Below are 562,760 nucleotides of genomic sequence, written 5' to 3' on the forward strand. Positions count from 1 at the left end.
ATGGTTATTTTAGGGATATAACATTAAAACTTCAATTGTATTGTATGTGTCCCCTATCATTATGAGTAACCTTGAATTATGAAACACTTAGTGGACATTGAATACTGCTAAACGTGTACATTTTAAGCAAATATTGATAATCAGTAGTGCAGTTTCGTGCGAATGTAATTCTCATGTTTCCGATTTTAAGGTTTATCGATGAAAAAATCAATTCTTTCGCGTATTTTTTCCTTTATTTCGATAAAGTAACTCTTAACTGACATATTCGTGGAAAATAACAGGTAAGTTGATTTATGCGTGAATAAGTACAAACGTTTAAAAAATATGTATACTGGTGGGACAAGACGGACAGTCTTGATTAATTCTATTGATTCATCCTTATATGAATCTCTCGCGTGTAGAAACGAAATTCTAGCAGTTAAACGTGTTCTCCATCCAGTTAGCTGAAGTCTCACATGCAGTAGACTGCAGGATGTACGTTAATGTGACCGAGGCTAAGTACCGAATTCCTAGAACCTGGAAATGGTAGACGATTTTGTGCAGGTCCCATACTATTGGAATTGGAACTGATGCTTCTAATTACGCAATTACTATATAACCTTCCAGTTTTGTATAAAGGATTGTGACTGATTATTGGAACTAATTGTATCGCTCTCTTCATGACAACGGCATAAACGATATTATGCTATTTGCTTCCACTCTAAAGCGAACCCCAAAACGTTATTTTTCACCTAGAATTGAACATATATTAAGAAGAGCCACAATCTATGCAAAACATTCGCTAGAAACAGTAAATTTTAATATTTTGTATTGTGATAATCCTTTCTGCAACATGTCCGTTTCACCCGCAGTCTGGAAAAAGTGCATATATTTCTTCGTTTTTAGTTCTTTAAAAAATGATACTTATTGATTTTTGTAACATAATCCCTGTGGGCACTCGAAAGCCAATATATCCTTAATATGTCCGTCTTACCCCCATTTCCCCTACTAGAAATTTGTCTAAATTTAACACTGTAATCACTTTAATGTTTGCTTTTTTCTTAGATTCTTGTATTTCATAATGATCTTGTATTTTCGTGTGGATTTATTTACATTTTTCTACTATTGTCTGACCTTAAAATAAAACTGAATATACTGGGACACTTTAATTGGTGAATGATTAGTCATGGATGAGAGATGAGAAGATGAATCTAAATAAATTTTGACAGGCGCTGTTTTTAGACAATGATAGATAAGTTCCATGTATATAGTAGAGATGGTCAGGTTCGGGTTTTTAGACCCGAAACCCGGACCCGACCCGAACCCGACGGGTTTCGGGTCGGGTTCGGGTTCTATAAATTTAAGCTTTTCGGGTTCGGGTCGGGTTCCGGGCTTTCAAATTTGAAATTCTCGGGCTCGGGTCGGGTCCGGGTTTTTAAAATTTTGAACTTTCGGGCTCGGGTCGGGTTCGGGCTTTTCAAATTAGAAATTGTCGGAGTCGGGTCGGGTTCGGGTTTTGAACAAAACAACCCAACCATTTCTTAACGCTCTCTATACACAAAACCCAGTCTCTTTTTATACTTCGTGATACATATAACCGTACCAAATGGTAGCACCTTTAAATCGCTAGAATTGGTCGTATTTTCTGGTTCTCAAATATAGTATTTTTTCATTCTTGAATAAAATTCTGTCTCTTTAGATTCGCAAACTGACTGAATTATTTTATGTTTTAAAAGAATATTCATGAGAGAGCATTCAACAATACGTGTCTCACATCTAAAATCTCTGCGATTTATTTTTAATGATAATTAGTAATAAATCAAGTCAACAGGAATTTATCGGAAAATATTGGTTCAACTTTCTGTTTTGAAATATCAATTTCTACAGGTACTTTAAAACCGATACGCAGGCCGCGGTCAGAGCAAATACGTAAAACTCAGCTAACGCGTACAGCAAATAGTGTCTAAAACAAAGCGAGTAGAAATCTACGGTAAGTAGGAACAATAAAAACCAATCTATTGATCCGCTCCTGATTGGTCGTTTTGACAGTCGCGAGAAATCGAACAGTGGGTATTGTGAGTGCACTTAATGGTAGTACTTTTTGCTACATATTGAATAATAATTGTCCATTAACCCTACAACGGTTTCGTGACTTTATCTCTAAGTAAACGGTTTTGTGGGATACATTCGTACCCCAGTACTAAAATCGCTCTAATATGCTTAATTTTTATTAAATTTATAATTAAATTGGATAGTTTTATTCTAAAACATACAATTTACACAAGTTTTTCGCTTACTATGTATCGATGTTTTGCTTTAAAAAAAAAGATATAATAATGTCTTCGGAATTATGTAAACATGACAAAACATTAACGTAAACGGTTTTGTGGGGTACATTTGTACCTCAAACAAACTTTAAGCGGGCACTGTTAAGTTGGTCAAATGCAACAAATAGGTTGTACCTGATTTAATGGAAGTTTAATAATAATCAAATTGATTTATGATAAAGATTGCTTGCAGTTAAAATAAACTGTAACCATTGACTAAAAAGGGCGTTGTAGCCCGGGGACGATTTCACAATTCCCATATATTGAAATCACAAATTTGCTGGGACCAGAGTTAAAAATAATCGAAGCTCTTTTTTGACGGCTGAATATGAACCTGATGTGACTCACGGTGAATAGAAAAAATATTCATTCAAATATCCATGTTATTCATTCAGTTGAATATCGTACAATATATTCATTTCATTAATTATCTTGGAAAGTGTTTTCAAATGCCGGTAAAGCATATGAAACAACAATCATCATCGCTTACATTGCGCCAGGGCCTACTTTGATGCATTTGATTCGTTGCCGCATGGTCGCTTCGTGCAATAATCGGAGACGAATGAAAATCTGCATGGATGAATGGGCGGCTTGTTCGTTTGACATTTTCAGCTGCGTCACTGAATATTGAAAGTGAATGCGGCTGAATATGATCAATTTTCATTCAATTCGCTTTTGATACAAAATTAGAAATTTTGGTTAAGTACGACGGGCAAGGTTGTTTGTTTTTTGTTTCCCCATGAGTTAGCGGCCGATTTATTCTACATTCCGGTTAATATATCGACAATTTGTAAGTTTCTCATAACATTACAAATTCGACGTTCAATAATATCAAATAAAAATGCGGATTCTACTCGCCAGTGATTCGTTTTGCCATAGGCAGATATAACTCAACGCGTATGGTGCTACTTCAAATTCGAATGATTCTACTATTCTAAGATGAGCCTAGGGTGCCTTAAATTAAAAATTTTCGAGATTTTTGGTGGATTCTCCATATTAGCAAGTTGGGTTCGAATCGGGTTTATCAAATTAAAAATTTTCGAGTTCGGGTCGGGTTCGGGTTTTCAAATTTTAAAATTCTCGGGGTCGGGTCGGGTTCGGGTTTTACAAAATTTGCCTTTTCGGGTACGGGTCGGGTCCGGGTTTTCTAATTTTAAAATTTTCGGGCTCGGGTCGGGTGCGGGTTTTTCAAATTTTGTAATTTCGGGCTCGGGTCGGGTTCGGGTTTTTCAATTTTCAAGCTCTCGGGTTCGGGTCGGGTTCGGGTTCAAAAAAATTGAAACCCGACCATCTCTAGTATATAGGATCGCGGTAAGCCAGGATGTCTCTAACAGGAGCATGGATTGGTTTTCCTTGGACTTTAACGAATCTACTACTTGTGATCTGGCTTCAGGATATTCAGTGCACGACCAAACAACATGCCCAATGTCGTGGTAACCCTCTCCACAAGCACAATGATTACCCTCTGCGTGCCCAATACGGCGGAGATTCGCATCTAAAGTATAATGATTGGACATGAGCCTAGACATAACAGGGATGAAGTCCCGACTTGCTTCCAATCCTTTGAACCATGCCTTCGTTGATACCTTGGGGATAATTGAGTGTAGTCATCGTGCCAGATCTCCATTGTCCCAAGATGTTTGCCAACTAGCAAGCGTCCTCTGACGAGAAGCGCTATAAAATTCATTGAAAGCGATGGTTCTTTCATATAATTCACCACCTAGTGCACCAATCTTGGCTAAATTAAATTATCAGCTTTCTCATTGCCCGCAATAGAGCAATGCACGGAGATCCACACTAGGGTAAATTGAGAATGAATGCTTTGGTTGGTGAAGGAATTTATATTTCCTCTGCACTCAATATCAAGCATTCGATTCTGCATGAAATTTTAGTCAGTTGGAAAGTTAATGAATGAGGGTGGCGGTGAATCTGAATGTCGGTTTCGGGAAACACAAGCAGAAACTGGTAACTGGTTTTTAAAATTTCGCAGCACTGTTTGCACGTGACCAAATAACCGACCGAGGATTACGTCACATTCGACCTTAGCAAACTAGCCGAGAAGCAGTTCAAAATATCTTATGTTTGTTTGCGGACTAAACACGGAGAGAGACGGCGAAATACGAGCGCGAATATTGCCGAAAATTGAAGAACACTCCTAATAAAAAAAAATATACACGAACTTTAACCCATATAGTCCAACGATTCAACATATTGTTTGGATTATACCCTGAACAGGTCGTTAGGCTCTTGGATCATAAGATGTTTATTAGGGATAACAGCGGCGCTTACACCACAGACTAACAGACATAATACTATGAGGGAATTCCCTCAAAAAACATCAATTTTCCCAGAACACTAGCTCCACCTTTTATTCACAGTCCCAAACACTCATTTACTGCTGGGTTACCCCTCAGGTTTGGGAACAATTCAATATTAATTCGTCAAAAGGGCGAAATTGTTTTTGTAAACAAACTTGATTCGCTCACTAGTCTGCTGCAGAGTGGAATTTCATGTAAAGCGATTTTGACGTTGTCAAACTGACCCCCATCGATCAGTGGAAAAACGATGTTGCCTATTGTCAAACTCTGTATGTAGAGATAGGGAAGTCAGATACCTGGCTTGTTCATATGTCAGTGGCGCCATAATTTCAAATGTGGCCACAGTCCCAACTACAAATATATTTAAAAGCTTTGTTTTTGAGTGTTATGTCTGTTAGTCTGTGGTGTAAGTTCGTCGGTGGTGTAAAGCGGCCCTTACACTTTCAATATTTTTTGTCAATATTGTCTATCTCGAGATAAAATAGCATTTCGTCGAGTTGTTGCTATATGGGAAACACTCGAGTGCGATCGAAACAAAAACAAACGTCAAAAAGATTTCTCACTCGCACTGATGCATATTTGATGGGCGCGTAATTCAACGCACGGCCCGGTTGCGCATGGCTGAAAAGTCGCAATGTGGATTTAAGAAAAGATTCGCAATATCACTGAGCAAAAAGCATCTGAGAATTTCATAAGTCTCGGCATATGAACCAGCCTTCTGACGATGCCATTGAACGCTTTAGAATGTCATAGGCAGGCTTATGAATTCATTTATCTTTATTCGTGCACTCCATAGACGTACAAATAATGTATTTCATAAAACAGTCTTATGACTTCGCTCCAATATATGCCTTTAAGAATTTCATAAGTTTTTCTTATGAAACCCATATGAAATCTGTTATTGATTCTATAAAATTGTATTTTGTTTTTCGTAAACGTCACTTTTGTGAAAAGTTCATAATCGTTTCTTATGAATTCAGTACTGGTCTACACGGCCAACCAGGAGCTAATAGTTTCAGGCCAGCACCTTTTGATTACCGCTGTTTGAAACAAAAGAAGTGAGATTTTTGTCAAATTGCTACAAAATTTTAAATAATTGTTTTTTATGTTATTGAATAAATTACTATGAGCAATAAATCAGTTTACATGGTTATGATTTTTACAGAAGATATCCGATTATTTGAAATGAAATAAGTTGTGCATATAATTAGTGTCTGACGTGTATTTTATGATTATCAAAATCATTTGAGAAGTAACAATCATTATCATTCAGTTGTCTAAGCCCAGTTTCCCACGAAATATTGACGAAGCGTTGCTCATTATGTACAAATTTTACCATCTAATGAGTTTTCTCTTCAATCTTCTGAAGGGATCTACACTTGGCGGTTCATTTGTCCCGAAATTAGTTCAACAAGATGACCACACTAATGAACTCATTATGAATGACGTTCATGTTTTACAATTCTCGGTGGTTTGTTTACTTTGTCAGTTACGTGAGTTCGAGTGCAACGGGTGCCCATCTGTTAATTTCAAACTCACGTACTCCCATGTAAACAAACCACCGAAAATTGTCAAACGAAGTTCATCCGGCTCATTTTGGGGTTATGTCGGTTGGTGTAAAACTTAATATCCTCTAAAGGTTGATTTTTACTGTTGATTTTTTGTCTACTAAAAATGCTCGAGAAATGTCAGCCATGTTCTATTTTTTTATATAAATGAGCAATAATATCCATAAAAAAACTTATGACATTCATTCGAACATTGTAATGAATTTCATAAGACTTCTATGGAAATCATTATTTCTACTATATTTTCTGCTTATAAATACCAGCAATTTTCATAAATGGACACCTATGGCATTCATTCGGACATTTTCATAAATTTCATAAGACTGTCTTATAAAAATAATAAGAGATGGATTTGGAAAATTTCCCCTCCAAATCATCAGACAAACTTATAAAATCCATTTAAAATCCTTATGTCTGAAAGTCATAAGACTTTTTTATGGAAATTCAAAGTAAATTTTGCTCAGTGATACACAGTATTGAGGATATTGCTTCCATACGTCAATCCCATTTGAAATGCACATCGTCGAAACAACTTTTTACAAAAAAAGTCTAAGTTAACTATTATTCTGATACAGATTTATTTTGCCCGACTAACCCTTCGTTTGAAGTTGGCGAAGATGAGTTCACCAAATATTGCTGATTTCTTTCACAAAGCAATGAAAATGAAAAATAAATCAAATTTACTATAGTGATCCATATACCGAAATATTACTTTCCATATACCATATACCGAAATATTACTTTCTTTAATTTGTATACAAATTAAGGAAAGTAATATTTCGGTATATGGATCATTCCACGCGAAGTGATCAAGGCACGTGTAATCGATCTTCACCAGATTTGAACCAAATTATTGTGTCATTTTATTTCGTAAGAGAAAATTTGCAAGGGTTCTACATTTTGTTAATAGGATTCATTCACTTATAAGTGATACACACTTCGCAGCAAAACTTCCTGGCTCAGACTTTGATTTTTCGGGATTCTGATCATCAACGATCTACCGGGGTATACAAATGATCATTGTCTCACTATGATAAAGTTCATCTATGACAAATCAAGAGAACACTAGAAATTAGGTTTGATGAGCTTTTTGCAGATATAGCAAAAGCTTTAATAGAATCCGATAAACAAATACTCCAATTTTTGATTTTTAAAGGGACTAAGAATTAAACATAATAAAAGTATTTTGTGTATTTCAGCTATTACTATAGTGTGCTACTAGTGTAATTGAGGTGTCACAAAGATCTCCAGCGTTTTGTAATGAATCGCAAATAAACGCAACCATCTCAACAGCATGTCGGTTTTACCCCAACAGCGCTTTTTTTTTGAAGCAATTAAAAATATTGAATTTCTCTAACTCGTCTTCAATGCACACAGATGATCATAGAAAAGGCCGATAATAATAGGTACTGAAAAATGTGGTGATTTGAATACCTTTTATTCGGTTAAAACCTTAAAATCTACCAACAAAATCTAACATCCAGACGAGCATGAACGCTGCTGTCGTATGTTTTGTTTATTTTTATGACGTTCGGCGTGCTAACGTAAATCCAATTTGTCTTCAAATACTCTACATAATCATCCTAATAAAGTGTCATTCTGAAATGAATAAAAAACTACAAGGGGCAGCCCTATGGGGTTGCACGAACTGTAGACGTAGGACTATACTGCTTAATGTGAAATATTTATTTTCTTAGTACTTAATGTGTGGGAAAAAACACCCGGACCGGTGAAGAAAAATCAAATTTTAGACAATATAATCACATCTCATGTATAGAACAAGCTTTCTAGTTGCTCTCAAACAGATCCTAAAAGCTCAAACACCCATGGATAACCCCAAGTTTGTAGATGTGTTTCGATGCCGCAGGATTGTAAAATGGTTAATATTACGTCATGAAAACTCAATTCTTCCGTGACAATTTTTTTGCCTGCAAAATGCCCTGTGTGTATGCAAAGCTCATGATTTGTTGGGATATTAGCATTGATCGGAAAATGCTTTCCAACGCTGCGCATTGCATACATACAGGACATTTTGCAGGCCACCAGAAGCTGTTCATTTTACCACCGCCACATGTTCATTTTACCCACTCGCTATAAACATGTCTCATTTTTGGACATGTTTAGAAATCAAGAATCATGTTTGAAAAAATGTGTTTATGGCGAAGTATTTTTACCAGATATGTACAAAACATGTCTAACAAGAAACATAAGGTGATTGTAATATCTCATTCACTTATTAGTTAGAAAATAATGACTTTGCTTAACGTGTTCATTTTACCGCCAGTTCCCCTACCTACCAACACATTCGCCCCAAACATTGAACCCAAGCGTACAATGCAAAATGAGTCAACGCTGATGATGATGGGTAGAGCGAAAGAGACAACTAGTACCACCACGACAATATTAGCGCATTTCACCAAAATTCCACGCGACCTTTCCCGATTGAAAGGAACGGCCGCGCTTAGCCCATCTGTCATAATATCGTGATTTTGCATAGCGAAGGGTTGAATGATAACACATCTTGTTCCAAAAAAACAGCCCTGCGTTATGCAACACTTTGTGCAGGTTGATTATACCAGTTGCAAGTGGGGCCAAATTCACCAAGTTCCGTAAAATCCCTTTTAATTTACAGAATTGATAAAATTGCTTAGATGAGCTAAACTAATTAATCAAATCCTGTTTTAAAAACTGCCCTTGCGCTTAAACCAAAATGGAAAGCCTATTACTACCACTACATTACTTAATTTCGCAAATTGAAAGCGCAAATAGCAAATACATGTTCTAGTTAAACCAAAAATTTTTTGGGTTTATCTATTGGAATCTATTCTTAGAAGTATTTCGGGGCGATTTGTGCAAAAAATTTGAAAATTTATCGTGAGATGGCTGAATTATATGTGTTTAAAATTGGACCACTTTTCGTTACATACCATTTTTGTCGAATTTGCAGAGTGTACCCCCATATCGAAAACAAAGACGTAGTCCTAAGTCAAAATTGATTTCTAGGGAAAGTTGTGGGGTGTCGGTTTTACCCAGTGTCGGTTATTCCCACAATTCCCCTACTACTCAAACCAACGATGAAAAGTTGCGTCGTTCGATATTTAGGAACGCAATCTCTATGTATAAAGAAAACAATGTAACTCACTTATTAATTGTTTCTATTTAATACACACGTAACATCTATTCGTATTTTACCACGCCCGTACTGGAGACTGGGTGGCATCGGTAAGAATCCATGTGTTCCGTTCGTGTTTCTTCATGGACATCTGTTTGTGCCTCGGATGGGTTTTACATATCACATACAAACGCTGCTGTCTAACGACGAAATAACAATCTTTGCAACGGCGTCTAAGCCGTCCTTTAACTTTAAACCCGCTAGCTAAGTTGAGGAGCGGTGTGCTCGCTTGAGATAGGAAACCGGACGGCTTATCAACCAAGAGAGGATGCAACAAAGTTTGATTTGCCAATGGCGAGCAGGTTCGATTATCATTGATCAAAACATGAAAAAAGCTTGCGCTGGTACGGCTCACATTGACCAGTGATCTCAGTAAAGATGCTCGCGCTAGTGAGTAACTTGCGGGAAGTATTGACCACATCTAAAAAAAACGAATCATATATAGTAGAAGACACAGTCCACATCCTAACGTACCTTGGCGAATATCCGCTAATAAATATCGAAGTAAATTAATATAAACAAAGAAATAAGTTACATCACGCGGCGAATTGAAAAAAGAAATATGTCAAAAGAATTTTGACATATTTATAAATATTCTTTTGTTTAAAAAAAATTCTGTCTAACGACAAAATGACTCATAGGGCGGCGCTGCTATTGACATTTCAACTAGCAGTGCACAGTAAAAAATTATCAGCATTTACCCTACAAACAATCATAAAACAATATATATTATAGTTATTACTGTTTCAACATTGTTCGATGCCAAGTTCTCACAGTAGATTTACAATCAAACTTCAAGTAACAATAAATTTCACTGTTCAGCAAAAACCTGATACAGAGTTTTTAATAGTAGAGTTGCGTAAAGAGGATTGGCAACATTGGACCAATCATTGGTCTTTTTTTAAATTTTGGCAACCTTTTATTTTTAGTTAAATTTCAAATGACTTAACCGCTTCAGTTAGAAGTTAACTTTGTGCATTTAAAAATTTAAAATTAAGTGTTTAGTTTTATTTTGTAAAAATCAGTACGATAAATAACATCGTATAAAGAATTTAAGCTTTTTCCGGTTCTCAACTGATCCGCAACTAAGAACGAAATGCATTGATTTTTGCCGCTTGCTGTCTGATTGGGGTGTGACAAAAAACAGTCGAATTTGCAGCGTAAGATAAATTTGAAACAGGTACATATGTATAAATTTGTCAAAATTTTAGCTGCACTTTAACTATGAGAAATACCTTCATATTTCCACTGTTGGTGGAAGAACTGTTCCGGTGTTTAAAATAGTGCCAAATTTGAATATCAATGAACATATATTTTTTAATAATTGTCATTAAGCAAAATATTAACATTATTTAAATGTTAATATTACATCATTGATTTTTTTCTCATAATTATAATCACATAATAACGATACTCCCCACGCATTCGAGCATTGTTATTCTTCGTGTCCGATAGGTAGACGTTTTGAGTGTTCAATAGGTAGATTTGCTTCAGTCTTTGCGCAACTGTTCTTTATAAACTGTGAACTGATACAGTGCATTCACATTAAATTTTACTGTTTTCGTGAAAAAATGTATGGAGAAAAATTGATTTTTTTAATGTTAAGATACATAACCACACTCAAAAAATAAATAACGTAGCTTTTACGTGAAAACTTACATAGATCACATCCACCGCACTTTTCACGTAAATTATATGGAATGGTCCGGTATATGAGAGTCAGGTTCACGCAGAAAAATAATTTTTAATGTCAAATAATATGAGGGTTGAAATAATAAATTTACCAAGTTATTCTGTGTTCAATAAAAAATACATGTATATATAAATAAAACAATTGTTGAAAAAATTCTGAAGAATTTATTGGATCAAACATGGAAAATAGTTGGACCAACAAAAATTTTTATTCATTTTATCATAACGACAATCGAAACAACATACAACTTTGTTGAATCTATGAGCTTATTTTGTTGAATAAAACTAATAAAATATTTGGATCAATGCATGTCAAATGTTCAATACAAAAAACATTTTTGGTAAATCAAATAATATCTTTCATTGTTTTAAACACAACAAATATTTGAATCAATGCATAGCATATATTGAAGCAAAACCAATTTTATTGTATATAAAATATGCCTATTCTTTAATAGGAACCAAAGGCCAACTGTCATGGTGACAAATTTAGAACAAACCATTACTCGCTGACAACAGATAACATCAGTACAAATGAACCTCACAAAGTAAATACTTGCCATTGACTTATTGGCCTTTCTCTAAAAACAGGCTACAAAGGCATTAATTTTACGCAGTCAAATCATTCTGGAACCGCTTCGGAATCTTGAATGGATTCAGTATGGCCCAGTCAAACCCATTCCGGGATCGGTTAGGAATTCTGAATGGATTCATTATGAGTTCCAGCTCAAAGGCAACAACCGATTCCGACTCAATCGTTTGTTGCATTAGAGCGAGAATCCATAAGGGATTCCAAACCTGTTCCGGAGTAGGTTTGCTTTGAATGAAATGAAATTTTATTACATGCAGCGCATACGATTCCAATCACCGTCCCTTTATGTAGTACCTTTGGCCGTGCGCGTGGTTTATTCCAGATATGCGCTATAATGTAGTGCTTCAGAGTCTCGGCTTTTCCAAAAAGATTGCAGAAGGCGCACGAATACGCTGTGTCTTCCTGTTGGACCAGAGATTGTGAAGTACAGGAAACTGCCCTCTCGAACGGGTATTATTTATCTCTGGTGCGGTGACGTGTTTTCAGTTCTGCGATTGTCGTTTTTAAGCCACACAGGGTGTTTTGTTTGAGTTCTGGAATAGAGGAAGGCACCATAAAACGCACCGTGTGCATTCGACTTAATTTATTCACTAACCTTTGTGCGACATGATGATTATTTTCAAGCTGCACTTGCGCCCTTCGAATCCGAAAAATCTGAGCACTATACGAATTCACCGAAAACTGAATTCCCTGAATTAAAAATAGCGCATTTTTCCAGCATTGACGCACGTGGAAAGTTTTCTTCTTCGTAGCAACTTTTATTTTTTATTTGTTTCAATTCAACAAGGACTGTTGATGTAATGCATTCAGTCCTTTTGAATCAATTAGCTGCATGCTTTTGTTAGAATCACTGATTTGTTTGGAACAAACAATAATTTTGTCGATCTTCGAAAAGCACAGATAAAAAAACTTGTAAGATTGATTCAAAAGATATTTTGGTTGATCTACCCAAAAAAAATAAGTTTGGTTTAATAAATTCCTTGGTTCACAATAAAGAATTTTTATCGATTAAAAATGAAGAAATAGTTTATAGAATCAAACATGCACAATTCTTTTGCGTGTTCATTATCTGATGCATCATTTAAACATTATGTGATATTTATACAATTTTCAAATGAAATTCACGTAAAAATAACATGAAGCCAAACGTAACAACTACATGACCGCAAACGTAACATTTACATGAAACCAAATGTATTAAATACATAAGACCGTACATACATTGTATGTGTATTATTTATTATCATTACCACTTTAATTTGGGTATTTCCAATTATTTTGTTCGCATATATATTTTCCTAGTTTTTCCTTTTATTGAAATATTCAAATGAAGTATCATAATTGTAAATACAATAATTTTGTCATAGTATGTGCCTGAAGGTATTTTTTGCTTGCACTTCTGTTATATAATGACAATCGTCCACCGATCGTATCATATTTCTCCTCGACCTTTAGATTTTCGGTCCAGTAAGACAATACCCCTCGCCGGACAGCGTGATGGTTTGATCAAGAACGTCCATCGTCGCTACCTTAGTTTTCTTCCTATTTGGATGCTATAATGCTGTTCCATTTCTAAATAGCAACGAAATAACGTGTAGTTTTGAAAACGGCCGATAAATCAGTTGACAAAATACATTTTTTCTGAAATAAAAGAAAACATTCTTTCAGAACACCATTCAATTATATTACAAGTAACACTTACAACGGAAATTCTAACGAACGAATTTGGGATAACAGCAAACAATTCCCAGCCATTTTGTCCTATACATTTTTTCATATAGGTATTCCACGTAAACTGTATTTTAACGATAAATGTTTCATCACTTAAATATTATGTGTCAAACACATAGCTTCTATCGGGTTACCATATGATGTTCATAGGAATCACATAATGTTTGTAAGAATTTGGAACGTAGGCATTTACAGGATCAATCACATAACATCAAAGTGATTTATTTTTTGAGTGCACCCCCCTTTTTCACTGTAAAAGCACAGACAAACAGACGTAACAGCTCGAAGAAAATTCTAAAAAAATCGTCGCCCACGTTATACTAGCGACATCTGTTGAACACATTGCACAAAATGTGATTCTGGCAACTATGGACAAATATTTTTTTTCAACCGAAGTCCTGGCAACAACGCCCACACCGGTTGTCAACTGCAAGTTAGTAGATGAAAGGTAGGAGCATTGTTGCAGTTGTTAAATTTGAAGAGCGAAATAGAAAAATCGCCTATGTCACGTACTTCAATTTCCATAGCATAATAACTAGACACTTTATACACAGACTAGCGAAATGTCAAAAATTGCAGCCAAACGGACTGTCAAAAAGTGCAGCCAAATGAGCATGAGGGTTTTGAAAGGGGAAGTGCAAGAGGAAGCCCATGCAAAGCTTATGGGAGCTTCCGTGATGTCAGTTTACATCCATGGTTGCTAGTTTTATTGTTTTTCTCTCCGCTAGTATGTTATATAAAGTGTCTGTAATAATAACTACAATTGACAAATTTAAAGAATGTAGAGCTACGTCTGCATTTTTAAAATCCAAAAATTGTTACGGGAAGTCCCTTTCAACGAAATCTTTGATCTTTCTCTTGAGTGCAAACTATGCTCGATGTGTTGGTCTTCTACGGAACTGTATCCTAACGCAACCTAAATATGTATTATCTCACGACTTGATGTTTTATCACTTGTTAGGTTGCGACTGATCATTAACCCTTTCATGCCCAACTTTTTTCTAGTGCATGTAGGGTTTCAAAACTATTTTTTCTTGAGAACGGTGAGGTCAAGAAACTCGAAAATCCTTTTTTCATAAACGTAGGTCCTTCCATGGCAGTGCAAGAAGCGGCACAATTTTTACCTTCCAATGCTCACTACAATTCTCCTAGAATATTTACAATAGTCCAACTGCGTGGAAAACGTAGCCAAAAATAATCTAAATTGATAAGTTTTATCAGATTTACTAATATTGTAACTTAACAAAGTTATATGAAAAATTAATTTCCCTCGTCAACGTAAACTGTCCCTGGCAGCACTGCTCCATCGGAGTTCAATCAAACTAATTGCAATAACTTCAGTTCTAGAACTGATCCTTGTAACTGTTCACACTCAAATGAAAGCCAATAGTCACATTTATTAGCCTTACTGTTTTTGTGAGCAAATCTTGACTCAATCAAAAGTTATAACTGCTTAGAAACGTTGTTGTCCACAAACAACATGGGAATGAATGGGTTAAACATATCTAGATTGGCAAGATCTTAAAATGTGTCTGCTCACCGATCGACATCGTGCAGGAAACTACGAGATGATTTTGAACAATTTTTTGCCTTCGATACTTCGTCAGGAATACATTTCACATTTCTGGACCATTGTTGTCATTTTTCTTCGTTAAACCAAACGAATATGAAGGAGAAAAACAAATAAAGTGGTGGGCTTTTCTGTGGCCACAGGTTTTGATTCGGTTCAGTCATAATTATTTTTATCGGTAGTTTCGAGATAATAAAGTATAACTAAGTGTTCGAATCGGAAGATCCGTGGTGAAGTTCATCCTTTTCTCTCTTTTCAACATGCACAAAAGAATCAGCATGCTTGTTCGGATCTTTAGGTTTATTTATTTTATGGGTCGCGGACGCCATGTTCAATTTGACGTGTATAAAACTACACGCAGAAAAAAGATTTTTAGATGTAGGTTCAATAAAAATATGGATTAAATTCAATAAATTAAATTATTGGTCGGGAGACAATAAATTTATTTATTGAATTCAATAAAATTTATTTATAGTTTCAATAAAAAAGTTTTTTGCTTTGCTTTCTAATAATTTTTTTTATTGAAAATAAAAGAAAATTATTGAAATTAAAAATGTTTTTATTGAAAGCAAAAATACATTGTTTTTCTAATAAAAAAATATTGTGAAATTGATAATTTTGTTGGTTAAAGTGATAAACAATAATTGATTGAATTCAATAACACATATTTTTGGTTTAAATATGCTAAATTTTTCTGCGTGTAATACATTCAAAAGTGACGAATGCTTCCACCTTTTTTCCCCTTCATCTTGGTTTTCGGGTGCTTGCGGTAACGAAGTGACGCATTATGGCTATGTGTCAAAATCGCTTCACGGGGCGCTTGCTCGGTGAGGTGGCGCATTTTTCATAATTCAAATCGACCGTTTTTTCTATGGGCGATGAAAATTCATCTCGTGTTACGTCTGTTTGTCTGTGGTAAAAGTCTATTTTACATTGAAATTTACTGTAAAAACGTTAAATTTTATTGTTTTTGTATTGTAGCATAACACTAAAACTTACTGAAAATTATTATAAAATTACTGTACTGTCACAGTGAAAATCATGGTTTTGTTACTGTACATTTCTATTCGGGTGTGCCTTGCAGGATTATCGCTCGGTTTGCGATTATATGAAAGCTCAATTCAGATAGGCGCGTGACAGTCGCCTTTATGAATTCATAGGAAATTTATTCCACAGATAACAGACATTAAGGCTAGAACAAAATTTCTTAAAAAAACTTGTGTAAGCTTTCAAATTGATAAACGTTGGAAATCCGTTTTATACTATTGCCATCTACGCAACTGCCCAGTGATTTTTTGGCAGAGACCGCTCTGCTAGATTTCCGTAAGTCTTAGTTTGGCAGCCCTGTCAGATTTCTGCGCGTATCCTGTCGGGTTAGTTGAGCTAGGGCGAACTCGGTTTCGCTCGCGTTTTCTGGAAAATTTTGACAGGAACCGAGCAAAACCCTGGCATAACTCGGACATAAACTGTGCAAAGATCCTGGCAATTCCTACCTGGTAGAATTTAGCACGAATCGAGCAAAACATCTGACAAAGATGTTGCAGGAAGGGTGCAGAGATCTTGGCCGTACATTTCTGACTGGATTCTGGATAAAAGTTAGCAGCATCGGTTGGTTTAACCGCTTCTGTCAGAAACGGTGTTGCATTTGAGAATTCTCGCACAAATCGTGCAAAATGCTCGCAGAAACTCTGCCAGCATCAATTCCGCTTTGCTCAACTTTTGCTAACTTTCTGCTTGCCACGCTGACCGGGTGTTTGCTACACGCGTTTTACAACTGCATCCCAACTGCTTTGCTTTGATCACTGCGCAACCTACAAACGTTTGCCAAATGTATTCCAGAATCCGATTTATTCGGAATTTCAGGAACGGGTATTTACACATGTTTCGAATCGAGCCTAAACGTCTGTTATCTGTGGTAGTACTTTCCATAGTGATGTACACACATATACACGCAGAATTTTATTTATGCATGGATCGTCTTTTTTTCTTCTGCTGTGTTTTTTATGCATTTTCATGCATATACTTCTAGTTAGCATTCAATGAATGGATAGACCGAATATGTTCAATGCATAAAATTTACAGCAGAAGAAAAGAGAGGCAGATAAAAAATATGCTATCGATGCATAAATAAATAATTCTGCGTGTACACTTTTATATTGAGCTTCCTACCTTCCTCCAATAGAGGCGATGTAACCCCCGTCGCTCCTCGTTTGTATGGGGAAAGGAAAGAGATATCAGTCTTCTTAATATGTAGTCTTCGCTATAATCTATTTTTTTTTAGAAAATCAAACTTCATCAAACCATACTAAACACCCACGACATGGAAAAACCGTGCCCTTTTTTCTATATCCCAACAAACAATGAAAGCTGTACAAGCTTTTGATTCGCGAGAATGAGCTGAACAATAACTGTTGAAACCAATATCCAGCCAAATTGTTTGTTGGGATGATGGATTCATGATACAAAATACTGTCGACAAGAGCTCAATAGACTTTTCTACGGCTCATGTACGTACACGACACATGACACAAATACTACATCAATGGTGGAAAATAGTAAACAAAGACGGCAAAAGCAGATGGGATTGTTTTCAACCAGGAAACTACATTAGTCTCCGTGAAATCGACCGACAAGAACTCAATGCGACCTCTATGTGTCTTTTCTATATAAAGGTGCTAATCGCGAGTAAATTGACGATTTAAAACCAATAAAATGTGACTTTTTTCCTCACCGTGTAATATGAATGTCAGGGAAACGGTCCGCTAAAAGCAAACAATTTTTGTACAACACGTACCAACAATAATTGCATTGTTTGCATATTTTGTCGCGAAAGAGCATTAAGAGTTGCGATCTTCGGGCTTATTATACTGTAGATTTAAGCGAACGTTTTGCGTCAATGTTAACTAGAAATGGAGTATCGGTAAGTATTTGTATCTTGCACGGATATCAAGAACTAATATCGTGATAATTCCACAGTGAAACAACCCGTTGGTTTCTAAAGAGACTTCATCAAAACGAACATTTAATAGTCAATATTGCCTCGGAAACCGATATCAGTCGATCGTCACGATCGGTTATTCCGCTGAACAGGGTAAGTACGTTTTGATATCGTGAACACTTAACTCGCCCTAAACTTCACTACTAAGAAATTAAAAATTTTAATTTGTTAAACGTACGGTAGCCTGTTACATGTGTTTAATTTAGGTCAAGCGAGGTTTTATTTTTAATTTTTCATGTGGTTCTTAGATTCCTGTATCAATAGGATTGAAATACTACCTCACTATACCCCTTGAATTACATTACATTAAGAATCGACTGCATTGTTTGTTCAACATACCGGGAGAAAGTATATATATACAATAAAATTACTATTTCTAATCCTTTGCATAACTCATTTTTATTTTTCTCGTTGCAACGTACATTATACAATGTGAGCTTACTGTAATCGGTTGTGAACGAAGCGTTGAGTTCAATGTCGTTTGCTTCAAAATACCGTTTAGTAAAAAAAATATATGGTTCAATGCAAGGAGTTTTTATTCTAAGCACCTTGGTTCAATGGTTTGCTCCTAAGATAATGCCGTTTTCGCTTGAAGTGAAACTATATCAGGCTAACCCCAACTGTTGTCAAAATGTATGAATTGATTGCATTTGCGTTTACAACCTGACTCAGTTTCGAGGTCAAGTAACAATGGCATAAGGGATACACAAACACATATAAGTAATGTTGGTTACTGTGTTGGACTCAAATTGCTTTAGGTTCGCTCTAACGTTTACAAAATCCATAAAGAAATGATAGCTTCGAATAAACCTGGAGCCACTCTGTTCCGAAAACGAAATCAACGTATCACTAATAGAGTAATTGATGCAGGCATCCTTCCAACACATTTCTAAAAGGCATTGCACCATATCTTGCGTCGATGGAGTGGCAACATTAACAGATAGAACGGTAAGACTTTTCTCTTCATTTCAGAAGCCAAATACTCATTTTGTTATTTTATTGCAGTCAACTTCCGGTACCTACGTCAACGATCGCAAACTTTGCCGAGAAACGCCGGGCTCGGTTATCCTACAGGAAAATGATTTGGTTGGTATTGGTGCACCGTGCTTTCAAGAGTTGCCATTCTACCAACAGAACTGCCACGTGCTGTTGTATCGGGTTTGCAAAGATCGGAATCGTGTCATCCGGGAAGGCGATGTGGACACAATCTTGTCCAGTGACGAAGAAGCAGACGTTACGGCTCGATGTGTGCCACAGGAACAGTTACCGAATGGGCCCAAACTGGTGGAAGGGACACAGTATCGAATATTGGAGAATATTGAGCTATCATCCGATGAAGAAGAAGTGGTTCTTCTGAATCCGGGGGATAGAGTTACGCAGCTCGAAGAGGGTATTTTGAAGGAGACTGAACGTAAGGCGAAAGAAATCGAGAATCAACAAAAAATTAAAGTAGAACTAGAAGAACTCGAGCGAGAGAAAGAGGTTAGAGATGAAGAAGCGCGGAAAGCAGATGCAAAAAAGAAAATACTGGAGGAGATGGAACAAATCAGTAAGGAGATTGAGAGAAGAGAAGCTGAGCTTAAGCAAAAAGAAGAAAGGGAACGACGACAAAAGGAAGAAAACAAAAAAAGAGATAAGGAAGCATACGATAAAAGAAGGGAGGACGAATGTAAAGAAGCTGAGCGTAAGAAGAAAGCAGAATATGAAAAGAAGAAGGAGGAAGCAGAAAGAAAGCCGTTAGTTGAAAATCATCAGCAGAAATTGCAGGAAGCGCAATCAGAAGCTAAGCAAAGACAAGAACTAGAAGCACAGAAACAAAAAGATGCAGAAAAGCAGCAACCACAAACGGGAAGAATAGAAGTCAAAGACGATTTATTGAGTGCAGACAATGCAAAACTCAATGATGATAAACTAACAAATACAAAAGAATCGGTTATAAACAATAAAAGTAAAAATCATCATAAAAAAGAGAGAAAAAGAGACCGACACAAATCACATGATAAAAAAGAAAAGCATTGTAAACGTAAAGAACATGAGAAACAAGAGCATCATAAGCGCAGGGATCACAAGAGCACACATAGTAGTCGTTCAAGTCGAGGTGATAAACGTAAACATGACTCTCGTGATGATAGAAGTAATTCTAAACATGACAAAGATCAACTAAACCACCATATATCCAAGATGGACGAGGAAGTAATTGAAGTTGATCAAATAGAAGAGTTGTTCAAGGATTCACTTTCGTTTCCATCCTTAGAGCAGTCTGTAATACCAATAATTTCAATTATCGATAGTGAATCCGATGACGAGAATGATTTCAGCGAAAAGAAATACTCACAGAATTACTACCGCCAAATAAAAGAAGAAGCTCTAGAAGTTGATCTGCTGAATGATGAGCCAGAGCTGATAGAAGCGGTATCCAGCAATGCCCCAGTATTAGAAGATTCTCCGCATTCCTTTTTTTCGGAAGCTTCGGATACAATCTATATTTCTGAGGATGACGAAGATGAGCAAACTTTAGAAGATTCGAAACGATGGTTTATGAAGCTTTCCCAGAAAGTTTCTCCTGTACGAACTAAGGTATTGGCTGTTGAAAACAGTGAAACGAAATCAAATTATTCGGATACTACCAGTGTTCTGCTTCAGGCTGCAAAACGATACAATAATAATGCGCCGACTTCTACTAATGCAATAACTCCACTGAGTACTGAGATTAACGAAATTCAGTCGTGCTTTAAACTGCCTTTACCCAAAGATCACGATTCCAAATCTACATCTAAGGACATACCTAGTACGCATGAAAATGAAACTAACTCAGTAAAATCTCTATCTGAAGAAATTCGCATAAGCTCCACGAAAAGAAAGCGGAAACTTCCGGACCAAGTTCCATTATCGACTGCAGAAGAAATTATTGCGCAAAAGGACGACAAAGGTGAAATTAACCTGGATGATTCATTTTTCTCCAGTATTCTGGAATTTGTCGAAAATGAGAGTCATCTCCCGGAACAACAAGCGGATGTTCCTAGTGATGGTTCACATGGAGCCAAGAAGCAGAAAATTTCCGATACTTGTGCGGGAGAGTACCAACATTCTCGGGAACAGCGTAGATCGGTAGATGCTGTGAGTCCAGCCTCGGCTGCGAGCATTGCCAAGGCTGCTGGTTTAAAACCCACTTTGTCGGATGCTGCTCGCTCCGCGATGAATGAAAAAAATTCCAACAGTGCGTCGAATAGCTGGATTAAACGAAAAATACCATTTGTGGAACCGCATCACATCCAGAAACGCAGAATCAGTACACATAATGGTAAGGGTTTACAGTTAGTACAATATTCATTTTGGCACACATTGTTCGTTTCGGTACTTGGTACATCCATGTTTAATTAGTGAAACTTGTCCTTTCTCATTTCTTTTTTAAAATTGTCGGTAGTTGTTGAATGTGCCAATGTGTTGCACAGTGTGAACTCACTTTAATAAACAATCTATAATTTCAGGTTCGTCATCTTCAAAGGTTCCCAGTGTCAAGAAACATTCGCCCAGTCGCAAATCCGATAATGGAAATGAAATTCGAAAGGAAAAGTTAAGAGCTATACAATCTGCCAAACCCCCATCAAGTGAGCGTAGTACCAAATGCTCTAAAACGGTAACCATTCCAAAAGTTAAATTTACTCCATCCAATCGCGGTGCTTTCCTGGTGCAGGATATTGCCAGTTCAAATCAACCAAATAATGAACATGAATCTGCTTCCACAAACGGGGCCAATGAGGACCTCGTTTGTACACAGTCCACTTTGCTAGAAAATCTTCCTGTAGTGGAAAATCTGATCGAAGAAGCTCTTACCAGAGCACCGAAACTAACGTTCACTAGCGTCGCCAGAGTAAGCAGCGTTTCATCGACGGCGCCCGTTTTCAAAATTCCTAAGCACCGTCCCCCGACGGTATCTAAACCACCAACTTCGGCTGGCGATGCTATCCATTCACTCTTGGATAGCATCAAAGAACCGGTAGTAATGCCTACCTCCGTGGGAAACATTGCATCGACGAATAAGTCTTCCGATAGCACTATTAACAGTGAAGGAATCCGGTCCATTTTGATAATGCCTGATAAGCCATCGAAGAAACGATTGAATCGTGTTACCTGGAAGGAAAACCTCAGCGAAACACGAATGTTTGAGATTGACGATGGAAATGATCTGTGTGTGATAACGAAATACTACAAGGAGGACAACGAAGGCAGAAATATGTCTTTAGCGAGCTGTCAGAATGATATAATCTTGGAAATCACCAGCTGGGATGCCATCTGGTTTGACAACCCAGCGAATGCTAAAATTTGCGAGGGCAAACTGTTACCAATGGTGGAACAGTACAACGATTTCGATGATTACAAACGCATTGTGATGCCGATACTGAAGACCGAACTGTTTCACGACATTTTGGCTCAGTACGGAGAGATAAAGAAAACCACTCAGAAGCCCTTACAGATGAAGTTGAACCAGATTCGAGCGCAGAGTAGAACTTTTGTACTTAATATCAGTGGTGAGTATTGCTTTACTTATTGACCAATACCAGGGGGGCTAAGAAATAGCTGAAATTAAGAAAAATCCTCTTCGATTTTGTTGAAATTTTTCGCGTGTCTTCGAAAAAGAGGGAAATTGTAATGACACAATCTGCCTTCAATCTACTATGTATAATCTAGTAACGTGAAATCACTATTCTTAACACGGAACATAGCTTAAAATTAAATTTTGATTAAAAAGTTAATAGCTCATTGAATTCCATAAATATTTTACACAGCAATAGGCCAACCAATATAAAATCCGTGAAAAATATCTGAAAGAAAAGTTCATAAAAATTTCGTGATGTTATGCCAAGTTTTTGCGCAACACTGCCGCATGTTTTTTTCTGGGGCCCTATTCTCACAGTCACGTCACCTAGTGACTAGAACAAAATTTACTCTAGTCACTAGGTGACGTGACTGTGAGAATAGGGCCCATTAGGCAATCCATGAGACGTTTCTGATCAGCTGATTAGTTCTTGTTTACTTATTCTGACGTTGCTCCGAGGGGTACGTATCGTTGATTCGATCCAACATCAAACGAATCGGACTAACGAAAGATGTTTGTCGGACGAGTTTTTCTGTTCGCAGGAGTAGACCTGTTGACAGAACCCACCGCTGAATTGTCAAACACACGTCTAATGGATTGCCTAATGATGTGCTTCATTTGACGCACTTCGAGGGTTCCCTTAATATATTTAACGAAAAATTACTATTTATTTAATATTAAATATAGACATGACAAAAATGGAGGTTATATTAAATCAGATAATTAATTGTAAAGGATCTTCCGGAAGAAATTACACACGCGGTTTCAATAAAACTTATTACGTGCTATCTTTGTAGATGATGACAGGAAGAATTGGTTTGTTCCAGTACACGGAAGCCACTCCGGAGGAAACAGGAGCAAGAATCTTTGCTCCTTTTTACTCCGGTTTGCTACCAAAAGAAGAAAAAAGAAGAAGAGAGTACAGGAACGATTTTCTCCGGAGTACTTCCAGTTTCTCCTGGTACTGGAACAGACCTAATAATCAGGAAGTTGTAAAGTCCATATAGGTATGGTGTGGCGGTTTTCTATGTACACTGAATACAGAACAACCGGAACGGATAAAACGGAACGGAAAAGAATACACTCTAAAATAATATTACTTAAGCTAGCAATATACACAATACAAAATACACTGAACGTAACATATACTGCAGTTATACTACAACTCGGCCATGCCTGACTATAGATCGACTCGATCACAGAAACCCTTGTGTTAGTAAACAATCAATAGATAAAGAAGGACCGATTACCCGCGGTCGACTCGGTTATTAGAGGCACACATGGGAAAATGGAAATTGACATATAATACACAAACACAAAGTATTGCTTTCTCAACCGTTCATAATCAATTTTATACTGAATCAGAACAATGTGCATCTGCCTCTCGCCAATCAGCCCACCGCTTCATACGTGAAGACTCGATTATGCCATCATAGGATAATTGAGAGATTTGGCAATTTTTAATGTCTTACAACGTACCTGTCATTTGGAAGAACTTTATGGATGCGATAGTTGCCTCTAAACTTAGGGACAAACTTCTTATTGGTTCCAATGGTAGTATCAATGTTTCGTATTACAACATAATCACCTTCAGAAAACACGAAGGGATGCCTATGTTTCTTCTCATGAGACTCGGAATTACGATTTTGGGAATGCTCTATACAATCTGCAGCGGAACTTCGTAATGCCTGCAAATTCCGTACGGAATATGAACAATCGAAACTAGTCTTACCATCAAGAAAATCGGAAAGGACGTCGATGTTACGACCACGCTGCGGAACTCCGTATAAAAGCATACTAGGGGTTTGACGGGTGCTCGTATGAACGGAAGTGTTTAGGGCGTATTCAACCTTCCCTAACATCTTGCACAAATCAGAATGCTGAACAGGCTCCGACAGTTTGGCTAACATAGTTTTGAGAATACGATTCACCCGTTCTACTTGTCCGTTTGCCTGAGCGGAAGCAGTGACAATCTTCACGTGTTCGATGTTATTTTTCAACAAATAAGAACTGAAATCCAATGATGTAAAACAGGTCCCACAATCACTGACAATTCTTCTTAGTCGACTGTAATTGTCAAAATATTTATCAAGGCACGCACACACTTCTTTTGTACTGGTCGAGTTCACTGCATACAATTTGACAAACTTCGTAAACGCGTCAACGATCACCAGAATGTGCTTTCTCTTCGAAATAATAGTCGGAAGGGGTCCGAAATGATCAATGTGGATAGTATCGAAAGGTACAGGATTCTTCAGAATACTGTGTAATGCACGACTTTCGGAATTCGGATCGGAATAAACTATGCAGCGTACACAGTTCTTCACATATTTATCCACTTCGGCCTTCATACCAGGAAACCAGTAATGCATCTGAATCTGATCACAGGTTTTCGTAATCCCCATATGGCATAACTTTTCATGCACACTGCGTATCACGCTCGTTCTCATTTCTTTTGGTACGTAACACAATAGTTTACCATCCTTGGTACATTGGAAACACCAACCCATCTTCAAGATCAAAATTCTTAACAGCTCCATTCTCCAATTTCGCTCTCAGTTCACCTATGTCCTTATCACGGCATTGTGTAACTTGAAGCTGAAAATCCAAGTCATCTGAATTAACAACGGAAACCACTTGAACAAATTTGTCAACAGTTGTTACGGCATTTAATTAGCAAGGGACTGGAAGGTGAAGTATATTTTTCAATACACTCAAGTTTTTTTACGCGGTTTTTTTTCGCGCGGTATTTTTTAACGCGGATTTTGAAATTTACGCGGTTTTCATTTACGCGGATTTTGAAATTTACGCGGTTTTCAATTACGCGGTTTTTGAAATTTACGCGGTTTTCATTTACGCGGCCTGTATCCCCCGCGTAAAAAAAACCTGAGTGTATTAAGAGCCATAGTACTCAAGGGAGAGCAAGGAGTTGAAGGGAGAAAGTTTAGAAAAGCGTGGAAGGATCATATATGCAAGCTTAGAGCTCACCGGCGACTTAACTTTTTGTCTGCTACCGTAGGAGTCTAGATCTTTTGGCATTAGAAATGCGAATCACCTGAGTCTACGGCATGTCCGGACAAGCGTAAAGTAACTTGTTACTTCATGCTGACGGAACCGAGTCGGTTCTGTGATAACGCGACTCCGCAGCGGTCGTTCTTTTGGAAACATAACGAAACACTCTGATTTCGCCTAGCTATTTTGCTAAAAGTTAAGCAGCAAAGGTAACAGCGGCCGAGTAATTGACGGAAGAGAAAGTAAACAGAGACTCTCATTTGCACTTACGACCTTTTCACATGTTGGTCTAAAAATATCGGTACACTTACATCGAAATCTAAAATATTCGAACACGTGTAACCTCATATGGTGACCCTGAAAAGAGCATTTAATGAGAGTGAATCATTTTATTTGGCAACAGCAGAAAATTGGATATCCTTGCACCGCTATTTCGCTATTTTCATTGCAAATACCAAAACAACCTACACCCAGCTTTTTTTACGCGGGGGATACGAACCGCGTAAAAAAACCGCGTTAATTGGAAAATCCGCGTAAAAAAAACCGCGGTAATTCGAAAATCCACGTAAAAAAACTCAGTAAAGGAGTTAGAATATTTTTGGCAGTTTTTATTTTGCGTGGATTTCGCAATTAACACGCTTTTTGCAAAAAAATATAGTCCTTTTAAATGCAATGATTTTCGGAAAGATGGAAGAGACGGGCCTTTTTTTACAATGGAGAAGACTGTTTACGTACTAACCCAGTACACGTGCTATTGGTACGTGTCCAAGCTACCACACGGGGTGTACTGGGGGCGAGTCGGGCTCGAATGGTGACGCTGCCATTAATACCGACCAAACTCCATTGGGCTCCGCCATCGTTCCCCCCAGGAACTACCTCTCGGTATTACTTCTGGGGGATGGCTGTACTTGATGTACTCATTCACTCTCGCTCACGCGTTCATACGTCCTGTATGAGGCTTACTCAGGGGTTCCAACAGTACAGCCTTGCGACAGTATTTCAGAGGCTGTCGTCTTCTTTTCGCTTCGACAGTTTGATGACCGAATCAAGCACGACAGCTCTCAGTAAAACTGTTATGCGACTTGCAACGTTGCCGTCTTGTACCGCACACGACAGTTTGCGCATACGTCTACAACTATAGTTGATGTGCGATGACAGCCTCAGTTGGTTTTGCGTAACATTTCGTTCTTGGTGGTAGAACCGACACATCGATGCAATCAAAGAACATTTTTTTCTGTGAAAGTCGTGCTCTGTACATTAGTTAAGCCCAGTACGGTGCGGGATACTGAACGATTTAGAATGAATGCTGCATGCAAGGTTTTCGTTTTTTTTTCATTCATTTTCCATGCGGGATCAAAACCAGCGGCTTTATTTGATTTGATTTTAAACAGTTAGCGAATTTTTAACGTCGTTCGAAATTAAAAACCTGAGCAAATATTTTTAGTTGTGGTAGACTGTTTTGTTGCGGGGAGAATCATTTGAGTGAAGCTGGATAGTAATTGTTCAGTAATGGTGATGTGGGTCGAATTGCCGTATCGGGGCAGAAAGCAATCGTTTAGAAGTCCGTATTGCGGAAAATTGGACGGTTTCAGAAAACGGATTTTTGATATGCCGTGTAGATGAAAATGCAGATTGCACCTAGTCACGAATCACAGCATGAACATAGGTCATGAGTTATGAGGCTTTTTTTATTTCATCGGAAAGTTAAAAAATTGCGTTGCTACAATAGAGAAAAACATAATATAGTTAAATTTAATTTTAAGAGGGGCGCGCCGCCGATTTCAGGCTCCTGAAATATTTTCGTGATTTGTTGGTTATGCTAATTTGTTTGAGGTGATCAACAAGCTGATGATTTTATTTGTTTTATTATGCCACTCAATAGCAAACGTGTTTGTCGTGATTCTCCTAACAACTGTACTTTTCAAGGTACAGGCACACCTCGAAATAAGGGACGTTGGGGAGTTGTGAACCATTGGGAGTTGTGAGCAGCGCTAAGCCATAATTAATTAAAATGTGGTAATTACTAAATATTTCTATTGTCATGACCTCATTTTCTTATTGGCAATTTTACCCGAAAAACAGGATTATACAACAATTTTAAACGTCCCGTGCCGCAACCGCGAATTCAGGAGGTTTAGCGTGAATCAATGGTCACCTATCCATTGCGAATCAGATCACATTTCTAACTAATATTTAGTTTAGAATTATCTTAAAATTTAACTTCTATAGGCCCATTAAAAATAAGAAAAAATGCCTTTAACATTGCTTTGTTTAGCGTACGTACTACAGAATAATAGAAATAAATTTCAATCACTTTTTATGTTTAATATGGAATGTATTATTATTGTTAGTGGTAAACTGCCCTAATACAGTACTTGTTTTTAAAAAAATGATGGCTTTCATCATCAAGAATAGTTGAAAATGGTTTGTAAAAATATTCCCTCGGTCTCGTATTTATAAACTTTTAAATAAAAATATATTTTTCATGTTTTAAATTTTTATATCTTTAAATTTGAAAGTTCCAAAATTATTAAATCTGACTTTCAAAATTTCTTAATCTTCAATATTTTAATTTTTTTCCTTTTACATTTCAAAATATTTAAAATTTCAAATCTTTAATTCTTTAAATCTTTAAATTTCTAAATTTTTGAATTCTTAAATTTTTAAATTCTTAGATTTATCAATTTTTCATTTTCTCGTATATTAATCATATGATTTTTTAATTCCGAAATCGTATTTTTTGAAATTTCAGCTTAAATTCTTTAATTTTCAATTTTGTATGTCATATTTAATGTTCAGTAAATTTTTCATGTCATATTTAATGTTCAGTAATCATTAGGGGTCGGCCAAGGGGTAAGGGTTTATGAGCTATAGAACTACAACCGATTCACAAATAAATATTTTTTCCCGAAAGCCTGATCAATTGCGCACATTTTTTCTGAGGTAACTTTTTCCAATATCGTACAATATTGTGTATTAAGAGTTCTACGCAAAAGTGTTCCTATTTAATTTTCACTAAGTTTCGAATTGTGAATTGACAAGTTCTGTTTGATATAAAAAAAATTGTGGCAAATATTCCATAAAAAGTAAGAGTTGGGCCAAATTACCTAACAATAGGTTATGAGCTATAAACGTAGAAATCTGTGAATCGATTTGCGAAAACTTATCTTTTCCCGAAAGCTCGATCTCTCAAACGGTTTTTCGCGATCGCGTAACATATCGTATATATGGTAAAAGGTCCGAATTGAATCAACCCATATTCACACACAGATTAAACGAAAACAGTTGATAGTCTCGCCTAAAATGAGATATTAAATAAAAGATATTAGACGGCAGGTCCAAAATTACGATAATGCACATAATTTAATTAATTGTTGTTGCCAACAATAATCTTGTTTTCGGTTTACACATTTATCAAAAAAGCGCACGCTCACGAAAACTGAGAACCGCAAAATTTTGTGAGAAAAAACAGAGCTACATTACAGTCATGAAAATTATATACATATGCTTTTCACAGTATTACCATAGCTGAAAAATACCTGGGATCCGAAACTCCCCTCTAATTAAAAAAAAATCGATTTCTTGATTTTTTAAATTTGTAACATTTTAATATGTTAATTTTGCAACTTTGAAGTCTTCAATTTTGCAATTTTTAAATATTTCGATTTTTTAATTTGAATCAATATTTAGATTTTTGAAAGCTTTAATATTTTTGAGGGTTCAGTTTTCGTTTTTACAATATACAGATTGCATACGTCACAGTAATCGGTGAGAACTAAACAAGTGAAATGCTAAAAATACTTAAATTAAGTTAATCCGGGGCAGCGAATTGCACTAGTGTTGCACTTTCTGACAGAAGTGGGAATGAACACGTCTAGTGGCCGGCTCTTTCGCTAGAAACTGTAACTTACTGCTCCGGGGTTGTTCATTAAAAAACGGCATTAGAAAACTATTTATTTAATCAATTCAATCCATCATGCTATAAATCAATTTCCCAAGACAACGTAATGAAAACTGAAAACTGATGTTAAATGACATCCAATGAAAATCGTTCCAGAATTCTGTCCTGGGCAAATTTTTCTACGTTTGAAAACTGCGTTTTATCATGCCCAAATTAATGCGCATGATTAGCATAACAGTATAACTGTTATGCTGAAAAGTACACTTTACACGTTCGTTCGCTTAAACATGCGTTGACCTTAAGCGGACCTTACACGAGACAGAAATATTGTCAATAAATATATTGATAAGACTGCTTCAATCCATCAATCTCATTTAAATTCTACAGAATCAATCTATGATTTATTGTCAATATTTCTGCTCGTGCAGGGTCCGCTTTAGCGCAAATTATTGCCGCTGCGTCGATTCAAACTCCATGCAAATGTTCAATGGTGACATTCATCATATGACAGCCCTAGACGACAGTTTTACCAGTTTGGATGAAGAATGTTATCCCTCTCAGAAGGCTGTCTCCGCGACAGTTTATGCGAAACAGCAGACACAAAAAAATGGTAAACCGACAGCCCATTCGGCTCGCTACGTATAGCGTAAATATTGTCAACAAAACAAGCGCGGTACAGGCTGTCCCCAAACAGCACCTTTTCTCACAAGATTGCACTGTTGCCATTACAGTTCGGCTTGGCGAGCGAACGTGCTGTAGCAAGAGAGCGTCGAGCACACATAGAGACATCCTATTCTGTTGCACAGCGACAGTAGTAAAAAGGCAGTCATATTGGTAAGCCTGGGCTTACTTGGGTGCTCTCTCTATCGCACCTTGATTCACTCTCTAACACTCCACATGAGGCTGACTTTTGTGCTCACCTTTTTCGTTCCTTGCGAGGCTGACTTGTGTGCTCACCTTACTCATTCCTTGCTAGGCTTACTTTTGTGCTCGCCTCACCCATACCATGTGAGGCTGACTTGGGTGCTCACCCTATCACCTAGTTCACTCTCGATCGTGCCACTCTATTATACCTCTGTCACTCCCCCTGGCATCCCATGTGGGAACAGATCATTCACTCTCTTTTTTGCGCTCGGCCTTTTTCGCTCCAACTAACCAATCACTAGTTAGCCGTGCCCGTCGTCTGTTGCTCGGTTCACCAAATTACCTGTAGCCGACAGGCAATCTGGGTGGTAGCAGCCGAGACTGCGTTCCACTTCTCCACCGATTGACACATCCGCTGAATAAGGGTATCAGGGGTTGTGTCCCAGCCACAGACGTCAAGCATTGCTCTTCTTTCGACGTCGAACCGAGGACATACGAACAGTATGTGTTCGGCAGTTTCGTCTACACCTGGCCAGTCCGGGCAGGCTGAGACCTCCGCGTGCCCGAACCTGTGGAGGTACTGTCGGAAACAGCCATGGCCTGTCAGGTGGAAGTGAACTTCCCCATGGGGTCTTCCCACCCAGCACGATATGTTAGGTATCAGCCGGTGGGTCCACCTTTCGAGGAGTTATCCCACTCACGCTGCCATCTGGCAACCGAGGTCACCCTGGTGCACTCGCGGGCTCCTCTATTTCCACGTAGCTCAAAACACTCCTCATCTTCCCGAATGACCAGCCCGACTGGCATCATGCTCGCTATCACGTAGGATGCATCGTGTGATACTGTGCGATAGGCAGATATCACTCTAAGGCACATCACGCGGTAGGTGCTCTCCAGTTTCTGTAGGTAACTGGTTACCCTCAGTGCTCTTGACCATGACGGGCCGCCGTACCTGAGGATAGATACGGCAACGCCTTCCAGTAACCTACATCTACTGGCGCACTCCTTTGAGCTGTTGGACATCATCCTCGATAGAGCCGCAACAGCAGTCGATCCTGTCTTGCATGTATAGTCGATGTGGCTGCCGAAGGTCAGCTTGTCGTCTATCATGACTCCGAGAGACTTCAGGCTTCGCTGTGAGGTGAAGACGACTTCCCCCACAAGGATAACTGCATATTGTGCTGACTTGCGGTTGTTGACGATAACTACCTTCGTCTTATGCTGAGCGAGCTCCAGGCCTCTCGCGCTCATCCATTCCTCCACCGTGTTTATCACGTGTTCTGCCGTTAGTTCAACCTCGGGGATTGACGCCCCATAGACCTCCAACGTTACGTCGTCGGCAAAGCCGACGATCTTGACCCCAGGAGGGAACTTCAGTCTCAGAACCCCGTCATACATGAGGTTCCCTAGCACCAGGCCTAGGATCGAGCCCTGCGGGACTCCGGCGGTGATCGGAACCCTTTTCTGACCGGCAACGGTTTCGTATAGCAGTACGCGGCTCTGGAAGTAGCTTTCCAGGATCCGGTACAGACCCACCGGTAGGCTAAGCCGGTATAACGAGATGCCAGCTTGCGCTGTTGAATGCGTTCTTCACGTCCAGTATCACTAACGCACAGTATCGAATGCCTCGCCTTTTTCGTTGGATCGCTATCTCGGCAGTCTTTATCACTGAGTTGAGAGCGTCCACTGTGGACTTACCCTTCCGAAAGCCAAACTGGTTGCTTGACAGGCCGTCCGTACCTTCTGCGTACGGGGTTAGCCTGTTGAGGGTGATCCTCTCAAGCAGTTTGCCAGTCGTGTCGATCAGACAGATTGGTCTGTACGCCGAGGGGTCGCCTGGCGGCTTCCCGGGCTTCGGCAACAGCACCAATTTCTGACTTTTCCATCTATCGGGGAAACGGCACTCGTCAAGGCATCTCTGCATAGCTAGCCTGAACATGTTCGGGTTCGCTATAATCGCTGCCTTGAGAGCGCTGTTTGGAACTCCATCCGGCCCTGGAGCTTTGTTCATTGCTAGGGATTTAGCCACTGCGAGTAGTTCTTCATTCGTCACCGGAGCCACCGTTTCGGCCGTGCCCGCACTGTCTCGTAGTGCAGGTGGCCAGGAGCTTGTGGCTCGAGACGGGAAGGTACTTCGATAGTCGTTGCCAACCGGTCCGGAGACCATTCTGGGGGTGAAGAGCCCCCTTTGGTCTTGGCCATCACGATTCTGTAGGCGTCACCCCACGGATTTGCGTTGGTACTCTCACACAGGTTGTCGAAACTCTCTTGCTGCTTTTAATGGCCTAGTTAAGGGCCAATTTCGCAGCTCGAAACGCTTCACGGCAGTTCTCTCTTGCATCCTCGGTGCGGGCTCTTTGCATCCTACGTCTAGCTCTGAGGCAGGCTGATCGTAGAGCTGCAATCTCGGCACTCCACCGTATACCGAGTATCTGCCGTTTCTTGGCAGGGTTATAGAACAGCTACCAGCGCATCCCCGCTTAGACTGTCGGTGTTGGCCTCCAGTTCCAGGGCCGCGGTGAAAGCTTCGCTGTTGAAGTGATTGGACTTCCACCCGCGTACCTGACAGGGATCTCCCGCCCTCGGATGCTGCACACCATAGTTGATCCTAAAGCGGATTGCTAAATGATCGCTATGGGTGTAGCCTTCGTCTACCCTCCATTCCATGATTGGAACCAGACTCGGGCTGGCAAATGTTACGTCCACGCCTCCACCCCGTTTCTACGGAATATACTAGCGGAGCCATTGTTAGCTAGCACAGTATCGAGTTTCGCAAGTGCCTCCATTAGCGCTTGGCCCCTGCTATTTGTACAGCGGCTGCCCCACTCCACTGCCCAAGCATTGAAATCTCCCGCTATGACTACCGGTTTCCGGCCCACTAGGTCTGACGAGAGCCTGTCGATCATCTGGTTGAACTGTTTTATGGGCCACCTTGGTGGAGCGTAGCAGCTGCAATAGAACACACCATTGATCTTGAAAATCGCAACACCCTCGGCGGAGGAGTGTATTACCTCTTGAACCGGGAACCATCCCGTTGTACAGATTGCCACCATTCCAGACCCATCCGATACCCAATTGCCGTTGCCGGCAGGGATGTTGTACGGGTCTGATAGGAGGGCGACATCTGTCCTCGACTCCGAGACCGACTGCCACAGCAGCTGTTGGGCTGCTGCACAATGGTTAAGATTTAGCTGTGTAACGTTCACGGCTTCTTCTTATTTGCCTCGCCGAAGGGACACGAAGGTCCGCCCATAGCATGATTACGGGCTTGCTTCTTAGCGGTGCAGATAAGGCATTTATGCGCATTAGTGCTGCCCCGCTCCTTATGCCCCTCCTCGCCGCAGCGACGACATAGTTTGCTCCTGTCTGTGCCCTTACATTCGTAAGATTTATGGCCGGACTCAAGGCATCGATAGCACCTGTCCACTGAAGGCGGCTGGGGTATGCTAATTGGGCATACCGACCAGTCGATCTTCAGTTTACCTTTCACGACAACCTTTTTGGCATCTGCCTTCAGTAGCCTGAGGTAGGCTACTTGGGTGCCGGAGGGCCCCCCTCTCAAGCGCACAGAGGCCCGCTTGATTGTTACGTCGCATTGCTCCTTGACGGCTGCGACGACATCGTCTGCGGTCGCGTACTCGTCCAGATGGTTGCACTGGAGAGTCATTTCCGCCCCTAACGACCTGACCTGGGCGCCTTCACTCAGGACCTCTTGGGCCAGGGCCTTATACACTGCACTGGATTGTGCGCCTCGCTTCAGCACCAAAAGCATTTCGCCTGCATTGGTGCGTCTCACGCTGCGCACGTCTTGCCCGAGGGCCGAGAGGCTTTCAGCCGTCCTCATCGACTTTAGGACGTCGGCATATTTGTCCTTATCGGTTTTTAACCACAAGGCCTCGCCTCTGTCCTTGGTCTTCTTCGCGGGCCGCGGTACATCCGGTGTTGGTGCCGGCTTCTTCTTAGTAACCAGCGTCCAGGAGTTTACGCCCCCCTGCCCCGGTTGCACCTAGTTGCTGGAACCTTCTCTTTGCCCAGCGAGGTCATTCTCGCCCCGGTTTTATATAATGTAGTCTACATTTGATTTACCTCGACCAAACGGCGTTTGGCCGTGACGGTTACACGCCGTGTGGTGTTGGTTTTTTCACCCTCACCTGCGCTTCGCGTTCGACGCCGTTTTGCGCTTGCCCTTGCCTTTGCCCTTCGAGGGGAACTCAGCCGCCGCTTCGAGCGACATGGCTGCTCCATTGAAGGGGAAGGGGAGGGCCCCTGTCTGGGTACCTATGTCGGCCTTCTCTCTTCCCTCCCTCTTGGATGCCACTGTCTGGGTTCCTCTGTCGGACTTCTCTCGACATTCCACCCTCTTGGCGTTAGCCTGTTGTTCCTGTCTTGCGACACGTTTCAGCTCCTTGCTTATATTTTGCTTTGCGCTAGTTAACTCGATTATCGCATCGAGCTGCTCCACCACTTTACGCATCGCGGATAGTGGCCCGTCCAGCGCGTTGGTAGGGCTATTTTCTACCACTGCTGGGGGGTCACTGGTGCCGTCGGATACAGCACTCGTCGCTCCACTACTCTCCCCACGGGGCACAGTGGTCGCAATGGTACCAAAACGTGCGTTTAATTAATGGTGCTCTAGGAGTTGATTTTAGCGATTTGGTGTGTTGGAAACACTTTTTCAGAATGGAATCCCCCTTCTTTTGATGTATACTGAATTGTGATTAATCCACCTGAAAGTGAGATAGAAAATTTATTTCCACTAACTTTTAAGATAGAGGCACGATGTCAATGACAAAGTTATAGTAAATTCTACTGCGAGAAAACTTGTTGAACATGCAAACTCTCCAAAATGTAATGGTGTTGAGATAAAGCACGTTATTTGTGGGAGGCACCCAAAAAATCATTTTTTTATTATAACTTTTTTCTGAGATTTTTGCAATTCTTCAAATGTTCTATGAAGTTGTTGAAATTAAGAAATTGCAGACATTTGTCGAAGGCGTCAACATTTTTTATTTCAAAACTTAAGAGTTATTAAATAAAGTGGGTTAAAAATACCGCCATTTTGAATGACAATTACTAAGAGATGTGGAAATATGTGGAAGACATTTCGATTCCATGAGAAAGACAGTGAAAAGTACTATATGCAAAAATACTACCCACAACGGGCATCCACCGGCCTGTATATAAAAAATACTTTCCGACAATGCATGTTTTTCATTTTGTAACAAAATAATTACGACATTTTAAGCATAACTTTTTATAGCAATTGTTTCTATGTGTTATTTTATTCTACAAATATTCTACAAAATCGTTGGAAATGTCAAAGTACACATATGAATCCAAAACTCTCAGCTCTGTAGTCTCCAACTTACGAATTATTCCTAAACTAGCACAACAACAAAAGTGATCAACTAAAAATGCGCAAAATTTTTTGGCTGTCTTTACAAGAATAAAAACCATTACAAACAGTATTAGGGTTACTGCGCCCTAATTCATCTTAGCTCCTCTATTCATCCCACCCATTGGAACTGTACTGCTTCTTAGGAACGAAGGAAAGATGATGATAGTTACTTAAGCGCAATCCAGTCACTCTAAGTCGAGTTATCAACGAAATATTGTGACATACCGACTAATGAGATAGATAAGAGCTCGTCTACCCTATATGCCGTTTTCATGAAACGATTACTTGGCCGGAATTGTCAATAATTCTTTTGCAAGCACGCATTGAATGATTAAATATTTAAAATTAACCCTCAAAAAGGCAAGCGAAAATTGTGACTTCGCTTGTAAGACCCAATGAAACCAAGAGCCTCTTTTTTGTCGTTTTACCAGTGAGAGAATCGAAAGCCCGAAAACGCTCGATCGTTTGTATTTCGAATTACAAATTCATGAAACTAGGGAACTGTAACTAGCCGAACCTCTGAGACCCCTTGCCTTTTTAAGGGTTAAAATTTGACAGAGATGTAATATATAGGGTGATGAGCCTATTTGCGCCATGTTTCTATTATCACCCTACCCATTTGAAGCCGTTGGTTAGAGCAGTGTCTGCCATCTTTGTTCAACGCATTGAGTCAAATGGTAGCGCAACAATAGGGGCATTCGATTCGAGTTTTCATTGTGCTCAAACACGAGAATTTTACTGTTTTCAACGCAATTGTGTTATTATATTCAATCTTAACAACGAAGCAAAGCGGTTGATGTAAATTTTTACGCATTCCATTGATTGTAAGGCAAGAAATTACCGAATTAGTGAAGCACCTTGCTTAGTATGGTGAAAATAGGCTCATCACCCTAGGTGAAAATATTTTTCTAAAGATTTTCTGGCAAGTCGGATCCTAAGTAGCAACTCTGACTACACAGTCGTTTCGTGAAAATGATATCTAATACTCTTTGCTATGGTTCATACTCATGAAAATACAGTAAACCTTTTTAGACGTCTCTAAAGGCCCTAGTATAAAGGTACGCAAAGAGCGTGCAGAATGTGAAACCGAAAAAAGTCTACCTATCGAACAAAATTAGAATCCAACTTTGCTGCAGAGGTATCAGAGATGGATTCCAATTGTGCTCGTTAGGTAGGCTTTTTTTGACTTCACTCTTTGTGCAACTGTTCTCTATAGACTGTGGACGTCTCTAGTGTTCACTTTCCAAATCCTGTTAATTTATGAATAGTTTCAGATAAATGAAATTCAAAGTTCACGATTTATATGTGTATTTATTACTCTCAATGATTTTTTAGAATATTCGACACATAGAAAAAAAAAATCGCTAAAAAATTTATGCTGAAAAAGTGGTACTTATTTTGTTACAAAATGCAAAACATACATTTCCGGAAAGTATTTTTTGTATACAGGCCGGTGGATGCCCGTTGTGAGTAGTATTTTTTCTTATAGTACTTGTCACTGTCTTTCTCATAGAATCGAAATGTCTTCCACATATTTCCACATCTCTAAGTAATTGTCATTCAAAATGGCGGTATTTTTAACCCACTTTATTTAATAACTCTTAAGATTTGAAATAAAAAAGGTTGACGTCTTTGACAAATGTCTGCAATTTCTTAATTTCAACAACTTCATAGAACATTTGAAGAATCGCAAAAATCTCAGAAAAAAGTTATAATAAAAAAATGATTTTTTGGGTGCCTCCCACAAACAACGTGCTTTATCTCAACACCATTACATTTTGCAGAGTTTGCATGTTCAACTAGTTTTCTCGCAGTAGAATTTACTATAACTTTGTCATCGACATCGTGCCTCTATCTTAAAAGTTAGTGGAAATAAATTTTCTATCTCACTTTCAGGTGGATTAATCACAATTCAGTATACATCAAAAGAAGGGGGATTCCATTCTGAAAAAGTGTTTCTAACACACCAAATCGCTAAAATCAACTCCTAGAGCACCATTAATTAAACGCACATTTTGGTACCATTGCGACCACTGTGCGGGGGGGAGACGTCGCCAAACCACCTCTAGCAAAGGGGTTCGGCACCTCCGTTTGTTTATTGTGTTTATTTTTATTTACTTCACATATTAATCCCACGAGAAGCGCGAGAAAGAAAAGTCCACCACGCCAGAGCTCCGCAGTAACGTGGTAAGGGACGCTTACTGTGGGGGTTGCCTAGGTACCCCACAGGATCCGTTAACGATCGAGCATCTTTTTCACCCCCTCGATCACTCATCCCTCGGCACGGGTCGCTTCACGCCTTGGAATTGGGGTTATGACCTATTTTGCTTTACGTGCTGACCGCGGCCCAGATCATCACCACCATCCTCCTTTACCAGGGCTTTGGACCTGTAGCTCTGGTTCTCAATAGTTCCAGGTACGTATGTTATTACAGACATGCTACTATTGAGATCCGTCATTCGCTAGCGGAGTTAAGAGACGGGTCTGCAAGACTCCTTATGGCCCACACCCCAACAATATGGGTATATTCGGAATGGACTTGAAGAGTAGGTGCCAGAAATCGATTTTTGACGCGATTTTGAAATCCAAGATGGCGACTTTCGGCTTAGAAAGATTCTCTACAACTCAATTGTAGAGAATCTCGCTAAGCCAAAAGTCGCCATTTTGGATTTCAAAATCGCGTCAAAAATCGATTTCTGGCACCTACTCTTCAAGTCCATTCCCTAAATCACCCTAAAATATAAGATCTAATCATAAACCAGCAAAATGCAAAATATGTTTATGTGTTCATCCAGAAGAGTGCGGTGAGAATGGAAGAGAGAGAAGAAAGAGACGTATGTGGTGTGAGTTGGGGGTTTCAATTTATTATTGCTTAAATTTAAGTAAATTCAACTGTTTAATTAAAACTATTCGTACTACAACTTCCAAAAATATCCATATTGATTGAGTTATAGCGAATTTCGCTAAATCGGAAATCGCTATCTTGGACTTGAAAATGGCGTCAAAAATCAATTTCTGGCACCTACTCGTCAAGTCCATTCCAAAAATACCCATACTGATTGGGTTATAGCGAATTTCGATAAACCGGAAGTCGCCATCTTGAATTTCAAAATGGCGTCAAAAATCTTGGATTTCAAAATGGCGTCCGAAAATACCCATATTGATTGGGGTGCGGGCGATAAGGGACCATTCATAAATTACGTAACGCAAAAATTGCCCAAAATTGACTCCCCCCTCCCCCTATGTAACAAATTGTCACAAATTTTTCCATCCCCCCCTCCCCTGTTACGTAACAAATTCCAAGAAAAAATTTTTTTTCTTCGATGGAAACATGTTACGTAACGATCTAGTTAACACCCCCTCCCGCCTATGTCACAACTTGTCACATCTTGTCGTACCCCCCCTCCCCCCTAAAAGCGTTACGTAATTTATGAATGGTCCCTAAGGAGTCTTCCAGACCAGTCTCTTCTACCTTTCCGAAAATCTTCGTCTTTTGCATTTGCATTCAAAAGGAATATTTTTTTGCAAAAGCCAAGTTATTGCGAAATCCGCGCAAAATAAAAACTGTCCAAATTCTTCTTTGCATTTAAAAGAACTTAGGAATTTTTTTCAGAAAATATTCCAAGTCTTTTGCATTCAAAAGGACTTAGAATATTTTTGCAAAAACCGCGTTAATTGGAAAATCCGCGTAAAGAACCGCGTTGATTGGAAAATCCGTGTAAAAAACCGCGCAAAAAAAACGAGTAAAAAACCTAGGTGTAATATTGCACAAACAACCGTAAATAACCACGTGTATCTTTTGGTTTTGCTATTTTCGGGGTTAATAAAACCCAGAACGAACGTTACTACACCATTTCATTTAATGTTTGTGCTAAAAATAATGACATTGTAAATAAAGCAGTATTAAAGACAAGTTGTGCGCCAAGGGGTTGACGCACCAATGATCATCGACAGACACATGTACACTTCTCTATTTCGTCCTGCAGTTCACTCTAACGGGATGAAGTCGGATTTGAATGTTTAGTGTTCCACTCGTCAGTAACTGACACCAACTTGCTGTCCGTTAGATGGTATATCCAGCCAGTTGTTTTAGGCGTTCACACGTGTTGTGTGAACTGTTTGGATTTAATATCTACCTTATTCAAATTTGGTGTTAGTTTGGATATACCATCTAACGGGCAGAAAATTGGTGTCAGTAACTGACGACTGGAACACGAAACATTGAAATGTGACTTCTCTAAGTAAGGTTTTGTGCACCAATTGGTAGATACATTTTTTTCCTTCAAGAAAAAATAAATGGTTGCATATTCACTTTAACGTTTATTCCATAGATTATTCATACCAATTTTTTTCCAGTGGAAAACAGTACACATCAAAGTGTCAACAACAAGGACTATGTGTTGATTATCTTTGACGACAAGGCCACCGGTGATGAGCTCCGTGTACCGGCCGTTGTTACCACTCGGCGACAGTTGATTCAGTATGCGGCCGAAAATGGTCTAAAGTTTTACCACTGCACATTGGAAACAGCTAAAACGCCTCTCTCGCAGCGAATTCGCGACGGATCTGGTGAAAACTTTCGTATCCAGTCGCTGACGCAAATTAATCTGCACATGCGGCAGTTTCAAGTTCTGTTTAATTTGCAAAACTCCCCGCTACTGGAAAACATACTGTCACCAAGGAGTAACTTCTATGGATCCAGTGATTCGATCGACCGGCGGGCCTACAAAGGAAAGGTATGTATGGATTGGCTTCAGCCACATCATCGAGAAAATGATCTAATAACTACGCATATCCGAAAGGAGGCGCTCAACGTTCAACAGGGTGATATTTTGTTAAGCGTCTTCGGACAATGTCTAGACCTCGCACGGCCAAACATCATGCTCATCCATGGTCCACCTGGAACAGGAAAGTCGAGACTCATTAGCAATTTAGTTATGCAGATGCACCGAGGTGCTCCAAGCAATAGGCGCCTGAAGATTCTTGTATGCGCGCAATCGAACACAGCAGTCGATGTTATTGTGTTGAAACTAATCAAGTTGTTCCGATTATTGTGTAAGTACATATAACGAAATAATCGGTTGAAGACTAATTTGAATAATCTTCCAGCTAAAGATGAGCAAAGCAATATACTTCGGACAGGAACAGCCAATAAGATTAACCATGAGTGCAGGATGGTATTTCTAGATGATCTGGCACGGAAGCAGGTGAATGAACAAATAAAACGTAGAAAACTCAGGGACGAGGATCCTGTTTATGAAACGTACTACTTGGAGGTAACTATGTTTATTTCAATAATGAGTCCTTACTTTGATACATTCTTAATCCATAGAGAGAGTGTTTGGATCGCAAAATCAAATACCTTCAAATGCATGCTCAGAACGGCCGGGTACACGATGAAATCAAACAACTGCAGGACAAACTAAATCGAGTAAATCAACTATTACCGGATAATGTGAATGAAATAGATTTACACGATAACAATCGACGGCATATGGAAATTGCGGCCAAAAAGCAGCTCGTTTCGAAAGCTGATATTGTTTGCACAACACTGGGAAGTTGCGGTGGTTTGATGGAATACAATCAATCATTAAAGTTTGATGTGTGTATTATTGACGAAGCGACTCAGTGCACTGAAATCGCTTCCTTCACACCGTTGCAGTACGATGTTCGAAAGTTGATTCTAGTGGGCGATATCAAACAACTGCCACCGTTTGTGTTTGGGAAAGAATCGGCTGAAGCTGGTCTAAAAAATTCGTTGTTTGCAAGGATTCAAAGCTCCTTTATCGGCACACAGTTGGAGGGCGTCAAGATGCTTACCACTCAGTATCGTATGCATCCGGAAATTGTAAAGTGGCCGAATAGCTTCTTCTATGACGGCAAGTTGTCCAGTGATCCGGAAGCGACCAAATGTGATGAATTTCCGTTCAAACCGTATACCGTTTTCAGCTTGGGATACCAGCAAAATCAGACTCAGTCGGAGCATCATATTTACAATAATGAAGAAATTCAGTTCGTTCTCAAACTTCTCACCGAGATCATGAAATTCTGTGAGCGTCACATAACAATCGCAATAATTACCCCGTACACACGACATAAGCGGGAGTGCGAAAAATTTCTGGTGAATAAGAAAATCACTCAGGTTTCGGTGCTATCGATCGATTCCGTTCAGGGCCAGGAGTTCGATGTTGTCATTATATCGTTGGCGCGTTCCATCGGAACGGGTTTTCTGGAGAGTCCTCAGCGTTTGAATGTGGCGCTTACCCGAGCAAGAAAGTGCCTTATCATGTGCGGTAATTTTTCAGAATTGCAGGTATGATCTGTTTTTATCTATTTGCTAAAAGAGTGTGCGTTGCTCATGGTCACTTCAATTCACAGGCTACCGATGTGTGGTCCGCATTGCTGAAGGATGCTGAGGAACGGAAGCTGTTATACCATATCGAGGATGATGATGAGTATGACGATGTTAATTCGTTCGTTGAGAAGGTAATGCTAAATCTGAGGAAGAATACTCCTACACAATGAAAAGATTGATACTAAACATAAGACTGATAAGTGCGTTCACGTATCTAACTCAACTTACTGTAATGTATCGTCAAAATGAGCAAAGCTCTTGCGTTCGAATTTGTAATTATAATCTAACACGCAATTTGTTTTCTGACGGTGCCATTTAAGTTTTTTAAATTCTATGATTATATAGTTATAGGATGTACATGTTCTTGTTATTCATGTACCATAAATTAGTCTAGGAAAAATGAACCAAATATTTTTTGATGATTTAATATTGTATTGTAAAATAACGCATAAAAAGCTTATTACTCGAACTATTATGCTATGGAAATATATTTACATTTATGAAAGAAATAGTTGTCCTGTGACTTTGTTCCAAATCCTCTCGTATAATGGCAGAAATAACTGCGCTTATCATGGGTAGCTGATACAGTTACATCATTTTATGTAATAGTATAACCCGCCTTGCAATCGCCAAAGAGTAGGGAATGTTATGTAAAAGTCTACCTAAGAATATACTGGGAACTAAGGCAATCGTCATTGGTATTACGGATGTCACATTTTGGTTTGGTTTAATTCAAATAGTATTTATCGAAATAGATTTTTCAATGCGCCATTTCAGCAGCAAAAATTCCCGTTGATTACAAGTGTTTAGTCATGTTTCCGGTACACACAAAAGGTGATAAAAGCAACATCGAAAACTACCAGGGAATTATTTCACTGATAGTCGAGTAAAAAAATTTCGAATCGCTTATCAACGAGTTGCTAGTTCTGTTAGTAAATATTACATAAGCACTGGTCAGTACGGAGTCTTCCCTGGTCGTTTGGTTGAGACGAATCTAGTTAGCTTCACAGAGTTTCGCATAAAAAAAGTATTAAAGAAACTCCAGGTGGACACTGTCTACATAGATCTTAAGGCCGCTTTCGACACAGTTAACCACGAGATACTGCTAGCAAAGCTTGATAAACTATGATGTAGCACGAAATTCTGCGACTGGCTTCAATCCTACCTTGTATGTACAACGCAAGATCATTGTGCAAATTGGTGACAACATGTCCTGAATTTCTAATAATTGCGGAGTTCCTCAAGGTAGTTCACTAGGCCCGTTACTATATTCGTTGTTCGTGAATGATGCGGTCTTCGTTCTAATGCGTGGAGGGAAACTGTTTTTCGCCGATGACTTGAAAATATTTCTTGCCATAAGGAATGAAGTCGATTGCCGTGAGTTACAGTGTCTCATTGATACATTTTACATCTGGTGTCAAAGAAACATGTGGATTCTTAGTGTTGCGAAATGTTTTATCAGTTTTCATCGTACAAGAAACATGCTTAATTTCTACTACATACATGGCACGTTTTGCGTGGTTTTTGTCCTTTGTGTCCGTTTTTTATCATTTGTTGTTTGGATCTTGAACGAACAACAGCAACAAAGCTCACATTTTTCGGATGCCATGCCGGTACCATATGCACCCGCTGCATAATTGTGTGCAATGTATATCGGGCGCTCTGCTGTGCGAAGTTAAACTTTGCACACACGAACGAGTAGGGTAATGTTGGGAGGTTGTATATACAAATTCCTTGTGTTCTTTTTTATCAATTCTTGCTTGGGTTGTTGAACGAGCAACACATGGACTAGAACATGCGGAAGGTAAAGAAAAACACTTTCGGTAGTGTTGATATAAGCCTGCACACATTTTTCGGATGCCAATTGCCAGTACCATTTTTACTAGTGGGAAAAGTGTACCGGGCGTCTTCACGCTGTTGTGGGGGAGGGGTCCATTGATTTACGATGTTCATACTCGGTGGATTTGGGTTTGAATGGAACTCAATTGTCAATGTTTGTGAATGGTGTCTGTGCGTGCGCTGCTTGTGATTTTAGCTATCCGTACACGAAGTTGTTACCGCATTAGAATAGCTTGGATGGGCTGATATGCGAATCATCCGATGGCAAATAAAAGAGTTTGGTGGTTTTTAATATCAGACCGAAGCTCGTTCGTCATTGGTTCTCGTTAAATTCATGCATCGAGCCAATGATTTTGGAATCCATCAAAACCAACGCCAACATCAAAGGTTCTTGCCAGATCCACCATAAATACCATAAAAAAAATTTAAAAGTTTTCCATTCAAACGCAATTGCGTTGAATGTCATTAGATTTCAATTAACAGGCTAAAGTATAGTCACGGCACTCCGGTTATGTCACAGACATTCACCCGTATTCTTGTTTACGACGAATGCGAGATTCGTTCGAAAGCGATTCGAACGAATAGTAAGCCCATTTAATTTTGCTGTCGTAAATCGGATTACAAACCACTTTCGAACGAATCTCGCATTCGTCGTAAACAAGAATAGGGATGATTACCCACCCATCTTTTTAATATAGTTGTATTCGATCTAATCAATTCCCCGAATGCAGAATAAGACTAAATGTCATTCGTTCGGTGACTTTCGGACTTCCCAGCTCGTGCAGTGCGACGTTATAAAGAATAGTGCTGATCCGCTTTCAAGGTCTCGACATTTTTCCTCTTGTTGTGTGCACCGTTAACCGTTATTCCGCCAGCAGAGCTGTACCAGTGTTTCGTTTCTCGCGAGCTGTCTGGATACTGTTATACAAGTTGAGTACCGTTATTGTAGTACCGGCCTTATTCTGCGCGGCGTGTGACGTGAGACGACTAAATTCTCGACTCGGTTAAATGGGCGTCTCACGTCACCCGAAGTGACTTCAGATTTGGGTGAGAAAAGTCTATTGTAGATTTTTCGAGTTTTGACAGAACCATATTCGGCCATGACTGATAAATCGAAAATTCGCCCTGGTAAGCTTCGGGTGGTGGTAAATAGCTTGAAGCAGGCAAATTATATTGCTGGCTACGTGCCCTTTACGAAGGAGTACAGAGTATATGTACCAGTGAATCAGTTTGAAATCAATGGGGTCGTCTCCGATTTGAGGTTGAATCACGCGGATCTACTGATACATGGGGTTGGCGATTTTAAAGATACCATGGTACCAGTGAAGATACTGGCCTGAAAACGTTTGCATGCAGCATCAGTCGCAATTGACAGGAAGAGGACATATGTCAACTCGGACTCCGATCGGGTGAACGGGTCTGCCCAACCTAACTACTTCCTCTTGACAAGGTTTGTCTATCTATGCGTTTGTGGGGCGGGTCATGAACTGTACTACCCAAGTAACCATAAGCAGTAAGCCATTGCACTATATTGGCTATACATTTGCACTAATGTTGCATTGAAACTCCATTACATCATTAACAATACAATAAAGCTCTATATTAGCATCAATAATGTATAACTGCACAGCCGACATATAGCATTATCGCTTGCTCTGCGTATATAAAGCTGATATAACGCGTACATGCTTCAAGGATTTTTAATGCATGTAAGCTTTACAAGTGCATTTAGTGCCATTATAGAGCAAATAAAAAGGCAATATAATGCTATTATAATGCTGTGGATTTATTTGTTATGCAACTCTTCTTGAAGATTATTTTCGGCATATTTCATTTCGATCGGGCATATGCAATATAGTCCAGGGAACAAACGCAGCGCTCTTACCGTGAAGGACGAGGCAAGGTACCCCAGTTCGAGACTTACTAAAGGTAATTTTCGTGAAACATTCATTTCATGTGAGAACGAAAACCCATTAAGGATATTCATTACAATGCATTAGAACACGAAGAGAGTCAATTACGGTTTTAATCAGAACATTTTATTTTAAAAATTTTCCTTTTTGCTCATCATACCGAAAGGAAACAAGAAATGGTTTTAAAACCATGGCGGACAATGACAGCCAACTGGAACTTTTTAATAGCCAATATAAGGCTTTCAAATTTGACATTTGTACGCTGGTGCTATATAATAGCATTATTACTGCAGAAACGAGCTGTCAATCTCTGCACAGTACTAGCACTATATTTCGCATTTTCTGGCATAATACCAGCATTATATCAGTATTTAGGGCTTCACGGCTCTATAAGACTGCTTTATATGTGTATCTAAAGCAGATATTAGGCTACGTTATAATGCTTATTGGTTACTTGGGTAAATGCCAACAACTGGAACGCATAGCTTATCATTGTAGCAATAAGATTCGATGTGGGAAATCCGGTGGGGATTATGTAGGCTTCTGTGGAGGGATGTTGAAAAATGTCTCTTCTGTGTGGGGAAACCAACATGATCTCCCGACAGGTGCCAAAAATAACAGCTCGAGGAAGTACTGGGGCATCATCGTTTTGGGATATCCTCAGTTCCATGAACTCATTCATTCTCTCGATGAAATATGAGAAGCACTTCTCGTATTTTTGGGGAAAATATGGGAGCAACAGAGTATCCAGATTAGCTTGGTGTGGGTCCTTCATCATTGCTCCATTTCGGGCATCGAGAGGACGGACATTTTAGCTAAGGGGGCTTTAGGGTGCTTTAGAAGGTGCCATATATGACTGTCTGTGAAGTCTAAGGCTGTCATAACTGTCGGAGATTTCCAACAAACTACAGGCTTGATAATCTTCTTTTCTTTGTCATACATGCTCACCCTTTCTCCCCTGTATCAGATATTGCTGTTACTCTGATGCTGAAATCATCCCCCTCTCCCCTGAAAATGTCTTTTTCAAGCAAGTAGGCCTTTGTAATAAAAAGCGATTTTGCATATTTTTCCCTTTGTTTAAATTACAATTTCTCAAAAACAGAAGCGTAATAATAGTATTTATACTCAATTACTGACGCCCTAGTCTTAATAATTGATCCCTATGTACATTGAACTGTATCCTTAGTTTAATGTAATCTAAAATCTCCCTAGTTTGAAATATAGTTTCTAAAAATCTCATACCGTATTTCTCTAGTTTTAGAAAATTTCAAGCTGTGATGGCACCGTGCCTTTTCAAATAAACAGACTAAATAAGCTTTATTTGCAAGAACGCATGCACGAGGCATTTCACGTGGATTACTCATTCCCGTCTTGTTGTAAGCACCGAAGGCGGTGTAAGTAATATTCCATGCAACAAGAAATATAATACGGATAATACTTAAAAAGCACTAACATTTTAAAGTTAACATAAAGTTCTTAGCGAACTTTCAAGCTGCAATGGAACGTGGAAGCTGCTTAAGCCACTTTAGAACATGAAATGTATCGCAAAATTACTTAAAACGAGAAGCTTGTGATGTCACAGGAAAGGGTATTCAATACCCAACAAAATGGTACATCGGTTTCCTGTGTAACCTTACTTTTATTTCTGTAAATGGTGATTGTGTATTGGGGTAGGTTGGTCGACTTTTGTGCGGGGCTGGTTGGCCGAGTTGCAAATTTAGCATAGCCAATCCAATATGCTTAAATTTAAGGAAATTGTCTCGAGTCTTGAAAATTGTTCGGGAACGGACAATGTTACTAAGCGGGTGCTGGTTGATGAGGAAGACGGTCGTAATTTCAGTTCCAAATGCATCACGAGCAGAGCATCACAGGCCGAACAATATGCTACCGATCTATGATAAAGTTTTAGAGATGGTCGTTAAAGAACAATCGATGGGTTATGTAGATAGTGCCGGTATGCTGTTGTGTGATCAATCATGATTCCGGAAACAACATTCGTATGAAACGGCGCTTAATCTATTATTGCTGAAATGGAAGCAGGCTTTTGAGAATGGAAAAGTTGTCTTGGCTGTTTTTGTTGACTTGAAACGAGCATTTGAAACAATTGATAGCCGTAAACTGATATATGTTTTGGAGAAACATGGTGTAAGTATGGTGCTCTTGAGTGATTTCGCAGTTACTTAGAAAGACGTACGGAAGTTACAAGAAACAACCTACATCATCGGAAGCCGAAATTAACCTTGGTGTACCATAGGGTATTATGCTAAGACCACTTTTGATTATCCTATACATTAACGTCATGGGAAACTTTTTGGATAATGCGGAAATAAACCTGTTTGCCGAGGGTACAGTTTTGTTTATCAGCGGTAATAGTTTCGATGAGTGCATCATGCTAATGAACCTTAAACTGACAAAGTTTAGTGATTGGTTGAAGTGGAAAAAACTCAAGCTGAACATTTTCAAGAGCAAATATATGATTGTAACTGCGCGACAGATGAATGAAAGTACTGCCATAGTTGAAATAGATGGAGAGATAGCTGAACGAGTAGCAACTATCAAATATCATAGGGTCACATTGGATGAAAAACTAAGTTTAATTGAGCACGTGAACAAAGTTGGTTGTTCACATTTGACTCCAAAATAACTGTTTACAAGACCATAATAGCTTCCCATTTTGATTACTTCTATTCTGTTCTTAGCATCCAAGAAACAGCGTAAGCAAATGCAGATCCTTCAAAACAAGATATTTGTGACGCAGAGGCCTTTGGATTTATAAGAGAGAAGGATTGGCATACAATTTTTGCCGAATTGTGAAGTATCGTTTCAAATGAGATAGTAACTGATCCATTAAATAATGGTATTCAAACATCTTAGACCTCTTCTTAATTCAACGGTCTAAACCTGCACTGAAGATATACTCTTCATCTTATACTAAATGATCTAACAAAGGGGCAGGGGAGTACACGCAGTGTGTTTCATTTAATGTTACACATTATGGTGTATGTACGAAGTTTGAACAACGAGCAAATAATAAACGTTTAACCCGCCCTATTCTACCTTTCTTCTTGACGGAGGCACAACTTCATCCTCAAACAGCGCTTTACAACTATGAAGGTAAGATTACACCGTCTGGGGAGAGTAGTTGGTAAGTCAATACAACTGTACGCAGCTCAATTGAGATCGAACTCCCACCACTGCATAAAGTGTGTAAGGCCCTTTGCCACTATCATCTCAATTACTTGAGATATTTAGCCGTCATTAACCAGATCCAGTTGCTGCTCGTCGTAACACCTTCAGAAAATGCGGATCTTTGAATGCTCTTACATGCATCTCCCAACAGCAATGCGATAACGTTGAAAAACAATGCGAACAATAAAGGTCCTAAGTTACTGCCTTGTGGAACATCTAATTTATTCGAGAACTGCGTTGATGTGGTGTCATCCTGCTTAACTTGTAGAATTCTTTCGGATAGATACAAATTCAACCAAAACACCAGTTTGAGTTTGTTTGAGCTCCTCGATTTATTCGCGAACTACTCGTTATAGTCCCCGAAAAATTTAGTTGCGAGAAAAATTGTTTTCTAGATTAATTTTGGGTCGCTGAACACGAAAATCGTACTATATTTCTCTCCCTCAAAGAAGTATTTTCGGGATGACCTAATTTTTTTTAAAAATACTTATTTTGCGTACTATTTTTACTTTTTGGTCTATGTTATTCACATGAATTGTATACCAATTGCTGCACCTTATGGAATATTTCGTCTTGTTCATGCTGTTCCCCACTAAGGCAAAACTTTTAACATGTGTTTGGAAAAACAATTATTTTCAAGGGTTGAAAAACATGTTGATAAACTAAACTATGATACAGATTATACAAACCATCAATTGACGCGCACTTCAAGTTATGTTGTTTCCCAGAAATCCATGTACAATGTCACGAATAGCCGTCAAATAGCCCCTTCTTCAGTATTGTTGAATTGTTTCGAAAATTGTACGAATAACCGGCCTTATTCTGCGCGACGTGTGACGTGAAGTGACTAAACTCACCTCACTTTACGTGGCATTTTTTACTCGATTCTTAGAGTCGACTCGGGTGAGGTGAGATTCTCCATTGCGGTTAAATGGGCGTCTCACGTCACTCAAAGTGATTCTTCAGAATTGGGTGAGAAAAGTCACGTAGAGTGAGGTGAGATTAGTCGCCTCACATCAGACGCCGCGCAGAATAGGGCCGAACATCTGTGATCCAACAAATACCGCTACTTTGATTTTTCCTGTTAAAAATTTCGGTAGTTTTTTTATAAAATATTTCAGCCAATAATTCTCGGCATCTTTTCACATTCAATGATGACATGTTTTGGTCGAAAAAGGTATTTGAAGGTATGGGCCAAATAAACCACAGGTATTATCAGGGATTGTTGAAAACGCCCCTCTAGCAAGGAAAAGAGTCCGAGTCCGCACTGGTAAATTGCGTGCGCAGGATTCAACGAACACGAGTTGAGATTGATTTTTATTTCATATTTTTTACAAATATATTGAAAAGATCAACGACTTTACTAAAAATCGCAGAAAACCTTCAGAAGCTCCAGAAAAATCACGTTTGAGCATCAACGGCTGCTCATTTTGGGATCCATTCACGTGAATACCAGAGGGATAAACTCATGCATCGTGACGTTGTGCATGGCTTTCTAAGAATATTCAATTCGACACATACGAAAACGTTCAAGTGGAAAAGCTTATTTTCGACCAAAAGTGTGGGTGAAAATTACAAAGTTCCTTAGCATCCACATGTTTCATCCAATTGTTGTGATCTTAAGCTTAAAAATAACTTATCTGAAAAACTTATCTGTCACATTAGATTCTGAAAACATGAAATAATTGTAATAAAAAAAAATCAAGAGAAAATGTTTAATTTTCAAAAATGGTCAAAAATTCCGCTTTTTTCCGCAGCATTTTTTTCCTCTGCTCTAGAAGTAAAGTCGCTCGAAAAAACTTCAGCGAAACACCTCACAAAACTCTGATTCTGACGTGGCGACCACATTATCAAAAAAGACATCCTTCCCTACAGCTCAATTATAAGGACTATAAGCTAAGCTCAGTAGTGTCCAGAGGTTCCGAGTGGTCTTAAGATGGCCCTGATCGTGTAATTGATTGCTACTTTGTATAATACCCATTGATTAAGAGAAAGAAGTTTTGTACGAGTACGTCTAAAAGCATATAATGTAGTCCGGTATCCCCTACTAAATGATCCCCATCTAGTTAATGAGTTGTCAGTCTGGTAATATAATGGAATATTCAATACGATGATAATTTCAATCAAGCATGTCTCAGGGAGCTCTCTCGCGAGAATAATCTTGAAATGGAACACAAAACCATTGGAAAGGATTACCCAAGTATTCGTACACTGCGAGGATTACTGTATAAAACGTGTTTCTCTGGTATACAGAGCATAACCCCAAAAACATGATAGGGATACGCGCTAATCTAAGCACCTGCAGCGCTTAGCAGGTTCTCTCTGGCCTCTTCGTTCGGCTGATGATTTAGAACGCTGAAACCACCATGGGAGAGTTGCGGAGAACTGCGGAGAAAGTTAACCACCGTCAACTTCCTCTCAGCGAATTTTCTTTTGCCGTGAAAAACCACCGACTGACTGGCGTGGTGTGGTTCCACTGCATATGAGGAAAATTCATTTTCCTCTGCGCTCGAAACTCTTCAGTCGAGTTTCGGCCGTTCATTTGTGCACACGTTTTCGACCTAGAAGCTGCTTCCTACAGCTAGGCGGAAAATCAGTTCTCCCTGAAAACTTGTACAGGAATGGGGATGGCCCCTGTTCTAGTGATCTAGTGACTGGTTATAGAGTGATGATTACGAAGCAGAAAAAGGACCGATATTCCCGTCGCACCAGACAAGGGGAGGGCAATCTGCTATCAGTGGGCCAGTGAAACGCGTGTGTGTGTATGCAACGGCATTGAAGAAGTTTCCTGAAATACGGAAAAGTTGAGCACAGTTTGCAAAAAAGTGGATTTATTGGCCAACAGTTGCAAGTTGTAGAAAACGATTTTCAACCCGAGCCCAATCGGTGAATTGCTGCATGTGTGAAAAGGTTTTTTTTAAAGTTGACATGCCTGGCTTCTCTAGTCGTCGTCTCCAACCTGAAGCTCGCTGGGATTCGCATGATTCTTCAGGGTAGACGTCAAGTACGTAAACGGAAAATGTAAGCTGTTGTGAGGATTCAAACAAGGCGAAGAAAAAGGTGAATGAAAATCCTGATTTTTTAAGAGGGTGTGTAACGATGAGAAAAGATGGTGTTTCATTCAGATCAAAGGCTCAAAAGATTTACCTCGCCGTATCGAAACTACTAATAGGGCAGCTTGTAGTGATGCTTTTCCTGCACTGAGTTACATTGCTGATTCGGTAATACACAGGCAAATTATGTTTGAAAAACCCATGACTAACAAAGGAATCCTGACCCGAATCAACCCCCGAAAAAGGAAACCTTTCATAGTGTTGTAGAACTGAAAATTGGTGCGAAGTTCAAAATTGCCGCGTGAATGTTGCTGCTGCTTACATTGTTTTAGTTGCTTCAAATATATGAATGGTTATTGTGTGATGAATTACGTTACCCACTAGTAGCTCCGGTAGGTGAAAAAAACGCAAAAGAAAAAAGCAGCTCGTATAATTGTGCTGTCCTAGTGGATAGTGAAAACGTGGTTTATTGTTAAGGTAGCTATTCGAATGAGACAGTTTTTAGACTTTACCAGGCAGAGTCCCATGTGCAGAGTGAGTTCAGAAAATTAATAAACGCACCCATAAGTGGAAAATATCGATTGAAAAAAGTATATTCACTGTTCTTACTCTGGTGCTTCTTTTTCGGATATTTTCATGGTGGTACAATTTTCTTTACTGGGTGAGAGAAAAGACGAGAGAAACTTGCTCGCCAACTGATTACTGTGCTGCGAGTATAGTATAACATTGGCGAGCGAATAACACAGACGAGAGTGAGTCGGCAAACGAATACAATCGGTTCACTTTTTTGTGTTGTGTGATACCATCAATACATGTTCAGTAGGGCTGCTTGAAATCGGATGACAAAATTTTTGGTAGCAAATTCTATAAGAAATCGCCGATAATCTCAAGTCGATTGACAATACAGTTTTGAAGATGTACAATTCCTATACTGTTTTTTAAGATTAAACGCATCACTTTTTGATTAGGATAACATTGCCACCTATCCCATTATCCTGTTCATTAATCTTCCTGTCACTTGTAGCTGTAGGCGGAAAACACAACGTCAGAAAAAATCCCTGCTGTGGCTTAACACAGGACCAACTGCTGTTAGACATGTTTTAGCTAGAGAAGCATACTGACATGGCATCAGCGATGCCAGATTCTCGCGACATTAAATCCGTAGATTTGCTCTGCACTCTACAAAGAAACAAAAGTATTCCAAATTAGGTTTTACACCAACCGGCATAACCCCACAAAATGATGAACTTCGTTTGACAATTCTCGGTGGTTTGTTTACATAGGAGTTACGTGAGTTCGAATGTGACAGATGAGCACCCGTTGCACTCGAACTCACGCAACTGACAAAGTAAACAAACCACCGAGAATTGTCAAACGTGAACTTCATTCAGCAAGAGTTCATTCGTGGCGTCATCTTACAGAACTCAATAGTGTTTTTCACCCCATTTAGGGATTGTGTGCCCAAACTCAATTCCAAGTTAAAGTTATATTCATTAATGAATTGATATTTAGTACTCTATACAAATGCTTCTTACTAGTAGGCAGCATTTTCAATATACAACAACAGTAAAAAGCATTTTAAAATAGCAATCCAACCGACTTATTCAAGAGGCACTGTTAAGGCCTATTTGTAACCTAAAAATTAGCAATGCTGAAAAATTTCTTAAAATTATATTACACAATGGATGAAAAGTATTTTTTTAGTCCACATTGTCCTTGTAAAGCTTTATATGACAATATCTATAGAATTGTTCAGTCTAGTCGAGGGTTCTAACGTCGCTCATGTTGTTCGTTTAGGAACCATTCTTGTTAATTCTACAGTAAGAATACAAGTTTTCAAAATATTTTTTATGCCAGTAATTGTGAGATATCGTGATATTAGTTCCGTTCCTTTGCACAACAAATTCGTATCGCACCTTCGAGCGTTATATAGAACAACAAATTTGAAATCCCATCGCTTGGTTCCAACCGATTTAACGTGAGATATCTCTCTGGTTATTCTTTTTTAACCATCGTTATCTGCCCTTTTCGTTTCGTTTCACTTAATCGTACGCTGCCAGAAAATTCACAATCGGATGGTGAGTAAAGATGGATCGTCTAAAATCGTCTGTTTTGGTATTCACCGTCACCCGATTCAGCCAACGGGCGCAGTCTTTTAAACAGAACAGGGTATTCATAGTCGATATTGAGGACTGTTATGCGATATTGAGGTTCATGCAGTGGATTGCTGCGTCCTGCTTGTCACTCCCGATTTTTAGATGTTCGAACGGGATTCTGTTATTGTCATCTGGCTACTTATTCTTAATACTTATTGGTGATTGTGCTATCCCAAATTTTTGTTATATTGTTCGTTTATATGACGCTATTCAATGCGGAGCCATAGCCTTTTATATATTTACAACAAATAAAGATTTTTTCAATAGGCTAGTAGTATTTCCCTCGCGCGCAATTAACTATTGCGCACGGAGCTTTTTTGTGGGGGGCATTTGTAGCAATGCCTGATGGTAATTCAGTCTGCTTCTTTGGTCGTCACTTCGTCCATGCTAACAACGCAGCAGTTGCCTTGAATTTAACGGCCGGTTGGCTTTGTATGCTTCTTCCATTTGCTGACTACGGTCGTGAAACCTTCCGAAATATCCCACATCAAATTGCACCACGGAAAAAACGCTGTAAAAAATTACCAAGTTTGTCCGATTCTTTTCAAACTTTCAGACAATGCAATATAACCCATTAGTAAGTTTTTGGCATATTTATTTTATTTAACTACAACATCACAACCTTACGCTTGCACATTACGCTCAACTCCCCTCATTAGTTTCTGTACAACATCTAGCTTCAGCTTCTCCTGTACGAAAACCCATTTTTTCTTCATGGCTTCCTCAGATTTAACCTCCTTGGGATGCTTCCGTAGTGCCTGCTGAATTTTTCGATGTGCCTTAGTTCCGGTTCATTTCCTTGGGTACGAAAGTAGCCCCGTTGGCTTCGTACCATTCCAGGACATTTGAATAGTGGCTCGAAGCTAGATCCGGCCAGAAGATCCTATGACCCTCGGGTTATTTCAACAGAGGAAACAGTGGCTTCTGAAGACACTCCTCGAGATAGATCTCCCCGTTTACAGTCTCGGTAGTCAGGAAAGGCTTACTCCGTTTGCCACAAAAGCAAATCGCTTGACAAATCATGTATTTATTGGCAAACTTTGAAAGTTTCTGCTTCCTTACTTCCTCCGGAACATCAAATTTGTGCTGGGTGGTGAAGAATAGTTGCCCCGGAAGCTACAGAATGTCCACCTTGACGCAAGTCTTATTATCCATGATGAGATAATGAGGCTTCGTCAGCATCTGGGTGTACATCAGTTTTCACGTCCATGACTTTTCCACTATATTTTTCCGTTCGTCACGATTTGGAGCCTTCTGCACATTGCACTTTGTTCCTCCCGGCCTTTGGCTCTCTGAACCAAAGACTTGAACAGATTCAACTTTTTAGGCACACCCCTGACAGAAGCATTGGATTACGCTTAAACTCTTTCACTACACGCTTGTGATCCTGACCACTAATAGAACATCCATTCTGCCTGCATTTCTCCTTCCATTCGATGCTCACAGTTTAGTAGTACCTTTTAATCATACGACTCACGGTTGATTGCACGATTCCCAATTGTTTTCCGATGTCCCGATGAGTGTCGCAAAATGAAATTGCGACGTTGCTTTTCGTTCCAATTTTCGAAAAACTGACAGCTAAAGACGCTGAATTACTGAATAAAGCCTCGCCATCTTATCCCAGCTAAATAAAATGGTTTTCTGCAAACTAGCACCACTGTCACAGCGTTAGCTTTAGTTGACTCATATACTACAGTTACCGCAAAGTTGCAACGTCGATAATTTAAAAATATTGGCTTTTTTTCGCTTTCCGGTAAACTACAACCTTCATGCGGAATGGGTTCGGTTCTGTGGTTTACCAGAAAATTACAACATAACGGATAGCTGCAATTGTTAAAGCAGCTTTTAGTAGGCACCGTAATGATAAAAGTTATATGTTTTATCTTGCCTTAGCGATTCGATTCAGAAATTTATTCCAAATACTTTAACTCACTATCACAATAGATTCAAAAATTCATTAATCAGATTGCAACATTTGACATTGCAAGTACTGGATGTAATCGTTGATGGTTCAATATAAGATTCTGGTTTAGCTGTCGTTGCTGGTTGGAGCACTGCTTGCGTTTTAGCTTTCGGCGTTGAAGTCGAGATTTTTTTTTTTGGTTATGGCAAAATTCAATGTATGCCAGCCGCGCTGGAGGAAATATTGCAGTTGTTTGCCTCGTCCTTAGTTCGTTTGAGGCAGCGCGTTCATTCAGTTATTTTCGCTTCAAATTCAACTTCATAGATTACACAATCCACTTTTTCTAGAAAATGAAACAGATGCCACCTTCTGCTTTTAATTCCACAGAGCTCATATATAACATATGAATGTTTTGGTGGGTGAATGCATTAATATTGCCTCCGAGCTGAAGGCTTTAGACTCTGCTTTAAACTTCAGTCAAGATGCAGATTAAAGAATTAATAAGGCGTTGAAACTGAATACTGGTTGCGGTTAATGCAGCAGAAATGGGCAACAAAAGAGAGATTTTATACCACTGTTTTCCATAGTTGTTCGTAGAATTGAAACGTAACAGTTTGTTGGTTATATGGTCGGTGTTAAGTCAGACCGGACTAAGTCGCAAAACATAAAAAAATGAGATAATGATGTCACTGGATAGGAAATTTCGTCAGCTACATTCGCCTTTTGCCAGATTTGGAATATGTAACAATAATCAAGAATTATGACAAAAATTAATTTTCAATTATAATGTAAAGGATGCTACGATTCAAACTTTAAACTCGTTTTTCTCGAAATCAATATTTTGTCACTTAGTCCGGTCTAACTTAACACCGACCATATGTGCCAGTTGGTTACATTTTCCAGGGTCACGAAGAAAGGAATGGAGTGCTCTATCCGCATTCTCACAACTCAGACAGCGTAGGAAATGGGGAACAAATTCCTGAACACGTCTTTATCGGCGACAACTTCGTCGTCTTGCGACATGAATCTACGGATAACGCCATCAGGTTACCAGGAGACAAATCATGTAATCTTCCGTCGATCGCACCGCCCTCCTTGTAGACGGGGACCTTAATCTTAACTTAATCCTGCTCATAAAGATGTGTCATGCTGTTACTGTAGATAAATTGATCTAGTGAGGTACGAACTATGCATACCAGAGCCAAATTTCGAACATGTTGAAGCTGAATGAGATTAATGTTATATCTGGCAATACACATATTCCCTTCTAACGTGACGTTGGTTGCTGGACAGATTTAGATAACTCTAATTGCTTTAGTAATAAAAGTTTTTCCTTCTCGTGTTGTTGATCGCTTTCGCGTGTCATTCATGGCAATGTTTTCCTCATTTTTGTTGTACCCTCATTCGTACGATGTGGACGACCATATCGCTCCTTTTTGACGTATAACCGCTGTAAGCATTCGCCTTCTAGTTTGGTCAAGTACAAATCCTACACACCACCAGAACATGGTCAGAGGCGACGTTCGTTTCTCAGAAGGTCCTGACATCAATGACATCGGAGAAATACCCAGCTGATTTTGGATCGCGTTTTGCCATTCGGGATTTCCAGTTGTGCTTCTTAATAGCATTTTGTCTTAAAAAGTGCTACAGATATTCATATTTACATCGGGCCGCGCCGAGGTTGGTCAACCAATATTTCCAACTATCAAAGACAACTGTCACGATACTCAGTGTCCTTTTCGCTTTTACCTGAACCAGCGCCAAATCAGCTGTCAGGCTACGTGCACAAATCAAATATACGAATTAAAACAGTTATAACAGTTAAAACAGGATCCAAGATATCGATTCATCAACAGAGAGGAGAAAACGTTGCTTGAATTCTATGAAATAAACAATTTATCATTTGCAGATGAGAAAATAAATTAAATTCTATTCAATACGACTTTTACTGGATTTATTGATTTGAACTACATATAATTTCCCCGACTCATTATCGCCGAAATGCGGTATAACTTTTGGAAGGCGTTTTATGAAGCAGGGTCTATATTCTCGAGTTGAATTTTCGATCGCTGGTATTTATTATCGCACAACGTGGTTTTGCGGATTCTCCATTTTGTTAAGATGATTTTCCAATAGAAAAAATAACTGTCAATCATTGGCAACCTTCTTCAAAAGTACACTGAGATAAATCCGTAGATTTCCGTAGAAAAAATTGCATTTCCGTAAATTTTATCTACGGATCCGTAGATCCGTAGAAAACCTCCAAATCCGTAGATCTACGGAGATTTCCGTAGATCTGACATCGCTGCATGGCATTAGAAGTGGCGTGCAATAGAAGAAAACACAGAAAGGCGGTAAAACAGCAAGCACCTTTTTCCACTTGGCTGTGCTTCCTTTCTTTCGAGTCGTTGTGGATGTTGGTACCGTAAAGATAAGATGAACATTTGAGGATGAATGCAATGATGCTGAACTGTAATAATATCAGTGTAGTTCAATTTGAACATAGATATATTCAATATCTGTTCTTGTTGACGAGGCTACGTTCTATAGGTTGCATGACATATTTTCGTCTTAGTCTATTGGAAAATCTTTAGTTATAACTAATGTTTCATCTTTTTTATGAAAACAACCTCCAAATTAGGCCCGCAGAGATTAGTCTAATGCGCTTATAATAGAACTGTATTGAATTCGATTAAACTTTCAAGTTCTTTTCCGAGGCCCGGAGAGCCGACTCTTATGTACCAATCGATTCAGCTCAATGATTTCAGACAATGTCTGTGTGTGTATGTAACGGACAAACTCTCATTCGTGTTTCTCAGCAATGGCTGGACCGATCTTATACAAACCAGGCCCGAAGCCAGGATTTTGTTTCGGGAGGAGCTATAAAATTATTACATAAATCTTTAAACGTATGACAATACACACTAAAATCCTTAAAACATGTTTTTTGTTATAAGAAAGGCTATAGTCGACGGATTATTAATATTGAATTTGATGCAAGGTGTAGAAGACGCTAAATCGAAATGAGTAGAAAAATATTGTTAGAACGTTCGAAGCAAGAGAATGACGAAATTTATTCTGAAGCTTCTGATTTAGCAGGCGATTTGTAGATGCGCAACAACGGTCCAACGTGATCTGGCATTATTACCAGTTTTTTGCATCATGTTAAGGGCCATGCACTAATTACGTAAGGCTTTTCAAGAACTTTTCAACCTCCCCCTCCCCCCTGATAAGAGTTCGTAAGATTTTGATGAACTCCCCCTCACCCCTACGTAAGATCTTATCATGATTTTTGTAATTTAAAAAGCATATAGTTAATTCATTAAATATAAAGATAGCGAAAACGATACTTAAAGAATTATTACAAGAAAATTAATGACAAAATTCAACTGCAATCATCAGCAGTAATTTTATTAGCATCTTAATTTTGCCCAGTAGAAATTTCAGAATAACTGCTGGGAGATATTCAGAAACTCCAATTTGGTCCTTATAGTCTGCTTCGCTATATTGGGAAATAGTACCTTGTGATGTAAAACCTCTTCTGGTGGGAATTAATTCTGAGTTCCAACTGTGATGCTTATCGTACGCGTAGCTCCGAAAAAAATTCGTAGATGGCTATCTACGAATTTTCTTGAAGTCAAATACAGTTCACACTCTGCAAATATTCGGTCTACAAGATCTTTGACAATCGCATGACAGAACATTTTCCGGCTACCTTGCGGGAGCGAAAATTTGAAAAAGGATGTTAACCTAATAAGACGGTATCAACACTTCCTAACTTGTAAGGCATATGGTGACTCCAGTTCCTGAACAGAACAATGTACCATAAAGAGTCAAGAAATTGCTGTAACTGCTCCAACACCATCGACAATTAAGTCGCTCCTCACGCTGCCAACAATCAACAATATTCCATAACTAATTTAGGAATCATATCCAGCCGGAAAATACTTTAATTCGAGGTTCGCCCTTCCTTGACCATGATGTACAATATATACTAGTTTTGTGTAATATACATATTCATGGCAGAAATAAGAAATAGTACCCTTTTCTTATGAAAACAATATTTTCTTTATTGATTTCATTTTTCATTCTTGTTTTATGATATTACGTAAGAAAGGACAAACCCTCCCTCCCCCTTAGATAAGAATTCGTAAGATATTTTGAAACTTCCCCTCCCCCTATATTCCCTTACGTAATTAGTGTATGGCCCCTTAACAGAATTTTTTTATATATTCTATTTAAATTAAATTATTTTCAAGGTCCCTGCAAATCAGAAAGATTATTGGTGATCAATAGGATTAAAATACATGTCAATGAATTAATCAACTAAAGAAAACTACCCAGAGTGGAATCTATTAAAGAAAATTGTCCACAAATCGAATGAAAATCACTTAAAACTGAAAACTACTATCTTCTAATTTACGTAAAATCTGTTAAATGAATCATTGATCACACCATCAAAATAACTACTAACTACAAATATGAATAATCTCGATAATTTCAGCATCTCTTGCTTCCGACACATGGAATGGAATACATCGCACTTACTTCCCCTTTCCGGAAGAGTAAGTAAGGTGTAAGGCAAACTTTCTATGGCGATTTTGGTTACACTTTAAAAGTCAATAAGTTACTTCGTTGAACAAATATATTGGCACTAATCTTCTCAGTAATTGGTTTGATTTTTAAATAAAAGTAATTTGCTCTAATTTTTTTCCACAAGATGTTCGACTACTTGAACAAAGCTGTAGTGTCTGTTTGATTACCGGTTCATTTTATCACAATTTGAGAAAGAGTTTCAATTAATGCTGTTGCACCTAACGCATCAAAGTCCTACGGATAACGAGGACGTAAGGGTCTGTAAATGACAGGATCAGAGCACAATTCTGAAAGCACTTAAGTTGAGTGTTTAGAAAAGATAGAAGAAATGCTCTTGAGTCGATTTCAATTGATTTTCTTTTTTCTCTGTTTTCTCTGTGATTTTTGATATTCTCTCTCATTTTATTCCGGAGCGAACAAAAATAAAACGAAAGATTGTCACATACTGAAAACATGAAATCGAAAAAATAATCTCAACTTATTGACTTATAGATTCAACCAGTTGCAACATTTTAGTTGCTCTCCGTGATAGCCTACTGATGTCTATTCACTACACCGTCAAGTCGTTTTCAAACTTACATAGACATTAATTGAAACCCATCGAAAGCGACTAAAATGCTGCTGCTGGTTGCAAAATTAAGATTATTATGATTGGTTGACTAATACGTCGTTTTGCATTAATTGACATCCAATGGAATGTAAAGATAAAATAACGACAGTCAGTCCTACGCCTACTGTGTGCGTTACTGCATATCTGCGAGTTTAGTAGAATACGAGTGTATATAATTCGTGAGTATGTAAACATCTCAGTAAAACCACTGTACTATCACTTTTGGCTTATTTACTTTTACAGGTTTCCTTGCTTATTGTTCGATTGTTAAAAATATCACGGTTTTTTCGGACTAACAGTGTTTTTAGTGCGGAACGCATTTCCTGTATAAACATGACATTGAGTGTCAATAGAAATCCTATCGCATTAAAATGGCACGAAACAAAAAACTGTCTTCTTGGTTATATTGTTATCTGCAAATTGGAATGATTTTAGTTGAGTGAGATGCCTGGTGTTTATACTAAGCGCACAGTGCACTAACCTGTTACAAACGTTCAATTTGCGTATAATTTAACTAACTTTATTCTGGCCAATATCTAGCATCTGAGTTTTGTTAAACATTGCCAAATTACTAGCAATAGAGTGCACAATTTGAAAGAGTTTTTGTGCCCAATTGTATCTAAAACATTTTATTATAAAATTCATTTATTCGCTTATGTTCCATGAGTTAGCTAAACGGAGCTGTGGGTCTTTTATGTATTTCCATGATGTAAACAATAAAAATGATAAAACGTTAATGCTTGTCCAACAGATCTCGTGCGAGCGACTAGCGATTGTGCGTGCATATCTATTTACTAGACTGGGATATATTTTTTCTAACCACCTGCGTCTTGGTGGTCGATCATTTCTATCTCATACACTTCTCTATCATCATCGTGGTTACTGACATGTTCAGATTCGCGAACATCTGATTTCACCCTTGTGTCATACCATTACGGGTCACGAGTGTAGATTTCCTCAATGATGGTGCTGGCTGTTAATTTTGAGATACTTGACTCAGCTTTTGCCGTCAATATTACCTGAACAGCAGCCACAAATTTGGCAAATGTTTGTGGTTCAGATAATGGTATTGGAGACTGTGGATATGCAAAGATGTGATGTGTGCAGTGATACTATCGCATTATGTTTTGTACGTGCAGGGTCTGGTAGAAGGTTATGCGTCGGTCCAGTTAGATTCTCACCACAAAAACACTATTTGAAATACGGGGAATTACTTCCTAGATTTACAATGAATTCCATTGCTTCCAAATGAGATATGAATCTTTTAATGGTCCCGGTGCAAGTAAGTGATATCAGTATGAGGATCTTAATTATGGTCGCGTCACAGAAACTCCTTCAGCCAGGCCAAAAGCTCAAAAATTTATGTTTGAAAAATTGATATTTTATATTTTTCCTAAATTTGTTATGTATTGAATGATAAATACAAAATTTTATGATCATTGAATAAGAACTGGACTTTTAACAGCAGTTTAAGCAATGTTCAGACTTTTTAATGATTTTCATTTACGAAACCACAATTTCTATGTTCATTTCAAATGCACGTTGCTCTTTTGGTTTAGGTCCGATTTTAACACAACTAGTTTCATTTTATAGGGGAACGAAAGAACTTGGTTTGCGCTTATCATATATTCACTAAGTTTGCTTGAAACTATAACTTTTTCGTTTAATTATGTTTGAGGTGGTCAGATCAAAAATAAGTTTTATCACGAAATTATTCTGTACAATCAGGCGAAACATTTCAGAACGGTCACATATTATACATTCTATAGGAAATTACCTCTACTTTTCGAATAACATAGTCTTGTTCTGCGCCTAGGTGCGCAAACAGGTTTAAGGAGATTTTTTAAGTTTTGTTACTGCTATGGAGACGCATGGTGTTTTGTGCAGGATAATTAGAAAATTTATAGTAAACCAACACGTTATACAATGGATTCAAAGCAGTGTTCTTCATTTTTTCATGATATTGCTGATATTAATGAACAGTAACGAAAAATCTAACATAAAAATGGGATCATAGTCGTAGGTTTAATGACACTGTATGGAAAATTGCATCTAATATTTTAGGACTTTTGACATTAAAAATGAATTGAGCACCTCAAAATTAGCTTAACTTGCGATTTTCAGCCCAATTAGACAACATTTTAGGTTTTGTCCGACTGTTTCGGCAATCGGGATTTTTTCAATAGCCTCTTACACTGATAAAACAAATTTGTTAGTATGACGAAAATTATTATTTATTGCACGAATCCATTTTTTAAACAAAAAATCGATGTTTCACACATCGATTCTTAAAGATCGGATGAAAAAATATACGAAAATTTTGTTCGGTGAACAAAATGAAATCGTGCGAATAATGAAGCATTCGTGATATATACAAACATCTGCTAAAACTAACGAAACATTTCGTTTCAATCAGGAAAAATAGTTTCGTTTTCTACGATGAATTTCGTGCAATGTACACTAAATATTTAAAATTCACCAACATTTTCGTTTCAATCACGAATATTCCGATAAAAAAATCGTTCGGCAAGTCGCCATGTTTTTAATTCACGAAATGATAGCATCTAATCTGTTTTAAGCAGTTTTACGAATGAATTATAGACACTCATAGTAATAGACCAGCGAAGGTACTTTTATCGAGCCAAACAAACTGTCAAAATTCGGAGCCAAACGAGCATGACGTCATACAATGCAAATAAGCAGAACAAGTATTGCGATTTTATATAAAAAAATTATTTTTTTATTCACAGTAGGTTTCACTTTTCATGTTCGTGTTAGTATTTCACAATGTTATTTAGAAAGATATTTATTGTGTTCTATATAACTGAATAAAAAGCATTTTACTTATATTTTTTTCATCAAATTTGTATTTTTTTTAAAGAAATTGGATTTTGTTTGCTTTTCTTAATTTCTTGTTGCTCAGTATCAAACGTATAACTTCTCTTTTGATTCACATATTGAACCACTTGAAAAATTATTTTAATAAAAAAAGGTGATCGAATACAGTCGAGCACGTTCGAGCTTGCACATTTTTGGGTGATGCCAGTTTAACGCGCTTGTTTTTTTAGTTGCCAGTTTTGCGGTTTTTACATCCGCGAGTCTATTACTATGAGTGTTTATAGAATGAATTCGTTCGACGATAAACATTTGGTTTGACCACTATACACCAGATGCCCTCCTTAAGACAGACGTGAAGAAAAATAAATGACACTTTACACCAAATGCCCCCCCCCTTAAGACAGACGTGAAGAAAAATAAAATTTCAATTTTTAAATGCAGCTAATATCGTAAATTCTTGGTTGAGGTATGATCTTTGAAGTACAATTATTTTCAGTAATTGTGAAAAGCATGCAAAAGGATCTGACAACGATGAACGCTTGTTGTCTATAAATTTACGACAGGGCCTAGTAAAGAGAATTAAGAAGAGCAAGAAGCTGTTGTCTTCTCTTCTAATAGCTTTTGACCACAGACACTTTATACACAGATTTGCGGAGACAAAAACAGTAAAACTAGCAACCGTGAATACTTACTGGCATCACGAAAGATCCCATGAGCTTTGCATGGGCTTTACTTTACTCTTTACTTCCCCTCACAATACCTTCATGCTCGTTTGGCTGCAGTTTTTTGGCAGTCCGATTCGCTGCATTTAGGGTTCGTAGTACCGACCCTTTTTGGCGAGAACCGGTACTACGGTACTGAAGCCCTCAGTACCGGTAGTACCGGGAAAATACCGGTACTCGAATATTTTTTAAAAAAATTGAAGAAAGCTTCAAAGTGAAATTGATTGCTCAAACTGATGGCCTTATTCTCAGATGATTGATTTGTGCTGATCAAAAAAACATGTTTATTGTTTTTAATTGCTTCGGAATGGCATAACTCATTTCAGCAGAAAATATTTTTCGCATGCGGCACCTTCTTTTATTTCGAAATCTGGGCCACTTTGAAATCAATAACTGCTAAGCGATGCGACTTTCGTCGACTTCAACAGATGGTAAATGTAAGAAACCCTGTTAACAACGGTAAATCAAAGCGAGAATAGCAGTAAATCCTAGCAGGTTGCTCGCATTTCTTTGCTTGCTTTTCTGTAAATTGGCTTCGACGATTATGTCGTTTGTCTACTATTCTCTGATGCATACCAAGGCTCTTTGCTTTCCTGTAAACTATGGAGTTTTGCTGAATTTTCCGATCACCAATAATTACAAATCGACCCATTAGAAGCAGTTCACCAAGTCTAAAATTGTTAGCTACTAAATCGCTGTTCGTTCTTTTATAGATAAAGGTTTAAGAGCAAACCAAATACAGACATGACTAAAACCATAGTCTTATTACGCGCCACCCAGTGAACAATGGAAACCAATCATAATGTCGCTAATAAAAAAATCATAGTAAATTTTTACGTTTATTACGCTAGATGTGAATATTTTGAAATTTAGTACAAGATCGTTAAAATTTAATTTGGACAAAATAGTGCAGGAATTTAAATATACCGTTCAGTACAACGGGAGCTAGTAATGTTTATCATCTCATTCTCCCACAAAAGTGTTAGCTCAACGATTTATCTAGAAGGTAATTAATGTAATTAAAAGTCATCTTGCAGACCGATATTTTGAAACAGGTCCCCCTAGAGAGTCCATATATTTTCATAAAAAAATGTATGGTACCCAAAATACCGGTACTGAATTTTGTTCAGTACCGGTATTACGGTACTAAAAATGGGTCGGTATTCCCGGGATTTTCGGTGCCGGTATTACCGGTACCACAACCCTAGCTGCATTTTTTGACACTTCGCTAGTCTGTGTACTTTTGACTTGATTCAGCTATGCAATGAAATAAAAATGAGAGTATACCTAACCCAAGATTGAGTATAAAAAATCTTGCAATGAGTTGTGCTTTTACAACTTTAACGTGGTTCGTAAAAAACCTTAACATGGTTCATAAAAAATTACCTTATTGTACCATACCCCGTGTAGAATTTCGAAATGTCTCACATAATCTCTAATTTGAGATATAAAGCATGGTGTGTGTATATTGATGAAATAGTTTGTCTATATCTAAAAGGTTTATATTTTTTTATTATTTAACAATTTACATTCCAATTTTTACATCTAAAGTTTTATTTAAAATTGCACTTAACTTCACCTTTTTAATATTTTTTAAAGAAATTCAAAACTAGATTATATTCTTCATTAGTTATGCAATTCTGAATAAATGAAATATCGGCTAAATCGAGCTTGTTATAATAAAATTACTTTCTGCTAATTTGCCTCATTCAAATAGTGAACCGAAACAGGACGCAACGGCGCTTAGTAAAATAAAGAATTACGAACGGACAAGTATTGCATATCCTGTTACATCGCCTTGAAATATATTAAAAATAACACTGATCATACCTTTATTTTAGATGCAGAATCCATTTATGATTCATTCACTATAAAAGCATTCGTTAAACGCTGGGATAGGCCTAGTTAACACGTGATTCAGCACACATTATCGCCATGTTTTTTTTTGCAAAACAATATTTCTGCACCAGCACACAGGAAAGTATCAGCAGTGCGGCCAAACTAAAACAAACTATATTTTATTGCAACTTCAAATATAAGTGATCAATTATTTTAAGTTATTCAACTGATTGTTGATTGCTGGGATTCTATTTTCATCTACACATAAACTTCGGCTCATGACAATGCAATGTTTGGTATGAAAGTAGTTATTACCAGTTGTTAGCCTTCGCATGGTTATCATTCCTGTGATCGCAAATCTGCGAATTCTAACAGTTGTTGAGGTTCATTCATGTGTGTGATGTTTATGTTTTTTTGTCTTCGATAAAGTTTTAAAAATGTTTGTAATAAATAATTTTGCTGAAGAATTTGAATTTATAGGATGAAAAGTTATCGATTTATAAAGCGTTTTCTATGACAACCACCTTTCATGTAGTTCTATTTAGAACTTGTTCCATTTCCTTTTCGTGTAATCATTGTACAAAACAAATGTGCACTCTACGAATAGGGTAAGCTGACTTTTCATGTTATTAGGCTTCTTGCATAAAAAAATTAGAAGAGAAAAATTCAGATTATTCGCAAATTTATAGTAATTGTTTCACTTCTAAGTGATGATTTCCGATTTTATGAACGTGGGAGTGAAAATGTGGAGTTTTTAATATCGTCCCATACTGATATTTACCAGAGTTTACAATTTTCGCATTCGTGAACAGAATAAGGCGATATTTCACCTACCTCGACCAGCAATAAAAAAGCAAACATACGACGTAACATTGTTTGCTCTCCAACTTTTCTCGACAATACAGCATTGGATCTTATCTTTTCGTGGTATAATATGAGATGATATTTTCGCGCCTAATGTAAAACTGCCGAATAACTAATGGTTTCGCAAAAATTCACAAAAATGAGTAGATACAGATCCTTAGAATGAAAATACTGCAATAATGTGGAGAAATACATCCTATAATGTAATATATTAATGGTTTTCTTGAACTTAATTTATCACGAGGTTTGAAGCTGCGAAATGATCACGCTTACATACTGCATTGTCAGCAAACACTCGCAATTAATTGAAAGGTGAAAAGTTGGGTCCGTGTCTACTAAGGATGAAAAAGCTGTGCGATAAACTGCTTGTCGTGAGAATGAGCGAATATTTTAACCTCTGATATTTACTCAAATACACATGTCATAATGAATTTGAAAAGGAATATCAACTACACCGTGTAGAGCTGTAAAATAGATTGCCTCAATATGGCGCCTGTAGTTTGCGATGTAAAACCAAGTGTCAGTTGTTCACTTGTCTTTCATGCGGATTACAGTATATCATATCACTAACTGTTGTATGGACTACTTGATCGCATAGGATAATCCTATATTAGTTGCTGCTAACGCAATGAGCTATTTATCTGTACATCTTAATCAAGATGGAAAGGTGGCAACATTTTTCAATGTTTGAACGCTTTTGCATTTTTTCGAACGAATATGTTAAAGAAAAAAAAACAAAAGCACTTCATGTCATACTTAGTTTTGATTGGTTAGTGATGTAAATTTACCTTTTTTCTGGCCCGGCTAACATACTTATTTTCAAGCTATAGCTCAAAAGCAAAAAACCAATATATTCCAAAATGACAAATGTTTCAACCTTTCTATATCTACACCGTGCATCTAAATCGTCAATACAGTACTGGGCTGAAGCCATACGACAGCATGAGCTTATTTGCTTCAACGAAACGAGCGAAAACAGGCCAACCGAAACAAGGTAATGCTCGTCGGTCCGGCGGAAAAACGGAGGTGTCGAGCAAAGTGTTTCGTGATGTCTTACAATTCTGTTACATATCCGGGCAAACTTTTTCTTCATTACCTAAACAGCCATGGATGATTAGAGACGGTATACGTATAGTGACGATATACATGTACCTAGATGCAGAACGACTGATTCGAGAATGAAATCCGACACCCAGAAGGCAATAATTATACTGAAGAAGCAAGTTGGCCTACGTTCGTTAATTTGCCCCAACATGGATAACATTGCGACCAGAAGACATCGCCACGGTAGGATAGGGCAATTTCATGCTTTAACAATTACCGTTCTTATGCTAACAGTCGGTGGCAATGAATGGTGGTTTTGTGACAGTAGAAATTTGGTAATACAGTGAGGGCCCGATTTTGTAAGCATGTGGTGCATTTTAAGTTGAAAGTACAAACAAAATCGGAGGAAGATAGAAACGGGCACAATCGAAATCGGGTCTTCATTGCAAATTAAGAAAATGTAATTTATTGGAATTTAAAAAGGACAACAGTAAACGTAACAGATTCAAATTTACTTTTTATCAGAGCGGCCTATTTGATTGACGAAGACATTTTCACGGAGTTTGATTCCAGCGTGGTGGTGGTAGAAATATCCGGTACGGGGCAGGAAGCGTGGACAACGATGACGAAGAAAAGAAGAACATTAAGCTTGCAAAGTTTGTGGCCAACAGAGAATCGACGACGTTAATGACAGACTTGGACTGCTAGGACAGCACTCAGTGGGACGACGGGTGGTCCTCCTCGGACCGGTAGAAAATCCTTCAAAATATGTTAGACTTTCAGGTCGTTTTCGGCATCGATTTCTTCTTTGATGGAAGCATAATAGTGAGAATGAAGACGATCATTTTGTAACTCTGGTGCGAGTTGGTGCAACGATGCTAGTATAGGGTACTTCTTAGAACGTGAAAAAGAGAAAGTATGCTATGTTAGGATAATATCATACGAATGGAATCTTGACCCACATTCATTTCCTTGAACCAAGGTTTCGTCGACACCTTCGGTATAATAGAGCATTAATTATTAGCCAGCGAACAAACTCCCGGTTGCTCCACGAGGTCTGCCAACTTTCGAGTGTCTTCTGTCAAGAAATACAGATTTTTTTCTTAAGTAGATTGGTAGACGCCCTACTTAGCTATTGAATCCGGCTTCTCATTACCCGGAATGGAGAACTGCGATTTTTCAGATAAAGTAGATAAGGACTCCCGTATTTTAGCTAGACATCCGTTTTGCCGGTTTTGTTGAACGGATAGCCTCAATAGAACTAATGCTGTCTAACCCGATGAAGTAATGTTCGGTGGGTAAAGTATAAATGATCCTAAACGTCAGGGATGGAATGAACCTCAGTGCTCTTCCCTTTCACAATAAACCTCTTCACTCCGATGTGTTTTGTTCCCAAGTATGCTTTCTAGTTCATAACTGTACGCCTGAAAGAGAAATAAAGAGGCTCTTTGGTGTGCATATTGGTCCCACGCGCACGAGAGCAGAGAAGGAAACCAAAAAAAAACATTTTAAAAACGTTCTTCCGATCAAACTTTATCTAAATTGAAGTATTGGGGCTGAGATTGTATGTAGAAGAATTGATGTCCTATGCCACGTAGTCGAAGTATAATGACATAAATCGGTTCTAAGAATTAAACTCGTCAAGCCTTTCTAAATTTACAACCACCAGCGGGTCTAAAATATCGCTTCGGATGGGAAATTGATATGAGATCTCAAAGTCGCATTTTCGGCGCAAGAACGCCCGCCAGCTCTTCGAGGTTCATTGTATGGGTCGATTGCATGGGACCTATGGCAATGTGCAAAAAGTGGTACTGACTCTCTCCAGTTTGATGAAATGTGCGTTCGCAGTGGAACGTAAGCAGAAACACTTGTACTGCATCACCGATAATATCGTTGTGTGGTACAGTCCGATCAGGTCCCCTGAGTGGACATTCCACCCTGTCCCGGTTATTGTACAGAGAAATTTGATTCTTTGTTGGCAATTCTGTGCCAGATACCATATGTGGCATCCCCTGGTACCTTTAGAGTCGAATTATACCCAAAGATATTTAAACTTTCAAATCTGAGTGTTGGTTTGACTCATCAGTAGAACTGTAGTTGCGTTGATTCATGCTTCTTTGAAAATATGACTAGCTCATTATTCGGGAAATCGGGTTCTACAATAACGGTTTTCTCATTGTAGCACCCGATTTCTAGCTGAAGAGCCTAAGTGGACAAATTATCCTTGCAATGGTTCTTGTAGATCAACAGTTTTGAGTCCTATAACAGAGACCACTCCGTCATCCGAAAGTTGCTTTCGTTTGCAGGAATTTTAAGAGAACATTTATAAAAACTGAGTCAAAAGCACCCCAAGAACCAATAACGTTGATGCCATCTGCTCTTTGTTAGCATAGGTCATTCGAATTTCTGTTGAGAGCAACGCAAGGCAATCGTTTATCCCTTTGCGATTGCGGAAACCAAATTGTGCATTTGACAGTAAACCATTTGCTTCAACCCAATTGTCGAGATGTAACAGAATCATTTTCTCGAACAACTTCCGAATGCCAGGAAAGCATTGAAGTCGTCAGATACGAATTGGGATGATTTTCCCGTTTTTTGGAATGGCAATCACTCTCAGTTGCCTTCAGTTTTGAGGACGTAACGCGATAGATCTTCTGTGCCACCACAGAGTTCAGGTTGACTTTCTTAGCGAAATCGAATATTCAGCGGTTAGAGTATTCTACATTTTCGGTGGTATTGTTTCGGTTACGCATACGTCAGGTAGTGCCTCAGAGAGTTCTCATTGATGTTTTTCTCATTAACGCGTCGACAATAATAGTGCGGATCTGGAAATACCCTCGACATGCAATCTAAGCGCAGCGATGTCGAGCATAGAGAAAAGTTAAACGCACTTGGACATGCTTGTGGTGTAGGAATCCGTGGCATTTCCCCCGTGTTCAAAATGGTCATATTGAAGTGATGGGGGGTGAAGATCGTGAAGTAAGTGGGGTCGATTATCATCATAGAATCAATCCCATGCCGTACCGTAGGAACTTCGGTGTTGAGAGTAGCTCCACAATATCACGAAATCTTCGCTCGATGAAACAAGGCAAGCACTCCTCGTATTTTTTGGGGAAAATACGGGAGCTACTGAGTGCTTTATCTGACAACTCTTTCCAGATTACCTTGGTATGGGTCCCTTCTCATTGCTCCATTCCGGGCAATGAGAAGGCAGACTCCTTAGCTAAGGTGGGTGCCTTAGAAGGAGACGTTTACGAAAGACCAATTTGCTTCAGCGAATTTTTCAGTATTACTCATCAGAGAACCCTCGAAAGTTGGCAAACTTCGTGGAGCAGCGGAGAGCTGGGAAGGTGGCTATATTCGATAATCCCTAAGGTATCGACGAAACCTTGGTTCAAGGGGATGGATGTGGGTCGTGACTTCATTCGTGTGATGTCCCGACTCATGGCAAACCATTACACGCTGGATGCACATCTCCGGCGTATTGGGCTCGTGGATAGTGGTATCTGCGCTTGTGGCGACGGCTATCACGACATCGAGCACATTGTCTGGGCGTGCACCGAGTACAGTTCCGCTAGGTCTCGGCTAATGGACACCCTGCGGGCCCGAGGAAGACCAACCAACGTCCCGGTTCGAGATGTGCTGGCAAGCCGCGATGTTCTCTATATGTCCCTTATATACACCTTTGTGAAAACCATCAATATACAAGTCTAACTGCCCCTTGTTATCTCCTTGTCATTCTCAGAACGCTCTTCCACCTGTATCAAACCATCTGTATCGAATGAGCCAACAAACACGGGACCTTCGGCACGAACATAACACGCTTAAATCGAAAATCGAGCCGTACTACGAAATCGTCTGGAAAAACCCCTGCCATCTTGAGGAGGACCGCCCGGCGTCCCAGTACATGATTCCCCTGATGAAGGCCACCCGAGTTTGTAATCCATCCGTTGATCTCACGATGCCTGAAACTGAAATAATTTTCTCTCCCTGCCATCTTTGTCTACCCTCCCTCCCCTGACTCTTATACCCAGAAGTAACACCCCTAACCCCCCCCCCCCCCCCCCCCAATATCATCACGAAGCATTTAGCTCTTCTTGTCTCTTCTAGTTTTAACTATTATATTATATAATCTCGTTGAAATTGCCCAACTCTACTACCCACAAAAATAACTATAATTACGAATCTTTACAAAATTCAATCATGCCCTCTAGTTATTCCTAGTTTTAAGTTAGTCGTAAAAAATTGTCCCCCTTAATTAAACATTATTCGCTCCGATAATCTCACTGATAAAAATGTCAAACCATATTGCCACAAAAACTAAATGACCCCCCTAATCTTACGAAAACAATATTATCCCCTTGTGTAGATATATAAGATAGCTATAAAATCGCATTAGTTTCATTTTAAAAAAAATCAATATGTAATCCCCTAGTTTTAAGCAATTTAAAATGTAAAACAAAACAAAATTGGCACCTTTAAGCTAACGCAACGTGCCTTATCAAATAAACGATTTGAATAAAAAAAAATATCACGAAATCGTTGGTGGCCAACCGAGGCTTTAGAAGTAAAGTATGTGAAAGCTATGCAGAGATCTTTGCTTTTGATCCTGGCTTGACAAGCGACAACTTCAATGTTTGGAATCGAGCGGAGGTTAATTCAATAGAAGTCATAGCACTTTTTGATCCTCAAAAGCATTCCTCCATAGTGGTAGTCTCTATCCAAGCTTATAATATTAAATTCGTGAAAGCGTGTATTTCTGAAGTAAGCCACGTTTTGCAAAAGGCAAATGCACCACATTTTGAAAAATTTGTTTAAAAAGTTTAAAAGAAGCGTTTTTTGGAATGGTACTTCTGCAATTCCACTGTGAAGTTGTGATCAAATTCGTAGCCGTGGTCGATAAATTAGCCATCGAAAGATACGACCGCTGTATGGAGGGACAATTCAAGGGGATCAGAGACGTTGAAAGATGTAAATATCAAGTCCATGGTGTCTCTTACTAGATTAAGACTTTTGGGGCTTCTGGTGTCCCTGGAAGCGGTGTTAGCTCCTTATTTGATCTCTAATTTCCAAAACCTTGAGCTACCTGTTTTGGTTTGTGGCGGTGCTTCCTCGATCTGTTATATGAAGAGGCCGCTTAGAGTAATCCTTTTGGCCATTACAAAGAATCTTAATATTCTTCCTCCTCTTATAGTTTATAGGTCCAAGAGAAGATGTTCCCTCTTATGGATCGTCAAAGTCACACTCTTTCTGAACTTTAGCCAAGAGAGCAAAGCAGTTTGTCGGCGATGTAGTTTTCTTAAGCGTTATTGTGAAAGAGTGCCTAGAGCGTCCATTAAGCGAACGCTTCAATTTTTTTCTCGCCTATTTGTACGCGGGACATGTCAAGCGCTCATGGGAAGCCTCTTCACTTTTCAGCATTTTCACTGCAGGATTCATCCCACTTGCCTTTTTGCTATAGTCGGTGGCTATGTGAATAAAAACAATTCTTTACATTGATGGCAATTCAAGACTCGCGGTAAAAAAGGCGAACAGGCAACCGAACCTTGCCGAAGAGAACTTAGTTTGGCAAAGCAAACCCGGCGAAAGTAAACCGATACGAGTCTGAATGGACATAGTATGATGAGCCTATTTTCGCCATGTTTCTATTATGATCCTACCCATTTGAAACCATTTCTCGAGTACTTTTTCAAATGGACGTAAGTAACAATGAGAGATTCTCTTTGAGGTCTTTCTCTTCTGTTCATTACTCGGCCATTTCAACATTTACTACTCTACTCTTTGCATAATATTGTAGTAAAAACCGTCGGCTTTCGATATGTACTGGAAAATTAGTACAAAGTGTTGTAATGACGTCGTAATAAACGAAAGAGAAAGTAAACAAAGAGAGGCTCTCAATGTTACTTACGTCCATTTGAAAAAGTACTCGAGATTTGTTAGAGCCGTGTGTGCCATCTTTGTTCATCGCAATGAGTCAAATGGTAGCACAATAATAAGGGCACTCGATTCGAGTTTTCGATGCGCTCAAACACGAGAATTTAACAGCTTTCAACGCATTTGTGCTATTATTTTGATTCAAAGCAAAGCTGTTGATGTCAATTTGTACACATTCCATTGATTGTAGGCTGAGTAACTGTTGAATTGGAAGGGCACCCTGCTTAGTATGGTGAAAATAGGCACTTTACCCTAGGTCTTTCCCGTCCTGTGTGACCGATCGTGAATGAAATCGCTTGCAACCTAAAATCTTTACTGACTGCTGCAGGGGGTCTTTGAAACAGCCGACTCCGTGCTGCATTAGATCAAAACAGGTCAAACTGAAATCGGTTACGACGCCCTTTATTTCTATTTAATGGGAGGGCAGGTAAACACCGAGCTCCGTTATAAGAGTCTTGTCTCCTGCAATGTCATTTGCTTGCTTTAGATTGGAAAAAACAATTCTGAGCTTGTCTGGGCTGACTTTTGAAATTTTGACTTTTGATGATTATCTTTCCGTCAGGTTTTTAGAAATCTTTAGTAAATTTAGCGTATTGTAAATCTGGGCCAGTGAATGATCACATACTGTCCAGCAGCGTTCAATGTGTAGAACTTTTAAAGGGGGATCGCGGTATTTGATGACGGATCATGCACGAGATCCATAACACCAGCCGGTGGATCTTTCTCAACAGAAGCCATTTATGCTCTGGCCAAGAGCACAGCAAAAAGCAAGATTGTAGAGAAGATTGGAGAGACAAGAAATAAGCGAGATATAAGGAAATATCTGTGCTACAAATCAGGTAATAGTAAGATAAAAATGTGAGTTCTTATATTTAATTGGTGGATGGCTGGATGTTGATATCAATAAACTTGCCGGCGACTGAGCACTAAATCATCTAGCACAAAAAATCTTGAAAGCAACACTTCACCATAGTTTTTTTTTATTTCGCACGCCCAACCTTGAGCAGCAAAAATTAACACGACTTCGATACACTCGCACAAAAGAATGCGCAACAATCTTGATGAGGCACACACGCACAGCATCATCTCTTTTGTTTCACCCGGGCAAATGGCACTTTACTCGATACGCGTCCGAACGATCCGAGTGACACAATACGAATGAACATTTGGTGACGTTATAAGTATTATAAGTATAGGCGAAATAATTTTATAATATATTGGCATATATTTGAACAGATATCAGTTTAGTTACAGTTTAAATACGCGGTACGCCATACCAGCCTATCCCAACTAGAAACATAACAATAGAGACATCTCTATGTGATCAGCTGGCAATTCAATCACACTCACCTACTAAACGAAGTATCGACAGTAGCGCACCTGGATCTCAAGTCCCTATCTTTTCAAGCAAGTTAAAAACTCGAAATGCGCCACTCTTCTGTGTGATTTGGTCATTCAACCACGTTCCAGTCAGCACAATAATATAATTATCGACATTTGAAACAGGGACGAGTACCTCGTCAATTTTCTTGCGCAAATCTTTCACGTTCTGGTAGTAGATTCTAAGTTGTCCTTGAAAATGACGAACCTGGTTATGGAATTTGCGGTTCGACTTCGCGTCATCAGAATCCGACACTAACTTTAAGTCAGGACTATGCAAAAACACAACTCGTGTTCCTAAGCATCGCCCTTGACTAGGAGTTTGCTCAGGCACACAAATTATGTCCCCATTTTGGAGCTAGAGTCAATCTGGCTCTAGCTTAGTCCTGGCACTAAGTTAGTGTTGGATTCTGATGAGATGAAGTCGAAACGCAAATTCCATAACTAATTTAGTTATCGGTATGTTTGTCATTCAAGCACAAAAATTGTTATACCAAATTTATTCCTTAGGTGAGTGAAATATGTTTTCTCTTTTTTTCCTTTTACGGGAGAAATATAGCGTAGAATCTCCTGATGGCAGTAGTGCCTGCCTGGAATAAAGAGGTGAAATATTTGTTTATTTGTGGTATCAACACCAACAGGCCTCTTGATCCCAATGGTGGTTCTTAGCCTAGTTACATTTAAGGATAGACAAAAACTAATTTTTAATCGTATTTAAAGTCCAGTGGAAATCGAATCCTGCGTAACTCTATTAAAAACTCGCTGAAGTCCGGTAATAGCGTTGTGGTGACTGTGATTCATGTGTTCTAGTATTGTAAAGCAATCCACTCTGGTAGAGAGTACGTCTGAGACGAATAGGGCTCGAGAGCCGTTCCCCTCGGATGCTGAGTATATCGAGGAATCTGTTTCACCATGGGAGATGTCGAAGCGTATGAACCGACTTTGGACAGCCTCGATTCTGTCAATCCCGTTCTGGTAATCCGGATTTCAAAAAGCAGGACAATATTCTAACGTTGAGCGGACCAACGAGCAATAAAGTGTTTTATGATAGTATACGTCCCAAAAGTTTTTCGCTATTCGGAAGATGAACCCAAGCTGTCTTGATGCCTTATCCACGATGTATGAAGTATGTGGTTTGAACGTTAGTGTTGGTGACTCCTAGACGTGAGAATGAGACTCGAATCGAAGAAATTTTCTTGGCCTGATATAAGGAAAATACGCTAACAGGATATCATCACAAATAAATACACAAATACAAAGACAAAGAAATATTAAAGTGAGTCGGATGGCGTTTCCGCGTGAATGTAAGTATTGAGCATTTACTCGGGCTTAAAATCATTTTGTTTAGATCACACCACGTAAGCTCTCCAGTTCATTCTGAAGAAACTCGGTATTGGTTTTATTCTGTATTTGTCGAAAAAAATTTATGTCATCGGCGAAAGAAAGGTAAAGAGGTCTTTGTAATTTGATGTTGACGTCATTAAAGTAGAGCAGGAATATCACTGGACCGAGATGGCTTTCTTGTAGGATGCCGGATGTAGCGAAGAATGGTGTAGATACAGTCCTTAATGCTAATTTGGAGTTGTCTTCCATCGAGGTGCTTCAACCGTTCTGAAGTGATTGGGTAAAATCCATTAAATCTACAGTTATAATTACTTTACTGTTTTATTACTGTTTTATTTTCAGCTTCAATGACCAGCTTAAAGTTCAATTGATCAGTTAAATACTACGAACGAAATAACTGTTCGATTTTGCAGAACATATTTGTACGGTTCGCGTTTCTACGGCGTTAAAAGTCATGAACTACGATGAACTAGGTTTTGGTTTGGTAAACTTTCTATTTTCTCGATAAAATATGCCTGCCACGCCATATAACTATATAATGCTATATTTCTCTTTAAGGGGAAAAGTTTGGGTGGAAACCATTTTTTCTCCATTAAGAAGAAAATTGGCTACAACCACTTTTGCACGTGAAGGGCGCAAAACATATAACTGAATTAGTTTTAGAAATTGCCGACGTTTCGACTTCGTTTTATCAGAATCCGGCACTAACTTAGTGACAGGACTAAGCTAGCGCTAGATTGACGCTAGCACCAAGACAGAAACATGTCCGATGTCCAGTGAAATTGAAATTTGGTTTGGCTTAGTAAGTCAATGTATTATGCACTATGATCTGTTTTTTTGAGCTCATGTCAACCCGGCGATAGCTCGTCACTGTTGTGCTATCTAACGAAAAGTGCTATTTAGCACTTTTCGAGGAAAACGATTTGTAATGTTTGAGATTAAATTTCTTGAAAATTATAAATGATAGAAACAATTCAGAGAAGAAAATTTATGTTTCTATCTATTCTGCATTAATCTCACAAATATTACGAAGATTGATTGACTATATTGAGATTTTTTGCTAAAAATTTAAACAAAAGTGTCATAAGTGTGTACCGCTGACACAATTTGTATGACATGTAATAATTGTGCATGGAAAATTTTCTATACAAATAAAGTAACCATTTTTTATTCCTAACTTTGGCTTCATTTGGTCTAGAGAGAATCGGTAAGATGCATTTTAAAGGATCTTAGTCAAGAAATCTACAAAAATATCAATCTTTGTTTGCAGTGTTACCAAACATGCAATTATTCAATTTCCATTTTCTTTTCAAAATGATTACACGCTTATCCTCAGCTACTCATTGCCACAGAGAACAGACATATAAGCTAGAACAAACTTTCCCGGAAAACCTGTGTAAACATTTAAATAAAAATACGTTGAAAATCACCATCGCATACATATTCGCATGCGTGAGTCACCATGGCATCCAAGTTTGCATACAAGTCCCGTATAGCGATTGCTGGCCGATCGAAGCGCCGACCAGTGGCAAGTTGCTACTTGCTCTTGTCATTTCAAAGCGACAGTTTAATTTCTTACACAAGTTGAAAACTTTACTTGTATGTCAGTTCTCAGTGTCATTGCAACTAAAACGCATTTACTCAAAAATGAGTAAAATTTGTTTGAAAGTTCAATATAATGTCTGATCAGGTCATCTCCATCTGACATCGGTACTACATCATTCCGACTACTCTCACCTACTTTTACTCATTTTTGACAAGGTACGGTTTTTTTAACAAATGAGTAGATTTGACGCGTTTCTGACAAAAACCGTACCTTGTCAAAAATGAGTAAAAGTAGGTGAGAGTAGTCGGAATGATGTAGTACTGATGTCGGATGGAGATGACCTACTTCGATTAGACATTATATTGAACTATCAAACAAATTTTACTCATTTTTGAGTAAAAGCGTTTTAGTTGTAATGAGTAGCTGAGGATAAGCGTGTATGCCAGTATGTTTCTCACACTTGTTTACACTGAAAAACATCTGAAACTTCAACATGACTTGATGCGATCTCAAGATACATTGAAATGAAGCAAAAAACTCACAATTTCTCATCACGTTTCTCGCTATATCTCAGTAACCAAACAGAATTCTAAAAACGCAACTTTGTAGAGATTTTTCAGACAAGTAATGTGACATATCTATCTCAGTTTATTCCAAAATGGCGTTTGTCATAAGACAGCATAACAGCGACCATCTCAGTCCTGTCACTAAGTAAGTGTCGGATTCTGATGAGACGAGGCTGAAACACAAATTCCATAACTAATTTATTTAACTAAGTTCATTGCAATGGATTTTCCGTGTCAAATCAAAATGTTTCACTCTCTTTATATGTAGGGGAGCCCGGGGCTAGTTGGCGGTTGGGGTAAGTTGGCGGAAGCCCTTTTTCTCTGTTTCTATTAGACATAATGCGTTGCCTCTCGTTGTGTACCTCAAGTAGTGTGAAACACATTCTCCGATGGGTTTTTGTTGCAAAACATTTTGTTTTGTTGAAATTGTGGGCGATATTGTGTTTTCGAGCATACCAAGTAAATTTTCTGAATCCGTATAGATATTACATCCATCTACAAACAAAAGTTATTTTTTAAATAGTTTTACATTTCTTACAAAAGAAATGTATAGGATTCGCTCAAACTTTGACAACTTTTTCCGAGGCCCGGAGGGCCGAGTCTCATATACCAATCGACTCAGCTCGACAAATTGAGACAATGTCTGTATGTGTGTGTGTGTGTGTGTGTGTATGTGTGTATGTATGTATGTACAAAATGTCATGTAATTATCTCAGCAATGGCTGAACCGATCTTAATGAAATTAGTTTCAAATGAAAGGCCTAACATGGCCATTTGACACTATTATTTTTGATTTTCGATATGTTGTTTACTTTCTGAGATATGGGTGATTTTGTCAAAACACAGCAGGTTTTTTGCAAATAACTTTCAAACAATACAATTTTGTCCCACAAACTGCACATAAATAGAAAGCTTGTAAAAATACCTTTCTAACAAGCTATAGATTGTTTAAATCCGTGCACGAGCGGCGGAGATATTAGACATTTTGTATTTTTAGTCCTCGCTTACCAATTTCCACTAATTAAAAATGAGATTGTTTCATACAGAGTATTGCTTTACTGGTGTTTTAGGGGCAAAACTAAACCGATTTTGAATATCGGGGTATGAAAACACATCTACGTGATTCAAGGAATTCGATGTTGAGAACATTTTGTGAATTACCTTTATAATAAAAGAACTATTTCTCAAAAATCAATATAAAAGTTCACTTCAAAGACAAAATAATGCGTTGATAAAGAAACAGTGAGTTCTAGTATTTATTCCTTGGATTAGGCATTGCGTTCAATCATGAGATAAATGTTGGATGGTATATCAATACACAGAACAACAAGTAATTCACCTAACAGTGAGATAAAAGATTTCTAATATAATTATACTTGTGGCGTCACCGAAAGCAACTGTATGTTTGAAGCCCAAAAATCTAGCGAAAATTTAGCTCTTTTGCAAGATTTAGGTTATACTGGTTATGGAGCAAAAATACTACTTACATTATTTATGATAAGAATGTAAGAATCAATATATCATAATAATATACCTATAAAAATAATGTCACTGCATTAACCATCATTTGCCATTCCTCACACGCCGCCCCCCCCCCACCCATCTCTATCTCACTCTCTCTCTCTCTCTCTCTCTCTCTCTCTCTCTCTCTCTCTCTTTCTTTCTCTCTCTGTCTCTCTTCTATCGCATCTATCTAGCTATTTCTGTATGCATTTTTAAGTTGTGTGATAAGATCTTCTGCCAATCTGAAATATTTGTTAATTGTAATTGCGAAGGTTTGAGAAAACAAAACTATTTTTTGTCTGCTGCTACATCAACTCAACTTTAATTCAATTGTATTCAAAGCCTGTTTCTACACTAAAATTAAGGAAATTCATGGCTATATCAGAAAAATATTTGGCTTAATTGGGTAATATGAAAGATTGATGATGGAAATTTTCAAAAGAAAAATCAACGTTTCGAAGACAAAATACATGAGAGGAAGAGGTTCTAGAGACGACAATGTGAACCTCCCACCCGAGTTCGGATTGACGGTGACGAAATCGAGATGGTCGACGAATTCATGTATTTGGGCTCACTGGTAACCGACGACAATGATAATAGCAGAGAAATTCAGAGACGGATCTTAGCGGGAAATCGTGCCTACGTTGGACTTCAGAGGACACTCTGGTCGAACAAAATTCGCCACCGCACGAAGTTGATTATCTTCAAGACGCTGATTAGATCGGTGGTCCTCTACGGCCACGAGACCTGGACTATGCTCGTGGAGGACCAACGCCTTGGAGTTTTCGAACGAAAGGTGTTGCGTACCATCTATGGTGGCGTGCAGATGGAAGACGGAACGTTGCGCAGGCGAATGAACCATAAGTTGTATCAGCTGCACATTCGTTGTATTGGTACGAACTTTCATGAAAAATAACGGATCAAAGACCAAAAATATCCACAAATTAGATCCAGGAAAAGAAGTCCCCAAAGTACCCACTCTCGATGGGGGATATACTGAGTAGTTTGAACCATTTCTTTTTCACAATATTGGTCTGTATAGGACTTATTTATCCATATTTCCTGCACGAGAATTCCGAACGAAACAATACAAACACGCTTTTATGCAATCGACATAGCCTAGACATTTCACACTATTTACTTCAATGCAAATAAAAACTTTGAAATATCTACCTGTCTCATTCACGAATCGCATTCTCCCTCTGTCGTTCTCTGTTCAAGGGGCTTGAAAGCACATGTGACCTTGTCTCACTTTACTATATTCAATTGCGCGTTAAAATACTGGACCAGTAAATTCTGTTCTGCACATAAATCTTTTTTCGGGAATATGTGACCAAAAAGTAAACTTTGAATTCGTCAAGTAAAGCAGTATGAAAACAAAAAGAATAAGACCAAAAAAGATGGAAGCCGTATAAAGTCCATTGCATATTTATTAGCCTTTTCTCAGAAGATGGGATTTTCAAAAACATTTCAAAACTTTCTGATGCAATGGTTCTCAAATTCGTACAATCCGGTTTATTCATTTTCTTTATTCAAAAATGTGTTTGGCTTCAAATATATGACCATTTAATTTTAATTAATTATTTCATTCCGCATCTTTTTATTCGTTTTGTTCATCTGAGTTCATTTTACTTATTTTATTCGTTTCATTCTTTGGTTTCACTCTGATCAGTTTATTCTTTTTGTGCATTTTACTCATATCATTCATTGTTTTCATTGTATGTATTTTATAAATTTTTTCCAGTTTATTCATTTTGTTCAGTTTCTTCATTTTAATAATCTGACTACTTTTTCAGTTTTAATCATTTCATCCAAATAATTTATTTGATTCAATTTATTTCTTTATATTAATTTATAACCTTTTACTGTTGTTCAATTTTTCATTTTAATCAATACATTTAATTCTGCTCATTTTCTCTTTTTTATTCATTTTATCACTTCAGCTCATTTTGTTTATTTGATTCGTTTGTTTTATTTATGCATTTCATTTATTTTTTACTTTATTCGTTTTGTTCATCCATTCTTTTTATTCATTTGATCCATTTCATTAATTTGATTCATTGTATTCACTGGATGAATTAAATCAATTTGATTCATTTAATTCATTTGATTCATGTGATTCATTTGATTCATACGATCCATTTGATTTATTTGATTCATTTGATTCATTTGATTCATTTGATTCATTTAATTCATTTGATTCATTTGATTCGTTTGATTCATTTGATTCATTTGATTCATTTGATTCATTTGATTCATTTGATTCATTTGATTCATTTGATTCATTTGATTCATTTGATTCATTTGATTCATTTGATTCATTTGATTCATTTGATTCATTTGATTCATTTGATTCATTTGATTCATTTGATTCATTTGAATCATTTGAATCATTTGAATCATTTGAATCATTTGATTCATTTGAATCATTTGAATCATTTGATTCATTTGAATCATTTGAATCATTTGAATCATTTGATTCATTTGATTCATTTGATTCATTTGATTTATTTGATTTATTTGATTGATTTAATTCATTTGATTCATTTGATTCATTTGATTGATTTAATTCATTTGATTCATTTGATTCATTTGATTTATTTGATTGATTTAATTCATTTGATTCATTTGATTCATTTGATTCATTTGATTCATTTGATTTATCTGATTTATCCGATTCATTTTATTCATATCTTTAATTTTATGCATTTCATGTTCAGTCATTCGTTTTATTTCATTCAATTTATTAGTATGAGCCAATTTATTCTATTAATCTTATAACTATTTCTAAATATAATCTTAATTTTTATGTAATAACCTAATCTTATTTGATTCGTGTATTTGGATCAAAATTATAATGATTTCCATTACTTTTTCTACTCATTTTATGAATTTAAAAACCTATTGTTTCATTTTTTGCTTTACTTTTTTATTTCGGTCGTTTAGTTGTTTTGTATAATTTATTCAGTTTATTCGACATTTTATTCGTGCAAGACTAGAAACTGTTTTCATCCCACCTCTAATTGGGTGCCTACTTCTCGTGAGTTCTGCAAACTAATCCAATAGTGAAATGTGTAAGAAATGTCTCATCTCACTGCTAGGTGGATTAAATCGGTTTTTAATAAAATATGCGGTTGGGGTAAGTTGGCGGTGCTGCATGCGGGGCCGGGGTAAGTTGGCGGGTTTTTCGTGTCACATATTTTTGTCTCTAAAAATGGAGACAATGCATCAAACACATTGAAAAAAAATCAGAGATGTCGCCAACAGTCTGCTCTTTCATGCCGCGTGTTCTATTTTGCAAGATCTACCTACATCAGAGCGGTGAAAATTGAAAACTGAAAACACCGGCAGCTAGCCCCGGTCTCCCCTACATCAGATTTTGTACAATTTTGCTAAATACAGGAATCGAACGAACCGTATTGGTAACATGTTTTATATAAGTGATATTTGTACATATGCCAAGATCCAACATTAACAAATAATAAACAATGAAATCGTTACTAGATACTATAAACTGTGCACATATCAGCTAAATAGAAGACATGAAACGAAAAAAAAAATATTTTTGTCATTCAGAATAAATGCCTCTATACACTTATCATGAATTAAGGAGTAGTAATTTGCTATAGAAGGGTTAAAAGATTATTGTACCAACCAAGTCAAGGCTCACCGAACAGCTAGCCAATTGCGGTAGAATCACACATACATATCAATTTACTGTGGAAATTGTTCCAAACGGCCTGTAATAAGCGAAGCGGCCTGTTAGGCTTATCGTTCAAATCCAATTTCGTCAGTCGCACATACGTATAACAATCACTGAATTGGAATCTATTTGCCCATTATTGTCTTGTTTGTTCGGACTTTTCCTATTTTCGGTTGGCTCGACTTGTCTTACCAGTAAATTCGATGTAAGTATTCTATATTATATACAGACATAGACACATGTTCGGATAGTTTTACCGCCTTCTTTCTCAAGCCTCCTCTATCGAACACACCCCAGAAAAACTATGTATAATGGGCATACATTATTAATTCATTGGAAAACGGAACGTCTCACCCCGGTTGGAGAAAATGTGAGTAGATTGATTCCATCGTAAAGTACCCCAGAGGGTGGTCGACCCGTTATTGTTAATGGTGTTGTCTGTGTATTGCGTAGACTCCATGTATAACTACTGTAATACGTAGCAGTTGACTTGCTGAAATTAATATAGACCAGTTCACTCTGCTGTTATTCTAAGCTTTGTTCCGCACTTTATGTCAGTACAAACAAACAACGTACAAATCTCGACAAACATATGATTACGGCTTAAAAGCCAACTGTCAAAAATCACTTTGAAAGGAAATACCAGACAAACCGTTACACGCCAATCACAGATATTGGTAGTAAACAATAGAGAAAAGTTTTCTCTATCATTAACTGCTATGAACTGTGTTCGACCAATTACGGTTTGTCCGGAATTTCCATTCGAAGAGAATTTTGACAGTTGGCTTTTAAGCCGTAATCATATGTTTGTCGAGAAATGCTACGGTGGAAATCAGTTTAGCATCAGTAGGTAGGATTAGTTCTCCGGTGAACTGGTCTATACTTTTCCATTGTTCGCTTTTCTACTGATTGAAAAGAAATCTTTATGCTTGTGTGAGGAAACTAGTATGTACAAATTTAGAAGTTTATTGCTTCGTTCAGCACAATCTACTGGCACTAACTGTTTACCATATTCTGAGTGGTGCCTTGTTGTAAAACATTCGTGATGATCGAATCTCATTGTTGCTTATTCGTGGAATCGGAACAAGTACCACTTAGGGCAAGAGGGTATAATACGTTCCACTGGGCAAAACGCCAGACTTCTATTCCACGGATCACAAAATTATCTGAAGCGTAAAAAAGGCAGTACTAAGTCAGTCGTGTGCTACAACACAACAGTATAAACAAAAGATTTACAAAAAAATATTTCGATGTTAGTTTCCATCGTTATTACACTCTTTTACCCTAGTTCGGTGGGTAGTCGTGATAAGGATGGTGAGGGTAAGTGATTCTGCAAGCTTGACTAAAATGATTGAAGGTCACGACTAATGGAACATATTGCTTTAGATCCTTCTGAAGGGTGATCGGGCTGCAGTGTACATACTACTTGGTTCTCGGGTCGGTTCACGAGAAAAACAACGAACGAACAATGAACCAATGGACAAACATTCGCTAAGGAACAGTCGTTCTCTCATTTCGGTTGTCACGTCCTATGAATCATTGTCTTTTGGCGTGTTCAATATGCTACGTCAGAATAAAAATTGTCGACTAATACTATATGTGGTACAATTCAATTATCTCATTGGTTTTAATGGCCAGATCCGTAGTCAGGATTTCGGGAGGGGCTGAAATACTGGCCATATAAGTATTCATTGAAAGCTTAATGGAATTCTTCAATTTAACCATTTAATAAGTTTTCATTATTTTCCAAAATTAAGCTTCAACTTTGGAATTATTATAAATCGTTTTTTTTGGTTCAGTGTATTTTCACCCATTAGTTCTTTGTATTGATAGCTCCAGTTATTATTTCATATCTGACGTTATTTGTGCCGTTTAATCGTTGGTTCAAAATTTTATTTTCGCTCTTGATATTGTGAAGTTTAAAACTGTTTCCTGTTTGTTTTTGTGTCGTGGAAAATCCAGTGAAAAATCGACCGATAAAAAATTCATGCGCTCACTTCGCCATCTGCGTGCGGGTAGCGGGAAGTATTTCCCACATTACAACTTGGCACAAAGTGAGAAGAAAACGAAAAGCCGAACCCAGGGCGGATATAAAATTGGCATTATGGCAAGTGTATGCGATTACTGCGCGAAAATCGGACTGACGACATATGCATGGGATTTTGCAAAAAAATGAGGTGCATATGCTGTACGTTAAGCAACTTAACAATCCGTTTTTGAAAAAAATTGCGGAAAACCCTAATTTATTTTGGATATGCTATGAATGTGTTAAGCTAATGAAGTTTGCTCGTTTTCGCGATACAAAAAATAGCCAGCAAATTCCGCGACTCGCCTGAAAAGTTTCAACAGCTACTCCAGTCCAGCCAAATTTCGGTACCTCTCGATCACCTCAGAAACGTCGTCGGGAGGATGGCCCTGATCCGAGCAGTATTCTTGTTGGTGGTCGAAGGCTAGACGATAATAGCAACATTCTCACGGTTCCTGCCCCCCCTCCACGCCGTTGCTCTGGTTGTATCTTACCCGCTTTCATCCCAGCGTTAGCAAGAAGCGACTGTCCAAAGAAGGACTAAATTGCGACGTGGAGTTATACTTTATTCCACTTGTTAAAAAAGGCATAGACGTCAGTACTTTGATCTTCATATCCTTCAAAGTTGGAGTACGCCTAAAGTACCGTGATGCATCTATTAACCCTGACACATGGCCGCAAGGCATACTGTTCAGGGAATTTGAGGATACTTTGCTACGCGGCCCATCAACGGCCCTGCAGAGGACTCCGTAACGTTTGGCAATGCTACTGTACCAAGCTACACCGCCATTGTAAAGGAGATGGGTGACAAGGTTTTCCAACTCGCCAGAAATGGCAAGTATACATCTGATCCGAACACTTCAAGCGTTCGTGTATTCTTCGCTTCCAGTATACTGTCTTTTGTTCCGACATCTTGTGACAAGATGTCAAGCAATTATCTCGCCGACAACGATAGTCGTATTCTAGGGCGCGACGCAGTTGATTCGGGATACCTCGAATCCCCACCACAGTCGACCAAGCAACGAAGACGGTATTGACGAAAGGATCTATTGATCTACACGCTCAAAACGGCAACATGGCTTCGCTCTCTGCAGAACCTGATCCGTCCTCCAACAACATCGATATTTACTATTAGAATATTGGTGGCTTAAATTCATCAACAGACAGCTATTTGCTCGTGACCATGGGCTACTGTTATGAGCGAGACATGGCTCGATAACCGTGCTCTGTCTCGTCATGTGTTTGGTTCAACATTCGATGTCTATCGATGTGACCGCAACGCCCTTAACAGCCACAAAACATCAGGTGGTGGTGTGCTTATCGCCATTCGCAATGGTATAAAAACCCGAGTGATCAACGATGACCGGTGGATGAGCTCCGAGCACGGGTGGATGTTAATGAAACTTGCCGATCGCAATCTGTTCCTGTGTGTCGTGTATTTTCCACCTGACAGAATTCTAGATTTCAGCCAGATTGATATACATCTTTCATCCGTTTTTTTCATCACCTCGATTGCCGCCCCATCTGATGATATTGTTATACTGGGCGACTTCAACTTACCTGGCTTAACGTGGTGCTAGGTAAGTAATGGAATTATACGATTAGGTATCAAAAATCTGCGCTTATCGACAATTCCAGTTGTATTCTGCAACGCTACAGCAGCGCAACTCTTCGGTAAATCAATAATGTCATCAACGAGAATGGACCTTTGCTTTGTAAGTGCCCGAAACTACGCTCCGTACTCCTGCACTGCTACGACTCCTTTAGTCCAGCATGTGCGTCATCATCCCCCACTACATCTTGTTCTCCCTAGTAACCTAGGAGTGAATTTTGAAGGCGTCTCAAGCTCTATCACATACAATCTAAAAAACGCTGAGTTCGACAGCCTTAACTACCGAATCGACCGTCATGTGCCAAAACGAACAATTAGTACCAATCAACACTCTCCCTGGCAATCAACCGTTCTTAGACGATTAGAAACTGCCCAACGAGCTGTATTTAAAAATTTCTCGAAACATAAGTCACTTGCACTACGAAACTACTACTTTCAACTTAACCACGAATACAAACAGCAAAGCGTTTTTAGACACCAGCGAAACGTCGAGCGTCTTCAACTGAAATCTAAGCCCAAACCGTTTTGGAAGTATGTGAACGAGCAGCGAAAAGAGTCCGGGTTGTCATATCGTATTTTAATGTCATTTAATGGAATTTTTGGCACTGACACTAAGGAAATCTGCCAATTGCTCTCCAACAAATTTTCAAGGGTTTTTTTTTCGGCGAGAGACTTCCACCACAACAAGCCTCTAGGACGAACCATCAACCGAACTTGCGTCAATAATGCTTCCGTTTTTGCAGCAATTTCCAAGCTGAAAACATCTAGTTTCCCGGGCCTAGATGTCGTCCCCTTGATGTTGGTCAAAAAGTGCATCAGCGGGCTTCTTGAACCACTTTGGCTAGTCTTCGTGCTATCACTCACTACTGAAACTTTCCCTTCCTGGTGAAAAGCAAATGTTTCCAATTCATGAAAAAGCAAACAAATCAAACATTGATAATTATCAGGGAATCTCGTGTTGAAGTGCCGTATCAAAACTATTCGAGCTGGTTGTTTTAGACCCTATTTTCTTTCACTGTAAACACTACATTGCAGACGACCAGCACGGTTTTATGCCCAAACGATCCACAACGACCAACCTGCTCTCGTTCACAACATATGTACTTGATGAATAGGCTGACGGATTGCAAATCGATGTATCGAAGCTAGACAAACTCGGTATTCCCGAACAACTCCTGCGCTGGTTTGGTTTCTACCTCGATGGAAGGCAACTTCAAATCATCATTAAGGACTGTCTATCTATATCATTCTTCGCCACATCCGGCATTCCATAAGGAAGCCATCTCGGTCCAGTAACATTCCTCCTCTACTTCAATGACGTCAATATCGCCTTTCTTTCCCCGACGATGCCAAATTTCTTCAGAGTGAACTGGAGAACTGTAGTACGTGGTGTAATCTAAACAGAATTGTTTTCAACCCGAGTAAATGCACAATCGTAACGTTCACGCGGAAACGCCATCCAACTGATTCGAAGCCGTCCAATGCCGGTTCATACGCTTTGCACTCCGACATTTTCCTTGGCAAAACAGATTTCAGCTGCCGAGCTTCGAAAACTGTTGTCAGTTAACACAACAGGCATCTGAACCTGGAGGACTGCTATCGAGCCCTGTTCGTCTCGGACTTACTGTCCACAAGGGTGATTTGCCCTACAATCCTCGGACGCCAGAACCAACTATAGTCGCCAGAGCGCTGTTCTGGACATCAGCGTATTTCAACAATGTAACGACGGCTTTTGACTTCAACCTGACGAGGAATTCGATAAAACCTAAAATATTTACCACCATTCGAGCCAAGGAGTTTGTTGGTGAAGATACAAGAAATAAACAAATAAAACCTCTAGGCATACCTACCTGTGCCATCAAACTAGAAGTTTCAACTTGGGCAAAAGACTAACTATTAAACGATTACGGGTTTATTTTCAGGACATTGTCCTGTCAAGTATTACCTGAAAAAATTGGCAAAAGTCAAGAAGACATTTGTCGATTCTGTAACTATGAGCTCGAGAGCTCGGAACATATTCTCTGCAATTGTGCAACATTATTTCTTCGAAAAAAGTGATACGTCGGAATTAATCATATGATGCTTCGCAGGGAATTGCATACCTGTCCCAAATGAATCCTCAGCTACATTAATAATGTAGTACCCGGTTGGGACGACGTACACTGTATCAAAAAATTGCCCGTACAGCATTTACTCCAATAATAAATCATTAGAAACATGTATTAAGGGGACTCTCCTCAATTGATAGTTTAGGCCATTTGGTGCAGATTGCAGTCCGTTTTGTAGTTCAAATGTCAAATTATGCTGAAAACCAATAACTTTGTTATAATATTTGCGAGCTTCAAAAAAGCAACGAAACCGACGTCAAAAAATTGCCCGTACACTTACGACCGTTTCAAAACTTTGTGAAGTAAACAAGTATGTGTCAAACAGGTAGAAACAAGCACTCGCGTCGTGTCCTGTAGAATAAGTTTCTGGTGATTTTTACAGCATATTCGATAAAATATTTTTTTTTTTTAGTTTTTTCGTGCAATTTAAAGGTGTTAGATAATTTTGTCCGCATAATGGCTGATTCTCACACTAAAATTCCGCTGGCCATCCGAAAATTGATCGTTGATTTGAAGGAAGATGGTAAAAGCCTGTCTGAAATTGCAGGAACTGTGAATCGCCCACGATCATCGGTGCAGTATGTACTTCTGAGCTTCAAGAAAACAAAATCTCTTGAGACTGCTCCCGGAAGAGGTCGCAAACCGAAGCTTACAGATCGTCACGTTCGCATACTTTTACGTGAAATCAAGGAACGTCCTAAACAGAGTGCTCCTAAGCTTGCAGATAGCCTGTTGCGGTACGACAACATTAAAGTTAACCCATAAACAATACGCAATGCCCTCCACGATAAAGGATATCGAGGATGCGTAGCGCGTAAAAAACCGTTCATTTCTGCTAAAAACATCAAAAAGCGGTTGGAATACGCTCAAAAATATGTAGTAGAACCAGAGGATTTTTGGAACAACGTTCTATTCACGGATGAGAGCAAATTTAATATTTTCGGGACTGACGGATTGGTTAGAGTGTGGCGCAAACCGAATACTGAGTTAAATCCGAAAAATCTGCGGCCGACAGTAAAGCACGGCGGTGGTCATGTTATGGTGAGGGGTGCCTTCAGTGCAAGTGGTCCAGGAAACTTGACATTTATCGAATCTACCATGGATAGATTCATGTATCTTGACATTTTAAAGAACAATTTAAAAGCAAGCGCGCGGAAATTGGGCCATGGAGAAAATTTTTGCTTTGTTCAGGATAATGACCCCAAGCATTCCTCGAAGATTGTCAAGGAATGGTTGCTCTACAATATAAAATCGACGCTCCCACATCCTCCCCAATCACCGGACCTAAATCCCATAGAAAATTTGTGAGATCATCTTGAACGAAAAATCCGGGAACATCCGATTCAAAATAAGAACCAGCTGAAGAAGGTTCTAGTTGAAGAATGACAGAAAATTTCACCTGAAACAACCCAAAAACTGGCTTCCTCGATGAAAAGACGTTTGCAGAGGGTAATTGCAGCAAATGGTGGTCATACAAAGTATTAATTTTGTATTTTAAGTCAGTTCAATAACATTTCTTGTCGTGTACGGACAATTCTTTGACATTGATTTTGGAAGAGATGTTTATTTTATTCATTTTTTTTACAGTTGAATGAATTTTTCTTATATTTATGTCTTGATAGAATTAAGGAGTTATTTTAGTTCATAAATAAACAAATTTAAGGTTTTTATTCTTTAACTTAATGTGTTTAATGTACATCTGCGCATGCGAGCAATCCCTGTACGGACAATTTTTTGATACACTGTATGTGAACAAATAAACAGATAATGGTGGTCGCAGTGGCAAAGCTTGACATTTGACTTGCTGCGAGTTATTTTAGAGGATTGATCTTATTGAATGTTTCGATTGGTTATTGAGTTAAGGCACTCTTTTCTAATAACTGAACGTTTAAATTGACGATGAGTTCCTTGTCATGTTTACAGTACATTTAACATTTCTCTCATTACATGCCAACAGTTTCCTGTACATATGTCAATTGTTATATTACGAATCTTACGAAGTTTTGCGCTTTTCCAGTGCCTTACTTCTGTTGCACTAGGCACCCTTTGTTCATGGCGTGTTCTCAAACAAACCGGTACAATTAAAAAAGAATGACTATCCCATGTTTTTGATGCCTGCTTTGGAGTATGCGCATCGTAACAATCAACGACCGGGGGATGCTACGCTGGGTGTGTGCGTACTGTTCCTAGTACATATATCCAATGCTATGAGTCGAGAAAAGGCTGTGGAAAACAAATGGAAACGTACACAATGGAACCACACAGCCGCCCACCGACTGGAAGCGGTTGGTTTGAACGAAGGCAGAATGAATAATCGTTTGTTTTATGCTTTTGCTGTTTAAGTCCTATCGCACCCGAGGCTACTCTTCTTTTTTGGTATAGTTGTGTATCTGTCTTTCTGTCGTTTTTATCCTCCGTGCTAGCTAGTATCAGCAATTAGGCTTGTTTCATATTCATGTTATCATTGCTTTCATTCGCGATTTCATCAAGCAATAGAAAATGTAATAGGGGAGAGGAACACATTTTTCATAATTTATTGTTGTCGCATTAATGTATTTTGTATGGTTTAGCCATATGTGATACAAAATTCCACCGAAGAACAATAACGATTCACTTTAATTGCTGATCATTCCATTGGGGCCCGTATGGTATATTTCAGAAAATAGTTAAGTTAAACAAAGATATAGCTAGTGAGCACACTATCAATATTCAGTGTACTTAGCAATATTTTGATCATAATAGGATATAATAGGTGCTAGAATTATAGTGTAGCATCGCGAATAGCATAGGGTGGATGTACCAATAGTCGCATGCTTAAGGAAAACTTTTGATAAAAATTCGATTAATAGACCTATGGGCAATGTTAATACATTAAACAAAAGCTTTCAGTCCCTACTTCATAGGAAAAATATAAAGATGGCTTAATAACCAATTTATGTATTCAAAACCGCATGTACCACTATAGGAACACATGTACCAATAGTGGTGCGATCGCTAATTTCGGTTCCTATTGTTGCAAATCCCATTGCTTTCTTATGGGACATGCAACTATAGGTACGCTACATCAACTATAGGTGCAAGGGAGCTCAAAATTCTAAGAAAATCGTTTTTTTTTCAATAGTTATTTGAGCAAATTTCAAGGATAACAGTTTTATTGTCGCATAATTTTAGTGCGATGAATCGATAAAAAATATTTGTTGATGGTTGGTACCTTAGTTAGGCGTATAACCCACTACTGCAACTATTGGTACACCTCAACTATAGGAGCACCCACCCTATAACACCACAATGTTCATGCATAAATAATTATATTTTTTTTATTTATTTCACTGTTCCTATTACTCCTCAGATACACCATCTCTCCTAATTTATGTGCGTGTGCGATCCTAGGCTATTGCATAGGACAAATACATTTGCCATGGATTTCTTTAGTACTTAATTTACCGACACAAGTAGCCTACATTTATTTCTACTACTGGAGATTACAGGAGGCATCAAGCTATTTATGTAAAAGCAATAAAACTAAGAGTGAAGGTTCGTTTTATTATTAGGCAGAATCATCCAACTACAGCCTGTTACATATGTACTTCATTGATAGGCGCCAGCGTTTTATTGTGTGGAGCATGCTGCCCATCACCATTCTTTATTAATGTTTTCAAGCATCAACCACTCAACCGCTATAACAGATAAAACCGAAATAAATATTTGATTCGTTTGATGTTGTTACAAAAACCACATACATTGAGAATTGATCAATTGAAAATGCAATTTCACACAATTCAAAACGTGAAAAAATGCAAAAAGATGATGGTATACGACGGGAAACAATAGAGGGAGTGGGGAAATAACAATTAATATTTTATATCGTTTGGATATCAAAGAGAAAGTTGTTTGATATTTTATGAATATTTCGGGAAACAAACGTGTCCACCGGAAAACAGAGAAGGAATGACCGGAACTGTGAGAATGAAGAAACGGTGAAAATTCACCTTTTTTATTGGATACACTGAGAAAAGATATGTCCTCAAGCAGGAATCGAACCTGCGATTTCCCAGTCTCTAGTTGGGTGCGTTAACCATCCGCCAGTTCCTCGATGGTGAATACATTTCTCAAAAAATACGGGATAGGGGGGGTACCGGGTCATGTTGTCCTCAAAACCACTATTTCAGAAAAAAAATTTGAATAAAGTCACTAGTTGAGTTGGAAGCCATAGTTCGGCAGTTCATTTTTAGTGAAATAAATCTTAGAGGTGCAGAAACGGGTTTTTTTCATTTCTGGAAGACAGCGGTTAAAGGTTTAATAACACATATAAGACCCTATAACCCCAACTTCTCCTATTCGCATAAAAATCGCAAAGGTTCCGATCGATTTCTGAGATTTTTTCACATTAAACAAACTGCAATATATGTATGATTTGTATCACGGAACATTTTTTTTTTCTAAAATTGGGGTATTGAGGACAAATTGACCAAGTACCCCACTTTCCTGTATTTTTCAAGAAATGGAAATATTTCCATTCACATACTAAGATTTTTTTCTTTATGGGGGGAGTTGGTAAAGGTTTCAGCGTGAAAAAAAAACATTTTTTACGGATTTTTTTAGAACTTTGCGCGAAGAAAATTTATCAAAACTTTTGTACATTATAGTGTATCATTTCAGAAACACGCTGTAATTTTTCTTTGCAAAAATATCAACAAACGACTCGTGACGAAGCTTTTTGTAGAACGTCTCTGGCAAAAACATGATTTGCGGTGTTACCTGTCACTCATAAACCACTTAACCGATTTCTTTTAAACTTAGCATACATATTTTATGTTAAAAATACCTAACCCCTACGTTGAGTTTTTGGCATATTTTTTTCATTTAAGGGGATGTTTACTCATAAAAACGCGGAATTTTTCGTGAAAAATAGAAATTTTCATTTAAAATGAGTAAAAAACCCCTAATTAAAAATTTATCTCAAAAACTCAACGTAGAGGTTAGGTATTTTTACATAGAATATATATGCAAAATTTAAAAGAAATCGGTTAAGTAGTTTTGGAATGGCAGGTAACACCACAAATCATGTTTTTCCAGAGACGTTCTACTAAAAGCTTGGTCACCGAGTCGTTTGTCGATATTTTTGCATAGAAAAAATACAGCATGTTATTGAAATGATATACTATAATGTGCAAGTTTTAATCAATTTGCGCAAAGTTCTAAAGAAATCATGTGCAAAAAAGTGTGTTTTTCCACGCTGAAATCAATGTCAATGTCACTTAGGACCTTTTGAATAAGTACTCTTGATATGTAACACCATGAGGTGATCTGGTGGTGAGTGTCAAGTAGGTGGGAATAGGTTTTGTCGGACGTATTCTCACCACACGAACGCCGTTGCGAAGTCCTGAACTCCTCTTTTTTTCAATAGCACTTTAATTCACAAATCTATCGTTGTAGCGATTAGTAATGTATGTGATTTTTGTAATATTTAAGGCCATCGTACAATTAATAAATTACAACTATAATTGAAATTTATTTGTGTTCAAATTGGACACGGAAACTTTCTGCCAAAGTACTTTCGGAAAGCTGGGTAATGTGTAAAAGTTTCTATTGAACGGACGTAAGCATTTAGCAAGCAGCAATCTTATAGTTCCTCATATTTGTTGTATCACACCGCGCGCCGTCAAACGAGTTATGGTGCCTCCGTTACACGGTGACAGTATTGGCAAAAGTTTTAACATGGAAAACAGCAGGATGCATTCAAAACACTATACCATTCCAGGATAGGATACCTTCCATGGGCACTAGCACAGCCTAAACGTGTCCTTGCTATTTCACCGGATTCTGTACCCTTTCGTTGATAGGGGTTTCGACCGTAATGGAAATGTCTGGTGGTATATCGTCCTGACATGCACAAACGCAGCGTACCTACTGCAAACAGTAGGGCAAACATCTACATCAGTAGCTTTGCTGGAGACACCGGCAAAAAATGGGTGCGGTGCCAAAAAGTGGAAAATTAAAAAAATGGAGCTGTGGGAAAACGGGAAATTAAATCGGGCAGATAGATTTCAGTGGGTTTCCAGCAGCGTTGCTGCAAGCTGTCGAGTCGAGTTTGTGCTTTATGACCCGTTTCACAAAACGGCCGGCCAGTTACAGCAGTGTGCATGCTTTGGCCGTATAGTGATGCTGGGGCTCATGAAAGGAAGGAAAACGATAATTTACATATCTTCGCACTCCAGCATTTTATGATGCCTCTATGATGTGGCAAAATATTTTGCTTCTCCTTTTTCGAACCTAAATCAGAAACGGAAGCAAGAGAGTGCCAGAGTGTGCCCAAGAAAATGGTTTTGCGAACAATCGAAGAAAATAGGTTCTACTGAAAGCTGCTTTCAATGAGCAAATATGGGGAAACTGGATAGAAGTGGAATGTCGCCAGATCTGAAGGAGAGTGGCTGGTTGAACTATAAAAAACTGTACACTGCAGATGCGTAATGCAGATATTCCGGGATCAGGGCAAATTGAAGCCCTGGAAGACCGACACAGTGCACTCAAGGATGAAACCAGGAAACATGACGGTTATGTTTTGCATGACGTAAAACCCAATAGTCGTGTGGTTGGAATATACAGATTCAAAAGAAGCAATACCAAAAAAGGAGGAGTTGTATATGAGTTACACCATGTAAAACGTTCGCAGCATGGCGATATTTTATCATTGCACTGGAAATTTTATGCTCCAGTGTGCTTGAAAGCTAGAATAGTGCGCCAGAAAGCATTTGTAACTTGTACACAGAGTATGAGGTAGGACAATTCGATGCAGAGCTTGACCTTCAGTTTTAAGGCTAGGTATAACGATCTTTTTGTCATTAATAACACGGTTCTGCAGCGTTTTTCAATTTTTCAAGTGAACTGGAATAGATTGTAGGTCTCATCAATTGCAACACAAACAATGGTTTTTTTGCGATTTTCATGGAAAATTTGCAAATGGTTCAACATTTTTCCAGAGGCTCGTGCTAGTTCTAAATAATTCGAAACAGCATTAAATTCCGCGTCCAACGACATTTTGATCAAAGCAGTTTGTCGAGAAATGATGAAGTTACTACTTTTTCCCAAATTAGGAATAATTTGTTGCAGCTCAGATATCAATTTGAGAGGCAACGAATCGATGAAATACTATACTAACTATTGCAAATCTGCTTATACTTAATGTAGGAAATCGCCCAACATTTGCACTAGCTGTCAAAGAAGAAGTGTTAGATGTAACTCGCTGCTCTGATGGTATTACGCATGGGTTGGCAAACTGGCTCGTACCCAACGAACTCGAACCGTTGATATCTGATCGTAAGTACATCATTTAGAATATACTCGCCTTTGAGAAGAGCATCTTTCCTTGGTACCACCAGCGTAGGTACATCACTTCATGCCTTTTTCCTATGGCTCTTATGCACAGTTGTCCTCAGTCGCAAATAGCAAAAATTCTAAAGAGGAATTCCACAAAAGATCCGCCCGAAAATCTCCAAAATCGTGACCTTATATTCCGATAAAACTTTGCAGGTTTCACAGGCATCGAAGACTAAACATTTTCCACAGCCAATAGGATTATTTTGACTCAAGTGCAATTTTTTAAAATGCGTAGACGTTTCTACATGCATTAAATTCAAATTTCGCGTTTCTCCATCAGCAATAATAGGTTTTTCGAAAGGGCCAGAACATTTCCTGTAACTTTCTCTTTGACATCTAGGTGATATTATACGCAAATGTCACACTGAACCTTATTGCTACAATGGCCCAGATACTTATATTTAATCCATTGCTGCAATTCATAACGCCCAGGAAAATCAGCCGAACAGGCAGAAGATCCTTGTCGAATAGGACGTTGGTTTCGCCAAAGGTCATCCGTTACACACACGACAAATTTGAATCGATGACCACACCGTCGATTTCTACTTTGTGCGCAAGCATGTAGACGCGGTAGTTTTCAATGAAGGATTTGTCGCCAGTAAAGTCATTTGTTTACTTTCTAACTGGCGGGGTCGTTACTACCAGCACTTATGAGACGCTCTCTACACTTCTCAGAGAAGGCTTTCGATCGCAAACTATTGCCAAGAAATTCCTTGTTTGACCTTCAAGTAAAACCCACATTATTCCGGATATCGATGTCACTTATATTCTATTGGTTGCACTTTTCCACCCACTTTTTACGCTACTCCAACCTCAAGTGTCGATGGCGGCACTACCGCTGCTATTGGTTCGGGGCCCCTTCTGCTACTGCGTCTCGTCGTCGTACCCGTTGGTATTTACGTTTTCCTCGTAGCTCGTAACTTTGCCTTATTATTTCCCAAATGATGTTCAAACTTCAAATTGAAAATGAAAGCCGGTAAAAACCAAAGGGAGGCAAAAATAGGATTCTGCAAAGGGCGCCATAAGACCACTCTACGTCCCTGTGTATAACTCCTACAATCAAAAGAAGTGAATAAAAGAAAAAACGATTTTCTTAGTCGGACAGTTGAATCATGGCGTAGCTTCAGCGTATTCGCGATAAGTCCCGCGCGCAAATGTCGCAAAAAGACATGCCAATCACAGTAGATGCGTCCCTGTGTACCGTAAGGCGATGTTCCTCAAGAAAGCCACAAAGGACGACTCGTATCTATTTTATTCATCGATGATATTGATTAAATAAGTTACAATTTACTAAATGAATACCTTAACACTTAATAATGATTTACAAAAAATCTGATTCTGATTAAATAGGGGTGGGACCACGTGCCCCTCGTGCCTACCGCTGGAATCGGCAATGCACAGTGCTTTAAACGCAAAAAAACTTGATCGTTTTGAATAACTTCGAAATGGTTAGTCAAAGCAATGTACTACCTTTGGAAGAATTTTTAGCAATGAGAGGCCCCATCTTCATCCCCATTTTGATGATTAATCCTCCTATAAGTGAGATTCAAAATTTATTTCTCGTATAATTAGAGATAGTGAGTTGGTGTATTTTGAAATGTTGTAGTAAATACAACTGTCCGAACGGTTAGGGAACGCACTGCTAGAAACGAACCGAATGTCAGCAAACAGGCAGGAATTCCATTCTGGATTAATCAAAGTTCACACACTCATCGAATGCATTCGTTGATTCGTTCAGTGGGTTCCTTGCATGTAATTACAATATAAAGCATGAGGCGCTGTATATATTGTTTACGTAGAGCTGTAGGAATTAGATGTTTCTTCTTCTTGTGCGGCTCGAAACCCTTTTTGGTGATTATAAGCCGGTGAATTACATGAAAATATAACAGAGTTTAAATACTGCTTCTGTCACATATGACTTATATAATAATCGTTGCTTCACAGGCGAGGACCCGACTTTTAGGAATGATTTGAGATAGTAGCGTTGCATTCGGAAAGCGATAGAAATTGTTAAATTTACAATTAATTCTTAAAAGGGCTAAAGCGATGTTCATAAACAAATTCATTATACCGCTACAGAGCGTAATATCCTCACCCTTCGTAGTAGCAATCGCACAAGTGTTTATTATAGTAAATTAAGAGTAAATAAAGTTTTTTTTGCAGCTATTGTTAAAATTATATTGATTTGTATACAGAGCTTTACTAAATAATTTTAAGTGTTAGCACAGTGCAATTTGGACTGCCGGCCGAATCGAACTGTTTCTCAGTCATGGTAATTACGCGAAACGAGCCATCAAAGCTGTCAGAAATTTGACGTTTCCTTGTTCTGCTTTAGGGGCCGTACATTAATTACGTAAGGCTTTTTTAGAGCTTTTTAACCTCCCCCTCCCCAAAGATAAGAGTTCGTAAGATTTTGGTGAACTCCCCCTCTCCCTACATAAGATCTTATCATGATTATCGTAATTAAAAAATCGAATTGTTAATTCATCAAATAATAAGATAGCGAAAACGATATTATTACAAGAAAACTCATGACAAAATTTAGCTGTAATCATCTGCAGAATTTTAATTGCATGCCAATCTCGCCCAGTAGAAAGAATAACTGTTGTCAGATATTCAGTAACTCCAATTTGATCCACATGATCTGCTTTGCTATATTCCAGTTTTTTTGTTGGAGACGAATCACTGCGACCAGTATTTAGATCGATGTGCTATATTCCTCTTCCTTTGAATGTATTTTCTTGTGATGTAGAATTCAAAAGAGTTTATAGCCTCTTCTGGCATGAATTTATTCTGAGTTCCAGCTGTGACGCTTATCGTATTCATAGCTCCGAGTTAACCATCTTCGAATTTTCTTGAATTAAAATACAGTTCACGCTCTGGAAATATTCGACATTCAAGATCTTTGACAATCGCATGTTAGAGCATTTTCCAGATATCTTGCGGGTTTGAATCGAACGTTTGAAAAGGAGAAAGTCGGTCCAACAACACGAAGGGTACCAACACTTCTTAACTTGCAAGGCATATTGTGACTCCAGTTCCCGAACACACCAATGTACTACCAAGAACCAAAAAATTACTCATATTGTTTGATATACAAGGATTATATGGTACAAATGAAAATAGTTCCTTTTTCTTATTAAAAAGAATATTTTCCTTATGGATTTAATTTTTTAAACCTTTTTTATGATATTGTGTAAGAAAGGACACACCCTCCCTCCCCCTCAGATAAGAATTTGTAAGATATTTTGAAACTCCCCCTCCTCCCATATGCCCTTACGTAATTAGTGCATGGCCCCTTGTCGGAAATGCCTAATCTGGTAAATAGCTAGTTTTTTGTTTCCGGCAACAAGTCATAGAAGCAAGTGCATCATCATGTTGAGATTCTGCTAGATAGTATTATATACTGTAAATTTAAAAATATGGAAGAAAAACTTTTCATTTCACAATCCACAATTGAATATTCAGTTACGATTTTTTGGAACGGAAAAATATAATTCCCTACTCAATATAGTAATAAATCGAAAACATTCGAATCGCAAGTTTTTTGTCATATTAGATCGTATAAAGTCATATCAGATACGGAAGAAGATGGTTTCATTCCAGTAAAGCCCATCCAGAATTTAAGCTGGTTTGAGGTTTCTGTCGGAATTTCGGATCAAATAAAACAACCGATCGCGACTCATTATCGGTTGTTTCATTTAAAATTTATTGTGCTGGTTTGACTAGGATTAAATAGTACTTACAAGTTTTGTTCCGTTGCGATGATTTTAAATGTTTTGATACCATTAATTTTTTTGAAACTTACGCTTTGGTCGTTATAACGTCTCGTACACTATTTTTGAATACTATAACCTTGAATTTCATGTGCGTCATGATATCCAGAGCCATTGTTTAATATTCGGTTTGCAGTTGAAAACTAAAAAATCCAACCACCGACAATCGTATTAGCGCATTTCCTCAAAATTCCACGCGGCCTTTCCTTTTCGAAAGGAACGGCCGCGCTTCAATTTTAAATAACGAAGGGCTGAATGAGTAAATAAGTTTTTCCAAAAATCAGCCCTGCGTTATGCAACTTTTTGTGCAGGTTGAGCATACCAGATGCAAGTGGTGCCAAATTCATCACGTTCAGTAACATTTAAAAATCCTTTTGAGATTACAGAATTGATAAAATTGGTTTAATGAGCTATACTTATCAATCTAATTCTGTTTTTAAAATTGTCCTTGCGTTTAAAGCAAAGTGGGAGACTTATTACTAACGCAAATAGCAAAAACAAGTTCCAGTTACACGAAAAACTAGCTGGCAACCTTAGAGATGCGTTTAGTACGCGGTTGGTGCGGCGTGTACGTTTCGGTGAATGTATCAATATTTTCTCTGGTTCTGAACAATGGAATCACGCACGACTTCGTGAATTAGCACTGAACAAGAAAAAAACGATTGTCGTTGTTTGGATTTTCATGTTTTCCTGTAACGATAATATTTGACGAGGTATAAAGTTGGTGTCTTCGACAAAGTTTTAGAAATGCTCATAGTGAAGAATTTTGTTGAAGAACTTGACTAAAGGTTATCGATTTATAAGGCGTTTTCTATGGCAATTTCTATATTTTTAATATAACTTTTTTCATTGTGACTTTTCGTGCAAACTTTATTCAAGAAAAATGTGTAGATATCAAAACTACATAATATTATCGAAAACTGTATGTAAAAATACTCATTTGTTTCAGAGTTATTAAAGATTTTTTCATTTTTTACACCAACTTCAACTACGTATAAGAAAGAAAGGTGCAAACCAAAATGCACGAACAGGCACTTTTTTCACCGTCCTAACTACGCACAATAAAGCTAAGATGGTTTGGTGCGTGGCACTACACTTTATACCTCGTCAGTAAAAAAAGTTTTTTTTTTAGTTCAATCATAGTACGCTATGCCTAATTTCAATTGTTATCAGATTGTGGGGAATATTCATACGAACAATTCCTCCAAAGACATCCTGTGAATATATTTGATGCTTTGGTCTCTAGTGAATTAAGTTCACATTTTTGCCGTTTCTGACCACTGTGCAATGGCACCTCCTCCTGATTTCGGACGAGTTCAGCTGAAATGTAAAAAATACATTTAAAAGTTTTCAATTCACTGCTTTCTATTAAACCATTTCACTCAGAATATAACAGGAGCTGCTTTCTAGCATGATAATTTCAGTGGTACATTAGTTATATTTCAATTTGCTATGAGCTTTAAATCGAAAACAGTACAAATCATCATCAAGTGGTCCAAAATATGGTATATATATATATATATATATATATATATATATATATATATATATATATATATATATATATATATATATATATATATATATATATATGTATATATATATATATATATATATATATATATATATATATATATATATATATATATATATATATATATATATATATATATATATATATATATATATATATATATATATGTATATATATATATATATATATATATATATATATATATATATATATATATATATATATATATATATATATATATATATATATATATATATATATATATATATATATATATATATATATATATAACGTACAGATTACACTTAATGCTATTGCTACACCCAAAACAAAAATTTCTTGCAAAAATTGCAAGCGACAATCACTTGCAAATAATGTTAGCATCGCTTGCAATTTTGCAGTTAAAGCCGCTTGCAATTGTTGCAAGCATATAAAATCACTTCATCTCTCGCTATACGTACATACGTTTCTGCAACACAACTGTCAAAGGATTACCACCACATTCACGTGCCTATGCTGGTTGGTATAGCAACGCACGGCGAGTTATTATTTTCCGTCTACTTTTTATTCATTCCTCACCAACATCATCAAACGCATTGTGGTTTATTCATTGCACACGAGACGGCATCAAATTGCGGATGTGACGATTGTACGAGTTTTAACGTCTTGTTTTTATATGTAAGGGCAGATCAGTACTTGTAGTTAGCGCTATGATGCGCAAGGGCCTGAGTTCAAATCTGGCAGCGTGTTTTACTTTTTTCATTAATCGTGAAATCATCCAAGTGTTTATATATGACTTTTATCCACTTATTACTATCTGGTAGTATGGTTGGGTGGATAAAGAATTGCTTAGCGTTCTGTTTGTGCGGGGTTCATTTTTCAATTCCAACAGTCTTTTTTTCTAACGCATATTGGTCACCAATACACATACATCGCTAATACATAGGCCAAATTCGTTTTTTTCGGTTTCTTGCATTACATGCAAGGAAACTTCTTGCAATTTTCGCACATTACCAGAACGCTTGCAATTTTCGCTCGTATTTATTGCATTAATGTAAGCGATTCTTACCGGGTACGTTTTGGGTGTAGTGTCAATGTTAAAAATTCTAATTGCTAACTTATAATTAGATTTAGTGGTATGGAAGTCATAAACTAAAACAGTTTCGTTGAATCTGCTACAACATCTGTCTAACGGATTGTTCTTTCCATATGCTGTGCGGTGCCTGGGAATCCACAGAAGCGAACGATTCCTTATATCACGAGGGGGAACAAATAAATGAAGCCTTGAGAGAATATCGGGACAGTCAATATTGTTCGACAACATATCGAAAATGAACATTCTTTGCAAGAACGTGCGGCAAGACTCCAGCGTTGGCAAATCTAGCAACATGCATCTATTATTATACGGCGGAAGACGGATAGGGTCGTTCCAAGGCAATTTTCTGAGAGCAAATCGTACAAAACTTCTCTGAACGCGCTCCAGTCGGCTACTTTGAACGGCGTTGTATGGCGCCCATAGGGATCATCCATAAATGACATAGTATTATATGGGGGAGGGGGGAGTTTTGTATTTTGTGATGATGTGTGACGACAGGGGGTAGGGGGTCATGTCATGCTACGTAGCTTTTTTGAAGGGGAATAACTAACAGTTTTTTATTTTTTTTAATTTTAAGGGGACAAGGGAAGGGGGAAGAATTACCGTCAAGCTACGTAATTACCAGGGGGTATTTTGAGGTTTGTGACGAAATGCTACGAAGGGGGAGGGGGTGTTAAAAATCACTCAAAAAATGCTACGTCATTTATGGATCGTCCCATACTTGTACAGCATACTCCAAAGTGCTCCGGACCAGTGCGCAGTATAAAGATTTCACTGCGTAGAAATCCACAAAATCGACAGCGTTCCGTTTTAGAAAACCCAATGTTGCAAAAGCCTTCGCCGTTGTTGCAGTGATGTGGTCGGCGAAACAAAGTTTTCTGTCGAATAACACTCCCAGGTCACGGATAGAATCCACCCGCTCGAAAACACAGGCTTGAAGAGTATATTCGCAACGCCTTATATTTGCCGAGCGTCCGAAACTTATCATCTTACATTTATCAATGTTGATCTGCATACCGTTCAGCAAACACCATTCCTCTATATTGGCTATATCGTCTTGGAGCACAGCAGAATCGAGTGCTGAAGCAATTGAACGAAAGATTTTCAGATCATCAGCATAGAGCAGTTTTTCAGAGTTGATGCGGGTGCAGAGGTCGTTGATGAATAAGAGAAAGATCAGTGGCCTTAGGTGACTTCCTTGAGGCACACCGGTTGGCGTTACGAATGCGCTTGAGCATGTAGTGCCAATTCTAACGAAGGCAGATCGTTGTGGGAGGTAAGAATGCAGCCATCTGGTAACCCACTCAGGAAAGCCTAGTCGCTCCTGCTTCAAAACAGCAATGTTGTGGGGAACCTTGTCGAATGCTTTTGCGAAATCAAAATATGTAGCGTCCACTTGTTGACACTTCTCTACAGCTGGAACTAGAACGTGTACGTCATCAAATTCGAAGTGGCGGAGAGTTTTTTCATAAATCCGTGTTGTCGTTCGTCGATTATGTTGGAAGAAGCAGCGTACATCGCATTGTACACAAACTTTTCCAGAACTTTAGCTAGACAGTTCAGCAGCGAGATTCCTCTGTAGTTTTCAACATTGTGTTACGTGAAAATATCGCTCGACCGGAAATCGTCATCTTAATTTTCAAAATGGCGTCAAACATCCATTTCCATCATTTTCTCGTCAAAACCGTTCCAAAAATATCCACATTGTTAGGGATATCGAAAATATTGTTCAATCGGAAGTCGCCATCCGTGAATTTAAAAACCGTTTCCATCATCTACTAGTCAAGCCCGTATCAAAACTACCTATATTGTTAGGGCTACCGGGAATATTGCTCAACCGGAAGTCCTGGATTTTAAAACGATTTCAAATATCTATTTTCATCATCTACTTGTCAAGCTCGTGCCAACAATACCCACAATTTTTTTTTTCTTTTTTATTAACGACTTATAGTGAGTCAATCTTTTTCCTTTTTTATATTGTAACGACATATAATTAGCAAGGGACTGGAAGGTGAAGTATTTTTCAAATATTAAGAGCCATAGTACTCAAGGGAGAGCAAGGATTTGAAGTAAGAAAGTTTAGAAAAGCGTGGAGTAGGGTCAATGAACAAGCTTAGAGTTTCCCGGTTACTTAGCTTTTTGTCTTCTGCAGCGCAGTAGTCAGGATCTTTTGGCATTAAATGCGAATCACCTGAGTCTGCGGCATGTCCGGACAAGCGTAAAGTCAATTTAATGACCTATGCTGTCGGAGCCGACGCTTGTTCATTGACCCTACTCCACGCTTTTCTAAACTTTCTTACTTCAAATCCTTGCTCTCCCTTGAGTACTATGGCTCTTAATATTTGAAAAATACTTCACCTTCCAGTCCCTTGCTAATTATATGTCGTTACAATATAAAAAATATAAAATACCCACAATGTTAGGGTATTGCTCTACCCGAAGTCGCCATCTTGGATTTGAAAATGGTTCCAAATATCCATTTTCATCATCTACCTGTCAAGCCCGTTCCAAAAATAACCATATTGTTGCGTTATATTCATTATATTTTGACAAAGCGAATTAAAATACGAATGTGAAGCGAGTTTTTGTTACGAACTAAATCCCAAATAATGAACACTTTTTTCGAATTAACTCAATTTACCAACCCCCGGTTTGGTTCGTATATCGAGGTTCAAGTGTATAAGCATTTTGATTTGAGATGGCGTTAGAAACATATTTAATAAGAGAACAGAATTTTCGATTGGAAATAGTATGAATTATAAAAATATGTATTTGGTTGTTGTTTTCACACATTTGAATAATTTTTTTTTAAACTTGATTGTAAAATAAGTAATTCAAATATGTTGTTGTCGAAAGATTACTATTTCAGGAGCTTCCAAAACCAATACATAGTATGAAAGGTCCAAAAATGTCCCTAATTTGCATAGTTTTCAAAAGTCTGTAAGCACATCTTTTCTCCTTGAAGTACAACCAACCAACAATTAGCAGTAAAACGTACACGACTTTATTTATGCGCATAATTTACAAATTAAATTGATCTCTTCAACAGGGTCACTGGTGATGACAGCCCATCATCCCATTACCAACCAGGTGCGGCAGCATCGAGCTCGCAACCAAAGGAGATGCTAGTTGTGACACTAACGTGAACGCCCATTTGGTTCGCGCTGTCAGTATAACCTGGAAAAAGATCACGAAGAAGATAGAGGTGGCACAGTCTACTCCTGCTTGCTATAGATGCAACTAAATGGGATATAAAAAAACTGTGAATACCAATCGCTTGGGAACAGCGGAACTATACTTGATACTCGGAACAAGTAGTACAGTAAACGTTGTAGTTCTTGGAAGAAGATAAGCATGAAAACTTAGACGTCCATCCAAATGAAATGTCAGAGTGTATGAAGGCATATTTTTAATTACTTTCGTAATTGAAATCGGATCATCAGATTGTCGGGAAGTGAACTAAACTGAGCTACGCTGTTAAAGTTAAAAAAACGCCTATGCTTTGTAGTGATACTCAATTATCTGACGTAGTAAATGAATAATCCAGTATTTCTCCATTCGCTTAGTTCGACTAATAGACAAACAACTTATGATCACCGATGTAACCAAATAATTCTGAAATAATTTGTGAAAAAATAATTCTAACCTGAATAAAAAACTTCAGAAAATTCGTTTTCTAAAGTAAAGAAGCAGTGATTATACCGATGTAAAATAGCAGATTGATTCTAGAAGAAGCAAGGCCATTCCGGATGCCAGAAGGTGTTTATAATTTCATTCATCGGGCCAACATCGTTCGTTAATAATAAATCGAGTGTAGAAGAAAGTGTCTGTGGTGGATTTTCGTGGTACCATTTTTATTACCCTGCCTAATAATAAATAGCATATCCAGATATCACATACACTAATACACAACAGGTTGGTTATACTGACGGCTCTGCGAAAAGTTCCCCCGCACGATGTCGAAGGATATATCGTGGATTCTAGCAGTGGAAGATTACGTGAAAGGTGTTGGCAATTGGGAGGGAAACACAAGGGCGAACAAAAAGGATCCTGTGTATCTCCCATAAAGGTGCGCCCGCGCACAGACACACGTTTACGAGCAGACATTCGCTGTGGTAGCGTGGTGCAATAAAAAAGTAAGTAAATAAAAAATAGTATTGCGTCTAAACAGGTGGATAATGATCGAAATTACCCCATCGGAATGCTTTATTTAATCTGCGAACCCTCCTGGGAATTAACAGCTTGGTGACGAACCGAGTGTGGCTTTGTGGTATTGTATCGATTTGACGTTAAAATGTATTTTACGAGGCCATGTTGGGCATGGAACGTGGCTTGTGGGCGATGGGAAATGCACAAAAAAAATTTATGTTGGTATAGTTTTGCTGGACACTATACTCAAGATATATTGTTCGCTTGATTTGGAACCATTGTGTTGATTGAATCTTACGTTGAAAGTTAAGTTAAATTTTTGCGAGAACAAACTGAAAACTACACTTGTTAGCAAATTATTTCAGTGCGCCAAATGTCATTGTTAGCGTTAGCGCAGTTAGCGTAAAATACTCCTAAAAAAAAATTCTCCAAGATTTAAGAATTTTCATTTGGCTTCAGTTTTTTCAATTGTCGTTCGATTTGAACCAAACAACCTGCAAATTATAGGGAAATTTGGGGTGCGATGTTTTTTGCTGCTCGGAGTTTTCATCCACAAATAGCAGCGAATGCAGTTGCTTCTGGAGGCAAGTCATCCGCTCCGTCTTGTCTTGCTTGTAACGAAAGTAATTATCTGTTCCAGTGGCCGGCCTTTGCCAATAAGACCACCTACTAACGTCGTGATTTAATATAGAACTATGTTGGAACAGCGTCCGCACCGGTCATAAGTCTAGAAGTTGCGGATCAAAATTCACATGCCGCATCTGTTTCGTTCGCCATCATACGTTGTTATATGGTTTCAACTTGTCATCCAAAAGCTTTGTTACTCCAACAATTTTTCCCAAGTGTGGCAACCGGTCCAACCATATTCCAGTATAGTTTTGTTGGAAACGGCTGCACTCCATATCGTCGATATTCAACGAAAAGCCCATAATGCCCCCATGATCATGGTCCAAATTCACCCCCACTGCATGGTGTTTTGATAGTGTTTGGAATGGGTTCAACCCATGAAAACATAATCACCATGATTCTATTTAAAAACCATATTCAGGTGTATTTATTGGGTTTTCTCAGAACACTCACAAAAGAAACTTCAAACTGGGGCGCCACTAATCCGTGAATGTAGTCAAATCTGAAGCGACCGGTATCACTTATTTTAAAATTGTAAAATGAGTCAAAAAAATTTAAAACTTCCATCGTACGATTTACGTCTTTATTATTTATCTTTGTTATAACTCCGTTGATTAAAAAAAAATCTTAAGTACTTTATAATACTCACACAAGAACTTTCTAGTATTCAAACCCTTATTATTAAAAGTTTGTTTAATGGGTTTCACCTCTGTAGAATTTAAAAAAATCGGTCAAAATCTAGTACCGCAATCTAATAAGCTCGAAAGCTTGGTCGAATGCGATACGTAATGCTGCAGTTTAGTCGAAACGACTTCAAAACATTTCGAATCGAGATGCGAAATGCCACCCCTGCTATAGTAGATCGAGGAAATCGAGTTTTTTGCTTAAATCAATAGATAAATCGGAAAAAATATCACAACAATCTTTATATATTTTTTAGCATATGGTAAAATTACGAGCCGCACTTTTTCCGCCAATTAGGTATTACAGTAACGAAATAGTCTCGCCATTTTGTGAAGTCTTTTTAGGAACATTTTTATTTTAGCATTTCAAATGTGTGTACAAATATACAAAAAATTTCAGATAGACTTTTCATTCCCAAAATCACGAAACAAGCTTCTTTTTTGTATCCTAAGCAGTCAACCCCATTAAGTGTACCAATTAATTTAGGATACTTTTTAACGTAAATAGGGTTGCCACCTCTTGAGATGCTTTGACCCGGAGGTTTTCACTGAGCGGGGGGGGGGGGTGATGGATGTTGAGTGGAGCTAAGCAGAAATTGGATCAAAGCGATTGCTCGGCAGTTTATGCATTTTAGAGCACTTTAATCGCTTTTTTATTACTACTTTAAAATAAAGCTGTAAATTTTTCAGACCAAGTGCCAAGAATGCAAAAGCACCAGCTCTCTCGCTCCACAAATAACAGGAAAAGGAGGCAGGGCAGCGGCATCACATGGGAAGCACTATGTGGCGTCGGTTATTAATCACCAGAGGTCGCAACAAAGGGGTAAAACTCACCTCCCTATTCATCAGTTAAGGGTCGCTACAGTAGTAACAACAACACTGGAAGAACTCGTTTTCTGTTGACCTAGCCAGTTAGATTAGAACAAATCTACCATATGGTGATAAGCACCACTAACAGTGAAGTGATTTAGTAAAATTGCAGCAAAATGACTTTTTTCCAATATTTTGAGCAGCTTAGTGGGATTGAACATTTCAATTGTAGCATATAGGAAAATATTCCATAGCTCTTTCACTGCCAACTGTCTGGTGGCGAATGAGTTAGGAAATGGGGAAACAGTGATAATAAATATCTCAAGCCTTGAGCACAGCCCACTGGACCTAAAAATAGATACACCCAAAACTCGGCTGTAATACCTTTACGGTAATAAGAAAAAAATGCTCTAATAGCAAGACATTTCATGCTGAAACGGTCACAACAAAAAGTTCCTCAAACGGCAATACCAACACATTTAAATCTTCTCTGCGTCGCACTCATGTTTCATCAATTCTTATTCAATAAATATTATCGCGTCGGATTGTCTGGAAGTGTGTAGCACTTCGCTTGTCATTGTATTGCGCATCAAATGAAGTGAACACTATGTGGACAAAGACGATTTTCTCTACACGATCTATTCCGTATTTGAAGATCGGCTCACACTCGGTTAGCTTCAAAGCACAGTCAAAAAAAAACGACTCGGAATAGTGGTGGGGTATTTCGGCTGCTGTTAAATTGAAATTTCTTTTCTATCACGGACGTTAACAGCAAGGTAGCGACTGCACAAAACATGAACAGTCCTTCCCGTCATGTACGGGAAGCAAGACCTATGGTTTGGATCCACGTATCCGAACCGAGGGTCCGGATCCAGACACTTGTCTGGATCTAAGCACCAGGTCTGGTTCAGGTCCGGACTTGGTAGGGGGAAAAGGGGATGGGCTAGATTCGGGTACTGGTCCGGATCCGGGAGGTCCGGATTTGGGGACTGGTCCGGATCTGGCAGCTAGGCCGGATCCGGAAACCGCCTAAACTTTTTATTCCTCTATCCAACCTACCCAGTAAAAAATCCATAATTCTGGCTGGTTTCTGCCAATGTTGGGGCAGAATCCAGCCTGAATTCGGTCAGAGATCCGCCAGGATTACGGTTGGTTTGACTCGGTACTAATACTATCATAGAAATCGACCGAATTAACCTACATCCGAACAGAGCCGAGGTTGACACATACTGAAAAAGTGTTTGATTGTGTGATGCGCATACATGAACAGCAACCGAAATTCTCCATTCCACCGTTTACTACCTTTGCGGGAATATGAGTTTAATACCGCAATGCGCAATTGCGTGGTCTGTTACCGAAAAGACAATAGAATCTTACCCAAAAGTAATAGAAACATACCCGTCGGATTTTGGGTGTAACGAGAGAGCTTTGGCCCGATCGGTGAGAGGGAGATGAGGATCTGCTTATAGGAGACATTGGGGGTCGATGGGTCAATTAAGAGGTATTGGAGGCTGCAGCGGTGATCAGAAAAACTGTTGGGAACATGTGATGGCATCATCACAGTTTCTCAATGGCGGAGTGGTTAACGCACCCAACTAGAGACTGGGAGATCGCAGGTTCGATTCCTGCTTGAGGACATATCTTTTCTCAGTGTTTCCAATAAAGGTGAGTTTTCACCGTTTCTTCATTCTCGCCGTTCCGGTCATTCTTTCTCTGTCTGTTTTCCAGTGGACACGTTCATAAAAAATCCTTAAGGAAGGATAAAACAAAGACACACGTCCAAACAAGGAATATATAGGGAAATATTATTTTCCTAAACTTGTAGTAAAGTTGATTGGTTTTTCATTTTCATTGCTTTGTGAAATAAATCAGCAATATTTGGTGAATTCATCTTCGCCACCTTGAAACGAAGGGCAAAATAAATCTGAACCAGAGTAATAGCGCAGAGAACAGACATATAAGCTAGAACAAACTATCCCGAAAAACCTGTGTAAAAATTTAAATGAAAACTCGTTGAAAATCACCATCGCTTAACTTAGACTTTTTAAATATTATGTGAAAAATCAATTAATTTCAAAAAAAATGAAATTATACTTCTTCCCACCAACCCCGGAGAAATTGATGTAAATCCGAACAAATGAACGAATGGGAGAATGTTCGGCAAATCCTGGAAGAAACCGTTAAATTAATCCTTTAAGAAACTACCACAAATTTGGTGTAGTTCGTCACAATAGAAAAAAAGATATCCTAAAAAATTATCCTCAAGTAGACGGTATTCGAAGAAGTTTCTTGTGGACTAGTATATAAAGAGTTTGTTTCTAGTTAGTTGGAGTCATTTCTTATGCTTTTTGTTTTCCGAGATAAGATCCAGGTCGATCCGAGGATCTTAAAAGAGAAAATTAGCTTAGGTTAGGTTCTGGCTAATGAAAGTCAAATATGTGATTATGGGCAGAAAAGCTTGTTCGAAAGGTATTCGTATAAACTATCTGAAGATATACAAAGCGTTTATCTATGTTGTCAATTTTGACAGTTTATTTAAAAACACTGCAAAAACACCTTTTTTGCACATACAAACACCCATATATTGGAAACTAAACATCAGAATTAAAAACAAATTAATAGCGTTCTATCTGAGTGGTAGGCTTTTCATTTGAAATTGGTTTGGATAAGATCGGCTAAGCCGTTGCTGAGTAACACGAATGAGAGTTTGTCCGTTACATGCACACACAGATACATACACAGACATTGTCCCAAACAGTGCCGCGAAATTTCAATATCAGCTACCTATTTCTGCTTGTATTTACTGAAACCAACATCCAGATTCACAGCCTCCATTATTCATTAACTTTCCAACTGACTGCAGAATCGAATGCTTGAGTGGAGAGGAAATATAAATTCCTTCACCAACCAAAGCATTCATTTGTTATTATGTGGACAGTTTGAAGGCAAAAGTTAGCATTTTCTACATTTGCGAGCATAAGTGAACTGCGTAATCTATATCTGGTGCACTTTTTCTCATTAATCCCTCGCAGGGCTAGCGAAGAAACAAAATTCAATTTGCATCTGAAACCGAACAAATCCGAACCTGAATGTGCTGTGTCAGGCGAATGAATAACGGGGGAAACGAACCAAACATTTCATTCATCGCGGCGGGCATGAATTGAATTTTGTTTATCTTTCAATTCACGCAGGGATGTCAATTTTTTTAAGCTTTGGTCCCAAATCGACGAGGTAAGTCGATTGGTATATAAGACTCGACTCTCCGGGTCTCGGAAAAAAATCTTGATAGTTTGAGCGAATTATACACATTTCTTTTAAATGGAATGTAAAAAAATAACTCTCATATTCACCAGACAACACGTCCATGGTGACATGATCAGAAACTCTAGTAACATAGGATAACTCACTCCCTGTCAGAATCTGAATCGTACACCGAAAACTAAATATCAGAATGACGGTCCGCACGATCATCCAAGAACACACGCGAATATGTGAATGACTACACGGTTACAAAATCGAATGTATACACGCGAAGTCACACACACGCGACAAACATAACTTACGAACGCTTAAGACTCTCACAATACATTATCGCACAAACTCCGTGTTCGTGCGACAATGTATCGGTAACGTTCGGAAATATGGACCAACCAAAAAATAACGTTCATATGCATGGCGACAACTCTAGTGATATGGAAGAACTCACTTTCTTCTAGTATCTGAACCGTACACCGAAAAATAAGTATTAGATTCACGGTCCGCGCGCGATCATCCAAGAACACCCGCGAATATATGGAAAGTCACACGGTCATAAAATAGAACTTATATACGCGAAGATTCCTACACGTTAGAATAAGCGACATACAAACGCATACGCGATTAAACACATTAACGTACAAACGTTCGAGCCTTTCGCGATGAAACACGCGCTCGCGAAATTCCTACGCTCGAACATATCTGAACCGTACAATGAATGTCACATCACGGCCCGCTGCAATTGGCCTTAAGCAGCTTTTAGTAAGTTACTTAGCCGTCTTGTCTGCAATTGTAGTGGGTGATTCTGACATTAGCCCTTTCTAGAATCTAGCCCTACAGCTCCAGTAGGACAACTCTCGGAAAAAATGTTTTTAACCTTCAAGCCTACATTTGTTTATATTTTATAAAGGCGTGGGGGAGGGGAACAAGGGTTTCAGCTTGAAAAAACCTCTTTGTGGACCATCATAATTTTCTATCTATCGTCGTTTTAGAGATATATGAGTTTTTCTTAACTTTGCCCCTTTACATGTGGTTCACATACATGAGCTAAGCGGTGTACGCCCTTAGCGAATGCTAAACAGCAGTTGGTTGGATTGTATTGCAGTATTCGACAAACATGTTCGGCATATCTTTAAGAGCCCAACTCCTACCTAGGTCCGTGCTCGGATGGTTGCAGCGATCTCTAGCGGTAATTTTGTAAACTGCGAGTCTTTTCCTAAGCATTTTGTTTTTTTTTTGTGTTTTAATCCCATACAAACTTTAAGTTATTTGGGGAGGGGGTTAGGGTTACCCGATTTCGCCTAAATTTGAACAGTGTCATTTTTCATGATTTAGACCGGCGCGCCGCTAGGGGGTATAAATTAGTGATTTCAAAAATGAGCTTGCGCGACCCCCCTGGCTGCCACTCCGTTACCGATCTGGACAAGCTGAAATTGCACATGGAATAAGTAGATAATTATGCTTGGGAGCAGCTAAACATCTGGAATAGATATCGATCCATCAACTCATGGACCCGGGACCAACGGCTTTACTTCCCTTCCGAAGGAAGACTTGACTACAGATTTTTTCACCTCAGAAAAATCTCAACGACCTCGGCTGGAATTGAACCCAGGCCAACTGGAATGAGTGGCGGTCACGCTTACCACTAAGCCAAAGGTGCTGTCGAGATAAGTGATTTCAAAAATGGTCGTTTTATTATCATCCTAATCTTTATAGCTTTCATGCATGTGTGGTTTATATATCCCGGTACAATGATTTTTTATATTGAAAAAAAAATGTATCTCTGAAAAGTCGAAGCGAGCAAGTCTAATGTACAATTAAATGATCATTCAACTAAACATATATAGTATGGCGTTTTCACGACCCTCGCAGTGAATATCAAGAAAAACCAATTATTACGTATTTTTGCCATATAGAATTTTCTCATATAGAAAGGTTGTGCAATCGCTCTAAAAATCGTTAACCTAATCCCACCCCGGAAAGCCGAGTGTCATATGCCATTTCTTCTCAGTTCGTCGAGATCGGAAAATGTTTGTGCGTGTATGTAAAAAGGGGTTGCTACTTTAAAATTAAAACTAGTTTAAAATTTCTTAACAAGTTGAAAATTTTCGGCAGGATCCGAACCCCCCGGATCTTCCTCCTTGAACCGCCGCTGGTATCAAGCGATGTTTTATTGTCCACACATAGTATCTCAATATCTTGGCTGTCGATCCATTGTATGTATGTGCAAATCGTACTGAATATGTAATATACATTTTCATAGTTGTATTGAACATAACCAGCCATGGAATCGTAGTTTGTACAAATGAGAAAGGCGCAATTGCACCATTAGGTGGATTAAAACAGGTTTTTCCATAAAATATTAAATATTTTGCCATTTTTGCCCTTCTCATATAGAAAGGTTATGCAATCACTCTGAAAAACGTCAACCTAATCCCGGAGGGCCGAGTGTCATATCCCATTCGACTCAGTTCATCGAGATCGGAAAAAGTCTGTATGTATGTATGTGTGTGTATGTATGTGCGTATGTGTTAAAAAATGTCACTCATTTTTCTCAGAGATGGCTGCACCGGTTTGTCCAAACTTAGTCTCAAAGAGTTAAAAATAATCGAAGCTCTTTTTTGACGATTGAAAATGAACCTGATGCGACTCTCGGTGAATAGAAAAAATATTCATTCAAATATCCATGTTATTCATTCAGTTGAATATCGTACAATAATATTCATTTCACTAATTATCTACGAAAATGTTTCCAAATGCCGGTAAAGCATATGAAACAACAATTATCATCGCTTACATTGTGCCATGGCCTACTTTGATGCGTTTGATTCGTTGCTGCACGGTCGCTTCGTGTAATAATCAGAGACGAATGAAAATCTGCATTGATGAATGGGCGGTTTGTTCGTTTGACGTTTTCAGCTGCGTCGCTGAATATTGAAAATGAATGTGGCTGAATATGATCAATTTTCATTCAATGAATTTGAATATTTTTAACTCTGGTCTCAAATGAAAGGTGCAACCTTCCCATCGGCTGCTATTTTGCTATTTTGTATCGATCAGAGTTCTGGTTCCGGAATTACGGGTTTAAGAGTGCGGCCACACAGAAATTTCCCATATAAATTATAGGAAAAATTAAAAATAGAATTTTTATTTTTGATGCCAAATGTCTTTGAGGTGCATGAAACGTCGAGATTTGATGCAAACTCGAAAAAAAAATTTGACGAAAATTCACTTTTTTTGGATTTCGGCACATTTTTGCCTTTCTCATATAGAAAGGTTATGCAATCACTCTGAAAAACGTCAACCTTTTTTTTGACTGGCATAAGGTTTCTGGATTTTAACAGATGCGTAGTTGACGGTATACGGAGCCCTCATACTCCCTCCCCTCTCAACCCCATCATCTTTAAACCACCACTATATCACAAAGCATACCAAATTAAGCTGGAGCGTCGTTCGTTCGTGGGATTTTCGCCCTCCTCACACGCCCACCCTGCATGACAAAATGAGTTAGCGAGCAGATAACATTGAACTAATGCTGATTAGGCTAATTAAGTATGATATTTTTTGTTTCAAGTGTTTCACCGTCGACACGTAGCTCATCAAGTTCGATGCTAACTGCCAAATAAGTCACAACGTTGACCGCCTGCCTGCCAAAATTTGTGCGTTTTGGCGCAAAGGAACAGATTCCACTATTCAGAGACTCATTGATGTTTTGGGTGAGAGCTCCTAAGCATCTTTCGAATAAATCATTAGATGATAGACTTTCGTAGATCTTGACATGCTCGAAAGTTTCGAAAGTTCCTTTTACTTCCGTCTGACGCCACCTGCACGAACTGTCCTCGCCGGGTGAACACTTTGAGTGTTGGGGATTTTCGTTCGATGACGAGCAGTATTCGAAGGAAGCCCACATTGCATTTCGCATATGTTCTAAAGAATTTGAGTTTCTCTGAATCGCCAGCCCATAAAATTTTTGATTTGTCCCTCAACTTTCCTTTTTCTTTCCCACAGATACCTTTGTTTTCTTTCTTCAGTTTTCTTAATCTCGTTCCCATACGCTCCTCAACATGTCCAACGCATTCTTTCTTCCGTACGATAATATCGTCAAAAAAGCAAGAAACCATTCACAGACGCTCACATATACATAAACCGTAACGAATGGACCGGTGAATTCTTTAAACAATTGTTTTTCCATAGACAAGCGCCATCGTGGTGCCGCCACGCTTAGTATCTCAGAAACGGCTGGAGGTGGGTACCTTTCGGTTCCCAGCAACATGCCAAGGAATATGATTTTCACCTAATCCCTTCTGTGACGTATTCTTAGATACATATAGATTGAAAATAAACAAAGAAAAAAAAATCGATTTTTTGAAACCGTGAGAGAAGACCCCCTTAATTCCTAAACACCAATCTGGATTCAACAGCAGCAATGCATGCACCCGAGCAACGAGGAACACTCAATTCTATATATAATGTGCAAAACAAAGCGATTCGGAGCGCCCCCCTTCTCGTTTACTTCAATCCTCCACTGTAACGCACAAGTCGGCTTCCGATTCTCGTGTTCTAATAAAAGGCCACTCTGCCACTATACTTCTTTCCTTCCGATCCAATGACGAAGGTTAGTACATTTGCAGTGATTATACACACACTTGAGTTTGTTGAGCAAATGCTAAAAATAGGTCTAAAATATGGCATTCTTCGGCATCGCATGGATAAGAAAAACCGATTTGTGTTAGGTCCTGCCTGAAAATAGACATCCCGTCGTGACAACCAACGAGTCATTCACAAGAATATAGTGCTAGAATGTAAATCTACCAGAAAAGATGCAAATTAGCTCCATTCGCGCGATATCGGGCATCGTTTGGCTTGGCTTATGATAGATAAAAAATGTTAGGTTCTTTGGGGTTTTTCAAACCACTGCCTGGTTGAAGAAAATTAATAATACTATGGCCCTGGAAAGCACCGCGTCAATCGCCAGGGGGGACTTCTATTTAAGCTAGTCTTTCTGTCTGGGGTTACCCGAACGATTTGTTTCCAGTTGGCTGACAGCAAAGGATCTTGCTATTTTTCTGCCAATGCGAAAATATTTATTTTATTTTCTTCTTGAATGTCAAACGTATCTGAAGTGAAGCAAAAACATCGAAACTAGTGCATGATGCCAGGCAAGCAGTGTGTATGCCTGTCTTGAAATACTGGGTCAGTTTTTTCGCCGTTCTTGTGTTCTGCCGCCAAAAAACGAGCTCGCTTCATATACCATCATGCATATAATGCGAATGGAATATTAATCACGAAGTCACATCCTTTCACTGGTAGTCCCTTGAAGATGGAATAAATATTTGCCTGGTTCCGTGTAGGATGGATTGAGAACGCTAGAAACCTTGAAGCTGAAATCTGATCTGATGTTTTGCCCATAGCTGCTGAAGAAACTCTATTTATGAGGACGAGCATATGTGGCCATCTCTGGTTGCTACTCCATTATTGATTGGGATCAGCTGAAATTGCATAGAGAATCAATAGATGATGATGCTGGAAAGTAGAAAATAATACGTCAACGCACAACGTGCTGGAGGTCTGAGGAGCCTACGTGCCATGAAAGGTTGGTTATGGACCGAGTTAACTGGAAACGACTTCTTGGGTAATATCACTCCCAAGTGGTGTGGGCTAGAATTTTTGGTTCTATTAAATATATCTTTTGTCACATTCGTTAAATATTCAGCATGATTTTCCTGTTTTTCATTACTGGGAAAGAATGACATTAATTATAAGCCATATAACCGTTGCATTTGCGAATTAATTTCTATCAATCTTAGAATTGTCTCAGAGAAACAGTATAAATAATAGCAACTACTGGTGTTGGAAATGCAAAATATGCTTAAACAAATTGAAAACTCGAGTCGAGTATCCCAATTTTATCCACTAAATATATTCCAAAGCAGTGGTTCTCAACCTTCATAGTACCACGGACCCCTTACAAATCACCCCGGGTTGTTGTGGACCCCCACGGGTAATCGTCGAGATGGTCTGCTATCAATATACCATTTTCAGTCTGTTATGAAACAAACTTGTTAGTTGACTTGAAATTTTAATATCCACTCGGAAAAAAAAAATATTATTCTTCGTGGACCCCCAGCAACGACTTCGCGGCCCCCTAGGGGTCCGCGGACCCCAGGTTGAGAATCACTGTTCCAAAGTAAGGAACCGAACAGAGATAGCAAGCGTTGCTCTATCCAACGAAATTAAATGGAAAAGGTTGTAAAATAAATATTCAAGTTTTTTTTTCATTTTATTCTTTCAGTTTAGGTTTCCACGAACAGTGGTTTCCCGATCAGAAGTACATAGGAAAAAGTTTTCAAAACTATAACTCGCGTTGTTACTTGTTACAATTTCCTCTTATTTTAACTATCAACGAAACTTAATTTATAATACAATATGTTACGAAAATTGCATGTCGTTATAATCTTGTTGTTTCTCGACAAACATGTCAAATGGTCCTAAGTGCAAATGTGAGCCTCTCCTTATTTACTTTCTCTTTCGATTATTACGGCGTCATCTTAAAACTTTTCAATATCGTTCAGGATATATCGAAAAACTCTGATTTTGACTAGCTTACCCGATCAGAATGAAATAACAAGATTATAACAGAATGCAATTTTCGTAACATATCGTGTTATAAATTTGGTCTCGTTAGTAGTTAAAATAACAGAAAATTATAACAAGTAACAACGGGAGATATAGTTTTGAAATATTCTTGTTATGTGTTTCTGATCGCGTATTCTGCTAAGAGTTTAGTAACAAAGTATAAACTGCCGAGTTATCAGCGAAAGAGAAAGTAAACAAGGAGAAACTGTCATTTGCACTTAGGACCATTTGACATGTTTGGCTAGATTTCATTCTGATCGGGTTACGTTTAGAGAGTGTGCAGTTTATGGTTCTACATATTTCATCGAATCTCAACCGTGCCGTTGCAGAATTATTGTACGTCTTCTGTAATTGACTTGTTTGTCTTTGAACGCATTTAACTCAAAAAGAATTGTATTTAAATCTTTCAGTTCCATTGGAGGGGTGAAACATTTTTACATTTCTTACAAAAGAAATGTATAGGATTCGCTCAAACTTTGAAAACTTCTTCCGAGGCCCGGAGGGCCGAGTTTCATATACCAATCGACTCAGCTCGACAAATTGAGACAATGTCTGTATGTGTGTGTGTGTGTGTGTATGTGTGTATGTATGTATGTACAAAATGTCATGTAATTATCTCAGCAACGGCTGAACCGATCTTAATGAAACTAGTTTCAAATGAAAGGCCTAACGCTCCCATTTGACACTATTATTTTTGTTTTTCGATATGTTGTTTACTTTCTGAGATATGGGCAATTTTGTCAAAACAGGGCTGGTTTGAAGCGAATAACTTTCGAACAAGGCAATTATATCGCGCGAACTAAACAGAAACGAAAAGCTCATGAAAATACCTTTCCAACAAGCTATAGATTGTCAAAATCCGTTCACAAGCGGCGGAGATATTAAATATTTTGTGTTTTTATTCCTCGCTTACCAATTTTCACCGACTAAAAACGAGATCGTTACGTACAGAGTATTGCTTTACTGGTGTTTTAGGGGCAAAACTAAACCGATTTTGAATATCAGAGTATGAAAACACGTCTACGTGATTCAAGGATTTCGATTTTGAAAACATTTTGTGAATTACCTCTATAATAACTGAACTATTTCTCAAAAATCAATATGTAAGTTGACTTCAAAAACAAAATAATGTGTTCAAAGTGAAATATTTTCTAGAGTTCATGTATTTATCCCTTGGATTAGGCGTTGCGTTCAATCGTGAAGTAAATGTTGGATGATATATTAATAAACAGATTATCAAGTAATTCACCTAGTAGTGAGATAAATGATTTCTTATATAATTATACTCGTGGCATCGCCGAAAGAAACTGTATTTTTGAATCCCAAAACCCTAGTGAAAATTTAGCTCTTTGTAAGATTTAGGTTATATTGGTTATGGCGCAAAAACAACTACTTAAATTATTTATAATAAGGATGTAAGGACTCAATATATCGCATAATATACCTATAAAAATAAGGTCTCGGCATGAACCATCATTTGCCATTCCTCACATACCCTTCCCCCATCTTTATCTCACTCTCATTCTCTCTCTCTCTCTCTCTCTCTCTCTCTCTCTTTCTCTCTCTCTCATTTCGTGTTGATGGCAACTATCACGACTCACATCTATCTTGCTATTTCGCAATCCATTTCTAAGTTGTGTGATAAGATCCTCTGCTAATCTTTATTAATATTCAAGCTGATTTCAAGTATGCGATGTAATTGTGAAGGTTTGAGAAAACAAAACTATTTTTTGTCTTCTATCACCCTATTATTTTCTTTGCATTTTAGTATAGAAGAGACTCGCGCAAACAAGTTTAATAATACATCCTACATGGCAAATAAAATATTTGTAGTCCTGAGAAAATTTGCAAAATATTTGCATTATGGGAAAACTATAACTATTTTCAAGGTGAAATAGGTATCCCTTCGAAACTTTATTAACTATGGGTGGACAGGTGACCATCGAAAACTACATTCCGTTCTATTCAAAGCTTGTATATACGCTTTAATTAAGGAAATTCATGTCTTTCTCAGAAAATTATATGGATGTTTGACGATGAAAATTTTCAAAAAAGAAATTCCACGTGCGATATTTGAACTCTTCGTATCTCTATTGAATTTTGAATGAAACATATGCTCAAATATGTCATGTGAAAATTAAAAAAAAACTTTTTTCGTGATGATATTATTGAAAATGCACATACGTTGTATTGGTATGAACTTTCATGAAAAATAACGGATCAAAGCCCAAAAATATCTACGAATTAGATCCGGGAAAAGAAGTTTCCTAAAGTCCCCACTCTGGGGGATGCAAGTGCAATGTGTCCTCTAACTAGTACTAGATAAGTACACTTCAATTGATGTTTCAATGGCAGTCACAATTAGTAGTAATGCATTGGATAATTCAGCACACGTTTCGTTCGAATTTTTCATATTGTACAAGTCAATTAGCAAGGATTACAATCAGAGTTTATGCATTGGACAGTAGTTGATCTGACTAAATATTTGCCATCCTGATAGTTTGATAGGACTTATTTTACCATATTTCCTGAACGAGAATTCCGAACGAAACAATATGCAAACTATAAGGATGACTGGAAAGAGACTGCATTGTAATAAATTGAATGCACGCCTTTTATGCTATCGACATAGCCTAGACAATTCACACTATTTATTTTAATGCAAATGAAAATTTTGAAATATCTACTTGTCTCTTTTACGTATCGCATTCTTCCTCTTTCGTTCTCTGTTCAAGGGGCTTGAAAGCACATGTGACCTGGTCTCACTTTACTATATTCAATTGTACATTAAATTACTGGACCAGCAAATTCTATTCAGCACAATTTTTTTTTCGGGAATTTGCGACCAAAAAGTAAACTTTGAACTCCAAAGCAAATTGAACATTCCAGGTTCATGATAACTAATTAAAGTCCATCAATAATGTAGAAACACCAGATAATCTTAAAACGACGCCGTCAAGTAAAGAAGCGTGAAAACGAAAAGACTAAAACAAAAAAGGGGTGGAAGCCCTAGAAAGCCCTCTTGTATATTAATTAGCCTTTTCTCAGAAGATAAGATTTTCAAAAACATTTCATAACTTTCCGATGCAATAGTTCTCAAATTCAAGATTGTATTATCTATTCTCAAAAATGTTTTTTTAACTTTAACTTTAAATGATCATTGCATTTTAATTAATTATTTCATTCAGCATTTTTTCATTCATTTTGTACATCTGCGTTCATTTTATCTACTTTACTCTTTTCATCATTTGGATTCACTCTGATCAATTTATTCTTTTCGTGCATTTTACTCATATCATTCATTTAAATTATTTTATTCCCTGTTTTCATCCAATGCATTCTATTCAATTTTTCCAGTTCATACATTTTTTCTTCATTTTATTAATCTGAGTATTTTTTTCAGTTTTCATTTCATCCAAATAATTTATTTGGCACAATTTATTTTTTTCTATTAATTTATAACCTTTCAACATCCTTTAATTTTTCATTTCAATCAATGCATTTTATTCTGCTCATTTTCTTCTTTTTTTATTCATTTTATCAATTCCGCTAATTTTTTTTATTTGATTCGTGTGTTTTATTTATTCATTTAATTTTTTTATACATTTTATTTTTTTTGTTCATTCCATTCTTTTTATTCATTTGATCCATTACATTCATTTGATCTCCATTGTATTCACTGCATTCATTACACTAAATTGATTCATTTATTTCATTTGATTTATTTGATTCATTTTAATCGTTTGATTCATTTCAATCATTTGATTCATTTAATTCATTTTTTCATATCTTTAATTTTATTCATTTCATGTTCAGTCATTCATTTTATTTATTGCGTTCAATTTGTTAGTTTAAGTCAATTTATTCTATTAATCTTATAACTGTTTCTAAATATAGTCTAAATTTTCATCAATTAAGCTAATATAATTTGATTCGTGTGTATTATAATTTTGATTTACATTAATCATTCTACTCATTTTATGATGAACACCTTTTATTCCATTTTTTGCTTCATTTTTTTATTTCGTTCGTTTTAATGATTTTCTACCATTTATTTAGTTTATTCGAGATTTTATTCGTGCAGGACTAGAAACTAGAGTTCTGCAAACTAATGAATGATCCAACAGTGATATGTGTAAGAAATGTCCCATCTCACTGCTAGGTGGATTAAATCGGGTTTTTATTGCATGGTGGCTTCATATCTTTTAGTTGATGAGTTTAAGTAACTCTTTAGAAGCAAAGTATTTAAAAGTTAGCGTTTTGTCGAGTTTTCGTTGATTTCTCGAAAACCTAAATGGTTAACATCATCAACTTGATGATTTAGATTGTTCGTCAGTTAAAGCTGCATGTTTCAAAACTGTGCGAAGTTACTCCACGGCTTATAATTTTGTAATCGAGGTGAACGCCGATACACATGTTGCATTGGTGAAATTGGGGTGGAACAATATTAGTTGGGAACGATGCAGAGTGCGCTACTTTAAGAGCTGCAACTTCGAATTTTCCCGGGTGTCCCTAACGTTGCTATTGTGGTGAGAATATTTCCGTACAAACCAACTTTTCATACGCAACCATTTAATGCGGATCAACCGAAAATGAAACGTTTCATCAGACAATACTGGTTATACAACCACGGTACATTCCTATGCGCGAATTTTACAAAAAGACACTGCACAACGGAAAACTGTGCAAAATCAGCTTAGGAAAACCCACCTACTATAACCGTCAACAGCACACCGTTATCTTATGCCAAACCACAAACGGCTATAAAATGAATATTTACGGATCAGACAGGAACAAATATTCACTCAGAAACAATCACGCCAAGCCAACAGTCGGCACCATCAGCAAAGAAGCGAACGTAGAAGAGGACGGATGCGTTTGTCCGTGCCCTCGCATTTCTGTTTGACGCTCTCTTCGAAAATACTTTGAATTGGCTTGTCAATATTTTGTAGTGTATTCCGTCGATTCAAGCAATAAAACTCGTTTTATTAACTTGTACACAAAGTAGACAACTCCATTGAGAAAGTTTGTTTTAACAAATGTCAACTATCAAATAAAGCTTTCATTTTTTTACGCTTTCATTATATGACAATTTAATAAGGCGAATGATTACAAAGAAATTACTATTGATATTTTTATTGCTCTTCTATGCCGGACGTGTTCGCCTATCTTCCGGGTAAAAACGCGGGCCCCCAAATACGACCCAGGCCCCAGGGCAATTGCCTTGGCTGCCTCCCCCTCTCATCCGGCCTGGATACAAGTAGTCGCTGGTGAGTAATCGATGAATCTTCGCACTGAATATAGGCCCAGCCAATGAAGTAGGTGGTATGATATTGTTCTCCCAGCACAAAACGAAAAGCACAAGGACAAAAACGTGATAGGCTTTCTTCTTGGTAAAGATTTTCGTCCTTTGGAGTTGGCAGATGAATGGCAAAAATTTATGTACATGGGCGCTGTGTTGAGGCTTTTGTGGTTGTGTAACGCCTGAATAAAACCAAAAGTGCGAAAAATGGGTTATGACGGGAAGTTTTATGTCATAATGATCCTGTTTTATCACCATAGCAATTAAAGTTATTGACGGGAGTTTGGCGAGTTATGCAATTTGCAAAATGTTCATAGCGTACATGGGTGGCAAATGATGGCAAAATGTGTTTTACAACAACAGTTTATATGCAAATAGGGTCCATGAATTCTAAACATGATTGCAAGAGAAGCTTCCACAAACACATTCTCATTTTTCGTACATAATTCCCTTTATCAAAGGGAAATAATATAGTTTGGCTAAATTTTGATCCAGTCATTATTGCTAGTTTTCTTAAAGTGAATGGTACGATATTAACATGGTGAGACATCTGTGTTTTTTCTGGACCATGAAATTTAGTGTTTTTTGCTTTTGTTCCTGGCATAGAGCAGTAATCTAATGCGGTCACCTTGTGAAAAACAATTAAACGTTGGTTCTGGATATAACTTTCGCCTTATCAATTTCTGAGTAGATACCTGCAATTGAGAGTCATTTCTGATGCTTTCATATAGGCACTATTTCCGTATTATCAGATAACTGAAGTGATGCACAGTTATGTGTGTGTGTGTGTGTAAAACCTGTCCTATATCCCACTGTTTGGCAGCGGTTTACAGAAAAAAAGATGTTTATATGCATGCATGCAAATAACTTGATTCCAGGATTTAGGTTGAGAATCGCGCAAAATTAAAGGAAAATTTAGCTACATTTTTTTAAATTTTTCTATTAAAATCAACTAATGACGAAAACAAGAATTGGTTTTGTTATTTTTTTCATCGAATGGCTTTCAGTGCGAAGCCAGTTTTGTTATTTTCGTTGAAAAAAGATTAAGTTGGTATTATTATTGCTAAAAGAATTATGGATCCGAAACAGACTCTCCGGAGCATCTGCAGGCGGCATCTATAGGCATTATACAGAGAAGACACTACTTTAATAATATGCTATAGGTGGGGGTAATTCGGACCCCCTCGATTTCTCAGAAAATCGTAAAACTTTCTGACTATCGTACATATTTGTGGAACCGCTATTCTAAAACTTTAATTTTGGTAGCTGAATCTAGTTAAATTGGTTTTATTAGAAAGGTGATACAACATGTTTCTTTTTTTGCCAACCTCACAACAAAAATCATTATAATGGTAAAACCGTGAATAAAGCTACGAATAAAAGTGAAAAAATAACAGATAGGTATTTTAGAAATTGAGGCTCCTATTTTATTGAATGATTTTTCTTTGAGCGAAAAGACAGATATTTTCAAGGCGCCCACCATTTATGTGTGAAATGAGTGTACGAGGCTATTCGGACCTCTCCATCAAATACCGATCAGCGGCTTGCGTCTGCGCATACGATTGCACATATCACGGTGTGTTTGGTAGAACAATTTTATTCGAAGAAATCGGCATCGCTAAAACTTTAGCATATGATAGAATGGGCTTTTCCCTTTTATTTGAAAGTAAAATTAAAATATTCTATCGGGGGCTCTAGAACAACATTTTATTTTAAATTTTTTATTGTTTGAAACCTTAGGTTTTTCAATGAAACTGGTTCACATTTTTGCTCCTAGGTTGTACTTTAGACATTCAAATATTACCAAAAGTGAGAAACCGATGGACAATTTCATTGTGTACAATTTTGTAGAAAACTACATCGCCATTTAAAATAGCCAGAGAAAACTATTAAATTTTTATCAATGTTTCTAGATTCGCACGGGGCCTATTGGTAAAGAAGCTTTATTCCAAAAATATTTTCATTTGTAAAAAACCGATTTAATCCACCTAGCAGTGAGATGAGACATTTCTTACACATTTCACTATTGGATTAGTTTGCAGAACTCACGAGAAGTAGGCACCCAATTAGAGGTGGGATGAAAACAATTTCTAGTCTTGCACGAATAAAATGTCGAATAAACTGAATAAATTATACAAAACAACTAAACGACCGAAATAAAAAAGTAAAGCAAAAAATGAAACAATAGGTTTTTAAATTCATAAAATGAGTAGAAAAAGTAATGGAAATCATTATAATTTTGATCCAAATACACGAATCAAATAAGATTAGGTTATTACATAAAAATTAAGATTATATTTAGAAATAGTTATAAGATTAATAGAATAAATTGGCTCATACTAATAAATTGAATGAAATAAAACGAATGACTGAACATGAAATGCATAAAATTAAAGATATGAATAAAATGAATCGGATAAATCAGATAAATCAAATGAATCAAATGAATCAAATGAATCAAATGAATCAAATGAATTAAATCAATCAAATAAATCAAATGAATCAAATGAATCAAATGAATTAAATCAATCAAATGAATCAAATGAATCAAATGAATTAAATCAATCAAATAAATCAAATAAATCAAATGAATCAAATGAATCAAATGAATCAAATGATTCAAATGATTCAAATGATTCAAATGAATCAAATGATTCAAATGATTCAAATGAATCAAATGATTCAAATGATTCAAATGATTCAAATGAATCAAATGAATCAAATGAATCAAATGAATCAAATGAATCAAATGAATCAAATGAATCAAATGAATCAAATGAATCAAATGAATCAAATGAATCAAATGAATCAAATGAATCAAATGAATCAAATGAATCAAATGAATCAAATGAATCAAATGAATCAAATGAATCAAATGAATCAAATGAATCAAACGAATCAAATGAATCAAATGAATTAAATGAATCAAATGAATCAAATGAATCAAATAAATCAAATGGATCGTATGAATCAAATGAATCACATGAATCAAATGAATTAAATGAATCAAATTGATTTAATTCATCCAGTGAATACAATGAATCAAATTAATGAAATGGATCAAATGAATAAAAAGAATGGATGAACAAAACGAATAAAGTAAAAAATAAATGAAATGCATAAATAAAACAAACGAATCAAATAAACAAAATGAGCTGAAGTGATAAAATGAATAAAAAAGAGAAAATGAGCAGAATTAAATGTATTGATTAAAATGAAAAATTGAACAACAGTAAAAGGTTATAAATTAATATAAAGAAATAAATTGAATCAAATAAATTATTTGGATGAAATGATTAAAACTGAAAAAGTAGTCAGATTATTAAAATGAAGAAACTGAACAAAATGAATAAACTGGAAAAAATTTATAAAATACATACAATGAAAACAATGAATGATATGAGTAAAATGCACAAAAAGAATAAACTGATCAGAGTGAAACCAAAGAATGAAACGAATAAAATAAGTAAAATGAACTCAGATGAACAAAACGAATAAAAAGATGCGGAATGAAATAATTAATTAAAATTAAATGGTCATATATTTGAAGCCAAACACATTTTTGAATAAAGAAAATGAATAAACCGGATTGTACGAATTTGAGAACCATTGCATCAGAAAGTTTTGAAATGTTTTTGAAAATCCCATCTTCTGAGAAAAGGCTAATAAATATGCAATGGACTTTATACGGCTTCCATCTTTTTTGGTTTTATTTTTTTTGTTTTCATACTGCTTTACTTGACGAATTCAAAGTTTACTTTTTGGTCACATATTCCCGAAAAAAGATTTATGTGCAGAACAGAATTTACTGGTCCAGTATTTTAACGCGCAATTGAATATAGTAAAGTGAGACAAGGTCACATGTGCTTTCAAGCCCCTTGAACAGAGAACGACAGAGGGAGAATGCGATTCGTGAATGAGACAGGTAGATATTTCAAAGTTTTTATTTGCATTGAAGTAAATAGTGTGAAATGTCTAGGCTATGTCGATTGCATAAAAGCGTGTTTGTATTGTTTCGTTCGGAATTCTCGTGCAGGAAATATGGATAAATAAGTCCTATACAGACCAATATTGTGAAAAAGAAATGGTTCAAACTACTCAGTATATCCCCCATCGAGAGTGGGTACTTTGGGGACTTCTTTTCCTGGATCTAATTTGTGGATATTTTTGGTCTTTGATCCGTTATTTTTCATGAAGGTTCGTACCAATACAACGAATGTGCAGCTGATACAACTTATGGTTCATTCGCCTGCGCAACGTTCCGTCTTCCATCTGCACGCCACCATAGATGGTACGCAACACCTTTCGTTCGAAAACTCCAAGGCGTTGGTCCTCCACGAGCATAGTCCAGGTCTCGTGGCCGTAGAGGACCACCGATCTAATCAGCGTCTTGAAGATAATCAACTTCGTGCGGTGGCGAATTTTGTTCGACCAGAGTGTCCTCTGAAGTCCAACGTAGGCACGATTTCCCGCTAAGATCCGTCTCTGAATTTCTCTGCTATTATCATTGTCGTCGGTTACCAGTGAGCCCAAATACATGAATTCGTCGACCATCTCGATTTCGTCACCGTCAATCCGAACTCGGGTGGGAGGTTCACATTGTCGTCTCTAGAACCTCTTCCTCTCATGTATTTTGTCTTCGAAACGTTGATTTTTCTTTTGAAAATTTCCATCATCAATCTTTCATATTACCCAATTAAGCCAAATATTTTTCTGATATAGCCATGAATTTCCTTAATTTTAGTGTAGAAACAGGCTTTGAATACATTTGAATTAAAGTTGAGTTGATGTAGCAGCAGACAAAAAATAGTTTTGTTTTCTCAAACCTTCGCAATTACAATTAACAAATATTTCAGATTGGCAGAAGATCTTATCACACAACTTAAAAATGCATACAGAAATAGCTAGATAGATGCGATAGAAGAGAGACAGAGAGAGAAAGAGAGAGAGAGAGAGAGAGAGAGAGAGAGAGAGAGAGTGAGATAGAGATGGGTGGGGGGGGCGGCGTGTGAGGAATGGCAAATGATGGTTAATGCAGTGACATTATTTTTATAGGTATATTATTATGATATATTGATTCTTACATTCTTATCATAAATAATGTAAGTAGTATTTTTGCTCCATAACCAGTATAACCTAAATCTTGCAAAAGAGCTAAATTTTCGCTAGATTTTTGGGCTTCAAACATACAGTTGCTTTCGGTGACGCCACAAGTATAATTATATTAGAAATCTTTTATCTCACTGTTAGGTGAATTACTTGTTGTTCTGTGTATTGATATACCATCCAACATTTATCTCATGATTGAACGCAATGCCTAATCCAAGGAATAAATACTAGAACTCACTGTTTCTTTATCAACGCATTATTTTGTCTTTGAAGTGAACTTTTATATTGATTTTTGAGAAATAGTTCTTTTATTATAAAGGTAATTCACAAAATGTTCTCAACATCGAATTCCTTGAATCACGTAGATGTGTTTTCATACCCCGATATTCAAAATCGGTTTAGTTTTGCCCCTAAAACACCAGTAAAGCAATACTCTGTATGAAACAATCTCATTTTTAATTAGTGGAAATTGGTAAGCGAGGACTAAAAATACAAAATGTCTAATATCTCCGCCGCTCGTGCACGGATTTAAACAATCTATAGCTTGTTAGAAAGGTATTTTTACAAGCTTTCTATTTATGTGCAGTTTGTGGGACAAAATTGTATTGTTTGAAAGTTATTTGCAAAAAACCTGCTGTGTTTTGACAAAATCACCCATATCTCAGAAAGTAAACAACATATCGAAAATCAAAAATAATAGTGTCAAATGGCCATGTTAGGCCTTTCATTTGAAACTAATTTCATTAAGATCGGTTCAGCCATTGCTGAGATAATTACATGACATTTTGTACATACATACATACACACATACACACACACACATACAGACATTGTCTCAATTTGTCGAGCTGAGTCGATTGGTATATGAGACTCGGCCCTCCGGGCCTCGGAAAAAGTTGTCAAAGTTTGAGCGAATCCTATACATTTCTTTTGTAAGAAATGTAAAAATGGATTGGCTTATTTTAACATTGTGCTCAGAAGAACTTGAATGCTAGCAAAGTCCCACCTTTAAGCGGAAAAACCTGTTTTAATCCACCTAGAGGTGCAATTGTGTCTTTCTCATTTCTCCAAACTATGATTTAATCGCTGGTTCGTACAATATAACATTATGGAAATGTCTTTAATTCTTATTACACTTGGTAAGTAGGGTGATGAGCCCATTATCGCTATGTTTCTATTATCACGCTACCCATTTGAAGCCGTTGGTTAGAGCAGTGTCTGCCATCTTTGTTTAACGCATTGAGTCAAATGGTAGCGCAACAATAGGGGCGCTCGATTCGTGTTTTCGTTGCGCTCAAACACGAGAATTTCACTGTTTCCAGCGAATGTATGTTATTATCTTGGTACTTAACAACGAAGCAAAGATATTGATGCCAATTTGTACGCATTCCATTGTTTGTAGGCCGAGTAATTAATGAATCAGTGAGGCGCCCTCCTTAGTATGGTGAAAATAGGCACTTCACCCTATATATAAGAGCACCTTTTTGCATTCATCGCGGTATCGCTTTGAATCGGAGTTATCTATGTGATCGCACTCCACAACCCGTAACTCCGGAGCCGGAAGTCGGATGGAGATGGAATTTAATACCAGTTTCCGGGGACGCAACACCTTTCATTTGAGACTAAGTTGATCAAATCATTTTAGCCATTTTCGAGAAACCAATATAACCGTTATTCTGAATTTGGATGCTTCCGGATCCGTCGATGGTGGCCAGTGTGGCCAAAGAGACTTTGAATGACTGTTGGTGACCTAGATCTACAAATTCAACAGTTGTGTTTACATTTTGGAAAAAATTTCACATTTTTACATTCATCGCAGAATTCGTTAGAATCGAGATTTGCTGCGTGATCGTACGTATCACCCTGTAATTCAGGAACCAGAAAATTCCGAGAAACCGATGAGGACAAATCAACAAATTTTGTTTTGTAACCATACTCTTCAACTCGTAATCCGGAACAAGATGTCAGTTGAAAATGAAATTCAATAGCAACCTATGGGAATATTATACCTTTCATTTGAATCTTAGTTTGTAAAAATCGGTTCAGCCATCTCCGAGAAACCGATGTGGACATTTTGTTAACAAATTCGCACATACACACATACATACATACATACACACATACACACATACATACACACATACATACACACAGATGTTTTGCGATCTCGGCGAACTGAGTCGAATGTTATATGAGACTTGGCCCTCCGGGCCTCGGTTAGAAAGTCGGTTTTTGGAGCAATTGCATAACCTTTCTATATGAGAAAAGCAAAAGAATAATATTTAATTAGCTTAATCAGCATGAGTTCGATGTTATCTTCAAGTGATTATATTTTGAAATGTTGGTGGAATGGGTTTGAAAGTGGAGGGAATGGGGGGTTAGTAGAGTGGGAGTGGAGTATGCGTCAGAAATCCTTCATCTTATTTCGGTATACGGGGTGGATGAAGGAAATGCGGGCGTGAGGGTGGTCCAAGGGAAGGAGAGTGATGAAGGAGGGCGGTGTAAGGGCAAGGCGGGGCGCCGACGCAATACTCAACTGCATATTTTGCCTTCCATTTGAGACTTGGTTTGAGAAAATCGGTTCAGTCATCACCGAAGAACCGATGTGACTTTAATTGTGGAATATGCCCGGAATTCCGGACTTCCGGAATGGTCGATAGTGGACAATAAATTCAAAGAATATTTGATTGTCAATCAGTGATCTAGATCTGCGATTAGAAGTAATTTGGTGACCATTTCAATAGTTTTTAGCCTCTGAGGTATTACGATTGTACCGATTTATATGGGAAATTCCAGTGTATCCTTACTAACACCCCTGTAACTCCGGAAGCAAGAGTCAGAACCGAATGAAATTCAGCAGCAGTCAATGGTATTACTGTATCTTTCATTTGAAATCAAGTTTGTAAAAATCGGTAGAGAATTCGTTGGGGAATGGGTGTGATATTAGCTTAGGAACTTGGCGGGTTCCCCGGGGCGTCATGAACCGTCATAGGTGGCCAATGTGGTCAAAGCTGCTTTGATTGATCATTAAAGATTCAGACCCGCAAACTAGAGTAATGTTACATCTATTTTAATATGTTTTACATCATTTGAACATCATGGTGGTACCAGTTTATATGGGAATTTGCTGTGTGACCGCACTCTTCAACCCGTAACTCCGGAACCGGAAGTCATATCAACTAAAAATTCAATAGCAGCCTATGGGAGCGTTATACCTCTCAGATGAAACTAAGTTTACGAAAATCGGTTCAGCCATCTCTGAGAAAATTGTGTGAGTTTAAATGACACACACACATACACACACATACATACACATACATACACACACATACATACACACACAGACATTTGCCGATCTCGACGAACTGAATCGAATGGTGTATGACACTCGGTCCTCCGGGCCTCGGTTAAAAAGTCGATTTTTACAGTGATTGCATAGCCTTTCTTTATATGAGAAAGGCACAAACAGAATTCCAAATTCCACCGTTTTATGCGCACCAATGATATTTTATGAGCAAGGATATATAGAGAAGAGTAGATAAAATTTGAACGAAATTAAGACTCCTTTGAGAGATGCTGGGTAATGCAGCAAAATGAAACAGTAGTATGCTGAAGTATGCTTGATGTAATCTTGAATCAACCTTTTTGCTCGTTAGCATCTTGTGGGATATATTTGACCCAAATTTTAACTTTATATTTGATCAAACTCGATTAGATATTCAGTCAGTTGATTTGATTTCGATTGAGAATCCTAATTGACAGTTTCATAAAGGATAGAAAAATAATTCGATGAGATTTATGTTCAAGTTTGTTAACTTTTGGGAATCGCTGCACATTGAGCAGAAATCGCAATAGTAAATAAGAAATAAAGGTTTTGTCTATTCCTATTGTACGATCTCAATATAAAAGTACATTCTGAACTGAACTGGCAACTCTGTCTTGTAGCTCCATCAGGCTCTGCTGATTCATTTTATGGTCCTTAGTAATTGTGCAAATTTTGGTACCGATCGGATGTGTCTACGGACCCTCCAAAAAATTCAATGTTTATATGGAAATTAGTATGGAAAATTGGATAAAATTGAAAATAAATTCTTAAAATATCACCTCATCAATCAATTCATGAGAAAACTATATATTTATAAAGGTATTCTTCTACTGAACGCATTCGCGGAACATTGTAAGTTTGTGAAAATTCGCTGAGAAAAGTTATTAACTAAAAAGCAGCATGACTTCAAAACAAGTGGGTTTTATTATTAATCATAGCAACCCTGCTTGAAGATTCTAAGATTATGTGAAGTGTGTTCGATTTGTTAATAAAATTTGAGGACAAGCAAAAATCTGCATCTATAAATTCATATGAAATGAATCTACCCCAAAAGATAACAAACATGGATCCAAAACTCAAAGAGCTGTTTTCTCTTTCTATCTTTCTTTTAATGTTGATAAGAACAAACAGGATCCCAAGCCAAAATTGCAATAAAATCCGTCGCTTATTACTATGATTCGAACTGTCTACTTTAGTTCATTCAAATATAAAGCTTTGAATTTAAGCCAATTGTATTTTACCAGGCAGGATAGGATCAGGAAGAAGGGTCATTCTAGTTTACAATAGCTATCTCCTAGAGCGAGAAAAGAAATGAAAAAGGCATGATAAAATCCTTACAATAATCAACATCTTGAAAAGGTATGAGAATATCGAATAAATTTGGTTAACACCTTTCCACACCTCCTTGTTCATAAAGTGTCATTTTCGCCCAAGACCCGGAGGATATATTGTTTCTGCTGAGAATGGGACTTTGCATACATTGAAATTTATCTGAATTTACGGTTTATTTAAACCCAACTTTTTTTGTAAGTCCTTGTTAATCGACTTCTTAATCCACTTAAAAATTGATAAAATTTTAATAATTTTCTCGAGTGATTTTACATCAATTTATAGCATTCTACGTAGTTGTAGACAATAAGATTATTCATCAGATTCTCACTTTTAGTATTTCTTGAATGTCTTTAGTACAAATTAGTAGCAAAAATGCGAATTAATTTCATTTAAAAACTTAAGTTTTGAATTGAAAAACTTTAAAATAAAATGTTGTTCTAGACCCTCCGACAGAATATTTTAATTTTACTTTCAAATGAAAGGGAAAAGTTCATTCTTTCATATCCCGAAGTTGTACAGATGCCGAATTTTTTTGAATAAAGTTTTTCGACAAAGACACCGTGCATACCACAACAAATAAATGACACGATGCGCCAATCGACAGCTCTAGCTAACCAGATTAAGTTTTTGTAATGTAATTCATTTTTTTATTCTTAAGGAGTTTCACTAATAAATATGTCATAGGTAAACATACTTCCATTGTAAAAAAGTAAAATTAAAATGACGGTCGGAATTGTCCCGCAGGGAGGTCCGAGTTACTCCCACATTGTAAATGGATAGGAAAACGTAGAGTATTGCAATTGTTGCTTAGCGCTGCTATGGAGTGGTGCAAATGAACTTTTATGATACAAAAATGTAGCTGAGGTTTCAATCTAACAATTAGAACTTTCGATCGATAATTTTTTCACATCTATCCACTTAAAAGGGCGATTTGTTTTGGTAGGTCCGAATACCACCGGGTTCCCCTACTTATGGTCAGCTTTTACCAACTCAGGACTTATGTGCGTCATTTCGGTAAGTTCGTCTCACATATAAGCTTAAATGCACCATACTTGTACTGTATTTCACAGATGTAATTTTAGTTTCGCTTCATAGCAGATACATAGGCTTTAATGTTGTTTTTCTTTACTAACACAGACAATTCCATTTATTGAGATATATACGGATGACATGGGAACAACCTTCGGGATATATAAAAGCCCTTTCGTCGCCAGTCAGGAACAATGATGTAACTCGAATAGAAACTCCATCCAGTTTCTTATATTCGTATACTATACACATATGCTGATCAAACGTTTTACTGACGAGGTTGCTTTAAAATAAACACATAATATGCACTGGAATAATCATTAACTATTTTTGCCCTTACCGTTTCTTTCAACGTGTTTTGAGATTCATTTATACATATTCAAAACATACTATGTATAGCTTCTATAACTTTCCTGCCATGCCTATTAATAGACCCCGGCGTATGTCCAATAACAGGTTACTTGTCTGAGGTCAAAAACAAAACTTTTCTTTCTGGGTGTAATGCTAACATACAAAACAAGCACAATCTCGATGATTGGATCTCCGACAGTTCTGTGTGTGCACCCGATGCATTTCCTTCCGAATAGTTATATATTTTAACTCGTTGGCAAGCAGCCATTACACAACCTTATAACATACATTGAGACGTTTGCCGGAAGCGCAACTGGGAACTCGTGGCTGTTTTCCTCGCACCAGAGCGAACATGCAAGTCGCAGTTCTGCCACGCTAAAGTTTTCATTAGTATGTACGTTTGCCTTAGAAGAGCTTTCCCCAGGCAGGCACCAGCTACATATATATCCCAACCAGCAACCACCAACGAGTTCAGAATAAAATCAATAAAAATTAATGTTTTCTTGTTCCGGTAGCACTCCGCGCCCCATACATGATGGTATTTAGCCACATAAAAAAAGAACCGCATAACGGTTATTTTTCTGGTCAACCGTTGCATTAGCTGGAAAATAAAATGGAATACACTTTTCCGGCTATTGCGAGCTTGTACTCTGCTGTGTTAGCTGGTTGCACACGAAGATAACTGGCATATATTTTCTATTTGAACAGAAAAAATGGGACCAGACGGATGACTGCAGAAGTGACCAGGTGTGCATTGATGCAATCGTAAGTGTAACTGTGATTTTAATTGTCAATTACTCGGTGTTATGGATAAGGACATATCAACATACCAAAAAGACTTCAAAAGGTATTCTCGAATAAATATAATTAAGTTATTCTGGTGGATAAGTGAGAATATTGCTGATAGTCACCCAAACTCCCAGCGACCTTCATTGCTTTGGCGTTAATAATTATAATTGATTGCATGTTTTAGGTCTTATTTCTAGCTATGGGAAAATTATGAAAATCTAACGTCCAAACTTATTGTTAACCCTAGAACGTTGCACTTGCGTTTTCCACCCTAGAACGTTGCTCTGGGGTTCAAATGTACCCCACGCGTTTGATCGCAATTTTCGCAGGTAAAAACGCAAGCAAAAGAAATGTATAATACACTCAGGTTTTTTTACGCGGGGGATACAGATCGCGTAAATGAAAACCGCGTAAATGAAAACCGCGTAAATTTCAAAATCCGCGTAAATGAAAACCGCGTAAATTTCAAAATCCGCGTAAATGAAAACCGCGTAAATTTCAAAATCCGCGTAAATGAAAACCGCGTAAATTTCAAAATCCGCGTTAATGAAAACCGCGTGAATTTCAAAATCCGCGTAAATGAAGACCACTTAAATTTAAGAATCCGCGATAAAGGGAACCTCATTGATGGATACCGCGTAAATTTCAAAATCCGCGTAAATGAAAACCGCGTAAATTTCAAAATCCGCGTAAATGAAAACCGCGTAAATTTCAAAATCCGCGTGAAAAAACCGCGTAAAAATACCGCGCAAAAAAAAACCGCGTAAAAAAACTTGAGTGTACATCGTTTTCTTCGTTTTTTAATTGCGAAAACAGTTGTGTAAGTGAAAGTATGGCATTTATTGAATCAATGATACATAAATTGGCTTGAACAAAATATTAAGTGAAAAAATCGAGGTTTTGACTTTTTTCACAAAAATTACTATAATTTTGCGAATTTTCAACCGAATTGAAAAAAATCAAATGATTCTAAAAGTTAAAAGAATGATCTAGAAACGGTATAAGATAGAATCTCGAAATTTTCAAAAAAGGGTAATTATTTGGAAGAGAAAAAGTTTAAAAATCCGGTTTTGCAAAATGCCACTAAATGGGGTGGAAATTGAAATGAAAAAAATATTTCTGATCAGTAATACATTTGTAACACGCAATGTTACTGTTACAGCAGATACTGTGCGAATTATACTTGCGAGTCATTATTTTGAAAAACTATTAAAAATAAACAATACAACAATAAAAATCAGCAAAAATAGGAACTTTTTTTCTACTCCAAAAATTAATTGAATAAATGATTAAAAACGAATATATAATACTAATTGTTGCTTTCGTAGTAAAACAACCAGTATTTAAACTGGTATTGTCACGAATCACATTTCCACTGACAGCACGAAACCTGACGAAACACTAACGGCATCCGTACACTGGGGTACAAATGTACCCCACGCCAACTTTGACACCTCGTCGCTGTTGTGCTATCTTATGACAAACGCCATTTTGGGGTAAACTGAGTTAGATATGCAACATTACTAAACTGAAAATTCTCTACAAAATGGCGTTTTCAGAATTTTGAAATTTTGCTTGGTTACTGAGGTATAGCGAAAAAAATGATGAGAAATTGTCAGTTTTTTGCTTTAAATCATCGTATCTTGGGATTCGCTTAAGTAATATAGAAGTTATAGATGTTTTTATATGTAAAAATGTCTGAGGAACACAATGGCATAATAATTTTTAAAATAAAAATACATGTATTGCGAGAAATATGCAGTTTTACTTTTAAATTGGCAATATTTCATGTTTGGCAACACTGTAATAAAAATTACTATTTTTCTAGATTGCTTGCTCAATTTCCTTCAAAATGCATCTCATCGATTGTTTCTAGGCCGAATAAAGCCGAAGATATTAATAAAAGTTAATAATTGATGCTTTTTTTCTATGGAAAATTTTCCATGTACAATTATGACACGCCATACAAATTTTGTCATCAATACACGCCTACGACACGTGTGAGTGCGACTTTTGTTTACATTTATAGTGAAAACTCGCAACATAGTCAACCGAACTTCGTGATATTTGAGAGTTTAATACAGAATAGATTGAAGCATTAATTGTCTTCTTTGAATTGTTTTTACCATTTATAAGTTTCAAGATATTCAATCTCAAACTTTAAAAATCGTTTTTCTCGAAATGTGCTAAATGGCGCTTGTCATAAGATAGCACAACAGCGACGACCTGCTTTCACGAAGGCTATAAGCAAACTGGCTATACCACCTTTTCCTACTCTTACTAGGAACTCTACATTGAATTATGGTTAGGGTCCCTGGTCAGGAAATGCCTAATTCTCGTCTTCACATGGCTTCAAACATGGCTTTTTACCCCAGTGCAACGTTCTAGGGTTAAATACCTCTATTGAAGATAGTTCGATTTTAACAATATATAGCTCGTTGTAAAAGTATTCGTATAAGCTTTCTGGGTGTGCAAAACTTTTTTTATAAAAGAGGTTTTAACCTTAGGGTCATTCGTCTCTTTTCGGGTTAGAGAAATCTCTTTTGGAAAAATCTCTAACCCTATGTGTGGGGATGGGAATCGAACCCAGGTGAGCTGCATACAAGGTAATCGATTTACCAGCTACGCTATGCCTGTCCCCGCTGCAAAACTTTGTTCTATGTTGTCAATTTTGGTAGTTAAACTACAGAAACTACCAACAGTACCTAATCTGAGAGTTAGGTCATTAATTTGAAATTGATTTGGAAAACATCGGTTCAGCCTTTGTTGAGAAACACGAATGAGAGTTTGCCACATACATGCACTCGTAGACACACACAGACATTGTATACATTTCTTTTAAAAGAAATGTAAACATTTATTGAAAAATAGATTAACACGTCCATGGGGTTGTTAACAAGTTAAACTACAGATTTCCATCTCTATTTTATAGAAAAAAGATAAAAGGATTGGTTTTAAATTCTTTTTCATACCTATTTCTTTTCTGGTGCTTATTGGGTTCAAAACTACTCTCTTCGAGACTGTTGGGGACCAACACGAAAAACTGGTTTTGTTCAATATGTGTCCCAGTGGTAAGACAGTCTGAACTGACTGGTTTTACTTACTTGATACTTGATATTTGACGGCCTACAGCTGCTCCTCGATGTGCCTACGCCGGATGGAGTATCCTCCTCCACTGGACTCGATCCTAGGCCAATCGCTTCCAGTCGCCCTGAACGTTGAGCGCCCTCAGGGCCTCCTCATCTGCACAAAGCCATCGTGTACGCGGCCTGCCACGAAGTCGATGGCCTCTTCCGGGTTTCCTGTTGAATATTGTTTTTGTTTTACGCTCGTCCGGCATTCGGACCACGTATCTAGTCCACCGCAGTCTGCCGTGTTGTATAATCGAATTTCACCATCCTTCGCAGACTGCGTAACTTAAGCTAGTTACGGAGTCCGTAATAAACCCTATTTGCAGCTGCAGTACGCATTTTCACCTCACGGGTAACATCGTTATTGCACGTCACTAGTGTTCCAAGGTTAACAAATTCATCAACAATATCGCCATCTAGAACCACTACTGGACCCACGTTGTTTACTAACGACCATGTACTTTGTTTTGCCGGTGTTAATTAGAGTCTAATTCTCGCTTGTCCCCGTCCCTGTTAAAAGGCGCAAATGCCTCTTACACGGCACGTCGATCGATCCCGATAATGTTGGTATCGTCCACAAAGCCCAGGAGCATGTGCGATCGTGTGCTGATGGTACCGTTCCTCTGCACACCAGCTCTCATAATCGCCTTGGCTCAATTCATCCAAGGATACGAAGGATGCCGAAATTTCATCCTCAACCCTTATACTTGATTCAGATCCATCCAGCGTTACACGAATCAGCCGTAATTCATTTCGTTTCACTGAATTGTACGCTGCCTTGAAAACTTGTACTCCCGGAATTTATCGAGGATTGGTCTCAGGGTAAACAATTGATTCGTCGTTGATCGAATCTCACGAAAACCGACTTCGTATTCGCCGACGAAGGACTCAGGTCAAGCAGTCTCAATCTGTTAAACAGAATACGGAACATGAAATTAAGAAGGGTTATTCCTCGGTTTCCAGTCTGCGCCGTTTTTTAAAGATGGGGTAAATGAGGCCGTCTAGCCAGCTAGCAGGCACTTCATCTTTCTCCATATTTTCGACCTAATATGATGTAGGACTTCATATGGTTATTCACTGCCGTGTTTAAGAAGTTCAGCCGGCAGCTGGTCGTTCCTTGATAGCTTTTCTAACCTCATCTAGTGTAGGCGGGTCCACAGCTTGTCCGTCATCATTTATGTTTATTCTGTACTCTGATACTCCTTCGCTTCGTTGCATCATAGCCTTTATCCATTCTGTAGTGAGTGAATCACTGACAACGTTTCAGGTTTCTTCTGGTGGTTGTACAATAGTCGTAAAGGATGAATTGTAATTCTACACTAAGTAACAGTATATATTAATATACCGGCTCTTCCACGCCAACGTATAACTTTCAAAGCTTTGGTTTAAAGACCGTATTTAAAAAAAGCAAACTTTCGAGTAGGAAATTTTTTGAATTGACTTAAGATAAAGCTGTCGAATTGGACAAAAAAAATGTGTGGCAACCGATCTGTAGATGTGCCAAAATATGCCAGTTTTTCATTAAATTGTCGTTTGGCATTTAACCCAATTATGGAAACGTGTCTGAACATTTCGCAATGAATTTCTTCAAACTCATTTGGAACATCTTTTACAGTTTTTGTACGCTTGTTTTGTACTGCAAGCTTTGGAAATGAAAATTGAAGTGTTAATAAGAAGAGAAAAAAATTCTCGATGGCCGGCTGTTCAGAGTTCAAATTGCTCGTTCCAAATTCTCGGAAATTGATCGCCAACGATTTTTATACGAATTGTCCATATATTATATTCCACGCGGCTTTATCATTTTTTGTTACGTCCCGCGGAAGAATAATTATTAAAAGGCCTATTCGAACGGCATTCATATTCCTACTGGAGGTCGCACACCTGAAAACTTTGATTTAATGAGTTAATGAAAAGACAAAGCGCGTGGGTACTTACATAGCTGAATCACAATATCTATCAAGATATATCCTGACTCATTTCCCTACCTACTAATACCAATCCTATCCTGCGACACTTATAAATGATGTAGAGAATTCCTCGGCCATACATAGTTACAACTGGTGAACTAACATTCCTTTCCATCCCAAAATAGACCTGCATGGGCGTGGCCATCTACGGTATTGATCATACTATAATCTTAGTCTCTTTCGGCTGCACGTTGAGTATAATGTACTACTCCCAAGTATCATACAATTGGTTCACTATGCAATTTCAACAGGTTTGGTCAATCACAGGAAACTCACGGGCGGTCAACTAAGCTATGCTCGGGTCGATCAGAATGGAATAACAAGATTGTAACAGAACACAATTTTTGTAACATATTGTGTTATAAATTAGGTCTCGTTAGTAGTTAAAATAACAGAATTTTATACCAAGTCACAATACGAGATATAGTTTTGAAATATTTTTGTTGTGTGTTTCTGATGGGGGAATATGTCAAATTAATTTTCAGGACCTTACTTATTTCAAAAACAATCTTTTGTGAAACTAGTTGGCAATTTTTTCAAATTATTTCAAGCTTAACTCCACAATATTATAAAATAATCAATCCTCCAACATTTTAAAATGTATGAAACTCTCTGTTAATTGATAAACCACTGAAATAAAAATAATTTTGCAGTTAAAATATTTTCAGATTCTTCTATTCTAGTTGGACTCAAATTATGCGAATTATATTTATAATTATAATTCTATGGTATACTGAAATGCTTTGTACAATACCAACTAAAACTAAATAGATGTTATTTAACTACTAATTGTTTTTAGAATTAGTTTAAACAAAAAATTGAAAGAAAAACATTGACATCAAGAACTTGATGTAGGTGAACATGAAATGCGCAGCCGGACTTTAAATTGAAATAATTTTCCAAAAATAGTAGTAAACGGATAATCCGAGGTAATCTTGTTCTTTTTTTTCAATTTGTTGATTTGATAAGGCACGTATGCGTTAGCTTAAAGGTGCCCTTTTTTCATTGTTTTACATTTTGAGTTTCTTAAAACTAGGGGGTTACACATTTCAATATTATTTTGTTTTATATAATGAAACTAAAAAAAAAGCTTTACAGCTAACTTATACATATAAAAGAAAGTATAATATAATATTCGTAAGATTTGGGGGACGGGTCATTTTGTGTGTTCTTTTTATAGTAATTCACTTTATGTTTTTTAGAAGGGAAAATTAATTATTAACTAAGCGGAGCATTTTACAAGCTTATTAACTAGAAATAACTAGAGAGAGTGGTTCAAGATTGGGGGGAATTAATTAGGGCTATTTTAAAGTAGTGGTACTGTTGTGCATTTCTTAACGAGATTAAATATTGATCAACTAAAACTAGAAGATAGGGGGGCACATAAGTTTTGGGAAGATATTCAAGGGGAGAAGGGGGTGAAGTCATACATCTGTGTATCAGAGACATGGGAGGGAGGGTGGACAAGGCTGAAGGGGGGGGGGGGGTTGAGATATAAACTTTCAGTTTCCGGCATCAGGAATTAGCGGCCAGGATTACAGATTCGAACGGATTGATCAACTAAAACTAGAAGATAGGGGGGGGGCACATAAGTTTTGGGAAGATATTCAAGGGGAGAAGGTGTGAAGTCATACATCTGTGTATCAGAGACATGGGAGAGATGGTGGATAAGGCTGAACGGGGAGGGGGGGATATAAACTTTCAGTTTCCGGCATCAGGAATCAACGGCCAGGATTACAGATTCGAGCGGATGTATCAAGTATTGGGACGCCGGGCGGTTTTCCTCGAGCCGGCAGGGGTTCCTCCAGACGATTTCGTAGTACGGCTCAGATACGGATCGGGAACACACCGCGCTGTGCGTGTGATGTTGTCCTGTAGATCTCGTGTTGTTGGTTCATTCGCCAGATGTTTTGTCTCGTCTTGGAGTCGTATCAAACCATCGTTGGGGTACGGTAGGCGGAAGAGGGCACTTCTGGGAATGATAAGAGAAAAGATAGGGGCATTTAAATTTGGATATTGATGGTTTTGAGGAATGTGTATATAAGGGACATGTAGAGAATATCGCGGCTTGCTAGTACATCTCGAACCGGGACATTGGGTTCATCTTGTTCTTTATACATGGTTTAAAAATATTAAACTTGGAAAAAAATGTGTTTCGTCTAAAATATGTAATGTTTACTTCGAAAAGTGATCAATGGCACTCCGGTTTACGGCATGAAGTAAAAGGCTTGTATTAAATGTGATATAAAATACCGAAATAATATACATCTGTTAGTAACAACTGAAACCAGTTCGCGATGACTTTAGTTTTATAGAAGCTGTTAAAATGCTTTGATAAGATCAAAAACCATCCGCATCTTGAACGTCCTCTGTTCATTTGGTTCGAAAAATGCCAAAGTTCATTCTATGTCTGGCAGTACTGTAGTGTGAAACAAACAGATTCAAATAGAAAACGAAAGGCCGAAACGACCGACCGGGTAATCTTACGAAAAGACTTTTCCAAAGTTTTATTACTCCCTCTGGCCATCCCGGTCGAATTAGACTTACTATCTTAGCTAACCTTTGTCGTTTCGTTCCTGCGTCGTAAAAATTGACATCCACAGGAAAATTTCTAATCTTTCTCCTCCACCTGAGTCTGCTCGCTAGCGTCTGCGGCAGCAGAACCAACTTTCGACATCATATTTGCTCACAGTCCTTGACGCAGTCTGCTCATTTTAGGTTTTAGATATGGACTTCAGTATTTTACTAGAGCTTCCATTTCCCGACGGTTTTCAGCTTCCCGTGATTCGGGAAATAAATAATAAACTACTAATTCTTCCATAAATTAAAGAAGGGACCAGCATCTTCAATAACTGCGAGCTCACCGGTCAAATTACGACTGATATGAGCGGCTCAGGAACAAAAGCATCAGCATAACTGGTTCCAAGGGAAAATATAGAGTGCCGAAAGCTCAGAGTTATTAAAAAAAAAACAAAAAAACTATGAATATGTAAATAAAAATGTATTTCCAATATAAATAGTATATTCGCAAGAATTCTTGTAGAGATCCACCCAACTATGACAAATAATGATGCTACAAGGGGTGACAGTTTAATCATGAACGACATTGTCTAAAAGATGAAACAGCCAAGTTTTTTCAACATAATGGAAAACTGAACAACATCAACTGAGGCAGAGGGAGGGGTACTTTTTAATTATGAAGGAAGAGTAAGAGGGGATGGATATCTTAAAATTATTTAGTTTAATTTATGGGCGGTAATAAATCGGCTATTTAATCAGTGCGCACTTTTTCCCCGTGCTACACCCAAAACGTACCCGGTAAGTTTCGCTTACATTAATGCAATAAATACGGGCGAAAATTGCAAGCATTCTGGTAATGTGCGAAAATTGCAAGAAGCTTCCTTGCATGCAATGCAAGAAACAGAAAAAAACGAATTTTGCTTATGTATTAGCGATATATTTGTATTGGTGACCAATATGCGTTAGAAAAAAAGACTGTTGGTATTGAAAAATGAACCCTGCACAAACATATCACTAAGCAATACTTTATCCACCCAACCATACTATCAGACAGCTATAAGTAGATAAAAGTCATACATAAACACTTCGATGAATCACGATTAATGAAAAAGTAACACACGCACCCAGATTTGAACTTAGGCCCTTGTGCATCATAACGCTAACTATGAACACTGATCTGTCCTTACACACAAGAACAGGACGTTAAAACTCGTACAGTCATCTCATCCGCAATTTGATGCCGTCTCGTGTGTAATGAATAAGCCACAAAACTGCGTTTGATAATGTTGGTGAGGAATGAATAAAAAGTAGACGGAAAATAAAAACTCGCGCGTTGCTATACCAACCAGCATAGGGATCATCCATAAATGACGTAGCCTTATATGGGGGAGGGGGGAGTTTGGCATTTTGTGATGATGTGTGACGACGGGGGGGTAAGGGATCATGTCAGGCTACGTAGATTTTTTAAAGGGGAATAACTAACATCGTTTTTCATTTTTTTTTAAAAAATTTGCGGGGACAGGGGGGAGAGTTACCGTCAAGCTACGTAATTACCCGGGGGGGGGGGGGGGGTATTTAGTGGTTTGTGACGAAATTCTACGATGGGGGAGGGGGGTGTTAAAAATGACTCAAAAATGCTACGTCATTTATGGATGGTCCCATAGGCACGTGAATGTGGTGGTAATGCTTTGACAGTGTGTTGAAGAAACGTATGTACGTATAGCGAGAGATGAAGTGATTTTATATGCTTGCAGCAATTGCAAGCGGCTTTGACTACAAAATTGCAAGCGATGCTAACATGATTTGCAAGTGATTGTCGCTTGCAATTATTGCAAGAGATTTTTGTTTTAGGTGTATGCGCACTCTTGCCCCGACCATGGGGCAAAAGTGCGCATTTGAGTATTCATACGAAAATAATTATTTCTCGGATTACAAGCAAAACCAAGAGATATCTAGTATTACGTTTTGAAGATGTGTGATAAGAGGATTAATTTGTGATCATGCCGATTTTCTAGTGCTTTTCTACCAATCGTTATTTTACGAAAACTTTTAGGTGCGCACTTTTGCCCCACCTTACTCTAACACATTTTTAAAGAAAATCGATTTTTTGGCTTCAAAAGTGGGGGAAAATGAAAAAGCTCTCATTGATACCTGGGGAATTACTTGTTCTAATAATGGGCAATAATTGCAAATGATTGGTCCAGTAGATTTTGAGTTATGATGAATACCGCGAAACCAGTTTTTTTCGAGAGTCCTCTGGAGATTCACTGTTTCTTGCTCAATTTTCAATATTTTGCATTAAAAATTTAAGATGATATTATTTATTAAATTAAAAAAATGTTTCTTTTTTGCGAATTAACCTTAAAGGAGAGGGGGGGATGGGTACGGGTGTCAGCGTTAAAAAACACTTTTTTTGCGATTTTGTGAATAGAAATTTGGGTAAAGCAAATTGATCCAAGCTTTTGTACATTATAATGTATCATTTCAATAACATTCTATAATTTTTCCATGCAAAAAATTCGACAAGCGACTCGGTGACGAAGCTTTTTGTAAAACGTCTCTGGACAAACACGATATGCGGTGTTAACTGCCATTCAAAACTACTACGATTTCTTTAAAATTTTGTGTACAGATTCTATGTGAAAAAAGACGTTACCCTTCCGTTGTGTTTTTCAGATATTTTGTTCAATTAAGTAGGTTTCTTACGCATTGCAAATAAAAATTGCTATTTTCCTGAAAAATTCTGCCATTTTTTGAGTATAATTTCCTAATTGAAAAATTATCTCGAAAACTCAACGTAGGGGTCAGGATTTTTTTTACATAAAATATGTATACAAAGTTTGAAATAAATCGGCTAAGCAGTTTTTGAACGATAGTTTTTGAATGGCAGTTTTTTTCAGGGACGTTCTACAAAAAGCTTCGTCACCGAGTTGCTTGTCGATATTTTTGCATGGAAAAATTACAGAATGTTATTGAAATGATACATTATACTGTACAAAACTTTTGATCAATTTGCTTCACCCAAATTTCAAAAAAAATCCCGAAAAAATTTATTTTGTTCATGCTGAAACCCTTACCTCCCTTAAAAGAACCACAAGAAAATAAAGATAAATGAATTTGTGCCAAATTGTGACTTAAAGCACTGAGAATTCAAAGTAAGAGATGTATACGTGACATAATTTGTGAATGGTTCCATTTAGCATTTTTCAGTTGATGCAGCTTAGGCAAGACAGAACAATTGCAGTAAATTTATTTTGTGATTTGTAGGCTCTCCGTGAACATGTGTAGGGGAGAGTGGGTACGCTTGATCCCACTTGTGTTTTTACTTATAACTTTTCAATTAAATAAAAAATTTCAATTGCAAAATTCGCCATCTTGTAATTAATTCGAATTGTAAGAGCTGTGAATAATGTGTAAATCGGAAAACTATGTACTGTCAGTAATATAAACAGTTTTGAAAATCATGCCAAATAGAGGTTATTGTAAAATCGTGTGGTAACTTGATCCCCTGCCTACTAGGGCTAAAGAAACAAAACCCACTATGACCTATAGATACGAAAGTTCTGCTAAACACCTATCCAGACAAATTAAATAATAAGACTACCTTTTAAGATGTACGACAAACTTCACCACAGTATAAAGTGGAGACAAGTATTTGCGGTAAATCAATGCTGTTTGACTGGATTTTTCAACCTTCAATAACTTATACCATCATTTGTTCACGAAAAAAACATTTTAGATCAATTAATAGTGTCAGGTACGTTATGAAAATAATGTTTGGCTACTTCTATACATTTCGGAAGTGTTTGAGAGAACTAATGATAGGGATCAAGAATACCCAGTGTTACAGGGATCAAAGATACCTGTTGTATGAGGTAAACCAAATTTAATTTTTTTGCATGTGTAGTGAAACTTTTTATTCGAAATACGTGTTTTTCTAGGCAAAAGCCCTTAGAAAGTAACAGCACTTGAAAATATTCATAAATAATTAGTTCGACGATCTCATACAACCGTTCAAAAAATTGTGAAAAGATCTTCGAGATGGATTTAATCACATATTTTTTAATATATTATGCAACTTTTCCAAACCAAATGTAATACATCAGATTTGTTTTTTAAACATCATAAACGACCAAATACTTCATTTTATTTTTATATTGTGATAACTATGCGTATAGATTAGGAGATATAGCCAAGGAATCAAATATCCCCAAGGATCAAGTGTCCTCACTCTCCCCTACAGTTGTACATTTTGTAGCTGGCAAACTTTGGATTCCAATTCGGTACATAGGGTAATAAGCTAATTTATCTTGACCAATTTTAGAAACGGCACCGTACTATCATAAACATATTATAAACATAGATAGATACAATAGTATGCCAACACTTTAGTATTGGAGATAAAAGTCCTAATCATAATAAAAAGGAATGTGCAAAGGAATGACATAATACGTTTGCCGCTTAATGTTTTCCGGTGGTAAGAAAAACAACATATCTGAGCTTAGTGCCTTTGTAGAAACGACAGGAGTTGTTATTGTTGTTTTTCGATGCACTCATTTACAGTTTTTATGATGCGGTGTGAAACGAGGACAGGAAAATAGAAGTGTTTATGTATAAATTAGAGTTGTGCGGAAAACTGCAGCCATGTGAATTGATTGAATTTGATAAGCTATAGAAGACTGGACCATACAAGAAACTTTGAGTAAATAAATTAACAGGGATAGTAACTCTCGCAATACCGGATTAAAAATGTACATATGACTTTTAATATAGAAAACTGATATATTTTCTCGGTAGCTTTGATTTTTATACAATTTCCATTTCTTAGATTTTCAAATAAATTTAATATAGCACTTGCTGCACTAGTTTAATTATGTTATCAAATGAAAATAGCGTGTCCACTAAAGGAGATCGAAAACAGTAACATCGAAAAATCCAAGGCACTCAAGCTGTTTTGTACTGGACTCACCGATGCTGGGTCATTTTGCCGAAAGACGTTAAGCCGAATTGTCATTAGGCTGAATCGCCGTTACACATGTGTTATTAGGACGAATGACTATTAGGAAGCATCACAAGGCCGAATGAACTAAAGAGATAACCAAATAGAATGGTTGAAACCAGAGCTGCAAATTATCAACATATGTTTTTGAACTTGAAGGAGGAACGAATTTCAAATCATGCCCTACTATGTTCGACATGCAGTTGTTTGTTTGCACCATTCATTCAAACAGCCGAACTGCTCAATCATTTTCCATTCATTTTCAATTTCATTGACTTTGTGAATATCTCTCTACTGTGGTATTGACTAGGTTTTTCAAGCAAAACTACTCTAAGCATACTTCTTACTGTTCATGTAAGCTTGAAAACACAAAACATGAAAACATTTAACCTAAACTGACCTCTACAGAGCAGATTACAGCTTTGGTTGGTGAATGAAAAAGCATCAATTTGAAATGAGGACAAACGGTTTAGTCAGGAAAATCCCGCCAACTTGAAAGTGAATGATTAAGGGAGGCTTTGAATTTGAGTCATGGTTGGTGTGGATTGAACTGAAAGTTGGCATTTGAAAATGAAAATTTGCACCACTGGGTTGAAACAGAACAGACTGATCCGTTTTGAATTTTAGGTTTAAAACAAAATGTTTAGCATATTTACGTTCTTTTTCGCTGCAAATTTCAATTAAATAAAAGTTTGTTTATATTTAATATATATTGATAGTTAGATTTCTCGCAAACAAAAGCGATTTAGTTTATTATTATTCTTTAAGAATTTATGTTACTGATGTAATGGAATAAATAAATAACATTCCAGCATCGCTGCCACTCCGTCGGTCTTATCCAGCTTTTTAGGTTGTATACCATTACCCAGAAAGCCAATCCCCAGAATTCCATCCCCCAGAATGTACCGTTCCCCAGGAAGATATTGCCCAGAATATACCATTCCCTAGAAAGCCTTTATCCAGAATGCTCCATTCCCCAGAATTCCCCCCATTCCCCAGAATTCCCCAGAAAAGTTAATGTTTTTAATGATTTATTTTTTTGTGGTGAAGCCTAAGGTTTGCGAATTACCAAATTCAAGGGACTGATGTGTTGCTGAGGACATGTGGCGACCCCTCGTTATCCACTCGTATAACCGGTTTACTCGATCATAGGGATTGGTTCCTTCTTTCAGTCATGAGCAGTTTTTTGATTTTGTATGCCAAAAAATTCTTGCACGCGTTTTTTGTGATATTTTCCTCTGACCGGCTTATTTAATCATAGGTGTTGATTCCTTCTTTTGAACTTTCCTTGAATCTGTATTTAAATCGAAATGAATGCTCATTTTGACAAATGGTTTGGTGTGTTTTAGAGCATTTCTCGACAAACATACGATTACGGCGTAAAATCCAACTGTCAAAATTCTCTTTGAAAGAAAATTCCTGACAAACCGTTATAGGCCACACACAGTTCACAGCTTTATATAAAAAAGAAAACCTTTCTCTTTTGTTTACTACCAACATCTTTGGTTGGAGAGTAACGGTTTGTCCAGAATTGCCGCTAAAAGTGAATTTTGACAGTTGGCTCTAACGCCGTAATCATATGTTTGTCGAGGTTTATCTTTCTTTTGATTTGGAAAGGTTTCCTATGCAAATCTACGATCTACCCGAAATACAATCGAAAATAAATTCGTACCTTATGCCAAATAGTATTTATACCACAGACTAACAGATATAATACTCGACAACAATTCTTCGCCAATTTTAGCGGTCATTTTGAATATATTTTTAGGTGGGACAGTGATCGCATTTACGATTATAATCCATATATGGCGCCACTGATATATGCGCAAATATACGGTATAGACCACTAGTAAAAAAAAGTTCCGGGGTTTGAGGGTTAACTAATTTGTAAATGAGTGGTTAGAACCGTGTATAGTGTTTGGCGGATCGATATTTTTAAGGAATTAATCATAGTGTTATGTCTGTGCTTATGCTACACGACTGTTAGGTCAAATGGCCAACTACTATATAATGTCTTATGTTAACAATTTTAATTATTGAAACGCTCTCTTGTGAAGCGCCAACTCACTGGCAGAAAGGTCCGGACATATTGTGAAATAGCGGGGGGGGGGGGGGGGGGGTTGGTTCTGATCTTGTAGACGAACCTCGATTTTCATCGACACTAGTTAGATATACGGAGATCATGATTATTTCGTCGTCACACACAAATACGTGGCCATTTTGTTGAACGTTATCAGCACTGAATGCCTGACATATAGCCCTCGATAATGGCGAATTTCGTAAACCTAAGCCTTATTTTCCTCTTCAGTAAATGTTTCAAATCACTAATGATCGGGCTTATGCGAAAAGACCGGAATTCAATATCCGCCGTATTTGGCCGGAACTCCACTTCGTGCTTCTGAATCTCATCTCGACAGATCATTGGCTGTCAGTTGAAGCGATGGTTTAGAAAGTTTTCTATTCGGTTCATCAGTACCTGGTAGAACCGTCCTGGCCATCAGATATACGCTATGGCCCACCATGGAACATGATTCGTATCCACGAGTAAACAACTGGTTATGGATGAAGTTCCGTAAGCACAGATGTTCCGACGGTCATGTTGAGTACTTTCGGATTAAGGGAAGCCTGTTCAAATGCCTTCGAAAGGACCAGGAAGTTAGTAAAAATTCCTGCAAGCTGACTCCGTCAATAGATGCATTCTGAACCACCACAAACCTAATAATTTTAGACTACAGCACCATGATAAGCCATTTTTGTAGAATATGTGACTACCGTTCCAGCCATTAATGATTGATGGTCGGTTTGTGCCTTTCATAATACGAAATATGCTCACACAACCACCAAATCTACTAATTTATCCACAAATCGTGATTGGTACTAAGGCGATTGAATAAAAAAAAAGATTGATGACTTGCAAGAACATGACAGCGAGGAACACCATTTAGCTAGGGGCGAAACACACTTTTCTTCGTCTTTCGATATTTCCGCTACCATTCATAATAATTACTGGAATCCCTCTGTGCTAACACAGTACTAGCCTAGCCTGTTCTATTTTTATAATTTCCTTTCTTCAAATTAACCAATTCGGGTTGGTTTGGTGCGGCTTAGCCTGTACTTTCACTTCGCTGATTGCTGCGAACAACGCTACCACTGTGTTTAATGAGGTAGTTTATCTTTTTTAATCAATGTCCTTCGCAGAAACCAATGAAGTCGGACTTCATGGGAAGCACAGTCAATGGAGCGGAAAGCTCAAAATCCATCATAAAGCTTGAATGTATTAATGACACACTAACTTTTGTTTTCAATATGGCAACATGCAATTAACCCACAGAACATTATAAACTCAACCTAATCACTTAAAGACAACTAAATAAGCCACTTCGTGCTCCCAAATTTTGATATGCAACCAGCTAGAGACACTTGGTATTAGGCGTAATGCTGCATGGGATTGCAAAAATTTTGTCTTCTTTTAATATATCTCGAAAACTAACACAATTTTGAATTTTTTTGTTAAGATATTTTTTTGAGATAGTGGTATTTATAATCATACTCAATAAGAGTGTTTTGGTTTAGACTGCAAATATTATGAATTAAAAAAAATATGTTCAAAGTTGTTGTTAGAACAACTTGATTGTTGAAAGCTTCTCCATGATCCAAATGAACTGAAAAAAGTTTAGGATAGATAGGCACAATTTCACGAACTAATTGGTTTTGTTGGAACGAAACTGAAAATATCTCGACAACTACCAAATTTTGATTTTAAATGACATTGTGGTTCTAGTGATCAGAGTATTCAGCGGGTCTTCCGAACTCCCTTCTGAGGTGAGTATTTTACTTTAAATGATAATCTGATCCCTGAAAACCTCCTAATTCATAGCACACCGTCGCGTACAAGACCTGATGTCCTGACCGTCTACTACCAGAACGTTTGTGGAATGAGAACAAACACTCATCTTGCTTGCCTTCCCGAGCAGAATCTGACAACAAATTGAAAACTAAACTTGATGTTGTGATGTTCGGAAAATGATTACTCAGGTTGTTGTCGTTTTGGTCGTTTTAACGATTAAAAGATCAAAATGGAGAGCAGAAAAATTGTCCTATGATATCAAACAGAAAACTAATTCTGCTATTAGGGAGAGTAAATTGAAAGCTCATTGAGATGTTGAAATTTTTTTGATATCAAAATATGTATTCACTTTGATGTTTCACCAAAGAAATATAAACATAGAAAATTCTTCTAAGAAACAAGGATAGCAAAATGAGATCAAAATTTGATGTCATGTTTAAAAAATCTAAAACTGATAGCAAAATAAGATTTCAGTTTGATGCTATTATCAAAATACGATTTCTCCTTGTTGTAATTTTGATGTTCGACTTTGCTCGGGTTCTCTATCTACGACTAAGGCATTATCGTTCTCGCCGAAACCTGGCCACGTGACGATTTTTTAAACGTCGAGCTATCGACTAACGGCGCGGAGGTGGTGTTCTTATAGCGATAAAGAAACATCTAACTGGGATTGTACTAAAAATGCCTGAATGTGAACGTTTGGATTAAGTTGTCGTACGCGTTCCACTTCCAGGTAGATCGTTATATATTTGCTGCATTTATCTGAGACCGAACAGTGTTCTCATCTCCGATGGATTTTCGATGACGATTATAGGTGCTACGTTTCTGAAAATGAAACATCGGAATAAGAGAATGCCATCACAGAATTGTTGTTCGCTGGTGGCTTGTATCAAATCTGCTCTCATAGCAATGTGAATAGACGGACCCTCGATCTAGTTGAAATTCCCATGTTTTGTCCATAGGTGGAAATTGAAACTTCGTGACATCTTAGAACTTCACTAAGTCAAGTTTTTGGGTTAATAATATTGTTGATACAGTAAGGGGGAGGGAGTGAGGAGGAGCTCCTGAACTTTTTTACTACGTAGCAGGCCGATGTAGGTACCCGGGTACCCATAAAACTGAAATGTCAATAACTAAGGCAATTTCCAACCGATTTCGACACTGTTTTGGATTCAGGAACTCATCCACTTTTAGACTTTATAAAATAAACCGGATTACTTCATTTTGTTTCCGGGAATCCGGATATCCGGAAGCAGGTTGCAGTGCTGGGATACTATTTGTGAACTTCAATGGAGTACTAGCAATATAGGTATCAAAACTCTTGGAATTGTATCAGTAGGCTGTATCTCGTGGTTTTGGAACCATTTGGTGATTTGACCCCGGAACGGATATTCCGGAGCAGGTTCTCGTGGAGCCGTGAATGGCCATTCCATTGCAATACCATTTTTCTAATTGGCTTAGGGTCCCGCAACAATAAATAACATACTTCCGAGAGCTTTGATACTCATATTGCTAGGACATTATTACAATTTACAAATCAGTCCCTAGTACTGGAACCATGTCTCCGGAAAATCCGGATTACCAAGAACTAGATCCATTCATCCGGCTCAATTTTACAGAATCAAAAAGTTCCTGAATCCAAAACATCTAAAAGTGTCCAAATCGGTTAAGGGAGCCATAGTTATGAGCATTTCAATTTGTGGGTACCCGGGTACCCACGTTGGTCTGTTAAAGGTGTTTTTGTTGGACACATAACGGTTAAGGGGTTGCACAAAACGGCCAAAGTGCAAAAGTTTTCACCCGCGAAAAAACACAAAGGACTCTTAGAATATTCAATAATTGATTCAGTTCTTAGGATGCGATGAAACGTCGAGATCTACTGCCTCTCTGAATTTTGTTTAAAGATAACCTCCATGAAACTTCGAAAATTCTGGATTTGAGTTAATACCGGGGTTTGACAAGGCTGCATTTAATTTATTTTCTATGCCAAATGTCGTAGATCTGCATAAAACAACGGATCTTGTTTCATAAAACATTGTTTTTTAAAAAAGTTGCCTCTCTGGTACCATTATTTTTTAACTGAGATTTTCAAATCAAAATACTTGTTTTTTTTCGAATTGACACCAGATTTTAACATTTCGTCGATTTCTAAAACATTTGGCATACAAAAAAAATAAAAATTACATTTCCAAACTCAAGTCCTATCTCAATTCAAAAATATTCCTTATACCATATTACACCTGATCTCGACGCTTTATGACATCGAGCAAGATTTGTCGCCAAAGATCCGAGCTTCCATTTAAAATCAAATATTGAACTTCTTTCGGATCAAAGATAGTCCGCGAAGTATTTTAATATTTCGCAAAATGCGGAAATATTCAGCTGTGCCAGATATCTCGAAAGTTCGCCTAAATAAGCTCAAGATTGTCTAAAGCAAACAAATGACGTTACTGGCGACAAGACTTTCGTGAAGAACTAACGTGTTTACATGCCCGCTCACAACGTTGAGATCGATGGTGTAGTTATCGATTCGAACTTGGCATGCGTGGATCTACTGAAGGACTTGATTGTCTGTTTCAATGACCCTTTGCTCCGCTTGCAAGCGAAGATTTTGAGTGACAATCACACCGGACCTTCAAACTAGTATCGAGTGACCTCTTGGCGAGACTGCTTTGCGTCTTCTTCGACAAGGATCGTCAGCATGATCGGTTGGTTGTGTCGCGCGTCATGCATGCACTATTGCACTAATTACAAGCAAATGAGTCTTCGTAACAATATTTTTTTTCTTCTGAAAGGCCGCTAAATATACCAGCAAGAAAAAGCTCTGCCACAAATCCGAAACACCAGGTCAATTCAGAAGAAACAAACAGTTTCCAATGTGAAACCATGTGACATTACAACTAGAGATTCTTAGTGCAGCATTGGTTAGACCTAAGTTGGGAGCTTGCAACTTTGTGAAACTGGGAAAACGAGCGGAAAAGTTTTGCAATATTTTTCGCTCTTTTTGTTGAAATTTGAAGTCTTTGTCTTATTTGTTGTTTATTCTAGATTAACAGGACGTAGCGTAGTCTTCTGACTCCTTTGGTAGAGTCTCAGTTATGCGCCTTTTTGCTGTCTGCTTTGGCTTTCTTTTTCAGCTAAACTGTCAAACAATAATGTTGTCTGTACCTGGGAATGATATTCCTTTCCTGACTAATTTTATGACTTAACCTCACTTATTTTGAAAAGCAGATCAAGATTTTAGCGGCCCCCTATGATTGGCGCCCTTGGCGGGTGCCAACATGACCAACAGCACGCTACGGCTCTGCATTAGGGCATTGCAAAAAAAAATTTTTTTTTGAATTCTCAAAGGCCCCCCCCCTCCTGTATTGTGACAAATATCAAAGAAAACTCAAATGCCAAATTTCACATCATTTGGACAATTTTAGACCCCCGCCCACTTCGCTTGAATTTTTTTGAAATTGGTAGTATGGGAAAATATGGAGGAAAAATATATTAAATGCTATAACTTTTGAAGTAGCAATCAGAAAATTACAATTTATACCTTTTTTGAAAGAAAATAATCTTAGTATTTGAATGGAGACATCTTTGTTCCTAGGAAAATACGGGAAAGTGGGGTACTGGGTCATTTTGGCCCCAAAATCCCATATCTTTGATGATTTTTCTGCTATGTGATGCAAATCATACATATTTTGAAGTTTTTCTAATGTGAAAAAATCTCAAAAATCGATCGGAGCATTTTTGACCTTTGTCCAAATACGAGAAGTTGGGGTTAAATGGCCTTTTGTCATTCATATTAAACTTCATCATTTTCTCGTGCATATATCTCTATTATTCTTCACTCAATTTTCATAAACTATAGCTTGTTGAACGTAGAAAATCCTTAGGATTATAACAAAAATATATTCGTTACCGGTAAAATTCAGGAACATCAAATTATCTGACATATAGTGTCGATTTCACATTTTTATCATAAAATCGCACATAATAACTCCATTTAACAACAAAATTCTTATTTGATTTACTACTTTTAGTGTAAAATATGATTAGGGATCCCATGAGAAAACTTTCATTCCTGGAAAAATAGGGAAAGTTGAGGTATTAGGACAAATAATGAAAAAAATGAGATTTGTAGAGTAAATATCAAAAAGTTTTATGTTTCTGAATTTTAACTCTAACGTTTTTATTTTTGTTTTATTCCTCAGAATTTTACACGTTCAACAAGTTACATTTTATGAAAATTGATTGAAGAATAATAGAGATATATGTATTAGAAAATGATAAAATTTAATATGAATGACAAAAAGCTATTTAACCCCAACTTCTCGTATTCGGACTAAGGTCAAAAGGATTCCGTTTGATTTCTGAGATTTTTTCACAATAGAAAAACTACAAAATATGTATGATTTGCGTCATGGAGCAGAAAAATCATTAAAAATATGGGATTCTGGGGCCAAAATGACCCAGCACCCCACTTTCCCGTATTTTTCTAGAAACAAAGATATCTTTATTCAAATACTAAGATTATTTCCTTTCAAAAGAGGTATAAATTGTAATTTTCTGATTGCTACTTCAAAAGTTATAGCATTTAATGTATTTTTCCTCCATATTTTCCCATACTACCAATTTCAAAAAAATTCAAGCGAAGTGGGCGGGAGGCTAGAATTGTCCAAATGATGTGAAATTTGGCATCTGAGCTTACTTGGCATTTGTCACAATACAGGAGGGGGGGGGGGGGCTTTGAGAATTCAAAAAAAAAATTTTTTTGCGATGCCCTACTCTGCATGCTATACATAAAACAAAAGGGGGTCAAAAATTCAACCAGGAAATTAAAAAAAATTGTACTCTTGAAAAGTAATGTTTATTTCTGTGAATTTAAATTATGAGCGTTTTAACATAGCGACGGATGTCCGTAACTCGTCACTGTCCTTACTTACAAATAAACAATAAGTGAACGAACAGCGAAAAAAATTCTTGGTGAACCACCGAATTTTCCTTTGAATTTTTCTACTCGCAAATGAGGCTGTATTTTGATTTTGGTCCGCCCTGAAAATATCTATCCACCACTAATCCAAAATTTCTTCTACAGCAAAATCAAACTCTCTTCCTCCGGCCGCAATGCTGCATACCGAAACAGCGCAAATTGTACAGATAGTACTGTAAATTATGGTTTTTGTGGCCGGCACAAGAAACTCTTTGTCTCCATCAGAATCCAACTGTTAAAGGCAGTGTGGGCAGCACGATATACCGGTGGTTCAAGAGCTGAAGTATGATCTCATCATCCTCGAAGAAAGTTTCGTTTAGTAAGGCTGGCAATCCTTCAGCTGCAGCGAGTCATTTAGGCTCATCCTATCACATGTGAATCCATTCGGTAGAATATAAGGCTCGGCTCGGATCTCGTTGATAACGAGAACAAAACGAACTTCAATTTTGTTTATACTATTATTTGACAGATTGCGTTCGAACAGCTAGTACACTTATGGTCGGAATCTAGTACCGCAATCTAAGAAGCTCGAACGTTTTGGTTCAATGCGATACGTAATGCCGCAGTTTAGTTGAAACGACTTCAAAAAGTTTCGTATCGAGACTCTCGAATCGAGCTGCGGAATGCCACCTCGTTACCACTGTAATGGTTCGGTAATATAAACGAATGGATTTTTCAATTGAATTACGTTTTTATTGCATGTTTTGGTGTTTTCTTCGCTTATTTATGGTATAGGTTGAAGTTTGTGAAACATGTCACCGTTTATTTTAAGTGTATTAAATAAAACTGAAACATGCATCAAAGCGAATTGTAGAGAAGATTATGTAGTTCGAGGGTTCACAGAACTTTCCAGAAAGCAACAGCAATCTGGGAGATTTGGTCGGATTTATTACCATTTATGATGCATTTGGGCTTTGTATAACGCAGGCCAGACAGGTTTGGCGTATTTTATTTTTAGTGTTCTCGGTAACAACCCTTAAATTACTTTAGAGTTATCGTGAAGCAAAGCAAAATGTCGGGAAGCAGTCATTACGTAAATTGATAACTACCATAAAAGAAATTCGCAAAATTGAAATAAGAAAAAATAACGCTGTTAAGTTTGTTCCAGTTCAACTTCGTTCGGAAGAGGAAGCAGAGAATAGCAACTAGCAATGTTGCCGAACGAGAGAATGTAAAAAATATACAATGTGGAACCCTCCGATTAGATAGAAAAAAAGTTTGCAACAGCTACAGCGCCATAAATATTTATTTGCTGTGAAGAAGGAAACTGCAATAAAAGTCGATCCCGGAAGTAGGTCACTATCAGCATATTTTGGTGCGGGATAATACAAGCCCTTTGGCGTTGTGTGATATTTATTTATTACACATTGAGGATAACGACAGAAACATGGATCACCATTCGTACATGCACATTTGGAATAAGATGATTTGCTATATACTTATTGAAATGATAGATAATATGTATTTAGACCCGGATAAATATAATTCTATTGTAGAATGCGTTGTGTAATCTGTTCAGAATCAATCGTACACTATTGTTTTCCAGTGAAGTAGAAGCTGATAAAGTTAGTTATTAGGGTATTGATTTTTTTTACCTATTTATGTATACTATAAGCATTTAGTACAGAAAGATTTCTGAATAAGGAAGAGAAAGTACCAATTTAGATATTATGGCACCATCCAAATAGGAACATTAGAAGTCCGATTACGCATAGAATCAGATATTCCGATATTGTGGCGTTTAGCACCATTATGCACTACCACATCGTCTGCATCGTTAAACGCCCAATGATGATGTAGGTAAAAATGGCATAATAATTGCACGGCTAATAAATCTCGACTCTGTGTTTTGACTATTATGGCCACTGATATTATTCCGATTACGTGCACTACATTTAGATCCAACGGGTTTTTTATGCTAATTGCAATTGCTATACTTCTTTTCTCCGGAAAATTTGCAAGCGCTACTAGCATGTACCCATTCTGTAGGAATTGTGCATGGAAAATATAGCTAAAATAAACTTCTCCCTTGTTATAATTTATTTACTGAAAAAGAACTCCCTTCTCATAATTTAGTGTGGCTACCAAAATTGAAAAAAACAGCATTCTTTGGCAAACAACGCACTATTTCGGGAAACACTTCAACAATGCATATAACGATTGCGCTTTGCAATATTGTGAGCGCTCGCAGAGGAAAACTTTTCATTGGATCGTAAATTACATTTATTTATTTTAATATGCCTATGGTGAATTTGAGAACTGCACGGATCAAGAGCAGCGGTCTAATGTGGGATTTCCTCGCATATTAGAACTCGCTTTACCGACAGTCGTCCACCCGCATATAATGGAATTCGGAATCATCTACTATCGGTCACGCATTATTACCGTACAGTCGTAAAACCAACTCAAGCTGCGAATCTTCCCGTAGGTCGCGGACACAAGTCCCGATCGTAGGAGTGGAGCTATAATTCGAAAATTAAATATTTACAGCCTGCTTGCTTAAGTATCGCGGCCTCTGGTGGCGTTTCGTGGAAACAGATTGTTTTAGAATAATTATATACGGTAATAAACGTTGCTGTTAATGTGCTCGCGAGCCAAATTCATCATACATTAAAATAATTTTCACTTGGTCAGATTGATTTCGTTTCCTCATCTAAACAGTTCTTTTCCCTTTATTCAACTCAAGCCTAATTTTGTGTTGGGATCATGCCCGCATATATTGCTGGAAGTGCAGTCACTGATAATTGAGTATACAACAGCTCGTGACTACAGGCTAGACGGGGTAATTACTAGTTCGTGCTGTTAGTATACTACTACAGATTGGTTCAAATTAGTTTGAATTGTATCGATTGTTGAAACGGATCCATAAAGACAATCGTTTCTATACATTGCTGCAAACATCCAATAATTAATTCATGTTTCTAACATACCTTTTTTTCTTTTTCTCTGCTTCTTTCCTTCTAGGTAAGTCGTCTAGAATACTATGAATATACGTGTACAGCAGCTTCTGGCGGGTAAGCTTTAATTAAATCGAGTTTGATACCGATGTTTGTACTATGTATCCTACTTCGATAGAAATTATCCGAATACGACAGACATAATACATTTACAGTGTGTAAAGGAAGAACGTGATCGACGATACTTTTCGTCGTAGATATTTACTACACAATTGAATACGTTTATTTAAAGTCAATTATGGCCTAGCACTTTCAAGACATATTTTCTATGAGATTTTCAGCATACTCCTTACAACTATTTGAATTCACGTACAGTAGCTTCATGTGGAGAATTCAACGAAGATATTCATGAGAATGAAACTGATAGAAAACGAATTATTGCTGACTATCTCCAAAAACAGCTAGCGTTATAATAACTCTTCTAATACTTCAATTATACTAGTTATTCAATAACATATGCAATGGTTTGAAGTAGATTGTTTTACTATAAGACTTATCATACATTAATACTATGTAACATACAAACGCTTGAGCCATTCGCGATTATACACATTATCGCGAAATTCCTACGCCCGCACATATCTGAACCGTAGAATGAATATCACACGACGGCGAGCTCTTACGATAATCTAGCTCTACAGCTCTAGTAGGACAACTCTCGAAAAAATACCAGTCATGTTGTGGTTAGAAATTTTTTGTCAACGTTGATTTTGTTCCAAATTTCGATCAACGTCATGTACAACGTTATTAATTCAGCAGCGCAGCCTTTGTTTTTTTTTGTTTTATTTGGAGTAGGGAAAAGCCCCCTGGCGCTAGGTTTCATTCAAACCCTCTCTCCAGCATTTATTTTTTTTTATATGTACAGCACACACTCCTATCCAACTAAATCTTTCAGTAGGGTTACAGCACCCATCCTCGACACACTACCAGTTTTCGACCATCCACACATCGTGGCAATTTCTGTATGGTAGTAGTGCTCTTCCCCTACGAGGACAATCTGGGCGACAAACTTAAAACTGTCTAATTTATAGATCCCTCCAATTCCCTTGTGCCATTTAGTACCACTTCGTCGTTGAGCTGCCGACTGGTTCGCGAACTTCTCGGTCTAGTCCCCGACGATGGATCTAGCCTACTCCGACAAAGAGTTCCCCGCCGAGAGAAGTTCGAAAGCGAGCCAACCAGCTAAGTTCCGAGGTCAGTTCGGCGATTTCGGTGGAGTAGGACGTCTGGTTTGCTGGAGCCCCGGCGCGACTGGTGGTGTCTCGTCGTGGTCTACTCAGTCTAGTTCCCGGTGGTGAATCTGACTGACCGATACCGATTCTTGTTTGGTTTCAGTACCACAACTTCTTAAGCCCTTTGGCTCCGCTGCCATTTAGCACCGCAACTCCTTTAAGCCTTTTAGCTCTCTTCTTGTGCCATTTACTACTACTGTTTCTTTTGGTTAACCACCTCGGTTCTAGTAACGACTGTTGCTCGGTTGACGTCTGAAAGCGGAAAGAAAGAATATCCAGTTTTCTAAACTAGAGAAGCTCGCAGTAGGAAAAACTCCAAGAAAGGCCTACTAGATCGGCTATAATGTATTTCAACGGTTTGCATGCTGTAGTATAATAGGGTGCCCAACTAAAGAGAAACAATACTTCACATACTCCCCCCACTCATTTGCTCTTCAAAAGGTAAAACACATAATTTACTAATGGACCTCTTGATTTCACCCTTAGAGGAATATAGAGTCGCCACTCGAACAAGACTAGCCGGACCAGGGTGTACCTTGGTAACACGTCCAGTGATCCATGAACACGGAGGAAGGTTGTCGTCTTTGATTAAACAAAGCTGCCCAACAAGTATATTGGGGTAGATTGAAGAGAATTTTTTGTTCCTCTGCTGTAGGTGATTTAAATATTCGCGTTTCCATCTCTTCCAAAACAGTTGTACATTTTTTTGTACTTGTTCCAAACGGGTCAGCTTACTAGACGATGTTTCAGTGATGTTCACATCTGGAAGGGCATTTATAGGGCCTCCAATGAGGAAATGTCCTGGGGTTAATGGAATAGGGTCACGTGGGTCAGCGGATAACGGAGAGATGGGTCTTGAGTTCAAGCAACCTTCGATTTGCTTCAATAGTGTAAGCATTTCCTCGTACGTCGGGATTGAAGAACCTAGGATTTTCTTCATGTGTTTTTTAACACTCTTTATGCCTGCCTCCCATATTCCTCCGAAATTAGGAGAACGAGGTGGAATAAACTTCCACTCCATTTCTTCCATTATGCAGAAATCACGTATTGCTGGTTCCACTTCGTTTTCAAATAAGACGGTTAAGGCCTTGATCTCGTTTCGGGAACCAACAAAGTTTGTGGCATTGTCACAATAAATTACATTACAACGCCCGCGCTGACTAGTGAATCTTCTTAGTGCAGCTATGAATGAAGCACTAGAAAGGCTACTAACGAGTTCCAAATGTACGGCTCGAGTCCGTAAACAGATAAACAGGGCCATGTACGCCTTCAGAGTTTTTTGTGTTCGAACGAAGTTTTCCTTGATGGTGAAAGGGCCACCAAAATCTACCCCACATGTTTGAAATGGTCTCCCAGGAGTTATTCGCACGTCCGGCATCTGTCCCATAATTTGTTTCGCCGTGTTTGGATTGTTCCGGAAGCAAGTCATGCATTTGTGCACAATCTTGCGAACTAAACTTCTATCATGGATCGGCCAATACTTTAATCTTAGTGCGTACAAAAGACCTTGTGGGCCAACGTGAAGATACTGGTGATGATGTTGTACAGCAATCAACCATGTCGCGTTACAATTTCTGGGCAATATGATAGGGTGTTGTTGATTGAATCCTACTCCTGATGACTGTAGCCTTCCTCCAACCCGAAGTAATCCATCGTTATCCAAGAACGGGTTCATACTTATTAGACTACTATTTTTGTTAACAGCTCTCCCGGATGTTAGTTTATTTACTTCCTTTGAAAAATGCTGCAGCTGAATCATCTTTATAATTTGGTTGTGTGCCTGTTTTAACTCATTTAAGGTGAGATGTTCGACGGTTCGATCAGTTTTTTTACTCATACAGTTCCGTTTGAATCGTAGACAGTAAGCAATGATTCTCTGTAACTTTGTGTAACTGGAATATCGATCTATCAATGTATAATCTCGTTCATCTTGTATATCTTGTGGTTGCTGGTCAATCGTGGCAATTAACGTGTTCATTGCTTTCTGTACCCACGGTCGGTCCTGCTCCTGCAGAAATTCCGGACCTTTCCACCAAATTGCAACTTCTGCTAATTTCTTTGCGGAAGCACCCCTAGAAATTAAATCGGCAGGATTTTCTTTAGAGCGAACATGATTCCAGTCGTGACACGATGATATTTCGTTGATTTTTGGCTACTCGATTCCTAATAAAGGTAGGCCAATTTTTGGTAGGTTTAGAGATCCAATCTAAAGTTACCATTGAGTCTGTCCAATAATAAGCGCCTTCGATGTTAACGTTAATGGTTTCCTTCACCCTTGTCATTAATTCCACCAATAATGTGGCAGCCCGGAGCTCCATTCTAGGAATTGTCATATCTTCTTTTTTGTTTTGGTCGGCACTAGGAGCTATACGAGATTTTGCGCAGAGTAGATTGACATGTACTTCATTCTCGACAACTGTTCTAACATATATCACAGCACCATATGCTCGTTTCGACGCGTCTGAAAATCCATGAAGCTCCATTGTACCTCCAGTGGTGGTAATGTACCTTGCGAAACTAATGGTGTCGAGCTCAGATATTTGTTCACAGAACCATTTCCATTCTTCCGTTACCTGATCGGGTAGCGGCTCATCCCAGTCTAGTTTCTTCGTCCATATACTTTGCATAATTAATTTTCCGTGAACAATTATGGGACTCAAAATTCCGAGAGGGTCGTAAATCTTTTGAACTTCGGACAAAATGTTGCGTTTTGTCATTCCTGCTTGTACGTTGACTTCGTTGCTGAAGCTGAACCTGTCCGAATGTGTGTCCCAACGCATTCCTAAGATTTTCACGATTTTCGACTCGTCTTTTTCACCCGCTAAGCTGGGTTCATTTGACTTCCATTTGTGAAGTTCAAACCCTGCACTACTTAGGATAGTGGTAAGTTGATCCTTCACTTCGATCAGTTTATCAAGTCGATCATGGCCCGTTAACGCATCGTCCATGTAAAAATCCATCTGAATGACTCGACTTGCCTCAGGATATATATGCTCGAAATCCATCGCCAGCTGCTTGAGGTAACGAGCCGCAATGAAAGGGGCGGAACATGTACCGTAAGTGACAGTATTAAGTCGAAATGTGCTTACTCGCTCGTCTGGTGAAAACCGCCATAATATCAGTTGTAATTGCCGATCTTCTCCATGAACTTCTATTTGTCGAAACATTTTCTTTATATCGGCTGTTAGCACGTATCTATGACACCGAAATCTCATCAGTATATCGAAAATATCTTGTTGCAATGAAGGTCCTGTCATCATCACATCATTCAATGATATTCCATTGGATGTTGCAGCTGATCCATTAAACACGGTTCTCAATTTGGTGGTGCTACTTTCAGGTCTAAGCACTGCATGATGTGGGAAATAAAATATGGGTTCATGTTGCATTATGTGTTGGGCGTCTCACTTTTCCATATGATTCAGTTTCAGATAGTCAGTCATGAACGCTACGTATTCCTTTTGTAACTGAGGGTCCATCTCAAATCTTTTCTCTAGTCTCAACAGCTTGTCCAGAGCCAAACTTCTGGAATCGCCGAGTTGTGTAACAGTCGATTTTAGTGGTAATCTAACATTGAATCTACCATCCGGAGTTCGTGATGTAGTTTCCACAAAAAGTTGTTCACATAGAACCTCTTCCTCCGTCCAGTCTCTGCACAATAAGTTAGTTGTGTTTTCGTTTATGAATTTGGTCACTGTGTGGTTCGCATTTATCTGTGTTACTGTTCCTCCTATAACCCAACCTAACGCTGTATTCTGCATGAATGGTAAGTGCTCGTCAATTTGTCTATTTCCACTACGAAGGATATCGAACACTACTGAAGTTCCAAGTAACATATCAACTGGTCTGCTCAGGTGAAAATCTGGATCGGCCAGATTCTCATCTATAATATTCCAATCGCCTATGTCCACGTTAGTTGGTGGTAGAAATCCAGTGATATTGTCTATTACTAGTACGGAAATCGTTTTGCGGTAGTTGCTTAGGCGTGACCTAAATGACACCGCGGCTCTTTCGTGTATCGATTGTGACAACTGTCCGAATCCAGCTACTTGGCAATGAATGCGATTTGTTCTATTGCCCATTCGGCGTATAAAAGAGTTGGTAATAAAATTGGACTCTGACCCAGAATCAAGCAACACGCGACTTGCTACTGATGAACCGTTAGTCGCGACGACTAGTATGGAAGCAGTAGGTAGGATTGTCTGGGCTAATATATCACTCACTTCTTCAAGTTCTGTAATATAGTTTATTGTACCAAATGCATTATTATAAAGAATTGATCAATTTCACTTTATACATTTACTCACGGTGTTGATTTCTGTTCCGTTGATTGTATTCAACAGAGCATGTTGGCTGCTTTTCGCGGTGGATAGACGTATGGTGTTTGCGTTCGCATTTTATGCATCCCTTGCTCCAGCATTGCTCGGCATTGTGCCCAGGTCTTAGACAATTGTAGCACAAAGAAGATCTTTTGATGATCTTGACCTTTTCCTCGATAGACTTTGCTCTGTACTGACTGCAACTTCCTATGAAATGGTTGGCTCCACACATGCAACATCTTTGAGAGCCGGTTGTCTTTGTTGTGGTGTATGCTTTAACTTCCGCCCTGAACCTCTTTTGTGTGTTGTTGGAATCAACCGTGGATTTTCGTTTCATAGGTATCGCGTCTAGCACTTGGCACCTATCCGATACGAAATTTTCCAATTGATTGTACAGCGGCGGTGTTGTTCCCGACGCAACCGATTCCCATTCTCTGCGGGTGGTAGGATCCAGTTTATTGGCCATGAGGTGGATTAGCATAGCATCCCAAGATGTCACAGGCTGTTTTAAATTTTCGAGACAGCGAAGATGTTTCTTAGCATTATCAAATAGACTTCTTAATTCCGCAGCTGACTCTACTTCTACCGATCTCAATTCAAACAATTCTCGTGTGTGTTTTTGAACCAGCAGTTTTGGGTTGTTATAACGTTGTTCGATCATATCATAGGCAATTGAGTAGTTGTCAACGGTTGTCGGTAAGGAATCAATCAATCCCAAGGCTGCACCACGGAGGGATAGCTTCAAATACTCAAATTTCTGTATTACAGGAAGTGATTCGCGGTGATGAATCAAAGCATTGAATTTATCGAACCATTCCAACCAGTTTTCGCCATGGCCAGAAAATACTGGAAGATAAATAATAGGAAGTCTCACGGAGTCCTTACTGGCTGCATTACAATCCGTGTGCTCCCGGCCCTTGGATGCGATTGTCCGTTCGAATGTAGTAAGGCCATTGATGTAATGAATTTCCACTTCATCGCGATTCTGGCTTTCCTCGGGGTTCCATTTCTCCAGTGTACTTTGCGCTTGATCGTACGATTTATAGCATTCTTTCAGCATATCACGTCGAGCCTCAAGGGCCATTCGATCATCTTGAAAAGTTGTTATTGTCTTGATGATATTAGTTATTCTGGATACGGAATGATTCCTCTGCGCGGTGATACTATCGTATTCCGATTGCATAACGTAGATCATCGGACTGGTAGGTTCAGACGATTCTTCGATGATACCGTCGAGTTCGTTTTCGTTATCCGACATTTCTGCACCTGTAAAGCAGCAAGTATTATTTACCCTTTTGCGTTAACCTCTTTGTCTTCAATAATTAAATCCCGTAGGAATTTTATACATGTTCATTATACATTTATTACAGTTATACATTATTCATTCATTGTTACTTTCAAACTTCAAATTAAGAGCCATTTTTAGATTTTCTTCTTTTTTTTTAGCGCGTCCTAACTCACTTGCTAGACTGCTTACTAAAGCATCGAAATTACTTTACACAGCGTTCATATTGATATCTTGAACTATGTATCGAAATTTTCGTTGGCTTTTCTCATTCTGGTCAATTTGTTGAATCGACCCTAGCGTCAGAGCTATCTCAGCCGACCCGCGTGTCAGCTGCATTATTAAATCGACACAAGCATCGAAACTTCTCTGCCAACCCACATGTTAGCCATATTGTTTAATAACCACCATAATCTAAAATGGTTGTGTCAACCCACATGTCGACCATTTTGTTATATCAACCCAAGCACCAAAACTTCTCTGTCAACACACATGTTAGCCGTATTGTGCAATGAAAACCATCATCAAATTTTTTTTCTTTTAAACCACATGTCGGCCATTTTTTTTTTGAGTCGGCCCAAGCGTTGAAGTTATCTTAGCCAACCCGCGTGTCAGCTACATTATTGTATCGACCCAAGCATCGATACGGCTTTGCCAACCCACATGTTAGCAATATTGTGCAATCAACCCCATCGTCGAAAATTTTTCTGCTAACCCGCTTTAGCCAACATCAGAAGCTCTTCAGCCAACTCACATGTTAGTTTTTTACTGTGTTAATTCCTATTAGCGATTTCTGTTGCTAACCCATGTAATAGCTCACTGTTAACATAGCTGAATACCTGAAATGCAAATAAATTATTCAACTGAAATTACCTAAGGCCGAGCCCCAATCCGGTTCGAAGGACCAGTGAAAATGTTTCTTTTGGTTAACCACTTCGGTTCTAGTAACGACTGTTGCTCGGTTGACGTCTGAAAGCGGAAAGAAAGAATATCCACTTTTCTAAACTAGAGAAGCTCGCAGTAGGAAAAACTCCAAGAAAGGCCTACTAGATCGGCTATAATGTATTTCAACGGTTTGAATGCTGTAGTATAATAGGGTGCCCAACTAAAGAGAAACAATACTTCACAACTACATTACCACGGGTATGATAAGCCATGCAGCTCCGGCTTGTTCGCGAACTACTCGGTCTAGTCCCCAACGATGGACCTGACCTACTCCGACAGAGAGTTCCCCGGCGAGAGAAGTTCTCCCAAAACCGAGCCAATCACCTAGGTGCCGAGGTCAGTTCGGCGATTCCGGTGAAACAGGGCGTCCGGTTCACTGGTGCCCCGACGACCCGCGACTGGTGGTGTCACGTCGTGATCCACTTAGTCTATTCCCCAACGTTGAATCTAGCATTCGTTGACGGAGAGTTCCCTGGCGAAAAAAGTTCTCCCAATACCAGTTCTTCTTTGGTTTTTGCTATTTTTCTATCGGAACAACCGGTTCCGTGATCGGTCTGGCGATTCCGGATGGAGTGTGACATCCAGTTCGCTGGCGTTTCGACGACTAATACTCGGTGCTCTGTTGCAGCCTGCTTGACTAGTCCTCAGCGGTGGATCTAGCTTATTCCTGCGGAGAATTCCCTGGCGGTGATTGCTCGCCAGAAAGCGTTGCTCGATGTTCATCACGACGTTTCCGCTGTAAGACGGTCATGATCTACATCATTACTCTGTTTACTGCATTCCACGTCTTTACGTCGCTTGTTATTCTGTAGTCTACATTATCCGGGTTGATGTCCGGTCCTCTCCTACTCTTTTAAGTAGCTCTCTGCACGTCACTTCAATCCTCGGACATTCAAAGACCACATGCTCCGGTGTCTCCCCGACGTTCTCACACTCACACAGTAGTGAAGTTGCGTACCCGAACCGATGAAGATACCTTCTGAAGCAGCCGTGGCTCGGTAGGAGCTGTTTTAGGTGGAAGGTAATCTCGCCGTGCTTTCTATTGACCCACGTCGACAGGTTTGCGTGAGCCGGTAGGTCCACTCCTTTCTCCGTATTGTACCATTCCTGCTGCCATGTCACCATCGAATCGATTCTCATCATCTTCCTCACGTTTCTGACGTTTCATTGATTTTAGCACTTGATATCCTCCGCCAGGGTGATGCAGATGGGGATTATCTCGACGATAACGCATACTGCCTCCATACGCAATCGCAACTCGTACGACTACCGCCCGGAACGTCCTGTGCAGCTTTTCGCGGTTCCACTTGGTATTCAGCGCCCCACCTCAGGCAGCAGCCCCATTTCGCAGTATCGATGACGAAACACTAGATAATAGACCAACATTTCGCAGGTGTAATCAACGTAGTTGTTAAATATCAACCAGTCGTCGATTATCACTCCCAATTGCTTCAGTGCACGCTTCGATGCAATCACATGCCCTTCGACGGTGATCTGTATCCGATGTACCGCTTTGCAGTTGCTAACCAACAACACATCCGACTTGTGGTGAGTTATTTGCAGCTTGACCTCGTTCATCCAGCTCTCGAACGCGTCTATTGTCTCCGTCGCCGACAACTTCATTTCTTCAAGTGTCTCATTCATCACCGTTAGTGACACGTAGTCCACGAAACCCACGATTTTCACTTTCCCGGGCAGCCGCAGTGTTAAGACCCCATCGTACATCCCCTTTCAAAGAGTTGAACAGAGAATGGAGCCCTGATCAAGGTCTTCTGCGACTAGTATTGCATTCTGCCGTCTGGTACAGCAGTACTCTACTCTGGAAGTCGCTCTTCAGGATCTGGTGCATTCTTCTGTGCAGCGCTGCGGCATTGGCTGACTGGATGGCCCGGTGACTGCCCTAACTTTGGCAGCAACATCAGCTTCTGTACCTTCCACATGCAGTAGCATCCTGAACATGTCCGGATATTCCAGGATCACAGCTTTCAGCGCCACGGTTTGTATTCCATCCATTCCATTCCATTCTTTAATTTTAGTCACATCGACGCTTCTTTGAGCTCGTCGTTAGTCGCCTGCCACTCGGCTGTGTTAGCTCCTTCTTCTTCGATGTACGGAGTCGGTGACCCTCAACGATTATCTTTAGCTTACCCGGGCATACTTCAGCTGGTGTCCCCAAACCCCCCCACTATCACGCCACTGAAGAAGCATTCAGTTGCATCCTGTTAACATATCGAACTGAGATATCGGTGGAAGTTTTAATTGGGTGGAATACTTTGAAGTCGTCGGCAAATGATAATTTCATACACTTCATCGAGAGATTCAAGTCTTTGAGGTAGAGCAAGAATATGAAAGGTCCAAGATGACTACCCCTAGGAACCCCAGAGCTGGTAGCAAATGGAGGGGTCGTGCAGTCTCCAATTTTTACAACCATTTATCGTGCAGATAGATAGGCGTGAAGCCAATTCAAAAAATGCCGCCGAATCCAAGCCTGTCTAGTTTGAAAACAGTTATCCGCTGGTTGATCTTATCGAAAGCTGTCGAAAAGTCGATGTACGATATTAAGCTAGTAGAAGCTGATCGTTTAGGCATGAAAGCGTGTTGTGACTCGGATATATAATCGGAGCAGTTATAGATGATGAAATTAGATGAGAGCTTCAGGTTAGTGCATACTGAGCTAATTGTAGTAGTCGTAATAACAGGATGACAATCAATGGTAGCGTGTAGAAGAACGTTGGTGGCATTGTGTGTATATGCATTGTTAGTCTTTTGTTTCAAATTCAGCTGTCAGTTTGACGCTGACGCTGAAGTCGTTTTCTGTTTGAGCCTGCGAGACAATACTGCGTAAATCATGGAGCATTCTGTTTGACCCTCAACCCATCAGAAGTCGCGTCAATGGCTTCCAAGCGAGTAGCCGCTGATGTTTAAAGAATATTGCGTTAGAGTCTCGAAATGTGCTGTATTCAGTACAACGACATTGCTGGAAGGTTATGGCGTTGGTCTCATAAGCCAATCGGTAAATGTGCAATCCGCAACCAGGAAGGATACTCAATGTCAGTATGATCATAGCGCTCACCCTGCAATTGTCCTGCACCGAAGTCTGTTAAAATTGAAAACCTAAGTTTCGTAAAAGGATTGTGTGTAGTACTAACGCATTGCTTGCTTTGCTCCAATCACACTTGATCTTCACAATAACAATTAGTTAAACAAAGTTATAAAATAATTCTCAAGATGCTTTTGAACTACTCATAATCATAATTGCAATTATATTTTATCTCACTGCCACGAAACTCGATGAACTGAATAAATGAAAACTCTTTGTATCCTCTCACCAAATTTCATATTTTGAAAATCTACGACACTGCTTTGAACACTATGCGTTCATTCGAATGTAACACGCCCCGCCATCACGCAGTATTTTTATATCAAAATCAACAATCCTTTTGAAGTTGCTTGGCAAGCTTTAAAATATAAGTATTTTTTGCATCTGTTGTTCTCGCTGTTTCTGTTGGACCTGTCTGTATGCCTTGCTATACACTATAAGCTGCTACAGTCTAGTACGCACAGTCAAATCCAACACCAAGGAGGAAAAGATAAAAATAAAATTGAAAATGATCATAAAATATGAAAACATATACAGGTTCGCTCGGTTAATCGGAATATAATTTTGGGCAAACTAGCGATGATGGCGATTATTCGGTTAATACATGAACCGATTGAATCGATTGATATAAGATACTTCCAGCTATCCTTCAAATGAATCTGATAAACAGAAGCAAGGATAAGTTTTGATGGATCTCATGGATAGTAGGGTTTACATGCGTTCCAGCTATCATACTTCCAACAAACGGTTAGTCAATTAATAAAAGCAACACCAATCGAACGACCACTGTATGTAATATTAAAAACAGCGGTGTGGCATCGAAACAAATTACGCTAGACCGTAGAGAGAATCTGTTTTGATCTTTCCCGTATGTACAATCGTATACTGTCTATGCGTATGATGGCTACTCGTAAGTATTATAGACCGAAATAACAGTCGCACTAGCAAGTGGGATAAAAATCCAACCTTTCGCCCGGCATCACAGATTTGTGTTCGCAAAGACTAAAGGGTATACAGCTTACTTCAGATTTACGAACTCTTGAAATTCGTGAACGGTTCTGCCTATCAATAATAAATAAAAGTTAGTAATGACCTTAAGAAGCGAAAAGATTACGACCAGGAAGTTAGGGGTTCACGGTCGGAACTATACAGTAGTCCAACTGACAAGCGGACGGTACATTTCAAAGTCACACGATGAAGTTTTGTTGAGCAGGGAGAACTTTCGTGAATTTGAATTAGAAGCCACAGTCTTCTAAGACAGAATATCAACATCATCAGCAGCGTCGCAATTTCCACCAGTCACTGGCATCGAGCTGATAAGACTGAAACCAATCTCCGGTTCTTTGGTTCAGCTGAAATTTAACTGTGTGCATTTTGAGCGTTGTCATGACGTAATCTACCAATCGACGGACGGATATGCCACGGGCCCGAACTGTCACAAAACACGGTTAACTGTATCATATGTGTATGTTAGAAGTACACTGGCAACGGTAACGACAGAAAGAAAATTGTGTTCATGTACTCACGCAGGCGATGCTGTAAATGTGTGTCATTTTCCCGGGAATTGTATCCAAAACAACAATATGCATTTGTTAGTGGTCTTGGCAACTCTTGAAGGGATGTTCAGTGACGAGTTAGTACATAAATTTCGTCGTCATTAGCACACGTTCAACTAGCACGTACGATTCTCGAGCATAAAACAATTGTTAGAGCTCAACACCCGAAACAGAACCATGACCACCCCTAATTCTCCCCACCAATTGCTGTCTACCTCGTACGATCAGTTACGCGTCGCATATTCAAAACACGCGTCTCACACATTAATTCCTTTGCTATCCACTCTGCCGGTGCGAGACATTCCCCAACATCTCCGCTCCGTGACGTGAGAAAATGAGCGCTCTATTTTTAGCGCAGTTTGTATGTCGTTTTTAGACTTTGTGTCTATAAATATGAAATTCGTAAATTCGAAAATAACATGTCCATCTTGCACATTATGCTAGGAAAGAAAGAGTGACAGAAGTGTATTATGTGTCACAATGGTTACTACCTTCATGCACTGTCCACACTCACTGGGAATTGGGTCGTTAAGCCATATGCTGTTTTCGATTTTTTCGCAGCTAACGTTAAATGTATGTACAGTGGCGGATCCAGGGGGAGGGTCCTGGGGGTCCGGACCCCCTCCGAAATTATTTTACTTGTTGAGAAAATTTGAATTAGTTTCAATTTTATATTAGCTTTAAACTCAAAATTACTCCAAACCAAATTTGATTGACAAAACTGATATTCTTTTAATAAGGTTATTGCGTAATACGAATTGTATAATGTTCAATCTAAAATCGAAATTTCGAACCCCTCCCGAAATTTTTTTCTGGATCTGCCTCTGTGTATGTAATCGCACATTTTGTTCCCTTTTTTGTACGCAAAATAAAAAATAAAAATGATTTTTTTAAATTGAATTATTACGACCACACCTTCCTTTGAACTACCTTGCTCCCTGTTATTTTGCTGGGATAACTGATGGTAACCCGTGTGACAATATTCAATGTCAAGGAAGATCGATAGTGTCAAGCGAGGACGCGTTTACATTTTTTGAGAAAATCAATTGAAAGTCCTTCTGAAGTTTTAAAGATTGATCCTATATATTGTTATATTTAGAATGATGAGCTCTATCGGTTTATGAAATAAATAGAGAGTTTTATTCTTTATTTAATGAACCAATTAGGTTGAGCATGATTAATACGAATTGTAGAAATTACTTAATAAAGTTTAAGATATTTTTCTATAATACTATGACCAAGTTCGTCCCACAGGTGAAGAGTATACTTTTCCAAAATTGAAGAGTGTGCCCTTGCAAATATTGTTGTTTTACGCCATGAGCTCTCAGAATTTTTCATGCTTTATGGGGAGCATTTAAAATGTATGTCGCGCTAAAATGTCCAATCCTCCCATGTTTTGAATTAACCACCCGTCACCCTTTAGTACGCATAAACATTCCGTTCATTTTTTTTCTGTCGTAAAAACATATTACGTCACGTTCTCACTTATCTTGCCTATAAGTCACACAAAAACATAAAATACATTTTATCACCTCCTAGAAGCGACACATAATTTATTAATGATCCCATGAATACACAGAAGACGTTTAATCCACCTAGTAATGAGATAACGACTTTTGAAGCCCATTTTCATAGTAGTCTCAACTCTCAAGGCATCATATTGGATTATTTAAAACTTGAAAATTTTGATTTCAATGGAAACATTTTAATTTTCCTACCTATAACATAAGCACAACCAAACGCATTATTTGCAAAAATGTATGACAGTAGAGTATCAGACAATGAAAGAACGATAATAGTTAGGGGGGCCCGGGGCTAATTCGGACCCCCTCGATTTCTCAGAAAATAGCAAGACTTTCTGATTATCGTTCATATTCGTGGAGCCGCTATCCTGAAACATTAATTTTGAGAGCTGAAGTTGATTCTTTGTTCTTTGTAAAAAGGAGATACAACGTGTTTCGTTGTTTTGCAATTCTCAAAACAAAAATCATTATAATGGAAAAACCGTGATACAAGCAACAAATAAAAATGAAAAAAATAAAAGGTAAGTTCTTTGGAAAGCTTGAGGCTCCTATTTTATGAAATTATTTTTGTTTGAGTGAAAACAGAGATATTTTCGAGACGCTCACCACTTTTGTGCGATATGAGCGTACGGGGCTATTCGGACCCCCTATTCCGTCAACCACAGTTCAGCGGCTTGCAGCTGCACACACCATTGAACACGCCACAGCAAAAAAATACATGGGCCGCCAATCGACAGCTGTGACATACCAGATTAAGTTTTTGCAAAGCAATTTTTTTTGCTTCTTAAGGAGTGTCTCTTGTAACTAATTCATAAGTAAACATAATTACATTGTAAAAAAAATAAAAAAAAATGACGGTCTGAATTGCCCCGTAAGGTCCGAATTACCCTTACATTGTAAAAGGATGGAAAAACGTAGAGGTTTGTAAATCGTCGCCTAGCGCTGCCATTAAGTGCTGTAAATGAACCTTTTATGGCACCAAAATGTAGCTGATGTTTCAAACTAACAATTAGGACTTTTGACCGGTAGTTTTTTCACATCTATCCACCTAAAAGGGCGATTTGTTTAAGTAGGTCCGAATAGCCCCGTGTTCCCCTATACCTTTTCACATACCAACCATCAGCTACCATTGCTCTCTTTCTCGTCGTGGTTATGACAACAGCAACGGCTCATATCTTGCTTGTTCTCTTTCACTTTCTAATTTGTGTATTACGATCCTCTAATAATCAGAAATATTATACTATATTTCATTTAAGTGGAGAAAAATTTGGATGAAAACTAATTTTTCTCCGCAACGGAGAAAATTGTGCGTTAAGGGCACAAAACCTATAACTAAATTAGTTATAGAATTTGCGTTTCGACTTCGTCTCTTCCAAGTCCAACACTAACTTAGTAATAGAACTAAGCTAACGCCGGATTTACGCTAGCTTCAAAAACGGAGACACTAATTGTGTTCCTGACCAAGGTAATCTGGAATGATCCTTCAGATACAGTACTCAGGAGTCTCCGCATTTTCCCCAAAGATGTTTTCCATGTTTCATCCAGCAAATAGCGCCAAGGGAACTAAGTCTATCCGAAACGATGAAGTAATGGCCTGTGGGTAATGTGTCAATGACACCAAGGGTATACTGTAAGGTTGTGGTACCGGTACCGAAAATCCCGGGACTACCGACCCATTGTTGATACCGAAATACCGGTAGTGATTAAATATAAGTATTTTCGGTACTATGTAAAGTTTTTAATGGCGATTATAATATAACTCCCTTTGTACTTAACTGGATATTTCAATTATTTATAATGATTTTGCATTAAATTTGAGTATTTGGAACTAGTATGAATAAAATAATAATTGATTTGTTTTTAGAATCACCTATTAGCGACATTCGAGTTGGTTCCCATTATTCGATTTATGGAGACATAATAAGATTATGGCCCAGGTCACTGGTCTGTTGTTACTCGTCCCTTACGACATGGGGAACAGAAACCCAGTGGGTCAATTCTTTGCTGAAATACTGCGAGAGATTTCAGCCACCACCGGATGCCACACGGCTGTATGTTGCGTTAAGGAGCGCGAGGATTTTTTTTAAGAGAAGTTGAAAAATTGAGTGTAAATTTGACCCGACATTACGGTAATTTTTAAGAGGTTACATACCTTTTTGCGAGAAAAATTTCAATAAAATTTGACTTTACGTAAAAGCATAAAGAAATGATTTAAAGTTATAATATTATGGTAGCACATTTTTCAGTGAAAAAACAAGGATTAGTTTATAGAAATATTTTGATAGTTGGCGGAGTTATGGCTTTATCCCCGAAACCCCTTTTTATTTCAGAGGCTTGCGGTGGTCACGACTGAAGACCAATAGATCAACTAAAACCCCAAAACTAAAAAAAATCCATTAGTATAGGATTATTCCTCGTACCTTAATAATAAGCTTTTTTCCTGCATTCGCGAACGTTTTCCCTAAAAAATCGATATTGTAAGGTCTAAAAATTGTATTCAAAAATTCTTATTCATGAAACAAAAATGTATGCGTAAAAAATGAATCGCTAAAGTACGAGGAAAACTAATTACGAACAATTGAAAGAAATTGAAGAAAACCAGTTGAGTGGTTTTTCGGCTATCGTGGTCACGGAAAAGCCATTTTCGGAAAAACGACATTTCAAGATAATCGAGTTTGAAATTTCTAGTTACCACTGCTCTTGGTCTCGAAGCGCTGTAACTTTCGATCTATTGATCGGATCGCTATGAAAATTTGGGAAAATATTTTTAAGGAGTTGTGCTTTATGATAAAGTAATAAAAAATTTTGATTTTTTTAAATAAAAAGTTATGTTAAGGGGAAAAAATGGAATAAAAAATGATCTTTTGGTTATCAATTTTTTGACGTACCAGTTTCGATGTATAGGAACTAACTAAATAACCTGAACTTCAATAACTCAGTACCGTCTTTATGCATGGGCACACTGGGCCAGGGGCCCCCGGATTTCAGGGGGCCCGTGATAAGGATAGGCCGATAAAATTATACTAGTTATCTGCACTGGTGGTGCCATAAAAACATAAAAAGAAAAGAGTGGCCCAATCTTTATTTGATTAGAAAAATACTTTGATGAGTGACGGCGACAGATACTCGACCAACCAAAGAATCGTTATTCCTTATCCTGCAGCAAGAAACGTGAGGCTCGGAAATGAATCATCTTCATTCTAAAACATCCTGATTCCAAATCATACAAAGGGAATTCGCTAACACAATATTGATTGATTTCAAAGCCTTCTGTTAGCGAAGGGGAATGTTTATTGAGAAAAGAAAATGTGACTTTTCCGAAGCGACATTATGTCTAGATCCATCACATCAGAAACGTAATACTGATCACGATACTGAACGTGATCACTAACAATAACACTTTTGTTGGTTGCAAAATAAAAATCAATTTTTGTGAAATACATTCGTATTTTTCGTATTTTCGTGTTGTGACGTAACCAAGATATATTTTTTATTTTCTTCTGATTTCAATTAGCTCAGACCGAAATTACAAACGCATCAAACTGAGCGGTATTGATGTAGTTTATATTATGTGTACATTTAATATACATTATTTAGCATTAGCTACGTTGAAACCGTGCCCAAAAATTAATTTGGTATCCAAAATATGAAAAAGATTCAGTTTGTGAAATGTAGGGAAGAGGGCTGAGTTATGAACCGGGTTGGGTTGTGAACCATCAAAACTGTTTTTCCTGATTGACCAATATCGGCAGCGATCTGTGTAAGTTTGAATTTTATCATGAGCCAATTTTTGTCCAAACACAGAAGCGTATAGTCGTATTGTGTTGTTTTTGACGTTTACAAAATTGTGTTAAGGCTGGGCCAGAGACGCCAGGTAATATTTCGTGTAATCTGTGCGCAGCCTATGTAAAAATCTGTATTAAAGAAAACGTAAAGAAAACAAGAAGTGGTGATCTTTTTTTGTTTTTGAGCGCGAGATCAAGCATTGAGAAATCTGTGCTAGTCTGTGCATTATAACAGAAAACTGAGGAAATAGTGTGGAATCTTGTGAATTTTTAGAAATATGTGCAGCATATTGAAAATATGTGAAACACAGATTAATCTGTACACCTGGTATCCTTGGGCTGGGTTGTGAACCATCTCGTGGCTGGGTTATGAATAAGCTGACCATAACCATCATAACTCTTACGAAAAAATCCGAAAAAAAAATTCATGCTAGATTTGCACCAAAACTGTCAAATATAATATGCGGTTTTTCTTTCTACGATGACAAATTGGATCAAACCGTGTATGAAAGGCGCACAGGATAGACGAGCCCTTATTCATATCATTAGAAAAGACATCACACGTTTCGTTGATTACTCGGCATATAATGATTGGATAGCGCTTAAATTCCACATTGACTGGCCAGTCAAAAAAGTTTCGACCTCGCAAAATTTTTTCGGCGTACATACAATTTTTATAATTGTATGTTTGTCTTCGTGTTCGTATTTGTCAGATGGTTCACAACCCAGTCACTTTTTTGAAACAGCCAAAAATCACGTCCTGCGAAAACTGACCGTAGAGATTTGCGCTTCGATCTGTCTAGATGAACAAGTTGCGCCTGTTCAACGGTACGTATAGCTTTAATATATTTTGTACTGTGATTTATGTAAATTATATGTTTCAAATGGTGATGATGATGATGGTCCCACCTCATACCCCCACAAAGGTGTGAGCTGAACGATTTATCTAGAAGATAATTAATATTTTAAATCATGACAAGACCAGTTAACAAAAAAAACGGACTGGTTCAATTTACAGACATAGCCTTTCCTTCAAAAGAACGTAACCAGATATATTTCGAATATTCCATCAACAACCAGGGTCCATCAAGAAAATTTCCATTCCGGGAAGATACTTGATAGAATCGGGAATTGAACCCAATAGCTTCCATTTCTGATAATTCTCTGTAAGACTCCTCCCGCCTGACCAAGACATCGGTACTACCACCTGCTAAGGTGAGAAGTGACGAGCCTAGTGGCAGTGCAGAGTCTAATCGAGTTATATCATCCACATCAGGCCCCTTAATTGAAAGTTGCGTACCACTAACCCAAGGCAATCCAGGGATATTCCTTTCCGGGAATACCCTGGATTGATCAGGAATTGAACCCGATATCTTGTTATATCAGAAGAAGTCACCAAGCCCCACACTCAACGAACCAACTCCGTTATTGCCGCTATGGCAGCAATAACCGAGATTAACTCTATTGTCGAGCAAAGCCAGCAAAGCAACTCCATCATCAAATCAGACCCTGATCACAACAAAAGTCTAAAAGCTTCAATTCAACCCGATGAGCTCTTAGTACCGGTCACCATGTTCGATTTCAAGTTAGTCTCTATCTGCTTATCGCGCGCGTGGCTCAGACTTCTGTAGACATCTCATTATTTTTTAAAAACTATAATAAACAATTAACAAAAATCCATCATCATCATAGCGAATATAATAACTTAGTGTGACTAAATGCAAATAATAGAAGAGAAAAAAAATACAATCTTCGTGGTATTACATAGTTATTCAAATAACTCCAAAATATAAAAATTCAAAAAATCTGTCTACAAAGCAGATTTTACGTGTGAAATACATAGTGTTTTGAACTCCGCTAATGTTGCCGCACGTTTAATATGTCTAGGCATCGAATTGAAAAAACTTATTCCTTTGTACAACAAAGAGTTCTGTGATCTACTAAATAAAAAGTTAGGTGTTCTTGCATCAGGCGCGTTTCTAGTGTTGTACCTATGCACATCACTTCCTCTTTCAATTCGATCACACAAATATCGAGGCAGCATTCCATTAATAATTTTAAAAATGAACACCATTGTTAAGTAATAAATTCTTTGCTTCACAGAGAGCCATTGTAATGCGCTTAGCATGAAACTAGAGGAAGTGTATCTGTTACATTTTAAAATTAATCGCATGATTCTATTTTGCAATCGCTGTAACCTCAATATTTGTGTTTGATTGGCAAGAAACAAAATGGACGGGCAGAAGTCAATATGTGGTGAAACAATAGATTTATATAATAAAATTTTACTACTAATTGTTAAATCATTTTTCAGACGACACAATATACCATACTTTTTAGCAATCTTTTTGATGACATTGTCGATGTGAGACTTAAACGTTAACTTATCATCAATGATTATTCCAAGATATTTTAATTCACTAACGCGATCAATAGTCTCACCATTTATTTCAACAAAATAAAACACTGCTAACAGTTAATATTAATAAAACGCTGCTAACAGTTAATATTCGGCCACTTCCGTGAGCGTTGGCATTCCGCTCATTAACCAATAAAGATTTAAGTCTATGTTTCCATAAGACCTGATGGTTGGCCTCAAAATAGTCGAAAGCCTGCTGAATTAGGTGGCTTCTACTATTGTGATGATCCGTTGTCCTGTATCTACATTCCCTGCTACTTCAAAGGACGGAACATGAGCGATTCACAGCCGGAATTCAACTCTATTAAACTTGAACCCGGGCAAACACAGCGTAGGGCGAAGTATCATAGGGATCATTTGGTTATTCTGCGTCGTACGGCTGTGAACATGTGGGGCAGTTTTCTCGTGGATAGCATTAAGAGTGACAAACACAAAAAATCTGATGATCTAAAAGTGTTATACATCAGCGATAGACTTCTAAACTAGTAATGCTCGCTCATCTATCAATGAACATTGGTATATATTGATATATAATGGCATATATAATAGATGTTGTAATATTTACGCAGATATACATTTCCGAGTATATAGTAACGAAAACAGCCTTAAGGTTGGACTGAGAATGGGTAAAAATCGAAAACGAAAAAAGCAGTTTTTTCCACACCGTGTGTTGGATCTTCATAAAAATAAATCAGCTTTTTTTGTTTTCGATTTTTGCCCATTCTCTGTTCAACCTTAGACGCATCATGAAATACAAAGAATTCTTTTCTGGCCTGGACAAGGGAGATCGAGTGGTTACTGTAAATCAACCCTACTCCATTATTCCTCCTTCTTGGTCAAGAAACTCTTCATCTCAAACCATGCAATGTAACTGATGTCAAAATACTATTGTTAATTCTGTCAGTATACTTCTAACTGCGCATTCAATTATACAGATGGGGCCCCTTCGTTCAATAGTGCCCAGGGGCCCCGAGGAATCATAAGACGACCCTGCAATAACTAAGTAAAATTACTGACGACGCCAGTGGTTGAATGGTAAGCGTGACAGCCACTCATCCCAGGGGATCTAGATTTAATTTTAACCGAGGTCGTTGAGATTTTTAGAGGTGAGAAATCTGTCGTCAAAGGAAGTGAATTGTCGATATTTAATGGCAAAAGTGGTTTTTAGTAGTTTTAGCTAATATTCTCACAAACGACATCGCTCGACTCATCATATATTTAATTTGTATAGTTTTCAAGTTATGAATCATTTTAAATGGAAGTCCTTTTGAGGTTTGTTTTTTTTTCCTTCTAACGTAATTCATCATTCTTTTACTTTCTTTGAATATTCTACAAAGTTGTTCACTGTATTAAAATAAATGTTTATGCGGAACAAAGTAACTTCATATGAGTTTTTTTAAGAAGATAATGATAAATAATTTTAAAAAATTATCTAAACCGTAACAGACGAGAATGGCCCTAAGGGTAAAACCTCTATAATCGAAACACAAAAAATCGTTAAGAACCAAAAAGGAGCAAACAACCTCATAAGATATTGAAAGAACTAGCTTTTAACATTCATATAGTGGTGAAATTGTTTGTCTAACCGGAGCTTACCGATTATTATGTTCGAAACATGATGCAGTGATATAAAATAAAACACCAATGCCCACTGTCGTTGCATAGATTCTACTTTTCATTTTACATTTTCCATATAGCACGTGGAAAAGGGATCTTTGATCATATACTACACCAAAGTATCAAACTTTAGTATTAAGAAGTACTGAACAATCGCCAAGAACCACCCCGTAAAGCACTAACAAAATAAAAACAAGTTTCATTCACCCTAGTCTCTGGCGATTGTTACACGCACATATTTCCTCATCTACGGGCGTAGTTTCACTACAAAATGATTTTTTATCAATTCAATTTGATCTTTGATAAATAGAAAATATAGTCAACAGATATGCACGGTGTACCTAAACAGTTTATTCTTTTCTGTCGATAATAAAGATAACATCGTCGTCTACTATAGTGTAGACAGAGGCATATTATATCTCGTGAGAACTTGACTTGTCGCAATTGAAAGTGTCTTGCTTGCGTAGCACGACAGCAAGTCAACAGATTTAAAATGCTTAAATTAACTCACACCTCTCAGTAGGAAGTTCCTTTGCTCCATGCAGATGTAAAGATTATTCACCAGTACGGTTGCCCACGAGGCTCTGTAGGAGATGAGCCTTTGACACCTACCTGTTTTCAACATTTTTTTCCCTCACACCATACTAAACAGGAATTCAATTTGCATTTTGCTCCTGTCTTTTTGTCTGCTACATTTCGTCTTTCCCCTTGGCAATAGTGTGGGAATCCGAGCTTGAATTTAAATTTTTGATTAAAATCTCGTCATAATAGGCTTAAGCAAGGATGCAAAATGCCTACCTTTTCTGCGGCTGTAATTTTTCTGTCTACATTCTCATTTCTCTCTTTATGCTGCTGTCGTCCGCTAGTGCAGGACGTCCAGCGCTGTACGGCTGCCTGTGTGCAAAGCAGTAACATGACAAGAAACTACTGTCCCCAGTACAGCCATCAGACGCGAGCGGTACAGCTTCTCTTTCCTTATTTTACATTTTTTAATATTTTCAATCTTTTCAATATTTTTATTCAAAAATGACTACAATGAATGCGGCTCACTTACGCCACGGCTGGCATTAACGCTTTCGTGTGCGGGCCTCTCCCTTTGACTATGCAGAGAAAAATGTACAAAGCGAGAGAACAACCTTTACTACGCCACACTCTCACCGAGCAGTCGGAGTACAGCAGCAAAACAAAAATGTATTCTACTGCTGTACGGGAAAATGTACTCGGTTAGGTTACCGTTCTGGCAAGAGCTGTAGTGATGCGTCGCTGTAGCGGGCTGTACGGCTTGTGCAAATGTAAATATACCGAAAAAAATGTAGTTTATCGGTACCGTTGGCATCCCTGGGCTTAAGAAGGCTGATGCAAGCAATCTAGCGCCTACTTGGACGATCAGTTTGACACAATTTTCTGTTGATACAAGTGTTCAACGTTTCAGCTTCATATTCCTGAATTTCTCCTTTCAGATTGTACCTAACACACGAGTTGTTGTAATAGTGTACTAGAATATTCACAAGAAAACCAGCTAATCTTTAATCAACTCGCCAATGAAATTTGCAATTTTTTTATAATCCCATTAAAAAAGCAATTCCTGGTAGACGTACAGAAATAAACGACACACCCGAGAAAGGCGACAGGTACATACCAACGCTTGCTGCAACAAAGTGGATTGTAGTACCCAGGATGAGCATTGAACAAGGGAAATAGCTGGAAAGCGTGGAAAAACTGACGCCCTGCAAAACGATATGAGCGAGCCATCTCGGGTGTTCATTCATCTCTCGTCTAGTGCCAGTTAGCTGCCGTTAGATATGTCGCCATAGAAATATGTAGTACTACTAGACAATGTTGCTACGTTAGTTTTTCATAACGTTGTGTACCTGTGCGTCCCGGTTCGTATACAATCTATGGAGATAGTTTAATAGCTCTAAGGCAACACACACGAGATAATGACGCTTCACTCTGTAGGTAAATTGAGACTCCTTCCCTTCAACTGTGTTATCGGGGCATACGGAAAACTGTATACGGCAAAAATGATTGATGGCCTAGAGCTCCGCTGCGATGATAGTATAGGACTAATTCAATTTGCTCGAGTGCGTCCGGCAAACGGAAAAGTTGCTATTAATGGCGGGACGTACGAAGGAGAATGAAACTCGGTGACGGAGAAATTATTAGATATTATTAGATTTTCAAATTGATTTCAAATTAGATGGTCCTAGAAATTCGGGTCGGAGTCGATAGAAAGGTCAATATGATAAAAAAATGTAGAAATAAAGTTTGGTTGACTGAGCAAAAGAATGTAATGAAAGCAACTAAACTTTTGAAAACCCTAAGACCGCACTTAGATGATCCTGTTCTTCGGTCGTCTATGGAAGTTGACATTCTATGTCAGCTTCTTTCTCTGAGCAGCCTAGACAAGCTATGTGGTGACGGTAGTAGTTAGCTAAGAATTACACTACGGACCACCTGTTCCGGTAGTAAAACCCTTCCAAACAGGTAAACCCAATTCCAAAGATTCATGCGACCGGTGCTATGTTGCAATAGTTGAGGGGATTTTAAATAATCTCAATCGCTAAAGGAGCTTGGGAAGAATAGTGGCGAGCTCCCCAGAGTGAAACCCCCTTCCTCCATTACTATAAGTCAATGAAACTTTTTCGCGGAGGTTTAGCAGAATTTTGCCGGGTTTTCGACGGTTGGGGGTTTGCTAAGGTTTTCAGCTGATTGAACTTTGCAGAAGTTTTACTAGATTTCAGTTATCAAATTTCGATGTGTACGGATGAACCAATCGTAATGGTTGTGCTTCACTGGTAGGCTGATAAGTCTATTAACATACTCTGAAAAGCTATCTATAGGCCACGTGGCATCCGGCGGGTTGAAGTATCTTAGTTATGAATGGTACCTGCTCCTAGTTTGTAAGAGGTAACTGAAAACTGTAGTCCATAAGTCCATAAGCCAAGATGTATCTCCGTGTCGATGGCTGAATGGCTGTCGGGGATAAAATATGCCAGCCGCGAAGGAAGTATAATAGATCATTCCCTTGCTGTGTTAGATGAATCTTTGACACAAAGAGCGTTTTATTTACTTTCGCAAGTCGTGGGACTCAAATGATGACCTACAAAACTAAACAAAACATTCAAGCGAAGTTGCATCATGCGGAGCAATTCTTTGTCGCGGGGCATGTTCTTTGAAAAACAATAATCTAGGAATATCAAACGAGTAATATAATATTAGAATATTCTAGGAATACAAACGGGTAATATAATATTTGAAAACACGGTGAATATGCCACGTGCGGCTATTCTAGTAAGTACAAGTGTGTTAACTTTACACCAATAGCAGAATTTATTAAAAGAGTCATTGTGGCAAAGCAGTTGAATATACCAACGATAACAGGGATGACTGATATTATAGTCGCTTCAACTTACCGTCCCAGGGAAATCAGCTGTAGCCGCTCCACAGGAAGTAACTGAGATTATTGGCTACTGTAGGAAAAGAAATAAGCAGTTCATCATTGGATGCGAGGCTTACATCCATCATACGGTATAGCAAAGTACTGATATCAACGAAACGGGTATGTGCCTTATAGAGTATAAATTATCTAACAATATAGATAGATATATGTAACAGAGGCCCCAAACTTACTTATGTAAATGCGATACGTGAGGAAGTGCTGGAACTCACAATGTTAAATGCAAAATCTCAGAACCTCATGAACTGGTATGTGTTTGATGAAATTCTCTATCGGATCACACGTCTTTACTCTTCGATTATAAAGCAGGAAGAACCTTTACAGAAATACCAGAAGCACAAATTGGGATAAATTCTGCTTTCAACAGCTGGGCGTAAAAGCATGTTTTGAAGCCGACATCAAAACAAAGAAGAATTAGAAATCTCGTCAAATATGTATAACATCCAAACTTATGGATGCTTAAAATAGAAGCTGTGCAGCATGGTAAAACAAAACCCTCGAAAAGCTCAGAAAAGTAACCAAAAAATTGTTCAACCGGGACTGGATATTGGGATGAGTAGAAAAAGTGTCTTTCGACATATTACGTAGAAATTAGGAAATCGCAAAAAAAGAGTTGGGGCTGATGTGCGAGCGGGTTGAACAAACTTCTGTCGTTCCAAGATTACAAAAAGCTCGCTCAAAAGATCATACAATCGGGTTAGGTAGTGTGAAGAAGGACGTTAGAGCTTTCACCATTGATTCCCAAGAAACACTTAGTGTCATGATGGAGAAACACTTTCCTGGTTCGTTTCCTATTAATAATATACAAACACAGAATCAAATTGAAACAGGGCCTGACTCATATGACGCAGATACCGAAGATCACGAAATAATCAGTGTTCTATTTACAGACGCAAAGGATGAGTGGGCGATCGACTCCTTTGAACCATTCAAATCGCTAGGGAAGGATGGCATAGTGCCAATAATGCAATAAAAAAGGAAACAGCATACCACTCCATATCTGACGAGAACTTTTAGGGCAAGTCTAACACAAACTATACACGTACAAGCTGGAGACAATCAAGGGTAATATTTATATCAAATGCTGGAAAGCGTGACAAACAACTTCCCATATCTTTTTGGCCAGTTAGCTTAACCTCCATATTTCAGAAAATAATGAAGATAATGATTGACTTACACATTAAAGCAGAACTCTTGAAATTCTGCCCACTGAACAAGTCTCAATTCGCATATGAAAGCAACAAATCAACAATAAATGCAATACATATATTGGGTGGAACACTAGCGAATTCTATTGAAACAAATAAAAATCTCAGTTGCAGCTTTTCTCGACATAGAAGAGCATTGAGCTTTCGCCCATGCATTTCATAGTTTAATGTATGTGAAAACATGAGTTTGACATATACACAATGAACTGGATCAACTGAATGCTGTGAACTAGCTACAACGCTTGGAAACACGACACTGACTATGATAACAAATAAGGAATGCCATCAAGGCGGAGCTCTATCGCCCTTATTGTGGTCATTAATTGTAGAAGATCTGCTGAAATCACTGAAATGGGATATAAAGTGATTGGATTTGCGGATGATGTTGTATTCCTACTTACTTACTTACTTTTATTCCTGCGCACCCCTGGTGGTGCAAAGGGCCGTTGTGAAAGATCGCCATCCTGGGCGATTGTCCGCCATCGCCTTGACCTGCTGCCAGGTCAAACTTTCGTCGATTTATTTTATATCCTTGTCGAGGCTGCGCCGCCATTAGCCTTCGGGTCTGCCTCTGCTGCGATGACCTGTTGGGTTCCAGAGTAACGCTTGCTTGCAGATTTCGTTTCCGCCCCTGCGCAGAGTGTGGCCGACCCACCTCCACTTTCGTTCCCGAATTTCTGTCGCTATCGGCTTCTGATGACGTCGACGATGGAGCTCAGCATTACAGATATAGTTGTGAGGCCACCATGCATGAATTATGTACCGCAGGTATCTACTGATGAAAACCTGCAGCCGTTGCGTGTTCTCCACTGATACGCACCAGGTTTCACTGGCATATAGTAGTACAGATTTCACGTTCGAGTTGAATATTCGGGTTTTGGTGCGTCGATAATCTGATTGGTTTTCCAGATATTTCTTAAACTCGCAAAAGCAGCCCTCGCCTTCTTGATCCGTGCTCCTATGTCAATCTTGGTGCCTCCATCAGACGCCATTTGGCTACCAAGATATTGGAAGTTTTCGACATTCTCCACTGCTTGCCCAGCTGCCGTAAATCTGGATGGATTGACCGTGTTTATATCCAACGATTTTGAGACCTGCCGCTGAGGAGCGATCGGCAAGATCATCAAGCTTACTCTGCATATCAGAGCGCCGTTGTGCTAGGAGAGCAACGTCTTCAGCCAATTCGAAGTCATTCAGATGCTCCATAGTAATAGGTTGCCACAGCAACCCACGATTTGGTTCACGGTCAATCGCTTCTACCAGGATCTCGTCGATTACGATGAGGAACAGTAGTGGTGATAGAATACATCCTTGCCTAACTCCAGCCACGACCCGGATGGGGTCAGACAAGACACCATCGTGCAATATTCTGCACGAAAATACCTCGTACTGTGCTTCAATTAGACCGATGATTTTCTCAGGGACTTCCTTGCGTCTCAGGGCTCCCCACATATTTTCGTGATTGAGACGGTCGAAAGCTTTTTCGTAGTCGATGAACACTAAGTAGAAAAACTCTTGGAATTCATTGACTTGCTCCAGGATGATACGGAGCGTGACAATATGGTCCGCACAGGATCGTCTGGCACGGAATCCTGCCTGCCGTCGGAGAGTTGCGTCAATCTTCTCCTGTATCCGGTTCAGGATCACTTTGCAGAGAACTTTGAGAACTTAACAGTAACATGATGCCCCGCCAATTATCGCATACAGTTAGGTCACCCTTCTTGGGTATCTTCACTAAGACGCCTTGCATCCAGTCGGACGGAAAAGTAGCGGTGTCCCAGATATTGTAGAATAATTGATGCAACAGTTTTGCAGATACTACGGGGTCAGCTTTGAGCATCTCTGCTGATATGCGATCGACCCCTGGGGCTTTGTTCGATTTCATGCTCCGTATGGCTGCTTCTATCTCTTGCAATGATGGAGCTTCGATGTTGATGCGGGTAATACGTCGAACCCTTGGCGGATCATGCCGTGTTGTTGGTAGCGTGGCCGACACTTGAAAAAGGTTTTCAAAGTGTTCAAACCAGCGTTTCAGCTGGTCAGCGCGGTCGGTTATCAACTGTCCAGACGTGTCTTTCACGGGCATCGTAGCATTAATCTTTGTCACACTAAGGCGGCGTGAGATATCATAGAGGAGACGGATGTCACCAGTGTTTGCGGCTTTCTCACCTTCGTCGGCTAGAGAGTCTACCCACGCTCTTTTGTCCCGTCTACATGAGCGTTTCACTTCCTTCTCCAGAGCCGAATAGGCTGCGGCTTTGGCTCCTCGTGTTTTAGCTCGCTCAATCGCGGCTTTAGCGTCCCTACGTTCCTCTATCTTCTTCCAGCTGTCATCTGTGATCCATTGTTTTCTCTGGGTACGTAGCTCACCCAGATTATTCTCGCCGGTGGCGATGAAGGCGTTCTTGATGGCGGTTCATTCTTCTACGCTTCCACCTTCCGGAATATCTGTAGCATGGTTCTCCAACTCCTCGACGAAGGACCTTCTTACCGCAGCATCTTACAGACGACGTGTGTTAAACCGACACCCGATCTTCTCCTCCTGTCGATTAATCCTTGCAATACGCAGCCGGATCTCGCCGATTAGGAGATGATGGTTGGACGCTATATCGGCGCTACGCTTGTTACGCACATCAAGGAGGCTCCTTCTCCATTTTCGGTTGATGCAGATGTGGTCGATTTGATTCTCCGTGAAGCCATCACGGGAAACCCATGTCACTTTGTGTACCGGCCGATGGGGGAAGAGCGAACCCCCGATCACCATGTCATTGTTGCCACTCTGGAAGCAGCTCTCCGTTTTCGCTCATTTCTCCGAGGCCATGACGTCCGAGTTGTCGTAGCCCACATTCCAAGTTCCAATTCGTGTCCGTTGTTTCATGCTAAAAGTCGTTGCCGTTAAATCAGTTTGAAATCTTTCATTTTCGGTTTCTAGAACGGTTTACGAATTTCGGAAACAGTAGGTGTTTAGCCTAAGGTTCCCTATAACACCGTGATGGGGCTGCCATCTTGGATATAGCTCCGGGGAGAGCATTTAATTTTCAGCCGTTGGATACCAGAACAGACGCTGTTTGTGCACAATTTTGCTTAGAGTCCCTCGCTGGTACTCGGACGATGATCAGCCGCCTCTAACACGAGGAACAGACGCTGCTGTGGGCCGCTTCTAGCCTGGAGAACAGACGCTCGTTCAGGTTTGCAGATGCTTACCTATCAGCGTATGACCAGCCGGCTGCGCTAGGAGGTAGGGATAGGGCAGAGACTAAGGACCATTAGAGAGGTCTGTAATCGCGTTACCCGCCATTTACCAGCCATGTTGTACTCCTCGTGAGGGGAAAATGTGGCAATGTTATCTCACATCGAACGCAATCTGCATTAAACTTCAATTCGATGTGGTGTAAAAAATAAGGCCTGTACCTCCAAAATCACCATAATCCTATTAACTCGATAAAGAAAAAAAAATCCTTTTCAACACATTCGCTCAACCGAACAGTAATTGAAACGTCCCCTGAGTTATAATATCTCGGATTGGTACTAGATTCAAAATTAAACTGGAATACACATATTGAGCAGCCCCATAAAAAATTTGACAGTTGATAAATTCCTCAGTCAACCGACGAAATCGGAAGGTCGACCGGTTAATTAACCGACTAAGTTGGGTTTCATAAACCGACTAAGTTGGGATCGGGAAACAATTTTCGTTGACATATTAATCGCCAGATTTAGTCTGTGTAAATCTAGTTCCAGGCTTAAACTACCAACTAATCGACCGATTTAATTGATTTAAATAGACCGATTTCAGCAGACTTCATATTTAATCAGTTGTCGCGTCGGCTGACGCCCATGTTAAACTCCCATAAGAGTCTGTGCAACAATGGACCGATTATTTGGTGGCATAGTCGGCCGATTGTGCCGACGCAAACCGATTTGGTAGGTGCCAATAATTTTTAATCAAATAAATTTTTTAAGCGCAGACAAAATTAAGCTTTGTTAAGAATTTTCTGAAGAAGAATTTTGCGTATAAATTAGAATTTTATTGGTTTTGTGGTAACCCAGGAAAAGTGTTAAGCTTAAGGTGTCGGTTTTAACCATAATATTCCTCTATATATTTGGACAAACTCAATCAGTCTATCTTCTGACGTCGCACAAAGCAGAAGCAAAAAAATCGCTACGCTATAGCAAGCTATAGCTAGCTATTGTTCTATATCAGTGCACATACAAATTGTATCGTTGCCCCCGGCTGCGGAGTGAAATGAGTTTGCCAAATGAAACAAAAGTGCCTGTGCTACGCCATAACACGATTTCGATCAACTTTAATAAAACTCGTGTTAGACCCACAGTTCAGGAAGTGGAACAATTAGTTAAAGTGAAAATGGAGCTTCATCTCGCTGAAGTTACGTACATTCAGCTACATCACGTAAAAAACTGTGTTTTGATCACGTTTAGAAGCTTAGCACAGGCCGAAAACTTCATTGCAAAGAACAACATGCTACACGAGGTCGAATTTAATAACACCAGAATCAAGATCCCCGTACATATGGAAAACGACATGGTGGACGTGCGTATCCATGATTTGGCCCCGCGCGAAAAAAAGTTTTCATCAAACGAATTATGTCGCAATATGGAGAAATAGAATCTATTACGAATGACACCTGGAGAAATTTTTTCACCGGCATTCCCAACGGCGTTCGTATTTTGAGGATGCGAGTGACTAAACCAATACCTTCTTACATGACTATCGAATTCAAATCACCTAAGGATGGCGTGACCTATAAGCAAACAACGCTTATTACATATCCCGGGCAGACCCCAATATGCCAATTCCGTGACCATACAGCCCACTACGGAAAAACATGCGCCGAAGCAACTAGTCAAAACTCATCTACTACAGCCAACAAGCCTAACAAGCAGCCACCGACACCTTCAGATAAACCAAAAACCATAAACCAATTAATCAATAATGCAGGTACAACGACCACGACAACCGCTCCCAAGCCAACAACTAGCATCGCCAATAAAGAAGCAAATACCGATGAAGACGGATATACAACAGCGACCCGTAAGAACAAGAAACAAATAAGAACATCTGATAGTGAACATCAAGAAAGCAGTACCGATGACGACATGGACGGGAACGATAACGAGAGAGAAGACAGACTGAATGACACCCAAGCGGCTTCACCGCCAAGGAAAAAGATCTCTACACGCAGCAGCAAACTGCGTCAACAAGATCTGGCAGACCGACATTCTTAGAATTATTTTTTTTAAATTTTTACTTATTGTAAAAAAAATTAAAAGACCCACGGCTCAGTTGTGCTATCGCATTGAGCCGTTTCAAATAAAACTTTAGATTAAAAAAAAGATAGTTGGTCTCTTCAGAATCCTGATTGACCGTTTCAAAATAATAAATATAAAAATAATGGCTAGAAAAATAATACTATGAGATTTAGGTTCAAGTTTGTTAACTATTTGAAAAAAGGAGGACTTCTGTTCATCAAACGATATTGCTGCAAGGTTTTTCTTATACTCCAATCACACTTTGGTTTCAAAAGAAACAAGTTTCACACAACCCAGGAGAAAGGCGTCAAAGCCTACTGTCATAATTCTCTTTGAAAAGAAATTTCGGAATCGCTATAGGCTGAACTTTTTTTCAATTGTACGAAAATAGGGAGCTCAACATAAAAGTAGATATAGAAAGTACTACCTTTACCCTAATGAGGTATTGCTGTTACTATCTCTAGATTCTGGACAGAGTTGCCAGTCTTCCTGATATGCGGTCTTCGCTCTTATCCTACATTATGCGAGAAATCAATTCAATAAACTGACTTAAATTACAAGGATAATTTACTCAATGTGTGGTTCAGCAGGATGCTTTCTTGTTCGTTTACTGTTGTGATTCGTGTTCTGCGAGAAGCGATTCCGGAATTGTTTCTTAAAGGAAATCATGACATTTGGTATTGATGCCTTTTCCAAAAACTATGAAATGTGTTTCTTTTAAAAATAAAAAATCAAATAGAGTGCAACCGAAATTCAACATTTATAAAGTTATCAAACATGGAACTAAAGCTCAAAATTTTTTCTCTTTCAGTTTTCTTTCTTTTAATGTTGAAAAGAACTAACAGGATTCTCAATCACAAAATTGCAATGAAACCCGTCATTTGTTGTCATTCGCGGATGTAAAATCATCAATCAAAATTTATTCTAAAAACTTGAATAATGAAATTGTTTATAAGATTCTCAATTTTAGTATTATTTCAATGTGTATAGTACCACAATAGTGGCAAAAATGTGAACTAGTTTCATTGTAAAACCTAAGTTTTCAAACAAAATACTTTAAAATGAATAGTTGTTCTAGACCTCCCGACCGATTATTTTGCTGTTGGTTGCAATTAAAGGGAAAATCAATTTTCTCGTCTTCAGAAGTTTCGCGAATGCCGACGTGTTTTGAATAAAGTTGTTCGACAAAGACACTGTGTATAAATTTAAAATATGTCGAGTTTTAACAATATCATCAATTTTTGCGTCATATAGTCATATAGGTCAATGTAAAAATATAATTTCTAAAGATCCACCTCGTAGGTGCGGCATTCAAGTCAATTTCTACAGTTTTTTTACGAAACGAATAATAATTAAACATCACTTAAAAACAAGACAAAAATATCATCTTACATCAAGCTAACGATTGCAAATATTAATCCAATTAGCCAAAACAACAAGGCAGCAATCCATACCATCCCTGTACATAAACAAAACCAACCCAGGGAGTATCGAATTTTCCTCAAACTTCGGACGAAACAGTCAGCAGGTGTTGCTCGCTGGCGCTAAAAATGACCCTGCCTATGTCTTAAATCATCCTTTCTCCACCATGTGAAATGAAGACGACAAGAAGACGGAACATAACCCTACATACACACATGGCTTAGAGATACTAACGCTCATATAACCACACACTGACTGCATAGATGTTTGGGGATAGGCAAAATCGCAAACTAGTAGAACTCTCACCAGATCCTCATCGAGTAACACAAGACGAACGGCGCGGCCGGTCCAGGAGAAACACGCACATGATGACCGTTGACCGTCAAAAATATGTGCATTCATGTTCCACTTATATAGTATAAATCTGCCAGAGCGGACGAGTGCCGACAAGCGAGCGGCGAAACGTTTGGGAAAATATTTTTATGACATATCATGTTGACGTCAGATTTGCCTTCTAAAATATGAAGAAAAAGCGGTGATTGAAGACGTGTGAGCTTAGTGCCTTTCATGACTCGACCAAACTAGGTTGAGGGTCAGTCAGAGGGGAAGCACGATGGGCAGTGAATAGAAATATCAATTTGGGGATGGCATATTCCGACAGCTGTTTCTTTACGGATGCTTGTTATTGCTTGGTAACAAAACGGGAAACAGTGTTTGGGAGGGACAAGTTTTTCCGCGTTAGTGTCACTTCGAGCACGTGCTAGAATTTGGTGCGTGGTGCGTTCGCTCGATGATTCAAATGAGTAATGATAATAACCGGCACGGGTGATCTATCGTTTTGTTATCAGTCTCTACAATTTTGGGTGACTATTTAGTTTAATATAACATCACAAAATACAAGGAGATTCAGCTACCCTTTTTGATTAGGGGAAATTAAGGCTGATTTTCTAGGGGTTCGAGCACGTGGGGTCGCAGGAAACTACGCCAGCAACCATCAGAGGCTGTTGGATTATCCGATGGGATATCACGAATGGGTGCTGGTGTGTCATGCGCATGGCGGATATTCACACATTCTTTGTTAGGAATTGGTGCAGATGTGCCGGTTTACTGGGTCGATCAAAGAATGAATAAATAAACTATTTTTGTTTCTATAAATTTTCAGTGTGCACAGAACTTGCAATTATTTATTTCGAGCATGTTGAAGGGTTCTGCTCAGCAACTTCATGCCAAAAAAGCTTATCGAACTATCCTACGATTTTGTTCACACATCAAACGAAGGGAAAAGACGATCTAGTAGAGGTTTCTTTTTTGTAGGAGACGAATCACTGCGATTAGTATTTAAATCTATTGTCGTGAGAGGTTATGTCCAATAGAACTGGACGGAAACGATTTGCAAGTACTTTTTTCAGAAATCACTTTTTTGACATTGAAAACGTCTTACTGCACTAAAAAGCAGGGCTGGGGCAGGACGTTATTCTAAAATCTAAAATCAAACGATGTCACGTTTTTACGTCACTATTTGGAACGCTAAAAGCATTGTTATTTATTAAAGGATTTCCGTCTGTTTATCACTAAACAGTTTGGAATTAACTGAAATTATGTTTTATTGCTATATTGTTTTTGTATTTCAATTGCACACTACTGAAAAACAAGCAAAAATGAATAGATCTCGGAAAACGTGAAAATTCCCATACATTAGTCAATCTATCCCGGTCAGAGCCGTCAATGGGGAGCACCTAAGCAACTCAATTAGATACGGGAGGCTATTTATAGAGGTATTCGTTTGCGTCAGTCGGTAGTGTGGCCACTTTTGCATGAGGTCAGATTCGTAGATTTTGAGTTTCATCCACCACAAACATTTTTTTTTGGAGAATTATGACAGAATTAATACTTTTCAATTTACATCACGAAATAGTTAATATTATGTCTTTGGAACATTAATCAGTTTTTCCGTTCTCACTAGAATTACCAAATTATGAACCACCATAATGATGGTCAAGATCTTCTCTGGATAAGTTCAATTACGATTCTTTATATTGTCGTGAATAATTGAACAAAATCACGTTTTTATTAGATTTGCACATTATTCTTTACATACAAAAGAACGAACACCGACTCTCTTTTGTACTTGGTTGGCGAGCGGAGAGAATATTAATTTTTATCGCTGCGCGTTTTGTTAACCCACAGTGAATGCGAAAAGAACAGCTTGCTGCATAAACTCGATAGCTGGTATGTGCGATAAATCGAAAATGTTAAGATTCCATCTCTGAGAAGTAATTAACTCTAGAAAGATCCCAGATCCTGAAACTCACATTAGTGGACCCGAGCAAACGAAAAGCCCATAATACACCCACGCTCATGGGGTTTAGTATGGGTGTTTGAAATGGGTTCAACCCATGAAAATACCATCACCATGGTCCGGTAGATCCCATATAAAATACCTTATGTTGGTGTATTTATGGGTTATTGAGACCATTTTATGGTGTCTTGATGGTTGTGAATTTTGGCACGGACCATGTTTAAAGTCTTTTCAAGGGGCTATGTGGTATTTGAACCCATGAGTATTTGCTCGGGGACTTACAATCTTTAAAAAATAATTATCCCACGACATGTATGGCTGATCCCGGTGCTCCCCGTGCTAGAACTCTTAAGAAATCTTCTGACCGGGACCTGGCTCAAAGATATTCTGAACAAGTCCAAATACCGTGCTCGATGTCTTGGTAACCCTTGCCACACACACCCAGTGTTCCTAATATGAATGAGCTGCGCATAGTGTGTATTGGATTGATTGGACATGCGCATGGATATAACGCGATTGAAATCACGAGCTGCTAAGGGATGCCTAAGGGATAGTGCAATGTAACAACCATCCCATCAGCTAATTCTCTGACATAATCGAAACCATGAGCATTCCAATTTTGAACAAAACAGATTCGCCCACACCTATTCCTCAAGTGCGAGATCTGAACCAACGTCGACATTCGCATCTATATCGATATTAGCATGTTTGCGTACACCAACCAGTCGACGATCTTTTTCTTTCAACGACAACGCCGTAGGTCCGTACAGAGCGACAGGGAGTTCCAGCGCAATGTATACAGAAAGTATTGTGCTCATCCGTAGGCTACGCAACTTCAACTGAATACGCAAATCGTAGAAGATCCCATATTTACAGTTGCAAATCGCTTTGTATTTCACGTCTACCTCATTACCACATATCACTAATGTCACTAGTCTGCCAAGGTATACGAGCTCGTCGACAACCTCGTACCGCGTCCATTTCTACCTCGGCGACCTTATTCTCCATCAACTACCATTTACTTTATTTTGTCCGAGTTTTTAGTGAATCCGATCTTGGGAGCCTCTCTTTTAAAAGGTACAAAAGTCTCTTCCATTGCTTTACGATCGACTCCAATGGTGTCTAAACCGTCCGGAAGCCAAGACGCATGTGCCGTTCCTTCACATATCATATCTTGGAATCGCACTTTCAAGCACTCTTGAACAACAAATCAGGAAGTGCATCGCTCTGCTTCAATACATCTAATTTCACAAACGAGTCGGATGACTCTTTGGCTATTCTGGACCCAACCTATTCGGTTTGTCGGGAAGCGAGCGTTTGGTGCACTGAATCGTACACGACCTAGAAATCCACAAACTGATGATGAGTTAGCAAGTAGTATCCGCGACAATTATTGGAGTATGTGACAGAAATTCGATTGTAAAAATCGAATACGTATTATTTTTTTCCAAATTCTACGTACAATTCTAAAGACGTTATGAAAATTCCGTGGATTCCGCCAGTTAATCCGTAGATACGTTGAAAGGACAGAAATTCGTAGATCCATGGGAAAATCCGTAGGGTTGGCCACTCTGGTCGTTGCTCAATTTTCGCACGAGTAGGACCTGGACGATAATGTCTGGACGAGCGATAAGTGGGACATGGCAGTGATGGCATGGCAAACTTTGCATAGACGAACTCATTCGTGTATGTATATTTTCGAATCGCACAGCACGGAGAAGAGCACGCGATACACTTTGCGCAATTGCACACAGTAAAGAAACGGTTGTGATAAGTTCGAGTCGTGTATACACGATGATTTGCAAAGTGGGTGGATAGGGTGACCTTTGGTGAACACTTCAAGGTGCGACGCGTTTGTATGCCGCTTGTGAGTTTGCGTTGGGACTGGGACAAAGGGGAAAAAAATATTTATATGATTGTGTGCGAGTTCGGTTAATAAATGTTTTTGGTGGTTGATATTACGTAGGGTAATGAGCCTATTGGCAAACACGTTTTATATTTCGGATATACGTAATGCGATTTTGGCACTAAGGCATCTGGCTTGTTTCTGTATGTTTAAAGCATGGGCAAACTTAATTGGGTTTGCGTCTACTGAAATGCGGGGGTGTGTTGAAGATGTTGGTGGGTGAGCAGGGTTTATGTTAGGGCAATTTCAGAATTGATTTTTGTTTTGAAATGGTTAAACTAAAGCGGCCTTTGGTAGTCAACCTAAAAGTAAAGCCATCTCACGTAAAGAAAACATCGATTAGTTTTTATCCCAGATTTGCAAGCATTAGTATTTTATGTGGTTCAAATTCCGTAGGGCATATTAAGCAGCGTAGTATTTTATATAGAAGGTTCAAAGCAAAACTGAAACAGAAACAATCACTTTGGGTGTTGTTTTATTATTTCACACAATAAAACTGGTATACGCTGCCGTTTTCTTAGTTGTTTCATTTGAAACATGTTTATAACTTCTGTGATACAATATCACATCAAATTGAATCATAAATGTGTCAGTTTTATAATATAAAACTGAAAATTTCAAATGTAGAACTACTTTCAAAAGTAGAACTACTATTAGGAAGTGAGTTTTTACTACATAACGTGTCAAATAAACCTTTTATGTGAAAACGAATTATGGAAAATCTAATTGGAAAATAATATTTCGTATTTCGTTGAAAAACCAAATATTTAATTTAGAGAGCGTGGGTATATCGATTATATTTCACAAAGTAATTGTAATCGATTAATGCTAAGAAATAATTGATCAATTGAAATAATCGATTAGCTTAAAGCATAGCAGAGAGCATAGTGTTGTACTAGAATTTATAATTTTGCTATTGTCGGAGGGTAAATAATAAATTTTGTTTACGGGAAGGGTTATAACAAATTCTAACATATGGAATCGGGGAGTAAGCTAGCATTTCCCGTAACCTGTTTTTACTGAAGACACGCACGCTCTTAAAATAGTTGCATTTTCAATGTCATTGTGGTTGTGTCCTGCACACAAATTTTAAATTTTTTTTCTTATGTGACTTTTTTAGATCTCTTGCCAAATAAACACTTCTGCGCAAAAGTACATCAAAGGTCCGAATCACCCCAATCCAGGTCCAATTCGGACCACTTATATCTTATCGATTTTTAACGTAGAACTACGTTTTCCTTTTTGATAAAGGATTGCGCATTGCAAAAACAACAAAAATGATGTGTTACGAAAAGACGTTAGGTTTTGAATGTCTATAATTCAGCCATTCCACAATAAATTTTTCGATATTCTTTGCACATATCGCTCTGAAATACTTCTAAAAATAGATTCCAATAGATAAAATTATAGATATGTAATATAACGGCATTAAAAATGCGAATAATTTGAAAGCATAATTAAAATACCATAATTCCACATAGAAAATTGCGCTTCTGCAGTGTGGGTCGATAGATTTTGGAAGCACACTAGGCTTCAATGAATGACGTCATCCTTGTCTACAAATGTCATCATTGCTGGAGCGAGCTCATTCTCTCATGGAACGCCTGGTCAAAAAAACAACAGCAGCACTGCAATGCATGCTGTATCGCACTGTCTACCGCCGCGGACTAGATTAAGTAGATCGGGTCGACGCGGGGAGCTAAGTGGCTCAAAAAACAAGCATTGGTATCGAGGTAAATCCACCATCTAGGAATTCACAGTAGGGTAGATTCTACTACGCTGAGAACTAATTGACTCACGAAACAAACATCAGTACTGAGAGAAATTCTGCCGCCGGAGAACTCTCAGTCGTAGTAGGTTAGTTTCACTGCTGGTTAATATCCGAGTAGATCTCGATTAAGCTGAGAGCTAAATGGTTCAAGAAAGCGGATAGCGGTGTCGGGAGAAATTCTTCCGTCGGGGAAGTCTCAGTCGGAGTTGAGTGAGTTCACCGCCGGGGACTCTCCGAGTAGATCGTGGTAAGACTAGGAATTGAATGACTCACAACAAGAACGCAACACTAACTACCGTCTGTCTGAGTTAAACTCTCGCGCCGGTTACGGCTGGGTGATTACTAATTACGAACTGCCTTCTTAAAACTCCTGACAAAATACTTTTATCAATTCGTCGTGTAGCGCACTTTTCAAAAGAGACTCGGAAAACACAAAAACTTAAAACTAAACATTATATTTTGCTCGCGAGAATAAAAGCTCCCGGTGAATGAATCAGTAGTTCATATATGATTCATAGTCGAAAGTTTTTTTGGTCGCAAATGAACAAAGCTTTTCTCGCGTCCGTTAGCATATGGCTTGTAGAGAGATGAGTGTGTAAAATATTAGCTTAGCTTGAGGCTATAGCTGCTGCTGTAACCCAGAAAATCTAGCCTCCATGGCTTGTTAACGAATAAAATTAACCAGTCTTGTAGAAAACTGTGAGCGCTGCGCACCCGTTCGGTCTAATTGCTTTCGGTCTTACGGTCCATTTAGTCTAATAACCGTTTCAGTCGAATGGTTTTCGGGATACTGGCGTTCGGCCTAACAATATTCGGCCTAATGACCCCTATTCCGTTAGTTGCTCTTTTATGCAAATGACGCCTAAACACCTTTAGAAACATATTTCAAAATATCAATTTTCGTATTTCGTGGTGCTATCGTGTTTTAAAATGTAATTTATTATTTTTAATTGCCAAACGGAAGATCGCTGCCAGGACTCCATGAACCGAAAAGCCAACTGGTCCTTCTTGGACTCCACAAGAAATCCTTTGTAGGATCCATGCTACTGTTAGTATCAAGTTTCCAGTTGTGCAGCATTAAATGTCCTAGAAGTCTCGTAGTAGGGTAAGGGTGTCTGCGTGTAAAAAAAACTTTCTTTTCGAGTATTTATTTTGAAAATAGGGTGAAGCGAATTGATCCAAACTTTAGTAAATTATAATTCATCATTTCAATAACATTCGGTGATTTTCCTATGCATAAAGATCAACAAGCGACTCGGTGACGAAGTATTTTTTGTGGAGAATCGTATCTTAAAAAACACTATTTGCGTTGTTATCTGCCTCAAAAATTACTTAACCGATTTATTTCAAACTTTGCATACACATTCTATGTAAAACATACCTAGCCCCTACGTTGAGCTTTAGATAATTTTTTAATTAAGGGGTTTTTTTCCTGCAGAAATTTTTCGTGAAAAACAGCTATTTTTATTTCAAATTAGTAACTTGATTTTTTTGTAAACAAGCTTTAAAACTAACTCTATGGAAACCTCCTAGTCAACACTTCAAGATCACATTCTAACCAGTGGGCCCAATCTACATAATGTTTTTAAGGCTTGTTTAAGATTACGCAAAAACCTGTCTTAAAACCCTTCATATTTTCTAAAAGGTAAAGCCGATTTAAGAGCAACATTAAATTCTTTTAGAACCAGTGATCCCGTTGTAAATAAGCTTCAAATATTTTCTGATTTATCGCTGCTTTTGAAGGTAGCTCAAATGTAAACGAATAATATAAACGACGTTTTTGTATCTATTAGCGAAAAAGACCCAGAGTGTGCGTGCCAGGTCATTTTGTTAAGCAGGATAGTATAATCTAAAATTGGAAATGTGAATTTTAAGAAATTTCTCAATCATAAAGAACTTGAGGTTCAAATTTTATCGTGAATGTAGTGAAAAAATAACAATCGCATAGCTTCGCTCTCACAATTATGTTTTTTTTATCAAAAAGTATAAACAACCAAAATCAAAATAACTAATTCATCAGAACTTACGCACCAAATAATTTCGCCATGATTGCCATGTTCGCCACTAATCTCATAGTGAATAGACCACAATAATCAGTAGGTACTCATTCAATATTATCTTATTGCGAAAAATTTCTATAATTCCTATTTCACGATGAAAAATACAAATGGCGACTCAATCCCAATCATAATAATGTCCATCTAAATCCAATTGCTCACAACAAACACGCTATAAAACTTCGAATATTTATAACTGCTTTGGGGAAGGCTTGATACTCTTATAATAGTTTTGAAAAAGCTTTTCGTTGATGCTGGGACAATAGGCCGAAGGCCGTTAGGCCGGAGGTCAATTGGCCGAAGGGCATTGGGCCGAATGAACATTAGGCCGAATGGTCATTAGGCCGAATGGCCACTAGGGTGGGACAAAAAATGGAATCCAGCTCCGAGCAACTTTTCAGGTACCACTTGGGTCCTACAACAACTGTGCAAATTCTTAGCTCGATCGTTGAAACTATATTTTTGCGCCCACTGTTTAAAGTTTACATGGGATTTTGTATGGAAAACTAACTTTCACAAAATAATTCCTCCGGAAGTCGCCCATTGCTTCCTAAAATTAAATCGTTATGTGGATTTTATGGGAAATTTAACAAAGAAACAAAGTCTCGAAAACCACGAAACGATCTGACTTTTGGGGGATAAATTGAGGTTTCTTTTGTACATAATAAAAGAAAGTTAAAAATTTTGTATATTATTCGACCGTCAGCAGCAGTGATGCTATGAAAAGTGAAATTTTCATCAATCTTCAGGGCATCAATCGGTTTTTGCTTAATAACTTTTTCCACGAGCATCAGATCGTTTCGTGGTCTTCTAGACTTTATTTCCTTGACAAATTTCCTATAAAAATCAGTGATCTATTTATTTTTAGGAGATAACGGGCGACTCTTGAAAGAATTATTTTGCAAAAGTAGATTTCCCCATACGAAATCCCATGTAAACTTTAAACCATGGGCGCAAAAATATAGTTTCACCGACCGAACTAAAAATTTGCAGAGTTGTTCTGGGAGCTAAATGGGACCCAAAAAGTAACTCGGAGCGAAGTTTTATTTTTTTCATATAACCATGTCCCACTCTAATGGCCACAAGGCCGAATGGTCATTCATCCAAATGAAAAAGGCTGAATGGCCATTAGACCGAATAAACCAAAGAGAGTGACAGATGAACGGTTGGAACGGAAAAGAATGATCGGTTTTCAATAAAGGGCGATTTATTTAGATTTTTTTTAAACTTATAATTATAACGTTTAGCATATTTACATTCCATTTCTCGCTACTGTTTTTTTGACTGCATGGAATAAAAAATAAAAAGGACGCCTAATGTGGCTACGCCACATCGCTTCAATCCGGGTGCTGTCCTTAAACTAATTGATAGCCCATATGTTCGAATAATCCCTCCAAACGAGTGGATCACAGGTTCGCTTGCGAAGGGCCGCCGCTTCCGACGGCGGGTCGGTGGCCACCGATATCCAGACAATGAAAAAAATACGAGATTCGTTCAATCGAGATACGCAAATTTAACTCATACCGAGAAGCCCCGAAAGTCATACGGGATAAGCTTCGGTTCCCTTTCCATCCTCTCTATCAAGCATCCGACCTAAAGTCCATTCGGCCCAATGATCATTCGGCCTAATGATAATTCGGCCCAATGACCATTCGGCCTAATGACCATTCGGCCTAATGACCATTCGGTCTAATGACCTTCGGTCTAACGGCCGGACGTTAGATATATAATTTTTTGTGCGCTTTAAAACTACAATAAATCAATTGATAAGGCTAAAAGGATTTCAAAAGCATTTCATTATTACATTCATCTATATGATTTATTCAGGTTTCAAAGCCAGATTTAAGTTATTACTAAGAGATGACTTATTTGCTAATGTTAATTACTTTTGTTAAACCGATAGGAATGGTGGGGACTACAATAAAATTTTATAAAATTACTTAAATGCTTAAAGCATTCAAATTGTTGCTTAGACATAATACTCGGCGTACAACCAGACCACATTTTCCATACTACGATTTGTTTTCTTGACTTATTATATTCTTCTCCTTTTCTGCCATAAAGTGGTCATGCTATCTTCTGATGTTCCCGACAGATCGCAGAATCATGCTTTAATAAAATTTATCCCAGTATTGACGACACCATATCATCTTTTAAGGGGTTACATCATTGTAGAACACGAAAAAATAGGCCCATTTCAAGAATTGTTGTAGGCGCAATAAAGAGGTGAATCGAGATCTTGTCAAATGAGATTTAAAATACTAATTGTGAAGAACAAAAAATAATTCTGGTGGCTGTGCAGCCTTTCCCCGTCTTTTTGTAAAAAGTCCGCCCTATCCTCCGTAATTTTTAACCTAGAGTTTGAAACTTAAGTTTTCTGATTCCTTATAACAATACCAAGCAATGTACCTACCATTTTTTCGGTATCTTGATTTTCCGCGAAATGGCAATCTTTTTTAAAAAAAAGAAAACGTTGAATATGTCGTCAAAATCGACTCAAAATTGATGATTACAAAATTAACCAAAGCAAAAAAATCCTACGTACGTCGCAGAAGAAATCAATTTTGATTATACTGTAAAAAAACAGTCAAAAATCTTTTTTTCGATTTACGTTTCCGGCCAGCTCAAAAATGTGGTTTTGAAAAAAAACGAGGTTAAAGTTGAAAATGGAATTGAAAAAGAATAATTTGAATTGAATGAAAATTTGAACATTTTGCGATTATCGCCGCCTTTGGTTCTTTGATAACTATTTTCAAGACCCTAAAGCACATTTTAGACCAATAAAAAAATTTGATATTTTGAAGATTCTACAGTGGTGTAAACTTAAACTTAACCTATCGATTTATACTCAGAAAACTCAACAGGTCAGGTTCAGAATCTCTTGTTTAGCTACCAAATATCACGTGTCTCCACAATAATAAATATTATGGAGACGTGCGGTGATTTATATCTTGTATAATCCAAGTCAGAATTGCATGAGTTAAGTTTTTAATTCCCTCCAATACTTTTTCTTGCCACGTTGGGTGTGGCGCCTATTTTCGCCCTGTTTCTATTATCGCCCTACCCATTTGAAGTCGTTAGTTAGAGAAGCGTCTGCTATCTTTGTTCAACGCATTGGCTCAAATGGTAGTGCGACAATAGGAGCATCCGATTCGAGTTTTCGTTACGCTGAAAAAGAAGTACATATTTCATCATTCTCAGGACATTGTTGTTAATATATTGGTTCTTGTAAAAGAATCAAGGATACTGATGCCAATTTATGCGTATTTAATCGATTGTAGGCTGCGTAATTAATAGAATAGTGCGACACCCTCCCTATTGAGGCCAAAATTAGGTCTTTACTCTATTTTTTGTTTTGGCTGAGTATGATGTTTGTTCTTTCTCATGTCGAAAGGATAGGCAAACACTGCAAAAACCGTCAACATTTCTCTGCAGGAATGTACTGCCGTAATACGCATAACAGTCCCACCTGCATAGGAAACCCATAGCAAATGGGACTGTTATGCGGATCACGGCAGTGTATTGGGCATACTTTTTATTTCATTCTGCTGGAACCTGCACTAAACGCAATCTGCTATCAGCACGGAAACAATACAACCAGAACACATCTCACAATACTATCTCCCCAATATCTTGTTGTACAGCCCCGGGGTAAAATACAGTCACATCTAACCAGCTAGATACAAATGATGGTATTAACATATACTGAAACATGATTCCGCATAAAAAAAACCACATAGCTTGGAAAATCACCATGAAAAAGTCACATAAAAATATCGCATAATATCGCTTAACCTCTCGGAAGTCGCGTTAGTGCACTGAGTGCACGCAATTCTGAAAATCTAGCGAAATCGTCTTAGCGCACCAGCGGGTGCTCGTCGAGCAGGCCATTTGCGCGACATTCGGAGGGTTAAAAATATTTTAGTGTATATAGAAACAACGTTTCTGGCATATGTTTTGTTCATTTGTTTTTTTGTTGACTTTTTTTGGTCATTTTCCTTTTAATCTCCTTGGTCCGCCTCGAAATTTTTTTCTGACTACGTGTTGGCCATAACTGGTTCACCTACCCTAAAATATATAAAAATAAAACAATAATATGTAATGGGAGTCCATCGAACCCTGTCACGCAATCCACCACAAAACTACATCCATTGAGTGAGTGCCACAGCAAAAAATTGAGTAGTGCCCTTCACTTTTTTCAACAAGTTTCCCACCAAGCATGACGAATTACAGAGTGCATGCCATCTTTATCAACCGTACAGCTGAAAAGGTACAAAACAGAAGAGGTTAGGTTGGAAAAATTAGGTGGGGCATCATTAGCCCGTTCTCCATTGCACAAGGGAGCTGAATGTAGGAATGTCGGCGGACAAGTTTCGCGAGAAAAGACAATAACACCGTCATTTTGGCACTACAGTTGCCACCCACACAGTCACACATTTTTCGTGAGAAAAGAAAGAATAAGAAACGGACGCCGTCGGTAAGGCTGTCAAGAGAGTTGGCACAAAACAGTCCTGACGAATATCGAATGGAAAACCTTAATTTAATATCGGCATCTGTATGTATACGTAATAAAATATCGGACACTATAACCGGGTTGAAATTTATTTGCAACTCGTGTTTGCAAACTGTTGTTAAAGCCATCTACATGCTGCAGTAGATTTACAGGTGCTATTTGATCATTTTCGTCGTCGTTTAGTCTGAAGCTGAGAGGATTGGGAGACTGACCCCGAATCATTGTGGGTGCTTGCTGTTGCTGGTGTACTGTATGATACCCCGATCAGAATGAAATAACAGGATTATAACAGAACACAATTTTTGTAACCTATTGTGTTATAAATTAGGTCTCGTTAGTAGTTAAAATAACAGAAATTTATAACAAGTAGCAATGCGAGATATAGTTTTAAAATATTTCTGTTATGTGTTTCTGATCGGGACGGGGTTATCCCTTCCGCATTGCATGTGCGTTGGCTGATTTGGAGGGTGGAAACCGGAGAGCTGACAGACACCGATGTGAAATTGTTGGGTACTAACTGTAGCATCGTTCCTTTATATTTGAAGTGTCTTCTGAGAGAATGGCTGAGAATTCTTGAGAAACCGAGTATATCGACTACGACGAGATTGCGAGACATAAGAGCGAAGAGAATAAAGCATCGAGAAAAAATTTTCGGCGGCCCGCAAATTTTCATCCGACAGTGTATTGTGCCGCTGGCTGGCATTTCCACAATACCAAGAATAGCGCACGCGCCGGCAGAATAGACCTAGGTAAGAGAAAAACATTGATGACGTCACAACAGTGACGATTTTGGCAAACGGAATGTCTGGCGACAACGCAGAGGAGTGAGTTACTCGAGAGGAAACACGATATAAGATCAAGGGGGCGGTAGAACAATGACGTCAGTACAGATTTTATGGTTGGGAGAAATGAGAGCAAATCTGTTTGTTGTGGTTGTGTATTTTGCCAACAGTCATGCCGTTTCCCGAATCATTGTACCGTGCAGGACCATCTACCGATCAAGTAGCAAGGAATTAAATTGCGAATTGCATTAGAACAATAAAGTACCTCGTGCGGGGCTTCTTGCGCACATTTTTCAATTTTTCAATCTTGACGAATCATAACTCCTGCACGGAAAACAAAATTGTTCCCAAAAACGTGAATGAAGTACCATGGATTCTGGAACAATCACGTTTTTACGTTACGAAAACAGGACCATGAACAAAAATCATGTGTTTTATAATTATGTTCCGTTTTCAGTCAGGAACGCTTTTATTAGTGAAAATATTTGTTTTTGTTTTGTGAACTTCAGCCACGGTTTCCGCCATATCATTACTAAATCGATTTTCTGTACGTGAGCTAGTTCACAACTTTGTGAACATTATTCATGAAACCAAAGGTTGAATCGTGATTTTATTCATAGCATATTTACTGGTGAACTATTTCACGAAACCCTGAATATTATTCGTGAACCCTTTCAATCATCGTGAACTAGTTCGTGATTCCAAATATAACAGTCACGATTCAATATACGTGCTCGTGAAATAGTTCACAAAATCACAATGTTATTCATGTATACGTGAACTGATTCCTATTTTTTAGCGAATTAGTCACAACTCACCATTCATGATCATGAACTAGTTCACAAAACCAGGAAATAATTTTTATATGTTCATGAACTAGTTCATGAGTAACGACTTACCATTCGAGCTCGTGGAATAATTTAATAAATCGAAAAATATTATTCATGTATACGTGAACTGATTTATGATTCCTAGCGACTGGTCATTCGTGCTCTTGAAATAGTTCACAAAATCATAAAATCTTATTCATAAAAACGTGAACTGATTCATGATTCCCAATATAATAGTCAAACCATGTGTGGCCGTGAAATAGTTCACAAAATCAAAACATGGCGTTCATGTGTTCGTCAACTAGTTCATGATTCCTAGTATAATTTTCACGACTGAACATTCGTGCTCGTGATATAGTTCACAAAATCAAAATATTATTCATGGATTTGTGAATTGATTCATGACATGACGTAGCACATGATTCACGATCTATCCATCTGGAGTGCTTATGTTATTTTGGAGACATCCGTAATCATTTTCTATTTCAAAGGACTCTTCACATGGTCTTGAAATTTTCACTATTTCACAAAATTTGGGATTTGTCATGAAACGTCATATATTTATGTGCAGCCTATAGCGACTAGTAATAGATGCGAGCAGCAGATATAAGAAAACTATTAAAACCTCGAACATCATCATTCATTCGATAAGGTTCAATGTGATGTCTGGATAGAAAACTGCACTGAGCATCAAAAAAATATTATAGAGCCACGAATCTTGTTCTTGATGTAGTTCACAAAACAAGATACCGCGAATCATTTACGGTTTTATGAACTAAATCTTAGTGTCACATGAACAGTAGTCACATGCAAGCATTTTCTTAAAGCTATGTCCAATTTTTATGTTTGTGTTGAACCAGCGAATAATACTATGTTTCACTTTTGTCGAAATATAACGTTAAATTTGAACTAGAAGTTAAAGTATCATTCTTTAATTTTGCTGTAAAGTAGCCCTCGTGGCGTAAATTAATCCCCGATGACGGTATTCTATTCAATTAAAATTTAGTCCAGATTTGCTAATACTCCAGAAAAATCGTACGATTTAAGTCGTGCAATTTAGGTCATGCGATTTAAATCGTACCTAAATCGTAAGAATAATTTTAAATTATATTCATACAATTTAGAATCGCATTTTGAAACGTGCAATCAAAATCGTACGATTTACGTACGACCAAAATCGTACGATTTAATTTCTGCGATTTAAATCGTACGATTTAGGTCGTGCGATTTAAATCGTACGATTTAGGTCGTGTGATTTAAATCGTGCGATTTAAGTTGTGAGATTTAAATCGTACGATTTAAATCGTGTGATGATTCGTACGATCAATATCAGCCGAATCGAATCGTACCCAAATGGCAAGAATAATTTTAAATTGTACAATTTTAATCGTGCGATTTAAATCGTTCGGTATATATCGGTCGAATCGAATCGTATATTTGAATGATTTTAAATCGAATGGGAGATATTTAAATCGCATTTTGAAACGTGCGACCATGATCGTACGATTTAAATCGCACGATTAAAATCGTACGATTTTGGTCGCACGATTTAAATCGTACGATTTTGACCGCACGTTTAAAATGCAATTTTAAATCGCATGAATCTAATTTAAAATTATTCTTGCAATTTGTGTACTATTCGATTCGGCCGATATAAATCGCACGACTTAAATCGTATATGTATTTTTTTGACCTGAAACTATAAATCCAAACATTTTCGAACACTTTTAATGGAGTTTTGCATCTTTTAGATACCATGCTGATTCCGATTTATATGGGAATTTCATGCGTGACCGCACTCTTCAACCTGTAATTCCGGAACCGGAAGTCGGAATTAAATTGAATTCATTAGCAGCCTATGGGAACGTTGAACCTTTCATTTGAGACTAACTTTGAAAAAATCGGTTCAGCCATCTTTGAGTAACCGATGTGAATATTTTTGGTCACACGCACACGCACATACACACCCACACACACACAGAGAAACATTTGCTTAACTCGACGAACTGAGTCGAATGGTATAAAAGACTCAGCCCTCCGGGCCTCGGTTAAAAAGTTGGCTTTCATAGTGACTGCATAGCCTTTCTATAGGAGAAAGGAAAAAAGTTTTACTCTTAGTAGGATGAATGTACCATGGCAGTTATCAATTTACCGCTATGAACATTAACGGTTGCATATATTGTTGTCGTGTTTTGAGATCAACACGGGAAACAAACAAATCAAAATTTAGAAAGAAAACATCTCATGCTGTTCTAATTTCAAAGTAAGTGTTTTTAAATCCTGAAACAAATGATTTGTTGGAAGCTAAGTGTAATGAATTGATATGAATCAAAGGAATGAGTTAATTTTCCCCTGCCTGCCTACAATATGCTAAACCAGGGATAAATTACTTGATGTGCTTATGATAATTCGGCTGCAAAGTAGGATTGATTAGAAATATAATCCTAAATAAATAATGCCTAAGTATGTAAAACGCTGGGAGTTTTTGCAAATTTGCATTTAATTTTGAGGGAGTTAGTTCAACTATTTCTGCTTTTTGGCTCAATGCCAACTAAAATAATGCCAACTAAATGTTTACCTTAGTCTTAAATCAACCTCATGATGTCAGTTTGATTGTACGGAAATAACTATAAAGGATGAAATATTTTGCTAAAGGTAAATGGGAATGGATAGCAGCATCTTTTCTTACACACTAAATTCAACACGACAATTTTTGCACAGCTGTGTAAATAGTCAAAAAGTTTAGAAATTCATGTCACAGTTAAGTAAAAAAAATGAATTTCATCAAAACATCTCAGTTAATTCTTACTGAGATCACATCCAAAAAATTAAACCAGGTCCTCAGTAAGTCCAGACGAAAAATTAGCTGAAATTCCTGCTGCAGACTTATCTATTGCGTCAGATCTCAGCGAAAGATGCAGTAAAAGTCGAGATTCGACAGAAAAAAATTTAGTGTGTACGCATTGCTTTCCTCTTCCAGAAAACACGAAAAGAAAATAAAAATCCATTCAACGTAGTGCAGGTTCTATCATGGATGGAAACACACTCAATAAATTCTACCAGCGCCGCAGCGTCTGTTGCTGAATTTGGCATTTAATTCTGTGTTTATATAAATTCGTTTCTGGTTACTAAGGGTATAGCTTTAGACAGTTGAATGCTCAATGAGACATATATCGATGAGAAATTTTCTTTAATCGATCATAAATAAATAGATAAATGACCCGTTGCCAACAATCTGTCCGTATGTCGTGTAGGTCGTTCTAGCGCCAACTTAAACATACGCACGCGACTCATTCATCAACCTTTCCCGAAGCGTATGCCTGACAACATTCCAGTGTCTGTTTTAACGAGGAGGCGGACGTCTCATCAATTTTCACGGTTTATGAGTTCTTTGGCAGTCGGGCTTCCTCATTTGATTTGTGCTAAATGGCGTTGAAAAGAAGGGTTTTGACCTTCACCATATCAAACTAAAAAAAATTGAATGCTAAGAAAACTGTGGTATGCCGTTGAAGGGGTTTTATATTCTAACTGTTTCTTCAACCTGCGGTACATCACAATCGTCGTTGGGAGAGCGGCGGTACACTATTATGTGTCAAGGGCGATTCCAACTTAGTCGCATACCAAGAGCAGACGACATTTGACTGAATCTCCCCTTCCCGTTTGTAGACGAGTCGAATTTCAAAACAACGTACCGTAGTTTTGAGTGAAACTGATATTGAACAATATTTGCAGGAAGTTGCACAACTTGCCTTATTATAATAACATTCCAACATTGCATACGATTTGCAAGGGAAAGGGAAAGTTTGATTTGATGGCGAATGGATTCTTCTCCATGAAAACATATTTCAGATTTGACTTTCGACCACGTAAATAACCGTTTTGGTAGTTTATATTTTCACTACCAACTACGGTACTAGTCGAGCGTGGGTAGAAGGCTCTCGTTAACCCGTGCATAACCACCAAATCTTAGCCAACGATCATCTCACGCAAAGGCAATGATCTTGCATATTTTACGAGCAAAATCGTTGCTTGAGGGGTGCTCTTAAATTAAATTATATAGTATTATATGGTTTCAATATCTATCAGCGAATGTGTATTCTTTATATTGTTTGATTATAAAAACATAATATTTATGATAATTTAACAAAATGTGCATTTTTAATATTACTCAGAAAATACCATTCAATTGGAGCAATCCTACTGATTCCACATTCAATGTCATCATGTTATAACTCCTACACACTGCACCCGTACAAATCCTCTACCACACCGCATTAGTCGCTGAGATGATGTCACCCGTCATCTAGCGGCAGAAAACGCGTATCTCCGTCAGACTTTCAACTTGAGTGCACTTCCTCTGACAGATCAAAATAGAATGGAAACTAAAATAGAAAGCCGTTTATAGCAGACACTGCTGATGTCGCTACACGACGTAAATTTAATTGGTTCTTCAGATATTGGGGGTATCATGTGTAGATGCGTAAATATTTGGGCCTTTATACTTTAATCCTTGCAATCAGTCTATTGCAGTTATAGCATCCTAAACCCTTTATCTTCTGATTACACGTGTCGAGACGTTCCCGGATTTCAAGGTCTTAACGCGTATGGTAGAAAATCCCAGAAAGCGTACCAGATTTACCAAAACGCTGATTTTTACTCCAAAAATGCACAAAACACTCGTAAAATGTTTAAGACATGCTCCTTAATCTCTGAACTACGTGGGGAATGTGCAAATTGAGGCAATTTATTCGGATTGGCACGGTGCCCTTATCGACTTCTAATATGAGCTAGGTATTGAATCCTTACGAAAAGTTCCGTACAGATTTCATTTCAAAGCAATCCAGATAAATTTAAATTATTCATATAGTTTATCTAAAAATATGAATTCAACAATTAGTAAAATAAATTATCACTTCAATGTTGATTGATTCGAACAATTTTTCTTCCAGAACCCTCTAATACACTTTTCATTAAGTTATACGTTTTTTTGTTAAGCAAAAAACCTTCAAAATAATTTTCTTCAGGTTAGGTGTATTGAATGCTCCTCTGTGCGGCGCTAGCTTAGTTCGTTATCTAAGTTAGTTTCGGATTCTGGTTAGTTATAGGCTTTATGCTAGTCACGCGCAAAGATGGTTTTAAACAATTTCTCATTTAGACGAATTTCGTCGTATTCAGAGTTGGCAGCACCCTCACAGATTTTAATGAAACTTTCTGTACATGAAGACTTTGTCACAAAAAGCCACTTTGCATACTTTGTTTTTCCAAAAATGATCTAGACTGTCTTTTAAAAAGCCATTTTTTTACCATTTTTATTCAAATGGCTATAGTCTAAAAATGACAAATCCTTCAAAAAAATGTTGTAGGAGTGGTTTTCACAAAATTAACCAAATTTTCGAATAAAAATATTGAAAAAATTCTTCATTGACTTCTACACTGAAAAAAAAATTGATTTTAAAAATTTAAAGTCGATTTACAAAAAAACCCATTTTTGATTTGGATGAAATTTTGTTCCAAGATAGATAATTGTGTTCCCTACCTACCGTCAAAAATTCAAGTTGGGCACTTTCAAGGAAAAAAGCTATTTGAAAAAAACTTTTCCTTGTCCAAACTGAATTTTTTTTCAGTGTATTTATATAGAAAACTACACCAATGAAAGTCATAATCATCTCAGAATCCAATAAAACTCAAATTAAGTTTTATTTTTTGTGTTTCGAATTCATCTTGCCAGTAACTAGCACCATCTGGGTGTCTAGTTAGACGATGTATCTAAACTAGTACCCAAATTAGCACTAGTTAGACACAAAAAAATCCAAACAGTTCACACGACACATGTGAACGTTCAAAGCAACTGACTTGTCCCGAGTGATGTCCCGGGAAGCAAGCACAGAAGCTCAGGTTTGCTGACGAGAAAGCGAAAACGAACTCTTGTCTTTTGGCTTAGGAGATGAATTCGAAACACAAAAAATAAAACTTAATTCAAGTTAGGTTTTGTGCCCTTAATGCACAGAGTGGTTCAGTCCAATTTTCCCTTATGGGAATTGAAGATTGCATAATAAAACTCAGTTTGTGAGAAGATATTGTCTAATTTCGCAACTAGGCATATTTTTATTGAGGGGTGAATACTTTTTCATTTTACATAAAATCGAGATTTTTTTATTACTTTATCTGAAAGTACAACTCCTTGAGAATGTTTTCTAAAATTTTTATAGAGATCCGAGAAATAGATCGAAAGTTATAGCGATTCCAAGCGCGCTTCGTCTACCAAGAGCAGTAGTAATTTGAAATTTTAAACTCGATTATCTCGAAATGTCGTCTTATTAAAAATGGCTTTTCCGTGATCATGATTGCCGAAAAACTACTCAATCAATTTTCTTAATTTTTTTTTCAATTGAAGGTAATTAATTTTTCTCGTACTTTAACGATTCCTTTTTTATTCATAAATTTTTGCTTCATGGATAAGAATTTTGTAATACTTAAAACAGAGCTTAAAACAGCGATTTTTTACTAAAAACGTTCTCGAATGCAGGAAAAAATTATTATTTATTCAACTAATCGTTAAGGTACGAGGAATACTCATATCCTAATGGAATTTTTTGAATTTTGGGATTCTAGATGATATATTGGTCTTCAATCGTGATCACCGAAAACCTCTTAAATAAAAACCTGTTTTAATCCACCTAGCGGTGCAATTGTGCCTTTCTCATTTCTCTAAACTATGGCACGGATGCTGTTTATGTTCAACATAATTGTGGAAATGTCCATTACATTCTTAGTACACTTTGCACTTATACACAATGGCTTGCCAGCCACGAACTAGATGAGCTACATGTCGACGGTGAAACACTTGAAACAAAAAAGTATCATACTTCATTAGCCTAATCAGCATTAGATTAATGTTATCTGCTTGCTAACTCATTTTGTCATGCGGGGGTGGGTGTGTGAGGAGGGCGAAAGTCCCATGAACGCACGACTCCCCAGCTTAAATTGGTATGCTTTGTGATATAGTGGTGGTTCAAAGATGATGGGGTTGAAAGGGAGGGGTATGAGGGCTGGATGGGGTGGTGGTCTGAGGGGTGATTTAAGGAGATTTTTAAGGGAGAGGACTGAACAGTAGAGGGGGGAGGGTGTAACCCCTCTCCGTAAACCATCAACTACGCCCCTGTTAAAATCCAGAAACCTTATGCGAGTCAAAAAAAAAATTTGGCCGGGATTAGGTTGACGTTTTTCAGAGTGATTGCATAACCTTTCTATATGAGAAAGGCAAAAAGGGTTTCGGGGAAAAAGCCATAACTTCACCAATTATCAATTTATTTTTATAAACTTATGCTTGTTTATTTCACTGAAAAATGTACTACCAAAATATTATAAGTTTGATGTAATGAAATCATTGCTTTATTCTTTTACTTAAATGCAAACTTTCTTGATATTTCTTTCATTTGAATTTTACATAATTATTTATTTCATTCGTTATCGAGCACTCAGTCGAGATAGAAGTCTTTTGTCATCGGTCCGTACACTCTATAGCGACAAATAGTGTTAATCCGCGTTCAAGGTTATTTGCACACTCTACGCCTAGTTGAGGTTTCAGTATTTTTTTCCCTTCTTTTGTGTTTCTGTTTCTGTACCGTTAGCCGGTCAGTGAAGTGAAGCAGTGTCAGTGTTCTAGTAAGCCGTCTGGATACCGTTACCTACACAAGCTAAGTATTAGTTTTCGTTTCCCCTTCTTGGTTGTCTTAATAACGTGCACTGGGCAATAGGCCCGTGCAAAAATGACTTCCCCTGACGGCGGTTCATCTCAAGGTGAGATGGACGTCGAAATAAAATCGGCTCCCCGGCTCAAGGTATATCCGAGCTCGGCCACCGGGCCATTTGTGATCTTCTTTCGGACCAAAGAAAAAAAGTGTTTGAATCTGTTGCAGATTTCTCGCGTTCTGACAGACCGGTATTCGGCCGTGACAGAAATATCGAAAATTCGCCCTGATAAGCTTCGGGTGGTTGTTAACAGTTCAACTCAGGCAAATGATATTGCTGGCTACGAGCCCTTTACGAGGGTGTACAGGGTGTATATTCCAGCTAGCAGGGTTGAAGTCAGTGGGGTCGTTTCCGATTCGAGTCTGAATTGCGAGGACCTGCTAAAATATGGGACTGGCTGTTTCAAAGACCCCATGCTTAAGCCAGTGAAGATACTGGAATGCAAACGTTTGCATTCAGCATCAGTCGCAGCTGACGGGAAGAAAACATACGTCAACTCAAACTCTTATCGGGTGACTTTCGCCGGCTCTGCCCTGCCCAATTACCTCCTCTTTGACAAGGTTCGTCTACCTGTTCGCCTCTTTGTGCCGCGGGTCATGAACTGTACTAATTGCAAACAATTGGGACACACAGCCTCCCATTGTAGCAATAAAGCCCGCTGTGGGAAATGCGGTGGGAATCATGCGGATGATTCCTGTGGTAGAGATGTCGAAAAGTGTCTCTACTGTGGGGGAAACCCACATGATCTCCCTTCATGTCCCGCGTACAAACAGCGCGAGGAAAATCTTAAGCGTTCCCTTCAGGGACGCTCTAAGCGATCTTTTGCAGAAATGCTTAAGATAGCTACGCCACCGGTCTCTACGAACATCTTTACCAACTTGTCTACTGACGAAGGCGACTGTGATGAACCCCAGGAGGGAACATCTTCTGCTGTGCCTAGAAGTAGTAGAAAAAGGAAGAACATTTCCTCTTCCAAGCTTCGTCGTAAAGGCCAGAAGGTGTCTCTTCATGGTCCCCCTAAAATAACTACTCAAGGAAGTACTGTTGTAAAACCGAAGCAAGTCGCTCCCGGTCTCAGTAACCTGAGCTCAGAAAAGGAGTTCCCAGCACTTCCAGGAACATCAAAAACCCCAAGTGTTCCCATATCTCAGCCAGAGAAAGAAAACAGTGCTGGCTTAATAAATTTCTCTGACATTGTGGACCGTATTCTTACAGCGTTGAACATTTCTGACCCCCTTAAAAGTATCTTGATAAGCTTTCTCCCCGCAGTAAAAACATTCTTGATGCAGTTCACTGCGAAATGGCCCCTCCTTTCAGCGATTGTATCCTTCGATGGCTAATTCATCGAACGAGGTCAAGGATTTAATCACTGTTCTACAGTGGAATTGCAGAAGTATTATCCCGAAAATCGATTCGTTTAAAATCTTACTAAATAATTTGAAATGCGATGCATTTGCCCTATGCGAGACATGGCTCACTTCAGAAATAACCCTACACTTTCACGATTTTAATATTATTCGCTTGGATCGAGAAGACTCTTACGGAGGAGTACTTTTGGGGATCAAAAAGTGCTATTCTTTCAATCGGATCGACCTCCCCTCGACACCAGGCATTGAAGTTGTCGCTTGCCAAACCAGAATTAAAGGCAAAGACCTTTGCATTGCTTCCACCTACATCCCCCCTAGAGCCTCAGTTAGCCACCGACGGCTTTGCGATATTGCGGAACTCCTCCCCGCACCGAGGCTAGTTTTAGATGACTTCAATTCCCACGGCACGGCATGGGGTTGCCTTCATGACGATAATCGATCTACCCTACTCCATAAGCTTTGCGACAACTTCAATATGACCATTTTGAATACGGGTGAAATGACACGGATTCCTGCCCCTCCAGCGCGTCCGAGCGCCTTAGACCTGTCCCTCTGCTCGACATCGCTGCGGTTAGATTGCATGTGGAAGGTAGTCTCTGATCCCCACGGCAGCGACCATCTGCCAATCGTAATTAATATTGCTAACGGTTCAGGGCCATCGAATACAATCAATGTTTCGTATGACCTCACACGAAATATTGATTGGAAGAGCTACGCGTCCGCGATATCCGAAAAAGTAGAATCGACACAAGAGCTTCCTCCGGAGGAAGAGTACGGGTTCCTGGCTGGCTTGATTCTCGATACCGCGATTCAAGCTCAGACTAAACGCGTACCAGACGCTAATTCACGCGGGCGTCCTCCCAATCCATGGTGGAACAAAGAGTGCTCAGACGTGTACGCGGAGAAGGCCGCTGCGTATAAGACCTTCCGCGACGACGGGCTGCCAGCTAGCTACCGACAGTACGCGATGGCGGAAATGCGCATGAAGAGTTTGATAAAAGCCAAAAAACGTAGCTACTAGCGCCGGTTCGTCGACGGACTAACGAGAGAAACATCGATGAGCACTCTTTGGAGTACGGCCCGGCGCTTACGAAACCGAAACAGTACCAATGAGAGCGTGGAATATTCAAACCGTTGGATATTCGATTTTGCCAAGAAGGTTTGTCCGGATTCCGCCCCGGCACAGAAGATCTACCGCGCCGCGTCCCCTCACAATAACGCGAACGAAACACCGTTTTCGATGGTGGAGTTCTCACTTGCTCTCTTATCATGTAACAATAAAGCCCCAGGGCCAGACAGAATCAAATTTAACTTGTTAAAGAATCTGCCAGACTCTGCCAAGAGATGCTTGTTGAATTTATTTAATAAGTTTCTTGAGGGTAATATTGTCCCTCATGAGTGGAGGCAAGTGAAGGTCATCGCCATTCAAAAACCAGGAAAACCAGCCTCCGACCACAACTCGTACTTTAAGCTAACGCATACGTGCCTTATCAAATAAACAAATTGAAAAAAAAAATAATTATTTATTTATAATTTATTTATTTTTATATATAACATTTGTCTTAAAACCATCTTCATGCACGCTATTTTGTATTACTTCCATACAAGGAAAATATTTTTGGTTCATCTTCTGAATTAGAATACCCTGTCGTCTATACTTTGCCCCCAGGAAAAGGCACAATTTATGAAATTTTTGAGTTTCAGATATTGTTTTGGCGTTATTATACAGCTCTTCGAGTTCTTCTGACATTTTATTGTATTTTTCAGTGAATATGTAGCAGAAAATTAATTTTGTGATATTTTTATCAGTTTGTTCAACTGCCGAGTTATATAACTCTCGGGAAGTTGTTATGGTATTTCCATAGTCGCGAGCAGGACTGGCTCTTTTTGCCATTCGCTTGAGAGTGCCACTAATAGCATCACAGGGTCCTTTTCCATGGGATGCTGCAATAAAATGCCATCCTGCACTTAACTCATACTTTGACTGGAATCTACACAAGCTTGCGAAGCTTGCTTATTTTTGTATTGTGCTACTACTCCATCAGACATAAAATAAATTTTAGAAAAGTTTGTCAATTGTTTCATAAAATTTATCAGTTTTGAGAGGAACAAATGAACTGCAGTCTTCAAGTCTTCCAGTCTTCCAGTCTTCCGATCTTCCAATCTTTCAGTCTTCATTCAAGTTCGTTATGAATATATACAAAATTCGTTACTGATATTTGTTGCATGTATTAAGCAACTAGCAGCTGGGAAAATGGATCCTGAGATAATTATGACGTTCATTGGTTTAGTTTTCGATAAAAATACACTGAAAAAAATCAGTTTGGACAAAGAAAAGGTTTTTTCAAATAACTCTTTTTTCCTTGACAGTGCCCAACTTGAATTTTTGACGGTAGGTAGGGAATATAATTACCTATCTTGGAACAAAATTTCATCCAAATCAAAAATGGTTTTTTTTGTAAATCGACTTTAAATTTTTAAAATCGATTTTTTTCAATATTTTTATTCGAAAATTTGACAAATTTTGTGAAAATCACTCCTACAACATTTTTTTGTGGGACTTATCATTTTTAGACTAGAGCCATTTGAATAAAAATGGTAAAAAAGTATGGCGCTTTTCAAAAGACAGGCTAGATCATTTTTGGAAAAACAAAGTATGCAAAGTGGCTTTTTGTGACAAAGTCTTCATGTACAAAAAGTTTCATTAAAATCTGAGAGGATGCTGCCAACATTTTTTTTTCGAGTTGGTGCGAAATTCGTCTTTAGAGAAAAAATAGTTTTTACAAGAATTGTTCTCCACTAAGGATAAATATTGCCTAGTGGTAATGACCTGTTTCACATCAAACGTAGCATTGCCCCGAGCCGAACTTTATATCCCGATGAAAATGAAATCCCTGCAACCAGTAATCAGTTGAATAACTTGAATAATTGATTATTCATACCTGAAACTGCATTACAATATACTTTCAAGTGTTTGTTAATAGTTTGGTCGCGCTGGTGTTTCTTTCCTGTTTGCTTTGATTGTGGCAGTGCACAGTGGTCGCAATGGTACCAAAACGTGCGTTTAATTAATGGTGCTCTAGGAGTTGATTTTAGCGATTTGGTGTGTTAGGAACACTTTTTCAGAATGGAAGCCCCCTTCTTTTGATGTAGAATTTTGATTAATCCACTTAAAAGTGAGATAGAATAATTATTTCTACAAACTTTCGAAATAGAGCCATGATGTCAATGACAAAGTTATAGAAAATTGTACTATAAGAAAACTTGCTAAACATGCCAATTCTCCAAAATGCAATGGTGTTGAGATACTGCGCGTTGTTCGTGGAAGGCACCCAAAAAATCATTTTTTCATTATTACTTTTTTCTGAGATTTTTTCAATTCTTTAAATGTTCTAAGAAGTTGTTGAAATTCAGAAACTACAGGTATTTGTCGAAGACATCAACATTTTTTTATTTCAAAACTTAAGAGTTATTGAATCAAGTAGGTTAAAAATGCCGCCATTTTGAACGTCAATTACTAGAAGATGTGGAAATATGTGGATGACATTTCGATTCTTCGAGAAAGACAGTGGAAAGTACTCCAAGAAAAAATACTAGTCACAGCGGGCATTCACTGGCCGGTATGTAAAAATTACTTTCCAACGTTGCATGTTTTGTATTTTGTAACAAAATAAGTAGGACTTTTTCAACATAACCTTTTATGGTGATCATTGGAAGTGTCAATGTACACATATGAAACCAAAACTCTCAGTTTCTGTTATCTCAAAATTACAATTTATTCATAAATTAACACAATGTCGAATGTGAATATTAAAAGATATGCACAAATTTTGACAGTATTTTCAGAAGTAAGAACCATAACTAAAAGTATTAGATGACGTTTTCACGAAACGATTATGTAATAAAAGTTGCTATTTAGGACTAGACTTGCCAGAAATACTTTAGACAAATATTTTCACGTATATATTACAACTCAGTCAAATTTTAATTTCAAATATTTAATCATTCAATGTGCATTGAACACGCATTTTGAAGTATTTGTAAAACAAAAGAATTAATGGAAATTCTGACCACGTAATCGTTTCATCAAAACGACTTACAACTTTTCGTTATGGTTTTTACCACAGTCACACATTTTTGCGCATCTTTTAATAACGTCGTGATTCGCTGGTGGGTCACTTTGTACCCAGACTTTTTAGTAGGACGTCCGCCAGGTGGACCAATTTCCAACTAAAAAGCTTCTGAACGCCAAAATCTCATGTCAAATTTGCTTTGACAATCTACTTGCCAGTAATTAGAGATGGGAACAGATATATTTACAGTATTTACGTCTCCTTGGGAGAGTTTTTAACATTTGTCATTCGATCCAACTAGCGAATCAAATTCGTTAGTTGGAAAGAGGCTGTGGCCCAGCCATCGAATCACGACTATTTTCACATTTGTAATCGTGTTAATTTATAAATATTTCGTTATTTTGAGATTATAGAAACTGAGAGTTCTGGATTCATATGTCTACATTGATACTTTCAATGACTTTTTGGCACATTTGACGAATAGAAAAAATCACCATAAAAGGTTATGTTGAAAAAGTCCTACTTATTTTGTTAATAAATGCAAAACATGCAATGTTGGAAGGTAATTTTTACATACAGGCCAGTGGATGCCCGTTGTGACTAGTATTTTTTCTTGGAGTACTTTCCACTGTCTTTCTCGTAGAATTTAAATGTCTTCCACATATTTCCACATCTCCTAGTAATTGATGCTCAAAATGGCGGTATTTTTAACCTACTTGATTCAATAACTCTGAAGTTTTGAAATAAAAATATTTCAACAACTTCTTAGAACATTTAAAGAATTGAAAAAATCTCAGAAAAAAGTTATAATGGAAAAAATGATTTTTTGGGTGCCTTCCACGAACAACGCGCAGTATCTCAACACTTCTGCATTTTGGAGAGTTGGCATGTTTAGCAAGTTTTCTTGTAGTAGAATTTTCTATAACTTCGTCATTGACATCATGGGTCTATTTCGAAAGTTAGTAGAAATAAATTTTCTATCTCACTTTTAGGTGGATTAATTACAATTCAGCACACATCAAAAGAAGGGGGCTTCCATTCTGAAAAAGTGTTCCTAACACGCCAAACCGCTAAAATCAACTCCAAGATCACCATTAATTAAACGCACGTTTTGGTACCATTGCGACCACTGTGCAGTGTATCGGAAAAACATGCAATAATTTTTTACGTTTTAACGACATTCAATAAGCTAGAGATTACTGGGTAGGGAAAGTTATGAAACTTAGAGCCATAGTACGCAAGTGAGAGCAAGAATGTGAAGTACTGCCGGTTGTCACGGTAAAGATAGATTCGTCTACCTTTATCAGGACACATGTTAGTGAACTCGAGTGATGCGTAGTTATTCTGCCTAAGCTCGACCCTCATTAACAGAAGGCAAAGATTTTACCGTACGATATTAAGCCTGTTCTAATGACCCTGCCACTTCTAGTTTTCCGATCTGTTTACTTCACATCCTTGCTCTCACTTGAGTACTATGGCTCTAAGTTTCATAACTTTCCCTACCCAGTAATCTCTAGCTAATTGAATGTCGTTAAAACGTAAAAAAGAAAATGTGACTAACATAGTCGAAATAAAAAATAAAAAAATAAGCATGGCAATAATATGTACCGTATTCCCGAGCAAAACCGAACATCAAAATTACAACAAGTAGAAATCATATTTTGATAATAGCATCAATTTGAAATCTTATTTTGCTATCAGTTTTAGATTTTTTAAACATGACATCAAATTTTGATCTCATTTTGCTATCCTTCTTTCTTAGAAGAATTTTCTATGTTTATATTTCTTTGGTGAAACATCAAAGTGAATACATATTTTGTCATCAAAAAAAATTTCATCTCGATGAGCTTTCAATTTACTCTCACTGATAGCAGAATTAGTTTTCTGTTTGATGTCATAGGACAATTTTTCTGCTCTCCATTTTGATCTTTTAACCGTTAAAACGACCAAAACGACAACAACCTGAGTAATCATTTGCCGAACATCACAACATCAAGTTTAGTTTTCAATTTGTTGTCAGACTCTGCTCGGGTTCCTGAACAACCTATTATAGCACTAGACTCATCCTAGCGTTTAATGAGTATTTTTAAAATGGATTAATCATAAATGGATTCTCCAGCGAAAATAAGTGTATGCATCAGTGCAATGTTTAATATAGTTGTGGCGAATAACGAGATATGAGGCAGTAATTGTCAAATCATAGTACATAGTTTTACTAAGCGCCGTTGCGGGTTGTTACGGTTCAGTATGTGAATAAGGCAAATTAACAAATGTTTTAAGAAGTGTATTTTATTTTAATTAAAAGTTGTATAGACAATAGTTTTAAATAAATATGTTCACAACAAATAAATAATATAAATTTACCTTTAGCCTGCTTTAGCCAAATAGATATTGTCATTATCCTGTGTGCTTGGTTAGAAACCAAGAGGTGTCAAATAGGGTCATAATAGGCTCTAGACGCACCACGCTAGTTATCAGGAACCTGAAACGTTAAATTTGTTTTGGAGTTCAAAGATGTCTTTTTGATCACAGATTTTTTAACAAACAGATGCCCTTGGAAATAGTAAACTAAGATAAGGTCACATGTCTCTAAAACAGAGAGCGTGTGAGGAATATTAACCCTCCGGCAATCCCTTGCATGGCTCCCCGAATGAGCAGCCGCTAGTGCTGGAAGAAGATTTCGTTAGAGTTTCGGAAGGTGTTGCACAAAATACAACGGCGCGAGTGCCGGAGGGTTAAATGACGGTGAGTACCGCGACATTATTTTCATAAATTACGTGATATTTTGATTCCTTGCATCCGTATTATAAATAATGCAACTGGTAATTTTTGCATCATTACCAGTATAAGGCTTCATCCATAAATGGCGTTGTTTTGATGGCGGTAGAGGGGGGGGGGGTTGATATGCGACGATAGGGGGGGGGGGGTAGCTTTCTGTGAATTAGAAAAATGTAAATTGAGTTGTACACCTTCATAATAATTAGTTCAGAATAATAGAAAACCACGCATTTATTTAAATTTGTTTATATATAGCTAGTTTTTTGCAATTATTCTGGCACGAAAAAAAAAAACATTGCATTGGCTTTTGATCAATAATCTACAATCCTTGTCATGCAGAGTTAGATCGCTTAGGCATTCCACAAGACGTTTGTTGACAATTCAACGGTATGTTTTGTCTGTTCCTGCAAGCAGGAAACCCGTTAGACGAATATCTTTTAGTGCTCAGATTCGTTTGAAATTGGATCGATTGGACGATTTTGTCGGAAATTGAGAAATAAGAGGGGAGTTGTTATCAACTTCATCATTATCTAGGGGAGGTTTAGTTTGCGACGAAATGCTATGAAGGCGGTGGTTTCAAAATCGCTCAAAAAATGCTACGGCATTTATGAATGAACCCAGAAGTACGGAAAATGACACTGATGTCACTGCACAAGAGGGGCGACAATGGCGCGGCTAAAAAAATCGATTTTAGGAAATTTGTAAATAGAGTGCTCCCCTTAACCCTGTTCATTCGTGGGTTGTTTTTCCATAAAAATTCACCAGCCAATATTTTCTTTCAAACCCTAAGTTTACACCTACCATGCGGACTACAATTATTACATCTAATCAAAGAAATGGTTCATTTGCCAAACTCACGCCATAACACACTTCTGTAAATCTACTCATGCTAAACATTGTCAATACACTTCCTGCCACCGAGGGGGATGCGCCCCCCTGCCACATACCAACATACACACAACGTTGAGCGAGTGTCGATAAGAACCCCACACTTAAAGATTGTTGCTTGTTAATTCCAACAGCCCATCTCACCACGGAAGCAGCGCGAGAAGCCCTCTCCCGGGGAAAGCAATACAAAGAAGTGGGCAATTTACATGAATTACCATACACTTTATAACAATAGTGTCACGTCGTTGAGATTTGCCTCAACAAGCCGGACGTGGAGTGGTGCTTGATGAACGCAATCTTGAAGGGAGAAACATAAACTCATTCACACCACCAGCTGCATAACATGGTGAAGTGTGTGGCTTTGAGGTCGGTATTCTTTTCATTGACAAGAAAAATCCACCATTACATTCTAATTTAGCGAGAAAAAAAACACTCAAAATTGAATATAATTTTATGATTTTCATGAATGAATTAAGCCAGAAATTTTACATTCTTTTTTATTCGATAGAAAGATGAACGACCACTTTGTTTTCAGTAATGAGAGATGGCGTTTGGTCACGGATTTCTTACAATAATATTTTATTGCGTCTATTACCAACGTTTCGAAGGTCTATGCCTTCATCTTCTGGGCAAAACTACAATTTGAACAATAATTTGAACAATAATTACCTACAACATTCAATTTGCAAACACACAGATTACTTACAACACGAACAATATTATCTTAGTCAAGTTGGTTTGAACATTTAGACAGAAAAAACAACGCACTGATCTACACTGTAATGTCAAAATTAAGTTTGAATTTGTTTTAAATTGCAAATTCGTTTTAATTGTGGCAACTTACACAGACGGTCCCCGCACACATCACTAGCAGACTGAGCAATGAAACGTTTCAAAAAGCAAAAGTGTGTGTTGTAAACAGTATCGAGGTATGGAACAGATGGAAGTGGAAACAGCAATAATTTGACGTATAGGAAACGGGCAGAAGAGAGTGAGCGAAGTTTATGCTTAATGAGAGAGAGAGTGTAGCACCCCAGAGTATGCTGCATTCAAATTATTAGTGTCGGTTCTGAAATTAATTGTTGAAACATCACTAAAAATGTGGCACATTTCCAAAATCTGTAAAGCTTGTAATCGGTTGTCATGGTCTAAAATTGTTGTTTTTGATAGATCAAAGCTGTGCTCATTATCAATGGCATGAACCATTAGCGCTGTCTTTTTAAACTCGTCTACATTGCTTGTCTCTCGCTCGCTGCTTGACGATTTGAATTCATTGTACCGTTTTATGAGCGATCGGTGGCCAGACAGGCGTTGTTTGAGTTGTTGTGTAGTTAAACCAATGTAGGAACTGTCACATTCTGTGCAGGGTATACGGTAGATTATATTGCGTTTTAAAAGAAGAGGCGTGGGATCTTTCAGCTTGGAAAACAAAATTGCATTGGTTTTTGTACATTTGAAACCTAACCTTACATTTTTGTGATTCCTCTGAACGATCCTGGCAAGGGCGGGTGTGAGAGCATCTACGTGGTGGAGCGATCGATATACCTTTTGTTCGCTCTCGGGAGGGCGATCATTTACTGTGCTGGGATTTTGGTTGACAAATCGATTGATCAGTCGATTTACCAGGGTGCTGGGATAATTGTTATTGCGCAAGTATTCTCGTACCGTTAGCTTTTTCTGGTTTTCTGTTTTGTACGTTGATAGTCGAAATACCCTTGCAATGAACCCCATGGCTGTATTAAGCTTTTGCGTGAGCGGATGGAGAGAGAGAAAATTTAAAATTCGGCCAGATGCCACCGGCTTTTTGTACCAGTCGGTGAGAATCCTCTGCTCGTCAGTTCTTATCAGAACCATGTCCAAATAAGGCAAACGGTTGTTGCTCTCAATCTCACATGTAAACTGGATATGTGGATTATAGGCATTCAGCGCACTCTTCACATGATCAATTTCATTAGCTGGGAGAGCGGTGATCAAATCATCCACATATTTCTTTAAAAAGGGGATAGGTATATTGATCGTCTTCAACACGTCATCTAGTAATGTTTCCTTTACTAGATCCGCTAAGGCAGGGGATAATGGATTACCCATTGCTGTTCCCGATTTCTGCCTGTAATATGCTCCGCGAAATACGAAATAACTGGAGGAGAGATTGAAATCGATGAGGTCTATGAAAGTTTTTTCATCTTTGATGGTTGTGTTTTTCTCTATCGAACTCCAGTTATTGCGCACCGCTTGGATGACCAGGTCTTTGGGGATGCAAGTAAACAAACTAACGACATCGAACGAAACCAACACATGATTCGGGGGCAGCGTTGTGTTGTTTATGAATGAGCAAAACTCGTAAGAGTTTAGGACATTGTATTTGTTCTGATTTATCGATAGTCTGAGAATACCAGCTAAATACTTTGAGAGATCATATGTTGGGCAATTAATGCACGACAGGATGACCCTCAGCGGACTATTGGGTTTATGTATTTTTGGAAGACCGTAAATTTTAGGGCAAGTCGCGTGATGTGTTATTAATTGATGCCTGGTTTTCTGGTCTATCATTTTCTGATCGTATAGAGCATTTACCATTTGATTATTTTTGGTCTGTACTTTGTTTGTCCAGTCCGTGTCAATGCCTTCATACGTATCGCTGTCGCCAACAAGGGTTTGCATTTTCATTTCGTATTCTTCTTTTTTCATTATTACTGTTTTGTTACCCTTGTCGGCAGCCACAATACATATTTCCGGATTGTCACGGATGAACTTTTGGGTCGTATGGTATGCTTCGATCAAAAAATGATTGACGGGATCAGTGGATGATTTGAAGCAACCGTTTTTTCGTTTGTTCACGTAATTGTGAATTATGTTGGTGAACTGGTTGCGACTTGCCGCTTGCACTGTGTCGTCGGGTTCAAGCTTTAAAATAGATTCTAAGTCTGCGATAATCTTGAAATACGGAATTTCTCGATTATCCTGGAAAGGCAAGGCAAACTTAGGACCATATCCTAGTAATAGCATTGTTTCTTTGGGAACTTCCACATCAGTGGTGTTCTGTATCCACGACTCGTTTACGGTGAAGTTGAGAGGCGACTCAACTTCCACTTTCGCCATTAGGCGTTGAAACTTACTGTCTGTTTTTGCTTTGAGTGCGCGACCTTGTTTGTTAAAGTAACATTCCTGACCAATAAAGAATGAGTTGTATATGTGTGGAGGGGTTGCCTGCGTTATCTGACTTACGAGTGACACTTTAGTTTCTTCTAACTGTTTGATCTTATAGAAACTGTCCTTGATTTCGATGTTGATGATCGTTCGCTTGAAGCGGTCTATTGCTTTTTGCAAACTTCCTCTGTACGGGCTAGCGTCTTCAAGAAGACCATTGATGCAGCGAAAACTATTCTGGATGTGTGTTGGGTTCAATCCATATTTCCTACATCTTCTCAGGAATTCTTTGCGGTTTAGTTGAGCGCACAGTTTTCCGACGGCTTGCGCATAGCTTTTGTACAATCTGCGATGTTGCGGCTGTAAACTATTGTAGAAGGTTGCGGTACTGGAATCTAATCTTGGCGCCATTGTTGTTATTCGATAGAAAGATGAACGACCACTTTGTTTTCAGTAGCGATACGTATGAAGGCATTGACACGGACTGGACAAACAAAGTACAGACCAAAAATAATCAAATGGTAAATGCTCTATACGATCAGAAAATGATAGACCAGAAAACCAGGCATCAATTAATAACACATCACGCGACTTGCCCTAAAATTTACGGTCTTCCAAAAATACATAAACCCAATAGTCCGCTGAGGGTCATCCTGTCGTGCATTAATTGCCCAACATATGATCTCTCAAAGTATTTAGCTGGTATTCTCAGACTATCGATAAATCAGAACAAATACAATGTCCTAAACTCTTACGAGTTTTGCTCATTCATAAACAACACAACGCTGCCCCCGAATCATGTGTTGGTTTCGTTCGATGTCGTTAGTTTGTTTACTTGCATCCCCAAAGACCTGGTCATCCAAGCGGTGCGCAATAACTGGAGTTCGATAGAGAAAAACACAACCATCAAAGATGAAAAAACTTTCATAGACCTCATCGATTTCAATCTCTCCTCCAGTTATTTCGTATTTCGCGGAGCATATTACAGGCAGAAATCGGGAACAGCAATGGGTAATCCATTATCCCCTGCCTTAGCGGATCTAGTAATGGAAACATTACTAGATGACGTGTTGAAGACGATCAATATACCTATCCCCTTTTTAAAGAAATATGTGGATGATTTGATCACCGCTCTCCCAGCTAATGAAATTGATCATGTGAAGAGTGCGCTGAATGCCTATAATCCACATATCCAGTTTACATGTGAGATTGAGAGCAACAACCGTTTGCCTTATTTGGACATGGTTCTGATAAGAACTGACGAGCAGAGGATTCTCACCGACTGGTACAAAAAGCCGGTGGCATCTGGCCGAATTTTAAATTTTCTCTCTCTCCATCCGCTCACGCAAAAGCTTAATACAGCCATGGGGTTCATTGCAAGGGTATTTCGACTATCAACGTACAAAACAGAAAACCAGAAAAAGCTAACGGTACGAGAATACTTGCGCAATAACAATTATCCCAGCACCCTGGTAAATCGACTGATCAATCGATTTGTCAACCAAAATCCCAGCACAGTAAATGATCGCCCTCCCGAGAGCGAACAAAAGGTATATCGATCGCTCCACCACGTAGATGCTCTCACACCCGCCCTTGCCAGGATCGTTCAGAGGAATCACAAAAATGTAAGGTTAGGTTTCAAATGTACAAAAACCAATGCAATTTTGTTTTCCAAGCTGAAAGATCCCACGCCTCTTCTTTTAAAACGCAATATAATCTACCGTATACCCTGCACAGAATGTGACAGTTCCTACATTGGTTTAACTACACAACAACTCAAACAACGCCTGTCTGGCCACCGATCGCTCATAAAACGGTACAATGAATTCAAATCGTCAAGCAGCGAGCGAGAGACAAGCAATGTAGACGAGTTTAAAAAGACAGCGCTAATGGTTCATGCCATTGATAATGAGCACAGCTTTGATCTATCAAAAACAACAATTTTAGACCATGACAACCGATTACAAGCTTTACAGATTTTGGAAATGTGCCACATTTTTAGTGATGTTTCAACAATTAATTTCAGAACCGACACTAATAATTTGAATGCAGCATACTCTGGGGTGCTACACTCTCTCTCTCATTAAGCATAAACTTCGCTCACTCTCTTCTGCCCGTTTCCTATACGTCAAATTATTGCTGTTTCCACTTCCATCTGTTCCATACCTCGATACTGTTTACAACACACACTTTTGCTTTTTGAAACGTTTCATTGCTCAGTCTGCTAGTGATGTGTGCGGGGACCGTCTGTGTAAGTTGCCACAATTAAAACGAATTTGCAATTTAAAACAAATTCAAACTTAATTTTGACATTACAGTGTAGATCAGTGCGTTGTTTTTTCTGTCTAAATGTTCAAACCAACTTGACTAAGATAATATTGTTCGTGTTGTAAGTAATCTGTGTGTTTGCAAATTGAATGTTGTAGGTAATTATTGTTCAAATTATTGTTCAAATTGTAGTTTTGCCCAGAAGATGAAGGCATAGACCTTCGAAACGTTGGTAATAGACGCAATAAAATATTATTGTAAGAAATCCGTGACCAAACGCCATCTCTCATTACATTCTTTTTTATTGTGCCTAAATGGCATACGCCACAGCTCATTGGCAAACAGACCAACCCATCGTTGTGTTTACACAAGAAGTGATGACATGAGATATTATTCGAGCGCTATAACACTGCAATCCCGGTTTAAGATCACGTACACTTCCCTAATCGATTATTGCTGCGCTTCCTCGTCGTTTGGCGCTTGGCTCCCCGCAACAATGTTCCTCGACTCACCCAAAACCACCCATTTTGTAGAGTGATTATGTGTATGGCGGTAACTGAGAGAAGGGATCCGAAGCATCGAGTTGCAATGAACATTGTACGTGATATAATTTACAGTAAATTGTGGATTGAGATGAAAGGAAATTGATTTCTGTGAGTGATCGTGAACGGACAAACCGAAAATGTTCTGGATGAATAATGATGTCGAGGGGTTGTGTGAATACATTGCTGATGCTGGTGTGTTGAAAAGCGACAAAACACTACTTAACATTTGAAACGCATATTATTTAAAAAAAAACTATTTAAAAAATAACTTTTGTTTGTGGATAGGTGTTATATCAATACGAATACTGAAAGCTCTTCTCACGCACTATCGAAAAATATAATCATTCGTGGAATAGATTAAAAATCCCCTTGAATAACACAAAATGTTCAAAATTGAGAAAATTTACTTAGTATGTATGTATGTAGTATATAGTTACGTATTTAATGTATTAGTATTTCCGAAACCAGCGGTCAATTAGTTGCATATTTCATATTTACAAGATTTAAACGACACAACGCATTCACATGAACTAACAGAAACTTTTTCTTTTTCATTACAGGTATGCTATTAATAATTTGAGGAATGTTAGTTGTAAGTAATGACCAAAAATTATGAATAACACATTTCTTGGACAAATTGTTGAATACATTGTCAATGCGGCGCAAAATGCAATAAGATTTCCATTCGAATCCATTTGATATTGCGGTTACCAGGAGTTGTTCAATGAAAGATCATTTGCTAATCCCAAGCATTATCTTCTATTTTAGTATATTTTGTAGATAAAGGAATAACCAACAAAATACTATGTTTTCATTAAAAATTAAAGCATTAAAAGAAATGTTGGTTTGAACACACTTTAAAAGCTTCTGAAATCCCGCGCAAGAGAAAAACTTGTTTTAATCCACCTAGCGGTGCAATTGTACCTTTCTCAATAATGAACACTATGATTTCATCGTTGTTTACATTCATTGTAAACTTTCAAATGTAGGGACGGTGGGGAGTTGAGAAACATGGGGAGTTGTGAACACCGTCAATCCCCGCTAAGCTATAGATGATAGAAATGTGGTAACAACTGTTAAATGTTTCTACTTTCATGACGTCACTTTCTCATTAGCAAATGTTGCATTAACTCATGTTCTTCATGTTCAGGTAACTAGCGACTAAATATACCAAACAAAAAGTTTTTTTACTAAGTTGTATTTGTGCTTTGGGGAATCCCTTTATGTAGCTGATTTCAAAGTAAATTAGTGCAAAACATTCCTTGGGTAATAGGCTTTCATCCACAAAAACATTTGGATGAACCTTTAGTGTGTCGATATAGATACGAATTTTTCGAAGATACGTAAAGTGGGGAGTTGTGAACCACCATTAGTGGGGAGTTGTGAGCCGTACATTTCAGTAGGTTATACTATTGTTTTAAATAGAACAGTATCATAATTCGAAAATCACGGATGAATGATATAAATGATATAAAAATGTTCAATTTTATGCGAAGAATAGGATTCAGCAACAATTTTAATTTCGCCGTGCCACAACCGCGAAGGTGGCTTGGCGCGAATCATGTCACCGATTCATTGCGAATCGGACCACTTTTCCATCTCATCTTTAATTTAGAAATATCTTAAAATTTATCTTCTATAGTCCTAATTAAAATAAATCTCAAAAATATTCCATCTCTTCTACTTTTTGCGATGGTTCACAGCTCCCCACCAAACTAAAAAATGCTGATTCCACACATTTCACGCATTCTGTCATATCAATGACAACAATGTTTTTTTAATTGCTTCAGTCTGTGGATGTATGAAGGTGTCCTTAACAAATACCAGATCTAACATTGAAAATCTACCAATATTTATGGCAGTGGCGTAGCCAGAAATTTGGTTTGGAGGGGGTTTTGATGAAAATCGCAAATTTTTTTAAAAAATGCTAAAATTTAATGAGTTTGATAAATTATTGAAAACTCAAAAACATAAGTAGTCTAACAGATGTCATTCCAGTCTACAAACAAGAAGGATCAACATGGAACAGTTTTCAAACCTCTATAGATTATTTTCTTGTATAATATGTCAATGAAGTCAAAAATTGCGATCTTTTAAAGTGGGATAAATTATCTAAAAAAATTTCAACGTTCAAGATCATCTAATATAATAATTCTTGACTTTGAAGGTTTGACAACTTCGGGAAGTTATCAACATAAAACAGCGCCTGCTTTGATATAGAAATTTTAGTGATTAACTCTCATAGAGGTGATTATGGTGAATTAATTTTTCAAAAATATTAAGAGACATGGTGCCTTCAGCAAAGTTTTTGATAATGTCATTTCAAACAATTTTGTTGAAAATATGAAGGCTACATGAATTCAACATATAGGGATTTAAATGGACTGGTCCTGCTATATTTCTTCTTAGTGAAGAAAAATTTAGGTGAAAACTATTTTTTCTGCGCTACGGATAAAATTGTTTGAAACAATCATTGCGAGTTGAGAACACAAAACCTATAACTAAATTATGGATGGATGGAACTGAAACTTGCGTTTCGACTTCATCTCATCAGAATCCGACACTAACTTGGTGGGCGGACTAAGCTTGCACCGAATTGATGCTAGCTACTGAAAATGAAATCACTCTTTGTGTTTTTGAGTCCTTTTAATATCTGGGAATTATTTGTTTTATATCCAGTTTCCTTATATTTTTTTTTGTAAGCTTGGCACCTTGAACGCAATGTGAATTTATTATTTAAATACCGCAGAAGAGATTTATCAAATACAGTAATTCCAGAATAGCTTGTTGTAAAGGTTTTCTACTACTATATTTCGATACTCTGAATATGTGGGATATTTATGTCTTTGACAAAGTTGTTTGAAATAGCACTTTCGAAAACTTTGCTGGAGACATTAAGTCTCGACCCAAATTTGGTTGAAGAGTAATTCTTGTCTATAATTACTTCTAGGAGGATTAACCGTCAAAATTATTCTATCAGAATGAACAGTTTACGTTTTGAAATTCTTAACATCGAAATTTGGCAGTTTCGAATGAATGTGATCGTGACCGTTAAAAATTTATCAAGCATTAATTTTACTTTTCTTTATTAGTCAACCTCACAACTTACAGTACTAGTACGTAGCACACAAAATTTTAGTACGCCATTCATTGCATCCTGCTAAGAGGCTATTCATATAGTTGATAATACAACAAAAATCCAATGCTCATAAAACCGATCCTGACCTGCTAGAGACAAAATTACATCAGCTTTCAACTAGTTTCTGAAATGTTATTCTTGTTGTTAACCATATTGAATTGTTGTCTAAACTCTACACAATCTAAAAAAATACATTTTCAGCAAATGTTGAAATGTAAGTTTTCGGTAAACAAGCTTATGTTTTATATGCAATCAACCTATTCAAATTTAGATTCCCATTCGAAAAATTGTCTCTAATCCATATTTTGAAGCATCTTTCCAAAAATGAGCTCATAATAATTCAGACAGTTATTTTATTTTACATTGAAGTAATTTGACAACTATGGGATTTTGGCTAAAAGATAAGTTACAAGATCCCCTTCCCATAATTTTCCAAAAGTTCTCATGACGCTTTAAACACAGTTCTCAATGTAGTGATCAGAGAATATTTTTCCAAAAATATTTTGTGGAATATTAAATTAAATTCGTCAGCATCAATTTTTTTTTCAATCCAATTAATTTTGGTTTGGGGGGGGGGTTTAACCCCCAAACCCCCCCCCCCCCTGGCTACGCCACTGATTTATGGTAGTTATGCCCCGAAAACAAAACTATGTTCACAACTCCCCACCGTCCCCTACATTTTTATTATACATGACATGACAACTATATGCAAGAAAAGAAACCAATATTCGAGTTCTAAAATTTTGTAAAAGAAAAAGGGCCAAATCGCAAACTTCAACCATCAGAACCAGTAATCAGCGGATTGAGACTTAGTTTGGTCATCTTCAAAGTCCTTATACAGAAAGGTCCTAGCATGCGTCAAAACGAAAACTGTCTCTTTGCTCGTATGTATGACATTTTCTTCGACGCATGGTAGCGTCTACGTCCTCAATACCCTATTTTATAGGCTGTCTCTGTTCACTACCACTAACAATTTTGACGCATGCTAGGACCATGATGTGTAGGAAGGGTACTTTATGCCCAAATGGTCTAAACTCCAAAAAGTGTTCGCGAAAATTTTTCGAAGCTGTCACGGTACAACATTAAATTGAAAAACCTGTTTTAATCCACCAAGTGGTGCGATTATGCCTTTCTTATTTATTCATACTATGATTCAATAGCTGGTTATGGTCAATATAATTGTGGAAATGAGTATTACATTCTTATTACACTTAACCCGTTTCCCACGACTACCACGAAAGACGACTCTGACACTCTTCAAACAAAAAAGTATTTTGAATTAGTTTAATCAGCATGAGTTCAATGTCATCTTCATGTGCTCATGTTTTGAAATGGTGTGGGAATGGGTTTGGTAGGGGAGGGGGGTAGTGGGTTAGCAGAGTGAGAGGATGTGTCGAAATCCTTTATCTTATTTTGGTATCTGAATGCGGGTGTGAGGGTGGTCCAAGGGAAGGAGCTAATGAAGGAGTGAGGTGTAAGGGCGTGGGAGGGTGTGCAGTTGCATATTATTGTACATTGTAGAATATGTTCGGAACCACGGACTTCCGGAATTGTCAATAGTGGACAATATATTCATAGAATGTTTGATTGTCAATCAGTGATTTAGACCGAAGTAAATTGGTGACTATTTCAATAGATAACCTTTGAAGTATTACGATTGTACCGGCTTATATGGAAAATTCCTTTGTGGCCGCAGTAACCAACTCTATTACTCCGGAACCAAAAGTCGGAATCGAATGAAATAGCAGTTAATGACATTACTACATCTTTCATTCGATCAAGTTTGTAAAAATCGGTCAAGAATTCACTGGGAAATAGGTGTGTTATTAGCTTGGCGAGTTCCTCGGAGGCATCATGAACCATCATAGGTGGTCAATGTTGTCAAAGCCGTTTTGATTGGTCATATGACCTGCAAATCCAAGTAATGTTGCACCCATTTTAATATGTATTACTAGGGTTCGTCGCGGTTGCGGTAATTACCGCAACCGCGCGGTATTTACCGCACCCGCACCGCGAAAATTGCGGTGCGGTGAGACACTTTTTCCCGCGGATGCGGTGCGGGAAATGAGCTTTTACCGCGCGGTATTACCGCAACCGCACTTCAAAAAATAATTGATAAAGTCTGCAGTCTGAATTAAAAAGCGAATTAAAACTATGACTTTAACCATATGAGAAGGACGCAACTATTTATTTTCTGAACGAATGCTTAGCAATGTCAATGTCATCTCTCTGTCAGAACGTTCGAGTTTTATTTATTACCGTGCAATAGAGAAACATGATAAACATTTAATTGCTCTAATTTCCATTGACTTGACAATGATTTGAAAAGAAATCCGAATATAATCTCTATTCGACCTATCGCTATTTGATTTTGTACATTTTGGTCATTCTAATGTGATAAAACATACTGTTACTAAAAAATAAAATCTATGAGCTATATCTATATAATTTGGCACCATTATTTTTACGACATATTTCGAAAACTATTTATTTTATACTTCAAAGAAAAAAATTACAAACGAACCATTTCAAATACATGAAACGCAAAATCCAATCATTGAAAAACTATTAAATTTTACTGTCAAATCCAATTACAAAATGCATCATTTTTTTATTTTTTTTATAATTAATTAATTTATTTAGGCCCAAATGCTACGTTAAATTTTTGGTCTCGTTCAGACGCAGCTTTCTGCTGCGTGTTGAGATCCTTTTTCTAGGGGGCGAAATATTGCCAGTGTTGTCCACTGCAAGTTGAGGTTCATTTCGTTTGTCTTTCGCGTTATCGTTCACGTCCATGTCCTCATCCGTACTACTTTCCTGCTGCTCGCAGTCGGATGTTCCAGTTTGTGTTTTACTCTTAAGGGTCGTTTTAGTATGTTCGTTATCGGCATTCGTTTCATTGTTGTTGTTGCTGGTTGTTGGTGCTTGATCCATAGATGTTGGTTTTGCAGCTGTTAGTGGTTTAGCGTAAGATTGTTGTGTGCTGATTTCAGTTGGATTTGAGTTTTCCTTAACAGTTTCTACGCAAAGTTTTCCGAGGTGCAGCTTCTTCGTGCAGAACTGGCACGTAGGAATTTGCCCTGGGTACGTGACTAGTGATGTTTGATGAATGAGAACATCGTCACTTCCTAACGCTGTGACGGTTATGTATGAGGGAATTGGCTTGGTCACACGCATTCTCACCACACGAACACCGTTAGGGATGCCCGGGAAAAAATTCTTCCAAGTCTCATGTGTAACGGAGTCTACTTCTCCGTATTTTTGCAAGCATTTTTTAATCGCGCCGTCAGGGGTACGCGTAGCCAAATCATGGACACGAACTTCTACAGCGCCGTTCTCGATGTATACGGGAATGCTATATTTAACATTGCCGCATTCGGCGGTGTGCTGCATGTTGTTTCGCGAGGCGAATGACTCAGCTTGGTTAATGTTATTGAACGAAATCAGCACGCAATGTTTGACATGAAAAATGCATCATTTCTCCTGATTCCTCTTGGCCATAGTGGGATAATGAATCGTTTTCAATGACATTTTCTCAACTGTGAATTTTGATTAATTTGGAGAACTTAAAGACGAACTAATGATACTAAGACATAAAAACAATCCAAAAAATGTAATTATCATCATCAAACCAAACGAATTTGGAGGATTTTTTTTTTTCGTGTGCGTCCGTTGTTCGTCCAACTGGGAATATTTTCTACCAAATTAACAAATAATATTTTTGAGTTAGGAGTATTTTGTAACTTTTTGAAAGTAAAGCTTTCGATGTTAGTGTAGGGCATTGCGATTTTTTTTGTGTTTCTCAAAGAGTCTCTCTAGGTCTCCCTTCATATTGTAACAAGTGTCAAAGTTAGCCCAGATGCTAAATTTTGCATAGTTTGAACAGTTTTTGCCTCAATTGAAAGTTTATCTCGAAACTTTAACGTAGGGGTTAAGTATTTTTACATAGAATCTGTATACAAAGAAATAAATCGGTTAAGTAATTTTTGAATGGCAGGTAACACCGAAAATCATGTTTTTCCAGAGACATTACACAAAAAGCTTCGTCACCGAGTCGTTTGTCGATATTTTTGCATGGAACAATTACAGCATGTTATTGAAATGATACACTATAATGTGCAAAAGTTTTGATCAGTTCACTTCACGCAAAGTTTGAAAAAAATCGAGAAAAAGTGTTTTTTTTCACACCAAAACCCTTACCTCTCTTAATAAAACTTGCAAAGTTGAATATTTTCACAAATGTTCCATTCTGAGGAGTCCGTCAATGTTAATTTTCGTGTAAATAAGAATAACATTTTACTATATATGGCTATACAAAACAAATGAACAATTTTTCAGCACAAGTTTTAAAATACATGATATTTACCGCATTACCGCGCGGTGCGGTGCGGTAAATGCAATGCGGTTGCGGTAAGCAGTGCGGTTTTATTATTTTTCTGCGGTTGCGGTGCGGACTATCCATTTACCGCCCACATCCGCACCGCGACGAACCCTATGTATTACATCATTCGGACATCATGATAATACCAGTTTAAATGGGAATTTGCGGTGTGACCACACTCTTCAACCCGCAACACCGGAATCAGAAGCCGGACCAACAAAAAACTCAAGAGCAGCTTATGGGAGCGTTATACCTTTCATTTGAAAATAAGTTTGTATTAGTCGGTTCAACCATCTCTGAGAAAATTGCGTGAGTTTAAATGACTCACACACATATATACACACTGACATTTTTCGATCTCGAGGAACTGAATCCGGTCGCCGTTTAAAAATAAACAATTTCTAGAGTGATTGCATAGGCTATCTTTACAAGAGAAAGGCAAAAAAACAGGGGTGGGCGTAGCGTAGTTGGTAAATCGATTACCTTTTACGCAGCGCACCTGGGTTCGAGTCCCGACTCCACACATGGAGTTTTTCATAAGAGATTTTTCTAACCCGAAGAGGCGAATTTCAGGTTAAAACCTCTATAATCGAAATAAAAAAAAGGCAAAAAATAACAATAATCCGATCAATATATCTGAAGAACATGAATTTAAATAACAGAAGAATTAAGAAAATTCTGTGAATCATCAGAAATTCAAGTGTCGACATACTAGAGAAAAAAATTTCAGTAGAATTTAAAAATACTTGTCCATTAAATTTATTAAAACACCAAAGAAAATTTCAAGACGCACACCAAAAAATAATGAAATTTAAACGACATGTAATTCAATACGAATGTAAACATACAACGATTGAATCAAAAATTTGATTGAAAAATACATTGAAGTGCCTTGGTTTTCCGTTTAAAGAAACTGTAATTTTCAATCCACGTGTAAAATTATAGTAAAATTCGCTGAAGAAAGCACGACAAGTCGTGTGTATTTACGGTAGAACTTAATTTTACATTTATATTCATGCTCCAAATATGTGCATGAAAATAAACTTAAAATTACAAAATATTTTTTGCTGTGTATTTGAAGATGTCAATCTTTTCCCAAATCTACTCGATTTGTAAATGAATGACTATTGTATGGGAATCTTGTATTAAACTTTTCTCTGTCGGTTGATGTATCTCAAATTTTATTTAGAAACGATTTTTTGCTAAACCCCCGTTAGAGAACTTTTTGAGCTGACTTTTCTGACCATGATTACACTGAAGTCCTTGGTTATTCCTATCAACGGGACTCTTTTGTCGTTATTACTAAATTCTCAATCTATCTTTTTGCCGGATAGGTGGGAAGGCATTTGAAATCAATCACTGTTATGTGCATGTTCCACAGTCACGGGCTTTTGTCCTTTCGATCCGCTTATTTCTATCGAAGTACTATTCACTAGCACAATAGAAAGGGCCTATTATTACTGTTTCGAAGATTGAAAATCTGAAGCGAACTAATCCAACATGAATTCCATTCCATTTCCTTCATTAAATTTCAATCGAGTAGGTATCTTGAATGGCCCGTCAAAAGCTTTGTTGATGGTCTAAGCCCAAATACGCAATTATTTCAAGCGGTACCAAAAGGAGCAATTGCTGGAAAACATTCCACTTCGATACTTTTAAAGATTTTGTCGAAAAAAAAATGCTAATGACGTTATCAGTGTAGTCTTAATCTTCAATTTTAAGTTAAATTGTTGATTTTGCTAGAGAAGAATGAGTAACTACATGTAAAAATGCGCCTTACCATACTTATATTTTGCTCTATGGTTACTTTAAGAATGATTCTCGATCCCACAGTTGACAATATTTGTGTTCTGAAATTAAAAACCTGTTCCACGATTTATAAACATTTAGCATGCAATAGCATGGTAATAAAGGGCTACAGTTTTTTAAGTGATTATAGCTTGTCAAGACGAAACAGATGAATTGGGTAGTGAAAGATCGCCATTTTTTTAGTCAAAAAGGGATGACATATTTGTATTGAATCAACGTACAGTCAAATACATTTAATTTGTATTTGATTGTACATTCATTTAAACAGAACATCACACATAAAGTGCAACATTTCGATCGAATAGTCTTAGGAATCGAGTAGAATTATTTCTATCTTGCCAAAAATGCAAAAAAATTGGGAATCTGGGACATTTTTTTTGTCCATTCAGTACTTGTTTGCGATAAGAGTTATCTAATCCTACGTACAGGGGTGGAAATCAATCCCAGGTTGGTTATGTACCAGGTTAGTAACTTGTAAACTTCGCTATATGCCATTCCACAAATTTTCAATTTGATTATATGAATGTTTCAACTACATGTTGAAACAGTATGAGGATCATTAATCACACATCCATCATCTGTATTGTGACGATGAATATATGACTAGTAATAATTCAGGCTCATGTTTCAAAATGTAGTTGAAACAACTTTGCAACGTCCAGTGCCTACAATATTTTCAAGCATGCAAAAGTAGGCTACGGCCTCCTGAAAAGCCATTCAGCAGTAATCCTTGTATCTGCACGAATTGCACTACCCAACTCGTTCCATTGCAAGCAAGGGTGTGAGATTGACTTCGTGTGCTTCGGTATGGTAGCTACGTTCTTACACTAAACTATCCGACAGCAGCTGATGTCTAAATAAAATGCGATTTTAAAAATGCTAGCGTGTCTGGTTCATAAAAACAAAATGAACATATATAACAAAGAGCGACAGGAACAATTCTTGGATGTCGTGTCAGGTCAACTAGGCTTGAATCGCTTCAACAAGTTAAAAAATTTCTCGACATTTTACGATGTTCTGTTACGTGACCATCAGAAACGTGTTGCATTTGGATAGACGTGCAGCGGCAAAACACGGACTGTTTAAAACGAAGCAAAAAGTTCAAAGGAATTGAAACAAAACTGTATGTATTGTAATTTCATATCTGTTTGAGAAAAAGACTCACTCATCTCATCATGACTCGTATTATGATACACCTTATTTATTTATTTATTTATTTATTTATTTATTTATTTATTTATTTATTTATTTATTTATTTATTTATTTATTTATTTATTTATTTATTTATTTATTTATTTATTTATTCATTTATTTATTTATTTATTTATTTATTTATTTATTTATTTATTTATTTATTTATTTATTTATTTATTTATTTATTTATTTATTTATTTATTTATTTATTTATTTGTTCACTTATTTCAGGCTTGAACTACGCGGGTCATTCGCCTCGAGCAAATGATACACCTTTTTTCAGTAATGTCTAAAGTATCATTCAAACACTACCACCTTGTTGTAATTATCAAACATGCAATATTATAAATACCTTCATCAGTCCTGAAAACATGAATAGGGACACAAAAATTTCAGTAAAACGGTAAAAAATGATTCAATGGTAAGAAATAGTACCACAAAAGAACAACAATGACATCATTAAATCATGTTTTTCTACAAAAAGTTTCGTCACCGAGTCGTTTGTCGATATTTTTGCATAGAAAAATTAAAAAAATATTATTGAAATGATAGACTATAATGTACAAAAGTTTCGATCAATTCGCTTCACGCAAAGTTCTAAAAAAATCGCAAAGAAGTGTGAAATCCTTACCAACCCCCCACCCCCCTTAAATGTTTTAACAGGACAAGCGCATTGAAAATCACGTTAGTAACGTTTTTTTTATCGCACATTACAATATACTTTCCATATCATTATTTATGTATGTTGAAAGTAAGCTTGAATATTTCGATACTGTTAATTGAGTATTTAAAATAAAGTGCACTGTTGGAGGAAGATCGACACACTGTTTAGATGGTTGGGATCATATTTGATTCAATACGAACGACTGGGAATGTGCTGCTCAATTACATTATTAGTACATCATGTCAATAATATAAATACAGTGAAACTCTGTTTTCTGCATTTATTTATTCAATCTGTTAATTAGATAAGGCACGGTACCATAACAGCTTAAATGTGCCAATTTTTGAATTTTAAACCATAATTTCATAAAACTAGAAGATTGCATATTTTATTAAAGTTACTTTAAAAAAGTTTGGACTAATTTTTAGACTATCTTAAAGGTAAGGACAATTTTTTTATTATTCAAATCGTTTATTTGATAAGGCACGTTGCGTTAGCTTAAAGGTGCCAATTTTGTTTTGTTTTACATTTTAAATTGCTTAAAACTAGGGGATTACATATTGATTTTTTTAAAATGAAACTAATGCGATTTTATAGCTATCTTATATATCTACACAAGGGGATAATATTATTTTCGTAAGATTAGGGGGGTCATTGAGTTTTTGTGGCAATATGGTTGGACATTTTTAACAGTGAGATTATTGGAGCAAATAATGTTTAATTAAGGGGGTCAATTTTTTACGACTAACTTAAAACTAGGAATAACTAGAGGGCATGATTGAATTTTGTAAAGATTCGTAATTATAGTTATTTTTGTGGGTAGTAGAGTTGGGCAATTTCAACGAGATTATATAATATAATAGTTAAAACTAGAAGAGACAAGAAGAGCTAAATGCTTCGTGATGATATTGGAGGGGGGTAGGGGTGTTACTTCTGGGTATAAGAGTCAGGGGAGGGAGGGTAGACAAAGATGGATTACAAACTCGGGTGGCCTTCATCAGGGGAATCATGTACTGGGACGCCGGGTGGTTCTCCTCAAGATGGCAGGGGTTTTTCCAGACGATTTCGTAGTACGGCTCAGATGTGGATCGGCTAAATTTCGAGTTAAGCGTGTTATGTTCGTGCCGTAGGTCCCGTGTTTGTTGGCTCATTCGATACAGATGCTTTGATACAGGTGGAAGAGCGTTCTGAGAATGATAAGGAAAATAACAAGGGGCAGTTAGACTTGTATATTGATGGTTTTCACAGAGGTGTATATAAGGGACATATAGAGAACATCGCGGCTTGCCAGCACATCTCGAACCGGGACGTTGGTTGGTCTTCCTCGGGCCCGCAGGGTATCCATTAGCCGAGACCTAGCGGAACTGTACTCGGTGCACGCCCAGACAATGTGCTCGATGTCGTGATAGCCGTCGCCACAAGCGCAGATACCACTATCCACGAGCCCAATACGCCGGAGATGTGCATCCAGCGTGTAATGGTTTGCCATGAGTCGGGACATCACACGAATGAAGTCACGACCCACATCCATCCCCTTGAACCAAGGTTTCGTCGATACCTTAGGGATTATCGAATGTAGCCACCTTCCCAGCTCTCCGCTGCTCCACGAAGTTTGCCAACTTTCGAGGGTTCTCTGATGAGTAATACTGAAAAATTCGCTGAAGCAAATTGGTCTTTCGTAAACGTCTCCTTCTAAGGCACCCACCTTAGCTAAGGAGTCTGCCTTCTCATTGCCCGGAATGGAGCAATGAGAAGGGACCCATACCAAGGTAATCTGGAAAGAGTTGTCAGATAAAGCACTCAGTAGCTCCCGTATTTTCCCCAAAAAATACGAGGAGTGCTTAATAAGGACAATTTCTAGGCTATCTTAACTAGGAGTAAAGTTCAATGTACATGGGGAATAATTTACTAAGACTAAAAAGGGGTGGCTGTGGGTAACTAAATATAATACTATAAATACACCTTAGTTTTAATTATTAGGGGAATGAGAACATAATTGAGAATTAATGGAGGGCAATAAGGGGAAACAACGACCTTGACTAAGACATTTTCCTAACGATTTAATTTCAGCATCGTAGTAACAGAAATAACGGGTGTTCAATAAAAAATGAGAATGATTTCAAAACCTTTCTGTAATTAATGTAAATGAGCATATTTTTTTTTCTTTCCAAGAGAATTGCTCTCTGGACTCCCTAGAAATAGGTGTCATGTTTCTTTTCACTCGGGTGCTGTCAGTTCAATCGAAGATGGCATCGAAACAGCAAGCACCTCGCAAGTGTGTTGTACGGTTTTACGAAACGCATGGTCATCGTGTAAAAAACGAAAACGTGTACAGTTTACCGGATCCTGGCACGTGGGAAGTTTAACGAATCCTGGCAGGAAGAAGGAAGCGTTGAAAAAGCTGTTCGGCAATAAGGACGGAACGAGTTTGGGTAACGCCGTCTGGCCATCAATCAACAAAAGTGCCAGGAGGAGTGTCTTGAGAAAATTGTCGTGTCAGGTCTTAAAGGAGCATCATGCGGATGGGAAGTTTGTCCTCTAGCCGTGAAAGGCGTCTTTCCATTACGACAAAAAGAGTATCTGAGCAGAAAAAGATACCGCACGTGCCGAAAAAAAACGATCCGACCATCTTGCCCCAGTGCCTTCCCATTGAGAATTTTTTCGGCTCCCTCAGTGCCCTAGTGTACAAAAATAATTGGCGGGCCAAGGATAGGAAGCAGTTGTCCACCAGAATCCGGAATTGTATCAGTGATATCTAACGCGACTAAGTGGCGTCATACGACTGACCAGGACCCCTTCTCCAATGTTCATTGACGTTTTTTGAAGAATAAACATTATGTTTTTAATAAAAAATACTGAATTCGTGAATTCGCCTGTATGCCAAGACAGCATGCAGCGGGGCATCGGGTTGTCCTCGATGGACCCGTGGGCAATCCTCCAAATTGAGTCAGGTAGTGTAGTGAAGACAATCACGTAGTAGCGCTCTGATGCGAGTCAGCGCCATGAAGCAATACTGGAGACTTCTGAGAACGAGATAAAAAGAGAGGGGCTAAATTCTCGAACCGGGACATCAGGTTGCTTTTCTCGGGTCTTCACTAGCGGAGCGGAACGGAGATGTGCATACAGCGTGTAAGAGTTAGCCATGAGTCACGACTGAAGTCACGACCCGTATCCATCGCCTTGAACCAAAGTTTAGTCGAAATCTTAGGGACTATCGAATGTAGCCACCTTCCTAGTTCTCCATTGCTCCACTGGTTTCACTCGTGAGTAATGCTGAAAAATTCGTTGAAGCAATGGAGCAATGAGAAAGGACCCACGCCAAGGTAATCTGGAAAGAATTGTCAGATAAAGCACTCTGTAGCTCACGTATTTTCCCCAAAAACTATAAAGAGTGCTTTCCATATTTCATCGAGTGAATAGCGTCAATGGACTGAAGTAGGGTCACTGAGTTTGTAACAAGCGGTGACCTTTTGATTGAAAATGTCGACTTCACGGAATTTATTATAAAAAAAAGTTTGCGGGCGTATGTGGTCCGAAATTCCACAAATCTCGTCTTTCATCGATGTGCCGAAGATAGCAGTAGATTCAGAAATATTTAAGAAATAAGCACGGTTGGGATTGTAAGAAGGATAAATATTCTACGCTATGTAGTCAAAGTACTGGGACATGAAACGGGTCTGAGAATTAAGCTCGATAAGCCTGTCGAAATTTTCAATCACCACCGGGTTCAATACATATCAAATGAGCTATCGATATGAGAGTTCCCAAAATCCATTCTTTCGAGTTTGATGAAATATATGTTCGCCGCGAAGCGAAAGCAGAAGCATCCGTAATATATATAACCAACAGTATCGTTGTTTGATACAATATAATTAGGTCTCCTGGGTGGACACCCCACCATATTCCGGTTATTGTACGAATCCTTTGTTGACAATTCTGTTTCAGATACCTACTGTGGCACCCCCAAGTACCTTTCGAGTCGAACCAGACCCCTAAATATTTTACCGTGAAGACCTGAGCGATAGTTTGACCCATTAATAGAAGCTGTAGTTTTGCTGGTTCACGCTTCCTAAAAATACAACTAGCTCAGCTTTCTCCGTGGAGAAATACCCAGCTTAATAGCCCAAGCAGACAAATTGTCCAAGGTACTATGTAATGGTTCTTTTAGATCGACAGCTTTGGGTCCCTTTACAGAAATCACGCCATCGTCTGCAAGTTGCCTGAACGTGCAGGAATTGTCATCAATGTCTTTGACATAAAAATTGTATAACAGCTTATACATGAGCCCTGGGGAAGGCCCATGTAACTAAATCGTGATGTCGATAAGTCACCATGCGAAAAATGCATGTGCTTTTCCGACAACAAGTTTAGTAGAAAGAAGACTATTGATAGAAACTGAATCAAAGGCGCCCTTAATATCTAAGAACACTGATGCCATCTGCTTTTTGCTAGCATAGGCCATTTGAATTTCGGTTGAGAGCACCGCAAGATAATCGGTCGTCCCTTTGCCTTTGCAAAAGCCAAATTGTGTATCTGAAAGTAAGCCGTTTGCTTCGACCCATTGTCGAGACGGGATAGGATCATTTTCTCGAACAACTTCCAGATATAGGACAGCATTGAAATTGGCCGATACGAATTGTGATTGGAGACTCATTTTCCTGGTTTTTGGATGGCGATGACCTTCACTTGTCTCCAGTTGTGTGGGACAATGCTACTCTCAAGAAACTCAAGAATTCTGGCAGATTCTTCAACAAGTTGAATTTAATTCCATCTGGCCTTGGAGCTTTATTGCTACATGATAAGAGAGCGAGTGAGAGCTCCATCAACGAAAACGGTGTTTCGTTCGCGTTATTCTGAGGGGACGCGGCGCGGTAGATCTTCTGCGCCGGGGCGGAATCCGGACAAACCTTCTTGGCGAAATCCAATATCCAACGGTTTGAATATTCCACGCTCTCGTTAGTAGTGTTTCAGTTTCGCATACGCCGGGCCGTTCTCCAAAGAGGGCTTATCGCTGTTTCTCGCGTTTATTCATCAACGAACCGGCGCCAGTAACACCGTTTCTTGGCTTTCATCGAACTCTTCATTCGCATTTCTAACATTGCGTACTGTCGATTGCGATAGCGGGTAGCCCATCATCGCGGCAAGTCGCAGCTTTCTCTGCGTATACGTCTGAACATTCATTGTCCCACCACGGATTGGGAGAACGTTTTATTATATTCGTGCCGGGTCTGGCTTAGTCTGAGCTTGATTCGCCCTGTCAAGAATCAAAGCAGCCAAAAAGCTGTACTCTTCCTCCGGAGGAACTTCTTGAGTAGATTCGATGTTGTCGGATATCGCGGCAGCATAGCTCTTCCATGAAGATCGATCGTGACCTCACACGAAATATGGATGGATTCCAATGGTCTTGAGCTGTTGGTGATCGAGACTACAATCGGCCGATAGTGGCCGTCGTGGGGATCAGGGATTACCTTCCACGCGCAATCTAACTGTAGCGAGGTCGAGCAAAAGGATGCGCTTGGTCGCGCTGGTGGGGGAGGATTCCGTGTCATTTCACCCGTGTTTAGAATTGTCATATTGAAGTTGTCGCAAATATTGTGAATTAAAGAAGAACGGTTATCATCATGAAGGCAGCCCCATTCCGCACCGTGAGAGTTAAAGTCTCCTAAAACTAGTCGCGGTGCAGGTAGCCGGCGGTGCCCAATCGCGGTGTTGGGGGGAATATATATGGAAGCTATGCAAAGGCCTTTGCCTTTTGTTTCAACTTGACAGGCGACAACTTCAATATCAATGTTATCGAGGTACGGTTAATTCTGTAGAAGGAATAGCACTTTTTGATCCCCAAAAGTACTCCTCCATAGGGGGTGTCTCGATCCAGGCGAATAATATTAAAGTCGTGAAAGTTAAGATCAATATCGGGAGTTAACCAAGTTTCACATAATGCAAATGCATCGCAACTCAAACTATTTATTAAAATTTTGAAGGAATCGATTTTCGGGATGATACTTCTGCATTTCCACTATAGAACAGTGATCAAATCCGTGACGTCGTTCGATGAGTTAGCCATCGAAGGATACAATCGCTGAAATGTGGAGCTATTTCGCAGTCAACTGCTTCAAATATGTTTTTACTGTAGGTAGAAGAGCTTACAACAGACCTTTAATAGGATCAGTTATATTGCAAGTTTTTATTATCCAGTCCACAATGTCCGATAGTTTGATAATTCCAGTGCCGCGATTATTCTATAACTGAAACAGAGGAACACTTGGGGTTTTTGATGTTCAGGGAAGTGCTGGGAACTCCTTCTCTGAGTTTAATCCTCTGAGACCAGGAGCTACTCGCTTCGGTTTGATTGCAACACTTCCAAGAGATGTCACTTTCGGAGCCCCGTCAAGGGACACCTTCAGGCCTTTACAAGGAAATTTAGGAGAGAAAATGTTCCTCCTCTTGCTATAGCTTCTAGGCACCCTAGTAGATGTACCCTCTTGTGGGTCATCAGCCTCTCTTTCGTTAGGAGACAAGAGAGCATAGCGGTTAGTTGAGGATGGTGGTGTGGCTTTCTTTAACATTTCTGCGAAAGAACACTCGGAACGTTCCGCAAGGGAACCTTTTATTTAGGTTATCCCCGCGTAGTTTGTACGCGGGACATGCCGAGATATCATGCAGAATCTCTGCACAGTAAGGACACATTTCAGCATTCTTACTGCACGAATCATCCACATGATTCTCACCGCATTTCCCACAGCGGGCCTTTTTGCTACAATGGGTGGCTGTGTGACCCAATTGTTTACACTTAGTGCAATTCATGACCCGCGGTTCAAATAGACGAACAGGCAGACGAACCTTGTGCAAGAGGATGTAGTTCGGCAAAGCGGTGCCAGCGAAGGTCACGCGATAAGAGTTTGATCGGGGGTACGGTTTTGAACCATCCCCCGCAACTACTACTGAGTGCAAATGCTTGCATTCAAGTATTTTCACTGGCCGAAGTAAGCAGGCTCTAAAACGGCCAACCCCGTGCTGCAGCAGATCCTCGCATCTTAAACTCTCATCGGTGACGCCTTTAGACTGTATTTTTGCAGCTGGAATATACATACAATAGTCCTTCGTAAACCGCTCGCAGCAAGCAATATCGTTTGCCTACTTTGTATTAGTCAACACGACCCTGACCCTGTCTGAGAGGACCTTTCTTATTTTGGTCACAGCCGAGAGCCGTTACATCAGGTCTTTCGAAATTTGTAAGAGATTTAGCGATTTTGTTTTGGGCCGAATGAAGACCACAAAGGGACCGGTCGAGAGCTCTGGATATTGTTTGGGTCGGGGAAGCCGATTCGACCTCCATTTTGCCGTCCGGGGAGGGAGCCATCGACACCGTCAGCGTACGGGGTCAGCACCCGCGCAGACGGGAACAAGCCGTAAATGTGTCAAAAAAGGTAGATTTCACTTATCTGTATATTTGTTTCCCACGATGCACCAGTCCAGCTTATATAGCTGGCTATTATTCAATCCTCACTGTGCGAACAAAAGGCTGAGGAATGCGGCCTAACGGTTAACACACGCACACAAGAAGAAAAAAAGTCCAAAACAATGAAGAGGTAGAGAATGCGCAAGATAACCTTGAACGCGGATTAGCACTACTTTTGGTCGTTATACACTTCACGGACTGGAACAAAACACTTTGTCTCGATCGAGCGCTCGAAAACCGAATGGCTTTATGGAGTAATGTTTACCTATGAAAAATTTATTAGTGAAACTCCTTAAGAAGCAAAAAAAATAAATTGCGTTACAAAAACCTAATCTGGTTAGTCACAGCTGTCGATTGGCGCATCATGTATTGTCTTTGCTGTGGCGTGTGCAATGGTGTGCGCAGCCGCAAGCTGCTGAACGGTGGTTAACGGAATAGGGGGTCCGAATAGCCCCGTACGCTCATTTCGCACAAAAGTTGTGACAAAAGTGGTGAGCGTCTTGAAAGTATCTGTGTTTTACCCTAACAAAAATCATTCCATTAAACAGGAGCCTCAAGCTTTCCAAAACACTTATCTTTTTTACATTTATATGTTGCTTTAATCACGGTTTTACCATTATAATGATTTTTGTTTTGAAGATGGCAAAAGCATGAAACACGTTCTCTCTACTTTCTACAAAAAAAAATCAGCTCTCAAAATTAATGTTTTAGAATAGCAGTTCCACGAATATGTACGAAAGTCAGAAAGTCTTGCGACTTTCTGTGAAATCTAGGGAGTCCGAATTACCCCCACTGTCTTAATAGCTCCGAGTTCCCCTATATTAAACGGCGAGATCCGGCAAAGTTGCTGAAATACTATGACATAAAAAAAATTCAGGTATCCGAGAAACTTTTGAACTCTTCCGATCTTGTCCGATCCACAAATTCCAAGCGATTTGAAAATATTGAAAAATATTTCAATTTGAAATAGTAGTAAAAGCTACTTTGAGGTACACCGAAATGCTGTAGGGCTAAATACTATGTTTGGGAAAATGTATCTATATGAATACGTGCACAGTTGTCCCTTCCCCTCTCCCTTTTCCGCTGAGCATATGTTTATGCAACTAGAAAAACAAATGTAGGCACAAAGATGTCCTCGAGATTACCAGTATTCGAAAGGATTTAGACAATTGACCAGGTAGGTTGATAGATGCCGAATTATTCCAAAAACTAGTTATTGTCTATTTTTAGTTCATATTAAGGCATAATAACAACAATAGCAGCAGTAAATAATTTTGGTCTGGATTCGACCCCAGTAACTCCTCTGTGCGTTCCCAAAATGCAGTAAGATAACAAAAATAGACTGAAAGTGATGTTTCAGCGAAGCGAAAACTCAGATCGAATGCCACAGTTTTCACCCAACCATGTGAACCAGATTTTTTAATTTTCAGTGATTGTATAATCAACTTCCCGGTTCATTCAAACTCGAGCGAACGAGCCTCGTTCAGTTTAACTAAAGTGTTCATCCTATCCAACTGAGATTCTGCTATTGCCACCAAAGACACAACATGGGGGAGAAAAGTGAGACAAGAACGAATATGCTTGCTAATGAACGTATCTTTATAACGCTCTCTCTTAAATATATTGCGGTAAATGTGGTTTACAAAACTACACGCTGTTGGCTCATTCACGTTCTGCGTAGAATACTGAATGGGAATATAAAGTATCTTCTTCAGCGGTTTTCACAGTTTTTGCCATGCTAGTTAAAACAAAAAACATATGCGACTTTAGACATCATTTATCAAGCATCACTGATTTATGTCGACATTGATCATATTTTAGTTTGTGGGGAGGTAGTTTGAATGCGCGTTTTGGGTTGTGTAGTAATTTTTGGGGAACTCGTGTGATTATGGGATTAGGGTAAGAACATCAATATCGCCGAGCCGACTGATACAAAATCCAATGATTGAAACTTCAAATAGTCAAAAATTAAAGAATATCCGTAGCGACCAATACAACCATTAATCTGTACACTGAACCAAAAAAGCAATGATACACACCTAGAAAAAATAGTGTAAATTTACGTCTCCTGACCCTGGCATATACGAGCATCAAAAATGACTTAGTTTTACTTTGATTTTAATTTTACATGACGTTTAATTTCGTAAATCATGTAATTTTACTCCACATACAGTGTTTGTTCTGAATGGTAGGAAGTGTAATTTTATGTCATTGCGCATGTAAAGCATATGTATCATGTAAAATTAAACGGAACATGGTAATGTTCCGTCATTTCGTAAAATACGGTTTGTTGAATTGTGTCATGTTTGCAATTACGTAAACGATAAAATTCAGATTTTTTTGGTGTGTAGGTCAGCAGTAAGTCATGCTATCGGAAAGAGTTTTTAAATATTTAACAGCATAATCAGGAATACCACAGAGAAAATCACATTAAGCTTTTTTGAAAGTTTATTCAGCATGACAAGATTCAAATAAAACGGAGTTTAGTCTGGTAAAAGAAAGTTTTATGAGAATAACAAAACAGCGCAGTGCTTATGCTAGTTCCTTTTCACAAATAGACCCGTGAAACTTGAATCTAAAGACTATAATATGCTACTCCTCACCCATTGTGTGCAATAATATTCCAATTTCCCTGACCAGCTGCTAGAGCAATCTGACCCAATTATTTAGATTCAATGTAGCGCTCAGTTGTGATAAAAATCGTGCGTTTACATATAAAATCCAATTATGGAGCAACGTGGTAGTTTGTTCGAGGTCCAGTTTAAACAACCGAATAAAATAAATACCTGAAATATATCAATATAAAAGTTAACAATATTCTTCTATACCCCACCTATACCAATACCAGGCGTAGTTTGTGTAGAGTGCGTAATTAGTTTTAATTGTACAGAAGTTTTGTTCAAATTGGTATTGCCGTCAGATCGGAACAAATGTTCGAGTTTCTTGTCTCTTTTCGATATATCGCGATTCCTCTGGTTCTTCGTCCAGCTATCTAACTATTATATTGCTGTGCCTTTAGTTCACAACAGTACACAATCCTGCCACAGAGTTTAACGCTAACCACAGAACTCATTGAATAGTTTAATTAGTTTCGAATGGCTGAATTATTTTCTTCTGGTGCAATGAATGGTGCTAACGTGGATAAAAGTGATCAAACAGTATGCTCACATTCTAATCCTACTGCACAAGTCGCTATTACATGCTCCAGCCACATTCTAAATGTGCTATCACACAGTTCAAACTATCCTTAGCAAACAAATCGATATAATTGCATAGTTTTCAAGTGGGTCAACAACGCCTTCGCATCAATTTGCTCTCCACTTTCCACTTTGAACGCGGCTGTTTCCGTCTAGAACTGCCACAGGAAAGTTGTTCGGAACAGAACGATCACAGATACTGGGTGTGAAGCGCAAAGACAGGACACAAATAATGGCGACTGCAACCCGGCACTAACAAGCAGATATAAAGTGAGGTAAGTATTTCGCTACAGGTGCAGGCAGAGCCACGAACGGAAAGCGTGCAACGAAGAATTTATCTAATGCTATGCAAATGGCTGATGGTGACAATCAGTCGTGAAGCAGCAGCGTCCTATCTGTTGGTATAATTTGTTTTTCGTCGTTACGTGCGGTAGCATGGTGTACATCACATAAGAGAATTATACAATCTGAAGTAGGTACAGCTAACATTCTTTCCCAACCATTATTCAAATTCATAGAAAAACTCACTGTGTTATACCTTGGACATGTCAGTTTTTTTTATAAAATATTGGTCTTTCAGAAGTATTTTTAGTACGAATAAGTGTAAAGAGAAAGTTGAGTTCCGAAAAGAAATTCATGTTATTTTAAAATTTATTTCATTTTATCATCTGACCTTTCTGGTCTTAATGAAATTATAAGTATTAAGTATTAAGATGGAGAAAAGTCATGAATGTAGATTATAATACTTTTTGCCTTTCTCATATAGAAAGGTTATGCAATCACTCTGAAAAACGTCAACCTAATCCCGGCCCGGAGGGCCGAGTGTCATATCCCATTCGACTCAGTTCGTCGAGATCGGAAAAAGTTTGTAGGTGTGTGTATGTGTGTATGTATGTGTGTGTATGTGTGTGTATGTGTGTATGTATGTGCGTATATGTCAAATAATGTCACTCATTTTTCTCAGAGATGGCTGGACCGATTTGCCCAAACTTAGTCTCAAATGAAAGGTGCAACCTTCCCATCGGCTGCTATTGAATTTTGGATCGATCGGAATTCTGGTTCCGGAATTGCGGGTTTCAGAGTGCGGCCACACAGAAATTTCTCATAAAAACTATAGGAAAAATTAAAAATAGAATTTTTATTTTTGATGCTAAATGTATTCAAGGTGCATAAAACGTCGAGATTTGATGCAAACACGAAAAAAATTTGACGAAGATTCACTTTTTTGGATTTTGCACATTTTTGCATTTCTCATATAGAAAGGTTATGCAATCACTCTGAAAAACGTCAACCTAATCCCTGCCAATTTTTTTTTCGACTCGCATAAGGTTTCTGGATTTTAACAGGGGCGTAGTTGATGGTTTACGGAGAGGGGTTAAACCCCCCCCCCCTCTACTGTTCACTCCCCTCCTTCAAAAATCTCCTTAAATCACCCCTCAGACCATCACCTCATACCCCTCCCTTTCAACCCCATCATCTTTAAACAACCACTATATTACAAAGCATACCAATTTAAGCTGGGGAGTCGTTCGTTCATGGGACTTTCGCCCTCCTCACATACCCACCCCGCATGACAAAATGAGTTAGCAAGCAGATAACATTGATCTAATGCTGATTAGGCTAATGGAGTATGATATTTTTTTGTTTCAAGTGTTTCACCGTCGACACGTAGCTCATCAAGTTCGTGGCTGGCATGCCATTGTGTATAAGTGCAAAGTGTACTAAGAATGTAATGGACATTTCCAAAATTATGTTGAACATAAAAAGCCTCCGTGCCATAGTTTAGAGAAATGAGAAAGGCACAATTGCACCGCTAGGTGGATTAAAACAGGTTTTTTTGTAATACTTTTCAACTTGTAAATACTCTTTTGTAAGTAAAAGAAACTGAAAATCGTTGCAAATCATGAATATATCTTTACTTTAGCTCTCCACCATTGCACAGTGGTTTTTTGCCAAAAACACGCGATTAATTATTTACACAAAAACGGTCAAGTTTAGATCAATATTGTCTTCTAAAAGTTTTATCAGTATTTAAAGACCTTTCTTCTGGTTTAGTACGTTGAGTGATTAATCTCCCTAAAAGTGAGATATTTTTCTTATTTTTTTAAAATGTATAGATAATGAGATCATATGTTCTGCAATGTTGTAGAGCTACTTTTTGCGAACAACTTTGCTTAAGAGTCCAAAACTGTATATTCAATACTTGTGAAGTTATAGTGCCTTGTTTGTGGATAACCTCTTAAAATCATTTTTTTTTATTATAACTTTTTTGGTATCGTACCTATGAATTTAGAATGTTCTACAAAGTTTTTTGCGTCAATTCCACCCGCAACTCTTTAGAAGAACGTTTTGTTCTAGCTCTTCTATCTTCGAAGTTATTTAGCAATTTTAGAAAAAAAAAAAATAGTGCTATTTCCAATAGCAATAACTTTTGAACGGGCAAAAACGGGCAACCAGCTATAGTTATAAACATTAGCACAACAAATGAACTACAAAATCCAATTTATTTCATTTGTCTACTTTTGTCTCCGGTGCTGATATAGACGGTTTAGGAAGTGCTTTCCGCTGCTTAGTATGCATTTTTCATTAAGTGGAATTGTTAATCTGTTCCTCGCTGGATTCTCTTTTTACGTACGCGTGTGCAGGAAAGAAATTGAGAGAGAGAAAGAAAAAGAGAGAGAACAAGAGTGAGAGAGAAAGAAAGAGAGAGAAATAAAGAGAGAGAGAGAAAAAGAGAGATTGGAGAGGACCGCTAAGCGCATAACTTCTACGAAATCGCGCAAAAATCGCCTTTAGGAAAATTCTGTGTACTTGAGTTATGAGCACCCAAAGTTTTATTATAAGTCACCAGAATGAAATATTTTATGCATTTTTTATATTTCTTATAGAAAAATAAAAAATAAGTTAAATACCTTTATTACAGTTTATTTAAACATCTCATCGCTGCTAGTGTCATCGCCATCGTCATCGTCATCACTGCTAGTGTCATCGTCAAATAACATAAGCTGCACAGCTTCATCTGATAATGGAATCTTCTTTTTCCGCGGTCAGGCTCTTATACTTGATATGTATGGATCAGATGACTCTACGAGCCTAAAAACATTAGTTACTGTGCGATTATGCTTGATCCACAGTCTTTTGAAATAAATACAAGACTTCTTGACTATTTGCATTATTCCAGCGGCAACATCGGGCATATTATGTTCGTCAACGTTATAATATTGAAAGACTTGTTGAGCTACAGAACCTATTTTCATACTTTCTGTCGCGGAAACCCAAAGGGAAAACAAGTGACGTTTATCAAGGGAACCTAAATAGTATAATGAGTGTACTTTTCAATAAACAAGAACACTAAGTATATAAAGAAATTATGTTTCAATCAATTACCTTGCATTCCAATTGTACACATTTTGATGAAAATCCCTTTAAATTAGTATCGCTTAAAACGTTTCGTATCATTGAATGTACGAAAAAATGTGTACAGACACTCTCCCGCACACGTGACCGTGTCGAAGTTCAGGAATCTTCTAGTTTTCAGCGTTACCCTTAGTACCAGTCAAGGATTGCTACATCCCGGAGCTGTGTAACATCGATTTTCTTAAAGGCGATTTCGTAGAAGTTATGCGCTTAGCGGTCCTCTCCAATCTCTCTCTCTCTCTTTTTCTCTCTCTTTCTTTCGCTCTCTCTTGTTCTCTCTCTCTCTTTCTCTCTCTCTCTCAATTTCTTTCCTGCACACGCATACGTAAAAAGAGAATCCAGCGAGGAACAGAATAAATTGGATTTTGTAGTTCATTTGTTGTACTAATGTTTATAACTATAGCTGGTTGCCCGTTTTTGCCCGTTCAAAAGTTATTGCTATTGGAAATAGCACTATTTTTTTCAAGAAATGCTAAATAACTTCGAAGAGAGAAGAGCTAGAACAAAACGTTCTTCTAAAGAGTTGCGGGTGGAATTGACGCAAATAACTTTGTAGAACATTCTAAATTCATAGGTACGATACCAAAAAAGTTATATTAAAAATATAATTTTAAGGGGCCATCCACAAATAAGGCAACTTCACAAGTATTGAATATACAGTTTTGGACTCTTAAGCAAAGTTGTTCGCAAAAAGTAGCTCTACAGCATATGATCTAATTATCTATACATTTAAAAAAAATAGGAAAAATATCTCACTTTTAGGGAGATTAATCACTCAATGTACTAAACCAGAAGAAAGGTCTATAAATACTGATAAAACTTTCAGAAGACATTATTGATCTAAACTTGACCGTTTTTGTGTAAATAATTAATCGCGTGTTTTTGGCAAAAAAACCACTGTGCATTGTTGTGGTTTCTTACCATTAAACAGCATATTGAAATTCATTTTCCACCACTAACCTTTCGACGTTTATACTGGTAAGCAAACGTTAGCATAAAGTGCGAGCCAGCGAAGCGTTCCCTTAAACCCCTGAATGTATGAAAAACGACCCCGTGAAAGGGAAGACAAACATCGAAAAATAATTTATCTGCAGCTCATCTTATGTCTACGGATGCCCTTTCGTTTCCATGGCTTCGAATTGTTTGCATTGTACCCTTGGTTGGATTTGGATGATTTGATTCCGTTCATTTACTATATCTTACCGAATATGCCTCTCTAAAACTATTATTGGTTTTCGGGAAAATTATCAAAACATATTTGTAGCATTAAAAGAATTAATTCAACTTAAAGGGCGAACTCAAAAGTATTACTACACCTTAAATGTACTAGCTATAATGGCTAAAGCAGATACTTTGCCGTTTAATCTAATCAGGATAATGTTGATCTTCCCTTGGTGCATCGAACTTTCGGTCGTTTGACAGAGATGGTCGGAGCACCCCTTCGCAATATTTGTGCTCACACAAATTAACCGCGTGCAGTTGGTACCCCAGATCGTGTGGGACATAAAGAAGCACGTGAAAGCTGGAGGGAGACCCTTCGGAAATTGTTCCTACAGTTGCTCAGGGTATCCTTACAGATCGTTTCAGACGCTCAATTGCTGATGGTTCCAAAGAAGATAACACAGTAGGCGCAGGAGTATTTGGAGAACACTATCAACAATCGGTTGGCCTTCTGCCGCAATGCAGTGTCTTCTCCGCCGAGGCTTTTGCTATAAGAATTGCACCACACGTCCAGAGACCTGCTAATAATGTTAGATTCGGCTAGCTCTCTATCACCAATCGAAGCTGGCACATCCCAGCACCCGTGGATCCAGGAGATTGAGAACATGTTTCGAAACCGTCCAAGCTGCGCTGGATTCCGGGTCACACTTGCATCCGCGGTAATGAAAAGGCAGATCGACTCGCTGGAGAAGCCAGGGGCATTGCTCTACTGAATATATCTGTTCCGGGCGAAGACGCCGTCAACCTAATCAAAACAGTCATCCGAAACCAACGGTTGAATAGGTTGTCAGCGTCCACTGAAGTCAAGCTTCGTGAAATCAAATTTGCGGGGTAACCGTTGACGTCCGTCATGTGATCCTCCACTGCGAAAGGTACGACGAAGCTAGAAGCATGCACAACATCGATTCGACGAGTCTGCAAGTGGCTCTAGGCAACGACAGAGAGAACGAAAAGAATATTCTATGCTTTCTCAGGAAAGAGAACTTAAATAAAATGCTGTAGAATTTTTTGATCATGTATTATTTTGAACTGTAATTCTTGCTTACCTCTTCAGTGTAAAATTTCGTTAATAAATAACAAATGCAAATGTAAATGTACATCGAAATCATTTGGATTTTTTCGAGTGAAAATCAAACCTGCTGGGAACTTTGGTACATATATTCAGCCAAGTCTGTATAAATAAAATTAATTATTGGAGGTTGCTCGGTAAACTTCTTGAAACTTTCAAATTTGTATTTTGGTGCCAAATCAATCTTTAAATCTCTTTAAAGATGTTAAGATTTGATGCCATCTCAAATAAAATAAGAAAACGTCTGTATGTATATGGGTGTATGTGTCAAGTTTCGCATTAAATCAGATAAATATTTATATGGCAATCGATTTACCAACTACGCCATGCCAGCCTATATTTCAATTTTATGTAAATATGATTTATTCAAAAAATGCATGTTAGACATTATTATTTTTGTTCAGAAATGAGATAATTTTACGAAAGTTTCAAAAAAGACTAAGAAAACCTATAAAATCCTATGGACAAAAATTTTCATTTAGGCCTTTGCTCCGCAACAGGGGACGTAACAACCAGCATCAAAACAATTCTGGAATTAGAAACTCATAATATTAAATTATCAATAAAAATTATCTGAAAAGTTCACGTGGACATTGTTGGGTGGAAGTTGGGGTACATAAATTTTCCACGCTAGTACACTAAGTGAGACGTGAGAGTCAAAACGAAGGTTTTTTTATTTTTTATATAAACAGTACTGGATTCTAACTTTCAATATCGACAGACTTTACAGTTGATTCTTAAAGCAGATAAAAGCTCACTTCATCGCTCACTAGAAAATCGGTCAAAGTAAAATACACTGGTCGACAGCCATTTTGGTGCAGGGTTGTGATAGTAGTTTTTAGGGTAAATCGGTTGCGCTGAGTTTAAAAATGACCATAATTTTTACCGCCGTGCACCTGTTTTTGAGATTTCTCCATTAATTTGTTTTTTTTCTAGTCAGTGTTAAATTTTTTTTCTCAATTTTTCGAATTTACAAACTGTATCAAATCTATTATTAAAAGGAGCTACAAACACCTGACAAATATGTGGAAATCTGGAAAGGCATATTGAATACTGTCAAATTTGAAACAACCATGCGTAAACAAAAGAAATGCCACTTTTTTACGAAAATTTGACATTTTGCCAAATTCAAAATGCTGCCATTTCAAAAGTTCTGAATGGATTTCGATCAATAATAGCTTTATTGGTAGCTGTAAGCGTCTTCTTTCAGACAAAAAAAAATGTTCAAGCTAAACAGACAAAAATTATCAGAGTTCTGATCAATTAACACAATTGAAGAAAATCTTCAAAGTCAACTCTTTTTGGTATTACTACAGACAGGACAAAAACTTCGGAAAATCTATTGAAAATAAATGTCTTTTTATAGACTATGATGCTCTGGATATAAATTAAAAGTCAAAGTAGTTTTATGATCACATTTTAACATAACCTAAAAATATTTTATTTTGTAATAGTTATACCAGGCCCCTGCTAGGCGGCTATTTTTTCCTAGCCAACATCTGCCTTTGTTAAAATCAAAACAACCCAATGCAATAGCATGGGCGACATGAGCCTAGAAGCAGCTAGGCTCATCATAAGTTGACTACTGTCGAAGTCTGTATATCTACATGGCGGATGACAGGAATGACACCCCCTGAGTTATACATTAAACAAAAACACGTGCTTGAACAGTTAGAAAGAGACAGCAATTTTTGCACCTCACCTCATTACGATCAAAAGCGTTTGGCAGTTCAGCTCTATAGTTTTTGGTGTTTCATTTGTGACACCGTTTGAGTTTGTTGCCTGCATATTTCTTTGGATGTGCAATCAAGAAGTAAATGCGAACAGGTATTTATAAAATGTATTTATTCAGTACTTTATGTCTAACACACCGGAACAGAATAGATTCAATGAGACATATGGCAGCTTCACGTAGACAGTGTAAGAATGATCCAAATCATGAAATACTGGCCGACAGTGTATCAAGCAAAAATATAGGTCATTCTAGAATGCACTTACGTATATCTAAAATGAAAATAATGGTACGCAAATATCTGCATTTTTTTCAGATAGTCAGGCTGCGCTCAGCGCATTAAGGGCTCCTACATGTCGTTCAAAACTAGTACACTCCCATTCTTGCACTCCGACAATTGGCGGAGAAAACCATGTTAATTTATACTGGGTTCCAGGACATAGTGGCGTTGCAGGGAACGAAAAAGCCCATGAGCTAGCAAGAAGAGGGTCTTCCACTATTTTTTTCGGCCCAGAAACATTCTGTGGAGTCTCACCGAGTGCCCTCAAACTGCAACTATAAAGAACAGTTGGAGTACGACAATCAAAGAAATAATATCTAACCCAACGAGAAAAAAAGCCTGGAGTTGCTTAGACTAAACATAAAAGAGCTATGCATCATGACAGGACTATCTAGCGGACACTGTCCTAGTAAATATCATCTTAAAAAATTTGGTAAGCTTACAAACGATACATGCCGCATATGCGGATCTGAAAGTGAAACATCTGCTCTGCGAATGCAGTGCATCGAAGTCTATAAAAACATTTGTTTTTAATAAATTTTCTGAAGTTTTTGTCGTGTTTGTAGTAATACTAAAAAGCGTTGATTTTGAAGATTTTTTTCAATTAGGTAAATTCATCATAACTCTGACAATTTTCGTCTGTTTAGCTTGACCTTTTTTATCTGAAAGAAGGCGCTTAGAGACACATATATGGCTATTGTTGATTGAAATCCAATAAGAACTTTTTAAACGGCAGCATTTTAAATTTTTCAAAATGTCAAATTTTCGTAAAAAGTGGCATTTTTTTTTGTTTACGCATGTTTTTTTCGAATTTGATAGAATTCAATATTCAGTTTTCCAAATATTTGTCAGGTATTTGTAGCACTTTTTAATAATAGATTTGATACAGTTTGTAAATTCGAAAAATTGAGAAAAAAAATTTAACACTGCCTAGTAAAAAAAAACAAATTAATGGAGAAATCTCAAAAACAGGAGCACAGCGGTAAAAACAATGGTCATTTTTGAACTCAGCGCACCCGATTTACCCTAAAAACTACTATCACAACCCTGCATCAATTTTTTTTTTGATTTTGTAGACCAGTGATATCTGCGCTTCAAATTGGCTATAGCTTAAATAGCCTTCCGAATCAGAAACACGTAACAAAATATTTCGAAACCATATCTCGTGTTATTACTTGTTCTAATTTTCTGTTATTTTAACTGCTAACGAGACCCAATTTATAACACAATAAGTTATGAAAATTGCTTTCTTTTAAAATCTTGTTATTCCATTCTGATCGGGTTTGGAATAGTAATTATTCATAGAGGATCACCTTAATGATAGTTTCTACCGGTCGTAGATACATATGCGAGGGCTTGAATGTAGGAATCAGAGTTTGTACATAGATTTACTCCAGCAGTAGTAGTTTGCAATTTAAGTGTTTGTAAACTGAGCAGGACTCAAAATCGTTCCTAAGAATATAGTTCATGCACCTGAGGCAATTCGATTACCACTAATGCTTCCCTGCGCCGAAGATGTACCACCGTTATTAGGCTGTCGAACTAACAGTGAAAAACATCAAGACGATAGCTTAATGTGAAAATCAATATACTTAGAAGCGATGTACGACGAACAGAAAATTCTGAATGAATGACGAAAAATCGATACCTATTAATTGAAAATTTATGAGTTCTTCCATTTTTAAGCTTGTGTTGATCCATTTGCTTCAAAAAGGACCATTAACGCAGATCTGGAATAGAATGTTAATGTAAAACAGTGTAGATTAAATGGGTTCGTGTAATTGTATAGTTTTCGAGTAGAAATGACATGAGATGTTGATCCTCTTTAGGCCCTTCGTGCAAATGTTCGGGTTTTGCAAGTAATATTGTGAAAATAATATTATCATTTTGTGGGACTTTGATGGCATAATGGCTGCTCAAATTGAGCAATAAATGAAAAAGACACATCGTCATATTTATTGTTTTAGCAGCAGATAATTCAAGAAGTTTTATCCCAAAATGTAATTATAAAATTTAAGTCTTTGTTACATGAGACTTATACTACGTTCACACTACGAGTTAAAACGTGATTTAACGCTATCTTGATGACATTTTACTTGTTGCTAATTATTATAACATGTTATAACTCTTTAGTGTGAACATAGTATTAAGCAGAAAACAGTAGATTCTATTTTGATTAAAAAAGTTTTAATATAAAATAAATCGATGTTGTAACCGAGTTCTACGAAAGAAGCCTTTTCGCCAGGTTTCTGAGAGTCCTTGGTTTAACTAGGGTTACTAAATAGGTTGAGAACAAATGAAGGACACTCACGGCGTTCATAACATAGGGTTAAAAACACGATTTTTACTTAAAACTTCTACAAATCCGCTAATGACTTGAACAGAACACACAGTATTTTGCTATCAATTCCTTAACATCGTGGAAATTCATGTATTTTCATGAAGGAAACCAGATCATTCAACAGGGCAGCCCTGGGACAATCTGACAGAAAGCGTTTGTTTCATATATGTAATATTGGATCTAGTGTACCATCACCATATGAGTGAACAGCAAAAAAAAAATCATGTAAGTTTACGTCTTGCCAGATGCACATAAAAGGAGCGTCCCAATTCACATAAATTTACATTTTCTTACATGCAAAAATGTGAGATGTTCGGTTTTTTCTGGGTCATTCAGTCTCAGTTTTACATCAAAAGAGTCACAATATTCAATTTTATATATCATATGCTATGCTAAATTCCTATTATCGGACAGAAAAATACGTCGCTGCGTTGTTTACGTCAAATGTAATTTTCATTTTTTCTAAAAGTGTTTCATAATCAACGATGGTGTATTAACAAGTTGGGTTCGGATATGATCACTAAAATTTTAAATTTTCTGGTTTGGGTTTTCAACTTTTGAAATTCTCGGGTTCGGGTCGGGTTCGGGCTTTACAAAATTTTCAATTTCGGGTTCGGGTCGGGTTCGGGTTTTTAAAATGTTCGGGGTCGTGTCGGGTTCGGGTTTGAAATATTTGGGTTCGGGTCGGGTTCGGGTTTTCAAATTTTATAATTTCGGGCTCGAGTCGGGTTCGGTTTTTTCAATTTTCAAGCTCTCAGGTTCGGGTGGGGTTCGGGTTTTGGAAAAATTGAAACCCGACCAACTCTAGTAACTAAAGTCAAACAGAAAACGCCATTTTTTTAAATTTATTTTCCAGAAAACAATAAGTAGTCTAAGCATATAGACCAAATCGCGGACTGTTACGTTACATTCAGACGGATATTTCGACATGAATTTTCCTGATAATTCATATTTCTGTTATTAATTATTCAACCACCTGAAAGTATGCTCATTTGGTGAGATTTTCTTCTTTTAAATTTGTGATTTTGTTATTTGTGAGTTAAGAACGTCTAAACATGTACTGTTACGTTACACAATTTTGGAAGCAGCTTTTAAAGTTGCTTTACATTTTCGAAAAAGTCTGCTCTCCTAGTGAACTATTTTTAACAAATGTTGCATATTTTCTAAGCTTTGGGATGAAAACTGAAAACAAAATGTCGATAATCCTGAAAAATTTATTTTTGACCTGTGTAAAAGCAAAAGTGTGCGAACTGTTACGTTACACTAAAAGACTGTTACGTTCCTTGTGCGATCTTATGGCGATTTCGCTTGAACCTGAAACTGAGTCAGCTTCTAACACCAACCGCTGTCATTTTATACATTTTGACAGCAGTTCGGGTTAGGAACTGACTCAGTTTCGCCTCAAACAAAAACCACATTAGTTTGCGTCGTAAGTTGGATTATGCATTAAACTGAATTTATTTGTTCTAGTATATAATGGATAAACTTAATTAAGTGTTTTCACGATGAAACAGGCAATAGATTCCAAGAAATCAAAATTAAATTAGGAAAAAACCCAGCTACACCCATTTTTTTAAATCTTATATAAATAAATTAAAACTAGATTTCTAGATGGGTGCCAATACTATATGTCATTTTTTGGTTTATTCCGATGCAGGTGACGTTAATCGTGTGTGGTCAATTGAGAACTAAAATTTATTTTTTGAAATTGGATAAGCAGGACAATACTTTCCTTTCTACCACCTTCCTACTATACTTTCGCTTAGGTTCAAAGACGCTAAGCCCTGTGAGTATAACAATTGTCAAGTAAGCCCGATTGTATCAAATCGATATGTTTACATTGCAGTAGACAATGAATTTTAATTCTTTCTGAAGATTCAAGAGGATAATCCTATGGTTACGTTTATAAAACTGACTTCTTTGAAGAATAAAATTCTTCTTTTATTGTGCAATAAAAGAATTTCATGCTTCATTTTGTTACCCAATTGAAAGAGAATGAGTATAGTGAATTGTATCATTGTTTTAAAGTGTTAGAAGAAGCGAATGCTACATTGTTCACTTGAATTTGATGGGTCGTCGCAATGTCGCGAATACTTTTTATTTTAGTAATAAAGGCAAGCTCAATCAAAATGTATTTTGCATTGATAATATTTTTGTAACTTTCTCCATGTTAATATTCATTTCTCTACTGTTTAATACAGTATCAAAGTCTGGAGGAATGTACGTTCACAAGTAAACATATGCTTCCTTGACATCATTTTGGCATTTGCCCTATGCTATCAATACAGAATTTCCCGGGTGATATCGTGCAATAGTTATATTAAATTTTCATTCCAAATTTCGCTTTTGAAGAGAAAAAAGTAATTGCAGCAATGAACTTATTTGCAAACTACAAGCCTTATTTAACTTATTCTGAACATAAAAAGTATGTAAATCAACACAGTATAAAAAATTAAATAATCTATGAAAAAAGACTGTTACGTTACATATTGTTTTTGGCTCTGCACAATGCCATACCTAAATATACCGCCATTGTTTTTTTAGAAAATAGGTCAAAAATGCTCGAAAAAAGTTTCATGGTTATGGTTTATTGACGTGGTACACTACGCACAAAAATCTTTTTTGGGATTTTGGACTGTTATGTAATACACTAAATAAAGCGACCGAATACTTTATCATACAATAAACTGATGAATGTTTGTTTCTTCGAGTACTCCTTGCAGTTAAGTTAACTTAGCTTTAATCTACCTGGAAAAAATTATAACATAATATAACATATGTTGAATATAACTATTTTTTTAGTTTAGCGTTTACACTTCTGTATTCGGCTTAACTATCTGAAGCGCTTTCTACACTTTTAAAAAATGTCGTTTAACCACACCAATTTTTTCAGAAATACATGCAACCATACCAACCAATTATACTAATGCATTTTTTACCCTTTCTTTTCTACAGATCCACATCACCCGAACAACAACGCATCGCCTTGGAATTCCGTCTCAGTAGTGCAAACTGGAAACAATTCTAACTAGTGCACAAGATACAGGATAGTTCGTAGTCCATATACGGTGTCTGCTTCGAAGGATAACGCAACAGTCGCTTCGATAAAGAGTTTGCGTTGTCGTTACCGCATCACTCAACACGGATCGGCAGAATACTTGGGCCATGTCAATGACCAAGCCTGAGTCACCGACATCACTGTTTGAATTACCACTGTCCAAGTCACCGTCTCCATTGTCGTCCTGGTCGCCACAAGCATCGTATAGCTCGTTATCCACTCTATCATCAGGATCAGCTTCACCGTGCTCATCGGTGTCGTTGTCACTGCTGTTCTTTCGCAGTGGTGTTCTACTCAGGAGAAACAGTCCGACTGCCATCCTGTCGTTAGAGTTAGGCAAACGTTTTATTTATCCCGAGTTTGGTAGATTTTACGTGTTGCTATTATCAATACTCGTACTAGTGACCGATTTCTGTCCCGTAGCGAAAAAGGATGGCAATAGGCAATCCGCTTTTATGAGTTGAATAGAGAAGATGTCTGGATTCATGTAGCGGTGAGTTTCATCACATAGAATTGACTAGACAGTTATTTACTTCTATTCTCAATTTTAAATCTATAACGTTGTTTTGGTGTTGTAGGGCATGCCAGCTGTTCTTCCGTACAATAGTGTGAAGGAACAGTTTGTACTTTTCTTAGTAAACGGAAATGAAGAAAAACAATATAACAATAAAAATGACGATTAGTTTAAACGCAGACTCGCGGCAAAACAAAAGTTCAACTGAGTGATTTGTTTATATCTTTGCGTCCTTCCTCTCTCTATCCGTTGCTTTCGTATATGTGCGTTACCAGTGGCCCTATGGTGGGCGATCGCGACCGAGAGCGTGAAGCGGTGCGCTGGGAACTGGGGGAAACTACGCCACCCCCGTTTAATAATGGTGGACCGGGAACGACGATGTGCAGCGGTTCGGCAGCGCCGGGCGGTAGCTTCGACGATGGAACTACCACCACCACAACGAACATGGGAGGCATGGGTGGAGGAGCAGGAGATGGTACTGGAGGCTTCGGTGGAGTTGGCCTACCGAGTGGTGGCGGAATGGTTGGTGGAGGAGGAGCTGGAGGCGGCGGAACTTCGGGCGGCGGCGGAAGCTCGAAGGAGGTCCGCTACGCTCCGTTTCCTATCCAATCACCGACGCATCCTGCCTCAGCAAGTTTTGCACAAATGTCCCAGGCACCGCTGCAGAGGGCACATTCCAGGTATGACGTTTCGAAAGAGAGCACTCAGACGAATTTTCCATTTTTTTTTTGATCGATATTCACATTGTTTACATATCTGGTTTAGATCTATGTCATCAATACCACCGGAGCCCTTCATGATCATGCGCTCGAAGGCGCTCAACCGACGTGTGCTGATTAACGTGGGTGGCGTGAAACATGAAGTACTGTGGCGAACCCTCGAACGGTTACCCCACACACGACTCGGAAGACTGCGCGAGTGTAACACGCACGAAGCAATATCGGAGCTATGCGATGACTACTCACTGATAGACAACGAATACTTTTTCGATAGACACCCGAAGAGTTTTAGTTCCATCCTTAATTTCTACCGCACCGGAAAGCTACACCTGGTAGATGAAATGTGTGTATTGGCGTTCAGCGATGACCTCGAATATTGGGGCGTCGATGAGCTGTACCTTGAATCCTGCTGCCAACACAAGTACCACCAGCGGAAAGAACACGTCCACGAAGAAATGCGCAAAGAGGCCGAAAGTCTGCGGCAACGAGAAGAGGAGGAATTTGGCGACGGAAAATGCGCACAATATCAAAAGTATCTCTGGGAAACGCTTGAAAAGCCGAACACTAGTTTTGCTGCTAGGGTAAGTGTGATTCGTTCACGGGTTCATCATAGCAGCTGTATTTATCGTTAATGAAAACTATCATCCTTTGAAATGATCAACCGAATGTTTCTTTCAGGTATCAAACATCATTCGATATCGCATTGAGTTCGTGTCCCTCTGGTTACCATCCAAAAGCAGTTTCTTTTTGTTTCATCTCCCCTCGTTCGCTTCTGTTCAATACCTAGTTTTTTTCCTTTCTAAATTACGATGAAATCACGAGAAAACGAACAAACTGTCACACTTTCGAACGACCATTTAATCCCCACGCTACATTTTCGTGCATGCCAGGGGACTTCATTTTAAACCAGCGCAAAAAGCAGATGACTTGCACAAAGGAGCGAGCTACTGCGAAAGCATACGCTGCCGGTTTGGGGATGGAACACGGTTGCTGTCTGTACTCATCTGGCAGCGTGCCATAAGCAATTATTTAGAAAGCTGAGTACCGGTCGGTGATCGGATTGAAAATTTCAATTTCCATGCCCAGGCAGATCGCTTCAGTTGCGGCGCGAGAAAGAGAGACACAGTGAGAGTCACGATGTAAATAATTTGCCTGTCGCAGAGAACGAGTTATAAGGATTATTGAAATTTAATAATTTACCGATATCGATACCTCGTCCGGGCAGTGAATATTGCTGGGGCAGGTACCAGTTAGCTGAAGGAAAATTAATTTTGATAATGTGCTGGAACGCTCAGCCGATTGCGTGGAACACTAATAAGTTGAAACGTTTAATGGATTGGTTGCTGTTTCTAAATCATTGCTGTTGCCTCGTACGTATGAGCAGAGCATCATAAGATGACTGGCGACGAGGTTTGTGCAATTCTTGTAGGCTTTTAGACTTATTAGGAAACAGTCGTTTTTTTGCGTTTACCCAATCGCCTAAAATAATTAGAACTGCTCTATGATTCGATTGTCTACTCTAATGAAGCAAACCATGCTAGTAATCAGCTGATTATTGAGGTCTAACAATGAGCTCTAAATTTATTAGAAAATACTTGGCACAGTTGCTAAGCGATGTATAAGCATACCAAGTTTACAACAGTTCTTAATTCATCTATGGGCTGATACATATTACATTATAGTGCTTGAACTGAATTGATCTACTCAACTCTTTCAATATGATACACTGTAACCTCCATTTCCGAACCAAACCGGGGGTTCGTAAATTGAATTAGTTCGTAAAAAAGTGGCCATTATTTGGAATTTAGGTCGTAAAAAAATTTGATTCACATTCTTTTTAAAATTCGTTGGTTGTGCAATATTCTCGATAACCCTAACAATATGAATTTTTTGGAACTGGCTTGCCAAGTAGGTGATGAAAATGGACGATTCTCGACAAACATATGATTATGGCTTAAATGCCAACTGTCAAAATTCTCTTTGAAAGGAAACTCCGGGCAAACCGTTACTGGCTAAACACAGTTCATAGCAGTTAATGAAAGAGAAAACTTTTCTCTTTTGTTTCTTACCAACATCTGTGATTGGCGAGTAATGGTTTGTTCGGAATCTCCTTTCAAAGAGAATTTTGACAATTGGCTTTTAAGCAGTGTAATCATATGTTTGTCGAGAATTGGAACCTTTTTGAAATTCAAGATGGCGACTTCCGGTTGAGCAATATTCAAAACAATCCTAACAATATTGGTATCTTTGGAACGGGCTTGACGTGTAGATGATAAAAATGGACGGTTGAAACCTTTCTGAAATCCAAGATGGCTACTTCCTGTCAAACAATATTCTCATTAACATGGGTATTTTTGGAACGGGCTTGATAAGTAGGGGACAGAGGGTAACAGTAAAACACATTTTTAGTACATAGTGCCACTCTGTTATTAACTAATACATATATTTTTTACAGCTGGTAAAACTCACGGGAAATAACTTTTTATGGGTAATAAACAGTTGGTGGTAAAATGTACCAGTGTGTCCCATAGGTAGGAACCATGAAACACGACGTCGTCTATAGTTCAATATTCTACTTGAAAATTTTATTCTTTTGTTTTGACGAATAATGATCTTCTTTCTTCGATTCAAAGTTATATTGAGACAAAAACCGTTTGTTTTCAAAAGGAATCACTATATTCTCGTGTAACATCGGACCACCACATATGCAGATTAGTTGCAATCCTGTAAGAAGAGATAATTGCTACAAAACTTGCCCAAATTTTACACTATATGAATAGTATTTACTGTGGAAAATCGGAACCCATACACTTTTTGAGACGGACATGAAAAATAAAAAAAATCACTGTTCCCCATAAATCATCGTTTCACAGTTACCCAATGGATCTATTTATGAAAAATGCCAAAACCATGACAAGTTATCGGCAAATATTAAGCATAAAAATTGCTATAAATAACAATAGACTAAACAAAAAATTTACTCTGCCTATCACAAAACAAACAAATATCCATTAAAAGAGATAGAGTTGCCAGATCTCTACCAAAATATAGGAATACGAGTAAAGAATTAAAAATCTTGAAATATGAGGGAGTAAGACGATTCTGACTATGCATTATGATTTAATTGCGAATGTTTCATAGTTCCTGCTGATCCACTGTTACCCTCTCTCCCCTATATGATGAAAATGGATAATTGGAACCTTTTTGAAATCCAAGATGGCGACTTCCGGGTGAGCAATATTCACGATAACCCTAACAATATGGGATCATCCATAAATGACGTAGCATTATATGGGGGAGGGAAGAGTTTTGTTTTTTGTGATGATGCGTGACGACAAGGGGGGTAGGGGGTCATTTCATACTACGTAGCTTTTTTAAAGGGGAATAACTAACATCGCTTTTAATTTTTTTTAAATTTTGCGGGGTCAAGGCTGGGGGGAGAATTTCCGCCAAGCTACGTAATTACCAGGGAGGTATTTAGAGGTTTGTGACGAAAAGCGACGATGGGGGAGGGGGGTGTTAAAAATCACTCAAAAATGCTACGTCATTTATGGATCGTCCCTATGGGTATATTTGGGACAATATGGAAATGTAGACTAGTCAACCCCGTGCCGAAAATATCCCAATTGTTGAGGTTTTAGAAAATTTATCTAAACCGGAAGTCGCTATCTTGGATTACAAAATGGCTCGACAACGATTTCCGTCTTGATGTCGTCATCTTGGTTTACAGAATGGCTCATGACAACGATTCCTGTCATACACTCGTCAACCCCATTCCGAAAATACCCATATTGTCGAAACCGGAAGTCATCATCATAGATTACAAAATAACTTAAGATACCGATTCGCACCATGCACTCGTCAATCCTATTCCAAAAATACCCATATTGTTAAGGTTATAGAGAATTTATCGAAACCGTAAGTTGCCATCTTGGACTAAAAATGGCTCAAGACATCGATTCCCGTCATGCATTTGTCAACCCTATTCCGAAAATACCCATGCTGTTGAGGTTATAGAGAATATATCTAATCCGGAAATCGCCATTTTGGACTCCAAAATGACTTCAGACATAGATTTACGTCATAAACTCGTTAACCCCCTTCCGAAAATACCCAACTTTTATAAGTAACAGTTAGCTATGGATATAAAAAATTGTATACAACTTGTTACTCTAACTTTTTTACGAGCTTCCTCCTAAAAAAGAGTCCGTTATTTTGAATTTAGTTCGTAATAAAAAAGTTACGTAAATCGAATATTGCGTGAAAAAAGGTTTCGTAAATGGAGGTTTCAGTGTATTCGCCACAAATTTAGTATTTGTTTGATATATTGAACAATATCGCTTATTGGTACGAGTACATTGCGAATTTCTTTTTCACGTATTGTAGACAATCCTACAAATTTAAAAAAGCATAAAACTTGTTCATAACAAGATAAGATTGAGTCAAATTTTACAAAAGTTTCGAACAGAAAACCATTTCGTAATCAATCCGTACTAATTCACTATTGATGCCGAATTCTCCACAAAAAGAACGAAAAGGCTCAAAAAATAATACGGAGGTCACCAATCATTTCGTAAAATTACTGACTGCCTTCAAAAACGAGAACTTCTCCGAATTTTGGAATCCAAGTGATGTTATCTACATACAAAATAACCGATCCATTTTCTTTTAGTTTAGTATTTAGAAAGAATAATAGTTACACGATGCTAGAAAATAAAAAAAAAATTGAATGTACTTTTCAAGTGATATAAAAAAGGTTGTAGGTCAAGTATAACACAAAACCACGTTTGATCAATATGCCCTTAAAATCTTGATCTATGGAAAAAAAACCACTTCTCGAGACATGCGGCACGAAAAAATGAACTACGCTGTCATTTCCAATTTCTAGAAAGAAAAAGAATAGATTTTTATAATGGTAAACAATGTCGAGTTGTTTTATTGAAAATACTATGCGGTTTTGGGATGACCATATTAAAATAACCTATATTTTAGGATTTTCTAATGGATAATATAAAATTTGCTCAACATTTATATAATGAAGCGTCTTTATTTTAATAAAAAATTCAGAGAGAAAATTAATTCCGCATCTAACGACTTGTTTATCATCAAGATCGGTTAAAAAACACAATTTTCTTTCAAATTAGAAACTAGCTTTTTCAAAAAGTCAATCTTTTTCCCTCCGATTACGTAGACCTCCAAAAGGGGACCCTATGAATAAAAGCTACGATGCTTGTAGTATTTACTCAAAAGTAAAGCCCGCAGAGTAAACTACATTGTTGGTATGAATAAAAACAAATTCGAACATGTAGTTTGAGCTTTTGCTATATGCTACACAAGAGATCTATCAAAATAACTGTTTTTCATATTGCGACAACGTGCTGAAACATGCGCAATCAGAAGTAGAAATGTGCGATCATTTTTACGACAACCAGTTGATGGTACATCTTTTTCGTTCTTAGTAAACATTCAAGAAATTACGGAAAAAATGTTGACAATGCAATATGGAAGCGCGATAATTTCGTGGCTGAACCTCGTGATAAATTAAATGCAAGAAAAACACATCCCATTAACCCTCAAACACTGGGACGACTTTGTTGCATCTTTTTGGTTATATCTTTTGATAGAGTGAATCTATTTTCCATGGAAAAACAGTTATATATAGGGGAATAATCACACTATCAAATTAGTATGGAGAAATACGAATGCAAACCGGAGAGATTACCGGAAACGCACTGTACACCTCGTATTTTCTAAAGAAATCAATTTCCGATTTTAATATTTAATAATGAAAACGGGTGAAAACTTAAACTTTTTCTCCTGAAATCATACATACGCTTACTTTACCGGAAACTTCGGTGTCTGGTTCTGGAGGACCGATTCCGATTTATAAGTCATTTCCATCATGCGATGTATCAAATCACACTTCCACGAAGATTGACGAAATAGCAAAGTGGCCATTTTGGATACACATGGCCATTTAAATATTAGTTCCGGAACTCCGGTGATATGCGACAGGTCAAATCACACTTCTCGACAAAATAAGATTGATGGAAGAGCAAAGAGGCTATTTTGTACACACTTGGCCAATCCAACATAATCCGGTGTGCGATTCATAATTATGTTATCAGGCGTGGCTCATGTTTGATTAAATGGGTATGTAAACAAACAAAACTCGATAGACACTTTCTATTGTCGGTTAGCTGCCTCTTTCTTGCCATTTAATGTCTTTGAAATCGTTGTATGGTGCTACGTCAAGTACATCATCTACATCGATAAACAACAAACAACTGATGAGCTAGAGGCCAACATCACGTGCGTTATTGAAGAAATTTCTCCAGTCTTTCTCGAAAAACTGGCCAAAATTAACCAAAATAGTACAGATGAAATGAATTTTGCAAGACGCAATCGCGGTTGACATTTGTTCAAAAATATTTTATAACAATAAATTGCAAACCATACGCTACCAAAATAAATTTTAAAAAAAAATTGTTTTAAACGACTATTTTTCTGTTATACAGTGGAGACCCGATTTTATCAGCACCCGATTTTATCAGCCCCTATATGAAAGCTTCATATATGAAAATTGATAGTTGATAGTTTGATGGGCTCTAGCAGACGAACCAAGTTGAATTCGAGTAAATTCTTTCTTGGGCGTATATTTCTTATCTTAAAGATCGTAAAAATGCAAAAATCAAAATATCAATTTTTTAAAAAAAAAAATGCGCTGTCAGACCCTCTTAAGGGGAACTTAAAGTAAATAATCAGAAAAGGTTGCGAGGCTATATCTAAGAACCAAAGAAGAATATTTAAGAGCTTCGGTTTATTAAATAGACAGAAAAATATATGTCCCGATTTTATCAATGTGGCTGATAAAAACGGGTCTTCACTGTATTCCATGGTGGATAAAATTATTAAAAATACCCTTTACTATCGCCAAATAAAAGTTTTGTGAAGTTTGAAATAATTTATTTCCCCTCAATTGTAAAAACGCAATGCATCATTTCAGTTATTGAAAAACAATTAATGCAGGGCTCACTTTATCGGAAGCGGAACCAATTAGCTGTAGAATGGACGTGGTTAGTGAATATGATTAATTACCTACACGTTCACTCACTAACCGCTAACAAAAAACTACACTTGCGTGTTTCCAATGTGAGTAATGACGGCCCCTCCCAAACCATACGATAACTTCCTGCCACTTGGTGAACTTGTCCCCAGCGCGGTCGTTACTCTCGGGAGAATTATTTTCTCCGTCGGAACGTTAAAACGCCTTTCCGTTCTTTCGGTTTCCAATTGTGCGTCAACTCATTTTCGCGCCGTATGTTTCCCTTAGCAGAAGCATTACAAATGCTAAACATTAATCATTAGCATAAGTCGCCGGTCTCCGCAAACTCTACTCAACACTGGAAACGAAGAAGCCTGAGCAAAAGCTAGCGTCGGCATTCAATCGAATAAAAATGAAAAGTGTCTCGTTTCCATCTAGGTCAAGTAAAAAATGTGGCAATTTCGTCGTTTTCTTGTACTATATTCATTCCCTGCAGTTTGCTCGTCTCCACAGACAAAAAAACATTATTTCCGTTCATATATATTTTCTTTCAGTCGCATATTTTTCTGTTCGAATATCAACCCCGTTGCTCAAAAAGATAAATGAGTAATAAAAAGGCAAACATAAGTCGACACGCACACACGTCTTTACTCTTATTTCCTCCTCCAACAAATCAAGTCTACCCATCAAAGCTCAAAACATATACTTTATTGAACCGCATTCTTGGATACTTTTGAAATCCGGACGCTGTCGACCCAATCAACGCAAATGCGTGCATACACTTTTCGCATGAATAGTTCTTTCACAAAATTGTGCCAGCGTCAGGAATTCGAAACCACCCGAAAATAGGTTCAGTACGGTTCAAAACAAAACGAAACAAATCCTCCCTCCCGGCGACTTTGACGATTCACAAAACAAATAAAAACGACGACTCACTCTCGAAAACCCAATCACCGACTGTACATAAATTGTTAAAAAAAACTTTTTCCACTTTTTCAATTCATATAACCAATCTCGATGTTCCTCAATATACATACACATTTTCGCTTACCATTTTCATTTTCGTTCGACTCGAAAATTTATCAAATCACTGCTCCCGTGCAAACTTCGCAACATCTTCCGGAAACCAGTGAATCCTCGCTTCGCCCTGGTACCGGCAGTTCGATTGTACATACAAATATTTCACTTTATCCTTCACTTTTACTTCCACAAACTATGTAAGAATATATGATACCACCACACCCTTGTTTCCTGTTTTCTTTTTGTTATGTTCATTTTTGTGTTATCTTATCATCGTTCCGCGGCGAAAAATGTGTTCCATAAAAAAGCCTACCTTCCAGCTGCGTACAAGCAGCCTATAGTATGCTTTGCCATGCCAAGTAACTGTTTGTGGAAAATAGAAACTTTTCCAACTAATAAGAACTAGGTATGGCAATTTCAGCACACTTGACATGCCAACCCTTCGCAACAGGATGATTCTCGACTGTCAGACTGTCAGACAAGGCGTTGTTTACGGTCGAAACACTATCAAGTTTATTTATCTGGGAACCTGTTCCCGCTGACTCCGCATCCAGGCATTCCTTCCTCATCCCATTTTTTTCTAGCAAATATTACCACGGAAATTGGAGTGAGATGTTAACAGGGTTTTTTCGTACGTGAATCTCGGCGTAAGGCAACGAATAACTTGAGTGGTGAGAAACGGTTAGTTAAAAATGATGTTCAACTATTTTTTAATTGCTGGAGGTTTTGCTTTTATACAAATTATCCGAAATAAATGAGATTCCCTTTATTTATTATTTATTTCACTGCATTGCACTGCAGTAGCCAGAAAAACCCCTCATTGGCTCGCATTTTACCGCATTTATCAGATTGCTTCTAAATAAAATCACAAGATAATTTTACAGTCCAACAATTTAAACAAAAACTGCCAACCGATCCAACTTCAAGAGGTAAAGTAATTTAACTTTTAACTGAGTTATGTATGAGTGAGTTTGACACGGGACCAAACCAAACACGTGGTGGTGATTAAACAGGCGATTTTCACAAATTTTTGTCGACAGGAATATTTTTAAAAAATTATGTCCCAGCACAATTGTTTTTATTAAATTAACTACAATGGAAATGTATTCCCATTTTGCTTTTGACAAAAAAATACTTTGACCGAAGATATTTTGCTTCAATTGTTCTCGTGGGCGGGGTTGAGCTGTTTGTTTTAGCGAAGCGATTCTTGCAAAACATTACCCAATCAATCAAAAGTTCGTTTCCCGAAAAGGTCAATATCTAGCAGTTTAAGGAGCTTCCATGTTTCATTAAAGCTTAAGCTACTTGAATGTTCGCTACGATCTTTTTGTGGACTTTCAGTTCGTCGAGATCTCAAAATATTTGTGGATGTGTTTTTATTGATTGAAGGGGACTTGGTACGTAGTACTGTCGGATTCATACTGTTCTTTCTCCAGTATGCCAACCGACTAAACCTTTACCTCTTGTATCTCCGTGTTCACGTTCCCCGTTCCTTGAGGCTCTTGGCTCCCTCGCATTCGTTGAGTCATTTAGCTCCCACATCGATCCGTTTCTTTAAGCCATGTAGCTTCTTGCGTTGTCGCGATCTACTCTGGTAGTCCCCTGCAGTCGATCTACCTGCTCCATCTGAGAGTTCTCCAGAACAGGAGCTTCTGTCAATACCGATACACATTTCATTGAGCTATTTAGCTTCCAGATTTGTCACGATCTACTCAGACAGTGCCCGATGGTAAATCTACCGTATTTAAACTGAGAATTCGCTGGCGACGGTATTTCTACTGATACCGATGCCAGTTTCTTTAAGCTATTTGGCTCCCAGCTTTGTGGAGAATGTACAAAGTCGGAAACCTTACCGTACTCAATTCATTGGACTCATCACTGTTCATATTGGTGATTTTACATATTCTAAAATGTTTGTGCGAACATTCAAGCAACTTAAGCTTCAATGGGCTTTGAGCTGGGAAGCTGCTTAAACCGCTAGATATTGACCTATGCGGGAAACGAACGATTGATTGAGTAATGTTTTGAAAGAATCGCTTAGCTAAAACAAACACCTCAACCCCGCCAAATTGCCCACAGAAACGATCGAATAAACATTTGGACGGTCGAAATATTTTTTTTGTAGAAAGCGCCATCTTTGGGCAATATTTTTTTTTAAATTGATCATACTAGGTTGTAGAAAATTTAACCGAAAGAGTTAGCGCATGGCCGTCTTCGACTACGTTGTAGAGGAGAATATTCTTATAAATTTTGTAGACGTTTTTGTTGTCTCTGTCACTCACAGTAATTGAATTATGAGACTTTTTCTGTGATGCACTCCTTAAATTCTTATTTTTACTTATAACTATTTTGTTACTGATTTTTCCCCACAACTTTCGCGAAAAGACCACATGGCTGTGAATAGTTTGTAAAGAGTAATAGAGCTGATTTAGATTTTATTTTTGCCTGTTTTTGAACCCGTATAACTTTACTATGGGTAAATATTGTAATAATGTTATAAATAACTCAGAAAGAACTGGGTTTCTCCTACAAAACGAAAGTAAAACCGTTCGTTTTCATAGTAAGGTTTATAAAGCTTCAAAAGTCGGGTCTGTAGTATACTGTCACTGTGCGAGACTCACGACTCACTATCCTGCCTAACCACTAAACACTCCCTACTCTTTTTTCGGTCTTCTTCCCCATGGAACTACATCAAGGTATTATTTCATGGGAGGTGGTTTCCGCGATTAATTCAGCTTCCAGCCTTATCACGATCTACTCGGTTAGTTCCCGGCGGTGAACTTACCCTACTCCCACTGAGAGTTCTCCGACGGAGTAATTTCTACCGACACCGATACCCGCTTCCTTGAGCCTTTTACCTCCCAGCTTCATCGAGATGTACTCGGATATTATCCGGTGGTGAAACTACCCTAATCCGACTGAGAGTTCCCAGGCAGCGGAATTTCTCTCGATGTCTGTTTCGTGAGTCAATTAGCTCTCATTTTTGTCACGGTATAGTCGGATAGGCGATGAATCTACCGTCCCGTGAACTCCCCGGCGGTAGATTTCTCCAGATACCTCCAGATACCAATATTTATTTCCGTGAGCCATTCAGCTCCCCGCTTCATCCCGATCTACTCGATCTAGTCCCCGTAGGTGGATCTAGCTTACGCAACGGGCTAGCTAAAGGGTGCTGAGGTCTGTCCAGTGATTCCGGGTGGAGCGTAGCTTTCGGTTAACTGGCGCCCCAATGACCCACTGCTAGCTATTCGACGCGATCTACTTACTGTAATTCCCAGCGGTGGATCTAGTCTACACTGGCGGAGAGATCCCCGGCGGCGTAATTTATCCCGAAATCCGATTTGTGGTTCCATTGCGACTTTTCAGCAGACGGCGCTTATTTGTTGGTTCCTTCGCCCCTTTCTCTGTAACTCGGAGAGTCCACTCGTAACTATTCTGTTGAAATCATCCCAGATATGCTCGTCGTGGCACATCTCTTCGACGATATTGTCAACTGTTACAGCAGGAACACCACTTCGAACTTTCTCGAGCCTAGGGCATTCGAATACCACGTTTTCCGGAGTCTCTTGCACGTTCACACACTTCGGACAAAGAAGTGACGAAGCATGGCCCACCGGATGGAAGTACTCCCGGAAGCATCCCTGCCCGGACAAAAACTGCGTCAAATAGAAGTTCACCTTTCCATGCTTCCTATGGACCCAAGCATTTGGGATGAGCCGGTGGGACCACCTGCTTTCTCCGCGTTGTCCGACTCTTGCTGCCAATTAGCCAACGAGTCCGCTCGGACCAGTCTCCTTGCATTACGTGCATTTCTCCGCTAGGAGCATTTCGTGTCCTCAACCAGAGTGATGAAGGATGGGGATCATTCCGGCAATTACTCATACCGCCTTCGACAATATCGTTCTGTATGCACTCGCAACACGAAGAGTAATTAGGCGAAGGTATTTGTCAACTTCGTCCTGTTCCGCTTTGAGTTCAGCGCAGCAGCCCAGGCCGATACGTCATACAAATACTTGTATTGAGCCAGCTGCAACTTAGCGTCAGCCATCCAGGTTTCCCCGATGCCCATTGTCACTGCCGTCAGCATCACCGTATACCCAAGAGTCTTGCTGGTTATCGTCAAGACAATGACATCTGTAAACCCGATGATCTCAACTCCCCGGAGCAGTTCCGGTGTTAACACTCTGTTCTTCATTATATTCCAGAGCGTTGGGCCGAGTACTCAGCAAATCAAGCGAAAGTTTCATTGAATACCAACGCCTACACATTTAGTGAGCCATTCACGCGACTCCAAGAAGGCCAGGAATTAAGCTTTCAACAGTGTATAATCAGTCGACCCCTGAGTCGATTCCTAGTCCCACCAGGAGTACTTACACCAAATTTGAAGCAAATCGGATAAGTCTAGCTATTGGACCAACGTGCGCGAAGTTTATATGGGATTTTTCGACAGTTTACATGTAGAAAACTCACTAGTTCGCATTTTCACCGCTAGGAAAAATTTCTGCAAATTGTCTGTTCTACAACTTTGTAGAATACACCAAATTTCTATCTCTATCCGTTGAAAAGTTTGTGTTGGCACCCTCTATGCGGTAACATGTGGAACTAAAGTGTTCTAACCAAAACATGACTTGTATTATTTACTATAATTCTATGAACATACTATTGAGCTAAACTTAACCATTATTTCACAAACATGTTTAGTTTTTTTTTTTTTTTTTTCCAATTCGTTTATTTGATAAGGCAGGTTTGCGTTAGCTTAAAGGTGCCAATTTTGTTTTGTTTTACAATTTAAATTACTTAAAACTAGGGGATTACATATTGATTAGCTATACATATACACAAGGGGGTAATATAATTTTCGTAAGATTAGGGGGTCATTTAGTTTTTATGGCAATATGGTTTGACATTTTTAGCAATGAGATTATTGGAGCAAATAATGTTTAACTAAGGGGGAAAATTTATACGACTGTCTTAAAAGTAGAAATAATTAGAGGGCGTGATTAAATTTTGTAAAGATTCGGAGACATTAATTAGAGTTATTTTATGTGGTAGTAGAGTTGGGCATTTTCAACGAGATCATATAATATAATAGTTAAAACTAGAAAAGGCAAGAAGAGCTAAATGCTTCATGAAGATATTAGGGGGGGGGGGGTGAAGGGGTGTTACTTCTGTGTATAAGAGTCAGGGGAAGTAGGGTGGACAAACATGGCAGGGGGAGAACATTATTTCAGTTTCAGACTTCGGGAGATCAACGGATGGATTACAGAATCAGGGTGGCCTTCATCAGGAAGAACCGTGTACTGGGACGCCGGGTGGTCGTTCTCAAGATGGCAGAGGTTTCTCCAGACGATTTGGTAGTGCGGCTCAGATGTTGATCGGCTACATTTCGAGTTGTGCATGTGATGTTCGTGCTTTAGGTCCCGTGTTTGTTGACTCATTCGACAGGGATGTTTTGTGTCGCCTTGGAGTCGCATCAAACCATCGTGGGTGTATGGTACAGGTGGAAGAGAGCGCTTCTGAGAATGATAAGGAAAAAGGGGCAGTTAAAGTTGGATATTGATGGTTTTTATGAAGGTGTATATAAGGGACATATAGAGGACATCGCGGCTTGCCAACACATCTCGAACCGGGACGTTGGGTGGTCTTCCTCGGGCCCGGAGGGTGTCCATAAGCCGAGACCTGGCGAAACTGTACTCGGTGCACGCCCAGACTATGTGCTCTATATCGTGATAACCGTCGCCACAAGCGCAGATACCACTCTCCACGAGCCCAATACGTCGGAGATGTGCATCCAGCGTGTAATGGTTCGCCATGAGTCGAGACATCACACGAATGAAGTCACGACCCACATCCATCCCCTTGAACCAAGGTTTCGTCGATACCTTAGGGACTATCGAATGTAGCCACCTTCCTAGCTCCCCATTGCTCCACGAGGTTTGCCAACTTTCGAGGGTTCTCTGATGAGTAATAGTGAAAAATTCGTGGAAGCAAATTGGTCTTTCAAAAACGTCACCTTCAATGGCACCCACCTTAGCTAAGGAGTCCGCCTTCTCATTGCCCGGAATGGAGCAATGAGAAGGGACCCACACCAAGGTAATCTGGAAAGATTTGTCAGATAAAGCACTCAGTAGCTCCCGTATTTTCCCCAAAAAATACGGGGAATGCTTTCCATGTTTCATCGAGCGAATAGCGTCAATAGAACTCAGACTATCCGAGACGATGAAGTAATGGTCTGCGGGTAATGTGTCAATGACTCCAAGGGTATACTGAATAGCAGCTAGTTCTGCGGCGTAAACTGAAGCAGGGTCACTGAGTTTGTAGGAGGCGGTGAACTTTTGATTGAAAATACCGAAGCCAGTGGACCCTTCGAGGTTTGATCCGTCAGTATAAAACATCTTAGAACAGTCGACTTCTCGGAATTTATTATAAAAAATATTTGGAACCACTTGTGGGCGTATGTGGTCCGGAATTCCACTAATCTCATCTTTCATGGATGTGTCGAAGAAAACAGTAGATTCAGAAGTATTTATGAAATGCACACGGTTGGGATTGTAAGAAGAAGGATTAATATTTTGCGCCATGTAGTCAAAGTACAGGGACACAAAACGGGTTTGAGAATTGAGCTCAACAAGCCTTTCGAAATTTTCAATCACCAACGGGTTCAAGATATCGCATCGAATGAGCAATCGATATGAGAGTTCCCAAAACCGATTTTTCAACGGGAGAACGCCCGACAGGACTTCGAGACTCATCGTATGGGTCGACTGCATGCACCCTAAGGCGATACGCAAACAACGATACTGAATTCTTTCGAGTTTGATGAAATGTATGTTCGCGGCGGATCGAAAGCAGAAGCATCCGTATTCCAGTACCGACAGTATCGTTGTTTGATACAACCTAATTAGGTCTCCTGGGTGGGCACCCCACCACGTTCCGGTTATTGTACGAAGAAAGTTGATCCTTTGTTGGCATTTCTGTTTCAGATACCGAATATGACATCCCCAAGTACCTTTCGAGTCGAACCAGACCCCTAGATATTTTACTGTGAAGACCTGAGCTATAGTTTGACCCATTAATAGAAGCTGTAGTTGTGCTGGTTCACGCTTCCTAGAAAATATAACTAGCTCAGTTTTCTCCGTGGAGAATTCGATACCCAGCTTAATAGCCCATGCAGACAAATTGTCCAAGGTATTCTGTAATGGTCCTTGTAGATCGACAGCTTTGGGTCCCGTAACAGACACCACGCCATCGTCTGCAAGTTGTCTTAACGTGCAGGAATTGTCAAGACATTCATCAATGTCGTTGACGTAGAAATTGTATAACAGGGGGCTTAGACATGAGCCCTGGGGAAGGCCCATGTAGCTAAATCGTGATGTCGATAAGTCACCATGCGAAAAATGCATGTGCTTTTCCGACAACAAGTTTAGTAAAAAGTTGTTTAAAGTCGCTGAAAGACCATGCTGGTGCAGCTTCTCTGAAAGAATGTTGATAGAAACTGAATCAAAAGCCCCCTTTATATCTAGGAACACTGATGCCATCTGCTCTTTACTAGCATAGGCCATTTGAATTTCGGTTGAGAGCAACGCAAGACAATCGTTCGTCCCTTTGCCTTTGCGAAAGCCAAACTGTGTATCTGACAGTAAGCCATTTGCTTCGACCCAATTGTCGAGGCGGGATAGGATCATTTTCTCGAACAACTTCCGGATACAAGATAGCATTGCGATCGGTCGATACGAATTGTGGTCGGAGGCTGGTTTTCCTGGTTTTTGGATGGCGATGACCTTCACTTGCCTCCAATCGTGTGGGACAATGTTAGCCTCAAGAAACTTATTAAATAAGTTCAACAAGCGTCTCTTGGCAGAGTCTGGCAGATTCTTCAACAAGTTGAATTTGATTCTGTCTGGCCCTGGAGCTTTATTGTTACACGACAAGAGAGCAAGTGAGAACTCCACCATCGAAAAAGGTGTTTCGTTCGCGTTATCGTGACGGGACGCGGCGCGGTAGATCTTCTGTGCCGGGGCGGAATCCGGACAAACCTTCTTGGCGAAATCGAATATCCAACGGTTTGAATATTCCACGCTCTCATTAGTACTGTTTCGATTTCGCATACGTCGGGCTGTTCCCCAAAGAGTGCTCATCGATGTTTCTCTCGTTAATCCGTCGACGAACCGGCGCCAATAACCGCGTTTTTTGGCTTTCATCAAACTCTTCATTCGCTTGTCTAACGTCGCGTACTGTCGAAAACTAGCGGGTAACCCGTCGTTCCGGAAGGTCTTAAACGCGGCGGCCTTCTCTGCGTACACGTCTGAGCACTCTTTGTCCCACCAGGGATTGGGAGAACGTTTTTGTATGTTCGCGCCGGGTACTGGCTTAGTCTGAGCTTGATTCGCGCTGTCGAGAATCAAGCCAGCCAAAAAGCTGTACTCTTCCTCCGGAGGAAGTTCTTGAGTAGATTCGATGTTGTCGGATATCGCGGCAGCATAGCTCTTCCAATCGATATTTCGTGTGAGGTCATACGAAATATTGATTGTTTCCAATGGCCTTGAGCCGTTATTGATTGAGACTACGATCGGCAGATGGTCGCTACCGTGGGGATCAGGGATTACCTTCCACGCGCATTCTAACTTTAGCGAGGTTGAGCAAAGGGATAAATCTAATGCGCTTGGGCGCGCAGGTGGGGGAGGAATCCGTGTCATTTCACCCGTGTTTAGAATTGTCATGTTGAAGTTGTCGCAAATATTGTGAATTAAAGAGGAACGGATATCATCATAAAGGCAACCCCATTCCGTACCGTGAGAGTTAAAGTCGCCTAAAACTAGTCGCGGTGCAGGCAGGGATTCTATGATGTCATGTAGCCGGCGATGCCCAATCGCGGTGTTGGGGGGAATATATATGGAAGCTATGCAAAGATCTTTGCCTTTGGTTGTTACTTGACAAGCGACAACTTCAATACCTGTTATCGAGGGAAGGTTAATTCTGTAGAAGGAATAGCGCTTTTTGATCCCCAAAAGCACTCCTCCATAGGGGGTGTCTCGATCCAGGCGAATAATATTAAAGTCGTGGAAGTTGAGATCTATGTCGGAAGTTAACCAAGTTTCACATAATGCAAATGCATCGCAACTCAAATTATTTATTAAAATTTTGAAGGAATCGATTTTCGGGATGATACTTCTGCAATTCCACTGTAGAACAGTGATCAAATCCGTGACCTCGTTCGATGAGTTAGCCATCGAGGGATGCAATCGCTGAAAGGAGGGGCCATTTAGCAGTCAACTGCTTCAAAAATGTTCTTACTGTAGGGAGAAAAGCTAACATAAGACTTTTAATAGGATCAGTTATATTGAAAGTTTTTATTATCCAGTCCACAATGTCCGAGAGTTTGATAATTCCAGTGCCGCGATTATTCTCGAACTGAAACAGAGGAACACTTGGGATTTTTGATGTTCCGGGAAGTGCTGGGAACTCCTTCTCTGAGTTTAATCCTCCGAGACCAGGAGCTAATTGCTTCGGTTTGGTTGCAACACTTCCAATAGATGTGACTTTCGGAGTCCCGTCAAGGGATACCTTCTGGCCTTTACAACGAACTTTAGGAGAGGAAATGTTCCTCCTCTTCCTATAACTTCTAGGCGCCCTAGTAGATGTTCCCTCTTGTGGGTCATCAGCCTCGCCCTCGTTAGGAGGCAAGTGAGCATAGATGTTTGTTGAGGTTGGTGGTGTAGCTTTCTTTAGCATTTCTGCGAAAGAACGTTCGGATCGTCCCGCAAGGGAACGTTTTAGTTTATCCCCGCGTAGTTTGTACGCGGGACATGCCGAGATATCATGCAGATTCTCTGCACAGTAAGGACACTTCTCAGCATTCTTACTGCACGAATCATCTAGATGATTCTCCCCGCATTTTCCACAGCGGGCCTTATTGCTACAATGGGTGGCTGTGTGACCCAATTGTTTACACTTTGTGCAATTCATGACCCGCGGCACAAACAGACGCACAGGCAGACGAACCTTGTGCAAGAGGACGTAATTTGGCAAAGCGGTACCAGCGAAGGTCAACCGATAAGAGTTTGATTGGGGGTACGTTTTTGAACCATCCCCCGCAACTACTACTGAGTGCAAACGCTTGCACTCGAGTATTTTCACTGGCTGAAGTATGCGGTCTCTAAAACGGCCAACCCCGTACTGCAGCAGATCCTCGCATGTCAAACTGTCATCGGTGACAACGCCTTCAGACTGTACTTTTACAGCTGGAATATACACGTGATAGTCCTTCGTAAAGTGCTCGCAGCAAGCAATATCGTTTGCCTGCTTTGAGTTAGTCAGCACGACCCTCAGCCTGTCTGAGCGGACCTTTTTTATTTCGGTCACAGCCGAGAACCGTTCCGTCAGGTCTTTTGAAATCTGTAATAGATTCAGCGATTTTGTTTTGGGCCGAAAGAAGACCACAAAGGGACCGGTCGAGAGCTCTGGATATTGTTTGGGTCGGGGGAGAGCCTTAGGAGTCGACTCGATCTCCATTTGGCCATCCGGGGAGGAAGCCATCGACACCGTCAATGCACGGGGTCAGCACCCGCGCAGACGGGAAAAAGCCGTAAATGTATCAAAAAGGTAGATTTCACTTATCTGTATACTCGTTTCCCACGACGCACCAGTCCAGCTTAAATAGCTGGTTATTGTTCAATCCTCGCTTTGCGAACAAAAGGTTGAGGAATGTGGCCTAACGGTTAACACACTAGAGTGACAGAAAAAAAATGACCCCCATCGGCCCACCCCTGAGTCGATTCCTAGCCCCACCAGAAGTGTCTGCTCCAAATTTGAGCCAAATCGAACAAGTCTAGCTACCGGACCAACGTGCTTGAAGTTTGTATGGGATTTTTCGACAATTTACATGGAGAAAACCCTCTTGCTCACATTTTCGCCGCTAGGTGACACTGTATACATCAGATTATCACCAAAAGTGAAACTTAAGAAGATAATTTTATTATTTACAACTTTGTTGAAGACTACAAAGCGATCCGACTCCAATAGGAAAAGTTATTAAACTTTTAACGAAGTGATGTCTGAGTCAGTTTTGCATGGGGCCTAGCAGTGCATGGTAGTGTATCAGTACTAGGTTCTAACAAACTAAACATTTTTATGGAATAATGGTTAGATTTAGCTGAATAGTATGTTCGGAAGAATTGTAGTACATAATACGAGTTATGTTTTGGTTAGAAAATTGTAGTTCCACATCTGACCGCATAGATGGCGCCAACACTAACTTTTCAACGAAGAGAGATAGAAATTAGATGTCTTCTACAAAGTTGTAGAACAAGAATATTGCAGTAATTCTTCCAAACATTTCGATATTCTATCTCTCTCCGTTGAAAAGTTAGTGATGGCGCCATCTATGCGGTCACAGATTGAACTAAAATTTTCTAACCAAAACATAGCTCGTATTATGTACTGCAATTCTTCCGAACATACTATTCAGCTAAATCTAACCATTAATCCACAAAAATGTTTAGTTTGTTAGAACCTAGTACTGATACACTACCATGCACTGCTAGGCCCCATGCAAAACTGACTCAGACATCACTTCGTTAAAAGTTTAATAACTTTTCCTATTGGAGTCGAATCGCTTTGCAGTCTTCAACAAAGTTGTAGACAATAGAATTACCTTCTTAAGTTTCACTTTTGGTGATAATCTGATGTATACAGTGCCACCTAGCGGCGAAAATGAGAGCAAGAGGGTTTTCTCCATGTAAATTGTCGAAAAATCCCATACAAACTTCAAGCACGTTGGTCCGGTAGCTAGACTTGTTCGATTTGCTTCAAATTTGGAGCAAGTACTCCTGGTGGGACTAGGAATCAACTCCGGGGTGGGCCGATTGTGTTTTCAAAAATTCATTATTTTTCTGGGCAGTCTATTAACACACGCACAAAAGAATAAAAGTCCAAACCTCGAAGAGGCAGAGAATGGCAAAATAACCTTGAACGCGGATTACTGCACTGTTCTTTTTCCAACAGACCGAAAACAAAACACTTCTATCTCGATCGAGCGATGCGTAGAGACTGAAAACATGTTTAGTTCGCATGAACTGAGTACTGATACACAACCAGGCACTACTAGGCCCCATGCAAAAGTGACTTAGGCATCACTAGTGAAGTAAAAGTTCAATAACTTCTTTTAGCAAAGCCGGATTGACTACCAGTCTTCGAGTTGTAGTTGTATACAATTAAATTATCTTTTTCAATCCCACTTACAGTGACAATACGATGCATACAGTGCCACCAAGCGGCGAAAATGCGAGTTAGTGTGTTTTCTCCATGAAAATTGTCGAAACAGCCCATACAAAACTTCAGGCACGTTAGTCCAGTAGCTAGACTTGTCCTAATTGCTTCAAATTTGGAGCAAGTACTCCTGACGGGGCTAGGAATCGACTCAGGGGTGGGCCGATAGGGGGCCATTTTTTCTTGTTACTCTAGTGTATAATCTAAACGGGTGCTTACGGACAAACGTTACCTTCGTTTCGTAGGTGAAACCCAGGTCTATCAGAATAATTTACAACAATCACAATTTTTCCCATAGTAACCCTAGTAACAATTGAGGTTTTATGGTAGTTTTATAACCATGGTAGTTTTATAAAATTTAGATTACACTTGTAGTGTGCTATAAAATTTCAATTTTTTACTTGGAAGATTATACGGGTTCAAAAACAGGCTAAAATAAAATCAAAATCACCCATAGCTATTTAAAGTATACACAGTAATTTGATTATTTCAGAAAAGTTTCGTGTTTTGTGATGATAAAAATATCTTCGAACGTTGTTAGTACGGAAAATCAAAAACAAAAATGTTAAAGTAAAAATAAAGCATTTAATGCATGCATCATAGAAATTGTCTCATAACTCGATTACTGTGAATGATATAGACAACATGTCTTCTGCAAAATTTATAAAAATAGTCTCCTCCACAACTTTGTCGAAGACGGCCATGTGCCAATTCTTTCTGTTCAAAAGTTAAATTTTATGTAGCCGACTATGATCAATTCTTTGAAAAAATAATACTGCTTAAACACGGCGCTTTTACAAAATATGTAAAATCGTAAATTTATATCGCATGAACTGTTTTGACTCCAGAATTAAGTACCTCAAAACGCTGTTTTGAACCACTGTAAACTGCATAAATCCAGTGATTAATGTATTAATGTTGAACATCATCCTAGCCTTGCGTTTCTCTTCTCTTCTTAAGTTTTGCTGCAGCAAATTAAATACGATGACTTTTCTAAAAAATAAACAAAATCAGTCATCTTCAGAATATTATTTGAGAGCGGATAGTAAGTTTGTTTGCATTATCATTTCTCATTCAAAATAAGCAGAAATATGTCATCTGTTTACCAGATATAACTCCGTTCTACTCAGTTTATCCCCCCGCATATTGTCCACTTCAAGTAGTCGATACCCAATCTCGTCATCTATCATATCTACAAACATAACCTAATGACATCCAAGATGGACCGACTTGAACTACCCCACCGACCTGACGGAAATCCTTCGGACATTGGGCACACACACAAACATACCTACAAAATAACATTTCCTCCCGGAGACACCCGCTCAAAAGCTACGGCGATAATTATTATGTTTTGATTTTGATGATCCCGACCAATCAGAGCTTTACTCTCTTCCGTTTCAGACGTCCTCCTGAAGCTCTGAGCAGTACGCTTCCCTCCAGAATATTTTTTTTTTCAGTTCGTCCTGCTTGCAAATTCGGAGAGACGTCACATGGTTCTGAGCTTTTGTTTTTTGTTTTCCCACCATTACTCCGCTTCCTCCGCCGGAACGGCCACCCGACAGTACGCGGAAAGGCCATCACACCTCACATTTCCGCCCTCCTAAACTGACACTTGTATATCCAATGCTACATCAAATAACACTCACCGAAGTAACACTAAACCACACCAAACACCTCGAAGATACTGCCCTGCCGCGAGTTTTTAACAGTTATTAATTATCCAAATCGATCCTTTCAACCAACATCTGTAATCTGCTTTATTTCTACGATTTCATTTAACACCCCGGTTCTACCGCCCCATCGCGCCGTCATCTAGTGTTGTTTACGTTTGATCTGAATTAATTTTCCCACTTGTTCATTTCCCGATTCTTCTCCTATTCCCATTGATAATTTAACAAGTTCATTTCCTTCCCGAGCAAAAGTGGCTTAAAAATCGATGTTCTCTTTTACGGTTTTTCTTTTCTGTTCTTTTTTGTACCGATTAACTTTTATGTATGTAAACATTATCGCTAAACAACCGGACGTTCAGTGTTATGGAAAAAAAGTAATGCACAACACACATAGCGCCGAAGACAATCAACAAACAAGTGGATTGAAGCTGGCAAATTTTCCAACCCGACGCGTCGTACGTGCTTCCTAGTGGTTCGTTGAGACTTTTCAATCAGCCTTCCGTTGGAAATTTGACATCTCGCCAAGTAGTTAGTTTATCGTCTTCGGCTGCCCCTCGAACGTCTATATCGATGGTTGATGTCGTCAAAGTGTTGAATATCGTGTCGTAACCATGGAGCGTATACGATAGCGGAAAATGTTGTTGAGCGGTGACTTCTAAACGTGATCAAAATTTATTAAGCGTATACATTCGAGATCCCGCAAGACAGGATTGCGCTCAGTACTACTAATGGGCTGTCCGATAAAAAAAATATGGTTTACAAGTATACCGCTGTGATGTTCAATGTATCGTATTATTTATTCATTTCATCGCTCTCACTCTAACGCCAGCGACTAATATATCATAATCGTGCAACTAATTTCACATCTCGTACCAATAATACAATTGTAAAAAAAAAAACAAATATTTATTTCGGAATGGGCAATTGCGATACAACCAGGCGGCAGGGGTGCTGTAGAATCCTCGATATAAAAAATAACATAACAAATAACCGACCGATGAAATCCGGGGAGAAGCAGCCACAGTTGTGGGCAGGTAGCTTCCTTCCCAAAAGAAAAAAAAAATCAAAGCAGGAAGTTAACTGCCCATCATGCTGCCGGGGTGCTTCTCTCGATCCAACACCTAAAACAACAAAATAACTATCCCACGGAGTCGGATTTCACTGCATTTCCTAGCAGCAAAAGTTTCATTCCTCGAGAATCGTCTACCGTCGAAAGGAGCCAATCCTAATGAACCCACCAACATTTTTGTGCACTGATAACAAAAATTAGTTTTGTCTATTCGAAAATTTATTTTTCCTCCCTCCCGTAACAAACCGTTTCGTCTTCAGTACCTTTCAAAATTATTACCTCCTTAGTGTTTAATCAGCGATCGTTTGTTTGAAATTTTCCTCTCTTCTCAACAGTAGTAACACCTTAGTACAAAATCAATCCGTTCTTATTAGTTGCACCCCCTCTTGATATGTTACTTTGTTTTAGTGTTAAATTGATTCACTAATCACGTGTAATATATTTTTGTTTGTATGATTGGTACCATTTTCACTAAGCAAAAATAGATTTAACTAGTGCAAGATCAAGTAACACTAACTGTGTGTGTGTTCATTGGTAAGTTTTCTTTGTGTTTGATGTGATGTTTCTTAAGAACAACACTCGTAAAAGTTCTGGAAATTTTTCTCTCTCTTCTTCTCATTATTGCTAGTTTTGTTGTTGTTCATGGTTCCAAAGTAGACTGACGAGAAAAATTTCTAGTAGTTTCACTAAGCTGCCATTTGGTAATTTCTGGCTCAGGTTCTTTAGTAGCCTATCTTAGATTTTGCCTACTGGCGCTGCATATCAACATACAACACACATAAAACCCATGAAATGATAAAGAATAATCAAAATACATTCGCAGTAGACGACAGAATTAGCCTCCCCGAATGAATAACGCCACCCCCAGATGTATTTTGCTTTGCAGAACAGCACTTCTCTGGTGTTCGTTTCGTGTAGGTATAACTTAAGGATGAGGCCCCTCTTGCACTTTATTTTCTGAATCAAAGCTGGTTATACAACGAGCTATCCCGAGTTTTATCCCCCCAAACCAGCTTCAGCCAATTTGTCTTGTATTCTATTACAATATCTGCTTGTAAATGCAATTCTACGACTACAGGCCTTCTCTAGGATATTCGCTGCCAATAACTTCATACCATCCCATACAGGATCGCTCGAATCTGAGAAAATGTATATTCATACCAATATCACTACAACCTTAGAATCAGAGACTAAGTTTAAAAATAAACAAAAAACCTTCGAAAAATAATTTTGATTTTCTTTAACCAAACCAAACTCACACAAATTTCATTATCGGTTTGATCGTTCTATTCCCATTTTCGAGCTGTTGCTTTCTGTTCCTTGACTGCTTCTCAGATTGCAATTCCGCTAACCAAGCAAAACAACTAGCTTTCAAACAACAACAAAAAAATAAGCTAACACAGCAGTATATAAACTTGCTTGTTCAACTTCACACAATTTTATACCACACACCACTGTACATAGCCGAATCGTGCAAATTTTCCGCTAGATGTATTCTATATGTTTGTATGTAAATGTATTGCATGGTGAGATGTTTTGTGTGTGCCTTTGTTTTCTCGGTTATTAATATTTTCTTTTCGCATATATTTCATTATGTAATCTAGTTGTTTTGTATGAATAAGACTTGCCAAAAATATACCGCTACAAAAAAAACCCCTTTCCTACCGTTCCGAACCCATGGTGAATAAACATGAATTCTGGGTCAGAAAACGATAAAGAAACGAAACCACGCAAAAATAACAACAAGCAGTCTGTCGCAAATGGACGGCGACGATGGTTTGATGAGTGAAAAGAAAATTAGCACCGACACTTATTGACGGGTCGTTTCCCGACTGCACCCCTTTTTTTGCTCAACCGTTTGTACAATGTAGGATGTATAGTTGCTTGTCAGCCGGGAACACGAAAGAGTGAAGCGTTTTCCGGGTGACGGGTGGAAAGTAAGTGAATTTTTCGTTTTGAATCGATGCACGGAAAGATATTACCTATTCATTTTCTTTTTCTCTTATTCCCGAGACCTTACCTTCAACTGATTTTACCTCTGATTATTTAAACGCGAATGGTGAAGCAAATTAGATAAATGAACAACCACTGTATGCACCAAATATGGATCTAAACTGATTAGCTGGTCTTCATGAAGTTCTTTGGGCAATGCAATACCCATTGATATTTATAGTGACACTATCATCTAATGCGCGTACAAACGACGCTTCTTATACACTGCTGGCCAATAAAATAGGTGTGTGATAGATTATTTTGTTTTTCTCTCAATTACGCATACCAAGATGCAGCAGTCTCAATCACACCTATTGCACACAGAAGCCTTGGGATCTGTCAAGTTAATAGTGGGTTGTTGGCGCTGATTATATTTGCAATCTTTGTCAAGATGCAAAACAAGACTACCGCAGGCTTTTTCGTGTGGTCAATATAATAGGTGTGTGAAATATATTAACGTGCTATTATTTTACATAATTCCATTATAAGTTTTATTTGGTGAAGTTTGAATTCTGCGTGTTAATAAATGTATTTAAATGTTGAATAAGTCAAAGATTTGTTATAGAATGGGTCAAGCATCTCGCTGTACTCAAGTGGAACGAGTTTTGCTAAGAAATTTTGTTCAAGAAGATAAGACGTATAAATAAATCGCGAATACACTGCGGCGTTCCGAAACCTTCGTTACAAATGCCTTAAAACCTTTGAAAAAAGGAAACACGCAAAAAACCCAAGAAAACATTTACAGCAGCTGACCATCGTATTTCAATTTTAGCTAAATCTGATCTATTCGCGTCATCCAAAACCAATTCAGCACAAATTGTAAAAGTGGTAGGTCCGAGAACAGTTCGCTGTAGGCCGTATAATGCCAATCTTCCAGAAAGAATTGCTAAAAAGGTTCCACTATTTCGAAGCCAAAGACTTTGAAGGAAAATGCAATTTGCTTTTCAACAGCGTTAATGGGCCTGGTTCAGAAGGAATAAAAAAATGGCGACATATCCTTCGGAGGGACGAATCAAAGGTAAACCTGTTTTCCTCCGATGCACAACGAAACGTTAAACGTCCAAAGTACAAACAGTTTGATCTGCGACACACGCAAAATATGGTAAAGCACGGAGGCGAGAACAATTAGGTTTGGGGCTTGCTTTTCGTGGAATGGCGCAGGTCCGATTCTTCGCAACACCACTATAATGGCAAGATTCGAATGCAAGGCTAAAGGATGGACATCCTAAAGGATGTCATGCAGTCCTATGCCAAAGATAACGTGCTTTTACATGACAGTTTCAGCAAGATATTGACCAAAAACACACATCGAAGTATGTAAAGGAATGATTTCGGGATAATAAAGTGACTATAATTTCGGACCATGCCAATCTTCTGTCATCAATCCCGTAGAAAATTTACGGAATGTAATTAAAAAGAAGTTATTCGATCGAAATTTCACAAATAAGGATCGTTTGTGGGAAGCAGCTTAAAAGAAATGCTACCCTATACCAACGGAAACTTATCAGCGTTTGAATGACTCAATGCCAAGACAAATGGATAAAATTTGGTTGAATAAGGGAGCTTACACAGGTTACTAGTTGTTAAAAATGTTGAAGTCTTAAAATCATTGGATTTGAAAATTTTTAATGCAATGGATTACAATACACCTATTTCATTGACCAGGTACTTTTATGGATTTCATGGAGAAGAAAGAGTTACGATAAAACATAACATTTAATTTACAAATAAAAGTGTTCTTTTTCATATTTACGACTGTGCCTAACATTAAAATATTTGAATACAAAAATATTTTTAGAGAAAACTCAAAATTTCATGTATTTTTATCTCACACCTATTTTATTGACCAGCAGTGTAAGAATTCATGCAAACAAAATTAATTAAGTTCAAATAACAGAGAATAACAGACTAAAGAATATCATTATCGAATATCGGACGATAATACAAAATGTGCGTTACGTATTAAGCAAGAGTTGCCTAACTCCCTTAACAAATCGAATGAGTTTAATACATTTTTCGTATTTCACTTGGTATAATGTGGTTTTGGGATTATTATTACAAATTTTTATTGTCATTTTTGAGTTTGACCGAAAGAAAATGTGAAGATTCTATTTGTGTATGCTTGCAAAGATTCAATATTTTGAGTAAATTATTAACTAGAAACGAACACAAGATCATTGTTTCCCTATTGTTAACATCAAACCATGTGCGGACATATTCATTAGACAGAAGTTTTCAGTGCCACAGTGTTTTAAAACATCGCTTTCGTATTAAAAATTAATAGCGTCTAAACCGTTAACTATAGGAGTAAAGTTTGTTGGGAGAAGTTATTGCCTTTATTGTTGCGCATCTACAGGAATATATTGTTGATATTGTTCCGTGATTAATTCACCTATAAGTGATATTCGAGATATATTTCCTGAACTAATTAAGAAAGAAACTTTGTGTCACGAGCTTCCATTTCACGGGTGTTTTAAGCTCCCCGGGATTCGAAAAATAAATAAAAAACTAAAGTCCCTAAGAATACCGGGATCCCGGGCATGCAGAATAACAATGAAAAATATATAGCTTTTATTTTAGTCAAAAATATTTTTTTATGTTCTATGTGTGCTTTTGAAAACCAAATGATTTTATTGTATTCTTATTGAAAAAATGGTTTGTGTAATACAAATCATTGAAATAATCCTGCAAGTTGATAACTTATGCTCAGTTCATATATGGCCTTCTTCATTTGGACGGGGTTTCCTGGTTTATTTTAAAAATAGTTTAAAAATAGTGGAAATTACGAGCAGTTGCTCATTGTAGAAAATTGTAATTCCTGGTGAAGCATTTTCGTATTTCTTCATTTCAAATCTTTGATGGAATGATTTAGCTGCTCCCCGGTGTTTCTGGCGAGGTACATTAGGACAGCGAATTGTTTGCAAACAAAGTGTATTGGTAGTATAACTGGATTGACAAATGTTAAGCCTCACAATAAACGTGTGCAAAACCCTCAATAACGCGATTTCTATAACAAAAACCCTACCGCAACAACAATTTTTGTCACAAGATGCAATATAACCAATAACCGTTCTATATATTCCTACTGTAAGGAACGCAAGAATCACGAATTAGTAAACTTTAAGGGAATTTTGGTGCTCAGAAGACTCGATCAAAGTGGAATATTAATTGATAGAAAAAATATGGTGTATTCCGAACTAGGGTGTCGACGGCGTTTAGTTTTATCGCAAAAACAATGTTGTAAAATCTGTTCCCATTATTCAATTTAAGAATAATACTAAACCAACCATTGTATCACATAATGGTGTAAGTCTCATCAACAATAAAATCCAATTTGTTTATATATTTATAGCGACTTACAAATGTGCAGATCCGAATATTACCTGCAGAAATTCTATTGAAGATTATAAATCTTTTGCAAAACAAGAAAACAAGTTTTTCCGGGATTCCCGAGTCCCGACTATTAAAAATAAATTCGCGAGGTCCGGGTATCCCGGGAAAAGTAAAAATCCCGGGATTCCCGGGAAATAAAATCCCTGCTTGGAAGCTCTATTTGTGTCTTCGGCAAAGTTGTAGAAAATATTACTACAGAAGAAATCGCTGAAGACACCATATATCTAAATTCATTAGTTTTCGAGTTATTGAACGGCATACCCTTAAAATTAGTTTCTTCATGGTAACTTTTTATTTATTCTTCTAAGTTCTTAGATTCTTCCACAAAGTTGTTTGCGGCATCGAATCACATATTTTTGCGGAAAAAGTTACTTTTTATCTGTTGTATTCATTCAATTTTGGGATATTTTTGGGGTAACTTCCACCTTAAATAACCCGCACGAGTATACGTTGAAACAAGACCTACCTGCTGAGTTTAAATAAGACAAGTATAAATTCTTTCATTCATTTTGTAACTCGTCTAGGTATCAATTATCAAAATTGACTCACATTCACCGTTTAGTGCTTTGTTTTAGCAAAGCATAATGCACACCACTATTCTTAGCTTTTCTCATTAAGCTGTAAATTTTTCGTTTTGAAGATTTGAAATTGCAATTCCCCGGCTAACGACAAAAATCCAAAAGCACTGACCACTCTCGCTCTGAAGGATAAGCCGGATAAGGATTGCCCTCTGCCACAGCCAGCAGGAGAAGTAGAGTGAAGCAGGCAGGAAAGTGAGAAGTACACTGCGATGTCTTCCAGAATTGTTGCTGGACCGAATTACGGTTATTCATCATTAGAGTCGCTAGGGAGGGTGCAACAAAAGAACGAAGCTTTTCTCTCTGGTCAACAGATAATGGCCGCAGCAGGCGCCGCCAATATTAACGCCAGGAGAACTCGATTGAAACAAATTCAGTTAAAATTATTCATTCATCATCTTACTAGACCCTGAGAAATTGGTGTAAATCCCGGAGGCCCAGAGATCGTCTTCAAAAACCAGAGTCTCCGGTTCAAAACCGAAGGTGTATACACTGTTGTGAACGAACGGTTGTTTCTAATCAAAGCACTCATATATTAGCAGCATCGTAATCGGCCAGAGATTGGCGAAATACTCACCTGTATGAAACGTAATTTTAATTATTTGATTTGACATCATCAGTAAATGCGTCGACTTTAACAAAATCATATTTACATGTATTTGCTTTCATGTTGTTTCTTTTAAATGTTTGATGAATATTAAGCCATTATTTATCTTATACGGCCAAAAATCGGTTTTTATTATTCATCGTACCGTATATTCGGCTTAAATCAAAATCGGCTGGTATTCGGCCCGAATATTCTGTCGACCGAATATTCGGCGCTTTTTCTAATTTTTTCAAGCTTCTCAGTATCCACTGATTAAATAAATTTCATTATGCACGCTTCCCAAACACCCGATTGGCCACGTTCCGTGGATCTTGTATGTGATCCACAATCACTTTTCTTTTTTTGCAAATATTATATCAATTATGATTGTGTTCTATGTAATTAACCATGAGGAAAGGACGCTGCTTTTCGTAGTGCTCTTGAGTGTTTCATTTTATACCCCTGCGATGGCGTTTTGTTTTGAACATAACACTCAGCGAAAATCGAATCGATAAACAATTCAGCCACAATATAAAAGTAAAGAGCTAGTACATTCAGCATCTTATGATGTTGTTTGCTCCTTAACGGCTTATTTTTGGCGGAAGATACCCTAAAAATAGCGCAAAATTTGGAATATCTTTTTAAATACAACGGATAGAAAGTAGGGGAACTGGGGGTAAGACGGACATATTAAGGATATACTTAAATATAACATAGTAAGAGCATGCTTTTGTCACCATGTAATACTGTATGCTATAGCACCATATGTTGGCTTTCGAGTGCCCAGGGGGATTATGTTACAAAAATCATTTTGTATCAGTTTTTAAAGAACTGGAAAACGAAGAAATATCTGCACTTTTTCCAGACTGCGGGTGAAACGGACATATGGTGTGGGTAAGAAGGACATGTTGCAGAAAGGATGATCACAATGCAAAATATTGAAATTTACTGTTTTTAGCGGATGTTTTGAATAGATTGTGGTTCTTCTTAATATATATGTTCAATTCGAGGTGAAAAATGACGTTTTGGGGTTCGATTTAGAACTGAAGCAAATGATGTATTTTCTAATAGCGTTTTTGCCGTTGTCATAAAGAGAGCTACACAATCAGTTCCAAGAATGGATCATTTGATAAGTCACAATCAATTATACAAAACTGGAAGGTTATATATTAAATGCGTAATTGGTAACATCAGTTCATCGATCACACACAGCTAGAGTATGAGACTTGCACAAAATCGTCTACCATTTCCAGGTTCTAGGAATCCCGTATTGAACCTCGGTCACATTAACGTACATCTTGCAGTCTACTGCATGTGAGACTTCAGCTAACTGGATGGTTCTCCACGTTTGACTGTTAGTATTTTGTTTCTACGGGCGAGACATTTAGATAAGGATGAATCAATAGAATTAATCAAGACTGTCCGTCTTGCCCCACCAGTATACATATTTTTTAAACGTTTGTACCTATTCACGCATAAATAAGCTTACCTGTTATTTTCCACGAAGATGTCACTTAAAAGTTACTTTATCGAAACAAAGGCAAAACTCCGCGAAAGAATTGATTTTTTCATCGATGAACCTTAAAATCGGAAACTTGAAAATTACATCCGCACAAAACCGCACTACTGATTATCAATATTTGTTTCAACTGTATACGTTTAGCAGTATTCAAGACTTACTAAGTGTTTCATAATTCAAGGTTACCCATAATGATAGAGTACACATACAATACAATTGAAGCTTTAATGTTATATCCCTAAATTAACCATGTGTCCGTCCTACCCCACCTGTCCGTCTTACCCACAGTTCCCCTAATTTTGTTCTGCAAGAATATGTGATTCAACACTGCAATCAACTTTGAGGAAAATTCCAAGAACGTAGGAGAATGACTAAAAAAGTTGTCACTTTAAAACTTATTTTAAGAGGTCTTTCATATAACATGTTCCGTAACTCGAAAACTATTTAAATTAGATATATGGTGTCTTCAGCAATTTCTTTTGTAGTAATACTTTCTACAACTTTACTGAAGACATGAAGTTTCTGTCTTAATTAGGAAATAAATTTCGTATATCGCTTATAGGTGAATTAATCACTGAACAATATATTCCTGTAGATGCGCAATCATAAAGGCAAGAACTTTTCCGAACAAACTATACTCGGAAAGTTAACGATTCAGACGCTATTAATTTTGAGCACGAAAGCGACGTTTAAAACACTGTGTATCCCAAGCGTGACCATAAACCAGGCAATTAAAGGGCATAAGTGCCTTTAAAAACGCTTGTTGCCTTTCCTCAAGCAACACAATTGTTCCGTTCAGTTTTGGTCGTATTTGGAATCATGCCATTACGGGAAAAATATCATTAGTATGCCACGAACAACGTCCAGGTGGTGCCCAAGGACATGAACTAAATAGCAACGTATTGGGCAATCGTAAAGCAGATCCTCAAGAAAACGCGTAAGACTGTCATATAATATTCAATTTCGATTCAAATATCCTGATACTAATATATTTTGCTCACTTTGACTAAAGAAGTATTTTACAAGCTTTGTTCTAATCGACAAATGAGGGATTCCACGAGAAATCGGCCGACCGCAAAATATGACCATCGTCGATTCGAACGAAACTTTGCGGTTATGTTCGGTTAACGAATCTCCATGAATTCCTCTATCAATTGCAATATTTTGATACAAGAGTATTTTTTCGAAAGGGCGTAGACTTTTCTTCGTGCATTAATTTGCAAAAATATTTGGTCGATTACCCTATTTTATACAGAAAAACTATCCGAGAACGAGTTACACGGAATGAATCCTTCTATACGAAAAAATACACTGAAAAAAGGTTTGTCATTATTCACAAAAACGAAATTTTTTGTTTAAAATTTAAATTGCAAAAGAACCCATTTTTTTAATTTTTTATAATTTGTTAACAAAAACCTAAAGAGAAAAGAAACATTTTGATTGTGACTGCATGATGGAGAACTCATCGGCAAAAAGTTTTTCTAATAACAACTTTATACATGTTTTTAAATTTCATATTAATTGACACACAAAACTGTAATTTTATTACAGAATATAATTTATAATTTATAAGTATCATTTTAAATCAAAACGCATTTAACAAAAATCTTCCAAAATGCGACGGTTTTCGAGATATTTGGAATTTTGCTCCAACAAAATCAATTAATTCGTGTAATTATGCCCTTTTTAAAAATTATTCTGGTTACCCCATCATAAAATGTCAACAATCTAATGTTTATCGTTTTAAAGACGTAAAAATAAACATTTTTAGTGTATTTGGATCATGGAAGCTTCCAATAAAAAAGTTTTCCTAACAATAGCTTTTGAGATTGTTCTAACTCATACTATTTGCTGTCAAAAATGCAATTCTAAACGCAATTTTAAATCAAAATTTTCTGAAATGTAATACTTCTCGAGATATTTTAAATATTGTTTTACCAACACAATTGTTTTGTTTTATTATGACCTTTTCATAAGTTATTCGTGTTTCTCCGTCCACAACAATAGGTTTTTCAAAAGGCCCATAACATTTCCTGTAACTTTTTATTGACTTCAAGGAGATATTGTAAACCACCAACTGTAACGTTCCATCGGAATCTAAGATGGTCGGTCACGATTTTGGAGATTTTCGGACGGATCTTCGTGGAATTCCTCAAATATTGTTGTATATACAACCGACAAAGATTTTTCGTCGTCCCGTAAAACTTCCGAAATGTCAGTGAACTGGTTTAGACCGGAGACCCTTCATTTTGTTTCGAATAGTCTTTAGAACCCATTTGATCAGTATTTAAAGTCAATTAGTAAGAATAATGGATTTCCACCGAAAAGCCAAATTAACTGCAAATAAATCAGTTTTCCGCCAGTATATCTCATTGGTGTTCCGATCATTTCACAATAACACCAGGTGTATATTTTCCAAAATAACATAAACATTTCTCTCAATTGATCACGGATTCCCACCGCGTCCAGATTCGGCTTCGCAACGCTAATTTCAGATAGCGAAATAACAGTTGCAAGCCTGGATACGGTTCTGTGCATCGCGGGACAAAGCCTGCCGATCGCCCTTACCAATCAATACTTTGTTTGTTTGTTTATTCGAACCACTGTGCTGTAGGTATAGGGATCGCTTTGTGCGATCGAATTCTACCGTACCGCGCACAATTAGTGCTCCATTAGTCGAGAAGACGGTCGTTTGCAAGCAGATAAAATAAATAATTATTCGACTCGTTTTCAACACACGCAAACTGGAAATGGACCGTCGGTAATGCGACCCATGCGTTTGTTTACAAATACTCCCAGCTGGAAGTACTTCCATTCAACTGGTGGCAAGGAGGTGGAATGTTTGTGTTGCGCTTAAATACAGGAAGATCAGGATGAGTTGCGTTTAGAGAGTAGAGTGTTTGTTGTTTTCATCGCAAGTGTTAAATTTCAAACCGAGTGATTATGAATGAAGTCATAGCAGGATGCATTGTGATAAATAATTACTGTTTTTATCATCTATCGCCTGCTGGGCAACTATGCGGCAACACTACTATGCAAGCGCCAACTGTACGTGCATACAATGGGGACGTACAGTACTTCATACATTCTGCAAATTTCAAAACAGTCGCTTCGACCTGTTGTGCACGAGAGTGGTAACACAATGGGTACAATATACGGAACCTGATGTTTTGCATAGTTTCCGGTTCGTTAGACGCACATATTTGTGTCACAAAATGCGTCAGCAAGGCAAACTATTTTAACTATTGCACTCCGTATGGATGCAGTTGCAGCGAATCTCATCGAGGGGCGGACAGGGTTCGTTCCCTAAAGTTACGTAATTGAGGTGTAGGCAAGCATGTCTGCGCGAACAACGGCTGTTGCATGTTGCGTCATAAATCACAGTTAGAGTATTCACTCGGTAACTGTAAGTTTTGTTTTTTTTTTCCTCGACAGGATCGTACATTTGAGACCCGTACGGTGAATGGTCGTGCATTACTGCAACGGCGGTATGCCACAGGCATCCCGACGATAACGGGTTGAGTTATAGTCTGAGCTAATTAGACCATCGTACACGGGACCACGTTTCGCTCGTTTTCTTTTTAAATAATAGGTTTAATCCCAATTGATGGTTAATCTTTTAATAGGTTACTTTTGCATTGCTAGCTTCCTCCAAGAGTTATAAAATTGTGAATGTCATTCCACAGCTGCCAATCATATTATGTACGGTGGGAAAATATAACTAACCTAGCAAACTAATTAGTAGAAGCCTTTTAGTTGAACATTTCCGATTTGAAATCGCTTGAGTACACCACTTAGGAATGACGATAATCATCAAGTGCAAAAACACTGCACTTTGCGTGACCATAATAATGAGTGCCGCTTTGGTCGTTCACACGGCATCGACACCGAATATAATTAATACGTGTAATGTATCTGAACCATCGGCTCCCACATGAAGGAGCCTGAACATTGTTGTTCTAGCCAAAAGTTGATGCGTTATATTCAAGAGATTAGAATATGTGTTATAGCTTCATGCAGGACTACATTTTTAGCTGTTTCCACTTATTAATTATCTTTTTTATAATAGTGGTTTACGATCGAATTGTTCAAGTGCATGGTCTATTACCGAGAATATAATAACCAGAAGCTCATCGACATTTTAAACGCGTTGGATCACTGCTCGATATCGCAACATTAGAATTGCATGGGGAAATGACCCCTTGATCACCACGATAACAATCGCGGTTTCGTGATATCAATTATGAATGGTTCAAGATGATCGGAAACAATTAATGTATCCAAAAAACCCCATCCGGAGAGCGGTTCGAATTTTGGCAAGTTTCCGCTGAGATTCTGGCAAAAATGAGTCGGAATCTACCTGAGCTCGTATTATCTCGCCATTGCATGGAAAAGCTACGTGACCGCAATGTCCAAAAAAATCTAATCGACTCAAGAGCTTTCTCTAGAGGAAGGGTACACGCTTTTGGCAGGTTTGATTCTCTACGCCGGGAATCATGCCCAGACCTTGTTCCGGTTCCGTGGTGTGACAAAAATTGTCTAGAACCGTACGCGTGAAAGTCCTTCGCGTATGAAACCTTTCTGAATGCTGGAACAGCCCACAGTTTCAGAACACACACGATGTCAGAAATGACAATGAAGAGCTTGAAAAAAAGCATTCATTGGCGCCGGATCGTAGACGGGTGGACGAGGAAAACATCGATGAGTGCTCTTTGTGGCTCGGCTCGAAGGATCCGTAACAGGAACGGTGCCGACGAAAGCATGGAATATTCAAACTATTGGATATTCACATTCGCAAAAAATGTCTGTTCGGATTCTGGTGCGCCGCATCATGTCTTTATACGACACCGCATAGTGACACGACGCTTGACAAAATCCCAATATTTTTGCAAATATTTATTATATTTCTCGCCGGGTCCGGACAGAATCAAATTCAACTTGTTAAAGAATTTTTTTGAGTCTACGAAAAGGTGGCCGTGGAATTAATTGAACGAGCTCGTTGAGGGTAATTTAGTGATTGAAAGCAAGTGAAGAACGGTATCCTAAAACCAGGGAAATCAGCCTTTGACCACAGCTCGTATCAGTCAATGCTGCCCTGTATGCGAAACATGTTTGGCACATTCAAAAAAATATCACGGCTATTGTGCTCGAAACAAGTTTTAAATAGTCACGTTGTCAATTAAGTATGCCATTTTTCTACTAATTAACCCTCTGTAGACCAGGTGAGATCATATGCTAGCCTACAACAAATCCGATCCGATCCCACCTGGTCTTCAGAGGGTTAAACATATGCAACGTAATCATTCCGTTTCATTTATTTCATTTCAAGTACTATTTAAAGCATGTCCTTTATTGCCTGTATTCATTTTCTTGTCAACTATTACATATATGATATTTTTAAAATATAAGTGAATAAAGTTTTAGCACAATTTTTCAAATTTACCAAAATTCAAATTTGATTTAAATTTTTCATGCGCAGCAGAACTCTATTTTTATTAGCTACTTCGTATTGTCAAAAGAAACGCTCGCATGCCATTAAGTAGACGAGGCACTTTACCATACAACAATTCGTAGGAAAAAAGCTCATTTCCACGAAGACAAGTCAATAGCAATTTGCATTCATAATGATAGCAGTAGTCACGTTCACGTTTTGTCTGCTGTTTTTCTTATTGTAGAACCGTTTGGTATACATATGAGCATTATATCTATACCGTCTTTATCAGTAAAATTTGATTGAATATTTTAAAAAATCGCAGTATAATTTAGCAAAAGGCATCTCGTACAGTTAAATGCTATTGCGAACAATGCATGACGCTAAAACTGCCATTTTATGCATTATATTCTAAACACGAATTGAAAAACGATGAAATTCACTGTATTATACACGAACATACCGAAATTACGAATCACAACTTGGTGAGATCAGATGTGAAGCAAATGTATGACAATTCAGGACCAAGCAGCTAACTGTATGTACACGTCTATATGTTTTAGCGCTTACCGATGTTTTGTTTGATAGTTCTTAAGGGGTTACACCAGCGTAGAATTTTTTTATTGGCCTAAATAGTGTTTTAGGATCATAAAAATGATGTGCCAACAATTGAAGGCGGCCAAATATCTAAATGTTTAAATTTTAAATTCTGCTGCCATGCCTCCTAGGCATACCCGAAGGATACGGTACCCCTGCGATGGCATTTTGATTTGAACATAACATTCGGGGAGAATCGAGTCGACAAACAAGTCAGCCACTTTATGAAAATAAAAAAACTAGTACTTTCAGCATCTTATGATGTTATTTTTGCTCCTTAACGGGTTATTTAAGATGGAAATTTCCCTAAATATATCAGCAAATTTAAATTTTACCTTTTAAATACAATAGATACGAAGTAATCACGAAAATACTAATTTTAAGAGGTCTTCTATATAACATTTTACATAACTCGAAAATTATTAAAGTTAAATATATTGTGTCTTCAGCTATTTCTTTTGTTATAGTAATATTTTCTACAACATTGCTGAAAACATGAAGTGTCTGTCGTGATTAGTTCAAGAAACAATTTTCGTATATCACTTATAGGTGAATTAATCACTGAACAATATATTCCTGTAGATGCGCAATCACAAAGGCAAGAACTTTCCCGAACAAACTATACTCCTAAAGCTAACGGTTTAGACGCTATTAATTTTGAGTACGAAAACAACGTTTTAAAACACTAGTTCGATATAATTGTTGCTTGTCAAGCCACAGAAAAAGATGGCCTGCCACACGAGATATTTATTTTGTGCAAAATTCGATAGCCCAATGAGTTTTGAAATATTCACCACCTTTCCTTTTCCATTCGAAGTACAACCCAAGTAACAATTGAAGTTTTATAGCACGCTACAAGTGCAATCTAAGTTTTATCAGTGGCTATAAAACTGTGATAAAACCACAATTGTTACTAGGGAATATTCCTTTCCAGGAAGCTGTTCAAAGTCAGCCTTGACGTTGGTTTCGTGGTTCCTGTACCGTCCAACCAAATTCGTCAGCATCTGTACGTACAGCTTCCGGTCAATCGGTTTGGCCGATTTGTATACGAAACTCCCAGCTTGCTTGCGACATCTCGGGTGGGAAGGATGGGGTCCGGTTGAAACAGCTAGCCAGTCTTTTTAGCGGCCTCGATTCAGTCTACCTGGCTGTCGACAAACATTTTCCAAACGCTTTCATTGCATTGGTGGTAGTTAAGTTGTCCAACAATTTTACCTACTTGACGTTCGGATTTTCAAGAAGCGCTAGCAAAACTTTGCTCCATTGCTCCTCTAGCATCGATGCCATTTTCACAACTGAAGAGCTAATGTCAAAATCAAAGAGTACGCATGATGCTACACACATAAATGTTTAAAATGAGGCGAGTGGAGGTTTTTTAATGAACGATGAAAAAATCGTCAAGTTGAAGTTTATTAATTTTTATCGTAACACCCACCCAGTGCTCTTTCCTTACGAGGACAATCTGGGGGGCTAACTCCAGATTGTCTAATTTACTGAGCCCTTCGGCTTTCTTATGCCATTCAACACTACGACTCCCTTGCGCCATTCAGCACCATAACGTCTTGATCCATTTGGCCATTTAGTACCGTAACTCTTTTAAGCCCTTTAGCTCCCTTTTTGTGCCATTTAGTACCACTTTCTCGTTGAGCTCTCTACTTGTTCGCGTATTACTAGGTCTAGTCCCCGGCAATGGACCTAGTTTACTCCGACGGAGAATTCCCCGGCGAGAAAAGATCTCCCGAAACCGGTAATTCCGGTGGAGCAAGGCGTTCGGTTCGCTGGTGCCTCGACTGGTGGTGCTGCGATGACCCAAAACTGATAGTGCCTCGTTCCGATCTACACAGTATAGTCCCCGACGGTGAATGATGCGTAGGCCAACGGAGAGTTCCCCAGCGGAAGAAGTTCTCCCGACACCGATTCTTCTTCTGTTTTCGCTATATCTATCTCGGGCCTACCGGTAAGGTGCCGAGGTGGTTGGAGCATGGTGTCCGGTTCGCTGGCGTCCCGACGACCCACACCCGGTACTCGACTAATTTCCAGCGGTAGATTTAGCCTTAGTGTCAGGTGGTAGTTTACCTCTACGCGTTTTCTATTGAACAACGCCAACAGATTTAGGATGAGCCGGTATGTCCATCTTTTTTCCGTATTGCTGCATTCCTGCAGCCACCTTGCCATCAAATCGATTCTCACAACTATCCACGAATTTCTGGTGTTTCTTTCATTGTAGCACTCGATATCCTCCACCAGGGTGATGTAGATGGGGATCATCCCAACGATATCGCATACTGCCTCCGACGATATTGTTCCGTACGCGCTCGCAACTCGAACGGCCATCAGCCGGAACGTCCTGTACAGCTTTTCACGGTTCCACTTGATTTTCAGCGCTGCACCTCATGCCGAAACCTTATATTACAGTATCGATGACGAAACATTAGCTAGAAGACGTCTCGTGCTGCTTCTCGGACCGCCGACATGTGGCATGATTCTCGCTATCCCGTTCATTGCCTTCGCTGACCTTTCGCAGGCGTAGTCGACGTGGTAGTTGAAGCTCAACCCTTCGTCGATTAGTTTTCCGTGTTATCTAAATGTGTCCAGTAGAGATATAGGCCTGTACGACGCGGGATCACCCGGTTACATCAGCTTCTGTAACGTCCACATTTCGAAGAAGCTGCCATTATCTAAAAACTACTGCAGTACCATCCTGGACATGTCCGGATATACCAGGATCACAGCTTTCAGCGCCACGTTTGGTTTTCCATCGGGACCGGCGCTGAACGCCATCTACTGCATGGCTCCAGTCTTCGCGGCTTTGTGGCATCACAAGTCATCAAACTCTTCCACTTTCGCTCGGCGGTCGTTCTTCTCCGCGCTGCAGAAGGCTTCCTTGGTCGATGTGGTCGCGAATCGCCTGGTAGTTGCTATGGGTATACTTCTCTCGCACTCTTCAGTTCATGTTCGCCGAAGGACTACAGAATACTACGTCGATGACAGATTCGCTTCCGTCTCTCCGAAATGCGCTAAGGGAACCTTCATTGCACAATCATACATCTAACTCCACTGGAGCGTCCTGCAGGATAATGTGTTGGTTACTCTACTGCCCACATCACAACTCAGTCATTGAAGTCACCACCAATGACTACTGGCTTTCGTCCAATCACCTGCTCGGTAAACTGTTCCAAAATTGGTCCAAACTGCACCACTATCCGCTTTGCAGATGCCGTTGATTTTGGCGATCACGAAGCCTTTTGCTCACAAGTTTTCTGGAGTTAACTCGGACCCTCGCTAGATCCATTACATGGCTCGACCTTTCATTCATTTAATTCCCGACATTCCTCTTGCTTTCCGCCATTCTCTCCATCTATTACGATATATAGATCCTCTGCGTACTTGAGACATTTAGTTATGAGCTCCACTCGACCCAGCGCTAAGTTACCGCAAGTATTTCTGTGAGCCGTTTAACTCCCACTTTCGTGAGCTATTTAGCTTTCATCTCAGTGATCCATTTACCTCCCGATACCATGAGCCATTTAGCTCCGATTTCCGTGAGCCATTTAGTTCCTAGCTTTGTCGCGATCTAGTTCGATAGTCATCGACGTTTAACTCTCCTTAATCCGCCCCCGGCAGCGGACGTTCTCTCGAAACTGATACCCGTTTCCTTGAGCCATTCAGCTCTTAGGCGGTTGAACTACCCTACTCCGACTAAGAGTTTCCTGATGCCGGAATTTGTCTTGGTACCGATGTCCATTTCGTTAACCAATTAGGTCCTAGTTTTGTCACGATACAAGTGAGCCTTTTAACTCTCCTCTTCGTCGCGATCTACTCGATGTAGTCCTGGGCGGTAGACCTAGCCTCCACAACGAACCAACCGATAGGTGCCAAAGTCTGTCGCCAATTTTCACTACAAGAAAATATTCTCAGAAGATAACTTTTGCAAAAGAAACATAGAGAATTCGATTTAAAATATTAGGCACATTTTTGTCGAACGTGTTCAATTTTTCATATTTACTACACTACACCTTTGTTACTACACCACTGTTTATAGAGAAGTGCAAGAGTTGTATAATGCAGTTAAATTGTAGATTTTAAAATTCATTGAATTGGAATGGAAGACTTGTCCTAAGGCTGAAATAATACATTAATCAATAGTTTAAAAAGTTCCAACACATTGTTCGAATAAATCAGTTATTGCACTTTTCAAAACAATTAAAAAGATACCTAACGAACATTACAAATTTGACCAGGACTAGGATTGGGCCTGTGGGAAGGGGAAGCAATTTAAAGGGTACAAAAAATGATCCATAATTTCGGTGCATACAAGTTAAGTGTTTATGACAGAGTATTTCCTTCTACTTTACAAACCGTTTGCATGATCTTAGATTAGCTAGTAGATACTCTCTTTCAATAACAGACAAAAATTCTTCCTTGAAATTTGAGCTTTTCATCATAAATCGAGAAAACAATTTATTTATTACAAAAAGTTCACCATTTTTAGTTTTCCATATACCACAAAAAAGAGAGAAAAAACTTTCCATTGGAGCTCCACGTACATGCTTAACACTCAATGAAATTACGAAATATTCTCCCGGCAAAAAATCTGTTATGGATTACTTAGGTTTATTAATTGGTTTGGAATGGTTAAAAAATATTTCTTTGGATATAATCGTAAACTTGTTCTACGTTGTTGCAAATTAAGAACAATTTTTCACTTATTTTATAAAATCAATCCGAAATTTTGCATTTAGATGTGTATGATGTACAGTTGAAACTATTTTGCAAAGAACAGTAATTCATCTCAATGCATTCAATCACCTTTAAAAAATGCTTTCACTACTTTCGTGCTAGAGTGTTAAATTAGCATTCTGCTTTTTTGGATAAAAAGAATAGATTGTTTCGTTTCTTTGCGTTACCCATTCACTTCCCATTACTTCCCAAAATTTTAAGTTTTGCACATAAAATTTAAAGAGATTCAACTAATTCCTTTTTTCTCTCTCGTGACGTCCATTGTCTGCAAACATCAGAAATGCAGAACCACCGCAACCCAGTCAAACGTAAAACTCACCTTACCAAGTGAACGTCCTTCGTCTTTGTTCAATGTGTGTTTGTGAAAATCTCGTACCCGTACATGTCGATACAACCACCAATAAGATAATGTTTTCCGCGCTTTCTGTCATCTCCCAAAAATATGGGAGGATGATCTCACAATAAAGCTAACAGCACACAATTGCTACATGAAAAGTAACAACAAAGCAATATATCAGAATAAAATGAGTTTTCCTTTTTCTCAACTATATTAATTCGATAAGCACGACTGCAGACCCTTTCGAAAACAAATTCTTGACGGTTAACAACTATTCACTCCCGAGATGATATAAATGTTCAAATAGTTCAAACCTCATCCCAGTGTTCCTCCTTTGTAAAACCTTCCTCCAGGCAACTCAATGTCCCCATTTGTCCCCTCCATTAACTTCGAACTTTTGATACCAAAAGATCGTCGTTATAGATCTGTGTGAGCAAATAATTTAGATGTCGCTGTACTAACCGGATACCTAAAAAAACTCAGTCAGTGTGCGCCTGCTTTCTTTTGTACCCGCGACCGCCTCCTAGCCTGAACAAACAAAAAAGTGGCGCCTCTCTATCTTTCGACTTGGCCCCTGCTTCTATTGCGCTTAATTCAAGGCCCATTTCACCCCAACCGAATCTCACAATCATCCGAGCAATGCTTCAACACTTTAATACAAATCTATCCCTGCTACTAACATACTAGACCCCTTCACCCGGGACCTTCCAAAGCAACTGGATGATTGAGCGTGGAAAACAAAAAACAAAACAAATCTTTGTCTGTGCTCCCCTATTTATTACTTTTCTCGAACTATTAACTTCTCCTTCCACCTTTCGAAAGACTACAACTTTTCTATCCGCGAGCGCACAAAACAGGAAAAACTTTACTTTCCCTCCGGGCTAAGCCACGCTGAAAGAGAGAGAGAGTGAGGAATAAAAAAGAATACAAAAAGAACAGCTGATGCTGATAATTGGAAATTTAATTTCTTCTTTTACTGGGGCGGGCGCGTGAAAGCTCGTGAGTTTCAATTTTATAAAATTATTTTCCGCAAGTTTTCGGAATTGCTGGCGGGCTCCCTAACAATTATCATCCCGAGCAGGGGTGCGATGTTTCGCTCGGTGTGGTGTAAATAAAATGTGACACACAAAAAACACAGATTTATAATAGACTGGGAGTAGCGCCAGCAATACCGCCTTGCGACGATCCTTGTAGCTAGGGCGGGCACATGCGTATATCCGTATAGCAATAGAGAGCGTTTTAGTTGGACATTTGATTAACAGCGGGTGATTCTTTAGATGACACATCACATCTTCGATTATAAATAAAATAGTTCAAAGATACTCTTTTTGAATGATAGTCGACAATCGAGCATAGGTCAGCATGAATAAAAATTGCTATTGTTAAAAATCTTAAATTTTTTTTTAGAAATATTTTAATACTTGTTTCGACCCCATTAGGTAATTTTAAGTCCTTTCCTCATACAAAATATTCCGTAGTTCATGAATTGTGTTAAGTGATGTAATTTTTTATCAAACTTTGTATGGGCATTAGAGTGGCTCGCGGTTGTATGTAAAAACTTCAAAATGATTTAAACTAGCGGGCACATTACTTTTTGAGTTCCTTTTGTGGTTCCAAATGCCTGTGCAAAATTTGGTAGCGGTTTTGTGCATTGCGTTCAAAGTTTGTATGGGATTTTATATAGAGAGATCAATTATTTTGCATTTGCGTTAATAAAGATCGCTATTCCACTTAATATGAAAACAGTTTTATAAAACTATACTTCAAACCCTGGTTAACAACTTTGTCGAAGACTGTAACTAGCTACGAGTTTTTAAAAATAGTTATAACGATTTTAAAATATATGGTTCAATACAAATGCAGAAAGTTATTATTTTTTCCAACCCTGCCAATGCACCACGGCATTTAAAATTTAAATAAATGAGAATATATTTTTCTCAGAGACTTGATACAATTAATCCCAAAAAGGAAATGCATTTAAAAATTAAAATTCATGAAATACATCCTTGAATATTTTTACTGATACTAAGAACCTCTACAATATGGAGAAAAAAAAGAATACAGCATGTTGTATGCCATTATTTTTTGCACTGATATCTCAAAATTCTCTTGGTCAAGTCGCCCCGCGGTGGAAAGTCTTGACCAGAAAAACGATCAAAGAAAAACTTTTATTACTTGTGAAAAGGTAAACTAGCAATTCTGCAAAAAACCAACATTTACATTTCAACGAGTTTTGAAGGATTGATAACTTTTTTAGAGATTTACGTAGGTTTAACTGAAAACCTAGTCAAGTCTCCTCATTTTCCCCTACTCTTGTTGTTACCGTTTTGATCCACTCCTCTCGATAAGGAATCATAGCATCACGTAGAATGCCCTGTGAGGAAAACGATGAATGAGTGCAATATCACCAAGAATGTAGTATATGTTCGTATTAACTCAATAGATGTATTTGGGTTTGAGGCCCCAAGTTTCCCCAAAAACTCTTCTGTGCTGACTGAAAGCCATGCAAGCTACCTTAACTTTGAACTCAATGTGAGCAGAACAGTTCAGTTTGGAATCCCAAAGAGCCCAAATAATCGTGTCCTTTAAACGGAAATGCTCGACAATGCCCGAAAAGGTACTTTTTCCACTACCGAATTTTGAATAATATTGAAAAAATTGGCACTTTTTGGACCCAACTCAAAAAAGGAAAAAATAAAACAAAAATAGGTCTCCTTTGGTCAAAAGTTGTTAATATTTGTTACGAAAATCACGATTTTGTGCCAGATATTGACTGTGTAAATTTAGTTTTTGGGAAATATGAAAAAATGTGGAATAATGTAATTCAAAGCTAAAAATATGTAAAAAATTCACCATTTACTTATATGCAAAAATTATCCATTGAAAAAGATATTTTTCTAAAATCATTCATAAAAGTATGGTTTGAAAAACGATTTTGTCAAAAGAATGGACAAAAACACAAAAAATCATGTTTTGCTATTTTGGCCAGGATTTGATAGTAGTTGTCTGTGCAGCGCTCGGATTCCCACTCCATGGTTTTGAAATTTCACAATATCACTAATCAATTATTATATTAATTTTATCCCAGAAGAGAACATTTTCACATACACTTGCTTTGTTCCCAGCGGTTTGCAATTGAATTTTGACATATCAAAACAATGGGACCGTTTTTAAATGCCACCCTGTATGTATGAAGAACCGAAAATCCGGATACGCAATTGCATTACTGCATGGCAGTTATATGTTAAATGATATAAGGTTCCGTGGTTGGATTCACAAAGATCACACGAATAATACTCGGGACGCTGAATAGTATCAATGTGATAATTGAGTTTACAATGTCCAGTCAGGCACTAACTGGAATACGTACTACAGTTTTGACTGGAAAAATGCAACAAATTCTTTGACGCTTTTGTACTTACAACTGGTAGGAAAGTTTTTGTTTGAATGCAAGTTTTCAGTTCAATGCAAGAATCTTGTGGTTTTTTCGATTTTCCCCTTACATATTTATACGAAGCAAACCTTGTAAGCGTCATTTGATCGATTCGGTTGTCATAATTCTACACGCAAATGCCCAAGAATTAAAACTACCTGAAAATAAGTCATTTGATATGGCTCTGCGCAGCCTGGAAAATATATGTCAAAACCACAGTTAAATACCGTCAAACGGGGTAACTTGCAACATCGGGGTAACTTGCAACACTTCAACATGTTTCTGTTCAGATAAATTCAGCAACGCTAATAATAATGTTTGCAATTTAGTACTGTCAAATGTTAGCATATGTTAAAAGATAATACATGTACTAGGGTAATCTTCTGTATTTCGAGGTTTTTCAATAGAAAGCTAGAATGACGTGCTTTGCTCCACTTCAATGGTAAGAGCATATGGTTTGTATTTCTTACGTACAGATCGAGTATACAATAGCAAACATTACCGTTTGATGCATGTTTGTTTACCATCTCAAACGAACGCAAGATAACGATTTTTTTTATTTCGATTATAGGTTTTAACCTAAAGGTCATTCGCCTCTTCGGGTTAGAAAAATCTTGTGAAAAATTTCTAACCCTATGTGCGGGAATGGGACTCGAACCCAGGTGCGCTGCGTACAAGGCAATCGATTTACCAACTACGCTACGCCCACCCCCTAGATAACGATTTAACTATGTTAACTACTCATGTGGGGTAACATGCAACAATATTTTGTCTTATTACTATTATGCCATGGCCAGCTGACTGATTGAGCGTTTCAAATAACACCTGTATTGTACTTTAAATCACCTTTTTAAAGCTTTACCCCATTCATGTCCATGTTGTTTGTGGACAACAACGTTTTTAAACAGCTATAACTTTTGATTGAGGCGAGATTTGCTCACAAAAACAAGTAAGGCTCATTAATGTGATTGTTGTGTTTAATTTGAGTATTATCAGTTACAAGGATCAGCTCTACAACTGAAGTTATTGCAATTAGTCTGATTGGATTCCGATGGAGCAGTGCTGCCAGGGACAGTTTACGTTGACGTCCGAAAATGATTTTTTTCATATATCTTCGTTATGGTGCAATATTATTGAAAACTGATAAAACTTATCAATTTAGAGCGTCGTTGGCTACGTTTTCCACGTAATTGGACTATTATAATTATTCTAGGAGAATTGTATTGAGTATTACAAGGTAAAAATTGACCAGTTTCTAGCACTGCCATAGAAGTACCTATCTTTATGAAAATAGGCTTTTCGTGTTTCTTGACCCCAGCGTTTTCAAGGAAAATAGTTTTGAAACCCTACATGCACTAGAAAAACGTTGGGCATGACAGGGTTAACCTACAACTAGAATATGAAAATGCACCTTATATACAGAACAGGACCTGGAATTCGTCTTTACGCGAACTTGCGTCTCTAGCGATACTAGAAAATGCTCAATTTACATCTTTCTATATTTCTCTAGCATTAATAATAGTCCGATTACGTGGAAAAGATAGTCGTTGACAGTGTAAATTAATAGGTTTTATCTGCTTTCAATAATGTTTTAAGACAACAAAGATATAGTATAGTTTAGTTTTCGCTGTTCAGTGAAACTTTTCCTGGCAGCACTGTTCCAGTGGAAACTAATCACGTTAATTGCGATAACCTCAGTTCTATGGATAATACTTGCAACTATTAGTTCTGAAATGAATGACTGAAGCCCCAGTAGTTAGCCTTTTCTACGAATTCCTGGAATAAATCGAATATTACAGGTGTTGAAAAACGTTGTTTGTAAACAACACGGGCATGAATTTTAAATAAAATAGAATGACCTAAATTCAACTAAATTCAACCAAATTATAGTACATTCGGTCAATGTATCAGAGGAAAACAAAGTTATACTACATTAGACTTCAATGAAGTACATATGTTGCAAGTTACTCCATATGCGGGGTTACTTTGATTTGATAAGTACCATTTAGTATTCTCCAAACTCCCATTAGCGCATGTACATGTTGAATATTATTCTGAAGTTTCAGCATTTTTAGTTATACCGCTTTGAAGTTGAAAAGTGTAGCAAGCAACCCCGTTTGATGGTACTTTAAATTCGTCTGAGGAGTGTTTAAGTCTAGCAAGTTCGGACTTCCACCACCTCTAGAAGCACAGCGCAGTTCGAAGAAATCAAGCCTGTTGTATGCTGCTACTATGAGTGAGATTGTTTTATCAATGACCGCGTTCAAGTCTGAAATTCAATAAAGGTTTGTACTACATCCCGACTGATCAAAACTCAGCGGATACATACAATTAGACAGACATTCGCACTTTTCTTGGTTAGTTTTATACAATCTGAAGGTCTCAATTTTAGACAATTATACGAATACTTTATATGTGGTTCTTAGCACCATATGTCCAATATTTTGCACGAAGATATACGTATTCATACAATTACTCAACTAATAGTATAAGCTTGAGTTAAGGTTGCAGAAAGGCTAAATATTCTCAACGAATTGGGGAAGCCAATATGTTCTAAAAGCCCTGTATCGCGCATTTGGTAATTGGCTTATGATCGCCTATATCAAACCCCGAAATGGGTGTTAGGACAAGACCATCATCTAAATCACTCTATTTTCAAATAAACAAACGTCGGCTGTGTCAGATATGCATTTACACAGTAAGGGTAAAATCCGTACGCGACTGACATATTTTAGTGCTGCTAGCCCTTCATTCCTCAGCACGGAGAAAACCCTCGACTTTAGGATTCTTAAATTAAGTGTTGATTTTTTGTTAGGATTCTTGTTTTCAGTTGCTTCTTAGGACGTGGGAGCAGTAACCCAGCGGATCAATTCTTGGCTGAGATACTGCAATCCGCCAAATGCCACACGGCTTCTAGGCTGGATTCGTTCGGAGAAAGATAATAGACTTTTATCAACCTTGTAGTGGACCACAGTCGCATCCATTGTTATTTGCCTCTTACGATATGGAAACAGAAATCCAGTGGGTCTTTTCTAAAATACATCAAGAGATTTCAGCTCACCGAATACCACGTGGTACTGATGATTGGAGCGTAAAATACATCTTTAAAAAAACGATTTTTTAGGAGAAATTCCAGAAAAACTGTTACTCGTCTCTGCAACTTTTTTACCAAAATCCTTACAAATGTATGACAAGAAAAACACTAAAGTATAACTGCAGTGTTTTCCAGGATGCTTTTCAATACTCGCTGTGTAAGGGTTAGAATAAAATAGAATAGAAAATTCTTACAAATGTACGCTGTGGGGGAAGTGTGTTATCACCGCTGTGATCGCTAGTAGTGAATGACCTTCCCTACAGTCAGGCTGCAATGGGTTGTTGGATACAGTCCTGATATTGAGGGGAAGACATGAATCTGTGCTGATTGATCGGATTCCATTAGCCCTGACCTTCACCGAAAATTTATGTTCCATGGAGGGACTCAATGTGAACCCTGCGACAATAATGTTGAATGTTGTTTTTTTTCGATATAAGGAAATCGAAGTTGATTCCACATAACTCTCGGTGGAAGTTCAATTAACTACGCAGTAGAAGCAGGGTCATCACTGAACCACGCTTGCCTTATTCTTCCATTGTAAAGTGGCCTCAAGTTAAATAACAAAAAAGACCAACCAAACTAATTAAAGTACGGAAACTGGCCTGCCTCTTTATCACAGGCGCTATGGAATTAACACCCACGGCAGCTAGGAAAGCAATGCTTCAATGCTGCCTTAACTGCACAAAGATGCTACGAGAGGAGAAGCTTAACTCTATGAGAGTACAAAGGGCAAATAATGATTTAATGATGATTCAAATTAGCTCCTAGGTTTAACAAAGAGACTTGAAATAAGGTCTATTTTGCCATAGTATAGAATAAAAGACTAAGCCGAACTTCGACTTATCATATGAGGTCCACAAAATGAGTTATCAGATATTTGGATGAAGATACTAGACAAACATATTTGTTAGACCAGACAATTCCTAGTCATATCTACCAGTGCACAGTACTCGGAAACGTAAAAAATGTGAGCTTAATCCACTATAGGCCAAATCATCGAATATAATATACTCACACTCGCGCAATTGACAAAGTAAACAAACCACCGAGAATTGTCAAACAGGAACTTCATTCATCGTGAGTTCATTCGTGTCGTCATCTTGTAGAACTCAATCTTACCAAAATTGAATCATGCATGGCTTACTATGATCGAACTAAAACATTATCGACAAAGTTTTAGAAATAATCGCAATAATGAATATTGAGGACCAAGAGAAATTTGAAGTATCAGAACAAAACAAAATGGCATAAAACATGCTGCAATAATTTTTTGTCGCATTTTCAAGGTCCTTTGTGTCAGGAAAAAATATAAAAGGATTGTGTTTCATGAATTTTGATTTTTTTAACTACATTTTCTTTTTGGTATTAACTGTACTGATTACATTGCCTTTTCACACGCGAAACCAGCCATACAACTGCAAACTTTGTGAACTAGTACTATAATAGACTGGTGTTTAAGGTGGGAAATATTAACAGTAGGTACCACAGAATAGTAAACATAAAAAATTATGTGTTTTTCTTCAGCTTACTTGACCAAGCTCCCCATAAAATCTTGGTCAAGTCTCCCCAACATTAGTTCTTATGTTCAAAGTCGTGCTAATTTGATAAAGAACTATTCCAATATTTCGATTAATGTCGAATCATTTCACTACTTCATAAGGATAAACATGCTATGTGAGCTTGGTCCATAGAAAGTTTGATAAAAAATTACATAATTTAACGCAAATTCATGAACTGCGGAATATTTTCTATGCGGAAAGGATTTTGAACTCCAAGCTGTTAAAATTATCTAAGAGGATCGAAACAAGTAAAAAAATATTTTTAAAAAAAAATTATGAACCGAATAGAACAAGTTATTAATAATCGTTGAATCTCGCGCTTGGTCAAGTCTCTCCATGTTCCCCTTATATATCTTAAATCTAAAAGTAAATTTTGTCATATTTTTGTAGAACTTGTCACTTTTTAATAGTATTGATTTTGATAAAACTTCAACGATTCATTGGATTCTAAGAGAGTGTGCTCAATATGCTATAAACAGGTGGACCAGATCGCTTGGTTTACCAATATTGATAACCATGAAGTAATGTCAACTATCCAGAAGCACAAATGGATGACGTCATACCGTTCAAAGAATTCAATGGGAACTGAAACGAACAGCATAACGTCAGCTACCAGATTTTTCCAATATCACTCCCACCACTGATATTAGATTCATCTCCCGAATACTGAAGTGCCACCAAGGACCCACCTGTATATACCACATTGCACAGTAGTCTAGAATGTGAATTTAGCAGGAATTTTAAACTTTTTGCTAAAACTAGATGACTTAGCCTTACAATATGTTCGGTAAAGTTGTGTTACTATGCAATGCCCTTCTTTTTGTTTGAACAGATGCTAGGTCGGTTCTAATTTTAGCAATATTTAAAATCGTTGTAGAGCAACACATTTTAGACAAATTTGCTGTAGGTATGCAAGGTCTAGCTTTCATACTCTTCATTGCACGAGAAATCCAAATGAAAGTTTTAGGGTGTTCCTTTAAAAAACCGTTTTATTTCTATAACTTTTTACAGTTTTTATTTTATACTAAAGTACCCTTTGGACCACTTGAAGATTATTTTAGGGTGCATAATTTGCTTTAAAACACCAACTACTAAACTTTTTTCGTTTCAAAGTTATGAGAACTTTTGTATAAAAAATATAACTTGTTCAAATTGATTAGGGGCACTTAACATTAAATACCGTTACTGTCACATAAAATAGCATGCTTCGTAGTGTAGATATATTTTTATATCTTGCAATATTTACTCAAAAAATAGTTTATTTTTGGAAAAAGTATAAGCTAGAGCTTCGGTATATTAAGACAGATTCATTTCTGGTAAATTTTTTGTGAAATGAAAAGTACACAACATAGAGTTTCAGTTTTTATAAATTCTATTTTCTTCAATTTTTTGGAAGACAGCGAAAATCTATCTCGAACCATTAAAAAGATATTTTTCGGATTTTAAAAATTTAGAACCACCCTACACACTATTTAAAATAATAGAAAAGTATTGAAAAGTGCAATATTTTATCATGAAAATGAAAGTATATTTTTTATATTGTCCATCGTGAAAGTAATTTAAACATTTTACAAAGGGTCAATTTTTTAAGAAACTTTTTCAGTTTTCATTTTTTTTTTCAAGCTATCTTCGGATGTTATACAGAGTTTTTGAAAACGAACGTTTTCATTTAACATATCAAAACTAGCTCTATTATTCAAAATTAATTTCATGAAATTTAAAAAAAATCGTGCTTGCCGTTTTTTGCCAAATATAAATCTAATCATGACCTTATTTATAATTGAAAAAATATCTTTTGCTTGCCCTAATGCGGGATATTGTTATTCCAAAAAATCCCCATTTTTTGGCGAAAAAGTGCTCATAACTGCTCAACAAAAGTAGTAAAACAAACTATTTGCCTCAAAACAATCTTAAAGTTGTCCGAAGACTACTTCGGAATTAAATCAATACCGCAAAAGTTATTTGAATAAAACAGTTTTCCTAATAAACACCCTAATCTTCGATTTTAAATTTTGTTGAAAAATAAAAAGTATGACAGATAGATCTTATTTGTCTTTAGCAAACTTTTCCAAAATTTGTCGTTCTACAACTTTGCTGGAGGTCATTTGGCTCTAGCTAGAATGAACTTTTTGATCTTAGTGAAATTAGAACCACCCGAACTGTTGTTTTGACAAACAGAAGTGGCTCACAAACTACGAAAACTTCTTCAAAAACTTAGTTGATTAGTTTTAGTAATATCTCGAAATTCCTGCAAAATTTGCATTCTGCACCACTGTCCAATGGATGCTGCACCTTTCACATGCCAGAATGTAACCAATGATTGAGTTATCTGAAATAAAATAAAAATTTTGTACTACTCATAGTATCCCTGAGAAAAAGATTTGAGATAATTTACCAAAATATTTCCAATAGATAATTATGGATAGGCCTATAGATTGTCAATAACGGAGTAGCAACTACGGGCGATCTCTTATGCTTATGCTTATGCTTATGCTTATGCTTAGTGAAATTAGAACCACCCGAACTGTTGTTTTGACAAACAGAAGTGGCTCACAAACTACGAAAACTTCTTCAAAAACTTAGTTGATTAGTTTTAGTAATATCTCGAAATTCCTGCAAAATTTGCATTCTGCACCACTGTCCATTGGATGCTGCACCTTTCACATGCCAGAATGTAACCAATGATTGAGTTATCTGAAATAAAATAAAAATTTTGTACTACTCATAGTATCCCTGAGAAAAAGATTTGAGATAATTTACCAAAATATTTCCAATAGATAATTATGGATAGGCCTATAGATTGTCTGTCTTGAGTAAAAATCTCATTCATCCCGGTAATTTTCATTTTAAGAATTCGCAATTTGTTGGTTAATATTTTCGTTTAGTGTATAAAGTTATATGTATAAATAATTACATCTACAAAGTTTTGGTGAAGTCTAAGTGAGTGCTGTCAACCACTGATCTAGCAGCTGAATTGCTTCTTAATAGAAAGAACAATGACGAAGCTCAGTAATAGTCATCCATTGATAGTAGAATTATAGGGAATATTTCTAACATAGAATTAAGTATTTTTTCAATACTCTGAAGAATTTAATTATTGCATTATAAAAAATATTTTCGGCTTAACAGTCATGGAGTAGACCTCCTTTTTACTTTGGTTGCTTAAAATTTTAAAGATTTGTGCTGCAGATAACGTGGTTTTCTGCCATATCAATCAGAAAACGACCTTTGTGAAGGCAGCACCACAAACACAACATCAGCATCCGATGGAAATGTTTCAATACTGAACATTATATAATCATTGCGCATTATAATTAAGCGTGAATAAAAGATTGAGTAATCATGACGTGAAGATAGTACTAATAACGGCATAAACTTATCTCGATTGTCGATTGAACTATACTGATATTTGGTAGATTTCAATGTTACACAATAAATAACGGGAAGGGACAATACACAAATTTCTTTTTTTTGGATCAAAACTATCTTCACTCCATCAATATTTAAGTCAAATGTCCACCTAAAAATCTTACTCGGTGTCTGCGCCTACAAAAATGGTGTTAAAATGTGTACCATAAAACATACGGTTTTAGGTACTTACACTCTAGTGCCATTTGAAAAAGGGATGAAATTTCGTAAATAATTTTATAAAACTAAAACACATTTGAAAGAAGAAAGCGAACCATCCAATTTATGTGTCTACAAAGCACACTGAAAAAAAACAAAAGAACCGCTCTCTCTAGTTTTTCCGTTCTGTTGCCTATCTTTAATTGCAGGTAATTGCCGTGATATCTATTCTCTTCATAGTATTATCTACGATAGCTTTGACACTCAATACATTACCGTCCCTGCAATCCGAACATAACGGCACCTCCCAGGACAATCCCGAGCTAGCGATGGTTGAGGCGGTGTGCATCACCTGGTTCACGCTCGAATACGTCCTGCGATTTAGTGCATCGCCGGACAAGTGGAAATTTTTCAAAGGCGGCCTCAATATAATCGATCTGTTTGCCATTATGCCCTACTTTGTGTCCTTGTTCCTGTTGGAGACCAACAAGAACGCCACGGACCAGTTCCAGGATGTGCGCCGGGTGGTGCAAGTCTTCCGCATCATGCGCATCCTGCGAATCCTTAAGCTGGCCCGACATTCAACGGGCCTGCAGTCGCTAGGCTTCACGCTGAGAAATTCCTACAAGGAGCTGGGTCTGCTAATGTTGTTCCTGGCAATGGGCGTACTCATATTTTCGTCCCTCGCATACTTTGCTGAAAAAGACGAGCCTCAGACCAAGTTCGTATCTATACCCGAAACATTTTGGTGGGCGGGAATCACCATGACAACGGTTGGCTACGGGGACATCTACCCCACTACTCCGCTTGGAAAAGTGATTGGTACCGTGTGTTGCATATGCGGCGTACTGGTAATCGCATTGCCCATTCCTATCATCGTTAACAATTTCGCTGAGTTTTACAAGAATCAGATGCGGCGGGAGAAGGCCCTTAAGCGACGAGAGGCGCTCGATCGTGCCAAGCGCGAAGGAAGCATCGTCAGCTTTCACCATATCAACCTGCGCGATGCTTTCGCCAAGAGCATGGACCTGATAGACGTCATTGTCGACACTGGTGAGTACCATCCGATAATCTTCAAACAATCCAACTAATAGTTTTTTTTCACATAACACCTAGATCGTAAGTGCTTACTACAACAAACCCACAAAATGATAGATCTTCAGTTCGTACTGTAAGGTTTAATGTATCTAGACATTATGTTTACTTTGCCGAAACAAATCCAAAACATTAGTCATCATCTCTAGCACGCATTTAATATGTAGATGTTGTACTGTAGTGGAATTAACTGGATTCTAATTTCTGTTTTACTGTGATACTATCTATGGTTTAAGAGAAATTTCATTTGTTATACGTCTGATCAATCCTTAGTTTCCGTTGCTGGTGTACTTTCATTAGAACGCTAACGTTGTTTACATGTCATATACTTTCAAACTAAATATCTAAAACAATATCAACTACAAATTATATGTGTCCAAATATACATAAAAAATATGTTCAATAGTCATTATACAAATAGCTACAATTGCACAAACTAAGGTTGAAGATCATGAGAAACAGACTATATTGGAGCATCGGAAAAATCTTACACAATTCAACAATTGCAACACTATAACAAGGTTATCTCTACATACAAGTGTAGTAATAATAGTTTAGGCGTATCCATCAAGCAATGTTGAACCAGTAAAGATCTCTGTTTTTTACCAAAATAACAAGAACAGGTACATCAACAACTTAGACTTACAAACTCAGCAACTCATCATCGACAATGTCACTGCCGAATACAACACCCAATATTCCTTGCATCAGAACGAAAATCTTCAACAATTGACAGCAACACCACAGGAAGATATATATGTATGGACAAAGAAACATCGAATTACAACACCCCCGAGTACCTACTTATTGCAGCCGCAAAATATTAAATTAACTAACTGAATTAGCAATCACCTGCACTCAGAAGCAGAGAGAGACACACACGTGCATGGTGCAATGACGCTAAGTTCTAGAGCCCGTATATCCTACATATAATACGAGACACCTTCTTCTACGTGGCATATGACAGCAGGTGTAATATACTACAGAGAGCATTGGCGCAAAAAATGGTATGCAATTGAGATTTATGTCTGACTGCATTTTGCGCTTGAACTTTAGTTTTGTCATATCGTGGATTGTTGAGGATCCTACTAAGATAGCGAAATATATAACGTTTACGGAAAGGAGCAGTCCGCATTGTCATGATGAATTATTGATCTGAAAAATAAAGATGGAGGTATGATACAGAAACTCACCACCAGTGCAAGGACTTGTACTCAATTGGTTGGAGATGCTTTTAATAGTAGAACTTTCAATTTCAGTATCAAACTATTCGACCGATTGCTAACCTCCGCTCATAGGTTTGGATTATTCTATTTCGAGAGAATTACAATTAACCGAAATAGTTGTGAACATTACTGAAATTATTTTGATACAAGAAGAATCTTTTTACAAAATGGAACATTCATATAAAACCGCCTTAATACCTAAATTTTTATTGGGGATTTACAGTTCCATTACAGAGTTCTAGTATTTGTGTTCAATCAGTGATTGTAACAACCAAATTTTACTAAAAACTACAAAGCGTCTTCATCAACCTGAACAATCCCGATTTTAAAAGTTAATACGATAAAGTATTTTTGTGTGATCATAAGAATCTTAAGTGCTATTCTAAAAAAATGGGTAAAATCCAGTAAACACTTTCATCCCGTTGCGATTTTTTAAGAGACACTTGAGCGACCGAAAATAATAGTCGCAAGGACAGAACATGCTTCGTAAGCCCCGTTTCAAATATATCAGAGCCTAAATCCCGGATATAAACATAAAAATTGGACTGGGATTTTCCTTTGTAAGAATCGGATAAAAAACGTTCAGTAAAAAAAATCGGAAAATAATATATCCGATTCTTATAAAGCAGTTTTTATTAGCCGACTTTTAATCTTGAACATCAAAATATACGGATGCTCCTACGACCGATTTATTTATTTTTAATCGATTTTTATACTGGAGGTTCACCCTTGCCGAGTTTTACGGGTGAGAACTTTTTAAGCGATTCTTATACTCAAGGATTTCTGTCCGATTTCTATGCTTGAAGTTTATTCCCGATTTTTATATTCTAATATGTTTTAAACGGGTTTTGCGAAGCATGTTCTATCCTTGCGACTTTTATTTTCGGTCGCTCACTTGAACTTAAAATATCCTCAACTCGATTACACAACGGTGCCCCCAGAAGTATAACACGGTATGCAAAAGAAAATTTATTGAAAATGTGCGAGCCGGTCAACTTTGGTCTCGACTTGAAATTTTCGAATGAAAACCTCCCGCACATCAACACTTTCTGAATGAACTATTGCTATCTGAACGAATCAGCTCTCATCCTACCGTACATGGCACAAGAGCTTCCTGCTCGGTCAAGACCGGCCTAGCTTCCAACAAAGAGTGTTGGTCCGCCTGTTTCCTGTAAGCTTTTCCAACATGCACACTATTTGGCAAAGTTCATTCTACGGAAATTTTGAATCAGCACACAACGTGACGGCTCGCTGTAAAATGTGAGGACATATTTCAGCTGTAAATGCAAATTGCTCGATGAAATTGATATTATGTGGTATGTAGTCTAGGGTTCCCAAATGCTCCAGGCTTAGGCCGAAACGGATGCGAACCGCATTCGGCGCATTCTGTCCTGTGTAGAATGCATGCCCAGCCGAGACTTGTACATGAACAAGAGCGATAATTCAGCCGGGTGACATGCCCTTTCCGATTAGGTGGTCCTAGGAAATAAACCTGCGACACTGCACTGTTTACTGTTTTTTTATGCATAAAATGTGTATAAGCTTATTCATGGGGAAAATATGGGCCAATTTTCATCTGATGGAAACGTGAAAAAAAAATAAACTGTTCTCAGCAACGGAAACCGTGTGTGAATTATGTACAAAGTAATTCTGTACGTGAGCCGATAAATTTTGGCAAATTGATTTTGCAATAAAATTTACTGTTGCCATTCAGTGAAACGATCGATTCCAGACAGATGAACCCAACATTCGTGCAAATATAGCGCAACAGGAAGGAAGTGCAATATCTGTTGGTATAACAGTACCAGTACTAACAGACCATGAGTAGTGGTGTTACCAGGGATTTTGGGAGTTAATCTCTAACCATGCTGATGGCATAGTCCTGATTGAGAATTTGCACTGAATAATCGGATGCAATTTGTCCCGAACTTCACCATGACCTAAGACAAAGAACTGATTTGGGACTCGCACCAGACATACGGTACACTTTGAGCGTACAGTAAGCTTTTCGGGAAAACTTGGCTTTCAAACCTAGGATAGCTTATTTATCCTATACGATCATTGCTAACAAAATCCCTACTACCAAGAATATCTAGCAATTATCTGGTTGCAGCATTTTCTTAAACAAAAAGTACTTACCAGTAAGAAAAAATCAAACAAACATGTACTGATTTCATTCATTTTTCACTTTCTTTGCAATTTTTTAGAAATTTTGGGGGAAGCGAATTTACCAAAACTTTTGTACATTATGATGTATCATTTGAAAAAGATTCTGCAATTTGTCTATTATTTTAAATATCAACAAGCGACTCGATAACGAAGCTTTTTGTAGAACGTCTCTGGAAAAAAAAAAAACAATTTGCGGTGTTAACTACTATTCAAAAACTACCTAACTGATTTATTTCAGACTTTGCATACACACTCTACGTAAAAAATAACTAACCCCTACGTTGAGTTTTTGGAGATAATTTTTCAATTGGGAGTTTTTTACTCATTAAGAATAAAAATTGCAATTTTTCGCGAAAAATTCCACCATTTCGCCCCCTCCCCCCTTAAACATTGAACTTTGATTGGATTGCCGTGACTTCTGCACACTTTACTCTGATCTCGTATGCCAGTATTAGTCTAACAATTATTATGTAGATCCACTGAGTATACTTGTGTTTGAATCCCCAATATTTGCAGAAAATTTATCTACATTGGCCGAAGGCCATGCAAGCCTTCTTGATTCTGCAATAGATGTCAGCTCACCAATTTAGCTTTGAGTCAAATATTACCCCAACTTGATCTGCAATAATAATTTCAGTCAAGTCAAAGAACTTCGTTGCATGAGAAGCATTATTGCTATTTTATTTGGTTTGGCTGATAGTCCAACATGAAGACTCCATTGCTCTACAACACATAAGGCTTGCTGGATCAAGTCAAATAGTGTGTTGATGCAAATACATTGATCATTGTATGATAATCATCGGTGAAACCATATTTCGGAAACCCAAGCTCATTAAGTCTCCCCAACAAACCATCAACTACAAGGTTATTGAAATGCCTTCGTGTCGACCGAATGTAGTGGTCGCTTAAACGTTCTACTGATGATTTGAGAAGGAAGGAGTTAAGCTTGATCGGTATAAAGCTCTTTGCCTCCTCATAAGTGACACGACCACCATTGGGAATAAATTTTACAATTATTATCCACCACGCTAATGGGATGTATTCTGTTGTAAGACTACTAGTAAGCAATTTTATCAAAATATGCTTGAAGAATGATCCCATCTTTTCCCGGGGACTTATTCGGGGCAAAACTTTCAATCGCCCATTTGATCGACTTTACCATACTGGGTTAGGATCAATAGCATATCCTTGAGTTTCAGCTCTCTGTATGGAGAACCAAAGATCCGGATACGCAATTGCATTACTGTAGGGCAGTTGCATATCAAACGATATGAAGTTCCGCAGTCGAATTCACAAAAATCACAAGAATAACACTCAGCGCGCTGTATAGTAGCCATGTGATAGTAATAATTGAGTTTACAATTTGATCGATTCGGTTGTCACACTTCTACGATCAAATGCCCAAGAATCAAAACTACCTAAAAAGAACGGTGATGGCTCTGTACAGCCTGGAAAGTGAGTGCTAAAAGACAGTTGAGTATTACATTTTTTTTATTCAAATCGTTTATTTGATAAGGCACGTTGCGTTAGCTTAAAGGTCCCAATTTTGTTTTGTTTTACATTTTAAATTGCTTAAAACTAGGGGATTACATATTGATTTTTTTTTTAAATGAAACTAATGCGATTTTATAGCTATCTTATATATCTATAATTATAATATTATTTTCGTAAGATTAGGGGGGTCATTTAGTTTTTGTGGCAATATGGTTTGACATTTTTATCAGTGAGATTATTGGAGCAAATAATGTTTAACTAAGGGGGACAATTTTTCACAACTATCTTAAAAGTAGGAATAACTAGAGGGCATGATTGAATTTTGTAAAGATTCGTAATTATAGTTATTTTTGTGGGTAGTAGATTTGGGCATTTTCAACGAGATTATATAATATAATAGTTAAAACTAGAAGAGACAAGAAGAGCTAAATACTTCGTGATGATATTGGGGGGGGGGGGGGGGGTAGTAGGGGTGTTACTTCTGGGTATAAGAGTCAGGGGAGGGAGGCTAGACAAAGATGGCAGGGAGAGAAAATTATTTCAGTTTCAGGCATCGTGAGATCAACGGATGGATTACAAACTCGGGTGGCCTTCATCAGGGGAATCATGTACTGGGACGCCGGGTGGTCCTCCTCAAGATGGCAGGGGTTTTTCCAGACGATTTCGTAGTACGGCTCAGATGTGGATCGGCTACATTTCGATTTAAGCGTGTTATGTTCGTGCCGAAGGTCCCGTGTTTGTTGACTCATTCGATACAGATGCTTTGATACAAGTGGAAGAGGGTTCTGAGAATGATAAGGAAAATAAGAAGGGGCAGTTAGACTTGTATATTGATGGTTTTCACAAAGGTGTATATAAGGGACATATAAAGGACATCGCGGCTTGCCAGCACCTCTCGAACCGGGACGTTGGTTGGTCTTCCTCGGGCCCGCAGGGTATCCATTAGCCGAGACCTGGCGGAACTGTACTCGGTGCACGCCCAGACAATGTGCTCGATGTCGTGATAGCCGTCGCCACAAGCGCAGATACCACTATCCACGAGCCCAATACGCCGGAGATGTGCATCCAGCGTGTAATGGTTTGCCATGAGTCGGGACATCACACGAATGAAGTCACGACCCACATCCATCCCCTTGAACCAAGGTTTCGTCGATACCTTAGGGATTATCGAATGTAGCCACCTTCCCAGCTCCCCACTGCTCCACGAAGTTTGCCAACTTTCGAGGGTTCTCTGATGAGTAATACTGAAAAATTCGCTGAAGCAAATTGGTCTTTCGTAAACGTCTCTTTCTAAGGTACCCACCTTAGCTAAGGAGTCTGCCTTCTCATTGCCCGGAATAGAGCAATGAGAAGGGACCCATACCAAGGTAATCTGGAAAGAGTTGTCAGATAAAGCACTCAGTAGCTCCCGTATTTTCCCCAAAAAATACGAGGAGTGCTTTCCATGTTTCATCGAGCGAATAGCGTCAATGGAACTGATGCTATCCGAAACGATGAAGTAATGGCCTGCGGGTAATGTTTCAATGACTCCAAGGGTATACTGAATGACAGCTAGTTCTGCGGTGTAAACTGAAGCAGGGTCACTGAGTTTGCAGAAGGCGGTGAACATTTGATTGAAAATACTGAAGCCAGTGGACCCTTCGAGGTTTGATCCGTCAGTATAAAACATCTTAGAACAGTCGACTTCTCGGAATTTATTATAAAAAATATTTGGAACCACTTGTGGGCGTATGTGGTCCGGAATTCCACTAATCTCGTCTTTCAAGGATGTGTCGAAGAAAACAGTAGATTCAGAAGTATTTATGAAATGCACACGGTTGAGATTGTAAGAAGAAGGCTTAATATTCTGCGCCATGTAGTCAAAGTACAGGGACATGAAACGGGTCTGAGAATTGAGCTCAACAAGCCTTTCGAAATTTTCAATCACTACCGGGTTCAAGATATCGCATCGAATGAGCAATCGATATGAGAGTTCCCAAAATCGATTTTTCAACGGGAGAACGCCCGACAGCACTTCGAGACTCATCGTATGGGTCGACTGCATGCACCCTCAGGCGATACGCAAACAACGATACTGAATTCTTTCGAGTTTGATGAAGTGTATGGTCGCGGCGGAGCGAAAGCAGAAGCATCCGTATTCCATTACCGACAGTATCGTTGTTTGATACAACCTAATTAGGTCTCCTGGGTGGGCACCCCACCATGTTCCGGTTATTGTACGAAGAAAGTTGATCCTTTGCTGGCATTTCTGTTTCAGATACCGAATATGGCATCCCCAAGTACCTTTCGAGTCGAACCAGACCCCTAGATATTTTACTGCGAAGACCTGAGCGATAGTTTGACCCATTAATAGAAGCTGCAGTTGTGCTGGTTCACGCTTCCTTGAAAATACAACTAGCTCAGTTTTCTCTGTGGAGAATTCGATACCCAGCTTAATAGCCCAAGCAGACAAATTGTCCAAGGTATTCTGTAATGGTCCTTGTAGATGGTCCAGCTTTGGATCCCGTAATAGACACCACGGCATCGTCTGCAAGTTGCCTTAACGTGCAGGAATTGTCAAGACATTCATCAATGTCGTTGACATAGAAATTGTATAACAGGGGGCTTAGACATGAGCCCTGGGGCCATGTAGCTAAATCGTGATGTCGATAAGTCACCATGCGAAAAATGCATGTGCTTTTCCGACAACAAGTTTAATAAAAAGTTGTTTAAAGTTGCGGAAAGACCATGCTGGTGCAGCTTCTCTGAAAGAATGTTGATCGAAACTGAATCAAAAGCCCCCTTAATATCTAAGAACATTGATGCCATCTGCTCTTTGCTAGCATAGGCCATTTGAATTTCTGTTGAGAGCAACGCAAGACAATCGTTCGTCCCTTTGCCTTTGCGAAAGCCAAATTGTGTATCTGACAGTAAGCCATTTGCTTCGACCCAATTGTCGAGGCGGGATAGGATCATTTTCTCGAACAACTTCCGGATACAGGATAGCATTGCGATCGGACGGTACGAATTGTGGTCGGAGGCTGGTTTTCCTGGTTTTTGGATGGCCATGACCTTCACTTGTCTCCAATCGAGTGCACAGTGGCACGACTTAGAACAAAAGGTGGACTAATGTCCAAACTTTGCCGAATCGGTTCAAAAAGGACGATTTTATGTAATTTTGGTACGCTGAATTCGTTTTTGATATTAAAACAATTCAAAAATAAGCGTTTACTATTCATTAGGGTGCCTCAAAAATATTTTTTTTCGAGATCGCTCTTAACATTTGTGTATATTCATTTTCGTGTGCTAAATCGTTTTTGATATTAACACATGTAAACAATTTTTTCATTATACGTTAGGGTGGCTCAAAAAAAATGTATTTGTGAAGGTTCAAACATTAAAGATTTTTTTAAAGAAGTTTTTGTGCGTTGAATTTCCATTTTATTTGTAAAAATAGAAATTAACTTTACTACTTATTAGAGTGGCTCAAAAGTAAGTATTTTGTCTTTTATAATGATTTTTTTCAATAGTAATTTTGGAATTTATTTTCCATATTGAAACGAATTAATTGACATCTCATTATGGGGCTTCAGAAATGACTATTTTGTTTTTACGGATCAACTAAGATGTGTTCGACTAATTTTGAAACATTTAATTCATTAGTGGGTAACATTTTCTATCATTTTCAAAACAAACATTTTGAGCGTCTTAGTGGAATGTTTAATTACATTCACTAATCAACAAGATGGTTAACGATTAGGTAGGTGTGTTTTAAGGTATGTAGATTGCTTATTTGATATCTTTAATGAAAATAAATCCAAAACCCTTTTTTCTTGTATATGGTTCATTAAACAATGGTGTTATTTTATTTGGATAATATCGCATACCCTTAAGCTATATCAGTGCTATGCAAATTCGGATCAAACTAGTCTCATCAAATGACTAGAACTCAACTGTGTTCACTCTATTTGACAGTTATTGCGTAAGTTAGCAAGAAATAGTTCCAGAAACATTTTATAATCTATTTCTGATGGTTGAAAATATTTACTGATTTCCAAACATTATCAATACCTCTGCCATCTAAAAAAACATATTTCCCACTCGGCTCGTTACTCTTGATCACTAGTAAAACCCTTGTAGATCATGCTCTCAATGCTATTTGAAAGCTGTGCATGTATTAGTGTCATTATTCTAGCTATAAAGTGATTATTTAAATTCAATAGCAGTAATAACCATGCGTCTCCATTTACAGATTTTGATTGCCTATCGCAAGTTTACGCAAAACTAGCTTATACTCATTTTAAAGAGAAAATTAAAAGCTTTCGAATGAGTATAGTGTGATCGCGGGCATTCACGGGCGTCGTTGTTGTTATCGCATTAGAAGTTCGAATTCCATAAAAAATTATGACAAACAGTTATCTAAACACTAACTAAACCGACTTTACGATGTAATTTTATCACATTTATGCATAAAATCAACCATTTCTTTGAAAAACGAAAATAACCGGATGTAGTTCCTATAGTCAAATTATGCAAAAAACACTAGAATTATGCCCTTAAAAAAGCTGCCAAAAATTCATTTTACGTTCAAATCACTTGAAATCTCGCAAAAATGTCTCCGAAGGCTCAGCTGATAGGACAAAAATACTAGCAAGATTATCGCATAACATTCAGATATGGACTTAAGTCCGGGCTCGTCCCACTGTGGAGTGGGACAATGTTAGCCTCGAGAAACTTATTAAATAAGTTCAACAAGTGTCTCTTGGCAGAGTCAGGCAGATTCTTGAACAAGTTGAATTTGATTCTGTCTGACCCCGGAGCTTTATTGTTACACGACAAGAGAGCAAGTGAGAACTCCACCATCGAAAAAGGTGTTTCGTTCGCGCTATCGTGAGGAGACGCGGCGCGATAAATCTTCTGTGCCGGGGCGGAATCCGGACAAACCTTCTTGGCGAAATCGAATATCCAACGGTTTGAATATTCTGCACTCTCGTTAGTACTGTTTCGGTTTCGCAAACGCCGGGCCGTGCCCAAAGAGTGCTCATCGATGTTTCTCTCGTTAGTCCGTCAACGAACCGGCGCCAGTATCAACGTTTCTTGGCTTTCATCAAACTCTTCATTCGCGTTTCTAACGTCGCATATTGTCGATAGCTAGCGGGTAAACCGTCGCACAGTGGCGGGTCTTCAAACAAAAGTCGGACAAAACCTCAAATGTTACCCAAATTGGCTGAAAATCACAATTTAAGCTAATTTTGAGGTGCTGAGCTCATTTTTGATGTCAAAAGTCGTAAAATATTGAATGCATTTTTCCATACAGTGTCATTGAACCTTTCTTATAACTATGATTCCGTTTTCATGATAGATTTTCCGTTACTGTTCACCAATGTCAGCAATATCATAAAAAATGAAGAACACTACTTTAAATCCATTGTATAACGTGTTGGTTTACTGTAGATTGTCTAACTATTTTACACAAAACACCATGGGCCTCCATATCAGCAACAAAGCTTCAAAATCTCCTTAAAACTTTTTGCGCACCTAGGCGCAGAACGAGATCATGATATTCGAAAAGTAGAGGTTATTTCCCATAGAATATATACTATGTGACCGTTCCGAAATGTTTCCGAAATTTGTACAGAATACATTAGTCAAAAAAGTATTTTTGATCTGACCACCTCAAACATATTTAAACTAAAAAGTCATAGTTCCAAGCAAATTTACCAAATGTATTTTATTCACTAACCAACTACTTTCGTTTCTCTACACAATGACGCTAGTTGTGCTAAAATCGGACCAAAATCAAAAGAGCAACATGCATATGAAGTGAACAGAGCAATGGTGGTTTCGGAAATGAAAATCATTAAAAAATCCGGACTTTGCTACGTTTAAACTCTTGTTAAAAATCTTGTTCTTATCCAATGACCATAAAATTTTGAATATACATCATTCAATACATGAGAAATTTGGGAAAAATATAAAATATAAATATTCCAAAAATAAATTTTTGAGGTTTTGGCCAGCCTCCAGCCACTGTGCGTCGTCCCAGAAGGTCTTATACGCGGCGGCCTTCTCCGCGTACACGTCTGAGCACTCTTTGTCCCACCACGGATTAGGAGAGCGTTTTTGTATGTTCGCGCCGGATACTGGCTTAGTCTGAGCTTGAATCGCGCTGTCGAGAATCAAGCCAGCCAAAAAGCTGTACTCTTCCTCCGGAGGAAGTTCTTGGGTAGATTCGATGTTGTCGGATATCGCGGCAGCATAGCTCTTCCAATCGATATTTCGTGTGAGGTCATACGAAATATTGATTGATTTCAATGGCCTTGAACCGTTATTGATTGAGACTACAATCGGCAGATGGTCGCTGCCGTGGGGATCAGGAATTACCTTCCACGTGCAATTTAACCGCAGCGATGTTGAGCAAAGGGACAAGTCTAAGGCGCTCGTGCGCGCTGGAGGAGCAGGAATCCGTGTCATTTCACCCGTGTTTAAAATTGTCAAATTGAAGTTATCGCAAAGATCCTGATTTAATGAAGACCGGTTATCAACATAGAGGCAACCCCATGCTGTACCGTGAGAGTTAAAGTCTCCTAAAACTAATCGCGGTGCTGGCAGAGATTCTAAGATGTCATGTGGCCGTCGGTGCCCAACCGCGGTGTTGGGGGGAATATATATGGAAGCTATGCAAAGGCTTTTGCCTTTGGTTGTTACTTGACAATCGACAACTTCAATACCTGTTATCGAGGGAAGGTTAATTCTGTAGAAGGAATAGCACTTTTTGATCCCCAAAAGCACTCCTCCATAGGGGGTGTCTCGATCCAGGCGAATAATATTAAAGTCGTGGAAGTTGAGATCTATGTCGGAAGTTAACCAAGTTTCACATAATGCAAATGCATCGCAACTCAAATTATTTATTAAAATTTTGAAGGAATCGATTTTCGGAATGATACTTCTGCAATTCCATTGCAGAACAGTGATCAAATCCGTGACCTCGTTCGATGAGTTAACCATCGAAGGATACAATCGCTGAGAGGAGGGGCCATTTAGCAGTCAACTGCTTCAAAAATGTTCACACTGTAGGGAGAAAAGCTACCATAGGATCAGTAATATTGAAAGTTTTTATTATCCAGTCCACTATGTCCGAGAGTTTTATAATTCCAGTGCTGTGATTACTCTCGAACTGAAGCAAAGGAACACTTGGGATTTTTGATGTTACTGGAAGTGCTGGGAACTCCTTCTCTGAGCTTAATCCTCCGAGAACAGGAGCTAATTGCTTCGGTTTTGTTGCAACACTTCCAATAGATGTCACTTTCGGAGCCCCGTCAAGGGACACCTTCTGGCCTTTACAAGGAACATTACGAGAGGAAATGTTCCTCCTCTTCCTATAACTTCTAGGCCCCCTAGCAGATGTTCCCTCTTGTGGGTTACCAGCCTCGCTCTCGTCAGGAGGCAAGTGAGTATAGATGTTTGCTGAAGATGGTGGCGTAGCATTCTTTAACATTTCTGCGAAAGAATGTTTCGATCGTGGAATGTACGCGGGACATGCCGAGATATCATGCAGACTCTCCGCACAGTAAGGACACTTTTCGGCTTGCTTACTGCACGAATCATCTAGATGATTCTCCCCGCATTTTCCACAGCGGGACTTATTGCTATAATGGGTGGCTGTGTGACCCAGTTGTTTATACTTTGTGCAATTCATGACCCGCGGCACAAACAGACGCACAGGCAGACGAACCTTGTGCAAGAGGACGAAATTTGGCAAAGCGGTACCAGCGAAGGTCACCCGATAAGAGTTTGATTGGGGGTACGTTTTTGAACCATCCCCCGCAACTACTACTGAGTGCAAACGTTTGCACTAAAGTATTTTCACTGGCTGAAGTAAGCGGTCTCTGAAACGGCCAAGCCCGTACTTCAGCAGATCCTCGCACGTCAAACTCTCATCGGTTACGACGCCTTCGGATTGTACTTTTACAGCTGGAATATACACGTTATAATCCCGCGTAAAGTGCTCACAGCAAACAATATCGTTTGCCTGCTTTGAGTTGGCTAGCAACACCCTTATCTTGTCCGAGCGGACCTTTGAAATTTCGGTCACAGCCGAGAACCGTTCCGTCAAGTCTCTAGAAATCTGAAGAAGATTCAGTGATTTAGTCTTGGGCCAAAAGAAGACCACAAATGGACCAGTTGAGAGTTCTGGATAGCATTTGGGCCGGGGGGAGCCTTAAAAGTTAAACCCGATTCAACTTCCATTTGACCATCCGGAGAGGGAACCATAGAAAACGTCAACGCACGGGATCAGCGCCCGCGCAGACGGAAGAAGGAATAAATGTGGTATAAAAGACAAAAACCACTTAGCTTTAAACTGGAGTCCAACGACGAACCAATCCAGCTTATACAGCTGGCTATTGTTTAATCCTCACACGCGAACAAAAGACTGAGGACCGAACCGAACTGGCAAAATAACCTTGAATGCGGATTAACACTATTCTTTATCGCCACACACAGCACTACGGACTAGAAAAAACAACCTCTGTCTCGATGGAGAGCTCGAAAACGAATGAGTACTACATCTTCGTTAGACCAGTAGTCACCATTAGCAGTTCTAATCGAACTGACATGAGATTCTTTCGATTTTGAAAGTAGCTTATTTAATCTACTAATCTTGTTGAGACTTCAGACATTTGTGCAGAGTTTTTTCCGGAGCATCGAAGGGAAAAATTACGTATACTTTGCGAGCCAACTTAAATACCTTCGACCCGTCCCTGCGTCTGAGATTCCAAGCTCTTCTACATAACTTTGTCAGTCATGCAAGTTCGGTATTCCACCAAGGGGTTTCTCTAGAAGTACGCATGACTAGAACCAAACAAGCCTATTGGCATGCTGCTACTATGAGTGAGATTGGCTTATGTACGATCTCATCCGAGTCACTTGGAGATTTAAGAAAATACCCATGAAACCTAGTCGCCAATCCCTCTTCGTACAGGTCCTAGTTCGTCGATTTAGGATTGCGATATGTGACCATATCTAGTGAGATGTTTAAATGATCAAAGATGGCGTTCTTATGATCAGATAACGAGGTGCGAGCTCGTTGGGTACGAACCAGTTTGCCAACTCATGCGTACCATCGCACTATCAGAGCCGATAGGTAACAGCTCTGCAAATTTGTACTACTTAAGTATTCCATAGGAATATTCGATGCCTCTCAAATTAATATCCGATCTGCCCCAAATTATGGGCGAAAGGCTAAAGAATATATGTTACTCCGAAGCTTACAGCATATGCATAAACCACATTATATTGGATTTCAATAAATACGTTCAATTTTGCTCAAACCAACCACTAGTAATTTTAACAATTTTATCCATAAATGGGTAAAAAATTAAACTATAAACTGTAATAGATGATTTTGTAAAATGGTTTTCCCTTTTAATTTAAATGGTTTCCGTTTTGGTTGCAGTATTTCCTGAAAAGTTCGAAAAAATAAGAGAATCGCACCAAGAATAGACTTACAAGCGTTATAATGAAGTCAATGCTGAGGAAATAAACCTACATTAGCTCCTAAGAGCGTATTGAAATAGTGTAAAAAGGAAAACTCCATATCCTAGAACACATGTTCGCCTTGCTTCAAAAAACTATCCATTTTGATTCCATTTTATAGAGCATACAATGTCAATTAGGTAACATCACATTACGCACTAAATGTCGTACGCGAGAACAAAAACTTCACTCTGCATTATACGCCAGTAGCTAGTGCTCGACGTTGAACGACGACGCAAGTTAAAACATTAATATACTACAACAAACCGGTCGTATATTGCTCGCGTAAGCCTTCACCTAAATTCAGCGGAAGGTTCCTCCTTGCATTGTATCCCACCCACACCACACGAGAAGTCCCAGTGACCAGCTGAATTTTTTCGACACTTATAGTTATAGCAACAGGAAACATAAGCAATTTTACTTCAAGGCCATCTGTTGCAACACCGTCCGCAAAGAACTGACGACCACCGTAAAACTTCTTGTGCCGTCATGAGTGACCTGCTAGTTCTGCCGCCAGGATTGGCACCACCAGCTACTAACTCGGTTAAAATTTGTAGTCCATGCTGCCACGGACAAGAAAAAATGTAAGCATCACATCGGCACGAAAAAATGGCTGGCTGAATAATTTACACCACCCCGACGGTACCGGTACACCGAGTACGAATTGGTATATGACTGCGGCAAGACACTGGTACAGGATACAAGTTATGACCACCCCCAGCAGAATAAGCGTTTGCTGCACATGACTTGGAGATTTCGGCACGACTTTTTAGTTGGACGTTTGCAGGCTTATTTCGGTGAAAGGAATATTGGGACTTCAGTTCCGGTTGGCGTTTCGGTAGAAAATAATGATGAACATGGTTAGACACATTGAACAATTAAACAATATTACACATTCTTGAATATTATAAGCATTATATTGTACAATACACACAATAAAACACCAGCAATATTTTCTAAATAATATTTGATTTAGTTCTGTTGAAATTTAATGGTTTAGTTTTTGATATTAGATCTTCATTCCCTGTAAATGCGATTCCTTGGTAAATATTTAGAAGAGCTTAGTTAGAAAAAAAAAACATTAAATGAACATTTTCTAGTGCCAATTGTAGTGTTACAAAATGTTTTCTCAACAGCATCATCAATATGTATTAATAGCGGCATAAATGTAAGATACTTTTTCGCCTTCAATTAGACCGTTTATATTCATCGCCTTTTTAACATGTCAAAAGCAACATGCACAATCCGAAGACCTCCTCCTGCAACCAGGAACAAAATTTGCTTTACATGCATCCAAAATGATTAGCAATATATTTCCAATATTTAGGAAGTCGCTGCCCTTAGGTTATGTACCGTGATATAAACAATAGTGTAATGCAATTTGTTTTCCGAACAATTGGTAAGTGCTAATAAAAAATGGGGGGAAAATATTGCTGGTCGTTATAGATGGTTAGCTGTTAGACATATACATAATTTTTTGTAATGATTCGATGCAAATGTAGCCTTTATAATCTATCTTGAAATCCTCCCAACGCATCATTCCCCGCGTAATAATGAAATCTGGTTGACTGTAAACACTAATACTCCCTTGCCAGGTGATCAAAGTGACCCGATGGAATCACCGGTGGAATCGGTGATGACTACACCGTTAGCAGCTAGACGAAGGCAACCACCGCTCTCATCAAGACTGGCCGAACTGAACGAAGAACTGCGAGCCGAATCACCGAGTACGATAAACCCTTTTAGTGATTTTATTAGATAGCTAAAGTTTTATGCTAAGCCGGCAAACACGAATGTTAGTATCGTGCTCTGCAACTTGCCGCTCGTTGTTATCTAAAACCAATATAGCGTAAACCCAAGCAAACTATCGAGTCCTTAGAATGCTACTAACTAATTGTACAGTAAATGTGTAAAGTATCCAAACTGCAAGACATCAAATCTACACTTTGTTGTACGCACCCCCATATCAACAAGATCGATTCCGATAACAATAAACACTCGCATATACCCCAAATGCTACTAGAACCAAAGGCTGTAAGATAACAATCCCTAGGGGGTTCATGTACAAACTAAAGTTCAGCTTAGATAGGGCTGTCGAATAAGTACATTCAAGGTCTAAATATGTAAACTATTTATATCAGCACAGAGCAACAATCAACTAGACTTCGATGGAAACAGCTTAGTGTTGGATTATTCGTACATTATTGATAAAACTTCTCAGACTTCAGCTAATCTGCCTCTTAGGTTTGGTATGGCTTACTTTGCGGTATTACTGTATGTACGTCAAATAAAGTGATTCAGTGATCCGTTTACAACATGAAGGAGCTTACTTTAATCCCGCACTTTATCCGCCAATCTAGGAAGATAATTGTGCAGAACAATTAATTGTCCAATTGTTTTCAAGCAAAGAGCTTTCGTTTAAAATTACAGCAAGCTGAGGTAACTGAGCGAGTGAGGTTGGTGGTATTGCAGAATGAATATTGCAATTTCAACATAATGTTAGGTTTAACTTTAATTCATGTTCGCAGATTTGTGTCCAAAGTTTTTTCAACCATTGATCAAACTAACTACAGTTGGGTCAGATTTTTGGAGAAATCCGCATCACGAACTTTTTTGAAGCTGTGAGACCATATTCAGATTGTTATTTTATTTCTGCATAAATTCATAAAAAAAAACTATGATTTCGTAAAGTTTACGTTTACGTTTACGAAAATTCGAACCATTCTTCTGAAATAATCAATAATAAATCTCGCATTCATGAAACTATTTGTGCTTCCACTAAACTAATTCCAGTGAAAAAATGCAAGGCTTAACACTCGAATATTTAGTTGGGTTACTGTGATTAAATTCTGAATATCTTTAGTCTTTTTTATGATTGCGTTGCGTTGCGTTGCGTAAGCACGGTATACTTCGTAGATGGCAGACTGACGACTCTCATTTCCAGCCAGACTACTTAAGGAGCATTGTTTGGGAATAACAATTGATCCAGTCCAAGCGAGAGTTTCGCCTGAGAGCCACCATTGCGGACCACAACCATCTTTACCGTAACTTGGAAAGGAAGTGTTGATGTGGTACTTACTTAACGGAAGGCCCCGACTCAGTGACACTCCCATAAGTACCACGGATTGGGTAGTGGTTGGGTTGTTAGTCAGGATTCGCTTCAAGCAAGCGATGCGACTGAGACTATATTTTCGTGCATGTTTGAATAGTTTATTTACTGTAGGATACGTAAATCTTCTAGGCGTTTTAACTCGTTTGTCGAGATTGTTTCATCGAAAACAACTTGAACTCCGGACAGCCGGCTGTCGGGAGTGTTGTTGACAATGTAAAATGGACCGTAAACAATGAGTTTAAAAGTGGTATGGTGGAACATTAAAAAATTATGTCACGCAAAGATTACCCAATACTAACTAACTCTCTGTCATATTACCACGTTATTTTTCCCCCTGCACTTCTATTCCGCTAATCGCAAAAGTGTTCATGTTCTATGGAATTTTCTATATACATGGCGCAATCGTGCGTAAAACGGCCGATTGCGTCAAAGCACATGACGTGCTCCCCTCCCATTTATGTCACAATTAGTCATATCTCTTCCTCCTAATAGCGTGGCAGAATTTATAAATGGTCCTTATTGGTATAATCACAAGCATATTGAAATCCCGTAACTTGAAATTTTCCACCTCGTTCGAGAAAACGTTCCGATATTACAATGAAGACGCGAAACAGAAAAATATAAATGCTGCGTTCCTAAACGATATTAACATCATGAACGAATCAAACATCCCCCGTCTCCAAATAGTACGTACTTATTCTTAGCTCAGTATAATTGACTGATGACCTGAAATGATTTCCGCAAATTGGTAATTGGATTTGAATTGATCTTGCGAATTGCCAATTCTCCACCCTCATACATAATTCAAAAGTCATTCACTCAGACAAGACCATGCGTATTTCCCACCCGCATTAAAGACCCAGTGGATTCGTTTCCTATTTGGTCAAATAAACACTAAACAAACAAATAAATTAGTTTGTTCAGTCTAAAGAAATGTCAGCTCAATTGGCATCAACCGGCGGATATGTGTTCCCTTATAATGCCATCAAATGAAAGTACATTTAAAATTACATACGACAAAATATGTGCAATTCAGAATATAACGAAATGAAGATTGCTTAATTATTTGCATTTAAAAAAAAGATCGTAAAAAATTAGTTGCATAACCAAGGTAGTTCATTTTCAAAGATAGCACTGCTGATGAATCACTGTATACAAATTGGTGGTAAGGGACGCGGACGAAAATAGCCGACCACCGACAATATCTTTAGTTTTTTATGATTATACACTAATTTGTATTAATTATATCGACTAAAAGAGTCGAGAATTAAAAGATGAGCATGATCTCACGAGTTAGTCACGACTTTCGTAATGTCTATGTACATTATCGTGATACTTTATTAATGAGTCCGCGGATTTTTTAGGCCGAGTTTTGTGATTCATGTCCATATAATTTTACTTTTCGTTATCATGATATTTTATTTATATTTTATTCATAAGTTTTCATTTTTTATTGCAAGTGTGTAATCACGATTTTTGTGATTTCTACGTGCGCTATCGTACTATTTTATTCACAAATTTACTATCGAATTAACAACGCGGAGTCATGATATCAGCAGCTTTAACATGATTTTTATAATCTTTTTTCGCATTATCGTGATATTGTTGCTGCTGTGCTATCTTATGACAATCGCCATTTTTGGGTAAACTGAGTTAGATATGAAACATTACTTGTCTCAAAAAACTCTACAAAGTGGCGTTTTCAGAATTTTGAAATTCTGCATGGTTACTGAGATATAGCGAGAAACGCGATGAGAAATAGTGATTTTTTTGCTTCAAATCACTGTATCTTGGGATTTTCTCAAGTTACTTTGAATAGATGTTTTATTGTGTAAAAATGTCTGAGGAACATAATGACATAATAATTTTTGAAGAAGAAAAATACAAGTAGGGGAGAGTGAGGACTCCTGATCCTTGGGGATATTTAAACATAATCTATAAACAAAACGTTATCACAATATAAAAAGAAAATGAAATATTTAGTCGATTATGATCTTTAAAAGCAAACCTAAAAGCAAAAAAAAAAGCTCGGAAAAGTTGTCTATATTTTTTTTTTCAAAATATGTGTTAAAAACGATCGATTTTTTTAACGGTTGGATAAGATCGTCAAACTAATTATATATGAATTAATGTTTCAAAGGTTTTCTTCCATTTAATTCCACTATGTTTTTATACTTAAATGCACTTGCACTTCACTATTTAACAGATACCGGTATTTCGATTACTACTTGTAATCTTCTTCAATATTTGTGTCAGTCTATATATGAATATTTTCAAGTACGATTACTTTCGAAGTGCTTTTGTCTAGAAAAATACGTTTTTAGAATAAAAAGTTTCACAACATATACAAACTTTCAAAATGTAGGGGAACCCGGGGCTATTCGGACCTACCTAAGCAAATCGCCCTTTAAGGAGGATAGATATGAAAAAAAAAAATACCAATCAAGCATCCTAATTGTTAGTTTAAAACCTCAGCCACCTTTGGGTGCTATAAAAGCTTATTTGTACCACTCCATGGCAGCGCTAGGCGACGATTTGCAAAACTCCATGTATTTCCATCCTTTTACAATGCAGGGGTAATTCGGATCTCCCTACGATGCAATTCAAACCGTCATTTTTTACAATGGAATTATGTTTACCTATGAGATATTTATTAGAAAAACTCCTTAAAAAGCAAAAAAATGCGTTACACGAACTTAAACCGGTTAGACACAGAGGTCAATTGGCGCATCATGTATTTCCTTTGCTGTGGCGTGTGCAATGATATGCACAGCCGCAAGCCGCTGAACGGTGATTGATGGAATGAGGAGTCCGAATAGCCCCGTACGCTCACTTCGCACAAAAGTGGAAAGCGTCTTGAAAATGTCAGTGTTTTCATCCAAACAAAAATCATTCCATTAAATAGGAGCCTCAAGCTTTTTGAAACACTTACTTTTTATTTTCTTCACTTTTATTTGTTGCTTTAATCAAGGATTTAACGTTATATTGATTTTTGTTTTGAGGATAGCAAAAAAATGAAACACGTTGCATCTCCGTGTTAGTAGATAGGGAAATGAATCAGGATATATCTTGGTAGATATTGTGATTTAGCTAAGTACTCACGCGCTTTATCTTTTCATTTTAGATCAAAGTTTTGAGGTGTGCAACCTCTTGTAGAAATATGATTTACGTTCGAATACGCATTTTAATAATTGTTCTTCCGCGGGGCGTTACATAAAAGGATAATGCTGCGTGGAATACAAAAGAGGTTTCTATTCATCTATAGACATCTTGGCAATATGTACGAAAGTCACTCGCGATCAATTTCCGAGAATTTGAAAGCGCAATTTAAACTCCGAACATCCGGCCATCGGGAGTATTGCTTCTTATTAACACTTCAATGATAATTTCCAAAGTTTGCAGTAGGGGAATTGTGGGAAAAACCGATACTATGGGTAAAACCGACACCCCATAACTTAACCTAGTAATCAAATTTTTATTCATTTCATAATGACACTTTATTATTAGTACGTTTATGTAGAGCATTTGAAGCAAAATTGGATTTACGTTAGTGCGCCGAATGTCATAAAAATAAACAAAACATACGACAGCAGTGTTCATACTCGTCTGGATGTTGAATTTTGTTGGCAGATTTTAAGATTTTAACCGAGCAAAAGCTTTTAAAATTACCTAATTTTTCAGTACCTATTATTATCGGCTTTTCCTATGATCAACTAGGTGCATTGAAGACGAGTTTGAGAAATTCAATATTTTTAATTGCTTTTATAAAAAAAATGTGCGCTGTTGAGGTAAAACCAACACCCTATGGTTAGGGTAAAACCGACACACTGTTAAGATGGTTGTGTATACTTGCGATTCATTACAAAAAGCTGGGGATCTTTGTGGCACTTCAATTAGACTCTTAGCACACTATAGTAATAGCAGAAATAAACAGAAATACTTTTATTGTGTTTATTTCTTGTAAGTCTCTTTTAAAATTAAAAATTGGTATTTTTGCTTATCTGATTCTATCGAATCTTTTGCTATTTCTGCAAAAAGCTCATCAAACCGAATTTCTAGTATTCTCTTGGTTTGTCACAGACAAACTTTATCACAATGAGACAATGATCTTATGTGTACCCAATAGATCGTTGATGATCAGAGTCCGAAAAATCAAATCTGAAAAAGATAGTTTTACTAAGAAGTGTGTGTGTGTCACTTATAAGTGAATGAATCCGATTAGCAGAACGTAGAACGCTTGCAAATCTTCTCTTACGAAATAAAACGACACTGAAGGTTGCAATGATGTGCGTGAGGATTAAGATTAAGGATTAAGAATTCTCTGGAGAAGAATTCTGCATAAAAATTATAATTTTTTTGGTTTTGTGGCAACTCAGAAAAAGTGTTAAGCTTAAGGTAATTCCCCTACAAAGCAAGCATACAAAAAGTATGAAAGATATCTCAACTGAATGTGAAGAAATTCACTGCGAAATGTTAATGACAAGTTGGCATCTCAACTGTAAGTCAATATCAAATAAATAACTGTATGAAAACATTCACATAGAAATTGATGAAAAATTGCGTTTTCCGTTGGCCTTTAGTAGGTCAGGATCAGGTTTTATGATCATTTGATTTTCTTTTGTACTAGCAATTATTTGAATAGCCATTAAGTAGGATTGGAAATGAAGAAAATTAAAAAAGTCAAGTTATTGGCTATTTATGATGTACATTTTTAGTACTGAAGTATATGGCGTAATACAATTTCGTATACAAGGATTCGTTCTTAAGTTATGAACATACTTTTCTTCGCTATTAATGTTCATAACAGCGAAGAAAAGTAAAGTAAAAATGCTCGAAAACAGTTTTTACGGTCAATATCACATAACTTAAAAACCGTCAGCTTTGGAAGTTTAGTTTTTTAGACGAATTTTGTAACGTAAAAGATTTTCGGTTAAATTGATTTTAGTGAATAATCCTCCTAGATGGATGCATTAATTCTTCAAAATAATTTAGTCTCGAAAAACTTACTACTTTTTTTGAAGAGTTGATTTTCCATGATTATTTCTAGAAGGATTTATCACTAAAATGATTGTATCAGTTTTATATGTTTTTATGTTGGGAAACTTGTTGCTAAACTTTCACTTAAATGTTTCACTTACCAATCAATCTAAGGCCATGTTGTCCTTTGCTGTATCAAGAAGTCGTCTCCAGTTCACTCTGTCCATGGCTGTTTGTCGCCTCGCAGTGCACGAAGACTCCTCATGTCTCCTTCATATTGGCCGATCTCTCCTCCTTGTAGCTATCGGATTAGTTTCTAGAACCATTTTTACCGATTTGTTCATCATTCTGAAAACATGCCCAGCCCACCAAAGCCGCTCAAAATTCGTTGTGCGAACAATGCGTGGTTCTCCAAGCTACTGTTGTAATTCGTTGTTCATACGCCGTCTCCGCATTTCGTCTTTCATATGCATCCCATCGTAGATCGTTCTCAACACGTTTCATTCGAAAATACTAAGAACGCGTTGATCTCCCGCCAGCATGCTCCAGGTTTCTTGGTTGTAGAGAACAACCGGTCTAATGAGCGATTAGTAGAAGATTAACTTCATGCGGTGTCGTACATTCGTCGATCGAAGGGTTTTTCGAAGCCCAAAGTAACAACATTCACCTGCTAGAATACGTTTCTAAATTTCTCTGTTGGTGTCATTATTGGCGGTCATTAGTAAGCCCAAATACAAGAGCTCACCCAGTAAACGAAATGGCGACTAGGCGGGTTAAAACATGCCGGCAAGCGGAAGGCTATTGAAACATTGTTCAAGGCAGCCCAACGTAACTCGCCAACAATCCGCCTTAATTGTGTGGGCATCAACCTCTTACGCTCATGTACTATGTCTTACGCTTTGCTTCTACCGTCAGTCAGATGTACGTTCCCACCATCGTCTCAAGATTGTGTGCCACAATATTGACGTTACCGGCAAAGCTAGCAGACTTCCGGAAAACCGTGTCAATCCTAGCTCTTATTATCACACCGCCCTTTCCGAGTTTCAAAAGGACTCGAAAGAATTTCTAATACTCATCACCAAGGATGCAAAATGCCTACCTTTTCCACGGCTGTAATTTTTCTGCCTACATTCTCATTTCTCTCTCGATGCTGCTGTCATTCGCTAGCGCAGGACGCCCAGCGCTGTACGGCTGCCTGTGTGTAAAGCAGTAACATGACAGAAAACTACTGTCCCCAGTACAGCCACCAGACGCGAGCGGTACAGCTTCGCTTTCCTTATTTTACATTTTTTAATATTTTCAATCTTTTTAATATTTTTATTCAAAAATGACTACAATGAATGCGGCTCATTTACGCCACGGCCGGCATCAACGCTTTCGTGTGCGGGACTCTCCCTTTGACTATGCAGAGAAAAATGTACAAAGCGAGAGAACAAACTTTACTACGCCACACTCTCACCGAGCAGTCGGAGTACAGCAGCAAAACAAAAATGTATTCTACTGCTGTACGGCAAAATGTACTCGGTTTGACTACTGTTCTGGCAAGAGCTGTAGTGATGCGTCGCTGTAGCGGGCTGTACGGCTTGTGCAAATGTAAATATATCGAAAAAAATGTAGTTTATCGGTACCGTTGGCATCCCTGCTCATCACACATTTTCTCAACGAACTCGCTTGCTAACGGTGATTGGCGGCGACAAAGAACTTGGGAGAACACGTTCAGCAATATGATCGCTGGGTAACTATTTGCAGCAATCCCGCTTAACACCCTTTTATAAATGGGATATACTACTTCCTCTATCCAATTCTCCTGTAAAATCTGTTTCTCCCAGATCTTTAAGACCACCCAGTGGAGTGCTCTAACCAACGCCTCTCTTCCGTGTTTCAGCAGCTCACATGACAGTTGATCATTACCAGCGGTTTTATCAGTCCTCAACCCGCCGATCTCCTCGTGAATCTTCGGTAGATCTTGCGCTGGGAATCTGTCGTCGGCTACGCATGTCCCCAGGCTGATTCTTGCGATACTCTCGTCGTCTACTGCTATTCCGATGTTCTTCATAATACACTGAACGATCATCTCACACTTGATCGTGAGAAGGTCTCCATTAGTATCTCTTCATATGTCAACCTGTGACACATAGTTTTTGCTCGAGCAATTTACCTACTCGTAGAATTTTCATAGCTCTGTACAGATGCTCCATCGCCTCGGTATCCCGATCTTCCTGTAAGCGATTTCGAATCTATATGCGCACTGCGGAAGCTGCGCATATTTAAGATGTCGGAGAAAAATTTTCCGTTCATTAGAACGTGGTCGATTTAGTTCTCAGTTTGTTAATCAGGTGATCTCAGGGGTGGCGTTCATGTAGCTGATGAAGAGCTTCACATTCTGCCGCGGACTCCAAATGCGCGTAAAATGCATCTTTCTCGTTCTCGGGTCACGCTTCGCGAGGGCAGTGCACGTTATCGATGCTGTAGTCATAGAAATGGCCTTTGATCCATACACATCCTTTCGCTGATCGTCTGCTACTTGATTACGCGTTGGCGCTTCTTTCCCAGCACTACAAAGCTGATTCCCAACTTGTTTGTTGTGCCGTCGCTCTAGTAGAATGTAACCGCGAGATGCCCGCTTTTCCACATATTCTGTCCTGCCAAGCAAAGTTCCTACAATGCTACGGCTTTGAAGTTCGTTCTAACCCAGGGAAGCAACAAGACTTATAGTTCGATGTTCCAAGTTTCCAATCGTAGTCCTTTTTTCGTTACGTGAACTTTGATCTGATTCTTCGTAACGTGGTGCTTTCCGGGCGGCTTGTTGGGTTTGACCCAACCTCCTGTCTCTTCGGATAACCGCGCGGGGTTTCTTTGCCATCTCACGTATTCAGTTCTGTCTTCGCATCTGCTCATTTCGCTTCCACTGCACAAGACGGTAGTACCCAGTCGATGCCGGGCTACAGATTAAATGTCATCAATAGACGCACAGGGAAGCATGAGACAGGAGGTTGTGAACACTGGGAAGTATTCACCATTTGACGACCCACCTTCGAAGTTGATGGTTTCGAAATTATGTGATGTTGACCGTAAGATATATTCCATTTTAAAAGTGTATATTCTTTGATTTTATAAATGAAAGTTGTCTATGAAGATATGAAAGGTATTCTTTTTTTTCTTATTTGTAGAATGGAATGATAACTCTTTTGTTTCTGAATTTCCAATATTTTATCAAATTTGCATTATATTGAAGCATTTTCGAAAAATAAACGATTTTCGTTAAATCGAGTGTCTTTCATGAAAAGGCTATTATGCGCAGTAGCGACATTCATAGCGACTTTGGTGGGGTACACTTAGGCAAAAAATATAGCGAATTTGATAGGAATATCGTATATTTTTTAGCCGCGAGTAGCGCTTATGGAAATCAAAAGATTATCTTATGAAACTTTATTTATTTTGCCAAATCTGATTTATCATAAGACAATATTATACATTTCTCTTATGTTTCTGAGAATCATAAGAAACTCGTATGAAATTTAAAAGACTGGCATATGCAACACCTTATAAAATATTAAGATAATCAAAAAAGTCGTATGTTTTTTATATTAATCTTCGGAAAACATAGTTTTGTTACTGTTCTCTGCATCATAAGATAAATCATGAATTTCGCTATACATTTTGCCTGAGTGAAGTATCTTGTAATTATGTGACTTCCCCCTGGTTCGGGCACAATGTTGAAGACTTTCGGCGGGGGGTGAGGTACATGGGATGATGAAAGATTGAAAATAACTATACTAAACGGAATCAGTATGAAAAATTTTGACCATCAATTTCAAACACTGAAATTTCTAAAACTCCATATGAGAATGACAAACTAAGCCACCATTACCACCGCTCTCACCGCACCAGCAATAAGAAATTATTAAACAATTTTGAACTTTCATAGACTGATAAATGTTTGGATTGTGTATGATCTTTTTTCAATCTTCTTTTGTTCGTTAATGTAATTTGATTTCAATTCACTCACGTTTCTGTCTTTCTTTGCAAACGTTATCGGAAATATAACTTGTATCACGGTTGATTTTGCTTCGTCAATAAATTTAGTCGTGTCGCCGTGGAAATAAAGTTTATAATGCGGTGTAAAAGGTTTATACGCTGCTCCTTTTGCTTCATCTGAATTTTGGAAACTTATTTGAATATTATACAAAAACAAAACAGAAGATTACATTTTGCACCCACAAAATAGTACCTTTTCTAACTTTTAAATTTATAACTAGTTGAGGCTCACTAAATTTCGGTTAACTACTTTTTGACCGTAAACCAATTTTCGATCAGGTATGATGATTTTTGTTGTTGTAGAAATGAAAGCTACAAACCCAATATACTTGAACTGTTCATTGTGCACAATAAGATCCAAGTCATATTCGGACTTAACTGGTTCGCATCCTTCTAATCAAATCTACGTAAGAGTTTCTAATGCCGTCCAAAATAAAAGCGATAATTTAAATAAAAACGTACATACGCAAGAAGCATACCATCATAAGCCTAATGCATACAGTTATTACCGATCCGACAATGTAACTGTTTCAGTCAATTTTATACGCACACATTTCTATACGAAACGATTGTACTTTAGGTCAATCCGTATACAGCAACGCTTTTTATGCATCTACAACTTTAATAAACAATTGGAAACACACATTTCTAGTCAGAGGTAGGAAACAAAAAAAAACTCAGAAAAACTATTATCTATACTGTTTTAACTTAGCTACGAAAACTCTAAAATCTAGCTTCAGCAGCAAATGAACCAATCAGATATTTGGGAAAAATGTTTTAATCGTACTTAGTTTTCCATCTACAGAAGGAAAAATAACTCCTACATATATCATTCAAAAAGCCACGAATGGGTCCTGATTAGACCCAACACCAGTAGAAAGAACATTGTCCTGCTATCAAATGTTGTTATGTTTAAATAAAAGAAAAATAGTATGACATAGCTCGTCAATAAATTGTACACATTTTTTGGACAAAAAAACTGTTTCCGTGTTGTTTTAGATTGGTAATTCATATTTCTGTTAGTCCCACTAGCATCGCGTAAGAACGATAAAAGCTCGTATTATCCGCGAAAAAAACAATGTGTCCCTTAGCTTGTTAGAATGTAAACATATTCGTTCCATCTGCGTGCTATCAGTTTGTGTGACCTGATGTGAATCTTTTGTTGGTGCTTGTTATTTCTTAGTTCATCTCATCAACAAAAACTATTGCTCGAATCTGTTTCTTTTTATTTAAATGTTTTTTTTTGTGAATGTGTCTAGCAGTGATTTTCTTCTAATATTGCAAGTGGCTTGTTTACGATGAGAAGCACATGCATACGAACACGTTTGTCAGAACATAAACCTGTTGCTATATATAGAGAAGCCAAATAATAGATTTTATAATTTTAATATAAGAAATTACTAACTTATACTAATACAACCAGTAGTGTGTAACTAATGAACCAATAGTATAGATTTATACGTAAGTGGGCGCTATACTACAACAAATAGATTGATACCAACAATACTGTCCCTCGTACATTGAGCTTTTAAACTGATATGTGTCGTGTGTGCGTGTACTTCAAGAAAACCAGGCCAGCAAGTTGTTCAATTGACAATTATTTTCGATTTGATTATTCGTTTATCCTGACACAGGACACAATCTGTCGATAGCGGATGGCAACAGCACAGAGGAAGGTGATTCGGTGAGTGGTGGTCGGAATCCCGCCATGACGGGTTTTGGTTGTTACAAAAACTACAAACATTCCGCTGGATTGAGGAAAAGAGAAAACTCACAGGTATTCCAAATATATCGACCCTTTCTGTAAACGATAAAAAAATCTAAACTCGAATATAACCAATGACATTCTATTAATTTAACCACGCCCAGTCCGATAGTTATCCCCCGAATTCCTCGGAGCCAATGGATCCCGAAGCTGCCCCACCCTACAGCCCGTCGATGCAACACCATAATATGATGCTCGACATAGATGCAACGGAGGAACAGCAGCTGATCATGCAGGATACTCCCCGGCATGAGCCTCCTGTTATGATGGCGACGAGGGCGGTACGTATCAAAACCATTTCCAATCGTGAATCATCACTTCCATTATGACACACAACACCAACAATCATCCAAATCAAATCGGTGCCGGCATCTAGAAACCCTAGTTTATAAACCATCCCATCGGCGTGCATTCCCAAACTCGATGCTTACCTCTAAAACTCACATCTAACCTTCTGAAGCGAAGAAAATATTCTTATGCACACATTAAATGTTCTAGTCTTGTAAATATAATACTTTCAATTTCCATAACCGACTCTCTATAGTATGACAACAATCAGTGGAGCAACGAGGTATTTTTTCCAACTTCCTACTTTTACATACATAACATACAGCAAAAGCGTAAATTATTATTTACCAAATCCTAAGCAGAAATCTTAACATGGAAAATTTGTTCCCATTTTGCAACAACCACCGCTTTCGAAGCTAACACGTTTGGTTTCTGTGTTTTCTATTTAATAAACCACAAGCAGTGTATGATTTTGACGATCGAAATCATGATTGAAAGACATTTCTGCCTCAAAATTCCACTATCTTCATGTTCGAAATTCGACCCTCGAAAGCTTTCGATCATACTTTAAATGTCCGAAAATCAACACATAATGGACAGTTTCGATTGTTTTTGTTTTCGTTCAATTGCAATAAACACGCCTTTCTTTGAAGCTTGCAAAAACTACGCTTGCATTGCTTCGAGTTCAGTTCAAACAATTAAACCCTTTACACTTTAGTAATGAATTATTATTGGCTACAGAATACCGAGTGGAAGTTATAATGTGTGAAGGGTTTGCTATAGCACTTCCAGCGGCATTGCACAAATTAACCGAAAGGACATTGACAAATAAACGGAAAGACTCTGATTAACGCTCTCTCACCATATATTATTAATAACCAACCGCATGCATCCACTATTTGAACAAGATTCTGTTTTATGTTATCTATTTGATCAAGATTTGTTTTATGTTATAACCCTTAAAAACATAGGGTGTTCCGATAATATCGCCAATTGTTTCTACTAACTGATAAAAGATCCGGCGCAGTAAATCAAACCGTGACTCAGAAGCCCTTTTTTAAAAATAAATTTCTTATTTGATTCATATTAACCTCCCGGCAGTCGCGCTACTGTACTGAGTGCACGCTGCTCTGAAAATCTAGCCAAATTGTCTTAGGGCACCAGTGGGTGCTCGTTCAGTGAGCCATTTGCGCGACTTCCGGAGGGTTAAAATATATTCGTAAAGAAAATATAAACAAACAACAAAACCAAATTGAAAGGTATTTTTCAAGGACCAGAATGCACTGAAATGAACCGTAAAAAGTAAAAGAAATAATTTTGAAAGCGAAATCCGTCCACCCCAAAATCGGTTACCTAGGCACTTTTAGGCACTTCCTTTGGATATTCCGATTCGTTATAATTCTTTGAATATTCCGATTCCTTGTAATTCCAAGAAAAGATTACATATTGCATATGAACAGGGATTGTTTGGATAACCATTTACATACGACGGTTTATAACATAAAATGTTTATTTTTTTTAAATTTATATGAAATATAAGTTACAGGTCCGACTCGATTATCCGGGGATTCGATTATCCGGAGATTCGATTATTCGAAAAAAATGATTCGATTATCCGGTTATTACGAAAAAAATATATTTCCCATAGAATGTAATTATAGTGCTAGTTCGATCATTGCAATCAACAGAACTTTTTTCAGGTAATGGGGGAGCTGGGGTTACTCCTCTTAAATTTTGGCCAACCTCAACAAAAAGCTTGTATATCAGAATATTCCGCGCAGGTGTAAATCTTGAATTCTACCTTTATGAATTGGATCCAATTTTAAAGAAATCATTCATCTAAAGCCAATATTTGATAACCCAATTTGTTGAGTCGATTTGACCACCTTTCGGTTCATGAGAAACTCCTAATCTATATCTATCTATCTAACTATCTTCTAACTATCTTCTATCTATCGATCTATCTATCTATTCGTGCCTAACCACTAAAAACATTCCTTACTTTTGACGCCCTTCTTCCCCACGGAACTACGTCATCGTACTACTTCGTGGGGGCGGGGGGTTCGTTGTGCTTCCGTCGCACCTCTTTCTTCTGCTCTATCTCAGAGCCTCGATTGGTTCATGGAGTGGCTCGACCTATGAGCTTTGATTTAACTCTCCACTCTTCTCTTGCTTGTTGTCTCCATCTATCTACGTCGCCGTTTAACTCTCGTCCCCGTGAGCGGTTTAGGTGCTGATTCATTGAGCCATTTAGCCGTGAGTCATTCAGCTCCGGCCTTATCACGATCAACTTGGATAGTCCCCAACGATAAACTCACACTCCTCCGACCGATAGTTCCCCGACGGAGGAATTTCCCCCGACACCGATACCCGCTTCCTTGAGCCATTTAGCTCCCAGCTTTATCGAAATGAACTCGGATATTATCCTACTCCGACTGAGAGTTCCCCGGCAACGGAATTTCTCTCTGTACCGGTGTTTGTCTCGTGAGCCAATTAGCTCCTCTTTTCGTCACGTCTACGGCGGCGAATCTACCCTACCGTGAATTCCCCGGCGGTAGATTGCTCCCGACCCGATGTACCTTTCTGTGAGCCATTTAGCTCCCCGCTTCGTCGACTCGGTCTTGTCCCCGGCGGTGGAGCTAGCCTGCTCAACGGGCCAGCCAGTAGGTGCTGAGATCCATCCAGCGATTCCGGGTGGAGCGTAGCTTCCGGTTCACGGTGCTATATGGAGTACTACTCAACTGGTCTCCGGTGATGGACCTAGTCTACACCGTCGGAGAGTTCCCCGGCGGCGGAATTTCTCCCGAAACCCGATTTGTGGTTTCCCGGCGGCGTTCTAGCCAGTGGTGCTAATTTGTTGGTCCCTTCGCCACTTCCTCTGCAGCTCGGAGAGTATACTCGTAACCACTCTGTTGACAGCGTGCCAGATACGCTCGTCGCGGCACATCTCTTCGACGATATTGTCCACTGTTACACCAGGCATACCCCTTCGGACTTCCTCGAATCTATGGCATTCGAAGACTACATGTTCCGGCGTCTCTTGCACGTTCACACACTCCGGGCAAAGGGGTGACGAAGCGTGTCCAAACCGATGCAGATACTTCCGGAAGCATCCGTGCCCTGACAAAAACTGTGTCAAATGGAAGTTTACCTCTCCATGTTTTCTATGTATCCAAGCAGACACATTTGGGATGAGTCGATGGGTCCACCTTCCTTTCTCCGCGTTGTCCCACTCTTGCTGCCACTTAGCCAACGAGTCCACTCGGACCAATCTCCTTGCATTACGTTCATTTCTCCGCTGGCATCATTCCACGTCCTCAGCCAGAGTGATGCAGATGGGAATCATCCCGGCAATTACACATACCGCCTCCGACGATATCGTTCTATACGCACTCGCGACACGAACAGCCATTAGGCGAAACGTGCTTGTCAACTTCGTCCGGTTCCGCTTTGAGTTCAGCACAGCAGCCCAGGCCGGTACTCATACCTCAGTATTGAGGATGAGACACCCGCCAGGATAGGTCTCGTGCTGCCTCTTACTCCTCCGTGATTCGGCATGATCCTTGCCAATGCGTTAGTTGTCCTCGCAGCCTTCTCACATACATAGTCGACATGGCTGTTGTAATTTAACCGACCGTCGACCATCACACCCAGGTGCTTCAGCGCCCGCATCGATGGGATGGGCTGTCCCCCGACGCTTTTCTTGACACGCTGGATTTTTTTACAGTTGCTGACCAGCACTACCTCAGTCTTGTGATGAGCCAGCTGCAACTTGACTTCAGCCATCCAGGTTTCCACGATGTCAATTGTCTCTGCCGTCAATATCTCCACCTCCTCTCCGGTTATCGTCAGGACAACATCTGCAAAACCGACGATCTCAACACCTCTGGGCAGTTCCAGTGCTAACACTCCGTTGTACATTATATTCCAGAGCGTTGGGCCAAGTATGGAGCCCTAAGGTACTCCCGCCGTGACCCTAATCGACCTCTTCCCGATGTTCGTTTCGTAGACCAGTACTCGGTTCTGGAAGTAACTTTCCAGAATCTTGCACAGATAGTCCGGAACCCGCACTCTGTGCAGCGCATAGCCGCAGCCCCCCAGCTAGCACTGTTGAACGCGTTCTTCACGTCGATCGTGACCACGGCGCAGTAGCGGTTTCCCCTTCTCTTTTGCTTCGACGCTTTCTCCACGCTCTCGATGACTGTGCGGATGGCGTCCACCGTTGATATCCCTTTCCTGAACCCGAACTGCCTCTGCGATAGACCGTTCTCACTTTCAGCGTAGGTCGTCAGCCTGTTGAGGATGACCCTTTCTAGAAGTTTACCAAGAGTATCCAGCAGGCATATAGGCCGATACTATGCTATATCTCCTGGTGGTTTCCCTGGTTTTGGCAGCAACACCAGCTTCTGGAACTTTCATCTATCCGGGAAGTAGCCATCGTCCAGGCATTTCTGTAGGACTATCCTGAACATGTCCGGAAACGCCAGGATCGCAGTCTTCAGTGCCACGTTGGGGATACCATCCAGTCCGGGAGCTTTCTTCGCTTTCAGCCCTTTTGCCGCAATAAGGAGCTCGTCGTTGGAAACTTGATTGTCACCAGAATTTCCACCGGCTGCATCAACGTACGCTGTAGGCGGCCATACGGTTGGGTCGTGCTTCGGGAAAAGACCCACCACGATAATTTTTAGTTTGTCAGCGCACATTTCGGCTGGCGTCATTCGATCCTTGATCCTGGCCATAACGAAACGATATACATTGCCCCAGGGGTTAGCGTCTACTTCTCTGCACAGCTCCTTGTAGCAGGTGGACTTGCTTAGCACTATCTCGCGTTTAAAATCAGCCCTGGCCGCCCGGAATGTTACTTTACACTCTTCTCTAACCGCCTCTAATCTTGCTCTTTGAACGCATCTTCTGGCTTTTAGACAGGCAGCCTGGAGGATGCTGAGCCTTTAGTTCCACCAGTACGCCGGACGCCGGTAGTTCCTCGGCTCCATTTTCCTCGGCATTGTTACATCGCATGCCCTCGCTACTGTTTCCGACAGCGCTGGAGTGACGCTGTCAGCACGAAGTGCTTCCACAAAAAGGTCCTTGTCGAAGTCCTTTATTTTCCACTTCCGCTCGCCAGTCCTCACTCTCCGCCGACCAATGGTGTAGTGGATAGCCTGGTGGTCGCTATGTGTATACTGCTCACTAACTTGCCAATTCGTGTTATCCATCAGCGACGACGCAGAATCTTACGTCTATGATGGATTCCCGGCCGTCTTTGCGGAATGTGCTAGCGGAACCTTCGTTGCACAGCCTTACGTCCAGCTTTGCCAGTGCTTCCAATAGGCTGTAACCTCTTGTGTTGGTTAGCCTGGTACCCCACTCCACGGCCCAAGCGTTAAAGTCTCCTCCTATAACAATCGGTGTTCGTCCGACTAACGAGTCAGTTAGTGCGTCCAGCATCCGATTGTACTGCTCTGGTGTCCACCTTGGGGGAGCGTAGCAGCTGCAGACGAATACGCCGTTGATCCTGGCGATCACGAAGCCTTCGTGTGTGTTATACACCACCTCTTGAACAGGGAAACCGCCCATCACTTGTATGACAGCCATCCCTGCACTATCCACAACCCAGTTGCCGTTATCATGGGGAACACGATACGGCTCTGCAATAATTGCAACGTCGCACTTCGTTTCTGTTGTCGACTGCCACAACAGTTGCTGTGCAATGCCGCAATGATTGAGATTAAGCTGAGTTGTCTCCATCATCATCGTTGGCCTGCCTTCGCCTTTAAGTACGCAGGGCATTTGAAGCCTCCCGTCATGTGGTCGTTTCCGTCTTCCGGTTTGCAGATCAAGCACCTTGGTTGCTTCGTGAAGTCTCTAGCAACGTGCCCCTTTTCTCCGCATTTTCTGCACAATGCACACCTGTCCTGGTCCTTGCAGTTCCTCGCCAGGTGTCCGAGGTCAAAGCATCTGAAGCATCGCTCCATCTGCTTGGAAACTCGCGGAGTGACTCTCAGCGAACACACCGACCATCCTAATTTTTTCTTGCCGGTCTCCGCCAGCTTGCTGGCAGCGGCCACCGGTAGTCGAATCGCCGCCGTTTGCGTTCCTCCATACGATTTCCGGATCGTCGCTGGTACATCCTGTTCGAATTGCTCATCTAGACCTTTGCACTCGACTACGGCTTCCTGCGATAGGGCTCTCACGTTCGCTTCGTATCCCAAGGATTTAGCAACGAGCTCGCGGTATGTCGAGCTCTTGACGGCAGGATCCTTCTTCAGCTCGAAGATTATCTCGCCCTTCTGTGTGCGCCTCGTTCTAACGACGTTCTCTCCCAACTCCTTCAGCTCTGGGTCCTCTCTCACTTTCTTGAGAAGAGCGGTGTAGGACTTCGTATCGTTCGCTTCGACGATCAGTGCATCTCATTTTGGCGCCTTCTGACGGGCCGAAGGTTTTCCTTCCTTCCTTCTGCTCCCTTTTTTGCTCTTCCTTCTTCCTCTGCCGTTTCCCGTGCTTCTCCTTCCGACCTACAACGGTACTCCAGCTTTCTCCCTGTTGAGTGTCGTCTTTTTCTTCGGCAAAAGCCACAGCATCCTCGAGCGTCTGCTTTTTAGGCCCGCCTGGTCTTCCGTCTCCTGGCGAGGATCTTGTCCTCTTTGGAGTCACGGAAACTCGCGTGTTCTCCACACCAATCTGCATCTCCTTACCCTGCTTCGGAGGGGCTAGGACGATAGTAACCTTAGCCGACGCCAATACTCGCTCGGTTACATCAGCCCTCCGCGTTGCCGTGTCGTACTCATTTACGGCAGACAGTAGCACCTTTCGGATTCTGATGACAATTTCTTGAATGTCGTTATGGACATTGTTTCTTGCATCCACAAACTTGTGGAGTTCCTCCACCAAGTGCTTCGCTGCCACTACTTTTGGCTTCTGTGGGGTGTAGTTCATCCCGCTCTGCCCTGGCTGTTGTTGCGGCTGCTGCTGTTGCTGCTTCTCCACCCTCTGCTCTTGCTGAATGAGTTCAGTTGCCGCTGGTGGTGACCTCGCTAACCCGCCCCTGGCGAACGGATTCGCCGTGGCTGCTCCGTTTATGTTAGTTGCTTGTTTGTTCTCCATTTTATTGTGTTCCAACTCCGGGCCGCTATCTCCACTCGCTGCACATCCCATGATTATCTATACTGCCAAAAGGCAGCAGGGAGGTCATGCAAGGGTTGACACTATCCTTCATGGGGAGTAGTGTTCAGAGCCGGATCGGCGTAAATCGGGAATGCTCCAACCGAACCTAGTACCACCAACCCAATGATGACGAGTTTAGAACGTACTCGGAGACCTGCCAGGGTTTTATTGGGATGGAGGCAGCCATGCTGTTAGCACACTCGCCATTTCAGGTCGGTGTCATAATTGCTTATTCAGCGAGTAGAACAGCACGCCTGTCAGCCCAAAGTCGCCGTCCTATTCGAAATCCGTGTCCTGTCCGTTGTCGTTCGCCATGGCCAGTATGCCATAATCAGGATGTTACTGGCGTCGATCCTGATGTGCCGGTTGGGCTAGGGTGCTTTTATTGCTAAGATCTTCGATTATTGGAATCTTAGGATCTTAGTAGAAGCGGCACAGACTCGCTTCGTCGGAGCTCCTTTCGGTATTATGGCTTTTTTTAGAGATTTAGCAGAGCCCAATCTAAACCTCACATATCCTAGCAAAACTCCGCAACTCGTTAAGCCCCTAGACTAGACTCCTGTCCTTCCTGTCCCTGCTGCCCTCCGATCTATCTATCTTCTATATCTATATATCTATCTATCTATCTATCTATTTATCTAACTATCTACCTATCTATATATATAAAAGTCAAAGTTTGTATGTATATGATTTATAGACTCCCAAACGGCCTAACCGATTGCCGTCAAAATTTGTACATAATAGGCATTTATTATGGAGCGTGTTTGTGTGCTATTGGTTGGGGATTGTCTGCCCGCCAGATGGCGCTTCGGAACAAATAGAGTTTTCCTCCTATTTCGTTAAAAGTCGCAGCAACGCGCAATGGTCAATAGCTAGTTTTAAATAAAAATGGTTAAAAAATTGATAATATATCTGGTACTGTTTGCAAAAGAATCGATACGCGAGATGTTTTCTGAAGGAAATTGTCCAAGGAATCTAAAAAATACTGGTTTTTAGAGGCAGTTGTTGCCAAATATGTAACTTTGTCAGTTTACAATTAAGGGGACCTTCTCCTGGATTCGGTGGAAAATCAATGCAATATTTGATTTTTTTTTGCGGAAAATTTTAAAGACATACGGACTCGGCAAAAACAGGGTTTAATTGATCTGATTTCCTTTATTCAAAAAATGTTTGGAAGTTATATACTTTTTGTATGACTTATACCTAACATCGACATAAAAAATTATTGATTTGTAATTTTTAAACGAGATTACAGTAAGAAAAAAAACCAAATTTCATTTTTTTCTTTAACGTCTGTAATATTTTTTTTCATCTTAATTTATTGAAATTAAGTATGTCATAAGAAAATTTCATCTATTTTTAAAAGAATTAAAATAATTTCTCATTTCGGTTAACTACGAGACGCCCTGCACTTGACGAAGTAGGTCGATGTTTTGCGCGCAGAGGCCGACGAGATACGTCATTTTGAGTTCTCGAAAAAAGACAATTTTTAATCTTCTTTAGGTGTAGGGGTCAATATGACCCAAAATGAACTTTCAGAATGCTATATCTATTTAAGTTTTACATCTAGAAGTTTGAAATTTCTTGACTTTTCCTATTTTATGGACAGCAACGATTTTCAATCAAGTTTAAAATTTTGTGACATTCTTGAAGGGCACTACAAAAAAGTTATGAATTATGTATTAGCAGGTCATATTGACCCCGATTTCGAACCCAATTTTAAGACACATTTTCAGTCAAATCTATATGAACCTGTACCCAAATTGTGTGTTAGAGTTTCAATTTTTTTTGACCAGGTTGGCTAGTGGGAATCGGTGCCGAATGGGGTCATGTTTGGCATGCATAGATGTATGCAGAACCGTAATCATAAATCACAAGTTTATTAACAGAATACTAATAATAAGCACAACCAAAACAATAATAAGAATGTACTTAAAGGGCGGACACGAAATTATTGCGACACCGAAAATGTCATGCCAATTTTCTTATAATGTTTAAAATCAAACCAAAATTTTAGGGTAGTTTTATACATATATTTACTTCAAAAATCAAAAGAAAAGTTAATCGATGGAGCCTTGAGTGTAAAATTGAACGCATTTTCGCTTGATGCCCTCCATCAAAGTCTTTACAGTGTCATCCGGTACCAGTTTCTCAGTTTTTTTTCCATTTTTTTAACATGTCCTACTCGTCTTAGACTGTCTTCTTGCTCTTCCGAAGTTCCCGCTTCATCATTGCCCAGTACTGCTCCACCGGGCGCAGCTCCGGACAGTTTGGCGGATTCATGTCCTTTGGAACAAAATGGACAGAATTGGCCTCACACCACTCCAGGACACTTTTAGAATAGTGGCATGATGCCAAATCGGGCTAAAATAGCGGAGCTTCGTCATGCTGCTGCAAGAACGGCAAAAGGCGCTTCTCGAGGCACTCAGATTTGTAGATCTTGCCATTTACTGTGCTCTTTGTCACGAAAGGCTCACTCCTCAGTCCGCAAGAGCAGATGGCCTGCCAAATGAGATATTTGGAAGCGAACTTCGACATTTTCTTCTGCTTAAATTTGTCGTCCACATATAACTTGTTCTTGCCGGTGAAAAACTCCAACCCCGGAATTTGCTTAAAATCGGCTTTTATATACGTTTCGTCGTCCATCACACAGCAGCCATATTTTGTCAGCATCTTCTCGTAGAGCTTCCGCGCCCGAGTTTTAGCCGTCGATTGTTGCCGCTCATCGCGGTTTGGGAAGTTCTGTACCTTGTATGTATGTAGTCCAGCTCTCTTCTTTGCATTCTGGACGTAGCTCTGCGACATGCCGATCTTTTTAGCCAAATCACGGCTTGAGACGTTGGGATTTGCTTTAATCATCCGCTTCTGCATCACCTTTCCCTCCGTCTTTTTATTCTCCGGTCCCGGTTTTCTTCCAGCTCCTTTGCCGTGGTCCAACGTCAACCGCTCCTGGAACCGCTTCAACACTCTGGAGACGGTTGAATGGTGAATGTTCAACATTTTTCCCAACTGCCGGTGCGACAGGTCAGGAAATTCCAGGTGCTTGGAAAGAATTTGTTCTCTCGACTCGCGTTGGTTCACCTCCATTTGAATCGAAAAACACGACTTCGAGTTTGACAGCATGTAAACAATACACATCAATGAGAAAGTGTGCAAAATTTAGTTGATTTTTACCCAATGGTAAAAAAGTTATGCCCTGTTGAATGTGTCGCAATCATTTCGTGTTCGCCCTTTATCAGTTTTGCACACAATTGGACCGATCTTGGATGTTCCGCATTATGCTTCCGATGCTGAATCCGGCGGTACCATAGTATTTCTCATAATACTGTGACAACTGACAACTGATCCCAAAATTTTGTAATAAGCTTGAAAGCTTACATAAAATCCCATCTAAAATGATATTACTTTGATACAAATACTGGATTCTACGTGAAAATCTACCGGAAAATGATCATCCGAAAAAATCTGTAACATTCGCTGAACTGATCGATTCATAAAACTAGTCATATAACCATGTGTTTTCAGTGTTTCTTGAATTCTCATTTAAACGAGTTCGTACTTATAACCTACACATGTTTTTTTTGACTACATACATGGAAATATATGAAAGATTTTTTTAGAAATATTATTGCGAGGAAATTGTATTTGTGACCGGAACAAAGACCCTACTTGTGAACTGGCCAATTCTACACCAGATCATCCGAAAGGTCAATGGGTCTCTGTCCCAGCCACAGGTACGAATTTTTGCGAATCATATACCATTATATGTTTTCGAAAATATCTCAGAGCTCTAGGACAAGGTTCATTAATTAACTAGCTGCTTAGATGTTCCAGATCTTCCGGAAAGTAATTTTGTGGCCAATTTTCCAGTTATCAATACGAATTTATGCCAATGCAATAAATATTTTCGAAAAAACTTCAGAGCTCGAGATCTAGATTCGTGTCAATTCACGTGGACCATTATGTAGATGTTTCGGATCTTCCGAATGATTTTCACGCAGAACTCAGGGTCAATTGTTGAGTCACAATGTTAATATCATTTTAGACGAGAATTTATATAAACTTTCAAGCTTATTACAAATTTTTGGGATCAGTTTCATTGATTGATTACATTGTCACTTGTTCAATATTGTGAGATATGCAATTATTCCGCCAGAATCGGCATTGGAATTGAAATCCGGAACGTCCAACGTCGGTCGTATAATGTACAAATTTGGTATATACGTTCTTATTTTTGTTTTGTTTGTGTTTATTATTAGTATTAGTATTTATTAAACCAGTTATTTATGATGACTGATCTGCAAACATCTATGTATCATCCATTCGGCACCGATTCCAACTATCCAACCTGGTCAAAAACAGTAATATTTTCCAGAAACAGAAAATTGAAACTTTAACACACAATTTGTGTACAGATTCATGTAGATTTGACTGAAAATGTGCCTAAAAACTGAGTTTATGATCGGGGTCAATATTACCCGCTAATACCTTATTCTGTCAACAGTTTTTTCGGCATTTAATTAGCAAGGGACTGGAAGGTGAAGTATATTTTTCAATATTTAGAGCCATAGTACTCAAGGGAGAGCAAGGTGTTGAAAGGAGAAAGTTTAGAAAAGCGTGGAAGGATCATATATGCAAGCTTAGAGCTCACCGGCGACTTAACCCTTTGTCTGCTACCGTAGCGGTAGCAGACAAAGGGTTAAGTCGCCGGTGAGCTCTAAGCTTGCATATATGATCCTTCCACGCTTTTCTAAACTTTCTCCTTTCAACACCTTGCTCTCCCTTGAGTACTATGGCTCTAAATATTGAAAAATATACTTCACCTTCCAGTCCCTTGCTAATTAAATGCCGAAAAAACTGTTGACAAATTAACTCAATAGGTCGTTAACAAAAATGGTTAACAAAAAAATGGTAAAAATAATACCTTATTCGTTACAAAAATTTAACACCTAAAGAAGGTTAATAACGAACAACTTTGGTGAAAGTTGCATAATGATTGGAGGTTACTGGACAAAGCTATTTAACTTTGAAGATCAAAAGAGTTTCTGAAAATGTCCTATTCTAAGCATGTGCGAGAAAGAGAGACAGCATATAACATTATATTAGAATATCTTTTTACCACAAAGTCGGATCAATTTGTAGTCTTCTTCAGTATTGATCCTTTCATCTTCAGCTATACATTTGAGGATTTTAGGATACATAAGATGATGCTGGCATTTATTACTGAATTTATGGTTTCCATTGGCGATATTTCATATATTATTACATACAAGCTTAAAAATTCTTGTGAGTAAACGAGAAGCATCGAAACAAGTTTGTATTTGTAATGGGGCTTCTGGAGCAAATTACCAGTCAATTGAGTGGTACTCAAAAAAAGTCAATTTTTATGCCGGTCCAATGACCATTCAAGATATCATTATGAAAGCATTTGTGATCAGAGAACTTACAACATTTACAACAGACAATTAAGAGAAAAAAATTCGCCCATCATCTCCAAATACTGTGGAAATATCAGTGTAGTGAACAATCCAAGGCGTACATTGCCGGAACATCGCACAGTTTTGGTTTATACTCTATTAATCATCAACCAAGATTCATTATTAATTGCACGTCAGAAAAGACCATCAATTTCATGCAATTTTCTTCTCTCTATCCAATTTCTTTGTCTTCCATTCCGTCTTACCTATACTTTCCCTAACGAATGGTAAATCCTTTTTACTCCTCTGCACCAAACAACATCGTCATGACACCTAAATGACTCCGCCACCCACATCTCTAAATGTCCCAACGTTTCTCATAATCACCGCCCTTTGGTCTTTCCGGTATACTTTTTTCTCTCTTCCGTTTCGTTTCTTTCAAAATAACTACCCCCACCTCGTTCTAGGAAGTAGAAGAACTACGACGACAGGTTGCTTTAGAAACTTCTTCCAACAGTAAACGGGACAAATCCGATACTGAACTGCCATCCGAGTATGAGTGTTGTTTTTGCACGTCAAAGGTACATTTCATCTTCTCACACTACTTGCCGTATCAACTTGTACTAGTATTTTTTACAAGTCATTTTATCGTCTTATACTTTTCCCTTCTACGAAACATAAGTTAGTGAATATTCTTTTTTTTGTATGTAAATGTAGCTATAGCAAATAATCCCCCGTTTGCTCCTGCTCCGTTGACGGATAAGAAGCTCTCAAGAAACATTACAGCTAATGATAAATGTTCGCGACTTATCATTTCTATCATTTGGTTATGTCATTTTAACGCGCCACACGAAAAGGAAAATTTGTAGCAGATTCCTTCTTAATTTGCCGTTCCGCCCCATTTTTTTTCGTTCATAACAAAACCCCACTAATAAGGCACATTAGCGGGAATGGCTTGAATCACTTCCTTCCCGATTTAATGACACTGCCGACGACTATACTATCCTAAACTGCCCGGTTTTTTTTCAACCAAGACATCCGGCTTCCGAAGAATCCCGTCCACTCATAAACATCGTGCTAGCTGGCATCCGGATGCTAAATGTGTATTTTGCCCCGTGACCTGCAGGACATTTTAACATACAACACACTTCGCTTATAGTTAGTTACCCATTCCCAAGATAACCGCTCCCCGCTGTAACGAATTGCGAGGGCAAGGAAGATAACAATAAATAAGCAAACTCAACCGAATTATCGCGCTATTAACATAAATTGACATTATTTCTCGCTCTGAATAATCGTGGCTTTTAAAACACGCTTCTCCTGGCACATGGTGGCTGGCATTAATTTTGCATCTTTTCGCTTTAGTATTTAGTTTGCTTGAAACAGTATAGACCATTGTTTAGAGTGGCATCTGTCAAGGTATTGGGAAGGCACTATAACTCAAAATCTACTGGACGAATCGTCCCGAAAGTTCACAAAGATCTACAGAAGTATTTCACTAAATATTTAAAAAATTTATTTTAACCATAACATGTCAACCGATTTTTTTTTTTGCAAAAAGCTGGCTTCAAAGTTACAGAACAAGCTAGTAAAAATTCTAAAATCAAATGAAATAACTGTGCAAAATTTCAAATCGTTTGGTCCAGTAGATTCTGAGTACATCGCAAAACAAATTTTCGACGATGCGCCTCCGGAGATGTCACTCACTAATTTTGCAGTGCTTTGCCATAAAAATTTGAGAAAATATTATTGAATTGTGGTATTATTCTATAGGAATTGAATGAATATAGTAACACACTCTGTATCGTCACGAGTTTTTAAAAAAATGTCTTATTTACAGAATTAACCTTGACACCCCCGCCGTTTTTTTTTTCAAATGGTCGTGCGAGAATTGGGGCATTCGATTCGAGTTTTCATTGCTCCCAAAAAGAAATATTTCACTATTCTAAGGCTACTTTGGTTAATTGGTTCTAAGGAGCGAAGCAAAGATGGTGATGACAATTTATATGCAGTTATATGGAATAGAAGGGCACCTACCCTAATACTGCCAAAATGGGCGCTTTACCGTACTAATACCGTTACTGAACTTTTCATACTTTTTCCGTAAACTTCATAGGTATTCTATATTGAAATATAGACTAATTTTAGGCTAAACCGTATTTATAGTTGGCAGCACCCTCTCAGATTTTAAAAAAACTTAAAGACTTTTGAAAAAAAATCAGTATGGTTAAAAAGGTTTTTTTTAAATAACTTTTTATTCTTAAAAGTGCCCAACTTGTATTTTTGACGGTAGGTAGGAAACATATTTACCTATCTTGAAACAAAATTTCATCCAAATCAAAGATGGGGTTTTTTGTGCATCGACTTTAAATTTTTAAAATCGTTTTTTTTTTTCACTGTAGGAGTCGATGATGATTTTGTTCAATATTTTTATTAACAAATTTGACAAATTTTGTGAAAATCACTCCTACAACATTTTTTGTAGGATTTGTCATTTTTAGACTATAGCCATTTGAAAAAAAAAAGGTAAAGAAAAGTTTATTCCTTTTCAAAAGACAGTCTAGATCATTTTTGGAAAAACAAAGTATGCAAAGTGGATTTTGTGACAAAGCTCTCATGTACAGAAAGTTTCATTAAAATCTGACAGGGTGCTGCCAACATTTGTTCGAGTTGGCGCGAAATACGTCTATACTCGAAGCCTTTCAATTTCTGTACTGACTGACAATAGGAAAATGCGTTCGGGAGTGTTGATTTTTTCTTCCGGATGACGTTGATACTCACTTGTCTAAAATCGTGTTGGGCAATGTTACACGCAAGTAATTTATTTAAAAAAATAAAGCGTGCTTTGACCGTCTGGCCGATTCTTCAACAAGTTGAACTGGATTCCGTGCCCTGGAGCTTCATTGGTAAATTATAAGAGAGCAAATAGTAACTCCACCTTCCAAAACTGCCTTGAGGGAACGCGGCGCGGTAGATCTTCTGCTCTGATATAGAATCTGAACAAACAAACTTCTTGGCGATATAAAATATCCAAATATGTATATGAAGCTGGCGCGTCACATCTTAACATAAGCTAGTTTTTGAGTACACTCTAAACAGGAAACATCTATTTGCATTTTTCATGCCGAGCATTGACATTAGTATCACCCATTTTTAATTTTAATCGTTAATCAGCTATTTTGTGGTTTTTGCGCTGGTTCCAGAATCGACAATTGTTACCATGTCGAGCAGCAAAAAGCTCGAACCGAAAAAGAACTCAATTCCGAAGACTTTCTCTTCAAACCATTAAAGCCTTCGAACTTGAAAATAAGTCCCAGGGAGCTGCGACATTATTTTGACTTGTAGGGGAATTATGGTTAAAACCGACACCTTAAGCTCAACACTTTTTCTGGGTTACCACAAAACCAATAAAATTATAATTTCTTCGCAGAATTCTACTTCAGAAACTCCTTAACAAGGCTTAGTTTTGTCAGCGCTAAAAAAAATAATTTTCATTGAAAATTATTTGTTGCAAAACTTGGAGAACAAAGTGGCTTCTTATATGCACTGCGGGTAAAACCGACACCCCATAGGGGTAAGATTTAATTTATTTTCTTTTTAATTTATTAAAATCTTTTTTTATTATTAAAAATGTTATATATGTCTGAGTAATAAAGTGTGAATATGTATGATGCAAATATGTGCTTTTTGTAGCTTCATCGTGTAGTGAGAGAAAGAGAGTTCGAAAGCGTAGTGTTATAAACAAGAGTATTTTATGCTACAGGATTATTTCTTGATAAGGATATTTTCAAATAATCCTTACGTACATCATTGCAACCTTCAGTGTCATTTTATTTCGTAAGAGAAGATTTGCAAGTGTTCTACTTTCTGCTAATAGGATTCATTCACATATAAGTGACACATACTTTTTAGTTCAGAATTTGATTTTTCGGGACTCTGATCATCAATGATCTACCAAGGTATACAAAACTTTGTCTCACTGTGATAAAGTTCATCTATGACAAACCAAGAGAACACTAGAAATTCGGTTTGATGAGCTTTTTGCAGAATTAGAAAAAGCTTCGATAGAATTTGATAAACAAAAATTCCAATTTATGATTTTTAAAGAGACTTATAAACAATAAACACAATAAAAGTATTTCTGTGTATTTCTGCTATTACTATAGTGTGCTAATAGTGTAAGTGAAGTGTCACAAAGATTCCCAACTTTTTGTAATGAATCGCAAATAAATAAATTTCTAGGGAAAGTAGTGGGGTGTCGGTTTTACCCATAATTCCCCTACCAGAAAGATTGCCGATTTGAAGCCGTTAGTGGCAAGGGGGCAAGGGGGGTGGTAGAAAACGCAAATTCAAAATCCCCAAAACGAACGCCAAAAATATCAACCATATCAACGGTAAAAAAGTAATAAAAATAGCCGTCTTTGAAAAGCTAGAAAGGATTTGATTTGCTGGATCAAATGTCACAGTTCGAAAAACAATTCCATCGCCTGTACACCTGAAAGTACTTAGTGCATTTGAAATGTGCAGTATGTAGTTATTTCATACATTTATTCAAATTTCTGCTTATTCAAAGCTCAGAATTTTTATATTGGTTCTTAAGCCGTAAAATTGTATAAGTTTTACTTCATACTTTTGCATTTTTAGAGGAATTTCATAGGAGGCCCAATAACGGGGACAAAAAGTTTGTTCGCAAAGGGCCCTTACAAAGGCAATCTAGAGGAAGAAATATTTCTGCTCTTCCGGGACACTTGAATAACAGGTGGTTCCTCTAGTAGGTCATCAGAATCAAGCTCGTTAGTTTGCAAGCGAGCATAAGTATTTTCTAAAAGAACACGAGGCGGAGCATTTTTCAATATTACTGTAAAAGAACGCTTTAGGCGTTCCTTAAGAAAGCCCTTGTACACGATATTTCCTCATGGTATTGTTAGTATTTGCCACACCGTAGTTTATTGTTATGGTAATCGGTCATATGACCCAGAGCTGTTTGCATTTGAGGCAGTTCATGACTTGCAGTACAAACAAGCGGACAGATTAACGAAATTTTCCCATCGTGGAAGAGCTGATCTAGTGAAGGTTACGCGAAACGAGTTCCACACATCCTAGTCCATTTTGCCATCCTTTGATACGGCACTTACTTGCACCCCTGAAGCAAATAGGTCTTAATGCGACCTACTTCATTCCTCAGCACGTCCTCACAAGTGATACCCGTCTCTGCAACGACGCCATTTATCTCTACGTCACGAACTGAGACATAGACCCAATGATCCGATGTAAAGCGACCATCGCATGTAAACTCACTTGCTTGCTTCAGGCAACTAACCACAATGCGTGACCTACTAGATCGTACCTTACAGATATCTGTTACGGCTGAATAATCTGCCGACAGGTCTCGAGAAATACGAATAATGTCAAGCGTCTTTTCTTCGGGCCGAAAGAACACCATCCATGATTGTAATAGAATGCCTAACATGAATAAATTAAATTTTTAAAGATTTTATATGCACCGCGTCAGATTTACAACCCGAATTTTAATTCCTTCCAAAAAAAATTATTGCATTCTTTAGCTAAAAATAATTGACACGTATTTTATATTAATTTCAAGTTAATAGTTTTTGAACTTTTGAAGATTAAAAAATTGAACATTTTTCAATCACTGATAACTCGGAAATGATTCGATATATTGAAAAAAATTAAATAATAAAGGTTCCGTTGCGTTGTTTTTTTTCTATATATCGAATCGTTTCCGAGTTATCAATGAATGTTCAAAATGTTCAATTTTATAAACTTCGAAAATTCAAAAACTAATAACCTGAAAAAAATATGATATTCAACCAAAACAAAAAATACGTCTCAATTATTTATAGCTAAAGAATGCAAGAAATTATTTTGGAAGGAATTAAAATTTTGGTTGTAAATCTGGCTTAAATGTTCTTAAATGCTATTTACTTTCGGCAGAGTTGTTTAGAATAATGACATAAGCATTTTTTAAAGTATGAGTCCCCAAAGCTTGCAAAGGAAGCATTGTAACCTCAATTTTCTTGGGAAAGTGCGATATACTAGCCAAATTATTAGATAAGAGGATATAGATTACGTGAAATTAACCTGGCAATGTAATGCAATTATTTGTGTTTGTTCTTTTTATCCGTATTTTTGTTTGTTTGGTAATTGGTGACCATATGTCCATTTTATCCAAAATTGGGGCTACTTTAAGCCAAGCTTTACTTAGGTCTATATTGCACAATCTGCAGATTTGATCTAAAATTTACTCTTATTTTAGGATTTGATTATAATTCAAAGCAGATTTTTATTTGCGTACTAGTTTGACTGTTTTGAAAAATAACAGTAATCGATAATTTGCAAGTTGAGTAGTGTAATTGCAATGGCGCAAACATAAAAAAACACTATCGTTTCTAGAAGTATTTAAACTATGTCTATTGAAGCAATTTGTTGTGGAATGACAGAAAAAGCAGCGGAAAATAGTTCTGCAGTGAGGCGAATGATCGTATGGTTAAAACAATGCTAAACGAAAAGGTCCTCACTATATTGGAAATGGGTATCTCATTAAAGATGTATGAACTCACATGACCATTAAAAATAACTGTACTATTCGCGTTTCTGATGCACTCCGGAACACAATCAAAACAACTTTTAGGAAAATACTAAAACAAGGTCTAATTCATAAACTTTTTGGTGTAATGTAGCCCCTGTGATGCCTGTGGGGACGACATACGCCAATTTTTAGTCCTTTATATCTCATATTCAATCTAAAACATCAAACAGTTTCGAATTTGAAGTTGCGTGATCGTAGTTATTGAGTGTAATGTACAAAACGTTCTATTTTGGCGTAAAGTAACCCCCGATGACTGTATATTAAAAAAATGTTTTTATTTTAGTGGATTTGACAAAACTTGTAAATATCTTTTTTTATCTTAATATGCTGCATACATAGAGCTTTTTGTTCTCAACTAAGTTTTTTGTAATAGCATTCCCGACATTTTTGTTGAAGTCAACAAATCTCTAACTAAATTTGTTAAGAGTAAATTTTCCATAATAACTTTGAGGAGATTATTTATCAAAATAATTTTATCAGAAAATATTTTATTTATAAAATTTCAAAATTATGTGATCTTAATCTTAATTAAATTTAAAACTATTATTTATCCAACTTTGTTCCACCGTTCAAAGGGATTAAAAACTATTTTAGCTGTTGGGGTCATTAAACGCGAAAAACCAGTTTTGATCAAGATATGAGGTTCATTTGCAGTGCTACAAGCCTCAATTAATAAATTCCTCCTAGACTATTTACAATACTCCAATTGTATTAAAAAGATAGTCGAAGACAGTCTAAATTGATATGCTTTATCAGTTTTTAAAAACATTGCAAGGCAACGAAGTTATATCAACACTTAATTTTTTTTACCTTTAACCGAAACTTTTCTTGACACTGCTTCAGAGAAAATCAATCAATTGAATTGCAATAATTTCCGATCTACTGATTATACTGACAATTGTGAGTGCTCAAACGAAAGAAAAGAAAAAATCAAGCTCACTTGTTTTTGTAAACAAATCTTGTGAAAACGAAGAGTAACAGCTTTTTAAGAATAAGATGCTCTACGGCACCATAAACGGGAAAAGAGTGAAGTGCATAGCTGTTTTCTTTTATATTTTCCAACCAACTTGGTGGCGATTTATCTTATACGATAATTTAATAAATCTTGAAAAACCCATACAAACCTGTCTTGACCTGCTAAAGGGCACTGGATACGCAATTTTTCACCATTTTCCTCCTACTATCCGAAAATCAAAATGCTGTCTTGGCACACTCAAGTTGTTTTTCTCTTGGCGAAAAGCCATTATTCTACAAGAAATACTCGTTCGACGAAAACATGTTAGCACTTTTCGAAGATTTTTTCTCAATATATTCTACATATCTAGTCATTCGTGTTATATATTTTTGAACTGCAATGATATGGGTCGTATTTGTAACATTTGATTAAAGATTTTATTAAAATCAATACACAGGTCTTAACAAAACATACGATTTTAGACTTATGTTTACATAACGTCATACATTTTTCAACTTTATTGATATGAAAATTAAATTAAATTTTCAATTAATAAAAGGGGAATTTTTAATATTTAGAATAAGCATATCATTTGTTGATAAGAGTCGTATACATTTGTGAAAAGATTGAATATTATATTTATTTCTATGCTCCAAAGAGCATAAACATAAATGTAAAATTAAGCAATAATTTTAACTATGTAAGTCTTTTAACTTTGCTATACATTGTTCTAAACAATTTGAGGAAAATGCAACTGATATCTTAAAATTTCATTGTTTCAAACAAAACAAATCCGTAGCATAGATTTGTAGATTTGTTTCCACCGGCAAATGGAAACTGTGCATTATTATTTCCACGCAATGAAATCATCACGACTGACACTTACACATCTTTCACATTAAATGCTTTACACATACACGTACCGGTGTGTCTATCATTAGATTTCTGTTCTCACTTGTTTATCGCTTACGTTGACACAATTATTTTAATTATTTTAATTATTTTATATTTTCCACACAAAAATCAACTCACCAATCAAAAAACACCTACACCAAATTCAACAACACACATTGTCCTCGTTTGTCCACAGAACAAATTTTCCAGCCCTTTTCGATCGGCAATACACATACAATACTCCAGTGCCTCCCCGAACACGATTTCCACTTTCCAGACTCCACCTCGGCAGGACTCCAACGACGAGTGCATTCCACTGCGCTCCAAAAGCGTATGACACATGCTGAAACGGTTCAAACCAAACGGCGAAAGTGACCGTGGCTACCACCACGGGTCAGGTGGGACAAGTTTTCCCTGCGAGGAGAGCGAATTTATTGATTAGTGAAGGGTATTGCAGCAGTTGTGCAGGAAAGCTGATCGATTAAATACATATCATTAGGATTAAGGCAACCGGCCACCGATAAAATGTTTCGTATGATGAAAAATATACTAAGCCAAGCGATGGCTTTCGAACTATACCCTAGCGCTTTGTTTCTGTCGGCAGATATTTTTCTAATTGCATTTGCGAATAGATGACCGCTTTTCATGAAGTGTCAACAGCGACTTGCTCTATCCAAAGGTGAGTCAAATATGTTCTGAGTTGATTATTCTCGTGACTCTGAAAAATTGGTTGAGCGATCAGACTAATTTTCATCCAGCTATTCGGAATTGGTTCTACACTGTTTCAAAATATTCAAAATTTTCGTGAAAATGTATCTAAAATAATTGCTTTTGTAAATGATACGTCATCCCGTTCCGTGCGTCTCTGCGTGTCTATGTGCTCGTTGTTTAATGCGTCCTTTTCTGTGTGTGTGATTCGTGGTTGACCAACTTTATTGCTTTCATAAAATAGGCCGATCCCAACCTAATTAAAAACTTTCTCTTTTCAATTTAGTAATGTGTGAAACTAATATCCCAACAGATGTATTTACTGCACTGTGTGTACCGCGCGCTTTTCCCTCTCATTGCTTAATCGCTTAGTCTCGAATACACAATTAGCAACATGTCGGTGGATTTTGTGGCTCTTGATTAAACAAACTCGAATAAAAAAGAACCATATTTTTCGCTGTAACAGTACGGAAACATTACAATATATTACAAAAAAAAATCTGTATGCAACAGTGGTCGTGTCACTTTGAAAACATCATTGTGTGCTAGGCATCTTTTACAGTTACTAACATTTAAAAATGATACGCTCTTCTCAACACACCAAAAAAATAATGAAATTTAAACGACATGTAAATCAATACGAATGTAAACATACAAAGCTTGAATCGCAAATTTGACTGAAAATTAAGTTGAATTCGATGCACTCAATGGGAGCATCAAAAAGCATGTGATTTTACACTTTTGTTCGTGTGATATTACATGTCATTTATTTTAGAGCAATATTGGATTAAAAATATATTAAAGTGCATTGGTATCCCGTTTAATGGAGCTGTAAAATTATAGCAAAATTCGTTGAATAAAGCACGACAAGTTGTGTGTATTTGTGGTGGAGCTTAATTTTACATTTATATTCATGCTCCAAATATGTGCATGAAAATAAATTTAAAATTACAAAATATTTTTTCTGTGAACATTAAGATTGAATGTCAATACACAGTAGGTAAAGAAATGCTGAACGATGTGCTAGTGCCAAAATGTATATAAGAAAAAATGCGAGGCCGATATGTAAATTTTATACAACTTAGAGCATTTAGCATCCCCGAAGTTGAGAACATTCAGAACTTTCTACCCTCATTTTCGATCCTAGGTAAGGAGCTAGGTACAAGGCAGTCGACTTGCCAGCTACGCTGTGCTCACCCCTCGTACGCACCTTTGTTATTAATGCGGATAGAGATTAAACTTTTGAATTTTCGGCCACAACTGCACATGGCCTGTCAAATCAAGTATTTTTGGGAAATTTGATCAACCTAATTACCTGGTGTTACTCAGTAGTGGTGTTTTATTGCATTACAGTATAAAAAGTCAGACATAGAAGCTGATAGAAATCTTTGAATGCATGGGTTTCGTAGTCTATTGTTGTATAAGATTTTTATTTTGCAAAACCCTGAAAGAAGAACTTGTGTTTTCAACTAAATTTGTTCACAATATTGCAGCCGGATGGTACAATAGACATTCCAATATTTCAAAAAGTTAGAATCTGTTGGACTTCAGCTTCCATCAGAGCATTTTTGGCTGATCCAGCTCTCATCAAGAGCGCCTTCTGTTCGCGTTCTGCAGCTTTTACGGCCGATTTAATACTCGTTACTAGATGCTTTACCTGGATGTACACATTGTGCTTGACCTTCACGAACTCATAGAGCTCGTCGATCTTTTTCCTCACCTACATCAAGTACGAGTTCCAGACTTGTGTGTCATTCTGATTGGTGCTACTACCTGATCTCGGGATCAACTTACCACTCGCTCTCTGCAGCTTACCGCTCCTTGCAAACGCCATCCCAATCGTGTCTCCATGCTGATGGATCCCAACTCCGAGCCACTAGCTCCACTCGTTGTACCTAGTCGCCTCTTATGATCCTATGGTTGTCTATGTGATTGACACTATCCTTCATGGGGAGTAGTGTTCAGAGCCGGATCGGCGTAAAATCGGGCTTGATCCAACCAAACCTAGTACCACCAGCTAAATGGTGACGAGTTTTAAACGTAGCCTCAGACCTGCCAAGGTTTTGACAGCACGGAGGCAGCCGTGCTGTTAACCCACTCGCCATTTCTAGTCGGTCGCCCTCCAATTCGTGATCCGCGTCATGTCCGTTGATGTTCGCCATGGCCACTATGCCGCAATCAGGATGTTACTGGTGTCGGTCCTGATGTACCGGTTGGCACTTCCGTTGGTCTAGAGTGCTTTTATTGCTAAGATCTTTGATTACTGAAATCTTAGGAGCTTAGCAGAAGCGGCACAGATTCACTTCGTCAGAGCTGCTTTCGGAGTCATGGTTTTTTTTAAGAGGTTTAGTAGAGCCCAATCCAAACCCCACCATATCCTAGCAAGATTCGTCAAGCCCATGAGTTCCTGTCCCTGCTGTCCTCTCGATAAATGGCTGTGTGTACGTGCATATCTGTGTGTGTATGTATGTGACCAACAATTGCACATCGGTCCGATGTGATGGCTGAACCAATTTTTTAACTTAATCCTAAGTGAAAGGTACAACGCACAGTGGGACCAATCCAAAAAAGGTGGGACAGAACCTATTTGAGGCCTTAGATGTCATTTTAGAACCGGCATTTCTTCGTATGATATGTTCAAATCATTATTCTGCAACTTTTTAAATAGAATATTTTGTTGTTGGACTAAAGTAGAGTACCTGAGCAAAAAAAATTTTCAAAAAAATTTTTTAGAGGGTCGATGTCCTCGACAAAGTTGTAGAATATTATGTTTTGAATAACTTCTTCTAAGATACCACAGACATCAGACCTCAAATTTCAGGCAAAATTGTTGTTTTTTGAAAATATGATAAAAAAATCAGTTTTTCGATATTTCCATGTTAAAAACCTTAATTGATTAATTTAATATGTTCTACAAACTTGCAGAAAACACTAAAATACAACTTTTTGTTGAAGGAACTAATAACCTAAAATCAATATTTTGGCTTCTAAAACTATTTTTCATATAAATTTACTCTATTTTCATCAAAGATTTCTGTTTTTAGGTGCACTTTTGTGCAGCCAAACTTTGGCTATTCCGATACCCTATTATTCGTAGAATAAAACTAATACTACATAGAAACAGGATATAGTTGGACGCATTGTTTGGGTGACCATTCATGTACGACGGTTTATAACATAAAATGTGTCTATATTATTTTTAATGTATATACATTATTTGCTATTAACAAAATCTTACATTTTGTACGCACTTACAAGCATATAGAACATATTGAGTTGATCAATTACGGTTACAATATGAAAAAGTGAAAAAAACGATATAAATTTTGAATTTTAACTGCCAAAGAACAACGATTTCGGCTCAAAAAATAAATAAATGGTATTTTCAACAGAATTGTTCCAAATACAATATTTAACAATTTTGCTGAAGACCTCAACCATTTAAACAAAATTTGATTTATTTAATTCGGAATTTCTACTTTAGTTTAACCAATAATATTAGTTCTACAAATTAATAAAAGTAGAATAATATCTATTATTATCCTTAGATATATAGAACCTAAGTGTGTGGAAAAATATTCAGAATATAATTGATTTCTATTTTTCAAGATGGTTGAGGACTTCAGCAAAGTTGTATAATATTCAATTTCGAACATTTTTGTTGAAACTACCTTATACATACTGTAGATTTATTTTTTAATCCGAAATCGTTGTTCTTTGGCAGTTTAAATTTAAATTTTATATTATTTTTTCACATTTCCATATTGAAACCTTAATTGATCAACTCAATATGTTCTACATGCTTATAAGTGCGTACAAAATATAAAACATTGTTAATAGCTAATAATGTATATAAATTAAAAATAATATAAGCACATTTTATGTTATAAACCGTCGTACATGAATGGTCACCCAAACAACGCGTCCAACGATATCCTGTTTCTATGTAGTATTAATTTTATTCTACGAATAATAGAGTATCGGAATAGCCAAAGTTTGGCTGCACAAAAGTGCACCTAAAAACAGAAATCTTTGATGAAAATAGAGTAAATTTATATGAAAAATAGTTTTAGAAGCCAAAATATTGATTTTAGGTTATTAGTTCCTTCAACAAAAAGTTGTATTTTAGTGTTTTCTGCAAGTTTGTAGAACATATTAAATTAATCAATTAAGGTTTTTAACATGGAAATATCGAAAAACTGATTTTTTTATCATATTTTCAAAAAACAACAATTTTGCCTGAAATTTGAGGTCTGATGTCTGTGGTATCTTAGTAGAAGTTATTCAAAACATAATATTCTACAACTTTGTCGAGGACATCGACCCTCTAAAAATTTTTTTTGAAATTTTTTTTTTACTCGGGTACTCTACTTTAGTCCAACAACAAAATATTCTATTTAAAAAGTTGCAGAATAATGATTTGCACATATCATACGAAGAAATGCCGGTTCTAAAATGACATCTAAGACCTCAAATAGGTTTTGTCCCACCTTTTTGCCTTTCTCAATAGAAAGGTATTGCAATTGCTCTGAAAACCGACTTTTTAACGGAGGCCCGGAGGGCCGAGTGACATATACCATTCGATTCAGTTCGTCGAGTTCGGCAAATGTCTGTGTGTGTATGTATGTGTGTATGTATGTATGTGTGTGTGTATGTGTGTGTGTATGTGACCAAAAATGTCACTCATTTTTCTCAGAGATGGCTGAACCGATTTTGACAAACTTAGTCTCAAATGAAAGGTGCAACGTTCCCATAGGCTGCTATTGAATTTCTAATGGATCCGACTTCCGGTTCCGAATTTACAGGGTGATAAGTACGAACACGCAGAAAATGTCGATTTTAATAAATTCTGCAATGAATGTATAAAGGTGAAAATTTTTCCAAAATATGACCACAACTGCTTCGATTTGTAGTATTAGGTCACTAACATCCATTCAAAGTCTATTTGGCCACATTGGCCACCATCCTCGGTTCCGGAAGCCCCGGCGGAAGTATCTAAATTCAGAATAACAGTCACATCGGTTTCTCGGAGATGGCTAGACCGATTCGACTAAACTTGGCCTCAAATGAAAGGTATTGCGTCCCCGTAAATGGCTATTTAATTTCATCCCGATACGACTTCCGGTTCCGGAGTTACAGGTTGTGGCGTGCGATCACATAGCAAATTGTGATTCAAACCGATACTCCGATGAAAGCAAAAAAGGTAAAAATTTCGCTAAAATGTCTCTCAAACAACTTAAATTTGCTGTTCTAGGTCACCGACGGCCAACCAAACTTTCGTTGACTACATTGACCACCATAAACGGTTCCGGAAGTGCCCGGGAAAAGCGGCCATCTTTCAAAATTTACGAACTCACATCAGTTTCCCGGAAATGGTTGGGCCGATTTTCACAAACTTAGTCCCAAATGATAGCTATAATATCCCCATAGATGTCTATAAAATTTCGTACGGATCGCTTATATGGTTCCGGAAATATAGACTAAACCGTCCGGTCACATATGAAATTCCCATATAAGCCGGAACTCAAATTTTTTTTTTCAAAGGGGGGACCTCATGAAATTTCAGAAATCGAATTCGTATTTTTGATGCCAAACATCTTTAAAATGCATGAAACGTCGAGATTTTATGTTATCTCGAAAAAATTTTTTTTATAAAAATCGACTTTTTGGGACTTTGCCGATTTTGCACCTTTTTGCCTTTCTCAATAGAAAGGTATTGCAATTGCTCTGAAAACCGACTTTTTAACGGAGGCCCGGAGGGCCGAGTGACATATACCATTCGATTCAGTTCGTCGAGTTCGGCAAATGTCTGTGTGTGTGTATGTATGTGTGTGTGTATGTGCGTCTGTGTGTGTGTACGCGAACACAATCTCACTCACTTTTCTCAGAGATGGATGAACCGATTTTTACAAACTTAGTCCCAAATGAAAGGTGCAACGTTCCCATAGGCTGCTATTGAATTTCTAATGGATCCGACTTCCGGTTCCGGAATTACAGGGTGATAAGTACGAACACGCAGAAAATGTCGATTTTAATAAATTCTGCAATGAATGTATAAAGGTGAAAAATTTTCCAAAATATGACCACAACTGCTTCGATTTGTAGTATTAGGTCACTAACATCCATTCAAAGTCTATTTGGCCACATTGGCCACCATCCTCGGTTCCGGAAGCCCCGGCGGAAGTATCTAAATTCAGAATAACAGTCACATCGGTTTCTCGGAGATGGCTAGACCGATTCGACTAAACTTGGCCTAAAATGAAAGGTATTGCGTCCCCGTAAATGGCTATTTAATTTCATCCCGATCCGACTTCCGGTTCCGGAGTTGCAGGTTGTGGCGTGCGATCACATAGCAAATTGTGATTCAAACCGATACTCCGATGAAAGCAAAAAAGGTAAAAATTTCGCTAAAATGTCTCTCAAACAACTTAAATTTGCTGTTCTAGGTCACCGACGGCCAACCAAACTTTCGTTGACTACATTAACCACCATAGACGGTTCCGGAAGTGCCCGGGAAAAGCGGCCATCTTTCATAACTAGCAAACTCATATCAGTTTCTCGGAAATGGTTAGGTCGATTTTCACAAACTTAGTCCCAAATGATAGCTATATTATCCCCACAGATGTCTATAAAATTTCGCACGGATCGCTTATATGGTTCCGGAAATATAGACTGAACGGTCCGGTCACACATGAAATTCCCATATAAGCCTGAACTCATATTTTTTTTCAAAGGGGGGACCCCATGAAATTTCAGAAATCGAATTCGTATTTTTGATGCCAAACATCTTTAAAATGCATGAAACGTCGAGATTTTATGTTATCTCGAAAAACATTTTTTTTTATAAAAATCGACTTTTTGGGACTTTGCCGATTTCGCACCTTTTTGCCTTTCTCAATAGAAAGGTATTGCAATTGCTCTGAAAACCGACTTTTTAACGGAGGCCCGGAGGGTCGAGTGACATATACCATTCGATTCAGTTCGTCGAGTTCGACAAATGTCTGTGTGTGTGTATGTATGTGTGTATGTATGTATGTGTGTGTGTATGTGTGTGTGTATGTGACCAAAAATGTCACTCATTTTTCTCAGAGATGGCTGAACCGATTTTGACAAACTTAGTCTCAAATGAAAGGTGCAACGTTCCCATAGGCTGCTATTGAATTTCTAATGGATCCGACTTCCGGTTCCGGATTTACAGGGTGATAAGTACGAACACGCAGAAAATGTCGATTTTAATAAATTCTGCAATGAATGTATAAAGGTGAAAATTTTTCCAAAATACGACCACAACTGCTTCGATTTGTAGTATTAGGTCACTAACATCCATTCAAAGTCTATTTGGCCACATTGGCCACCATCCTCGGTTCCGGAAGCCCCGGCGGAAGTATCTAAATTCAGAATAACAGTCACATCGGTTTCTCGGAGATGGCTAGACCGATTCGACTAAACTTGGCCTCAAATGAAAGGTATTGCGTCCCCGTAAATGGCTATTTAATTTCATCCCGATACGACTTCCGGTTCCGGAGTTACAGGTTGTGGCGTGCGATCACATAGCAAATTGTGATTCAAACCGATACTCCGATGAAAGCAAAAAAGGTAAAAATTTCGCTAAAATGTCTCTCAAACAACTTAAATTTGCTGTTCTAGGTCACCGACGGCCAACCAAACTTTCGTTGACTACATTGACCACCATAAACGGTTCCGGAAGTGCCCGGGAAAAGCGGCCATCTTTCAAAATTTACGAACTCACATCAGTTTCCCGGAAATGGTTGGGCCGATTTTCACAAACTTAGTCCCAAATGATAGCTATAATATCCCCATAGATGTCTATAAAATTTCGTACGGATCGCTTATATGGTTCCGGAAATATAGACTAAACCGTCCGGTCACATATGAAATTCCCATATAAGCCGGAACTCAAATTTTTTTTTTCAAAGGGGGGACCTCATGAAATTTCAGAAATCGAATTCGTATTTTTGATGCCAAACATCTTTAAAATGCATGAAACGTCGAGATTTTATGTTATCTCGAAATTTTTTTTTTATAAAAATCGACTTTTTGGGACTTTGCCGATTTTGCACCTTTTTGCCTTTCTCAATAGAAAGGTATTGCAATTGCTCTGAAAACCGACTTTTTAACGGAGGCCCGGAGGGCCGAGTGACATATACCATTCGATTCAGTTCGTCGAGTTCGGCAAATGTCTGTGTGTGTATGTATGTGTGTGTATGTATGTGTGTGTGTATGTGCGTCTGTGTGTGTACGCGAACACAATCTCACTCACTTTTCTCAGAGATGGATGAACCGATTTTTACAAACTTAGTCCCAAATGAAAGGTGCAACGTTCCCATAGGCTGCTATTGAATTTCTAATGGATCCGACTTCCGGTTCCGGAATTACAGGGTGATAAGTACGAACACGCAGAAAATGTCGATTTTAATAAATTCTGCAATGAATGTATAAAGGTGAAAAATTTTCCAAAATATGACCACAACTGCTTCGATTTGTAGTATTAGGTCACTAACATCCATTCAAAGTCTATTTGGCCACATTGGCCACCATCCTCGGTTCCGGAAGCCCCGGCGGAAGTATCTAAATTCAGAATAACAGTCACATCGGTTTCTCGGAGATGGCTAGACCGATTCGACTAAACTTGGCCTCAAATGAAAGGTATTGCGTCCCCGTAAATGGCTATTTAATTTCATCCCGATCCGACTTCCGGTTCCGGAGTTGCAGGTTGTGGCGTGCGATCACATAGCAAATTGTGATTCAAACCGATACTCCGATGAAAGCAAAAAAGGTAAAAATTTCGCTAAAATGTCTCTCAAACAACTTAAATTTGCTGTTCTAGGTCACCGACGGCCAACCAAACTTTCGTTGACTACATTAACCACCATAGACGGTTCCGGAAGTGCCCGGGAAAAGCGGCCATCTTTCATAACTAGCAAGCTCATATCAGTTTCTCGGAAATGGTTGGGTCGATTTTCACAAACTTAGTCCCAAATGATAGCTATATTATCCCCACAGATGTCTATAGAATTTCGCACGGATCGCTTGTATGGTTCCGGAAATATAGACTGAACGGTCCGGTCACACATGAAATTCCCATATAAGCCTGAACTGATATTTTTTTTCAAAGGGGGGACCCCATGAAATTTCAGAAATCGAATTCGTATTTTTGATGCCAAACATCTTTAAAATGCATGAAACGTCGAGATTTTATGTTATCTCGAAAAACATTTTTTTTATAAAAATCGACTTTTTGGGACTGCCGATTTTGCACCTTTTTGCCTTTCTCAATAGAAAGGTATTGCAATTGCTCTGAAAACCGACTTTTTAACGGAGGCCCGGAGGGCCGAGTGACATATACCATTCGATTCAGTTCGTCGAGTTCGGCAAATGTCTGTGTGTGTGTATGTATGTGTGTATGTATGTGTGTGTGTGTATGTGTGTGTGTATGTGACCAAAAATGTCACTCATTTTTCTCAGAGATGGCTGAACCGATTTTGACAAACTTAGTCTCAAATGAAAGGTGCAACGTTCCCATAGGCTGCTATTGAATTTCTAATGGATCCGACTTCCGGTTCCGGATTTACAGGGTGATAAGTACGAACACGCAGAAAATGTCGATTTTAATAAATTCTGCAATGAATGTATAAAGGTGAAAATTTTACCAAAATTTCGACCACAACTGCTTCGATTTGTAGTATTAGGTCACTAACATCCATTCAAAGTCTATTTGGCCACATTGGCCACCATCCTCGGTTCCGGAAGCCCCGGCGGAAGTATCTAAATTCAGAATAACAGTCACATCGGTTTCTCGGAGATGGCTAGACCGATTCGACTAAACTTGGCCTCAAATGAAAGGTATTGCGTCCCCGTAAATGGCTATTTAATTTCATCCCGATACGACTTCCGGTTCCGGAGTTACAGGTTGTGGCGTGCGATCACATAGCAAATTGTGATTCAAACCGATACTCCGATGAAAGCAAAAAAGGTAAAAATTTCGCTAAAATGTCTCTCAAACAACTTAAATTTGCTGCTCTAGGTCACCGACGACCAACCAAACTTTCGTTGACTACATTGACCACCATAAACGGTTCCGGAAGTGCCCGGGAAAAGCGGCCATCTTTCAAAATTTACGAACTCACATCAGTTTCCCGGAAATGGTTGGGCCGATTTTCACAAACTTAGTCCCAAATGATAGCTATAATATCCCCATAGATGTCTATAAAATTTCGTACGGATCGCTTGTATGGTTCCGGAAATATAGACTAAACCGTCCGGTCACATATGAAATTCCCATATAAGCCGGAACTCAAATTTTTTTTTTCAAAGGGGGGACCTCATGAAATTTCAGAAATCGAATTCGTATTTTTGATGCCAAACATCTTTAAAATGCATGAAACGTCGAGATTTTATGTTATCTCGAAATTTTTTTTTATAAAGATCGACTTTTTGGGACTTTGCCGATTTCGCACCTTTTTGCCTTTCTCAATAGAAAGGTATTGCAATTGCTCTGAAAACCGACTTTTTAACGGAGGCCCGGAGGGCCGAGTGACATATACCATTCGATTCAGTTCGTCGAGTTCGGCAAATGTCTGTGTGTGTATGTATGTATGTGTGTGTGTATGTGTGTGTGTATGTGACCAAAAATGTCACTCATTTTTCTCAGAGATGGCTGAACCGATTTTGACAAACTTAGTCTCAAATGAAAGGTGCAACGTTCCCATAGGCTGCTATTGAATTTCTAATGGATCCGACTTCCGGTTCCGGATTTACAGGGTGATAAGTACGAACACGCAGAAAATGTCGATATTAATAAATTCTGCAATGAATGTATAAAGGTGAAAATTTTTCCAAAATACGACCACAACTGCTTCGATTTGTAGTATTAGGTCACTAACATCCATTCAAAGTCTATTTGGCCACATTGGCCACCATCCTCGGTTCCGGAAGCCCCGGCGGAAGTATCTAAATTCAGAATAACAGTCACATCGGTTTCTCGGAGATGGCTAGACCGATTCGACTAAACTTGGCCTCAAATGAAAGGTATTGCGTCCCCGTAAATGGCTATTTAATTTCATCCCGATACGACTTCCGGTTCCGGAGTTACAGGTTGTGGCGTGCGATCACATAGCAAATTGTGATTCAAACCGATACTCCGATGAAAGCAAAAAAGGTAAAAATTTCGCTAAAATGTCTCTCAAACAACTTAAATTTGCTGTTCTAGGTCACCGACGGCCAACCAAACTTTCGTTGACTACATTGACCACCATAAACGGTTCCGGAAGTGCCCGGGAAAAGCGGCCATCTTTCAAAATTTACGAACTCACATCAGTTTCCCGGAAATGGTTGGGCCGATTTTCACAAACTTAGTCCCAAATGATAGCTATAATATCCCCATAGATGTCTATAAAATTTCGTACGGATCGCTTGTATGGTTCCGGAAATATAGACTAAACCGTCCGGTCACATATGAAATTCCCATATAAGCCGGAACTCAAATTTTTTTTTTCAAAGGGGGGACCTCATGAAATTTCAGAAATCGAATTCGTATTTTTGATGCCAAACATCTTTAAAATGCATGAAACGTCGAGATTTTATGTTATCTCGAAAAATTTTTTTTATAAAGATCGACTTTTTGGGACTTTGCCGATTTTGCACCTTTTTGCCTTTCTCAATAGAAAGGTATTGCAATTGCTCTGAAAACCGACTTTTTAACGGAGGCCCGGAGGGCCGAGTGACATATACCATTCGATTCAGTTCGTCGAGTTCGGCAAATGTCTGTGTGTGTGTATGTATGTGTGTATGTATGTGTGTGTGTGTATGTGTGTGTGTATGTGACCAAAAATGTCACTCATTTTTCTCAGAGATGGCTGAACCGATTTTGACAAACTTAGTCTCAAATGAAAGGTGCAACGTTCCCATAGGCTGCTATTGAATTTCTAATGGATCCGACTTCCGGTTCCGGATTTACAGGGTGATAAGTACGAACACGCAGAAAATGTCGATTTTAATAAATTCTGCAATGAATGTATAAAGGTGAAAATTTTTCCAAAATACGACCACAACTGCTTCGATTTGTAGTATTAGGTCACTAACATCCATTCAAAGTCTATTTGGCCACATTGGCCACCATCCTCGGTTCCGGAAGCCCCGGCGGAAGTATCTAAATTCAGAATAACAGTCACATCGGTTTCTCGGAGATGGCTAGACCGATTCGACTAAACTTGGCCTCAAATGAAAGGTATTGCGTCCCCGTAAATGGCTATTTAATTTCATCCCGATACGACTTCCGGTTCCGGAGTTACAGGTTGTGGCGTGCGATCACATAGCAAATTGTGATTCAAACCGATACTCCGATGAAAGCAAAAAAGGTAAAAATTTCGCTAAAATGTCTCTCAAACAACTTAAATTTGCTGTTCTAGGTCACCGACGGCCAACCATACTTTCGTTGACTACATTGACCACCATAAACGGTTCCGGAAGTGCCCGGGAAAAGCGGCCATCTTTCAAAATTTACGAACTCACATCAGTTTCCCGGAAATGGTTGGGCCGATTTTCACAAACTTAGTCCCAAATGATAGCTATAATATCCCCATAGATGTCTATAAAATTTCGTACGGATCGCTTATATGGTTCCGGAAATATAGACTAAACCGTCCGGTCACATATGAAATTCCCATATAAGCCGGAACTCAAATTTTTTTTTTCAAAGGGGGGACCTCATGAAATTTCAGAAATCGAATTCGTATTTTTGATGCCAAACATCTTTAAAATGCATGAAACGTCGAGATTTTATGTTATCTCGAAATTTTTTTTTATAAAAATCGACTTTTTGGGACTTTGCCGATTTTGCACCTTTTTGCCTTTCTCAATAGAAAGGTATTGCAATTGCTCTGAAAACCGACTTTTTAACGGAGGCCCGGAGGGCCGAGTGACATATACCATTCGATTCAGTTCGTCGAGTTCGGCAAATGTCTGTGTGTGTATGTATGTATGTGTGTGTGTATGTGTGTGTGTATGTGACCAAAAATGTCACTCATTTTTCTCAGAGATGGCTGAACCGATTTTGACAAACTTAGTCTCAAATGAAAGGTGCAACGTTCCCATAGGCTGCTATTGAATTTCTAATGGATCCGACTTCCGGTTCCGGAATTACAGGGTGATAAGTACGAACACGCAGAAAATGTCGATTTTAATAAATTCTGCAATGAATGTATAAAGGTGAAAAATTTTCCAAAATACGACCACAACTGCTTCGATTTGTAGTATTAGGTCACTAACATCCATTCAAAGTCTATTTGGCCACATTGGCCACCATCCTCGGTTCCGGAAGCCCCGGCGGAAGTATCTAAATTCAGAATAACAGTCACATCGGTTTCTCGGAGATGGCTAGACCGATTCGACTAAACTTGGCCTCAAATGAAAGGTATTGCGTCCCCGTAAATGGCTATTTAATTTCATCCCGATACGACTTCCGGTTCCGGAGTTACAGGTTGTGGCGTGCGATCACATAGCAAATTGTGATTCAAACCGATACTCCGATGAAAGCAAAAAAGGTAAAAATTTCGCTAAAATGTCTCTCAAACAACTTAAATTTGCTGTTCTAGGTCACCGACGGCCAACCAAACTTTCGTTGACTACATTGACCACCATAAACGGTTCCGGAAGTGCCCGGGAAAAGCGGCCATCTTTCAAAATTTACGAACTCACATCAGTTTCCCGGAAATGGTTGGGCCGATTTTCACAAACTTAGTCCCAAATGATAGCTATAATATCCCCATAGATGTCTATAAAATTTCGTACGGATCGCTTATATGGTTCCGGAAATATAGACTAAACCGTCCGGTCACATATGAAATTCCCATATAAGCCGGAACTCAAATTTTTTTTTTTCAAAGGGGGGACCTCATGAAATTTCAGAAATCGAATTCGTATTTTTGATGCCAAACATCTTTAAAATGCATGAAACGTCGAGATTTTATGTTATCTCGAAATTTTTTTTTTATAAAAATCGACTTTTTGGGACTTTGCCGATTTTGCACCTTTTTGCCTTTCTCAATAGAAAGGTATTGCAATTGCTCTGAAAACCGACTTTTTAACGGAGGCCCGGAGGGCCGAGTGACATATACCATTCGATTCAGTTCGTCGAGTTCGGCAAATGTCTGTGTGTGTGTATGTATGTGTGTGTGTATGTATGTGTGTGTGTATGTGCGTCTGTGTGTGTGTAGGCGAACACAATCTCACTCACTTTTCTCAGAGATGGATGAACCGATTTTTACAAACTTAGTCCCAAATGAAAGGTGCAACGTTCCCATAGGCTGCTGTTGAATTTCTAATGGATCCGACTTCCGGTTCCGGAATTACAGGGTGATAAGTACGAACACGCAGAAAATGTCGATTTTAATAAATTCTGCAATGAATGTATAAAGGTGAAAAATTTTCCTAAATATGACCACAACTGCTTCGATTTGTAGTATTAGGTCACTAACATCCATTCAAAGTCTATTTGGCCACATTGGCCACCATCCTCGGTTCCGGAAGCCCCGGCGGAAGTATCTAAATTCAGAATAACAGTCACATCGGTTTCTCGGAGATGGCTAGACCGATTCGACTAAACTTGGCCTAAAATGAAAGGTATTGCGTCCCCGTAAATGGCTATTTAATTTCATCCCGATCCGACTTCCGGTTCCGGAGTTGCAGGTTGTGGCGTGCGATCACATAGCAAATTGTGATTCAAACCGATACTCCGATGAAAGCAAAAAAGGTAAAAATTTCGCTAAAATGTCTCTCAAACAACTTAAATTTGCTGTTCTAGGTCACCGACGGCCAACCAAACTTTCGTTGACTACATTAACCACCATAGACGGTTCCGGAAGTGCCCGGGAAAAGCGGCCATCTTTCATAACTAGCAAACTCATATCAGTTTCTCGGAAATGGTTGGGTCGATTTTCACAAACTTAGTCCCAAATGATAGCTATATTATCCCCACAGATGTCTATAAAATTTCGCACGGATCGCTTGTATGGTTCCGGAAATATAGACTGAACGGTCCGGTCACACATGAAATTCCCATATAAGCCTGAACTCATATTTTTTTTCAAAGGGGGGACCCCATGAAATTTCAGAAATCGAATTCGTATTTTTGATGCCAAACATCTTTAAAATGCATGAAACGTCTAGATTTTATGTTATCTCGAAAAACATTTTTTTTTATAAAAATCGACTTTTGGGGACTTTGCCGATTTCGCACCTTTTTTCAGTTCAATATTACCGTGGCTGTTTTTTCTTTTTCAAAATTTTAGAACTCGAATAATGATTTATTTTCCTGTATATAGTTGTCATGTGAGGTATAATAATAAAATGTAATATATGCATTTAAAAGTTTTTAATGAATATAAACAACGCACACATTCTCGTGATTCATGATTGAGAAAGGCACAATTGCACCGCTAGGTGGATTAAAATAGGTTTTTAGATTGGTCCCACTGTGCAGCGTTCCCATAGGCTGCTATTGAGTTTCATTTAATTCCGACTTCCGGTGCCGGAGTTAAGGGTTAAAGAGTGTGATCAGTGACCACCGGTCACGCATGGTATTCCCATATAAATCAGTATCCGCATATTCTCTAAAGATTCAAAATTTCATAAAATGTGCTCTAAATTGCTGTGATTTATAGTTTCAGCTCACTGACGCCCAATCTAACCCACATTGATCACTTTGGACACCTTCGGCAAAACTGGAAGCTTTGACAAAGTAGCGCAGTTCCTGAACTGACATCTGTTTCTTTCTCAAATGAAAGCTTAAGCATCCCTATTGACTGCTAATCAATTCCATTGAAATCGGTGTTCTGGTTCTTGTGTTACGAAGGATCGCATACATGCGACATTCCCATACAAACCGGTATAATCACTATATCTAAATGATGCAAAATAAATTGAAATTAATTTTAAATTGCTTGAAATTTTTGACCACTAATTGCAAATCATAGGCTCTTTGGCCACATTAAGAGCCGCTCAGAATTCCGGAAGATCCGAAGAAATCAGCAAATTCCGAAATTTGATTCACATCTGCTTCTTATACATTGCTGACTCGATTCTCGCAATCTTATGGCGATTTCGCTTGAACCCGAAAGTGAGTCAGGGTCTAACCTCAACCGCTGTCAGTTCATACATTTTGACAGCAGTTGGGGTTAGAAACTGACTCAGCTTCGCTTCAAACGAAAAACACATTAGTCTTAAATGAAGGGTAGGGTGAATGCACTTTATTTCGCCAGCCTAGAAAAGCGTTTGCCCAAAAATCGTTACAACTTTAAAAGATTTTATTTATTTGCAGTGCCTTGATCACTTCGCGCGGAATGACCCATATATAAAAATTGACACAACATTTCGAGTATTAATTCTCTTTTGGATACACATAGTTTGCTGATCAAAGCTACTCTGAAAACAATAATAATAAAAATTTACTACCAAGTTATTTTATTTTGAAATTGACGTTTTTAATCTATGTTTACCAGTACATGTTTTAAAAATGCAAACAGTTCAATTTTCTTGAATTGAAGGAAGTTATTCGAAAAACTTGAAAAATTGATTATTGTTTGCTCGTTTGACGGTACTCTGAAAATTGTCAACCTAACCCAAGCATTTTTTTTGACTTGAAGGCAGGGATACCAAGTATATTTTCCAAATGTCTTCACATTTCATAAAAAATGCCTTCATTTGTCTTCAACGACCAGGATTTGGAAACGGTTATTGATTTTGAGCCAGAATTCTGCCAGAGATCAGTCAGACAACCGAAAGAATTTGTCTTCAAAATGAAAAACACGTCTTCACAACATTTCAAATGTCTTCCAAATGAAGACATGTCTTCACATCTGGCATCAGTGCTTAAAATATATTATGGATTTTATAAGGAGTGTGTGGCGGGGGGGAGGGGAGTTACTTCCCCACTTAATGTACAACCATCACCTCGCATATCAAAATAAGCTGCTGGTGGTGGCTCTAGATTGCGGGTCTTTCTTCCCCTTACACACGCACCTCCGCCAGCCAAAATATGTTTGCAAGAAGGCACCCTTGAACTAATTCTGTTTAAACTAATTAAGTATGATATTTTTTGTTTCGAGTGTTTCAGCGTCGACACGTAGCTCTTCAAGTTCGTGAATGACGAGCCATTGTATATAGGTGTTCAAAGAATGTAATAGACATTTCCACAATTATATTGGATATAACCAACCATAGAATCATAGTTTGGAGAAATGAGAAAGGCACAATTGCACCACTAAGTGGATTAAAACAGGTTTTTGGATATCAAATAGTACATCTGTTTTTGCCCGTTTAGAGTTGACCTTGAAAAATGAGCTATTAAATCACGAATACCATAAATAACTACAAAAATTCAAGCACTAGTAATTAAACTACTTATGCCGAGCTGTCTATTTCAGTAGTTTGCAAAACTTTCTAGAGCATAAAAAACCGTTTAAAGCTTCACAAAAGACCTTTAGTGAAAAAAAACTGTTTCAAGAAATCTATCATAACAATGCCCTATATCTCAAAAACCAAAACAGACACAATATTTATGTGTTCGACATAAATATTTGAAAATTTGTTGTGGTGGGACAGAGGGTTCCGGTATATTCATGAAATTTCCATACCATAGTACCACATTGAATAATGAACAATGCTTCCTTAAAATTTCATCTCTGGAGGCGCCTTTACTGTACCAATCATTTTGAAATATTACACAGTTCTTCTTCCCAACGTTCCCCATGTAACCACAGAAGTTTTTAGTTTATGCTCGATGTTTGATGTTTTTTCTCAGCACATCGAAGCTAAAAGTTCTATGTTTACTAAAAAAAAGTCGGTTATCATGTTATTGACGCATTTCGCGCCAAATCGTATTCAGAGTACCCTCTCAGATTTTAATGAAACTTTCTGTACATGAAGACTTTGTCACAAAAAACCACTTTGCATATTTTGCTTTTTTCAAAAATGAGATAGACTGTCTTTTGAAAAGGTTCAAACTTTTTTTACCATTTTTTTTCAAATGGCTATAGTCTAAAACTGACAAATCCTACAAAAAATGTTGTAGGAGTAATTTTTACAAAATTAGTCAAATTTTTGACTAAAAATATTGAAAAAATTCTTCATTGACTCCTACACTGAAAAAATCGATTTTAAAAATGTAAAGTCGCTTTACAAAAAAACCCATTTTTGATTTGGATGAAATTTTGTTCCAAGATAGGTAATTATGTTCCCTACCTACCGTCAAAAATTCAAGTTGGGCACTTTCAAGGAAAAAAAGTTTTTTGAAAAAAAAACTTTTCCTTGTCCAAACTGAATTTTTTTCTTCAGTGTATTTTTATCGAAAACTAAACCAATGAAAGTCATAGGGTGGATGTACCAATAGTCGCATGGTTAAGGAAATTTTTTGATAAAAAATCGATTAATAGACCTATGGGCAATGTTAATACATTAAACGAAAGCTTTCAGTCCCTACTTCATAGGAAAAATATAAAGATGGCTTAATAACCAATTTATGTATTCAAAACCGTATGTACCACTATAGGAACACATGTACCAATAGTGGTGCAATCGCTAATTTCGGTTCCTATTGTTGCAAATCCCATTGCTTTCTTATGGGACTTGCAACTATAGGTACACTACATCAACTATAGGTGCAAGGGAGCTCAAAATTCTAAGAAAATCATTTTTTTTTTCAATAGTTATTTAAGCAAATTTCAAGGATAACAGTTTTATTGTCGCATAATTTTAGTGCGTTGAATCGATAAAAAAAAATTTGTTGATGGTTGGTACCTTAGTTAGGCGCATAACCCACTACTGCAACTATTGGTACACCTCAACTATAGGAGCACCCACCCTAATCATCTCAGAATCCATTTTCCCAACTGACAGTTTCCTGATACATGTAACAAACTAAAATGAAGACTGGAAGCCTTGAAGACTGCAGTTCATTTGTTCATCTCAAAAATGATAAATTTCATGAAACAATTGACAAACTTTTCTAAAATTTATTTTATGTCTGATGAAATTTTGCAAAAAGCTCCCGCGGCTAGTTGAGCAACTATGCAAATAAGAACTTTCCAAAATTTCAGAACGATTGGTCCAGATTTTGAGTTGTAGTGTACCGTATACACCACATATCTTCGAAGCGCCCCTTGAAGATTTATTGTCACTCCCAATTTTCAATTCTTTGCAATGAAATTTTTTGCAAATATTGTTCAAATGTTGCATTATTGTATGAGGATGACTGAATAGACTAACACTCTCTGTATCGCCATAATTATTTTTTTCAAAACGATATTGTTTCTCGCCAAAAATAACACCCCTTCTCCATTAAACTACACAAATACTAATTATAGAATCTCGCGCTTAGTCAAGTTTCTCTAGGTTCCCCTATCTGTTTTCATAGATTCATGAAACGGACGTTCATTTGAATTTACTTGCTTTTTAAACATTTCACTGGAACCTGAACATTCAAGAAATACGTATAATCTATACATATTGAAGAGTGAAAATTGGATATGTATAGCTTTCATCTTATGCCACCAGATGCCTCATAACTTACAAGTAATTTTGCGACATTTGTTTACTTGCAATCTCTTACAGATAATCCATCTATTTCTATATAAAATATGCATGTGCCTAATTCTGCTAAATAAGCGAGATCTGCATTTCCTTTGTTTCGTCCTAAATGCTACAAGTTTTCCACCGCCTCATATGCACTGTATATTCCATGTGTACTACATCATCGAACATGATATACATAACTACAACAAAATTGCGTAATCCCTTCTTTCGTGTGATGATTATTAAAACATTATTGATATGTTTTTATAATTTAATGGTTTATGCTTTTACGCAGCATGTTCGCGATCTGATGATATTCACTATACCTTATATTATTTATATTTATATAAATATATTCGTTTCAACTTAATAAATTATGTACGAGCACATGCAAAATAGCTAATATAAAAATATCGGCTTATAATAAAAACGTAATTCATTAATATTGGAGGAAATGTTATGACCTATTTAAGGTCAAAAATAAAAATCAAAACCATGGCAACTTACATACAGTACGTAAAAAAATAAATGATATACCTACATATTTGTTTATTCAATATTTCAGTTTTTTATCGCTTTTATGTCAAGGAAACTTGTTCTCTTTTCAAAACAAATTGTTGTCAAAATAAGGAAACAATGATAATAATATAGGTAGTTTTTATCTGGACTAAAATAAAACATACATATATTGAAGTGGCGTTCCAATCTCTTAGTATTCAGCCTGAAGTCATGATATCCTTCGCTGGGATAAGCATTCATTTCAGGCCAAAAATACTTATCAGGTACCCTTTAAATTGATAGATCTACCTTGCTTGCGGTGCAAATCTCCTCCCTGTTCTTTTGGGGCTAGTTTCGTCCCACCAGTTCAATAACGTCGTCGTTGATAAGTTTTCCGAGTTTTCAGAGTGTATCCAGCAGAACTATGGCCTATATGTGAAGGGATCGCCCGGTGATTCCCTGGGTTTAGTAGCATCAGAAGAAAAAGCTGGTACCTTCCACATTTCGAAGAAATCATCTAAACATTTCTCCAGCACCATCCTGAACATGTACGGATACACCAGTATCCCAGCTTTCAGCGTTTGGTATTCCATTCGGACCCGGGGCTGGACGCCGTCTACTACGTGGCTCCAGTTTTCGCGGCATTGTGGCATCATAAGCCGTCACAATCCTTCTTGTTGATGCGCATAAACGTTATCGGTCACGCTGTCCGGCCGAAGTGCCTCCAGAAGAAGTCTTCCATTTTCGCTCACTGGTCGTCCTTCTCCCTGCTTCAGCAGGGTTCCCTGCCCGATGTAGTAGCGAGTTGACTGGTGTTCGCTATGCGTATACTTGTCGCACACTCTCCAGTCCACGTTCGCCGTCAGTGAAGGACTCCAGAATGTAACGTAGATGCAAATAGACTCCTTCCCGTCTTTCCGAAATGTGCTAATGGAACCTTCATTGCACAATCGTACTTCTAACTTCATTGGGCCTCCTGAACGATACATCCTCTTGTGTTGGTTGCTCTACTGCCCAATTCACAGCCCAGGCATTGAAGTCACCACCAATGACTACCGGGTTTCGGCCGATCAACTGCTCGGTTAACTAACATTAGGCTGAACTGTTCCACTGTTCACCTTGTAGGTGCACACCAGATGTATACGAAGTCGCCAATCACGAAGCCTTTTGCTCACGATTTTTTCTGACGTTAGCACGGAGCCTCGCTTGATCAATGAAATCGATTGATCGAAAAGAAACTTAGAGAATTCGAGTTTTTAGACAAACTTTTGTTGAACAAGTTAAATTTTTAAAATTTCAATGAAATATTTTATTTTGCCCCATATTTTTTGTGTATGATTTATTTTATCACGTACTGTAGTCTGACAAACATTGATCCCCATTCGTATATCTGATTAACATGGTGTACCATAGCTTTTTTGCCGTTTTATTGTATGATAGAGCTATTGATAGGTTAGCATTACAACTAAATCAATTTGTAACAACATTTACACTAATCCTGATCTATTTATATCATCTACTACCCTCAATCCCATGGTGTTAATCACTTGGACGCTACAACTACTATCACTACTACCCGTCACCATCCGGCTAGGAGTACAAAGAGTTTATCGATGCTGAAGGTTTAATGCCACTTCCCACTTCCGACTTCCACACGACGGTCTGCCTAGAGATGCGTATGCTAAAGAACAGCATGAACAATAACTGTATAGTCCCACCAGCACAATTTGGTCCAAGTACAATATCATATCCATATCCGTATATGGATACACCAATCAAACATTCTAATAACTGTAATAATAATAATGGTAATAGTAATGTCAACGGTACCAGTAACAACAATTATGCTAGCGTTAGTAATAACAATATTAATAGTAACAACGGTGATTTAGCTAGTGTCGATAGCTCCGATACCTACGCTAGTTGTCAAACGCATCCATTCCTGTCACAAGGTGATCTAACATCCGATATTCTAGATATGTCATTCGACTTAGACGCGCTAGACACGAACAATCTGTACATAAATCCACTGGAGAAAGATACTCAGCAACAACGTTCTATAGGTAGAGCCCAGGTCAAGAAAAGTATATCCGGAGACACTGGCCTGAAGAGTTTGGGCGCCAGCCCGATGGACGACGAGTACAAACATTTCCAATCCCCTTTCGAGGCGGCCGACCGGGGCAGTCGAGTGAGCCTGAACGAAACCCCGGTTCCAAAACATCGAAAGACCCGCTTCCAACAGGGTGCCGCCTCGGCAACTCTTACCGCTGCTACTAAGCCCAAAACCCGCTTCGAAAATCTGAAATCATCCATCGAAAGCCTCGAGGACGCAGGAACGGCGGGTGCCACATCCACCAGTAACAGTACGACCAAAAAAACACGGCGATCTTCCTTCATGCCAGCCAAAAGTATAGCTACTGCGACCAAACTCATCAACCAGCATCTGTTTGGCAACCAAAATCCTTCGCCCAGAGGTAAGCCGATAAACGTTTAACGACGTCAAGTCATCCATTTATCACGAACACGTTATTCTGACCGCTTTACACACATTAACATGTCACATGTAACACATTCGGATCGAGTATTTTGGTTAAAAAACATACAAGCTTTCGTTGTTTAATCAAGACCAGCAGTTATAAAAAATCTCATGCTAATCTTCTGTACCTCAAAGCTTCCAGCTCACTAAAACACACTTCAACTCACACATCCACACATAAATATATGGCGGTGCTACTATCAATATTCACAATGATAACTCATCTTGAAAACGTTTGATTTATTTATGACACTACACACTAATGTCACGTTTGATGTTTTTAATGTTATTTTTTCACGAACACAATTCCAGATTTATTTTAGGATCTAGCATTATTTTACACAAGATCAATGTTTATTGTGTTTAAGTGTGAATACAAAGGTTGTTAGTAAGAAGAAAACAAGATTACAAATATGATTGTTTCGGAAATAATTTGATTAGTTTGAGGACGTGAAATAGTTTCTAGTTTTTAATGAATTTCTGTACAAGTAATAAGATTGCTTCATGTTTCATATAATGGTAATACACATGGATCATTCGCAAACATCAAAGTAGAAAACATTAGCTGCTGCTCCTTTGATAAAACCTCCATAGCAGCTGTGTTGACGCATAACCGGATCCTTCGCTAGCGACGAATAACCGGATCCTCCTTCGCTCTGAGTTCTGCGTGTTTCAGTCTTCTTTTCCTGTTAGCTTATACTCCACAGCGTAAGTGACTGGTGCTCTTGTATTCCTTGTGGTTAGCCGAATAAGCGAAATTCTATACCAAACTAAACCGTTCACTAAAGCATTAACATCTTAATTATGAGCAACGGCGAGATAAAACAACGGGAGATGGTGTTCATGAAGAGACCTACTGAACATGTTCGGAGTGGTCAATATGTGCGATCATAACATCCAACAGGCAAAGTAAAAAGAATAGCGGACAAACTTGTACTTTCAGCACGTTATACAAAATTATTTTGCTATATGGGTTTTCATTTGTAGTTTTCGTTTAGATTGACGAAGAGATTCGAAAGATTTGAACGACAAATCAGCAATAAACTTAGAATGGAAATCTAGATTGCCAGGCAGGAACCCGCCGTTATTATATCTCTTTGGAATCACCAAGTCAATTGAAGACGAATTTCTTCTTAGACAATGTGACTACTTATTTGTCTTTATTATCTCTCACAGTTGTCTTCTCAAAATGGTCTTCCCTGGAAAACTGGTCGTTAATATTCATTCGTGGATCGACGTTATGAGTCCACTTGAAGAGCTATTCGGAACTCGTCCAGGTACGATGTAAACAAAAACATTACTCCACAAGGCAGACCCCTCAGATATCTTCAATTAGCATTACTTCAACAAAATTGTGTACTGTTCCTATAACGACATCAACTGCAACAGATTCGTAGAATTTCAGATCCGTCATTAGGTTAGCTCTCGCCAAAATCCACTAGTCGACATTAGTACAATACTAAATGGTTATGCCGAACTCTGACAATCTCGCAACGGCGCTCGCACGAACTGATTTGGAGCCAATTTTTTTGACTGCTAGATATGACGACAACGGCACCGTGGCATAACGTCTGAGGTCATAAAATCCAAAGGGTGGTGCGTTACAACCTTCGAGACATAACAAAACATCCCAAAATAATACTGCGTCAAAAGCTCCGAAATCATTCAGATGTCACAACATCAAAACAGTGCTGCGTCATGATGTCCGGGATCTTTTGATGCACACTGACATTGGAATATTACGACGCAGAGGTATTGCGTCATAACTTCCGGGATTATAGGGCGCACTCATGATTTTCAGATATTTTGACGAATAGGCACTTCGTCATAGCGTCCTAGGTCATAAGGTCCCAAAAGAGGGCGATTCATAAAGTCTGGGACATTATGACGTACAAGTGGTGCGTCATAGAATCCTAACATGAGTGCGCGTCATAAAGTCTGGAACCATATAATGTACATTCGTTTTCGGATGATATGACGCACTCTTTATGCGTCATAATGTCCCGGTTATAACGCACTGTCGTTTCCGGATTTTATGTCGTAATGGGCATCTTGGAAACAGTGACACATTCATAGTGTCGGATATTAACGTCCCACAACAGTTGAGGAGTGTGTCGTAAGACCCAAAAGAAAGAATGCATCAAAAGATCCGAAGTCATACTTGTGATTCATAATATCCCGGACGTTATGACGCACATAATTCAGAAACTATAAGTGCGCCACAGTGTCCAGGATAACGACTGCAACATAACATTAGGATAACGACCCGAGCAACACCGTTTGTTGACTAACAGTTTCTACAACATAATTCGTTGACAAGAAACGTATGTCAACCATTATTCAACTAATTCAGCAACCAAAAAAGCGCACCAGCAAAACTGAATGGTTATGCAACAAACGGCGGCCATTAAATGTTGCAAGTGTTGCTTGGGGACTGCAAAATAACATCAAAATAATATCCCCGACATTATAACGCACAAGGGGTGCGCCGTGAGATCTAAAATAAATGTCCGGGATATTATGACGCACGACCTTTGGACGTTATGACCTCGGACGTTATGGCACAGCGCCGACGACAACTCGTCGAACATCATGTTCTTGAAAACTCAATGCCGAGAGCACTGATCCAATAATTGGTTACATTTTCTGTGCTTCTGCCGCAGTAAATTGTATGCTTAACTATTCGAGAATCTGTCCTTTACCGTTATCGGCTCGAAAGACTAAAATTTTCGCGAAGGATCAGAATATTTCATTCACTGCATATTCCGCGAATTTTAAAAATGCATGTGATGATCTTCTTCGTGGCTTCTCTTTTGTCGGTTCTCATGGTAAAGAAGGACAGATCTTTCTTTGCCAGGAGACATGTTGGTAGAGTTGAGTGTTTCATAGTTATGCTGTTTAAGCTCGTAGAGCTTAAAGAGTAGCCCGTAAGATTTTAAGCCTGTTGCTAATTACCCTGCCACATCTAGTTTGCCGATCTGTATATTTCACATCCTTGCTCTCACTTGAGTACTTGGACTGTGAACTGCGAACTGTCGACTTTGGATTGTGAACTGTTAACTTAGGACTGTGGATTGTGGACTGTGGACTGTGGATTGTGTACTGTGGACTGTGGACTGTGTACTGTGGACTGTGAACTGTGGACTGTGGACTGTGGACTGTGGACTGTAGACTGTGGATTGTGGACTGTCGACTATGGATTGTCGACTGTGGACTGTGAACTGTTGTTTATTGGAACTGCATGGATCTCCTATTTATTATGTACGGTCTGAAGTCGTACGGTCGAGCTGAATGAGACTGAATCCGAAATACCTTTTCTTTGAGGAAAAACTATCGCACTCCAAGGATTTCGATCGAGACTGTCGAGACAAAATGTCTGCTTCCTCTCCCAACTCGCTCAACCAGTAATAACAAATGAAATTAAAAAAATATGGCATGCCTCTAGCCATTGTCCAAACATAGTTGGAGCTGATGTATAGTTCGCGATTAACCCTTAGATACCATCTATGAAATGTCGATTTTATGTGGAATCATCGTGGAGTAAAGCGTATGAAGCAATGGCATTGACACCAGTCACCACTAAATGGATCAGATTAGAAGATTTACTCTCTATAACCGAGAACTGATCAATTACCTATATTTACATGAAAACCGAAAACTAAAGTTGACAAAAGTTCTTAAGAGAGCCCTACGTTTTTAAAAAAAGAAAAAAGCTAGGTCAATAAAAATCTTAAATTACAACAACCAAAAACCAGCAAGCACTAAATAGAAGGAAAACTAATCCTGCAAGGAATATAAAACTAATAAAACAACACTTCAAATAATGGTGACTATCTACTCTGTATATGTACATATAAATTTTGTTCTAATTTTACTCGTAAATTCTCAAAAAAACACGATATTTGTAACACTACGTACACAGCATACATTCAATCCAATGTGGTAATAAGTAATTCACTCTTCACATAGCAAGAAAACGATCCGAATTATTAGAAACAAATTTATGTTCCTGAACTTCGCAATCATTAATATGTTGTCTCCCTTTTCACTTCTCTCTTTTTCGCATTCCGTCAAAAACCGTCAAAATCATCAACCAAAACAATTGAATTTTGTTTCCAAATCGATCGCTAATATTTTCTTCTGCAACTCATTTACCATCGCCATAAAAAAACACTCCATGTTGAAATCAATCTGCCCAGGTAAAGAGGATACTAAAAAGTTATCGTTGTCCATAGATTCGATAGAAACATCACCTCAGTTAGAAACACATCGGCGGTCAAAATCGATCCTTAAAAATAAATCAGAAGCGTCGAGACTTTTATCCGATCCAGAAAGCGAAAGACTATTGGCTGACAATATGTCTGGATCCGGGGTCTCAGATAACGGTGCTACGATGGTAAATTTGATTTTTGATTGTCGTTTGAATGAGTATAAACTATAGCCCTGTATAGAAAACACACCCTTTTTGAGTTTTGCTACTTTCTGAAAATTTGTGCCATTTCTTAGTTCGAGGTTACGTAATTTCCGTTTTGTGTACATGCTGCGATATTTCCGGTTTATATATTTAGATTTTTCGGCTAACAAAGATATTATTTCTGAGCGTTTCAGTCAACAACCGGTTGGACGTTTGTGTGATTCCAAAAGTATCATAGATTTTTTGCTGTGTTTTTACATTTGTATGATATTCTTAAATGTTATCTCTTTACCATAAGCTTACTCAAAGATCTGTATAATATTTGTGTGTTTAGTCAATTTGTCCCATTTCTTGTTTCATTGCACGGCTATTGATTGTTTAATAATAATTCCCACCGGATGGCTAACACCTTCCTGCCATCTAGAAGGAACTTCTGACCGTAACTAGCTCCGCAATCTTGCTGTTTGTTAAAAAATCACCATAATTAAATGCACCTGGACACGACCAAGCTAATACATTGTTGTTTTCCTCGTACCATCCTTTTCTGCACCAGGGGAGCGACTCAAATACTGACTATTCCGGTTGTACAATGATCGCCACCTCGATCACCCCGACAGCGCAACGGCATCGGCTAGTACACCAGCGTTCGACGCCGGCTTCATTGGGCAGCAAAGCAATGGCCAAGTTCCAGCTGCCTCGCTTCTCGCAGGAGGAAGTCGCACGGCAGAGCAAACCGCAGCTACTCAGGGGCGTAGGCATTGGCACATATGTCGATCATCTCACCGGTGACCGCCGGCTCGAACCGGGCACCAGAGACAGCAGCACAGGTTAGTAAATAAACAAGTTGATCTGTGTGTATCTATATCCTGATAAAGACTTTCTGTCGCATACTATGAAACCAGAATCGGAAACAGCATTTTCAACATATCTTGCAGCTAGTAATAACAATAATAGGGATAAAACTTCGTTCGCTGGGAGTAGCCTGACGTCGAGTGATGAAAGTAAAATCACGACCAGTAGGGGAAACTCGGTAGAAAACCACGGCGGAAGTAGCGGCTACGGAGCATCATCATCGTAGCAGGTAAATCAGATACTTAGTTATCAACCATTGTAGTGTAGATTGCGTAATCGTAGAAGACAACCAATCCAAAGAGCGATCTATAGATGGTTATATTCGTACTTGATTGATAGAAATATGGGGCCCTATTCTCACAGTCACGTCACCTAGTGACTAGAAGGAAATTTTGTTCTAGTCACTAAGTGACGTGACTGTGAGCCCATGATTCAAAGTTAAAATACGATTTCCTTCCAGGAAAAATTTCTAAAGTTCACTTCTGATGTCGTCGGTAGTCATCAGTTAGCCAAATTACACAACCTCTTCGACCAGTATTAATTTTACACCGAAGTAATTTTTAGGAAATGTTTAGATTGTTGATAATTTGTTTCAAGTCACTACATAAGTAGCAAGTAAAGAGTGTTACGATCAAAAATTATTATTTTTTCATCGTGCATTAAAAAAGCCTGCAAACTCCTCCTATAAAAAATGTATGTCATGACATTTGCTCTTCAGTTTTGAGAATAGCATTGAAGCAAAAGAAGTTACAGAAGAAAGGTTATGAGGTGGTATGCAGCGAACAACGTCCCAGAGCTCCGATCAATTGAATACTTTACACTGACGTCACAAATGAACTGAGTGTTCATTTTTGACAGTTCGCTTGTACTGTTTACATGGACTTATAAAAATTCTTTACGATTTTCTTCGAGCGAATCTAGTCGTCCACAAATTTTTCTAAATCCATGTAAACAGTACAAGCGAACTGTCAAGAAAAGTGAGGGTTACTGTGCCAGTAAAGAACCTAATAGAAAAATATTGGGCAATCGTCAAGCGGAACTTCAAGAAGACGCGAAGGACAGTTGTCAGCGAGATGCAGTTCAAGGCAAACTGGCCTTCTGCGGGTGAGGAAAGTGACCAATGAGGCTGTGCAAAACATTATGCAAGGAGTCAACTGAAAGGCCCGGTAATTTGCATTCGCACCCTGCTAGTGAAAGTAAAAAATAGGTGGACTTCGACAAGGACTTTTTTATAGCTGCACTTCGTGCTGACAGCCTTGTTCGAATTCCGAATGCCAATAACCTGTCGAAAAAATTAGTGAGGGCGTCTGGTGTAACAATGGTGAGGAAAATAGAGTGGAGGAACTGCCGATGCCTGACGTATTGGTGTAACGAAAGGCTCAGCATTCTCCGTGCAGCCTGTCTAAAATCAGGGAGATGCGTTAAGAGAGCGAGATCGGAGACAGTCAGAGAAAAGTAAAAGGTGACATTCCAGGCGCCTAGAGCTGCTTTTAAACGCGAGATAGTGCTTAGTAAGTCTACCTGCTATAAGGAGCTGTGAGGAGAAGTACACACTGAACTCTGGGACAAAGCTTACCGTATGATGGCTAAAATCAAGGGTAAAACGACACCAGCTGAAATGTGTGCTGACAAATTGAATATTATCGAGGAGGATTTTTCCTGAAGCACGACCCAATCGCATGGCCACCTATACCGGCATGTTAAGGATAGCTCTACAGAAATGCCCGGACGAAGGCTACTTCCCGGATAGATGGAAGGTCCAGAAGCTGGTGTTGCTGCCAAAATCAGAGAAATCACCAGGAAATCCAGCATCGTATCGTTCTATATGGCTGCTGGATACACTTGGTAAGCTTCTGGAAAGAGTCATACTCACCAGGCTGACGGACTACGCTGAAGGTGAGACTGGACTATCGCATAGGCAGTTCGGATTTTGAAAAGGGATCTCGACAGTGGACGCCATCGCTACTGCGCCATGATTTAGATCGACGTGAAGAACGCGTTCAAGCTGGATAGCTATCGCCGTAGCGCGGTACAGAAAGCGGGTTCCGGACTGTTTGTGCAAGGTTCTGAAAAGTTACTTTCAGAACCGAGTACTGGGCAGAGCCGATAATAGGGTCACGGCGTGTGTACCACAGGGCTCCATACTCCATATGACGTTGTCCTAACGATAACCGGCAAGACCCTCGAGGAAATGGAGAGACAATACGCTTTGTGGAAACCTGGCTGGCTAATGTCAAGTTGCAGCCGGCTTGCCACCACACGAATGCTTTCGGGAGTATCTGCATCGTTTTGGACATGCTTCGTCACCTCCTTGCCCGGAACTCTCCGGCTGAGTAGACAAAATCCAACGCCGGGGACCAGTAGAGTAGTACGCGACGCAGCACCAGGCTCGGGTCACCGGAGCGCCAGCGAACCAAACCCCAGACTGGCCCGGAATCCTCGAACCAACCTCGATTCCCTACCGGGTAGCTCGTGAGTAGGCTAGATCCACCACTGGGGTCTAAATCGAGTAGATCGCATCGAACAGTCAGCAGTGGGTCGCTGGGTGCAAGTGAACCGGAAGCTACGCTCCACCTGGAATCACTGCACACACCTCGGCAGCTACTGGGTATCCCGCTGTGTAGGCCGATCTACTCGATCTAGCTCACTGCCGTGGACTAGATCGAGTAGATCGGGAAAGATTTTAGTACGAAGCGGGGACCTAAAAAGCTCACGAAAACAAGTATCGGGATCGGGATAAATCCACCGCCGAGGAATGAACAGTAGGGTGAATTCTCAATTTTGTCTGAAAAAACAGACAACGGTAACGAGAGAAATTCCGCCACCAGGGAACTCTCAATCGGAATAGGGTAGTTTCACCGCCGGATAATATCCGAGTAGATCTCGGAAAAAAACTAGGAGTTAAATGGCACAAGAAAGCGGGTATCGGTGTAGGGAGAAATTCCTCCGTCGGGGAACTCTCAGTCGGAGTAGTATGAGTTAACCGCCGGAGACTATCCGAGTAGATCGTGATAAGGCTGGGGAGCTGACTCACGGAAACAAGAGCTACATAGCTCATGAAATCAATAGCTGAACAGCTCACTGAGACGGGAAATCAATAGTTGCGTAATAGATGGAGAAAAAAATTAGGTTGGCGAGTTTCAGAGTTATTGCATAACTCTTCCTTTATTCATATGGACAAATTTCTGTGTGGTCGCACTCTTAAACCCATAACTCCGAAACAGGATTTCAGATCGGTACAAAATTCAATAGCATCCAATGGGAGTTCATTTCAAACTAAGCTTGGGCGAATCGGTTCAGCCATTTTGACACATACGCACATATATACGGGCACACACATACAGATTTTTTCCGATCTCGACGAACTGATACGAATGGTATACGACACTCGGCCCTCCGGGCCGGGATTAGGTTTTCGATTTTCAGAGTGATTGCATAACCTTTCTATATGAGAAAAGATGCAAAATCTCTAGCAGGCGACATTTGAAAAAAAATTATTTTGACATTTCTTAAGATCTAATCGTTTTATGCATGTTGGAGATATTTGGCATCGAAAGTACGAATTCGAATTCTAAAATTTCATGTGGTCTCAATAAGAAAAAAAATGTTCCGGCTTATGTGGGAATTTCATATGTGACCGGACGACTCAGCCTATTTTTCTTGATTCATATAACCAATCGGTACGAAATTGTATAAACATCTATGGCGATTATATACCTTTCATTTGAGACTTAGTTCGTGAAAATCTTCCCAACCATCCCCGATCAACTGATGTGAGTTTGTTGATTTCAACTTTTCCGGAGCGCTAAGTTTTCGAAATATTTTATTTTTGTAGAAAGATTTTTTGAGACAGCATAAGGCAAATAAACTCAATTTAACGAAAATCTTACATAAAGTGATAGTTTTCGAGATAATTTGATTTTTTTTCAACAAAAACAATAAATTCGCGAAATTATGCCCTTTTTATAAGTAATTCGCATTTCTCCGTCATGGACTATCAAAAATCAAATGTTTATCATTTTAAACACAAAAACGATTGTTTTTAGTGTATTTGAATCGTGAAGAAAGTATCAATAACAAAGTATTCTTAACAATAACTTTTAACATAATTTTATAATTCATATTATTTGCAATGCCAATACTAGTTTTATCGAATACGAGTTTAAATCAAAATGCTCACGAATACGAATTTCAAATAAAAATGCTCATAACAAAATATTTGTACATTTTGTAGTAGTTTTCGAGATATTTTAAATCCTGTTTCGACAAAGTTTTGTTATGACATTTTCATAAACTATTTTGTAAACCATTTGTAAGCTACATGAAAGTAATAAATATAAGATTCAAAATTACATGAAATGTTAATGCATGTCTTATCACAAGGTGTCACATAATTTTTTTCACTTTCTAATATTTTCTTGTTTTAGGAAGTCATCAAACCCAACCTCAACGAAAAATACTGAAGCTAGCTAATAAAACAAATCTGTAAATACGCCACTCTACTCTACAACGCACTCAAAATTGAAAGCAACAATCCAAAGAAAACTTTCAAAATGCAATCAACAATTAAAGTATGTGCCGACGAAAACAGAAACCAAAAAACGCAGTGTTAATATTTAAGAAATAAAATCATATAGTTGAGACACAACGTAAGTTAAGACCTTTTAAAGACATTCGTACTAGGAAATAAATAATTTCGCCAGGAACCTACTTTAACACAGTAAAAAGCAGTGATTACTGAAAACACACGAAAACGAAGCAAATCGATCATTATATCACATCAGAACTTAAGAACATTAATGTTTACCAGCGTAAGAGAAAAAAAAAAGATATTAGTCGCTACACTCTGAACGTCAAATGCATCGATTATATCCTCAATCGCACTTGAATCTGCGTAGAAAATTAAATAATAAAAGCACACTAACGGAGGTAATCCGCAAATAAAAATCCGATTGCAATCACAGTGGCAACAAGCCCAGGAACAGCGATCCGTACTCTATGTGCTTCAGCGAATTTTCAGTGCTTTCGTATTGTTGTTCAAGCAGTTTCCGAAGAATCGCCATCAGCAGCAGCAGCAGCAGAAGGCAACGACAGTCCCGCCCGGCTTATCTACAACATGTCTGGTCACATGTGGTTGAAATGTGTTTCTAATGCTCTAGCGGTTTTGTAAACATTCGTTTTACTATAAAAATCTAGAAAGAAGCGAATCTTTCTTGTAAGGATTCGATTTACAAAAAAAAACAAACGATGGAAAAAAGACTCGAAGATGATTTTAAGCCATGTTTTTATTACAAGCATAGATTGCTGACTGTGAATGTTAAAGATTTATTTGAGAAAGAAAATATGCGATAAGTGATATTATTTTTTAAAAAGAAAAAAAAATCGATTGTATGTTTCATACTGTAATCCACTAATTGCTAGGAATGGTAATAATATAGCCCATATCGCGATATTTGGGAAGGATGATTGTGTGTCAGCTGATCTGTACAGATTATTAAATTGAACTGCTAAACTGGAATTGTTCTGATACTGGAATTTGTTTTAAATTGCGTATTTTATTTGATGCTACTTCCTGTCTAATAAATAAACTATGTTAAAATTTTGCAAGCATTTTTGGGCTAATCTGAAAATAAAAGTAGTTACATTAACTATTTGTCCACGGTGTACAGTTTGGGACTTGAAGAACGGTATAAATTTTTAGTACTATCCACGGATCCAAATTGCGACATAGATTCTCTAAACCAACTTTTTTTAAAATAGCTGACAGATCGTATAGTCATGCTACGAAATAATTATAGTGCTTGTACACATCTTAGGTTTTTAGGTCTTTTGTAAACAACTTTTTTCCGCTTAGTGAAGTTTACCGAGATTTTTAAACAAAAGCTGTTTCAAAATCTTTGCATGACGAAACTGGGTAAGCATGACTCGCAGTATGGATCAGCATAAAACGTTTGAAGGACATTTTTTTGCGATAAAATGCATTTTTTTGCAAATGAGATATAAATTCGCAGTGTCTGATGAAATGTTCCTGTTTATTACAACCACCAAGAACAAAAATATAAGCTTGAACAATTTTTTCGACAAACTAAACTGTAAACATTTAAATTATAATATATTGAAAATCACCATAGCACACAGGATCGCAAGCCTTAATCACTACTTTATCCAAGTTTGCACACAAGGCTCGCTTAAAGATTGCTGACCGATCGTTGCGTTGGCTAGTGACATGTTGCTACTTACTGATGGCAATTGAAAACGACAGTTTTGTTTCCTGCACACATTGAAAACTTTACTTAGATGCCCACGAAAAGCTACATTCAAAACGGATAATCGGGAGCTTAAATGTATCTGTTTTTTTTCGCTTTCGAACTTCTAACGAAAAACTCCCAAATGATTCGTTGGTGTTCAACCAACCTGCATACCTAGGCAATAAAACATCGAATCCCATCGTTGTTGGCTGCACAACACAGATATAACTTGAATAACACATACCAACGTGTCCATGCTGTCCCATTTGTGATCACTGCTGCAATGAGAAGTTTATATAGCTCGTTCGAAGAGCAAGTAATTATATGTCGTTATGGCCTAGGATGTAAATAGGCGTTTTTAACGAGTAAATGTTTGTCGGTCCTAGTCCTGACGCTACTCGCTACGTCGTCCACAACATAATTTCACAGGTACAGAGGAGTACTACAAGCTAACATCCTAAAAATATTTTTTTATTCTCTACAAATTTCAAAAAGCATGAACATTTTATAACTATGTAATTTAGTTATAAAATGTTTATGCTTTTTAAAATTGCCATACACAAAAAAGTTTTTTTTCTCGCTTTCCTCAAATTTTCAACTTTCAACGTTTAATGTATTCAACAAGTGATTTTAACATGCAAACAATGTATTTGTATGATTAATGGGAATGTTGTGAAGAGGTTTTCATAGTGATGACAACATACAATCGTGTTTTGAATATTCTATGGCGATTATTCCATAACCCGCCAAAAGGCGGGGTTGGGCAGCAGAGGGTTAAATTCAAAAAAATAATTTTGTTACAGTAATTTATCACTCCGCAATAATCTTGAATGAAAACTAAAAGAATTCATTACATTGTTTTAATTCGGAATTTTCGCAAAAATATTTTTGGGTGACGAATTCCTGGAAAATCGTTGCGTTTTCAAGATAATTAAGGGAGCTTTTAATTCATACAATGGCAGTAATTTTCTTGAAAAACAGCAATTCCGCCATTTTATTAGTAAAAAATCCCCTTAATTGAAAAATTATTGCAAAAGCTCAACGTAGGGTTTAGATAACTTTTACATATAAGGTGCATGCAAAGTTTGAAATAAATCGGTTAAGTAGTTCTTGAATGGCCATTAACACCGCAAATCATGTATTTCCAGAGACGTTTCACAAAAAGCTTCGTCACCGAGTCGCTTGTAGATATTTCTGCATGAAAAAATTGCAGAAGGTTACTGAAATGATGTAGTATAATGTCTAAAAGTTTCGATCGATTCGCTTTACCGATCTATCTAAAAAAAATTGACATAAAACTGATTTTTTTACGCTGAAACCCTCCCTCCTTAAAGGCTTGTGGTTGAAATTATGAGCTAATTCAAAATTTCCTAGGTTACATCAGTTTTATGTTATTATGATGAATCTTTAAAACGTAAATATAAAAGGTCATATTGTCGTTCAGAAGGTATTTCCATAGAAATTTCACAAAAAACTAAAGAAGTGTATGATATTCTGTGGTTGAAGTATGAACAATTTTCGTTGTCCTTCTTCACCATAGCAGTATAATACACAATTTTTGAAAATTACCCGTAAAGAAAATTGGAAAGTCCAAGTGGACATCGTAGGGTACAGGAATTGTTCACGCTTGTCCACGGAGGGGGAGGAGTTTTTTTTGTCCACGTGGTATAGGGACCGTTCCCCTAAGAGCATAAATTGATTCATTTTTTTAGTATTTGGTAAAAGTTTTATTGAGATATCTCGTTTCTGAACAAAGTTGCGGCCAACGATAAAAAATGGAACCGCACTATTTCTAGTTAAAGGAAAAAACATTACATTTTAGGTTATGCATATTTTTCTCTAATTCGAAGGGTAATCCAAATGCCAGTCGCCATATGCTCGAACCTCATGTCACGTGACACAATACTACCTCACAAGTTGGCGGAAAATAATCAAAAAGATGGTGGAAGCAAACGGGATTGTTTTCAACCAAGAAACTGAAATAGTGTTGGCGAGACCGGCCGAAAAGAGCTTAAAAGCGGTCGGTAAAATTTTGATAGCTTTTCCACAAACTCTGGCTTTAATTACCAAATATAATGTTGGCATTAAGTTCGTTCCAGTACACGGAAGATACTCCGGAGCAAACTAGAGCTGAAGCAAACCTATTGTTTATGTTTAAAGGTGAAGCCAGATCTACACAAAAAAAGTTTCGGTTGAAATTACTATTTTAGAGGGTTAAATTAATTACATTGTACCTGGAATTTTCAGCTGATAATATTATGATTTCGCTGCAACCACGTAAACAATAATTTCTACCATATTAATATTACTTTGGTTTCTGAAATTTTCACTATGTTTGTAGTATATTCATCTCACCGTATGGTATTCATTTTTACTATGAAAGTATTCAAGTTGAGAACTAATATTCTCCCGTGATGATTTAGGTTCATAGTAAATTTTACCATACACGATATACTTTTTACTGTAAGATTTTGCTATATACCTAAAAAAATATAATGTCACAAATAAGTGCGTCGTTCTGCTAATAGTTATGAATGCATTGAGGGGTCTAGTTTTTTAGAAAATATACTTTATTTGCGAGTACTTACGGATGACTATGATGAAGCTTGAGCTCAAATTCCAGACAGAATTCAACTAGTCTGGTTTATTGTCATCCTAAAAGAATCAATTACATCGACAGTTTGTCATACCACTACTAAAATTTAATTTTAAACTTACCACTAGACTTTCCAGCAATGTTTTCCGGACATGTGATTGTGGATGTTAAAATATATATTTTTGTAGAACAATAAAATAACCAATACAAATAAACTTGTTGCGACGAAACACAAAAACAAGTTAATTGGGTCGAAATGGCGCACGTCAACATTCCCTTGACACATAGAAATACTATGTTTCTAATACATTTAAATGGAAATCATAGTCAGCTGAAATTTGTCGGTACATTACATTTAATTTTACCATAATCATGGTAAAATTTGACATTATAACATGAAAATGACGGGACGATAACAACACGCATAATAAATACTACCGGAAATTAAGTGAATTTTTACACAAAAGTATAGTTGGTTTAAATAATTAAAATAGTCAGCAACACCATAGAATTTCAATTGATGCACAGTCCTTTTTCCTATTAAGTGTTTGTGTTGACTTTATTTTCCATTATTTTTACCATTTGATCCATAGTAAATTTGAACACAGATTTATTGTAATGATTACAAGAATATTATTTTCTGTGTACCTATTCGCCATCTAAAGCTGGATATAGTTGGCAAGATGACACGAAAATGCGATGATGATTTTTTTATTTTCATCTGTTAAAACGCATCAAAAATTAAATTTTGATTTTTATAAACTCAATCAATATTATAATTAAATGTTATTTCTTCTAATAAAAAGTAATGTTTCCTATCTCTGAAAAATATCTAGATGGTAAATTTCTTGTTATATCACTAAGAATTCGTTCTTCCGGTTTCAGTTTATATAAAATGAAATTCATAGATTCAAATCTCGATTAAAAAACCCGATAGTGAGCGAAAATCACTGGATTAAAGAGTGCAAATATTGAGAGTTGAGGTTATCCACTGAATTCAAAATTCAATTTCTGGGAAAACATTTTCCGTATCTAAAACAACCAACCTAACCTCAACAATACAGAAAAAATTCCGGATCTCAAAAATTTGCATTAAAATATCCAGTTAAACTGAATGTTTTGGTGTTAAACAAAAGAACGAGTGTTTTCTAATCACCTGTAATTAAACTTTTTGTGAAACTATATGATGTATATCTTAAAACAATTAAAGTAGAACAACCATCCCATATCCCATGTATTGAAAACAATCCCAATTGCTTTTGCCGTCTTTGTTTATTATTTTCCACCAATTAGTGATGTAGTATTTGTGTAATGCGATGTGTACGTACATAGAGGACTTTACAATCTGTAACTGTATTAGTGTGTTTAACGATTTGTGTTTCTTCCACCTGTAATACGTGTAGGAAAACAAATCTAAAATAGTTTTTTGGTCGAATTATTTTCATTATGGAACCTGACCAACCGGTATTGTGCAGTTCAACATTATTATAAATACTTCCGGCAAGCAATTTCAATTTCAAGTGTGCGTGAAATGATTTTCTTAGAACCACAGACTAACAGACATAACACTATGAAGGAATTCCCACAAAAAAAATCGATCCGGCAATTTTCCCAGAACACTAGCTCCACCTTTTATTCACAGTCCCAAACACTCATTTGCTGATGGGTTACCCCTCAGGTTTGGGAATAATTTTTTCCTAGTAGTTTATCCCCCATCTGCTTGTTCATATGTCAGTGGTGCCATAATTTCAAATGTGACCACAGTCCCAAATATATTATATATATATTTAAAATGACCGTTAAAGCGGACGAAGCATTGTTTTCGAGTGTTATGTCTGTTAGTCTGTGATAGAACTCTATAAGCCGTAGAAAAGTCTGCAAAAAATACTTTCGTCATCATTAGACTGGTACCAATAATGAAATCTAGTTGGCGCCTAGTGCGGATAAGTTTTACGTTTGAGAGCCAATCGAAAATGCAGTGGCTACCTATTATCATGGCAAAATATTTCAATTGACTTCATTTATGTTATTATACTCTTTTGTAGCTACGTACAATAATTTACATGGAAGAGAGTTATGAATAAAGCGATGTAGGCTACGAAACAGTAAGTTTTCAATTTACTCCGTATGAATTTATTGTGTTTCGGTTGAAGTCACTCAAAGTTACAGCCAAAACTGTGGTTACCAGAAACGAAAAGGTAGTCATCATTGTATCCAGTGTTGCGCATACCTCTGTACAGGACATGATACACAGACTCTAATCTAAACCGAAACGGGAAATACTTTGATTCGTTAAATTCGTTGTTGCACGTTCACTGGATTTTCATTCAATCAACTTCCTATATATTGTACCTCTGCTTATGTTTAGCTTATTGAAGGTACAATAAATCTTTTTAGTTTTAAACAAAGTTCGTGGGAATCGTACATTCTTTTCCAAATCTCATATGTGTGATGTTGCAAAGAGAGAAAAAAACACCATCAAATAAATCGTTGACCATAGGACTGAACTGTTGTTACAAATAACAAGCACAAGCTACATTTATATTGTTTGAAATTAGAGACATGATGGATGCGATATTATTGATGAACAATTCCAGTTAGCTCTACTTTCCTATAAATTCTCACACACTTCTATTTCCTGACATCATTCAACCTATAATGTTTCGGACAATCAATCTTTTACAGCAGCGAAACCGGTGTGAAAACAATGTGAAAACATAAAACATTGACGATAGTTGAAATCAACCGAATTTCACTAACAATTTCTGACCCATTTATAGGTAGGATTATCGAATAGCAAAAGTAATCTAAAAAGAACGTAAATCAATAAATCAATCACCCATACGTATTTCGATCTCTCGCTATACAGTGCACACTCCATTTCCGTCTCCTATAAATAAATATTGAAAACGCCGAACAAATCGATAAATCCAGCAAAACAATGGGAAGGAAATACATCAATCGAAAGCAATACAATCTTTAATGTAATTGAAGTCTTGTTTCGAATTTAAAAGAAGGGATGTAGTGAGAAGTGAAAAACAAAAATCATTTTACACATCACTTTCAACCGGCTATTGCTTGTGATACAAATTTCATAAACAAAACTACAACCGTTCTGTCGTTTACTAACGCAGCTGCTTTCATACACAGTAATCTTAGAGAAAGTGTTAGCCCATTTCATTTACGTATAGTTACCAGCTAAGCGTACATACATAAACAAACTAAGGTGAAACTCTAGTCTAGACGAAAAAAATACGGGGTTGTATAATATTAAGTCGATTCGAGGAATTAAGTACGTATCGTTTAGCCGCAGTTACAAAAATATCGTGGTTGCAAGATTTTCTCTGACAGCGAATCAAAACGATATGGATATAATGAAGAGAAAAAATAATGAAAATGATGGCTTATATCTGTGATTTAATTAAACAAAAAATAAAAGTTGAACAATGTTAGCAAAACAGTGTGGATTGAAAAGTAAATTTAAAACTATGTTAACACTGAAATATGACAAAAATGTGCTTTTAAATATTTTCGATATGAAGACATTATATATACAAAGCGCGACAAGGACAAAATCGATACAAATCTACGATGAAGCAGAAATCAACGTCTGGACCGCAACTAACCAGAAAATAAATAAGAACAACAAAAAAAGGGAAAATAATTCTAATTTAATATCTTATATATGTGCAAAACAGCTAAAATTAAGCATAGAAACGCAAAACGATGCATAAAGTACATAAAGTTAAGTAGCTAAAGTAACATCTAATTATTCACAATGCAATCGACTATTTAAATGAAAATCTGTTGACAAAATAGGTTTTTTTTTCTCACTACGTTAGACACGATTGTTTCGAAATAGGTAAGCGGTTCTTTTCGGTGTTAGTAGAAAGGATGTTCCGTTGGCTCGTTTCCTAGAAACTACCATTTGCTGAAAGTCAGCACAGAGACCACAACCGTAGCTTTATGTAATACAGGTATTAAACATTAGGTTCGTTGTTTCGGACATGGATTACAATAGTTACGGACGTTTCGATGTTATTTGAAAAAATCAATAATTTATCAAGACGCTACTGTTATTTTATTTTCAGTTTGATTTCAAATACTTGTCTTCGGTCTGCTACTACCACACTATAATGATATTAGTTTTGAAGGATCTCGATATGCCTGTCGTTGAGTTGTCGTTTTATTTTATTAATTGAATGATTGATAAATTCCATGCGATACGATTGGGGGCCGCTCGAATACCGCGAGTACATAAAACGTGTCATTTTAGACTCAGATAATCACACAAGGAATTTGCAGTGAAATAAATCCAGAAAATCTGCCATACCACTCTTCAGAGTTTTTTTCAAATTTCATTAGTTTTTATTAGTATTTTCATGCAGGTCAAAGTAGACCTATAACACAGCTCATACGTTTCATATAGTTTCTTTCATGACATTTTAAACGCAACCATTATAGTACGAAAAATTAAATCAAAACACGAAACATTTGCTTTCAAAAATTTAACTTCTAACGTAGTTGGTTTTTGGTAGGACCTTAGAGGCTATAGTTGTTGTTCAGAAGTAAATTTTCCCAAACTTTTTTACTTTGCAAAAAACAGTTAAATATTCGGAATAATATTGGCTTATAAGATGAATGATGTCTTATGAAAAAAAACGTTCGCATCAATCGTAGTCTGCGCACGAATGTTTTTTTCTATCTCTGCAAAATTTTCAGTTTTTCCGTGCTTAAGTTGTCGATTTTTAATAGGTAATATGTCGGTAAACATGTGATTGTTTCGATAAGAGGCCCTAATACAATACCAGTATTAAAATTGCCATTACTAAGTAATAACATTTATGGAAATGTATGGGAATTTCGTTATTACTCGCGTAATACGATCATCAAAGCTATACGTACACGAGGCGACAGGACAAGTGCTACAAAAGATACGGGTTTTGTTCTAGGTATTCCAACGCGGAAAGAGCAACACCTCGTGGGTGAACAACTTAAAAGTAACATTCACAAAAATCAACCGAAAAATAAGCTGGAATTCTTACTGCTTCTAGGTTTGGATAATGTTTATTTACTTTGCTCGATTAGTCTGCTCAATGAAATATTTTTGTCTTCATTCGAATTTTTTTACGCCATTCAGTTAAACATTTTTAGCTAAATAAAAAAGTTGGTGGCATTTGACTTCTGAACTACTAACGCTCAGGCCCTGTGCGAAACTAAATCCGACATAACTTATATAGAAGTTTACTAGTCTCCGGACGATTTCAGATCGATTAGCAGCCATCCACAAAGTTGAAGCCAACAACCATTCAGGCGGTGCTTTGTTGTCTAAACTAAAGTCCCATCTAGTATCAAATTGTAAATGTGTGATGACTAGATTAAAAATTTCCATTGATTCGGTTCAAAAACAAAATGCATATGGTGAAGAAAATTTATTGATTAAATCTCGCTCAGGACTCTGTGAAAATGATCATGTTTTGAAAGCCAAATGGGTTTGAAACGAACCCGGATTAAAAACATATTTAGAGGAAGATGGGGTAAAACGCACCTCCGGGGCAAAATGCACCCCTTGCTTATATCTAAAACTTATGAAACTTGCTAGATAAGGGTAACACCAGTCGAAAGTCCGCCATAGTAAACATACTTTGTCAAAGTTTGATAACCGTACATCAATAGCAGCTCGAGAAATAAACAAAAGACAATAACGTGCTCTCCTCATGTAATTATCATGGCTCGTGCAACAAGGATTTTCAGATCTTATAAATGCAATTTTTACTATTATATCAGTGCATTCCAGTTCTATTTATACCGTTGTTCATTATTCTGTTGCACTATATATGAGAAATCAACTAAATAATTCACTTTTTGCTAAATTTATATCTCTGCTCCATCGGGGGCAAAATGCCCTCTTCTTCGATTTTGCTGAATTTTTTTAATCGAAAACAGAAAAAATGTTCTGAAAACCTACTAATTGCATAACCTAAGGCTATTTAATGACACACTTTTTTGTGAAATTCCGTCAGAAAATAACACTGCTTGCTTGTTCACCGAGCATTCTGCCCCGTTATTGTAATGCTTTATGCGCCGATGTTGTGGTGCATTTTGCCCCGGACAGATGCGTTTTGATCCGCTCATTTTTCAAAAGGTTTTTCATGTTTTCGATTATTTTGCAAAGCGTTATGATTGTGATTACAGAGGAAAATGTTGGCTAAACGATATCTTTAGTTAAATTTTCCCAATTGATCTTCTATAGCTGAGTTATTATCATATTTCCTTAAGGGGTGCGTTTTACGCTATCTTCCTCTAAAAATCGACTCAATACTGGGTCGGTGGCGGTGGTTTCGTCATGTCGCTCTAAAGTACATATTTTCCTGTTATAAAAATATCTGGAGTACATCACATATGTCGATTAAACTTCGTTATATTTTTCATAAAGATTTTGTTTTTTTTATAATGAAAAGACTACGAGGAGATATACCATACCTCACTGTCCCTTCCAAAGCCCCTTGGCTGTTGGCTTTTGATTATGTTTTCGATTAAATTATTATCTAGTTGCCTTTGTCCATTTAACCCTAGAACGTTACACTTGCGTTTTCCACCTTAGAACGTTGCACTGGGGTAAAAATATACCCCACGCATTTTAATCGCAATTTTCGCAGGCAAAATTACAAACAAAGGAAATGTATAATACATCATTTTCTTCGTTTTTTAATTGCAAAAACAGCAGTGTAAGTGAAAAAAAGGAATTTATTGAATCAATGATACATAAATTGATTTGAACAAAATAAAAACTGAATAAATCGCGGTTTTGACTTTTTTCATAAACATTACAACTTTGCGAATTTTCAATCGATTTGAAAAAAATCAAATGCTTCTAAAAGTTGAAAGAATGGTCTAGAAACGTAATTAAATGAAATTTTGATATTTTTAAAAAAGTGCAATTATTTGGAAGAATGAAAGTTAAAAAATCGGGTTTTGGAAAATACCACGAAATGGGGTGAAATTGAAATGAAAAAAAATATTTCTGGCCAGTAATACATTGGTAAAACGCAACGTTACTGTTACAGCAGTAAATGTGCGCAAATTATACTTGCGAACCATTGCTTTGAAAAACTATAAAAAATAAACAACACAACAGTAAAAATCAGCAAAAATGAGAACAATTTTTTCTTCCGCTTCAAAATTAAATTAACTGAATAAATTATTAAAAACGATTATATAATGCTAATTGTTACTTACGTAGTAAAGCAACCAATATTTAAACTGGTATTGTCACGAATCACATATCCACCGACAGCACGAAACCTGACGAAACACTAACGGCAACTGTGCACTGGGGTACAAATGTACCCCACGCCAGGCTATAAGCAAACTGGCTATATCACCTTTTCCTACTCTTACTAGGAACTCTAAATTGAGTTTTGGTTAGGGTCCCAGGTCGGAAAATGCTAAATTCTCGTCTTTACATGGCTTCAAAGAAGGCGTGGGGTACATTTTTACCCCAGTGCAACGTTGTAGGGTTAATAATAAAAGTGATTTGACATATTTCTAATATCGTAGAGCTGATGATAATTATCGGTCTGGACTGATACTATAATTTCGCTTCTTCCTGATTGTACACAATTAGAAAAATGCGCACTTATGCGAAGTTCTAATTGAGTTACATTATAAAATTCTTCTCTCCGCTCATTTTTGAGGAGCATGTGCCGATCATACTTCACATTACTTACAAGCACTGTTGAAGATGTGTTTCAGGCCTAATCTTAGTAATATTTCTCATGCTTCTTATTTTCATAAATACTCAAATACTTGAAGTGAATGAGACTGACATGAATTACAATCTCGTCAAATACAAATGTTAAGTACTAGTACTGGCCCTATCTTAAGTACCATACCAAAAGGCCGAAGACACCTATTTTGTGTAACTTATACCAATGGATTTCTAATGTAAATTAAATTTAATATCCAGTTCTCACGCATTATTCTACTGTATTATGTTGTTATAACCAGGTATTTGCGAAAAACCGAAGACAAAGCATATTTCATCAATCAGGCAAGGTCACGTCGAAGGCAGTTTGATATATTTTCGATACTTAGTTTTCACCTAACACACTGACTCGGACAAATGGTGACCAATTAAACAAAGCAGCATATAGGAATCAATGAACACTAACAACATAACGAGCGCGGTTTAATAATGTCCTAATTTTCAAAATAAACAAAAGAAAATCTTAGAAGTTTATCATTGAAAAAAATTCTCGGCAAACAAAAAGATACTCTAGGAAATTTTTGAATCTCACAAAATTCAACAAACTCAAGAGATGTAATAAGGCATGTATAAATAAAACAAAAGTATAAACGTTTAGGCACATGTTATGCATTCCAAATTCTGATCCAAATGTTGTTACAACAAATCGTTCTGTGTTCAGTTTGTATTAAGAATTCCATCTGCAAAAAATAATTGAACCGAATTCATTGTGCTACAATCGACAGGGACTAGAAACATTAACAATTGATAAAACGGAAACATACGTTCACTTATCAATTGTTGACCACTAGTTTAATTTTATTATAGTTTTACGAAGCAAAACTCAACTAATTTTGGAGATCATCCAACAAGGACTTGACTTAAAAGCACCATAGGTCATAAACTTCATGCAGGCGTGTTTGTGATTCGTGTAAATGAATCGTATTGTTTATAAAATAATTGTTATATACTGATGAAAATTGAGAGATGTTATTTTAAAATGAATGAACGAGTTTATCATGTAGAGTGTATATGAAGATTATCTAATTTTACGGCTCGCATTCAAATGTAATGTTAAACAAAACGAATAGTCAAAGATGCAATTTTGCCAGTTTTCAACAACAATAAGCAAATATCAAAGCACCTATCCATCAACCTAATAAAATTATGTTATGTCGTTCGTTAGTCAAAAATAAAAATACAAAATTTAGTCAAAATCCTTTTTTCCCACCCGTATAGCGTAAACCAAGTGACAAAAGTGTTTAGGATTCGCGTTATCATCCCCGCCAAATGTAATATAATAAAAGAAAAAATATCGGTGTCTTTTGATTTGTAGTAGGCAAGTGACAAAATGAAACTATGTATCCAACAACAAGAGCAGAATTTTAACACGTAACGGCTGTCAAAAAATGATCGGTTGAAAAAGAAAACCAACTCACATTATATTTACCGAAACAAAAATCCAACAAATATTAAGCCGCACTTTGTCTTTTTAAATGACAAACTAAAAAAGTCAGAAAAGTGTAACATATTTGCATCAGACTCATAGGTTATCTTTAATTTTTACTGCAATTTTAATCAAGAAACGACAAAAAAGAAATCTGTGAAAAATCTATACAAAATTTAGATGAAAAAAGAACAAAACATTTTTATTGATAAATATTATATGATTTTAAAATCTAAAACTCATCCGAAAGCCTGTAACCGAAACGTACTATTTGAGTCACTGTATAATGATTTTTCTCTCTGTGTACATTTTGAATACTGAGTTCTTGTCGACCGTAGAGTTTGTGGTATTATTGCTTGTGGCACTAAAAACTGGATTCCAACCGCACTGCGCACTTACCATTCTTCTTTTAAATTCTTCTCAGGGGCCATTCATAAACCACGTGGACAAACAAAACCTTCATTTTTGACCCCCTCCTCCCCCTTCGTGGACAAACGCGGACAATTCTTCTACCCCTACCCCCCCCCCCCCCTCCATACGATATCCACGTGGACTTTCCAAAAGAAAGAGATCGGGTAATTTCATAAAAATGGGTTTTCAGAAAATTTTCCAATGAATAAGACTACTATGATGCAGAAGGACTGAAATTCGTTCAAACTTTAACTACAAAATGTCATTCAAATTTCTTTACTCTTTTGTGAAATTTCCACGAAAATATCTCATTTCTAAATGACATTATGATCTTTTATATTTATACGTCATTGGTAACCGAACGCTCTTTCGTTACAGTCGAGTTTGTTGTTGTAACATTACCTTGAGTTAGGCGATATCGGTGAAGGTGTTTATCCCATAGAGTATGGAGCTGGAGTATAAACATTATAAACATTATAAAAATTAAATTGTGTCAGGCAGTGCAGTGTAGTGCGGTGCTAAACAGTTTTCTTACCTAAAAGACGGCTTTGTTTAGACGAGGTATACCAGCTCTCTACTGTGTGAAACACGGATACGAAAAATTACCAAAAATTGAGCTCTTTTGACTCAATCTCGGGGTATCGTGGAATAGGGTAAAATTAGGTAAACCGTGTTGAAGGTAGTTTCCCTTTAACCACGGCAAACATCACAACTCATTGACAGGTTTTTATACTCAACCTTGAGTTAAATATGCTTAAATTTAAGTTGAATCTAGCTAATTTTGAGTATACCTGAAACAACTCAAAAGTACCTTATTGTTTAATTTTTCCGTGAAGGTCAGGGCATGTTCACGAGTTTTTCAGTTTTAGATTCATAATTTTGACAGTTCTATAATATAAAACTGACAATTTTAAAACTGAAACTTTCTGTCCCCAGCAGTTTTAGCGGGTGTTCTATTCAGTTTAAAATTCATGTCACGCCACGCCTTCAGCGTTACTGCATTCAAATTTATTTTTCCCCGGTCTATCGGGTCTAAGTGTCTATGCTGAATACTTTCCATGAATTTAAAGCACAGCTCTAAACGTGATTCAAAATCAGCAACAAATAGAACGGCGTCGTATAACAGTTTTAAATTTTAAAACAAAACTGTTTGAAATTATAAAACAAAACGTTCTGCTGGGGATGTGAATGTTTCAGTTTCAATTCTACTTTGAAACTCCTATACAAAATAAAACGCTCCTAAACATGCCCTCACGCGGGTGACGGATAAAAGAAACGGAGGATCAATTCACCTACCAGCTCGTCAGGAACCAACTGGTGAAGTGTTTCGTTTTTTTTTACTTTTCTTATTTTTTTTTATTTTTTATTCTTTTTAAAGTTTTTGATTTTTTTAAATAAGTTAAATCACTGATACAAATAAAGTTTTCAACTTGTGTAAGAAATAAAACTGTCGCTTTGAAATGACAACAGCAGGTAGCTACTTGCCACTGCACAGTGGGACGAGCCCGGACTTAAGTCCATATATGAAGGTTATGCAATATTCTCACTAGTATTTTTCTCGTAACAGCTAAGCCATCAGAGACATTTTCACGAGATTTTAGGTGATTTGAATGCAAAATGAATTTTTGACAGCTTTTTGAAGGGCATAACTCAAGTGTTTTTTGCATTATTTGACCATAGGAACTACATACGGTTATTCTCGTTTTTCAAAGAAACGGTTGATTATATGAATTGCATTATTTCACCAAAATTATCCGTGTGATAAAATTACATCGTAAAATCGCCAAAAATAAGTCACTAGTTGGTTTAGTTAGTGTTTAGATAACTGTTTGTCATGAATTTTTATAGAATTCGAACTTCTAAAGCGAAAACAACAACGACGCCCGTGAATGCCCGCGATCACACCATGCTCATTCGAAAGCTTTTCATTTTCTCTTTAATATGAACCTATGCTAGTTTTGCGAAAACTTGCGATAAGCAGTCAAAATTTAAAAAAAACTGTGGATGGAGACTCATGGTTATTAATAATATTTAATTTGAATATTCACTTTATAACTAGAATAATGAAACTAATTTATGCACTACTTTCAAATAGCATTTAGAGCATGATCTACAAAGGTTTTACTAGTGATCAAGAGTGAGGAGCCGAGTGGGAAGTATGGTTTTTAAGTGGTAAAGGAATTAAGAATGTTTAACCGTTGTGTGTCCGACGCGGTACCTGGGTATTTTTATATGTTTCAATTAATGAAATTCCTATGTTTATCCATAACTGGAAATTGAAACTTTGTGACATCTTAGAACTTCACTAAGTCAAGCTTTTGGGTTAATAATATTGTTGATATAGTAAGGGTGGGAGTGAGGAGGGGCTCCTGATTTTTTTACTACGTAACAGGCCGACGTGGGTACCCACAAAACTAAAATGCCCATAACTAAGGTAATATCCAACCGATTTCGATACTTTTGGCTGTTTTGGATTCAAGAACTCATCCATATTTGGACTTGGTAAAAATGAGTCGGGTTACTTAATTCGGTTCCCGGGAATCCGGGTTTCCGGAAGCAGGTTCCTGTGCAGGAGTACTATTTGCGAACTTCAATGAAATACTAGCAATATGGGTATCAAAAGTCTTGGAATTGCATCAGTAGGCTGTATCTCGTGCTTTTGGAACCATTTGGTGATATGAACTTGTAACGGACATTCCGGAGCAGGTTCCCGTGGGGCCGTGAATGGCCATTCCATTCCAATTCCATTTTTCAAATTGTCATAGGGTCCCGTAACAATAAAAACAGACTTCCGAGACAATTTGAAGCGTTTTGATACTCATATTACTAGGACATTATTAAAATTTACAAATCATATCCTAGTACTGGAACATTACTCCGGAAAATCCGGATTACCAAAAACCAGGTCCATTATTCCGGTTCTATTGTACAGAATCTAAAATTGGACGAGTTTCTGAATCCAAAACATTTAAAAGTGTCCAAATCGGTTAAAGGAATCCATAGTTATGAGCATTTCAATTTGTGGGTACCCGGGTACCCTCGTTGGCCTGTTAAAGGTGTTTTTTTGTTGGACACATAACTATTAAAAATCAGTAAATATTTTCAACCATTGAAATGTGTCACAAAATGTTTCATGAACTATTTTTGCTAACTTACGCAATAACTGTCAAATTGAGTGAACACAGTTGAGTTCTAGTCATTTGGTGAGACTATTTTATCCGAGTTTGCATAGCACTGATATAGCTTAAGGGTGTGCGATATTATCCAAATAAAATAAGACCATTTTTAAATGAACCATATACGCGAAAAAAGGATTTTGGATTTATTTTTATTTAAGGTATGAAATAAGCAATCTAAGTAACTTAAAACACACCTGCGAAAACAAAATCGTTAACCATCTTGTTGATTAGTGAATGTTAATCAATATTCCACTAAGACGCTCAAAATGTTTGTTTTGAAAATGAAAGAAAATGTAGTTTTCATACCAAGTAACCCACTAATGAATTAAACGTTCCAAAATTAGTCGATCACATCTTATTTGATCCTTAAAATAATATAATCATTTCTGAAGCCCCATAATGAGATGTCAATCAATTCGTTTCAATACGGAAAATAAATTCCAAAATTACAATTGAAAGAAATCATTATTAAAGACAAAATATTTACTTTTGAGCCTCTTTAATAAGTAGTAAAGTTAATTTCTATTTTTATAACCAACATAGGAATTCAGCGCACAAAAATGTCTTTAAAAAATTTTTGAACCTTCACAACAAAATAATTATTTTTGAGCCACCCTAATGTATGATGATTTTTTTTACAAGTGTTAATATCAAAAACGATTTAGCACACGAAAATTAATATACACAAATTTTAAGGACGATTTAGAAAAGAAAATATTTTTGAGACACCCTAATGAACAGTAAATGTTTATTTTTGAGATGTTTTAATATCAAAAACGAATTCAGCGTACCAAAATTACATAAAAACGTCCTATATGAACCGCTACGGAAAAGTTTGGACTTTAGTCCACATTTTGTTCTAAGTCGTGCCACTGTGCACTGGCTGGCGCTTCGATCGGCCAGCAATCGCTATACGGGACTTGTGTGCGAATTTGGATACAATGGTGACTCACGCATACGAACCTGCATGCGATTGTGATTTTCAACGTATTTTTATTTAAATGTTTACACAGGTTTTTCGGGAAATTTTGATCTAGCTTATATGTCTGTTCTCTGTGGTTAAATAGTGCGGTCGAGCGTGTTGCTCCCGCAACAAAATGGAACAAACAGAAGGATCACCCTCCGAAGACGAATCTTATGGGAAAGAGGAACGTGTATCTGATTCGGAGACAGATGATGTTATGGACGATCCACATCTTAGCCGCCATCCAGTCTTGTTCCGTTGGTGCAGCAAATTTTCTTCCGAGAATTGCTGCGCTATTTGCAATATCCGGACGAGCCACAACAGATAGATATAATATGCTTCCAACGACACTTCTGTATTTAGAAACATCTTTCAGTAGTTCACTGTTGTCCTCAGATTTAATGTATTTCGGGTCCATCGGCGACTTGTTCGGTTTGGCTTCACTCATACTTTGATCCTCGAGCAGCTTGTTGATATAGCTCTGAAGACGAATCGTATACGTATCATTGTCACGGCGAACTTCCATGCCAAGGAAGTGGCGCACATCCCCAAGACGCGTCAGCTCAAATTCACGACTCAGACCATTCGTAATTTCTTCCAGCTCGGTGACACATGTCGAAGCGATTAGCATGTCGTCGACGTACACAACTAAAAACACTTGAGTAGATCCGGAACCTCTTATATACAGACAAGCATCAACTGATGATTGCTTAAATTGTAGTTTTGTTAAAACCTCGTGCAATTTTTTATGCCAGCAACGTGCTGACTGACGCAGGCCGTAGATGCTCTTCAGCAGCCTGCACACATAGCTTTCTTTGCCTGGCACTTCGTATCCCGGCGGCTGGCACATGAAGACCTCTTCTTCCAACAAACCGTAAAGATACGCTGTCTTAATGTCCAAATGAGTCACCGTCATATTTCGCTTAGACGCCACAGCCAACAATGTGCGGAAAGTTGCATGTCTCGTCACCGGAGCAAACACATCCTCGTAGTCTTCGCCAAATCTCTGCGAAAATCCTTGGGCTACTACTCTTGCTTTGTATTTTGCTACAGTTCCAGTTTCATCGCGCATTAGTTTGGAGGCCCACTTCGATCCTACAACTTTATGACCTTTTGAGGGCGGCACGAGTTCCCACGTTTGATTTCGCTTGTGGGATCGCATCTCGTCCTCCATTGCTTCCCGCCATTCAGCAATCACCAATGCCTCACGAACATTTAGTGGTTCATCTGTGGCGCACGCCGCGGTTTCCTCCGCGTAATCGAGAATATAATCTTCTAAATTTCGTGGTGTCTTACCCATTGTCTGTCGTTTCGAGCGACGAACATCTTCCGCCTCGGCCTCGAAGAACTCTGCGTCCGAGTCAGGCGTGTCCCCGCCTTCGATCTTAATAGAATCGCTCCCCTCCTGAACGACCACTCTACGCTCTCCGCTTGCTTCACTGTTCAACGGTACATCGATCAAGGAAGAACTATTCCCTAATTCAATAAAGCGCGCATCGCGACTGATAGTAATGGAATCATTATCGCAATCAACGAATCTGTAGGCCTTATGGTCCATTGAGTAACCTAACGATTTTGCAATTACGTTGCGGTGAGAACCACTTCTCCCCAGTAACGCTTCTCCATGCCTGATTCGATCAGAATGCAAGTGGCCATTTCCATGATTGATCGATTTTTACGCTCGGCCACACCATTCTGTTGGGAAGTGCAGGGCGTGGTGTATTGTGGCTTGATTCCTTCTGCACGGTAGAAACCCTTCAGTTCGTTGTTACAAAATTCGCCCCCACCGTCGAAACGAATGACAGTGGGTTTACGTTGAAATAGGTTCTTCGTCCATCGAACATAATCTTTGATTATCTGCGTTGCCTCCGATTTGTGCTTTAATAAATATGTGACCGTAAAGCGACTATAATCGTCAATTAAATGCATGACGTAACGATTAGCGCTTGGTGTTGCGGTTTTCATCAGACCACACAAATCGGTATGTACGATGTCAAGTATTCTTTCTGATTTGCGCTCAACCACATGGGAAAAAGGAAGTCTGGCAGATTTGCCCTCCAAACAACATTCACAAACAATGCGCAAGCCACAATCACCTACCTTTATACCCGTTGCAAGGTTTTCTTTGATGAGCCGTTCAGCAGCTGCCCAGTCACGGTGACCGAAACGCCGGTGCCACTGATGCTGGCAGTTCTCGTGATGCTCACCTGTTGTCGCCTTGCTAGAAGCTTCCTCAATCCGTAGGTAGTATAAACCACCATAACGACATCCAGTTCCTTCTGCATTCGTAATCCGACAGCCTTCGCCATCGAAATTAACTGTGAGATTCTTTTTCGCCAACTTGGCCACTGAGATAAGATTGGTGGATAGCCCCGGGACAAACTTTACACCTTTCACGTCAATTTTTACAATGCTCCCAGAACCGTTCACTCCATTCAGCACTCCACAGCCCTCTCCGAGGATCTGCGTCTTTTGCCAGTCAGGGAGCGTGAACCTCCCGCCGTTGAATTCACTTAATGAATCAAAAAATTCACGACTGTTCGTCATATGGGCACTTGCCCCACTGTCAATCACCCACGCTTCTCAAGTCGCCCTGGGCGGTTTTTGCTTTTGGATTTTCCTTTTCAGTTCCACTTTCTGCCTTCTGCGAGGCTTTAAACTTTCGGCAATCGCATCGCAAATGACCAGAGCGCTTGCAGAAATGACACACGCGAGTTTCCTTTTGCTTGCTGTCCACCGATCGCATCGCCTTTTCGACTTTTGAACCAGCGCCCTCTCGCTCCAAACGACGACGAAATTCATCCATCAGTTTGGCTTTGACGATGTCCAGGGAAATATCATCGTCTTCGCGGCTGTCCAGAGCCGAAACAATGCTATCAAACGAAGGGGGAAGGCTTCTCAAAAGCATGCACACCTTCGTGTCTTTATCTAACTCGGTACCGGCGGCATTCAGACGGTCAAACAGCTCATCGATCTCACGTAAATGATCTTCCAGATTCCCGCGCTCGGGCATGTTCACTGAGCATAACTTTTTCAATAATGAAACTCTTACCGATCGCGTCCTCTTCTGATGGTAAGATTTCAAAGCACTAAACACACTGTGAGCATCAACACAATTTTTTCACTAACGATAATTGGCTGTCTTCCAACAACAGCACCAACGTTGCTTTATGCTGACTTCGGTTTTAGATCAGAGTCGCCCTAGGTTCGCTCTAATATTTACAAAACCCATACAAAAGTAACAGCTCAGAGCTAACCTAGAGCGACTCGATTCTAAAAACGAAATCAGCATTAGCCTTCCGATCGGCATTCCGCCACTCATCGTCCCGATCTTCATCGTCAGGGACGGGTTCGCTCATTACTGTCCACAGATCCTCTCGTTGCAGCAGCAACTTTCCAGGTTTGCTAATTTGTCCCACTCAGCTTGGGAATAGCAAATCTGGCGTCAACCATCTTGGCAAAACAATACCGTTATCGTGCACAAGCAAAACTTTCCAAGAGAAAACTTTTCACAGCTAGCGTGCTTGCTCCTCCATCAACAGCGCACTAATACAAACAAAAACGTTCTCGAACCTTCGCGTTATTGCGTCACTTTCGACCGAACAATTTTCACCGATTCCACAGAATTCCGAACGCTTCCTGGGCCCATAACCTGTCGGCGTAACGAGCAGGTAAAACAGGACAGCGGACACAGCGTAGTGAATTTCGGATTAAGGTTGGTAAATTGAAAAACACGCGAGCTAACTTTACAGCTATTTAATTTATGTTGAGAAAAACTCCGAGGGTCGGGTGATGCACCAAGCATTACTATCCACCGGGGGTGGATGGATGCACAACACAAAGTATAGGGGGTAATTATCGATTTCAACAATATGGAGGGGTACTTTTAGGGATTAAAAAGTGCTACTCCTTCAATCGAATCAATCTCCCTTCGACGCTGGGCATTGAAGTTGTCGCTTTTCAACCAACAATCAAAGGCAATGATCTGGGATATCGAAGACTCTCCAACGTGATTGAACATCTTCCATCGCCCCGCCTGCTTCTTGGAGACTTTAACTCTCACGGTACAGAGTGGGGATGTCTGTACGACGATAATCAAAAATAAACATAATTCTAAGATATTTCTCGTTAGAAACCCGCATGTTTTCTCATTTTTTATCCGAAAGCTCTCATTAAGTTTCTCAATAAACGGGGCCTGCTTTTAATTAATATAACTTTTAAACAATTATATATTTACCATAAGCGTTTTCTGTACGCCTCTTGCTTTAAGTCATTCTCCTGCTGGACTTTCTAATGGGGTTTTCGATTGATTGACACCGGTGTAGTGGAGTGCACTGAAACTGCACCGTTTTTGCACTTTCTAGCAGAAGTGCAGAAAACTGAATATGTTCCATTCACACTTCTGCTAGAAAGTACAAAACCAGTGCAGTTTTTCCAATTTAAAAGTCACCATTTCCAATTTAAAAGTTTGATCATTCATTATCCATCTAATTGAACTATCATTCCACCAATGAAGAAACAAATTTTAGCGCTTCTAGTAAACATATAATATATGCATTGCGTTGACATATTTGGCTCGCTTCCACCCAGTGAGCAAATTTTCTGGAAGAGACCGCACTGCTAGATTTCTGTATGTCTTGGTTTGGCAGCCCTGTCAGATTTCTGCGCGTATCCTATCGGGTTAGTTGAGTTAGGGAGAACTCAGTTTCGCTCGCGTTTTCTGGCAAATTTTACAGGATTCTCTATTTTAATGGAAATAAATGTAAATGCATTTCGCTGATTTGTAAAAATGCATCACAAGTGATCTACCCCTAGGTTTCTCTTCACATGATAATACAAGAAAAGCATAAAATAATTATGACCATAATCACAATACCTTCTCCACATACATCAAAAGAGAACATGTTACGTGACGTCATGCTCGATCTTGCGGTATCGTGGAGTGGAGGAAGGAAAAATTAGGTAAACCGTGTTGAAGGTAGTTTACATTTAACCACGGCAAAAATCACAACTCATTGTTAGGTTTTTTATACTTAACCTTGAATTCAATATACTTAAATTTAAGTTGAATTTACTTAATATAAAATATAATATTACCTAATTTTGAGTAACCCCAAACAACTCAAAAGTACCTTACTCCACTGAAGACCTCGACTGAGCCGAATCTCTCGTTTTATTTTTGACAACACTAATAAGTGCGAAAGCGACGTCGCACAACTCAAAAGTAAGTTAAAAGAATTTATTGTTTGGATCGTTTTTTCCGTGTAGCGCCTTTTATACGTCATTGAATGTTTCCACCTTTCAGCAGGGTGGCCAGACCTACCGATTTATCGGTAGTCCTACCGATTTTGGTCTTTCCTACCGATTCCCAGACGACCAAGGCAAAACTACCGATATTTTGTTATTCCTACCGAAAACTACCGATTTTTATTGATTTTGGACACATCCTACTCAACATTTATTTTTTGGGTTGGATTTGGTCAGAGATCTGTGTTGTCAGTATTTTACAATTCTATGTCAATACTACGTTTTTGGGACAACAACCCGGCCTACCGATAACTACCGATAAACTTTTAGTGACCCTACCGATATTAAGGAATTCTATCTGGCCACCCTGCCTTTCAGTCATACGAACGTGGATTAAAATATACCGTTTAACTGTCACGGAATGAAAATGAAAGGAAAGTGATGAAAGTGATCAACGATGTCAGCTTATTTGTCATTGTGAAGAATGAAATGAAACGTGTTTTTGTTAGAGTTGGGATCTGTTTGTAGATTATTTTTGGTTTTTTTCCCGTATTTACTACACGAAAAGGTAACTTACATTAAATGTTCGTATACATCAAGTAAATATACATTTTTTAGCATGTAGTTAATGAAATTGCCACGATTGCATGGTATTTTGTCTCAACAATCCTTGGGATTGTGTATTCTTAGTCGATTCCGGCACTATTTTCGTAACATGGCCTGTTCAGAATTGAATCCACCAGAAACGGTGCGAGGAATGACTGTGCTTGATAGAGAAGCGTTCACAAAACAAATCGTCGTACCAGTGTTACGAGTACCGGAAACTTTAAATTTCAATATGATTTGCACTGAAGTGAAGAAATACCTCCTTAAAATAGAGCATTATAAACCTGTGCGAAAGGGAGAATGGGTAATAACGTTACATCCCTCTGCCGTCAAAAGCTGGTCGGATATTTGTCTGGAAGACAAAGGTCTCAGGGCAGAAAATCTTGTGTGGGAAACAATTATGCTGAGGTACGAAAACTGGAGATTCGATGAAGTGCTAAAAGCAGTCTTGCCAGAAGACAAAGAGCAACTGTCAGCATTTTCTAAGATCGGACACGTAGTGCACCTTAACTTGAAGGAACACCTGTTCCCTTATAAAGGCCTTATAGGTCAAGTTATTATGGACAAAATTCACGGTTGTAGAACAGTCGTGAACAAACTAAATATAATCGACAACACATATCGAAATTTTCAAATGGAGTTATTGGCAGGTGATGAGGACTTTCAAGTGTTGGTAAAGGAAAATGGTGCTACTTTTGAGTTCGATTTCTCTAAAGTTTATTGGAATCCCAGACTTGCGACTGAACACGAAAAAGTTGTCAAAATGCTGAACAAATGCGATATTCTGCTTGATGTGTATGCAGGAGTGGGTCCATTTAGTATTCCTGCCGCTAGAAAAGGGTGCACCGTTTTGGCAAATGATTTAAATCCTGACTCCTACGAGGCTCTAGTGAAAAATTCTGTAAAGAATAAAGTTGATTCACGCACAACTTGTTTCAACAAAAATGGAATTGATTTCATTCGAGAAGAAGTTCGAGCCGTGATATTAAACAAAAATCAAGATGTTCACTTTAATGGAACCATTCACATCACAATGAATCTACCCGCACTAGCAGTTAATCATTTAGTTAACTATGTTGGTCTTTGCAAAGAGGACACTCTGGAGATAACTAAATTTCCTTTAGTTCATGTATATTGCTTTGCAAAGGGAACTGATGATAAGAAAGTGATTGCGCAAAGTATGGTTGAGCAAAGTATTGGCTTTTCTCTTAATTCTAATTTAAAAGAGATTGCTTTGATAAGAAATGTAGCGCCTAACAAGGATATGATGCGAGTAAGCTTTTACCTTACAGATGAGATCCTATTCTCACATGCTACTAGTTTCAAACGATCTGCAGATGCCAAAGTTGAACAAACTTGTAAACGAAAATGTAATTTTACTAAAAAATAGTAATGAAATTTTTATCGTCTTATATTAAATGTTCAATTCTAGGTACTGATAATGGCCAAGAAGAACGTGAAGAAGCAGATTGCCAAAAAAGCTAAAAATGTATTTGCTGTATCACAAAGCAAAAAGAACAACGTGAAAAAGGCGAAAGAGGTCTCAGCAAAGCTGAAAAAGGTGATAGATTGATTATATTGCTATTGAAAGCACGCACACTAACAATTGTTTGTCCTACGTTTCAGATAAATGTCCAAGCAAAACGAGAGAAAGCTGATAATTCCTTCCAGGATCTACATGCACAGATTGTATCGAAAAAGCAGAACAAGAAATCAGTACCAAAAGTACCTGTACAAAAAAATAAAACCCAAACAAGTACAAAACATGTAGAAGCAGGTTTAGACAAAATGCAAATGTAACATATGTTAATCAAAGTCTCGATGATTATCCTTGTTTAGAGATGACAACCATTTTCTTGATTACCAAAAATATCAAACTTCGTGCTCTGAATCCTGCATGTATTAGTATTAGTATTAGCGTAGCTTTGACTGTTTTTGCTTCGTGTGTATAACGCTTCCACGAACAAGAGAATTTTTGGATGGATGGAACTAAAAACGAGAAGAGATTCAGCCTTGTTCTGCATTACGTCGGGTCGCTTTTTCGAACGAATGCGATTTGCATTCTCAATAACGACAGCAAAAGCAAATGGTAGTCAGATTCGTCCTACCACATTCGTTCGAAAAATCAACCCGTTGTAATGCAGAATAAGGCTGATTGTTAGTGTTATTTATCAGTGTGCAATCGGGCTCAACAACCTATGTACATTAACTGTACACCTACCGTCTCACCGTTGCGCTTGTCAGTGTGTGCTGTGTTTTATGGACACACCTATGACTGCGCACCGGGCTTCCCACAATCGTTATGGCGGCTCAGAAACTGCACTTCCATGTTGTTCTGGGATGCATTGCTTCTAAACACATCCACACGCAGGATACATTCATGCATACGAATTTACATTCCTACATGCATACCTACTAGAGTGACAGTAAAAAATTACCCCTATCGGCCCACCCCTGATTCGATTCCTAGTCCCACAAGGAGTACTTGCACCAAAATTTGTTAGCAAATCGGGCAAGTCTAGCTACCGGACCAACGTGCCAGAAGTTTATATGGGATTTTTCGTCAATTTACATGGAGAAAACCCACTAACTCGCATTTTTGCCGCTAGGTGGCACTGTATGTATTATATTATCACTGTAAGTGAAAATAAGAAAGATAATTTAATTGTCTACAACTTTGCGGAAAACTACTAGTGAATTCGGCTTTGTCAGAAGAAGTTATTCAACTTTTAGTGAAGTCATGTCTGAGTCAGTTTTGCATGGGACCTAGCAGTGCATGGTTGTCTATCAGTACTCGATTCGAGCGAACTAAAAAATTTTGTGAAACAACTGTAAGATTTAGCTCTATGGTATGTTCAGAAGAATTGTAGTAAATAAGCCATGTTTTGGTTGGAACATTTAAGTTCCAGATTTTACCACATAGAGGGCGCCAACACTAACTTTTCAACGGAAAGAGATGGAAATTAGGAAATGGAAAAATCCATAGTTTGTGGGAATCGAGTACTGATACACAACCATGCACTGCTAGGCCCCATGCAAAACTGACTCAGACATGACTTCACTAAAAGTTTAATAACTTCTTTTAACAAAGCTGGATTCACTAGGAGTCTTCAACAAAGTTATAGATAATTTATTTATCTTTCTTATTTTCACTTACAGTGATAATACGATACATACAGTGCCACCCAGCGGCAAAAACGCGAGTTAGTGGGTTTTCTCCATGTAAATTGTCGGAAAATCTCAAAAAAACTTCAGGCTCTTTGGTCCGGTAGCTAGACTTGTCCGATTTGTTTCAAATTTGGAGCAAGTACTCCTAGTGGGACTAGGAATCGAATCAGGGGCGGACCGATTGAGTTTTCAAAAATTCATTATTTTTCTGGGCAGCCTAATACCTACTGTTTGGCAGAGAGTTAGAGTATGTCATGTCATGTCATCTAGTCTGTCCAATTCTTTAGAAAATCATCCTATCATCGCGTCGAAGTCCACTATGACAGTAGGAAATTTCGCATTGAATCCACTTCAGTCTATTGCTGATTTGTTTTTTTGTCTCCTAGGTCCGAAGCGGATCAATCGACTAGATCGACTATGACTGGATACGGTAAACATAAATACTTAGCAGTATTAGTACTTACTCGCGAGTAAAGTAATCCTATAACTGTGCTGTTTCACTATCATCTTATAACAGAATTCGAATAATCATTATGCTGAGTAGCGTTTTAGAGTTTCACAATAAGAATATCTGCCACTAAAGGACATGAAAAATATTTATTCACGATAACCCACAAAGATTATTCGAACCAAATATCCATCTGGTTCGACTCAAACGGACTACACCGACCAAAAAGGGTACTTAGCATTTCTAAAAACGGTGTGCTTTGTCGAGTTAAATAATCATAAAAACAAGTCCTGAATAATTACCTATCTCCTAGGTACCAGTCCGAACTAAACCATACCCATAAGGTCGAAATAGTCGACAACTAACAGGATCCACATGTCTCCCAAACCAAGCGAATGGATATATCCACTTGTAAATAGGAGCACATGTCTACAAACCAGCCATGAAGACGTCCGAGTCAATGAGAATGAACCATGCCAGTCGAAGACCACAGACCCAGTTCAGTCCCGTACAGTTTTTGAACTGTTCGAGCTGGAATTATAATATGTGTTAAGGATCATCCATAAATGACGTAACATTTTTTGAGTGATTTTAACACCCCTCCCGCATCGTAGCATTTCGACACAAACCTCTAAATACCCCCCTCTGGTAATTACGTAGCTTGACGGTAACCCTACCCCCCCCCCCTTATCCCTGTAAAAAAATTCAGAAAAAAATAAAAAACGATGTTAGATGAAACGGGTAAGGTTCAGTCGATTTACAACCACCAAAGACACCGGTCACGGAATTCTGCTGCTGTCTGAGCCAGCGCAAAACGAACCGCAACACAGTACTTTTATCTTGTGTGCATTATCTTACGAACAAAGGAAACCGTTCGATCTACTTTTACATCTGCCAAGTTAGAGTAACAAACGAGCAAAGTGAACGACAGTTAGTGCGTCTAGAACAAAAGAACCATTGTATGTACCCCTGCCATCATAAGTGAATTTGATGAAAAAGCGCTGCTTCGACCCAACACAGCGATTGTTGACTTGAGATTTTGTTCTACACGACCGAGTCTCCGTGAGCTGGAACATTTTCTGAAGGTGAACATGAAGCTTAGGCTTAATGACGTCACCTATCTTCAATATCATCATCTGCGCAGTGCAGTATTGATATCATTCATCACATTAGACCATGAAAAAAAAATCGCTTCACAGAACAACCTGAAACACGTGATTAAAAGTGAGTGTTGAAATGAAGATCCCAGTGTACATAGAAAATGATTTTATAGATGTGAGGCTACATGATTTATCACCGCGTACTCCCCGTGAAGCAATTACAAAATACATGTCGCAATTCGGAGAAGTGGAATCCGCTAGAGACCATCCATAAATGACGTACCATGCTTTGAGTGGTTTTTAACACCCCCATTTCGTCACAAACCTTTAAATACCCTCCCTGGTAATTACGTAGCTTGACGGTAACTCACCCCCCCTCCCTTGTGACCGTAAAATAAAAAAAAGAACCGTTGATAATTTTTTTCCCTCTTTAAAAAAGCTACGTAGCATGACATGACCCCTGTCGTCACACATCATCACAAAATACAAAACTCCCTCTCCCCCATATAATCCTACGTCATTTGTGGATGATCCCTGCAATGAATATATATTTTCAATAATATCATCACAAAAAGGTGTTCTTACTTTTCACATGACATATTTGAGCATGTTTCATTCAAAATTCAATAAAGATACGAAGAGTTTAAATAATGCACGTGGATTATCTCTTCTCAAAATTTCACTGCTAGGTGGATTACTTGATGATCTATAGCGGACCCTACACGAGCAGAAATATTGACAATAAATCATTTATTGATCAATATATTGATGGTGTAAGGCCATCTTAAAAATATTGATTCTGTAGAATTTAAATGGGATTGATGGATTGAAGCAGTCTTGTCAATACATTTATTGAAAATATTTCTGTCTCGTGTAGGGTCCGCTTATGAATTAATATACCCTCCAACATCCACCTTACGGTTGAACGCCATGCCTAATCCAAGGGATAAATATATGAACTCCAGAAAAAAATTTCACTATGAAGTCAACTCACTCATTATTTTGTCTTTGAAGAAAACATACATATTAATTTTTGAGAAATAATTTATATATTATTGATTTAATTTACAAAATAATTTGAGAATCGAATTCCTTGAATCACGTAGATGTGTTTCCATACCTCCATATTCAAAATCAACTTAGTTTAGCCCCTAAAACATCAGTAAAGTAATTCTCTGTATGTAACGGTCTCATTTTTAGTTAGTGGAATTGGTAAGCGAGGAATAAAAATGCAAAATGTTTAATATCTCCGCCGCTCGCCGGATTTTAACAATCTATAGCTATTTAGAAAGGTATTTTCATAAGCTTTCTACCTAGTTTGCGTGATGTGATTGTTTTGTTCGAAAGTTATTCGCTTAAAACACGTTTTGTTTTGACAAGATCACCCGTATCTCAGAGTCAATCTGTCACGTCAGGCCCTTCATTTGAATCTAGTTTCATTCAAATCAGTTCAGCCATTGCTGAGATAATTACATGACATGTACATACATACATACACACATACATACAGACATTATCCCAATTTTTCGAGCTGAGTCGATTGGTATATGAGACTCGGCCCTCCGAGCCTCGGAAAAGGTTTTCAAAATTTATGTGAAACCTATACATTTCTTTTGTAAGAAATGAAAACATGATTTTCACAAAATGGGCTTTAAAGGTTTTAGAAGGAAAACAATTAAATTAAACCAAACTTACAGGCATAAGTTGTTAATCAGTTATACGCTGCAACTTCACAATAATATTCTCTGACAATAATTTTAACGATTGAAGCCAAAAAAATCGATTTTTCGAAGCTGACTGATGAGGAGTCCCCCTTAAGTCAGGGATTGCTCAGAAGCAAAGTCCAGTAATTAGTATTTGGTTATCGTCAGTAACCGAAATTCAATCTCAATAAGCTGTCGCCGGCTGTGAATCTACCCGACTCCGCTGAGAGTTCCCCGGCGGTAGAATTTTTCCCAATGTCGATGTCCGTGTTATGAGCCAATTAGTTCATAGCTTTGTCATGATCTACTGCAACCGTATTTTAATTATTTAATTAATTAATTAATATATTTATTTATTTAATTATTAATTAATTTATTTATTTAATTCTTTATTCATTTATTTATTTGTTCGTTTATTTTTTATGTATTTATTTATTTATTTATTTATTTATTTATTTGTTTATTCATTCAATTATTCATTTATTTATTTATTATATTATTAGGTAGTCATTCGAGTAATTTTATAGCTTATGTAAATAGAAAAAAAACTACCTAACAATATACCACAACAATTTACGAACCCAATTCAAAATATTCCCAAAAATATTGCACAGACCTAGGTCTGCGGTATTAGTTGGGGTTAGAACCTGACTCAGTTCAGGGGTCAAGCAAAAACGCCATTAGTATGAATGAATGAGAATAGCACTATTGTGACATTTAGTTCGTTAGAATAAGTATAGATAATGTTTAAAATAATTGCTTAGGTGAGAGGGGGTAACAGGAACTATGAAACATTCGCAATTCAATCTCTGAAGTCTAAATTATGCTGTTTTCAGTTTTAAAATCATGTCGCCCTAGGTTCGCTCTAATGTTTACAATATCCATGCAAAAGTGACAGTTCCGAGCGAACCTAGAGCAACTATGATGTGAAAACGAAATCAGCATTAGTCTATTGATATTTATAGCAAATTGTATGCTCAAGATAAGTTTTTCGGTAACTATCTTTCCTTCTACAGATCTATTAAAAATCGAAAAAGCTGAAAAATAAAAACCTAGCTAATTTTTGGGGCCGAAGACCTATAAACCTTTTTGCTATAAATCAAGATTCCCAGATCTACAACATCACTTGAAATGTTCGATAAATTTGTTTTTTTAGCAACGTGTTAGTGGTGGCAACCTGGAAAACGCGCCAAATAAATTAATTTATTCTGATTTCGGTCTCTTCTGTATCTTGCGAATAAATAAATGTATTACGTCAAAATCGACAATTTTGGCATTTAAAAAGAAATTTCGCTTTTCACTTTTAACAATTTGTTGGCTTTCTTGTAATGCAGTTCGTTGCATAAAACATATCTCAGGATACTGTGTCACTTAAATCTTATGGTATCCCAGTAGATACCAATTAAGTGGAAGAAGATATTTTCAACTATACCAATTTTTGGTATGCAGTAAAGGTCATACGTGTCGTTGGTAATCATCGTTCATCTTTTATAGGTGGAATATTCACGACTGCCCAGGATGTAGGTGGAGCCGTGTGCTTAATTGAGAGTTAAAGTTTAATGTCTATGATTATTGTATACATTACTCAAAGGCGAATGCATTAAAGCCTAGTGCCAAACAGAAGAAAAATATTTTGCCGCCCTTTTTTGGACTAATTATTATTATATGATACGTTTTAGTTTATGAGGTTCAAAATCATTCGAATTTATTAGGTTTCCTCCTTCATACGTTTCATGCGGGCGCGTTTGTATCAAGGATACCATCTGTTTCTTCGTAATGAGAACGTTTTACCTTTTATTACCAGGCAATAACTCTGCGCAGGCTCATGAGTGCATTTACTTTTAGATAACAGTGATTTTTTTTATTATTTAGCATATATGCCACAACCTGTAGAGTTGTGTAGACATGGATTGGCTAAGATTGATGAGGTATAAATAACATGGGAATGTAGCAGAACATCGCACTGATAATTGTGGAGCGACCACGTGCTGTACATAATATTTTCATCTAAGCAATTTACATATCCATATGGTAATAAAATTTGTTCCCCCACTGAATTAAGCAGTAGTAGAAGTGAAGTGATAAAAATTTCCTGAAGTGACAATCGTTGGAACTGTTTAAAGCTCAAATTAATCGGAAAAAAGCTTAATAGCAATGCTCTCGTCAAACATATGGTGTTTCGTTTGTGTGTTTCTGGCAATGGCAGTGAAGCTCATATTATGCTTACACACAGCCCCGATTAAAAACTATGAAAGTTTTGACGACAATATGGAAGACCAGCCCGAGGACGTGTTGATTGATTTGATAACTAGATATGGACAAACTATCATGCGAGCCAGAGATGACTTGGAAAACTCCAAGAGAACGGTGGATTTTGGACTATCAAGAGGATACTCGGGTGCCCAAGAGGCAAAGCATAGAATGGCAATGGCGGTAGCAAACTTTGCGGGTGGCCCAGGACGAAAACGCAGAGTGGAAAACAGAATCGTGCAAGACTAAACTCATCATGTAAAAATTAAATTGGATCACCATCTCAGTACTCGGTATATTCTTTCCTCAAGCAATGGGTACTTCAGTGAAAGTACCATATGAATGAATATTCCATACACTTGGGAGTTGGGTGTCACTATACAAAACTTTAACATTGCAATAAAATTGTTCCAATGAACCGAATCTTATGGCATTTTGCCATTGTACCTACATTTATTAGTAATTATGACGGCAGCAATAAGGATTGATAGTTACAATCGCAGCAGTAATTTATAGCACTTTTTATGACTAAAACTAAGGCTCAACAGTATTATAGATGATAAGGTGTCTGATAACAAAAATGAATTAAAATGTTCAAAGCTTTTAATTATAACTTTTTTTTAATCCGAAACCATATAATTATTTGGGCGTTTTTTGCAACGATAAATAATCTGTCCCAGAACAAGATTTTCACACTGAAGCAAGTATACTAGGAGCTCGAGAATTTTATGTTAGTTGGTGTTGAGAAAGATATTCGGTTGATCGCTTACGAACTTGAAAATGGCATTAATAATAAATTTCCGCAGAAACTAGCGCCCTCGACAAATTGAATTTGAAATTAGCATACTAACAATAATGTTATTTCTAATTTATCTACGGATAATAAAATGTATCAAGACTAAACAACATTTCTACATTTCATTTATTTTACTTGTTTATCCTTGTTCGAATTTCCGAATGATATAAAATTTTCGGAAATTTTGAACAAGGATGAACAAGTAAAATAAATGAAATGTAGAAATATTCATTAGTGCCCGATCGGTTGTCTGTTTTGTTATGCCAACACAATATTACTTCAATTCCGATTATCCATTGCCCCTTGTACACTATAGTAATACAGATCACTTCCGTACAGTCGCTATCGTGTCCAGAATCAAATGTATTTCCTGAACAAGTATTTCGTAAAGCATTATTCAAGTGAAAGCCTTTTTTATCGCTTTCATATAGTCGACTCTAATTTATATGAATGTTTAGAGTAAGCTAACCAACTCTGACGAAAAAATCCGTACACCATACCCCAACGAAGCGAAATCGTTCACCATGCCCAGGCAAACAGTCCGCACGGTATACGGATTTTTTCGTCAGAGTTCGTCAGCTTAGTTTAGAGTCAAAAAGATATTGCTCATATCATTTTACATCGTCCACGATTTTCAGAAACAAGTAAAAAAAATCTTTTCTGAAGAAAAACCAATGTTTTGAAATTCTGTTCTGAACTCAAATATTAAGCTGTGACTCTTCATTTTTTATATTTTGAGTTATTCAAATTATCAAGCTTTATATATATATATATATATATATATATATATATATATATATATATATATATATATATATATATATATATATATATATATATATATATATATATATATATATATATATATATATATATATATATATATATATATATATATATATATATATATATATATATATATATATATATATATATATATATATATATATATATATATATATATTCGATGCAGAGAGTGTTAGTCTATAGAGTCAATTTCCACATAATAATGCAACATTTTACCAATATATTCCTAAATTTTCATTGCAAAAATGCGCTGTTTACCATAACTAACGATCTCCTGGGTCATTCGTTTTGAAATTTGGTATAGTTTTTCTTCACATCATTGTCCAGGTAACAACGGACACGTTGAACAAAATTATTATTATTATTATTACCACAGAGAACAGACATCCATGATCGAACAAAAATATTTAAAAAAACGTGTGTAAACATTTGAATTAATATACGATAAACACTAGCGCCACCACACCAACCTATCCCAACTATCCGTCAAATCCATTCCGGACTAGTTTGACTGGGTAGAGGAATAACCGCTGTCAATTCTGTCGAACTCAGCCACAAAAAACATGACAACAGTAGCGCACCTGGTTTGGATATCCCAACTACCTTCAAAACCGTTAGAGATTTTACACAAGTTCAATGCTGAAGATGGACGTCTGTTCTCTGTGCTATTACTATTTGCTACGAAAAATTCGAAAATCTGGAAAAAAATAAAAGCTGTATCGTGTTGAAGAACCGTGCAAAATTTCAAAACAATTGGTCCAGTAGATTTTGAGTTACAACAGTTGTTCAGAAGTGTACAAAAGTACACTTCTGAACAAGTTTTCGATGAGGCATCTCCGGAGTATCACCGTCACTCGCTCAATTTTTAGTGTGTTGCACAAGGACGTAGCCAACTACAGGACCCGCCCCCTCCATGAAACCAAATTGAATTTTATTTGTAAGGCAAATAAAAATCAAACAAACTCCCTAAAACCCGTGGTGAAGTCGTTTAAAAAAAATCAAAAGTAGTTTCACGCAGTTTAAAACCGATGTTTATGTGGGCTTGTTTCTTCACAACGGTACAACAGAAATACTAAACCCCTGGTAAGTGTTTGTTGTGTTCTGTTCCGCAGTTTAGTTCATTTGAAAAAATCGATGGTTAAACAAATGTTCAAAGTCCCAAGGATAATTTTATTATCCAAGACTTTCATTTATCACTACCAAGGCATAAAGATTTTTTTAATACTTGCTTTATTGTTTATTGTTTGTTTACATCAACAGGCTGTTGTGAAGCCCCAATGATGTTTCGATGATTAGAATAAATAACGTAGCATTAACATATCAAAGTAATTAAAATAACATTAAAATACATACAAATAACAAGGTCAAGATAATAAACAATATAGACGACATTTCTCTTCAGAGTCACGATGCTGACAGCACACTTGCGAACAAACGACGGAGCGTTTTGTGTGGGAAATGATAGTCAAAAACTGAAGCAACTTTATTGAATGTCCTCTGGATACCATTGATGCCTGTGTTCATCCCGTAGTTTGTCCGACGAAACTGTAACCGCAACAAATTCCTGTTCCTCAGTGCTCTGGGGAGCACATTCATTGAAATTTCCTGCAAAACGGCGGAGCAGTCGATTCTATTCTGTAGAACGTCTACCACGAAGAGCGCTTTCATGAGATCTCGTCGGGTTTGCAGGGTTTCCAGATCGATGAGTAAACATCGGCTTCCGTAATCAGGTAGGTGATACGGATCAAGCCAAGGTAACCTGCGCAATGCAAATCGAATAAGCCGCCGTTGAATGGATTCGATTCTTTCCACACCGTTCATGTAGATAGGACTCCACACTGTAGAGCTGAACTCGATGATTGGGCGTAAAAGTGCGCAGTATAGCGACTTTAGGCAATATACGTCGGTGAAGTCTCTAGCTATACGCATGATGAGGCCCAGTGTTTGTGATGCTTTACCGACGATGAACGAGACGTGTTGCTTGAAAGTGAGTTGGTTATCCAGTATGACTCCAAGATCTTTAACGTGAGTGACACGATGGATTTCAACACTCCCCAAGGTATATTTGAAACGAATCGGTTGCTTTTTCCTTGTGAAGGAAATCACCGAGCATTTACTCGGGTTGACGATCATTCGATTTAAATCGCACCAAGCTGCGAAACTGTCGAGTTGATTATGCAGGAAATGGGCATCAGCAATCGAACGAATCTGCATATACATTTTCAGATCGTCCGCAAATGACAGACGAGGTCCTTTCAAAACATAATTCACATCGTTGAAAAACAGTAGAAAAATTATTGGACCAAGGTGACTCCCCTGTGGGATACCGGAGGTAGCGTTGAAACTATCTGATTGAAAATCGCCTATGGTGACACTCATCGACCGGTCGGTAAGATAGCTGTTGAACCACCTAAGGAGTGAGCCGTGTAGTCTAGTCTCTGCAGCTTTGCAACAGTTATATCGTGATTAATTTTATCGAATGCTGCCGATAGATCAGTGTAAATAACGTCCGTTTGGTTCCTTTCCGCCATGCTCGCAGTGATGTATGATGTAAGACATAGCAAATTCGTATTAGGATCAAGTCTGATCACTCACAATTAAGCGTGTAACTGCCTTACCTGAACTTATATACATTGAGCAAAGAGAATAGGGAAAGAGACGAATAGTGTGAAGCCAAAAATACCTTATTGAGCAGACCAATCGTGCAATGTAAATAAACATTACTCATGCCTGAGTTGGAGGAGATAAGTATTGTACATCTATTAAAAAAGAAATTTCAATTTTCGTCAGAATTTGATTCAATCGTGATTGTGAGGTGCATTCTAGAGTATATGTATGAGTAAAAACAAGCATTAGAAATATTTCATCTCTTTATTTCGAAATGCGCATCGTTTGATAAACAAATCCAACGATCGACATACGGTTTGTTTTCAAAATATAATAGAAGTCATTTAAAGTGCTGCCTGTGGAAGCGGTTGCCAAAATTCTAGTGTTGAAATCATCATAAAGGGAGTGTTGCCGTTTTGACTGATTTTCACTCTTCGTCTCTTTCCCTATTCTCTTTGACATTGAGCTGTATTATTTATATTACTACCACGTTGTACTTTACGGTATACAAATTAAACACTTCCAAACTGTACTTCAAACTGAGCAAACGTGTTTCTCTTATTTGCTCCACTCATATCCCATTCTCAGGTTATGGGCCCAGCGCTACGCCCTAACCTGCATTTTTTTCGACTTTCTAAAACCACATGTGCGTGATCGTCGGAATATAGTTTTTTTTTTGTTCGGTTGAGTGAACGGATTTTTTTTTTCTTTTCTCGGTTGAGCATTTAAAAGTATTTTCCACGATGGAAATGGACAGAACAGTGTACCTCTTTGACGGGAGTAATTTCGCTAACTGGAGCTTCCGGATGGAAATCCACTTGGAAGAGCTAGGGCTCCTTTCGTGTATTGAACAAGCGGTAGATGATGTGCCGGAATATCGTGTTCTTGCCAGTGACAGAGCTGAAATTAAGTTGGAGTCGGAGAAAATGCTGGCGGAAAGAAGAGTAAATGACGTGAAGTGCAAGTCGGTTCTGATCAGGAATATAGCGGATTCGCAGCTAGAGTACGTCAAGCAGAAGCGAACGCCATTGGAAATCTGGAAGGCCCTGCAAAACGCATTTGCTCGGAAAGGAATTTCGGGCCAGTTCTTCTTGTTCAAGAAGCTGTCGGCAATGAAATACGATGAGGGCGGATCGTTGGAAGAGCATCTGCTGATGTTTGACAGAATAGTGCGCGATTTGCAATCGGCGGGTATAAACTTGGATGAGCGTCTGGTCGTTTTCTATCTGCTCCAAACAATGCCGCGGTCTTACGGTCAGCTGGTGACAGTACTCGAGACTCTTTCGGATGATCAGTGTACGCTAGATTTTGTACGAGCTCGGTTGTTGAACGAAAGTGTAAAGCGTGCGAACAGTGATGTTGTGGAGGTGGAAAATGAGTCCACAGCGTTCGCTAGTAAATCCAGCTCGGGGACAACTTGACAGCTCCCATATATTGAACTCATAAGCAAATTTTGTGGTGATTTGGTGATGTCATGGCGGCTCGAATGGAGCAAAATTTGAAAAAGGCGCATCCCATTTACTATTTTCCATATCTAAAAAATAATCAATTTAAGCATTTCTTTCATCAAATTTATTTCGCTGTTCACATTAGAAACTGCCCTCATTCCCCCATACTTAAACAGAAACATAGATTCCATTTGGAATTTAAAAAATCCGAAAGAAAATAAATCGATTTTCGGAAATACAAGAAGATGACTTTCAAAATCAAGCCACTACCACTTATATTGGAATTTCCGAAAATCTTCCGAAACTAATCAACATCTCCTAAGGCATGAAATCCTCCGGTAGAGCCGAGGAAAATGCCAGAATAATTCTGAAGGGATCCATACCAAAACCATCGCAACATCTTCCGGACAGAATTTTTGCAAACGAACAAAACTCTGGCCGAAGTCGAACAAAATTGTACATTCCTGGCAGCATTCTTGCTGAAACCGAGCACTACTGGTTTGATGCCAGAATTCTGATAAAAGCACACAAATTTTATTCAAAACCAATTTTGCTAAATGTGTAGAAAATCCTACATATATTGTTTATTCTCCCAATCAAAATGCTAGAATTCTTGACGTTCTTAATGAACTTGAAACAAGATGTCGCAGGTTCACGAATTGTTAAGCTTGGTGATTTACTTTCATTGGCCAAAAAGTTTTTCATTTATATTTCATTTATAACACCAATGATTTACCGATTACAAACTTCACACAACAAGAAAACCAAAACATTTTTAGGAAGGAAGAGAGCCGGTTGCTAAAAACAACACCTTCCAGCTAAATCTATAATAAGATTTATGTAACTTTGCTGACGGTTTCCAATCAGGGATAAATTTATTCTCTAATAATATTTTTCTTTATCCACATTTTGGAATACGCTTTTTCTAAATGTTGTTCTAGCCGCATTGACGGCGTTCATAACACACGTAACGAAACACGCTTTTCTCTTGAAACTTTTTCGTGTCGTTGTTCGTGGTAGTCGTACAGAAAAGACATCTAGCGCCACCATCAAATCGGTGGTACATATATGAAACAAGCACTATCTGTCAAGTTGTCCCCGGGCTGAGTAAATCTTTCGGAAAAAGTGGCAATCGAGACAAGAGCAAGCTGAAATGTTTTTATTGCGGGAAGCTCGGGCATGTATGATCAGAGTGTCCATATCGAAAAGAGCAAGTGTTCGAAAAAGAAACCACGAAAAATGTGCATAAGGGAAAAGCTCATGTCAGCGAAAAAGAAGTGGCCTTCATTAGCAGTCTGTTTAGTGGTGGTATGGGTGGCAGTGCAAACGACTCACTGAACAGTGCCGTATCTTGGATTCTGGACTCAGGGGCGTCCGATCATATGGTGGGAACAACGGAATGGTTGCGTAATATTAAGCATCTGGAAGAGCCAGTGATTATAAAAGTTGCGTCCGGTCAAGTGCTTGAATGTAAATACACGGACAGTGGATATGATGGCAAACGTGGGTAAGAAGCAGAAAAAGTGCGTTGTGAATGATGTACTGTATGTTCCAGGACTGCAGTACAACTTATTTTCGATAAGACGTGTGGGTCTGCAAGGAATGAAAGTTGAGTTCGGGAAGCACAATGCAATTATTAAACGAGATGTCGAGGTGGTTTGCATAGCCAAACGGAAGGATTGTTTATACGAACTGGACGTGAACGTGTGGAAAGTGAAGGGGCAGACCACCCTATTAAGTAAAAAGACGATAAGTGACGAAGAACTATGGCACAGACGATATGGTCACATAGGAAATAGTGGACTGATGAAGTTAGTGAATGGAAATATGGTGAAAGGTTTAGTGATGAAGACAAGTAGAGGTACAGAAAGCAAATTGTGCGGAGCTTGCTTGAAAGCTAAGCAGACCCGGCGACCGTTCATTGAGATGCCCTAGCCTAGGAGTTCTTGCCCGTTGGAGCTGATTCACAGCGACGTGTGTGGAGGTATGAAGCCTATTGCGTGGAATGGTAAGCGATATTATGTTTCTTTCACCGATGATTGTACTCATTTCTCGGCCGTGTATATACTGTACACCAAAGATGAGGTTCATGATGCTTTTGTAACATTTGCGGCTATGGCAGAATCGCACTTTGACAGCAACATATCGCGCCTCAGATGCGATAATGGGGGCGAATACGTAGGAGATAAATTTCGCAATTTCTGTCGTTTGAAGGGTATACAGTTAGAGTATACCGTTCCATATACACCACAGCAGAATGGTGTAAGCGAGCGGCTTAACCGGACCGTTATGGACAAGGCAAGGGCAATGATAGAAGATGCAGGGATGGATAAGAATATGTGGTGCGAGGCGGTATTGACTGCTGTATTCATCATCAACAGGAGCCCGACAGCTGCATTACCAAGCGGAAAGACGCCCTATGAGAAGTGGTACGGCCACAAACCTGATGTTTCCAAGTTACGGATTTTCGGTAGTAGAGCCCATAGTTTTATACCGAAAGAAAAGCGGAATAAGTTAGAGTCGCGCAGTAAGACTTGCTTCCTCGTCGGATATGGATATCGTATATCGTTTGTGGGATGGCCGAAAGATATTTATTGCCCGTGACGTTGCTGTGGATGAGTCCGCTAAACTGCTGAATGAAGGAGGAGATGCTTCCGTTGCCTTACCTGAACTTATATACATTGAGCTGTATTATTTATATTACTACCACGTTGTACTTTACGGTATACAAATTAAACACTTCCAAACTGTACGTCAAACTGAGCAAACGTGTTTCTCTTATTTGCTCCACTCATATCCCATTCTCAATTCGTAGTGGTCGACCGTCCGGGCATGAAACCGTGTTGGTCATTGCTGAGGTATTGCTGAGTGAAAAGAGGCTCCATGACAACAAGTTCAAACAGTTTTGAAACAGCGCATAGTGATGTGATGCCGCGGTAGTTTTCGATGTCATTCCTTTTCCCTTTTTTATATACCGGAAACATATGCGCATATTTCCAGCACGAAGGGAAAACCCCCTTGGATGAGGACAGTTGGAAAAGGTGACGGAGTGGAGACAGCAAGTAGTCGATATGATACTTCAAAAGAACGGACGGTATTCCATCTGGTCCTGGTTTGTGAGTTGACTTCAGTTGGCGGGCTGCTCTCGTAATCATCGTATCATCCACGTCCATTTGACCAAAAGTCTGTGTTTGCGAAGGGATATTTCTGGCGGTGGCGAAAACATGCTCGGGAGTTAATACTTCTGCTTTAAAATCACTGGCAAACTTAATGGAAGAGACGACATTTTTTATTGCTATCGGTAGCCATTTCACCATTTAGAGTCATCGACGACGGAAGGCCAGACTCTTTGCGTTGCTCGTTGATATACCTCCAAAAGGATTTTGGGTGCGATTTGAGTTTGCGTTCAATATTGTGCTTGTGACGTGAGTGACAACGTTTGCTCACCTTTTTGTACTCGAAATTGAGCCTCTTATAGTGGTTCCGGAGTGACAGAGTTCGGTATTTCGTGAATTTTCTCAAGGCGGCTCGTTTTGCTGTTTTAAGTTGCCGTAACTCGACGGATTGCCATGGCAATTTTCTGTCATTCCGGTTTACTTTCTTCGGGACGAATCTATCGATGGCATACGACATGATATGAGTGAACGTCTGTGGTGCTTGATCAACATCATTACTATCGAGTAAGTGATCCTAGTCAAGCTCAGATAGAAAAACAGCGATGCTGCGGTGGTCTGCATTACGATAGTCGTAGAAAACCGGATCAGGGACATTTTCGACTACACGAGGCCGTTCTTGGTTCAGCGAGACAACAAGAGGTTTGTGATGAGGTACAGTTTTCGCCAATGGAGCTGGTGCGATAGAGATAGTTGGAGCAGCGTCCTGGGCACTAACAAACCAAAGATCCAAACTGCGGCCGTTTTCGTTAACCACGTCGTTGATTTGAAAAAGTGTGGCTGCGCTGTAGCTGTCGATGAGGTTGATGCAGCTTGCGTGAAACACGGAGTTATCAGGGTCGGGATACAGGAACCCACTGTGAGATGGCTGTGATGGTAGGTTGAAGTCGCCTAATATAACGATCTCGTCAACTGGAGTCATACTTACCATTACATGCGAAATCGACTGGATGTGAGCATCGATCAACGTATTGTCCCGAATGCGATCCGGAGGGAAATAAACTGCACACAGGAAAATGGTTCGATCACCAAGCTCAATAGCAACCCAGATTTGTTCAACACATTTCCATGCATCGTCCTCGACAACTCTAGCTTTCAGTTGTTTGTCCACAGCGACAGCGACGCCTCCGCCGGATAGTTTTTTACTGTTCCATGGGTTGCGGTCGCAGCAAAAAACCTCATATTCCGAGCCAAATATCTGAGAGGATAATGTGCGGCAGTAAAGCCATGTCTCGACCAGCGTGATCACATCGTAGCAGCGATCTGTAACAGCTTACTTGTAGTCATCAAGGGAAGAGTTCATTCCGCCGACGTTCTGGTAATAGAGCATTAGACTATCAGGTAGACATTTTGCTCCGGAACCCGGAGCGATTTGCTGTCCGGTAGCTGAGTTCGAAAAGCGATGACGGGGGCCGAAGGTTGATGGTCGGCTGGAAGCATCAGATTGCATTTTGGTTTTGACATCAGATCAAGACCTCCTTGAGATTATTTGGAATCAAAATGAATTTTTTCATTTCCGGAAAAGTCCTTGGAACGATATTTATTTTTTATTCGACATTTATTGTTTTAAATAAATTGTTGAAAAAAGTGTTTCAAGTCAAAAAAGTTGAAAAAATATGATATTTAATAATAGTAGGTGTGTTTACAGATACAAAAGAAGATTTTGATAAATTATGATATTAAATCTAATAGTTTTATGAGAAAATAACATTTATATGTGATTTACTTTATACAACACAAGATTTGCTTTGTGTTTTTCATTACGATAGATTCGAAATATGTTTAAACACATTGCTTGGCTACTAAAACTTTCTGTTGGAAAACAGTATAATAGGACATATCTTAAATTGTACAAGTATCCCGGCCCACATAAAAATGTTATATGGTTGATCCAAAATTATCAACAATGTATTTTGTAAAGTATAGTTTTAGTGGAATGTACTTCGACCATTTTTTTGAAACAAGCAAGAAAAGCTAACATAAGGTCAATGAATGATGAACATGACATGACGTAGTTTATTTTGTTGGAGACGAACCACTGCGAACAGTATTTAGATCTATTGTGGTAGCATGACGTAGTTCGGTGAATAGATAATGGATTTGGTACATGGGTGCGTTTCGACTTCGTCTCATCAGAAACCGACACTAACTTGTTGTCGGAATAGATTAGCGCCGGCGTGACGCAAATCCCTAAAACTAAAACACACTTTGTGTTTCAATCGAACGACTGATCAAACGTGATGTCCCGTCCGAGCAGAGGTTCTGTTTATGCCGATAAGACACAGTGAAGCCGAAACTTGTCTTGGCTTAGCAGGCCTATGCGAAAGCACTATGCTATATTTCACCCTAAGGAGAAAAATTGGGTAAACACCAAAATTTCTCACTAGGACGAAATTTTTCGGTAAAACCAATCTGAACTTGACGGGCACAAATCCTTACTTATTACATGAGTGCGTTTCAACTTTGTCTTATCTAACCTTCATCTAACCGAACAAAGTTGAATGGATTGGCAGTAAAGGAGACAAACGTATGCTAAGAGTCCAACACAGGTAGGATTCCAAAATAGGTTGGTTACCCTATAGTTTCAAAATTTATTCATCTCGGGTTCATCCACTAAGAAAAAATGTATGGTAACATTTACCATATGAGGAGGTAAAGTCGACTTTGAGAGTATAGTGATTTTCAGCCGACTACAGCATAAAGTGAGATTAACTATACGCATGTTCAAGATTACTATACAGGAGATTTGTACCTTAATAGTAATATTAAACACTCTACTGTAAACATGACCATCGTAAGCGAAATTCCCTGCGTAACTATATACATAGTTATCTTCAGCTGGAACTGTTTGTAATAATTTAACCAGAAGGGTTATACTATGATAGTAAAAATGAACATTCTGTAGTACGAATAACAATGTAAAAGAAGTACTTGACATAAAAGCGTGGTCAAATTGACCTGGAATGGTTTGTTGTAACAAATACATTGAGATGGTTGTTTTGAAATGGAATACCTGTTTGTTTTGAAAATCGTGCAGGTCAGTATAACCAGATAGTTAAGCTCGAATTTCAGCAAATTCTGAAAATTTAATTTTTCGACTTTTTATTGTTTTATTACATTGGTTTACTTTTCTACCCCAATAGGACAATATTTGGATTATTTTTCTGAATGTGTATTGGAGAGCCATCAAATTCTTCCGCATCTGGAACTGTAGGGTCGAGAACATTATAATTCATTTTGAATGAAGCAAAATTGTGGGAAGCGGCGGTTTGACGGACTGGACTTATTCCTGGTATGCTGTTCTCTATAGTGTTTAAGCAACACCTAGTTGTGAATAATGCAATTTCCAGCAAACCAACTTTGTCGGAGAACGTGCTTATATGCCGTCCTTTTTGCAACCGAAAATATATCCGCCAAAGTGCTTTTAGTTTATCTTGACGCCGTGCTCTATCGGAAGGAAAAACACGTTTAGCAAACAATCAAAAATTTACAAAATTATATGTGCAGCATACGCTCTACTTACGGATCCAATTGGAATAAATTTCTGGACAAAGCGTAAATTCGTTGGTCATAACGTTTTTGAATCATAAATCTTTATCTCACTCTGAAATGCATTATGCATTACACGGATGAATTACAAATATTTCGTTTGCATAAGGTCTAAAAAATTAGCGATCAGTGTTTAGGATCTGCGAGATGATTGACCCAACTTCTTTTTATTTTTTCCGCCATTACGCTAAATGCAGAAAACAGAAAAAAAAAATTATTTTAAAATCTCGAAATTCGCCTATTAAAAGTTTCTTAAGTCTTAAGCCGCCTGATGAAAAACCTATCCAGGAAAAAATCAAAATCTAGAGTCTACGCACGTGTGTCACCTATAAAACTTTTCACTATAATGGCGGCGTCATGTAGAAACATAAAATGGGAACTCAAAAATTGACAAGATGCATATAGTCAGTAGTAATGCAAAGCATGGTCAGCTGAAAAACACTATATGCCAATGGTGCTTTCAACAACGGTCACGATCACTTAAACAGTTTAGTTCGTAATTTCAATATTCGCATTCTTGTAACAACTACCTATATACGTTGTTTTCATAACTATTTTATTTTGAAGAGAACAATCAAACGAAAACTAGTGATGACATTGACATTGGTTTCCATTTTTACTATTACATTGTCACTTCAACAATATTTATCATCTCAAAACTGACAATTGAATAGTCTGAATTACCATTAAGGGTAACGCATACTATTTCTTTGTCAGTGTTCGGTACAAGTAGGTGGAAAAACGCCCCTCGTAGACAACCATGAATCTGAGCCAAAACTCAAACGTTGACATTCGGTTGACACCGTCACAGTGAGCTGTCAGATAACGTGGCACAACCCATCACTTTGACAAATTCATTGAAACTAATAGGAAGCAGGAGATTAAAAGTAAAATTAAAATTGAATTTATATTGTGCTTATATTCATTTACAATCTAAAATTTATTTGTAGCCTAAATTAAAATTAAATACTATTTTCGGAAGCAATTTCTGTTCAATTAAAATAAATCGGAGACTAGATTGTAAGTAAGAGCTAAGATTAAAATGTATCGTTCTCTAAAAATAAAATTTATTCACAGCTTTAGCTGAATACTCTAAAACCGGGTGTTCTGCTGCGAGAATTCCGAAATCATCACGAACAGAAAACTAAAGAATCTATCGGAGAAGATGGACATGCATCGGCGGTCGATTGTGCGGCAAACGCGCTCTGTTACTAAAGCCATGGCAAAGGCTGCAAAACATAACCTCGCCAACAGAAAACTGTCCCACGAGGGAAGTATTCTTTATGATGCATCCTTTAAAGCGACGGTGATTGATACTGAGCATGGCAACGAGCATGACTGCGCTAGTTGCGACCGTTCGAACAACGCTGAGTGGTATATGGTCCAGTGCAAAGACTGTGATCGATGGTATCATTTCACTTGTGCTAAGGTGGATACTGCTACCGTTCAAACGACTACCTTCTCGTGTATACTGTGTGTGCCTCGGATTGCTATCCCAGCGCTCAGCTCTGTTATGGGTCAGTCGAGTAGATCTAGTGCGAGAAAGGCACGAATCGATCGGGAACTCGAGCGACTCGAGGAGGAAAAGAGGTTGCTAGACGAGATGGAAAAGGAGCGTTTTGAGCAAGCACAGGCATTGCTCGAAAGGACCACACAAGAGAAACTGGAGCGCACCAAGCAGTATATTGCCAAAAAGTACGATTTACGCAGCCAGCAGGACGAAGAAGAGGTTTCCAGCGAGCGCAGCTGCCGTACTCACCAATCGAACAATCGAGTTGGAGATTGGATCGAGACACAGATGAAAAGAACCGAAGGAACCAGTTCGGATCCCGTCGATATACGTAGTGTCAAGCTCACATCGACACCACTCGTAAAAGGTCTGCAGGGAAAAACGAATTCGATTCAACCACCAGTGACACACGCAAAAACAGTTTTGGATGTGAGTTCCCTTGTACCTACGACGGGAAGTATCACAATCGACGACAAGTTGGAAGATGATTCGGTTGTCGTTGTTGAGGACAAATCATCATACCATTTGATTTCTCCTACACTGCCACCTGTGAACATTCAGCCCTTGTTATCGTTATTGGAGGAAGCAAAGACAGCACCAACTGGAGCGGTCGGTCAGAAGTTGGCCAATGAAATGTCGTACGGCCAGTGGCGCCACTGTACTGCTGCTTTACGGAAGCAGGAGTTGCAACACCAGAAGGAGAATGATCTTCGTCGAAAACGCGAACTGACACTGGTAGAACAACTAAAAGCTCTGGATAGTCAGAGAGCGAATGATTTGAGCGAACAACAACGAAGGGAAGCAGATCTCAAATCGCAATGGCATATTCTGCGACAAGAAAAGGCGAAGCTTGAAATGCAGCAGCAGTTGCTGGTAGACAAAGATATCGAGCTACAGCGGTTACGTGAATCTGAGCAAGAGCACCTTCGACAATTGGACCATTCGCGTCGACGAGAAGAACAACTTGCCCAGAGGTGTATTGGCGGGGATGTCGGGCAGAGTTTTATTAAGGAACGTCAAAATTTCGGGAATCATCCAAAGTCAGAAGTGCGTTCATTTACGGCATTGAAAAGGACGGCGTCTGAGCAACGATCGCATGTGCGGTCCGAATCGGTGTCTTCGGGACTCAGTGATGAGTGGTACAACGTCGAAATGGAAAAGTTACAACGAGCAAGAGAAGAGAACGTCAAAGCCCTACAGGCGGATAAAACCGCTATACCAAGTAACAATCTCAACTATGCGGCTCCTTCGGTAAGTGTTGTGCCTTCCAATGCTCCCCTCATGTCGTTGATAAATAAAAGCAGCCCCTCATATACTCAAAATCAATCGATTAAACCCTCTATTATCGCGTCCCCAATGGGACAACGTACTGATTATTCTTGTTCCATGCCGACTCCACACTTTTCCCCCCATGTGCCTCAAATTAGTGCATCAAATATACCTCAGATGCAGTCGCAATGGTTCCCTCCTTCGATTGCACCAATCAATAATATGCAACTAGTTCCAGTCGGACCCACACCGCAGCAGCTTGCGGCAAGGCATGTCATCTCTAAGGAGTTACCCGTGTTCGCGGGAGATCCTGTCGATTGGCCACTTTTTATAAGTAGCTATCAGCATTCAACGGAGGCATGTGGATTTTCGGATTCGGAGAACCTGTTGAGACTGCAACGGTGTCTCAAGGGTAGTGCAAAGGAAGCAGTAAGCAGTTTTCTGCTGCACCCTTCGACTGTCTATCAGGTTATATCTACTCTTCAATTATTGTATGGGCGCCCAGAACAGATCGTACAGAACATGATTATGAAGGTGCGAGCAACCCCAGCCCCGAAGGCCGATCGATGGGATTCACTGATGAGTTTTGGGTTAGTGGTGCAAAATCTCTGCGGACATCTTAAAGCTGTTGGACTAGAGAAGCATTTATCAAATCCCATGCTGTTACAGGAGTTGGTTGAAAAACTTCCTGCTACGGTGAAATTTAACTGGGCGTTATACCAACAAGAAGTTTCGACGGTTGATTTGAGCACCTTTAGCGAATATATGGCCAAGGTGGCATCTGCTACTAGTAGCGTAGTGTTCGTTGCTGGTAACACTCAAAGGTTTCCACGAGAAGAACGCAAGCCCAGGGAGAAGGCATACGTCAATACACATTCTGCAGAACAGATGCATCGAAGAGATCGAGAAGAAAACGATCGTGTACAGTGGGAACGAACGAAAAGGCAAGTTAGTGCAGCACTGAAAAAAACGGAACCAACGGCATCGTGTCCTGCTTGCGGTGGCGGAAACCATCAAGCTGCTAGTTGCGCAACTTTCAAAAAATTAGCCATTGATGAAAGATGGAGCATCGTCAAGGATCGTAAGCTTTGCCGGCGTTGTCTTACACCACACACACGTTGGCCGTGCAAGGGTGAGATTTGCGGTGTCAACGGCTGTCAGAAACGTCATCATCGCCTTCTACATTACGACCAACCGACCGTTGAATTCAAACCAAGTGTATCGATAGCGAATGGTACTGTAACTATCCACCGTCAAACCACCTCATCAACGCTGTTCCGTGTGCTACCCGTAACACTATTTGGACGCAAAGGTCAAGTAAATACGTATGCATTTTTGGATGATGGCTCATCGGTGACGTTGGTAGAAAAGACGATCGTAGATGCATTAGGAGTGGAAGGGAAGACGGAGTCACTTTGCATCCAGTGGACGGGTGGAATCAATAAGAGATATTCCGATACTCAGCGTGTGAAGCTAGATATTGCGGGCATAGGATGCAGTAAACGTTTTAGCGCGTCGGATGTGTATACGGTAGATCACCTTGGTTTACCAGAACAAACGCTGGATTACAACGAGATGGCGAAACAGTACAATCATCTAAGAGGATTGCCGATGATCAGTTTCAAATCTGCAGTACCAGGAATACTTATTGGTTTGAGCAATGCTCATTTGCTGGCCACGCTAAAACTGCGAGAAGGACGACCGCAAGAGCCGATCGCTGCAAAGACCCGCATTGGGTGGGCTGTGTACGGAAGTCAACGAGGGGGAGAAGAAAAGCTTACCCATCGTCAAATGCACATATGTGCTCAAACTCCGGACAACGATCTCCATGAACTGGTACGTGAATTCTTCTCTATCGACAGTCTTGGAGTAGTGGTGGCTCCCAATGTAGAGGGCCTAGAAGAGCAAAGAGCCCGGGAGATATTGGAGAAAACGACGGTACGTACCAAAAATGGAAGGTTTTCTACCGGACTTCTCTGGAAATATGATTACATCGAATTTCCCGATAGTCGTCCAATGGCTGAAAAACGATTGAGGTGTCTGGAAAAACGGTTAACGAAGAACCCACAATTGTATGATAACGTTCGTGGTCAGATAGCCGAGTTTCAACAGAAGGGGTATGCGCATAAAGCAACAGCGGAGGAGCTGGCCAGGTTTGATCCATTCCGTACCTGGTACTTACCGATTGGGGTAGTACTGAGTCCAAGAAAACCAGGAAAGGTTAGGTTGATTTGGGACGCAGCAGCCAAAGTGAATAGCATTTCCTTGAATTCAAAGCTTCTGAAAGGTCCGGATCTGCTCACACCACTACTGTCCGTATTGTTTCAGTATCGAGAGCGGCAGGTGGTCATCTGTGCTGATATCAAGGAAATGTTCCACCAAATTGTCATACGAGAAGAAGACCGTAGTGCACAAATCTTTCTGTGGCGCGACAACAATGCTAGTCCGATTGAGACGATGGTTATTGACGTAGCGATTTTTGGAGCGACATGTTCACCGGCACAGTCGCAATATGTGAAGAATTTAAACGCCACAGAGAATGCTGTCGAACATCCACGAGCAGCGGATGCGATTAAGAAAAGGCATTATGTGGATGACTATCTACAAAGTGTAGATACTGTGGAGGAGGCCGTAGAAATGGCTGTGGAAGTGACAAAAGTACATGCCAAAGCTGGGTTCCAGATTCGAAACTGGGTTTCCAATGAACGTGGTGTACTGGAAAGGATTGGAGAAGTTAGCTCGACGACAGTTAAACGATTTGTTGGCGACAAGGAAACCGAATCCGAAAGGTTGCTGGGATTGATTTGGCTACCGGCAGAGGATGTTTTATCGTTCTCCTTAGACTTTCGCGAGGGCATCCAGCGGTTGGTAGAATGGGAAGCAGTTCCTACTAAGAGAGAGTTGCTTCGAGTGGTCATGAGCCTGTACGATCCACTTGGGCTAGTGGCGGCATTCGTTATACACGGGAAAGTCATAGTGCAAGATGTTTGGAGGGCTCGTATTGGATGGGACGACAAAATTCCGGAAGAGTTGTTTCCCCGCTGGAGACAATGGTTGACATTGTTAAAAACAATGGAAAATATTAAAATCCCTCGTTGCTATTTCCCTGGCTACAATGATAGCAGTTTTGATTCTTTGGAACTGCATGTTTTTGTAGACGCTAGCGAACAGGCATTTGCTGCTGTAGCTTATCTAAGAATAGAAGAGCGTGGGCAAGTACGATGTGTTTTAGTTGCTTCAAAAACCAAAGTGGCACCTTTGCAAGCATTATCAATTCCCAAATTAGAACTACAAGCTGCTGTTCTGGGTGCCCGTTTGAGGAAAACTATTGAGGAGAAACACACATTGCAGATAAAGCGTACCTGTTTCTGGACGGATTCCACCACTGTTATTTCGTGGATCAAGTCAGATTTACGTCGCTATCGCCCATACGTTGCATTTCGAGTTAATGAAATCCTGAGTTTGTCTCACATTGAAGAATGGAGGTGGATACCTACGAGATTGAACATAGCAGATGAAGCAACAAAGTGGGGAAAAGGTCCGTCGTTCGATCCAGATAGCCGGTGGTATAGAGGACCAGAATTTCTCTATGATGCTGAAGCAGAGTGGCCGAAAGATTGTCGAGTATCCAATGAAACAACGGCGGAACTTCGTCCTGCTTTCGTTTTTACGCACTACCTTTTGAGTCCGGCTATTGCATTGGAGCGATTCTCGAAGTGGGAACGTCTGTTACGATGTGTTGCGTATGTCCATCGTTACCTTGATAACTGTCGGCGATCATTTCTGAAGATGCCGCGGGAAACAGACGGATTAACCAGCGAAAATCTGAAAAGGGCAGAACGGAGTTTGTGGCGTTTGGCACAATCGGAGGAGTTTCCGGACGAAGTCGCGATACTCACTCGGAACCTGCGAAAGGAACCAAAAGAACGAAAGCCGATAGAAGCAAGCAGCACGATCGCGACAGCAGCTCCGGCAATTGATGAATTTGGGGTAATGCGAGTAGATGGTCGAATAGAGAAGGCGGACTGTATTTCCTATGATGCAAAATATCCCATCATCTTGCCGAAGAATCACCGAATAACTAAGCTACTGCTGGACTGGTATCATCGGAAGCTTCGTCATGCAAACCAAGAAACCGTTGTGAATGAAGTCAAGCAAAGATTTTATATCCCGAAGTTGCGAGTTCAAGTACAGCTCGCCAGGAAGGAGTGCATGTTGTGTCGAGTACAAAAAACGGTCCCCACTGTACCAAAAATGGGGCCACTACCTCGAGTTCGACTGACTCCGTTTCTGCGACCATTTACTTTTGTCGGCATCGATTATTTTGGACCATACCTAATTAAAATCGGAAGATGTGCTGTAAAACGTTGGGTAGCGCTTTTCACCTGCCTAACGGTCAGAGCAATTCATCTGGAGGTGGCAAGCAGTTTGTCGACGGATTCGTGCAAAAAAGCAATCCGCCGCTTCATCGCTCGCAGGGGTTCTCCACAAGAGATATATACCGACAACGGAACCAACTTCGTCGGGGCGAGTAGAGAATTACAACTGGAGTTGAAGAAGATGAATGGAGAGTTGGCCAGTACATTTACAGATGCGTGTACACAGTGGCGCTTCAATCCGCCCGCCACACCACACATGGGGGGCTGTTGGGAGAGAATGGTGCGGTCTGTGAAAGTTGCATTGGGTTCTCTTCCAAGCTCACGAAAACTTGACGTAGAGTCTTTTGTCACGTTGCTAACGGAAGCAGAGCACATGGTAAACTCTCGCCCACTGACCTTCGTACCGTTGAGCACAATCACTGATGAAGCACTTAGTCCTAACCACTTTTTGATGCTCAGCTCGAGTGGGGTGCAACAGTCGATAAGGAGTCCGGTTGATGAGGGGGCTTCAATTAAGGGGAGTTGGAGCATGATTCAATACACTTTAGACAAGTTCTGGCGAAGATGGATCCTTGAGTATCTACCCACTATAACGCGAAGGACTAAGTGGTTCGACTGTGTACGAGCGATTAAGGAAGGGGAATTAGTGTGGATTGTAGATGAGAACGTGAGGAATAAGTGGCTTAGGGGTCGCGTAATACGGACGTTTCCTGGCAGAGATGGAACGGCACGTCGGGCAGATGTTCAGACATCATGTGGAATATTGCAGCGACCTATTGCCAAACTTGCTCTGATTGATATTGGTGTGAGTGACGCCGAAACTAACATTCAGGCGACACGCGGGGGAGGATGTTCGGTACAAGTAGGTGGAAAAACGCCCCTCGTAGACAACCATGAATCTGAGCCAAAACTCAAACGTTGACATTCGGTTGACACCGTCACAGTGAGCTGTCAGATAACGTGGCACAACCCATCACTTTGACAAATTCATTGAAACTAATAGGAAGCAGGAGATTAAAAGTAAAATTAAAATTGAATTTATATTGTGCTTATATTCATTTACAATCTAAAATTTATTTGTAGCCTAAATTAAAATTAAATACTATTTTCGGAAGCAATTTCTGTTCAATTAAAATAAATCGGAGACTAGATTGTAAGTAAGAGCTAAGATTAAAATGTATCGTTCTCTAAAAATAAAATTTATTCACAGCTTTAGCTGAATACTCTAAAACCGGGTGTTCTGCTGCGAGAATTCCGAAATCATCACGAACAGTCAGTTTAGAAACGGTAAATGTTGTTGGAGTGACCATGTTCGAATCGTTATAAATACCAAGAGCATAGTTAGGTGGTAATCAAGTTTTATAGTATCTTTACGATACAGAAGTTTAGTATTACTGATCACTTGGTCATTACTACTGTTTTGACGAATAGTTAAGACAACCAGAAAAGTCCGGTCATTACAGTCGTGATTCGCTAGTTGGGCCACAGGCTCTGTCCAACTAACGAATTTGATTCGCTAGTTGGACCGATTGACAAATGTCAAAAACTCTCCAAAAAGATGTTAGTAGTGCAAAAGATTGTTCAATAGATTGTCAAAGTAAATTTGACGTGAGATTTTGACATACAGATGCTTTTTAGGTGGACAATGGTCCCACTAAAAACGGACCAGTTAAAGAGTGTCCAACCAGCGAATCACGACTGTACAGACACTTTATACACAGACTAGCGAAGTGTCAAAAATTGCAGCCAAACGGGCTGTCAAAAAGTGCAGCCAAACGAGCATGATGGTTTTGAGAGGGGAAGCGCAAGAGGAAGCCCATGCAAAGCTTATGGGAGCTTCCGTTATGCCAGTTTACATTCATGATTGCTAGTTTTACTGTTTTTCTCTCCGCTAGTCTGTTATATAAAGTTTCTGTAATGGATACTATATTTCTTTTCTCAGTGTATGCTGAACTAGGGGCAGATCACTATAAGAATGTATAACAAATTTGCATCAAATTATAAAAAATGCACTTAATTTCCATTCTTGCACCAACTTTGCACTCCCTCGCAGCAAAGATTGTTTAACAATCGTCCTACGCTGATCCACTTTGTTCGATGTTTTGTTGAATGTAAGGCTGGTTTTTTTTGTAGGATTTTGACGTCTTACTCGCAACGCAAAATACATTTCACGCAACGCAAAATGCATTACGAATTTCTATTTTGATGGAAGAAATGCATTTAATTTCGTTGAATTTAAAAATTCATCACAAGTGATCTGCCCCTAGATGCTGAACTTGTAATTCGTAGAAGCTTTTATCTCGGTGTAGATTATTTTTGAGGCATCATCCCACACTGATAAAATTAAGTACCCATTAATGCGTAGAAAACTACGCATTTTCAATAAAAGTGGAATAACCCATTAAATGGGTAAAGCGTTTGTACCCATAAATGAGTACAGACCTTGTACGTCAACCTGGGTATTAGGGTGGGACAAAAAATAGATTCCAACTCCGAGCAACTTTTTGGGTACCATTTGGGTCCTAGAACATCTGTGCAAATTCTTAGCTCGATCCTTGAAACTATATTTTTGCGCCCACTGTTTAAAGTTTACATGGGATTTTATATGGGAAAACTAACTCACAAAATAATTCCTCCAGGAGTCGCCCATTGCTTCCTAAAAATAAACCGTTATGTGGCTTTTGTAGGAAATTTAACAAGGAATCAAAGTCTCGAAAACTACGAAACGATCTGATGCTTGAGAAAAAAGTTATTAAACTGAAACCACTTGATGCTCTGACGATTGATAATATATTCATTTTTTCTAGCACCACTGCTGTTTATTGTCCAATTATATGCAATTTTGTTTTGATCTTCTCTAAATGTGTCTAAATCATTTATATATACTGTTTGGCCACTTCGCAAGAGTTTTGAGGGATAAATTGAGTCTTATTTTGTACATAATAAGAGGAAGTTAAAGATGTTGTATATAATTCGACCGTCAGCATCAGTGATGCTATGAAAAGTAAAATTTTCATTGATCTTCAGGGCATCAATCGGATTTTGCTTAATAACTTTTTCCACAAGCATCAGATCGTTTCGTGGTCTTCTAGACTTTGTTTCCTTGGCAAATTTCCTGTAAAAATCAGACATCTATTTATTTTTAGAAGGTAACGAGCGACTCTTGGAAGAATTAATTGGTAAAAGACGTTTTCCCCATACAAAATCCCACGTAAACTTTAAACCGTGGGCGCAAAAATATAGTTTCACCGATCGAACTAAAAATTTGCAGAATTGTTCTGGGAGCCAAATGGGACCCAAAAAGTTACTCGGAGCGAAATTTTATTTTTTTTCATATAACCATGTCCCACTCTACTGGGTATGTTTCACCCATTATTTTTCGCAGAACTGCTACAACAAAATGCGTAAAAAATACCCATTCATGAAATTCGCGCCAAAATGAAAAATACTGTCAATAGAATTATTTCTGAATTTAAAAAAAACATAAAATAACATTCGTTTTACATTATTGTTTCCTTATAAAAGTATAGGAATCTAGATAGAAATCCTATTCTAAAACTACTTAACAAAATAAAACCGCCAGCTGGATATATTTTTGATGGCTGGATCTTTTGGTTGCTCTAAAAATGCCGAACTGGCGCATATTTTTAACATCCTCAGTAGTCTAAACAGACGTTGTTTTCGAAGCATTGCCGAAATGTTCCATTTCCGCCACGGACTCCGATGCAGGGCGATAATCTGCAGGTTCCACTACGATCCTTAGTTTGCAGGTTAACTTGCTTGAAATAATGCTTAAGGATTTTTCACCCATTATCAAGATCAATATACCCATTGACATTACCTCATCGAATAGTTGTGAAATGGATAAAAAGTACTCATTGTTAGAAACAAAAAAATACCCATTTTTTGACAGCTCGAATAACTTCCGAAAATGGGCAATTTGAATACATAAAATGGGTAAAGTTTTTTTTTACCGTGCAGCACTTACGTGTGCCATCTATTAGTCAAATCCAATACAGAGATGCCAGATTTGCAGACAAGTCTGCAAATTCGCAGACTTTTAATTTAAGCTGCAGATTTTTTGGATGACGCAGATATTTGCAGATTTTCTAGTTTGGTTGCAGATATTTGCAGATTTTTATGTTTTGTTGCAGATATTTGCAGATTTTTGAATATAAAGGCTTTTGGTTACACTAGCTTTCCTGACATTTTTTGTTCTTCCCAGACTTAAAATTATTATTGCAGACTTTTGAAAAAAGTACCTGGCATCTCTGCGTGGACAAACAAACACACATGCATCGCAAAAGTTGGCTAACCTTTAATCATTGAAGCATCTTGTTTCTTCATACTTGTCAACAAAGTGTCGCATTTTCTTCGTTACAGCGTTAAAACTGTTTCTAATTGTAATTTTAAGCATTAATATTGTGCAGTTAATATTAACACAAATCCGATCTGCAAGGATATCGTTTATCCAATAGGTTTGTAAATATACATTTTATTAACCGAGAATCACAATATCTAACAACGTCCGTAGCTTTCTTTCAACCTGGAATCCAAAATGGCGCTTCCATCTAACTACAAACATTCACCGGTGTCGACACCCACCACGCAACGGCTACGCCCGTCCGGGTCTAGCTCGGAAAATCGTAAACCTGACACTTCAAGTCCGTTTATGCATAGCCCTCAGGGCAATCCTGCTTTTACGCCACAAAAATTGGGTAAAACGACAACGACTGCAGAAGCGAAAATTATAAAACCTCCGAAGGCACCAGAGAAACCACTGACACCTTACATGCGCTACTCGCGGAAGGTTTGGGACTCGATCAAGGCGTCCAATTCTGATCTCAAGCTTTGGGAAGTCGGGAAGATTATAGGACAACAGTGGCGTGATTTGCCGGAAAAGGACAAGGAAGAATACATAACCGAATACGAGGCGGAAAAATTGGAATATGAGAAGAATCTCAAGGCTTACCACAGCTCGCCTGCATATCTGGCCTATTTGACTGCGAAGAATAAAGCTAAGCCTGGCGGCGACGGTGATGGTCATGAGCCTACTCGGTCCAGTTCTAAGAGCGGCCAACAGGATCGTAGAATTGATATACAGCCAGCCGAAGACGAGGAGGATCAGGATGATGGATATTCTTTCAAGCATGTTGCATATGCAAGATTTTCTCGCAATCATCGTTTGATAAATGAGATTTTTTCCGATGCGGTTGTTCCAGACGTTCGTTCGGTTGTTACAACACAACGAATGCATGTTCTTAAAAGACAGGTGCAGTCACTAGCAATGCATCAAATGAAATTACAGCATGAATTGCAGTTGATTGAGGAAAAGTTTGAAACACGGAAACGTAAATTTGTCGAATCAAGCGAACAGTTTCAAGACGAACTGAAAAAGCATTGCAAACCAGCTGTTGACGACGAAACGTTCCAGAAAATGGTCGACCGTCAGTACGAGATGTTAAAACGAGAGCGTTTACGAACTAGCGAGGATCAGCAGAAACCTTCGGTAGCAGCTCCTACAGCTATTAAACAGGACGATCATGCAGGAGAAGGTACCGTTATTCCGATGGAAGAATCTCGTTCTGAATCAGACGCTGAAGCAAGGCCACCGCTAGAGTCCGGTCCAGTGACAAAGAAAGATGACAGAGAGGAACTACTGGGAGCGGAAGATGAGACTAAGCTGATTACATCCGAGCACAATGCTCAGGAAGAAATGGCCAAGGAATCTCAAGTGGATCATAAGGCACCAATGATGGAACAAACACCGCAGAGTGCTCCTTCTGTTGCAGCCATCGTTCCTCCTCCGGGTGAGTACATGCTTTTTTATGCGTTCACTTACAAAAAATCTATCACATCGAGTAACATTTCCGAGAAGACGAATTTGTTCGTGTGTATATATATAGAAACATGAAGTCATGATAGACAGCCAACGAAATTATAAACATGACTAGGGCGTTAAAATGAACTATGAAAATACATTTTGAGCTGAATTTCCAGATAATTTGTTAGACATTGGGTACATGTAGTACAATCTGTCAACGATGCTTGATGAGGAACGGTTCGTAGTTATTCTCATCCAAACGTATGTTGACAGCTGCACGGTGTTTCTAAAACCGTTATTAACAGAAAAATGACCATAAATTTGGCACGGCATTCGAAAGATACAGAATCAGTCAACAAACCATAGAGATATGGCCTTTTGAAGTAAACATTCCAACTTTTATCTTTTTCTAATTTACACATTATATTTAATGTTTGGTAGACAACGCTATTTTCATATTTTTTCAGTGCACCATATAAATAACACCTTTTGTACATTATATCTATGTAATTAAATGGTAAGGTTTTCCATTAAAAATCGCGACACGTACAAACGATCTAAATAGTCAATGGACAAACATGGATTCACGCTTGAAGTCTGGTATAAAACCCATCTATGACCGCATACCACATCCAAACCGTTATAAATTGCGATTCCGTTGATGAAATATTTTCAAACATGCAGGAGATATACTTGATTACTATATCTTTCGAATTCCGTGTGCTAAAAAAGTAGACAAATATTTTTTTGTTTATGGAGATTGGACCAAACCCGTGGGTGTTTGATGGTAGCCTTATAAAACGTATCAGAAAACTTCAAATCGCCATATCTCTCGAATCTCTCGATGGATCATTTTGAAATTCACTGAGAAGATGCTTGGATACTGTATCTTTCGAATGCCGCAAGCCAAATTTATGGTCATTTTTTTGTTAACGGTTTTAGGACACCGTGGCTGGTTTTAGGATCGTACCATGTGTTAATGCGAAGATTACATATCAAGGTATGTAGTCTTCGTTTAAGTCGAACTGAGCAAAAGCGCAGTCAGACAGATCACGAAAAAAGGGATTTGGCAAAACTCAAAAACTAGGCGCGGAAAAAATATATATATAATGTTTTTGCAATATTTATGCCACTAATCATTATTTAATCCACAGAACATTACCGTGGACCAGCAAGTCATCCTCCGGTTCTACCGGAACCAAAACCTGAAATTCCGCCAGTTGCTGCTACACCTCCGCCTCCAGTTTCAGCTCCTCCACCACCTCATCACCACGCTGCTGCAGCTCCAACATCTGCTCCTTCATCGCCATATCCATCACACAGCGCTGAATCCCACGTTCCTCCACCGAACGTTACCGTCCCCCATCATCAAGGTCCTCCGCCTCCACCGCCTAGTCATCACATGCCACCACACATGCAACCACACCCAGGAATGCCATCCCACTCGGGATATCCTGGATATCCCCACGCAGGTCCTCCTCGCCCATACTATCTTCCTAGTGGATATGGTACCCATCCACAATCCTACGCCCAGTACGGTCACTACCCCTATCATCAGCAGTATGCGCCACCGCCACCCGGTCAGTATATGCCGTGTCCGCCTCGTCCTGGTCACGGTGGACCTATGGGCCACTATGGAGCTGATCCACATCATGGACCTGCAGGTGATGGTCATCATCAGCACTCGCCGTACGGTCCAGGGCCGGCACCGGGTGGACCCCCGCCGGCCACCGCTGGTAGTACAGGTGGACCAATTCCAGGAGGTCCCCCACAAACACCGCCTGTTGGTCCAGCTGGTGGGCATTCTGCAGAAAGCGAAGCTCCTGAAAAGCCTGAAAAACCGGAGAAAACACCTTCCAAGAAGAAGAAATCTAGCAAGAAAGACGCCGAAAAGAAAGCAACCCATGACGACTAAAGTTGGCGTTAGGAATTGTCCACATATTAAAATTAAATGAAACTAAATATGCATCTTTTACTACTTCAAATAAATAATATTAAATGACACCAACAATCATTACAACTATGTCGAGGCAATTGACGAAAATAAAACATTTTGGATTAATTATTGTATTTAATTTTAATATTTCTGATGTTCGACATGCCCTCCCCTAGGTAGTTTGAAGGTTTTGACGATATTGCAATCATCAAGCATATTACATGCAGTTTGGATACACTTAACGATACAGGTCGGACTCGATTATCCAGGGATTTCAAAAAAATCTCACCCCGGATAACCGAATCACCCAAATAATCGAGTCTTTTTTCTCTTATTTTATGAATTTAAGCTTCGTTCGCGAAGAAATTGTAAATATAATGATCAGGGTGAATTTTCCTATTATACATAGTGATGTCTTTTTTTACTCGATTAACGCATATCTCGACAAACATATGATTACGGCCTAAAAGCCAACTGTCAAAATCCACTTTGAATGGAAATTCCGGATAAACCGTTACTAGCCGAACACAGTTCACAACAGTTTATGAAAGAGAAAACTTTTCTCGTTCGTTTACTATCAACATCTGTGATTGGCGTGTAACGGTTTGTCCGGAATTTCTATTCAAAGTGGATTTTGACAGTTGGCTTTTAGGCCGTAATCATATGTTTGTCGAGATATAATCGATTAATTTCTAAAATAATCGAAAAATCAATAATCGATTACAAGCTTTCGGTATAATCGAGCAAATCGAGTAGCTGATATCGATTAATCGAGAGCATAATTAATGAAGGGTGGCATTGAAAACGAAAGTCGCAGAGCAAAAAAATATGACCAGACTTCTCCAAATTTTTCAAAATGTGTCGAGCGACCTTCTTTTTTTTGGTTGACAAACTAGGATTTACTAAGTAATCGATTATTGATTTTAATCGATTATTTTTATCGATTAATCGAATGAATAATTCAATCTCTCAAATATTATTCGATTAATGGATAACCGATTATTTGCAAAAATCAAACATCACTAATTATACAGCGTAAATTCGTTAGTTGGGGGTTCGCTAGTTGGGGTGTTCGTTGGTTGGGTGTTCGCTAGTTGGGGCATGCCCCAACTGACACTCTTATGTCAAAACTAAAAGTCAAAAACTGATTGACATTTGAAAGTCATCGATTTCAAGAGGCTCATTAGTTGATTTTTGTGAGGATCTGGAAAAAACATACTTTGAAATCCAATGGAATTTTATTTTTTGAATTCATATTCCGAAATGTTTTTTATGAAATAAATGTGTGCTTCTTCCATTTAGCATCAATTAGTTTGTGTCGCAGAGATGTTGCTTGCAAACTTTTTGGAGGTTATCACTGATGTATTCAATAACACTATCAAATGACTTTTTAGCTAGTGGCAACTTAGTATGCTTGCGCTTCACCGTTTTTTCAGCGGAGTATCCATTTCTTGTTTAATGTGAAAAAATTTATCAAAAATGTAATTAATGGCAAAAAGAACACTAATTACATTTATTGTCACCAAATTCATCATTAAGCTGGGAGGAAACAGGCAACTTTCGAGAACCGCCAAATATTTCTGTTTGTTTTTTTATCGAAAGAAAACAAACAATCAGCGTTTCCCTCGGGTAATTATTGCCAGCTGTCAGTTACCCCAATTAACGGATACGATTCGCTAGTTGGGGCGCAGTCGTGACCCAACTAACGAATTTGCGCTGTATTTTCAAAATTTACTTACACAATCAATATATTGATCAATAATTGGTTTATTGTCAATATTTCCGCTCGTGTAGGGTTCGCTTGTGAGTCAATCACGCCATGATTCGCCAATTCGTTGTTAAACTACAAAATGACACATAGAGCTGCGCTGCAGTCAAAATGATCATGTTTGTTAATGGAGCTGTCAAAATACAAGCAAAATAAAATTTTCGTTATAAAAATCGTTAATTTCACTTTAAAAGTATCATTTGCGAACCAAATTCAATCGTTAAAGGGTTAGAAAACTGTTTTTGTATCGAATGAAACTTTTTAAATATAATTTAAAGATATTTGATAAAAGTTATTTATTTACAAAAAATAAAACTGGAATTTAAAGAAAATCAACTTTCTTCTCCGTGCCTTCAGCTTTTGTTAAGAAATATTACGTTTTTACTGCATATCTATTGATTTTGTTCGTGAGTTGTATCAGTTGTCGTTGGTTGTATGGTGCATGCCAAAATCAAAATCATTTTTTTGGTTCATGCTATGAGAGACAGGCGGCGCATGGCTCTTTATACTTTTGCGTTAGACAGCCTATTGAGTTCTTGTCGGCCAGTCTCACGAACACCAGGGCAGCTTACTGGTTGAAAACAATCCCATTTACTTTTGCCGTCTTTGTTTACTATTTTCCACCAGCTAGTGAAGTAGTATTTGTGCTATGTGACGTGTACGTACATAAGCCGTAGAAAAGTCTATTGGCTTCAGCATTTTGACATATTCAATTATGCACGGAAACAAAAAACTACCTAAAATTGAGTTCCTTTGACTCAATCTCGTGGTATCGTGGGGGAACTTAAAATTAGGTAAACCGTGTTGAAGGTAGTTTCCATTTAACCACGGCAAAAATTACAACTCATTGATAGGTTTTTTATACTCAAATTTAAGTTGAATTTACCTAATTTTGAGTTCACCCCAAACAACTCAAAAGTAACTTCCCCCACGGAAGATCTCGACTGAGTCGAACCTCTCGTTTTGTTTTTGACAACACTAATAAGTGCGAAAGCGACGCACAACTCAAAAGTAAGTTAAAAGAACTTTTCTGCAGGTTGTTTTATTTAACCGTGTGTGTCTCCGTCTAACTGTGATTATAGGAACTATAAAGATAACAGTTTCGTTGTTGGCGCAATCTGCAATCGATCTAATCGGTCGTTGCCCATTTTCCTTATCCGACTACTGTCAAAGAGAAAAAAACAAAGAGCACAAAAGCGGAGAAAAGGTTGAAAACACAAACATCGCATCGCAAAAAAGGACAGGCATTCGTTTTTCTTATCGTCGCAAAAAGTTCTCGGTTCGGAAACGCATTAAATTTCGCCTAAAATTGGTGAAAACTTTATTGAGAACAACTTTAAATAGTGAAGTTTTAGTTGCAGTGCCTGGTTTATTTAAATTTATGTGATTGCAAAGCATTACAAGTGACTCCAAAAAGAGTCCATTTTGGGAAAAAGAACTTTTGTTTCATCAGCTGTTTATCTACAAAAGTGCTACACTATTTCACATCTGCAGTGGAAAATAACTGGTTTAGAGTTCACGATTTTATGGTCCAGGATATTGTGTATTTCTTGAGCAAGGTTTGTATCGGTAAAGTAAACGTAAATTAAGTCGAATCTTAAATTTGCAAAATAACGCGAAGTTCTGCTTACAATAATAACTGATGAGAAGACATAATAATTTCTGATTGTGCTCCAACACAATTGCAGAGCAGACCCAGCTCCACGTTCGCCTAGTTCATGGCCTTCAAAAGCTAGGCATGGCGAAAGGGAAGCAAAACACAAAATTTTACCAGAAAATCGCAATGTTGGCTCAAGCGACAAAGGTGAACAAATTTTGCAATCAGTACGAATTGTTACCGTGTCACCTAAAAGTACTGCGGACGTGATCTGACAGTTCGGAGGGCACGTTTCAAATCTCATAGTGGTATGTTTGAGGCAATGTCCAGGCTTCTATGCAGAAATATACCTAGCGAAAATTTAAACCCAGTAGGAAGACAAATGCCAGCAATTTTGAAGGAAAATATCAAATAATTTGAGTGGCAAAACAGTGATGTTCATGTTCTGTATGTTTTGCACGTGTTATTTTTTTAGTACAAAGTTCCTTTTAGAAAGATTATCGTGAAATAAGATTGACATGCTAGAATGTTCGAATTGGCCACACTTCTTGGTATTCCAGGAACCATGTTCCTTCGCTAAAGAGGACACTTCGATCGGTTATAAAACTCGTCTTGGGGCACGTCAAACTTCATGCTTTTTCAAAGCACGTGCCCTAGAGGTTTTAAGGTAATCAACAATCTTGTTAATCCTTACCAATTTTTTTTCGATTGTTTCTGCCATCATGGTCTTAATGATGTTCAAACGGATTTTCAAATAAGCCTAGCATAGCATATCATACGATTGCACAAATCGTGGGTGGCTGTACAATGATCAACTAATAGTTACTAATGGCGTTTTCGTTTTTTCTTTGTGCTACACCGGTGTAGTGCAATGAAAGAGATAGACTGATTACACCCAAGTTTGAATGAGTGTAGCGCCGACTACACCGGTGTAGTGCACTGTCAAAAACGAATATGCCATAAGATATCCGCCATATTGTGTCGTAAGAAAAAAAAACATTTGGGATTAACGCTTTTTCTTCATAGTGGAACAAGCATCACAGTGTACACCTGGCCACGTCCTTACAATCGTCGAGTAAGGGAAGGAATGTTAGTTCAACATCCACGTGCGAAAGTGCTGGGAACCCATACTACTTTCATAGATGTTTCAGGAATAGGAGTTTATGTTAGTAGGGCAGATTATTTACGAGGAATTTATTCAGCAACATTTCAGTGCAAAATGGATCTAACCTACCTCGTTTAACCAGTATTTACAATAAGAAAATTATTTGCATAAAATATATAAACATTGAAAAAATAATATTAAACAATTTCAGCTGCTCTCAATTAGGGTGCAAGAATTCTTCTCTATCATCAGTGAAATCGTTGCATCAACTAGTCATTTATAGATGGTGCTACGCTGAACGAGCGGGTGTATTTTTGGCGGCTAGATTCACGCGCATGCGTTGCATCCATCAAACGGATTTTTAAATAAGGCTGACAAAATCGGAGTCTGATAAAATCGGGACTTCTCTATTCATATAAGCCATATCGGAAATAAATATGACAAAATGGAGTTGCCGCATTTTCATATTTTTAGATTGTGTGCCGAATTTGCTATTGAGCGTTGTTGACTGGAACCATGGTGTAGTAGATACCGACGGAAGGATACTGAAACAGAATCTCCTATTCCATTCGGTCTGCCATTTTTCTATCGCTTGCCGACGACTTGAAAACGAAATATCGATCCCTGTAAAGGGAGAGTCATCGTGGGATCCATGGCACGCATGTTTAGCTTCACGGTCGGCAACTTCATTCAACGGTATACCTTTGGGAGATGGTACCCACATGAATTCTATCACCGAACCTCTGTTTTTCACAGATATAACTTACTGTTTGATCTCGTACCAAGCCATATGGCTATCTAGATTAACCTTACCCGTCTGTAGACTTATTAGATTGCTTAAGCTGTCCGTCATGATGAGATACTTTCCTACTGGTAGCTGTTGAATAATTATGACGGCTTTCTGAAGAGTTAATAATTCTGCCAAGTAGATTGAGGTAGATGGGGGCAGTTTAATTCTAACAGTGGGCCAACCAAAGTTGTTGATGACAGCATATTCCGCACTCAACGCATCTCTCGATCCGTCTGTAGCCAGAACTCCCTGTATTTGCCTTGTATTTCACTATCCACAACCTCAGCTGCCGTAGTTGATGGTGAAAGTGAACGTTGTTTAATCGACAAATTGATAGGAATCTGTTTATGTTGTACCGTTGGGTCAAATAATGGTAAATTGGATAAAGTTGCATCCGATGTTTAGTACTCGTCATAGGCGAAGATCGCGCGTTCGGAGAATTGGTTCGGCAAACTGTGTATGCCAGAGAGACAGTCCAGAACGCCTATGAACAAAGCGCATAGTCGATTCTCCCTTCTTTTGCTAGACAGCAGCAGACCGGTCATGAGAGATCCTGTATGTGTAGTTTTGGTTGATCCTAAGCAATCTGATAGAAAGTGCTTGTTTCATATACCACTGATTTGATAGTGGTATATGAAACTAGTATACCATTACCATTTGAGTGCCACCGTTGATAGATTGTCTCTACTATATTAGACGCGAAACACTTATTGTTGAATGCTCTTTCATGAGTACTCGTTTAAAAAATAAAATAATTAGGGCAGTTTGCGAATCTGAAGAGAAGAAATCTTATACATAAATAAAACGTACAATATTTGAACATCAGAAAACACGACGCATTCTAGCGATTCAAAGGTGGTAGAATTTAGTACCGTTATATGTGTCATCCATTCGTATCACGAAGTAAAGTTTAATACTACAAAACGAAACTGCGTGTTGTGTATATACGCAAACAGCGTCAAGAAATGGTTGGGTGTGATCTGTTCAAAACCCGAATTCCAAATTCTAAATACCCGAACCCGAAAGTTTAAAATTTCAGAAACCCGGACCCGACCCGAACTCGAGAAATTTAAACTTGAAAACCCGGAACCCGATCCACATTCGAGACGTTTAAATTTATAAAACTCGAACCCGGCCCGAAACCCGTCGGGTTCGGGTCGGGTCCGGGTTTCGGGTCCTAGGGTAAAATACTTATTTCCACCATATTAACACTCTTGTTCCCAACACCGCGTCTAGGCGGTATCAATAAAAATCTAAATAAAACTACTGAAACATGATTGTATGTTGTCACCCGCGCTAGCATTTCTTCACAACGCTCACACTCTTTCATAAACACACAATGGTTGAATATTCGTAGCTTTCTGTCAAAGGCAATTGAAGTTCAAAGTTGAAAAATCGAGGAACACGTGGAAAAAAACTATTTTGTGTTTAGTGGCAATGTTAAATAAATTTTAACTATTTTTGGAAATTTCAAAAACTAAAAAAATATTTTTGCGTATCCTACTACTAGCATTTCACTATAGATGTGAATTGGTTTAGTGGAATTGATTAGAAGTTTAGCTTTTTTGGTAGAATGCTTAGCCCGCCGCGTTGAGTACCTGAGCGAAAAAATATTCAGTTTTTAGTGATTAGGGTAGCCAACCAATTTTGGACCCCTAGAGGAAGTGAAACTACGTGAACGTCAAAAAATATTTGCTTGCCTATGTTTTTTATGCAATACATGCACGACTCTGCTCAAAAATTAGTGATCTTAAAAGAAAACTGTCAATGGATGTTTTATACATTGACATAAACTTAAAAATGACATTTCTTCACAGCATGAACTTTTAACATTTCGGACCCTTCCACACTAAACTGACGTACTGACTTGTTTTCTTTGCAGTATATTTAATGCATGAAAGAAGAACATAAGCAAATCAGTGACTGCCAATCAAAAATGATACATTAATCTTTATATGGAAGGCTGACTGCATGAAGTATTTTTTTTAGTTCTAACATATTGAGAAATAGAAAAACTTTCGGTACAATTAGGTTACTGCAGACTTAACAAAGCAGCATTAAATGTTATGCAATAGAACAGAGTTATTTTTGATGAATATCATAAAATGTCAAAAGGTTTTTTAACAAAAACTTAAATAACTCATACCCCATTGGCCGTAGCTATACACTTTTTTCAGCAAAATCACGCCCCTGTATTCGGCTCAATTATATAAAGTGTTTTCTTTACTTTTAAAATTTTGTAGATACCCAGTTTTGAAGAAAAACTACTGAAAAACAACAAAAATTTCACTTTTTACTAAGTTTTAATGGCTCTGCCGCTCTTATAATTCAAAATTTGTACAAACTAACTAACCAAACTTCTCCATTAGGACATTCAGAAAATAAAAAAATATGCTGAAAAAATCTAAGGAGCACTTCAAGAGGCACGCAATTGAAATTTTACCCAAAATCGGCCCATTTTTCAAAAAATCAAAATTCGTCACCAGTAGGGAGCATTTTAGCAAATTCACTCCGAAGAAGAAGGTGCTCCTAATACCCTAACCTTTCATTTAAGAAGTGAGCCCGATGACTTTATTAACATGATGTTATTTTGGGACACCCTAATAGACAACCCAAGGAATGTAATTGCTGCATCAAACCAAACAAATTTGGAGAAACTTGGCAGTGTAGGAGGCAAATACATTAACAGGGTCCAAAATATGTAGCGGTCCAAATTAGGATGGTTACCCTACTTATCGTATTATCGTAACGAAAGTAGCATTATGTGCAATTTTAGCTGAAAACAGGTATATTTTAAAAACTGTGGATGAATGCTGCTGTTAGAATATGAATGTCCTTATCATTTAATAATATTTAAGGGAGTCTGGGGCTAGTTGGCGGAATCTGTTTTTCTCCTTTTGTTTTAGACATAAGGCGTTGTCTCTAATTCTGCTTTTCAAGTATTGTGTAATTCATTCTCCAATGTGTTTATGTTGCGTTACATTCTGTTTCGTAAACGTTGAAAACGATAGTGAGTTAGAGCATATAGGGCGCTTGCAGAGCGCATATGTATTGGTGAGCCGTTGGGCAGGCAAAAATGACAGCTGCATGTAATGTATACGGAGAGGCGAGATTATTTTTTTTATTCTTATATTTATATTTATAATGAATTCATAATATTTAGAGCAAATATGAAAAAATGCAATGCATTTGCAATCACAAATAAACATTCATTACATAACATAATCTTTTCCAACGTTTGAATCAGAAACGCGGACAAAATAAGCAAAATATTGCCAAAGTTATGCTTCATACCCATGGAAACAACAAATATTCCAAAAGATTTTTGTCCAAAAAAATGTTCCTTTTTTCAGATTTGTGAAATATATTGTACGTCGAGAGTTTGTGCATACAAGAAAACGTCATGATCTTGAAAGGTTTAATACCTTTACAACTTAATCCAAGGTTTTAATAAAGTTGAATTTAGCTTTCTTATCACAGATAATCGGTCAAATTTTTGTACTATTTCAATACGTATTTATAAAATCTAATTTGTTAAAAATTAGATTTTTAATTTTATAGGTGAACAAACATTATATCTGAAGCCTGAGTATCGGTAGATTCCACAGGAGTAAAGCCAACTGTTTCTTACGATTACATGGTTGGGTTTGCGAAATTTGCTACCATGTCGGTCTACTTCAGTGCAATTAGTTTTGTACATTGCCGTATAATTCAACATAGCTGTTCTGGGCAATTATCACCCTGCGAAAAGCGAAACCATTCTACACACGTTCTAAACACGGGTTTATATGCAAAAATGTTAAAATAATCCTTTTCTTTTATAATCGCAGATTATTATTATGATACTGGGTGGCTTTATTATTAAAAAGAATATTATTTTGCTCGAGCTTTTATCTTGCTGCATAGAATGTCAACATACAATGGGTGCACAACAGACACTTTGACTGTGTTTGTAGCAAGAGCCCTATTAGAGTAAAGTGCCTGGTTGAAGGCTAGGTGAAGTTTTTAAATTTCAGAATTTTTGTTATTTAGGGCGATGTCAAAGCTATTCCACGAATGACTAGATTTTTCGATATCGCGCTATAAGAACTTTTCGCGGCCGTATATGTAATATACGTCACCAAAAAAATTGTTTTTTTTTGACGTAGGACTACGTCTTTGTTTTCGATATAGGGGTGCACGTTGCAAATTCTACAAAATGGTATGTAACGAAAAGTGGTCCAATTTTAAACGCATATAATTCAGCCATCCCACGATAAATTTTTAAATTTTTTGCGCATGTTGCCCCGAAAGACTTCTAAGAATAGATTCCAATAGATAAACGCAAAGATTTTTGATATCATGGCATTAAACATTTAAATAATGAACAGCCTAGTCAAAATATCGCGCATTTACACACAGAAGAGAGCGCTTCCCTAGTCCAGCACGACAGATTTGTGTACCTAGCGCGCTACGCTTCTATGAATGACCAGCTCAGTTGCCGGTTGAACGGCAGACGAAGTAGATCACTGCGCTGTGTGTTTTTACAGCCAGTGTAGCTGAGTTAGAAGTCCGTTACACTGCCTGTGGAGGTACGCTACCCAGTGAATGTGAACACTATGCTATCTTTTGTGTTGTGCTCGTTTCCAGCGCACTTTTATGTATAATTATTCGTACACAAAATAGTTTGTACATGCGAGCTCCATTTGTAAACACGGTTAACATAGTGTCGTGGTATTAGTTGTCTCTTTCGCTATATCCATCATCATCAGCGTTGATTCATTTTGCTTTGTGCGCTTGGGTTTAACGTTTGAGGCGAATGTGTAGGTAGGTAAATATAATTTGTTACTAAATTGCACAACGAAAGTTTATTATTTACGTTCGATTAATTCATTGATTCATTTCCCCTTCACGTGATTCATTTCCACTCAGCCTATAGTATTTTAATTCTACTAGTAGGTACATACTACAAAGCCTATTTATGAATGACTACACTGCCACTTGAAAACCGTTGCAAAAACGCATCTTGTCCATATATAAAATTGTTTTCGATGCTTGCATATTTATAGTTTCGATATATGATTAGGACTACTACATTCGTTATATTTGTATGCGTACTTTTGGAAAGTCACAATAATGGCAAAATATAACTAGAATGCTTGGTCTATACATGAAATGTGATTATATTGTTTAAAATTTGATTTTTCTTCACTGGTCCGGGTTTTTTACCACACACAATCGAAAAGTTTTTACAAGCTAATCTTATGCTGTAAATATTTAGTTCCAGATATTAGTTTGGTCACAGTTTTCTGTCTTCTTTCATCAGATCTTCTTAAATAAGTTTTATCGGGTTCGATCACCTACTAAAAATGAAATGACCTGATAACCAAGAAGGTTTGGTTCAATATGTAATATTGTTATATGTTGATTGGTTGTTATTAAACCATACGTAAGAAATATATTTGATTTATTATTACTATAAATATACTAAGAAAATAAATATTTTATATTAAGTAGTATAGTCCTACGTCTACAGCTCGTGCAACCCCATAGGGCTGCCCCTTGTAGTTTTGTTTGTTTATTTCAGAATTTCACCAGAAGAATTTAGAAAATTCACTTTTGAATACAAAGTGTCCACTGAATTTAAAGTGCCGGAGCATAATAACAAGTACAGATTGAATTGCAGTTTTATCGAAAAGACATTTTATGCGATCCACACTTTATCATCAAAAATGGCCAGGTGGCATCATTGTGCGTGTAGTCGTAAGTTGGCGAGATTTCCGCGTCGCATATTCAAAATTCTGAGATGCAACCAACAGTCTGCTCATTGATACAACGTATTCTCTTCTGCTCGATCTTCTTAAGTTAAAAAGATAAAACATGATAAGTGAAACTATCGCCAGCAGGTCCTGGTCTCTCCTACTATAAATTAGAAATCAAGAATTAAACAACCAAAGCACTAGAGAAATACTCCTTACAGTTTAGGTAATTTGCGTTCTGACGGAGTCTACAATGCAAACAACTATCTGTATTTGCTTATGTTGAAGTAACCAGAAGAAAAAAAGTTTTTGTTTTTTATTCGTTCTGGTGCCCAACACCGTCCCTAGGCGGCCTACTTTTTAAGGCCCTAATGAATAATCCATTAATTACAAGAATTATCAACATTATTTTCTTTTTTCTCACCATGAAGCCCACATACAAAAGTTTTTTTCAAACCAAAAAAGTGGGTGCTAGAGGGTTAAGCAGAGTACCTCACTATTTCATTAATTACTCGGTCTATAATCGATAGGATGCGTATAAATTAGCATCAACAGCTTTGCTTCGTTGTTAAGAACAAATTTAATAACACAAATTTCATGACAGTGGTAAAATATTCGTGGTTGAGCGCAACGAGAATTCGAATCGAGTGCTATTGTTGCCATACTATTTGACTTTATGCATTGAACAAAGATGACAGACGTTGCTCTTACCAACAGCTTCAAGATGGCGAAAATAGGTTCATCACCCTATTTCAAGCGTTACACGAAGCATATTCTGTACTTACGACTTTTATTTTCGGTCCTGCAAATACATCGATTTTTTTTTTCTTTTACAGTTTAATGAATGTTTTGTATGAATCAAACAGGGGCAAAGTTGACCTCTTTTCCGCCACGCACACTAACAAGGTTTCTATTCTTACAAGCGCAACCAAAGTCTCTTAAACATTAATAATAATTTTTGACAAAGATTGATGCAATCATCAATTGAGCGACTGAAAATTAAATTCATAGGTTGAGAACATACTTCATTAAACCCGCCTTTAAGTATATTAGTATGTAAACTTCAAGCGTAAATATTGAACTGGAATTCTTTGATGTAAGAGTCCTTTTACATAAACATTCAGTATAAAAAACGGAAAAAAATATCTTCGGTGGTTTTCTTTAACTGACGATATGTATACGAATTTTCCTGCAAACATGATTTATTATTAATCGATTTTTATGCTTGAGGTTCATCCTTGCCGACATTTTTGGGTGAGAACTTATAAAGCGATTTTTATGGTAAAGGATGCCGGTCCGACTTTACTGCGGAAGTGTTTGTCCGATTTTTACAGGCTAGTGTAAGTGTTTTTTAGAACCGTTTGTCCTATTGCACCATCCAACAAAGAGATGTATTGAATTTCAAATGGAATGTAAACTACTAAATTAATCAAATAAAAGTATTATAAGAAGGTGTTAATTTCTCTATAGTTGTGTAAGCTGCCCATCTTTACATAATATGATATGAATAATCAATGCATTACACCTTTAATTGTTTGAAGAGTTACGAGTGGTGAATACGACACCTATGCGAAAAGTGTTTTGTTTATGTGCGAAATGTGTTTTATTTGTATACCTCCCGTAAAATGGCGCTGTTGCAAGTGCAGTAACATATTCTTCAGAAGAATTAACTACCTATAATCATTTCATCTTCATTTTTTTCAGTACGTTCAGGTAAGGTGTTTGCGGTAAACGATTATAAAAACTCTCTTCCGAGGAGACGAACTGAAATAAACAGCAATCTCTCGCAGTGTTACCGATATCCGCAGTCGGAACAAAGAAAGCAAAGGTTATACCTTGACGGTACCACGAGCTTCGTTTTTCCGTTGTGGAAAGGGGACATCAGGATGAGCCTCTCGTCGCGGGCCGACATTGATGCGGGTGGATTTTTTGTCAACTTCAATCAGGACTGCACGTAAGTAATTTAATAAAATACCCTCATATTTCCATCTTTTATATTGACTGTCACTAAAAACTCCCCGCCTCCATATCTAGGATATCAGAGTAATGGAGCAACGTGGTAGTTTACCCAATTAATAATTCATTTCCTATTGCAGTTCCCTGGCGGTCGGCTCTAAAAGTGGCTACAGCCTATTCTCGCTAAATTCCGTCGATGCCAATTTAGATCAGATATACAACAGTTATGGTGAGGATATTTGTTTAGTGGAGCGCCTCTTCAGCAGTTCTCTTGTAGCTGTAGTGTCATTGAATGCACCAAGAAAACTTAAAGTAACTATTGATCAATGCTGAAATATGTTACCAAATATTAATTAACTATCTTTCCAAAAGGTATGTCACTTCAAGAAAGGCACCGAAATATGCAACTACTCGTACTCGAATACGATTCTGGCAGTCAAGCTAAACCGATCTCGACTGGTAGTTTGCCTGGAGGAAAGTCTTTACATTCACAATATTCGGGACATGAAAGTGGTTCACACGATCCGAGACACACCACCCAACACTACTGGGCTGTGCGCGTTGGCTTCCGACTCGGATCACTGCTATCTGGCATATCCAGGTAGTGCCACTGTAGGTGAGGTGCAGATTTTCGACGCAGTCAATTTACATGCCAAGACAATGATTCCCGCACACGATTCGCCACTGGCAGCGATTGCTTTCAGTCAAATGGGAACAGAAGTGGCCACCGCTAGCGAAAAAGGCACAGTGATTCGAGTGTTTTCTGTGAGTGATGGTTCCAAACTGTTCGAATTTCGACGTGGAGTTAAACGCTGTGTCTCGATTGCCTCGCTAGCGTTCAGTACCTGCTCGAAGTATCTGTGCTGCAGCTCAAATACCGAAACGGTACATATTTTCAAACTGGAACGCAATTCACCGGAAAGCAACGACGATCAGAGCGGCAAGGACCACTGGATGGGTTACATAAGCAAGGCGGTGTCCAGTTATCTTCCGCTGGCGTTGCCCTCGCAAGTTACCGATGTGTTCACCCAGGGTCGGGCATTTGCATCCGCCGTGCTTCCAGTTGCCGGGCTCAGACATTCCTGTGTGATCAACACGATTCAGAAGGCCCTGAGGTAAGTAGATTTTAGATTACGTTTTTTTAATATTTTATTTTCTGTTTGATTAAATTGTTTTGTTTGCATAACATTTCTAATTTAGTATCATGGGAGTTTACCACAGGTGGTGAATTTTGATCTCTATTGCTTACATGATTCAGTTAATTATCAAGATATAATAGGCTTTCGCAGTTAAATTATTTAACTAACTTATATACTATACAGAGAGTTAATCGCTGCAGTTGGTGACTTTCCGCAAATTGCTTATAATACTGTTCGTCATAATTTCTAATGTTTCTATGTTTGTGAGTCTGTGCAACTCGTGCAACTGAATCCTTTGAAGCATTTTCTTCTTAGTAGCACAAAAATTGCCCAAATTGGCACCGCATTGCTGGTCTAAATATTTGTTTATTGTTAAAAAAAATTCTTTAGGGGCAGAACCTAGGATTCCTGTTTATAAGAGGTTATAAACATTTTATATATTTGTTGCATTTTGTTTGGATTCCTTCAATGTGATCCTTAAAAGTAAGTTTTTTATCGTGTATCAAACTCAAGTATTAAACTTGATATGGCCACGTTAAATTCAAACCATTGATAATTTAATTTAATAATTTAATAATTTGGTTATGATTTGGTTTGAGGGAAGCTTTTGGCTTATGCGGAAACACAATCAATTGTATTTTTGCCGCATTAGCGGAAATTTTCCATATGTATGGGTTTTCATGTATGGGTAGACATAATAGCCATTCCCCTTTTGAAAGATTTTATATACATTTAAAGCTAAACACAAAAATTTTGGGACGAAAACCCAGCAAATGAAAGTGCTGAACACTCTGCAATTTAATTTCAACCATTTGACAGATTTTTTTTGCTGAAAATTCTGCAATTTAGTTGTCAAATTGACAGCGCAATCACCGACTTTTCAGTAATCTAGCCCAGATTACTGAAAATTCGGTCACTGTGCTGTCATTTTGACAACGTAACTGCTGAACTTTCAGCAAAAAGAACCTGAAAATTAATTGCTGAGTTTTCAGAACATTCAATTGCTGAGTTTTCATCCCAAAATTTTGGTGTGTATGTCCTCATCCTGAATGTACAATAATATACATAATTCGAACGAATATTTACAGAAATTTCATGCCCATATAAAATATCTCGAAAACTCCAATTGGAGTACTACAGTAAATATATTCTGGATCTGTCCTTCGAACCCTGATGCATTTTGAACGCGATAGATAATCGCTTGGCAAGATCACCAAGTGTCTCCTGGCCTTCGCCTGAACCTCATTATCCTGAATTCGTCATCCGTGCTGTATCCAGCTGGTATCTCTTCTTCAAGATAATCTTCTCGAATGCCGGGCTTTAACTTCGCTTTACACCTCGGCTGCTGTTCTGTATGACGCCAGCTCCTCAACTGTGCGCGTTGAGCCGTTGTTAGGCTCCCACAATCTGTAAAATGTTAAGAAATATGTTTAAGAAAGCTCTCTTAAAACATTTGTTAGTTATATGAAAATTAAGTTTTTCGTGTAAGGGGATCGTTCAATCAGTTCGTTTAACAAATCATTTGATTGTCTATTTTTATTACCCGAATCCACAATGTTGGTTTGTTTATAGCATAATGCTTTTTCGCTGGGGAATCGTTCGTAACTCGTCATAATACTATCCATAAAAGAGCCATTTATCTGATTCTCCCAACTAGTCCCAACCAAATGCGGTTCTAATAAAAAATTTCCCAAAGTATGCTTATGGGTCTTCATTTGCCTTTCAGTTTGTTCATATATGTATGGATTACAGAGACACTTTGGAACTCCAAATCTCTGCTTTTCAAGAAAGGCAAATTATTGAAAAAGAATTCAATGGAGGACCAATGGTAAAGCTAATGTCGCATAATAATATACCGATTTCTTCACTACTTTCACACGCCCTTATTCATCCATTCTACCCTCGTCCACTTTGAGATTGATCCACAATCCATAGACGAATTTCGCGCCAAATCGTATTCAGAGTTGGCAGCACCCTCTCAGATTTTAATGAAACTTTCTGTACATGAAGACTTCGTCACAAAAAGCCACTTTGCATACTTTGTTTTTCCAAAAATGATCTAGACTGTCTTTTGGAAAGGGCCAAACTTTTTTTACCATTTTTTTCAAATAGCTATAGTCTAAAAATGACAAATCCTACAAAAAAACTTGTAGAAGTGGTTTTCACAAAATTAGTCAAATTTTCGAATAAAAATATTGAAAATTGACTCTTACACTGAAAAAAATCGATTTAAAAAATTTAAAGTCGATTTACAAAAAAACCCATTTTTGATTTGGATGAAATTTTGTTCCAAGATAGATAATTATGTTCCCTACCTACCGTCAAAAATTCAAGTTGGGCACATTCAAGGAAAAAAGCTATTCAAAAAAAAACTTTTCTCTGTCCAAACTGACTTTTTTTTCAGTGTATTTCTATAGAGAACTAAACCAATAAAAATCAGAATCATCTCAGAATCCAATAAAACTCAGTTTGTGAGAAGATATTGTCTAATTTAGTAACTAAGCATATTTTTATTAAGGGATTAATACATTGTCATTTTTCATAAAATCGAACTCCTTGAGAATGTTTTCCCAAATTTTTATAGAGACCCGAGAAATAGATCGAAAGTTACAGCGCTTCCAAGCGCGCTTCATCTACCAAGAGCGGTAGTGATTTGAAATTTTAAACTCGATTATCTCGAAATGTCATCTTACTAAAAATGGTTTTTGTTTCCAGGTTTTAGTCACCGTTATGAATATTACCGTTTTTCAGTTGATATTTTTCACCGAAGAATATCAACTGAAAAACGGTAACAAAAATGGTTTTTCCGTGATCACGATTGCCGAAAAACTACTCAATCAATTTTATTAAATTTTTTTTCAATCGATCGTAATTAATTTTTCTCGTGCTTTAACGATTCCTTTTTTATTCATAAATTTTTGCTTCGTGGATAAGAATTTTTTAATACAATTTTTAGAGCTTAGATGTATTGGTCTTCAATCGTGATCACCGCAAACCTCTTAAATAAAAAAAGGGTTTCGGAGAAAAAGCCATAACTCCGCCAATTATCAATTTATTTTTATAAACTTTATAAACTCGTCACTGTCTGTTTGAGTCGTTGATATTTTACCCATTAGGGCGTCTAAATGCTTTTCCGCACTCATATCAAGTTTTTTAGTTTTAACTGTTTCATGAATGTTTCGGCACCGCAAACGCCACAAATAAATTTCGAAAATTTTGGCTCCCATTTATTTTTTTAGTAATTGTCATTCAACCTAACAGTCTTTTTTGTCTTTGATTGTAATCCTGAAATCTCATAAAATTTACTTTTCCAGGAAATGCATTAGTGTTACGGCAATGCGCCTTATTATAAACACTATGCAAGTGGTGCATTTGCGACCCTGGAAAAAATTGTTGTTCACTTTTTAAAGTTTGTGCATCAATTTTAGTAAGGTTCCAAATTGAGAAAGTTTTATCAATAGACTCGTAAGATTAAGATTCTCTTCCATAAGGAGTCTATGTTTGAGAGTTGCGTCCCTCAAACCAGCTAGAATTCTATCCTGTATGGCTATATTCTTAAAAACCCCGAACCCACAGAGATCCGCTTGCTGTTTCACTGCCAAAACGAAACCTACTGCCTGCGGATTGGTCGTGTTGTTCAACCCTCTGGCTGAAACTGTACCGTTGTGCTAAGTCTGGCTTAATTTTATCTAGTCTTTGTTTTAATTTGTTTATTATTTCAGTGTATCCTACCATGGTTAATGTTCCATTTGAGAAAATCATTTTCAACTAAGCGTAAACATATGGCCCACATAAATTGATAAGATGGGACTTCCGTTGTGCTTCAGAAACACTATTTGCCAAAATATTATACTCTAATCTATCTGCTCAGTCAGAAAAGGATGTGCCTTTTCTGTACGGCTGTACGCTTGAGGCCATGTGACCATTATATGTATCATTATTGAAAAGAAATCTCTAAAACAAATAAAACACTAAAGTAAGGCGGTAAACAAATCTATCAGCTGCAACTGGTTGTGGCCTTTGTTAGTTGGTCTATCAAACTTTTTATAATCCTACACGGAATCAAAAACCAAAAAAAAAAGTCGATGGAATTGCAGGTTCGCACACTTAAATAAAAGGCTTACATTGACTCAACCTTTGTTGACCGAGGCCTTTGCCCGATTTTCGACAGTTGTCGCTTTTTAATTATATACTTTTACTCTTTTTTCTTTTTTTTCCTTATTCCTCCTCGTAGTTCGGTCCTTCAAACTAAAAATATACGGAAAAACACCCTTATTTTATTTAATACAAAGTACAAAAGACAACTAAAAAAAAACAAATGGATTTTTTACAAAAGGATTTCCTTTGCCGTCGCTTATTTCACAATAGTCGAAAAAACAACCCAATGCTAAATACCAAGCCACGAATACGAAATACGAATACCACTCTGGTGTTTATAGAAATTGTTTGAGTGCATAAAAATATTCTGAAGCTTGAAATAGTCTCCTAAATTTTATACAACCTTCAAAGCGTCATCCTTAAAGATCGTTGAGATTCTCTGAAGTTTGACGAAAAACTATGAATGGTCAGAATTTCGTATGAAGTTCTAAGGGTCTACTTGTAAGTTAGTAAGTTCCCGAAATTTATAAGACTTTCAAGATACTTGTAGTACGTCCTTGAAATTTGTAGCATTTATTTCATGCTTGATAGATACATTTATGGATCACTTAAACTTTGGAATACTTTACTGGAGTTTGCAGAACTACTCTGAGTTGGACAGAACCCTTGACATAACCTCTCTAAGGCATGCAGAAGTAAGGGGTCAATAACTAAGGTTTTTTGTAAAAGTAGTATATGAACGGCCGCTAACATGTAACCCGTAAAACTTGTATTAAATGTGTCATATTTTGTTGAAGCTTACAAAATCAAACGAAAAGGCGGTAGGTGTGCGTACTATCGAGGCAAAATGTACGTACTATCGAGAGTTATTTATTTATTCGTCAATCGATCGTAGACTACATTACACAAACATTTATTACTTACCTATATACTATACTGCCCATAAAAGCATAAGAGTCCCATGTTGAAAAACAGCGAACCGAGAAAAACGCTGCTCAACATTGTCCCATCCATTGAGCCAAATGGATGGGACAACCATGTTTTGGTATTTTTGTTATATTTTCTAAACAAACCTGGTAATCTTATGTGTGCAGTGTGATTCAGTGGTGATATAGAATACAATCCAACGGATAACTTATTTTCGACAAAAATCCACATGAGACTCTTATGCTTTTATGGGCTGTATACTGTACACCGTTCTTATACACTATGATTACTCAAAGAGTTGAAAAACTGTTTCAAACTTGTTCGGGGCATGGTAAAGTCAATACTTTCGCGATGCTCGTTATACACAGCCATCATCTGGTTAAGTGGATCGAATTTAGCGTAATGTGTACGGTGATGACCTATGGCGAACAAATTCCTATTGCGTAATTGACGAGTAGGAGCATATAAAATTAATTTTGACGATATGTAAGATGAGTCAGTACGCTGCATGATGATATCGTTTAGGAACGAGATCATAGCATAGTCCCGACGTTCTTTCAATGTTTGAATATCTATCAACATACAACGTGCTTCATAAGATGGAAGAGGGAATGCAGTCTATCTTAGCTTGCGTAGTGCATATAATACAAACTGTTTTTTGAATTGACTCAATTCTCATTTCGTGTTTTTTTACGTATGGTGACCAAACAATACTACACACGGTGTTCCTAAAACCGCTATTAACAAAAAATGACCAGAAATTTGCTATACGGCATTCGAAAGATACAGTATCCAAACATCTTCTCAGTGAATTTCAAAATGATCCATCGAGAGATTCGAGAGATATGGCGATTTGAAGTTTTATGATACGTTTCATAAGGCTACCCACGAGTTTGGTCCTATCTCTATAAACAAAAAAATATTTGTCTACCTATTAAGTACATGGCATAGATATAATAATCAAGTATATCCCCTGCAAGTTTGAAAATATTTCATTGACGGAATCGAAAGTTATAACGTTTTGGATGTGGTATGCGGCCATAGGTGGGTTTTCTACCAGACTTCAAGCGTGATATCCATTGACTATTTAGATCGTTTATACGTGTCACGGTTTTTAAAGGAAAACCTTACCATTTAATTACCTGAATATAATGTACAAAAGGTGTTATTTATATGGTACACTGAAATATGAAAATAGGATTTTCTGCCAAATGTTAAATATAATGTGTAAATTAGAAAAAAGTAGATAAAAGATGGAATGTTTACTTCAAAAGGCCATATCTCAATGGTTTGTTGACCGATTCTAATTATTTTTTCATTATTGAACAGGTAGACGTTTCATCAATAATTTTCATTAGGAAAATTATAGAATAGAGTTGCCTACATAAATAAATAGACATTCATTTTTTGCTAAATTTATATCGCTGCTCCATCGGGGGCAAAATGCCCTCTTTGATTTTGCTGGTTTGTTAATCGAAAACAGGAAAATCGTTCTGAAAACCTAACGCTATTTAATGGCACACTTTTGTGAAATCTCGTCAGAAAACAAAACTACTTGCTTGTTTGCCGAGCATTATGCCCCGTTGTTGTAGTGCATTATACCCCCGCTCAGGTGCGTTTTTGCCAATTATTTATTATTTTCACGTTTTTGAATATTTTGCAAAGCGTTATGATTGCGATTACAGAGGAAAATGTTGGCTAAACGATATCATTAATTAAATTCTCCAAATTGATGTTATATAGCCGAGTTATGATCATATTTCCTTAGGGGATGAGTTTTACCCCATCTTCCCCTATATTGATCCCATAGGTCTATTGTATTCGATAAATAAAAACATGGCGAGATTACAACAAAATGTACAGACTTGTTTTAAAATCAAATACCTTGTCTAGTTTACCATTTCTAGGTAGACTAATGGCGTTTTCGTTTTTACCAGGTGCTACACCGTTAAAGTTCCAAAAAGACATAGACTGATTACACTCAAGTTTGAATGAATGCAACCCCGTGTAGAATACACCGGTGTAGTGCACCATCAAAAACGAAAATGCCATAAGCCTGGAGATTTTTTTAAATACCGGGGGTACTACGAGCTTAAATGTTATGCACATGAAATAGAAAAGACGAGCAAATGATAATTTTTTTTACGAAATAATTTATTTTTCTATTTTCAGAATGTTGGTAGCATCCCAAGACGGCTATCTGTACGTATATCAACTACCCCTAGAGGGTGGTGAATGTCAACTTATCAAGAAGCACGATCTCAGAAGCGTTGAACCGATGAGTACCGTTCGTCCAGGTTGATCAAACTTCGTTATTTTTGTAATATGCACTATAACTTGATGGTAATTTTTATTATTAGAATCCTTACCGATTGGGGTACCAACGACCTCACCCGCAGGTGGCACCAGCTACGCTGCTGCAGTCAAGGGTGGATCGGTTCCGACGGTTACACCAACCAGTGGTGCTTCTAATATCACATCTGGTTCGAACGAGGACGAACATCACCAGCAATGAAATGGGGTTCTATTGTTTTTTCAGAGATACAGGTATACAGCGAAAGGGTGGACGGTGAGCGAGTGAAGTATAAACCAATTGATGATCACGTGTGACGATGAAGAATATATTCTGAGAGCGAGATGATTTGTCGGATTCAGGATGATTGAACGTCTCTATTTTATTCAAACAGTAACCACGTTAAATGCGGTTTTTTGTTTTTACAATATTCAAATATACTGCAGCTCAAGTACTGAACATCGCAGTGCGTTGCCGTTATTTTTGAGAGAAGTTTTTTTTTTTAATTTTGAATGCTTAGATTGTCAGATATAATAAATATTATATTATTTTTATCGCATATATTGTTTTCATTTTGTTCGTCTCACATTTTCTAAGAAAACCTTTGGTTCAACAAACTCAGATAAATTATTCATTAAATTGGTTGATGTGATTTAGCACGAAAGTTCTGAATGAAAACGTGAAATAATTCCAGACAGTTATTCATTTATTGTGATACAAACGCAGTAGAAAATCCATGCTAATAGTTTTAATTGGAAGTATGCTGCCGTTTTACGCAGAATTTCCTCGTTTATGTAGGAAAAAATAAGGAACATGGGACATTTATGCACAAAGCGGCAGTATGGGAAACATTCAAAACTATATCTTTTAAATGGTTATGTTGCAAAAAGAACATTTAAATAAAAGATCATTCACTGCTGGTTGTCACTATTAGAAAAGTTAATCAGATTAAGGTTTTGTTAATAGTCATCATAGGGAATTCCAAAACAAGGAGTAAGCACATGTTTGCTCTTGGTGTCATGATTTTATGAATTCAGATTTTGCGGGATCTACGCAAAAAAATCTAGGTAAAGATGCGCATTAGAAATCTAGCATTAAAATATTTCAAAACTGTAGCTGCCACATGAGTGGTTCAAAATGAGTAATTGTAACTAACATAAATATATAAGTATTTCAGTATAAACTAAAAAGGTTGGTTTTTGTTTTGACGACCGCTTCATACTTGTTGTGCCAAATTTGAGTCCCTATTGTTGATCTTTAAAGTCTCTTTAAAATGCTCAAATCTTCAAATTACATGCACTAACTTTAATATTGTTAATATTGTAATATACATTTCTAGACCAACATAAGAAAAGGGCGAAAGTCCAAATGAGAGTTTCTCTGTGTTTACTTTCTCTTTCAATTATTATGGCGTCAACATAAAACTTTCCAACATTGTTTCAATAAATATTAAAAGGCTCTGATGTCGTCTAGCATATTATGCTAAGAGTTAAGGAGCAAACGTAGAAGAGGCCGAGTTATTGACGGAAGAGAAAGTAAACAAAGAGATACTCTCATTTGGACTTCCGCCCTTTTCTCATGTTAGTCTAGAGCTAACTGTCATCACTACAAAATGCTAACGGGGATGTAATGGTTCTACAGAATATCTACGGATTTTCTGAAGCGATTATTCCATTTCAAACACCCATGCATGGGTGTTCATTCGAGTCATGTGCACACAAGGGTTACCTGTTTTCTCTGGATGGACTGGATCCGTACATTATCAATATAATTCCAGTTATACACCCTTATTCTTCTTTTCGACGTATGCGAGATTCGTTCGAAAGTGGTTTGTATTCCCGTTTACGACAGCAAAATCAAATGGGCTTACTATTCGTTCGAATCGCTTTCGTAAAACAAGAATAAGGGTGATAATCTTTAATAATTTTTAAAACTATTGCGATTAAGCTTTTGTCAAAATTAATTTTTTCAGACTTCAACGTATTGAACCTTATTCAGGTAGATTATTTTTCAAACAAATATGACTCAATACAATCGGTTTTTCGTTTGAATTTGCTATCGTTTTTGAGAATGCAAATGGCAATCATTCGAAATAGCAACCCGTTGGAATGCAGAATGAGGTTGAGGTTACCAAAACTATGAACATGTGCATGATGACTGTACAATTCGTAGTTGCTACTTCGTGATTGACCAGAACAAGCGAAATTGCACAGAGAATCAAAGAATGGGACCTGGGAGTAGCTGTCCATTTTCAATGTGCACGTTTCGAGAGTGCTATACTTTGAAATGCCAATAACAGCACCGGCGCCGGCCACGTCCTTACAGTCATCGGGAAAGGAAAGGAATGTTAGTGTAACAAACGTTGTTATGGAGACCATGTATACCTCCGCAAAAGGTGACAATAACTGGCGAGTAAAAACCCAGACAGTCGTAAGGGGACTGCCTCCTCACGTTACCTCTCAATCGACCGTGTCTTCTTCCTAGGTTTCTGCAGTTCTGGGGTCTAACAGGCAGAGCTTCGGTAGGAAAAAAAGATCTGGAGTTTTGGTAGGCTCAACTCTGTCAGAAAGTATTTCATTAAAATTCAATCACCGAGCACTTTTTCGGATTTACACACACGCAGTTCATGCTACACCCCCTTCAACGCAGGTTTCATGCTGTTATAAGAAAAATCGGCTATCCTGAATTGGGCAACCGGCGAAGAGTTTTCAGCACTAAATACAAGTCATTGAAATGAAGCAGAAACATCAACAGTCCCAATAAAGGGCGAACACAAAATTATTGCGACACCGAAAATGTCATGCCAAACATTATAGTTTAAAATCAAAGCAAAATTTTAGGGTAGTTTTATACATATATTTACTTCAAAAATCAAAAGAAAAGTTAATCGATGGAGCCTTGAGTGTTAAATTGAACGCATTTTCGCTTGATGCCCTCCATCAAAGTCTTTACAGTGTCATCCGGTACCAGTTTCTCAGTTTTTTTCCATTTTCTCAACATGCCCTTCTCGTCTTTGACTGTCTTCTTGCTCTTCCGAAGTTCCCGCTTCATCATTGCCCAGTATTGCTCCACCGGGGGCAGCTCCGGACAGTTTGGCGGATTCATGTCCTTTGGAACAAAATGGACAGAATTGGCCTCATACCACTCCAGGACACTTTTAGAATAGTGGCATGATGCCAAATCTGGCCAAAATAGCGGAGCTTCGTCGTGCTGCTGCAAGAACGGCAAAAGGCGCTTCTCGAGGCACTCAGATTTGTAGATCTTGCCATTTACTGTGCTCTTTGTCACGAAAGGCTCACTCCTCAGTCCGCAAGAGCAGATGGCCTGCCAAATGAGATATTTGGAGGCGAACTTCGACATTTTCTTCTACTTAAATTTGTCGTCCACATAGAACTTGTTCTTGCCGGTGAAAAACTCCAACCCCGGAATTTGCTTAAAATCGGCTTTTATATACGTTTCATCGTCCATCACACAGCAGCCATATTTTGTCAGCATCTTCTCGTAGAGCTTCCGTGCCCGAGTTTTAGCCGTCGATTGTTGCCGCTCATCGCGGTTTGGGAAGTTCTGTACCTTGTATGTATGTAGTCCAGCTCTCTTCTTTGCATTCTGGACGTAGCTCTGCGACATGCCGATCTTTTTAACCAAATCACGGCTTGAGACGTTGGGATTTGCTTTAATCATCCGCTTCAGCTTTCCCTCCGTCTTTTTATTCTCCGGTCCCGGTTTTCTTCCAGCTCCTTTGCCGTGGTCCAACGTCAACCGCTCCTGGAACCGCTTCAACACTCTGGAGACGGTTGAATGGTGAATGTTCAACATTTTTCCCAACTGCCGGTGCGACAGGTCAAGAAATTCCAGGTGTTTGGAAAGAATTTGTTCTCTCGACTCGCGTTGGTTCACCTTCATTTTCGTTGAATCAAAAAACACGACTTAGAGTTTAACAGCATGTAAACAATACACATCAATGAGAAAGTGTGCAAAATTTGGTTGATTTTTACCCAATGGTAAAAAAGTTATGCCCTGTTGAATGTGTCGCAATAATTTCGTGTTCGCCCTTTAAGCTCCAATGACAATCATAATCTCTCCATCGAAGAGCTAAGATCGAAACAGCTGCAAAAACTACAATTTATTCCAAATTTCTCAATATTTCCGGATGTTATAAGAAAAACGGCGGATAGATTGGTATAAATAATATCAGTTTAAGTGCGACATTCCATACTCCCTGTTATGTAAGATACTAGACTCAGCAGGTTAGTCGCTGTTCAGTGCCCAGGTGAACAGCCATGTTAAGGCTCAAGTTACCTCAAGCCTTGGTAGTGTGCGTAATAAAAATTGTGTTCAGCTTTGCCACCAGATTATCCATTTAAACCTTTTCAAAACTCTAAAAGAAGAATATCAGTCGATTTATTAGATCATCACGATTCAATTCAATTGGTAGCGTAACAAAAAATCACAGCCACTTTTTCAAAAGCACCATTCAGCTAAGCCGATGGTTTTTCCAGCAGGTATATTGCATGAATTGAATCGTGATGATCTAATAAATCGGCTGATATTCTTCTTTTAGAGTTTTGAAAAGGTTTAAATGGATAATCCGGTGGTAAAGCTGAACACAATTTTTCCTACCCATACTACCCAGCGTTCGAATATAACACATGCTCAAAATAGGTAACTTGAACCTTAATTGAGGATTAGGTACTGCTTGCATTGACCCTGAAGTGCATCTATAATCACCAGCTCGAGAGAGCGCCCAATGAAGTTATATAGCGATAGTTATTGATGTTTCACCAATTCTTTTTTTATGGATTGAAAATTAGTTCACGGATATCTGGTAAGACGAAAAAATTCCATTGGAAAGATAACTCAAGCAGAAGCAGAGTTATCAAAACGTCGATGTGAATTTTCAGAAGCACCAAAGGGAATTCGGCCAGAGTATGGTCCACAAATGGAATTCATTGGATTTGATCTGCTGCCAAATTTCCTTGCAAAGATACTACAGCTTATTCGTATGCTAGGTACATACGAACGCCTCGTTGTTTATCTTTTCGATTTCCATGTAAGAAAAGGAAGTTGAAAAGGAGTTTTTGTCAGTAGGATGTGGTAGAGAGTTATACAAATCTGGATTCACCTTGATAAGCGATACGATATATATGTAACTTTTAGAAGTGTTGTTATTAATTGTTAATTGCTCTGGGCAGCCGGCTAGCGAGAATTTTTATTGGATTTATCGTTTTTTGTATTAGTTCGGAATTTATCGTTGAGTAAAATATGCAACATAAATTCCGAACAGCCGGCTATCGGGAGTGTTGTGTATACTTAAATGAACAAACATGTTTCAAACGACCGTTGAACAATTTTTATGTTCCTGGTTTCTTTGTTCCAGCGAAACACGACAATTCTCGAATAATGAAATAAAATAGGATGTTATTGTTTTTACTGTCTAGAGATATTTATTTTGAAAGAAATGTTGATATTTTATTGAATTTTGGTATATCGGTTTGATTTGGGATGAGCAATGCATTATATGCTTTCTTCACAAACGAATGAATAAAATGTCAGTCGCGCAAATGGATCACTGAACGAGAACCCGCTGGTGACCTAAGATTATTTCGCTAGATTTTCAGAGCAGCGTACACTCAGTGCACTAGCGCGATTTCTGGAAGGTTAAATGCAAATAAAAGGTTTGTTCCAGTACCGGGAGAAACTGGAAGTACTCCGGAGAAAATTGTTCCTGTACTCTCTTCTCTTTTTTCTTCTTCTGGTAGCAAACCGTAGTAAAAAGGAGCGAGTATTTTTTGCTCCTGTTTGCTCCGGAGTAACTTACGTGTACTGTAACAAACCTAATGGTGCCTAAAGATTCCCTTCAGGGGAAGATGTGTGTGCGAGATCTGTGGACGTGTGAGAAAGATTTACTCTCGACATCTCTGTTGTTGTGAAATAAATCCCATAATATGGGATATGTACATATTATGTACACTTACATTTACAGGACCGAGGAGCGATCAAACAATATTTTTAACATGAAGGGATTTTACAGCGCGCTTGATAATGTTCAATAAACTTGTTTTAACACAAAAGTATTACTACTTATACTTATCTTTCCATTGTTGCTGTTTACAATAATTTATTACCGATGATGAACATGAATTTCATTTTGTAGGCACTCACATAAAGTCCAAACCAACTTTTATCAAACCATGTCATTCATTGAAGGGCCCCTTCAAACTACATCATTTTATCGAAACAGCTGCCAGAACTCTCAAAATAAGGTTGACGTTACCAAAACTATATCGAAAAAACATGAAAAAAGAATTGCATACAAATATATGTTTCAGTAACTAAAAAATAGAGATGCTCGTATTGAAAAATGATCAATTGCTTTTAAGATTATCAAGGAAAGTTCTAATCAAAAAAACTCCACACTCTAGTGTCAAGAGTCCTATTTATTTCGCAAATTCTGCACCATTCCAATTAACGCCACAAAACCACGTCTACCATAATGAACAACATTCTCCAGCAACAGCAATGTATAGTAGCGAAGATAGAAATATTCCCGCGATTCGATGAAAATGCGAAACCAGTAACCTAAACCCTGCGCCGCTCTGACGCTCATATTCCATGTTACTACCAGTCCTTGACGAACGGCGTCTACGTTTCTGGGAGCTAATACGATGCTAGTCGCTGTCAGTATTTGGTTCTTCACATTGATCAATAACTGCTTCCAGTTCTTGTTATGTAGAGAACCGAACCAAGCAGACAATATGGGTCCGATTTGACGAACTTTTTGTAACTGAGTAAACCACCCGCCATTGGTGGTTGATGTTGCCACTTGCCGATGCGCGTCTGTCGGTTTTGGAAGAACACTAGCATTGGAGCAAGCTTCCTTTACGCATGTCTTATCAATGCTGGATAGAGACTTGGATGGAGTCGGGGCAATAACAAAAAGCTTCGGGCTTACAACTTCATGGATTGATTCGCTGGAAGGTGTAGATAAATCTTCTTTGGAGGTTGTTTGAACCGTTTGCTGGCGGCCGTCCGTTGACATCGTCCGTTGGGATTGCTGCGACCAGAGCTGGAACGGTATGAAGCAAACTGGTCGTGTAACACTGGTACAGCTACTATTTGCCAGCAACTGATAGTGGTTGGCGACTATTAACGATCTATGTGTACGACCAAGCATGATGGTACCATGTAGAGGAACTAGCCGTTAGAAAACGCACAACTGGTTTGATTTTCGAGGAACTTGCGCAATAATTTTTGATCGATTGATTCAAGAACCACAATTTTTTTTAGGTTTTGAAAGAGACAATATTAATAGGTAAGCATGGCATGCTTTGTCTGCACCTGATGTTCTACACAAGGAGCTTTTATTCTCAGCTGAAACCATGGCTCACAGAAACGAGGGTTGCTGCTCCGCGAATTGACCGTTTTTGGTGACGTCAGAGAAATCGTTGAGATAAACAAACGGATTTTTCGTAAGTTGATAAGCTCTTACGGTGGAAAAAATGTGTAATGGATTCTTGATGTAAATTACGCCATAATTACACTAGCAAGACTGTCCGTCTTGCCCCACCAGTACACATATTTTTTAAACGTTTGTACTTATTCACGCATAAATAAACTTACCTGTTATTTTCCATGAAGATGTCACTTAAGAGTTACATCATCGAAATAAAGGAAAAAAGCCGCGAAAGAATTGATTTTTCATCGCTAAACCTTAAAATCAGAAACTTGAAAATTACATCCGCAGGAAACTGCACTACAGATTATCAATATTTGCTTAAATTGTGCACGTTTAGCAGAATTCAAGGCCTACTAAGTGTTTCATAATTCAAGGTTATCCATAATGATTGGGTACAATGCAATTGAAGTTTTAATGTTATATCCCTAAAATAACCATGTGTCCGTCTTACCCCACCGGTCCGTCTTACCCACGCGAGCGGTACAGCTTCTCTTTCCTTATTTTACACTTTTTAATATTTTTAATCTTTTCAATATTTTCAATCACAAACGCAGACAATAAATGCGGTTCATTTACGCCACGACCGGCATCAACGCTTTCGTGTGCGGGCCTCTCCCTTTGACTATGCAGAGAAAAGTGTACAAAGCGAGAGAACAAACTTTACTACGCCACACTCTCACCGAGCAGTCGGAGTACATCAGCAAAACAAAAATGTATTCTACTGCTCTACGGGAAAATGTACTAGATTTGGCTACCGTTCTGGCAAGAGCTGTAGTGATGCGTAGAGCACTCTAGTTAGAGTGTGGCCAAGAGGCCATGACGTATCCAAACGAACATGAAATTTGACATATTTCTATTGTGTATACGTCAAATTCCATGTTCGTTTGGATACGTCATGGCCTCTTGGCCACACACTAACTAGAGTGCTCTAGTGATGCGTCGCTGTAGCGGACTGTACGGATTGTGCAAATGTAAATATACCGAAAAAAATGTAGTTTACCAGTACCTTTGGCATCCCTGATAGACCCTAACAACTTCTTCGAACATGTTCAAGGTTTAGAAGTTGGATTCAGTAACGTACTACAAAATGTACTTAAGGACATGCTGAATAGAGTTTTATTTTTTATTTCATCGTCAAAATCAAAACATTGCATTGGCGCGCAAGACAAAATCGTTTGTAACTTAAATGTCTTATCTCAGATTGCTTAAACATTGTATCACTGCATGTAAACATGTTAGCAGATGCAGATGAATAGATTCCCTTTGCGGCATTTTGATTCGTTTGGAAAATTTGTACATTTTTATTTTTCAAAACAAACAACACGTGGTACAAAAATCAGTCAGGTGATTGCTGAACGATACGCTTGTGTGCGTGCCATCTCCTATCGGTATAGTGCGTTCTAGCCCAACACAGATGCTGAACGTAACCCGAACATACCCGAATATAACCGAACCTTTGTTGTGATTTTGGCATCGCTTCACCTTAATTGAGATTTTTCAAATTTCAAGCAAAAATAATTATATTGCATCGACTTGAACAAAATTTTCTAGTTTACAAAATATCCCAATGTTTGTCTCACCTCCTTCGTCAGTGTACTGTCCTATAATATTAATATTTTTTCCGATGAGAATAATATGCTGTCACTTTCAACCACGCGTTTTAGGTTGTTCGGCAAAAAGGAATATGTATAACATGTTGAATGAGATAAGTGTTGTATTGCGCAGGTGATGATCTTGAAGACCCCTGCAGAAGCAGAAAGTAGACTGAAGACCAAGTTTTGTTATTTAATCTTAGAAGAATATTTATTGAAATGAATTGGATGGCGTAAAACAGTTTAGGCTTTCAGAAACTGTGTTAGCAACGATATTATTAATGGTTGGCATTCCAAGCGTTAGGAGCGGTGATTTAAATTTATCTTTAACAATCGCAATTTTGGGTCTTCTAAAAATATTTACTTTTATTTCATTTCCGTTTTCTCAATGTTTAATGTTTTACTTAAAGCTGATAATACCGCTACGTCATCAATATTTGGTTTAATTTTGATACACGCAGACACAATAGCCAACATAGCAAGATAATTGAGTAAGAAGTCGTTTCTACTTGCTCATTTTGTGGCGTATCCAAACATACCGTCAACTTCGCCCGGGGCCGGGGTAAGATGGCGGGTTTTCCGTGTCCCATATTTTTATCTATAAAAACAAAGACAATGCAACAAACACTTTTATATAATTCAAGGATGTTACCAACAGTCTATCCTTTTATGCAAAGTGTTCTATTTTGCAAAATCTACATAAATCAAAGCGATAAATTATGACAACTGAAAACACCACCAATTAGCCCCGGTCTCCCCTAACAATAAAATTAAAATATGATCCATGTGACTTGTTTCAGTCCAAAGTATTGCACAAAAATCGATTTTACTATGATTTGGGTGGTAGAATTAGTATTTTAAGATTTTGATGGTGTAGGAACAGAGAAACAGACGTAACACGAGATGAATTTTCATTGCCCACAGAAAAAACGGTCGATTTAAATTATGAAAAATGCGCTATCTCACCGAGTGTGGAGCTTGTGAAGCGATTTTGACACATAGCCATCAGTCGAGCATCCTGATTCTTTGGCGCATGATGAAAAGAGAGAAAAGGCCGAACTTCACCACGGATCTTCCGATTCGAACATTTAGTGACACTTTTTTTATCTCGAAACTACCGATAAAAATAATTATAACTGAACCGAATCAAAACCACTGGCCACAGAAAAAACCCACTACATTATTTGTTTATGTTTTTCTTCTTAATATTGGTTTGTTTTATCGGTTTTATCGAAGAAAAATGACAACAGTGATTATACTTAGAACAATGTGGCCGCCTGTACCGTCTTGCCTGATAACATAATCGCCATTTTTATTTTATGCAAACCTAAACAAACACAATGGTCAAGAAATGTGAAGTATATTCCTGTCGAAGTACCCAGTCCAAGGCAAGAATTGTTCAAAATCATCTCGTAGTTTCCTGCAGGATGTCGATCAGTGAGCAGATACATTCTAGAATCTTGCCAATTTAACTGTTTCGGTGTAACGAATCTCCCCGGATGTATGTAATAGATTCGAATTGGTCGGTCCCCGGAACTGACGGAGAATTTCAACGTTGGTGGGGTGCAGGAGCTACAAAAACTAAAGATATGGTCTATATTCAAACTAGATATATTTGATGATTAGTCGCAACTCAACAAGCGATAAAACAGCAAGTCGTGGGATTGATAATAATTACATATTTAGGTTGCGTCAGGATACAGTTCCGTAGAAGACCAACACATCGAGCATACTTTGCAATCAAGATAGAAGCAAAGATTTCGTTGAAAGGGAAAATAGTTCCATGTACTCGTATGCAGAATCAGTTTAGAATTTTATAAAATTAAATTCTCCCATAGCCTACATATTGAGTATTTATTTAAGGAAAACTAAAAATTAAATCGTTGATGCTAATTGATTTTGATATTGGCAAGGAAATTTTAGGGGTTGTGTGATCCAATGATGACCTCGAAAACACAACAAACTTTTTAAAAATAGGCTACATAGCCTTGTTCTTATAGTGATAGTAAACGCCAGCCTGAAAAATAATATAAAGGGTTCCTGATGTCTCCGGGATTCCAAATCAATCATACGACCAATTAAAAAAAGCCTAATTTCCCGTAACAATACCTTTCATCTACTTAGTAGTCTACGCAGTTGACAAGCGGTGTGGGCATTGTTGCCAGGACTTCGGTTGAAAAAAAATATTTTCTATGGTTGCCAGGATCACATCTTGTGCAATGTGTTGAAAAGATGTCGCTAGTATACTGTGGGCGATGATTTTTTTAGAATTTTCTTCGAGCTGTTACGTCTGTTTCTCTGTGGTGTGGATTTACTTATTTCGCGCACAGTATACAAATAATTTCATTCCTGATATATAGAAACCAGCCTATCCATTTAGGTAAAACAAATTGTGCCCCCAAGACTGTCACCATTTTGAGAATAAATGTCAACAAATGAAAAAAAATCATTATCATTAAATTTTATGCGAATTTTATTTGCTCTTAGTAAGATTCTCTTTGGCAATTACATGTAGCGTATTACTTTGTGTGCTGTTCTCATACTGATTTTAGTAGTTTCCCTAGCCGACATTTTTTTTCTTATTGTTGGTAGTTATATTAGACTTTTGCATACTATCTGTGCTAATGGCTATAGTTGGTTGTTGCTAAACTTGTTATTCTTATTTATTATATTAGCGATGTTTAATGATTTTTCATGATTTCTCTGTTTGTAGCTTTTACTTTTTGCTAAGTTTTTTACACACTCATCACATTATTTACGACTATAGATAATGATCGATAACTATAATTTTGTTCCGTGTTCTAAACTCCATCATTCCTCGGTCAGTTCGCGTTTTATTTCGTTTGTCAGAGATTGATCATTCAAATAACTTTATATTTCGATTAGAAAACATACCTTATACTTAATAATTTAAATTTAAATCATTGCGATATTGGGAAGTGGCGTAAAACAGTCACACATTGTTTGCATTTATAGATGGTGAGTGTGGCAGATACACGGCATTTAGATCATCAAGGGAAAATAGAGTCGATAAAGTAATATATCAATGCCTTGTGATGGTGGTATATCCAATCTGGAAAATGACTATGAAAGAATACACTGCACCATTTTTAGGCATGAAGTACCCTGAAGTGGTAAAAAACGTTCAAACTTATAATCGGCCTTTCCGTATTTTATTCAATTTAGAAGGAATTCGAATCTATATTACAAATTGAGACTTTTTGGATTCAAAACACTGTATCTCTTATATTAAAAGTACAAATGTTTTTATGTAAAAATATCTCGGCAAAAGAATTTCCGTAATATAAATTCTTGCATCGAGAGATAAATTCAATGTTAGTTTAAGGTGGTTACCTGCTTTAGAAGGCAAAAAAGAACTTTTAATTGCGATTTTTTCTGCGAATGAAAGAAATCACATAATTTTTTAAAATTTCACTCATTCGTATAAAAAAATCTTGAAAAAAAATAATTTTTTTCGTTCAAAATGTTCAGACTTATGAGACAATTAGTGAAGCGGTTCTTCACTACATATAGTACCAAATTGACGGGAAAAATGCAGCTCGATTCTAGGTTCATATAAAGAAAAATTCAATTTGGAAGAGAACAAACTTTGATTTATTCCAATCGGTCATAATCTTTTTTGTTTTGTTTCCCACTATTTCAAAAGTACCTTAACTGTGGAATGTGAAGAAAACGCGTGAGTATCGAGTGGACGAGTATGTGGTATTCCCCACAACCACGTTCGTCCGTGCGCTTGCACACCTGTTGGGAGCTCCTATGCGTTCGGTTCTATATTTTCGAAAATACCCTGAATTGAGATTTGAATTTGTGGCGGTATATTCTTAGCTAGCTTATCTATCGATTTTTGCAACAATGTCTACTGTTCTGTGAGGCATGAGTCCCATATTGAAAAAAACAGTAAACCGAAAAATACGCAGTTCAAGATTTACATTTTCATTGAGCGTTTTGGATAGGACAACCATAAATTGGTATTTTTCTTCATATTTTCTAAACAAACCTGGTAGTCTTACTTGTCAATGTGAATTAAAGGTGATTCAGAATACAATCCGACGGAGATAATTCATTTTTAACAGAAATTCATATGGGACTGTTATGCTTTAATGGGCAATCTATCTGAGCTCTGTTAGGGAAGGGGACGCAATATTTCGTTACTTACTAGGTCTTCAAACGACGGAATGCGAATGAATTGGCGTCAATATCGTTGCTTCGTTCCTAAGAAACAGTATCATCATAAAAGTTGGTTGAAAATTGTGAAATACCCGATCGAGGCTTTTAATAATTCATCCAAATATTAATACTAAATCAGAGTTTTTATATATGGGCTATACTTGAACTTAAGCATTAGCTGAAATCTGCGAAGGCCTATCACTCTTGCCTCTGTCAGTTTGCTCGGAATAACCTCATATATTCTTGCTAGGCGATTCGACATAAGTAGCCAGAATACTATTGATTGCAATATGTTAATGAATTTACTGTTGATTTTGCCACAAACTTTTCTAATAACTAAGAAGAATAAGCGTTAGTTTTTTTTGCACTATTTCATCGATCATTTAGAAATTTTCTTGTATTTCATGAGAGCTAATTGAAAACAAGTAAACAACAAGTAAGTATTTGTTGTTTGTTTGCGATATCAAATTAGGTAAACAGTACACCGGTTCCGGACTAGTTTGACTGGGTAGAGAAATAACCACTGTCAATTCATTCGAACTCAGCCACAAAAACATGACGACAGCAGCGCACCTGGTTTAGATATCCCAACTACTTTCGAAACCGTTAGGGATTTTTACACAAGTTTACACAAGCTGTTCTCTGTGGGTGCATGCTGCACAGACGATTAGTCGGTCAATGATAAGTTATGGGTGATTGGCGATGATTATGAGCGAAGTCTGGATATGACCAGGGTAAAACCTAACCCTGGGTAAACAGAAAAATTTCACGAGATTGCATCTATTCAGGGTCGTAAAAAATTCAACCTGAAAACAAAAATGGGTTTGTTACAAAACACGCTTCTTGCTTCCAGTAGTTCCGTAGCAAACAGGAGTAAAAAAAAAAAACTTTGTCCTATTCGCTCCGTTTTTCTTCCCCGAAAAAGACAAAAAGAGAAGTGAATACAGGAACGAACTTCTCCGACGAATTTTCTGTTTGCTCCGGAGTATTTCAGGTTTCTCCTGGCACTGAAACAGACCTAACATTAACTTTTGACGCTCGAAATTCACTCATAAATTCAGAGTTCTTCATAACCAGTGGATTACCGGGTATTGGATTGACATACCACGTTCAACTGTAGCTAACGCCAGTTGCAATTGCTTATCGGAGTATTCACACCTTTTGCAAATTGCGGTCTGAATGCGCTTAATTATTTCGTGATCAGTAAATAGAATTTTCAAAGGCCCATTTACCGATCATTATTTATATTGAAAATTCTAGGTTTATAAGTTACAAAAAAACAACGCAAAAATGGCGTTTGATGCAACATTGCATACAAAAATGCTTATTTGGCGAATTAAGAAAAGATGTATACTGAAAATTTGTATTGTGTTTATGTTGTACGTACTACTTTCATGTTTCGCTTTAATTATAATTCCTAAATTTCGTTCAGTATTCGAATTAAAACGATTTTTGAATCAAAATGATCGGTGAATGGGGACCAATCGGTGGTAGCGCTTTGCACGGCAAAAATCTGACTACAAATGTATTGAACAGTTGTATTATGGTTGTGTTCTTGTTAAACTTTACCAGGTTATAATTTTTCTTAAAATTTCATTTTAATTATGCCGTCATTTCATTAATTTTTGGCAGCTTTGGATGGAACCAACTTTAAAAGATCTGGAATTTAGTCCAGCCTGTGTCCCTATTAGCGTTCGAATCCGTTGACCGATTCCTGAATTATTCGGAATCTCTGTGGGCATCCAAGCTATTTCCGGGAGAACCTTCGAAAATCTATATACCTCTCTATAATTCCAGCATTTTAGATTCATAGATTTAAACGAAATACGTCAAATTATACACTCCTACAGTATGGCCATTCCGGCACCGGTTCCGGATGGAATGAAATAAGGACATTTAACAACATGTCGAAAACCATTATAGCGATTTCCGGTTACCACAAAACAGTGAAAACCATCATCATAATATTGGTGTCATTTGAAAGGGAGTGTTCAGTGGAAGACAAAAATGGACCACTAAGATGGCGACCTCCGATTAGATATGTGCACGGGTTAGATATACTACATACGCCGACTCTGAACCATAGGCTCATTTAACTTAACTTATTTCCCACGCCGATTATTTACTCATTCGAATGTTCCGAATATGCTTGCTTTTACAAAAAAAACTACTAAGATATAAGTTCACTCGGTCTGATCACTCACTTTTCGCAAAAACCTGTTCACGAATCCGTGAATAGCTGTCAGAGTTTCGTATTAAGTATTCAGCTTTTTGTTGGTGGCTGCGTCCCCAAATGCGCACCCCACTTTGACAAGTCGTCCGTCCAATGTCAATTTTGACAAATCATCAGTCTTGTCAAATTTGACAAACCGTCCTTCAGATTCAATTTTTTGATCGTGGTAGGCGTTCACTTCTGCTCTCAACTAAAATTGAACGTCAAATATAAATAGTTTTTCAGTTGAAAGACTAAACTGATTTCGGTACAGATCCGCACAGTCAACTGTAGTCCCATTCAACAGCGGCACTTAACTCGAAATGTGGATACAGAACATCTGCTATTCAAAACTATTCGCTACTCGCAATCGGCATACAAAAATCGGTCGACCAATACGGCAATTAATCAGTCTTATCATGTAATTGGGCGATTAGCAAACTGAGTAAAACCAATCAGCGATACTCAATCTAGTCGAAACTAATAAGTCAGGTGAATTGCTACCGATTTCTTCGGTAAACGCAGATGCAGCTGTAGCTGACAATTGTCAATTCTTGGTGCTAAATTTTGCTACAAATTTGTATTCAAAATCAGGTGTGAACAAATATTGTTTAGGTCTAGGTTTAGGTACTGAGCATCTTCTAACGATAGTTAGAAGATGCTTTTCCGCGTAGTTTAAAAGCAAGTTTCGTGTAGCTATTATTAGTAATTTCATGTGGGATGAATTTAAGTAAGAGCAGAGGTTCAAATCGCATAATTCTCTCGACACTTTCAAACAGCTGAAAATATGCTTATAAATAAATTCACGAAGAAAATAAAATCATCGAAAAAGGCGTTTGAAAATAAACTAACAAATTTGAAATTTGACGTTTAACGTTTATTAAGAAAATAAATAAGCAGGATACATGATAGCCGTGAAACTCAAGGCTGATGAGACCGCTTGTCAAAATTGACACCGCTGACGTGTTGTCAAAGTTGACACTGTACAAACGACTTGTCAAAATAGAGTGCGCATTTGAAAACGCAGCCACCAGCAAAAAGCTGAATTAAGATCATGCCCAAAATTGCATATTTCACGAATTGCACCAAGATGTAATAAATCCAGAATCAATCAGGGCGTATAGAGGGACCGTAAACAATGTAGATTTATGCATATAATCACGAGTCAACATTTAGTCATTGTAATATTCATTAAATTGTCGATTTGGTAATGACATAGCGGAAATCGTAAATGAAATTTACAAAAAAAAACAATAAACTTCACAAGTAATGCGGTACGGAAGCAAATTCAACATAAGTATAAAACTAATGTTTTTTGTTCATGGTGAGTAATCGGAAACTAAGTGAACTTATATCATAGTAGTAGTTTGTCTTCTTTTGGTAAAAATTAGAATATTGGGAATTTTCGAGCCTATTGTTCGCCGTCGACGTATGTTACAACTACCGCCGGCTGTGCGCATGTCTAACCGGACATCACCTTCTTGGTTTTCAAAATGGCATCAATGATCAATTTCTGCCTTCTACTAACCACCCCCTTTCGAATGACACCAATATTGATGATGGTTTTTAATGTTTTATGGTAACCGTAAACCGCCATCTTGGTCTTCAAAATAGGATCAAAAATCAATATTTTCTACTAATCATTCTCTTACAAATGATGCCCATATTGATGATGGTTTTAATTGTTTAGTGCTAACCGGAAACCGCCATTTTGGTTTTCAAAATGCCGTCAAATGTCCTTATTTCATTTCATCCGGAACCGGTTTTCAGAATCGTATGATTTGAAGAACTTTGCATTTCGTATAAATCTATGAATCCAAAAATCTGAAATGACGCAAAGGTATATACATTTTCAAAGGATTTCCCGGAACAGTTTTCCAGTAACCAAAATTGGTCCAATTCTAGTCCATAGTGAAGGTTAAATGAAAAATAGCCATATGTTCGAAAAAAATTCTACTTAAATTTATGAGATGTTTCTTCAAAACTCGTCCCTCAGCTTACTTGGATGTCGGATATACTCCACAGGGATTCCGGAAACAGTCAACGGATTCGAACTCTAATAAGAACACAGAAACTGGACTAAATTCCAAATCTTTTAAAACCGATTCTTTCCAAATAGGTCAAGAGTTGACGAATTCGTTTTGCTGTTTATCGCTCCCATATGTGCAATTTAAGTTCCCTTTGTGTGCATCGTGACCCTAAACGTAGAGAAACAGTGAAGGCAATTATAAAAGATGTCAACATAGTTCACCCGATCAAGGATAGAAGGAAATTTTCTTCTTGTCACTAGGTGGCGTGACTGTGAGAATAGGGCCCTAAACTTATTTTGAGTTTTAGTTCACTTCGCAGGCTAGAACTTTGTGCGAAATTGTGCATCGTTTGAATTCGTATGTTTCATTTTGTACGTGTGATCTGCACTTTGCAGTGTTCTTCGCCCTGCTCAATTTTTCATCAGTATATTTCGCTTTTTGTGCATGTTAAGTGAGAAAATGACAAGCCGTTAAGTGAGAAAATGACAAGATCGCAGGAGCCCAGTTAAACTCATTCCGGAACCGGTTCGGATTTCCGAATGGAGTCAGTATGGATATCAACTCCATTCAGGATTCCGAATCAAATTCCGAATGGTTTGACCGGGAGGTACGTGAACAAAAATAGGTAAATTTGAAGCGTAGAAAGATTATTTTAATTACCACCATTTTGAATCAACACGGTTGTTATTGATTTGAGAAGCTGCAAGATTCTATCCATGAAGTGGGATGATTATTAAACTAGAAAATGCAGATTAATTGTTTTTAAAATCGTCTGTATCCAGGCTGTGACACTATAAGTGTAAAGTTGGAAAATTTATGTCATTTTTCCGGGCATTGCGAACAGTGTTCTTATGTTGAGACTATGATTAGTCGGTCCTATGGCTTCCTTTATGACTCTCAATCATGAAATTTTCCAAAATCTCTCTGACAACCTGATTGCCACATATCAGTTATGTAAACAGGCTGTGAATAACGGAAAGTCCTGCGCGAAAATTACTATTACAAAACATGTAACGTAACACAGACTTCACAGGCATCTTCGACACAACCACCACCACCTACCAGGCCAACCTGCCATACTGCTCAATCAGCAAATAACCGTAGTACTGTGTGTGTTTTCAAAATTTGATGTGGCTTACGCGATCTTTTTTAAATTCCCGACAAACAATGACTGATCTATGGTCGGGATTCGTACCCTCTACGACGCGTGCCGGTTAGATTGCCAAGAAAAATAATGAATTTTTGAAAACTCAATCGGACCACTCTTGAGTCGATTCCTAGTCCTACTAGGAATACTTGCACCAAATTTAAAGCAAATCAAGTCTAGCTAAAAGAACAGCGTGCCTGAAGTTTGTATCGGATTTTTCAACACTTACATGGAGAAAACCACTAGCTCACATTTTCATCGCTAGGTGGCACTGTACCCATCGTATTATCACTGCAAGTGAAAATAAGAAAAATAATTTAATTTTCTACAACTTTGTCAAAGACTGCTAGTCAATCCGGAGTTGTTAAAAGAAGTTATGCAACATTCAACGAAGTAATAAAACTTTTAACGAAGAGTCAGTTCTGTGTGGGGCGTAGCAGTACATGGTTGTGTATTGCCCATAAAAGCATAAGAATACCACATTGCAAAACAGCAAGTCGAGAAAAACGCTGTTCAAGATTTACATTTTCATTAAGTCTTATGGTTTGTCAACCATGATTTGGTATTTTTTTTCGATATTTTCTAAACAAACCTGGTAATCTTAATTATGCATCGTGATTCTGTGGTGATACAGAATACAAACCAACAGATAACTCATTTTCGACAAAAATCTATATGGGACTCTTATGCTTTTATGGGCAGTGTATCAGTACTTGATTACTACGAACTACACATTTTCAGAAATAACGGGTAAGTTTAGCTCAATAGTATCTTCCGAGGAATTATATAGGAAATAATACGAGTATTGACTTATTTGACATCTAGGACACCAACACAGTTTCAATGTGTATGGACAACATACATATAACGCGATGTTTACAATTCGCCATCTGATTTAACCTCATTTGGCAAAAAATCCACCCGGTTTAACATCAATCTCGCACTAACACAACTGCACATGGATTAGTCAATTGTTTTGGTTAGAAACTTTCAGTTCCATGAACGCATAGAGGGCGTCAACACTATCTTTTCATAAAAGAGAGGTAATATCGAGATGTTTGGAACAATTGCTGCAAATGTTTGGAAGAATTGCTGCAAAATTCCTGTTCTACAACTTTGTAGAAGACACATAATGTCTATCTCTCTCCGTTGAAAAGTTAGTGTTGGTGTTCTCTATGCGGTAGCATGTGGAACTAAAATATTCCAACCAAAACATGTCTCGTATTATTTACTATAATTCTTCTGAATGTGCTATTGAGCTAAATCTCACCATTATTTCACAAAAATGTTTAGTTTGAGTAGTGATATTCAACCATGCACTGCTACGCCCAATGCAAAACTGACTCAGACATCACTTCAATAAATGTTTCATAACCTCTTTTAACAAAGCCGAAATGACTAGCAGTCTTCGACAAAGTTGCAGATAAATAAATTTTTTTCACCTACAGTGATAATACGAGGCATACAGTGCCACCTAGCGGTGAAAATGCGATTTGCTTCAAATTTGGTGCAAGTACTCCTGGTGGGACTAGGTATCGACTCGAGGGTGAGCCGATGGGGGTCATTTTTTTTCTTGTCACTATGGTGCCGGTGTTGAACGCTATACTGACTCAATATGTTGTCAACAATATGCACCACTTATTTGCATATGAATAAAGTCCCTAGTTCTAAGTTTGAACTCTAAGGAACTTCCGAATATACTGGATGGGCCAAGGAATATGTGAATATACTGGATGGGAAAAATAACATAACTTGCGTCATTTCTGGTGCCTGGTGGGCTGGCAATATTCGAAATTATTGAACCGTGATCTATAAACGAACGAGTCTATATTCGGTGTTTAGTCCCACGTCTTCCGTTTCTATTGTTTCTTAACTGCCTTTTCATTTTCCACAAGTTTCTTACAATTAAAATGTATAATAAATACCTGATACATAAAACACTTAGCAATAAGCATGATAACACACAATACGCGGCAGGTGCTAAGTTTAGCAAATGATACATTTCAAGCAGACATGAGTAGCACTTCTAAAGTTTTCGAGCCAACATTGTTGATTCGAATATGACTTTAAATTTGTACAAAAAAAAGGTTCTATCGTCTCTAACGCTCGTCTTCTTCACTAAAATTTGATTTCTTAATTCACTACATATCGGTATATACCATCTAATTGCTATATAGATTTCGCTTGTTAAATTACTTCCGAAAAGTCCCGCAAATCTCGTTTAAACCGAGTCTTTATAATAGCGTAACGCATAAGAAAAAATCTAGTATGGTATTTTTTACAATGTAAATTTTCAGATTTATAATTATATTGATAATTTATTATTAATTTTCTAAACAATTTAATATTTGTGTGTAGTTTGTGGTTCCTTTTCTTACAGCTTTTGTTTTGTTATAAAAATTGTGATTCTTACATCTTATATTTTTAGATAATTAAAAACGCACACAAAGCTTAGTTCCATACCCGCAGAAACGAGTCCCAGGACCCGGTAGCTACCGCCATTCCATTCTCTGTTACACCTAAGCAAGACACGCGGTTATCGTGGCCAGCAAGAATACCGGCACGTTCTGCTTTCAGTGTGTCCCAAACGTTACAATTAAAATCATCATAGCCTGCCAGTAATAGACGACCCGATTTAGAGAACGCCACCGAAGTAATTCCGCAGATAATGTTATCATGCGAGTACATCGCTAACTCCTGATCGGCACGAATGTCAAAGAGCCGACAGGTGGCATCGTCGGAACCGGTCGCAAACGCGTGTCCATTTGGGAAAAATGTAACCGCGTTTATATCGCTCTCGTGTCCCGGAAATGTTTGTTTGCACTGGCCCTCCCGGACGTCCCACAACTTGGCGGAGGCATCGCACGCTCCGGACACAAAGACCCGGAACTGGGGCGAGACGGACAGTGCCATCACGTCACCGGTATGTCCGAGAAACGATGTACACTGCTGACCGGTCTCGATATCCCACAGCCCACATGACATGTCGCCCGAGCTAGTCACTATTTGGTTGTCATCCAAAAAACGGCAGCAAGACAGATATCCTGTATGGCCGGGCAGTTCTCGTGATACTCGGACGTTTCCTTCTCTTGTTTTGAGGTTATAGATTGAACAGATATTGTCAAGTCCTCCGCAGGCAACAAAATTCCCGGATGGAGCATATGCACAGGTCATTACCCAAGACGAACGCAAGGGTATCGCGTGAACCTTGTTCGTCGTGTGCGAGTCCCACACGATTAGTTTACCGTCCTGAGATGCCGATACTAGATTTCTAGAATCGCTACCCCAATGCATCGCGTAGATCTTAGCTAAATGACCCCGCAAGGTACGTCTAGTTCGCATCTGTATCCTACCGATGGGTTCCAGATTATTCGTGGCCTGGACCAACGATGTATCACAGGCTGCCTTCCGAGCATCACGTATCGCGTTCTTCAGCGTCTCCGCTTCCTGTCGCAGTGCTTCGAGCTCATTCATGTTTTCGCTATACAGGCTATCCTTAAATCACTCTAATGCGTTTGTTTCAGTTGTGACTTTTTCCGGATTGTTTTCTATCGGTTATGAACACTTTATTTGTAGCTCGCTACGTATATGTTGCCGATTATAAAAGCACTTCACAGATAATAAGGATCTGCAGTAGCGTCACTAACTACGAGACGAGTGTCGATTTTCTCTTACTGCTGTTCGCCTTATTCTTATTTTACCTGACGCGTGACACCGCTACGCAATCGTCTCACGTTTCACCTATTACCAACGCAGGTCTGATTCAGCCTCTTGCAGACGAAATACGTGAAAGCGAATAGGTCACTCCGCCCTATAACATCCAAAACAGATAAAAATATTTTGTAAGCAGTCATTATTTTCCATTATCTACACAAAACTACCAAAGTTTACAACACTGGATAAACCTAATTTCTTTTACAAATGGGCACCTTACCACCACACCCTGAAAGAAACAGAAAGCGTTCTCGTATCGCCGTGGTTTTCTGTCTCGTTTCTACGCGTGTCGTGTCACGCTATTGCTATTACGGTTTCTCACCCGTTTTCCTACTTCAGCAGTGCCTTCTGCGTGCGATGTGTACGGGGACGATCCTCAGCTTTTCGGAATTTTCTTCACCTGTTCGTCATATTCACGCACAATGAACACCGTCACCACAATTCATCGCCAGCATTTCAGCATATCAGGATCATTGGCGAAACGAAAAGAAATAACAAGAAGAAGAAAGCAAAATCCAAATTTAGTTTTCCTGCCCTGATGAAGGACAAGAATCACCAATCTGCAAAATTCACACCCCGCTCTGTCTGGGAGATTGACCCCCACGAACTGTTCCAGCCGTGTGTCTCGGGGCCGGTCTGGTAAAACAAATACCAACCTTGCATAACGTGCAAACTCTAATTCGTGCAGATAAACTTTTCCCTACATCCGGAGGCACTTTCCAGCGATCTTTGCAGAGTCCAGTATCCAACTTTTCGAAATTTTCCAACGCAGAAACCCTCCTTGCGACTAAGACAACAATTTTCACGTCTTCACTTCAGCAGAATACTCGCCGTGAGTGCAGAATGATGACGATGATGATGATGATGAGTAGAAGACTTTTCCGATGGTGAGAGTCTGTTTTTCGTTTCTTTGGAAAAACTGTTCGCGGCACGCATGCGTTGCTTGGGATGGCGAAAAATCAGCCATCGCCTGATGAAAATGGGGTACCAAAAATGTACATTGACTTTCGCAATGAGGAAAATATTCAAAGTGGCAGTTATGTGTATTCGTGATAAATGTTTGTCGTCTGCATCTTTATTTGTAGTGAACATTAAAGAAGACTGTGCACATTTGTCCCTTGTAAATCTTTGACTATAAACATTACAAAAAGGTTATACCTGTGAAAAATATTTAAATAAATTTCAACAGTTTTAGAAATTATGCCATGTCGTGTAGTAATATGTGATAATTCCATGCCTGGAAGAGCTTCGAAATAAAGTAAACCATTACTCATAGAGTTATAGTAGACTTAAGTAGAATTTTAACAAATTTGCCCTCCCCAACAGTCTACTTAGACTTTTCGATTTTTTTTATTTGTGGAAAATGTGAAATTAACAAGAAGCACATGGTAATGTTCAAATAAAAATTAAACGTGAGGCTTTCAGATTTATTTCAAGCTGTTTCAAATGTTCATAACAAAAACAAACATCGATGAATAATGCTTCTCACACCGGTCTCTTGTCTACGACTGCTCAAATCAGTTGGTATCAATTCAAGGGAATTATAAATCAAAATATTTTTCTTCAAACCACAAAACTCGTATTGCGTATTTTATGAATTACTTTGAGAAAGGTTTTAATTTCACTATACTATCAGTTGAACTAAACAAATAGTGTATAAACTTAAAAGTGCTTTCAGATATTTGTATAGCAGAATACTTCTTTTCAAAGTAAGTCACTCGATAATATTTTAAAAGATACATTGCTATAACAAATTCAAGTTTAGCCAAAATGCCAATGCAACAATGCAGAATTGATAAGTTAGCAAGCACTTTTGGAGCATTGGTGAAGCATTAAAAATTGATAAACTTGAGGAAACAATTTAAAGTCATACTGTCGATGTTCAGTATTATCTAGACCGAAATATTAAAACGAATATGTACGCAAATTTCACTTTTCGTGGACAAACTTCAATATTATCAAGATAATTAGATAATCTAAATTACTTTATTCGATTAAGGGGACGAAACTGTCCAAATATCTATTTTTCTTTTGCGACGCAGCGGGACGTATACGTCCCACCTACTTCTCCTAAGTTTTTATTGGATTTCTAGTTAGCGTTGAAATACGAATTCTTTCTTTTAATCAACTCTTAGGAATGTAAGAAGTACAACTAGCACAAAAAATTATATGAATTTGTTAATTACTTATTAGTTATAAGCAATTAAATCTCGTTTTTTTACAATAAATTTGGCTGTGACTGAACTAAAAAAATTTCAGATCTCTAGATCTAAAAAATTTTTTGCAAGTATCTCAAACATTGAACTAAATAATAGATATTTTGCAAAATTTTTCGTAGGTCAGTTTTTTTCGAAAAAAGTTATCAAAATATGCAAAAATGCAGTTTATTATTATGTTGATCTGAAGATTCTGAGAGACAGGCATAACTTCTCCACCAGCATATAAATAGATTATGATTCGGATAATAGAATTTGAAAACTCAAAATGACGGCTATACAATGGCAACCATTTTTTACGAAATTTTGTTACTATGAGCATAAAACTCGCTATACGAGAGTTTTTGGGGTAGCTGATTACGATTCTGATGTTAGAATCAGAATCAGCGACCCCGACATCCGCTTGTAAGACGTTGTAGGCCAATATAAAAAAACATGAAATTTAGCCAAGCACAGTCGCCATATTTTGGGTGCCGACATTATGAATTTTACATTTTCGACTTCAGAATCAGAATCAGCAACCCCAAAAACTCTCTTATAAGTCGTTTTAGGCCAAATCAAAAAACATGAAATTTAGCCAAGCACAGTCGCCATATTGGATCCGTCATTTCGAATTCTACATTTTCGACGTCAGAATCAGAATCAGCGACCCCGAAAACCTATATAAAGCTAAAAATATCAAATGAAAAAAATCGCGTCGCAAAAGGTTAAGAGTCATATCACCTGAGAGTATTATCGCAAAGTATAAAAGTTTTACTCCGAATATTTATATAATAAAACTGGTTTGCACGGAGTTTCGGCTGGTCAAGACGTAAAATTTAACGGGCGTTTAAAGATTTTGAAAATCGGTGTACAGTCGTAATTCGCTGGTTGGGCCACAGCCTCTGTCCAACTAACGAATTTGTTTCGCCTGTTGGACCGACTGACAAATGTCAAAAACTCTGCAAAGGAGACGTTAGTAGTGTAAATTCATATGTTTACATCTCTAAATTTTTGATTTTGATTAGATTGATTGTCAAAGTAAATTTGACACGAGATTTTGACGTCTAGATGCTTTTTAGTTGGACAATGGTCCAACTAGCGGAGGTCCAACCAAAAAGCGGTCCAATTAAAAAGTGACCAACCAGCGAATCACGACTGAGATTGATTGCAACATAAATTTCAAACTGATTTAGGAGGGCGTCTGGTGTAGTGGGCAAAAAATCGACTTCTTTTTTATTCTGTTAATTGTTAGTATTGAACCTCTAGAATAGTCTTCCGCAATCTCGGTGGGCACGCTGAACTTTTTTTGGTTTAAACAGCCATGCATTCCCAGCGCGTATTTGCTGTACCACACGCAGACTTCAATCTAACCGCAACTTTCTTGATTATAATGGTGGGTTTAATGACTGTGGCCATTTTTGAAATTTTAAGGGACTATATATTCTTTTACGAGAAAAGTTTGAAGAAAGTTTGAATTTATTTAAAGGTATGAAACTATGATTATATTACACCAATGTTATAATATTTTGATAGTATATTAATCAGTGAGAGAAACAAGCATTTGTTTATGAAAATATAATGATAATTGAGGGAGGGCCTTTTCCTCGAAACCTTTTTTGTGATGATCACAATGGAACTCGAACAAATCAACTAAAAATCCCAAATTCGAAAAATTTCATTAGTATAGGAGTATTTAGCGTACCTTAACGATTAGTTGACTGAATTTTTTTCCTGCATGCGGTAACAATATTTCGAGTTCTAAAAATTGTGTTGAAAAAATTTTCTCTATGAAATAAAAATGTATGCATGAAAATGGAATCGGATACGAGAAAAACTAATTACGAACAATTGAAAAAAAATATGAAAATCGGTTGAGTAGTTTTTCGGTAATCGTGATCACGGAAAAGCCATTTTTGGAAAAACGACATTTTGATATAATCGAGCTTGAAATTTAAAGTTCCCACTGCTCTCGGTAGACGAGGCGCGCTTCGCAGCGTTGTAACTTTTGATCTGTTGCTGGTATCTTTATGAAAATTTGGGAAAATATTCTCAAGGATATTTTTATATTTTTTTTTTATTTTTTGAAAAATGAAAATGCAACCCATTATGGTTCATGCATTTAAAGGTCCATACACGTCTGCAAACTAGTGGTGTCTCAGATAAAAATTCACAACTGCAGAATTTTCACAGTCACAATTTTCCGCGGAGAAATTTCGGGAGATCGTCTTTGGAACTGCAATTTTGTGTTATTGCAAGATTTTGTTAATGAGTGGGTGAACGGAGAACAGTGAGTCTAGTTATGCAAACTAGGCTCGATGGCGATGACGGATCCAAGACATCCAAGTGTCTCGATCATATACATTTGGAACAACATCAGATGTAATGGTAAGGCCAAACTGGTGTCGAAGGGGGTCAATTAAGGTTGTCTGACGTATTATTGATGGTCACATCATTAGCTTCTGCATTAGAATCGTCAGACAGCCTTAGTTGATTATAGAATCAGGGATTTCTATAAAATTATTTATTTTGTATATTATTTTTGCTTCAGATAGTTGGTATTCAAGCTTGTAGAATCTCTTGAGCATCTCATATACGAGTTTCCGACGGAAATTGAGGATTCGATGAAAGAAATCTCTTCTATGAGACGGTCGACCGAGGGCGTCGAAATGCCGATAGAGATGAGCAACGGAAGAGGGAATGAGACACTTACTACACAATATTCGATTCAACATAGCTGAGCAATAAGTTTCCAAATGTGTACTACTAATGTCATACAATTCAGCGCATTCGCCGGAAGGTGGATGCCCCGACGGCTATGGGAAAGCAGGAGATTGTGATCGCATCTGCATACTTCCCTTGTAGCACGGATAAATACCAGAGGTGAGCACCTACTAGAATACCTGTCGTCAAATGATGTAAATGTATGTAACAAGGGAGTTGTACCTACATTTATGACCGCAGTTAGGAGCGAAGTACTGGACCTCATGTTATGCAGCGCTCAAATAACGGAAAAGATAAAGAATTGGCACGTTTCTGACGAACCTAGTCTGTCGGATCACAGACACATAATGTTCGCCATAGAAGCCAATAAACTCACAATGCAAAAACACAGGGAAATAAAGAAAACAAATTGGTGTGTATTCCGATCACACCTGGAACAGTCGAAAAAACGGAGAGTAAGATCCAATCTCCGGCCGATCTGGACAATGCAGCAAACGACCTACAAAAGAGGATCATAACAGCCTACTAGTATGTTGTGATGTACCTTGGTGGAACGAAAATCTAGCAACACTTAAGAAGGAAGCTAGGCACCTGTTCAATAAAGCGAAGATTACTGGTAACTGGTCAAACTACAGGACCGCTCTTACCAAATACAGCACTGAGTTGAGAAAAGTTAAGAAACTATCAATGCGCGAGTTTTGTGAGCAGATCGGAAACTTTCCAGAGGCAGTTCGCCTTCAAAAATCCATACCAAAGGATGGCACAAATGGCCTAGGGCAAGTAAAAAAAGGCGATGGTTCTCTCACAATTGACAACAGTGAAACATTGGAATGAATGAACACCCACTTTCCTGGGTCGGTTGCGAAAGACGAGAATTCTACAGATCAGGATTCTGATGGACTCCGTCCTAACAGGACTTGTGAGGCATCACAGAAACTGGCCTGTCGGATTTTCACACCATCTCCAATTAAATGGGCTATCAACACCTTCGAACCCTACAAATCCCCCGGCCCTGATAACATTCTTCCAATATTGCTACAACAATTGGCAGCCATAATTCTCCCGGTTCTGCTAAACATCCTGAGATCCAGTCTTATGCTTGGGCACACACCTATAAGCTGGAGAGAAGTTAGGGCAATATTTATTCCAAAAACAGGTAAAAAAGACTTCACACTGAACAAGGCCTTTAGACCTATTAGTTTGACATCAATACTTCTGACAGTGATGGAAAAACTGCTATTCGAACGGAGCACTTATCGAAAGTTCCGCTAAACAAGTACCAGTTTGCATATCAAAAGGGAACAGCCCTACATATCTTAGTGACACTTATTGAGAAAACCCTCGATTTCAAGGAAATAACAATTTGCGCTTTTCTTGACATCGAGGGTGCTTTTGATAATACGTCCTACATATCAATTCACAAGGCCCTGGCAAAAAGAGGAGCGGAACAATCGATAGGATACTGGATTCTTGCAATGCTCAAGAGTCGAGAACAACATTGGGAGACACGAAAGCAACTATAACAGCCAATAGAGGCTGCCCCCAGGGAGGCGTGCTATCACCCCTGGTGGATGATCTTCTCAATGATCTAACTGAAATGGGTTTCGAGATTGTTGGATATGCAGATGACATTGTCCTAATTGTGAGGGGAAAACATGAATCTGTACTATGCGATCGGATTGAATTAGCCCTGAACTTCATCATGACATGGTGTTTCAAAGAGGGACTCAACGTGAACCCTGCAAAAATGGTTATTGTACCGTTCTCCAATAGGAAAAAAAAATGAAGTTGATTCACCCAACGCTCAGTGGAACTACAATCAACTACGCAGAAGAAGCGAAACACCTAGGGGCGCGTTTACGTAAAGCATGCATAAAATGCACGTATTGAGTTTTCGTGGAAATTGACCATTTTTGAACCGGGTTTTTAATGGAATCGTTAGCAGGATATATTTAAATAAGATTTATATAACATTTCTAGATATTTATGGCACAAACTATTGAAAAAGTTAATTTTAAATTTTCAGCAATAATTGGTTAAATGCAAGCATGTAACGCATAACGTATCCTTAAATCTTGGCAGCCCTGTTGATGTTTCGTGCAGTTTACTGGAAAATTGGCAACAAAGAGGATGTCAATTTCAGTAGAATGTTTTTATTTTCATCTTAGAGGTTAGGTTTAGGTTCCTTTGGCTTTCTCTTTTGCATTCATTTTAATTTTGTTTATGCAGTTTGGAAGAGTCCTGATCCGCAAAGTTCGTTAGGTTAAGGTTGGTGGTGGTTATTCGGGGTATAAATTATTTCTACGATCCATATAAGCCAGTGTGTTTGTGTTATTCCCTACGGAAAACGGCTGGGTTCTTGGTTCAACTCAGCAGTTTTTAGCTGTGGGATTACGTTGATTCCGCCGTTTTTTTTTTTCAACCAAAGCCGGTCCGGTGGTCTTAGCTGTTGGGCAGCGTAGAGTATCCCGTGTTCCAATAGGCGGCGACGCTGATGGCCCAGGGGATGTGTATTTATTTCCGCATGTTTTGGATGGATTAATGCATTTGATAATTTATTGGAATAGTTCATCTAGATAGATATTAAACCACTAAACACCTCCAGTGTGTTGCGAATTGGTGAACGAGCATAGTCCTGCATAATTCCACAGTTTCATTGTTCCTTCGATGGTTTGTATAAAAAAATCGTTTTTTTTATTACAGAGCCGTTATAACGGATACAGAATAGGAAGATTACAACCGGTATACGCTCCTTACTCAATGGCTGTAGCGATAGCTGCTGCTTCTGACGAAAAAACTGAACGGACCGATAGAGCGAGTCTAGTTCCCTTCCCACTCACAGGTCGCATCTCTGTAACTAGGAGTATATGTTATGATTGAAATACTTTCAACTGGTCAGCCTGAACAAGATTGGAAATCGTTCCGACTTTGACGACGCGCGGTAGTGAGGTATCTGATTTAGGTCCATTCTGATGTCTAGAACGATATCAAACTGCAGCTCTTCAGCTCAACTCTTTTCATTTGGATGGGAGGACACGCGACCTAAGAGGCCGTGCTCGAAAGCAAGTTGTCGAAAAAAGATGGCCTTATTGGTATAATGGTGCAATCAAATCAAATCAGTTCGATCAAATAATAGAAACTACTAACGAAGATTTCTTGGTAAATGTTCGCTTTCGGGTGCTAATTGGAGAGTAACCATTATCTGCCGACCCCGTTGTTGACTTGTATTGGGATGAGCTTAGTGCTACCGCTAACACCGTATCTGTGAATACACTGTTGTACATCTGAATAGGATCTAGAGTAAAAGTTATTAGGGTTTATTCCAGAACCTCGTTATGCTTAACGAAGGAAGAAATAAGCGATTTGTGGCGCAGGGGGGCATGATTTTCGATCGAACCCTGCGTACAAGCAGCGCTCCCTTAAAGAACGCTAAAGCGCTCTTCTGCAGGAATGACACGCTAGTCTCCTTTCCGAAAATACCTATGTTCTTTTGTCTCGTTTTGAGTATGGATCTGATGATCCACAATAGGTATCATCTTGTGTTCTTAATCCGGAGGCGTCCACGAATGGGAGAAAAAATTTATCTCCCCTAGACTGTCTCGTAAGTGTCTCAAGGAGCCCCTTCTGAAAGTGCGCAACTAATGAACCCAATGGAAGTGGAATGGAATTCTCTGACATCGTGTACTTAATTTTCACAGCTTTCAAATGTGACTGATCCTCTTAAAAGCATTCTTATAACATTTCTCCCTATAGTAAAAACATTTTTGAAGCATTTGACTGCGAAACGGCCTCTAAGATCTGTCCGAACTCTATTCCGGTTCGGAATACCTACCGCACCGCGTCCCTTCACTATACCACGAACGAAACACCATTTTCCATGGTGGAGTCTTTACTTGCTACAATAACGCGCGGAGTTAGACAGAAACAAATTCAGCTTCTGCGAAAATTCGCTAGTTTAATTTATTTAACAACTTACTTAAGGGTACATTGTTCCTCATGATTGGAGGCAAGTGAAGATCATAGCCATTTCGAAACCAAGGAAACCATTCTCCGACCACAACTCGTATCGGAAAGTTGCCATGATTTCATATACCCGGAAGCTGTTTCTAAAAAGTAATCCTATTCCGCCTCGACAGTTGGATCGAAGCAAATGGCTTACTGTCAGATACACAATTTGGCTTCCGCAAAGGCAAAGGAATCGCCTTGTGTTACTATACAGAAATTCAAATGACCTATGCTAGCAAAGGGTAGAATGCATCAGTGTACTTGGATATTAAGGGGGTTTTCGAATCAGTTTCTATCTATTCTATGTCCCCTCCTCTAAAATTTTACATGAATGACAGACACGTCCACTCAAGCACCCTAATGCAACTTGCAGACGACGGGTGGTCTCTGTTACAGGTCACAAAACTGTTGATTTTTAAGGACCATTTCAAGATACCTTGGACAATTTGTCTGTTTGGGTTCTTCAGTTGGGTATCGAAGTCTCCATGGAGAAAACAACCGGTCGTTTTACTCGGTAGCGTGGGTCCGCGCTACTATATAGCTTCTATTAATGGTTGTAACGATCAATCAAATCTTCACATTTAAATATCTCGGAGTCTGACTGAACTGTGAAGGTACCTAGGGATGTCACATTATGTATCTGAAATAGAAATACCAACAAAGGATCAATTTTGTCCGGACATTAACGGGATTATTGTGGAATGCCCACCCAAGAAACCTGATCAGATTGTACCAAACGGCGATATTGTCGATCATGGATGGAGTATGAGCCTTTCTGTTTTCGTTCCGCTACAAATATGCATTTCATCAACCTGGAAAGAATCCAGTATTGTTGTGTACGTTTTGCTTTGGGATGCATGCGCACTCGACCCATACGATGAACCTCGAAGTGCTGACGGACGTTTACGTGCTGAAAAATGTATTTAGAAATTTCATATTGATTGCTCATCCGTTGCGATATGTTCAACCCGTTGATGATTAAAAATTTCAAAAGGCTCGACAAGTCTGATTCTCAAACCCGAATTATGTCTTTGTACTTTGACTACATGGCACAGAACATCAATCTCCTTGTGTTTAATCCCAATCGCGTACGTTTGTTAGATACTTCTAATTCAATTGTATTCATCGAAAAATCCATGATGGAACCATGGATATCCGAATTGTGATCCCAAATATATTTTAAAATAAATTCCGACAAGCCGACTCTCACAAAATGTTTTACACTGACGGATCATATCTCGATGGGTCCACTGGTTTCGGTATCTTCAATGAAAATTTCAACATTTCCTTCAAGCTTAATGATCCTTCTTCAGTTTACATCGCAGAATTAGCTGATATTCATCATACCCTGCACTTTACCGAAAGATCAATTCTTCATCATTTCGGACAGCCTCAGCTTCAATAAGCCTCTCCGTTCTATGAAGCGAGAAATGCACTTCGCATATTTTCTGAGGAAAATACGGAAATTCCTGCTTGATTTATCTGAAAAATCTTACCAGTATACCTTAGTTTCGGTCTTTATCATTGCTCCTCCCCGGATAATGAAGAGGCGGATTCTTTAGCTAAGGAGACATCTACAAAAGACCAATTTGCTTCAACGAATTTTTCAATATTTCTCATAAGAGGACGCTCGACAGTTGGCAAACCTCGTGCAGCAAAGGGGAGCTGGACGATGGCTTCATTCTCTTATTTCAAAGCTTTGTTTAAGAAAGATGAACGTAATTCGCAGTGGCGTAGTAAGAAAATATTTGGGGGGAGGGTAGGAACGTGAGTTTTTTTATATGAATACAATATATGTATGTATATATGTTATTTTAAAGAGCAGAAAAAATATTCTAAAACACCCTGACCAGGAACAAAATGTACAAAAACCAAAAACTCAGGGAACTGGCTTGGGCAGCCACGCGATACGTTAAAACAACTACTCTTGCAAGGAACCCGATTCCTTTGCGGGACTACCTTACGGCATTACTTTGGGGACGGGTATTTTTCTATGTGCATATTACACACTCTAATCCAACCACTTAGTAGTTTGTTCCTTCAATAGGTTTACAGCACCCCTCCACGATACACTACTAGTTTTCAACCATCGCACAAGCACCGCAACTCGTTTAGGCCCTTTAGCTCCCTTCTTGTACCATTTAGTACCACTTCTTCGTTGAGCTCTCGACTTGTTCGCGAACTACTCAGTCTAGTCCTCGATCATGGACCTATCGTACTCCGACAGAGAATTCCCCGGCGAAAGAAATTCTCCCGAAACCAATCCAACCGACCAGGTTCCGAGGTCGGTCCGGTGATTCCGGTGGAACAAGGCGTTCGGTTCGCTGGTGCCCGACGACCCATAACTGGTGGTGTTTCGTCGCGATCTACATAGTCTAGTCCCCGGGTGCCGTGGTCAATCCGGCGATTGTGGGTGGAGCATGGCGTCCGGTTCGCTGGCGCCCCGTGACCCATGCTAGGTGCTCTGTTGCGGTCTACTAGACTAATCCTTATTGGTATATCTTGCCTACCCGGGCATGCGGAGGTCCCAGCCTGCCCGGACTGCCCAGGTGTAGACGAAACTGCCGAACAAATACTGTTCGTATGTTCTCGGTTCGACGTCGAAAGAAGAGCAATGCTTGACGTCTGTGGCTGGGACACAACCCCTGATACCCTTATTCAGCGGATGTGTCAATCGGTGGAGAAGTGGAACGCAGTCTCGGCTGCTACCACCCAGATTGCCTGTAGGCTACAGGTAATTTGGCGATCCGAGCAACAGACGACGGGCACGGTTAACTAATGATTGGTTAGTTGGAGCGAAAAAAGCCGAGCGCAAAAAGGGAGTGAATGGTCTGTTCATGCTGAGGCAGGTTTGGCGCAGCGACTGGCAACCGCGTAAGGGGTAAACCCAGCCACCCCGAAGCAAGGCAGAAGAGCGAGTGTATAGGCGTATAAGTGGACTGCCTCATGCCAAGATGGGAGGGTCGTAACGTAGTATGTTGGGACTTAGCTATCGATGCCTCGTGGCGTGGCAGAGGAGTGAAAGGGTGAGCATCCAAGTCAGTCTCACACGGTATGCTAAGGGTGAGCACAAAAGTCAGCCTCACATGGTATGGTAGAGGCTAGCATAAAAGTAAGCCTAACAAGGAATGAAAAAGGTAAGCACACAAGTCAGCCTCGCATGGTATGTCAGAAGTGGGGCCTAAGAAAAATGTCCCACATGGGATGCCAGGGGGAGTGTCAGGGGTATAATAGAGTGGCACGATCGAGAGTGAACCAGGTGATAGAGTGAGCATACAAGTCAGCCTCACATGGTATGGGAGAGGCGAGCACAAAAGTAAGCCTAGCAAGGAATGAGTAAGGTGAGCACACAAGTCAGCCTCGCAAGGAACGAAAAAGGTGAGCACAAAAGTCAGCCTCATGTGGGAGTGTTTGAGAGTGAATCAAGGTGCGATAGAGAGAGCACCCAAGTAAGCCTCATACAGGACGTATGAACGCGTGAGTGAGAGTGAATGAGTACATTAAGTACAACCATCCCCCAGAAGTAATACCGAGAGGTAGTTCCTGGGGGGAACGATGGCGAAGCCCAATGGAGTTTAGTCGGTATTACTGGCAGCGTCACCATTCGAGCCCGACACGCCCCCAGTACACCCCGTGTGGTAGCTTGGACACCTACCAATAGCACGTGTACTGGGTTAGGACGTAAACTTCTTCTCCATTGTAAAAAATATATATCTAGCCTACCCCGGAAGAGTTTCCCGGCGGTGATTGGTCTCCCGAAATCGTTGTTCATCATTCATCACGCCATTTCCGCTGTCATGATCTGCGTCACCATTTTGTTGACCGCGTTCCACGGTATTTCGTCACTTATCATTGTGTGGACAATATTATCCGACTCTCCCATTTCAAGCATCTCTCTGCGTATTGTTTTAAACCTAGGACATTCGAAGACCACGTGCTCCGGTGTCTCCTAGATGTTCTCACACTCCACTAACAACGGTAACGTTGCGTGCACAATCCGATGAAGATACTTTATGATAAAGCCATGGCCCGACAGGAGCCATCCTCTATATGCTTTCTATTGACTCACGTTAACAGGTTTAGGATGAGCTGGTAGGTCCACCTTTTTTCCGTATTGTATCCCATTCCTGCAGCCACCTGCCATTGAATCAATTCTCACTATCTTCCTCGCGTTTCTAGTGCTTCTCCTATTGTAATACTCGATATCCTTCGTCAGGGTGATTCAGATGGGGATCATCCCGGCGATATCGCATACTGCCTCCGCCGATATTGTTCTGTGCGCGCTCGTGACTCGTACGGCCATCATCCAGAACGTCCTGCACAGTTTTTCGAGTACGAAATACTAGCTAGCAAACGTCTTGTGCTGCGTCTCGGACCGTCGATGTTTGACATGATCCTCGCTATAGCGTTCGTTGCCTTCGCCGACTTTCAGCAGGCTTAGTCGACATGGTTGTTGAAACAGAACCGGTCGTCGATGAGTTTTCTGAGTGTATCCAGCAGACATATAGGCCTGTACGAGGCGGAATCGCCCGGCAACTTCTCTGGCATCACCAGCTTCTGTACCTTTCACATTTCGGAGAAGTTTCCTTCATCTAAACACTTCTACAGCACTATCCTGAGCATGTTCGGATATACCAGGATCACTGCTTTCAGCGCCACGGTCGGTATTCCATCCGGACCGGGAGCTGGACGCCGTCTACTGCATGGGTCCAGTTTTCGCGGTATTGTAGCGTCACAAGCTGTCACAATCATGCTTGTTCTCGGTCTCGCTGTCCGGCTGAAGCCTCAACGAAGGTCTTCCACTTTCACTCGCCAGTCGTCCTCCGCGCTACAGCTGGGTTTCTTTGCCGATGTAGTAGCGAATCGCGTCGTGGTTGCTTTGAGTATACTTCTCTCACACTTAACGTGTTAACGGAACCTTCATTGCACCATTGTAGGTCCAACTTGACTAGAACGTCCTGCAGGATATACCCTCTTGTGATTCTTACTCTACTGCCCACGTCACCCAGGCATTGAAGTCACTACCGGCTTTCGGCCATTTAGCTTCCGTTTTCGTGAACTATTTAGTTTTCATTTCAGTGTTCCATTTTGCTCCTGATACCATGAGTCATTTAACTCGGGTTTCCGTGAGCCATTTAGTTTCTAGATTTGTCGTGACCTACCCGGATAGTCCCCAGCGGTAAACTCACCTTAATCCGACTAAGAGTTCCCCGGCAGCGGGATTTCTTCCGAAAGTGATACCCGTTTCCTTAACCATTCAGCTGCCAGGCGGAGAAACTACCCTACTCCGACTGAGAGTTCCCCGGTGGCGGAATATTTCTCGGTACCGGTACCGTTTCGTGAACTAATTAGCGCTCATTTTGTCACGATGCAGGCGAGCCATTTAATTCTCCGTTTCATCGCGATCTTCTCGATGTAGTTCTCAGCGGTAGACCAAGCCTTCATAACAAGCCAACCGGTAGGTGCGAAGGTCTGTCACCAATTTTCACTACAAGAAAATATTCTCAGAAGGTAACTTTTACAAAAGAAAGTATTCCATTTAAAATATTAGGCACATTTTTGTCGAACATATACAATTTTTCAAACATCAATAAAATATTTCGGGGTGGGGAGAGGGAATTTTGTCCCCAAGACCCCCCCCTCCCCTTCCCAGCTACTACACCACTGTTAAGTGGAATTTCATTCGGTCTCGGTTCATATCCACTCACTATACGGTGTATGCGCAGTACTGCGCTTGCAGAGAGTGGTCTCTGCGCTTGTGGCACGTTGTCTAACGGTCCTTTAACGACCCATTCTTCGGCTCCGCTTGTAGACTCTAGAAAAAGACCTAATATGACCTCACCCGAGCTTCGTCGTAAGGGCCTTAGGCTGTCTTAAACAGGAGTACATATTAAAAATCATTCATCAATTAGAAGGGCTGCTACAAATTTGAGCTACAACCAGGAGTTCCCAGCACACCTCGGGGAACCAAATATTCCAAGTGCTTCTATTTTACTGTAAGAAACTCCGCCCAAAACGGGATTACTTAAATTTTCTAACATTGTGGACGGGATATTCACAGTTTTCAGCGTTACCGTGCCTCTGAAAAGCTTGCTGGTTGCTATTCTACCAACAGTAAGAAGATTTTTCAACCAGTTGACTGAACAATGGCCCCTGCATGCAGCGTACGTATCCTTCGGTGGCTAACTTATTAAACCAAATCACGGATCCGATCACTGTTTTCCAGTGGAATTGCAGAAGTATTATTCCCAAAATATTAAACTTACATTACATATTACATTAAAATATTTACTAGATTATAATATTTACTAGATTATAATAATCTCGAATAATTGTGATGATTTCCCCTATGCCTGTTCACTTCTAATATTAACCTCAACTCTTCTAGCGTGATTGAACTCCTTCCCTCACCACGACTGCCGTTCACCAAAGTTGCTCAAAATAAATTGACTCTACAAGATTCCAAGCAAAAAATGTTTTTTTTGTTGAGCTAAAACATTTTTTAATGGCATTTTCACCTTAAGCAAAATTAAGGTACCCATCCTTAAAGATTCAGGATGCAATCCTAGGAAACTTTCCTGAAGACATCAAAGCATGAAAACACCTGTGAAACTCAGGAAAGACTTTTGACCGTCTTTTTTGTTAGTTTGGGATCACTGTACAACGGTACAGGACGGGTCTGTCTGTTCGACGATAATCTATCTTTGACGGTTCAAGATTTTTGTGACAATTTTAATATGACAATTCTGAACACAGGGGAAATGATACGGATTCCTAAACTACCGGTGCAAACAAGTGAAGCAAGTGGAGGATAATATCTGTAGTGACCACCTACCGATGGTGATAGCAAGCAACTCTGATTCAAGGCCATCGGATCCAACCATTGTTTTGTATGACCGAAACATTGATTGGAAGAGCTATGCTGCCGCGTTATCGAAACCTTTTATTTTGTTTCAACAATGTTTCTATTTAAAATAAGAACACTTGAACTAAACCAATTACATACTATCGAGAAACGCTCATTTTAGTTTAAAACATTCATTCGTCTAGTTTCAGCTAAACGTTTTGTTGTTTCAAAACGGCCTACGGAAAATGACTGAATAGGCCAACACGCATTGTATCGTCAAAAGAAATTATCAAAGACACGTTTTTTGTAATTTTTGTCATTGATGTGTCAAGTGAAGTTTGATGTGTCGTTTTCGCTGGATTGTACGGAACTTACATTGCCGCTCTACGCATAATTGTCCCATGTGTATAGGGAATCCCATAGCACATGGGACAGTTATGCGAACATTGGCAGCACAATTTCAGTAATAAAGGAACATCTCATACTATGAGTAACATGCAGGATAAAAACAGCATTGATATTCGTCCAACGTCCCAAATAATGTTCAGATATTGGTTAGGAATCATACATTTGATTTTCACTACGCAGTCTCTAAGTAGGGTTACTGTGCCCTAATTCATCTTAGCATCTCTGATCATCCCACCGATTTGAACAAATTAGTTAGAGCAGAGCTATCTCTATTCAATGCATTAGTTCAAATAGTAAGATGAAGTGTGCCTTGTACTCGACTTTTTGCTTCGCTTAAGCGCGAATAATTTACATTTTTCAAGCTAGATTTTTTATGGATCTGCTTCTTAGGAACGAAGCAAAGATGTTGATACTTATTTAAGCGCACTCCAAACACTGTAAGCCAAGTTATCATCGAAATAACGAGCTACCCTGACTAATGAGATGGATAACGGCTCGTCTACCTTAACTATAATTATTCGTTGCGTTATATTAAACTAGCTTGAATATTCTTATGCGGACTAATTGCAAATGAAAATTCTTAAAAAATCGTAAATTTATCAAAATGTACTTGTAGCAAACTGCCGCTAGAAGCATAACTGTCCCATGTGCTATGGGAATCCCTATACACATGGGACAATAATGCTCCTAGCGGCAGTAAAAGTATTAGCAAACAAATTTGATAAAACCAAAAAACATTTTGCTAAAAAACAAAAAGTAGAATTTTCCACGGCGGTTAGAATTACGCTGGCCGTTGTCCTCCTTTGCACATCTCTAGTGCCTCTAGCTACATCGATTAATGACACAGGTGAATTTTGGCGTAATTGACACCAGCATATTGGCTTCGCGACGAATTTTTCAGATTGGTATCTCAACATTGACCAAAGGAGATGTTTCTCTCAGGAAGTAATGTACAGAATTGAAAAGGCCATGTGGTTGAGAATCGCGGTGGTCTGTTTGTCAATCGTGGTAACATGCTTGTTGCACCAGCTAAAGCTGAGAATGGAAATTTTTATCAAATTTTTCATGAAATGCACAAATAGAAACTCACTCTTTGTACTTTTTTTCTTAGGATTGTCAAAAGATGCAGTTTTCCGACATTGTAAAAGAATAGTCAGTTACGTGATCACATAGCATATTATCGCCACTACTATCGCACCCAACAATGATGGTACAAAAAAGCAGTGTACGGTGCCTTTTTGAGGGGGTTAATCTATCGGAGAAACAAGAAAGAGATTAGCCAATCTTCTATTAGTTTTAAATCAGCTCACAGAAGAGCGATAAAACGTCTTCGTGATACCAACAACTTTCTTTCTTGATCTGATTTAGTACGATATTTGATCCAACTTACCATGTTAGTTCCAACTGATATGGGCTCTGAAGAGAAAGCGCTGTTTCTCCAAAGTGTCACCTACTGACCATCAGGAAGACGCATAGTCAGCAGTCACTGGATTTGCGCAAGTAGGTATGATTTTTTAACAATTTCCGACTGGTTATGAAACTCTATATTATATTGGTTCCACTTGAACATTTTTTCCTGAATGCCCGATTTTTTTTTTCATTCTATCCTAGATTCAAACGGCAGGAATGGCAAGATCATACATTGTTTTCAGTTTTAATGTAATCCAGGACAAACGTCGAAACGTATTCCTTTATTTGCAGAACGATTTATAGCCGAAAAGATGTAGGTACCACATTTCACCAAACACATTCCAGGGAGCTGATGGCAGGAAGATTATATGATAATCTTGATATAGAGAAAATAAAGACGCTTACCTTTTTAAAGATAACTGCAATACGATTTTGTGCTTCAAAAATAATAATTTATTTGGCAGAGCAAGTAACCGTCGAGGACTAGTAACCATCAGTTCAATCCCAAACAACGAAATGTTTGACAGATCATATAACCAAAAAAACAACACGAAAGCTGCGCGAAAGTATTTGTCAACAAATGCTAACACTGGAGAAAATTCAGCTTTTATTTTTGGATGTGCGTTACATGCTTGCATCGCAAATGCATGCATTCACATCGCTACGTAAACGCAGCCTAGGTGTTATCCTAGACAAAAACTAAATTGGAACTCGCACCTGACATACGCCGTTAGTAAAGCAACAACGGCACTGTGGATGTGCAGTAAACTCTTCGGGAAAACTTGGGGTCTGGTCCTACACGACCATCGCCAGACCACGATTAAGTTATTCCTCCATTGTGTGGTGGCCCACAGGCGCTATGAAATCAACACCCACTACAGCCATGGAAGCCATGCTTCAACTACCTTCATTGCACAAACATATTATGAGGGAGGCGAGACTTGGCTCTCTGAGAGTGCTAAAGGGTAAACGACTATTTGATGGGGATTTAAATGATCACCTGAGTATAATAAAGGAACTGAAACTAAACTCTGTCTTGACTACAGTTCAAGATAAAATGGAGGCTAAACCGAACTTCGATATCTCATATGAGGTCCACATAGTGGATCGTCAGATATGAGATGTAGGGGGTCCCAAACTACCTCAACACTGATAGAATATATTCGTAAATCACTAGGAATTAGTATCGTACAGAAAATTTTCATAAAATATGCGAATTTTTCGTACATATAATGAATCATTCGTAGTTCTATTGAAACACATTTTTATTACGCTTTTCGTGAAAACCACGAAACGACATTCGTTGGATTATTATGAAATGGCTACATTAGGGACCATTCATAAATTACGCAACGCGAAAATTGCCCAAAATTGACTCCCCCCTCCCCCTACGTAACAAATTGTCACAAATTTCTCTATCCCCCCTTCCCTATTACGTAACAAATTCTTCGAAAAAAATTTTTTTCGTCAGTAAAAACACATTACGTAACGATCTAGCTTACACCTCCTCCCCCATATGTCACAACATGTCACAACTTCTTGTACCCCTCCCCCCCCCCCTAAACGCGTTACGTAATTTATGAATGGTCCCTTAGGCAAACGAAATTTTTCGCTGCTATATACGAAAGTCTTTATAATATTTACGAGCAACATTCGTCAAACCGTTAACGTCAAAAGAGCTTCAATAGAGGTATAATATGGAGTCATTGTTGCTATACGTCAGATAATTGTTGATCATCACGACGGTCTCGGTCTGACTATTTAGTAGCCGTATCCGTGTTCACCGGTTTCAGGAAGATTTCCGAACCTCCTTCGCTTCCAGTTGATCCAGAATCCAGAGCAGGACGGCTTCAGTTGAGCCATCGCGAACTGCTCGTTGGTTTTGTATGAATAAGTTTGAGTTTTTCTCGGCAGGAGCAATGTCAAAATAATATGCTATTAAATACTAAAAATTCTTTTAGATGAACAAATTGACCAACGAGATTGTCCGTAATATTTCGTTTCATTCACGAAAAATTATGTCGCTTTTAACGACGATATTCGTGCAATGTACACTAAATAAGTAAAATTTACGAAAACTTTCGTTCATCAAGTGGCCATTTCTTCGTACCACAACAAAATCGATTTGGCCACATTAATTTTCTTAAATTAAAAAAAACGATGTTATTAAACATCGATCCCAAAAGATCGACTGAAAACAACACAGGCTAATAAATACGTAAACTTTTTTAGGATAAACGAAATGAATTCGTGTGACCAACGAAATCGAAATGTGAGTCCAAATTGGTTTGGAAGTACATCACATCTTTACAACAACTGGCAACTCGGAATAAAGTAATGATATTTTGGGTACATGGCCACCGAGGAATCGATGGTAACGAAGTTGGCGATGAATTAGCCAGGCGAGGTTCATCAAACACGTTTGTTGGACCAGAACCATTTCTAGGCATATCTACCTGTGCAATCAAACTAGAACTTTCGGCTTGAGCAAGGGACCAACTACTAAACGGCTGGCGAAACGTAAAAGGCGCTCGACAAGCTAAGAAATTCGTACATCCAGATACAACGAGAGCCAAAAAACTAATGGATCTAAAACGAAAAGATTTACGTATAAGGGGCCATGCATAAATGACGTAGCATTTTGGGGGTAGGGGGGGTATACTAAATTTGTGACGAAGTGTGACGAGGGGGAGGGTAGGGTCAGAAGTTGCGCGACGTAGCATTAAGATTTTTTTAGAGGGAATTAAAACCCATTGATTAGATAAAAACAATTTGATGTTCCTCCATTCCCAAGAGAAATAAATTTAAATTCACACAAGTTACTTTTCATGAAATTTTTAATGTAGTAAGTTTGCGTGTATGCGGATTTAACTTGCTACATTAATTAGCTAATCTTGCTAACTAGTAGACTTAGTTTGTTAGCTGAATTAAGTTTTCTCTTCAGATTCAACCAAACAAAATTTAGTAATTTTATCGAATGTATGCTTCTTAGAATCATGGGCAGCTGCAGCATCGTGAACTGATGTAATATCGTCTTGCTACAGCCTCGGCGACAACTTGCCTCAACTGGGCCGACTGCTCATAAAACCAAAACCTACACGTGTCATTTTGAACATCCTACCCCTTTATTCATCTCTCTTCACACATTCCTCTTTTTTCTCTGACTTCTTCTATCCACCTATCCCTGCTGCTCTGCCCTTCCAGCCTACTGATTCTATTCACTTCTTAAAAGCTAGTACTCACAGCCCCGCCATCCGCTGCGGCATCTCACGATATGAACCGTGTGTCTCGCCACCTTCCGTTCCATCCGGCGTGCCCTCGTTAGTGACAAAATCCCCTTGAGCTCGACCGTGGGACCTATTGCGTCACGGTCTCCTATTACCCGCTTGTACTCAGGCTGCTCACCTGCGTCCAGGTGCACAGCTGCGGTGACCAGATTCCTTCCACCAACTGATCTGCCTGCGAATTGTTCCTGTTCGACCGACGCCTTGATTGAACTTCTGATGAGCCGGTATCTGAGTCCCGATGCTTGTAGTAGGACACTTTAAGTGTCGGAAAAGGAGCCCTACAATATACCACGTGTCGTCATAAAATCTATAATCGCTGTGATTTACTCACTTCTCTTGGAAGGCGTTTTCCGTTTCGTGTTTGCTAGGCTGGTTAAAAGCGTATCGCTTTTCGTTCGCAGATCACTGCTTGCTGGTACTGATACCTTCAGGATTCTTATCTGGTGGAGAAGTGCATAGCTTTACTTGTATGCTCTAATTAGTGCCGTGAGTATCCAACCTACCTTCCCAGTGCAATCCGGTACGATCCGGAATCAACCCTGATTAGATCAACAGGCCTTGTGTGAACGGACGTTGTGTTCCTGCTTGTACGCTGCCAAGAAGAAGGCAATTAGCGTCGGAACGATTGTTTCATCTCCTCCTGCTTACCTTGAGTTTTGACCGGATCAACACTCGTGTGACTGTCGGAATCGCGTATTTTTTTCCGTGCGACCCTTTCCAAAGTAAAATCGTTTTGTAATTTGTGCGTTCTGTCCCGCACGAGTATTTTTTCAGCCGGTTTAAGCGCACGAAGCAGGAATCACGGCTGCACCTTACACCATTACTTTTTATTGTGATTCCTTTTTTTAGTAAGCGGAAACACTCTCTTCGCAACTGACAGGTAGAATGGATATAGTTACTGCAGAAAGTTTGTTGATGATGTTTCACTTTCAAGCTGGCAGGCGGCCCTTGTGGTGGATTCATACACGCTTAACTTTAACTTAGTATAATGTGTGTGTTGAAGATGTTCAAATTGAGTTAACATCTAATCAAATAATTTAACTGCTACACAACCCTACCCAATGGCAAAAATTTTTCGTGAATTGCTATTGCCATTCACGAAAAATTTCTAAAACTTTCACTTCCGTAAGAAGTGCGCCGGAGACTGAACAGATTACTTTTCTACATCATATATCCAACATAATTGCTTGAGAGCCTAACGGTTGCTCTCCATATCTTGATCTCTAATATAAACATAATACCAAATAAACATTACAGCAGACTTCTTCTGCTTGAAAGGTGTAATCGTGCGCCCACTTGTCGTGGCTAAAATGTCTCCGACTCAGTTCTTTGCTGGCCTTCAAATCATATGCTCTCATTAGGTAGCGACATTCAAGGATTCTAACTAGTTTCATAATGGCTAAATTATACTAGTAGATCGACATTTAACATTAAGTGTCAAAACAAAGACAAAATGGCTCATATGTGTCTGAATCGGTAAGTGGTTCAGAGAACATTTACTCTCATTGGACTGTAAGTCGTGTGAGAGGCGGTCGTATGTTTGAGGTATGAGAGGATTTAGTCTCTCCTATCACCACGAGTCCATGCAAGGGTTAAATTCATTTGGACTAGCCGCCTGAACGTCCGCGCCCCTGATTCGCGTTGCTTTAGAGATTTGTCGTGGTGACGCCTCCACGACCAAGTGAGACCTGTGACTCAATTTGAGTTCTGTGTCTACTGGACTGAAACGCCCGTCCAGTTTAGGAAGATTAATACCGATCTGTCGTGTTTTCATGCTTAAGCACTGGGAACTGGCGCTGCTCATAGCTGTAGATTTACTTGTTCGGGCTGGACACTGTTTGTGCTTTTGCCGATCTGTCTAGTCTGCTTTCTCACACCCGTCCGTTTTCTCTCGTTACGGTAACTGCAAGCCTGGGAGGCTTCAGCTTGTTTCTCGACGTGCGTCCGTTTTCTCTCGCTACGGTAACGGCAAGCCTGGAAGGCTTATATCCTGCGCATTTACGTCTGCTTCTTTCCCGCTCCGGTTGTGACAAGCCTGGATTCTTCAGCTGTTCCTCCTTTACTTCTGCACACCCGCCTCACTTTTGTGGCATTTTCTGCGGTCGTGAGCTCCCTACAACCCGTTTCCAGTCTGCAGGGTACGATTTCACCCGAATCGTGAAGGATCCGCGCGGTTGCGCTTGCTTGTCGGTTTTTCACGTTCCGAAACGGTTCGCGCGCTTGCGCCAGTGACTTAGGTCCATGACTTAGTTCGATGTGTCACCATGAAGCAGCTTACCTATGAGATTGACTTTTGCTATGTCTGAGGAGTCCAGAGGGGTCCGCCTTCGTCGACCTGCACCCCTGTGCAACGGCTCAAGGTTTTCCCGAGACTCGCTCCGAAAGTTCCGTCTCTAGTTTGCGGTTACCTGCTCTCCTTCCTGTTGCGCTCGCGTGCTCGCTGGTCGATTTCTCTCGTTCCGAAATGGCGCGCCTGTTGTGGGCTTCTGCTTTCTCGAAATGCGTTTCCTCTCGAATCACTAACGGCGTACCTGCTGGAGGCTTCTGCTTCCGACGTGTGTTTTCTCCCGAATCGTTAACGGCGTGCCTGCTGAAGGCTTCTGCTTCCGACGTGCGTTTTCTCCCGAATCGCTAACGGCATGCCTGCTGGAGGCTTCTGCTTTCTCGATGCACGGTTTCTCGCGATCCGCTAACGGCATGCCCGCTGAGGCTTATATTTCTCGACGCGCGGTTTCTCACGTTCCGAAAACGGCTTGCCCGCTAAGGCTTATATTTCTCGACGCACGGTTTCTCACGTTCCGAAAACGGCATGCCCGCTGAGGCTTATCTTTCTCAATTGGTGGAAGTCCTGTCCCGTCCCTCACGTCTCGACAGCTGCTTGCTGCGACTGCGAGTTGTCATGGGCCTTCCTAGACAGCTCTTCAAGTCCAATTGACGCTGGCTGATATGCCATGGTGGGGAGGTAGTTTGAAAAGTTATTGCTCGCCACACCCTGACAGGGCACGATTTATCCCGATCGGCTAACGGTGTTTCTGGAGCACTAAACTCGTGGTTAGCAGGTTGGAGCCTGCCGACATAGCTGAGCAAATTTCTTCTAATCGGCCTTTAGATCCTTTGCGTGGTACCTTCCTACTTTTCCAGACGGAACATCCTCCAGCTCATATAAGTTGGTACCCAAAACTTTCCGGATCATCGCTGGCAGGAACTTCGGGTTCAATTTCTGGTTGATGTGATCCACTTTTGATGATAATCCGAACGACCTTCGCCAGACTAGATCTCCGACGTTGAACGCCACCGCTCTCGTACGCATGTTGTACCGTTTCTTCGATTTTTCGTGCGAGTTTCTGATCCGTTGCAACATGAATTCATGGATCCGCTTTAAATTCGACAAACGCAGATCTTGCGCAAGCTTTAGATCCTGCGGCGTGTTGAGATCCTGTTGTTTGTACAGATCCGTATGCAGAATCAGCTCTCGGCCGAAGTTGGCAAAGTGCGGACTCACTCCCGTGACCTCGTGCTTCGCGCTATTGATGGCAGCTACGATCGATGCTAGATTTTCGTCCCAAGTTCGATGATCTTCATCCAAAAGCGCTCTGATGCAAGTTATCAACACCCTGTTTACCCGCTCTGCGTTGTTCACCATCGGACAGTAATACGCTGTGGTCATATGATCGGTGTTGTGCCTCGCGAGAAGAGACCGGAACGCCAACGACATAAACTGCTTCCCGTTGTCCGTGAGAATGATCCTTGGCCGTGAAAATCGAAGGAAAACTTCCTTTTCCAGAAAGTTACACATGGTCTCTGTATTTGCAGCGCGCATAGGTTGTGCGATCACGTACTTGGCTATCCAGTCAACTACTACCAAGATGACCGTGTTTCCTTTTTTCGATCTTGTGAATGGGCCGACGAAGTCCAGTGAAATCAGTTCCCACGGTATCCTAGCAGGCTTTAGTTTTCCCATGTCCGGCATCATTCGCTGATTTGGAGCTTTGCTGGCTTTGCATACCTTACAACAGCGCACGTAGCGCCCTATGTCCTCCTGCATCTTTGGCCAATAGAAGCCTGTTTGAATTTTCTGCAGCGTTTTCTGGAATCCAAGGTGCGCTCCTGTTGCTGAGTCGTGAAACTTGCTTATAACTCCTGCTCGTTCGTCTTTCGGCACTACTTTCTTCCACCTGTGCGTTACCTGTTCCAGCTCATCTCTGTACCTGCAATTTTTAAACAGTTCTTTGCTGACGGTGCGGAAGTCCGGGAACTTGTCTGGTTGCTTTTCTACGCTTGCTGCCAGTCTGTTGTACCAGTTGTCGTCGCTTGTGCTAATGGAGAAAGTCATCGACGCCACAATCCTTGATAGAGCATCTGGTACCACGTTGCACGAACCCTTCCGGTATTTGATTTCAAAGTCGAAGGCATTCAATCGCAGTATCCACCTGCACATTAGCGCCGTCGGATTCTTTATTGACCGCAGATATGACAACGCCGCATGGTCGCAAAATACCGTGAACCTAACGCCCTCCACGTATCCACGGAACTTTTCAATCGCTCTTATCACCGCTAAACATTCCCGTTCCGTTACGGAATAATTCCGCTCGGACGATGACAGCTTTTGAGAAAAGAACGCTATCGGGTGTTCGGTTCCATGTACTTCCTGGGTTAGGACGGCACCGATAGCGACGTCGCTGGCATCACAAGCTATATTGAACGGTTTGGCATAATCCGGCATCGCAAGAACTGGTGCTGATACTAGCATTGACTTCAACTTGACAAATGCATCCTCCGCAGCTGGTGTCCACCGAAACTTGTTCTTTGTTTTCGTCAGTTCGGTCAGCGGTACGGCGATTCTGGCGAAATCTTCGATGAATCTCCTGTACCAATTACACAACCCCAGAAAGCGTTGCACGTCTTTTCTGTTTTGTGGCGTCGGAAAGTTCACGATGCAGCTGATCTTCTCGTCATCTACCTTCCATCCGTCTTCGTTCAGCACGTACCCCAAGTATTTTAACTCCTGGCGGCAAAACTTCGATTTGTCCGGGGATATTGTGAGGTTCGCTAGTCGTAATCGCTCAGCTACCTTCCGCAGCATTGCCAGATGCTCATCGAAGCTCCGCGAGCAGATGATGATGTCATCAAGGTAGTGAAACACCTGAGGTTCCAGATCCGCGAAGAGATGCGTCATCAAACGGGCTAGCGCTTGGCTTGCGGTACACAGACCAAACGGCACGACCTTAAACTGGAAGTGGCCTCGACCCGGTACTGTGAACGCTGTTGTCGGGCGAGAGGCTTTCTCGAGCGGCATCTGCCAAAAGGCGTCTTTCAAATCGATCGAAGATATGTAGTAACAGCCGCTGAGGTTGCTGATGATCGAAGCGATTTGCGGAATCGGGTGTCCTTCGTTCACCATTATCGAGTTCAGGTGACGTGCATCCAGGCATACTCTGTACTGGCCTGTCTTTTTCTTCACAGCTACGAGTGGATTGTTCCAAGGGGAGAACAGCGCTTCTTCGATGACGTCCAGGGCTAACATCCGATCTATCTCCTTGTTCACTTCGTCTAGGACATATTTGGACATATGATAGCATCGCTGCTTTCTGGGCTTGGCGTCCCCGATATCGATCCGATGTGTGTATTTGTCGGTGCGTCCGATCACTCCGTTTTTGCTTACTGGGAAAGTGGCCACTACCGCGTCTAATTCCCGCTGCTGTTTTCTGGTCAGCTCTCTCATCGGTTCAGAGCAACTTATCTCCTCTTCCAGCGCTACATCCACCTTGTTGCATACGGCTTTTACTCCAAACTTCTCCCAGAAGTTCATGCCCAGAATTACACAATCCGGGAGCGAGGGAACGAGTAGCATCGGTATCGTTTCGTTGCGACCATTGTAGGCGACGGGAAGCTTAACGAACTCGGCGATGTTGTGCTTGGTACCGTCGGCAGTTTGGATCCCACCACGCAGGAAGCCCTTTTTCAAATTGAGTTCTTCAACGATCGCTACTGTACTTCCTCCAATCAACGAACAGTTCGCGCCGCTGTCTAGCAAACCCGTCAGCTGTCTTCCGAGTACCGAAATGTTTGCGTGAGGTCTATTGTCTCCATCCATGTTTATGATTATCGAATTGATGTGTTGTAGTTCGGGAAATAGTGAGGGACTGTAGAAGTTTTGCGAGGATGCTGGTCCCTCTGTTACTGACTCCTCGCCTGTACGTTTCCCTGACCAGTTGAGCAAATGGGACAATTGCGAAGCGAGAAACCTTTCCGGCCACAACGGTAGCAAAACAACACTGCTTGGGGTTTCGGGCAGTCCATAAACCGGTGTCCATCTTCATCACAGTTCCAGCACGATAGCGTTGAACGCCTTAATTCTCCGTGTGGTTCTTGAATATGAATAGGAGTCTGCTGGGGTTGCTGCTGTGACCGCGGTTGATTTGGCGACAGCGATTGTGGTATGTTGCTTACTGTGTTCGGTGTTCCGTGTCGCTCCTGCGTCGACTGATGGTACTGGAATCCTTGTGAATTTGAGGGTCGACGTTGCTCTCTCCTTTCAAATCGCCCTTTCAGCGCGTTCACCTGTTGACAAAGGTTTTCCAGCTGTTGTGCCCACTCTTGATCTTCCTGCTCGCTACGTGCAAAGTCTATTAGATCACTGTGTGATTGGACTTCTTGTGCTTCATGTAGCCCTATCGCGTGTACTCTACCGAATCTCTGTGGAGTGACCGTACCCGAGTATGTTCTTTGCGAGGTAACGGGGGTCGCAAAGTTTGGCTCCAGTAGAGTATTGTGCGGGAATGGTACACGTCGCTGCCGGTTTAGTAATAACCTTGTTTCGTCAAACCCGTTGCAAACCTCAGCCAATTCCAGTAATGTTCCTGGTCTGGCAGCCGCTACTATTGCCGCGTACTCTGCATTCATATTTTTCTTCACGATGAAGAATTTCTCATCTTCCGCCATCGGTGGACTAACGAAACGGAAAAGTGCTGAAATGTCACGATAAAATTTTGCGAACGATTCGTTTGTTCCTTGGAATCGGAAATTCGCTTCGATGCGTAGAATTTGCGCGTAGCTACCAGGTAAGAATTCCCGTCGGATCTCCTCCTTAAAATGCCTCCACGACAGTAGTGATCCCTGTGCAAAAGCTCGTCCATACCAATCCAGCGCGTCTTCTAACAACAGGTGTTTGATTGATCTAAGCAAAATTTCCTCCTCCACCCCTTCAGAACGAGCGAAACATTCCACGCGGTCCAAGAACGTATTGAGTGACGTCGTGTCTTTTTCGCCACGGAATTTGAATGGCCAATTGTGGATCGCTTTTGGATTTCTCGGTCCATCCTGTTGGTTTCGTTCACGCCTCAGCAGATGATTTAGTAACTCATCCCGCAGTCGGTTGTATTCTGTGGAATTGTTGCTTCCTCCTCCGTCCCTTGGAGAGTCTACGGAACGATATGCTGGTGGCGGCAGTCCATGCGAGATGTCACTGTAGGGGTTCGGTCCCCACTCGTTTGAATCGTCCTCGTTTCGCTGATACCTAGGTACTGTAAGGTTCCATCTTGTTGGAACTCCCCGACCCCGTCCTTTGCCTGTTGTAGAGGAAGCAATTGGTAGTCCGTTCTGGATTCTCGTCGGTCCTGCTTGTTGCTCGAATCGTGTCGTTTGGGTTGACGAGTTTTTGGGAACTGTTCCGGTCGCTGGTGCTGTCCTAGTGCTCTCCGGAAAAACATTGGGAATGCTGACTTCTGAACGATGGTCGGAACTGTTGCTCCTTTGGTCCACTCTGTCACTATGCACTGTTGTGTTTTCACTACGTTCCCTCACTGGACTAACTATTGACGGGTTTAACGCGACGTATACTTCCTCTAAAAGAGCCGCAATCAGCGCTTGCAAGCTTTCATATTCTTGTCGTAACTCAATCGGAGGCGGGTGAACGCGTATTAAACGGTTTCTGTAATGACGCAGTCGCGATTTAACATTTTCTAAAAATCCGATGTCATGCTTCTTTATGGCAGTGTCAATCGGTGTGAGAAGAAGTTTTACTCGGGATTGACAAGCTTCTATATTGCGGGAGTCTTCCATCACGTGAGAGGAGTCGGTGTGAAAGCAACCCGTTCTCATGTCTTGCTCCATGGCTTGTTGCAAACGAGAACATTTGTCTCGCCGGGTGGATTGTGCCGGACCCTTAATTTTGCGCAACGCCAACTCATAATTTAATTCTTCCTCACTCAAATGTAATGGATTTATCTCCATAACGATTAAGGTCTTCAAAAAGCCAATTTATCAACTAAAGCCAACAAGAACTTATCAAAACTAAATCTATAATTTTTTTGCCAAATTGGGTTAACAAATTATCTAAGGTTCGTTTTGGTTGGGCGCCAATGTAATATTGTCTTGCTACAGCCTCGGCGACAACTTGCCTCAACTGGGCCGACTGCTCATAAAACCAAAACCTACACGTGTCATTTTGAACATCCTACCCCTTTATTCATCTCTCTTCACACATTCCTCTTTTTTCTCTGACTTCTTCTATCCACCTATCCCTGCTGCTCTGCCCTTCCAGCCTACTGATTCTATTCACTTCTTAAAAGCTAGTACTCACAGCCCCGCCATCCGCTGCGGCATCTCACGATATGAACCGTGTGTCTCGCCACCTTCCGTTCCATCCGGCGTGCCCTCGTTAGTGACAAAATCCCCTTGAGCTCGACCGTGGGACCTATTGCGTCACGGTCTCCTATTACCCGCTTGTACTCAGGCTGCTCACCTGCGTCCAGGTGCACAGCTGCGGTGACCAGATTCCTTCCACCAACTGATCTGCCTGCGAATTGTTCCTGTTCGACCGACGCCTTGATTGAACTTCTGATGAGCCGGTATCTGAGTCCCGATGCTTGTAGTAGGACACTTTAAGTGTCGGAAAAGGAGCCCTACAATATACCACGTGTCGTCATAAAATCTATAATCGCTGTGATTTACTCACTTCTCTTGGAAGGCGTTTTCCGTTTCGTGTTTGCTAGGCTGGTTAAAAGCGTATCGCTTTTCGTTCGCAGATCACTGCTTGCTGGTACTGATACCTTCAGGATTCTTATCTGGTGGAGAAGTGCATAGCTTTACTTGTATGCTCTAATTAGTGCCGTGAGTATCCAACCTACCTTCCCAGTGCAATCCGGTACGATCCGGAATCAACCCTGATTAGATCAACAGGCCTTGTGTGAACGGACGTTGTGTTCCTGCTTGTACGCTGCCAAGAAGAAGGCAATTAGCGTCGGAACGATTGTTTCATCTCCTCCTGCTTACCTTGAGTTTTGACCGGATCAACACTCGTGTGACTGTCGGAATCGCGTATTTTTTTCCGTGCGACCCTTTCCAAAGTAAAATCGTTTTGTAATTTGTGCGTTCTGTCCCGCACGAGTATTTTTTCAACCGGTTTAAGCGCACGAAGCAGGAATCACGGCTGCACCTTACACCATTACTTTTTATTGTGATTCCTTTTTTTAGTAAGCGGAAACACTCTCTTCGCAACTGACAGGTAGAATGGATATAGTTACTGCAGAAAGTTTGTTGATGATGTTTCACTTTCAAGCTGGCAGGCGGCCCTTGTGGTGGATTCATACACGCTTAACTTTAACTTAGTATAATGTGTGTGTTGAAGATGTTCAAATTGAGTTAACATCTAATCAAATAATTTAACTGCTACACTGAGAGATCTTTTGTTCATGTTCCATGACATATAAAACTCAAAACAAAATTATTAACGCGATATTTGTCACGAAATGGGTTTATTTTGTTCGCAATTTGCTGTTATAATCAAAATGTTGATAAAAGCCGTCAAACATTTTGTAAATACATGTATTTGAAAAAATTGTAAAGCATATTAAATTTTTTCTTCATTCCCCGGTCGCATTGGAAAGGTCGGGGGGGGGTTGTCAGAAATGCTACGTTATTTACAAGGGGGAGGTTAGAGTTTTGTGACAAAATGCTACGAGGGGGGAGGGAGGGGTCGAAAAACGCCGAAAAAAGCTACGTCATTTGTGTACGGCCCCTAATCACAGGTTTATTTACAGGACATTGTCCTGCTAAGTATCATCTGAAAAAATTGGCAAAAGTCAAGATGACAATTGTCGATTCTGTAACTACGAACCCAAGAGCTCGGAACGTATTATCTGCCATTGTAATTTACTATTTCTCCGAAGGGAGCGATACTTCTGAAGGCATCTTATGACGCCTCACGAGGTATGGCATACCTGTATCAAACGGATCCTTAGCTACATTAATAATGTACTACCCGGTTAGGACGCCACATGTGGACAAACAACTCGCTTCCAACTACATTGAATTCGGGTAATTCGTAACATGTAGAGCAAACAGGGGCAGCCACAAAAGATAACCTGAATAGTGGTCGCAGTGGCAAAGTTTCCCCTAACAAAAAACATAAAAGGAAATTTCTTTCTAGTCGCTAGGTGACGTGACTTTGAGAATAAAGCCCATAGAATATACATGGCAAATGTGGTGGATGAAATTAATAAATGCACTCACTTAAAAGCAACGTGTTTGAATGAGACTGAACCCTAAAAACGCTAGAATACCACTTATCAAAACCAGTTCATTCCAGATACGGAGAGGGGTGACTCAGAACTGTCATCGAATGAAACCATCTCAATCTTGTTTTTGTTCTTATTAATTTATTTTTGTTATTCATAATAAGTTAATTGTATTCTATACCTCTATTATTTTGTTACCTTACAGACTAAGCTTTTTCTTTTATAATATTTTTCGATACCTCAAAATGTGTAAAAATGGTGATTACTTGTTTTCTTCTCATATTTCCACTGCTGCTGATTTGGACAGCTTTAGATAGCGTTCTCCTTCGCACGCTCATGCGATTTTTTCACACATTATCGAAAAGCTACGTTGGTAATGAGCTCTTGTTTTTTGGTAGTGTTCTCCATTTGCTACTTTCGGATCTGTCATTTGAAAGTTCTGCGGTTGTTTAATAGTTTTACCACCCCTAAGATTTCCTGCTCATATCATTTGGTTCCGAATGTTAGTTCTAAGTTCCGTTTAACTTGTGTGCTTTATTTTGTATTTCATCGTTTTTATACATCATACAACACACCTTCGGCCATTTGATTGATTTGTTTGTTTCTTTATTAATATAAATATGCACGCCTGTTTGTTTCGGTAGATGTTGAAGTAAAGTTTCCACTTTAAAGATTAATGTTCATAAAAACGCGTTTGTAGGAAAACGTGAGAATATTACCTTTAACTGTAATGGTGTGATGGCGAGCGAATTGTTTTCTTACTAGTTTTCTACTCGTGGGTTTAAATTAAACATTGAAAAAAGAAATAAGAGAAACCTGTGTGTATATGGTTTAAGCAATTTGTGTTTGTATGTTGAATTATTGGTCAGTTGAAATTTCGTACTGTTCGTTCCCCTGAATACTACGAGTGCACAAATTCTAACACGCCAGCGCATGCTTTACTCACTTTTCTTCATTGACTTTGGAAACTGATTTTTTTCAAATTTCGCACTCGCAATCGCCCGTTTGTATTTAATAAAAAAATTCCATAAAACTTGATAATTGGATGTGGGTCTATTTGAATTGTATTAATCAATAACAGATTTCTAATGAATCTTCGATCTTAATATTTGCATTTTTCGCATTCCATTCTGAAAAAAAAAACTGTTTCTTAATTGAAATTCTTTTTGTGTACGATGGCAATGTTTTGTACACTGAAAAATTGATAAAAAAAATAAAACAAATATCGTGCGCTCAACTTATCCGGGCTTACCTTGGTCTGTCATAGTGATAGAGAACAATAGTAGAAGATTCACTTATTCGTGTGTACGTATTAGCGAAGCCCACTCCGATTATCCTTATCACACTATCTTCTGTTAGTATGTTTTGAATTTCATGGTCTTGGGAGATTTGGGTAGCTCATTATATTACTCACACATTAACGTGTGCGATTATTTGCTTCATGTACCCAATTATTTCACGATATTTATTGTTCACTGCGTTTGCTCACTACTAACCCTATTCGCTTTTGTTAGTTTTCTCTGTGTTCTCCACATAAATCTTTCTTATAATTTTGTTTTGAAGATTAGGCAGTGGGTGGCGCTTACAATATTCTCTTTCATTGCAAAATTTGCTGTTGTGCGCACGCAACTAGTTCATTTTTATTTCGGTTTACGGCAAACGGAATGTGAACGATAGGGGAGTTGATTTACCGATATTTTGGAAGGCTATCAGATTTTTGAAAACGATACGGAATAGAAGCCAGTATCGGCTGCTTAGATACAGATGTTATGCAATAAATATTCTCTCTAATCAGGACCACTATCGTTCAAATAAATACGTACTTTGCTTACGCATACACCCTCGCGAGCAAAAAACGGAGCAGAGTTGCGCCGTCGTCTGTGTCAGAACGCCCTTTTTTCTAACAGCGCGCTAAGGAGTGTGCGGATGTGCGCAACGAAGTGTGCCTGGATATTTTGTTTGCGAATCGTAAAGCGAAATGAAGTGTGAACGTATTTGCTGCATAGTGTGCCATTTCGCATTGTTTCAATTTACATCCCATTCTATTATTATATCCTTTTCACATCTATCATCGCTATACGTGTTGATGGTTACAAAATAACGCAACTGTGTAAATGCTTTTTTTCTGATGAATGCATTTTGTTTTACTGATTACTTTTTTTAAAAATTACCTTACACGTATGAGATTTTAATTTTAATTGATAGGCTGATTTCTATTTTTTCTGTTCTCTTTTCAGACATTTTTTTGGGATATGACCATACTTTGTCTGTTTTGTATTTGTTAGATTTATGCTACAAAAAAAACCAAGCTGACTGCATGGCGATGCAACGAAGGGATACTTCATCTGATACTGACTAGCACAACTAAATTCTCTAGCGAGTTTAGGTAACTTTTGCGGGCGCTCATTTCTTTTTCATTCGAAATACTATCGATACGGATGAAAATTTTAAAAAAAATCATATTCTATTATGGCATTGAAAGAGGAGAGCATTTTGTACCGATTATGTGCAAAAATCGGGCCGCAAAAATATAACCTGCTTAGAATCTTTCCAGATGCAAAAGCTCAGTATCCTAAGGAAAACCTTTATTTGCCGGGTGATGAATGAATTGTACATTTCTCTTAAGATATCGCCCCTTGGGAGCTCATGCACAGTGGAGTGATTCTTACTAAATAGTGTTTTCATTTTCCTTTTTTGCTTGTTCAGACTAAATAAATAAATACAAATACGTGTATAAATAGATTATCATAAAAACATGTATATGTTTGTGTACAAATAGAAGGAATAACAATTTTGTTTTAAATAGAAAATCTAATACGGCTGAAAAGCAGCTTCTTAAATAATATTCGAATGTAATAAGAGGAAGTAAATAAAACAATTTGTGTAACGATCTTTTCAGATGTACGCGTTTATCCTGGGTGTTATCGTCGGTCAACAAAAGAAAAACCGTGTTTCTAACGTACATCAGGGAAGCGCATTTGAAACGGCACGATGATAAAGGATTTAGACAGGGTTGTTTGTAGTTTAGCATTCACATATCTATGTTACAATTCAATAACAAAAAACATTGATAGTAGAACATCATCAATGCAGGTTTTGTTTTTTTTAGTTTGTCATTGTAAATATAAATATTTAGAAAACGGAATTGAAGAGAAAAACAACTTTGTGTAATAGTTAATATTTGCGCGTAAACTATCACGTTTACTTCCAATTTAACATTTGTGCTATGTTCGTCACTATAATCAATCTAGAAACTAAAAAACAATATATCTGAGATGTTTCACAAATGTGTTTTCTGTTTAAAATTAACTAAAATCCAGACTTGCTTAATTTGCATGTTGCGTTCCTATGTGTACACTGTTGCTTCTTTCGGAGTAGATGCAATTGCACATGCCGTGAATGCGTATCATTAGCAGCCAATGATACTGTTGTAGGTATGTCACTATGGGTTTGTCAGTGTGTGTGTACGACAGCCGGTACTTCCTCCCTAGTTTAGTTCCAAACGCGCAAGAATGAGTCCCAGGAACCAGTTGCTACAGCCATACCATTTTCTGTTACTCCTAAGCACGATACGCGATTGTCATGCCCTGCAAGAATACCCGCTCGTTCCGCCTTCATCGTGTCCCATACGTTACAGTTGAAGTCGTCGTAACCGGCCAACAATAGACGGCCGGATTTTGAGAATGCCACAGAGGTGATACCGCAAATGATATTATCGTGCGAATACATGGCCAATTCCTGATCGGCGCGGATATCGAAAAGACGACAAGTTGCATCGTCCGAGCCGGTTGCGAATGCGTGTCCATTCGGAAAGAAAGTGACGGCGTTGATGTCGCTCTCGTGCCCAGGAAACGTTTGTTTACACTGACCTTCGCGGATGTCCCACAGTTTTGCTGAGGCATCACATGCTCCCGAAACGAATACGCGACACTGGGGAGAGAGGGACAGCGCCATCACGTCGCCGGTGTGGCCAAGGAAAGACGTGCATTGCTGGCCTGTTTCGATATCCCACAATCCACATGACATATCGCCAGAGCTGGTTACAATCTGATTATCATCGAGAAATCGACAGCAAGACAAATATCCAGTATGTCCAGGAAGCTCACGCGATACTCTGACGTTTCCCTCTCTCGTTTTCAGGTTGTATATCGAACAAATGTTGTCTAATCCACCACACGCTACGAAATTACCCGAGGGCGCATACGCACAAGTCATTACCCACGATGAACGCAGTGGTATTGCGTGAACTTTGTTCGTCGTGTGCGAATCCCATACGATCAGCTTACCGTCCTGCGATGCTGATACTAGATTCCTAGAGTCGCTACCCCAATGCATAGCGTAGATTTTCGCTAAATGACCCCTCAGAGTGCGTCTGGTTCTCATCTGTATCCTACCGATAGGTTCCAGATTGTTTGTGGCCTGGACCAGCGATGTGTCACAAGCCGCCTTCCGGGCATCACGGATAGCATTTTTCAGTGTTTCCGCTTCTTGCCGTAGTGCCTCTAGCTCGTTCATCCTGACGCAATCTAAAAGGAAATTTAGCAGCTTCTGAACACTGTCGTTTTCCTTCCGTGAAATATGCAATTAAATAACCCGATAAAAACTGGATAATTAAGAGTGCTGACTTTCTCTCCTCTTCTTTTATTTTATTTATTCCGGCTGTATTTGCTGGTTTTATCGCGCTTACACTTTCTTGCTCCAGTGCCACAGCCTCGGAGAGGAAAAAATTCAACACCAATTTATCGATTATCTGCAGTTTTCAATTGTTGGGACTTTCCCACAATCAGACAGAAACCATTCGCGTCGGCTTCTAGTAGTCCCAAACGCTACAGTTCCAATCACTAACCCTAAACCGTGTCCTTTTGTATCGTTCAGTCGTTTTTATGCACTTTTCCTCTAAAACAATCTCTGCATTTCATTAAAATGTATCACCATCTTTCAGATCCTCCATATTACTTTACATATAAAAATCCAATATCCACCTTCTGAACTGTCGGGATTTTGCACTCTCGTCCAGGCTCTCCCAAACGCACTCTCACTCTCTCCAAGGGACCGATAGTATGGAATTTTTTTCACGATACTTTCGTCAGTAGACACTCAAGTGAGCTTTCCTACAGCGTTTTGGATTTGTAGTGATGTGCACTCAAACTATTGGCTCTCACCGCTCCGCACTGTTTGCTCTTTTCCGACGGCAGCGACGGGTCGATTCGACCGACGGCTTTTACACTTTTCTTGAACGGTACGAACGATTTCTGGGTAAAATTTTTTTGAACCCACACTACTACGTGCTTTCACTAGAAAATACCATATTTCTACGCTTGTATCATTTGCAACTATCAATTAATGTACATCATTGATTGTTCAACTGGGTCGATCTGCTTCTTTTATCAATTTTATACAGGGTGTTTGGTTCATGGTTAAGAATCTCTCGGGGGGTGATAGACTGCCATATTTGGAGAAAAAAATTGTTCTACACATACCATCCAATCTCAACCGTTACAGAGTTATTGAACTTTTTGTGTAAAAAACTTATTTGTCTTAAAATACCTCTAACTTTAAAAGTATACTTTGTATTTTTAATGTTTTAGTTCCATTCGAAAGGTGAAAAAATTTCGCATTGAGTGATACCTTCACATGTTTCAGCTAATGAGTTTAAGTAGCCTTTTCAAAGTAATTTATTGAAAATCAAACCTTTTTAAACGATTTTTCGTTCATTTCTTGAAAACCCTAATAGTTAACCTCATCCTTTTAATAATTCAGATTGTTAGTCTTGGTGAGCTGCTTAATTCGTTCTTTGACATGATACACTTACCTTTTCTTATTTTTATGATTTTGGGTTATTCAACATGGATATTTTTATCTCATTTTCACTAGTACCAGCTCTAATTGAAAAATTATGGCACTTATTGTACTTTTTTTCTTTTTATTCGAAAGCCAGGAAAATTTTACAGTGAAAAAAGTATTAATACCTTTCAGTTAAGTGAATTTAGTATTCTTTTAAAAGTAAAATAGTTTAAAGTTAGTGCTATTATTAGCATTTTCGTTAATTTTCTTAAAATAGTAAATAATAAACATCAGCATTATTATCATGGAAATAATGCATCTCAGCAAGTTCTACAGTTCTTTCTTTGACTCCATTCAATTATCTCTTTTGGTTTCGACGCTAAATCGTTTTTATCACATCGTTTCATATGCAAACGTAACGATTTCGAACCCACTACATTTGTGGCGAGCTCATGCTGTATTAACTATTAAATAGCAGCAAAATGAAAAGTGATATAGACAAAGTGTCAAATAAAAAGTTATAGAGAACATTAAGGGGCATCAAATGAACAATAGTAACGATAAATTTTGTTGATTAATAATTAGAATAATTAAAAACCTCTCCAAAAACACAAATTTTGAGTTATTTCGTTAGTAAAACATCATTTAGTACACTTAACTAAAAGGTATTTGTACATACACTGATAGGAAATTTTCTCAGCTTTCCAATGAAATCTTGTAAATAACGATATAAAGCATATTTTTTAGATTAGAGTCTTTTAAGCACTTGCAAGTCGGTTACAGGAAAAGTATAGTAATGAAATTACAAAGAAATGAGAAGAGATAGAAATATGTCGTCCAAGAACAAATTATGAATTGTCCTAAAACCCAACTTTTGGATAATGGATATTGCTATAATCATACTTCATTTTTTCGAGAAAATTAGCAAAAACCTCCTCAAAAACACTAACTTTTAACTACTTTACAGCTAAAAGGTATTTAAAACTATTTACTTAAAAGATACGATAACACCATTCAATAGGAAATTTTCTCACCTTTCGAATGGAATTAAAATATTTAAAATACGAAGTATACTTTTAAAGTTAGGGGTATTTCAAGACAAATAAGTTTTTTACACAAAAAGTTCAATAAATCTGTAACGGTTGAGATTTGATGGTATGTGTAGAACAATTTTTTTCTCCAAATATGGCAGTCTATCATCCCCCGAGAGATTCTTAACCATGAACCAAACACCCTGTATAGATGGATATTAAAAGTGAAACAGAATCCGCGGATGGGTCCCACTCGACGGAGGGTGCTCTACTATACTCTCACACACTGGAGAACACCACTCATTTTGGGTTGGGATTTTTAGTCAGCTCAGGTAATATCGGCGAAATAGGGGAAATTTTGTTCTACCTTCCTTCTCTCAATAATTATGTTATGATTTCACTCAAGTGAGTACCACAAAAGCTCGCGATAACAATTTCCCATAATATCGATTTCGCCTGAGGCGAGACTGACAATGGTTCTAATTCCAACTATACTGACGAAATGTGCAGCAGGAATGCCAGATGTGTTTTTAAATAGTTTATGTAATTTGGTAATTTTAGTACAACTAATCTGTGCAATATTCAACGAAAAGAATACATTTATACATTGAATTGCTCATGAAGTAAAAAGTCAAGATGAAGTTGGGATTTGAAATTAGTGTAACATAATGCATTTATTTTCTATAACTCGTATGTGTGGTATTAATGTAACAAAATGCCTTTATTTTCTGCAGCTACAAATGTACACCAAAAGAAAAAAAATACGCCTGCATCAAAATTTAACACTTTACATTAACAAACATGTTTTCAGTTTGCTTCGATGTATTTTAATCGGCGATGGCGTAAGCGTTATTGTTGACCGGCGGCACGCTATTGCCAGGGGAAATCCGGGTAAATCGATACGTATGTCGTCGTTTGGCTTTTAGTCATAAGATGTGATATGTTAAAAACTAAATGCACTACATCGAAGCTTATACCCCACTCCACATATACATGTCTTTCCGACCTAATTTGGTTTCTCTGAATTCGTTTAGTCTGATGAAAAAAAATGCTTTCTTTGAGTTCTATGCTATATTTTTCCTTAGTGGAGAAAAATTTTGGTAAAAAATACTTTTTCTCCATTAAGGAGAAAATTATTTAATAGAATCTGCGCATTACGAGCACAAAACTTATAATTAAATTAGTTAGGGAATTTGCGTTTCGACTTTGCCTCAGCAGAATCCAATACAAACTTAGAGACAGGACTAAGCTAGTGCCGGATTGTTGCTAGTTCCAAAAAAACGAAAATACTAGTTGAATTTCTGAGCCAACCCCTAGTCCTGCGTGATGTCCCACAAGAAAAGAAGTTGCATTGTCTTGCTAAGCCAAACCAAGTTTACGTAAAAAACGCTGTAGAAAATAACCCATCGGGTATTTTCTCTTGAACATTTGGGTAGAAGTAGTTTAGAGTAGAAAAACTCTAGAAAGAGAACAGCGGAGACTCCATTCTGGATCGATTGGATTCGCGTTTAGCTGCCAAAAAACCCGAGGGATTGCCCTTCCTATGATCATTCTCAGGGATAGACCGTTCTAACATCAAACTATGGTCTTGTCAAATTTTGGTCTTGTCAAACTGCAAATGACGTGAAAACCCAAGATGGTACCAGATAAGGTATAGGCATACATAAACCGAGAGTTTTGGTTTTACGATTGGCAAGATCGACATTGCGTAAATACTGATTCACTTCCCAAAAAAGAGGTTAATAAAAACGAAATTAATTAAAACAATGTTTTGAATATAGAAACTAGTGCTTTCAGCCTCTCAAAGCGTTTGCCACCAAAAATATTATTGTACATACATGCATACACCTTATGCAGATTATCTTGAATCTGTTTTGCGTTTGTCAAATCTGCCACTCTTCTTATTCTTATCCGGACACGGTATTTTTCCCTTTGGGGCAGACCCTCGCAAAAAACGAATCCAATCGAACATTGCCTATCCTTATAACATTGGACGTGTTGCCATACAGAGCCGTGGCATACATTGCCAAAAATGCTGTTTTTCTCTCCGCAGTTCTCTTACTAGAGTTTTCCTAGCTTAGAGCATATCGTTGCACTGTATTTTTATCGCTGTCAGTGTTTCGAAAATTGGAAAACATGGAGTCACCCGAAAAACAACGTCGCGATCGCGAATTCATTTTTCACAAGCACCTGGAAAACTCTCAACACTCTCATCGGGAAACAACTCGGAATCGTGCAGTGAGTCGTGTGATTAATCGTTAATACCAAACTCTGAGCATCGAACGGAAGGCGAAATGCGGTTAGAATGGATGAGGATCACAAGCGTGTAGTAAAAGCGTTTAAGCGGAATCCCAATCCTTCGGTCAGGGATGTGGCCAAAAAGTTGAATCTGTCGTTCAGAGAGCTAAGGATCGGGAGGGATTGCATACGTACAAAGTACAGAAGGCTTCAATACAGTGGGAAAATCACGGGCCCGGAAACTGTACACCCAGATACTGACGAAGCCACATTGTTTCATCATGGATGATGAGACTCACGTCAAAGCGGAACTCCAGCAGCTTTCGGGACTACTGTTCTGCACCGCTCAGCGCAAGTTTGATGGTTCGGAGGAAGTAAAGAAGCAGAAACTTTCAGTTTACTAATAAATACTTGATTTTGCAAGCGATCTGCTCATGTGACAATCGGGGTGCGCCGTTCGTGACTACCGGAACTGTAAACAAGGAGATCTACCTCAAGGAATGTATACAATGTATCTTTATTGAAGCAACACCCTGCGATCTTCGGGCCGGATCTAGCTTCGTGGCACTATTCAAATGTTGCCCTGGAGTGATACGAATCCAACGAAATGCCGTTCGTACCCAATGACATGACACCCCCTCCCCACCCTAACGCACCGGAAATAAGACCCATCGACAAATACTGGGCAATTATGAAGCAGACACTACGAAAGTATCCCGAGGAGGTCAAATCTGAAAAGGACATGAAGAAAAAGTGGGTTTCCGTACATAAGCTGCAGCCAGTAGTTGTACAGAACCTGATGAGTTGAGTTAGGCGTAAGGTACGTGCGTACGATTATGGTATTGAAGTGTAATGAAATAAATATGCCAAAAGCTTACTAATGGCTATATGTTTGTCTGAAAGTTTGAAAAGGATCGGTCCTCTAGTTAATTTTCTACAACGTTTTTTCCGTGATGCAATTTGATGTGACTGACACACTTTATAGCAAGACGTGTAAAGAATAAGAAACCACGAAATATGAGAGAATGAGACTATTCTGAATATTGTTTTTGTTGTTCCATCGTTCCGTAGAGTAATGCACCTACTTCTTTAGGTATGTTAAAAGCACGGGCAGACTTGATTGGGTTTGCGTCTATCGAAATGGGATTGGTTTTTATCACAGGTTTTCAGGCATTATTTGTATTTTATATTGTTCAAATTCCTTAGGGCATATTAAGCAGCGTAGTATTTTATTTAGGAGGTTCAAAGCAGAACTAGAATGCAAAGAATCTCATCCCCACCAGAGTATTTTGATTTGTTATTTGGAACTTTAAAACTGGAATACGCTGTTGTTCTCTATGTTGCTTCATTTGAAACAGGCTTAGAACTTCTGTGGTACAGTTCTAGATTCATAATTGTAACAGTTCTATAATATAAAACTGAAAAAAAAAATCAAAACTGGAACTTACTGCGCTGAATATTCTGTATTAATTTACAGCACATTTATAAACGTGTTTTAATTTAAAACTAACGAAAAACGAATAGAACGGCGACAGTTTGGAATTTTAAAACAAAACTGTTCGAAACAAAACGCTATGCTGGGGATGTAAGAGCATGTTCAGGAGTGTTTCAGTTCTAGATTCATAATTTTGACAGTTCTATTACATAAAACTGAAAATTTTTAAACTAGAACTTGCTGTCCCCAGCAGCAGTTTTAGCGGATGTTCTGTTAAGTTTAAAATTAATGTCTCGCCATTCCTTCAGCGTTACTGCATTCAAATTTTATTTTTCCCCAGTCTATCGGGTCTAAGTGTCTGTGCTGAAAACTTTGCATGCATTTAAAACACAGTACTAAACGTGTTTTAAAATCAGCAACAAATAGAACGGAGTCGTATAACAGTTTTAAATTTTGAAACAATACTGTTCGAAATTATAAAACAAAACGCTCTGCTGGGGATGTGAACGTTTCAGTTCCAGTTCTACTTTGAAACTCCTATACAAAATAAAACGCTCCTGAACATGCCCTCAGGAGTGTTTCAGTTGTAGATTCATATTTTTGACAGTTCTATACTATAAAACTGCAAATAGTAAAACTAGAACTTACAGTCCCCAGCAGCAGATGTAGCGAGTGTTCTAGTTGGTTTAAAATTCATATCTCGCCATATCTTCAACGTTACTGGACTCAAATTTATTGTTCCCCGTCTAAGTGTCTGTGCTGAGCACTCTCCATGTGTGTGTGTGTACAATCCATTTCCCACTGTCCGGTAGTGCTTTTATGGAAGAAACTTGACTGCATCTATGTAATGATATATTTGTTTTCATCGATAGATGTACACATGTTTGGCCCTGGAAATGAAAGGCGATAGCTCTATTGTACATCCAACGGCCCATTTCAAAAATGCTTGTTCCTACACGTACATTCTGAGGCCGCCTTCATATACAATAAGCACCGCGCGAATACATCCATGTATCAATTGGATATTTGCAATATATTCGCACTTGCAGAATGAAAAATATTTTTGATTCTGGCACGTATTTACAAAGAGGAAAATATTTATGAAGGTAGACAAGCATTGAAAAATGACATGCAACGATCTCACCAGCTCTGAATAAATAAATTCATGAGATTTCTGTGAAGTTTCCCTCCATCCGTGAAATTGTTGCATCAGCTACTCAGGTCCAGGCGGCGCTGCACGCGCTAAGCGGAACGAACGGGTGTATTTCTTGAGCGTTTTTTCAAAACGTCATATGTGCAATGAGTTACTCTCTGTTTATACATTCTCTTTCGATTTTTACGGCGTCACTATAACACTTTTCACTTATATATTTCATCCTACTGACACGTAACTCAACAGGAAAAACTATCTACTAAACGATTGACTTCATTTTACTGTTGAATATATTGTATATCACTGGAAAACTTTGAAAAGTATTGGACATTAACGACAACACGTCCGGGCGATTCGCCAGTGCTGCCACCTCCATCTGTGCTAAGCACTCCATGTATTTAAAAAAAACAGTTCTAAACGTTTTTTTAAAATCAGCAACAAATAGAACGGTGTCGCATAAGGGCATGTTCAGAAGCGTTTTATTTTGTATAGGAGTTTCAAAGTAGAACTGGACCTGAAACATTCACATCCCCAGCAGAGCGTTTTGTTTTATAATGTTATGAAGTTATGTTTTAAAATTTAAAACTGTTATACGACGCCGTTCTATTTGTTGCTGATTTTAAAACACGTTTAGAGCATGTTCAGGAGTGTTTCAGTTCTAGATTCATAATTTTGACAGTTCTATAATATAAAACTGAAAATTTTAAAACTAGAACTTGCTGTCCCTAGCAGCAGTTTTAGCGGATGTTCTATTCAGTTTAAAATTCATGTCTCACCATTTCTTCAGTGTTACTGCATTCAAATTTATTTTTCCCCAGTCTATCGGGTCTAAGTGTCCGTGCTGAAAACTTTGCATGTATTTAAAACCAGAGCCTAAAATTCTCATACCTATTCAATGAACGACGAAATTCAGAGAATTCATCTTCGTCCTTTCCTTGCCTCTTTCGTCGCTAAATGCATGAAAAAATAAAACAATAAAGGCGATGTCCCCTCCTCTCTCGATTCTACGAAAACGAGTAGCAGCAGCAGCGACTTTCGTTTTCCTATGACAATCCGAATTTCAATTTCGTTTTGATGCATGGTCAGTAATTTGCGATTATCATTCATTAAATGAAATTAATGCAATGTGCATCTAATAATGCAACTAGAACATAGTTAAAATGAGAAATATGCACACCGATCAGGCTTCCGTCTTACAATACCATCATTAGCTCGCAAATCTACAGAATCGATCATCGACAAATAAATATCATTGCTAGTGTATTTTCGTTTCCCCAGCAGTAGGGGAATTATGGTTAAAACCGACACCTTAAGCTTAACAATTTTTCTAAGTTGCCACCAAACCAATAAAATTATAGTTTTTATGCAGAATTCTTCTTCAGAAAATTCTTAACAAGACTTAATTTTTTCAGCGCTTCAAAAAATTAATTTCATTAAAAATTATTGGTTGTAAAACTTGGAAAACAAAGTGACTTTTTGTAGGCACTGCGGGTAAAACCGACACCCTATAGGGGTAAGATCGACACCCCCTTTAATTTATTTTCTCTCCACTTTATTAAAATCTTTATGTTTATTAAACATGAGATATATGCGTGAATAATTAAGTGTGAGTATGTATGATGCTAATATGTGCTTTTTATTGCTTCATCATGTAGTGAGGGGAAGAAAGTTCGAAAGCGTAGTACTATAAATAAGAGTATTTTATGCTATAGGATTATTTATTGATGAGTATTTCCAAATAATCCTTGCGCACATCGTTGCAACCTCCAGTTTCATATTATTTCGTAAGAGAAGATTTGCAAGCGTTCTACGTTCTGCAAATTGGATTCATTCACTTATAAGTGACACACACACTTCTTAGTAAAACTATCTTTTTCAGATTTGATTTTTCTCTGATCATCAACGATCTATTGGGGTACACATAAGATCACTGTCTCATTGTGATAAAGTTCGTCTATGACAAACCAAGAGAACACTAGAAATTCGGTTTGATGAGCTTTTTGCAGAAATAGCAACAGCTTCGATAGAATCAGATAAGCAAAAATTCCAATTTTCGATTTTTAAAGAGACTTACAAGAAATAAACACAATAAGAGTATTTCTGTGCATTTCTGTTGATACTATAGTGTTCTAATAGGCTAATTGAAGTGTCACAAAGATCCCCAGTATTTTGAAATGAATCGCAAATATACACAACCATCTTAACAGCGTGTCGGTTTTACCCTAACCATAGGGTGTCGGTTTTACCCCAACAGCGCACATTTTTTTATAAAAGCGATTAAAAATATTGAATTTCTCAAACTCGTCTTCAATGCACCTAGTTGATCATAGGACAGGCCGATAATAATAGGTAGTGAAAAATGTGGTGATTTGAAAAGCTTTTGTTCGGTTAAAACCTTAAAATCTACCAACGAAATTTAACATCCAGATGAGTATGAACGCTGCTGTCGTATGTTTTGTTTATTTTTATTACATTCGGCGTACTAACATAAATCCAATTTTTCTTCAAATGCTCTAAATAAACGTACTAATAATAATGTATCATTATGAAATGAATAAAAATTTGATTTCTAGGAAATGTTGTGGGGTGTCGGTTTTACCCACAGTGTCGGTTTTTCCCACAATTCCCCTAAGGTCAATATCGAAGTTACCAATATCATTATGAATCTCAAAGCGAAAACGAGCATGCGGAGAGAATAATGAAAACGCTCTGCTACATGCTTGCTTTGTACTAGCCCGTTGTCTCATTTTCGATTTCGCAAAGTGCTAGCGGTATGGAAAGAAGCTTCGTTCTTTCGTCAGTTTCGCCTGATTTCGGCAAATGAAAAAACATTTTCCGACTCTGTTTAAAACACAGTTCCAAACGTGTTTTAAAATTAGCAATAAATAGAACGGAGTCGTATAACAGTTTTAAATTTTGAAACAAAACTGTTCGAAATAATAAAACAAAACGCTCTGCTAGGGATGTGAATGTTTCAGTTCCAGTTCTACTTTGAAACTCCTATACAAAATAAAACGCTCCTGAACATGCCCTAGAACTGTGTTTTAAATACATGCAAATTTTCAGCACAGACACTTGGACCCGATAGACTGGGGGAAAAAATTGAATTCAGTGACGCTGAAAGCATAGCGGAAAATGAATTTTAAACTGAATAGAACACTCGCTAAAATTGCTGCTGGGGACAGCAAGTTCTAGCTTTAAAATTTTTAGTTTTATTTTATAGAACTGTCAAAATTATGAATCTGGTACTGCAACACTCCTGAACATGCCCTAAAGGTATGTTCAGGAGCGTTTTATTTTGTATAGGAGTTTCAAAGTAGAACTGGAACTGAAACATTCACATCCCCAGCAGAGCGTTTTGTTTTATAATTTCGAACAGTTTTGTTTTAAAATTTAAAAACTGTGATACGACGCCGTTCTATTTGTTGCTGATTTTAAAACACGTTCACTGAGCAAAAAGCATCTGAGAATTTCATAAGTCTCGGCATATGAACCAACCTTCTGACGATGTCATTGAACGCTTTAGAATGTCATAGGCAGGCTTATGAATTCATTGATCTTTATTCATGCACTCCATAGACGTACAAATAATGTATTTCATAAAACAGTCTTATGACTTCGCTCCAATATATGCCTTTAAGAATTTCATAAGTTTTTCTCATGAAACCCATATGAGATCTGTTATTGATTCTATAAAATTGTATTTTGTTTTTCATAAACGTCACTTTTGTGAAAAGTTCATAATTGTTTCTTATGAATTCAGTACTGGCCTTGACGGCCAACCAGGAGTTAATAGTTTCAGCACTTTTTGATTACCGCTGTTTGAAACAAAAGAAGTGAGATTTTCAGTCAAATTGCAACAATTTTAAATTGTTTTTATGTTATTGAATAAATTACTGTGAGCATTAAATCTGTTTACATGGTTATGATTTTTACAGAAGATATCCGATTATTTGGAATGAAATAAGTTGTGCATATAATTAGTGTCTGACGCGTATTTTATAATTATCAAAATCATTTGAGAAGTAACAATCATTATCATTCAGGTATCAAGTCCAGTTTCCCAGTTGTCTAAGCCCAGTTTCCCAAGAAATATTGACGAAGCGTTGCTCATTATGTACAAATTTTAATATTTAATGAGAGTTTTCTCTACAATCTTCTGAAGGGATCTTTACTTGGCGGTTAATTTGTCCCGAATTGAGTTCTACAAGATGACCACACGAATGAACTCATGAGAAATGACGTTCATGTTTGAAAATTCTCAGTGATTTGTTTACTTTGTCAGTTGCGTGAGTTGGAGTGCAGCGGGTGCCCATCTGTTACATTCAAACTCACGTAACTCCCATGTAAACAAACCACCGAGAATTGTTAAACGAAGTTCATCCGGCTCATTTTGTGGGGTTATGTCGGTTGGTGTAAAACCGAATATCCTCTCAAGGTTGATTTTTACTGTTGATTTTTTGTCTACTAAAAATGCTCGAGAAATGTCAGCCATGTTCTTTTTTTATATAAATGCACAATAATTTCCATAAATAAAAAACTTATGGCATTCATTCGAACATTGTAGTGAATTTCATAAGACTGTTCTATGGAAATCGTTATTTCTACTATGTTTTCTACTTATAAATGTCAGCAATTTTCATAAATGGGCACCTATGGCGTTCATTCGGACATTTTCATAAATTTCATAAGACTGTCTTATGAAAATAATAAGAGATGGATTTGGAAAATTTTCCCTCCAAATCATAAGACAAACTTATAAAATCCATTTAAAATCCTTATGTCTGAAAGTCATAAGACGTTTTTATGGAAATTCAAAGTAAATTTTGCTCAGTGTTTATAACTGTGTTTTAAATACGTGCAAAGTTTTCACCACAGACACTTAGACCCGATAGACTGGGGCAAGGGTGGCAAAAAATCAATTCTGAGGCTCGTTTTCCGATTTCGATCAGCTCCAAGAGCAGATATAATCGACTGATTCCTTCAACCCTAAAATGAGGCTCACTTACTGATGGACTTCCCGCCCATCACTGAGCGATAGAAAATAACGATCATAGAGAGATAGAATTAATACATCGCTCACGCATCGCTTGTCGTGCCATCAGTAGATGAGTTGTAAATGTATGGCTCAGTGATAGAAAGATGAGCGATGTTATAAGATACTATTTTTGAGCATCTGATGTAGATCTGATTCGCATAATGATGGAATTTTATTATAGAATGAGATGTATGTACAATGGATGACGAAAAGAGAAGGGAAATAAATGTTTACCGCCCTTTTTAAATTCAAGATGGCGACTTCCAGTTACGCAAAATCGCCAACAATCCTATTAATATGAATATTTTTGGAATGGGGTTGATGAGTACACGACGGAAATCGAAGTTTGGTGTCGTTTTGAAATTCAAGATGGCGACTTCCGGTTACGTAAAATCGTCAACAACCCCATCAATATGGGTATTTTTGGAATGCGGTTGATGAGTACACGACGGAAATCGAAGTTTGGTGTCATTTTGAAATTCAAGATGGCGACTTTCGGTTACGCAAAATCCTTTATAATCCCATCAATATGAGTATTTTTGGAATGCGGTTGATGAGTATACGACGGAAATCAAAGTTTGGTGTCGTTTGGAAATTCAAGATGGCGACTTCCGGTTACGCAAAATCCTCTATAATCCCATCAATATGGGTATTTTTGGAATGGGGTTGATGAGTACACGACGGAAATCGAAGTTTGGTGTCGTTTTAAAATTGAAGATGGCGACTTCCGATTACGCAAAATCCTCTTTAATCCCACCAATATGGGTATTTTTGGAATGGGGTTGATGAGTACACAACGGAAATCGACGTTTGGTGTCGTTTTGAAATTCAAGATGGCGACTTCCGGTTACGCAAAATCTTTTAAAATCCCATCAATATGGGTATTTTTGGAATGGGGTTGATGAGTACACGACGGAAATCGATATTTGGTGTCGTTTTGAAATTCCAGATGGCGACTTCCGGTTACGTAAAATCGTCAACAACCCCATCAATATGGGTATTTTTGGAATGGGGTTGATGAGTACACGACGGAAATCGATGTTTGGTGTCGTTTTGAAATTCAAAATGGCGACTTCCGGTTACGCAAAATCCTCTATAATCTCATCAATATGGGTATTTTAGGAATGGGGTTGATGAGTACACAACGGAAATCGATGTTTGGTGTCGTTTTGAAATTCAAAATGGCGACTTCCGGTTAAGAAAAATGGTCTACAACTCTAAAACAATTTCTTTTGCATAAAAAACTTAAGAATAAAGTAATAAGAAATAATTATGAGACAAGGAACTAGAGCAGGATTAAAACAGCTTCGGTTTATTACAAATAAAGAAAGAATATGATTCAAGCAAAACCGCAATCTTGAATTTCAAAATGGCGCCAGACAGCGATTTCAGTCATACACTCATCGACTCCATTCCAAAAATGTTGAGCATTAAGAGTCACTACAGCGAATACTTGTTTTATCAGCCGCTGTTTATTTTAGACCGACGAAATGGGGACACAGTTAAACCTCGATATACATCTCGGTTTAAAAATTGTACGTTATATCGAAGCATGCAAAATTCTCACAGAATTGTTATCTATGGTACTTTATTTTGTAGAATTTTGATAACGAGTAACTAATTTTGAAAATCTTACCCACCTAGCAGTGTGAAACAACTTTTCTCTTAATAATATTATAGTGGTTCCATGAAAAAGATGTCACAATTACTTTTCTTACTTACAATAATTTTTTTTATTTCGATTATAGAGATTTTAACCTTAAGGTCATTCGCTTCTTCGGGTCTGGAAAATCTCATATGAGAAATTTCTAACCCTATGTGCGGAGTCGGGAGTCGAACCCAGGTGAACCCAGACAAAACAATCATGAGTCCAGCGAACTGAATTCAGGAATATCCGAAATCAGAGTTAAATGTGTCCGCATTACTTTCAATATGATTTGTAGATCATGTGGTTGAAATAATTTGATGACCCAAATGTTGAGAATGATAAAAAGATTCTGTAGTCCGAAGAACCGAATTCGGGAGATTCAGGAAACGATTGTATCTGATATTATTCATTTGAGTTTTCAGTTAGAACTTACTGATCTTGTATTATTTATTGAGATACGCGGTTGGTTTTAATAAATTACGATCATACGCAAATGAAATTGGAAAAAATCGCCCTTTTAGCTTTCACTGAAGTAACCAATTGCGAACATGCTCATTAGAAGCCTAATGAATACGTTTTAAGATTGTGTGTAACATATTGAATTCTTAAAATATGGAATACATGCGTAATTGATGAGAAATTGGGACCTGAAAAATAAATTAAAAAATAAGTACGTTATATCGAGTGACGCTATATCGAGGGTAACATACCCCGATATCGAAAATTACCTGTATTGGACAAATTGGGACACATTTTTTTCTATCCTTTTAATTAACCAAAGATGTTGAAATATTCTTCACTAGTTCCAAGATGCAGCCTCTATAACCTATTCTGATTATTTGGTATAAATTTCTCTAAAGGGGGTATTCCAGCGCAAAATTTAAAAAATGATCTTTTTTATTTTTGCATATTTTGCATCTTTAAGACAAGAAAAGAATGATTCAGAAAGGGGTTTACTTGAATTTAATCTAGTTAGGCTCTTAGAGCTCATAATTTTTTCTATACAGTGTTGTGTAAAACATGTGCAAACATGTACTTTAATGTCATAACTATAATTATAATTAATATTATAACTATTTGTAGTTTTCAAGGAATTGTATGTGTTATTAGCGTCATGATGGAAGAATAACATTTGTTTAACAGTTTTGTTGTGAAACATAATCTTTCCCGTATGTTTTTGTACTATTTCACAAAAAACCTAGCGGAAAGGAAAAGTTACACTTGTTTTGTCCAAAGAAAAAATGCACTTCGCATAATTTTTTTTCAGTGTGCCGTCGTTATCGAATTTTTTGCCCATTTAACGATATGGAATCAAATTAGAACTCTGAACCACCAATTGTGCAGCTATACTTTGCTTCGGTTCGGTTCAAGAACGATTAAGTTTACTGACGCGATCTAATAAAGTTCGGTATTTGTTACACATGTTTTACCCAACACTGTATAAGGCTGACAATCGGGTCAAAACGCTGATAAAACCGGGGGTAGACAAAATTTGGGGCTGATAAAATCGGGCCTTCACCGCATCTTGAATTTCAAAATAAATCCGAATCTTAGGTTGCGAAACCGGAAGTCGCCATTTTGCAATTCAAAACGACACAAAACATTGATTTCCGTCGTGTACTCATCAACAGCATTACAAAAATACCCATTTTGATGGGGTTGTTGACGATTTCACGTAACCGGAAGTCACCATCTTGAATTTCAAAACGATACCAAACATCGATTTCCGTCGTGTACTCATCATTCGCATTCCAAAAATACCCATATTGATGAAGTTATAGAGGATTTTGCGTAACCGGAAGTCGCCATCTTGAATTTCAAAATGACACCAAACATCGATTTCCGTCGTGTACTCATCAACCCCATTACAAAAATACCCATATTGATGGGGTTGTTGACGATTTTACGTAACCGGAAGTCGCCATCTTGAATTTCAAAATGGCCACTAAACATCGATTTACGTCGTGTACTCATCAACTGCATTCCAAAAATACTCATATTGATGGGGTTGTTGACGATTTTTCGCAACCGGAAGTCGCCATCTTCAATTTCAAAATGGCCACTAAACATCGATTTCCGTCGTGTACTCATCAACCGCATTCCAAAAATACCCATATTGATGGGGTTGTTGACGATTTTACGCAACCGGAAGTTGCCATCTTGAATTTCAAAACGACACCAAACATCGATTTCCGTCGTGTACTCATCAACTCCATTCCAAAAATACCCATATTGATGGGGTTGTTGACGATTTTACGTAACCGGAAGTCGCCATCTTGAATTTCAAAACGACACCAAACTTCGATTTCCGTCGTGTACTCATCAACCCCATTCCAAAAATACCCATATTGATGGGGTTGTTGACGATTTTACGTAACCGGAAGTCGTAATCTTGAATTTCAAAACGACACCAAACGTCGATTTCCGTCGTGTACTCATCAACCCCATTCCAAAAATATTCATATTAATAGGATTGTTGGCGATTTTGCGTAACTGGAAGTCGCCATCTTGAATTTGAAAATGGCGGTAAACATCTATTTCCCTTCTCTTTTCGTCATCCATTGTACATACATCTCATTCTATAATAAAAATCCATCATTATGAGAATCAGATCTACATCAGATGCCCAAAAATAGTATCTTATAACATCGCTCATCTTTCTATCACTGAGCCATACATTTACAACTCATCTACTGATGGCACGACAAGCGATGCGTGAGCGATGTATTAATTCTATCCCTCTATGATCGTTATTTTCTATCGCTCAGTGATGGGCGTGAAGTCCATCAGTAAGTGAGCCTCATTTTCAGCGATGAGGAAAAAAACCGATTATTGCCACCCTTGTAAATTTGAATGCAGTGACGCTGAAAGCACGGTGTGACATGAATTTTAAACTGAATAGAACATCTGCTGAAACTGCTGCTGGGGACAGCAAGTTCTAGTTTTAAAATTTTCAGTTTTATATAATAGAACTGTCAAAATTATGAATCTAAAACTGAAACACTCCTGAACATGCTCTAACATTTTTAAATTTTAAAACAAAACTGTTCGAAATTATAAACAAATCGCTCTGCCGTGGATGTGATTGTTTCAGTTCATGTTCTACTTTGAAGCTCCTATACAAAATAAAACGCTCCTGAACATGCCCCATAAAAACGGGTTTTCACTGTATTCAATATGAAAACGTTCTGCTATTTAAACAGATAAGAAAACGATCTTCATAAATATCTTTCAACAAAAATTCAATTACATATAGTAGTGAGTTTCTAGTTAGATATTCCAAAAATAATCCCTAATATTTCAATATAGCTTTTAGATAATTTCACATTGCAACCCTCAAGTTTTAAGTAACTTGAACTGTAAATTGGCACCTTCATGCTAACTCATTCGAAATAAACAGATT

The 562,760-nt window shown here is 38.4% G+C and overlaps 9 protein-coding genes and 1 long non-coding RNA gene across 20 annotated transcripts; 6 read left to right on the forward strand and 4 right to left on the reverse strand.

Moving 5' to 3' along the window:
- The first annotated feature begins 17,689 nt into the window (after positions 1-17,689).
- LOC131694054 (uncharacterized) lies at positions 17,690-42,499 on the forward strand. Of its 2 annotated transcripts, XM_058982409.1 has the most exons (10): positions 17,690-17,869; positions 17,926-18,040; positions 18,818-18,895; positions 18,953-21,248; positions 21,436-22,476; positions 40,076-40,455; positions 40,522-40,774; positions 40,829-40,995; positions 41,052-42,032; positions 42,098-42,499. In XM_058982409.1, the coding sequence occupies exons 1-10, from the start codon at positions 17,859-17,861 to the stop codon at positions 42,242-42,244; spliced, it is 5,469 nt and encodes a 1,822-aa protein (XP_058838392.1). In that variant the 5' UTR covers positions 17,690-17,858; the 3' UTR covers positions 42,245-42,499. The 2 variants fall into 2 exon arrangements, with proteins under 2 accessions (XP_058838392.1, XP_058838391.1); XM_058982408.1 differs by having other exon boundaries at positions 40,076-40,774.
- A 9,053-nt stretch (positions 42,500-51,552) lies between these two features.
- LOC131694055 (potassium voltage-gated channel protein Shab) lies at positions 51,553-419,726 on the forward strand. Of its 8 annotated transcripts, XM_058982416.1 has the most exons (17): positions 51,553-52,075; positions 107,195-108,281; positions 266,925-267,520; positions 267,606-268,221; positions 268,307-268,841; positions 322,370-323,213; positions 339,256-339,387; positions 351,422-351,564; positions 351,657-351,833; positions 352,097-352,123; positions 364,889-365,002; positions 395,268-395,481; positions 395,650-396,147; positions 400,409-400,605; positions 401,177-401,450; positions 401,499-401,704; positions 405,903-419,726. In XM_058982416.1, the coding sequence occupies exons 4-16, from the start codon at positions 267,803-267,805 to the stop codon at positions 401,699-401,701; spliced, it is 3,777 nt and encodes a 1,258-aa protein (XP_058838399.1). In that variant the 5' UTR covers positions 51,553-52,075; positions 107,195-108,281; positions 266,925-267,520; positions 267,606-267,802; the 3' UTR covers positions 401,702-401,704; positions 405,903-419,726. The 8 variants fall into 8 exon arrangements, with proteins under 8 accessions (XP_058838399.1, XP_058838393.1, XP_058838395.1 ...); XM_058982410.1 differs by having other exon boundaries at positions 395,268-396,147; XM_058982412.1 differs by having other exon boundaries at positions 395,268-396,147; positions 401,526-401,704.
- Positions 419,727-429,757: 10,031 nt separating this feature from the next.
- On the forward strand, positions 429,758-431,735 carry LOC131691826 (tRNA (guanine(37)-N1)-methyltransferase). The gene is made up of 4 exons (XM_058978492.1): positions 429,758-429,882; positions 429,933-431,290; positions 431,353-431,481; positions 431,547-431,735. Exons 2-3 carry the CDS (start codon positions 429,943-429,945, stop codon positions 431,403-431,405), a joined length of 1,401 nt encoding a protein of 466 aa, XP_058834475.1. The 5' UTR covers positions 429,758-429,882; positions 429,933-429,942; the 3' UTR covers positions 431,406-431,481; positions 431,547-431,735.
- A 6,521-nt stretch (positions 431,736-438,256) lies between these two features.
- LOC131691800 (diuretic hormone class 2) lies at positions 438,257-439,196 on the forward strand. The gene has a single exon (XM_058978451.1). The coding sequence runs from the start codon at positions 438,494-438,496 to the stop codon at positions 438,836-438,838; it is 345 nt and encodes a 114-aa protein (XP_058834434.1). The 5' UTR covers positions 438,257-438,493; the 3' UTR covers positions 438,839-439,196.
- Positions 439,197-462,467: 23,271 nt separating this feature from the next.
- LOC131690519 (SWI/SNF-related matrix-associated actin-dependent regulator of chromatin subfamily E member 1) lies at positions 462,468-466,013 on the forward strand. The gene is made up of 3 exons (XM_058976360.1): positions 462,468-462,605; positions 462,662-463,937; positions 465,106-466,013. The coding sequence occupies exons 2-3, from the start codon at positions 462,686-462,688 to the stop codon at positions 465,864-465,866; spliced, it is 2,013 nt and encodes a 670-aa protein (XP_058832343.1). The 5' UTR covers positions 462,468-462,605; positions 462,662-462,685; the 3' UTR covers positions 465,867-466,013.
- A 2,834-nt stretch (positions 466,014-468,847) lies between these two features.
- On the forward strand, positions 468,848-487,720 carry LOC131690008 (WD repeat domain phosphoinositide-interacting protein 2). The gene is made up of 6 exons (XM_058975447.1): positions 468,848-469,214; positions 478,590-478,839; positions 478,982-479,153; positions 479,214-479,956; positions 487,178-487,302; positions 487,366-487,720. The coding sequence occupies exons 2-6, from the start codon at positions 478,772-478,774 to the stop codon at positions 487,518-487,520; spliced, it is 1,263 nt and encodes a 420-aa protein (XP_058831430.1). The 5' UTR covers positions 468,848-469,214; positions 478,590-478,771; the 3' UTR covers positions 487,521-487,720.
- Positions 487,721-498,801: 11,081 nt separating this feature from the next.
- LOC131693982 (guanine nucleotide-binding protein subunit beta-1-like) lies at positions 498,802-510,494 on the reverse strand. Of its 3 annotated transcripts, none has more exons than XM_058982302.1 (3): positions 510,294-510,494; positions 509,960-510,037; positions 498,802-509,734 (listed from the first exon to the last, which is right to left on the reverse strand). In XM_058982302.1, the coding sequence occupies exon 3, from the start codon at positions 509,395-509,397 to the stop codon at positions 508,375-508,377; it is 1,023 nt and encodes a 340-aa protein (XP_058838285.1). In that variant the 5' UTR covers positions 509,398-509,734; positions 509,960-510,037; positions 510,294-510,494; the 3' UTR covers positions 498,802-508,374. The 3 variants fall into 3 exon arrangements, with proteins under 3 accessions (XP_058838285.1, XP_058838283.1, XP_058838284.1); XM_058982300.1 differs by having other exon boundaries at positions 509,858-510,037; XM_058982301.1 differs by having other exon boundaries at positions 509,805-510,037.
- Positions 510,495-530,277: 19,783 nt separating this feature from the next.
- LOC131693986 (uncharacterized) lies at positions 530,278-532,692 on the reverse strand. The gene is made up of 4 exons (XR_009306371.1): positions 531,162-532,692; positions 531,017-531,105; positions 530,845-530,953; positions 530,278-530,791 (listed from the first exon to the last, which is right to left on the reverse strand). It is a non-coding gene; the product is annotated as an uncharacterized LOC131693986 (long non-coding RNA).
- A 3,998-nt stretch (positions 532,693-536,690) lies between these two features.
- LOC131687969 (uncharacterized) lies at positions 536,691-540,182 on the reverse strand. The gene is made up of 3 exons (XM_058972076.1): positions 539,787-540,182; positions 539,470-539,730; positions 536,691-539,416 (listed from the first exon to the last, which is right to left on the reverse strand). Exon 3 carries the CDS (start codon positions 538,743-538,745, stop codon positions 536,691-536,693), a length of 2,055 nt encoding a protein of 684 aa, XP_058828059.1. The 5' UTR covers positions 538,746-539,416; positions 539,470-539,730; positions 539,787-540,182.
- A 1,984-nt stretch (positions 540,183-542,166) lies between these two features.
- LOC131693983 (guanine nucleotide-binding protein subunit beta-1) lies at positions 542,167-546,442 on the reverse strand. Its single transcript, XM_058982303.1, has one exon. It carries the CDS (start codon positions 545,543-545,545, stop codon positions 544,523-544,525), a length of 1,023 nt encoding a protein of 340 aa, XP_058838286.1. The 5' UTR covers positions 545,546-546,442; the 3' UTR covers positions 542,167-544,522.
- Between the last annotated feature and the right edge of the window lie 16,318 nt (positions 546,443-562,760).

This window comes from Topomyia yanbarensis, chromosome 3 (assembly GCF_030247195.1).
Source record: "Topomyia yanbarensis strain Yona2022 chromosome 3, ASM3024719v1, whole genome shotgun sequence".
In the NCBI taxonomy this organism is placed as follows: domain Eukaryota; kingdom Metazoa; phylum Arthropoda; class Insecta; order Diptera; family Culicidae; genus Topomyia; species Topomyia yanbarensis.

Bases quoted from the DNA above. Each gene is read 5' to 3' on its own strand.
- LOC131694054 (XM_058982408.1), top strand. The intron at 18,041-18,817 runs GTAAGTACGTTT...TAATTGATGCAG, and splicing joins CGGTTATTCCGCTGAACAGG to GCATCCTTCCAACACATTTC. The intron at 22,477-40,075 runs GTGAGTATTGCT...ATTTTTTTCCAG, and splicing joins TTTTGTACTTAATATCAGTG to TGGAAAACAGTACACATCAA.
- LOC131694055 (XM_058982410.1), top strand. From the start codon at position 267,803: ATGTGCGTTACCAGTGGCCCTATGGTGGGCGATCGCGACCGAGAGCGT. The intron at 365,003-395,267 runs GTACATTTCATC...CCATCCGGCTAG, and splicing joins GTTGTTTTTGCACGTCAAAG to GAGTACAAAGAGTTTATCGA. The intron at 400,606-401,176 runs GTAAATTTGATT...TTTCTGCACCAG, and splicing joins CAGATAACGGTGCTACGATG to GGGAGCGACTCAAATACTGA.
- LOC131691826 (XM_058978492.1), top strand. From the start codon at position 429,943: ATGAAATTGCCACGATTGCATGGTATTTTGTCTCAACAATCCTTGGGA. The intron at 431,291-431,352 runs GTAATTTTACTA...GTTCAATTCTAG, and splicing joins ACAAACTTGTAAACGAAAAT to GTACTGATAATGGCCAAGAA.
- LOC131691800 (XM_058978451.1), top strand. From the start codon at position 438,494: ATGCTCTCGTCAAACATATGGTGTTTCGTTTGTGTGTTTCTGGCAATG.
- LOC131690519 (XM_058976360.1), top strand. From the start codon at position 462,686: ATGGCGCTTCCATCTAACTACAAACATTCACCGGTGTCGACACCCACC. The intron at 463,938-465,105 runs GTGAGTACATGC...TTTAATCCACAG, and splicing joins AGCCATCGTTCCTCCTCCGG to AACATTACCGTGGACCAGCA.
- LOC131690008 (XM_058975447.1), top strand. From the start codon at position 478,772: ATGAGCCTCTCGTCGCGGGCCGACATTGATGCGGGTGGATTTTTTGTC. The intron at 478,840-478,981 runs GTAAGTAATTTA...TTCCTATTGCAG, and splicing joins AACTTCAATCAGGACTGCAC to TTCCCTGGCGGTCGGCTCTA. The intron at 479,154-479,213 runs GTAACTATTGAT...TCTTTCCAAAAG, and splicing joins ATGCACCAAGAAAACTTAAA to GTATGTCACTTCAAGAAAGG.
- LOC131693982 (XM_058982302.1), bottom strand. From the start codon at position 509,397: ATGAATGAGCTCGAAGCACTGCGACAGGAAGCGGAGACGCTGAAGAAC.
- LOC131687969 (XM_058972076.1), bottom strand. From the start codon at position 538,745: ATGGAGATAAATCCATTACATTTGAGTGAGGAAGAATTAAATTATGAG.
- LOC131693983 (XM_058982303.1), bottom strand. From the start codon at position 545,545: ATGAACGAGCTAGAGGCACTACGGCAAGAAGCGGAAACACTGAAAAAT.